Genomic DNA, 576716 nt, shown 5'->3' on the forward strand with positions numbered 1-576716 from the left:
TGTTGAAACTAACTCCTTTAAGTCTTTAAGGGCTAGATTCACTAACCTCACGGATCCGATCCAATCTGTTAGCGATCCAGTCCGTGAGGTTGCTGGCTGCCTGATTCACAACGTGATCGCATGCAAATGGGGACGATCAGAATCACCCCCCCCAACCGACCACACAGATCACTGAACAGCGATCCCAACGCATGCATAGACCATCTTCTTTCCCTGTAGATGGTCTGCGCATGTTCTCCGTGCAAGGAAGCCCCACTGTGTAGTCCTTGGTTTTGCCTAAGAAGACTGCCCTGCAGATTTCAAACATCTTGCCCCAGATCTCTGGAGAAAACATCTTCACCGTAGTGCAGCTCCGCTGTGTAGTGCAGCCCCGCTTTTAACCCGTGGCTCGCAGAGGGGATTTCTAAGCAGGCAGCTGGGAGTTTGGTCGCTGGAGGGAATCTTGTACCGGGCTAACGGAGCAGGGCGTCAGAGAACTGGGGAAGCAGAGAGCAGGGTGCTTTTGATTGTTTTTTCAGGGCAACAGAGAACAGGATAGTCGGCAAGGACATGAGCGATTGGTCATCAGCAGTCGCTCACATTTGGATCAACCAGCCCAATCAGTTTGTTTAGTGAATTGCTGCCGAATGCATTTCCCCTCATTTGCATGTGTGGATCAGATCGGGTGTGGACAGGATCGGCCAGAAGGTTAGTGAATCGGGTCAGGGTTGCAAACCGCTTGCAAACCGGTCGGGACATGATTAGTCAGCTTAGTGAATCTGGCCCTAAATTTATAACCTCCCCTATCTTTTTTCTTTCTAACATATACATACTAACATAGTAGATGACGGCAGATAAAGACCCGAATGATCCATCCACTCTGCCCAACTTGATTCAATTTAAATTTTTTAAGTTTTTCTTCTTAGCTATTTCTGGGCAAAAATCCAAAGCTCTACCCGGTACTGTGCTTTGGTTCCTACTGCCGAAATCTCCGTTAAAACCTACTCCAGCCCATCTACACCCTCCCAGCCCTTGAAGCCCTCCCCAGCCCATCCTCCACCAAATGGTCATATACAGACACAGACCGTGCTAGTCTGCCCAGTACTGGCCTTAGTTCAATTTTTAATATTATTTCTGATTCTTGATCCTCTGTGTTCATCCCACGCTTCTTTGAACTCAGTCACAGTTTTACTCTCCACCACCTGTCTCGGGAGCGCATTCTAGGCATCCACCACCCTCTCCAAAAGTAGAATTTCCTAACATTGCCTTTGAATCTACCACCCCTCAACCTCAAATTATGTCCTCTGGTTTTACCATTTTCCTTTCTCTGGAAAAAATTATGTTCTACGTTAATACCCTTCAAGTATTTGAATGTCTGAATCATATCTCCCCTGTCTCTCCTTTCCTCTAGGGTATACATATTCAGGGCTTCCAGTGTCTCCTCATACGTCTTCTGTCACAAACCTCCTATCATTTTTGTTACCCTCCTCTAGATCGCTTCAAGTCTTCTTACATCCTTCGCCAGATACGGTCTCCAAAACTGAACACAATACTCCAAGTGGGGCCTTACCAATGACCTGTACAGGGGCATCAACACCTTCTTCCTTCTAGTGGCTACGCCTCTCTTTATACAGCCCAGCATCCTTCTGGGAGCAGCAACTGCCTTGTCACACTGTTTTTTCGCCTTTAGATCTTTGGACACTATCACCGCAAGGTCCCTCTCCCCGTCCGTGCATATCAGCTTCTCTCCTCCCAGCATATACGGTTCCTTCCGATTATTAATCCCCAAATGCATTACTCTGCATTGAATTTTAGTTGCCAGGCATTAGACCATTCCTCTAACTTTTGCAGATCCTTTTTCATATTTTCCACTCCCTCTTCGGTGTCTACTCTGTTACAAATCTTGGTACTATCTGCAAAAAGGCACACTTTTCCTTCTAACCCTTCAGCAATGTCACTCACAAACATATTGAACAGGATTGGCCCCAGCACCGAACCCTGAGGGACTCCACTAGTCACCTTTCCTTCCTTTGAGCGACTTCCATTAACCACCACCCTCTGGCGTCTGTCCGACAGCCAGTTTCTAACCCAGTTCACCACTTTGGGTCCTAACTTCAGCCCTTCAAGTTTGTTCAACAGCCTCCTATGAGGAACTGTATCAAAGGCTTTGCTGAAATCTAAGTAAATTACATCTAGCATATGTCCTCGATCCAGCTCTCTGGTCACCCAATCAAAAAATTCAATCAGGTTCGTTTGGCACGATTTACCTTTTGTAAAGTCATGTTGCCTCGGATCCTGTAACCCATTAGATTCAAGGAAGCACACAATCCTTTCTTTTAGCAATACTTCCATTATTTTTCCAACAACTGAAGTGAGGCTCACTGGCCTGTAGTTTCCTGCTTCATCCCTGTGACCACTTTTATGAATAGGGACCACATCCGCTCTCCTCCAATCCCCAGGAATCACTCCCATCTCCAGAGATTTGTTGAACAAGTCTTTAATAGGACTCGCCAGAACCTCTCTGAGCTCCCTTAGTATCCTGGGATGGATCCTGTCTGGTCCCATCGCTTTGTCCACCTTCAGTTTTTCAAGTTGCTCATAAACACTCTCCTCTGTGAATGGTGCAGAATCTACTCCATTTTCTCATGTAACTTTACCAGACAATCTCGGTCCTTCTCCAGGATTTTCTTCTGTGAACATAGAACAGAAGTATTTGTTCAGCACATTTGCTTTTTCCTCATCACTCTCCACATATCGGTTCCCAGCATCTTTTAGTTTAGCAATTCCATTTTTCATTTTCCTCCTTTCACTAATATATCAGAAACAATTTTTGTCTCCCTTTTTTACATTTTTAGCCATTTGTTCTTCCGCCTCTGCTTTCACCAGACGTATCTCTCTCTTGGCATCTTTCAGTTTCACCCTGTAGTCCTTTCTGCACTCCTCTTCTTGGTTTTTTTATATTTCACGAACGCCAACTCTTTTGCCTTTATTTTCTCCGCCACTAGTTTGGAGAACCATATCAGCTTCCTTTTCCTCTTGTTTTTATTGATTTTCTTCACATAAAGTTCCATAGCCATTTTTATTGCTCCTTTCAGCTTAGACCACTGTCTTTCCATTTCTCTTATGTCCTCCCAACCTAACAGCTCTTTCTTCAGGTACTCTCCCATTGCATTAAAGTCCGTACGTTTGAAATCTAGGACTTTAAGTAACGTGCGGCCGCTCTCCACTTTAGCCGTTATATCAAACCAAACCGTTTGATGATCGCCACTTCGCAGGTGAGCACTCACTTGAACATTAGAGATACTCTCTCCATTTATGAGGACCAGATCCAATATCGCTTTTTCCCTTGAGGGTTCCGTCACCATTTGTCTGAGCAGAGCCTTTTGAAAGGCATCCACAATCTCCCTACTTCTTTCCGATTCCTTCTGATTTCGATTTCTTACGAGCTCTGTCTATAAACTTGTCATTCCTTATTCTACAGACCTTTGACATCACCTCATATATTCCCCTGACCCTCTGCCCCCCTCATTTTACCCACACCACCATCCAATAAATATTACCAGCAGGTGACCTCAGCTCAGCTAATGTCATACCAGATGAATCTGGTGTTTTTCTTTATGATCTTCAGTCCATGCCCTATGATTCCCATGCTACCCACATCCCTCCCCCTCAACTATACATACTGTGACATGTTCACAAATCCTGCTGCTAACTCTAATTCAGCCAAATGAGTGCCTATGCCTAGAGAAATAGGGTGGTAAAGTCTAGCAGACAGGTTTCTGGCCCTTTAGAAGGACAACTGACTGGGACTAGTGCAGCAGTAGAGCCATGCTGTCCAAAAGGACCTATTATTCCTTCCCTAAGGCTACTGGTAAATCTGTCTATAATTCCCCAGCGGTAGAAGAAAGTAACCAAAGGATTAATGAAAGGAGAAGTGCCAGTAGAGTTGTGCTGCACCAAGACCTGCAGCAGCCCCCAAATAAATCCCTTCCAGCTGAAAGTTGGGGGAGGGACTAGTCCTCTCATGCACAGAGGCAGAGAAACAGCCCTAACTGGGTGGAACAGGCTGGAAATCCCAGGGCACCAATTCCTTTCCCTTGCAGGAATGTTCCACAGAAGTAACCCTGGCTAATGAGACACCAGGTTCCTGGAGAAATGTTTTCCTGGAGAGGGTTGGCAGAGGAATGATAGTAAAGCTGGCAGAAGTAAAGTAATTAACCCACAGGTAGAAGGAGGTTGGGAAGTATTGAAGATTATCCCATGGAATTAGAACAGCCAGATTATGAAGTGAATGAGGAGGAATCTGATATGGAATGTGGTTTTGAACCAGAACAAGTTATGCCAGATGAAGAGATGTTTGAATGATTCAGTAAAAGTTAGAAATATATATGGAATGATCCTGCTAATAAGGGAAAGTTTTTTTTTCCTTAAGAAAAAAAGTTTGAATGAATAGTGTGTCAAGCTTTAGGGGAGGGGAGTGTCTGTGTGTGTGAAACCCTAGCACAGCTGAAGCAGGAAGCTGTGTGGAAAACCTGAGCTTTTTGAGGGTGGTTTAAAAGCTCACAAGTTTGACCAAACCTTGAGTAATAAACATCTGGGAACCACGGGCGGGAACAATGTCTTTGTGATCTCATTAAGGGTGGTTAGTGTTCCCCACATATCTGCTCCAGCTAAGGAGAGGCAGGACAATTGTGTGCTACTCAGCTGGGAAATAATACAGAATTGACATCAACGGGAAAGATTGTGGGCAAGCCACATGCAGTGGGTAAATGGCTGCATGCACCATCCCTGCACGGAGTTGCTGCTGGGAGAGAATGGTGCGAGTCTGGCTCTGACAAAGTAACAGGAAGTGGGGGTAGTGCTGCAGCCAGCAGGCAGTCAGGCAGGGATCCCCGGCGGCTTCTGCAGATGGGTTGGCTTTGGGGGAGGGATGGCAGGCAGGGATCCCCGGTGGTGCAACTTAATTTTGGGACAAAGGCTGGAAGGCAGTGAGGGGGAGGGGGCATGAACTCGACACAGAAAGGGGGCATGAACATGGGACACAGAATGGAGAGAGGAAAGGGGTACTTGAGACATGGGGGTAATAGAAAGGGAGAATTGGACATGAGTGTGAGTGAGAAATGGTGCACATGGGGAAAGGAAGAAAGGAAAATTGGGCATGGAGAAAGAGAGGAGTGAGGTAGAGATGCATGGGGAATAAAAAGATGAGAGGGAGAAACGTTGGATATGGTGATGGAGAGGGAACAGAGGGACAGATTGAAGGGGATGCAAGGGGGGGAGGAATGTTGGGCATAGTGATAGAGGGAGAGATATGGCATGGTGTTGGAGAGGGGTGATAGAAGGAAAAATGGGCATGGGCTGTTGGGTAGTGGTGAAAAATGCTGCATATGATCTGGGGGATGAGAAAGGGAGAAATGTTGAATGTGGCAATAGAGGGGATGGGAGATTTTCCTGGATCTCTCAGGACAGATGGACAGTGAGAAAGAGAGAGGGAGACTTGTTGCCAATGGGGCGGAGGAGAGAGAAAGAAAAGTTGGACTCATGGACGGACAAAGATAGATGTTGGTTGGGGAATGGAATGAGGACTGGAGGAGAGAAAGCATGCAGGATGCAGAAAGAAATATTGGATGCACAGTCAGAAGGAAGTACAACCAGAGACTCATGAAATCAACAGACAACAAAGGTAGGAAAAATTATTTCATTTTCAATTTAGTGATCAAAAGGTGTCAGTTTTGCGAATTTAAATCTGCTGTCTATATTTTGCACTATATTTGTCTATTTTTCTATAATTGTTACTGAGGTAACATTGCATATTTTAAAGTCATCTGCGTTGCCCTCTTTGCAACAAAACAAAACAAAAAAAGAATATAAATTATAATTAACATTTTCTCTGCATACCGTGTGCTTTGTGTTTTTTAAATTTTGTGGTTACCATTATGTATTAATAAGATGTATTAATGAGATTATATTGTGTGTATATGAAAAATGGATGGAAGAAATTGCAAGCTCCCTTTACCTGATGTTTCCCTCGCTGTCTGATCATAAGATCCACCGGTCTCTCTACTTCCTCCTTGCAGTCAGCCCGTTCAGCATCTGTTCTGGATACTGTTGTCCGAAGCGTCAACATCAGATCAGCTGTCGGCTTTCCCCCTCTCCTCAGTTTAAAGCCCTCTCGATCTCCTTCCTCACATTGGCTGCCAGTAGTCTAGTTCCCGCTGTGCTCAGGTGCAGGCCGTCCCGCCGGTAGAGCTTACTCTTTCCCCAGAAGGACGTCCAGTTCCTCACAAAGTGGAAGCCCTCCTCCTGGCACCATCTCCTCAACCATGCATTCACAGCCTGGAGGTCTGCCTGCCTCTTTGCATCTGCTCTCGGTACAGGCAGGATCTCTGAAAATGCTATCCTCCGGGTACTCTGCTTCAGCTTTCGTCCCAGGACCCTGAACTGGTCAGTCAGTGTGGCCAAGCTGAAGTTCCTCCGGCTCACATCATTCGTTCCGACGTGGATTATCACCGCAGTCTCCTCTGTCTCTGCTCCGTCCAGGATCCTCTCGATCCTATCAGTGACGTCTCGTGTCTTGGCCCCTGGGAGACAAGTCACCAGCCGGTCCTCCCTTCCTCCAGCTACGTGACTATCAACCTCTCTCAAGATCGAGTCTCCAACCACAATAGCAGACTTCCCTTTCCTCAGCAACCTCCTCTGTCTCAGGTCCGTGTCCTCGGTGTAGTGCGGTGTCTCTCCCTCGGGGTCCCGGTGAGTCACGGTCTCCTACTCTTGCGTGGTTCCTCCGCTAGGTCCTTCCCCGGTGTCGCCTTGTGGATCCTGGGTCTCGTCTGCCGACATCCGTCTGTGCAGCTGCTGGTCCTGTTCCTCCACCTTCCTCCTATAGGCCTCCTCGATGAATCTCTCGAGGTCCCTCACCTGGTCCACAATGGGGCCTGCTCCGTCTGTGTCCTTGGTTGACCAGCTCGTCTCCTCTGTGTTGCGCAGTCCCTCCAGTCCCTCCAGTTCCTGGACCCTGACCCTCAATCTGCCGACCTCCATCCTCAGGCTTTCCAGTTCCTGACACCGACTGCATATGTACTCCCGCCTTCCCAAGGGGAGGTAGTCGTACATATTACACTCTGTGCAGTATACCGGAAAGTACCTCTGGGATCCTGGGTCCTCCATCGCTCTCGTGAAGTGCTGGTGTGCTCCTGCTGTGGGTAAGAGAGAAAAGAGAAAAGAAAGTGAATTACTTGGTGTTTCTGGTTCCCTCGCAAGGCTCCTTCGCAAAGGCGCTCTCGCTAAGGCGAGCGCCTTTGCCGCTCGCCTTCGCCGCGCGCCGAACGGCTGGGCGCCGTTGGCTCCCTTGTTCTTAAAGGGGAGCCCGGGCGCCGATGCGACCTATGACGCGGTGAGGGGGCGGAGCTATCTCTCACCGGTCCTCCTGCCTGCTCTGGCTTCCTCCCTCTCGGCCTCTCCTGCCCTCTCTGGCCCTGCAATAAAAAAGAAAAAAAAGCAAAGAAGAACAAAAGGCAGAAACCGCCGAGGTCTGCCTCGTGCCCTGGCTTCCCTTCTTCTTAAAGGGGAGCCCGGGCGCCGATGCGACCTATGACGCGGTGAGGGGGCGGAGCTATCTCTCGCCGGTCCTCCTGCCTGCTCTGGCTTCCTCCCTCTCGGCCTCTCCTGCCCTCTCCGGCCCTGCAATAAAAAAGAAAAAAAAGCAAAGAAGAACAAAAGGCAGAAACCGCCGAGGTCTGCCTCGTGCCCTGGCTTCCCTTCTTCTTAAAGGGGAGCCCGGGCGCCGATGCGACCTATGAGGTGGTGAGGGGGTGGAGCTATCTCTCGCCGGTCCTCCTGCCTGCTCTGGCTTCCTCCCTCTCGGCCTCTCCTGCCCTCTCCGGCCCTGCAATAAAAAAGCAAAAAAAGCAAAGAAGAACAAAAGGCAGAAACCGCCGATAGGAAGGATGCCCAATCCTTCCTGCTGGTACCTCTACCAAACATCTCCAGTAGGAAGTATTCCCAATTCCTCATGCTGGCACCCCCGCTCTAATTGCGGCACAGGAATCCCCCCTCCCCCATCAGCTGAGTGGCATGGACGCCCCAAAGCTGCGGTTCTGTAACCTGTGCCCAGAACCTGGGTGCTGGTTACAGAATTGTGACTTTGGGGAATCTGTGATGCTCAGCTGACAGGGAAGGGGGGGGAGGGGAATTTCTCTGCTGTGATCGGCTGCTGCTGTCTTGGCAAAGACAAGTAGCTGAAATGTAGGCCAGGGTTTCCCAGGCCTACATTTCAGCCACCTATCTTGGCGTGATTCGCAGGTGAGTAGCTGCTTTATATCGCCTAACACCACTTCGGGGGTTGGTCATGCCTACTTTGGTGTTACGGGGCTTAAAGCGACTTCCTAGCCATGATTCCAGTGGCCATTTCAGCTACCTTTTATTTAGGCATTGATAGATGCTTCAATCCTGCTGTTTCTGACCATTGGCAGGGCACCTACTGACGCCTAAATAAAGGCGCTGGTTACAGAATTTTCCCCTAAGTGCATAAAAAGACCAGTTTAACTCGGGGTGTTACACATGTAAGCAATGGTTTCTACACATGTAAGTGCCAGATTTTGCAACGTTACAGTTACAAGAAGAGTTAAAGTTTTTGAGCCTTATGCATCAAATCTTTTTGAGAGTTTTTTTTTCTTGTTGTTAAATCAGAGAGGTTAGCACACTCCTTGAAACCCATGAGCATCTAACTTACATGTACTGAATGTGTGATTTGAATGAAATGTAAATTCCAGCAGGATTTTTTTTTTTTTTTAAAATATGCATGTGCTTCCTTTATCAAATGGAATGCGTGTGTATATTTCAAAAAGATGCCCACACCATGCCCAGAATCTGACCCATGAAATCTGTGTATGCTGAGGATATACACATTTATGTAGTCTGGAATTCCCACTTACAAGTGTAAGTCAATTTATTCATGAAATTAGCTTTTTACATATGGACATGTCATCTACTCCTTCTAAAATGGCCTCCTTTGTTTACTTAAAAGCCAGAAGGGAGACTAGTCTAAATGCCTTTCAGTTTCATTTCTAACCACTTCCTCCCTCAACTTCCATGTACCCTGGGCATATTTCACTCAGCTTGGCAGCCAAATTAAGAATTGCTTTTCTGGAAGAGCTAATGAGATATTTTCAAGAACAAACTGGTAACCTTGTCCTTTATCGATAGGTCAATTCTTGTCCTTTGCAGGTCATGGACAAACAAAGATAAAATACACCAAGTAAATTTAAGGGACTTTATCCTAGTTTATTAATCTCTACTTCCTTAACAACTTTAAATAAATGACTAATTTTTTTCAAGGGAGAAAGATAAACAATGGAGTACACTAGGGATAAGAGTTGCCATACTGGGACAGATCAAAGGTTCATCAAGCCTAAGATGCTGTTTCCAACAGTGGCCAACCCAGTTCACAAGTACCTGGTAAGATCCCAAAGAGTGCAACAGATTTTATGATACTTATCTTAGGTTAAGCAGTGGATTTCCCCAAGTCCATATGCTTATGGACTTTTAGGAAGTTAACCAAACTCTTAAACCCCACACTAGACTAACTTCTATCACCATATTCTCTGCCAATGAAATCCAGAGTTTAATTACACGTTGCGTGAAGAAATATTTTTTCCAGTTTTTTTTTAAAATTTACTACTTAGTAGCTTCATTGCATGCATTCTAGTCCTAATATTTTTTGGAAAGAGTAAACAAGTGATTCATTCTTACCTGTTTCTCTTCACTCTGTATTTTATAGACCTCTGTTATATCTTCCCTTAGCTCCCTGAGCCGTCTCTTCTCCAGACTGAAGAGCCCTAGCTGCTTTAACCTTTTCTTATAGGGAAGTCATCCCATCCCTTTTATCATTTTCATCATCCTTCTCTGTACCTTTTCTAATTCCGCTATATCTTTTTTTGAGATGTGGCAACCAGAATTTCACACAGTACTCGAAGTGTGGCTGCGCCATGGAGCGATACAAAGGCATTATAACATTCTCATCTTTGTTTTCCATTCCTTTCTTGGAGGAGAGTATGGTGTAGTAGTTAGAGCCACAGCCTCAGCCCCCTAAGGTTCTGGGTTCAAACCCCACACTGGTCCTTGTGATTCTGGGCAAGTCACTTAATCCTCCAATGCCCCAGGTACATTAAGTAGATTGTGAGCCCACCAGGACAGAGAGGGAAAATGCTTGACATACCTGTATGTAAATCGCTTTGAGTGTAGTTGTAAAACTCCACAAAGGCAGTGTACAAATCCCTTTCCTTTCTTAATATTCTGTCTGCTTTCTTAGCAGCCACCACCACATACTGATGTGAGGGTTTCAACATATCAATGATGATGCCTAGAGCCTTTACCTGGGCAGTGACTCTTAATGTGGAACCCTATATCACATAGCTATAGTTCAAGTTCTTTTTTCCCACATGCATCACTTTGCACTTGCTCACATTAAATGTTATCTGCCATTTTGATACCCAGTCTCCAGTCTCGCAAGGTCCTCTTGCAATTTAACAACTTTATGTCATCAGCAAATTTAATTATCTCACTAGTTAGTCCCATCTTTATATCACTGATAAATATGTAAAATGCAGCAGCAGTACTAAAACAGACCCCTGGGGAATACCATTATATGCCCTTCTCCATTGAAAATATTTACCATTTAACACTATTCTTTTTCTATCTTTTAACCAGTTCCTAATCCATAATAGGACATTACTTCCAATCCTACGACTTTCTAATTTTCTCAGGAGTCTTTCATGAGGTATTTTGTCAAGTGCCTTTTGAACATCTAGGTACACAATATCGACCCTCTCATCTTTATCCACATGTTTATTTACCCCTTTGGAGAAATATAGTAGATTGGTGAGGTAAGATTTCCCTTGACTAAATCCATGTTACCTTTTTCTCATTTATCCATGCTTATGTATATGTTCTATAGTTTAAGTCTTTATAATAATGTCTACCATTTTGCTCGATACCAACATCAGATTCACAGGTCTATAATTTCCTGGATCACCTCCAGAATATTAAAAAAAAACTGACATCACATTGGCCACTCTACAGCCTTCCAGTACCATGCTGGATTTTAGAGATAAATTACAAATTGCTAACAATAGCTTTGTACGTTCATTTTTCAGTTCTATCAGTACTCAGGGATATATACCATCTGGAGCAAGTGACTTACTATTCTTCAAATTGTCAAGTTGCCCCATTACATCTTCCAAGGTTACAGAGATCTGTTTCAGTTTCTCTGACTCATCAGCATTGAATACCATTTCTAGCATCCTGTATCTCCCCCACATCTTCCTTGATAAAGACTGAAGCGAAGAATTCATTTAATCTCTCTGCTATGGCCTTGTCTTTCTTAAGTGCCTCTTTTATCCCTTGGTCATTCTTTTCCCAGTTTCTTGCTTCTAATCATTAATAATAAAAACCCTTAGCGTACCTCTGCATGCGCAGCACAATAAAACCGCTGGGGTGTCGGGGAAGCAGGCTTCAATCGGCAGCAGTGGATTAAATCAGCGGCAGTGGCTTCAGGGACAGAGAGAGAGAAAGAAGAAGCAGGCTTCAATGGGTGGCAGTGGCTTGAGGGGCAGGGAGAGAGAAAGAAAGACAGACAGAAAGACAGGAGGCAGAGAGAGAGAGAAAAAGAAAGACAGACAGGGGGCAGGGAGAGACAGAAAGAAATAAAGACAGACAGACAGGGGGCAGGGAGAGAGACAAAAAGAAAGACAGACAGGGGCAGGGAGAGAGACAGAAAGACAGACAGACAGGGGGCAGGGGGAGAGACAAAAATAAAGACAGACAGGGGACAGGCAGAGAGACAGACAGATAGATAAACAGATAGGGGGTAGGGAGAGAGGCAGAAAGAAATAAAGACAGACAGGCAGGAAGAGAGAGACAAACAGGGGGCAGAGAGAGACAGAAAGACAGACAGAAAGAAAGGGGGCAGGGGAAAGAAAGACAGACAGAAAGAAAGGGGGCAGGAAGAGAGCAAGAAAGACAGACAGGGGGCAGGCAGAGAGACAGAAAGAAAGACAGACAGGAGGCAGGGAGAGAGACAGAAAGAAAGACAGACAGGAGGCAGGGAAAGAGACAGAAAGAAATAAAGACAGATAGGCAGGGGCAGGGAGCGAAACAAAAAAAGATAGACAGGGGAGAGAGACAGAAAGAAAGACAGACAGACAAACGGGGCAGAGAGAGATACAGAAAGGGGGCAGGGAGAGAGAAAGAAAGACAGAAAGAAAGAGGGCAGGGGAGAGAAAGAAAGACAGACACAAAGAAAAGGGAGCAGGGAGAGAGAAAGAAACAAAGAAAAAAAGACAAGGCAGGGAGAGAGACAGAAAGAAAGATAGATAGATGGGGCAGGGAGAGAGACAGAAAGAAATAAATAGTCAGGTGTAGGGAGAGAAACAGAAAGAAAGAAAGAGGCAGGAGGCAGGGAGAGAGACAGACAGAAAGCAAAAAAGACATCTATTCTGGCACCCATTAATGTAACACTAGTTTTTACTGTATGTTTTTACCTCCAATGCATCCTTTGAAGGTCTCTCTTTGCCTTCCTTTGAATTTGACTGGCCATCAGAATGCTTTGTCACATATTTATAAATGATTTTTATAAATGATCCAGGAAAGGAAACAGATGACACAAATTAGTTCAAAGTTAGATTGTGAGCAGATTATGAGGACTTGAAGGAAGATCTTTGGGAATGTTGTGTACTGATGATAAATGATAGATTACATATGAATGTGAAGTGTTGCATGCAGTTTTGATTGCCCCATTTCATAAAGGAAATAGTGGAACTTGAAAATATTAAAGAACAATAATGATAAAGGAGAAAATGTGTAAATGCTGCATTGAAGTTGATAGGGTGGAAAGAAATTTGATTGTATTATAATTTATTTTATGGTACAGGCAGTCTCAGAGTTAAGAATGTGTTCCATTTTTTAAACCGTTCTTAAGTTGAATTTGTATGTAACTTGAATCCTAGTATTCTTCCCACCTTCTCCATCTCCTTGAGGCCCCTCTTACATTCCTTTCCATCTATTCAACTGTTCCCTCTCCACCACCACATCCAACATTACTCCCTCTCATCTCTCTCTTCCCCATGCATCTCTACCTTACTCTTCTACCCACCACCATGTCCAAGAATTCTCTCCACCTCCCTAAGCCCAACAATTCTCCTCTTTCTGTGTCTGAATTCAAAAGGGCTTGGGATAGGCATGTGGGAACTCTCAGAGAGAGAAAGAGATAATGGTTAGTGGGGATGGGCAGACTAGACGCCATCATGTTTCTTCATCTCCCCATGTCCCCCAAGTTCGTGCCTCCCTCCCTCCTCTTTCTTCTGGCTGGCTCCCTCCTCCTTCCAGCCACAGTCATTGCTCTGCAACAAGCCACTTGTCCCCCTCCTTGATAAATTCTCCCTTAATACACTAGTTCATTCCCTAGTAATATCAAAACTAGATTATTGTAATTCTTTATTAAAAGGGGCATATCTAAAAGACATAAGGCGTCTTCAACTTATACAAAACACAGCAATAAAGATAATTTCAGGTTCAAAAAAATTCGACCATGTCACACCTTTGCTGCAAAAAGCTCACTGGTTGCCAATAACATATAGGATTACATATAAAATAGCTCTTCTAGTCTTCAAGACAATAAAGACCAACACACCGGCATTTATAGATAGGCTTCTGATTCCACATAGTTCATCAAGAGTTCTTAGATCATCCTCACAGTCTACCCTTAACGTTCCCTCCTTGAAAATTATCGGAACACGCCGTGCTTCTATTTTTTCTGTAACAGCTCCAATGACTTGGAATTCTCTTCCTTTATACATAAGACTCGAACAAGATTTGCAGAAATTTAAGAGTAGCTTAAAGTGCCTTCTTTTTAAAGAAGCCTTTAACTGAAAAAACAAAGTTCATTCAAGAGGTAATACTTTATGATTTCTACCATCTCCAAAACTAGATTTCCAATAGCTCTCTCATTCGTTCCCACTTCTGCCACTAATCCTCTTCCTCCTACCCTCCTAATGTACTTCCCTTTTATGTACTTTTTCTTCAAAAATTGTATTTCCTCCCCTCTTTCCTATTGTTTCCCGTGGTTTTAAAAGCAATTACCCTTGTAGGTCTGATTAATATATTATGTATAAGTGATTTCTTTAAAATCATATTTTTATCTTTTGTACAACGCTTTGTAATTTGGAAAAGCGTTTAATCAAATAATTTGAATTTTTTTAAAAAAAAGCCATGGACAGCGGCTCCTACATGCTTCCCAGGCCAAAGCCTTTCCTTTGATGTTGGAGAAAACTCCTCCTATGTCATAGGGAAGGCTTCCGGCTCAGCCGCGGGACGTTCATAGAAGCTGCTGCCTGCAGCTTTGGGCTGAGAAACAAATGTGGCTGGAAGGAGGAGGGAGCCAGCCAGAAGATAAACACCCACCAGAGGGAGGTACGTACCTGGGGCTCAGAATGGAGGGAGGTATAGGGGTGCATTGGAACTCAGGAGGGAGGGAGAGGAGCACGTTGGGATTTGGGATGGAGAGGGCGTGCTGGGACACTGAAGGTAGAACAGGAACCTGTTCGTAAATATGAGTCCGACGTAAGTTTCTACTTTTTTCATTCTGTATTTTTTTGAAGGAATGAAAAAAGTGGAAGATCACTGGACTAAGTATATAGCCCTCAATGGAGACTACCCTGGCTTTGTTGGTTGGGCTAAGAAATTTTCAGTGGACCCTTGTTTGATCACGCCCAACTCCTTTTTTGTCCTTAGCAAGGAGGCAGAAAGAATTTTGAAAAAAAGTAGATCAAACTCAGCTTTTCTTTAAGGAGAGAGAGAAGGATCAGAGTATGAATGGGCACAACCACTGACTCTCAAGCCTTGTATTGAAGAATGCTGGTGTAGAAGGACTGAGGTTTAGATAGACACTAAAGAATGATACGGGATGGTTTCTCGCAGTTATCCATAGTCTATAGGCCATTATTGAGATGGCTTGGGGAAATCTACTACTTATTTCTAGGATAAGCAGCATAAAATATGTTTTACTACTTGGGATCTAGCTAGGTACTTGGTACACTTTTCTAAACAGGATATTGGGCTTGATGGACCTTCGGTCTGTCCCAGTATGGCAATTCTTATGTGCTTATGACAGGGATGAGAGCAAATTCTGTCTCCATGTCATTCTCTAGCTGACATTTTAAAAAATGCCTACTGCCACTGGTTGAATATTGATCCCCGTATTCTTTTCTCTCAATTGAATTTATTACTCTTTTTCAGTTCACTCTTAATTGTGTTTATTAATCATTCTTAATCAACTGGGTTTGGGGAAAAATATTTTTTCTTGCAATATAATATTTCATATAGACAGATATTCATTCCAAATTTAAAAAATGAAATCATTTTGTTGTTCAGTTTGCTTTATTCATACAAACAATGCATACACAAGACTGTATATTGTTTGAAGACTGCAATAGATTTCTAATTTAACAACTTTCTAACAAAAAGTATACTAATTTAACATTTATGAAAATATAAATCTCTGACTGGGTAATTTCTCCCAACAATACAAAGTTTACATAAAAACATTCAGTATGATCTATTAGCTGCAAATAGGTTAGTAAAAGTCATTCAAGTCACTTGGTTATACTACATTGGCTTTTACACAGGACACCCACATGTTACTGAAAACCCTAGTTTTGGCATTCATTTGAAATTTTGAACTTTAGTGGCACAGAAATCTACGTTTTCTAAGAGAAAATGGATTTTATTAATATTCCCTGTAAAATTTGCCAACTACAAACCATGTGCATGATTGGGAAGGAGAGGTGCGTGAGGGCCTTTAAGCCTCAGAAAAGGTAAGAAGTCAGTTTCGTAAGCATTTTTTTTTTTTTTTAAATAAACATTTTGCAATAAACCACAGCATCTACCTTAAAATGGATAGCACTGTGTGAAAGGCTCAGAACAGTCTTTAAGCAGGAAGTGGAACATAAGAAACAAATAAAAACACAGGAACAGATACAGAATGTAGAAATAAGAAATTCAATACAAATTGGAACAGTAGAGAACTTTTGGACATCTTGTATGTGTTATAGCACATAAAGCCAGTAGGCATTCTGTTAGTCCCAGAGAATTTGGTCATTTGATCTGCATTTCACACAGGAGAGAACAGGGATGGTAATAAGGCAAATGTTGTCAACATTAGCACACGCCATGACTGAAGACATTCTTCTAAGATTGTACCTGTAGGGACATGCAAGATTTCTCATACTTAAAAGTTAACCTTCCAATATGAAGAATGACCTGAACAGATGCCTGATTGTCTGTTATATCAGGAAGGGCTGTGGCTCACTGGTTGAGCTGCTTCCTCTGCACCCAGGGGTTGTGAGATCAAATCCTGGTGCTGTTCTTTGTGACACTGAGCAAGTCACTTAATCCTCCAGTACCCACTGCTTTGAATGTCAGCTTTGAAATACCAAAGCAGCAAAAAAGGCAGTATACAAGCCCCCATTCCCTATCCATTATTTGGAAAAGTATTCCTACTTGGCGAAAGACACATGAACAATGAATTTCCAATGTTAAACTTTGTATTGCCTATATAAATCAGGCGATATGTAATTTTTTTTATCATGTGTACACAGAACATCTTCGTGCAGTTACTTTTTTGCAACTTTAACTTACTGAAGATAAACAAAGGCTGACCTGTGGCACACACATAGTTGTGAAGGTGGCAGAATACCTGCTGCCTAGTACTTCTCACATGTGATCATGCGTTTTACTTTATATTTCTTTAAATGATGGTGGAATGCATCAAGTGTTTGATTTTGGCAGAATATGTTGTCACTGAATTATTAAGGGACACAACATACTGTTAAGTAGCCATCAGCATATATAGGCATACCCTCAAGTTGGTAGGTCCCACACAACTGGCACTACCTGAATTAGTTCAGCACACTTTGTACATTAAACCACTGATAACCCCGAGTTCATAATATCTTTTCACTTCTATTAAAGTGTACAAACTATATCACTATTGCTAAAATTTATGAGTCAAGGCTTTCCTGTTTAATTCTTCAATTAAGACCATGGTTGGAATGCAAAAATATCCCCCGCAGACCACTGATTAAACATGTTGTCAAAAATATAAGACTATTAATCATGATAACATGCTGTAAGATCCCTGTCGTCCTTCCTACATTATCATACTGAAGGCGCAAAAGGAAATATATTTAAAATCTTTCAAATTTAGTCTTACTTTTTCCATATAATCAATTATCAGCAGCAAGATTTTGCCCCCTGCAGTCCATGGCAGAGCACATTTTATCATAGCAGTAATTATGCTTTTTGGTTGGAGCTGTCTCTGTCTCCCCAGAGTCTGATACATTGATAGGGCTGTCTCTTGCAAAGACCTCAGTGGACTCTCTCCATGTGCAATCCGCAGTCACCTTAAAGCTGTAATTACTACACTTTGGCCTAATCAACTGAGATTTATTGTTGAAAATTTGTCGACTGTTGGATGTAGCAATCTTAATTTTCAATGCTGCATCCACTCGATCTACTACAGTATATGTACCTATACTCCCATCGGCAAAGCCCACAATAATATTTAGATGTCTCTGTGAGAGGGCAAGAAAAGTTGGAGTTTTGTAAAGGGAACAAGCACCAATATTTTTTCCATCAGCTAGTCTCATTACAATTAAACTAGATACTGCACCATTGTCATCATCATCTTCACCACTTCGGAAACAAATGTATACCAAGTAGCGTCCATCTCGAGATAATCTTTGCCTCCAGATAACGCCAGATGCATGAACAACACGCAGTTTGCCACTGTACAAATCAAGTACATTGATATTTTCATCACCACGGGATATAATACCAAGCTTTCCATTTGGAGAGATTTCAAAGTCGTCTAGATTCTTTAAAAAGTTGTTAGGAAGCTGTACACGTCTACATATTGTTTCCTCTGTAAGACTCCAGATGTTCACCGTTTCAGTCGATGTTATAAAGACAACAAAGTCTGGAGAGTCAGGGATCAATTTAAAATTAACAATAGTTGCACCGTCATCGCAGCAATGCTTCTTGGTTATGCTTCCTGTCCACAGGCTGACGGCCAACAATTTGCTTTTCACCATTCCTACTACAAAAGTATTTGCAGTTGTTATGAATGCATTCTGTAAGGCAGTTAGAATATTACAAACTTTGTGTCCTGTGGCCAGTCTCCACACTCGAGATGCATTCTGTTCACAGAGTGACACAACAAACTGATCATTATGTGTAATCAGTAGCTGGGATATCTTTTGTCCACTGATACGGAACAGATTTTCACCAGAAACAGTATGCCAAACATACTGACTACATTTATCATCTGATGTAACCATCAGTTCACCAGAACTTGTCAGCACGCAATTTTCAACAATACCTTCATGCTTATATATTGTTTCAATGAATCCTGTGCCAAAGTTCCACTTATGGACTACATCTGATCCATCAAGTGTGTAGATTAGCTCACCTCTCCCTGGCAGTATCACACTCTTGATGGGTTTGCCGGTTTTGTCAATGTTTGACATAGCTGTGATGATATCCACATCCCAAATAGAAAGGACACCACTAGTAGTTAAGCATAGCAGTAGGTTATGATGATTTGATTTCACTAATTTGACTATGTTTCCTGAGATTTCTTGTAAACTTGCCATACATTGACCTGTGTCTCTTCTCCAAACAAAAATGGATGAGGTATTTTCCATGCACGCAATTATACAGTCACCATTTTTGGACAAAACAGCTGATATAAAACGTTCATTGTGTTTCACCCTAAATTTTTCAGTTACCTTCCACAAACTGGTATCCAGGAGTTCTATGCTCAGTGCCTTACAAATCAGAATTGCACTTTGGTCTTCAGAAAGCTCAGTGCTTACAACATCACTGTCTTCCTTTCTGCAATTAAAGTCTTCAGTCAATTGTGGATTTGTTATTTCTGCAGTGTGCCAAACTGAAAGGCTTCCTTCATTGTCTACCATAACAACTTCTTGAGCAGTGTCTAGAATGAGAAGAAATTTCACAAATCCACCTGAAAATTCTGATGTCACAGTTGAAAGTTTTTCACCACTACCAAGATGAAATATTGTCGTGGTATTGAGATATTGTCCACAGAATGCATACAGTCCATCTGGAGAGCACTGAACACAAGTTACTTCATACCAGCAGTGGAAGTGGTACAGTGGCCATCCATAAAGTAAATCTATTACAGTAACATCTTTGCTTGCCTCCAGCCAAGCTAGTGCATGGGTGGCGGATACAGTAAAACCGTTTATAAAATTACAGCTTCCTCCAATACTACTGTGTTTTGACCCTTTAATTTCTACCTCTCTCAAAAGATAGGAGTTTAAGTTGTCATAGATCAGAAGTGTGTTCTTTGTTGTAGCTACAATAAGATATTTTTCATCACTTGTCAATTTCATACCTAATATGACAGACTGAGCTGTTGTGATTTGTCTTAGTAATTGGCGAGATTCCACATCCCAGGTGCTGATGGAACCATTCTCTAACGCAACAATGACTGTACTTGGATTAAATGTAGGAAGAATATCAGTGATATGCATGTAATTGGAGGACAAAGAAAGCCGCTCAGGGCTGTAAGTCATATCCATGGAAGAATGCAATGGAACAATTGAGCAATATTTTGGTCCATCCTTGTCACATTCTAAAAGAAGGTGCCTAAATTTAGTTAACGAACTTACAACGGGAAGAAGTCTTTGTTGCAGTTCAGCAGAGAGTGACCCTGGATATTTCAGCACCTTGCACTTTATGCTGCGAAGTGTGGCAGCAAGAAATTTCAACTCTTTTTCTTGTGAGTAGTTGTAAGCCAGTTCTATATCAGAAAGTGCTTTTTCAAACTGGCCAATTTTGATCATTGTATAAAGCCAACTAAAGTTCATAGTAATACCATACAATAGATCATCGGTTTTCCCACTTCTTGTCAAATGATGCAAAAGTTCTGTCATTTTTCTATGATTGACAAAAAATATATCAGGCTCCAAAGGATTACACTGGAATACCCAAGGTTGATCAGGAACTTGCCGATCAAAAGAAGCCTCACCATTGAAATGGCTTTCCTCTTCACTGAGACCTCTGCTTTCATTATCAAGGCAATCATTCAAGTATTGCTGTTCACTGTAGAAAGGCTTTTGCCTTCCTCCTGACCAAACACCCAAAAAATACTCTGCCATATTGGTATGCATTTCATGTATATCTTCTTCACTGTGGAGATATAGTTTTTGTGCAATAAGATGCAAGTGTCTGTTTGCCCATACAAGAAGTGTTACATTCCTCACTTGCCTCTCTATCAGATATCCTGCTAAGTCCTCTTTAAGTCTTGCAATGAATAGGTATGGTATTCTCAATGGATTTTGTGGTTTGTCACTCACTATTAATTCATTCATAACACTGTTATCAAGTGCTAAAATGTCTTCTAATTCCACTTCACTCAATCCTATTTTAGCCATTGTAATGTAGCCAAGTGCCCTTGATAAAAGCTTTGACCCACATTTGTTTTCCAGAGACCAAAATAATTTTTCTATATTTTCATGAACAGTAATACAAAGTGAAGAATCATCAACATCTTTGTGAGATCTCCAGTTCCTGACCTCTTTAAAAATTAAATTAACAAACATTGGCAGAGTGCACTTTGAAAATGCTTCATTGACATAAATTTGTTGTCCTGAAGTTACTTTCCTTTTCACTCGTAGTAACTGATGTTTCAGTATTTGACTGCACATCTTTCTGTCTCTAGGGATCAATTCAACATAGTTATCTTCCTCATGTATAAGGCACCTAAGTTTCTGCAAAATCCCATGCTTATTTGGGAGTGTTGATACAATTATTCGTACTGAACGGGGAAGGTGAACAGGAAGCCACCATAGTTTTCTGGCATCATCACCCTCTGAAAGTTGCTCAAGGCTGTCAAATACTATAACTAGAGGTCTATGAAATGAAGACTCATTCAACAGATTGATAAATAGCTCTCGAACATCATGGATCTTCTTGGGTAAGCTCTGTAGAAGACATCGGTAGTTAACAGCCAATTGTTCACAAATGCTTTTAAGTAGGTACTTCAGATCTGAACTCATTTCCGTAGATCCCAAAAATCTTACAATTACCACAGGGTCAGATTGTGGTCCCATTTCATCCTGTATCCAAGAATAGGCCTGTAAGTCAAAAGGATAAAATAGTAAATAAAACTGATTCACATTATAGCCAAAAGGAAAGACAAATTTCAAACTGTCCATTCTAGGGCAAAGACAGCACATTCTTTTTAACTACAGACTTTTTCTATGGATAGATCTTTTTTTTGGAAAAGTACATATAAAGATTTGAAATTGCAAGCTATGCCTGTACGTTATCCTCTTGGTTTAAACATGCAACTGTTAGGAATGTTTCCTCTTAAAGCACTTATAGTTATTGTTCTCAATTGTATGGACCTTCAGATCGCAGCCGGGTACAACACTACCGGTTGCTTTGCTCTTCGTCGGTCCAGCCTTTATTAATTATTCATGTTGAATTCATTTTGTGATTTTTTTTTGTTTTTATTTTTCACTTCAAATTTTCTATATTTTAATGTTAAAGGAACGTCACTTAGCTTATAGTGATCTTGTCCTATATTCACCTCTCCCGACATGCATGTTTCATAATAAAACCTTTCTTCAGGGTCGAGGGAAACGTTTGAGGGAGCTAACTCGGACTTGTAACATCTTAAAGCAAACATTACATTACAAATCCAAATAGAATGCTCGGGGTAGTAGGGAATAAAGTGGTAGTTATCTGTCAATGTTTTCCATTTTACTTTAAGCTCCTATTTCTGTATTTGATCCATAGAGCACAGACTTTTAGCTGCACTGGAGACCAAATCTCAGGCAGCAGTTAGGGCTCCTTTTACGAAGCCGCGCTAGTGGTTTTAGCGCGCGTTATAGCGCACGCTAGCCGAAAATCTACCACCTGCTCATAAGGAGGTGGTAGCGGCTAGCTCGCGTGGCAATTTAGCGTGCGCTATTCCGCGCGTTAAGGCCCTAGCGCGGCTTTGTAAAAGGAGCCCTTAATGTAGGTAAAACACATTTTTCCTATGAAAACTGCTCTCATTTAAGCTTGCAGAAAAATCTTTATAAAGTATTAAATAGTATATTTCTTCTGCCTATACTTTGTTAAAGCTTTTGTAGCCAAGGACTAAAAGTCCCCCCTTTTTCAAAGGCACAGTAGTGGTTACCACATGGCCAATGCTCCGACGCCCATTGAATCCCTATGGGTTTACTGTGATAACCATCTTTGTAAAAGGGGGCCAGTGTTATTATCAATTATAGCTGGGTAAGTTGCACTATTGGAAGCAAAGCAAATTACTTGATAGAACAGAGAAGATCATTGCAGAAGGCAACTTGAATTTGTGTTCAAGTTTTCTGTTGAACCACAGTTAAGTGCTATAACCATTAGAGCTGTTCAACTTAGGGGAAATACAGATACAGTATTTAACTTTATCTAACAGCAGTTAATCTCAAACTGGAACTGTATTTATTGCACTATTTCACACTGCTACATTATGGGAGCACTGAAAAGATGAGAAGTTATGCAACAAATATTTACTTGCCTAATATAGGGTCCCTTTTACAAAGTTGCGGTAGCGATGTTGCTGTGGTAAATGCACTGAATTGAATGGACTTTGGTGTATTTACTGCGGCTTTGCAAAAGACCCCCATAGGTAATGTTCAGAAATCCCAACAATGATGATTAAAGTATTCCTATAACTTATGAGATCCAATATTCAAAAACACTTATGTAACTAGCAGCAGGTGCCAACCATATAAGCTCTTTGACTCAACAAGTAGAAGCACTTGCTGGTACTTTTTGGTTAACTTTATTAGACTACAGTAGAATCCCAATTAACTGGCACTCAACCAACTGGCAAAAAAAAAAATCACCAGCAAAAAAAAATTTGACTTCCTCACTCCTGATCCGCCTTTCCCTCCCTCCAGCCTTGGCAGGGCCTTTTATCTGCCGCATCACTTCCAATGCGGCAGAGGAAAGACCCTGCCGGGGCTGGCCACAAGCAGCCTGTTTACAGCGTTGCCTCTGCTGACTGGCTGCCTCTGCTGACTGGCTGCCACTGCTGCATTGGAAGAGCCACAGGAAAGAGATAACAGCTCTACAAGATGAGGGGTCCATCAGAAGCCAGACCCATGCAGAGGGAAAGCAGATCTGGGGAGTGGGGGCACATGGATGCTGGACCTGCAGGGTGAAGGGGAGGGGAGATGGATGAGGTTTTTTTTTTTTAAGTTACTCGAAGTAAAAAAAAAAAAATGATGTTAGTGAAGTTCACCATGTTGAAATGTTTGACTGCCATTTAATTAAAATTGCACACTGAATTCACAAAGGTGTTTTTTCTCTTTGTCTTAATTTGCTTCTTACTGTATTTTAATATTAATATCAAGTCAACATAGAGTTTATGGTATGGAATACAGTATTAGTTAGGCCAAATTTTAATAGTAACTCTCAAGCAACCAAAAACTACATTTATCCAGCATCTACCAATCCCCATGAGTGCTGGTTAACTGAGAGTCTACTGTATATAAGCTGCTACTTGGCCAAAAGTTATATAGTTAAAATGGGGTGGGATTTGGGACAGACAGAGGCAAGGCTACAAGTTATATGGAAAAAGGCAAAAGTCAGCTACTTTTCATTAAGCCTGAATTCAGACTTAATGAATAACTCCACAAGCATGAATAACTCTATACACTTCTTATCCATTTAAAATTATGCCAATATTGTCAGCTTTCAAGCTTCAATTTATTTATTTGCATTTGCTCATACCTTTTTCAGTAGCAGCTCAAGGTGAGTTGCATTCAGGTACAGTAGGTATTTCCCTGTCCCTGGAGGGCTCATAATCTAATTTTGTAACTGAAGCAATGGAGGGTTAAGTGACTTGCTCAAGATCAAAAAAGAACAGAAGATGATTTGAACTGGGCTCCCCTGGATGCCAAACCTTATGCTCTAACCACTAGTCTGGTCTGCATAGTCTGACTAAAAATCTGCATAAAATGATAAGTATAAAACATCCACTTAATTTCATGTGTTGGTCAATCCACTGAATATTTACCCAATGGTATTTATAGAAATTTGGTTGTTGTTTTTTTCATTTTATTGTGAACATAACATTAAATATATTTAGCTTTGATCTGGTAAACATATGTGGTTTACATTGTTGTTACTAAATAAATGGCATGAGCAAAAACAGAAGAACCCACTCCAAAGGTAAAAACCAACAAACAACAAGCACAGTGGAGATAACCTTGTGGTGCTATAAGTCTTTAATGTAAACTTGGAAACAGTATTCAACGTGATCGTGGTTCGGCCATTTCCTTGTTTGTTTTAATTTGATTCAATTCTACATCACCACTTTCTTTTTCACATAACACTGTGCGCCAAAATATGTCTCTTGTTGGGTCAATTGAATAAAGACTATTTCCAATTTTTGAGGCTCATTCTGTGTTTGTGGTTGCCTATCTTGATGATACTCTGGCATTTTTTCTAGACCTAATCATACATAGGAGAGGTTCATTCCCAACTTCACAACACCAATTTGTCACAAAGCTTAGGATGTGTGTATTTGAATAGTCAGGTTTAATGCTTGGGCTATATAATATCAGATCAAAATCTTGAGATGGATCTACACAAGATGACTGCTATAGCTGTCTTAAACCTATAGAGGGGCATAATCAAAGCAAACATCTAAGTCCGATTTGGATGTAGGGCGCTAGTCACCCAAAGTTGACAAGGCACAAATGTCCATTCTTGAAAAATAGGTCTAAAGTATACTTTTTAAAAAAATTGTCCATCTGTACATCCATGCTTTTGATCGTCCAGACTGCCACTACGTCTATCTTTATACCACATTCTCATCCAAATATTTGTCCAAGTCCAAAACGGCCAGGACAAGACCTTTTGGACCTGGCAACAGAGCAGTGGGGCACCTTACAGGGCACTGCTGTGAACTTCACAAAAATAAACATCTCATCAGAACTCCCATATAAGCAATGATGAGCCCCCCCCCCAACACCTCCAAAACCCACCTGTCTACAACCCCAATAGCCCTTATGGCTGCAGGTGGCACTTATATGGTAGTGTTTTGGGGTGGGCTCACATTTTCCATGAGTGGCTTATGGGCCTGGGTCCTCTTCTCTATGGTTCACTAGCCTACCCCTCAGGCTACTTAAGAAACCTCTGTGCAGCTCTACTAGGCTTTCCTATAGTAGGTGCTGATTTTCCGAAGACAGGTTATATACATTTTTATTCAAATTTTTATGGTGGTATGAGGGGGTCAGTAATCACTGGGAGAGTGTGCGGGGGGTCTGTACTTTGTGTCTTTATGTCTGCAGTCACTTTGGATACTCTCTGGGCACTTAGACCTGGTTTTAGATTGCCTAAGTCACAACATATAAGTTCTGTCCAGGCAGACTCATAAAACTTTCAATTATCCTTGCAGTACAACTAAGTCTAGATCGGTCCATGTTCCACCCAAATCCCGCCCTCATCACTCCTCCAAAAATATCCCTGGATACATCTATAAAGCCATTTCAATTGTCGGCACTTGGACAACCTATTTGTTAGTTTGGCCAAGAGCCAACTCGGACAGGATGTTAGACATATTTCTGTTTCAATTATGAGCTCCATAAGTCTTAAAACTTGCCAGCGTTTCCTCGGGTTCACTTAATTACATTTGATATTTTACATTTGAATGTTTAAAGCGCAATGTCTCTTCTCACAATTCTAACCCATAAAGGGCTGAAGAATGCTCAGCAAGATTTTGACAAGTTCAAGGAATTCCTCTATTGGTATCAATCATGTACCAATGCCTATGTCTCTGAAGTAGTGTCAAGATCTGTATTGTCACAAAGGCTAGATCCAGATTCTTGCCTGCACTTGTATGGTTATTTTATTTAAAAAAACGTTCTTCCACTTCACTGACAAAATGTTCTTTGACAGAATAAGCCCAATGCCTCAAGATAAGGGTTTTATGATAACAGCTCCTTAGATCATTAAGCAGACCATGGTGAATGATGTCTTGGAAAGGATCCACCTAGAATCTAATATTCAGGGACTTTCTATAGGGGGTCTGATTGGCCAACTCTTTGTCCCAGATAGTTATTGGCTGGATGTTTTCAGATGGGTATAAGAATCTAAGATAACAACTACTACTACAAAATCAGTTTCCAGGATATTGTGGTGGCCATCTTTACCTAAGGATTGTAGGACTATTGTGTTGGGACTGTTCATTGTGTATTACAACCAACGTTCTCTTTGAAAAGCTTTCTGGTGAATTTCAATCATTTCCAATCCATTCTATATCTAGGGCTCATTTCTGTTAAAAGGAATTTCCCTAAAAAAGCATTACATTAAAATGCTGACATCAGCATCTCTATTCTATATATGTATACAAAACCCCCCAGAGAAAAACACACCTTAACTTGCCAACCACTAAGTCCTGACTGATAAGGCAAAAGATGTTGGATGTAGTCCCTTGACTGACTGGGAGAGAATGTTATACAGTTGAATTTTTATGATAAGATGAGTATTTAAATGACATTTTTTGAGATTTAAATTATGATTTGGGGCCTCTTTTACAAGGCCGCAGTAGCGATGCTGCTGCGATAAATGCACCGAAGCCTATTCGGTGTATTTACCACAGCAGCATCACTACAGTGGCTTTGTAAAAGAGGCCCTTTGTAGTATTTTATTTATTTTAAAAAAATTTCTATACCGTTTACATAATTTATCTACATAATTTTAAAACAAAAACATAATAAAATAAACATACAAACAATCCTCAGAAATCATGACTTCAAAATAATACCATAGCTTGCATAGTAAAGATCATGAATAGTTCATCAACTCTGTCAGAGAGGAAAATTATTGGCTAGCGAAAGGCATCTACAAATAACTGCGTCGTAAGTAATTTTCTGAACATGCCCTTTTCACGGCAAATTCATATTTGACCCACCAGGGAGTTCCATAACTTAACTCCTGCACAACAAAAAGTCATTTTACCAGTCTCAACAAGCCTTGGATTCACAGTCGTCTTCAATAATGCTGGATTCTCGGAGCGCAGAGATCTTTTTGGTGTATAACTAAGGGCTCCTTTTACTAAGCTGCGATAGTGGTTTTAGCGCATGCTACATTGCCGCGCGCACTAGACGCAAATGCCAGCATTGAGCTGGCATTAGTTCTAGCCACGTAGCGTGGGTTTAGCACGCGCTAAAAACGCTATCGCAACTTAGTACAAGGAGCCCTAAGTATATTATTTTTAAACATTTATGGAATGTTTCCATACAAGAATTGATGACAAATCATTACTGCTTTATACTGTACTCTGAAGGCAACTGGTAGCCAATGCAATTTTTGGAGATGTGGCGAAATGTGATCATATTTATTTATTTTTATTGTCTTAATTCATTTTTACAACTTTCAATAAGTGCAACTTAAGATATAATCACTTTACACTTTAACACTTAATATTCCATTAAAAACTAATATACATCAAATATTCCCCCCTTATACCTTGAATTGAATTTCAGACAAGAAACATAACATATCCCTCCCCCTCCTCCTCCCCCCACCACCCTGGATGTGTATAAATAAAGGGGGGAACCCCCCAAAAACAATATTCATTCTGTATAATATTTTGTTAATGGCTCCCAAACATCCTTAAACTTCTTAAAATGCCCCCGCTGTACGGCAATTACTCGTTCCATTTTAAAGATGTGGCACAACGAATTCCACCATAAATTATAGTTCAACCTATCCCAGTTTTTCAAATTTGTCGTAATTTGTTGTATGGCAACCCCTGTATCATACATTAATTATCGGTACTCTGCACACTTTAAAGATAAGTGATGCTTTGCTGTTTCTATGAAAAAACAAGAATTATTGTATGATACAGTAAAGTTTGGTTTATATAAATAGGGAGTAATCTGGTCAGTGACGGAAGTCTTAAACCTTTAACAACTTGGCATTGGATTAAAATATCCTCGAATTACAACATCCGTATCCAAGTAGGTTTCTGAGACCATTTCCCTCCACGATCTCAAATACCCTTTGGTGGGATTTACTGTGTATTTGAGGATTGTCCCTAAAGAATCTCACATACCATCTTCCGTGTTTTCACTGAGTGGTTCAAGTCACTTAATCCCCCATTGCCCCAGGTATGTTAGAGTGTGAGCCCACAGAGAAAGATAGGGAAAAATACTTGGGTACCTGAATGTAAACCATTTAGGCTATAAGTGGTATATAAATACTAAAATAAATAAATATCCTATGAATCTGACTGCTAAACATTCCTGCATTGGAATGATAGCACCTGTGAAGCTCAGGATGTGGAACTAGGCAGGACAATACCTAAATCCTCAAAGTACAAACTAAAGCTGCTGTAAATTTGTTTCTGAGGTCACAGACAGACAGACTGAATATTTCCAAGCCAAATTCATGCATAAATGTTTTCAATAACGGCATATTAAAAAATGATGAAAATCTGCTTAGGTGCTATTTTGCAAACACTGTATGTGCATATCTTATATAGTGGATAATTCAAAGTTAGGGGAACACATAGGTGGGTGGAATCAGGCTGAAGCATGGATGGGACTCACAGAATCCCTATGAAAAAAATCAATACTGAAATTTATTTATTTTTCAACCATAGTTATATTGCAGGACATATAAAATGCTTAGAATATGAGCTCCTTTGACAATACTAATAATGTAAATTGATTTACTTTTTTCCTGTATCATGGCAATGCAATAAAATGTATTATATAATATATATATAAATATTTACCTTCTTTGCTACTTCTGCTAATAGAAGAGTTTTCCCAGTGCATGGGCCTCCATATATGATAAGAGGATTAATGTTTCCTGCTTTGCAGGGTAGAATATATTTGTGGACCAGGTTTAGTGCTTCACATCTGTATTCATAGAAAGAGGAGTATGTTTTACATAAAGATAAATGTTGTAAAACTTCATCATATAAGGAATCCGTTTCAGTGTCAAAATTCTGTTGCACTGTTGCCTGAATGATATCAATCATGTCTTCATAAAATTGTTTCCCAAGTCCTTCCACATAATGATTCTCCACTTCTTGTGAATACCCAAGTTTCATATCACAATGCGTGACAGAAGTGTATACTCTAAGATTAGAAGATGCGACAATGGTTGGTATAAATTCATCCCTGAGTTTAATCAGCTTCTCATGACTTTCTGGGTCTCGGACAAATTTACCATCCACAACAATGCTGTCCGTGTATCTTTTCATGTCCGGAAGTTTAATGTAACGTTCAATGTTAGAGATTTTTCTAATGTAGCAAACACACTTTTTAAGGAAGGCTGGTGTTTGGTTTCCCAGAGCAAAATCAAACTCATCTTCAATTGCTGGAAAAAAAAAAAAAAAAGAGCAGAATAATGCGAAGACGTATTTATTTTCCCCAAAGGAAACAGAAAACATTTAGGGCTACTGGGCTACTGTTAAGATATGCTAATTTAACATTAACTCATATTTTAGTGCAGGTCCCATTTTATCTAATGACACCTAGTTACTATTAAAATAGCATGTCTTAATGGTAGCAAATGTTGTAAATTTCCCTTCTTATTCTGTCTGATTAGCCTTTATCTTTCACTACATTTGGGGCTCCTTTTACAAAGCCGCGCTAGCGGGGTTAACGTGCGTGACTTTTCATCACGCGCTAAACCCCGCGCTGGCCAAAAACTACCTCCTGCTCAAGAGGAGGCGGTAGTGGCTAGCGCGTCTGGCAGTTTAGCGTGCGCTATTACGCGCGTTAAACCGCTAGCACGCCTTTGTAAAAGGAGCCCTTGGTTCTACTTTGTTCCAAGCATGCCACATTTACTATTGAGTCTAACTCCTAAAGGATAATTTTCCCCATGACCTGTAGAGAAAAGCACCACCTGAAGAGGTGCTAAGTGAGGATCTGCTAAGGGGGGGGAAAAAACTCCATCGGAATATCTTACCTGCTGGTATTCAAACTTGGGAAAAGGTAAAATTTGGGCTTCAGTAGGTTATTTCATTGTCCTTCTTTTTTACTTTTTTAGTTCAGAACTCTGCTTTTTTAACAAAGTCAGTTTAGGCAATAGTGTAGCCTCTAGAATCTCTGTTATGGTTTTTATATAAAAAGTGTTTTAGTCTAGATTAGTATTTTAGGATGCATTTCAGAGCATAAGACCAGATCAGATTAGGGCACAGGTAGCAGTTGAGGAAAGTCTTTGTTTAAAGTTTAACATTAGTTTAAAATACAGTTAGAAAAAATTCTGGAAAATTCTGGAAATTTAGGCTCTTAGGCAGGAAGCTAAAATCTAGAACTTCCAGGGTAGCATTTTCAGAAGTGCTCCCTGTTCCACATACTGGAACCAAAAGACAGTCAGAGCTCCGGAGTCTCAATGCGTGGATGAGGAAATGGTGCAGGGAGGAGGGTATTAGATTTGTTAGGAACTGGGCAACATACTGGAGAAGGGGGAGCCTATTCCGCAAAGATGGACTCCACTTTAACCGGGGTGGAACCAGGCTGCTGGCATCAACATTTAAAAAGGAGATAGAACAGCTTTTAAACTATAAAAGTGAGGAAGGCCAACAGTCACTCAAAACAGCATGGTTCGGAACAAGGTATCTTTAAAAGATATCATCATAAAAGGGAAGATAGAACATCCCAATAGTGAGCTTGCAATGCAGGTTACAGTAGACCAGGTTTCCTTAAATAAAGGGTGATTTTAATGATTGCAAATTATCCATGGCAACAGCTGAGCAAATTGTAAATAGATATGACAAACATTGTTTTAAATGTCTGCATGCAAATGCCAGAAGCCTATGAAAAAAGGTGGGAGAGTTAGAATATATTGCACTAAATGAAAAGACAGAAAGCAATCATCTCTGAGACCTGGTAGACATTGTCATACCGAGGTACAAACTATATCACAGTGATAGGATGGGTCGAATTGGTGGAGGCCTAGCGTTACATGTTAAAGAGGTCCTTGAAACGAATGGACTGAAAATTCTACAGTAGCAGAAACACACCTTGGAATCCCTATGGGTAGAAATTCCATATGTAAAGGGGAAAAGGATAGTGATAGGAGTCTGCCTGACCAGGATGAATGGACAGATGCTGAAATGTTATCAGAAATTAGGGAGGCTAACAAATTGGGTAACATAATACTAATGGGCAATTTCAACTACCCTGATATTGACTGGGTAAATGTAACATCTGAGCAGGCTAGGGAGATAAAATTCCTTGTTGAAATCAAGACCTGTTTTATGGAGCAGCTGGTTCAGGAACCAGGCAAAACAATTCTAGACCTAGTTTTTAGTGGAGCACATGAATTGGTGAGGGAGGTAATGGTGCCAAGGCTGCTTATAACAGTGATTATAGCATTATCAGATTTGACATAATCCATAGTAATATAGTAGATGACGGCAGATAAAGACCCGAATGGTCCATCCAGTCTGCCCAACCTGATTCAATTTAAAAAAAAAATTTTATTTTATTTTTATTTTTTTTAATTTTTCTTCAATCCCTGGAATAAGTTGACACAGGAAATCCAATTCAACAGCATTTAACTTTAAAAAAGGAGACTTTGATAACATGAGGAGAATGGTAAAAAAGAAACATAGAAGTGCAGCTGCAAGGTCAAAAATTTATATCAGGCATGGATGTTATTCAAAAATACCATCCTGGAAGCCCCGACTAGATACTGGATGTTCCATGTATTAAAAAAGGAGGAAGGAAGACCAAACGACAGCCGGTTAAGGAGTGAGGTGAAGGAAGCTATTTATTTATTTATTTCATTTTATATCCTATCCTTCCCAAAGAGCTCAGGACGGGTTACAGGTTAACATACATAATATACAGTTAACAGGCCATAATTATAGTACAAATTTTTTTCTGGTACAAGTTTTTATCCCAACTCGACACATGCTAGGGATCTAATAGCAATATCCATAATATACTGTACAGTTTTCAGGTTAAATTTGTCATAGTTACAGTGCAAGATTTTACAATACAAGTTTTTTTTTTTAGTTCAAAATTTTTTTATTGAATTTAGTAGATGAAGTACAATAAATGTTAACAAGGCAAGAAATATGCATGCCGTACCAATGCAAAGATTCACAAAATATTATCTACATAATGTAATACAGCAGGCAGACCTATGCCTATCTATAAGGAGGAAAGTAGCAGCACAACATGCAGTCAAAAGTACATGTAAAATCCAAAAACACAGAGGACAGAGAGACACCGGAGCCATACACCTTATAGGAACACTAGGAGTGAGCCATAAAGCAAGAGCCAGGTTTAGATGATGATATCCATGTTTCAGCACATGAACTGAATGTCGTCAGCCTGTGTTGCAATAGGAGTTAACCGGACTCCATACAATACAAGTTTTTATCCTAAAGCGACACATATCGAAAGTGGAATAAGGATCCAACTAAAAATAACTGTAAACAGCACAAGGAATGGCAAGTCACATGCAAGGCACTAATAAGGAAGCCAAAGAGAGACCTTGAAAAGAAGATTGCGCTGGAAGCAAAAATACACAGTAAAAACCTTTATAGGTATATTAAAAAGCAAGAAGCCAGGAAGAGAATCGGTTGGATCATTAGACGATTGAGGGTTAACAGGGCTTTCAGTGAAGACAAGGCCATAACAGAGAGATTAAATGAATTCTTTGCTTCGTTCTTTATAGAGGAAGATGTGAAGAAGTTACTGGTGCCAGAATTGATATTCGAAATGGGAAGCAAAAGTACATAGTAACATAGTAGATGACAGCAGATAAAGACCCGAATGGTCCATCTAGTCTGCCCAACCTGATTCAATCTAAAAATTTGTGGGGTTTTTTCTTTTTCTCCTTAGCTATTTCTGGGCAAGAATCCAAAGCTCTGCCCGGTACTGTTCTTAGGTTCCAACTACTGAAGTCTCCGTGAAAGCTCACTCCAGTCTATCTATACCCTCCCAGCCATTGAGGCCCTCCCCAGCCCATCCTCCCCTCAATGGCCATATACAGACACAGACCGTGCAAGTCTGCCCAGTACTGGCCTTAGTCCTTCAATATTTACTATTATTTTCTGATTCTAGATCCTCTGTATTCATCCCATGCTTTTTTGAACTCCATCACCGTTTTCCTCTCCACTACCTCTCTCAGGAACGCATTCCAGGCATCCACCACCCTTTCTGTAAAGAAGAATTTCTTTACATTGCTCTTGAGTCTCCCACCCCTCAACCTCAAATTATGTCCTCAGGTTTTACCATTTTCCTTTCTCTGGAAAAGATTTTGTTCTACGTTAATACCTTTCAAGTATTTGAACGTCTGAATCATATCTCCCCTATCCCTACTTTCCTCTAAGGTATACATATTCAGGGCTTCCAGTCTCTCCTCATATGTCTTTTGTGGCAAACCTCCTATCATTTTCCTCTTGACCGCTTCAAGCCTTTTTGTGTCCTTTGCCAGATACGGTCTCCAAAACTGAACACACACCATTTTTTGGAATGTCCTTCTTCCGACTTATGGCTGCAAGCTCTTCCCTTTTAGGAGCGCATTCTTCAACGAGCGGTGCCATGGTCTTATGGTTTCCTGCTCTTGGGAGATCAACGTGATTTGATTGAGGGAGGGCTACCGCTTCCCCAGCAAAGCATGGCTATCTTGGTGGTAAAAAAGCTCCTGTTGCAGCATTGTGTGGGCGACTCAGTGGCCTCCTTTCCGTACTGGCTGGCTCATTTGGCTGAGGTGGGGCGGTATGAGCTTCAACGTGTCCCTAAGTCTGGGACTCTGGCTATCCGTTGCTATCGAGCTCTGTGGCAGCGGGCGTTAATTGTCTGTTCCAGATCGGAGCCAATGGACACGGAATCTTTACCTTGATTTTTCCACTTGGTGGGGCTGTTGCTCTCTCTCTTTTTGTTTTTGCTTTTTCACCGGGTGGCTGCACTTGTGTGTGTGAGGGTGTGAGCATTTGGGTGTTTGGATGTCTGGAGGTATGATTGTGGAGCGATTGTTGTGGTCTGAGGCCGAGTGCTTGGGGTTTGCGTGTGTTTGATTGGGTGGTTTGGTATTTCAAAATGTCAATTGTGATGGGCATCCACCCATTGGGTTCTTGTACTGTGCGACATTTGCTGTCATAGTTTTCCAGTGCTGTTTTTCTGCCTGCTATGTTTTTCTGATTACTTTGATCCTGGTTGTATGTCCCTTTGCAGGTGCTAATAAAGACAATTAAAAAAAAAACTGAACACAATACTCCAAGTGGGGCCTCATCAATGATCTGTACAGGGGCAACCACCCCTTCGTTCTTCTACTGGTTATGCCTCTCTTAATATAACCCAGCATCCTTCTGGCAGCAGCCACCACCTTGTTGCACTGTTTTTTCACCTTTAGATCTTCGGACACTATCACCCCAAAGTCCCTCTCCCCATCCGTGCTTATCAGCCTCTCCCCTCCCAACATATACAGCTCCTTCCAATTATTAATGCATTTCTTTGCATTGAATATAAGTTGCCAGATTTTAGACTATTCCTCTAACTTTTGTAGATCCTTTTTCATGTTTTCCACTCCCTTCTCGGTGTCTACTCTGTTACAAATCTTGGTATCATCCACAAAAAGGCAGATTTTTCCTTCTAACCCTTCAGCAATGTCACTCACAAACATAATGAACAGGATCAGCCCCAGCACCGAACCCTGAGGGACTCCACTACTCACCATTCCTTCCTCCAAGCGACTTCCATTAACCACCATCCTCTGGCATCTATCCGTCAACCAGTTTCTAATCCAGTTCTCCACTTTGGGTCCTAACTTCAGCCCTTCAAGTTTGTTCAAGAGCCTCCTATGAGGAACCGAACATGTTTCTACTTTATTGAGAAAGCTTCACTGGCTTTCAGTCTGCTTCAGGATTCAATTTAAATGTGCATGTATTATCTTTAAGCTTCTCTATGGAATATTTGATCCTGCCATTTGAGGAATACACAGAGATATAAACTTTCACTTCTTTTAAGGGTATTAAATCTATAAGAAAGCTTAGTCAATCTTTTGCCTTCAAGCTGGTAGAGATGTGGAATGGACTTCCTGACTCCATTAGACTGAAAGGCCAGCTACAACAATTTTGTAAAACCCTGAAAACTCTGCTATTTACACAAAACTTAAATGGCTTAACTATAGTATCAAAAAAACTGATGATAATCCAGCTTTTTTTGTCTCTATGCTCTCTTTCTTATGTACTCTAGTCTTAATTACATGTGAACCGAATCGAGCTCCGTTGGGAGATGAGCCAGTATATAAATTAAAGACTAGATTAGATTAGATTATTCAATTCTGATGAATCAGAAAAACTCGAACAACTTTCTGTAACACTGGAAGATGTACTATAATAGATCAATTTGACAAATTGAAGAATAGCAAATCACCTAGACCGGATGGTATACATCCTTGAGTGCTGATAGAATTGAAAAATGAACTTGCAGAGCTATTGTTAGTAATTTGTAATTTTTCTTTAAAATCCAGCATAGAACTGGAAGACTGGAGGGTGGCCAACGTGATGGCAAATTTTAAAAGGGTTCCAGAAATGATCTGGGAAATTATAGACCAGTGAGTCTGATGTTGGTGTCGGGCAAAATGGTAGAGACTATTATAAAGAACAAAATTACAGAATATATACAAAAGCATGCCATAATAATAAGAGAAAGCCAATATGGATTTAATCAAGGGAAATATTGCCTCACCAATCTACTGCATTTCTTTGAAGGAGTGAATGAACATGAGGAAAAAGTGAGTCAATTGATATTGTATATTTGGATTTTCAAAAGGCGTCTGATAAAGTACTTCATGAAAAACCTCTGAGGAAATTAGAAAGTCATGAGATAGGAGATAATGTCCTATTATGGATTAAGAACTGGGTTGAAAGACAGAAAACAGAGAGTAGGTTTAACTGGTCAATATTCTGAATGGAGAATGGTAAACAGTGGGGATCCCCAGGGGTCTATGCTGAGACCGCTGCTTTTTAACATATTTATCAGTGATCTAGAGATGGGAATAACTAGTGAGATAATTAAATTTGCTGGTGACACCAAGTTGTTAAATCGCAAGAGGATTGTGAAAAATTACAAGAGAACCTTGGGAGATTGGGCATCAAAATGGTAGATGATGTTTAATGTAAGTAAGTGCAAAGTGATCCATATAGGAAAGAGGAACCCAAATTAAAGCTATGTGATTCAGGACTCCATGTTAGAAGTCACTGCCTGAGTAATGGATCTAGGTGTCATCGTTGAGGATGCGTTGAAACTCTCAGCTCAATGTGCGGCAGCGGCTACAAAAGGAAATAGAATGTTAGGAATTATCAGGAAAAGAATAGAAAACAAAGATGAAAATGTTATAATGCCCTTATATCGCTTTATGCTATGGCTGCACCTCATATACTATGTGCAATGCTGATTTGCGTATCTCAAAAAAGATATAGCGGAATTAGAAAAGGTACGGAGAAAGGCAATGGAAATGATAAAAGGGATGGAATGACTTCCCTATGAGGAAAGGCTAAAGTGGCTAGGACTCTTCAGCTTGGAGAAGAGAAAGTTCAGCAGTGATATGATAGAGGACTATAAAATACTGAGTGGAGTAGAAAGGGTAAAAGTGAATTGCTTGTTCACTCTTTCCAAAAATACTAGGACTAGGGGGCATGTGATGAAGCTACTAAGGGCTCCTTTTACTGAGCTGCGGTAGCGTTTTTAGTGCGTGTTAACCCCCGTGCTATGCAGAAAATCTAATGCCAGCTCTATGGAGACGTTAGCATTTAGCACGTGCGGCATTGTGCTAAAACCGCTAGCGCAGCTTAGTAAAAGGAGCCCTAAGTAGTGGATTTAAAACCGGAGAAAATATTTCTTCACACAACATGTAATTAAACTCTGGAATTTGTTGCCAGAGAATGAGATGAAATCAGTTAGCTTAGTAGGGTTTAAAAAAGGTTTAGATAATTTCCTAAAAGAGAAGTCCATAGACCATTATTGAGAAGGCTTGGGGGAAATCCACCACTTACCGTATTTTCACGTAGATAACGCGCACCCGTGTAAAACGTGCACACGGGTATAGCGCGCGAAAAACACAAATTTATGTACAGAAATTTTTATATACCGCACACACCCGTATACCGCGCATGCTGCCCGACTCTCCCGTCGCCGCCCGACTCTCCTTTCGCCCGCCCCGACTCTCCTCTGGCCACCCCAACTCTCCTTTCGCCCGCCCCGACTCTCCTCTCCCCCTTGAAGTCCTGTCCCCACCCTGAAAGCCTGATGCCCCCCCCCGACATCCGATTCACCCCCCCGCAGGACCGCTCGCACCCCCACCCCGAAGGACCGCTCGCAAGCACCCGCACCCCACCCTGAAGGACTGCTCGCACCCCCACAGGCTCCCGACCCCCCCCCATCATGTAGAAGCTCCTACCGGTGTCCTGCTGCTTCCTCTTGGCGGTCCCGCCCTTTCTCTGACGTCAAGCCCTCTTGCCTCGCCGACTCCCTGACTCCCCAACACGATCGGGGCAAGAGGGAGCTCAAGCTCTCTTGCCCCAGCCAACCGCAGCACCCCCGACACGATCGAGGCAAGAGGGAGCTCAAGCCCTCTTGTCCCCCCGACTCCCCAACTCCCCGACAATATCGGGCCAGGAGGGAGCCCAAGCCCTCCTGGCCCTGGCGACACCCCCCCGCTAGTTGTTCGGGCCAGGAGGGAGCCCAAACCCTCCTGGCCACGGCGACCCCCTACCCCCACCCCGCACTACATTACGGGCAGGAGGGATCCCAGGCCCTCCTGCCCTCGATGCAAACCCCCCTCCCCCCAATGACCGCCCCCCCCAAGAACCTCCGACCGCCCTCCCAGCCGACCCGCGACCCCCCTAGCCGACCCCCACGACACCCCCACCCCCCTTCCCCGTACCTTTGTGTAGTTGGCCGGACAGACGGGAGCCAAACCCGCCTGTCTGGCAGGGAACCAACGACGGAATGAGGCCGGATTGGCCCATCCGTCCCAAAGCTCTGCCTACTGGTGGGGCCTAAGGCGCCTGGGCCAATCAGAATAGGCCCGGGAGCCTTAGGTCCCTCCTGGGGGTGGGGCCTGAGGCACATGGGCCCAACCCGACCATGTGCCCAAGGCCCCGCCCCCAGGAGGGACCTAAGGCTCCCGGGCCTATTCTGATTGGCCCAGGCGCCTTAGGCCCCACCAGTAGGCGGAACTTTGGGATGGATGGACCAATCCGGCCTCATTCCGTCGTTGGCTGCCTGCCGGACAGGTGGGTTTGGCTCCCATCTGTCCGGCCAACTACACAAAGGTACGGGGAAGGGGGGTGGGGGTGTCATGGGGGTCGGCCAGGGGGGTCGCGGGTCGGCTGGGGGGGCGGTCGGAGGTTCTTGGGGGGGGTGGTCCTTGGGTGGATGGGGGTTTGCGTCGAGGGCAGGAGGACTTGGGCTCCCTCCTGGCCCGAACAACTAGCGGGGGGGTCGCCAGAGCCAGGAGGGCTTGGGCTCCCTCCTGGCCCGATATTGTTGGGGAGTTGGGGAGTCGGCGGGGCAAGAGGGCTTGGGCTCCCTTTTGCCCCAATCGTGTCGGGGAGTCGGGGGGGGGCAAGAGGGCTTGAGCTCCCTCTTTTCCTGATCGTGTCGGGGGTGCCACGGTTGGCTGGGGCAAGAGAGCTTGAGCTCCCTCTTGCCCCGATCGTGTCAGGGAGTCGGGGAGTCGGCGGGGCAAGAGGGCTTGACGTCAGAGAAAGGGCGGGACCGCCAAGAGGAAGCAGCAGGACACCGGTAGGAGCTTCTACATGATGGGGGGGGTCGGGAGCCTGTGGGGGTGCGAGCGGTCCTTCAGGCTGGGGGTGCGGGTGTGGGTGCGTGCGAGCGGTCCTTCGGGGTGGGGGTGCGGGTGCTTGCGAGCGGTCCTTCGGGATGGGGGTGCGAGCAGTCCTGAATCGGACGTCGGGGGGGAACTATGTAAAAAAAATTTTGTACAACGCGCTCACGCGTAAAACGCGCAAGGGTATGCGCGGTTTGTAAAAACCACATATAACGCGCGCGTTATATGCGAGAAAATACGGTATTCCTAGGATGAGCAGCATAAAATCTGTTTTACTACTTGGGATCTAGCTAGGTACTTGGGGCCTGAGTTGGCCACTATTGGAGACAGGATACTGGGCTTGATGAACCTTCGGTCTGTCCCAGTATGGCAATTCTTATATTCTTATGATCTATCTGAGAAAGGAGTCTTTTGGGCTTAAAGACTGTGAACTAAACTTTGCTCATATTCTTACCATTTTTACCTAGTTGTCTTCCTTGTGGAAGAATTTATTGATAACCAAAGGGTTAGCTAATAGAGGAAGCCTGAAAATGGTAATCATTGCTTTTTCTTTTTCTCAGATGCTAAGAGCATTATTTTTTTTTTATCATGCTCCCTATTTTATTGTTCTTCTCATAATACTTCATTTTCATTTCTTCCCCTACCCTACAGCATCTTTAGATATTCTGAAGATCAGTGTTCTAAAGGTATTTAAGTTTTCATTTTGAAAGAATATGTCAGGTATCTCTTTTATTCCAAACACAGCACCACATTTCAGAAAAATGGTTCAATTTTGGTGACCTGAACCAGAGGCGGGGTTTGGACCTCAAATGCTTAACTCTCTCTGGTTTCCAATTTAATTCAAGCAATGTGGTTTTGTTAATCAAATTATCATAGGGAGATTTCAAGTTGCATTTTCTTGAGACTTAATGGTATGAAAATTTTTGTTTCTTTCTAGTTTTCCTTTTGGTTTTGTCCTAATGTAATTTTTGCTAGATTTTCCCATTTTTTAGAATTTACCCCCTACCCCCTTTACAAAACTGTACTAGTGTTTTTAGCACTGGCTGCGGCGATAATAGCTCCGGTACTCATAGAATTCTATGAATCCTATGAGCATCGGAGCTATTACCGCCGCGGCCAGTTAGCACGGTTTTGTATTGTATTCAAACTTAACTTGTACCAGGGTGATGCTTTCTTGGGATTCTGTTGAAGGTCAGCACAGCAGCTTACGGGTTTACTTAGATTCATAATGGTGAAACCACCTAAAGAAAGGTATTTTCAAAACCTTCAAACACTGAACTTGGCATTTGAACTAAACCCCCAGTAGAAAAAATAGGTGATGTAAACATAAGCCCTGAAAGAATAAAAGCCCAAAATAATTCAGTGAAAACCACACAGGAGACAGCAAGCAAAGGTAGAAGAGAAACAGCCACCAACATAGTTAGTAGACAAATAAGAGAAAAAAAAAGGAAAGTTTTGTTAAAACAATTGCACATATAAAGACCAAGAACAGAGGGGAAAACTCCAGAATCAACACCAACAGAAAATAAAGCAGCGGAGATGATGGGGATCAAGTCTTTATTAGTAATATGGCTTCATAATGTCTTATATGTAAAAGGCCACCATGACAGGTTTAGATATATTAGTGATCACAAAGGGATCTATTTTCCATATCAAATAGTGGATGATAATCTGCTGTTGTACAGGGTGGAACTCAAAAGTGATGAGGAATGAATGGGTTGTGGACCAAGATAATGTTTTGAAATTAGGACCATATTATAACACTATTATAACAATTAATCACAGATATAGACTATAGGGAACCCACTTCTGGGCATGAGCCAACTCAGAGACAATTACAGCATCTAAAAAAAACATAGCAACATAGTAAATGACGGCAGATAAAGAGCCAAATGGCCCATCCAGTCTGTTCAACCCTTCATGCTCCATAAAATTCAATCATTTAATTAAAATTGTCCTTTTTCTTAGATATTTCTGGGCCAGAGACCCAGAGCCGTGCCCAGTAGTGTGCTTAGGTTCTATCTACTGGAGTTTCCATCAAAGCTCACCCCAGCCCATCTTAACCATTTCAGCCATAAAAGACCTCCCCAGCCCGTCCTCAAATGAATGTCCACATATGGGACACATACCATACTAGACTGCCCAGAACCAACCCTAGTTCCTTCAATATATACTCATTATTTTCTGATTAGAGATCCTCTGTGTTCATCCCATGCTCATTTGAACTCTGTCACAGTTTTTTTCTCTACCATCTCCCTCAGGAGCGCATTGGACGGATCAACCACCCTCTCCGTAAAGAAGAATTTCCTAACATTACTTTTGAATCTACCACCCTTCAACCTCAAATTATGCCCTCTGGTTTTACCATTTTTCTTTCTCCGGAATAGATTTTGTTCTACGTTAATACCTTTCAAATATTTTAACATCTGAATCATATCTCCCCTATCCCTCCTTTCCTCTAGGATATACATATTCAGGGCTTCCAGGCTCTCCTCATGTTTTCTGGCGCAAACCTCCTACCATTTTTGTTGCTTTCCTCTGGATCGCTTCAAGACCTTTTATATCCTTCGCCAGATACGGTCTCCAAAATTGAATACAATACTCCAAGTGGGGCCTCACCATCGACCTGTACAGGGGCATCAACACCTTCTTTCATCTACTGGTCACGCCTTTCTCTATACAGCCTTGCATCTTTCTGGTCTTGTCACAGTTTTTTCGCCTTTAGATCTTCTGACACTAACACCCCAAGGTCCCTCTCCCCATCCGTGCATATCAGCTTTTCACCTCCCAGCACATATGGCTCCTTCCAATTTCTAAACCCCAATGCATTACTCTGCACTTCTTTGCGTTGAATTTAAGTTGCCAGATATTAGACCATTCCTCTAACTTTTGTAGATCCTTTTTCTTATCTGCTATAGGGCATTAATCTAAATAAGAACACTTTTACAACACTCACCCAATTTTTTTTACAGTGAACCAACCAAAATGAATTGGTATCTCATAACAATTTTCTGCCTACTGATCAGTACTAGACTAATCAAAGCCTACTTCACCCATCCCAACAGTAGATCAGATAAACATCAAGGAGTCACCCTATGATAAACTGCACCACCACATGCAACGGATAATCCCAACCCTAGTGGGATTACAGACACCAAAAATCATGCCACAATCACATTATTAAACCAAACCCAGACAACCTGATAAGAATTCCAACCACTTACACTAATGAAGTCATATTTACCTCAACCCCATGAGGATATGTTAATGCAAGATCTGTGGTCAACAAAACTGAATTTATAAAAGATCTGCTCAATGAATTACAACATGGCTTTATGTTCATAATCAAACATGGATACCAATGCAAGATGACCCCAGATTACAACTACTCTGCCCATTAGACTACAAAATCACCTACTTATAGAGAACTGATCGCAGGGGCGATGGTCTGGCGATACTGCACAAATAATCTTTTCACATCAAAATCATTGAATCTATAACACTTACCTCACTAGAACTACTAATAATAGAAATAAACAGCGACTCTTCTCAACACCCCATTTGCTGCCTACTATTCCACATCCCTCCTGGAAAGTGGCTAGAAGTCGAACCACAGTTCTCAGACATCATCTCAAGAACAACGGTACAATATGAGTCCTCTTTCATCATAGGAGACCTTAACCTTTTCCTATCGTAATAAATTTTACATTACGCTGGTTCCAATTGTAATTATTTTAGCAAAGTTTTGTATTATTCACCGTTATCATTTACGGCTATTGTAAACATAATGTAAATAAGCCATAAGTCTGTAAATTCAAATATTTTGTGTTCCTGGCTCTTTATTAGTCCATACAGACTGTTTATCCACTGTCTATGTCATTTTTGGAATGTCCCGTCATCCGGGACACACGATAGGAAAAGGTTAAGCTCTACCTAGACTCAACCTCAAAATCTCAAACCCTGAAATTCCTCAAACTATTAAATGAGCTAGACCTCAAATCCCTGTTTCAACAACCCACACACGAAAAGGGCTGTTAGATCTACTCACCTCTCCACTTCAAGAAAAGCACAAGCTATCTACAATTTGACTCCCTATCCAAAGTACCTTGGCCAGACCACCTACTCCTAAAATTCACCATATTCTGGAAAGAGATATCAATAACCAAACTGATCCCCCAGTAGCCTCTTATTATAGAAACAAAGTAGCCCCTGAATTAAACTGGAATTAAATAGATAACTCATTACACTGGCCAACACTCATTTTGGTGCCTCACACATTAGATCTGTTTCTGGATATATCTGACCTGTTGATTCCAAAAATGGTACCAGCTTTCTCCTATCAGCTCTAGTTTTTGAGATACAGAACATGTGCCATATACCACTCTTCACTGCTCGCCCATTAAAAAAAAAAAGGATATTTTAATGTAGTGTTTAAATTAATATCTTTTAAGCATAAAGGAAACATATTAAAATTAAAAGAAAAGTGTACAACATGAAAATCTACTTATTTCATATCAAAAGCACAAATTTATGATACAAACTTTCTAGTCATTCGACACATAAGAATCTCCTTTTGTAAGACTTCCGAGAATGGGATCTGCCAGGACAATCTCACATAAAAGATTCCAATAATAGTCTGCCATCAAGTGTACATCCCATCTTCCTTGGTATCTAGCTGTCATTGTTTTTATGTCTTGGTGAAATCTTTCACCTTGCTCTTTGCTTAAGTCACCAAGGGTCTCTGGAAAGTGATCTAAGTAACTGTGCAAATTACGGACTTTAACACTCTTGTTACAGCCAAGCCTGTTGAAATGAAAGAGCATATCCTCTATTAGTTGTCTCTATGTGTGTAGTTGTCTGCCTTCTTGCCAATAAAGTTTTTCACAATAAGAACAAATGAAGACCAAGTACATTTCATTCACTGATGCTATGAAATGTGGGTCATTTATAAGTTGTCTGATCTGTGGACCATCAAAAATTCCTACCTTCAGTTTTTCTATGGTAAGTCCAGGTAACATATGCATCATATATTCAATGCATAAACAGTCTTTATTCAAAGCCTTTACAAATTGTTTCATCAGGCCTAGCTTTATATGTAGTGGTGGCAGTATGATTTTATCTTATGCTACCAAAGGTTCATTGATTTTATCTTTTGCTATCAAAGGTTCATTGATTTTGTCCTCCAACCACCATATATTCCCTTGGAGGCCAATCTTTTTTTGCCCAATGTTCATGTTTGGCTCTACTATCCCAAAGTCATAAAAAGCAACCATATCTAAAAAAAAACAACAACAAAAACTAGAGCTGATGCGGTCTATCCAATGCAATTTTCTGAATCAGCGCCCGAAATAACCCCAGGAACAGGTAGAAAAAAAAACAAAGCTCCAAGAAAAAGATTTTTTTGTTGGCCTGTGTTATTATCCCTCCCCCATGACTTCCAGGACCATTCAAAAACAGTGAACAAATCCTAAACAAACTAGCCCCACTCAAATGAAACAAAAGAATCCAAAGATCATTTGAGAAGTTGTTTGATTCGGTACTTCTGTCCCTACAAAAGAGCTTGCTAACAAGCCAAGCGCCACTAGCATAAACACCCGTCCCTGGAAAACAAGACTAAGTGGTGCCAAAAAATACTAGAATATAAATCACTACTGACACAAAAGAAGACAAAGTACTACTCTAAACAGATCAGCACAGAAGATAATCTTAAAATCAACAAACTGTTCTCAATATTAGATGACATAACCAATACGAACAAGATCACAGATGGTGACAGCCCCTCTACTCCAACTGCCCCAAAACTAGTCAACTATTTTAAAATAAATATCCAATCCACATGAGACTAGCTAACCTCCACCAATCCAGTTAGGCCCACTGCAACAAAACCACCTATGGAAATATCAGCAGACAGATCTTGGAATGATTTTGAAGAGATTACATTCAGGAGGAAGGAGTGGCCTAGTGGTTAGAGCTACAGCCTCAGCACCCTGAGGTTGTGGGTTCAAGCCCCATGCTGCTCCATCAATCAATCCTCCATTGCCCCAGGTACGCTAGATAGATTGTGAGCCCACTGGGACAAATAGGAACAAATGACTGAGTACCTGAATGTAAAGCGCTTAGACAATTAATAGGCGGTATATAAATAAATAAAGACACAAAACAACTTCTCCTAAAGTACTCCAATGCATCACCAGCCTTGACACCAACTCGCTTTACTTGATCAAAGCAGCCACCCCAATAACCATAGAAAAAATAACCCAAATGGCTCAACTATCACCTGAAAACTGGTCTTTTCCTCAAATCAGGAGGAGGAATTATTTTAACACCAATTCTTAAGAGCCCAAAACAGTCCCTCTGATGTGACCGATTATCGGCCAGTATCTTCCATCAACCTACTCATCATAATGATGGAGGGATAAGTTACACAACAACTCAAATATTATTTACAATGCTTCAATATCCTCTACCCTTCACAATCAGGATTCAGGAAAAATCACAGCACCGAGACCTGTCACAATGTTAGTAACTTATGGAAAAGAACTACTAAGCAAGGGTCACAGCACAATCGTAATCCAATTTGACCTAAGCAGCGCATTTGATCTAGTAGACTTCGATCAAATGTTCGAGATCTTCAGTGATTTTGGATTCAACGGCCCAGACCTTTTCTGGTTCTAAGGCTTCCTAACCACTCAGCACAATGATGAATGTAAGGATGGTGAAGTATCTGATAGCTGGCACACTACCAGCAGGGTCTCCCAAGGATCCTCACTCTCACCATCAGTGTTCAACCTCCTAATGCAATCCTAGGAGCCGACCTAGATCTTGCATGAATAAAGCATTTCACTTAGGCGGACAACATAATGATCATACTACCTGTAATGGCTGCATTAGTCAATACCCTCACCATGGTCAAGAAATGTGTCCACACCATAGAAAACTGGACCTCAACCCACCACCTCAAACTAAATAAGAACAAAACCAAATTCCTTAGGTTAGGACCCTCGATTGACCCACACTACACACCGAGAATTACAATAGGCAATGCAGACTTTCCATTAGAACTTCAATCTTGATTCTTGGGAGTAGAAATTGATGACCACATATCCATGAAAAGCAATGTACAAGAAATAATAAACAATCTTTCCTTGTGATGAGAAAGCTAACTAAGAACTATCAGAAAATACTTCAAAATGGAGGCCTTCTGAATCTTAGTACAATCCCTAATCTTATCTCGACTAGCCTACTGTAATGTAACACTAGTTCTATGCTCTAAAACATTACTTTTGCATCTTAAACTAGTTCAAAATGCAGCGGTAAGACTCATATACGGATTATAGAAATCGGAACACCTACAGCCCTACTATATGAAAATACATTGGCTGCCCATAACGCAAGGATAAAGTTTGTTTTATGTTTTCTTTCTGCCTGTTATGTCAGCATTACTACCTCATGTATAAGTTTTGGAGTTATTATGCTTATTTTTACGTTCATTTTTTATTTTCATTTATTTCTGCTCAAGTTTTGTTTAATGTATTAACTTGTCTCTGTTAAGTTTTTTTTCTGACGTGGCTTGTTTCCATTAAACCCTGGTGAAGAGTTTTTTTTTAACTTTAATTTGCTGTCACCAGTCCATTTAAACTATGATGTCATTACATCTATTTAACTAGCTGTTGTGCATCTTTCTGGCACTCCACCCCCAGATGAGAATGAAGTATGATTTTGAGTAGCAGCGTTCAGGAAATTCACTTAAATTTTGGTAGCTTTTTAAAAGATTTTGTGCAGTTCCTGAGGAAGGGGTGTCTGTCCCTGAAACCAAGCCTGGTCAGACCTGATAGAAACAAGGGAGTTTTAGAAGAAGACAATTACTCCCAGCGATTTAGCTTTAGTCCTTGATGAACTTTGGATGCTATATGGGATAAAAGCTAAATATTGTTTACTTTATGACTGTTTTTGCTTCGTGACTAGCTTTATTCTTTGCGGCTGCTATGGGGTAGGAGTGCTACATTAACATATGTTTATCAGATTTTTAAAATCACATTTATTTAGTTTATTCACTGTTGACACACAGGGTGTATTCCCATGATAGTGTGTGGCAAAATTGTGAGCTTTGCTCACTTTGGGATGGTTAAGCATAGCAGCTGTGGTTCTTTTGAACACTCGGCTTTTTAGTGCTTACAACCTCACACTGAAGATACACTTCACTTGTTAAAACTGATGGGACAAAAATCTAACTAAGGACCTTAGGCCTATATTTTAGGACACATTTAAAGAGAATGGTGCTATCTTGCCCTCTGTAATCCCTCCTATCTGTCACATCCTCAACCTATTGGTCTCCACTGCAACTGTCCCTGATGCCTTCGAACATGCTGTTGTCACACCCCTCTTCAAGAAACCCTCCCTGGACCCCATGTGTCCCTCCAACTATTGCCCCATCTCCCTCCTCCCCTTCTTATCCAAATTACTTAAACGTGGTGTTCACCACTTTTGCCTGGACTTCCTCTCATCCCATGATATTCTGGATCTGCTTCAGTCAGGCTTTCTCCCACTGCATTCCAAGGAATTTGCCCTTACTAAAGTTTCCAATGACCTGTTTTTGGCCAGATCCAAATGCCTCTACTCTATCCTCATCCTTCTATACTTTGATACTGTTGATCATCGCCTACTCCTTGATATGTTGTCCTTGCTGGGATTCCAGGGTTCTATCCTCTCCTGGTTTTCTTCCTATCTCTCCCATCATACTTTCAGTGTATGCAATGGTGGTTCCTCCTCCACAGCATTCCCACTATCGATTGGTGTACCTCAAGGCTCTATCTTGGGACCATTCCTTTTCTCAATCCGTACTTGCTAACTTGGAGCGCTGATCTCCTCCCATGACTCCAAGATCTACCTCTCTGTGCCAAATAGCTCTTCTGAAACCCAGACCAGAGTCTCAGCCTGCCTGTCCAACATAGCTGCCTGGATGACTCACCGCCACCTAAAATTGAATATGGCTAAAATAGAGTTGCTCATCTTCCAGCCTAAACCCACCTCTCCACTTCCCTTGTTCTCTGTATCTGTGGACAACACTCTCATCCTTCCTGTTTTGTCTGCTCGTAATCTCAGGGTTATCTTTGACTCCTCTCTCTCCTTCATCGCACAGATATAACATGTCGTTAAAATCTGCCGCTTCTTCCTCTATATTATTACCAAAATCTGGCCCGTCCTCTCTGAGCACATTATCAAAATACTTATCCACGCTCCGTCTCTGGCAGTGTTCGAGGCCCAGTTAAAAGCCCACCTCTTTGGGAGTGCTTTCGATTCCTAACTACTCTCACTTTGGGTTCTGCATCCCTAACCCTATATGTCATGTCTATCTGTCCAAGTTAGATTGTAAGCTCTTCTAAGCAGTGATCGTCTATAAATGTCAAAATGTATAGCACTGGGTACACCTTTCAGTGCTATATAAGTGATAAGTAGTAGTAGCAAGTTTAGGAATCCATTGGAATTTCGGGAAACGTCTTGAATTGGTTTCATGGTTTCCTGAGTAAAAGACCGTATCAGGTGTTTAAGGACAACATTTTCTCATTTCATTGGAAAAACTCTTATGGGGTACCGCAGGATTCCCCTCTTTCCCCTACTTTATTTAACATTTATCTTGTTTCGCTGGGAAACGTGTTGCAAAGCTTAAAGCTTAAGTTTTACATCTATGCAGACGATATTACCATAGTCATCCCACTTACTACTCTGTCACCTGAATTTATAAGTCTCCTTGCAACCACTATAAATCAGATTGAGTTTTGAATGACGGCTTTTAAATTGAAATTAAATAAGGAAAAAAACTAAATTCTTTCTGGCAACACCTAACGACAAGCTCAAAGAAACAATGATACTTATGAATGGGTTGGATTATAACATAGAACAATCCATAAAAATATTGAGGGTAACGTTGGATAAACACCGATTTATTAAGAAATGTTTTTCGGTGCTCTGGAAGCTTTGTACCATTAAGAAGTATTTTGATGAATTCATTTTTGGTTTAAAAAAATGGAAGCATATCACTCCATTCTATCTAAAACTGCACTGGTTGCCGGTGGAGTCTAGAATGCTGTTCAAGTTTTCATGCATCTATTACTAAGTAGCTTTTGGTCTGTCACCAGGTTATTTACTTTCTCATTTTTCTTGGAATCATTCTAATAAAAACACACGGAGAGTGCAGCTATTTACATACCCTTCCATAAAATCTTGTCATTATAAGAAGTTCCTCAAGAGAATCTTTTCTTTTCAGGCTGCCAAACTGAATACATGGCTCGGAAAAATGATGTTAGAACCTTCTTCTTATTTAGATTTTAGGAAATTGCTAAAGACTCAATTATTCAATAGGTTGGTATCTTAATGTGTGCTTTTAATTTTTAACTATATTTTCATTTTATCCCTTTGCATTTTTATCTACATGGTCTGCACTTTATATTTTGATGCATTCTATTGAAATGCATGTATTGCCTTCCTTGTTGTATTCTATTAGGATGCTTTTTATTGGAATGCATGTATTGTTCTCCTTGTTGTGAGCCGCTTAGAACCTCCCTGGTATGGCGGCATATAAATAAATAATTATTATTAGTATATCACACCAACATAAATACATTTTCCATTCCCTCTTTCCATATTAACCCACAGTGCTTCTTCTTTACTCCCTATGTCTTGCAATTCTGTCACTTTAATATTACTCTTAACATTTAACGCCAGCACTCCTCCACCCTTTTTACATATACCCCCTGAATAGATTATAGTCAGGTATAACTACTTCCCAATCATTCATGGTTCTCCACGAACCACGTCTCCTTGACCACCACTAAATCCAATCCGGCTTCTACTATTAGAGCCTCTAGATCTAGACTTTTATGGGCATTGGCATACAAAGTAGAGAATGACACGGTGGTTGTTACCCACGACTAGCTGTGGGTAACCTGCCAAAACAGTGACCAAAAAAAAAGGTCACTGCGAGTTCGGGGATAAGGCCATTCACCGCCCCGTGGAGCGGTGAATGGTAGCACGGGGCGGTGAACAAGTAGTGAACGCGCGGTGAATGAGCATTCGATCCGGCAGCCCACTCTCTCCCGCCGGCCGTCCATGCATCTCCCTCCCTCCTTTTCCCTTACCTTTTCTTCTTGAAATTGGCGATTTCTATAAGGCTACGAGCCGTATTACAGCCGGAGCCTTGAAGTCGTGTCGCGTTGCCTGCTGGAAAAAGTCTCCGCTGATGCAACTTCCTGTTTCCGGTTGCATCAGAGGAGACTTTTCTAGCAAGCAACCCGACGCGACTTCAAAAAAAAAAAAAAAATTAATAAAAAAAAAAATTAAAGAAGACAATCAAACGCTTGAGAATCGTACAGAATGCTACCGTTCGCCTCATCTACGGTCTTAAAAAATCAGATCATGTAAGCCCGTATTACAGAAAAATGCACTGGCTGCCGATGGAGGCAAGGATCATCTTCAAGTTTGCTTTCCTCTGCTTCAAAACCTTAACAGGCTCATCCCCAATCTACCTGTCGCACCATTTTGAATTTTCAGGCCCCATCCACACACGTAATGCCTACCTGTTTGCCTTCCTGTCCTTAAAGGGTTGTATCTACAAGAGATTCCTTGATAGATCTCTGTCATTCCAAGCAGGCAAATGGAATAAATGTCTAACCACCCTCATTTCAAATGCACCCTCCTACCAATCCTTCAGGAAATCAATTAAAACCTATCTCTTTGGTAAATTTCTCTGACTCCCTCCCTGCCTTGTATCCATGCCTTATATCTCTGATATGCCTCCGGATATACCTGACCTCTCTTGACTTGCTAAGCTAATCTGAATGTCTTGTATGCAACTTCGCTGTCTGTGTTCATTCTCTTCCTCTGTAAACCGCTCTGAACTGTTGTGGTACTGCGGTATACAAAAATAAAGTTATTATTATTATTATCATGTGAATAATAAATAAATCTTTTATATAAATCAAAATAAATATTATTAATGAAACAGATTCAATATACTGCGTCAGTCAAGAAGTAAATTAAATTGCCCTAAGAACATTCATACACCACAAAATATGATCATAAGTTGCTAGGGAATATAACTAAAGACGAAAAAAAAATGCAATGAAATATGTTTACCGGATGCTAAGTACTGCTTTGCTTGATTGTGTTTCATTTTTCCATTTTCGTGAAGTAACTTCACTGCTATCTCAAAAATCTTCTTAATCTCTACTGCGACATCCTGCCATTTCTTCTTATTCACAAAATCTGCAGAAGAGTCCATCTACAAAACATTTCACAAGAAAACAGTTATGCCATATACATCATCTTGATTTAGCTTTCACTTCCAATTTATTACATAAAAATATTCAGGGACACTAGCAAGAATAGATTTTTTTTAGCACCGAAAATAATATGAATATCACATTTTTGAAGGTTGCTGCTTATGCATTTGTCCAACTTCTGTTCAGTTATAGTTAAGTTTGTAAAATTGTTACATCTTGAATGGCAGAGAAGTGCTTTATAATGTCTTCAGTTTATGTAAGAGCTGCTCTGTTGAACAGTCTGCTTCAAGGCTAGCATTCCAACATGTCTCCGATGTACTCGTACATCCGCTATAATAAAACTCTTACCGCACATGCACAGTTCACACTTCGTGATCCCTGCGTCCCTGATCCATAGCTCCGTGGCAGACATGCGCAGTACAGCGTGTGACGCGTGCGCCAGTGCAGCCTGTGGCGGTTTGCAGCGCGTGCAGCTCTTTCTCAACTTCCTCCAGCTGGAGCTTGCGGCGGTTTGACTATCTATAGAATGAGCCTGTATCGGACACTTTTCCCTAACTATATAACGTTATAAACAAAAAGGTAGGTGGGAGAAGGGGCACAAGAAACAGACAGGCAGGGGGCAGGGAGATAGACAGACAGACAGAAAGAAAGACAGACACACAGAAAGACAGAGGGCCAGGGAGAGAGATAGAAAGAACAGAGAGAGAGACAGAAAAAAAGACAGACAGACACATACAGCGGCCCAGGAGAGAGAGAGAGACAGAAAAAAAGACAGACAGATAGCGGCCAAGGAAAGAGACAGAAATAGAGAATGACAGACAGCAGCCAAGGAGAGAGAGAGAGAGAGAAAGAGAGACAGAAAAAAAGACAAACAGACAGATAGTGGCCAAGGAGAGAGACAAAAATAAAGACAAACAGACAGCAGCCAAGGAGAGAGAGAGAGAGAGGAAAAAAAAAGACAGACAGACAACGGCCAAGGAAAGAGACAGAAATAAAGAAAACCTAAAGCGGCCAAGGAGACAGAAAAAAACACAGACAGACAGCGGCCAAGGAGAGAGACAGAAAAAAAGACAGACAGCGGCCAAGAAGAGAGAGAGAAAGAAAAAAAGACAGACAGATAGCGACCAAAGACAGAGACAGAAATAAAGAAAGACAGACAAAGTGTGTGTGTTATCTTCAGGTGAGGGGGGAGGCTTCGGTCTACATGTTTGCATGTTTGTATGGATAGTTAGTTGGGGAGGGGGAGCAGTTTGGAGGAAAATAGTGCCATTGAGATTGGTGCGGGAGAGAAGGATCACACAAAATGAGATTTGTGAGGCATTTTGGGATTTTTAATTGCAACTATATGTCCCTCTGGCAGAGGCAACTTTATTGGGGTGTATGAGTGGTATAGGGGTCTGCTGGAAAAATGGGAAAGCAAACAATTTTTGAGACCCGCAGTGTCCAACAACAACATAAGAAACCCCCCCCAAAAAACTTAACATTTGGAAAGCTGTTTAAAGCCTGGAAATCAACCGTACAAAGGGGTTATGAGATAATTGCGTGCCAGACGCCAGCGCGCCGACAATCCAGTGCCGACAATTCGGCGCAAAACAAGCGCGCGGGGAAAAAATAATTTTTAAAGAGCTCTGACTGGGGATTTGGGGTGGCAACCCCCCTACTTTTTTGGTTAGTGTTTGCGCTGCCGTTGCAGGGGGCGGGGTGTGTGGGGGTAATCCCCCCACATTATAGAGAAAGCAGAACTTTTCCCGAAAAAAATCAGAAAAGTTCCGTTTTCGCTATAATGGAGGTTTCCAACCCCCCAAACCCACTTCCAACAGCAGTGCGAACACTAACCAATAAAGTGTGTGTGTTAGGGGGTTGCTACCCCAAACCCCCTGTCGGAGCTCTTTAAAAATTACTTTTCCTCCCGCGCGCTTCTGTCTTGTGCCGAATTGTCGGCGCTGGATTGTCAGCGCACTGGTGTCTTGCGCTCCACTGACTATGAACCGTATAAAGAATATTAATGCTGACACGGTAAGTTTTCAGTAGATTTTGTGATCTATTAAGTCTACACATCTACACATCTATTCTAGCATCTGTTAATGTAACGGGCTTAAACACTAGTATATAATAAGAATTTTTATTGCTTGCGTGGTGCCAGCCAGAGTTATTATAGAAAGGCTGGCTGTGAGAATTAAGAGAGTGACATAGTAATGGTTACCACTGTAATTACTGAGATAGAAACATGATGGCAGATAAAGGCTAAATTGCCCATTTAGTCTGCCCAACCACAGTAACCATTATCTCTTTCTCTCTCTGAGAGATCTCACATGCCTATCTCAGGCCCTGAGAATACCATGGTAACGTTAGACCGTTCTGAGGCAGTGTTGCGGAAACAGGAACCAATATGGTGGCATTCCCATGGTAACAGGGATAAAGGGATGGTCCCCCCTGAGCCTCTGTGAACCCTCCCCAGGCCTACCTTAAAAGACCTGGTGGTCTAGTGGCCTCTTTGGGGGCAGGAAACCCCCCCCACTCTTTCTTGCCTGCCGGCGCTGCTCAGTCTGGTAACTCCACCCCTTCAGCAGTCATTTTGAGAATGCAGCAGCTGCGACCAGAACAGCAGCAATGACTCTTTCGGACAGAGCAGCATTCGGCAGCACTGGTTCTTCTTTTAGGCAGAACAGAAGACAGCAGCAGCAGCAGCAGCTTCTTTCCTGCCCCCAAAGAAGAAGCAGTGGCAGCAGCATAGAGGTAGTCCATCCAAAGCAGCATCTTCCCAGCCTCAAAGGCAAGACCAAACACGTGAACATATAGATAGATGGGTGTGGGGCAGTTTGAATTGGGTGGCTGGGTGCACATGGGTAGTATGTGTTTGGAGTGAATGGGTTGGTTATATGTGGAAGAGGGGTGTTCTGGGTACATATGGATAGATGTATTTGCAGTGAAGGGGTTGGTTATATGAGGGGAGGGGTATACTGAGTGCATGTGGATGGGATATCTGTTTGGGGTGAAGGGGCTGTGGTGTAAAATGTGTGCACCTCTTGGCATGGAAGCATTCAGACCTCCTTTATCCCATGCTGGCTTAAAAATGGCAGCAGTTTGTTCTGCAGATGAAAGTCTGGATTAGAGGTCTGCACGGGAATGGGGATCGCGGGAATCCCCCCTAACCCACGGGACTCCCACGGGGACCCCCCTCTGGCCCAAGGGACTCCCACGGGGACCTCCCTCTAGCCAACGTGACTCCCACGGGGATGGAAGGCTTTGGAAGCAGGGTTCGTCCATATAATATAATGGACAAATCAGCCTTAGTAAAAGAGGGGGTTTATAAGTTAATTACCTGAAAAGAAAACAAAAAAAAGGTTCCACCAAAGAGATTCCACAAGGAAAACAGCAGCGCAAACACAAAAGAAACTGTGGAATTGATGATCCTGTCAGAAGTAATTGCTGCTTTTTATGGGGACGGGCGGGGATGGAGGTAATTCCTTGCGGGGATGGGTGGGGACGGAGAGGATCCTGGCAGGGACGGGTGGGGACGGAGAGGATCCTGGCGGGGACAGGCGGGGATGGGTGGGATTTCTGTCCCCGCGCAACTCTCTAGTCTGGATGTAGGGGTAACATCCTGAAGCAGCTTTATTGTGAAATGAGTGGCCCTTGTTGGAGATGAATTACAGACACTTTATAGGTTTGAGTATCACTGGACCTGAGGATTTAACAAAGCTAAGTGATATTTTTTGTACTTTTGGTAATTTCCTGTACACAATTTTTATATTTTTGGCATTGTAATTTAGAATACCAATTATGAGAGTATGCTCTACAAACTTCTATTTTTTTTTTTTAATTTTCAAGGCTAATACAAAGTGCATAAAATTATGTATACATTAATAATCAGAATCAGCACTTACAATCCATCAGTAACAATACAAAATGAATTACACCCCCCCTTCCAGTACATTCAATCAAGGAATAAAACAAAAGAGATAACCCACTCCCACCCTCCCACCCTTCCTAGATGTGGGTATAGATCTAAAGGAAATTAAAGGTAAAAGACAACTATACCGAAGTAACAAAAGTCGTTAATGGACCCCAAACTAATCTGAATTAATTATTATGCCCCAACATGTCAGCGTTCATTTTCTCATACATATAACATGAACATAAATTCGCCCACCAAAAGGTAAAACTAAGCCGATCCCAATTTTTCCAATTGTGAGTAACCATTTGCATGACAATCCCGGTCATGATAATGAAAAGCCAGTATTTATAATGGTCCAATGGGGGTTTAATATGCAATAGTGTCCGATAGATGGGATTTTTTTTCTATGAAATCCAGGGTTTTTGGGATACAGATTCTTTTCTCCAAGGTAGGCACAGTTTCTTGGTCTGTGTCTTTTTTCCCCTGAGAAAAACCAATGATATGAATAGGATCTCTGAATATAGGTGTACCTGTAGCTTATGGAGCTTTGAGATTTCAATTGATTGTTTAAAAATTGTGAATTTCTAGAGTGGTCTTTTAGGCATCCTCTGTATATACAGCAAACTATTTTTATGTTATTTTATAAATGTGAAGTTTGCTCCCTTGTATATTTCTTTGATTAGCTGAAAGTGCACAATTTAGGGCTCCTTTTACAAAGGTTCGCTAGCGGTTTTAATGCTGCGCACGCTAGCCGCTACCACCTCCTTTTAAGCAGACGGTAGTTTTTCGGCTAGCGCTCGCTAATCTTGTGCGTGCGCTAAAAAACGCTAGTGCACCTTCGTAAAAGAAGCCCTTAGAGCACAGGTGTCAAAGTCGGTCCTCGAGGGCCAGAATCCAGTCGGGTTTTCAGGATTTCCCCCAATGAATCTGCATGAGATCTATTTGCATGCACTGCTTTCAATGCATATTCATTGGGGAAATCCTGAAAACCCGACTGGATTCCAGCCCTCAAGGAGGGACTTTGACACCCCTGCCTTAGAGAGATGCACTGCAAGATCCTGCATTATTGCATCTCAGTTGGGTACTAGGCAGAGCCAATTTAAGGCATAGACGAACCAGGCTTGGGCCTCAGGCCCATATGTTTAAAGGGGGCCCCCTGTAAGATGTGCTCAGTATTCAGGAGGCTAAGATTGCCAACTATTTGGATTTTTTTTTTTTTCAGGATTCTAAAACATTATACTTTGTCTTTCTCAAACTCTGAAGGATGGTTGTGTGGCCCATAAAATTGTATAAAATTTTCCCTTCTGTTTTGAGTGGGGAGATGCAGATGGGGAAGAAGATTAAGACTGCAGGGATGGTGAGGGGATGGGGTTACAAAGTGTACTTCACTGTGGGGATAGGGTAGGAATGGGAAAAAATCTTTTGTTGTGGGGAGAGAATGGGGTTTAATCTTTGTCCCTGCATCACGCTCTAGAACAGGGTGGGAGTGCCGGAATCCAGTCGGGCTTTCAGGATTTCCCCAATGAATACGTATGAGATCTATTTGCATGCACTGCCTCCCATTGTATGCAAATGGATCTCATGCATATTCATTGGGGAAATCCTAAAAACCCGACTGGATTCCGGCCCTCGTTGCCCACCCCTGCTCTAGAATGTATCATTTTACAGGTGTGTTTTCCTAATTGGGAGTGAGGGAAAGGGAAAGGAACTTGTATACTGCCTTTTTGTAGTTATACAACCACACTCCAAGTGGTTTATAAACAGGTACTTCAAGCATGTTCCCTATCTGTCCTGGTGGGCAGTGGAGGATTAAGTGACTTGTCCAGGGTCACATGGAGTAGCACGGGGTTTGAACCCACAACCTCAGGGTGCTGAGGCTGTAGCTCCAACCACCAGACTACAAATGGGCCAAGGTCCATGGAGAGTGTGTTTGATCAGTGGTGTAGTAAGGGGGAGGGGCAGACTGCCCCAGGCACTGTCTACACGGGTGGGGGGGGGGGGGGGTGCCGGCACTAACACCTCTCCATTCCCCCAGCATACCTCTTTAAATGTTCATCGGCGCAAGCAGCATCTTCTACTTGCTGCTTGTGCCGGCTCCCTTCTGACATTCTTGGTTGTGGGACCAGGACGTGATGTTAGGAGGGAGGAAGGGTAGAAGATTCTGCTCGCATTGGTGAACATTTTAAGAGGTACATGGGGGCAGGGGGTGCATACGGGGAGGGGAAGAGTGGGGGTGCATACGGCGCGGAGATGCCAGATGCCTATGCCACGGGCACCAACCTCTCTCGCTACGCCACTGTGTGTGACTCAGCCCTTCCCTTCTGTTCCCTCCATTTTCCTTTCTCACTCATGCAATCCTTCACCTTTCTCTTCCTTTCCCTCTTTCAGATCTACGCCCATGAAGTCTAATGCCAGGCGGTATATGCATGTTAGTGCATATGTGTACTCCACTGATCTCCAACAGAAACCACAGGCATATGCATTTGTTTTGTGACTAGATTTTGTCTTTTTTTCACTAGATTTCAAGCTGTATAGGGAAGGGCAGCACTATAGAAATGATGATTAGTAATAGAACCATTAATTCTCTATATAACTGTGATTACTTGGCATACTTTTAGTGAACATAGTAAATGACGGCAGATCAAGACCTGAACGATCCATCTAGTCTGCCCATTAGTTATTCTCATTAGAAATACTTGATTAAGTTAATATGTCTCTTCTTTGATATTTATGGGTCATAGACTTAAGTCCAACTGGTAAAGGCAAGCTATTCAATATATAATCATAAATAATTAATTTTGGGATGCTTTTAAACAATTATTAACCAACTAGTGTTTCAGCCCGTTACATTAACGGGTGCTAGTAAAGCCTCCTTCCCTCACATATCCCCTATTTTCAGCCCCAGCTCCAAACCCATTTTTACCCCCCAGCCCCCTTCTCCCATCTTTTCCCTTTCAGCCCCAGCCCCCTTTTCTCACTAGCAGTATTTCCCTCCTCACTCCACTTCCCTGTGCAGTAGCAGCAGAAGCACACCCTCCCCCTCCATTTTCCTGTGCAGCAGCAGCAGCATTTCCCTCTCCCAACCCGCTTCCCTGTGCAGCAGCACCTCTTCCATTCTCCCCATGTCCCTCTTACCTGCTCCCCTGGTCCAGCAGCACCTCTTCCCTGCTCCCCTGGTCCCTCTTCCCTGCTCCTCCTGTTCAGCAGCACCTCTTCTGTACTCCCCCTGCCCCTCTTCCCTGCTCCCCCTATCCAGCAGCACCTCTTCCCTGCTCCCCTGTCCCCTGGTCCAGCAGCACCTCTTTCCTGCTCCCCTGGTCCCTCTTCCCTGCTCTCCCAATCTAGCAGCTTCTCTTTCCTGCTCCCCCCTCACTGTCTTCCATACTTTATCTCTCCCGCACCCTCCGAAGCCAACCTGCCTGCCAGCCATCCCCCTGTGCAGAAGAACCCTCTCCCCCCTGCCACTATCGCCGCCGTGCAGCGACCCACTGACCCTCCCACTGCGAGACGACCGTCAAACCTACTTGCTCCAGCAGCGGCCGCATTACACTAAAGATGCTGCTTTGCGGCCTTCCCATGCTCTGATTAGTAGATTTAGACAGAACACAGAAATGGAATTGAGACATCCAGGTCAGAATGTATCCAATTCCAATAATATTTTAGAAAAGAGTTTGTCTTAATACACACAGAAATGCACATGTATGTGCCAGTTAAATGGGGCAGGAACAATCATTTTACAATTGACAGTCTGTAAAACATCAACTCAACAACACAAGCCTAAGTTTCAGCATTTACACACGTAAGTTGGTATTTCAGAACCTAGACATGTAATGTGAGCAATGATAATGAATACTGAGTTTGACCAATGATGACTTTGATGCATCAGTCTGTTTGCTAAGGTAGTTTGCAACAGTGGCACTCCTGAGGTCTTCTGAAGATACTCTTTGTTATTTGGAGTAATTGATATACTATTGTAGTGCCAACACAAAGACATGTACCATTTTCAAAACCTACATGTCTAAATGCTCCCAGTTAACTATGGACGATGTGATCATTTAACACTTTCAATTTCTGGGTGGATAAACAGTAGGAGATTAAGGAGGTAACCTCCCCTAATCAATGAAGAACTACTCCAATAATCACTTTTACAAAACTTATGAGCCTGATTCTCTTTAGGACGCCAAACTCAGTGGACGCCCAAGAAGTGGCCACGATCACATGCTAATCACACATTGGCATCCTACAGAGAATCACATCTGCATTGCTGAACAGATGCCTTAAATGCTCTCTGGAGGCTTTATTCTCTGGCTGGACTTTCCCTTGAAAAACAGTGATATATTGTGTTGGGCTCCTGAGGAAGGGTATCTCCTACCTGAAACTAAGCTTGGTAGAGCTTTTCTGACTATTCATTTGGAAAATGATATCCATATTGGACACACGTCCTGAATAGAACTGTGGAGCAAGAGAAAAGAACTGAGATACATACCGTTAACTGTGCCAGTTGACAGCATTTAATCTTGTTAAGCAGGTCATGTTAAAATTTGTCACTGAAACACAGTCACTTTAAAATTGTGGTAGCACTTTATTTTGAGCACGTGGAGGGGCATAATCGAAAGGGATGTCTAAGTTTGTTTGCATCCAACTCGCAAGTCGTCCAAAGTAAAAAACAGCTTAGGACACATTTTCGAAAAATATGTCCAAAATTTTTTTGTTTCGAAAATCGTCCAATTATATGTCCTGCCGATCTGATTGTCCAAGTCACTAAAGCGTCCATCTTTATACCACATTTTCGGCCAACTTTTCATCCAAGTCCAAAACTCCTAGAACAAGCCCTGTTGGACGTGGGAGGGGTCTTGCAAAATGATGGACTGAACACCCAGACATGCCACCTAAACAGTGGGGTACCTTACAGGGCACTGTTGTGAACTTCAGAAAAAGGGTGCCATATCTTCTCCTCACTACAGCTCCCTTATAGGTCATGGTGAGCCCCCCAAACCACCTCCAGAATCCCCTAGACGCACTTATCTACCACCCCAAAAGCCGTTATGGCTGCAGGAGCCACTTATATGCCAGTAAAAAAGGGTTTTGGGGTGTATAGGTGAGTGCACATGTTTCAATATCAATATAGTGGTTACAGGGGCTTATGGGCATGGGTCCTCCTCTCTATGTCCCGCCCAACTCCCGCCCTTGACACTCTTCCCGAAACGCCCCGTTTAGCTTTGGTCGTTCAGCGGCACTATGAAGGCCTAGATCGTTTAGAAATACGTCCAAAACCCATTTTTAGTATCGGCACTTGGACGTATTTGAGAAATGTTCATCCAAGTACTGACTTAGGCCGGTTTTTGGACGTTTTTCTCTTTTGATTATGAGCCCCATAGTGTACAGCTATGATGGTGTGAAGTTCGGTGAAAAAAGCCGGCTTTGTGTTTTTAAACCTGGAGCGCTGGCTAAGTCCAGGATCCCGTGAGCTTATTGAACAACACTGAGCATATACTTTTACAATTATAATTGATTTTGCTACCACTTTCCTGCTTTTCCAGATTTATCTTGGGGATGTATAAGCATGCCCAAGGCCACTTCCCAGTGAAACCACACCCACGCCTCACCTTGGTTGTGCTTATGCATCCCTATGTGTCTCTGTAGACATGCAACACATGCCTACAATGTAGGCATTCTTCCCCACCACCTTTTTTTAAATGTGTGTCCTGATTGGCTGAGAAATGGCGGTAGGATGCCTAACATCGCCTGCCATCGAGACACGCATTTGCAGAATCGGGCCCTATATGTGCTCAGGAGTACCTATAAATCCCAATGTGAATGTCTATGATCAGAAATGTGCATTCCTGTTCTGAAATAAGGAATACAGGTGTTTTTTTTGGTTTTACCCTAGTCTCAACAAATTCTATCTAAACCACATTCTCTTGCTATTTTTTTGTTGTTGTGATTTTACTCCTTGTGACCCTTAATCCCCCAGGTACATTAGATTGTGAGCCCGCTGGGATAAAAAGGGAAAAACGCTCGAGTACCTGAATAAATTCATATAAACTGTTCTGAGCTCCCCTGGGAGAACAGTGTAGAAAATTGAATGAATGAATGAATAAATAAATTTAGGTTAGGTCTTTCCTATTGATTATGGTGTTCTTTTCTTGCTTTTGGGTGTATTTAATGTTCTGTAAGCCGCATTGATCTATTGTAAATTGTGAGGTACTAAATTTTAATAAACAAACATATATCCCCCCTTTTACAAATCTGCGATAGAAGTTTTTAGCGCAGGCCGGCACACTGAACGCTCTGTACTGCTCCCGACGCTCATAGAAACTCTATGAGTGTCTGGAGCAGTGCAGAGCTTTCAGCGTGCGCTAAAAACCGCTGTTGTGGTTTTGTAAAAAAAAGGGGGGGGGGAGATAGCTCAGATTTACATGTGCAAATTCTGTCTTTCTAAAATCAGGGTTTCCACATTTATTTGGGTACATATTTAAATGCTGATATTTAACCAGGAAATTGACAAGGCTTCCAAAATTAGGGCCTCAGAGGAGTAGGTCTCAACATGGGCTACTGTTAAGACATATTATTTTACCAGAAACTCATGCTATTTTAGCACAGGTCAGATGAAGTTTAACGTGGAAAAGTGCAAAGTAATGCATTTAGGCAGAAAGAACAAGGAACACGAGTATAGAATGTCAGGTGCAACTCTGGGTAACAGTGAACAAGAAAAGGACCTGGGTGTATTGATAGATAGGACCCTGAAACCATCGGCACAATGCGCGGTAGATGTAAAGAAAGCAAATAGAATGTTAGACATGATAAAGAAAGGAATCACGAGTAGATCGGAGAAAGTTATAATGCTGCTTTATAGGGCAATGGTCAGACCACACTTGGAATACTGTGTCCAACATTGGTCTCCCAACCTAAAGAAGGATATAAAACTGCTGGAGAGGGTGCAGAGACGAGCAACGAAGCTAATAAAAGGTATGGAGAACTTGGAATATGAGGAATGACTTAAGAGACTGGGATTGTTCTCCATGAGAAAAGGAGACTGTGAGGGGATATGATCGAGACTTTCAAAATACTGAAAGGAATCGACAAAATAGAGCAGGAAAAAAAAAATTATTTGCAATGTCCAATGTGACACGGACAAGAGGACATGGACTGAAGCTAAGGGGGGACAAGTCCAGGACAAATATCAGGAAGTTCTGCTTCACGCAATGAGTGGTGGACACCTGGAATGCCCTCCCAGAGGAGGTTATTGCGGAATCCACCATTCTAGGATTTAAAAGCAAACTAGATGCACATCTCCTTACGAGAGGAATAGAGGGATATGGGTGACTAAAATTACGCCAGGTGTACTCTTGGCTGGGCCTCCGCATGTGCGGATTGCTGGACTTGATGGATCGAAGGTCTGATCCAGAGATGTCAGTTCTTATGTTATGTTCTTATATGTTATTCAGCGACTTAGATGCTAATAAAATAACCCATCTTAATGGTAGCCCATGTTGATAACTTCCTCCCTCAATCTCTTTTATGGACCTGGAAAATCTTTGGAGTAAGAAGGAAAATAGTCAGTACTGGTGACATAAAAATAACTTACATTGTTATTAAAATTCTTCAGCATTTCTGATTTTGGTCTAAGATAATAAGCGGGTGGCACAGCATTTTCATCCCGGCAGTACCATTCTTCCAAAATCCTTGTATCTAGCTTTGCTTCCACCGCAGCATCCAGAATCATTTCAAACTCTGATGATTCAACTTCTCCAGGAATTCGAATGTCCCCATATTTTTCTCCCAACAGTCCCTAGGCAGTGCAAAACAAAAACAAAACAAAAATAACTCCAAAGTCTTAATTTAGTTTTACATCCAATAGTAGTAATTTACTATAAGGTTTAAAATACTAATTTATGTTAGTAGTATAGTGAAGGTTTTAATATGCGTTAAAAAGTTGTTTTAATGTGTGTTAAAATTACTAACAGGGTTACGGAGTTGGAGTCAGAATCAGTGCTGGTAATAATGTACCGACTCTAACTCCAGCTTCAAAATAAAAACTCACAACAGAGTATTGCATATTTTCATTTGACAGCATTTCTTTAATTCAGGTTCTTAGTTTATACTTCAAATAAATATATTTTGTGATCTATGGATACTTTTGTGATCTATGGATCAAATAAATATATTTTGTGATCTATGGATGCTTTGATGCAGTTGGCGTTTCAGTGCATAGACCATCCATCCTGCTCACTCACCAGATCTTGCTCCATCTGACTATTTTCTGTTTCAAACTTTAAAAAGAGTTTGAGAGGGCAACAATTTTCGAGTGATTCAGAGGTGATTGCAGCAGAGGAGCAGTATTTCAGTGACCAGACATCAGCGTATTTTTTGGAAGGGTTACAGAAACTTCAGACACAATAACTTAGCGGCAAATATGTGGAATAATTTGTAAGTTTCATGCCTCTATGCCATTCCCTTCTTAGTTGGGCTGAGAAATTTTAAGCACCCCTTCGTAATCCTAATTTTGTATGCAATTAAGTAAATTTCTCTTAGATTTATTATACACTAATTTTTTTAGCCCGTTACATTAATGGGTGTTAGAATAGATGTGTAGACTTAGGCATTTCTTTCTTTCTTTCTCTTTCTGTATATCTGTCTTTCTTTCTCTCTCCCTGCCCCCTTGTCTGTCTGTCTTTCTTTCTTTCTGTCTCTCTTCCCCTGTCTTTCTGTCTCTCTCCCTGCCCCCTGCCTACCTGTCTTTCTTTCTGTCTCTCTCCCTGGCCCCCCTCTGTCTGTCTTTCTTTCTTTCTGTCTCTCTCCCTGTCCGCTGTCTGTCTTTCTTTCTTTGTCTCTCCACCTGTCTATCAGCACCCCTCCCCTGCTCCCGTCTAGTAGCCCTTCTCCCTTCCTTTTAACTCCTCCTATCCAGCAGCATCCCTTTCCTGCTACCCCTGTCCAGCAGTAGCCCTTCTCCCTTCCTTTTACCTCCCCCCTGTCCAGCAGCACCCCTTCCCTGCTTCCTCTGTCCAGCAGTAGCCCTTCTCCCTTCCTTTTACCTCCCCCCTGTCCAGCAGTATCCCTTCCTTGCTCCCCCTGTCCATCAGTAGCCCTTCTCCCTTCCTTTTACCTCCCCCCGCCTTTCCAGCAGAACCCCTTCCTTGCTCCCCTATCCCCTATTCTCTTCAACATATATATGACCTCCCTGAAGCTCCTTAAACTATCCCCCCTTGAAACAATTTACACATATGCAGACGATATCCTCATCCTCCTCGAAACAGATCCAAACCTTACAAACCTCCAAGAGAACATCACATCATGCATAATGAGACTTCAAGCCTGGTCCCTCTCAGTACAGATGAAATTAAATGAATCAAAAACAAAATTACTCTGGCTCGGCCCAAAATTAGCTCACCTGCCCGCCCTCTTCACCCTACCCACAGGCCCTGCTCTACACCTTGAGTTCTCAAGCAAGGTCCTTGGCATCACTATCGACTCCTCCCTTTCCCTCAACGATCACCTGAATTCCCTGGCAAAATCTTGTTTTTTCAGCCTCCACATGCTGAGGAAAGTTAGATTCTATTTTCACCAAAAGCATTTCACCGTCCTTGTAGAATCCATCATCCTATCCAAACTCGATTATTGTAACGCCATCTACTTAGGCCTAACGAAAAAAAGTCTTCGCAGACTCCAGCTTATCCAGAACACTGCGGCTAAGCTGATTTTTGCTAAACGCAAATATGACCACGTCTCCCCTCTACTTACCAATCTTCACTGGCTCCCAGTACTTTCCAGAATTCATTTCAAATGCTCCTGCCTAGCTTTCAAGATCATTCACGGCATCCTTCCGCCCCTAATCCCTCTATCCTTCCTCGCCCCGACACCAACTACCACCAGATCTGCCCACAGACATAAACTATCCTTCCCCTCTCTACACGGCATCCTCCACGCAGGTAAACTGGGTAGATCCCTCCTCTCCAAAATCACCGGCCTCTGGAACGACCTCACTGTCCCGCTGCGGAACCTGGACTCCCTCCAACTATTCCGAAAACAACTGAAAACCTGGCTTTTCTCTAGCATATAATAATCCCTTCTCCTGATTACATCCCCTCTTTTTATGTTTTGTAAACTCTTTCTCTTCTCTCTTCCCATATTTTTTAAACTCTGTAAACCGTGTCGAGCTCCACTTCAGTGGCTTAGTTTAGTTTAGTCCAGTAGTAGCCCTTCTCCCTTCCTTTTACCTCCACCACCTTTCCAGCAGCACCCCATCCCTGCTCCCCCTGTCCAGCAATAGCCCTTCTCCCTTCCTTTTATCTCCCCCTTGTCCAGCAGCACCCCTTTCCTACTCCCCCTGTCCAGCAGTAGGCTCTTCTCCCTTTCTTTTACCTCCCCTCCTGTCCAGCAGCACCCCTTCCTTGCTCCCCCTGTCCAGCAGTAGCCATTCTCCCTTCCTTTTACCTCCCCCCTGTCCAGAAGCACCCCTTCCCTGCTCCCCCTGTCCAGCAGTAGCCCTTCTCCCTTCCTTTTACCTTCCCCTGTCCAGCAGTACCCCTTCCCTGCTCCTCCTGTCCAGTAGCACCCCTTCCCTGCTCCCCCTGTCCAGCAGTAGCCCTTCTCCCTTATTTTTACCTTCCCCCTGTCCAGTTTTACCCCTTCTCCATTCCCTGCTCCCTGTCCCCCTGATATATTGTAGTGGTAGTAGTAAAGTGCCAGTTTGCAGAAACAAAATTCTGTTTTGACATTGTTTCAGATCATTGATTGAACCATATTCACGTCATTCTCTTCTTCATTGGGCTGAGAACGTTTCAGCACTCCATCACAGAGAAAGGAACCCCAGTCTGTATCCCACTCTGACTAGTAACTAGTAACTTGTAGTGGAAATTGTGAGCCTTCCAAAACCCTTTGATAATGATCTAAAATCTAAATATTCATGTTGTTCTACATACAAAACAGGAGATACTCCCTTCTCAAAGCTAGAAAGGCAAAAAAACCCCAAAAAAAACCCCCAGCAAAGGTGACCCTAGGTGCTTAATATCTTTATTGCATCAAATAAGACTCAACACGTACGTGTTTCGGCCAAAATGGCCTGCCTCAGGAGTCTAAAGCTGTGTAACTTGGGCTCTTTCCAATTATTTCGAAAACATCTGAAAATGTGCCTATTTTCAAAAATGTAAATTCTCTATATAATCACTAATTCTTATTATATTTTCCTTTTTTTAAAACTTTTGTAAACCGTGCTGAGCTCTATCTCTATAGAGAAGATGCAATATAAAACTTAAGGTTTAGTTTAGTTTAAAGCTAAAATAACATAAATCAACATAAAACATATTAACACATATGTTTATTTTTCTAAAAAATGGTGCCAAATGGACTTTAATAAACCAAACAAAACTTATAGAGATTTTTGATAGGGAAACATCCTTTTTAATATATAAATTCTTTATTATTTTACATCTCATAATTGATAAAAACATATAAATGAATAAATATAGCGGATGATGGTGACTATCTCATAATTGTTGGTGGGGACTTTAACCTAGCCTTACAACCTGCTATAGATAGAACGACTACTGTTAGATATAGTAAATATAAATCATGGAATAAATTGAAGGATATTATACAGCAACTCAGTCTGGTGGATCCTTGGCGAATATTGCATCCTTAAGACAAAGCATTCATCTTCTTCTCGGCACCACACAATTCATATTCACGTATTGACTACTTTTTGGTCTCCAATTCCTTGATGACATCAGTTATTAGTGCTGACATATCTTCAATTTGTATCTCTGATCGTGCTATGATTACACTGCCATTGAATAATCTGGTAATGAGACCTAGCAGATCGGGTTGGCAGTTTAATGCTTCACTACTTTCTGAACCTGATTTTAAAGAACATATTCAATCTTCAATTAATATATTTTGAAATTAATAAGGTGGAAGATTCTGGATGGATAACTGTGTGGGATGCCTTCAAAGCATACAATAGAGGTATAATTATTGCATTCTCTGCCAAGAAAAAAAAAACCTATGTGGCAAGGAATTACAAGAATTGGAACAGAAGATTGCAAAACTGGAGAGAGAGCATCAATCTAATCCTAACAAAATTGATACACTGGAATGTCTTAAAAAATGTATATATCAATAAAACTCTATCCTAAGGGCTCCTTTTATGAAGCCGCATTAGCAGTTTAACGCGCGTAATAACGCATGCTAATTTGCCGGCCACGTTAGCCGCTACCGCCTCCTCTTGAGCAGGCGGTAGTTTTTCGGCTAGCGCGGGGGTTAGCGCGTGCTATAAAGGAGCCCTAAGTAAAAGAGCTAGGAATTTTGTATTCTTGACCTGCAACATATTATACAGATCAATATAGAACAGGGCATTTATTAGCTAATTATCTCAAAGCAAGATCAAAGAAAAAATATATAATGGCTATTCAGGACTCAACTAATAGTATCTGTGTTAATGACTCGGAGATATTGAACTACTGTACTTTTATAACTATTATGGTGAGCTATATTCTTCCACTATAACTGAGATTGAGGACTGTCCATCTTTTCTTCAAGAATTCTCCCACCCCATTATTACTGACCAAGAGAATGACACCTTTACATTGCCAATTACGGAATCTACTATGATTGAAGCCCTTAATGATATGGCTAAAAATAAAACTCCTGGGATAGATGGGATAACTGTTGAATTTTATGAAGCATTCAAATCTCATTTAGCTCCTAAATTGGCAGCTTAGTTTGCTTAATTCATAGAGTAGCAAAGCATTAATGGATCATTTACAGAAGCCACAATAATTGTTTTACCCAAAGGTGACAAGGATGCTACCCTAGTGCAAAATTATTGACCATTGTCAATGATCAATATTGATGCCAAGATCTATGCAAAGATATTAGCTAACTGACTTCATAAAATCTTGCCTACTATCGTTTCCATTAATCAAAATGGGTTCATACATATCTAGTGATAACACTAGGTTGTTTATTGAAATCTTGCAAAATGTATCAGAGTCTAATAATCAATATATGGCTATTTCATTGGATGCAGAAAAAGCCTTCGATCGAGTCAAGTGGCCTTTTTTATTTGGAACATTGAAATGGTTTGGTTTTCACAAAATGCAATTAACATGATCAAAGTTTTTTTATACCAAGCCAACCACAGGTTATTTATAAATAATATGTTATCAACTGCATTTAACCCATCCAGAGGAAAGAGACAAGGCTGTCACCATTACTATTTAATATTGCTTTGGAGACTATTAATAGCGTTTCAACAATATCAAAATATTATAGGAGTTCAATTTGGAAATCATATTGCCAAGTATTCAGCCTATGCTGGTGATGTCTTATTGTATTCTATGGTGGATTCCATACCTCATATACTGATTTATCTGGATATAAACTAAATTGTGACAAGACGGAAGTTATGCCTCTTAATTGTCCAGAGATTACCACTGAGGTCTTGGGATATAAGTTTAATAAGGTAATCTCCAAATTGAAGTATCTTGGTATAATTTTTGGCTCAAGCATTGAAGAAACTTTAGAATTGAATTGAATTGAGTCAAGAAGCTCTGATTAAATCAACAAAAGATTTGACAAAAAAGTGGTCACCATTGCGATTGTCTTGGTGGGGTAGACTAGATATCACCAAAATGATGATAATGCCTAAAATCAATTACACTCTTCAGATGCTACCTTTTTATTTTAATGTAGGCTAGACTTTTCTTTGGAATAATAAACCACCACATATCGCCATCAAAAAACTTAAAGCCAATAAGTCAGCTGGAGGAGTCAATTTCTTTAGTTTTTTGGAATATCACACTGCGCATATTCTAAAAACAATTTTATAGACGGTTTGTTGATAATGGCAATACAGAAGATTGTCCTGTATGGTTACATGCGCAATTAATGATATTGGACAATTATCCTCTGCATCTTTTTACATTTTCATCAAACAAAATTGTACATGCCATGGGATGCCACGCTACATGTACCCATATAGAATAACAAGTTGATTAAAATTCAAGGGAAAATGGTGCAGTGGACATTGTGGCAGTGGACATTGGTGCAGTGGACAATGGTGCAGTGAACATTGTGGCTTACACTTTAGAAAAGCATTAAGGCAATGTTGAAGTTGTAAACATTTGCAAAATTGATTAGGAAGCAACTTATATTCACATTTAAGAAAAGATGACAAGTGGTTAACCTTTCATGAACTGCAATGTGAATATGTTGCCTCCTAATCAATTTTACAAATGTTTGCAACTCCAACATTGCCTTAATGCTTTTCTAAAGTGTAAGTCGCTAAGCTCTTCTGCCCCGAGTATATTGTCTTTTATGACAACAATAACATCTAAAAGGGGCTGCTTCTAAATAGTACAAAATTCTGAAGGCCAATTAGTTTTCTCATCCTAAGGGCACTGAAGCAACATGGAAATTTGACATCAAGATGGATGTTTCTGAGCAATGTTGGGAACAGATTTGGACTTCCATTCATAAATCAGCCAGTATCAGCTAATTACTCAAAATTATTAAGAATTTTGCTCAAGTTGGCTATTAAAATGATATTGCAACATTGGAATACTCCACATCAATTGTGAAGTATATAACCTGGTGGAATACAGTTTGTTTAACTGCCAAATATGAGCGTGTCCCTGCAGAAAGATCCAAAGCTTTACATAAATTTACTAAAATATGGGAACCACTGATATCCTATAATCATGCGCCTGATAAACCAAATGATCGACTTTGACTTGCCTGAATAAGATGCACCTCCATACTGTCCTTTTTGTTGTATTTATGATAGTATCAATGATCATTATTTAATTAAGTTGCTGGTTTTCTAGTTCTGTTTGTTTTTGTTACATATATACATATGATCTAACTTATACTGTATTGTGTTAGATGTATGCTTGATTTTTTCTTAAATTCCAATAAACATTTATTGAACACACACACACACAAAAAAAAATAATAAATATGGAAAAAAAGGGAGGAAAAGGAAATGGGAAAGATATTTTAATTTGTATGTGATAACATTTTTTCATATATATTTTTTACACATATGTATATGCTTTACTAAATCTTCAAAAATATGCACTATCAATTGTACCAATCAAAACAAACAATGCAAATACCACATTATATAACTTTTTTCAGGAATTTTTGGACCATCAGAGGTATACAAGGTATACTATTCAGCATAGCTTAATGCAAGAACTTTACTTCTTCATTAGTCTATACTTTGAATGATTTTATTGAATTCCTTAAACATTACTGCACACTTCTTAAACTTATAATATGAGGTTAAAGCACTTATCTTTTGAAAGCGTATTTGGGGGGATATTAGCACCAACATGAATCCATGCTTTGCCCTGACCATGTATCTTTGCTTATGTACACATAAATATAACAGACATTACACATTGAACTAAAAATTATTATATGAAAATATATAGTATAGTATTAGATTACTCCCCCTTTTTTTTTTTTTTACAAAACCGTAACACGGTTTTTAGCACTGGCCACAGCAGTAACAGCTCTGACGCTGAGCACTTTTAGAGGAAATCACCTTGAAACTTTGCAGATTGGATTTGCCAACATGCCTCTAAAAGTGCTCAGCGTCAGAGCTGTTACTGCTGTGGCCAGTGCTAAAAACCGTGTTACGGTTTTGTAAAAAAAAAAAAAAAAAAAGGGGGAGTAATCTAATACTATACTATATATTTTCATATAATAATTTTTAGTTCAATGTGTAATGTCTGTTATATTTATGTGTACATAAGCAAAGATAAGGGTGAAACGCATCCACATTTATATAATCTCTTTATCTCACTGATTTCATCTTATTACATATTAGTGGCCAATGTTTTAGCAATAAAGCCAAATGCGTTATGTTTTATGTTGACTTATGCTATTTTATCATTAGACTCCTTAGGCAGGCCATTTTTGACGAAACATGTACGTGTCAAGTCTCATTTGATGCAATAAAGATATTGAGCACCTGGGTCGCCTTCACTGTTTTTCAGTAATGTGTTTAGCTTTGGTTAGGATGCTGGATTCTGCCACAATTTTGCCAGGAGTGACTCAGCTCTTTTTGACAAACTCCGTCATTGCTGAGTAGATTGGCTGAAATTTATTATCTCTGACGTTTGTGACATAGTATCCAGTCTAAGAGCCATTGCTGCTTCTCTTGTTGAGAAATTTGTGCAGTACTCATTTAATAGCCAATCTTTCCTAGGAAAGAATGGCCCAATTTGTCACCTGGGAAATCATGTAGAAACCAAGTAGTGTCAGAGGGCCCCTATTGGTCTTTCTGATCTCAGGGCTAAGGAAGAAACCTCTTGGGAAACGTATCTTGCTTTGAAAGTTCCTTGAAAAGGAAAGATCCTTTCATAGAACATAACTGGTTATTAAGAAATGAATAGAGACAGAGGGCCTGATTCTCTAAAGGACGCTGATTTTGGCGGCTGCCTATGAAGCAGCTGTTGACCATGTGCCAATCACACATCGGCATCCTATAGAGAATCGCGTCTACTTTCACTAACAGATGCCTTAACTGTAGGCCAGTATTTCACATGCCTACATTTAAAGTGTCTATCTCATGCCTATGGAGACATGTAGGGACAGTTAAGGATGCGCAAGGCCACTTCTGGTTGTCCCTTTAAATAGCATTGTTTTTTTTCTCTTTTCGCACTTCCCCCCTGGTGACATCACTTCCGCTGTTGAGGGTGGTGTCTTGCCCGTTCAAAACCTATTTAAGGTTAATCTCCCGTGGTCTGAGTTCACTTTAGCCCAGCTCTCGGTCCCAAGCCGAAATGTGGAGCCGGTAACAGGTATGAGATTGGCAATTAAGGAAAGATATAGTATGGTATATATTTACGTTTTGAAAGATTAAATAAGTATGAGGTTCCCGTTTATACTGGTTTTAAGATTTAGTACATTTTATAATTCCACACTGATTTACTTCACTATATGTTTGTTCCAATAGAGTCCTTCCCTGAAGAAGACAATCCTCGAAACTCGAGTCGGGGGAACAAGGACATAGTATGGAGGAGTAATGGTGGTTGTTTTTAGTACACTATAAGCATGAGATAATTAATTCACCACTGAGGATCATTATAGAGATCATACCATCCGATACACAGATAAGTTTTTTCAATCTTGATTTTTTCACGCAAAATCTAGTTGGATGGTAAGGGGACAGTGAAAAACGATGATGGTCCCCCAATGAACCCCAGTTTGGTGTTATCACCAGTCACGGGTTTTGGGTCTGAGGTTTTCACAATTCTTAATTAAATATAATATTATTATAAGTTGAGCTGTGATTATAGAAGGTATTTGAATAAATAGAGTATCACAGTGTAGTAATCAATATATCTCTCCATATAAAAGTGACACTTCTGGTAGAGACCATGCCCATGCCTTGGGCGAACCTAACCGTCTCTACACATCTTCATAGGTATGCAACATACACCTCCAACGTAGGCGTCCTTTCTCACCTGCATAAAAAACCCCCCAAAAACCAAGCATCCCGATTGGCTGTGAGATGGCGATAGGATGCCTACCACCGCCTACAATCGGGACATCCATTTGTAGAATCAGTCCCAGAGAGCATTGGAATCCAGGTATAATTCGGTTTATTGTTTTGTGCTAAGCTAGTTAGATATTTACCCTTGAGACAGGTTAGGCTGCAAGCAGAAAAGCATCTGCTTTGGAAGTGCTCTGTTACATATTTATAGCTGGTGCCAGAGTTCCTCAAAGCACTCGGGGATTGCTTGCTACTCTTTATAAGCTCGTATAAGCTAAGGCTGCTCCTGCTAGCATTTCAGCACAGCTGCTTCTGTGATTCTTATGGCCTGTGGGACTTCTCTTCTGTTTAGCATGATCACTAGCTGATTCTGTTTCTGTCAGAGTTTGAACAAAGCTGTCAATGACTTTATAAAGCCTTTGGAACTGCTCTGCTATGTTGTAGCAGTTTATTTCATTCTAGTATTGAGCTAATTGGGCTAAATCTACTACTACTACTACTACTATTAATTATTTCTATAGTGCTACCAGCAGTGGCGTACCTAGGGGGGGGGGGGGGGGGGGGGCGGGCCGCCCCGGGTACCAGCCCTGAGGGGGTGTTCCCGGCCTTGCCGCTCAGTCCCCCCCCACGCCCGAAGGACCGCTCGCCCCACTGACCTTCCAGCACACCTATGAAGCAGCCCGCAGCAGGATCGCGCCGTCAGCAATCCCTCAGCTGCTTGGGCGCTGCTTCCTGCGCCGCGGTCCCGTCCCTCCTCTGACGTCAGAGGAGGGGGCGGGACCGCGGCGCAGGAAGCAGCGCCCAAGCAGCTGAGGGATTGCTGACGGCGCGATCCTGCTGCGGGCTGCTTCATAGGTGTGCTGGAAGGTCAGTGGGGCGAGCGGTCCTTCGGGCGTGGGGGGGGCAGTAGCTTAAGGTAGCCTGGCGCAGGAAGCAGCTCCTAAGCAGCGCAAAGATAGCTGACGTCGCGATCCTGCTGCGGCTGCTTCATAGGTAGTGCGGGGAGGCCAGGGGGGCGAATGGTCCTTCGGGGTGGGTCGGGGCATCAGGCCTTCAGGGTGGGGCGGGCGGGCGGGCAGGCAGACTTTCAAGGGGGAGGGGGGTGACAGGCAGGCAGGCAGGCCTTCAAGGGGGGGTGCAGGTCTTCGGGGGGGGGTGCAGACCTTCAAGGGGGTGCAGGCCTTCAAGGGGGGGACAGGCAGGCAGGCCTTCAAGGGGGGGACAGGCCTACAAGGGGGGGGACAGGCCTACAAGGGGGTGCAGGCCTACAAGGGGGGGGACAGGCCTTCAAGGGGGGACAGGCCTTCAGGGGGGGTGCATGCCTTCAGGGGGGGTGCCGACCTTCAAGGGGGTGCAGGCCTTCAAGGGGGGGACAGGCATTCAGGCCTTCAAGTGGGGGGGACAGGCCTTCGGGGGGGTGCAGGCCTTCGGGGGGGGTGCAGACCTTCAAGGGGGTGCAGGCCTTCAAGGGGGGGACAGGCAGGCAGGCCTTCAAGGGGGGGACAGGCCTACAAGGGGGTGGGACAGGCCTTCAAGGGGGTGCAGGCCTTTGGGGGGGTGCCAACCTTCAAGGGGGGGTGCAGGCCTTCAAGGGGGGGGGACAGGCCTTCAAGGGGGGACAAGCAGGCAGGCCTTCAAGGGGGGGACAGGCCTACAAGGGGGGGGGACAGGCCTTCAAGGGGGTGCAGGCCTTTGGGGGGGTGCCAACCTTCAAGGGGGGGGTGCAGGCCTTCAAGGGGGGGGACAGGCCTTCAAGGGGGGGACAAGCAGGCAGGCCTTCAAGGGGGGGACAGGCCTACAAGGGGGTGGGACAGGCCTTCAAGGGGGTGCAGGCCTTTGGGGGGGTGCCAACCTTCAAGGGGGGGACAGGCCTTCAAGGGGGGACAAGCAGGCAGGCCTTCAAGGGGGGGGGCAGGCCTTCAAGGGGGGGACAGGCCTACAAGGGGGTGGGACAGGCAGACCTTTAAGGGGGGACAGGCCTACAAGGGGGTGGGACAGGCAGACCTTTAAGGGGGGATAGGCCTTCAAGGGGGGACAAGCAGGCAGGCCTTCAAGGGGGGGTCAGGCCTTCAAGGGGGGGGGACAGGCCTTCGGGGGTGCAGGCCTTCGGGGTGGGTGCAGGCCTTCGGGGTGGGTGCAGGCCTTCGGGGTGGGTGCAGGCATTCGGGATGGGTGCAGGCCTTCAGGGGGGGACAGACCTTCGGGTGGGGGGTACAATCCTTCGGGGAGGGTGCAGGCCTTCAGGGGTGGGGTTTAGGCGTTCAGAGGGGGACAGACCTTCGGGTGGGAGGTAAAGTCCTTCGGGGGGTGCAGGTCTTCAGGGGTGGGGTGTAGCCCTTCTGAGGGGGGACAGACCTTCGGGGGGGGGGGGGTCCTGGTGTAAAAGTACACAGAGGGAGAGAGGGAAGGGGGGGTTCAAAGATACGTGCATATGCCAGACTTTGGGGGTTAGAAATAATGGGTCTAAAAACAGAGGAGTGGGAGAGAGATGGTGCATAATGGGATTTAGGGAGGGAAGGAACAGAAAGGGAGAGAACTTGGAAACAGGGGATGGTGTGGAGGGGGGATAGAGATACTGGATAGGAGGATAGTTGGGAACAGAAAGGGAGAGATGGTGGATCCTGGGGTGGTGGGGAGTTGAGAAAAGGTGAATCTGTGGATGGAGACAAAAAAAAGGAAAGATGCCAGATCTCCGGGAGAGGGAAGGGAAACGGAAGGGGAGAACAGAGATGGCAGACGGATGGTTAGCACGGAGAAAGGAGACCCTGGCAAGCAAGACAACAAGAGCCTGGGACCAACAAGATTTGAATATTGATCAGAGAACAAAAGGTAGAAAAAATAATTTTATTTTCTGTTTTGTGATTACAATATGTTAGATTTGAAAAGTGTACATGAGACAGCTTGAAATGGGAACTTTTCTATTTTTGTGAATGGCAAGGCTGAGTTCAGTTAAAATATATGCTTTATAAGAAAATATAATAATGTGTTTTATAAAGTTTATAAGCATTGCTGGCATACTCGGTGAGGTGTTCCTAGTGTTGGTGGTGGTGGTAGCATGTCAGTGTGTTGAGAGGAAGAGGTAGTCTGGGAAATTCTGCTGAGCAAACTCTGGGCCCATTTCCACCCCCAGTTAGTCCACTCCACTCAACTGGTTCACACACTGAGTGGGTCTTTGGGTGTTATTTCTGGGTAGTTGTTTTAGAATCTCTTCCAGTGGTTTGTCAGTATCTCCTTCTGGTCCAAGGAAGGAAACTTTGTCAACCTTAGCATTGACCTTCAGAATATGTTTGTAACAGCGCTGCTTGTGTGGCATTAGGCTATGTAGTGATCGAAAGAAAAAAACAGACCTTTGCACATTTTTGCACTATATGGTGGGTGTATGAGGAGATTCACATTTCCTGCACAGCTAAGTCCATGTGAAGTTACCTTGTGCTGTATTTGACATCTAGCAAGGTCTCTGTTTGAAAGGAAAGATCTAAACTTAAAAATGAAGTGGCCAGAAGTTATGGTAAAAGCAGATAGTGTAGCTGGTTTTAAGAAAGATTTGGACAAATTCCTGGAGGAAAAGTCCATAATCTGTTATTAAGACATGGGGGAAGTGTCTGCTTGCCCTGGATCGGTAGCATGGAATGTTGCTACTCTTTGGGTTTTGACCAGGTATTAGTGTCCTGGATTGGCTACCATGAGAATGGGCTACTGGGCATGATGGACCATTGGTCTGACCCAGTTAGGCTATTCTTATGTTATGTTCTCATCTGTAGGGGCCTTTGTTTTCACTTCTTATTTTAATGTATTTTTTTCCTGGGAACTTATCAGTGTTTTTTTATAATGGGAACAAAAATGGAAGAGAATTAATGTGTGTGGAATGGGGGGGTAACTAATTTCTTCAGCTAAATAATTCAATCCACTTCAAACAGACATAGGAGAACTCACGCACCATTCACACACCCTCCAACCAAAAACGTCAAAAGAAAAAAACTGTTCGACAACCTCCTAGCCATTCGAGCTGCAACACTTGACCCCCAACTCTACAACCTATTGACCTCGACCACAAACTACAAAACCTTAAAAAAAGAAATAAAAACCCTTCTATTCAAAAAACACATAAAACCAAACTAACATAATCAGAACTGTCCCAAGCATCACCTGCAACTACTCCATATGTACTTCTGATGTCATGACAATTCCGACATAATTTATGTTATGTTATGTTTGGAATAATGGTTACATAAATGAGGTTCAATAAAAGAAAATTTTCACTGCCTGTTTCTATTCTGACCATTTATTCCATTTCATGGTTATTGCAAAAAAAAAAAAAAAAAAAAAAATTTTTCCATGAGGGGGGGGGGGGGGGGTGTCAAAAAATGATGGGCCCCGGGTGCCACATACCCTAGGTACGCCACTGGCTACCAGACATACATAGTGCTGTAAAGAGTAACAAAGAAGACAGTTCTTGCTCAAAAGAGCTTACAATCTAAACAGACAAGACAGACAAACAGGATGTCATGGACACAGTTAAGGGGAACGATTAATCTGCTGGCTGGGTTAGTGGGCAGTGGGGAGTAGAGCTATGGATTGAAGGCTATATCAAAAAGATGGATTTTTCAGTTTGCTTTTAAACAAGGTAAGGAAAGGGGCTTGGCGGACAAACTCGGGTAACTTATTCCAGGCATAGGGGGCAGCTAGATGAATCTCTCAGAATACCTCCAAGGACAAACCACAGGTTGAAATGTAGGCATATTTAAGTGAGGTTCTATCTTTCCTGTTATGCGGTGCCATTATCATGGAACCTTTTTTGGGATATTACAGTAGGTATTTGAGCAGAAAGGCTTGTGTTGATTATTGAGCCAATGTCTCTAAATGGGTTAGTTTTACACATGTAGTACAAAATAAATCATTCATCAGGACATAATAGAAGTAAGAGAGACTACTTTCAGCAGCCGGTTCATTAAACTATAGTCACTCCCCCCCCCCCCCCCCCCACACACACACACTTCTTTAGCCACAACAAATTGCAACAATTGTTTGGGTCCAAAAAAAAAAAAAAAGAAAGCTTTTCCCTTCTAATGAGACATAGCACTTAGTGGGAAATTTTTAAACATAAGAACCACCCAAAGCCAAAACTCTTGGTATATAAACCAAAAAGTCTTTTCTTCTCTTCTGCATCTCTCGAGAAATGTCAGGAAATGCAGTAGTTGTTTTTAACCTGTGATAAGCATGCATTAGTGCTTCCTGAACCTTAGTAAAAGGGCCTCAAAATCATTGACCCTAATAATGTCGATGATACAAAAGGGGTGTAAGAACAAATTTATGGTCATCTACCTTCCTTGTCTACCAAGGGAAAGATAAAAATCAATGATAAAATTAATAGTCTTTTATTTTAAATCATTGTGAAGAAAAAAGCCTTTCTACTAAGCCCATGATAACATGGGCTGTTATTGCAGGTTAATCCCATGCAAATGAGTTCTCAGAAAAGGATCACTTTCTTGAATGCAGCCTTTATCATTATAATCTGAATTGCATGTCCCACAGACTCTGTGTTGACAGTGACACCGGTTAATGAAAGTTATTTTGCTATGCAATTACAGATAATGACTAAATTATTATGTAGTTCATTATGAGGTGTGCGAGGGGGAATGTTTATCAACTTTTGTTTTGATTCTTATTTTTTTTTTTTCATTCTGTTCAGTTTCATTGCTTTTTAATGTGAAGTTGGGGATAAACATAAGAACATAACAAGTTGCCTCCACTGGGTCAGATCAGAGGTCCATCTCGCCCAGCGGTCCACTCCCATCAGGTCCGTGACGTGGTTTCTGACCACTTCTATAACCTACCTCAAGTTCTATCCGTACCCCTCTATCCCCTTATCCTCCAGGAACCTATCCAAACCTTCCTTGAGTATGGAGGACCCAGGCCCACAAGTCACTCTAACCACTACATTTATGGTGGAAAGTGTGAGCCCCCCCAAACCCTACTATACTGCCATATTAGTGCCATCTGCAGCCATAAGGGATATTGGGGTGATAGACAGGGGATATATTAGATTTTAGGGGAGTTTTGGAGGGCTCACCATACATTAGAAGGGGGTTATGGTGAGATGTACTTCTGGCACCCTTTATGTGAAGTTCACAGCATTGCCCTTGAAGGTGCACCACTGATCTTATTGGTATGTTTATGCGACCAGTCTATTACATTACTGGCCCATTCCACATCCAAATGAACACCATTTTAAAAACGATCCAGCGCACAGCACCTTCACAAGCCAGCCAGACCGGGCCGGCATGGGAGCCCTGCTCCGCCCCCCCGATCCTGCCGGAGAACACCATTTTAAAAACGATCCAGCGCACAGCACCTTCACAAGCCAGCCAGACCGGGCCGGCGTGGGAGCCCTGCTCCGCCCCCCCGATCCTGCCGGAGAACACCATTTTAAAAACGATCCAGCGCACAGCACCTTCACAAGCCAGCCAGACCGGCGTGGGAGCCCTGCTCCGCCCCCCCGATCCTGCCGGAGAACACCATTTTAAAAACGATCCAGCTCACAGCACCTTCAGAAGCTAGCCAGACCGGGCCGGCGTGGGAGCCTTGCTCCGCCCCCCCGATCCTGCCGGAGAACACCATTTTAAAAATGATCCAGCGCACAGCACCTTCACAAGCCAGCCAGACCGGGCCGGCGTGGGAGCCCTGCTCCGCCCCCCCGATCCTGCCGGAGAACACCATTTTAAAAACGATCCAGCGCACAGCACCTTCACAAGCCAGCCAGACCGGGCCGGCGTGGGAGCCCTGCTCCGCCCCCCCGATCCTGCCGGAGAACACCATTTTAAAAACGATCCAGCTCACAGCACCTTCAGAAGCTAGCCAGACCGGGCCGGCGTGGGAGCCTTGCTCCGCCCCCCCGATCCTGCCGGAGAACACCATTTTAAAAATGATCCAGCGCACAGCACCTTCACAAGCCAGCCAGACCGGGCCGGCGTGGGAGCCCTGCTCCGCCCCCCCGATCCTGCCGGAGAACACCATTTTAAAAACGATCCAGCGCACAGCAGCTTCACAAGCCAGCCAGACCGGGCCGGCGTGGGAGCCCTGCTCCGCCCCCCCGATCCTGCCGGAGAACACCATTTTAAAAACGATCCAGCTCACAGCACCTTCAGAAGCCAGCCAGACCGGGCCGGCGTGGGAGCCCTGCTCCGCCCCCCCGATCCTGCTGGAGAACACCATTTTAAAAATGATCCAGCGCACAGTACCTTCACAAGCCAGCCAGACCGGGCCGGCGTGGGAGCCCTGCTCCGCCCCCCCGATCCTGCCGGAGAACACCATTTTAAAAACGATCCAGCGCACAGCACCTTCACAAGCCAGCCAGACCGGGCCGGCGTGGGAGCTCTGCTCCGCCCCCCCGATCCTGCCGGAGAACACCATTTTAAAAACGATACAGCGCACAGCACCTTCACAAGCCAGCCAGACCGGGCCGGCGTGGGAGCCCTGCTCCGCCCCCCCGATCCTGCCGGAGAACACCATTTTAAAAACGATCCAGTGCCAACAGTGCGCCGCCGTTCGGCGTGCCGACGAAGGCGCACGACAAAGGCGCCTGCGCCTTAGTGAGCGCCTTCGTGGAGCACCTGAGGGGAGCACTTGCGTGGAACACTTACGCCCTAAAGACCGCTCCACCGGACCTTCCGCTGACCTCCAACACAAGGTAAGGAGCGCAGGACTCCCACTCCTCCCCCCTCCCAGCACTGATTACTACCCCATTCAAATCCTCCACAGTCCTACAATAACTTATTCGCAATCCTTCACAAGTGTATTATTGATAAAGACAGAAAACCTGCATAGACAGAAAACCATATAAGTCAATACTAGAAGGATTTCAAAAACCAGCAATCATGAAGCTCTTATCAATCCTACTGATATATTTGTTATGCAACAATGTGAAAAACGTTATATCACTCTATCCAAAGCTACACTCCGTTCACGACCCTGACACACCCATTAGGCTCCTAACTAACCAACAGGAAGAAAGAGTAAATCATATTAAAATAATCACAAGTACTAATAGAACTCACCGTACCCTCAAAAAAAGACCAAGGGAGTTAAAACTCATCAAAATCAATACACCCACCACACCCACCACAACTACCTCCATTCCCTGCGCCTTCCTTAACACTAGATCAGTGAGGAACAAAGCCTTCTTAATCAAAGACTGGATCGTCTGCAAGAAGCTAGCCTGCCTCTTTCTAACGGAAACATGGTTACTATCAGAAGAGGATCCAATACTAAATGACCTAATACCAGATAACTACAAAATTCATATGTTAAAAACCATGAAGACCGTAGAGGGGGAGGACTAGCAGTCATCCTCAAGGAAGAACTCGAACTTGAATTAGTTGACTCCAAGATAACCAACCAACTAGAAACACTAGCATGCAAAATTAGCAATAAGAACCTAGAAGAGTACCTCTCCTGTATTCTATTTTATGTACCGCCAAAATGCTGGTCAAAGGCCAGAGAAGACTTCTATGAATTCATCCTACACAACTCAATCACTCCGTCTTACAATATTATAGCAGGAGATGCAAACCTACATTTAGAAAACGAGGACAATCCCGACACAAAAGATTTTAAAAACTTCCTATCCTCACTCAACTTCATTCTCCCTTCATCCACACAAACCCATGAAAAAGGCCACCAGCTAGATTTGGTAGCTATGTCCTCAAAAGAAATCCTAAATCCCATTATTTCCATATCAAACGGCATCTGGAACCACGACATCTGGTCCAACCACTACACCTATTACTTTAATTTAAACTGGAACCAATCAAAAGAAAAAACTCACCCAAGGATAGAAAAAAAAGAACATCTCACAAGGGGCCACATTAACCCAGAGGAATACTGGGCCCACTACGAAGCGCGTGAGGAGACAAATGAAGAAGGTGAATTCTGGGAACAGTGGCCAAAAACAAGCACAACTATCCTAGACAAAATAGCTCCTAAACGAAACAGAGCAAACCGCTCAAATAAATATAACAACTGGTTCGACTCCGAACTACTAAAAATGAAACAATCAATACGACGATTAGAAAGGATCTGGAACAAATCAGGTGAAATATCTGATAGGAACAATTGGAGATCAAACATAAAGGAATACAAACAACTGATAAAAGAAAAAAGGAAAACATTCTACTCATCCAAAATACATATATCCAACACAAGTTCAAAAGGAATCAACACTCATGAATTGTTCAATCTAGTTAAAAATTTATTCGACACCACACGCCACAGTCAATCAATGCACGACATAAAACTTCCATCAGCAGACGATCTAGCACAACACTTTGACTCAAAAATTGTGAACCTAAGGAACAACTGCCCAACAAACAACACAGATGAACAGCAAATAGCCAACATACATGAAAATGAAATACCAGTGGACATGTATTGGAACTCCTTTCAGGACCTAGAATGGAACAACTTCATAAAACTCTACAACAAATATACTAAATCAAACTGCATCCTAGATCCCTGTCCACCCAACATAATGAAAGCAGCCCCATTAGACTTTAAAATCACACTATGGACTCATATGTCCAACAATTTCAAAAACGGAAAATTCCTATCAAAAAATGGTCACATTATAATCACCCCAATCCCAAAAAATCGTAAACTACCCCTAACATCAGCAACCAACTATAGACCAGTAGCATCCATCCCATTTTTCGTAAAAATAATGGAAGGCTTGGTACAAACCCAACTGATGGACTACCTAGATCGATTCTCACTGCTACACGAAACCCAGTCAGGCTTCAGACCTCTGTTTAGTACCGAGACGGTGATTGCAGCAATCTTAGAATACCTACGTAACTTATTCAGCAAGGGCCACAAAGCCTTAGTGATGCAATTCGACATGAGCTCGGCCTTCGACTTGATGGACCACAAAAAACTACTACAATGTTTAGATTTAATCGGCATCGGAGGCGAAGTGCTGGACTGGTTCCGAGGTTTCCTTACGACCCGCACCTATCAAGTTCGCTTCAATGGCAATCTTTCTAAAACATGGAGAAACCCATCAGGCGTGCCAGAGGGGTCCCCACTATCCCCACTACTCTTCAACGTCTATATAGCTTCACTAGGTACGCAGCTATCCCAGCGAGGCATAAAAGTATTCAGCTATGCAGACGACTTCACAATCATAATCCCGTTCACTGCATCTCCCTCCGAAATCACCCCCACAGCAACTGAAGCGCTAAACACGATGGAACAATGGACCACAGATTTCAAACTAAAACTCAATTCAGATAAAACTAAATTCTTCATAGCCTCGCCTCACGCACATAATACGACAATATCATTACACATTAACAATCTAAACTACCCCATTCAACCAACGATGAAGATTCTAGGAGTAACACTAGATCAAGGACTAACCATGAAAGACCACATAGACTCCCTAATCAAAAGAGGCTTTTTCACTCTCTGGAAACTTAGGTCCATTAAGGCGTACTTCCACACTTCAGCTTTCAGAATTCTAGTACAATCCCTAATATTAAACCACCTGGATTATTGCAACATCACCCATCTGACAATCCCCCAGAAGCAAATGCAAAGACTACAACTAATACAAAATGCAGCAGTCAGGATGATTTTCGGACTGAAGAAGTCCGATCACATAACCCCTTCCTACCGACTCCTACACTGGCTGCCGATGAAGGCACGCACGAAGTTCAAGCTAGGATGTCTCTGCTTCAAAGTATTAAACGGTCTAGGCCCCAAAATACATTACAGACCTCTTCTCATTCCCAACCAACAGACATGAAAGAAAAACACACATGAAATTTGTCTCCCCACCGGCTAGAGGGTGCAAATATAAGAGACACCATCAACAACGGCTATCGTATCAAGCAGCCATATGGGGTAAAGACCTAGAAAAACTAATTGCACACACAAACAACTATGAAGAATTCAGGAAACACCTAAAAACTTACCTATTCTTGAAATACCTAGGTAATGAACCGGAACATCAACCCCCCTCGTAACATCATCACATACCTGTACTTATAAACTGTTAACCTCAACCCCTAATCACTAACCATGAACACTCTATTCAATTTACGGAATATTTCTACTTCTGTGTAAGCAGCTTGGCACTTCCTGGCCTGCAGCACACATACTGTCGTAAACATTATCAATGTTATCAGATGCACACTGCTATACTCTTTAATTCGTTGTATGTACAGCTTCTCTTTATTGTATTTACTGTCTCTCGTTTGTAAACCGCCTAGAAGTCGCAAGATTGCTGGCGGTATATAAGAATAAAGTTATTATTAGTTAATATTATTATATTTGGACTTTTTGAACTTGGGCAGTTTTTTGGTAAAAAAATGGCAAATAAAGTTAGATGTCCTAAGGGTTGGACGTCCTGGGAGGCCAAGATATCTAAGTAGATGATTAAAAAAAAAAAATTGGATGTCTTATGATGTTTCTGGTATCAAAAATAGCTGTTTCTCTGCTTCTGACTTTGGACTTCTTGTGGAAAACATCCAAAGTCAGACTTAGATGCCTTATTGAAAATGGCACTCCACATCTCACAAGGCCCTGAACCTTGGCCTATCTTTCCTCTGTTATTGAAGGGGTCAGCAACCTCTATTATGATTGGAATGAAGGGGTCAGCGACCCTTATTATGATTATAACTGAAGAAATGTGGGCCCTGCTCATTATTTTAGGATAAGTTTCATTTCCTTAATTTGCTCATTATTTTAATAAACTGGCTGTGAATAAGTTTCATCTCCTTAGTAGGTTGCCTTTTCTGGGAAATCACGTGTTGCATTCCTGTTTCTGCTGTAAGAAAGTGATAATGTACCTCGCCCTCCTGGACATGTAACAATTGACACTGCAATGTATAGATGATAAGTTGTGTATTTACTATAGGCTCATAAGGACACCCAGATGACCAATGGTATGCTTTGTAATAGGACCAATCATGAGTTGTAAAACTGTCAATAGTTAACCTATAGAAACCCCCTTGTAGCATCCAATATGAGAATGGTATAAAGGAACTTGCTTTTCCTCATTTGGACACTTCTGAGGCAGAACCTTTACTGCACAGGAGTCCTGCATATGCTGAATAAAGATACTTTTGTATTTTCTTCACGTCTTTGGTTTTATATCTGCACAAGTGATCTTTCATTATGATATCATACACACCCTCCTGCTCATTACAGTTCATCAGTTCAAACTGTTTAGTCTTTCCATCCCCCAGATATGCTCATTATGAGTCTACATGCTCAACTGCTTACTATTTTCTGTTGCCGTTTCTTTGGAATATCTTTACTCACTACCTTCATACAGTTATTCTTTCCAAAGTTTAAGACACAGCAGAAGGCTTACTTTTTTTTTTTTTTAGAAACTCTTTGGCAGTTTCATTTCCTAAATCTCACCTTTTAATTCTGTAGATTTCTGCGGTCTCACAGCTCTTGGGGTTAAGCACTTTTTGGGAGGAGGGGACAAGTGTCTCTTGTGTGTTTTATGCTTTTCTTTCTTGTCTGATACTGGTGTTCCTTTTCTTTTATCACTTTTATTGTAAGCTGCTGTGAACTGGGCCCAGAAATGGCAGGTTATCAAGTTTTTAAATAAACAAACAAATCAATATCTGTTTTGCCATTTACAGGACCTTGACCTTAGAAGTCTGCCCTGTATTGGTCTTACTCCCAACCCTCTGAAGCTGCAATCAAAGCTCACTACATTTATGAGATCATTTAAACTTTACTTTATTTGGAATCCATTTTTTTAATGTAGTGAAGGGGTGGCCTAGTGGTTAAAACTAGAGAATGACACGGGGAAAAAAATCTGTCCCCGTCACCGCCCCGTCACCGGCCCACCATCCTCTGCACCGCCCCGTCACCGCCGTTCCCTTCACCGCCCCGTCACCGTCACCGCCATCCCTTTCACCGCCCCGTCACCGCCACTGCCATCCCATTCACCGCCCCGTCACCGTCCCCGCTGTATCCTTTTCCCTTTCACTCCCTCCTTACAGTCTGAGCCGGGAACACGGGTGATCGCACGGTCCTCGCAGCCCCCACCCGCCTGCCCAATCGATCCTAGTGTTTAGCCAGCTCTCTCCCTTCTCCTCACCTTAATTTGCAGGCTTTCTTTTTCAGCGACCTGCATGCTTTCACAAAGAGCCGCACACGCGCGGCTGCTCAGTGTTCAATCTTCTGCTCTGCTGCAACTTCCTGTTTCCGGTTGCGTCAGAGCAGAAGATCGAAACTGAGCAGCAGCGGCTCTTTGATAGCGTGCGGGTCGCCGAAAAAGAAAATCTACAAACTAAGGTGAGGAGAAGGGAGAGAGCTGGCTAAACACTAGAATCGATTGGGCAGGCGGGTGTGAGCTGCGGGGACCGCGCGATCCTTCATGCCTCACTGCGGGGACAAGACCCATTCACCGCCCCGCGGGCGGTGAATGGCCTTGTCCCCGTCGCCGCAGCGACTGCTAGTTTTCTTCCCCGTTTTCGGCGGGTGACCCGCGGCTAAAATGCGGTGGCCGCGGGTAAACCGCCACCGTGTCATTCTCTAGTTAAAACCACTACCTCAGCACCCTGAGGTTGTGAGTTCAATTCCAGCTTGCTCCCTGTGACTCTGGGCAAGTCATGTTACACTCCATTTCCCCAGATACCACAGTTAGATTGTGAGCCTGCTGAGGTAGATAAGAGTACCTGATTACTATTCATGTAAGGGCAGTTAATAAATCAAAATAGTTTTCCTCTGTGTTTATCCCATGCTTTCTTGAATTTTGTCACCATTTTTGCTTCACAGCCTTTCAGGTATCTACCCCCTTTCTGTGAAAAAGTATTTCCTGGCATTGCTCTTCAGTCTTATAAAATTGCCCCAGCATATAAACACATAAAAGTTGGCATTCAAGAAAAGGAGTGCCTGCTTTATGTGATATGTGCTAGAATTCCTGGTTAATGCTTTTTTATGTGTATATTTTATACTCGTATAACACACACACACGTGCAGACTGATTCCTACTGGCACATGCAAACTCAGTCACATGTTTTATGCAAGAGATTATTAACAGTCAATTTTATAATGGGGCAAAGGCATACATATACCCCTACGTGCTTTCAAACTGTAGATAATCAGGATAAAATGGAAAAAAAAAAACCCAACCCCATATGCTCTGACATCACTTCTGGGTTCCGCGCCTAAGAAATGACATCAGAGGGAGAGTCGACACCAACGTGGGCAGCATGTTATGATGCTGTGCATGCCAGGAAAATTAAAGAGGTACGTGGGAAGGGAAGGGGGGGGCACGTGTGCGGCAGGGGGGCCAGGAAGGAGTGGGTGGCAAAGAAGAGGACGGGGGAGGAGTATCACCGGCCCGGGTGTCACTCAACCTTGCTACGCCACTGCACTAATGCACAATTAACTAGCAAGAAAAGGCCTACTGCGAGACGTGTTAAACTGTTTTGTTTTGTGGTACTTTGCCTCTTAGGGTTAGCAGATTTTACATATGTAAAATCCAGACCCCCCAGGCCCACCCAGTTCTACCCATCTCCACCCCATTACACCCATGCCAGGCCCCAGCCTTGCCCCTAACCCCGCCCCTTCAACCTGCTCATCTCGATTGGGAGGGCATTCGCACATGCGCATCACCGCATTGCATCCATGCATGCGTGGATGCCTCTTCCGATGCGATTTGCTTTTCAAAACGCAGATAAAGTGCCGGGTTTTAAAAAGCACCCCCTCACATGACCTTTAAAAAGAGGACATGTCTGAGTAAATCTGCATATCTGGTAATCCTACCTCTTAGTGTGTGCTATTCATTTTTTATTTTTTATTGTTTTAAGAGGGAGCAATGGCATGGGTGGTGAATGGGAGTTTAAGTGCTAACCAGCTAGCATATTCACATTAATGCACACTTAATGGTTAACATAGGGTTAACACAGGAGCATTTAGCTCTTCCTAAATATATAGTAAGTGCTCCTATGTTAATTGTTTTACAACTCCTGCACACTAGTGGAAAAAAATCAGTGCAGGACCTGCAAAATTAAAAAACCCATAACAAACCCTTTTTGTGGTTTGACTTAGTGTGCGGGAAAGTCCTGAGTTGGCATGCACTAAGCCCAGATTTTGCTGCTGCTGAGTAAAAAGACCCCTCAGTTCCTTAAAAGTTTATACGAGTAGTTTTATGAGTGCTGTGTTTTAAGGGTTTTCTTTTTCATCTTCTGCAAACAGGCCCTCTCCTTTTCTACTTTTTGGTTAAGCTCTGTTTTGCGGCTCCACTCTCCTTCACTCGTCTGATGCTTCTTAGTTCATTCCTTGCTTTGCAATCAGGCAGAAGTGTAGATAAAATGTCTCTTCTCACAGGTACTTCACAAAGGCCAGGGGAGGCATAAACTAAAGGCCTAAGGCAGGGGTGCCCAATAGATTGATCGCGATCGACCGGTAGATCACCAAGGCAAAGTGAGTCAATCGCGGAGACCATCCCGGGCTCCGTGATAGTCTCACTTGCCTTGGTGATCTACCGGGCCAATCAGCCTTCCTCTTCCCAACATCAATTCTGCCATCGGAGAGGAAGTTCGGGCCAGCCAATCGCTGCCTGGCTGGGCCGGAACTTCCTCTCCGATGGCAGAATTGACGTCGGGGAGAGGAAGCTGGTCGGCCCAACGCAGGGAAGCAGGGAGAGCTTGGGAAGGCGGCGGCGGCGGCTTTGGGGCCTGTTACCCGATTGCGGTGGCGGCTTGGGGGCCTGTTCCCCGATGGCAGCGACAGTGGCTTGGGGGAGGGCAGGGAGAAAGAAAGAAAGAAAGGGGGCAGGCGGGGAGACAGAAAAAAAGAAAGGGGGCATGAAGAGAGAAAAAAGAAAGGGAGGCAGGGAGAGAGGAAGAAAAAGTTGGGGGAGGGAATGAGGTCTGGAGGAGAGGAAGCATACAGGCTGAAAAAAGCGAAGAAAGATTGGATGCATAGTCAGAAGAAGAAAGTGCAACCAGAGACTCATGAAATCACCAGACAACAAAGGTAGGAAAAATGATTTTATTTTCAATTTAGTGATTAAAATGTGTCTGAATTTATATCTGCTGTCTATATTTTATACTATGGCCTCCTTTTACTAAACTGCAATAGCGGTTTTTAGTGCAGGGAGTGAGAGCAGCGATGGGCATTCAGCGCAGCTCCCTGCACTAAAAACTGCTATTGTGGTTTAATAAAAAGGGAGGGGGGGTATATTTGTCTATTTATGTATGGTTGTTACTGAGATGACAGTGCATAGAGTCATCTGCCTTGATCCCTTTGAAAAAACCCTGGAATAGAAATGATAATTAACATTTTATCTGCGTACAGTGTGCTTTGCCTTTTTTTTATAATTTTATTGTTGGTAGATCATTTTGACTTGGTCATTTTAAAAGTAGCTCTCAAGCCCAAAAAGTGTGGGCACCCCTGGCCTAAGGTCTGAGCCCAAATGAAAATGTGCTGCTTCCCATGAAATTCATATTACAATCCACACTGCCACCTAGGGTTCTTGGCTTATATATGTTGAGGTAGAACCATTACAGCTCTGAGGATGGTGTGGTAAAATGGTTTACTCCTCATTATTACACTAAGGGCCTTTTTACAATGGCCCCAAAGCCCATAGAGATTTAAAGGGCTTTGGGGCTGTTGCTGCGCAGCTTTGTAAAACAGGCTGTAAGTTAATATGGTCCTGCTGAAGCACACTGGGCTGGTGAGTCTCATTGGGATCAATGGCCGTGGATTTGGCGATGGCTGGGCCCCGACTTCTGTTCTCTCTGCAATGCTGGTGCAGCGTCTGCTCAGGCGATGAGTCCATGGGGAGATTCCTGAAGAAGGAGATGGGTGCTCTGTTTTGTCTTTGAAAGGAAAATCACTTTAATACCATATCCAACTCTCAGACAATGAAAAGATGATCTAGTTTATCTAGGTTTGTTCAGAGACATGGAATCTAGACTGTTCAAAATGCAGTTAGTTTAATCTAATTAGGGTCTTACCCTATTTTTATCCAACTTTATTGTTTTATTTTTGTTTTTTTGGATTATTTTGTTTTTCATTTTGAATCTTTTTGGGGGCTGTGAACATTAATTTATTGGCTTTGTTCTTCTTTGTAATATCTTTAGTATGTAACTAATTATTTACAAAGGTGCTTTAGTTACATTGTGAGCCGTTTGGACAGATAGGGAAGTTCCAAGCACCCTAATGTCAAATATTTTATTGTTTGTGAATCGCTGTGAATCTCACTTCCCCCTCCCTATTCGCGGTTTCGGCAATCGCAATTTCACATATTTGTGATTTTTTGGGGAGGGGGAAAAATAAAAAAACCCCATAGTTAAGCCTTCCCCCGGCATCCCGGGCTCACCTGGTGGTCTAGCAGGCTTTCGGGCCAGGAGCGATCTTCCTACGCTCCTGCCCCATGCAGATTGCCAATAGGAAATGGCTGCCGTGAGCTCCCATTGTCTCGAGAGACTATTGGAACTCACGGCAGCCATTTGCTATTGGCGATCTGCACGGGGCAGGAGCGTAGGAAGATCGCTCCTGCCCCGAAAGCCTGCTAGACCACCAGGTAAGGCCAGGATGTCGGGGGAGAAGGCGGGAGGGAGGTGGGGGTGGGTCAGAGCCAGACCAGAAGATATTCACGGTATTTCACCATTCGCAGTCTGGCTCTGCCCCTAAACCCCGTGAATCCGGAGGGAGAAGTGTACAAATGGTACTGGCGGTATACAAATAAAAATTGTATTGTATTTTATTGTATTGTATTGTATCTTTATATAAACAAATAGCACCTACTAAAATGAATCAAGAATTAAAATGCATTTGTACATCCTATTCATTACCACAGATGTTATGCCAAAGTTTTGAACAAAAACCTGCATTAAAATGTCACAAAACTAGGGTTACCATATTTGAAGAAGTAGAAACCCAGATGCATGGCCTCGCCCTGTTCTACTCCCAGCCCCATTCCATTCCGCCTCCAATCCTCCCGGTTCCGCCTCCAGCCCCACCCTGTTCTACCTCTAGCCCCGCCCCAAAAAAGCTGCATCTTTTTATGACTTCTGGCCACGTCTGGAGGGCCTCCAGCATGCGAGGATGCATGTAACATCATGCTTATTGAAGGCTCTCCAAACGCGGCTGGAACTTGTGGCTTTCCAAAATCACGACAAACCGCCGGACGTCTTGCAATCCTACACACAGCACTAAAGAAACGGTGTGTATGTGCCAGTTTGGCACCTGTCAATACCACTGTGAGCTCTGGTACAATTTAGTACAATGGCCACAATGTCAAAAATGGAATTCTATAAGACTTATTTATTGAATTTTCCAAAGGCTCTATCCTCCCTTTTATCAAGCTGCACTGCCAAGCAGTGTGAGCTAAATGCCGAGCTGCCCATAGGATTAGAATAGTCGGCTCAGCATTTAGCTCACACTGCTTGGCAGTGCAGCTTGATAAAAGGGAGGGTATATGATTTCCAAATTCTATCACTTCCCAATTTCTTCAGCGGGAACTTTCACCTCTTAAATTTTCATTCAAGGCAGACTTCCATTACATTATAATTACAAATAAGAAAAATATAGCCAAACCTTTGTTCCTAAGCCATAAATATATATGACGACTACTACTACTACTTATCACTTATATAACGCTGAAAGGCGTACGCAGCGCTGTACAATTTGACATTTATTGACTGTTCCTTCTCAGAAGAGCTTGCAATCTAACTTGGACAGATAAGACATGACATAGAGGGTAGGGGATGCAGAACCCAAGGTGAGAGGAGTTAGGAGTTGAAAGCACTCTCAAAGAGGTGGTCTTTTAAACGGGCCTTGAACACTGCCAGAGACGAAGCCCACCAAAGGGATTCGGACAGCTTGTTCCAAGCATATGGTGCAGCAAGGCAGATCTGAAACATACATTTGTCATGATAGTACAGCTATAACCTCTGAGACAAAACAGGAATATTGACTGGAAACTGGTTAAACCAAAGAAATAATAATAATAATAAACCTAATTGCTGATGCTAAGTTTATAAAGCACCAGTAGCAGACAACCAGAACTTATTATTCTTTTAACAGTGCTGAACTATTATTTCTAATGTCACTGAAAAAACAAATAAATTAAATTTCCTCCAAAATGCTATACAGTATTTCTACAGAGGTTGGCTCTTATGGCTGAGGCTATTAATCAAATGAATAGCTATTTTTCTCAATTTTAGCCTATAACGTTTAGGAATCTGTTTTCCTAACAGCAAACCTGGTGGCTATCTTTGAAGAGTTAACATAATAATTTTGTTTGTAGAGAATAGGGAGTATACTCCTTTCCCTATAGTCATGTTAATAACTTTAGATCTGGACACAAATCTATCTATTGAGAGAAAAATACTTTATAGGAGGCAGAGAGACCAAAATAAATCACTGATCCTTAAAAATAGCTTCTGATTTTATTAAAGTAACATTATGTTCCCTTAACTAAAACTTCTAGAAAAATAACTTGGATTTTCTTTCAAATGTTTCTCTCAGAATCCAAGACTGTCTCTCATTTACTGGGAGGATTTTGGACAGTGTTGTTCTGGTCTTCTCCACCATGCAGCACCTTTGAGCACGCCAAATCTAAAACATCTTAATAAAGGCCAAATAGCTTTCATTGACTTTCAGTGATCTAGCAAAGCCAAAACATGCTGATGTGGTTGATAGACAGGGGTTGTACTACAGGGGATTTATCAGAAGCAGTTATATCCTTTGATTTAAAAAAACGAATAGTCAAAATATTTAATCTCTAGGTCTGGTGTAAGGGTATCTGATGCAATGGGGTGATCCTTTAGCCTCATTCTTCCTACCACTTCAGGGGTGTTTCAAGGCACTTTGCTTCCCTTCCCTGCCCCTCTGTGGTCCAACATCTTTCCTTTCTGCTCCTCTCACCTCAGGTGTCCAGCATCTCCCTTACCCCTTCAAAAACCATTTCCCCTTTCCTTCCCTACCTCCTTCCATCTTAGATGTCCAGCCACTTCTCTATTTCCACTTTGATGTCCAGTATTTTCCCATCTCTACCCCTATTTCAGGTTCCCAGCATCTCTCCTCTCCACCCTCCCCACCTATCAGATGTCCAGTGTCTCACTTTACCTATCCTCCTTTTCAGCTGTCCAGCATTGCCTCTTCCCTGCTCTCTCCCTTTTTTACATGTCTAGCCATCTTCCCTCTTACCCAAGCCATGCCACTGCTTCTGTTGCTGCTTCTACCACCTGTCACCAGAATAACACAAAATAAAGCAAACTCAGCCAGTATAGGGCCTTGAGCAGATGTGCACCCTGCTATATCTCACCCCCCCCCCCCCATGAACTTCCTTTTCAGAAAGGATGACAAGTGGCAGGCCTTGAGCATGTGCATCTGCTCAAGTCCCCATGCTGACTTATGGTGAGGTGCGTCTTATGGAGCGAAAAATGCAGTATATTATTTTTAAATTGTATAAACCCTACTAAGCAGTTGTTTGCTTGGGTACTGGTATATAAGAAATAAATGGAATGGAATTTTGATGGTGTTTGTTTTCATGATCTTTGCTCATTTTGGCTTTCTCTGATCAATGCAAATAGAAAAGTGCCTCCTTCAAGAATCTCTAACATTTCTACTCTTCAAATACCCTTCTTAAAGTCAATTAATGCCTATTTCATGAAGATTATTTTTAGCTGTAGTCACTTCTTAGGCATATTAGAGCAGACTGAATTCTTATAGGGCTATAACATCATCATCCACAGATAGTTGTATGAGTGAACTTTCAAGACCACATTGACCCCTCCTCAGACATATGCAGGACTGACCCTACTACTGGGCAAAATAGGTATCTGCCTAGAGCAGCACAAATTTGGGACACTGCCAGCATAACTGTCGTCAGCTGCCCTAAATCAATTTAAAAATAATATACCGTATTTTTTGTTCCATAAGACGCACCTCACCATAAGACGCACCCCAGATTTAGAGGAGGAAAACAAGAAAAAAAACCATTCTGAACCAAATTGTGCACCGAGCCTCCCTCACTCCCTGCCAGGCTCTGTACCCAACCCCACACTCCCAGCCAAGCTTGGTACCTTGTCCCCCCTCCTTGCCAGGCTCTGCACCATGTTGCCCCTTCCCTGCCAGGCTCTACACCTTGTTCTCCCTTCCCTGCCAGGCTGTGCACCCTGTTCCCCCTTCCCTGACAGGCTCTGCACCCTATCCCCCTTCCCTGACCTGTTTTTTCCTCCTCCCCACTACACGGGACGAGTCCCACAAGAACTGAAGCAGTCATTCTGACAGCAGGGCGAGTCCAGGCAGCAGCGCAGACAGCATGTTCCTGCCGGCTCATACACCGCTGGATCATCAGGCTTAAGGGGCGCTTAAAAAGGTACTGCGGGACAGGGGATGCTTTAAAAGAAAGGGCGTGCGGTGTTTTAGAAAGGTACCATGTGTGTGTGTGTGTGTGTGTCATCTTCGCTCCATTAGACCCACACCCTTTTCCACCCCTTTTTTGGGGGTGGAAAAAATGCATCTTATGGACCGAAAAATATGGTAATCATCAAAAGTGAAACAAGTTGCAAAAAAAATGTAAAACACCTTAATTCAGAGACTAAGAATAAAATGTGCTCTTCTATCATTATATTGAAAAAACGCAGATGGTAATATGTTTCTAAAATATTATCTGCTGACAGACAAGAATATAAGTTTCAAGTTTCATTTCATTTGTATTTGATATACTGCCCATCAGCACAGTTATGTGAGTGGTTCACAATCTAAATATTTTCCCTATCTGACCTGGCAGGCTAATACTCTAGCTGTGGTACCTGGAGCAATGGAGGGTTAGGCAACCTGCCCAGGGTCACAAGGAGTGGTGCTGGGCTTGAACCCACAGCCTCGGAGTGCAGAGGAGGAAGCTCTAACCACTAGGCTACTCCTCTACCAATCCTTTAAACAAAAGCCCCTCTCTCCCCACACAATAAACAACCATGTCTTCAATACTTTGTAGAATTTCAGATAATTTTATGATTTTGTAATTCCAATGGTATGGAATTCCTTAATTATGGTCCTCAATCAAAGAAGGTTCTAGCCTGAAGCCTCCCCCCCTCCTTATACACAAAATAGAGGGAAAATCTAGCACTGTTCTTGCTTTAATAATAATAATAACAGCTTAACGCAATACTGTGAAGTTCTATGCGGTTTACAAAGATTAAGCAAAAGTACAAATTGATTCTTAAAGATCTCCCTGTTTGATACCAATTGATCCTGTTTGCCAAACAGCTAGGTCCATTACCCATAGCATAATGCCAAAAATGTAAAGTTCACCCATGCTTTAAGGAGTAATCAGTGCAGATGGTTCAATAATGACTTAGCAATTTCTTTCCTCAATGTACCCAATATTCATCTCAAAATCAGGTTTTATAATTGTTAAATAATTTACCCCCTTCCTTTATAAAGTTGTGCTAGCGTTTTCAGCACCGGCCGCCATGGTAACAGTTCTGACGCTCACAGAATTCCGAGTATCCAAGCTGTTACTGCCACAGCTAAAAACGCCAGCGCGGCTTTGTAAAGGAGGGGGTTTATCTGGTAAATCCTTACACAATCCAATACAGTAGTCCAAAACTAGTACAGGCAGTCCCCGAGTTACAGATGCCCGACTTAAGTACAACTCGTAGAAGCAGCATCACAAACCTATAGCCTGGAAAGCATCTCCTAATGCACTAAAAAGTAAGGGAGAAAGAGGTGATGCTTTTGGAACTCCACACTGGAGCTTGCTTCTGATATTAATCACAAACTGCTTCCCTATTAAAAATGATTCAGTCCATCCTAGAATCCTTCCTTTGTGACATCATTTTAATAACAGCTTATGATGGACCAAATCCAACACACCTGACACATCCAGGAACATTGACAAGGATCCATCGAACAGCATCTGATAATGCTAATAGAACTGTCTCTATGATGCGTCCTGATCTGAATCCTGTCTAATGCTGATCAAATCCTCCACTCCATTCTAAAAACTGTTGTAACTGAGTCATTATCACCTTCTGTACAGCCTTTGCTAACAGAGGTGAATTCGCAAACAAAAGCCAAACATAAGACAGGATCCAGAACAAACTTGAAAACAATGAAAGTTATGAGGTATGTTGGCAATGCCCTGATATTATCTTTGCAACTTTAAGCCAAATACACCCTCTGTGTACTCTTACCAGAAACATTTGCTTTCCTCCTTCCAAGAACCCACAATATTGTGTCACATTTAGGTATGTATTAAGTCTTGCTGCTATATCTTCTACAAAGGTAAAGAGTGGGTGTCTGATTTTAATTGATAGACGAGTCAGTCTTGATTTTTCATCTTTCATGTCAGAGCATTCTGGAAGTTTTTCAGTGTGGACAAGTTTGAAACAGAGGAGTTAAAAACCACAAACAAAGCCAAATATAGTGCTGATTCACCCATTCTTTATGACCTGGAGTAACTCTTGCTGTCTACCCACAGGGTTTTAAAAATAACTAGGAGTTTTCAGAAAAATAAAACTCATACATCTCTTTAGTTAAGTGTTGCAAGGATGATGCATTCATTGGCAGAGGGATTTTTTTTCTTCACAAATCTTAATTAACAACAAATTTAAATAGATGTAAGTATCATTTTTATGTTCTCCAGAGCACAGGTGATAAAATGCATGACTTGATTGTTCTGTAGTGAATTCAATGTGTAGCTGAATTTCTGATGTAATTGAAAGTGAATTAAAACTCTTAAGTTTAAACAACTGTTTGATAGATCATTATTATTAGCATTAAAGGATTAGAAAGTAAATAACTCATTTCCAGGCATTCTTTACACAGAAGACCTTATGGACAGGTTGTATATGCTCCCAAGGGAAAGAGATTGGGACTTGTATACTGCCTTTTTACATACAGGTGGGAGCGTGTTGGAGGCAGGCTTTGGGTGGGCTTAGACTTGGACGTTTTGTGGTAATAATCAAACTTTTTCTAAGACATCCTGGAGGGAACTTACTGTTGATGGTGTGAGCTAGACTTGTTTTAAGAGCATCTAAATGCCAAATGTCTAAATGAAGGGTGCCCAAATGGTCAATCGCGATCGAACAGTAGATCACAAAGGCAACATGAGTCATTCGCGTTGCCTTTGTGATCTTTTTCTCCCTGCTGCTTCCCCAAGCTAGGCCTGGCACGTACAAGCGCCATACTTACAAAACTTCACCTCTGACGTCAATTCCGATGTCGAAGAGGAAGTTCTGGGCCTACCAATTGCTGCCTGGCTGGCCTGGAACTTCCTCCCCGACGTTAGAATTGACGTTGGAAGTGAAATCTTGTAGGCCCGGCGAAGCAGCAGGGAGAAATCGCGTTAGTGGCTTAGGGGACCTCCCTGTCCAGTGCTGGTAGCTGAAGGCTTGAAGCTGCGTGGAAATTGGGGCCTAGCAGAGCCTAGCACACCGCTCCCTTTCGCTGATGCTTGTCTTCTCCACGTGACGTTATGGGTCCTGGGAGGCTGCTTAGATGCCGCGTCACGGTTGTGGAGGGGTAACCTGACTGACTGGGAGAAGCGGGAGGAACCCATCCCAGAGTAGATTAATGTTGCTCATTTCATTCTTTGATTTTGGGGTTGGTTTAACGCAATGATTTTCAATGTTTGTAAGGTTTTCAGGATGTATTATATCATATGCATGCTATAGTTTTGTAAATCACTTTGGCATATTTGTTATGGATTTCATGGAAAAGAATCGGGGAAGTGGAGAAATCGGCACGATGGCTTGGGGGGGCATGGGGAGAGAGAAAGAAAGGCAGAAATAAAGAGGGGGGCAGGGGAAGAGAGAAAGAAAGGCAGAAAGAAAGAGGGAGGGGGCAGGGGGAGAAAGAGCAAGAAAGGCAGAAAGAAAGAGGGGGGCAGGGGGAGAGAGAAAGAAAGGCAGAAAGAAAGAAATATTGGCTTTACAAAAGAAGGAAGTTCAACCAGAGACTCATGAAATTACCAGACAAAAAGCTAGGAAAAATGATTTTTCAATTTAGTGATCAAAATTTGTCCGTTTTGAGAATTTATATCTGCTGTCTATATTTTGCACTATGGCCCCCTTTTACTAAAACGCAATAGCAGATTTTTAGTGCAGGGAGCCGATGAGCATCGAGAGCAGCGCAGGGCATTCAGCGCAGCTTCCTTTGCTAAAAACTGCTATCGCGGTTTAGTAAAAGGGGAGGGGGTATATTTGTCTATTTTTGTATAGTTGTTACTGAGGTGACATTGCATATTTTAAAGTCATCTGCCTTGACCTCTGATAAAAACCCCAAATACAAATGATAATTAACATTTTCTCTGCGTACAGTGTGCTTTGTGTTTTTTAAAAATGTTATTGTTGGTAGATCATTTTGACTTGGTCATTTTAAAAGTAGCTCGCAAGCCAAAAAGTATGGGCACCCCTGGTCTAAATCATTTTCCTTATCTGTCCTGCTAGGCTCAAAATCTATCTAATGTACCTGGGGCAGTGGAGGATTAAGACCAGGGTCACAGGGAGCCACGTGGGGTTTGAACCCACAATCTCATGGTGCTGAGTTTGTAGCTCTAACCTCTACGTCACTCTCTCCTCCAAGTGATCCACTGTCAGTAGAGAAAGTAGAGAAGAGAGATTGTGTTGGGAGAATGGATGGTACTGGGCGAAAGGATCAGGCAGGGTTTGCTGTAATAAAGCATATTGTTGGTATTTTATAGAGCTGGTGAGATTACACCATCCTGCTGTACAAAGCTGGCAGACAAGTCCTAAATGACACGTGGCTATTATTGCTTCTAAATGTGCATCCACCCAAGTATTGGGTCAAGGAGTGGGAAGACATGTAACTTAGGCTCTTTATTTTCTTATTCTTGATGATTTTTCAAATATTGTTAGTGTTACGTTTGAATTTTAGTTTTCAGCAGCAGAATGTGAAAATATATAAAGTTGTGAAAACGTTTATTACGGCACTGTACATTTCCCTCCTATAATCCACATCTCAGATCTCCCAAACATCATAAATATTGTGCAGGCTCTTCGACCACACACAAATAGCTTCCCTCCATTTTCCTGCACTAGGCAGCTTATACCCCTAGTCCTCCAGTTGTCCTGATGCTAATTTAAAACCCCAGTATATAGAATCACGCTGAGCACTCAGAAGCTTGATTAACATTTACGTGCACCTATTTAGATCAATAAAAACCAAGCCTAAATACCTTTGTCTCTATTGTGCAAGGATCGGGCGTATTCAATAACAGCTTGTGAGAAATGTGAAAAATAACTTTTATATTAGAGTGTATACACTAATATATATTTTTGCTAACAGTTTGTTTGGTGTTAATTATTGCAAGATGCAAGTACATGGAGAGACAGTAGGGGGAGAGAGAGGAGAAGGTACTGACAAATGAGGAAGATAAGCATTATAGAATACAGGCTTTGTTAGAATAACAAATTGAAGGACATAAGAATGGAACTGGAAGGTTGACCATATGACGGAAGGACTGGGTAAGTGAATAACCATATATGGGTAGAAGTAAATAAGGCTGGGGTTGGGAGGTGTGGAAAATTGAAGTATAGGAGATGACATTTGATAGGTTGTGGATTGCCATTGATCTAACCAATGGGTACACAGACAGGAAGGACCAGAAATATGTGAACTAACTATATAATGCATAATTACAGTCAGCTTCGTGTGCCTACTTTGTATGTATGACACCCTTTCTTGCAAGAGAAAAATAAAAACAGTTTCTACTTTACCGTGAGTCTTTCCTGAATGTTTCGGTGGGAATACCTTACTTCTCACCAGCATGTCTAACTTTTGGAAATGCCCATTAACCACTCATGCTCCTCCCCTAGCCACACCCCTTTTGAGATTCACACACTAGAATTTACACACACCATTTTTGAAATTTGTGCGGTAACTTCTAATTAGAGCCTATTACTAGAAATTATTAGTGCTTTTTGCCAATTATTGGTGCTAATTGGCATGTTAAACAATTAAGTTGTGTGCTCAAATTGGCAATGCACAGACTTGAGTGCACAATTTTGGTTGCACTATACAGATTGTGGCCCTTAAAGCATGCCCTTTTCAACTTGATTCCTTTTCCCTTTTTACTAGTTTTAGAACTTGGCTCTGGCACATAATAAATTATTTGTATAAAATTTGATTTAGGGAAATACTCTCTACAGAAAGCAAATAATTTTAAGCTATTTGCATACCTTTCTGTAAACAAACCAGCGACTCTGTGTGCTCTCAATTGATATAATCAATTTTCTTCCTGAGATAGTTTAAAGAAAATAATTTCATGCTTAAATAAATTGCAAAGCAGAAGGACAAACGGGAAGTAACAAACAGAGGAAATATGCCCAGCAGTTGTTCACTAGTTCATTACAAAATCGCTGGGACCTTTTGTTTGTACATACAAAAAATATGTGCAGGACACACAGCAGATAAGAAAAAAACCCCAAAAAACAGGGGAACTATTGAGTGTGTAGAGATCAATGATTCTAATATTGAAACCTGCCTGTTCAAGATTCTAGAAGAGAGAATAATAACAATAATAATAACTTTATTCTTGTATACCGCCTTACCATAAGTTCTAAGCGGTTTACATCAAAGACGACTGTACATTCAGTGAAGCATACATAAACATTTCAACCAGATCAGCTTACCAATTTATCAAACGAGTACGTTTTTAACAATTTCCTAAAAGAATAGTAGGGTTGAGATTGTGGTATAAGAGTACTCAACCAGGAATGCATTTTCCCTGCTTCAAAGGCAAAAGTTTTCTCCAAAAATCTCTTAAATCGACAGGCTTTTAAGGTAGGATACATAAACATATGATTATTTTGAGTATTCCTGTTAGCTTTATACAACTTAAATTGGGATGATAAATATCCTGGAGCCAATCCAAATAACGCTTTAAAGCAAATGCATCCAAATTTAAACAGAACTCTTGCCTCAAATGATAACCAATGAAGCTGTTGATAATAAGGGCTCACATGATCGTATTTTTTCATCCCAAATATCAATCAGAGTGCCGTATTTTGTATTAATCGAAGTCTTTGTAAAGTTTTTTTGTGAGACCCTAAGTAAATGATGGTATAATAATCAAGAACTGACAGAATTGAGGATTGAACTGGTAGTTAGTTGACCAATATAAAAGCAATTAATCTGTAGGGATTAAACTTAAATTGAACTTTGGGATAGATATATCTACTAAAGGATGTTAAGCCTAATGTGCGATTAGTGCTTACTGCAAAGCACCTTAAAACAGAATTTTAAAATGTGTAATAAATTTTAAAAAAAGAAAACACAGATAATCCATATCTACATGGATGTGAGGGTAAAACCAGAGACTGGGTAGGCTCTGAGTATTATACTTTCTCAGGATGGGCAAACAGTTTAGGACTTCATGCTTTATCTGCCATCATTTTTCCATGTTCCTATGTTTAAATTTTCAAACAAGCATTTCTGTTCTAGTCTCTGTAGTTAAGTCATAAAATTAATGGGGGTGGAGGAGATGAAGAGCTGGAAAAAGAATTTATTCTTTTGCTTGAGCAGAGCTTTAATTGCTAATTACTCGCACAAAAGCATTATAACATCTGTCATAAAAATTTTAGACTCTGAGTGCTCTAAATAAATTGTGTAAGTGTTTTATTATCTACAGGCTAAAGAAAAACGGCAAGCCTTGATTTGTTGTGTCACTTTCATGTCACATAAAATATACTGTGAATGCTGTGTGCAATTACCGTTGCTTTCATACTGAAGCAGAAAGTAGGAATAGGCAACCAGAAAATTCTTGTCATTTACGGGAATGTCCATTTTAGTCACTTACATTTGGCTAATTTGTTGGCTGCAGGAAATGTACACTGTAGGCCATTTTATATATATGACACCTAAAAAATTGGCGTTGAAAAGAATATCGCTTAGTGTGATTCTTTAAAAGTTAGGTGCAACGATTTAGGGCAGTGAAAACTAGGCCTAAATACCCACGCCTACGTTGTTCTATAACAGTGCACCTAACTATTCAGGGAGGTGATATGGTATGTATGTCTTATCAATCATGTTGTCAACAGAAAACACCTGTTACAGGTGAGCAACATTGCTTTTTCCATCATAAGCAGGATCAATATGGTATACATTACAAGTTTCCAATCTTAAAGCTGCCAAAAACAAAAAACATTGTGGAGAAGGTGATGTTCAGGATGCAGGCTTTATTGAAAATACAGTCAATAAAGCCTGCATCCTGAACATCACCTTCTCCACAGTGTTTTTGTCAGACCTCTGATTCTGTGGAGTACCAAGGGTCAATCTTTTGCTTGCAATCTTAAAGCTGCTCCATATTGAATTTTCCTAGCCCTTGAAGCAGCCCAAACAATCAAATGTGAGAGTTGTTACATGTTTTATTTATTTTTTTCAAGTATTTCTTTACAATCCTTCAATATAGTCTTTCTGCTTTACAATGACTGAGTCCCAACGGCTTCATTATTCCTTCCAAGACACCATTTTTTTTAGTTGCCGAATGGCTCGGGTACCGGCTGAAAAAAGCTCTTCCAGAGATGCAAAATGATGTCCACACATAGGTTGTTTCAACTTTGGAAAAAGATCGAAGTCTGGTGGACTCATGTCTGGACTATAGGGAGCATGAGGTAACACCTCCCAGCCGTATTTGTGTAGTTTTTCAATGACGAGTGGAAAGCTTCATCTTCCCCACGGCCATAAAAATTTTGACGAGCTCAATCAAAAGTCAAACAAAGAATGATTTTTGCTTATGATCATAAAGGCATCATCATTACAGACAAAGTTCCACGTGGAAGAAGTGTCACAGCAGTGTATTATTGTGATTTTTTGCAAAAAATGCACAGAAAAATGCACAAAACACGACCTCAGTTGCTCTTGGCTGGGCCAATCATTCTTCACGACAATGCTCGCCTGCACATAGGGAATATTGTCATTGAAAAACTACGCATATACGGCTGGGAGGTGTTACCTCATGCTCCCTACAGTCCAGACATGAGTCCACCAGACTTTGACCTTTTTCCAAAGTTGAAACAACCTATGCGTGGACATCGTTTTGCATCTCTGGAAGAGTTTTTTCCCACCGGTATCCGAGCCATTCAGCAACTGAACAAAAACAGTGTCTTGGATGGAATAATGAAGCTTCCCGGCCATTGGGACTCGGTCATTGCAAAGCAGGGAGACTATATTGAAGGACTGTAAAGAAATACTTGAAAAAAAATCAAACATGTAAATTAAAAAAAAAAAAATAGTGTGCATTATTTATGAAATGACCCACGTAAAATTTAAGCACCTGCATGCTATTAGAGGCTTTCACTGCAGGACATTGAGACACGTAAAAGGACATGCCCACTTATAGAATTACCCCCAAAGTGTGTGACCAGCTGCAGCTGTGAAATTAGGTTATCTACTGACGCATGGTATGTTGACAGTTCCTAGGTAAGCTGGAGAGACTGACTTAATATGAGCAGGTATGGGATGAAGTCTCTGAGACTGAGTAGAGGACACAAAACTCGTCTTTATTTTGGAATGAGAAAGTTTCTTCACTAAAAATCTTAATTATTTTCCTAAGATGTGACTGGTTCTGTGGTACAGCTTGGAGAAGTAGGCAGCTCTCTTTCTAATGATGCCCCTGTATAAGACTCTGGTGAGACCTCATTTAGAATATTGGGTACAATTCTGGAGAATGCACCTTCAAAAAAGATATAAACAAGATAGAGTCAGTCCAGAGGAAGGCTACTAAAATGGTTGGTGGTCTATGTCAGAAGTTATACAAGGACAGACTTAAAGATCTCACTATGTATATTTTGGAGGAAAGGCAAGAGAGGGGAGATACGATAGAGAAGTTTAAATACTTATGTGACATAAATACGCAAGAGGTGAGTCTCTTTCAATTGAAAGGAAACTCCAGAGAGTGAGAGAAAGGGCATAGGATGAAGTTAAGAGGTGATAGGCTCTGGAGTAATCTACAGAAATACTTTTTTATAGAAAGGGTGGCAGATGCATGGAATAGTCTCCCAGTAGAGGTGGTGGGGATAAAAAAATGCATCTGAATTCAAGAAAGCAAGGAACAAGCATATGGAATCTCTTAGGGAGAAGAGGAGATAGTGGATGCTACAGATAGGCAGACTGGATGGGCCATTTGGCCTTTTTCTGCTCTCATGTTTCTCTGTGTCTAATGTCGTACATGAGTGCAGATATATATACCAGAGAGAATGGAGAAAGTGAACGAGCCAGTTTATGCTCAAAATCTCTGTTCCCTCTCCACCACCATATCCAACATTTCTCCCTCTCATCCTTCTCTTCCCCATGCATCTCTACCTCACTCCTCTATCTTTATCCAAATTTCCTATTTCTTTCTTTCCCCATGTGCACCATCTTTCCCTCTCACTCACACACCCATGCCCAACAATTCTCCCTTTCTATTCTCTCCCTCCCTCCTTCGTCTCAAGTTAGTGCCCCTTGCTCCCTCCCTTGTGTCCCAAATTTAAGCCCCCTCCCTTCCATCTGTGTCCTGAGTTTGTGCCCCCTCCCTGCCTTCCAACCCTTGCCCCAAATTCATGTTTCTCCCATGTCCAAATGCACTCCTTCACCCTCTCCATTTTCCCTTTGCCCCACGTTGATAACCCCTCTCTCCCTTACTTGCTCACTCCAGGGCAGCACTTGCTCTCTTGCTTCAGCATTCCATCCCTATTGCAGTGGAAATGATTGTTCCATGTAATATCTTGGGATAAGAAGGGTACAAATGCTATGAAGGTGATGCATTTTGTTTGTATGCATCACAATGATATTGGAAATCATCTGGTGCTTTGGCCGATGGATCCAATTTGACAATACCTTTTCGCAAAATTTTCCAAGTGTACAACTTACTAGAGGGGCCTTGGGAGGAGCCCGAGACGCCTGAGCAAGTCAGGGCCTTAGGCCCCTCCCCGTGCTTCACATGAGGCACCGGGGAGAGGCCTAAGGCCCAGACGTGTCGCGGGAGGCTAAGGAGCAGGAGGGACTGAGCACCCCTCTTGCTTCCAACTTTTACAGGTACCGGCAAGCGGGGGGAGGGGGGAGGGGAACAGGAATGGAATCAGCATCCATCCTGCCTTTTGTTTTTTGATGGGTGGAGTTGGGAGTTGGCCCGATGGCAGGAGAGAGCAGGAATCTCTCCTGCCATAATTTTGAAGTGGCAGGCGGTGGCGGGGGCATTTTTTTTTTGGGGGGGGGGTTTGGGGAGGAGGAAGGGGCACTTCATCGTGAGGAGGGGGGATTTTTTTTATTATTATTGGGCTGGTATTTTGCATGTGTAATACACGCAAAAAATCTGGCCCATAAAAATAAAAAAAGCCAGGAGAAGCCCTGACAGCAGTGACAGGAGGCTGCTTCTCCTGTCACTACTGTCAGGGCTCTGCCCTGACTCAATCACTCACTGAGTCACTGAGTCAGGAGTCTGCATGCAAATCATTTGCATGTAATAAAGATAGTGAATCAATCGCTGTTTTAAAATCGGCTAGGAATCGGCTAACAGCAATTGAATCGCTATCTTTAGTGAATCTGGGCCTAAGTGCAATTATGTGTGTAAATGCAAGTTAATGTTAATTAGCACCAATTAACTCAAATTATCAATGACTAGTGTCAATTATTGTCTAATTGTTTGTATGGGATCTTGTGTAGGCCTTGAAACTTTATAGGCATAGAGCGATCCACAAATCCTAGAAATGAGATTAGAAATGAGTGTGGAGCAATGGTTAGAGCTACAACCTCAGAACCCTGAAGTTGTGGGTTCAAACCCCACGCTGCTCCCTGTGACCCTGGGCAAGTCACTTAGGACTAGATTCACTAACCTGCCCGATTGTGCCCGATCCTTGGCTGATCTGCGGAAGGCCAACAAATTCACCAAGGGTCAGCATGCAAATGGGGGTGATCGGAGAAACGCCTCCCTCCGACCACACAGATCACTAGTGAGCGATCCTGAAGCATGCGCAGACCATCTTTCTCTGTAGATGGTCTGTGCATACAGAGCTGTGAGCTGCTTTTTTAAAAAACTTTTTAAATACTTCGCGAGCCCATGGTTTTAACCCATGCACTGTGGGGGGAGGGCAGGAAAGTCAGGGCAGCAAGACAGATTCAGGGTGCAGGGTGGCGAGTTGGGGCAGAGAGCAGGGTGGCAAGAGGAGAGTCGGGGCGGCAAGGCAGGAGAAGTCCGGGTGGCAAGACAGGAGAAGGCGACAGAGAACAGGAAAGGTCGTGAGCGACTGGTCCTCACCAGTTGCTTCTTTTTTGATCGGCCAGCCCAGTCAGTGTGCCCGAAAAAGTTTAGTGAATCGCATCCTTTCTGCTTTGCATGCCATATTCCCTCATTTCCCCTCATTTTCATGCGCGGATCGGAATCGGATCGGCCACGAGGTTAGTGAATCGGGTCGGGGTTGCAAACCGATTGGTACACGATCGGTAAACTTTGTGAATCTAGCCCTTAATCCTTAACTGTCCCAGGCACATGAGATAGATTGTGAGCCCACCAGGACAGATAGGAAAATGCTTGATTACCTGCATGCAAACCGCTCTGAATGTGGTTGCATAACTGCAAAAAAGGCGGTATACAAGTCCCTATCCCTTATAACTGGCACTATTCTATAACCTGTGTAAGAAATTGTGTATGCTAAGCAGGAATTTGTGCACATAAGATTATAGAATGAAGGGGTAGGTGATTTAAAAAGGGAAAGGCAAATGAAAACAATCTGGATTTATACTAACTCACATCTTTTTAGTGGCAGTTCAAGGTATTGCATTCAGGTCCTGTGGGTATTTCTCTGTCACCTGAGAGCTCACAGTCTAAGGCTGTACCAGAGGCAATGGAGGGGTAAGTAATTTCCCCAATCATTCCGAGGAGTGGTAGTGAGATTTGGAACCCTGGCATTCCTGAGTCTCAGCCTGCTCTTCTCTTCATTAGGCTACTCCCCCACTTCAGGAAGCAAATGAATGAACAATATACTAAATCAGTGTGATATTTTTCTAAAGGGCTATTTATAGTGAACTAGAGTGAAGGCTCCCCTGGCAATGGGTTTTCTAACTGTAAAAACAAAAAGTAGCATACAATCTCCTTGCATGCAAAATTGCTTGTGCTGATATTCTTTCAGATTTTGTTTACAGAAATTATCCTAGTTTCTCAAGCTGGCAGACTGCGTGTGTAGTTTGATTAAGTTAATTAGCATGTAAAAGCGATCTTCAAGGGGGTGCTTGCCGTTACAGTTTCACACCTCAATTCTTGTTTTCTTATGTATAGTCTTTTAAAGGCAGAGAGCAGATCTTTCAAAAAACAAATAAACAAACAAACAAAAAAAAGGTGATGTTCCAAGCAGAGGTATTAAACTGTAATCCTGAAAGGCCACACAACAGTTGAGGTTTCAGGATATCACCAGTGGAGATGCATGATATATATTCCCATATACTCCTTCCATTCCATGCAAATGGATCTTATGCGTAATCATAAGGGAAAGCCTGGACACCAGTATAATTTGTTGTCCCCTATTGCATCCACATTTTTTTAAACAAGTCTGTAATCTGGAGTTCTGCAAGCAGCATGTGTAAGGAGATGTCAGGCTTAGCTGGCCCGCTCAATTTCTGTGGTGGTGGGAAAGAATCATGTTTTGAGCATTTGACTCCTTGAGAAATTGCTACGGCAAAATATAACTTATTAGATTTAGCCCCCGACATCTTCCATTACTTGGATGATTTGTCAACAGTGATTGATATTTGCAGGGTAAAGGTTGGATTTTAGTGAACCTGGGAGAGAAGCTCCGGCCTTAAGCTGCCATCTCACAAACGCCCTCTCCCCCTTGGGATTCTTCTAATAAATTCTCCTTTATTAGGTGAAATCACCTATTTACTAAGTAGTTGAAGGAGAAAAAAAAAGAAAAGAAAAAAATAAGTCAAAGAAAGTCCTAATTCTTGTTCCTGATTTGGTTTCAGGCTGGTCTTTTCTCTTGGGGCCATATTCTCCAGCATCGCCAGTAAAATCCGACGAGTCACTGTAGAGGTTGCAAATCTAATAATTCAAAAAGGATGAGCCATTCTCAAAGAACAAAGCATACAAATTAGCAGAGGATCACCAAATTTACATGAGATGAGTTGCTGGTGATAGCGATTGACACATGTGCAGAATAGTCTGTAGAAAGAGGCATGGGTGGATCGGAAGGGAGGAAAATTACCAGATACGCTATATCGTTGTGTCAATCATAGGTATGCCAGCGCTATTGGATGGAGGGGAGGGGGAAAAAAAATCTCAAAAGCATGTGTCTCGAGCACGTGCATTAAAGGTGCATATTAAAAGCGTGTCTTATATGCGCTTGTTGAAAGCTGCCTTTATACACGTGCTCAAGACACATGTTTTTGAGATTTTTTTCCCCTTTATTGCTATAATTTATGTGAATAGTGTGTTTTCATTAATTTTTATCATGAGCCACAAACATATATCTGAGATACTCTTGTCACAGTACCGGCACAACCTGGACTAGCTAGTAACTTTTGGTCGCTAAAAGCCGGCGTTTCGATTGCAGAATCACCCGGTGATCATACAGAATCACCCAGAGTGCTCATTTAAATATTAGTGAGTCCATTTTACTACCATTTTAATAGCAATGACCTCATTGTAATACATTTCCATGACAGATTTGGAGGCTGTTAAAAAGCTCGAAAAAGAGCACAGTGAGCCATTCTGATAATTGGGAGCTAAAATACTGGCATGCTAAACCGGCTGAAGAAAATAAGTGAAGGAGGTGCCCAGAACCCCAGAAAAAGATTCAAACAGAATACCAAGGGCCGGACTCTTAGCGTGCCAGTATTTTACTGCCCGATTGTCAGAATGACTCCTAGCAGCCTCTGACTCTGCCATGCAAATGTAGTACAATGAGGTCATTACTATTAAAATGGTAGTAAAATGGGCTCATTAATATTTAAACAAGCACTCCGGGTGATTCTCTAATATTTTGCTGGGCAATTCTCCAGACGAAGCGCCAGCTTTTAGTGACCAAAAATTATGGCTGGTACAAGGCTGCCGGTACTGTGAAAAGCCCATCTTGGATACATGTTTTTGGCTGTGGCTCATGATAAAAATTAAAGAAAACACAGTATTTACATAAATTGTAGTAATATAATGATGGGAAAAAAAAATCTCAAATGCATTCGTCTCAAGCACAGGTATAAAGGCAGCTTTCAATAAGCACGTATAAGACATGCTTTTAATATACACCTTTAATACACGTGCTTTTGAGATTTTTTTTCCCATCACTATATTGTACCTCCCCTCCCTTCATCTCCATCCAATAGCGCTGGCACACCTGTGATTGACACAACATGTGGAAATCATAGGGAATGTAAGGTATTATGTATGTGATATGTTAACTGCATAGTTGAATATCAATTTTTTAATAAATAAATCTATTACTGCCCACTGATAGATACAGAATTCTCCACTTAACGACACTCAGCTCACATAAGGAATAGGGACTGTAGAATATTCCTCATTTTAAACATAGAGGATTCATGGAGTTCCACTGAAAAGTTTCTTAATAAATTAAACAAAACTATAAAATTCTAAACAGAATATGATACAATTCAGTATTGTAAGCAAACCACAAAAAATATGGAACCCACCCCAAACAACCAGGGGAATGTATAAAGTAACAGCATTAACAAATTCTGGAATTCAGCAGAGATCACAGAACTTTACAGCTAGTTAATAAACCTCCCCCCCCAAAACTAGCTACTGTGACTTCCATGGTAACCAAATTGGCTTATTCATAATCAAGACAAATCTGTCAGGAAAATAGTATGTTGTATACGTTAGATATCACATAATCAGCTGCTAGCATAAAATGAAAAATGTGCAGTGTATAGAAATCAATTGAGAACAAAGTTAATATGGTGTGCGTTATCTTTTTAAGCTTAGATTAAATGTTTGAACTACAAACTTTTTCCAAAATTATTGATTTGGACTGGACCAAATGCTTGTTATGTCCTTACAGAACACAATCTACAGTGGTGCCTCACACAACGAACTTAATTGGTTCCAGGAGCAAGTTTGTTATGTGAAACGTTCGTTATGTGAAACGCGTTTTCCCATAGGAATACATGTAAAAAAAAATAATTCGTTCTGCAGCATAAAATATGCTAAGATGACATAAAAAAGATAATTTTTTTGTTATTATTTTTATTTAGATACATCTAAAAACATACATCTCCCTGTCCTTTTACTTCCACTATCTTCCTATCCCATCTCTATTCCCTTTTGTCCCTCTCCCCATGATCAATCATCTCACCACCTCTCTCTGCCCTCACCCTCAGGGTTCAAGATTGCTTCCACTCTTTTTCCTGTTGTTCTCTCTGCCTGTCACCCTATGATTTAGCATCCCTTCTGCCCTTGTCCAATATTTCCCCTTCTCTCCCTCCCTCTCATCCCCTGCTCCAACATGTGCTTTCAGCGGCCTTCTCCCCCCTTAAGCGTCTTTTCTTCTCCACTCCACCTTTCCTCCCTCCCTGCCTCCACCTTTGTGGCGCTTTTGCACCCGACCGACAACAGAACAGGCCCGGTCGGACAAATCTCCCTGTCCTGTAGCCGCGAATCTAAATTACCTTCTTACAGCAGCTGGATTATTGAAGCTGCTGTAAGAGGTAATTTAGATTCGCGGCTACAGGGCAGGGAGGTTTGTCGGCCGGGCCTGTTGTCGGTCGATCGGGGGACCTGACCAGCTGTGCACATTCTTCGGGGCGGACCGCCCCCTCCCCCCTCTTTCGTTCGCCATTGCCTTCTTCCTACCTGCCCTGCCGCAGCCGCACACAGCCGAACGGAAGTCTTCCTGATGTCAGCGCTGACGTCGGAGGAAGGGAGGGCTTTGCTTAAGCCCTCCCTCCGACGTCAGCGCTGACATCGGGAAGATTTCCGTTCGGCTGTGTGCTGCGACAGGGCAGGTAAGGAGAAGGAGACTACCCTCGCGGCTCGACCAACCCCGCTGCGATCCAACCCCGCAGGAACCCCGGACTTCGTTGTGTGAAACGAAGTCCGTTGTACGAATCAAGACATAAAGTTCGTTGTGCGCAGCGTTCGCTGTGCGAGGCGTTCGCTGTGCGAGGCACCACTGTATATGCAAAATCAAAAAGGATGTGTCACAGAGAACTCATACATGAAAAATACACTAAGCACAAAATTTTTTGTGTGGAGAAAAAGACCTCAAACGCTTGCTCGGTTAAATGATCATATAAGCTTATATCATCACTGGTCATAAAAAAAACCTCCAGAACACTTCAAAACGTACTAAGATGAAACTCTTTAACTTGTCTGAACATACCAATTGTGTTAAACGCTAAACTTACATTTGTGTTTGAATGGTCTGAACAAAAAATAACAGTGAGAGCCAATGCAAAAATCAGATATTAAAACACCAGCGTTTATCTGAAACAGCTATTTCCTTCACACCACTAATAAATCTTCTTACAGAAAACAGAATCTGAGAGAGAAAAAGAGATGAGGGTAGGTGCTGGAAGGGGCAGATGCTGGATGGAAAGGAGAACAGTCCTAGTCCCAAAGCAGAGAGGACACTGAGAAAAAAAGCTCCTCTATGAACCCTTGAAAAAGCCCTTTTGGGAGAAACGGGTCCCGTCAGGGCATGCTAGAGACACTGCATTAAAAGGATAAGTAAAAAATGAAATGTTTGCTGTTTTTAGTCTTTATTTTCACTTTATAAAAAAACCACAAAAGTTTAATAGCAGTAAGCATACTAGCTACATTTAATCAGAAGGCCCAAGAAGAACAATCACATACACTGATGTACTGAGGGCTCGTGTGCCATTCTGCAATCGAACCCTAACCAGTGAGGTTCATATTCGTTGTGGGAATTTCCAATTTGCCTCACTTTCTCATCTTCACTATTTTTTAGTGTTTATTAGATTCACTAAGCCCACCGATCAAGTTCTGACCACTTAGCGACCCCTTTGTGACCCAATTCACTAACCTCTGTCCCGATCATCCTACAATCCGCACATGCAAATGAGGGGGAACGGCATTCACATGTAGGCAGGCAGCGATTCACTAAAAAAAAAAAAAAAAGCAACACTGACTGGGCTAGCCAATCAGCAAAGATCAACTTAGCCGCAGTGTTCTGAATTAGCTGGTCTTTTAAGACTTTTTTTTAGTTAGACTTAGGTAGATGGCATTACAATAGTCTAGTCTGGAGAGGATGATAGATTGAACAAGGACGGCAAAATGTTGTTGGCGAAAAGCAGGATCTCACTTTCCTTAGCATGTGGAGGCTAAAGAAGCATGATTTTACCAAGGAGTTGTGGTGGTCGTTGAAGGAAAGAGAGGAGTGATGATGCCTAGAACCTTGCTTGAGAAATCAAGCCGCAGTGTGGCGCCAAAGGGCAGTGAGAAGAGGGTGGGCAGCTGTTCTAATTTTGGGCCGAGCCAGAATAGTTTCATTTTAGATTGGTTCAGTTTCATTTGAACTGAGGGACCAGGATTGGAGTTTCATTATGCAAGCTGTTATGTTCTCAGAGAGGTTAGTGAGGTTCGAGTCTGTCTCGAGAAGGACAAGGATATCATCAGCATATGTATAGATTGTTTCAAGGGAAGATAGATGGAAGAGTTTCAGGGAAGACATATAGATATTGAAGAGATAGGGGATAGGGGTGATCCCTGTGGGACTCTGCAAGTCAGTTTCCAAGGAGCGGACGTGGTGCCATTTGTGTTGACAGTATAGGAGTGGGAGCGTAAGAAGTTCGAGAACCACTCTAAAACTGTGGAGTCAATGCCTATCTCAGAAAGTTGATAGATTAGAATATCGTGATGGACGACATCAAAAGCTGCAGAGAGATCGAAGTGTAATAGAACAGCGAACTTATTATGAGAATGTAATTGTTGCACCTTTGAAATTAAGGAGACCAGTAGGAATTTGGTGCTGAAGTTGGGTCTAAAGCCATATTGGTAAGGTAAGAGAATGGAGAATCTCTCTAGGTAAGATGATAGCTGGGTAGATATGATGACCTCTAACATTCTAGTCAGGAGAGGGATATTTGCTATGGGACGGTAGTTAGATGGTAAGGAAGGGTCTTATGCTGTTATGGTATTCTGTCCTGACCTGAGGAAAGGGGTTTAATCTTCAAAAAAGATTGCCTTATTTCCATTTCCATTTCCTATTTATAAACTTTGATCAATACAGTTACAATACTACTTGATTCTAAGTAAAGCAACAAAAAAATCTTTCTACCTTTTGTCGTTTCTGCTTTAATCTTCTCTTTGCTCTTCTTTCTATACAGCATTTGTCCTCTCTCCCTTCCATGCAACATCTGCCCTCTATTTGCCCCTTCCATCCAGCTTCTGCCCTCCCTCTCTATCCCTTTCATCTACTGCCCACACTCTCTCTGCCCCTTTTATCCACTGTCCACCCTTTCTGCCCCTTTCATCCACTGTCCACCCTTTCCCTCTTCCATATGTCCACCCTTTCCCTCTTCCCTCTTTCTATGTCCCTTCAATAAACTATATCCTGAGCCCCTTCTTTCCTTTGTACATGATTCATTTCAGCTTCACCCCCTCTCCATTTTCTGTCTTCACCCCCTCCCCTTTGCTTTGGCATCTCTCCTCCTTCCCTTCCTTCTCTCTCCACACCATGGTCTGGCATCTCTATCTCCTTCCCTTCCCTCCCCCCATGCCCTGGCATCTCTCTCCCTCCATGCTCTGGCACCGCCTCTCCCTCCTTTCCCTCTGGTCTGGCATTTGTCTCCAAAGTTTACCTTCCCTCCACAATGCCCTGACATCTCTCTCCTCTCTTTCCAACTCCCCTCCCCCAACCCCTCCATTATCTGGCATCTCCTCTTCTTCCTTTCTCTCCCTCCCTCTTTCCTTCCTTTCCCCTGGTCTTGCATCTGTCTCTTTCCCTCTCCCCAAGCCCTGGCATCTATCCCTCCCCCTCCATGGTCTGGTATCTATTTTCCTTCTTTCCTTTCCCTCCCTCCCATGGACTTGGCATCTCTTATTCCTCTCCCTTGTCTTCCTTCTCCCTCCTTCCCTTTTTCTCCCCGATTGGTGCTACAGCAGCAGCATTTCTCTTCCCCCTTCCCTGTGCAGCAGCAGCAACAGCAGCATTTCTCTTCCCCTCTCCTTCCCTGTGCAGCAGCAGCATTTCTCTTTCCCCCTTCACTTACCTTCCCTTCCCTGTGCAGCAGCAACATTTCTTTTCCTCCTCCCTTCCTTGTACAGCAGCATTTCTCTTCCCTCCCTCCTCCCCTTTACTTCCCTGTGCAGCAGCAGCATTTCTAGCTGGTTCCTTGTTACAGCTGGTTTCCATTGAAAGCCATGGGCATCGACACCTCGCACAATCCGCGGCAGTGTTGGAAGCCTTCTTTCTGATGTCATAACATCAGAGGGAATGCTTCCGACATAGCTGCGGATCACACGAGGAGCCAACGCCCATGACTTTGAGTGGAAAACCCACTGCAGCAGGGTAGCTGGCCAGAAGTTAAACATCCGCCGGAGGGAGCACAAGCTGGGTCGCGGACACCCCTAATTTAAAGTTTACTACCGCTGCTGCTGTTTAAGGAAAGCATTAGCGGCAGAATAGGGAGGGTGGCCGGCTGTGCACCCCCTTGGGACATGCACCCAGGGCAGACTGCCCCCCGCACTCCCATGGTACCCCTCTGTGTATTGCTATCGAAAATTTTGTTAGTGGTTCTAAAGTTAGGACAATATTGCTGTTGTCTTTCCGCTAACCATCAAGCCGTTTATAGTCTTGAATCTCTCAATAACGTAGACAAAAAGGCACACGATGCCAGTGGGTCCTTTATGCTACAATTACAGCATTTACAGGGAACTTTACCTGTGGAATTTTTTCTTCCTTCGCTGTCCTGTAAAGTCTTCTTTGCAGTCCACAATGAATCAGCATGACTCGTGTCCTGTTTTTCTATTCCTCCTGGGTTTTGGTGGGAAAAGCAAGGAGGAGTAATCCGAGCAATAAATTTGGAGCTAGGAATGAACACATGAGAACACTCATTGATAGTCACTTTTACAAGTTTTTGTTCGTTGAATCTTGAATGCACTGTATTATGTCACTCAAAAGTATTTAATCATTGTCACGGTCTTCTATTGCTTCGTGCTCACTCAACGCTTCGCGATCTTGTGTGCGAAAGTTCTCGCGCCATTCTTTGTCTTAGCTTGTAAGGACGTCTCCTTCTCGAGACAACAACACATTTCGGTTTTCGTAATGTTTCTTGGCTTCATTGGGCCCCCTTGAGCTTCAAAGGCCATGAAGCGATTTACCGGCTGCACCCCTCTCTCCTCGGGTCTGCTTATCAGCTCAAAATTTCATTACCAACAGGGATTTGAAGTGAACATCAGATCATCACCAGTCCTCTCTTATTTAAATTCAAAATCCTCTTAATTGATTTTTACTATTAATATCACTTTTAATTTTCTATAATATAAATTAAACAAAATTTATCTTCAGTTTGAATCTTACTATTCTCAATGAATCAAAATCGGGCAGGGGACTCTCAGGCCTTAAGATAATACTGCTTCTAAAGATTTTTTTTTTTTACTACTTGTCTGATTAAGTGGATTTCTACTTTATAGAATATATGCATACATTTTGAATTGCTCTTTACACAGAAACAGAGAAACATAGAAACATGATGGCAGATAAAGGCCAAATGGCCCATCCAGTCTGCCCATTCGCAGCATCCACTATCTCCTCATCTTCCTGAGAGATCCCAGGTGACTGTCCTATGCTTTCTTGAATTCAGACACAGTCTTTATCTCCACCGCATCTACAGGGAGACTATGCCATGCATCTACCAACCTTTCTGTAAAAAAGTATTTCCTCAAATTACTCCTAAGCCTTTTGAATGAATAAGTACCAATCCTGCCTTCACCCCATCCTGATGCTGACCTTTTTCTACTTATACGAGTAAAATTTAGGTGTTTAAAGAATTAAACAGGCCAGTTTTATCGGTATAAGCACCAAACGGGGAAGAGGAAAGGGAAAGAGGATAGAATTTGATATGCTGACTTTCCGTGGTTATAATCTATGGTATGGGCAACCTTGGTCCTCAAGGGCCCCAATCCAGTTGGGTTTTCAGGATTTCCCCAATGAATACGCATGAGATCTATTTGCATGCACTACTTCCATTGTATGCAAATAGATGTCATGCATATTCATTGGAGAAATCCTGAAAACCTGCCTAGATTGCGGCTCTCGTTGCCCACCTCTGAAAGCACAGGTACTTATTTTTGTACCTGGGGCAATGGAGGGTTAAATGACTTGACCAGAGTCACAAGGAGCTGCAGGAGTAAGCAAGTTATGGCTCATCAACTGGTCACATGAGTTATAAATAGAATTGTCTGTTAAACATTGGGAACAAGTATGGCTCTCGATACATAAAGCTTTAAAGTCTACGGCTATGACCAATCTATATACTTTGTTGTACATAAAGCCATATAGACTCCGCACAAATTGAGCAAAATCAAAATGAATGCATCAAATAAATGCTGGTCCTGTGGCAAAGATACAGGTACTTTAGTTCACTTACTTTTCCAATGTGAGCATTTGGAAACAAGTTTGGGAGTCCATTTGTTTGTTTGTTAACATTCAAGAACAACTAACCATAAATGTTATTCTGTTGGGCAGAATGGGTCTAAAGGCCCCAATCACAGATGAACTGGCTAAATTATTGCAAATATTACTAAATTTAGCAATAAAAACAATTCTTAGCCATTAGAAAGATTTTAAGAGGATAGAGTATATTATTTGGTGGAATTCTGTATGTTTCATAGCTAAATTCGAAAGGGCTTCTGCTGAAAAAAGAGGTAGTTTGCACACAACCTCTCATAAAATACAGTGACGTAGCAGATTAATTTTGTTGAAATTTATTAATGCACATCCATGCTATTAATTATATGTTGATTATTGTTATTATCTATTGGTAGTTGCTAGTGAGCTACCTTTATTTGTGCTTTGTTTTAATTGTTAATTAATACTTTTTTTTCTAATGTATTATATAACTTAGGACTCCTTTTACTAAGCTGCATTAGCGTTTTTAGCGCACGCATTTTAGCATGCGCTAAACCCATGCTACATGGCTAGAACTAACACCAGCTCAATGCTGGCGTTAGCGTCTAGCGCACAGGGAAATTTAGCATGCGCTATTCCACGCGTTAATGCCCTAATGTGGCTTAGTAAAAGGAACCCATATTGTATAGGATGATTGTTAGTTCCTATGTATAATGTAAATCTGCAATGACTTGGTTGTATCTATAAGTATTATATAATAAAATTTATTGAACTAAAAAAAAATGGTTCATCACCTGATGATAAACATATATATACTGTAACTCACTTTGAATTAATGAGACCTACATACTGGATTTTTAAAATTTGTGTCTTATTCCCTTTATGTTCTGATCCTTTAAGCAGTTTTATCTTAGGTGAGTATGATGCATTTCAGATACACATAAACAAATCTGAAGATGTGGTAGGAACCATCCCGCTACTCAAATACTTGAAATTACCCTGGGTCTCTCAGTTTGAGATTTGTTTAAAATATGGACATGGCTCATGTGGATTGGAATTAGCCCAATATTACCATCAATGTTCTAAATGATTATTGTTGAATTTATATTCAGAATTAAAGATCACGATGATTTTCCACATCACATTTACCTGTAACAAACAAATCTGATAAAGGTATTAACGTAGAACAAAATATTTTCCAGAGAAAGGAAAATGGTAAAACCAGAGGACATAATTTGAGGTTGAGGGGTAGTAAACTCAAGAGCAATGTAAAGAAATTCTTCTTTACGGAAAGGGTGGTGGACGCCAAGAATGCTCTCCCGAGAGAGGTAGTGGAGAGGAAAACGTTGACAGAGTTCAAAAAAGCGTGGGATGAACACAGAGGATCTAGAATCAGAAAATAATAGAAAATAGTGAAGAACTAAGGCCAGTACTGGGCAGACTTGCACATCTGTGTCTGTAGGGCCGTTTGATTGAAGATGGGCTGGGATGGTGTAGATGGGCTGGAGTAAGCTCTGACGGAGACTTCAGCAGTTAGAACCTAAGCACAGTACCTGGCAGAGCTTTGGATTCTTTCCCAGAAATAGCTACGAAGAAGAAAAAAAATTATTAGATTGAATCAGGTTGGGCAGACTGGATGGACCATTCGGGTCTTTATCTGCCATCATCTACTATGTTACTATATATAATTTATTCACCTTGCAAACTATACAAGAAGTTGACCAAAAATCAGATGCTGGAGTTAATGTTGATTTTCCAGTATAAAGTAATTCCTGCTGTAATTTTGTAGAGGACAGGTATAGCACAGATCTCAACAGGGGAGATCTCCAGAGATTGTTAGTGCATGAACACACCACCAGGTGGAGCTCTAATCATTTTTACCATGAATGATATAATGCAATACCACAAATAAACTAAGATACCACTTTCACAAGAATTCACACATCCCACCATCAAAACAATAGATTCTTTATTTAAAAGGTGATATATTTCCTTTAGCTAGTTTTGAAAGGCAAAAAGGACTACTATCATTCCAATAGAACTAAACAGAAAATGTCCTTAAACTTGAGCTGCAATGAGACGTTTAGTGTAAGACAACCTAATGATGCAAACACAATTAAAAACCACAGAATTGTTAAAAGATGATGTCACAGATGGCATTCATTTGTTGCATTCTTCCCTCTCAGTCAAGGAATATGCTCAACAGGAAAAAGCACTTCAAGGATATCCTCAAGGTCAACATCAAGAAGTGTATTGTTGACACCAATTCATTGGGGACTATTGAACAGGACCACATTAAGGAAAGAATGTGCTGTTACAAGGATCAGACGTTAGAAAGGAAAGAAAGATACAAATAATGTTCCACAGAAATAATGTTCCACAGACCTGAACAATAACTTCAGGTCAGTTCCAACAGCCACCTTTGGATTCACAAGGTTGCCAGATTTCCTCTATGAAAAAAAGGACACTTGGTCACACCCTGTTCTACCCCCAGTCCCACCCCATTTCACCTCCAGCTCTGCCCCGTTCTGCTCCCATCCCGCCTCCATAAGAACATAAGAATTGCCGCTGCTGGGTCAGACCAGTGTTCCATCGTGCCCAGCAGTTCGCTCCTGCTGCGGCCCTTAGGTCAAAGACCAGTGCCCTATCTGAGTCTAGCCTTACCTGCGTACATTCCGGTTCAGCAGGAACTTGTCTAACTTTGTCTTGAATCTCTGGAGGGTGTTTTCCCCTATAACAGCCTCCGGAAAAGCATTCCAGTTTTCTACCACTCTCTGGGTGAAGAAAAACTTCCTTACGTTTGTACGGAATCTATCCCCTTTTAACTTTAGAGAATGCCCTCTCATTCTCTCTACCTTGAAGAGGGTGAACAACCTGTCTTTATCTACTAAGTCTATTCCCTTCAATATCTTGAATGCTTCAATCATATCCCCTCTCAGACGCCTCTTTTCAAGGGAGAAGAGGCCCAGTTTCTCTAATCTCTCACTGTACGGCAACTCCTCCACCCCTTAACCATTTTAGTTGCTCTTCTCTGGACCCTTTTGAGTAGTACTGTGTCCTTCTTCATGTACGGCGACCAGTGCTGGACGCAGTATTCCAGGTGGGGGTGTACCATGGCTCGGTACAGCAGCATGATAACCTTCTCCGATCTGTTTGTGATCCTCTTCTTAATCATTCCTAGCATTCTGTTTGCCCTTTTCGCCACCGCTGCGGCGGTGCATTGCGTGGACGGTTTAATTGACTTGTCGACCAATACTCCCAAGTCTCTTTCCTGGGGGGGTCTCTTCGAGTACTGCACCGTACATCCTGTATTCGTGCATAAGATTTTTGTTACCGACATGCATCACCTTACACTTATCCATGTTAAACCTCATTTGCCATGTCGCAGCCCATTTCTCGAGCATGTTTATGTCACATTGCAGGTCTTCGCAATCCTTCTGTGTCTTCACTACTCTGAATAACTTCGTATCGTCTGCAAATTTAATCAGCTCGCTCATTGTACCAATTTTCAGATCATTTATACATATGTTGATGAGCACAGGTCCAAGCACTGAACCCTGCGGCACTCCACTTATGAAGCTTTTCTAGTCCAAGTATTGTCTGTTTACCCCCACTCTCTGTTTCCTCTCCGCCAACCAGTTTTTAATCCTGTGAGTATTTCACCCTCGATTCCATGGCTCACAACTTTTCAAAGTAGTCATTCACGCGGGACCTTGTCGAACGCCTTCTAAAAATCCAGATATACAATGTCGACCGGGTCACCCTTGTCTATCTGCCTGTTTACTCCCTTGAAGAAGTGCAGCAAGTTCGTCAAGCAAGATCTTCCTTTGCTGAAGCTGTGCTGCCTGGTCCTCATCAGATTGTGTCCGTCAAGGTGATCAATGATGCAGTCCTTTATCAGCACCTCTACCATCTTTCCTGGTACCGAGATCAGACTCGCTGGTCTGTAGTTTCCCGGATATCCCCTCGAACCTTTCTTGAAGATCAGCGTAACATTCGCCACTTTCCAGGTTTCCAGAATCCTTCCTGATTTGATCGACAGATTGGCTATTAGTTGAAGCAGTTCAGCTATAACCACTTTCGAGACTCACGACGGGAGCTCACAGCAGCCATTTCCTATTGGCAATCTACAAGGGGCAGAAGCATAGGAAGATTGCTCCTGCCCCGAAAGCCCGCTAGTCCACCAGGTAAGGCCGGGATGCTGGGAGGAAGGCTGGAGAGAGGTGGGAACATGCTAAACTATGGGGGGGGGGTGTCCCCCTCCCCCCCAAAAACGCGAATATGTGAAATTGCGAGTGTCGAAACCGCGAATGGAGAGGGGGAAGTGTATGCTGGAAATGTCCCCAACAGCACATAGGCTTTGCATTTATTCCCTCAGATTCTATATATGGAGCTCAAAATTGCATGCTGAAATTTGGCACACATCCGATGTATTCCACAATTGCTTGCATAATTTAACTGACAAATGAGCCGTTAATTGACAGTAATTTGGACTTACACATGCAACTTGCTAAGCACTGTTTTATAAAGATGTACGTGTAAATCTTTTACTGCACAACTGAAATGGGGGCTTAACCATGTGAGGAGCATGGGTGAGTTAGGGGCATTCACTAAGGATGCACACTCTATTATAGAATTCAGGGGATCTGCACCTTATTTACTCGTGAGGATTTACATAGGGTTACCAGACGTCTGGATTTTCCTGGACATGTCTTCTTTGAGGACATTTCCGGGGGTCCAGACGGCTTTTCAAAACCCGACACTTTGTCCGGGTTTTGAAAAGCCTCCTCAAATCACGTCGGGCAGGGAGGAAGTCCACGCGGACTTCCTCCCTGTCCAAGAGCAGGCAGAGGGGGCGGGGCTAGGGTGGGACTGGGGGCGGGGGTGGGTAGAACTGGGCAGGGCTGGGGCGGGTTTAGGGTCCAGATTTTCCATCTGGAAAATCTGGCAACCCTAGATTTACAATATAAACGACTGGGTTAAGTCAAAAAGACAAAGTTAGTTCCTAAAAAGCAGGATCAACTAATGAACTGATAGAGGAACTAAAAAATACTTCAAAACACTTTTAACCCTGGACGGTGCTCAGAATCCAAGATGGAATTTAAGAACTCAAAGCGGGGGAGAAACCCCTACCCGAACTCTTATGGTATCTATCATTGCACCATGGTTACTGTAAAAGGGTGTTTGAAGCTCTTAATGAATTGATTCTAAATTTTTAATCGTTAATAACTTAACTTAAGTCCAGAGGAGGGCAACGAGGATGATAAAGGGTATGGAGAATTTTTCATATGCCGAACGGTTAGACAGGCTGGGGCTCTTTACTCTGGAGAAGCGGAGACTGAGAGGGGACATGATAGAGACTTATAAAATAATGAAAGGCATAGAGAAGGTGGAGAGGGACAGATTCTTTAGACTAGCGGGGACAACTAAAACAAGAGGTCATTCAGAAAAACTGAGAGGAGACAGATTCATAACGAATGCAAGGAAGTTCTTCTTCACTCAGAGGGTGGTGGACACCTGGAACGCGCTTCCCGGAGAGGTGATAGGACAGAGTACAATTCTGGGGTTCAAAAAGGGACTGGATGACTTCCTGGAAGCGAAGGGGATTACAGGGTACAGATAGAGTTACCTTACAGGACATTGAGCGAATAGGGTATGGATATTTTAGGTTAGGTAGGGAACACTTCCAGGTCATGGGAGCGGACTGCCGGGCACGATGGATCCCTGGTCTGACCCAGCAGAGGCAACGCTTATGTTCTTATGTTTAAATAGTACCCGACTTTGAGCACCATTTATAAAATAGCATTTAGCCCTCACTTTTTTAATCCTCATTTATAGAATTTAGTCTATTGTGTATATTTTTTTGGAACTAACATATAGTAAATGCAAAACTTTATTGTACTTTATTAAACGCGCATCTATGTGTAATAACATGAAACTCCACAGCAAAAATCTTATCATTGAAGAGGCAACAGTGCAAATATTAGAATAAGCACTAAACAAACAATTAACCTAGAGATTCAGATTGATTTAAAAAAAAAAAAAATAGACAACATATTAAGCTTGTCTGGCCCTGCTCAGAAACCACACACTAGAGAATGACACGAGAACAAATTTTTCCCCGTCCTCGCGGGAACTTATTTTCCTGTCCCGGCGAGTTCTTTTCCTGTCCTTGCTCCATTCCTGCAAGCTCTGTCCTCATCTGCACAAGCCTAAAACGCTTTAAAATCATAAGTGTTTGAGGCTTGTGCGGTTAAGGCTGAGCTTACAGGAATGGGGCAGGGACAGGGACCGCAATAAAACTCACGGGGACAGGATGATGAAATTGAATTCCTGAGGGGAGGGGGACAAATTTGTCCCCATGTCATTCTCTACCACACACTAGCAGAAAACTTCTGTGTCAGGTCAAAAGCGCGCCGGGGCAAAGGCGCGCCCAGACAATTGAGCGCAGCGCGGAGGTGCGCGCCGCTCAAAATTACTGTTTTTAGGGCTCCGACGGGGTGTGTGTGTGGGGGAACCCCCCCCACTTTACTTAATAGACATCGCGCTGCGTTGTGGGGGTGTTGTGGGGGGTGTGGGGGGTTGTAACCCCCCACATTTTACTGAAAACTTAACTTTTTCCCTGTTTTTAGGGAAAAAGTTAAGTTTACAGTAAAATGTGGAGGGTTACAACCCCCCAAACCCCCCATAATGCCGGCGCGATGTCTATTAAGTAAAGTGGGGGGTTCCCCAACAAAACCCCCCGTCGGAGCCCCTAAAACCTGTAATTTTCTTTGGCGCGCGCCTCCGTCTTGCGCTCAGTTGTTGGCGCGCGCCTTTGTCTTTTGCGCCGTTGTCTATGAACCGAAAACTTCACTGTACTATGATAATTAAAAAACACCACCACTGCCAAACACAGTATAAGCAACCGCCAATTAGAAAGATACATACTGACAAACTATGTCAAGGAAACCCCAAGAAATCAGACTGCACACAGTGAACCACTGCCAAATAGAAAGAGAAATGTATTTTGTTTTGTATTGTGCCACATGTAATGATATAAAAGATGAACATTTTAGCACCGACAGAGAAAATAAGACTTTGCACAGATGAATAAGCAGGAAAAACTCCATATAATTCTCAGAGAAACAGAAGAACCAGTAGATGCAACAGGGAAAAATGCAAAATCCTGCCTTCAGAATTGAAATACAAGGTTAAATCAAAAAGTAAAGGCAAAATACATTTAACAGCTTAAATAGAAATAATTGTGAGCAACTTAACATATCACTTTTCCACATAGTCCCCATGCAACACGACACATTTGTTGTATCGTTCAACTAGCTTCTGCATTCCTGCAAAGAAGAAGATTTTGTGCTGCTCCCAAAGCCAGGTGAGCACCACTTCCTTTACTTCATCATACTTTGTCATTTGCTTTCTGGGTCGCAGTGATGTCCCCATGTCTTATTCTCTCCAGACTACTCAAATCTTGTTCATACCATCTCAGGAACTGGGTCACACGCTGTTGCAGATCAGTAAGCTGTTTTGGAAACCCATCGTGCACAGACTTTCCTGTATCCCAAGTCATCATGCATTATGGCAAATGCAGATTCATAGTTGATATCCAAATATTCAACCAATTAAGATACCGTTATCTGTTGGTCTTCTCTAATCAAGGCATCCGCCCTGTCAATGCGCTCGTGTGCATATTTATGAGCAACCAGAACGACCTTCATCGTTACACCTGTTCTTTCCGCTTTAAACCTTTATCCCACTCATAAACCTTTCATTGATTCATGGTATTATGTCCAAACTGAGTCAATATCTGATGGTGAATTTCCACAGGTTTCACTCCCTCTTTCCAAAGAAAGCACACTACTGCACGTTGTTCTTCAATGGAGCAATCTTGCAATGGAGCCATGGTTCTGACCTCGTGGCTGCCACACGACTAAAGGCCAAGTACATATGTTGCATTTCGCTAGCTTTGTTCTGGTCATTGCATAATTTAACAATTGCCTTTAAGTTTTGATTCGCCCTCATATATTGTGAGCATTCTTGGGACATGAAAATATCTATATGTAACCCATCTTGAGCTATGATTGAAAAAAGGCCTAGGTTAAACCCAAAATTAGCTGCATAAATCATTCTGAACGTTGGCCCTATTGTTTTGATGGAATATAAAAGTACAATCAACATCAGAGCAAGGTAGACCATTTATTTCTAGGTGGATAACAAACAACATATACAAGCAATCAAAAAAAAATGACTAACACAATCACAGGAACAGCTATCGTTAATGAAAATGACCCTCTTACCACTAAACAAATGCAGTTGTCTGCAAACCTGTGAGCAATGTTGCTCCATACAGTGAAAGTGCCTGTCTAATCAGAAGTCCCTTCAACTGCTTCCTAAACTAGGTGACACTGTCCATCGATCGCAAGTTCAATGGCAGGTTGTTCCCTTCAGTTGGACCTGTGACTGGAAAAACACAATTTCTACATTCAAACAGACTGAGTTGCTTAACCAAGGGCGTGTGACATAGATGGGTAGCCTTAGGGTTTAATGAATGAGAGAGTCTATACATTTTTATCTTAGCTGTACTTTGCTGACACGAGAGTTACTTTTAACAACTTTACAAATGCTTTGTATGCTGGCTGGATGTGAAAGGCTTCCAGCTCCCTTCTCCAGTTTGTTTCATTCTAATGTAATTTTAATTTGTTGATTATACATTTTATTTTTGTATATGGCTTTTTATTGCACTGTAAACCATCATGATGTGATTCTTATTGTCAAATTACGGTATATCAAATAGATAAAGAAATACAATTTCTGCATTAGGGGTGCGCTTCCCAAATATAAAAAAAAATAATAATTGACACACTGGACAGGAATTCCATCAAGAAACACTTCAGGTATGACTTAGGAGGCTCTCTGGACATTTCCGTTCTTTATGCCCCTGATTGTGAAGCAGTATACCAACAGCACCATCTCTAACACCACAATCTTTAGCAATTATCACATTTCATCTGCCAAATGATCACAGACACTTCATTTGAAATTCTAGCCTTATTTCTCCTTACCAAGTTAACAGGTGTTACATTTCCCTCATCCATGGTAATCGTCATATGACAACATCTTATATTACTTCTATATAGTAGGTCTTTGATTATGATTCAGTTTTTGTTTATTTTTGTACACATCCAGGGTATGGTGGGAGGGGGTTATTTCTATCCTAATTTTGACCTTTGAGTATTTACTCTTGTGGTGGGTGGGAGGATGGGAGGATATTATTAATTTGATGAGGGTAAGGTTATTGGGAAATTCTATGTTTCTGTGTTTTATTGAATAGTCATTGGGTGGGTGGGAGGAAATGGTTGGTTATGTATATTTGTAAGTTGATTATGCTTTTATTGACTTATCATATGTTATATATTTGTGTATTGCGCTATTGAAGTTTGGAAAATCAATAAAGAATTTTAAAAAAAAGAAGACTCATCACCGATTCACACAGCTTGATTGGAGATAGACCAATTCTGCAGCAAGCATGGGACTCTCTTCATGTAAATCTTGGGTTTTACTCACCCTATCATTGATACCTTATTGCAGTGTATCTCAACTTGGTCCTGGAGTACCCCCTTGCCAGTTAGGTTTTCAGGATATCCACAATGAATTTGCATTAATTTGATTTGCATACACTGCCTTCATTATATGTAAATTTATTCATGTACATTCATTGTGGATACAATATCTTGAAAACCCGACTGGCAAGGGGGTACTCCAGGATCGAGTTGAGAAACGCTGCTATATTGAACTAACCTAAGAATTATCAATAGGTGGTGATCTACATGATTTTTCAAGGCCACAAAAGTACTTGCTCAAGATGTAACCAGAGGGCACCTATATGGATTTAAATGCTCTTGTATAACACATCCTCATTTTTCTATGTTTCTCATCATTTATTTGCTATCCATTTAGATATACCTGGACTGGATATTGTTCATATCAAGCTCCAAATATTTGCAGGAATACCTGAAACAGCCTGGCCATGTATTTCAAAAAGCATGCTTTATTTTTAGAACATAACCTTTGCCTGCTGTCACTTGTCATCTGATTAATGGATCTGCAGTGCTCTTAGTGGAATTTACTGCATCTGGAGTAGCAGCTCTTAGCCTCACTCAGGCCCCGATGATTAAAACTTACCGTGCCTTTAATGTTCAATGCTAAATCAGTTCTAACCGGTTTAGCGTACAAACATTTTAGCTTCTGATGCACAAAATGGCTCTGTGCAGTCTTTTCTGTGCCTCATAGCAGCCTCCAAGGATATTATGGAAATGCAGTGCAACGAGCTCATTAATATTAAAATGAGCACTCCCTGGATAATGCACAAAATGAAGCGCCAACCTTTAATGCTCCAAAATTACCAGGTCTGGAGGTGCCGGCAGCACTGAACACAATATACACATGGTTAAAAGTGTGTCTCCGGCGCGCGTGTTAAAGGTGCATCTCATGTGTGTTCGTTAAAAGCAGGTCTGTGGCTGCCGATTGCAAGAGAGGTGTAAATTTAAAAAATATATGATATACATTCATCATACTTTTATAGGGTTGGAGTGGCACCATATAATATATAGTATACACATGTGTTAACATCTTATGAGCGTTTGTTAAAAGCGTAAACTGGCAGGTGCATATGTGCCACTGAAAGAGTGTAGAAAAAAAAGCATACAGTATATATATCTTGTGTTTTCACATTTACATGGTTTGTTTGTAGTTCTCTGTCCCCTCCCATGTGTGCCTAAGATGTAGCTTTTACTGCTGCATGCGCACATTTGTGTCTCTTTCATAAGAACATAAGAATTGCCGCCGCTGGGTCAGACCAGTGGTCCATCGTGCCCAGCAGTCCGCTCACGTGGTGGCCCTCTGGTCAAAGACCAGCGCCCTGAGAGTAGCCCTACCTGCATACGTTCTGGTTCAGCAGGAACTTGTCTAACTTTGTCCTGAATCCCTGGAGGGTATTTTCCCCTATAACAACCTCCGGAAGAGCATTCCAGTTTTGTACCACTCTCTGGGTGAAGAAGAACTTCCTTACGTTTGTACGGAATCTATCCCCTTTTAACTTTAGAGAGTGCCCTCTCGTTCTCCCTACCTTGGAGAGGGTGAACAACCTGTCCTTATCTACTAAGTCTATCCTCTTCAGTACCTTGAATGTTTTGATCATGTCCCCTCTCAATCTCCTCTGTTCGAGAGAGAGAGAGAGAGAACTATTCTGCACATATGTCAGTCACTTTCTCCAACAACTGATCTGATGGAATTTCTGTGAACCTCATTTGCATGCAAAGTTCTTTGAGCATTGTTCGTCGTTTAGAAATCAGAAAATTTACTGGCACGACCATGGCACACAGGATTTTAATGGGGACTTTTGAGCATCGAGCCCTCAGTGTCTTTAACCAATCTCTGCTTCTTTGACAGCCTTTCTTCCCTGCCAATCTCCTCACTCTAGCAACCTCTTACCTCCAAAACAACCCTGTGCTCTGTAAATAGTACTTTAATTAATATCTGCCTCATTCTTCCGTTTCTAATGTGATTCTTTGTTGTCATTTTTTTTTCTTCTAATTGACTTTAGGCTGAGAGTCCCTGGGGCCACAATTCTTAGCAGTCTCCTGTTCTCTGTCCTCTTTCTTTCTCAAAGCCATTTTCTTCTGGCGTCCTCTTTACCATATTCTCTGAATCCCCAGCTGTGGACCATTCCTGGCTATATGAAGTACCCACCTCCTGACAGTATCACAACCCACAAAGAATCCAAAAGCAATAAAGTTTCTATATTAATCATATTGGGAAAGCAATATAGATATATAATGAAGCATTCACCAATAACCTATACATACTACATTGGTTGCTGTGAGAAATTTGTTCCTTTGGAACCCTCCCCCCCAATATTTTAGGAAGGGGAATATGAATCATACCTGCTGCTCCTTATTTGAAATCATATTCTTGAGTCACTTTATCATATCACAAGATGTTACCCTACATTCTTCTGCCAGTAAAAAAAAAAGAATCTCTTTAAAAAATATGGAATACAATAGATGTTTTCAGTGTTTATATATAGGTGTCCAATTTATCTATGACAAAAAAGACAAATGCTTAATCTCATTGAAATATAAGGTCATTTGTGCATTAATAAAAAAATGATTGCAATATTCCCTGAGGTACTCAGCTTCTCTGTATACTAATAGCTCTGTTTGTCATTCTTGTGTATACCGGATACATGACTATTTAAGTACTTAAATGAATCAGAAAGTGCTAACGGGTACAAAGTAAAACGATTTACAATAGTTCTCTCTAGTACAATATCAATTCCAATGGGATTCATAACAAAATTTAATATAATGTTAATGATATACCCCAAAATTAGTCCCTCTGTTACTTGCAGGTATTTACCAAAAATAAATTCACTGAGACCATGGTTAATGATATATCTTCCTACTGTACCCTCTGCTAAGGGCTGGCAAGCAGTATGCACTTGGAAAATCATTAGGTGAGGCAGTAGGAATACTTAATCATGCTCTACCAACTGCTGAGGTTGGTATTAATCATTCTTACAAGCAGAAATATTAACCTCTGAATAGGGAAACTCACTACAGATTCTGTGGGAAGATATTTAAAAGACAATTTTCTGTCAGATTTTAGGAGTGCATATTGGACTTATATGACTGTTGAAACAACACTCCATTGAATGTGAATCATTAAGTAGATAGCCTTAACCAAACACTTCTCCTCAAAATATAGTTCAGGCATAGCAGATATGACAGTATATTCAAAATATGCTTGTCCCATAAAATACTATTGTTATCACTGTACTACTATGATTGAGATTGAAGGGTTGAAATTCTATAGTATTTTCTTGGTTTTCCTATCCTATCTATTCTTATATATAAATTCTTAAACATTTCTTAAAATTAATTCTTGCGCGGGGACAGAAATCCCACCCGTCCCCGCCAGGATCCTCTCCATCCCCACCCGTCCCCGCAAGGATCCTCTCCGTCCCCACCCGTCCCCATCAGGATCCTCTCTGTCCCCACCCATCCCCGCAAGTAATTACCTCCATCCCCGCCCGTCCCCATAAAAAGCAGCAATTACTTCTGACAGGATCATCAATTCCACAGTTTCTTTTGCTGTTTTCCTTGTGGAATCTCTTTGGTGGAACCCTTTTTTTGTTTTCTGTTCAGGTAATTAACTTATAAACCCCCTCTTTTAGTAAGGCTGATGTGTCCATTATATTATATGGACGAACCTTGCTTCCAAAGCCTTCCATCCCCGTGGGAGTCCCATTGGCTAGAGGGGGGTCCCCGTGGGACTCCCGTGGACCAGAGGGGGGGTCCCTGTGGGAGTCCCGTGGGTTAGGGGGGTGATTCCCGCGATCCCCGTTCCCGTGCAGACCTCCAGTCTGGAGTTGGCTGTAGAGGAGAAAGGTACAAATAAGAGACTTATCCAAAGAGCAGAGTGCCCGGGAAGAAGTGCGGGGAGAGATAAGAAAAGAGAGATACTGAGGAGCTGCAGAGTGAATACACTTGTAGGTCAGTAAGAGGAGTTTGAACTGTATGAAGAAACGGATAGGGAGCCAATGAAGTGACTTGAGGAGAGAGGTAATATGGACATGGAGACATTGACATAATATGAGTTCTGAACAGATTGAAGGGGAAAGAGATGGTTTAGTGGAAAGCCAATGAGAAGGAGGTTGCAGTGTATTAAGTGGCACAGTGTATTAAGTTTGAATATCCATTGTTCTTTGTAATTTAGCCATCTTTCACTATCACCACCCTCCCACCCAACTTTAACCATATCAATAACTCTCCATTTCAAATCATCGGAGCCTGTAGACTTTTATAATCACTATCTGGGATTTATGTTCAGTTAGACTCTGTCATATTGCATGACTACTTCTTCCCACATATGTTAAACCGCAGGAGCATGCAATAACATATACCACTTTTGTACTATTACATGATGTCATATATTTAGATTTAATATGTATCCTAGTTTGTGGGTCAGTCCACTTATCTCCCTGGATAGCTACTATACACCACTGGCAATGGCCACATAGAATATGTCCAGCCTGAGTGTCTACTGAATTTTTTCTTTTACCTTTCTTCAACATTTCTATGATATTTCTAATATGTTGATAGGCTATCACTGGATGCTCTTTAAATATAGGTTGCAATTACACCACAAACCAATATTTAGATATTGCCTGTGCAAAAAATTTTGATACAGAAGAAAATGACACACACACAGGTTAGGATTTCTCCCTCACTCTTCCCTTTTTCTTTTATCAAAAGTTCCTGTTGAGCAATCCTAGCTCTTAAATAAGCCTTATGTATAGCTTTTTTTAGGACATTCCCTTTACAAAAATGGCATCTTAAGAACTAATGCTTAACTCTTAAATTCAGCTAGATCTGTACAGATCTATCTTAAATGGAGAAACTGATTTATTGGTAAATGTATTTCAGGTGGAAACTATGAAAGCAAAGCAAATTATTTTTATCCACTGGTTTACAATACAATGTTGTAAACCAGTCTCTTATCTTGTTTCATAATTAGTAGATCAAAAAATTCAATAGCCCTCTGATTGTAATGAAACACAAATTTCAAGAACTGTTGATTAAGCCAATCTTCAAAATTCTGTTGATTAAGCCAATCTTCAAAATTCTCACAGGACACGAGTCCCGCAAGAACTGGTGGCAGCCATTCAGCGAATGACACAGTGCTGGGCTGTAGCGCAAAAAGCTCACTCCTGCCCAGTACACCTCTGGACTGCTAGAACTTGCAGCAGCCATTCAGAGAGGCTCAGCATGGGTCAGGAGTGCGGAAAGCTCACTCCTGCCTAGTATACCACTGGATCACCAGGGATTCAATATAGTACGTGGAGAGAGGTGGGAGGGAGGTAAAAAAAATTGTCAGAGTTGGCCGGAACAGGAGATGATAATAATAATAATAACAGTTTATATACCGCAGGACCGTGAAGTTCTATGCGGTTTATAATGATTAAAAAATGGTACAGAAGGATATGGGAGGGATCCCTCTTGTCCCGGCCCACCAGGACATACAGCAGGCTGGCATAAGCCTGCAACAAGTTCGAGAGGGGGAGGGTGGGCGCTGACCCGAATCTAAGAAGAGACCCCCATTTTTCAGCCATTTTTTGTGCCCTAAAATCTCGTGTTATATTCATGTATATACGGTAAATCCCAGAGTGACTATAAATCTACAGGCTCCGATTGTTGCACACTGGTTAGAAAATAACCACACAGTGGATGATTTGAAATGGAGAGTTATCGATATGGTTAAAGTTGGATGGGAGGGTGGTGATAGTGAAAGATGGCTAAATTACAAAGAACAACAATGGGTATTCAAACTTAATACAGTGACCCCATGTGGTTTAAAATAAATGCCAAAATTGAGTGGATGACTTTAGTATGATAAAGAGAAAATAGATGTGATGTTATCAATATAAGAGCTTACTTGCTTTGTGACTGGCAACAAAAAACTTTAAAAGTAAACAATGCCACTGCCATCTTCGAAAAAGTGATCAAAGATGTTCCTTGTGTGATCGAAGGTAGGCTGTGGAAAGTTTGACAATATAAGTTTTAAAGAAAGTTTGATAATATATATGTATAAGAAAATGAATATAGACGTGGAGGGGCATAATCAAAAAAAACATCTAAGTCCCCTTTTGGCCTAAGTCCTTAAACGTTCAAAGCAGAAACAGGGAAAGTGTCCATAACCAAAACAAACGTCCTTGTTTTGATTATGGCCTGCCTCTACTAAATGCCCAGATCACCACTACGTCTAAAAGTACACCCCCACGACGTCTACACTTTTTGGCCATAATGAACCAAAAAAACACCTAAGCCCCAAACTAACTAAACTAAACTAAACTAAACCTTAAGTTTATATACCGCATCATCTCCATGTCCAACAGAAGGGTTTTTAGGCGAAGGAGGAGCCAGTCCTTCGCCTAAAAGCTGGATTCTGTAACCGGTGTCTGTCAAAAACAACACTGGTTACAGACCCCCCCCCCCCCAACGATCCAGGCAGGAGGGTGCCCAAGCCCTCCTGCCATGTCGAACCGTGACTCCCCCCCCCGACAACATCGGGGCAAGAGGGAGCTCAAGCCCTCTTGCCCCGTCCAACCGTGACCCCCCCCCCGACAACATCGGGGCAAAAGGGAGCCCAAGCCCTCTTGCCCCGCGGCACCCCCGATGATATCGGGGCAAGAAGGAGCCCAAGCCCTTTTGCCCCGGCGATCGTGCACCCCCCCCTCCCCGACTCAATCTGGCCAGGAGGGCTTTATCATCTTGGTCGCTCTTCTTTGAACCTTTCTAGTGCCACTATATCTTTCTTGAGATAAGGAGACCAGAATTGAATGTAATAATCTAAATCAGTGTTCTTCAACCTTTTTACACCTATGGACCGGCGGAAATAAAATAATTATTTCGTGGATCGGCAAACTAATAAGACTGAAATTTTTAAAAACCCCATTGCCGCCCTGTGCCTGCGAACTCGGTCCCGTTAACCATCTGATCCCATCCGCACAAGCCTCAAATAGTTATGATTTTATATTGAACATACTTTATTAAAGTATAAAAAGAAACAATATTCTGTACAATTGTCATTTTATAAATATAAATAATACAGGGCAAGGATCAACAAAATCCCCGTCTCCCCTCCCCTTTCCATATATCCCCTCTACTATCAAGAAAACTGAAGAAGCCAAATTATTACAGAATGCTACACAAATATCATGCTAACAGAATACCGCAGTCACACATGGCAGGAATGGTGTTAGGGGGAGTGCAACTAGGGCAACTGCCTCCTGGTCAGAGAGAGCCCTATGCCAGCTGGAAGCTAAAGACGCACTGCCTGGGCTTTGCACTCCCCAGTTATGTCTAACATCAGCTCTAGCAGGATACATATTTTAAATCTGATATATTCTAATCACAAGATAGAAATAAAATTATTTTTTTCTAACTTTTATCGTCTCTGGTTTCTGCTTTCATCGTCTTTTCACTCTCTTCCATCCAGCGTCTGCCCTCTGTCTCTTCAATCCAGCATCTGCCTCTTCCATCCACTGTCTGCCCTCTACCCCTCCCCCTCCCATATGGTATCTGCGTTCTTTCTATGCCCCTCTCTCCTACACCAGATCTAGCATCTTTGTCCCTCTTTCCTTATTTTTCATCTGACCCCCCTTCCCAGCATCATCGTAGGTGACTCCATTATACGTCACGTGGACAGCCACACCGCAGGAGGAAGAGAGGACAGAATCGTCACCTGTCTGCCTGGAGCAAGAGTGAAGGATATGGCCAACAGGATCTCCAGGATCATAGACAGCGCAGGGGGAGAGGATACTGCTGTGCTCATCCACGTGGGAAGAAATGATGTGAGTGGACGGAAGTATGACAGGGAAGAGATGAAGGGCCAGCTCCGCTCACTTGGAAGACAGCTGAAGATCAGGGAGGTGAAGGTGGCCTTCTCTGATATCCTCCCAGTACCAAGAGCGGATGGAAAGAGACAAGGGGAATTGCAATCTATTAACTCCTGGATGAGACGATGGTGCGAAGAAGAAGGCTTTGACTTCGTGTGCAACTGGACGGCGTTCTGGGGAAAAAGCAAGTACTACAGAAAGGACGGACTACACCTCAACAAGGAAGGAGCAAGAGTATTGGCAGGCAACATGAAGAAGGCCATCGAGAAGGCTTTAAACTAATAAATAGGGGAAAGCCGACAGTCGACCACCAGTCGATGGCACGGACGACAGGATGCCTCGTTGAAGGAACAATGGGCTACTACTCATACACAGGAGGGGACGACCTCACAGCAAATAAGGAAGACAAGGCAGGAAGGGACAACTCAGACCCAGGAGGAGATGACCACACAGCAAACAAGGGAGACAACACTGGAGCGGTTAAGGATACCGTGAAAGAAACAGTAGGGACAGCAAAGAGTAGAAAGTCCAAAAAAGTAACACGAAGAGAACTCAAATGTATGTATACGAATGCTAGAAGTCTAGGAAACAAAATGGGGTAACTAGAGACAATAGCAAGACATGATAAGTTGGAAATCATTGGCATAATAGAAACATGATGGAATGAAGAAAACAAATGGGACACAGTACTTTAGGGATACAAACTATATAGAAGAGATCGAGTAGGGCAGAAAGGTGGAGGTATTGCCCTATATGTTCAGGAAGGAGTAGAATCTGTTGAAGTGGCTACGACGGAAACGAAAGAGAAGCTAGAGTCCCTCTGGGTCAAGATTCCTGGCCAAAACAGCGCAGACACGAAAATTGGCCTTTACTATCGTCCCCCAGGACAGGCGGAGGAAACTGACTTAGAAATGATAGAGGAAATCAAACAAGAATGCAAGACGGGCAATGTAATAATATTGGGAGACTTCAATTTTCCAAGGATAAACTGGAAACTAGGAACCTCCAACTGCGGCAAGGAGGCCAAGTTCCTGGAGGCGCTAGGGGATTGCTTCCTGGAACAAATGGTAAAAGAGCCGACAAGAGGCAACGCCACCCTGGACTTGGTGCTAAATGGCCTCACGGGACCGACAAAAGAAGTAGAAGTTACGGTACCGCTGGGGACGAGCGATCACAATGTGATCAACTTTAAGCTTGACATCGGGAATAGAAAAAGTGCCAAAACCTTAACCAAAACCTTTAACTTTAAAAAGGGCAAATACAATCGCATGAGAGCCATGGTGAAACAACGACTCAAGAAAAAGGTGGACAAACTTGAAACAGTAGACCAGGCATGGTCCCTACTGAAAAATACTATCACAGAAGCACAAAATCTACACATTCTGAGGATCTCCAAAGAAGGGAGAACAAAAGGTAAGGGAGAACCGGCATGGCTTACCAGACAGGTGAGGGAAGCCATAAAAGAAAAGAAGGACTCTTTCAAAAAATGGAAACACATGAAAACAACCGAAGCATGGAAAAAACATAAAGATGATCAGAAGAAATGTCACAAGGCGGTGAGGGATGCCAAAAAGGACTATGAGGAAAAAATAGCGCAAGAGGCCAAAAACTTCAAGCCCTTCTTTAGATACGTGAAAGGGAAAAAACCCGCAAAAGAGGCGGTGGGACCCCTGGACGACCAGGGAAGAAAAGGGTACATTAAGGAAGATAAACAAATTGCGGACAAACTAAATTCCTTCTTTGCGTCTGTCTTTACGGAGGAGGATACTGCAAAAATACCAGAGGCAATGAAAGTGTTTAATGGAGTAATGGAAGACAGCCTCACCACAGTTGAAGTGGAGTTGGACCAGATATACTACCAGATCGACAAACTTAAAAGTGACAAATCCCCTGGACCGGATGGAATTCATCCGAGAGTCTTAAAAGAATTGAAGATTGAAATCGGAGAGTTATTGCAAAAACTCACCAATCTGACAATCAGAACTGGACAGATACCAGATGACTGGAAGATAGCGAACGTCACGCCAATTTTCAAAAAAGGATCGAGAGGAGAACCGGGCAACTACAGACCTGTGAGCTTTACGTCTGTCCCTGGAAAGATGGTTGAAGCACTGATCAAGGATAGCATAGTCCGGCACTTAGATACACACGACTTGCTGAAACCCAGTCAACATGGGTTCAGGAAAGGGAAATCATGTTTAACGAATTTACTTCAATTTTTTGAGACCGTGAACAAGCAAATTGATAGTGGAATGCCGGTGGACATAATATATTTGGACTTCCAGAAAGCATTCGACAAAGTTCCACATGAAAGACTTCTCAGGAAACTACAAAGCCATGGAATAGAGGGAGATATACAAATGTGGATAGGCAAATGGCTGGAAAACAGGAAGCAGAGAGTGGGCATAAATGGGAAGTTCTCAGACTGGGAGAAAGTGACTAGTGGTGTGCCCCAGGGCTCGGTACTTGGGCCGATCCTATTTAATATTTATATCAATGACCTGGAAGACGGAATATCCAGTGAGATCATTAAGTTTGCAGATGACACAAAGCTATGCCGGGCAATCAGATCTCAGAAAGATAGCGAGGAACTCCAGAGCGACTTGTATCAGTTAGAGAAATGGGCAGAGCAATGGCAGATGAAGTTCAACGTGGAGAAATGCAAAGTAATGCATTTAGGTAGTAAGAATAAGGAACACGAGTATAGAATGTCAGGCGCAACTCTGGGTAAGAGCGAACAAGAAAAGGACCTGGGTGTACTGATAGATAGGACCCTGAAGCCATCGGCACAATGCGCGGCAGCGGCAAAGAAAGCAAACAGAATGTTAGGCATGATAAAGAAAGGAATCACGAGTAGATCGAAGAAAGTCATAATGCCGCTTTATAGAGCAATGGTCAGACCACACTAGGAATACTGTGTCCAACATTGGTCTCCCAACCTAAAGAAGGATATAAAACTGCTGAAGAGGGTGCAGAGACGAGCAACGAAGCTAATAAGAGGTATGGAGAACTTGGAATATGAGGAACAACTCAAGAAACTGGGACTGTTCTCCCTTGAGAAGAGGAGGCTGCGAGGAGACATGATAGAGATGTTCAAAATACTGAAAGACATTGATAAAATAGAGCAGAAAAACAAATTATTTACATTGTCCAACGTGACACGGACAAGAGGACATGGTTTGAAGCTAAGGGGGGACAAGTCCAGGACAAATGTCAGGAAGTTCTGCTTCACGCAGCGAGTGGTGGACGCCTGGAATGCTCTTCCAAAGGAGGTTATTAAGGAATCCACTGTGCTAGGATTCAAAGGCAAATTAGATGCACATCTCCTTAAGAGAGGCATAGAGGGATATGGGTGATTAAAACGACATCAGGTGTATACCTGACTGGGCCTCCACATGTGCGGATCGCCGGACTCGATGGACCATGGGTCTGATCCGGAGATGGCAGTTCTTATGTTCATCAATCTCTCTCTACCTTGTCATTCCTCTGTCTCTTCCCTTTCCCTTATCTGATCTCTCCATTCCATCCTGACTCCTTCCCCTCCTCTAATCTCCCTGCCAGCTGTTTCCTTCCAATGTTCCCCCTCCCCTGTCCAGCAGTACCTTCTCCCTTTCTTCCTCCCCTTATCCAATAGTAACTCTCTTGCCTTCCCCTTCTCCCCTGTCAGCAGTATCCCCTTCCCCTCCCTTGTCCAGGAGTACCCCTTCTCCCTTTCCTCCTCCTGTTATCCAACAGTAATTCTCTTCCCTTCCCTTTCCCTTCTCCCCTGTCAGCAGTATCCCCTTCCCCTCCCTTGTCCAGGAATACCCCTTCTCCCTTTCTTCCTCCCCTTATCCAACAGTAATTCTTGTCCCTTCCCTTTCCCTTCTCCCCTGTCAGCAGCAGCCCCTTTCCCTCCCTTGTCCAGGAGTACCCCTTCTCCCTTCCTTCCTTCCTTCCCTCTCCAGCAAATGTTTCCTCTATGTAGGCTACCGGCAGATCTGTATGCTTTTAACTTCGGCACACAGCTGCCCCTAAGCAGTATTTTAGCGCGGTTTCATGAGGCAGCCTCGGGGCCCTTGATAGACTGGCCCGCTTCGATGATGCGATGTGGGCCGGCCTACCAAAGGCCCCAAGGCTGCCTCATGAAACCACGCTAAAATACTGCCTAGGGGCAGCTGTGTGCCAAAGTTAAAAGCACACAGACCTGCCGCTGCTTTTCTGGGAGTGCGGAGACATACGCGGCAGGAGTTGGTGGTGGCAGGCAGGAGTGCCGGCATAACGACGGCAACAGGAAGTTGCACGTCAGCTGACGCCGGCACCTTTTGCTGCGGCGGAGTCCTGAATCCTTTGCGGACCGGCAAGATTTTTATGCGGACCGGCACCGGTCCGCGGACTGGCGGTTGAAGAACTGTGTTCTAGATGAGGTCGCATCATGGAGCGATACAGGGGCATTATAACATTCTTAGTATTGTTAATCATCCTTTTTTTAATAATTCCTAGCATCCTGTTTGCTTTTTTGGCCGCTGCCGCACATTGGGCAGAGGGTTTCATTGTATTGTCTACGATGATACCCAGATCCTTTTCTTGGACGCTAATCCCCAAGGTGGACCCTAGCATCTGGTAAGAAATAATGGTTCACAATTTATTTGTTTAGCACTTAAAATAATTTTTGCATGGATGCATTATAGAATCAGTATACCAAAATATTTCTAAAAGACCTGCTATTGCAAGTGATTGGTTGCTTCTACTATAGTATAATCACAATATTAATGTAAAATATTTTAAAAAACCAACACTGTCTCAGAGTGTGGTTTTGCACACTGCTCAGACACCACTATTTTCTCACTAGGACTTATGACAAGCTAGTTTATAATTAATGATAAAACCCAATGAAAAATTTATTAAATACATTTACAGTATAGTTTTTATTTCTATTGTAGCTTGCCTGGAATGTACAGATAATTAAATAGCTGGATTTTGGATTGTATTTCTGCCTGAGTCTGATTGCTTTACTGCTTCTTGCCTACTTTTTATTTAGAACGTTTGAAATCTTTGTATTCAGTGAACGATTATCTCGTGGAATAGCAATATGATTGCACAAAGGGTTTGAAATGTGGTTTTGGGTCTCCTGAAGCAGAACTCGAAACGGGGCCGCGTTGGGACCCCTGAGAGCCTTAAGATTCTTATGAATATTTTTCAGATAAGTGCATCGCATTATTTTTTCCATTGAGAGAGATTTTTTGTATAAGAAATTTTGAATATTACACGTTGTGAGCTTGCAAGCATAATTTAACCTTTTACCAGTGGTTTGAAAGTGACGTTCCAATGCAATGACTGGATGGTAAACTCTTTTCTCAAGAGGAGGTTTTCACCCCCTCTTCAGAGTTTCAATTCTCTGAGCATTTTTTCAAAGTAACAGTCGCTTGCTCTCCACTGGCAATTACCCTAGTATAGTCAGTCTTCTATTTATTACTATAGCCATTTTACTGACTAGCATTTATACATAAGTCCCTGTTTTCATTCTTAACGTATTTTTTATTTAGAGCAGTTAAGGTATATACAATGGGGCCGATATTCAAATAAGATTAAAGCAGGCAGGACAGGCTCCTGCCTGCTGAAACCCCATCCAGTGGGTCATCCCTGGATATAGAGTGGCATAATCACACAATGCTACTGAATATCCTCTCTGAACGCCCTGGCACTGTGTAATTAGTGCTGGGGTGGTCTGTGAGCCCACCACTGTTCCTTCTAAGCTATGGGGGAGTCCTCTAGCTGCACTGCTGCCAATGGGGGATGGTGCTTCAATATTGTGTTTCCAATCACTAGGGACAGGCATGTTCTGTGGAGTCCTACAGAGCTTGCCTTGTCTCCCACTATTGAAAATGTGTTAGTGAAACAGCACCACCTACTGGCAGGACTAAGTGGAGGAGGACTCCCGCTCAGCTTAGCAGGAACGATGATGCCCACATAGCTAAGTGGGCAGACAGAACTACACAAAAGGCAGTCCTACTTAGCTATTTGGGTGCTAGCACTGCATATGTGCTGGCATCCGCACAACTTCCAGGCCAGCAGCTGATCTGACTATTTAATGCTGGTGCCCAGACATGGCCCAACACTGAATATCTAAGCTAGATTCTATTACTACTGCTACTACTACTTATTTCTATAGTGCTACTAGATGTACACAGCACTGTACACTAAACATATATGAGACAATCCCTGCTCGACAGATAAACAGGAAAAATAAGGGCTTAGGCTGAATATTAAGGGGAATGATACTGGTCAAACACAAGCAAATACAGCAGAAGTAGAACACCACCACAGAAACTCACTTGATAAGAGGCTCTCACTGAACATATATTTGTTAAAGACAAGAATCAATTTACACAGACACGAGATCTAATGTCACAAAGGAAGCCAAGTTGATACCTATGCAGGAGAGAAATTTCAGGACCAGGGCGCTGTATTCGTGACCTTATGGTCAGAATTCAAAGAGGAAATTTTAAAACATAAGACTTTTGACCTTAAGATAAGATACTTTGCAGCTAATGAAAAATGATTTAACAAAGATCAGCGTTTTCTATCACATTATAAATCATAAAATTTTAGTGCTATGTCACCTTCTGATCACCCATCCATCTCTCCCTCTGTTCTCCCTTCCTTCCAGAGAATGACACGGGGACAGAATTTGTCCCTGTCCCCACAAATAACTGCGGGAAACCATCCCATGTCATTCTTTAGTGTCTATCTCAACCTCAGACCTTCTACACCAGCATTCTTCAATGCAAGGCTTGAGGGTCAGTGGCTATTCCCATTCATACTCTGATTCTTCCCTCTCTCCTTAAAGAATGACATGGGATTAATTTCTCATAGTTAACCAGGGAGATGGGGGACAAGTACAAATTCTGTCCTTGTGCCATTCTCTACTTCCTTCTTGCCCTCCCTCCACCCTTCCTTTCCCCCTGTCATTAGAATGCTTTTATGCTTCATTTATATATTTTGATATTAGTTTTTTTCCTCATCCTGCCCTGATCTAAAGAAAAAAATTTTGGCCTGTGAAAGCTGCTCAAAAATATTTTAAATTAGTCCAATAAAAAGGTATCTTATTTTCAATTTGCTGTTTGATTTGTGTTTAATATCTTGAGAATATATAGGAAGGAACCCCTGGACTAGAAATTAGCTAATGTTGTTCCTCTGCATAAAAAGGGTTGCAGGGTAAAGGCTGCGAATTATAGACCGGTGAGTCTCACATCAATAGTGTGCAAACTCATGGAAACACTAATTAAAAGCAAATTGGACACGATCTTGAATGAAGGGAATCTTCGGGATCCCAGTCAGCATGGATTCACCAAGGGTAGGTCCTGCCAATCCAATCTCATCAGCTTCTTTGACTGGGTAACAAGAAAGTTGGACTTGGGAGAGTCTTTGGACGTCGTGTACCTGGACTTCAGTAAAGCTTTTGACAGTGTCCCACACCTCAGGCTGCTAAGCAAGATGGAATCGATGGGGTTAGGAGAGACACTAACTGCATGGGTCAATGATTGGCTGAATGGAAGACTTCAGAGGGTGGTGGTTAATGGTACCCTCTCTAAAACATCGGAGGTGACCAGTGGAGTGCCGCAGGGCTCGGTCCTGGGTCCACTCCTTTTCAACATATTCATAGGGGATCTGACTCAAGGGCTTCAAGGTAAAATAACACTATTCGCCGATGACGCCAAACTATGTAATATAGTAAGTGAATGCAGTTTACAGAATTATATGGTGCAGGACCTGCTTACATTGGAAAGTTGGTCCTCAACCTGGCAGCTAGGCTTCAATGCTAAGAAATGTAAGGTCATGCACCTCGGAAGCGGAAATCCATGCAAGACGTACTTCTTGAACAGAGAAACTTTAACTAGGACTTCAGCAGAACGAGATTTAGGAGTAATCATTAGTGCAGACAAGAAAACTGCCAATCAAGTGGAGAAGGCTTCATCTAAGGCAAGGCAGATATTGGGTTGTATCAATAGAAGTTTCGTCAGCTGAAAGCCTGAAGTCATAATGCCGTTGTACAGGGCCATGGTGAGACCTCATCTGGAGTACTGTGTGCAATTCTGGAGGCCACATTACAGTAAAGATGTGCGCAGAACTGAATCAGTTCAGCGGACGGCCACCAGGATGATCTCGGGGCTCAAGGGTCTCTCGTACGAAGAGAGACTGAACAAATTGCAGCTCTACACTCTCGAGGAATGTAGGGAGAGGGGAGACATGATCAAAACATTTAAGTACCTCACGGGACGTGTCGAAGTGGAAGATGATATTTTCTTTCTCAAGGGACCCTCGGCCACAAGAGGGCACCCGCTCAAACTCAGGGGCAGAAAATTTCATGGCGACACCAGAAAGTATTTCTTCACAGAGAGAGTGGTTGATCATTGGAACAAGCTTCCAGTGCAGGTGATCGAGGCAGACAGCGTGCCAGATTTTAAGAATAAATGGGATACCCATGTAGGATCCCTATGAGGGTCAAGATAAGGAAATTGGGTCATTAGGGCATAGACAGGGGGTGGGTAAGCAGAGTGGGCAGACTTGATGGGCTGTAGCCCTTTTCTGCCGTCATCTTCTATGTTTCTATGAACCATTTTTTTTTTAATACCAAGGCCTTTCAATATCTGATGCTGAATGGCCTTTTCATCCTGTATCACAATTTTTGCAAGTAAAACTAACGCCCTTTTCTACGAAACCGCGTTACCAGTTTCTAGCTTGGGGAGCCGCGCTGAATGGCCCGCCCTGCTCTCAATGCTCATAAAGTTCCTATGAGTGTCAGGAGCAGCGTGGGCCATTCAGCGCAGCTCTCCGCACTAAAAACTGCTAGCACGGTTTTGTAGAAGAGGACGTTAGTTTTACTTGCAAAAATTGTGATACAGGATGAAAAGGCCATTCAGCATCAGATATTGAAAGGCCTTGGTATTAAAAAAAAATGGTTCCTTCCTATATATTCTCAAGATATTAAACACAAATCAAACAGCAAATTGAAAATAAGATATCTTTTTATTGGACTAATTTAAAATATTTTGAGCAGCTTTCACAGGCCAAAATTTTTTCTTTAGATCAGGGCAGGATGAGGAAAAAACCCAATATCAAAATATATAAATTAAGCATAAAAGCATTCTAAGGGTCATTTTTACAAAGCCACGGTAGCAAGTCCTGGCTCAACAAATGCGATACAGCCAACAGGAATTCAATAAGCTGCGTCGCATTTGCCACAGCAAGCCCTAAAATATCAACAAGCAGTGTTTACAACTGTAAGATAAAAGTAGAAGTCTCCCATTCTGTGCCACTTGGAAAATCATTGCAACTGTAGCAGTTCAGCAGAATGATACATCACACAATTAGGTCAGTTTACAAAAGGATCGAACAGGCTAAATAATGACAGAGCTGGTTATATCAATGCCTTTAAAACCGGCCAAACTAATTGGCAACATTTGCCTCCTAAATCTCACTAAATGCCTAATTTATCTGACCAAATTCTCAGCAGTTTCAGGAAAAATGGCTGTGTATTGGGGGAGGGGTAACTAAAATTGTTGTTTATGTTGCAGAAGAAATGTCTGAAAGGGAGGCCATGAAACAGGCCTTTAAGGATAGTAGTTGTAGCTACAGGGGCAATTCTATATCGGGGGCAATTAAGCCACCAGAGCAGCAAAACTAGACTGCCACCTCTCCAATCTGCTGACTATGACGCCTAACTACAAAACATTCAGGAAAGAACTTAAAACTTTTCTATTCAAGAAATTTGTCAAATGATCTAACTAAACCTGATCGACCCTCTACAGATCCTGATGCATACTACATTTATTAACCATGTATTCTCCCTGGAAATGCCCAGGCCAACTCTTGTTGTAAACCGCCTAGAATTGAAAGGTATTGGTGGGATAGAAGACACCAATGTCATGTAATGTAATCAGTGTGCCAGTGTTTAGGTACTAAGATAGTGACCATTTGGAGTCTTTTTTAATAAAGAAAAGAATGCATCCACTGTTCTGTATGAAGTTTTCAAGTTTCAAGTTTATTAGCATTTTATGAATCGCCTATCGTAATATCTAGGCGATGTACACTCTAAAAGCCACAGATAGTGGTTTCACATATAATTTTGACAAATTAGACTTATTACAGACAATACAAAGCATAGTCAAAATTTTAAGAAACAGTCAATACAATACATTTAAAGTCAAAAAATAACATGACTGGGTAGGAAAGGAGGGAAAAGTTACATCGTTTTTATCTATTAAAATTTACATAAATAGGAAAACACATTATGGGGTGAGGGGAAAAAAGTCCAATGTTTGTAATAAAATGTATAAAAGTTATTTGTATTATATCGTGTGTTCAAATGCATCTTGAAATAAAAAAGTTTTTAAAAATCTTTTAAATGTTTGTATATATTAGTATAGTAAGGCAATATATGCCTATATGAGTATTTTAGCTTTAGCCATTTCCACCAGCCATAGAGCTGGTGCCTAGATGCCTAGAATGACCTCCTGAGGAAGGTGGTAGAAATGAAAATGGTGAAGGAATTAAAAAAAAAACATGGGATAAACACAGAGGATCTTGAATTGGAAAATAAAATGAATTAAAGCCGGTACTGTGCAGGCTTGCATGGTCTGTGCTTAGGCAATTCAGTTTAGGATGGGCTGGGGAGGGCTTCGACGGAAACCCCAGAGAATTGGAACACAAAGACAGGGCCGAGAAAACTTTTATGGTCTGTACCCTGCAAATAACAAGATGTTTTGGATAGGCTGGAGTGAGCTTTGTTGGCAACTCCAGTAGTTGGAACCTAAGGACAGTACTGAATAGACTTCTATGGACTATGTCCTAGAAATATCAAAGAAAAAAAAAGACAATATAAATCATGAATTTATAGTTTGTGTGACTATTGAGCAGATTAGATGGACTGTTCAAGTCTTTGCTATCATTATTTGTACTATATTAAGAAATGCACATATAATATAGTTTTCTATAAATTGCATGCCTAATTGTGGGCCTTGTCCATGTTCTGCCCAGACAATGCAAAACAAAACAGAAGACAAATCCTCCGCAAAAACACAAGCCAACAAAGCACAGCGGGGGAGACACAAACTAAAAAACACAAGCCAACAAAGCACAGCGGGGGAGACACAAACTAAGAAAGTCCTATGGCGTTCAAAGGTGAAATTTATTGATCAATTATAGGGGACGATAACATGTTTCGGTCGAAACACATGTCGATTGATCAATAAATTTCACCTCTGAACGCCATAGGACTTTCTTCGTTTGTCTCCACTGACAATGCCCATGTGCATGCTCTCTTGCAAACTATTCACCATCGCATTAGTTTATATAATGATTATTGTCATACACTTGTATGGTCATTTATGCATGTTCTTGACATCTAGAAATTTGTGTACTATTACCAAGTTACTCTTCCTTGTCTGCTTGTCCTCTTTCTCAACTGCACTTTTAAGAAAAAGGGGAAGAGATACTGTCTGATCTTCCCACTCTTTAGTAGTTAAAAAAAAAAGAAAAAAGGAGTACTGGGTTAGTAAACTGGTGGATGAATCTCAGTCGATGACCCTACTTTAACCCTAACATTTAAAGATTTGTACTTGAAGTTTGAGCTGTATTGTTTGCAGAATGGTTGTTAATTGACCATGGCACCTAGAGCATCGTTTCCCAAGTTGGTCCTGGAGTACTCCCTTAACAGTCAAGCATTCAGCATGAAATTGATTTTCATACACTGTCATCATCATATGCTAATCATTCTCATGCATATTCATTGTGGATACCCTGAAAACTTGACTGGCAAGGAGGTACTCCAGGCCGGATTTGGGAAACAGTGCTTTAGAGCAGTGTTCTTCAACCACCGGTCCATGGACCAGTGTTGGTCCACAGAAATTTCCTGCCGGTCCACAGGGCCAGCACGTGCATCAGGCCCAAAACAGTGTTCTTCAACTGCCGGTCCACGGTGCAATCGATGCAGTGTTATCTTCGAGCCAGCTCCCTCTTCCTAACTGATTCAGTGCACAAAGCCACTCACAGTGGCTCCTACGGGCATCCTGCGCCTGAACCGGAAGCCTTCTCTCTGACGTTGCAACGTCAGAGGGAAGGCTTCCAGATGAGGCACGGGACGTGCAAGGTGCAATTAGTACTATTATGGGGGCGGGGTCTGGGGTGGAGATTGGGTAGAGATGGGCGGGGTCTGGCCTATGACTTAGCCCAGTGTTCTTCAACCGCTGGTCCATGGACCGATGCCGATCCACAGAATAATTATTTTATTTCTGCCGGTCCATAGGTGTAAAAAGGTTGAAAAACACTGCTTTAGAGGACCCAAATTAGGACTTCAGCAATTCTGTGAACAGGACTGGTATAGACATGGCATTTACCCAGAAGGACCTTGTGACAGCTTGCAGAGCAATGTGCAAGCCAGTGATAGCAGACCACTCAGGTACTAAAATCTCAGAAGGATACAAAAATAATCCCCATTGTACTGGGTTTCATATAGGGGAGCAGGCATTTGTCTTTAGAAACACCAGCTTGTCCAACAGGTCTAGTGCCAACAGAGCAATGGGGTACCTTAGAGGGCACTGCAGTGAACCTCACATAAAGGGTGCCAGATACACATCTCACCATATACCCCATATAATTTATGATGAGCCCTACAAAACTCCCCCCAAACTTACTATACTTACCTGTCTACTACCCCAATGGATATAGGTAGCATCTATATGGTAGTATAGTAGGGTTTTGATTGGCTCATTCTTAACACCATAGATGCTGTGGTTAGAGTGCCTTATGGGTCTGGCTCCTCCTTTCTATGGTTTATTAGCCCACCCAACTTGCTACTTAACACACTTGTGTGATGCTCTACTTCAGTGTTTCTCAACTTGGTCCTGGAGTATCCCCTTGCCAGTCAGGTTTTCAGGATATCCACAATGAATAGGAATAAACTTGATTTGCATACACTGCCTCCATTATATGTAAATGTATTTCATGCATATTCATTGTGGATATATTGAAAACCTGACTTGCAAGTGGGTACTCCAGGACCGAGTTGAGAAACACTGCTCTACTAGGATTTCCCATACCAGATGCTAGTGACCTAGATTGGCCACCGTGAGGATGGGCTACTGTGGTTGGTAGCAAGGAATGTTGCTACTTTTTGGAGTTTTGCTGGGTATTAGTGACCTGGATTGGCTACCATGAGAACAGGCTACTGGGCTAGATGGACCATTGGTCTGACCCAGTAAGGCTGTTCTTATGTTGCTATTCTAGAGAAAGGTATGTAGCATTTCATTCAGAGTTTTGGGGGGTGGGAGGGGGGTCAGTGACCACTGGGGGAGTGTGGGGAGTCTTAACTGAATCCCTCTAGAAGTCATCTGATCAGTTTGGGTACTTTTTTCGCACTTAGATGCTTCCAAAAGAGGTCTAACCCAAAAAGTATAAGTTCTGTTTAGGACATCTTGGGAAAGGTGTGATTATCCTTGCAAGACGTTTAAGTCTGGCATGCCCAAAGCCTGCCTCTTAACAGACCACCTTAAACTCGGGATACACAGTAGACAAAATGTCTCACTAGGCATCCAGGAACAATTTTATTGGCACTTGGATATCCTGGCAATTAGGATGTCCAAATGCCAACTTAGGTGGTATTTTGGACATTTTAGTTTTTTGATCATGCCCCTGTATGTGTGTGAGATTAGGGCATATTCATTGTTAGAATTATCTATTTTATACAATTTGACTGGAGTCCAAAATGCCTTATGCAACACAAAGAAGGAAGATTGCATTAGATTTGCTGAATGTAATGATGACATAGCTGATTGCCAAACAAGTTTCCATTGGGTATCATCCAATTTATATTTAAATAATTTTTATTGATTTACCAACATTACAGAGAGTAAAAGCTCAGAATACACAACACATATGCAAATAACTCCAAAGAAACAACAACAACCAACCCATCCAATCCCCCTCCCACCCTCCTCCCCAGGAACAGCAGTAGCTACAGCTGATACAAACAATATCACCAACAGACAGTGAAAAAGGAAAAACAAAAGCAAATCAGTCCCAAATTTTTTCTCTAATATAATGTAGCACAAAAGGGAGTCCAACATTGTACAAAAAGGTGGCTTGTACGAGTGTCTAAATCGGGAATATCTTGGCGTTCCAGCAATACTTGTTGATTCATGAAAGATCTCTATTGAGATATCGTAGGTGGATGTGGAGAAAGCCAACAAGCCAGGATGCTCTTTCTGCCGAGCATAATGGTCTTCTGAAGAAAAGCCTTACAGCCTGGTCTTATGGGATGTAAGCGTGCATTCATTCTAAAGAGAAAACTAGGATATAAGCGCCAAGTACAGTCCCATAGGCTCGCAACATAAGCCAAAAGTTGTGTCCAGAACTGAGAAATATAAGGACAGGTCCAAAACATGTGACCAAGGGTGTCATGAGCCCAAAGACATTTAAGGCATTGATCACTTTATCATACAATTTAATACCTAGGTCAGATACCCAAATGCCTTGAATCCCCGTTGGCATCCCACCAATATTTAAATTAAACCATTTGTACCATTTAGCAGCAGGTCCTCTACAGTTTACTAAAGAAGAGCCAATTGAAATTATGCTTAGTTGACCATCTTGAATTTTATTTTGTGAATGAGCAGATTTTATACAATGTAGAAGCTGAATCCATCTATATATAATGCTGTTGATTAGGTAACTTATATTTTTCCACCAAAACAGAAAAGGCCAACCACTCTTTATATTCATTGTTGATATCCTGCAAACCTGACTGAAGTTATGAATATCTACCAAATCTGCAAGATGGAAACAGTGTCATAAATAGTTTTTTAAAGGTACTACATCAATGTCTTTCCAGATAAATAAGCTTTGCACAATACAGACATAAAGCAAAATAGTGTCTTTTTTCTGAGGAGAATATTGAAAACAATGTGCTACAGATACTGTACAGTAATTCCAATGTAGTCAGACAAAGACAACCTCTAGATCACCACAGAACACATGCAAACTTTATAAATAGCTGCATGACACAAATACCATATCTAGAGTCAGAATAAAAAATAGTAAAGGTTTTAACCTCAGCCATGATTTGGAAGAAAACCAAAGATAAGATAGCTATAGGTAGGGCTTGCATTAGTCGAACAGAAGATATAAATGGAACAACATTTGTAGAAGTCACACACCTTTTAGCAAGCTAACGAGAATGTGCTTCCCAAATGCTTTCAAGCATGGATTTTTCGCCTTGGTCCGACAGCATTTAAGTCTTTTCTACAGATGTGCTCTGTTTATCAGAGACTTGGGAAAATGAACACGAGCCCTGCATCCCTTAGGGTCTTCACTATGACTCCTTTTGAAATATAGAAGCAGTACCTCAGTTAGCTCAATATTCTTCTCTCACCTTTCTTCACAGTAATACTTTGAAGTAGTTATAAGTCCTGTTTGTCTTGGGCAGGTAGATTCAAGGGAAATTCAATAAGATAGAGATTTATGATCTGAAATACATAAACTGTACATATGGCACAACACCCAAAAAATTATTTATCTGGATATATTAAGGGAGTTGAGTTACTTGCACAGGGTCACAAAGGGGTCTTTTAACTAAGGCAGCTTAAAAAGGGCTACTGTGGGATATGCTGAGGTATCAATGGTAAATTTGCCAATTTGTACACATACACTGCTGTGACAGGGTGAAGCCAGCAGAGGGTGCCAGAGCAGTGGTGTGTGTGGAACAAGAAAGGAGACTGGAAGTGCCTGGGGAGTGGAGAGGTGACAGGTAGTGACTGCTCGGCCCGATCACATGATCACAACTGCACACTATTAAAAATATTTTTTTATTTTTTGGGAAGCAGGCATGTTTGGGGATAGAGAGTGAGGAAATTGGAAGACTGGGCATCCAAGTGGCAGATGAAATTTAATGTGGACAAATGCAAAGTGATGCACATTGGGAAGAACCTGAATCACAGTTACCAGATGCTATGATCCACCTTGGAGGTTAGCGCCCAAGAAAAGGATCTGGGTGTCATTGTAGACAATACGATGAAACCTTTCGGCCAATGTGTGGCGGCAGCCAAAAAATCAAGCAGGATGCTGGGAATTATTAAAAAAGGGATGGTTAACAAGACTAAAAATGTCATAATGCCCCTGTATCGCTCCATGGTGCGACCTCATTTGGAGTATTGCGTTCAATTCTGGTCTCCTTATCTCAAAAAAGATATAGTGGTACTAGAAAAGGTTCAAAGAAGAGCGACCAAGATAGTAAAGGGGATGGAACTCCTCTCGCATAAGGAAAGATTAAAATGGTTAGGGCTCTTCAGCTTGGAAAAGAGACAGCTGAGGGGTGATATGATTGAAGTCTACAAAATCCTGAATGGAGTAGAACAGGTACAAGTGGATCGATTTTTCACTCCATCAAAAATTACAGACTAGGGGACACTCGATGAAGTTACAGCGAAATACTCTTAAAACCAATAGGAGGACATTTTCTTTTCACTCAGAGAATAGTTAAGCTCTGGAACACATTGCCAGAGGATGTGGTAAGAGCAGATAGCATAGCTGGTTTTAAGAAAGGTTTGGACAAGTTCGTGGAGGAAAAATCCATAGTCTTTTACTAAGAAAGACATGGGGGAAGCCACTGCTTGCCCTGTATTGGTAGCATGGAATATTGCTACCTTGGGTTTTGGCCAGGTACTAGTGACCTAGATTGGCTGCCATGAGAACGGGCTACTGGCCTTGATGGATCATTGGTCTGACCCAGTAAGGCTATTATGTTCTTATGACAGCAGATAAAGGCCAAATGGCCCATCTAGTCTGCCCATCCGCACTAACCATTATCTCTTTATCTCTCTGAAAGATCCCACGTGCCTATCCTAGGCCCTCTTGAATTCAGACACAGTCTCTGTCTCTACCACCTCTTCTGGGAGCCTGTTTCATGCATCTACCACCCTTTCTGAAAAAAGGTATTTTCTTAGATTACTCCGGAGTCTATCAACTCTTAACTTCATCCTATGCCCTCTCACCGCAGAGTTTCCTTTCAAATTAAAGAGACTCGACTCATGCGCATTTACATTACGTAGGTATTTAAACGTCTCTAAAATATCTTCCCTCTCCCGCCTTTCCTCCAAAGTATACAGATAGAGATCTTTAAGTCTTTCCCATATGCCTTATCACGAAGACCACACACCATTTTAGTAGCAGATTACAATAAAAATAAAAAGGTTGGGGAAAGGGATGAACAATAAGGTAGGGAAAGAAACAGAGAATTTAGTTCTGCCCACACTGTCATCATAAAGCCAGGAATGAGAAAGGTAGCCATCCAAAGGAAGTAAATTAAGAACTGAAGGCCAAGAAGTAGAATCGAGATCATCGTTGTCTCAACAGTTTGCTCTCCCCATATGATAACCCTAATCATAGTTAATGTCATGCAAAGTGTTGAGCAATGAAATTTTTCTCAGTTTATAAACTAGCACCTAAGCGTTTCGGCGTGGATATGCAAAGGAGATGAAACGCTAGGAGGGGTGGTCCCTTAAGATACAGACAGTATTATAGAATAATGCGATTCTGCACCCAGCTTGCGTGCTGACATTTAAACTTGAATTCAGTTGGTATAAGTCCTCATACCCAAAGCTGAGTGTGAATCCCAGTACTATGCGCTATTCTATAAAGCAGTGTCTCTAAAACTTTTTCGAGCCAGGGCACACTAAAGGTAGTGGCCACGGCTCAAGACACCTAGAAGTGCGCAGTTGTCGCTGTGATGACATCATGCGCATGCATGACATCATCACGCTGACATCCACGCATGCACAGAGGCCCTCCAGGCAGGCCCTGAAATGCCAGTAGGGCGTGCCAGAAGTGAAGTCTAACAAATATCAGCCGGGTACCCCCAACCATAGACCTCCCAAACTCTACCCTAGACCCACCTAAGCTCTTCTCCAGATCCCACCTCCTTTACTAATTGTAATGTAATTTTTTTCCATTCATTTTTCATATATACACAGCATGTATAAATTCTCAAAACTGACACATTTCAATCACTATATATAAAATCATTTTCCCTACCTTTGTTGTCTGGTGACTCTATTTTTCTGTGCTTTTAACTGTGTTTCCAGGGCCTTCTTATCCATTGACTGTTTTTCTCTCCGTCTTCACTTTCTGCCTTGCATCCATCTTTCAAAATAGAACAAAACACAAAAGACCCCCTCTCATCAATACTGGGCAAGTCTCTCAAATAATGTCATCATATAAAATATCATTAAATATTTAAATGTGCTCATAAGCTCTTCAGCAAGGAGCCACAGCAGCGGTACAACGTCGCTGGAAAGGTGCTTGGATTTTAATCATAACATATTGTACCACTGCTGTGGCGCCTTGCTGAAGAGCTTATGAGCACATTTAAATATTTAAAAGCCTTTAAATGTTATATGATGATATTATTTGAGAGACTTGCCCAGTATTGATGAGAGGGGGATCTTTTGTTCTATTTTGAAAGTATTGCCCCCTTGAGTGGATTGTAATTCAAAATCCCCGGTCTGTTTGGCTTAAACTTGCATCCATCTCTGGCATTAACTTAAAATTCAATATTTCCATTTTTCTGCTTTCTTCTCAAAATCTACTATCTCTCTTTCCTTCCCTCCCTATTTCCAAGGTCTGACATCTTTCTCTTTCCCCCCAGTGATCCGACAACATCTCTCTCCTTCCTTTCCCCCATTTCCAGTCTGGCATCTCTCTCCTCTCCTTCCCATAATCTGGCATCTCTCTTTACTACTACTATTATTATTTCTATAGCGCTACCAGATTCCCCCCTCCTTCCCTTCTTTCCCTGATCTGATATCTCTCCCTTCCTTTAGTCCTCTCCCCCCCCCCCCAGTGTAACATTTCTCTTTCCCTTCCTCCTTTTTGCCCCCCGCAGTCCATCTCCCTTTCTCCTTTCTGGCCTCCCTCCCAGTCTAACATTTCTCTATCCTTTCCACCAGTCCAATATTTTTTCTCTCTTCCTCCTGCATGCTTCTCCTCTGATCCTCCTTCCCTTCCCCAACCAACATCTCCCTCTATCTCGTTCCATGAGTCCAACTTTTCACTACTACTTCTCTCTTCCCTGCACCCCATGTTCAGCAGTACTCCTTCTCCCTTCCCTGTCCAACAATACCTCTCCTGTCACTGCTAGCAGCAGCTCACTGAGTGCTTTTAACTTTGGCACACAGTAGCCACTAGCAGTAGTTTAGCTCGGTTTCATCAGGCAGCCTCGGGGCTTTGATAGGCTGGCCTGCTTCGATGATGTGATGCGGGCTGGCCTAGCAAAGGCCCCGAGGCTGCCTGATGAAACTGGGCTAAACTACAGCTAGTGGCAGCTGTGTGCTGAAGTTAAAAGCTGCTGGTCCGGAGGCTTGGAGACGAGGAAGACAGGAGTCCTGGGGGCATGGAGACGAGAAAGGCAAGAGTCCCAGCAGATACGCACATTGCACAGACGCCGGAGCCTCTCTTCCTGCCCTGTGAGCCATGGCACACTTAAAATTTCAAAAGGCACACTAGTGTGCCACGGCACACAGTTTGCGATACACTGCTAAAAAGGATGTCCATCCCAGAATAGCCTTTATAGAATAGTATTCAGCACCAAATTTTGAGTGCCATTTACTGAATCCAGCCCTTATTCAAGAAAAAAACAAAACAAAACCAACAACCCTTTTTTATGCACCAACTTGAAATGTATTTAGTGCATGGGAAAATCCCTCTTTAGGGCGCATTAAGCCCATTTACAAGCACAGTTTAGTAAAATGCCCCCTTAATGACATATCAATTTAACTGTCAAGATAGATGGTGACAAATATACTACAACCAAAAGAAAAAAAAACAACTAGAAAAAGCCAAATAAAGCATACTGATAAACTACTAATGCAAGAAAACACAAATAATAATCAAAATATTTTAATTAAAACATAATTGAAATGCAAAATCCCTTTATCATTAATCAACAGATAATACATTAATGCAACAGCCAGCCTACACTGTCACAATGTTCTAAGAAACTTTAACTGATTAATTAAACGCCTCAAGAAAAGGATTCTATTTTTAGCAGGTTTTGAAGGAACTTATTCTACAGATGTGCAATTACATAAAGGGCTCCTTTTACTAAGCTGCGCTAGCGGTTTTAGCGTGCGCTGCAATGCCGCACGCGCTAGACGCTAACGCCTCCATTGAGCTGGCATTAGATTTTTCTGCATAGCGCGGGGGGCAGCACGCGCTAATCTGCAGCGTGCGCTAAAAACGCTACCGCAGCTTAGTAACAGGAGCCCTTTATGTAATTGCACATCTGTAGAATAAGTTCCTTCAAAAACTGCTAAAAATAGAATCCTTTTCTTGAGGCGTTTAATTAGTCAGTTATCAATCATATAATCAATCATAATTCACATAAAGAGGCTCAAGCAATAATGCATCCTGTGATGTTTGTAAATCAATACCTACACAATATCATTTTAGAGCAGTGGTTTCAAACTCGCGGCCACATACGGCCCGCCAGGTACTATTATGAGGTCCTCGGTATGTTTATTATAATCACAAAAGTAAAATAAAACAGTTTCTTGATCATATGTCTCTTTAGCTACAAATGACAATATTATTATTAAGACTTAGCCAAAAGGAAAGATTTATAAACTATAAAGAGTTTTACCTCATACAAAATTGTCGTTTCTTTAATAAGACAGTAACTATTTTTTCTGTGGTCCTCCAAGTACCTACAAATCCAAAATGTGGCCCTGCAAAGGGTTTGAGTTTGAGACCACTGTTTTAGAGGGAATGTCCACAGGGCAATAATTTTTGGTTTGTGTTAGGTTTTGCTTGGCTTTTTGTCTCTGATTTTACATTTTTTGGTTCATTTAACACATTCATTTTAACAAATATTTTTGATGCATGTTAAAACTTTTTATAAAGGTGTAAATTGAATTAACATGCTTCAATTCATAGATTATCATGCATTAACAACTGTCAACAGTAGCACTTCAGGGGCCTGCATTATCAGCAATTCTTTCTAACATCTATTTAGTACCAATCTGTCGCATATTATCTTGTTTAGGTTTCCAGTTTAAACTTTATGCTGATGATATTCTTTTTTTTTCCAATTAAGACCTCCTTTGAAGATGCTGTTCAACACTTGTTCATGTGTTTAAAATTAATTCACACTTGGGTGCAGGCTAATACATTTAAGTTGAACATGACAAAAACTCAGATTTTGTGGTTATCAGATAAGCCTTCCAATTTTGCAGTTCTATCTGAAGTAACTGTAGATGATGTTAAGATCTTCATTGCCATCAAACTACAATATTTGAGAGTCATTATTGACTCTGTCTTGAAGAGCTCAAATTAAGATTATAATTCAAAATATTTTCTTTAAACTCAGATTATTCAGAAGAATGAAAGATTATCTAACTTTTCTTAATTTTAAGTCTGTTCAAGTCTTGCTCTCTTCTACTGGATTATTGAATTCCCTATACTTGAGGCATCCAAATTGCATGCTTAGAGTCCTCCCAATTGCACACAATGCTGTGGCTCACATGCTGTTCAGTTTGTTTCTAATCTCATAGTGAGTGAAATTTTAAGGTTCCTCATTGATCCATAAAGCTTTGAACAATGCTTGATGAGTTAAGAATAGATTGACCTACACACACTTTGTCCTCAGATGATAAATTGCTGTTTGATGTTCCATCTTTTAGAATTGTCAGACTTAATACTTACCACTCTTTAATTTTTTTACTTAGGGGGTGTGCTGTTGTGGAATTCACTTCCAGCAGAAATCAGATAAATGGAAGATTAGGTTCTTACTTCAGTAATCTTTCTGTTAGAAAACATAGAATTCTGTACGAAGGCTGTTGTCCTCCTATAGTTGCGAACTTTGCAGAAGGGTGTCATCAACTCTCTCCTCTCCCTTCAAATATGGAGAATAGCTTCCTCTTTGGTTAGTACCAAAGCAATCAAACTCCACTGAAACAGAAGAAAAGAGAAGGAGGGGCACAGGTAACTCCTTCGAGACAACATATGCTTCTGTTCTGCTCTGTAAATTATGACAAAAGAACAATGATTAACAATAATTAACATGAACTCGAATGTAAGAACCAACTGCTATATGCAATAAGCGCTATCCCAAAGGCTTGAGGGGTTTGTTTTTTTACTCATTCAAATGACAGGCAAAAAAGACCTGTGATAGACACCAGCAATGTCTGAGGCAGAAAACAGGCAAATTGGAGGTCTGCATAGGTGGGCTGTACCGAATCTTATGTCTTCTAACAGAAATAAGATTACTGAGATAAGAACCTAATCTTCCATTTTGTTGCAAAGACACTGGATTCTGTATGAAAGCTGATGTACCAAAGCAGTGCAAGTTGCCTAGAGAGGGACAGATGAGCCTGCCCGCAGCATCGAGGACTGAAAAGTGGCATCCTCTCGTAGTGCCACATCCACTCTGTAGAACCTTGTAACGATATGGAGAGTAAACCATAAGGTGGAACAGTTCATAACTCCGCCCAAGAAGCAGCAACACTTCTAGTCGAATGTGCTGTAATAGAAATAGGTGGCTGTTCTCCACCGGCAATATATGAAGAAGAAATTGCCCTGTGAATCCACCTGGCAATCAAAGTTTTAGAGGCTGGTCAGCACAAAAAGATGGACAGAAAAACAGGAATAATTGATTCTTTCCAGATAGTGAAGAAGGATTCTTCATACATCTAGTCTCTGCAAAATCCTGTCCTGTTTAGCTGAACCCATAAGGTGAAAGGTGGGCAAACAATTTTCTTATTGATGTGAAAGGTTGAGACCAATTTCAGTATGAAGGAAGGTACCATTCGAAGAAAAACACTAGACTCCATAATCCTGAGGAAAGCTTCCCTACTGGAAAGAGCCTGTGATTCTGAGATTTACCTTGCTGATACTATGGCCATGAAAAAAAAATATCTTAACTGCAAGGTCCAAAATAGACGCATCTTGCAGAGGCTTTCATGAAGCGGTGGTGGAGAGTAAAACTGTGACTGAGTTCAAAGAAGCGTGGGATGAACACAGAAGATTTAGAATCAGAAAATAATATTAAAGATTGAACTAGGCCAGTTACTGGGCAGACTTGTACGGTCTGTGTCTGTGCATGGCCGTTTGGAGGAGGATGGGCAGGGGAGGGCTTCAATGGCTGGGAGGGTGTAGATGGGCTGGAGTAAGTCTTAACAGAGATTTCGGCAGTTGGAACCCAAGCACAGTACCGGGAAAAGCTTTGGATTCTCGCCCAGAAATAGCTAAGAAGAAAAAAAAAAAAAAAAATTTAAATTGAATCAGGTTGGGCAGACTGGATGGACCATTCGGGTCTTTATCTGCCGTCATCTACTATATATATATGTTAAGCCTGAAAAAGGTCCTTCAGACATTAAGGTCTAATGACAGGAAAGGCCGACATAAAGGAGGATGCAATCTGAGTGTTCCCTCAAGAAATAAGAGATGTCTGGATGGGATGTTAGTGACTGCTTACCTCCTTAAGCCCGAAAACATGAGAGGCCTGCTACCTGTACTTTGATGGAAGTGACTGATAGGCTTTTTTCTAGTCTAGCTTGCAAAAATTCCAGGATCATTGGGATTGGTGCTTGACAAGGCTTTATCTGCTTTTTGGCGCACCACAGCTGAAAAGCCTTCCAGGTTTTAGTATAAGCCACAAACATTGAAGGCTTCTTGGCTCTAAGGAAAGTTACAATGACTACCTCTGAATAACTCTTACGAGTTAGGGTCATGCGCTCAATGCTCTGGATTCTCCATGGGAACTGAGTCTTGACTGAGGAGCCCTGGATGAACCGGCAGCTTGAGACAACTGTCTCTTTGTAATTGCACCAGATCCATATACTAAGGCCAGCAATGCCAGTCTGGTGCCACTAGAATCACCAAACCCCTGGTGGCTCATAACTGCAGATGATCTGGCCTACCATTGTGGGAACACAGAGTAGACTCTCTGTGGACCAGGTCTGAACCAGGGCATCAAGCTCTGTGCTACGTGGTTCAGCTTTCTTACTGTAAAAGCAATCCACATTTGCATTCTTGGCTGAGGCCATGAGATCCATTTCTGGTCTTCCCCAGTGTTGTACAATGATGTTGAATGTCCTGGGACAGGGACCACTCCCCTGGATCCAGAGTCTGTCTGCTTAAGAAGTCAGTCTGGACAGTCTCTTCTCCTGCCATGTGAGCTGTTGAAAGTGACTGTAAGTGAGCTTACACTCACTGAACAACATCTGTGCCTTGCAAACACAATGGGGAACTTCCGGTGCCTTCTTGTCTGATCACATAAGCTACTGCAGTAGCATTGTCAGACAATACCCTGATTGCCTTTCCTGTCAGGACAGTTTCCAATGTTTTCAGCGCCAAACAAATGACTCTTGGCTCCAGACAATTTATGGACCACTTGCTTTCCAATAAGGTCCTTTTGCCCTGGAGGAGCAGTGGGTCCCCCAGCCACTCAGGCTGATGTCAGTTGTGAATGTCACCCATGAGTTGATTGTGAGGCAAATGCCCTTTGATATGGCATTCCCCTGGAACCACCAACATAAGCTGTGTTTGCCTCCCATGACCAGGGGAGCTGCATATGTTGAGAATGGTTTTGCGGGGACCACCTGGAAAGGAGAAAATCCTGGAGTGGACATATATGTGGTCTCATCTAGGAAACAACATCCAGAGAGGCCACCATCAAGCTCAGTACCTGAAAGTAATGCCAGGCAGTGGGGCTTAATAACACCAAGATCTCTGTGATCTGCTTCCTGAGCTTCTGTTTGTGTTGCTCAGGAAGGAAGACACAGCCTTTCGCTGTGTTGAAGTGGACTGCCAGATATTTCACGCATTGAATCGGCAATAGCTGACTCTTCCTAAGGTTGACTATCCAACCGAGTCCCAAGAGGAGATCCACCACCTGCTGCCTGTGTGCGTTCCTTCCTCACTTGAGGGGTCTCTAATTAGCCAATCTTCCAGGTATGGATGCACTTATATGCCCATCCTACAAAAGTGAGCCACTACCACCGTTGGTGATGCTATGTGGAGCCATGGTCAAGCCAAAAGGCAATGCTACAAACTGGAAGTGCTCTGAAGAATGTGGAATTTCAGATATTTTCTGCGGTCCAGAAAAATGTACAATGTGAAGTATGCCTCTGTTAAATCCAAGGAGGTTAGAAATTTGCCCAGGGCCTCCACAGCAATGACTGAGTAGACTGTCTCCATACAGAAATGTCGAACTTTCAGTGCCTCGTTTATGGACTTTAGGTCCAGGATAAGTCTCCAATCTTCTATGCTTTTTTGGGGCACTATAAAGTATATGGAGTACCTACCAGAGCCCGAATCGTCTTTAGGAACTGGTTCTATGGCATGAATATCCAAGAGACGTTGTACTGTTGCTCGGACCTTGACCTCCTGCAGGAGGAGAGGGGGTGTGTGGCAGTGGGAGAGAATGGGCATCTCTCCCGCTGTGGGGGGAGGGAGGTTGGCAGCGGGAGAGATTGAACATTTCTCCTGCTGTTGTATTTTTGTTTTTGCGGGTTTTCTGCAAGTTCCCATTGCTATCACCAGCGATGGGCACATGCAAATTTAGCAAGTCTTCACTACACTCTCCGACAACCTCATTTACATGAGCGTTGTTTGCAGAATGACTCGCTTTTTTAAATTCACTACCAGAAGGGCTGCGATAGCAGCACGTTGTTTTTTTAACGTGGGTTTTTTTAAAGAATCTATGCTTGAGTCCTATAAATACCCTTAAGACTCAGTGATTTACAAATCAGGGAAATGCTTTGCAGTTTCTGATAGTGGCAGGTTCCTTTAAGAAAGAGTAGAAGGAGATAAGGTCACAGAACAGTCCAGAGTAGGGCATAGCCAGGCCTGGAGCCTAAAAGGGGCTGAATTTAAAAGTCTACAAGGGACTGTTTCCTATAGCATGGCTTAAACCAAGTTTGGCAAAAAGCCACAGAAGCAAAAGCAACCAAAGTTTAGGAGAAACTGAATTCAGCTGCAAGTTTGTTTTATGTAATACCAAGAAGGAAAGTTTATTATGGGACCGTGTTATGAGTTGTAATTTTTGATGCAGCTTGCAATGCACAAGTGGAAAAGGAAGTTACTGATTTTTGGAAACCAGTGAGTTTGAACTGAGTTGCTGCAAAGTGAAGTCACCAGATTGAACTTTAATTTTTCTGCATTATCCTGAGAGTGGGGTAAATATAAAGTTCTTTTTTTTATGTACATGGGTGTTTTTGATTCTTTTGAGTTTGCAATACCACTTGACCACTCCAGTTTCCGCCCGGCTGGTGTTGTGCTGAGGACTAAGGTCCGGTTACTTGCTGTCCTTACTCTATGCCACAATATAAATGGATACACAAAAGGTTAATCAACCAGGAGGTTTAATTAATTAAATGAAGGAAAGAATCTCAAACTTGCCACTCCAAGGATCATAATGTTATTATCCATATAAGGAATTGTGGCGTGGATAACTTTCATCGATCCAAAACCTTCATATATTGAAAATAGCTGTGTGTACCACTTTTTCAAAATTTAGTAATTACTACTCAAAAAATCTTTTTAGGTTACTTATTATAAATTATCTTGTATTTATATTTTTTAAAATTTTTTAATAAATTTTTTTTTTACTGACATTTGTTTTTTAAGGAGAAACAACTTGTGCAAAAATAGCTTTTTAGAGAAAAGCTTGTGCAAATAACATTATTAAGAACACTGTTAGTAGTTCAACACATAAATTTGCGCTATTCTACTAGATAATTCACATGTACGGAGCATAGGTCGCACATGAGCAAAGTTTCACATTACATGCGTAAGTTACAGAATGCTGTAATAGGTGCCTGCACTTACGCAAGCTGGTGTAACTGCGGATGCTTACATGTTAGAAGCGCTGATACTGGGGTACGCTAGTATTCTATAATGGAACCTGGACACCCAGATGCTATTACAGGAACATCAAAATATGTTCATATTACACCTTGGTTCAGCAACTGCACTGGCTGCCAGTGGCTTTTAGAGTACAATATAAGATTGTAATGATTTGTCATCAATTTCTGTATGGTATAATTCCAGAGTATTTCAAGAGTAAGATGACCAAAATATTGTTACGTTCTGAAAATTCTGCTTTGTTAAATGTAATTTTAATGGCCTTTCATAATCAAATTTTAATCTAGTCCCTGGTCTAAATGGGAGCATTTATAGCCGTCTTTGAATAAATGAGGTGCAGGCCTTCAGGGGGGACAGACCTTCAAGGGGGAGGACAGGCAGGCAGGCCTTCGGGGGGATGCAGGCCTTCAAGGGGGGGGGGACAGGCCTTCAGGGGAGGGAGGCCCTGGTGTTGAAGTACACGGAGGGAGGGAGAGAAGGGGGTTCAAAGAGACATGCATATGCCGGACTTTGGGGGCGGGGAAGAAATAATGGGTCTGAAAATAGAGGGGAGGTAGAGAGATGATGGACCATGGAATTAGGGAGGGAAGGAACAGAAAGGGAGAGAAGTTGGACACAAGGGATGGGGTGGAGGGAGGATAGAGATACTGGATAGGAGGGTAGTTGGGAAAAGAAAGGAAGAGATAGTGGACCCTGGGGTGGTGGGGAAGGAGGGAGAGATGCTGGATGAAAAGGTAGTTAAGAAAAGGTGGATCTGTGGAGGGAGATGAAAAAAAGGGAAGATGCCAGACCTCCTGGGGAGAGAAGGGAAACGGAAGGGGAGCACAGAGATGGCAGATGGATGGTTAGCACGGAGAAAGAAGAAAGGAGACCCTGGCAAGCAAGTTATCAGAAGACCAACAAGATTTGAATAATGACCAGACAACAAAAGATAGAAAAACTAATTTTATTTTCTGTTTTGTGATTACAACTGAAGGGATACATGTTAGATTTGAAATGTGTATCCTGCTAGAGCTGCTGTTAGATCGCAAACGTGAGCTAGGATTTAACAGAGAGAGGAAAAGTTTTTTTGTTTATTTTGTTTACACCACAGCGCCAGTGTAGTTAGGAGAAGGCAAAGGGGGTGAAGAGGCTATAAAATAAACCCACCATGATGTTTGAAAAAAAAAACCAAAAAAACACCCAATTGGGCAGGAAAATCGAATCGAAACGAAAAACCAATTCAATAGGCTGAATCAAATTGAAATTATTTTTCTGAATCAGGCAGCACTACTTCATACGTACTTTGGTTAGATAACATAGATGTTTTTAGTCCTCATTGCATCTATGATTTGTATGTAAATAACATTTTATGACAAAATCTCCTTGTTTTTAATTTTTTCATGTACATTTTTTATGTTAAAATTTTAATAAAAATATTTTTTAAATGAAAAATGATTTATCATCAATTTTTGTATGGTATAATTCCAGAGTATTTCAAGAGTAAGATGACCATTTATCAGCCCAAAAGATTGTTACGTCCTGAAAATTTTGCTTTGTTAAAGGCCAATGTTAATCCGAAATATGTAGAAACCTGTGCAATGACTTTTTATTGTGCTGGGGTGAAATTATGGAATTCGAGGGTAGGGCAGCTAAGGAAATGTGCTGATAGAGGCATTTTAAGAAAACTCCTCAAAACACAATTGTGTGTTAATGCTTTTTTGTAGGGTCTGACTTGTCTTGATCGAGAATTAACTGTGAACTTAATTTTTGATGATTTGTTCCTATTTGTACTGTTTTTAAGTATTGTGTATGTGTGGATATACTGTAAACCACCTAGGAACTAGACAGCATAGAAATTGTAAAAATAAATAATAAATGAAATAAATATTACAGAATAGCAGTTTGGCCCGCCCCTGACCTATCCTCTTGAAAATCACTGCCCCTCTGGTATCTACTGTACATATACCGTATTTTCTCGCATATAACGCGCGCGTTATACATGGTTTTTACAAACCGCGCATACCCTTGCGCGTTATACGCGTTGTACAAATTTTTTTTACATAGTTCCCCCCCCCCCCGACGCCAGATTTATCACCCGGAAGGAGCGCTCGCACTCCCACCCCGAAGGACCGCTCGCACCCCCACAGCCTCCCCCCCTCCCCTTGGAGAAGCTGTCTATCTTGTTTCCGGATGCCAGCCCAGCTGCTTCCTCTGCCGGCGGTCCTGCCCCTTCTCAGAGCCCTGTGCTGCGCTGCTTCCTCTTCAGGCGGTCCCGCCCTTTCTTTGACATCAGAGAAAGGGCGGGACCGCCGGAAGAAAAAGCAGCGCAGCAGGGCTCAGAGAAGGGGCGGGACCGCCGGCAGAGGAAACAGCTGGGCTCGCTGGCATCCGGAAACAAGGTAGACAGCTTCTCCATGGGGGAGGGGGAGGGAGGCTGTGGAGGTGCGAGCGGTCCTTCGGAGTGGGAGTGCGAGCGCTCCTTCGGGGTAGGGGTGTGAGCGGTCCTTCAGGGTGGGGGTGCGGGTGCGTGCGAGCGGTCCTTCGGGGTGGGGGTGCGAGCGGTCCTGCGAGCGGTCCTGCGAATCGGACGTCGGGGGGGCATCAGGCTTTCAGAGTAGGGACAGGACTACAAGGGGGAAAGGAGAGTCGGGGCGGGCGAAAAGAGAGTCGGGGTCTCCAGAGGAGAGTCGGGGCGGGCGAAAGGAGAGTCGGGCAGCATGCGCGGTATACGGGTGTGCGCGGTATATAAAAATTTCTGTACATAAATTTGTGTTTTTCGCGCACTATACATGTGTGCGCGTTTTACACAGGTGCACGTTATCTACGTGAAAATACGGTATATATAAAAAAAACAGCTTTGTGTCATCTCTATTTACACATGTAAATGTTTCTATAACGACTTCCATATACTGTAAGTAATTAAAAAGAAACTACCCATGTAATTTCACATCAACATCTGCCCACAGTATAAACAGTACTGAATGTGCCATGTGCTTTGGTAATACTCTGCACTATTCAAAATTGCCCTCAAAATGCCTCGGTCTTTTTATCCTGAGAATTCAGTCTCTGCCGGACTGCCTCTAAACCACTCTTCAGTTTTGCAAACACTGCTAGAACTCCATGAGAGAGAGAGAGTCAGTAATGCTGATGAGTTTATTCAGCTTGGGCTCATAAAGAAGATATTATGGCATTGTTTCCTGCTGTGTTTCCAACATGATTTCCATTAATAGGACATTTTTCAAAGCATAATTCATCGTTTATTGTGCATTTTACGGAGAAAGTTGACAGGAAACCTGGGGAGTAACATATTTAAAAGTCTTGCAAGCCTATTAAAATTAAGCAAAATCCTTGTGCATGGCACAATAATTACAGAGAACACATGGGAAATAATAATATGAATCCATTATCAATTAAGAATTAGGAGAAGAGATTTTACTGTACATTGGTAAATGCGTGTTTGATTAGTGCATCCCACTCCCCCAGAATTCTAAGTAAAAATATGCAGACTTGCTGTTGCTTTCTGGGGAAAAACTAGTGGGGTATGATTAGGGAAGGAAACCTATTTTATTTACAAACCATCACATGTACTTTCAGCATGTACCTCCCAATCTGCCTGTGGGGTTCCAAATTGTCCCCTTGCAGTAGAAACACAGCCTCTTTCTTTTTTTTTTTTTAATGTAATTATTTTGTGTTGGGAGCTTGGTTTTTAGAGGATGATTTTCAGAAGTTTATCTGAATGGATATTTACCTCAGTATTCACAGTAGCATACAAATTTACCCCTATTTTCAAGCATTGCTGAAGGGATGTCGGGTAAGATTTGCTTCTTTGCAGATGATACCAAAATCTGTAATAGGGTAGACATGCCGGATGGTATGAATAACATGAAGAAAAACCTGGTAAAGCTTGAAGAATGGTCTGAAATTTGGCAGCTAAAATTTAGACTGCAAAAAACTGAGGAAATGGTACAGTTTAGGGGTGAAGAACTTATGTACATGACAGAAGAACACGACTTGTGTGTGATTGTATGTGATGATCATAAGGTGGCCAAACACGTTGAAAAGGTGATGGCAAAAGCTAGAAGGATGCTAGGTTGCACAGGAGAGGTATGGCCAGTAGGAAAAAGGAGGCATGGATGCCCCTGTATAAAACTTTGATGAGACCTCATTTAGAATAGTGTACAATTCTGGAGGCCGCACCTTCAAAAAGATATAAAAAGGATGGAGTAAGTCCAGAGGAAGGCTACTAAAATGGTGCATGGTCTTCATCATAAGGCGTATGGGGCAGACTTAAAGATCTCAATCTGTATACTTTGAAGGAAAGGCGGGAGAGGGGAGATATGATGGAGATGTTTAAATACCTACGTAATGTAAATGCGCATGAGTTGAATCTCTTTCATTTGAAAGGAAACTCTGCAATGAGAGGGCATAGGATGAAGCTAAGAGGTGATCGGCTTTGGAGTAATCTAAGGAAATACTTTTTAACAGAAAAGGTGGTAGATGCATGGAACAGTCTCCCGAATGAAGTGGTGGAGACAGAGACTGTATCTGAATTCAAAAGGGCCTTGGATAGGCACGTGGGATCTCTGAGAGAGAGAGAGAGATAATGGTTACTGTGGATGGGCAAACTAGATGGGCCATTTGGCCTTCATGTTTCTATGTTTCCTTATGCACCTCTCCCCCACCCTCTCTCCCGACCCCCTCCTGTGCACACCCCTTCCCTTTCCACATACCTTTTTAAACTTCTCCTGCGTGAACAGCATGCCCACGTCAGTGTTGGCTCGCCCTTGACATCACTTCCTAGGCCCAGGTCCCAGAAGTGATGTCAGAGAGAGCATCAATGCTGATGCAGGCAGCAACCTCATGCCAGGGAAGGAAAAAAAGATACAGGGGAAGGCAAGGGGCATGTGCGCAAGGCAAAGAGAGGAGCAGAGAGTAGAGAAGAGGAGGGGTGCCACACCCTTAGCAAGAAGGCGCTCGGGGCGGACCATCCCCCTACACTATGCCTCTGATTGGTGCTATTTTGTGCATTTGCTCATGGCCAGTTATAGAACTGCCTTTAATATACCTGAGAAAATAAAACTGTCTTTAGACTTTTCCTGATGACACAAAATATTTCTTTCAATCTAAGTTCTATTGCCAGATTATTCTACTCAAATGGGTTGTGGAAAGAAAAAGCCTCTTTTGGGTTTCATAGAAACTGAAAAGCACAGAAAAATGAAGGCAGATAAAGACCATATGGTCTGTTGCCATCCACTATTCCAACCAAACAGTATTGCTTGGAAAACAATAATTGCAACTTCCTAGTACCGTGTTTCCCCGAAAATAAGACCTACTCCAAAAATAAGTCCTAGCATGATTTTCGGGGTAGGTTTTAATATAAGCCCATTCCCTAAAAATAAGCCCTAGTCGCTGGCAGCAGCACTTCCCCCGCCACCCCCAGCGCAACCCCCCGCCAACTCTTCCATCTCTCCCTTCCATGCGAAGCCCAACTGCGAGCCGAAATACCGGGAAACAAATGGCAGTGTCAGCAGCACAGGCTGGATCGCGGCCTGCCATTCTCACGCCCAGCCGTTCCATGCTGCGTTACTGATGACATCATAATAATAATAATAACTTTATTTTTGTATACCGCAATACCACAAAACAGTTCAGAGCGGTTTACAGGTTAAGAGACTGTACATTTACAGCGAAGTTACAGAATATCAGAAAACAGTTCAGAGCAATTTACAAGGAGATGTGAACTGTGCATATGCAATGAAGGTACAGAGAATTAGTTATCAAGTGTATGGTGTAAACCAGTGGCAATTACAAAATGATCCAATAACTGTTGCAAGGGGGGTGCAGAAAGGGGAAAGGAAAAACAACCGGGGAAGAGGGGGAGGAAGGGTAGGGAGGGAGGCGAGGTTGGGATTAGTAGTTTGGTTGGGAGGGCATCAGTGATGCGGAAGAGGAACGCCCGGACGTGAGAAGGGCAGGCCACGATCCAGCCTGTGCTGTCACCACCGCTGTTTGTTTCCAGGTATTTCGGCTCTTGGTCGATGTTCGCATGGGAGGGAGAGATGAAAGAGTCAGCGGGAGGGGAGGGGGGGTGCACGGTAAAGGGGTGATGGGAGGGATAGAAAGATGCTGTACAGGGGGATGGGAGGAAGGGAGGGATAGAAAGAAAGCTACTGCACAAGGGATTGGATGAGGGGGAGGAAAGATGCTGCACATGTGGGGGAGAGAAAGGAAATAGGAGGAATTGGGGTGGAGGAGAGGAAGGGAGATATGATCATTGTACATGAAAAAAAACAAGACCTAGTTCCTTTTTTGGGCTCAAAATTAATATAAGACAGTGTCTTATTTTCAGGGAAACATGGTATTTCAGATTATTATCATCTTGAAGTACATGGAAACAAGGAAGACCGAAAAAAAAAGATGTATCACCCCCCAAAAATCTTACAAATAAAACAGAGTATTTTAAATTTCAATCATCAGTATATTTGGAGGAGATGCAGAGAAAAATGAGCAGGACTACTAACACTCTCAAATTGCGAGGTACCAATCACAACTGAGCAGCCAGGTTATGAATTGACTGATTGGCCTTAATCATGATGTGAGGCAGGTCTAACAATAGTGAATTAGAATAATCCAATTGTACTTAAAATCAGTGCTTGTAATACTGTTCTAAAATCAGACTGTGACAATACCATTTTCAGCCTCCTACATAACTGCAATAAAATGTTGAAATCAAACTTTAAAATAAAGGCTTCACTGAAGTGAAAGAATCCAGAATCACTCCCAGACTTTGGAGTTCAGTAGCAATCGGTACAGAGACACTTTCAGCATCTGCTTTGCTGTGGTAGCACTACCTAACAGGACGGCTGAGGTTGCTTTCTGATATTCAAAAATTTAAGAAACCATTGAAAACAACTTTGTTTGTAGAGGCATTCTCTTGACTGACCCAGGATATTGACTGAAGATGTTTTATTTAGATACTAGTTGTTTAGCCCGTTACATTAACGGGTGCTAGCAGCCCTTCTCCCTTATTTTTACCTCCTCCCTGTCCAGCAACACCTCTCCCCCTTTCCCTGCTCCCCCCATATAGCAGTAGCCCTTCTCCTTTTATCTCCCCCTGTCCAGCAGCACCCCTCCCATTCCCTCCTCCCCCTGTCCAGCAGTAGCTCTTCTCCTTTATGTCCTGCTCCCCCTCTGTCCAGCAGTAGCCCCAGGAAAAGAGTGAGGATCACAGGACCAAAGCTTTTACTGACATCCAAGTAGGGGAAATCCACTCTCCCCACCTCCTTGCTCCTGCTGCACTTCCTCCTTGGCTATACACACGCGCGCGCACACACTTACATACAGCTCTCCGGCTCCTCGCGCCCCTCCTCCACATTCCACTTCTTCGGCGGGGGCCAACGTTTTCTTTATTTTGTTTTCTTTTCACGTGTTCCTCCTTCATGGAAAAACAGCACTACCGGCCAACTTAGTCCCTTGCCGCCCCCTTCCCGCGCCGCACAACCACCTTTCCTTCCCTCCCTCCATCAGGTGCAGTGAATCCACCAATGTTAAAAGGAGCCACGTCGAAATCGGAGGCCTGCTACTGCCGTAGCACTTTCCCCTCTGCCTTGGCAGAGAGGAACGTGTTACGGTGGCGGCAGGGCTCCAATTTCAAAGCAGCTCCTTTTAACATAGGCGGAATTGAACTGACCTGATGGAGGAAGGGAAGGAACGGTGGGGCAAATTTCGGCAACAGCAGGAATTGTTTGGCGGGCCAAGCACCGTGAAACTTTGTTTCTTTAGGCAGCCCCGGGGGGGGGGGGGGAGGGGGTTGAATCGTCGATGTGCAGGCCACTGAGACGGGAGTGAGCAGTTCGGCTTCCCCTATCTGGGGAAACCGGGGAAATCGCCGTGCCGAACTCAGCTGCGCGTCGGGAGTGAGTTTTTCGACTTCCCCTATCTGGGGAAACCGCCGTGCCGAACTGAGCTGCGCGTGGGGCCGTAGTAAGCGCGGGGCATGCTGCAGTCTTGGCGGCCACGGACATACGGATCATGGAAGCACGCTGATAAGACTGCGCATGCGCCGCCTACGGTTTTATTATATAGATGTTTTATGATGATTATTTTTGTAGTTTTCTAAACCGCATAGGTCTTGGTGGCTTAGAATTTTTTTTTTTAATAAATAAATGAGTCCTTAATAAACATAATGTTCATTTTTTTACTTTTTATATCTTTCTCATTTCTCTTTTTATGATTTCTCTTTTTATAACTATATATTGTTATCAGGGGGATCATTTGTATGAAAACCTGGGTGATAATAAGGGGAATCAGACATATAAATCATACTTATTAGCAACTTATAACAAAGTCCTTTGAACAGTCACATATTACTTGCTGAAGCTTATGGCACGCAATATACGAGAAAAACTTGTTGAAGTCAGGGAATGTTCCAAAACAGTGGTACTTATCTGAAGTGTTATATTCAATAGCTGCATCGTCTGTGGGTTGGGCATTTCTCTCCCTCTCTTCCCTGCACCCCCACAGTTCCGAACTCCCCTCACTCGTGTATTCTCTCCCCTGGTGAAGAATGAAGCGGCTAACGTTATGAAGTTCAGAGACTGCATAAACAGTCTGGAAGCAGTCCTTACCTACTACTTTTGAATACAACACTTCAGATAAGTACCACTGTTTTGGAACATTCCCTGAGTTTTCAACAAGTTTTTCTCGTATATTGAATGCCATAAGATTCAGCAAGTAATATGTGACTGTTCAAAAGACTTTGTTATAAGCTGCTAAAAAGTTTGATTTAGATGTATGATCCACCTGATAACAATATATAGTTATAAATAGAGAAATCAGAAAGATATAAAAAATAAAAAAGAACATTATAAGAAAGAAAAAAAAGATAACAGGGAGGATGGTGGTTTTAGCCAATGATTAAAGTCAGGAGTGACTACAGAGTTGGATACCAACACCTGATAGTGTATAAGCTCTAGATCTGAAGCCTTTTTCCACCTTTAGACAGGAAATACACTTTGATATAAGAACTACTAATTGGATATAAGAAACAACTGTCTGGGTTTTATGGTACTAATTCAATGGATTTGAAAGAATATTAATCAGTTTATAGAAGAGTGGGACATGGCAGAGGAAAGGCTCCCAGTAATCCAAGCTATGTCCTCTGGCTACTGTTGCTGTTTCCCACAAAGATATGAAGGTTTGGGGAGTGGCTTAAGGAAGATGGCCGCGGGTGGCTGGAGCTAGACGCCATGGATGATCCCGGACTGCTGTTACCTTTGAAATGGTGAAGCGAAAGTCCAAACTTCGGGTTTTTCCCGACGAATCTTTGCCAGCAGCAACGGGCCCGATGGATGCCTTTCTTCAGCGAGGGACGCCAATACAGCCGGAGGATTTCTCGGCTGGGAGAGACACGCTGGCTGAAGCGTTACAGCTCTCCCTTGAGGCAACATCTTTAACTCTGGAAGAGCGGAGTCCTTGTTTGACCGGTCTATGGAAGAGCTAAGTCCTCCGAGTAGTTCAGGGGCGTTTGGCCAGTCGACGGTGGAGGAAATGCCTCGGGGTGTTTGCTCTCCAGACCTGCTGAGATCGGGAGTCGGCCCAGCAGGAGGAGGGGTGGAGCCAAATCAACCATCTGTGCATTCGGAGGAGTTGGAACAGAAACTGCCTCAGGATTTCCTGACACTGACTTCATCGCCTGCTGAAGTTCCAGATACTTTTTCATCAGAGGTTCTGGGTACTGAACTGATACCAATGCAGAGACCCAAGGTTTTCAATATGGAGACAATTTGGGAAGCAATATCTAGTTTGCAAATCTCTTTGGGAACTCAAATGCAGCAACTTACCACACGTTATACCTCTGTTGTGTCTGAAAATTTGGAAATGAAAAACAGGATATCCAGCGTTGAGAATAAAGTGGATGGACATGAAACTAGAATAAAAACAGTGGAGTCCCAGGCTTCGGTCTGGGTAAGAGATAGTGGAAACCTTAATTTTAAGGTGGAAATGTTGGAAAATATGACTAGAAGAAGTAATCTTCGGATTATTAATTTTCCAAAATTACCACTTATCTCAGCACAGGATACATTTAAAAAGTATTTGAAAGAAGTTTTGAAAGTTTCCGAAACCTCCAATCCGCCTCTCACTAAAATATATTATTTACCAATTAGAGCATCTGTTCAAAAACCAAACCAGCAGAATCTGTCTGCTGATAGTTTGGATTTGACAAATTTCCTGGAGAGGTCAGGTGAAGAGATACCGGCAACTGCTACGCTATTTGTACAATTTGCTATAGATGCTGACAGGGAATGGATGCTTAAATTGTTTTTTAAGTTTAAAGATGTACCATTTATGACTAAAACAGTGAGAATGTATCCAGATGTGTCACGAATGACCCAAAAGAGAAGAAAACAATTTCTTATTTTGAGACCAAGGGTTCTGCAGTTAGGTGCAACGTTTGTACTCAGATTCCCCTGTAAATGTGTAATGACCTATCAAGGGAATAGATTTATTTTCTTTGAACCTCAGCAGTTGATAAAATTTATTTCTGCTAAAGAGCAAACTTAAAATTCTTGAGAAAATTTCAGTCTCAACCTGCTCAAGTATAAGGTTTTTGGTTTTTGTTCTCTCCTGCTACCATCTTTCATTTTCTTTGTATTATTTGATAAAGATTTCACCCACTATAAAGCTCTCTCCCCCCTTGATTGAGGTCTAATGATACAAACAGTAAAAATTCACTTTGGGTCTAATGTTTTTGCCGTATGAGAAAGAAAAAATTTTGTTTTGTTCTTGTATTTCAATTGTATATGTTCATTATTACCTATTGTCTCATTTTAATGTTTGAACTGAGTTGTATTATTTTCTTGTTTTGACTAATATTATGTCAATACTATAAAATGAAAATAAAGAATTAAAAAAAAAAAAAAAGATATGAAGGTTTGACAGACTGGGGGGAGGGATGATGGAGAGATGCTGGATCTGCGGTAGGAGACCACCAGGAACTAAGGTAGGCCTGTGGGAGCCTATTCTAATGTGCGGAGGGGGTCTGAGATTGTGTCGAGGGTGTGAGGAAGGCTGAAATTGTTTGGGGAGGGAGTGAAATATTGAACATAGCGGTTGGAGGGAGGAAAGAGAGAGGGCAAGAGACACATCAGTGTAAGAGAGTATGAGTGGGGAGAAGCTGGACACAGGGAGATATATGAAACGAAGTGACATGGTGGGCATGGATGGGAGCCTAGGGACAGGGACACAAAGGGGCGTGGTATATGGATACATGGGGGTGGTATATGGACACAGAGGGGCAAAGCCAGACATGGGAGTATACATGGACACAGAGGGAAGATGGCTAGACATGGAGGAGAACAGAAACACAGAAGCGAGATGCTGGACTTAGGGGAACATAGGGACATAAGAGGAGTAATGCTGGACACAGGGGGAGGGGAAAGAGACATAGAACGGTGATGATGATGAAGGTGGGGAAATGGGCATAGGGGAAATACTAGAAAGGGAAATATAGGAGAAATAGAGAAGAGAGATGCTGAACATGGGGAATAATACATACACAGAGATGGATGATGGATGGTGAGTATGGAGAAAGAAGAAAACACAAAAATTCAGCAGCAGGAAGTGAATAATGGAGAATTACTGCAGGATTACTACTGCTGGATTTATGAACCAGAAAGAAGTATTTTTGTGTTTAAGCTCTCTGGATAACTTTAAAGGTGTTACTCTAGAGAGAAATTTGCTGCTTTTTTTACCACTCTAGTTTTGCCTCTAATGCAGCCTTTGGGCGAAACATGCAAAATGTTCATAACAGGGCAGATAATTTTAAAAATGTCTGTCTCCACAGGTAAGACATTCATGTACTTCTAGCAATGACTTTTAAATTTGCCCTTAATTAAAAAATTTTTTTTTAAAAACCCCAACACATCTTTACTACCTAAAATATTTCCCAAGCAGGTAAAGGTACGTTTGTATTTTTTCTTGTGAAAATGATACACTTTGAAATACAGCTTTTTTTTTTTTTTTTTTTTTAATAAATCTTTATTCATTTTAAAGCCAAAAATAAGTGTAACATATTACACAGACATTTTATACTTTAACATCACTTAAATTCAATCAAAATTATATTCTATGACAAATACATATATCACCCCCCTTCCCCCCACTACATATCCAACAATTTGAACTCAAAATAAAAATATATCTTCCCACCCACCCTGGACATGTATTATCAATGGGCAAAATCAATAATCGCTCCTTACAGAATTTTGTCAATGGCTCCCAAACATCCATAAACTTCCTATAATGTCCCTGTTGTATGGCCAATGGAAACAAGTGGAATTGTCCAATAAAAAGGTGCACCAAATAAAGATGTCTTTCAACTCATCTGGACAATCAGGTTATTCTTTATTCTTCCAAAAATACTCGACCCGACATGTACATGTTTCGGCCCTACGGCCTGCGTCAGGAGTCTATAGATAATGTATAAAATTATATATATGCATATAGAGCCATATGTACACTACAAAGAACATAATATATGCTAATAAGAATAACAAAATACAAAGAACATATGAGTCCAGATGAGTTGAAAGACATCTTTATTTGGTGCACCTTTTTATTGGACAATTCCACTTGTTTCCATTGTTCTATCCTTTGTGGATTTGTTTCCCCTGTGTTTTGCGTGCCTGTTGTATGGCCATCATACCTTCCATTTCAAAAGTGTGAGAGATTCCCACCAAAAAAAGTATAATTTAATCGATCCCAGTTTTTCCAGTTCCTCAAAATAAGTTGTATGGCAACCCCTGTCATTATAAAAAGAAGTTTGTTATTCTGAGCAGATATTTGGCTTTTAGCCCTGATTAACGTACCAAACAGGACGGCATCGTACGTCAATGCCACTGGATTTTCCAATAATTTGTTCACTTGATCCCAGATGGATCTCCAAAATTTAAGTATCAAGGGACAACAGTATAATAGATGATCCGATGTCCCAACTTCAAGATGACAGTGCCAGCATCTATTGGACTTAGAACTACATACAGCTATTAGCAATCTTTTTTTTTTTTTAAACTGGATTGCAAAAATCTTACCCACTGTGCACTATTTCACAGATGGCTAACCACGTGGCAGTACCCTGTTTCAATTAAAACTGTTATTAAAGTTGTTCTTTTCACAGTGTGCTTTGCTGAGAGTCACAAATTAATTACATGAATCACTGTGTGCTATAATATTGTTTGCAACATCACAGTCGCAAAGGACAAATCAAGTCCAGTCTGTGATGCACCTTGTGATTTCTTTGTTAATTAGGCTGTTCCCATAGCAGTCACAGAATTGCAAGAGAATAGTTGAGATATACTACTACTATTTATTATTTCTATAGCACTACTAGACTCATGCAGCCCTGTACGTTAAACATGCATAAGATGGTCAATACAGTCTGAGCGTTACTGCTTTTCATCTGCATTTAAGCCATAATGTTTTAGGTAAGAAAGCTCTTTAACATGTCCTTCAAAGTTAGGCACCATTTGCAGAATCACACCTAGCAGCACCTAACTCATCTTATGTGGTGGTAGGTGTCATAATATTGGATGGATGGATGGACAATGAGAATTCCACCCTATGACGTTTCATGGCAGAGTTTGGGAGTGTTTTGCCATTGCCTTCTCCTGTGCAGTGTGTGACTCCACTATGTCACCGCTGCCCAACATAGGGCCCTTTCAGGCTACAGCACCTGGGTGGTCTCCCCTCCAGGTACTAACCAGGCCTGACCCTGCTTAGCTTCTGATGGTAAAAGCAGGGTTACCCAGGGCAGCCAGGCCATAGGCTGTCATAATGTTAGATGCCAGTTTATTAGTCAAGAGTTTTCCTGGTCTAAAAATACTGGCACCTAATGTATGCACCTACCAGCGCTTAATGCTTTTCATGCCCATACTTTGCCCCTTACCATGCCTACTTTTTGTGTAGGCACCTGGAGGAGACACCAGTAGGCATCTTGCTGATTTGGGGTAGAATTTAATTCTTTTTCTATTTGGCTTTTAATGGCATTTTTCAATTATCACACCATATCACACCAATTAAGCCGATTTTAAAAAATTAAGTTCTGCACTGAAATTGATTAGGCGCTGCCAGCTTTGGCACCATTTATAGAGTCAGGGCCAAAAGGCATGTTTTTGTTTCATTAAGACTGTATCAGTGCTAGGGAGGTTGGCGCCTGAGGCACTGGCACCTGGCATCACCGCACCGTAGGCTCCCCCTGCTCTTCCCCACTGCGTCATGTGTCCCTCCACCCCTCGCCACTTGAGTGCCTCCCCCCTATACCTTTTCAAATGTCTGCCGGTGTGAGCAGCATCTTCTACCTGCTGCTTGGCTCCCTTCTGATGTCATGTCCTAGTCCCGTGACCAGGAAGTAATATCCTCATCTAAACAAGCAGGGATGGGACTGGGCCTGGGACAGCGACAGAACTCATGGGGATGGGAATGGAGATAGATCCCGAGGGGGACAAATTTGTCCCCGTGTCACTCTGTTTTACAGAGCTGCTTGTATGTGTGTGTGTGTATGGATGTCACAGTGTTTTTCTGCTCGTCTAATTCAGAGTGTGTATAAGTGAATATGTGTCTTTCTTTCTATAAGAGACTGGGGAAGATTGAATGTCCCTTGTGTCTACTAGTCTGAATGTGTGAGTACTGAATTCTCTTTTCCAGCATCTTCCTGTGTCCTAATTTGGTTTGTTTGATCCGATATCTCCTGATTATCAAGGAGGTGTGAATTCTTTTGAAGGTCTAGTTCTTGAAGACAAGCTGTCTGGTTCCTTTTGTTGCTCTTAAGCACTGGTCCTAAAACATGTAAACTAAGGGCCAGATTCACTAACCTGCCAATCGTGCCCGATTGGTGGCCGATCTGCAGCAGGCCCGACTGCTCCACAACGAATCAGCATTTAAATGGGGGCGATCGGAGGAACATCCCGCTCTGACCACACAGATCACTAGTGAGCGATCCTGAAGCATGCACAGACCATTTTCTTTGCCTTCTTTGCTTACAAAGCTGCATTGTTTTCTTTCCTTTTAACTTCACTTTCGAGCTTGTGGTTTTAAGTCGCGGGTTAAAACCACGGCCTCGCACTGCAGGGAACGGCATGAGAGTCGGGGCAGAGAGCAGGACGGATAGCACAGCCAATTGTTCAGTTGTGTAGCAGACAATTCCAACTTTTTCATAACATGCACAAGAAAGAAAACTTTAGTGTCAAAACATTCGGCACAAAACTTCCTAAATGCCGGCAAAACACGGCAGGGAGCAGAAAGCAGGGCGGCGAATTGGGCAGAGAGCAGGAGATGCAGCCGGAAAGGACGTGAGTGACTGGTCCCCACCAGTCGCTTCTTGTTGATTGGCCAGCCCAGTCGGTGTTCAAGATTTTTGTTTAGTGAATCGCTGCCTGCCTTCTTTACATACAGTAAGGAGTGGAAATGTCCTAATCAGATTGAAGACCACAAATTATGAAAAATATGTCCTTTTACTCATCCAATGGTACAAATCACTTTATTCATCCAATAACTCAATGACTTGACATGTACATGTTTCAGCCGACAGGCCTGCTTCAGGAGCCTTGAGAGTCTTCTAAGTTATATCGAGTGTTGTTTGAGTAATTACACAGATTCTCAAGTGAACGCTACTGTGTGATCTTCCGTGACAGTACTCAGAGCCAAAAGAGTGACGGGTTTGCCATTTCCCCTCATTTGCATGCGCAGATCGCATCGGAGGATGATTGGCACACAGGTTAGTGAATCAGGTCGGAGGAAAATCAGGTCGCAAACTGGTCGGGACACCTCAGTGAATCTGGCCCTTAGCCCAAAAGATAGGAGACATCATCAAGGATCAGACTTGTAATATCTCCCGAGGCCTGTGGCTTAACACTCTGGGTAGGTCCTAAAGTGTCAGTTAGGATAACTTTCAGGTTAGTCCTTGAGCAACACAATATCATGCTGACAGTTTCTTTTCCCCTTCAGTATGAAAATGAACCCATTTTGGAGCCTTTGGCCTTCACAAATAAACAGATACACCTCGTAAAACAACACTAGCTGCAGCTGTTCATGGCACACTGTTCTATATATGTTGGCTCGGACCAGCAGTTCTATATATGGCAGAAACTACTGACCACTTAGTCTGTTTCCAAAAGAATAGACATGAAATATAAGGTCCAACCATCTCCAGGCTTTAATTAGGTCAAGCTGTTGCACTCTTTAGTGATAGTAGAGACTAGGGTTACCAGATATCGGGATTTACCCAGCTTTTCAAGACCTGGCACTTTGTCTGGGTTTTGGAAAGCTTCCAGTGCGGGATGTCGTCAGGAGGGCATCTGTGCATGCGTGGATGCAACGCAGTGATGTCATGCGCATGTGTGTGACATCATCATGTAACACCTGCCCATGCACAGATGCCCTCCCGATGTGGCTCCAAGCACTTGAGGCGGCAGCAGCTAGGCGGTGAGGCTGGGCGGAACGGGGCGTGACGTGGGCAGAATGGGGCAGGCCTGGGTGGGCCTGGGGGCAGGGCCATGGCTCCGGATTTTATAAACATAAAATCTGGTATCCCTAGTAGAGACAGCAATAAGAAAGGCTAAGGAGTGCAGAGATTTTTGTAACACTCTACTGGAAAAAGACTCCTGTTTATTATCATTTGGGGAAGAAAGTTCTTCAGGGAGCTATGCTTTCTGCTTAAATAGCTGCTTACTGATTTGGTTAGAAAGGATTTCTTCACTCTTTGGAAGCTTCGGTCCATTAGAGCGTATTTTGATGTTCCATCATTTAGAATTTTGGCACAATCTCTTATATTAAGTCAACTTGATTACTGCAATATTGCCTACTCAGCAATTTCTCAGAAGAATATGCAACGACTGCGAATGGTGAAAAATGCGGCAGTCAGGTTAATTTTCAGGTTGCACCGGTTGCCGATGGAGGCGCGGGTGAAGTTTAAGTTTGGTTGCTTTTGTTTTAAGGTTTTATTTGGTTTAGCTCCTAAATACATAACCGAGCTTTTCTCTTTTGCAATCAACAGACATAAGAGAAGCTCACGCCTGAATTTTGTTTTTCCGCCGGTTAGAAGTTGTAAACTTAAAAAACATCATCAACATCTTTTTTCATATCAGGCAGCATTATGGGGTAAGGATTTAGAACAATTGCTTCTGCTTACTGATACTTATGGGAGTTTAAGAGACATTTAAAAACATATCTGTTTTTGAAGTACTTAGGTAGCTGATTTGTAAGAATTTTATTATTGTAAACCGCATAGAACTTTATGGCCTTGCGGTATATAAACTGTTATTATTATTATTTATAGTTCAGTACATGCAAAACATCTTTCACAAGTTGCAAGTCTTCTTACCTGTTCTTTCTTTCTTTTTTAAGAAAATGTTATCAGAAGTACACACTTCTTAGAGAAAATTGAATAGTAACATTGATATAATACATCTTAATCTTAGGATGAAAAACTAATAATTCTTCTTAGACCATAATCACAAGGGAAAGGAGCCTAGAAAAACAAAGGAGTAATTAAAGGAAATATAGCGTTAAATCAGTCTTAACATGATCTCAATCCCCTTCCTACATCTTAAATTACCTATTTCCCAACTGAGATTTTCTTCAATTCTAGGAACGCCTTCAACTGCTGAGGCATAAAGAAAACATATTTCATACCAGCAAAATGGACTAAAATCATTTAAACCATTCTGAGCTCCCCAGGGAGAACGGTACAGAAAATTGAATAAATAAATAAATTTACAGAGTAAATTAGCAGGAAAGTTGCTCCCAAAACCTTTGTTTCCTGCCTTAAGGCAAGAAGAAGAATTTCTTCTTTCTTGTTTGATCTTAGTCACATCCAGATATACCCAAACTAGGGTTACCAGATTTTAGTTAAATAAAATCCAGACCCATAACCCTATCCCCAGGTCATGTCCAAGCCCCGCCCCCTGCCCCCTCAACCTGTGCTCATCAGTCGGGAGGGCATCCACGAATGCAATGTGATAACATCATGCACGCGACGTCACCATGTTGCATCTGTACATACCCTCCCAATGCAGTCCCAAAGAAGAAGCTTTTCAAAACCCGGACAAAGTGCCGGGATTTAAAAAGTCATCCGGTTAAATCCGGACGTCTGGTAACCCTAACCCAAACTATCTGAAGAAGATTCTCTAAACTTACCGTGTATTTAATGATGGTGCTAAACCATCGGTAAATGCACGTATTTTACTGCCGTATTATTATCAAAATGGCTCACCATGGTCTTTTCCGTGCTTTCAGGCAGCCTAATTGTACTATGCAAATGTAGTACAACAAGGTCATTAATATTAAAACAGTATTATAATGAGATGAAGATTATTCAAATGAGCCTCCTGGGCAATTCCCCAAAGGGAACACCCCTCCATTTACATGGAATCAGGGCCGATATTTAGTGGCAGGGTCTGAGCTGTCATAGCTTTACTTTCCTGTCAGTGCCTGAGCGCTGATCGGCTCAGGCACTGACAGGAAAATAAAGTTCAGACCTGCCACCAGGGGGATTCCCTCCCCCTCTGCAGTGCCCAAACACAAGCCTGGTGGTCTACTGACCACCTCATCATTGCTGTCCCCCAACTAATGATGCCTCCTGCCATTGCTGCAATCTGTCAATGCCTCCCACTAATGCGCCCCAACTCCCCGACTTCCCCATAACTTTTATCCATAGGCTGATGGGAGGGATGCCCACTCCCTCCTGCCACAGGGTTGGGGACCCCTGATTCTCCAAAGACAAATCACCCCACTTCAGAGTGTCCAATATAAGAAAGGAGGGTAAAAGGATCAAAAAAACCTACTTGATTCAATACAAATGTAAAATATCCAAGTTCAATGGGTTGGAGTCATCAACTTAGACCCTTTTTTGTCACCTCCTCCTTAATGTTTTGCTTGAATCTTACTGTTACTAATTTATTGATAAAACAACTTTTAAAGAAAAATCACAACAGTAAGTATTTTCACTTATCTTTATTGTGCAGAATCACTAGCCTGATTGGCTATTGTGGTGGCCAATCAGGGACTCCCTTAGGCTCAGCCCTAAGGAAGTCCCTGATTGGCTCAGGTTCCTTAGGCCCCTCCCAAGGGGGGAGGAGCCCGAGGCGCCTGAGCCAAAGGAAGTTCCTGATTGGCTCAGGCACCTCAGGCTCCTCCCAAGGGGCAATGGGGCGGGGCCTAAGGCCCGCATTCACATGGGGCAGGGTGGAGGACAAGGAGCAAGAGGACTTTGCGGTTCCTCCTGTTCCCACTGCTGGAGGCCTACGGAGCAGGAGGGGCTGAGCACCCCTTCTGCTCCCAACTTTTAGGCACAGGGGGTGTCAGGTTGGGCCAGGGCGTGACAGAAGGCTGCTTCTCCTATTACTACTGTCAGAGCTATCACCGACTCAATCCGTGTAGTCGGTTGGGGGCGTGCCTCCGGTCACCCCCATTTGCATGAAGATGGTTGGTGAATCGGTCGACCTGCCTCCAATCACACACGGATCGGACAGGGATCAGAAGGTTAGTGAATCTAGCCCCTAGTCGCCTGCTGGTGCCTAACTTTAGGCAGCACTTACAGAATTTCCCTCTAATTTAGCAGATGCTCCTTGTACAGATACCCTCCAGAGATGAGGTTTGTGTGGGGCCAGGTTTGGGCGATGGAATAAGGCAGGGCTCTGGGCAGAATGGGATAGGTCTGGGGGCGGGGCTGCCCAGCAAAAATCTTATACTCAATTAATATAACTTTCTAAATTATTTCAACTTCCTTTGTTCAAATGAGCAGAGCATTATGTTTATAAAACAACTGGAGTATACTCAGCAATACCAATACCTCTGCGAGAGTAGTTCTGTCCTGGGGTTATTCATTGATGTCACCTATTTATGTGCCTTATACATCTTGCTGTTTATGGAAAAGCCAACTACAAGTAAGTAACATCATTTTGTACCAGCTGACACAGGGAAAGCCTTTCTGTGGTCACAATCAAAGCGGTTTACATATTATATACAAGTACTTATTTTTATACCTAGGGCAATAGAGGGTTAAGTGACTTGCTCTAATCACAAGGAACTGCAGTGGGAATCGAACCCAGATCCCCAGGTTTTCAGGCCACTGTAGTAACCACTAGCTACTTTTCTACTACAAAAACTAAAAAACACAGATACAGAGCATTTTCGGCTAGTTATTTTACTTTTGGGATTATGGCATATTTGATTACTTTCAAAACATGTGGAGGGGCATAATTGAAAGGGACATCTAAGTCTGTTTACGTCCATCTCGCAAGTCGGCCAAAGTTAAAAAGAGCCTAAGACACATTTTCGAATGATACGTCCAACTTTTTTTTCGTTTCGAAAATCGTCTAATTATACATCCTGCCGATCTGATCGTCCAAGCCACTAAATCGTCCATCTTTATACCACATTTCCGTCCAACCTTCCGTCCAAGTCCAAAACACCTAGAACAAGCCCTGTTGGACGTGGGAGGGGTCTGCAAAGTGATGGACTGCACACCCAGACATGCCACCTAAATAGTGGGGTACCTTACAGGGCATTGCTGTGAAATTCACAAAAAAGGTGCCATGGCTTCTACTTACTACAGCTCCCTTATAGGTGACGGTGAGCCCCCCAAACCACCTCCAGAATCCTCTGGACCCACTTATCTACCACCCCAATAGCCCTTATGGCTGCAGGAGCCACTTATATGCCAGTAAAAAAGGGTTTTGGGGGTGTATAGGGCAGTGCACATGTTTAAGTATCAATGCAGTGATTATAGGGGCTTATGGGCATGGGTCCTCCCCATTGAATATGCATGAGATCTATTTGCATGCACTGCTTTCATTGTATGCTAATAGATCTCATGCATATTCATTGGGGAAATCCTAAAAACCCGACTGGATTGCGGCCCTTCAGGAGGGACTTTGACACCCCTGCTATAGAACAACAAATGTCTTTTATTGAATGTACTCCCAGGTAGTGGAATATCGAGGGTGAGGGGCGCCCCTCCCCTGCCCTCTTCACCCCACATCCTCTCCTACCGCGCACGCGCCCACCTTCCTTTCCCCCCGTAATTCTTTAACGTTCCCGGCCCAAGCAGCAACCTCAACCTGCTGCTCATGTCGGCTCTTCCTCTGACGTCACTTCCTAGGTGCAGAGAGGATGGGTGCTGATGCCTCCACCAAGATGATGTCCGTGGAGGACCGCCCCCATTGCTATGCCATTGCTCCCAGGATATAAAAAGTGTACAACGTGGCTCTGCTTCACCAAAATGGCTGGGTCAGGGGCAAGTATAACCAGCTAGTGAATCACATACTAATTCTACCAAAGCTGTAATAAAAATGTGCCTGGGTTCAATTTTAAGGCAGCTTTAGTGGAATTAGTGTGTGATTCATCAACTGGCTTATTTGCTCTGACCCAGCCATTTTGGTGAAACATGGCCACACTGGACACTTTTATATATCCTGATAATATGTTCAATAAAGACATTTTTTGTTCTGTATAGTCTGTTACAAATATCTTTAGGCCAATGAAAAAATATCACTGGCAATCTGTTGAACTGTTTATCAACTGAAGATAGCAAATATATATAATTTCCATGTACATACATGAAACCGTCATAAACCACAATGCATAGTTTTTGATATTAAATATTTATATTTTTTATACTCACAACAAAACATGGACCTGCAGAAGTTTTCAGACACTCTTCTAAAAGCCTCATACGAGTCTTCTGGAGATCAGGGTCATCCCATTGTTCAGATTCTACTCCCCAGTATAGGTCAATCACCTAAAAATGTCAATATAAGATTCATTTATTTACTCTCTAAATGACGATCTATATGTTGTCTGAACATTACTATTGGGAGCATTGAAATAGCTTAAGAAATACATCAGTTCTTTACTTTTAGGGCTCCTTTTACTAAGTTGCGATAGTGGTTTTAGTGCACGCTTAGCAAGCGCTGAATTGCCACGCGCACTAGACCTTAACGCCAGCATTGAGCTGGCATTAGTTCTAGCCGCGTAGTGTGGGTTTAGCGTGCACTAAAATCCTGCATGCGCTAAAAACGCTATCGCAGCTTAGTAAAAGGAGCCCTTAGTCATGCTGAATCATATATTAGTATCACTTTGCACAAGAAGTATCACATGTAAATATGCAAAAACATTGATTATCAAAACTGGTTTCATGGGACACATAGGGCGCGACAGTGGTTTAACGTGTAATAGCGCGCGCTAAATCGCCGGACGCGCTAGCCGCTATGCCTCCTCTTGAGCAGGCAGTAGTTTTTGGCTAACGCGGGTGTTAGCAATGATGAAAAGTTGCGCATGTTAACCCCGCTAGCGCGCCTTTGTAAAAGGAGCCCATAGTACTTAAGAGAAGACTCATAGCTATGCATAGATTTGGGATTCAATTCACCCACACTTATGACAGAAAAAATATTGGCAAAAAGATACTCAGCCATTTTCCCAAATACATGTGATCATATTAATGGAACAAGCAACCACAAAACTAAAACACAGATATCTATGTTCCATGGCAACGATGATGAATCCAAAATAATGAAAGTGGAACAAAGGTTCCTGGGCTACACGGGAATTGTAAAATTCAAAAGTTTATTGGTATCGAAAGTCTTCAAAATAGATAGTATATATGTTCACAATAGACTAAGGGGAAAATTCTATAAGAAGTGCCCAGAGAGAGGCGCCAATATAGGCGCCGCTCATTCTGATCAGGAAAAAATGGCCGCTCTTTAGTGAAACTTGCTGAGTAGCGATGTGTTAATCGCAAAGCGCTTATCTCAAATAAGCATGTTTAAGCGGCTATTTTCTTTTTTTAATTCTTTATTTTTAAGCGGCTATTTTCAAGGTGCTCTGATCATGGGCGCACTTTAGTGAATCACCTAGGGAGCACCTAATGATGTCAGTGCGCATGATGTCATCAGTGCGGACACAGAAGCTGCAGCATGATGTTGGCAGAAGGCAGCTTAACTTTTCTCTGGCTGACTCTACATTCCTGGCCAGTCTCTTTATTTTAGAAAGAGTACCATTATTTTGTGGTCCAAGATCACATAAGGAGCTATCTCTGATAAAGGTGAGGGGGCATGGATGGATGTGAAACGGGAAGAAGGAAACAGGAATTGGAAGTGGGAGAAGAAGGTACTTGGGACCTTGGTTGGGCACAGAGGAGGGAAATGTGCAAAGAGTAGGGTTACTAGATGTCTGGACTTACTTGGACATGTCCTCTTTATAAAGGACTGTCTGGATGTCTTTCTGAACTGGAGGAAGTGTGTCCTATGAGTGTTGGAGCAGTGTTGGAGCATTTAGCACTTTGGATCACTCTAGAAAACTCTACCACAGCTTAGTAAAAGAGGACCTTTATTTTGTTTTAACATAGATGTTAAACTGAAAGTAGAAGTGGACATTATTTTTAAAGCATTAATTACAGTTTATTGCATTTTTATTTTTATATTATGGGGCCCTTTTACTAAACTGCAGTATAAGGTGGCCTCAGCACATCCTGGTTATTTCCTGCATACTGAGGCCATATGTATGTCAATGCACACAGTTTGGGCAATAAAATTCTAGATTTAGAGACAGAAATAATAAACGCCGACCTAGACATAGTGGCGATATCCGAAACTTGGTTCACGGACTCACACGGGTGGGATATGGTTATACCGGGTTACAACTTACTCTGTCGAGACAGGGAGGTCAAGTTAGGAGTAGGGGTAGCTCTATACACTAGAGAAGACATCAAAACTACCATAATCACAGATGTCAAGTATACCGGGGAATCCCTCTGGGTGAACCTGGCTAGAGGAAACGAAAAATGCCTGTATCTTTACAGACCTCCAAGACAACAGGTAGACAAGGATATGGAATTAATCGAAGACATTGAAAACATCACCTTGCGTGGGGACACAGTACTGGTAGGGGACTTTAATATGCCCGATGCAGATTGGAATGCACTTACTGCACAAACTAGCGGCAGCAGAAGGTTGTTAACTTCCATAAAGGGTGCACGGCTCAAACAATTGGTATTGGAGCCCACTAGGGACCAGGCGTTACTAGACCTGGTACTCACCAACGGAGACAGCGTATCGGAAGTTTCAGTGGGTGATACGCTGGCCTCCAGCGACCATAACATGGTTTGGTTCAACCTTCGGAAGGGTTTCACCAGATCGATCACAACAACAAAAGTCCTTAATTTTCGGGGCACTGACTTCAAACGCATGGGAAACTTCATCCATCGGGCACTGCAAGACCATGCCGAAACCAATAATGTAGAGGCTATGTGGGCGAACCTGAAATCTACCCTATATGAAGCAACAAATCACTATATAAAAACAGTAAGCAAACGACGGAGGAATAACAGACCCCAGTGGTTCACTACAGAAATCTCGGACCTCGTTAAGAAAAAGAAAAAAGCATTTGTTTCCTACAAACAATCAGGAAGAGGAGCAGTCAAAGAAGACTATCTGGCCAAGTCCAAAGCAGTCAAAACGGCAGTCAGAGAGGCCAAGCTTCAAATAGAAGAGAATCTAGCAAAGGACATTAAGAAAGGGGATAAATCCTTCTTCAGGTACATCAGTGATAGGAAAAGAAACACAAATGGGATAGCACGCCTTAGGAAAGCAGACGGGACTTATGCAGAATCAGATTCCGAGAAAGCCAAACTACTAAACAAATACTTCTGCTCAGTCTTTACCTGCGAGGCGCCGGGGTCCGGTCCACAATTGCAAGCAAGGCAAAGCTCAGAAGACCCATTCTGGAATTTCGAGATTACACCCAGCAGCGTCTACTGAGAACTATCAAGACTCAAAGTGAACAAAGCCATGGGACCGGACAATCTATACCCCAGGGTGCTTAGAGAGCTGTGTGATGTCCTGGCGGAGCCATTGTCTGTGCTCTTCAATCTTTCCTTGAGGGCGGGAAGAGTCCCCTTGAACTGGAAAACAGCCAATGTAATCCCACTCCACAAAAAGGGCTGCAGGACAGAGGCTGAGAATTACAGACCGGTGAGTCTCACATCCATAGTGAGTAAACTCATGGAAACACTAATTAAGCATAAATTAGATACGATCCTGGACGAGAAAAATCTCAGGGATCCCCGCCAACATGGATTTACCAAGGGCAGGTCCTGCCAATCCAATCTAATTAGTTTCTTTGACTGGATAACAAGGAAACTGGATGTGGGTGAGTCCCTAGACGTCGTTTACTTGGACTTTAGTAAAGCTTTTGATAGCATCCCGCACCGCAGACTATTGAACAAGATGAAATCAATGGGACTGGGAGAGTCTTTAACTACATGGGTCAGTGATTGGCTAAACGGTAGACTTCAGAGAGTGGTGGTGAATGATGCCCCTTCAAAAACGTCAGAGGTGACCAGTGGAGTGCCGCAGGGCTCGGTCTTGGGCCTGATCCTCTTCAACATATTTGTGGGAGATCTGACTCAGGGGCTTCAGGGTAAAATCACATTATTTGCCGATGACGCCAAACTATGCAACATTGTAAGTGAGAACACTTTACCAGATAGTATGACACAGGACCTACTTCTATTGGAACACTGGTCCTCAACTTGGCAGCTAAACTTTAATGCTAGAAAATGTAAGGTCATGCACCTCGGCAGCAGGAATCCATGCAAAACTTATACACTTAATGGTGAAACCTTAGCTAGGACCAAGGCGGAACGTGATTTGGGGGTGATCATTAGCGAAGACATGAAGACTGCCAATCAAGTGGAGAAGGCTTCATAAAAGGCAAGACAAATGATGGGTTGTATCCGAAGAAGCTTTATCAGCCGGAAGCCCGAAGTTATTATGCCGTTGTACAGATCCATGGTGAGGCCTCATCTGGAATATTGTGTATAATTCTGGAGGCCACATTACCAAAAAGATGTACTGAGAGTTGAGTCGGTTCAGAGAATGGCCACCAGGATGGTCTCGGGGCTCAAAGACCTTCCGTATGAGGAAAGGCTGAATAAATTGCAGCTATACTCACTCGAAGAACGTAGAGAGAGAGGAGACATGATAGAGACGTTTAAATATATCACCGGCCGTATTGAGGTGGAGGATGATATCTTCTTTTTTAAAGGTCCCTCGGCCACAAGAGGACATCCGCTGAAAATCAGGGGTGGGAAATTTCATGGCGACACCAGGAAGTTCTTCTTCACCGAAAGAGTGGTCGATCGTTGGAATGAACTTCCGCTCCAGGTGATTCAGGCCAGCAGCGTGCCGGATTTTAAAAGGAAATGGGATACACATGTGGGATCTCTAGGGAGGTAAAAATGTAGAGGGGATACACATGTGGTATCTCTAGGGGGGGGTAAATTCAAGGGGGTGGGGTTGTTAGAGTGAGCAGACTAGATGGGCTTTAGCCCTTTTCTGCCGTCATCTTCTATGTTTCTATGTTTATTGACTGCAGCAGTAAAATGGCCAAAAATCCTATTTCCAAGTTTATTAAAAATGTGACATCCTGCTTTAACATAATCAAAGTGGCTTACATAAAAATATAAAATCCAAGATTTATGGGGAAAATAACAGACTGTAAACCTGTATACCCAAACATCTATGACAATTGATCCTCTTGCAGAACATCCACGACAATCAAAACGCTTCTTTTGAAGCGACCCCTCCCCCAAACCTAAATGTACTTCCCGTTTCCACTTTCCTCCTTTTTATTTTTATTTTCTATCTCAATGTATTTATTAATTTCCCTCTCCCCATTTTTCCCTTATGTATCATGTATGTCAATGTGTAAATGCTCTCCACCTCTTAGTTTAGATACAATTTTACTTTTTTGTACTTTTTATATTTCATTTTATTGTTAACCGTTTAAATACCTGTATGATAAACGATATATCAAAAATAAAGAAACTTGAAACTTGACTATATGACTGACAAAACGAAACAAGGTTAAACATAAGGTACCTAGGGGAGATATACGATGCTTGATAGAAAAGATAAACAATAAAAGGAAAGTCCAATAGGGAAGGGGAGTAATCTTTTTTTTTCTGTATTACTGGCTACATGCTAATCCCACACTAATCAATTAGCATGCAGCAATGTAGCTGCACTAACCAATTAGCACACAACACACCTACTCTCCGCCTCTGAACCACGCACACAGAATGCAAAAGTACCCTGGGTCACATGAGAGAACCCCGTGATAAGCACTTTTTTTTTTTTACTGTGGTAAGCACCATGTGTACCGCAGCTTAGTAAAAAAGGTCCCTATATTTCCATTTTATACAAAAGTCATACTTTACTGTTTTTTTGTATATAATTAGCTTATTACATTGAAGTAAAAAAAATTAGGGGAAAATTCTGTAAATGGTTTCTAAAAAGATAGATGCAATTCTGTAATAGGCGCCCAACTTAAAACTTAGGCATCTGTAATGAAGGCCAAGGTTTTAAAGGACTACATTATAGGTGCCTAAGTTTATTTAATTATTTATTTAGATTTTTATCCCGTCCTCCCAGTAGCTCAGAACGGTCTACAAGTAAACATACACAATGGAAGTAATTAGACAAATAAGATGTACAATAGGTTTAAATGTTTGGACATACAAGACTGTGTAGTAGTTAAATACAGGGGGTATACAGCAAATTAAGAGTAGAGTTTAAGTATAAGCAGTTTAGTTTAGATAAGTCGTTTAGTTTAGTATAAGTAGAATAGTTTAGTACAAGTTATTTGAGTTTAGATACAATTTATCAGAGTACAGACTAAGAGAGGACTATACTGAAATTTAGGGAGAAGTTAGGCAGGGGAGAGAAGAGAGAGGTGGGGTTTAAGGGGGGGAGTAGACTGAGGGAGACCTTTAGTTGAAGAGGAGGGTCTTTACCATTTTACGGAATGTCAATAATGAGTTCTGTTGCCTGAGTTGAGGGGGGAGTTGGTTCCAGAGATGTGGAATGAAGTGGCTGTAGGATCGTTTGCGGGCAGTTTCTGAGAGGAGGGACCTTCCAGGGGGAATGCATAGGCGTATTTCTGATTTAGAGCGGAGGGTGCGAGTGGAGGTGTAGATGGGAAGCTTGGATTTTATGTAGGAGGGGGTGGTGGCATAAATTCTCTTGTGGGCTATTGCTAGGGCCTTGAAAGCACAGCGCTGGCTAATTGGGAGCCAGTGTTCAGCGCGGAGTGCTGGGGAGACGGGATCATGGTAGTTGAGGTTGTGTAGGAGGCGGATAGCTGCATTTTGGACACGTTGGAGGCGTTTGATATTATTTTGTTTAGAGAATTGTTTAGAGAATTGTGCCTAGAAGCACCTAAGTCCTTCTCCACCTTTAAAAATGCCTACTTTGGACTTAGGCGCTGCTGGTGCCATGCAATAGGTGCTTAACTTTTGTAGAATCATGCCTAAGAACAGTAGTGTAGCGAGAGAGGATGGCACTCAGGGCGGTGGCACCTAGCATCACCATGCCACACACACCCTGCTTTTCCCCGCCACGCTGTGTACCCCATCCCCCTCCCCTGTACCTCTTTAAATACTCACCGGCGTGAACAGCATCTTCCACCTGCTGCTCACACCGGTGAACATTTAAAGAGGTATGCAGGGAGGGGCAAAGAGGAGTAGAGGCGCCGGCACTGGTGCCCCCATCCCCACAAAGACAGTGCCCAGGGTGGTCTACCCCCATACTATACCACTGCCTAAGAAGACAGGTGCCTATCACTCAATTAATTATTTTTTTTTTCAATTATAAGTTTGTTAAAGCTCATAATTGAAGCCAATTATGAAGCAATGCTTAAACAGGAAGTGATGTCAGAGGAGATGTCCAGGCCAGAGGGAAAGCTTCAGAACAGGTTGTAAGCAGTGTTTTGTGTAGCACTGCCATTGCCAGGGACCAACAGAAGACCACATTTACAAGTAGATACCAAACTGTGGATAGAGAAAAAGGAGTGAGCTGTAGACATGCCAATAAAACTGAAGAGGCCACCAACAGAATCTATGACAGTTAGGGGTGGGAGATTATAAGTCCTCTATGGTAGGGAAGGAATGTGGGATTTGATATGCCACCATTCTATGGCTACAATCAAAGCAGTTTACATATAATATACAGGTTTATATTTTGTACCTGGGGCACTGGAGGGTTAATTTACATGCCTAGAGTCATAAGGAACAGTAGGAAAAAAAGAAAATACCCTTACAGTACTTCTGCGATTAATTGTGATTAGAATTTTTAATCGGAATGCAGCTCTAATAAAAATCAATAAAGAAGATGCAGAAATGCATGCCATTGTGTCTAATTAGGGACTTTTTTCTACTCTTCCATTTGTTTCCAAAATTGCTGAAAAATTAGTTGCAGTTCAACTCTCCAATTTCTTATTAATGACTAATGTACTTCGTACTTCACCCTCGACATACAGGTTTTAGATCTCATCACTCTACGGAGCACTCTTTATTAGGATTAGTTAATCATATCGGACAAATTCTTGATAGTAATCATGATGCTGTTCTTTTCTCGCTAGATATGTCTGCTTCCTTTGATTTGGTAGGCCATACCATTCATTTCAATTGTCTGGAGGAGATTCATGTTAAGGGATAATTTCTTGAATGGTTCCATTCATATTTATCTGATCGCAAATATACAGTATATCATTCCAAATCATTTTCCAGCTCTTACCCTCTTCAATCTGGTGTTCCCCAGGGTTCTTTCCTGGAGACAATACTCTTTAATATTTTTCTTGCTCCTGACTTTACTACTTCAATCTCTTGGTTTTATTTTTTTCATATATGCAGATGATATTCATCTTCTTTATCCCCTTGACTCTCAACTATCAACTATCGCCTATAATTGATTCAAAATACTGCAGTTCAGTTACTTTATCACTGTTCAAAATTTGATCATGTTACTCCTCTCTTAAAGGCTGAACTCATCCTTCCTGTTATTGGATTCCATTTAAATACAACATTCTTACTTTTCAAATTCTTTCAAGTGGTCTTCCCATAATTCTATTTGGTTACTTAGTTCAATAGTCTCCCAAGACTGCTCCTTCAGTTAGGCAGTTAATTTTAGGATGTTCACAGAAACTCATTCTTTTCAGTTATGGCCCTCACTCTTTGGAACTCCCTTCCTTTATACCTTTGTACAGAAAATTATTTTTCAGCCTTTAAAGCTCAACTAAAAGTCTACTACTATTTTTCAAAGGCCTTTAGTACAATTTTTCATAGTTTAAGAATATAATTTTGAACTGATTATTTTATCCCCTTCCCTTTTATGTTTTTGCCTTTACCTCTTTTTTTTCCCTTCCACTATTGTAATTCTCTCCTTTTGCCTTGTTCCTTATCTTTCCAGTATTGTTCGATATTATATTATTTTTAATGTGTTTTTACACCCCTATCCCAATTTTTATTGTAAACTGCTTAGATTTTAACCTTGGTTTTACATTTATGGTATGCATTATCATATAAATTGAACTTGAACTTTTTATGAGAATTAAGACCTACCCTTCTGTTTAATGGCATACATACCAGGTGGTGCTGAAAAGTTCTCAGCCCAACCAAGAAGAGAATGACATGAATATGGTTCAATCAGTGATCTGAAACAATGTCAAAAACATGGAATTTAGTTTTTTTGCAAATTGGTACTTAATGAAATAAGATAACACTCTTTCCAGCTACTGAGGAAAAATGATGTTCAGAATTTAGAAAGTTGGCTGGTTGGGCTAAACTTTTTAGCACCCCCTTGTACATACATTATTCCCCAGATCTTATAAATGGTGCTCCATATTTGGGCATAATCCTTATTAGTTCATTGGGTAACGATCCAATGAACACAAATAATTGGGCGCTAAAAATCAATTATTGATGTTACTTGGCACCAGTCTGGATTTGCCCTCGTATCTTGCTAAGCATTATTTTATACCTTTTTTGAGGGGTTTTAAAACAAATTGGAGATAATTTGCCTGATATTCAGAAACATTTAGCCAGTCAGGAGCCGTTTCTGGTTGGTAAAATAGTAGCACATAGCCACCTAAGTGCTAATATTTAGCATGAGTTGACTGCTGAATATTGGTGGGTAGTGGCTAATTGATAGCCAGCTATGTCGCATACCTTAGCCAGCTATCCATGAAATGAAGTCAAGCAGCCAAATTGGGCCACTAATATAGCTGGTCTATCTTTGGCTGCTATAATTTAGCCAGCTAACGCTGAATAGCAACACGGCCAGCTAAATTTTCATCGGCCCACTCAATGAAACTAAGGGCTCCTTTTACTAAGCTGCGCTAGCGGTTTTAGCGCACGCTACAATGCCCCGCGCGCAAGATGCTAACGCCTCCACAGAGCTGGCGTTAGTTTTTCCACATAGCGTGGAGGTTAGTGCGTGCTAATCTTCGGCGCGCGCTAAAAACGCTACCGCAGCTTAGTAAAAGGAGCCCTAAGCTCTGGAAGTCACTGCAGCAGGCTAGGTTGAGCAGTTAAGGGTTAATTCTATAAAGAAGATATTTGCATTTAGGCATCAGATTTGTGCATAAACCATTAGAATACCAACATATATGTACATATGTATACAAATATGCACATGTATGCCAAGTATGTACATTCATGCTATTCTACTGTATAAATATGCATATGTCATTGATAGTGTAGAATTTGAGAGTGTTTGTAGACATAGGTGGCATTTGGATAGAGTGCAAAGATATCAGTGCAGTTTATAGAATGCTGCAAATTAAGTGCATATCTCCAGAATGTCGGGGCAGGCACTTATGCCAGCACCAGTGTCTTAGTAAGGAGGGTGGTCCACCCCAGGCACTGTCTTGGTGGGGGTGCCAGCTCCCGTCCTCCTCTCTGCCCCCCCCCCCACTCATTCGCATGCGCACACCTTCCCTCATACTTCTTTAATGTTCCCAGCGTGAGCAGCAACCCCAAGCTGCTGCTCACGCCAGCGTCGGCTCTTCCTCTGACTTCACTTCCTAGGTGTGGGTCCATTTGGCAGAAGGGGGTAGGGAAGGAGCAGATTGGGGATGGAGAAAAGGTGGGGGAGGGGCACCACTGCCCCAGGCACCTTTCATCCTCGCTACCCCATTGACCAGCACCGCGTCCAGTTTAAGTGCTTATGCCTAAGTTATGTGTACACATCTCGTACATATCTCACCAAATTCTATCAAGAAAATGACACACCTACTTTAGAGAACAGGTTCCTTTCAAAAACCCAGTTAAAGAATTATCAACATGCAACAATATAAAGTCTCTGAAGAGGAAGCCAAAGGGAGGCCTCAACGATGTGGGAAGCACACACACCAATGGAGTCGTGAGGAAAAGAAGTCAAGTAATCAGCCACTGGTATACTGTTCTGGAGTCACTTTATTGACAAATTTTCTCTAAAAGCTTATAGACTTGACATTGGCAGTGTTTCGGCATCTGTGCCTTAATCAAGAGCCTCGAAGAGTACGCAGACACTCTGGTTGAAGCGCTAGCAAAATGTCTGAAGGAAAAGCAAATGAACAAGTGTCCAAAGCAAAGCTAAGAGTCTACCAGGCCAATCACCATATCCATCCAATATCAAATAGCAAAATGCTGGAACCAAACTACCACTTACATTACGATCTTGTGATCACTATCTCAGGTTCAGAAAACTTAAAAAAATTTCTGCACCAAGACAGAAAGCCAACCCTAAAGTAACTGAAATGATAATTGTAAAAGCCATTTTCTAAAGTGTCTAAAGCAACCCCAGGGACATAACAACAATGGCCTACTTGAACTTGTAACTATGTATTTGTAACTATGGCCTAACTGTATTAATAACTGTACTGATCTACCTGTACTAGCAGGCCCATTGAATGTCCATGTCAAACTGTCCATTGTAACTTCTTGGGTAACTGACCCAACCTCTTATAATGTAATCTGACCTTGAACAGAATAGGTAAAGGCGGAATAGAAATCCTGAACACAACACTTAGCACTCATTAACTACATGTGCTGGGAACGACCCCAATAGTCAGTGTAGTTGTAAATTACAGAAATTACAGAACTTTATTGCACTTTACTACGATCCTACCATATAGTCTGAGATCAAGTATTCTCCTGCTTGAGATAAAATTTGTTTTGTGTCAAGTGAGTAAGAAATCAAATCGCATCTCCTAGGCTTCTTGTATTGACATTTCTTTATTGCAGCTTTTTATCCTGTCATTTATACCAGCTGTGTAAATTGTATGGAGGCACATTTTAATTCCTCCGCAGAGCAGCCATCCTTATCATAGTTGCCTGACTGAAAGCATGAATGGTAACAAGGCATGCTTGTTTTTCATCTGGGATTCAAAGCTGTATTTGGCTGGCCTTTTGGTTTTATTCACAGGAGACTGGTGACTGTCAGGACAGAAAACCATCTAAGTAACCAAAGTAAATGTTGATTTTTCTATCCACTACAATCAACTCTCTGTCACCATTGCCTTCAGCTCCCTCCCCCTAGTCCAGTATTATCATTTTCCTCTTGTGCCGTGGGCCATAGCCAAAGGCAGCAAATCATCCTGAACCTGTAGCAGCTGGCAGCCACAATAACAGATAAAAAGCAAAGGGCTTCAAGCCCATGCCTTGTAGAAGGAGGTGTGCCCTGCCCCCTCGCAGACTTTCTGTTCCTGTGTTTACTCTTTCCAAAAATACTAGGAATTCATTGCTGGAGAATGTGGTGAAAGCAGTTAGCTTATCAGGGTTTAAAAAAGGTTTGGATAGTTTCCTAAAACAAAGGTCCATAAACCATTATTGAGATGATTTGGGTAAATCCACTTCTTGTTCCTAGGATAAGCAGCATAAAATCTGTTTTACTCCTTGGGATCTCTCCTGGTACTTGTGACCTGGGTTGGCCACTATTGGAAACATGATAGTGAGCTTGATAGACTTTCATTCTGTCCCAGTATGCCAACTCTTATGTTATTCTGCACAGACATAGGCTAAAGGCCTCATGTTTCCTATGTTACTATGGATGTTGGCTGTTGCAGTCCAGAGTTTATACATGGCAGAAGGTTGTGGTGCAGGAAGGGAAAGTTCATGCCAGATTGGAAAGAGATGCTGGACCAGGGAGGAGGACAGTTGGATGCTGGACCACCTAGGAAGTAGAAAATAGGGAGATGGGGGGAGAAAATAGGATGATAGATGGGAGATGCTGACATGGAGGAAGAATAAGGAGATCGAGAGACGCTGGACTCCCCTGACAGACAGAGAGGACATACTGGACAAGAAGGGACTAGTAAAAAAACAAGGCGTGTTGCTACAGAAGGAGGCTTGAGGTTCAGTGAATGCCAAGGTATAATTTCTGGTAAAAGAGCATAAAATACAATTTCACCACTTTTTTCAGATTCCAGAAAGCAGGGGTATTATGCTCCGGTCTCTCCAACATATTTATAAACGATCTGGAAATTGGTATGACAAGTGAGGTGATTAAATTTGCAGACGATACTAAGTTATTAAGAACATAAGAAGTTGCCTCCACTGGGTCAGACCAGAGGTCCATCGTGCCCAGCGGTCCGCTCCCGCGGCGGCCCATCAGGCCCATGACCTGTGAAGTGGTTTCTGACTATTCCTATAACCTACCTCTACTTCTATCTGTACCCCTCAATCCCCTTATCCTTTAGGAACCTATCTAAACCCTCCTTGAACCCCTGTAGCGTGCTCTGGCCTATCACAACCTCCGGGAGCGCGTTCCATGTGTCCACCACCCTCTGAGTAAAAAAGAACTTCCTAGCATTTGATCTAAACCTGTCCTTTTTCAATTTCTCTGAGTGCCCCCCTTGTACTTGTGGCTCCCCACAGTCTGAAGAATCTGTCCCTGCCTACCTTCTCTATGCCCTTCAGGATTTTGAAGGTTTCTATCATGTCTCCTCTAAGTCTCCGCTTTTCTAGGGAGAATAGCCCCAGCATTTCCTACCTGTCAGCGTATGAGAAGTTTTCCATACCTTTTATCAGTTTTGTTGCTCTTCTCTGGGCTCCCTCAAGTACTGCCATGTCCTTTTTGAGGTACGGCGACCAGTACTGGACACAGTACTCCAGATGTGGGCGTACCATTTCCCGATACAGAGGCAAGATGACTTCCTTCGTCCTGGTCATGATACCCTTTTTAATGATACCCAACATTCTGTTCGCTTTCTTTGAGGCTGTCGCACACTGTGCTGATGCTTTCAATGTTGTGTCCACCATCACTCCCAGGTCTCTTTCAAGGTTGCTCACCCCTAGCAATGATTCCCCCATTTTATAGTTGAACATCGGGTTCTTTTTCCCTACATGCATGACCTTGCATTTCTCAATGTTAAAACTCATTTGCCATTTTCTTGCCTACTCTTCCAATCTCGTTAGGTCCCTTTGTAGGTCTTCACAGTCTTCCGTGGTTCTAACCCTGCTGCAGAGTTTGGTGTCGTCCGCAAATTTAATAACTTCACAGTTCGTCCCCGTCTCCAAGTCGTTAATAAATATATTAAACAGGAGCAGTCCCAGCACCGACCCCTGTGGAACTCCGCTCGTGACCCATTGCCATTCTGAGTAATGGCCCTTCACTCCAACCCTCTTGTTTCCTGCCTACCAGCCAGTGTTTGATCCATCGGTGGACATCCCCTTGCACCCCGTGGTTCCACAGCTTCTTAAGCAGCCGTTCGTGGGGTACCTTGTCGAAGGCTTTTTGGATGTCAAGGTAAATGATGTCTATGGATTCCCCTTTATCCATCTGGCTGTTTATTCCCTCAAAGAAGAACAACAAGTTCGTGAGGCACGACCTTCCCTTGCAGAAGCCGTGCTGGCTTGCCTTCAGCTGCCCATTTTCTATGTGATCGCAGATGGTGTCCTTAATCAGTGCTTCCATCATCTTTCCTGGAACCGAGGTCAAGCTCACCGGCCTGTAGTTTCCCAGGTCACCCCTTGATCCCTTCTTGAAGATGGGCGTGACATTTGCTATTTTCCAGTCCTCTGGGATCTCCCCGGTTTTTAAAGATAGGTTACATATTTGGCGAAGTGTTTCCGCTATTTCGTTTCTCAGTTCTTTTAGTACCCTTGGGTGGATGCCGTCCGGACCTGGTGATTTGTCGCTCTTCAGTCTGTCTGTCTGTCGGAGAACATCCTCCCGGCTTACCTCTAGTTGGACCAGCTTCTCATCCTGGTCTCCATTTATGATCTGCAACGCGACATAAATACGCTTGAGAAATGGGCCGCAACATGGCAAATGAGGTTCAACGTGGATAAGTGTAAGGTGATGCATGTCGGTAACAAAAATCTTATACACTAATACAGGATGTCCGGGGCATTACTTGGAGAGACCCCCAGGAAAGAGACTTGGGAGTGCTGGTCGACAGGTCGATGAAGCCATCTGCTCAATGCGTGGCGGCAGTGAAAAGGGTGAATAGGATGCTAAGAATGATTAAGAAGGGGATCACAAACAGATTGGAGAAGGTTAAGAGATTAGAGAAACTGGGCCTCTTCTCCCTTGAAAAGAAGAGACTGAGAGGGGACATGATCGAAACATTCAAGATACTGAAGGGAATAGACTTAGTAGATAAAGACAGGTTGTTCACCCTCTCCAAGGTAGAGAGAATGAGAGGGCACTCTCTAAAGTTAAAAGGGGATAGATTCCGTACAAATGTAAGGAAGTTCTTCTTCACCCAGAGAGTGGTAGAAAACTGGAACACTTTTTCGGAGCCTGTTATACGGGAAAACACCCTCCAGGGATTCAAGACAAAATTAGACAAGTTCTTGATGAACCGGAACGTACGCAGGTAGTGCTGGTCTCAGTTAGGGCACTGGTCTTTGACCAAAGGGCTGCCATGGGAGCAGACTGCTGGGCACAATGAACCACTGGTCTAACCCAGCAGCAGCAATTCTTATGTTCTTATGTTCTCCCTTCCAGGCAGCCTGCAGGAAAAAGGGCCCTGATTCTATAAACTACTGATGTAAGCACCTAACAAATTTCTGAAATTGGTTAATTGGTGTTGATAATTAAGTGCCATTAAAAAATTAGCCAGTAGGCATCTGGCAGTAGGCGTCTACACCAAGACACCTACCGGCGCCTAGCAGTGTCCACCTGAAAAGTAGGTGTGGTTAAGGGCGGAGTTTGGGAGTGCATTGAGTTAGGCGCCAGTATTTTAAGCAAGGAAAACCCTGGCCTAATATACTAGCACCTAAGTTGTAGATGCCTACTGGTGCCTAACTTGATTTAGGTGCTGCTAGGCGTGATTCTACATACGGTGCCTAACGTTGGATGATGTGCAGTAGATGCTGTTTTCATAGACGTCTACCAAGTTAGGCACCTTTTATAGAATCAGGCCCTAGAAGGGTAAGGAGTGATCCTACAGCAAAATAAAGAATAATCTAATACAGCCCATTCTCCCCTGTAGCTCCTGCCTCTGGCCTTCCACCGCTCCACTTCTTTCTTTTTTTTTTTTTGCCTACAAATTAAGCCCTGGTAGATGCCGATTTACATAGGTACACTATAATCTCCTTATCAAACCTAATGTGCAAATGCACAGCTTCTCTGCCATACCCACAAACAGAGTTCTGGACCTGTATACCCTCTGCCCTCCTTTTTGTCTGTTGCCTCTCTCTCCTGCAAGCAAAGCCCTGCTTCCACTAATGCTTGCAACCATCACCAGCAGCATTCTATAATCACCACCAATAGCACTCAGTAACCACCATCTATAATACCCATTGGCCACCACCAGTAGCAAACAGTAATCATCATCAGTAACACCCAGTGACTGCCACCAATTTCACCCAAGGATATTACTGGACAAGAAGAGACTAGTAAAACAAACAAGGCCGATGGGAGGGGCCTTAAACTACTTGGGCCAATCAGAGCCTCAGGCCCCTCCCCGATGCATCCCAAAATGCACCGGGGAAGGGAAGGCCCATTTTGGGTCAGCTTGGTGGAGGGAATCTGCATCCTTCAGGTCATGCATCTACATGGAATTAAGGGGGGAGTGTCGTAGGTGGTGGGTGTTATATGGCAGCGGGGAAGAGTGGGCATCGCATCCTGCTGCAGAGGAGGTTACTTCGCAGGGAGGAAAGTGGGCATCTCTCCAGCTACAGGGGGGGTTGTTTGTAGTGGGAGAGTATCGGCATCTCTCCCGCTGCAAGGGGGGGGGGGGTTGCAGCTGCTGCAAGGGGGGTTGTTTGTGGCAGGAGAGATTGGGCATCTCTCCCACTTTGGGGGTGGGGGGGTTGTTGGTTGGCAGTGAGAGAGAATCGGCATCTCTCCCGCTGCAGGGGGGGTGTTGTGATGTAAGGGGAGAGAATGAGCATCTCTCCCGCTGCATCACAACACGACTTTTTAGCAGTTTCTGACACTGCCATACTGGGGTTTAAAACAGTGCAGTCACTGTACTGGCACCCCTGGACCAGTCACTTATTTTTGTAGCTAAAAGTTAACGTCAGTTTTAGAAAATGGCTCAGCAATTTTTTAAGAATGCACAGGAGGGTTCATTTCAATGTTGAAGAGCCCATTTGTATGTCATTATCGGAGACTGTTAGAAATCTCACTAAAGACAGAGATAACCCGTTTTGATAATCCACCCCTAAAATGTGTGCAGGCTAAACCGCCGGAAATCATTTTAGCGAGGGCATTAAAGTTTTGAGAATCTGTGCCTCAGTCTCTTTCTCTTTATTCCCCCAACCCTGTAATTGCACAGTCTCTCACTATATCTCTCTCTCTCTCATTACCCAACCTTGCTGTCACCCATTTTCTCTCTCTTATTCCCCCATTCTGTCATCACCTGTTCTCTCACTCCCCCCTCCATCATCAACACTATCTCTCCCATTCCCCCCACCCTGTAGTCACCATCTCTCACTTCCCCACCCTCCTAGATGGTTTGCAGAGCCAGGAAGGCAGTGACTTAAAGGAGTGGCAGACAGTTGCCTCTTAGATATCAAACTGCAACTGGTCCTATTCATAGCAACCAGCTTCTGCTTATCACAGGGATGGGGGGAGGGGGGAGGAGAGCGAATGAACTCCTAAACCCCTCTTCAAACCCAAAAGCTACCATACTGCCAATTGGCCACCACGTAGCCCAAGCGAGAGGGACTGGTGAATATCTAAGCTTGTTCCTCCCCACAGCCTCCATGATACTGAGTAGATGGACACAGGGGAATGACACTCATGGGAGGTTATAAATGTTATCCAGCGAGTGGTGGACGCTTGGAATGCTCTCCCGGAGGAGGTGGTGACGGAAACCTCCATTATGAGATTCAAGTGCAAGTTGGACGCACACCTGCTTGCAAATCACATTGAGGGATACGGGAAAATAGGGTCTTCATCAGGGAACACCTAGGACGTAAACAGGGAACACCTGGATTGGCCTCCGCGTGTGCGGGTCACCGGACTGGATGGACCAATGGTCTGATTCGGTGGAGGCATTTCTTATGTTCTTATGTACCCAATTTTGTAGGGTGAGATTCATCGGGGATAAACGATTTAATAGTTATGCTTTTGTCATCTCTTCTATATGACCTATACTCTCACATGCATCAACAAGATTTACAGAGGATTTCCCAGAATGTATATTAAATAAGAAAACAAAAGAATTCACCGTTACTTTAGAAACAATAGGTTGACTTCCACATAAAAATGTTTAGCACTAGCTAACCAATATTAATTGAAAATTGTTTAGAACGAATTCCAAGTAGATCTCTGCCTGAGGAACGGACTCACTGATTTAAATATTTAATCCACAGCTTTCTACAAGCCCGACACCAACGCTCCTCCATCACTAGCTTTCCCATTAAAATGACTTGCTCTATTACACTGCTTGCATAATTCACAGATTGCTAGACAGATGACTGACAGCTACTAGATACACACCACTTATAGATCTAGAAGGTGCTGCCAACATTTGACAGTTTGAGGCTGAGAAGGTATAGACCTGTGAAGACAAGATTCTGATATTCAACAAACACATATATAAACTCTTTTTAAAGTGCAGTTTCTCTTTCACTATACCTCTCCCAGATTACTAAGAGGGGAATTAGTCAAAGAGCGCTACCACAATAGCAAACACTAGTGATTAGTGTACTCTAAACGCTAAAAATGCCCATGGAAATATAATGGACTCATTAGCATTTAGCGTGTCCTAATCAGCACACACAAATGCAATTAGTGTGTGATAAGAATGATAGTGCCCTTTGATGAATTCCCCTCTAAATGTCCTCTTTTGGGACAAAGGTTCTTGGACCTGTGCTGGGGAAAACCGGTCAGCCAATCAGACTGATTCTAAACAACGCCTAAATCGGCTGGCGCTTAGAAAAATGGTGCTGGCCACATGTCAATCGCACTTAGGCATAATTTACAGAATTGTGGCTGGTGATGCCTAGGCACCTGAAATATAGGCCCTGGTTTTAAAGGCCTACATTTCAGTCCCCTAAGTTATTAGAGAATCGCGTTTAGTGGTGCCTAAGTCATGCTCCGCCCATAGAAACGCCCACTTAGGCATTAGGCGCCACTAAGCACCATGCGATAGGCGCCTATCTTTTATAAAATCAGATAGGTGCCTATTGCCCAATTAACCCCCCTTTTATTAAGCCGCGGTAGAGGATTCAACCACAGCCCAGGGAGCTAAATGATCCAACGCTCATAGGAGTGTCAGAGCAGCATAGGAATGCTCATAGGAGTGTCAAAGCAGCATCAGAGCATTTAGCACTCCAAGCCATGGTAGAAACCTCTACTGTGGCTTAGTAACCTGGGGGGGGGGGGTAATTTGTTTTCCACTTATTTAGTCTATTAAAGGTATTTTGCCAATTAAGTTAGGTGCCTAACTTTAGATGTCGTTTATAGAATCTGGCCCAATATGCATAAAATAATGTTTACATTGCTTCTTTCAGGCATATTCATTGTAGATATCCTGAAAACCTGACTGGCAAGCGGGTACTCTAGGACCGAGTTGAGAAACACTGAGTTAAAACATGCAAAAAAGAGAAGAAAAATCTAATGAACATAAAAACATCAAAAAGGATAAAATCACTCTCAAATAAATCATTCATTTTAAACTTAATAACAGGTACCAGACCATGGGCTGGATTCACTAAGGACACCGATCGTTTCCCGACCACTTTGCAAACCAATTTTCCTCTGACCCCGGATGCAAATGAGGGGAAACGGCATGTAAAGTAGGCAGGCAGCGATTCACTAACAAAACACTGGAACACCGACTGGGCTGGCTAATCAAGAAACAAGCAACTGCTGGGGACCAGTTGCTCACCTCCTTTCCGACTGCATCTCCTGCTCTCTGCCCAGATTGCCGGCCTTCTTCTACCCCAACTCGCCGCCCTGCTTCTACCCCGACTCTCCTGCTCTCTGCCCCAATCGCCGCCCTGCTTCTGCCCCGACTCTCCTTGCCTTCCCTGCAGTGCGAGCCCATGGTTTTAACCCGCAGGTTTAAAGCGGGTTAAAACCACAGGCTCGCAAACAAGTTTTAAAAAAAAGTATAATGATATCATTATTCAGAATAAGGTAAGATATTTATGGTAATATATGTTTTTGTAAAAAGAAAAGAAGAATCCAACGTAGTCTGCAGTGAAGCAAGCAGCAAGTAAAAAACAACGAACAAACTGCAGATATGTACAAGATGCCGTTGTTTATTCAAACAATCAAAATGCAGTAAAAAAATACAACCTTATTACCAACCAAGGGACCTGACATGGTCTGTGTTTCGGATAACACGCCTTTCTCAGATGTCCATGGTGGTTAAGGTGTAAAAAGCCGCACAAAAGATAACAAACAAACGCTTATATAAAGCAAATGTAGACAAGCATATACTACGTAATGTTTTTGTGTTATATTGAATGATTATTGGTCCGGGGGTGGGTGATGGATGGGTGGGTGAAAATGGTTGATTTATGAACATGTGAAAGATGAATATGCTTTTATTGTATTATTATCCGTTGCATTTGTTGTAATTTTGAAAATTAATAAAGAATTAAAAAAAAAAAAATAGTATTTCCAGCTCTGCCGGGCACAGAGGGCCAGTGCATGCACAGACCATCTACAGACGGTCTGCGCATGTGTCGGGATCACTGGAGAGCGATCTGTGCAGTCGGTTAGGGGCATGAGTCTGATTGCCCTCATTTGCATGAGGGCGATTTGTGAATCAGCCCCCTCGGCCACGGATCAAATCAGATTGCTCATGGATCAGATCTGATTCGTGGGCTTAAAGAATCTAGCTCCATGTCAGTCAAAGAAGAGAAGATTTTAGCTCTTGCTTAAATTGTTCTAGGGTTTGTAACTCCTGAATCTCTGAAGATAAGGCATTCCAAAGTCTTGGTCCAATGATCTAGAAAATTGGGGGCCTATATTCTTTTAATCTAACCAGATGAACAGATAGAATATCAAGCAACTGCTTATTTACACTCTCAAGAGCTCTTGATGGTTGACAGAGTCTGAGATTAGCAGATACAACTACAGAAATACAGTTGGTCAGTACTCTGAAAAATAACAGCAGTATTTTAAAACAAATCTACTGCTCAATAGAGAACCAATGCAGTCTCATCAAAATCAGTGTAACACAAGAAAATCACGAACAGTTGGCAATAACTCTGGCTGCAAAATTCTGTGCCAACCGCAACACTCTCACTAAATTTTTAGAAATACCAATCAATAGCACATTTCAGTAATGAAAAAAAATGGACCTACAGTGCTCTGCATAACTAACCTAAATTATCATCAGTAATGAAATCTCTAAGCCTGCAGACAATCCTGAGCTTAAAGAAAACTTGCACCTTCATAGTCAGAGCAGAATCAAGAGTAACCCTCAGGCTACACGTTGTTTGGATCAGTGATTCCCAAACCTGTCATTAAAGAGTAATGGCAAAATTAGTATGTGGCCATTAATAGGAACATTTTTTAAAAACCTGGCCATTTTCCTGCAGCGGTAAAAATGACCAGAGGGTGTATAGGATGCCTACATTAGGCGCTGCTAGGCACGCTAATCAAGGATACCTATCGATACCTAACTTTGGAATCCTCATGCAACTTTTTTTTTTTTTTTAATTGACTTAATTGGAATGGTAATTCAAGTTCAAGTTTATTATAATTTGATATCCCACAAATGAAACATTGTCCAAGCGGTAAACAATATTAGTTAATAATCTAAAAAGAGAAATATAAAATATAAAAAAAGACATAACCAAACCAGCAGGGAAGAAAGGATATAACTACAATTTCTTTTCAAAAAGAGGAGGATGGATAACACATTAGGACAGGTTTGAGTGCACCATCCAGTAATTTTAAACTCTCCATATTGTAGGGATGAGATTTAAAATATTGAAGAATAAGCAATTGACTAACCACACCAGTTTTCAAGCAAAAAAAAAAAAAAGGAAAATTAAATCACCAATTAAGAATTCTGCATGAAACTCTTAGGATGCCTAGCGACATCTACGTCGAGGCACCCACCGACATCTAACAATGCCTATCTGAAAAGTAGGCGTGGTTTTGGCTGGAGAAAAGGCATGGTCGACTTAGGCATCTTTAGGTGCTGGTAAATTAGGCCAAGTAAAAACCTGCTATACTATACTGAAGTCCCCTAATGGGAAAATTTTGACAAAATAATATTACTCACACTATTCCCTTATACATGAAAAAGTGTATTCAACCTATTCATTCTGAATGAATAGGTTGAATACACTTTTTCATGTATATGGGAATAGTGTGAGTAATATTATTTTGTCAAGTAAAAACCTGGCCTAATATACCAGCGCCTACCTGTAGGATACCTAGTGATGCCTAAGCGCCACTAGGCAAGATTCTATGAAGGACACTAGGCACTGTTAATATAATCTGGCCCTTAGCATGTAGGAAAAACCTGTGTTTGGGTGTGCTAAAGCCACTTTTTACCACAGCTCAGTAACAAGACCCCTAAATTATTTCAATGGATAGAGTCAATCGAGAGAGAGAGAACTGGGTTGGTATATTTTTGTCTCACTGGTGTCATATTGTTAATAGCAGCAATCAGAAAAACACAGCATGTGATCTGTTGACTTTTCAAAATCAGAAGGACATTATCAGACAGAAGCAAATAATTCTGCACAAAAAGAAAGACCAAACAAAGGAGGAAATACCAGATATATCATTCAGAAGTAAAACAGCCATTTCCTTTGAGTAGCCATAACATCACTCTTTTTACGTTTGCTCTCAGCAGGAGCTCTGTGTGTCCTGATTGTTTACACCAGCAAGTGGTTATGAGAAGTTATTGTTCCAACAGTGCGGCTGATCAACCAGTGATTAATGTGTTCTGGCTTCTGGTCCCTATAAAACTTCATGTCAATGCCCAGTGTTTTATAGTTATGTTTGTCTAGCTAAGCTTTCACAATAATTAATTTTAAAAAATAGAGTAAATTTAACTCTAGGAACAAGTAATCTATGGTTTGCAATGCTCTTATCAAGACACTATTTCAAATGGCAGATTTTTAAGCAATAAAGTATATGTCAGGATTCCTGCCCCAGAGTACTCATAATAATAATCATAATAATTTATTTTCTTATATACTGCCCTACCAACAGTTCTGGGCGGTTCACAACAGAAATAAAAAAACTGAAACATTTCAGCGAAAAAAATACAATTTCATAAAAACAATACTTCATACAGCAGTCAGATACAGCACTGGTTAAAATACAATTTCAAATATTACTAAAAATAAAAAGTTTAGAAGAATAAAAATAGAACTACATCATAAAATTAAAGTCAACATTCTTGTTTATCAAATAAATAAGTTTTTAATGATTTCCTAAATGTAAATTAAGAGTAGGTTTGAGCAATCAGCGGCTTTATCCAGGAGTTCATCTTTCCAGCCTGATACTCCAATGTCCTGTCCAAAAAAGTTTTGTAACGGCAGACCCTTGGGGCAGGGAAGATGAACATACCCGAATTTCTGGTACCTTTTGTTGAACAAGACAATTTCAAATAAGAAACCAAATAGGATGGCAGTAGTTCAAAAAAGTGTCTTATAACAAATACACCCAAACTTAAAAAAACATTCTAGCCCCAAAAAGTAACCAATGCAATTTAGCGTAAAAGGGCTAACATGGTCATATTTCTTAAGACCAAATATCAAACGTACAGCTGCATTCTGAACCAATCGGAGTCTTAATAAAATCTTTTTCGGTAGACCGAAATATTGGGGTGAGACTGCAGCAAAGTGACTTTGAAAGATGGAGTTACAAACACAAAGCGGTTGATATTCTAAGCAATTTAAAGGCCTGAAATGGCTCTCGGCCATCTCAATCATTTGTCCGGGGCCAATCAGCACATTAGCAACACTTAACTGGATACTACCATTAAAAATGCTTGATTAGTGCCTAAGCCAAACTCAGGTGCTTTCTGGGCGTTCCCAGTATGGAGTCAGCACTTAGCTACCGTATTTTTTGCTCCATAAGACGCACTTTTTCCACCCAAAAAAGTGGGTGGAAAAAAGGGTGCGTCCTATAGAGCAAATACCCAAACCACCCCCCGATTACCTTATTTTAATTTTGGTGCCCTCCCTCACTGGACGCGGCTGCCTCTCTTGCAACAGAGCGGCGCACAAGGCTGCCTGCCTGGTTAGCTGACGCGGCTACCTCCTCTTCCCTTCTGTAGTGGCAAAGCGGCACACAAGGCTGTTTGCCTAGTCCCACGCCACTTCCATTCTCACGGGAAGTGGCGCAGGACCAGGCAGGCAGCCTTGTGCGTCGCTCTGCCGCTACAGAAGGGAAGAGGAGGCAGCTATGTCAGCCGACCAGGCAGGCAGCCTTGTGCGCTGCTCTGCTGCTGAAAACAGCAAGTCCTGCTTCCCACACACTCTCTCCCTTCCCCCATGGCAGCGCTGGGCGGCACATCTGGGCCTCAGCTGCCTCCACTGCCACTCTTCTGACTCCCTTCTCGTTCGGGTGGGACATGGAGGAACGGGCCCGTCAAGCTTTGCCGGAGGAACTATACGGTACGGGGGGAGAGGTCGGAGGGGGCATCGGGGGGGGCCCTGCCTGCCTGCTTGACTCGGGGGGTGGGGTGCCTTGCCTGTCTGCCTCGGGGTGAGGGTGAGGAATACAGGAGGAAGGAAATGAAGCTTAATATGGGGAGGGAAAGAGACAGAGCAAAGAAACGCTGTAGGAAGAGGGAGCATAGGGACAGGGACATGGAATAATGCTGGAAAGGGGAAGAATAAAGATACAGAGATGTGATAATTAATGGAAGGGGAGGAAATGGTACACATGGATAGTGAAGAAGAGAAGAAAGATTATATACTTTGGGAGACCCTGCTTGCCTGCCTTGGGGTGGGGGGTCCTGCCTATCACTAGGCCAACTAGGCCTGCCTGTCCTATATCATGTCCCTGCTTACCACTAGACCACAAGAAGGGGGACAGGATCCAGAGACTGGCAGGGAGAATTTGGTTCAGAATGGTTTTTTTCTTATTTTCCTCCTCTACATAAGAACATAAGAATTGCCACTGCTGGGTCAAACCAGTGGTCCATCGTGCCCAGCAATCCGCTCACGCGGCGGCCCTCTGGTCAAAGACCAGCGCCCTGAGACTAGCTCTACCTGCATACATTCCGGTTCAGCAGGAACTTGTCTAACTTTGTCTTGAATCCCTGGAGGGTGTTTTTCCCTATGACAGACTCCAGAAGAGCGGAAAACACCCTCCTAGGTCAGGTGTGTCTTACGGAGTGAAAAATACGGTAGTTACTTGTCAATATTCAGCACTTTAACCAGCTAGGATTACTATATAAATAGGATTACATAAAACACAGTCCTATATTTATGGGGCACACTAGAAGAGCATATAGAGTAGACTAGAGTAGGTAGCTTTACAACATAAAATTTCTGACATGGCCATGTTTCGCCAACGGCTGTGTCAGAGTATGCAACCTTTCAAAAAGGCAACACTTATTTCTTTCTAGAGAAGGCACAACCAAAATTAGTTTGAAACAATTCCAGAGAGGTGAACATGTGCTTCTCTCTGAACTAGCAAAGGCAAGTAAAACAATACAGTAACCAACTCTTTACAGCATTGGTGTTGGATCAATTGCCTGCTTCCCAGAAACCCCTTTTTACCCAATCTCCAGCAAATCCAAGTACTTGAGGATTTTATTTATTTGCTAGTCGTTAAGCCCGTTACATTAACGGGTGCTAGAATATGTCTAGAATATGTCTATGTGTCTTTCTTTCTTTCTGTGTCTCTCCCTGCAGCTGTCTCTTTCTTCCTTTCTTTGTCTCTCTCCCTCCCACTGTCTGTCTTTCTTTCTGTCTGTTTCTCTTCCTGGCCCCCTTTGCCTGTCTGTTTCTTTCTTTCTGTTTCTTTCCCTGCCTGCTGTCTTTCTGTGTGTCTGTTTTTCATTCTCATGCGCTGCCTGCCTATCTTTCTGTCTCGCTCCATGGCCCCCTTTTGTCTCCCCCCTAAAGCAAACCAAGATTGCTCCCTGGGCCCCCTTTCCCTTTCCCGCCCTCCCCCACTTCCCTGTGCAGCAACAGCAGCATCCCCTCTTCTGTGTAGCAGCAACAGCATTCCCCCCTTCCCTGTACAGCAGCATTCACCCACACTTCCCTGTGCAGCAGCATTCCCCCTCTTCCCTATGCACCCACCCCTTGCCTGCTCCCCCTGTTCCCTTCCTTTTCCCTCCCCCGTCCAGCAGCATTCATTTCCTGCTCCCCCTGTGCATATGCCCCACAGAAATTTACTTGCCTCACAGAAAAGCGCTGCACCGCGCTGTTGCTGGCCTCAGTGTCTTGCTCTACAGTGCGGCCAACCCTAGCGGAAACAGGAAGTTGTGAGAGGGCGGGCCGCAGTGAGATGGTGAGGCCAGTAGCAGCACAGCGCAGCGCTTTTCATTTAAACGCTGTGAGCATGCAAGAGGGAGGAGGAGGAGGAAAAATAGATACCGGCAGGGGGGTTTGGCGGTCAGGGCGTTTGCGGCAAGCCGCCGCTCGCGCCTGAAGATTTTAAAAGGGTGCTTGGCGTTGGGAAGTTGGGGCGCGTGTGGCAAGCCACCGCTCGCGCCTGAAGATTTTAAAAGCGAGTATTTTTTTTTGTAGTTGAAAGACGCGGCGGTGGCTCCTCTCATGATCCCCACCTGCGTCGGACTTCCGACGCAGGTGGGGATCCTGAGAGGAGCCGCTGCCTCGTCTTTCAACTTAAAAATATAGTAAGGCAAGGAGCAGGGCAGTCCGAAGAACAGCACGGCTGACAGGCGCCGCGTCCGACATCCGCCTCGGGGGAGGAGAGAGGACTTCAGGCAAGGAGCAGGGCAGAGCAAAAAACAGCACGGGTCGACAGCCGCACAGAAAACGGACGCACGCGATGGGACTGCGCATGCGCGGTCTAGTGTTTTATTATATTAGATTTATATTCCACATATCCTACAATTCTATGTGGATTACAAATTATTCAGGTACTCAAGCATTTTTTCCTATCTGTCCTGGCAGGCTCACACTCTATCTAATGTGACTGGGCTAATCCTGCTGTTGCAGCTTCCTTTGTGTTATTACCTGATTTTATAGGATCTTAATAGCATCTCAACATCTCTGAGACCTGGTGGAAGGATGACAACTGATGGAGTAGTTTCCAAATTTATTCAGGGTCTAAGAAAACTTACGTGACTAAACTATTATTCTTACCAAGCAGCTCACTACAGCCGGGAATTCCTCCTCATTATTGGATTTTCTACCTCATACATGCATTTCAGGCAAAGACTAAAAATGTTCCTGTTCAACAAATTCCTAGCGGATCACTAAATCTTGCTCTAGTTATGGACTCTCTCTGTTCTTCTACCCGCCCCCTCGCCTCACCCTCCCTCTCGGACCTCTGTATCTACACTTGTACTGAGACCCTACCTCTGCTCATCCCTTGAGTTCTCCTTGTATTCCCTACTTCCTTTGTTCCCGACTCTGACCTTACCATGGTTCTTTGTATTCCTATGTTACTTGTAATTGCATATTTACCTCTTATGTACGATCTCTTCAATTAACTCCTATTAACCGCATCAAACTTCACGGTGTATAGCAGTATATAAATAAGTTTGTTATGTTTTGTTATGTTATGTTTAATAATTCACCTATTAAAAAAATGTCTAAGTGGTTTACAATGTTAGAGGGCGTGGATATGATGGTTAAGACAATTACAATAAGGGCAGGGGGTGGAATTACAAAATTTGAAAGGAGAGTGTGTGTGTGTGTGTGTATGTTGAGGGAGGGGGTTGTAGAACATAAGGTTCACTTCTGCATACATGCTACCCATAAGACATCTGCCATGACTCAAAATGAAAAATGGGTCAAGTATAGGCGTCAGTAATTTGAAAATTGGCAGCATAGATAAATCTGGCACTATATGTTAAAGAAGACAGAATCAAGCAGGATAAAAGTGCTACAGGAAACAAAATGCAATGTGCAATTTTAATTGTATCTATTATTTTTGATATCCTGACTTACATAACCCTATCAAGGTATCTTACAACCATAGAATGGGTTGTATACAATCATTGAAAGTGAAGATTCGTTTGTTTTAAAATGTGGGAGCCTTTTACTATGCTGTTGTATTTACTAACATGTGCTTAGTTCAAGTTAAAAAGTACTACCGTGAGATGCTCTCAGGTGTTCCATGGTACTTTTGGGGATTGGTGTGTTTCCCACATGCTAAAAAACATTATTTTTTTGGCATTGGGGGGCTTCTTGGGGTGTGTCCTGGGACAGACAGTAGGCGTGTTCTATGCTAATCAGCTAACTGATTAGCACATGGTTAATGTATGAGCCCTTAGGCCCGGATTCTATAACCAGCGCTGTTGTTGGCAACCACCTTAAAAGTAGTCACAGATCATGTGTGTATCCATTCTATTCCATTCATGATTTTGTAGACTTCAATCATATCTCTCCTCAGCCGTCTCTTTTCCAAGCTGAAAAGCCCTAACCTTTTTAGCCTTTCCTCATATGAGAGGAGTTCAATCCCCTTTATCATCTTGGTCACTCTTCTTTGAGATGATGCTGGATGGAAGGGGTAGAGAAAGAGGGCACATGATGGAAGGAGGGGATAAATAAAAAAGAAGGCACATGCTGGATGTTGGGGGGGGAGGAAAGAGGATTAAGGGTGAGGGAAAGAGGTGGCAAGCTGTAGGTAGAAACTGTGAAAAGGGAAATTGACAACAGGGTAGTATAAACTTAATCTAGACAGATGCAGATAATGAATTGAGAAGGAAGATGAGGGAAGAAAAGGAAAGGGAAAGAATGAAATGCCAGACCATGGGGGTGTGGAAGAGGGAAGGGAAAGAGATGAGAGAAATGCCTGACCATTGGAGGAGGGGAGGGAAGGAAAGAAGATGGATGCCAGACCAATGGGGGTAAAGGGAGAGATGGAAGGGGGAGGCATAAAGTTTCTGGAAGGGACATAGAAGGAGAGAAGATGCCATATAGAAGGGGCACAGAGACAGAGAGGGCTGTTCTGTTGCCCTCTTTTACACAAGGTTTCAACACATTTTGACTCCCAAAGTTTACTTTCCTGTATCTTATGACATTACAACTATAGGTAGCAATATCATTTCATCAGTTCTTTTTGTCCCCCAAGGAAGGCAGTGGTCCTGCCGAAACCAGGATCCTAGTTGGGACTGTCAATAAAGTTACCTTGGTTGATCATAAGACATTTCCTTTGCCTTTTTGTTCCTGTTTTCTCTTGACATATTGGGCCAAGTTGTCTCCATTTTCTCATATTTGATCTTGAATTGGCAACAATATTTGGAGCCAATGTCCCTGTTTAATTAAAGGTGTAACATGATCATAACCTTTGCCTTACATAAATGCTTCTCAATTCAGGATATCCACAATGAATATGCATGCAATGGATTTGCACGGACTGTCTCCGTAGCATGCAAATCCATTTCATGCATACTCATTGTGGATATCCTGAAAACTCAACTGAGTGGGTGTGCTCTGAGAATTGGGTTGAGAAGCACTGGCTTATATAACAGTTTAACTGCTGTATATTATATTAATTAAATGTGCCTAACTTCAATGAGAGAAGGATCCTGATGGATCAAATTACAATAATGAAGAACACCAGATTCATCTGGTGTGATATAACATTAGCTGAGCTGATGTCACCTGCTGGAAATATTTATTGGATGGTGATGTGGGTGAATGGGGGGGGGAGGGGCGGCAGAGAGTGAGGGAAATATATGAGGTGATGCCAAGGGTCTGTAGAATAAGGATTGACAAATTTATAAGAGGAGGTAGGAAAGTCTTAATAGAGCTTGTAAGAAAGAAAAAGATTATGGAGGTTTCTAAGGTGATGGGGATGGAGCAGTCACGGGATTGGTTGGATGTTGTGGCAGGTTGGAGTGAGTTCTGTGAGGAAAGGGGAAGAATAGGATAGTCTCTTCAGGAAAAAAATTATCCCTCCGTCTCATGTGTGCTGGTGTAATGTTTTGTGTCAGTATTTGGGGGGAGGGAGGGTTTACAGGTTATATGTGGACTTGGGTGAGTTTGGTTGAGCTTATTGGATTGGGGGGGAGGTGGTCACAGCTTTGTGCAGGGCGGAAATGGGGTTTCACACAGTTGGATCTGGGAGATGAGCAGTTAATAAATAAATTAATGTAACACTTATAAGCAACACCGCTGCGAGGGGAAGCATGGCCTGTCGTCACCATGGGTCATGTTTGTGGGAATGTTATAAGTTTAAAGACTTAACGGGGGCTGGTTTCGACACCGAATAGCTCGCTGAGGGGGTGTAAAATATGCATTGGGGGTTTGTTAGTTTTGGACATGGATTGTATTTTAAGTGGAGATAATATTCAGATAGATAATAAAGCTGCGGCCAAATATTTATTCCAATACAACTGAGTTGTGTGATTATTGATTAGTTGCAGGTGACGGGAATGTGAATGCTAATGTTATGAAATCTATTTAATATTAAAGAGTGGATTAGTGATTATTATCTTTGTATTCAATGAATGAACACACTACACTAGGGTGGAAAACATTGGTTTTTTGGATTTATCCAATGAATATGCATGACATCCTCCCCCCTGTCCAGCATTCTCTCTTCTCTCTATACAACGGCAGCTCACTGTGTGGTTTTAACTTAGCCACACAGCTGCTGCTAGGATTAGTTTAGCCACGGTTTCATCAGACAGCCTTGCATCATCGAAGTGGGCCGGCCTAGCAAAGGCCCCGTGGCTGCCTGATAAAACAGAGTCTAAACTAATGCTAGCGGCAGCTGTGTGACTAAGTTAAAATCACACAGCTGCCGCTGCTGGTCCGGGGGTGGGGCGAGAAGCTGCCGGGACTCCAGGGGCAGGAAGAGAGGCGCCGGTGTCAGCTAACTTGCAACTTCCTGCCTTCTGCTGCCGATACTCCTGCTTTCCTCTTCATATCGATGCACTGTGCTAGATAATTAAAACACTCTTGCACAAGGGAACGTGCCTTATAAAGGTGTGAATGGTAAACCAAAGAGGCAAATGTGAAACACAGAACAAAAATGGCACATTTGCATATGATGAGAAATACTTTCTCTATGCCTTTCAGGATCTTGGAGACATGATAGAAACCTTCAAGATCCTGAAAGGCATAGAGAAAGTAGACAGGGACAGATTTTTCAAATTAAGGGGAACCACAAGTACAAGGGGGCACTCGGAGAAATTGAAAGGGGACAGGTTTAGAACAAACGCTAGGAAGTTCTTTTTCACCCAGAGGGTGATGGATACATGGAATGTGCTTCCAGAGGCTGTGGTAGACAGGAGCTCATTACAGGGCTTCAAAGAAGGTTTGGATAGGTTCCTAGAGGACAAAGGGATAGGTGTAGAGGTAGGTTATAGGGATAGGAGTAGAGGTAAGTTATAGGAGTAGATATAGGTTATAGAGCTAGTCAGGGACCACTGCTCAGGCAATGGGCCTGATGGGCCGCTGCGGGAGTGGACCGCTGGGCGAGATGGACCTCTGGTCTGCCTCAGCGGAGGCAACTTCTTATGTTCTTATGTTCTTACAGCTAGGGTAAAAAAATATAGAATCGCATCCTAAAATATTGCTTGCTCCAAGTTAAATGACTAGATTTTAACAACAAAGCAAGATGAACTAGTTCTTTGTTCAGAAATGTTTTAATAATTCAAAAACAATCTTAAACACATAAAAATGCTCAAAAAAAAGTAGCTACACAAGATAACATGTGAATATTTGACTACATTTTTCTAGCACACTGTGTCTAATATAATTATGTCCTTCTGGGGAGGACAACCACTCCAAAAAGCAATGCTGATATTTTGTAATAACCATGACCATGTTATCAGCAAAAGCAAGATGACTTGCAAAACTGAATCACTGAATAAATTATAATATATTTCTCTTGAGTTCAGGATGTATTTATCGTGAACACAGTGACTTTTACAGTAGTAACAAATATGAACAAAGATAAGACAGACACTTTTTTCTTTTTTAAATGAACCTTTCCTTTATTTACATTTTCTTTTATTAGAACATCATTCATAGGACCATCATTTGACTTCTAAGGTCAGTAGCTCATCCCCCCTCCCACACACACACACACCTTTACAAAACCATAGTGCAGTTTATAGCGACGGCTGCGGTGGTAACAGCTCCCACGCTCATAGGAATTTTATGAGCATCGGGACTAAAAAACACTATATATATATATAAAATTGGATGTGTGTATGTATGTTCCAGAATAATTCTGAAATGCATGGACATATTTCAACCAAACTTGATGTACATATCACTTACTATCTGGGAACAAACACTGTGGGGGTGGGAAGGGGGTGACATGTAAAAATTATCGAAAACAACAGATTTTAGTGTCTACCCCATAGTTTTCGGGCTCACAGAGAAGAATACTCAGCATAACTCTGAAACGCATGGACAGATTTCTACCAAACTTGGTATACATAAAACTTACTATGTGGGGAAAAGCACTGTGGGGGTGGGAAGGGGGTGATATGTAAAAATTATCAAAAACAACAGATTTTAGTGTGTACCCCATAGTGTTTTCGGGTTCGCTGAGATGAGCAATCAGCATAACTCTGAAACGCATGGAGAGATTTCAACCAAACATGGTATACATATTGCTTACTATCTGGGAACAAATACTGGGGGGGTGTGGGGGGAGGAAGGGGGTGACATTTTCAAAACTGCAAAATATCTAGCTTGTTTTTTCAAAAATGGCCATTTTTCAGACGTGTGTCTATTTCAGATGTGTGAACCATTTTCAAAAAAAATATACACTTCTAAAAGAAAAACACACAGAGCAAGCCACTGGGATGTAGGAAAGGCTAGCACTTTTTAGTAGGCTGGCCACACAGACAACCCAGCAGACGGGTGAGGCCTTAGGGAGCAGAACAGTGAACGTCACATAAAAAGGCCCAGGTACACATCTCATCATAACCCCCTTATAATGTATGTTGAGTCCTCTAAAACCCACCCCAAACTGTATATCACACCAGAAGCCCTTATGCCTGCAGGTGTCAGTTGGATGTGGGTGGATTTTGAAAGGCTCACAAAATCCACCATAAGTGTAGTAGAGTATGGGCCTGAGTCCCCATCTCTTCGGTTGATTACATCGCCCACTAGGCTACTCCAGAGACCTGCTTGCTGCTCTAAGACTGGCCATAACATCTGAAGCTATCTTATAGGCAGGTATGTACCATTTCATTTGTGTCTTTGGATAGTGGAGGGGGGGGGGGTCAGTGACTACTGAAGGAGTGTTTGTGGGGGGGGAGAGGGGGTCATGCTTTCATCTCTCCAGTGGTCATCTGGTCAATTTGGGCACCTTTTTGGCATTTATGTATTGTTAAAACAGGTTTAGCACCAGTCATCCAAACTGTGCACTGAACAATTTCTTAAATGTTCAATTATTGCAGAAAAACATTCAAATCATAAGTTTATCCTAGTCCTTCCCAAGCCACCCCTCCAACACGCTCCCTTTAGATTAAGATGCATTACAGATGAACAGCATAGAAATCTGTCTACAGAATGTGTTTCATAAACAGCAAATTGGAAGGGTTTAGTTACAAAAAACATCCATCTGCCACTTTATACCACTTTTTAGATGTTTTTCTTTTTTGAAAATGAGCCCCTTGGTATATTAGCTTCTGTATGGCAAACTGAACTGCACAATGATATTATTTAAAAAGTAAGCACTGATATATTCAAATCTACATATTACCCTGCTGGTTTCATTGCTTTTAAAGTACAGTAGACCCCTGCAAATTCGCAGTTCACGAATCGTGGACTCATTCATTTGCGGTATTTTCCGACTGCCTCTTACGGTCAGAAAATACAGGGAATGACTGAGTTCATGAATCAGCCTTTTGCACAGCCAATTCCTCCTCCTCTCTCCCCCCCTCCTCCCCCCGGTCAGCCAATCAGCCTTCTTATTCACTCTTTAGTGATTTTTAAATTAGATTATTGTAATGCTCTTTTTAAAGGTATATCACTAACCGAACTCAAACGCCTACAAATTATTCAAAATGTTTCCATAAAACTCATTACTAATTCCAGAAAATTTGATCATGTTACACCCCTTCTAAAAAATGCACATTGGCTTCCTGTTATCCATCGGATAACATACAAACTTTGTTTACTTATCTTTAAATCTTTACTTTACAAGACTCCAGCATTCATATTCAAGCTATTAATACCATATCATCCAAGCAGAACTTTAAGATCTAACGAGCAAAATTTATTGACCATTCCTTCCTTGAAGATTATTAATACTAGATGGCAGTTTATCTTTTCAGTAACCGCTCCACAGACTTGGAACGCTCTTCCAATTTATTTAAGAATGGAGCAGGATTTAGGAAAATTTAAAAGCAATTTAAAAACATTTCTTTTTAACGATGCTTTTAATATTTAATTCAATAATTTAAAGACCAGTGATTCTATTATTATATGTTTTGATGTTATATGATTCCCTATTGTGTTTATCCTTTGTTTTGCTTTTCTTTAATTAATTGTATTTCAAAACCCTATCTTACCCTATGTAATGAGAACATGTACTGAGTAATTACCCGATGTTATTATTTAATTTGTATTGTTTGTCTTCCTTTGAATGTATTTTTAAATGTTCATCGCTTAGAATTTTGATTGAGCGATTAATCAAGAGAAATAATAAACTTGAAACTTGAACTTAAACTTCTGCATAGCCGATTCCTCCTCCTCTCTCCCTCCCGGTCAGCCAATCAGCCTTCTGCACAGCCGATTCCTCCTCCTCTCCCCCTCCCCCCGGTCAGCCAATCAGCCTTCTGAACAAACGATTCCTCCTCCTCTCCTCCCCCCCCCTGTCAGTCTTCTGCACAGCCAAACCGCCAGCCAGCCTAAATATTGTTTTTTTAGCACCCGCCGCTGCCCCTGCAACCCTCTCCCACCTCCGATCTGCTCCTAAACCGCATTTGCGCTTTTCAAAATTTGCGGGTGCTCCTGAAACAGAACCCCTGTGAATTTCGGGGGAGTACTGTACATATCTTTGCTCCATTTCTAAATTAAAATACAATTTCAGTTCACCCACTTTCAATCTTGATATTTAATTGTGGATTCAAACATAAAACCTGAAGACAATTGTCCTTATTGATTGCAATGACTCACAAGAAAAGCCAGTTTAATTAGGTGCTCAGTGTAGTTCCAATGCTTAATCATCCGAGAGTTGAAGCTGCCTCTTGATTTTTCCAGTGTATAGTAATGTACATTATCATATTAATTCTATAACAAGGCTTGATAGAGGTAGCAGTAGAAATTTTGCGGCCAGAGCCGAGACAGGCAGGCATGAGTGAGGATCATTCCTGTCCTAGGTAGATCTAGGGAAGAGCCTACAGGAAGATGGGGCCTTATCAGGGACTCTAATTGCCTTGAGAGGGGGAGGAAGAGGGGAGGTACCAGGGCACCTTCTTTCTTTATGTGGTTCTTGTCCAGTATTCAGCCTGGGCCTGCATAAGTATCTTATGTGGGTCCTGACTGAATATTGGCTGGGACCCAAATAAGATCCAGAGGCCATAGCCCAGCATTGAATATCAGAGTCTAATTCTACCTGCAGCAGTTAAAAAAAAATTCTGACTGCCCCAATATCATGTCATTTATTACTTGAAGACTTGATAGCTTTATAAAGATAATGTTTAAAATAAAGACATATACAGTATCTTCTCTGTTATTTTTGCACCTGCTACAAAAACAATTCTGTTTTTTACATTGATTCCAATATACAGTAGTTGGACAGCATAAGAGATTTTTCCATATTTAACTGGGATAGTATGTGGTGACTAATGCATATGAAATTTTTTGATATGCTGTTCTCTTTCCCAGCTGGTCTTGTAGTAGATTCATGCTTGATGGTCTTCCTTCACGCAGTAACAGGAGGAGAGTGATTTTACATATCCAAAGTTGGATAGAGTCGTACCTCTCACCATGCGGCCATGCATTTGTATTACACAGATTTCAGCAAAACTAATCCAATAAACCAATTACAAATGGATCTACCTTGTTCAAGAACTATACAGGGTCTCTGAGATGTGTTTGTTAACATCCCTGTGTTTCTTTCAGGTAACTGCCAGAACCTGAACAAAATTATTGCATCATATTTTTGTTTAGGTATCGTATAATCGTAACATGCATTGCTTATTGATCTACCAATAGTACGGCATGACCCAAACTGAAATGACAGCACATTACAGCAAATACAAGTTGACAGGTAAAGAGCCTAAGAAATCTTGATGGGAAACATTCATTATAGGAAATATTGCTTCACTAAGACCTCTTGTGCTGTCCTTTCAATTAGTTCCCCTTTTAAACTTCTGGTTATCTTCCTCTTTGAACTCCTCTGTTAGCTTGTTCAACTGAATACCGTATATACTTGTTCAACTGAATACCGTATATAGTCGATCTGAATATAAGTCGAGACCCCCATTTTCCCCCAAAAAGGAGGAAAAATGGTTGACTCGAATATAAGTCAGGCGGCTTAATATTCAAGTGCCTTCCCCTGTCAGGCTCTGCATCCAGCCCCCTCTCCTGTCAGGCACAGCACCCAGACCCCTTCCTAAGGCACTGCGCCCAGCCCCCTTCCCTCCCAACCCATTTCAGGATCTGCACCCAGCCCCCTTCCTTCCTTCCCTTCCTCTCTTATCAGGCTCTGCACCTAGCCCCCCTCCCTCCCCTGTCACTCTGCATCCAGCCCACCTCCCTCCCAGGCTCTGCACCCTGTCCCCCCTTCCTGCCCTGTTCTTGTACCTCCTCTGCCAATCCCTGGTGGTCCAGACATGCAGCGGGCAGGAGCGAGCTTTCTGCGCACCTGCCCCGCTGCTAACCCAGTCGGTGGTGGCTGCTGCGAGATCAGGTTTCTTCAGCCGCTGAGTGGCACTGAGCAGGAGCTACTGCTTGGCGCTGAGTGGTTTATTGACTGGCTTCTGCGAATTCTTGTGAGAATTCTCAGGAGCCATTCAGCGCTGAGCAGCAGCGCCAATGCATGCTCCTACTCGGTGCCACTCAGTGGCTGAAGAAACCTGATCTCGCAGCAGCCACCACCAACTGGGTTAGCAACGGGGCAGGAGCATGGAAAGCTCGCTCTTGCCCCGCTGCACCTCTGGACCACCAGGGATCGGCAGAGAAGGTACGAGGACAGGGCAGGGAGGGGTACAGGGTGCAGAACCTGGTGGCAGCCTGCAATAATTCTGGGAGGGGGCGCTGGCCCAAATATAAACCGGGACCCTCATTTTTGGGCCAATTTTTTTGCCCCCAAATCCCAGTTTACATTCGAGTATATACGGTATGTGCTAAATTGCATTTAAGCAGTAATTCCAATTGTGCTTATAAATGATAACAAATGATTACAAAATGAAAAGAGGTAGGGAATTGGTTGCTTGAAAGAATGAAGCTTGAATACCTACCTGAAATTCCAGACCATAGTTTTCTCTACAGAATTCTCTCAGTTTCGGATAAATATGCTCCCTTAATGCATTTCTTTCTGCCTCTGTATCTGTAAGCAAAAATAAACAAAAGCAGTGTCTTGTTAAGAAGTTTTGCAAAAAAAAAAGCCCCAAGAACCCCAAACAAACAAAGAAAAACAATCAGCTTTGCAAATTTTCTATACTAATGATAGAAAGTATAGAAAGACATGAATGGTAAAATCAGTATTCAAGGTTTCGCTATATCAAATAGGATTACATATGTTTTCCTGGAGTTCACAACTAATTCCTCATGAGATGTTTCAGAATATCTGGGTAAATCAAATCTTCTAGATGACAGCAGAGGTTCAGTTCAATGTTTCCCATCCCAACTCAATGTCATAGATCCCTCCACCTCATTCACATGATTTAATTGTATACACTGAGCCCACGTATGATCGATGAACTGTATGTATGAAAACATAAATCAATGCATGTTAACTGTGGATATACTGGAGACCAGACCACCTGGAGGGGTGGTAGAAGAAGGATGTGCTTAAAGGCCAGGCCTACTGGTGTCTCTCAATGAGAGGATGATGAAAAGTTCTCAGTCCAACCAAGAAGAGAATGATGTGAACATGGTTCAATTAATGATATGAAACAATGTCGAAGCATAAACAAAGAAATCCAACAGACATGTGTCAAACAGCAAACAAAGAAGAGATGATGTACAAAATGCCAAGCCTTTAAGGAATAAAAAAATGAAAAAACAGTTTGTATCCAAATGGTCCACAAAGAGTTATAATCCGGGACCAGACACTGTCCATGTTTCTAAAAAAACACTCCTTCCTCAGGGGTCCTAAAAGTATTAAATCCACATTCTAGGGATCATTTGGTATACAGTTCTCCTCCGTGAATTTGCGGTCCGCGGTCCCAGTCATTTGAAGTATTTTCCAACCGCGAAGGGAAGGCAGGAGAGGGCAGTCAGAGTGCCGGCGAGTGAAGGAAATCACTCACAGTATGCTCCGACCGCCTCTTCCAGTACTAAAGTTGGGCCTCACCAATCAGGAGCTGCGTGTCAAAGCAGCTCCTGATTGGTGAGGCCTGACTTTAGTACATGAAGAGGCGGTCGGAGCATACCGCGAGTGATTTCCTTCATTCGCTGGCGCTCCGGCTGCCCTCTCCTGTCTCCCCTGCCTAAAAACCGTATTCGCGGTTTTTCAACATTCACGGTGGTTCCTGGAACGGAACCCCTGCGAATATTGGGGGAGTACTGTACGCTGGATAAAAGTATGCAAATTAGTAGGTATCAAGTTTATCAAGTTTTATCAAGTTTATTATGTAATTTGATTAATCGCCTATTCTACATTCTAGGCGATATACAAACAATAATGAGTGAATAAAAACTTGGGGTAGTTATTACATAGACAAATAAAATTACATAATTACAAAAACTTACAATCATGAAACATTAGGAAAACTATATTTAAAGGGTTACATTCTGTATCAAATTTTATATTTCAGGATTACAACAATAGGGAGGGAATAAAAGCACAAATAAGAAAATAAAAGATTAAGAAGGATTATAAAGTTATTTATTAACTAAAAACATCATTGAATATTAACTAAAAGCATCATTGAATAAGAAACTTTTAAGCTTAGTCTTGAAATTAACTAAGTTCTTTTCTTCTCTTATATAAATAGGAAGATTATTCCAAGATTGTGGGGCGGTCACTGAAAAAATAGTAAGCCGTCTAGTGTTTATAACTTTCAATGAAGGAATAGCCAATAGATGTTGGTCCTGAGATCTAAGTGTTCTTGTAGTTATATAGGGAATTAGAACTCTAAAAATAAAAACGAAACTGGGAAACTCCTCCGTCCCCTGAGGAAGGAGTGTTTTTTCAAACCACAGACTATGTGGGGTCCCGGATTATAACTCTTTGTGGACCATTTGGATACAAACTGTTTCTTCATTTTTTTTCATTAACGACTTGGCATTTTGTACATCATCTCTGCAGTTCTCTTCTTTGTTTGCTGTTTGATACAGTGTCGAAGCATAGAATTTCATTTCTACAAATTAGCACTTAATGACATAACCCTCTTTTCAGCTATAGTGGTAAAATAAGAATTTAGGAAGCTGGTTGGTTGGGCTGAGAACTTTTACATAAATGATACAGATGCCAAGATTTTTCTAGTACCTATGCCAGTCTTCACAGTTAGATTTTAAAAAATGATGTAGTATCAAACTAAAATAGAAACATACAACACCATTTTCTTATCTCAGAAGAGAGAATAACATTCAATGCAGGTTTGAAAATGTTATTTCAGCACAAATTAGGTTTTGGTCATAATAGGATTCACTGCTACCTTGTATAGTGCAGAGCCGAATGACTCAAAATCTGTGTCTTGCATTCATTTCTGTCATTCGCCTTTAATGGCATGATAAATAATTAAGCTGCAGTGAAGTAATTAGAATGGATGGCAGATGACTTGATTTAGCTGAGTAAAATTAAGCCCGATTCACACTGACAGCAAATCTGTGACTCCGCGAAGTACACTGCCATTCGCTGCTGGTAAATTTTAACCATCTGTCTTTCTAGATAAACTATGTCGTGTTTCCACATAACAGTCTTGTTCATGGTTTAAGGGTTAACTCTTTCTGGAGGAAAATGAGAAATGCTAGCAGCAAGTATTGATTATATTATATGACAGCAGATGCCAGAAGACAGGATAAACATGGTGCTCTTGCCATCAAGATGTAGTTTATCTCATAGAGAATATCAAGAAAGCACAAGGGGTTTTTAATATCTCCAAACTGCAGAAAGCAGGGAAAGCAGAATGGATTTTTTTTTTTTTTTTTTAATTCATCTTGCAAATGTAGCTCTAGCATTTCTCCATTTCCATCTCAACCTAAATATGTAACAATTATGGCTCAGAGAAAATTGGAAAACAACTGGGAGCATGCAGATACATTCATACTGCACACCTTTTTACCCTCAAATGAAATACGCATTCCAGGGGACATTTCAGATGACTAGAAGCTATGGGAGTAATACTGAGAATGGTGACTAGTTAAAGATATCCAGGTAAGTTTTTGTGGATAACTTTAATCACTTATGCAGTAGATTTAGGAAGAAAGTTGACAACATTAGCTACTATTAAGATGTGTTATTTTACTTTTAACCCGAGTTAACTAGGCGTCATTACATAAAATGAGACCTGTGCTAAATTAATATGGTGATAAATTAATATGGTGATAAAATTACATGTCTTACTAGTAGCCCACATTTATAACTATGTCCTGTAACCAGTGAAGTGCCACCTCTGAATTATAACCAGTGAAGGTATAACATCAAATCTACGAGGTCTGACAATTAAGGGCTAGATTCACTAAGCCCACCGATCAAGTTCCAACCACTTAGTGACCCCTTTACGACCCGATCTCCCTCAGACCTGATTCACTAACCTCTGTCCTGATCATCCTCCGATCCGCGCATGCAAATGAGGGGGAACAAATGTAGGCAGGAAGCAATTCACAAAAAAAAGAAGGAGGACATCGACTGGGCTGACTGATCCAAAAATAAGTGACTGCTGAGGACCAATCGCTCACGTCCTTTCCAACTGCCCTGCCTTCTGCCGCCCTGTTCTCGGCCCCATCTCCTGCTCTCAGTCCCATCTCTTGCTCTTGGCCCCATCTGTTCTCTTCCTCACAGTGCAAGCCCATGGTTTTAAAGTGGGTTTAAAGCGGGTTAAAACCACAGGCTCACAAAAAAAAAAAGTCAAAAAAATTGTAAAAAGCTCTGCCAGGCACAGAGGGCCAGTGCATGCGCAGACCATTTGCATGAGGGCGATTCGTGAATCAGCTCCACGGACATGGATCGGATCCCTCACGGATCAGATCTGATCCATGCCCTTAGTGAATCTAGCCCTAAGTTTGCAAACTCATCCTTGAAAAAGTGCTATATACCTCACCTTCAAAGTGCTTCTCTTGGGAAGCTATGCACTGATGCCAGTGACTAGTCTACAGTTCAAAGCAATTTTGGAACTCTTTTTCTGGAATGGACATCAAAGCTGTCGTCGTAGTACCCTTGATGTCCTGAATGTCATCAAAATTTCTTCCCTTCAATATTTCCTTTATCTTTGGGTAAAGAAAAAAGTCATTGGGGACAAGATCAAGTGAGTAGAGCGGGTGTTCCAATACATTTATTTGTTTTCTGGCTAAAAACTCCCTTACAGACAGTGTCATGTGAGCTGGTGCATTGTCATGATGCAAGAGCCATGAGTTGTTGGCGAAAAATTCAGGTCATTTTTGTCTAACTTTTTCATGCACTCTATACAGCATTTCCAAATAGTAAACTTGGTTAACCGTTTTGTCTAGTTGGTACAAATTCATAATGAACAATCCCTCTGATATCAAAAAAGGTTAGCAACATCATTTTGACTCTTGATTTGGACTGGCGAAACTTTTTTGGTCTTGGAGAATTGGCCGACTTCCATTGTGCACTTTGACACTTTGTTCACCCATGTTTCATCATCATTGATAACACAGCCCAAAACATCGTCTTGCCTCTCCAAAAGGTCTTGGCAAACTTTGACTCTCCTTTGCTTTTGTTTATCGGTGGGTTCTTTCGGGACCATTTTTGCACACACCTTTCTCAGGCCAAGATTTTCAGTTAAGATTTTCCTGTTTCTCTATCATTGTTTACTTGGTCTGCTATGCTTCTCACAGTCAGTCGATGATTTCTCTCCCCTCAGAAAAATATTTAATCCATATGTACACTGCCGTTTTCTTCATTACATTATCCCAATAAACTTGGACGAACATGTCCCTGATTTCATTTCCACTCTTGCCAAGTTTAGCAAGAAATTTTATTTTTGTTCATTGTTCTAATTCAAGCTCCAACATTCTTGAGATGGCACACAAAAATACGCAACAATAATGAATGCCACTCAGTAAGACACCACGTTGACACAGCTGTGAGACATTGATATACCAAGGTTATGAAACTATACCAAGTTGTTTGTACAGTGCTGCCAATGTGAGCACACAGAGGCATGTTCGCAAACTTAATTGTCAGACCTCGTATTCAGATAACTTTTTTGCAGCCTGATTTAATGGGCAAATCAGTTCCATCTGGCTAAATGTAGACTGCATCCCTGGCATTCCTCCACCCGGCAATGCCTCTGCCTGTGGTGTTTTGTCAAGCCAACTTGCAATCAGCTGGAGGATAGAGAGTTGCGCGGGGACAGAAATCCCACCCGTCCCCGCCAAAGTCCCACCCGTCCCCACCCGTCCCCGTGAGGACTCCCACCCGTCCCCACCCGTCCCCGCGAGGAATCCCTCCGTCCCCACCCGTCCCCGCGAGGAATCCCCTCCGTCCCCACCCGTCCCCGTGAGGAATCCCCTACGTCCCCGCCTGTCCCTATAAACTACAGAAATAGTTATTTCATTTAATTATGCTACTGAATTAAAGGCTCTGGTAGAAACCCATTTAAAAATAAGCAAAAAGACTTTATTAATTTGGAAATATTAATTGGGAAGAATACATACTTTGTAAACGGGTTTCTACCAGAGCCTCTAATGTTTATAAATTTTTATCAACACAACTAATATACTACTTTATCCTTAAGCAAAAAAAAAAAATAATAATAATTTTTTTTCCTACCTTTATTGCCTGGTTTCTGCTTTCTTCATGTTCTCATTCAATTCCTTCCATCCACTGCCTCTCTTCTCTCTGTGTCTTCCATTTGCTCTGTTACTGTGCCTCTCCCTTTCTCCCCCCTCCCAAATTGGTCTGGCACCCATCTTTTTCCCTCCGCTCCCCCCATAGTCTGGCACCTCTGTCTTCTTCCCTGCCAGCGTCTTCTTCCCATTCCCTCTTCCCCATTTCCTTTCAGTGTCCTTCTCCCCCACCATCTTTCCCATGTCCTGTCAGGCAGCATCCTTCTCCCCTCTCTGCCTTCCCAATGTCCTTTCAGTGGCATTCTCCACCCCTTTGTCTTCCCCAGTGCTTTCAGGGTCCTTCCCCCCCCCTTCCTCCCGTTTACCCCATGTCCTTTCAGCGTTCTTTTCCACCCCTTTGTCTTCCCCAGTACTTTCAGGGTCCTTCCCCCCCCTTCCTCCCGTTTACCCCATGTCCTTTCAGCATTCTTTTCCACCCCTTTGTCTTCCCCAGTACTTTCAGGGTCCTTCCCCCCCCTTCCTCCCGTTTACCCCATGTCCTTTCAGCGTTCTTTTCCACCCCTTTGTCTTCCCCAGTACTTTCAGCGGCCTTCTCCCCCCTTAAGCGTCTTTTCTTCTCCACTCCACCTTTCCTCCCTCCCTGCCTCCACCTTTGTGGCGCTTTTGCACCCGACCGACAACAGAACAGGCCCGGTCGGACAAATCTCCCTGTCCTGTAGCCGCGAATCTAAATTACCTTCTTACAGCAGCTGAAGTAGTGAAGCTGCTGTAAGAGGTAATTTAGATTCGCGGCTACAGGGCAGGGAGATTTGTCGGCCGGGCCTGTTGTCGGTCGATCGGGGGACCTGACCGGCTGTGCACATTCTCCGGGGCGGACCTCCCCCTCCCCCCTCTTTCGTACGCCATTGCCTTCTTCCTACCTGCCCTGCCGCACACAGCCGACCGGACCGGAGGAAGGGAGGGCTTTGCTTAAGCCCTCCCTCCGACGTCAGCGCTGACATCGGGAAGATTTCCGTTCGGATGTGTGCTGCGACAGGGCAGGTAAGGAGAAGGAGACTACCCTCGCGGCTCGACCAACCCCGCTGCGATCCAACCCCGCAGGAACCCCGCGACCCTCGGAGGCGTCCCCACGGGATCCCTGCGACCCTAGGGGGCGTCCCCACGGGATCCCCGTGACCCAAAGGGGGAACCCGCGGGATCCCCGCGGGTCCCGCGGGATTCCCGTCATCCCCGTTCCCGTGCAGCTCTCTACTGGAGGATAGGGGAAGGGGAAATGATTTTCTCCCCAAATCAAAGATTTGTTTAGGTTATTTATGAAGTTAACTAAACAAGTCTTTTGAATGTCAACTTCAATGTGCTTATATACAATTGTTAAAATTATGGTCCCCTTTTATCAAGCTGCGTTAGGTTTTTCTATCATCGGTCGCTGTGGTAAAAACTCCAACACCCATAGAATTCCAATGAGCATTGGAGCTTTTACTGCAGCAGCCAGCAATAAAAAAAAAAACCCTGATGCGGCTTGATAAAAGAGGGCCTTTATCAGATGAATGTTACTCAGTCATCTTAGATTGTTACAGTTAGACATAAAACACATTGACCTTCAATAGCCTTCAATTTGGGGTTAAAAAAACTGTTTTTGTGTAGGCTCAAAAGTAAGCACACTGACAGCAGGGAAATTGACCCTATAGTGCATGCACAGCCAATTTATTTGTTTAGAATTTTAAAGGGATTGAGACAAATATATTGAAAATAAAAGTCATTTACAACTATGTATGTTTTCTAACTATTTTCTTTTCTTTTTTTCTAAGAGACTCTTACTGAAGTACAAAATTTTGGATTTACCATGTGGTAAGTGCCTAAATTACAATATGGTATGTGTAAACTGTAAAGCTTGTGTGTAAACTATAGTGTTTCCATCCTCTTCCTACAGAGATACCAAACAGAAAAAAATGTTAACCATTCAGCAAGTGTATCAGCAGTTACCATGGATACATTTACTTGCTCCTATTTAGGGGGGGGCAGTAAGTGCATCTATGATAACTTCAGCATAGTCAACTCACGGTAAGATATCCTGCCCTAACATCAAGGCATAGCCTATGCCCATTCCCCACCCATTCCCATACTCATAACAGGGTATGTTGGAAGAGCTTGATTCTATATAAAGCACCACAAAAATTGACAAGAACAGTGCTTAGCGCAGTTCTATAAGGTGTGGAGGGGAGGAGTGGTCTAGTGGTTGGGGAGGAGTGGCCTAGTGGTTAGCACTGCTGCCTTAGCACCTTGAGGCTGTGAATAGAGGTCTGCATGGGAACAGGGATTGCGTGACTCCTGCAGGGATCCTCCCCTCCCCCAGGTCTATGGGACTCCCGCGGGGATCTCCCCCAGGTCTATGGGACTCCTGCGGGGATCCCCCCAAGCTCATGGGACTCCCACGGGGATGGAACCAGGGTTCCCGAGGCCTGGAAAGAGAATTAGTAGAAGATAGACAAAAGCAGGAACTGGGACCAAGATGATGGAAAAACAAAATGTCCCACCAGCTACAGCAAGGGAGATGTTTGTTTTGAGGGGGGGCTAAGCTCAAAGTTTCTAGGCCCAGCCCCCTCTCATGGTTATGCCACCAATCGTGTTTAGTACAAAATGAAGTACTTGCTGAGCTTGTTTTGGGGTTTCCAGTTCAATTTTGGCACATTTTTCATATGCAACCTTTATCCTGAAAAGTGCCTCTCTCAATTCTGCTTTAAATGATTTTGATGCTGTATTGTTTGAGTGTTTGATACTCATTGCTGTATTAAAAACCATTTGTGGATCTTGGAAGGACCTCTCACAAGTTACCTATGCCAGATGGTGGAACCAGATTTGTTTGCTCTACAGATATGAGCTTTATATTGCCAAAAAATCCAACTCTTATTTCTTTTAACAAGAAATGGTCGACCCTACAGTCACATGACTTAATGTCTATTCTAATTCTTTCCGGTGATGCATCTCTTATTTCTGTTCACTGTCATTTGTTTATATTGTATTTTATTGTTGGTTTAAATAAACTAAGACTTAAACAAAATCAGAACTGTCAGAAGTAATTGCTGCTTTTTATGGTGACAGGTAACTTTTATGGGGGGACAGATGGAGCCAGAGGAGATTACTTGCGGGGATGGGTGGGGATTGAGGGGATTCTGACAGGGACAGGTGGGGAAGGAGAGGATTCTGGCGGGGATGGGCGGGGGTATTTCTGTCCCCACGCAACTCTCTAGTTGTGAGTTCAATCCCAGCCTGCTCTCTCTGACTCTTGGCAAGTCACCTTACTCTCCATTGACCCAGATACCACAGCTGGATTGTAAGCCTGTGAGGACAGACAGGGAAAATACTTGAATACCTGATTACTGTTCAATGTATTGTAAACTGCTTTGGGTGAATTTTTTCATGAAAAGACAGTTAATAAATCTAGATAAATAAATTTTATTGAAACGCGGTTAGTGCCTGTGTATATCACATAACTTAGGTGCACGCATTGAGGCCTAGTTTCAGCTAGCCTAAAATGGGTGCACCTAAGTTGTGTGCAGATCGGGCAAATTCTATGGCAATGCGCATAACTTTTAAGAACACCCACCATCTGCCCATGATCTGACCCTGACCACACCCTCTTTTCAAATTCACACACTGGGATTGGTGCATACTTTTTATAGATTTCCAAGTTGTGTGCACAACTTTTAATTAGTGCCAATCAGCAGTAGCGTAGTAAGGGGGGAGCAAAGAGGGTGGTCCACCTTCAGGGACATGTTGGTGGGGGCGCTGACACCCCTCTTCCCATTCCTCCCCTCCATGCATGTACTCCTTTCCCTTCCTCCATACCTCTGGTTGAAGTTGTTGTTCGCAGAGGTCAACGACGTGCTCTTCGCGACCCCCTGTCGGCTCTCCCGCTAACGTCACTTCCAGGTGCCGCGCATTAGAAGGGAGAGCCGATGGGGTCGCGATGAGCACGTTGACTGCCGCGAGCAACAACTTCAACTAGAGGTACGGGAGAAAGGAGAGGGGCGCACGCTGCAGGCAGGATCAGGGAAGGAGTGGGAGGGCAGAGATGAGGTGGGGGAGTGGCACCACCGTCCCAGGCGCTTCTCACCGCGCCACTGCCTACCAGCATCAAGTGTGAGGTATTAATTGCAAATTATCAGCACTGCTTAAGCCAATTAGTCAGCTACGCTGTGCACACAAATCAACTGTGTCCACCGATTTGCATGCACAACTTAGGGCACCATAAAGAAAATTTAGGGGGAATTATGTGAATTAGCACACAATGTCATGCCAACTCAGAGAGAACTACCCTGCTTGTGTGCTAGTAGTCACCATTACACCAGTTCATGCAACAATTACTAACTGCACGATAGGAATATGCCCTCTAAAGCTGAAATCTGATAGGCAGGAAATAGAACCTTCATCAAGGCATTTGTCTGCCCCAGACTTATGAATGGAATGCAAGCTACAATAAAATGCTAAGTCAGTGCACAGGACTATTGCATCAGCTGTGTTTCAGGCAGGAGGAAAGATGTCATCGCACAAGGTTAAATCAGATTCCTCAAAAGACTGATCCCCATGTTATCTTTTGATCTGAAAAGATCCCGAGCCTAAATTTATTTACATTCTCTGCTTTACTGTCTATTTCACATGCACTTATGCAGTCATATCTTATACCCGGACACGCCATATGGTGCCTTCATATATGAAAACCTTTTAAGACATGCAGATCTCATACTGTACATATATACTGCAACATGATTCCCTTGCAATTTAGGTATCTAATATAATAAAACCCTAAGCGCGCATGCGCACTCTTATCTGCGTGTTCCATTTTCCATGAACCTGTAGGTCCCCGCCGCAAGAGTGCGCATGCGCGCTTCTACTCCCTCCCTCGACTCACTATAAGGAAGCAGTTCGTCGTCTTCGGCTCCCCCTCCTCCCCGCTGCACCCGAACCCCCGTTGAACTTCCCATCCACCTCGAAACAACAGAAAACCTTCCAGAACCAGCAGCGTCCCCAGCACTTTAAAGACCTTCGTGACTTTCTAATGCCGATTTCCTCTGCTGCATCCCTGATGACATCATCAGAGACAAGAGACGCGGCAGAAGAAATAGGCTGTAGAAGGTCACGAAGCAGCGTCTTTAAAGTGCTGGGGACACTGCTGGTTCCGGAAGGTTTGTAGGTCGTCTCAAAGTGGGAGGGGCGGGTGGGAGGGTCAATGGGGTCGGCTGGGGGGGGTAAGATGGAAACAGGCTGATCACCGGTTTGACTGCACAGAGGGGATGGGAGGCAGGGAAATAAAAATGCCGGGTTCTACTGTACAGGGGGAATGGAGGGGGGGGGGTAGAAATTTAAAGATGCTGCTCATTGGGTCTACTACACAGGGGGATGGGAGGGAGGCAGGCAGGCAGGCTGGCTTCGGGGGTGGGGTTGGATCAAAGTCTGGAAGACAGTGAGGGGGACGTAGGAAGGAGGCACTGGGAGCACTAAGGACATAGGAAGGGGCACTGAGGGCACTAAGGACACAGGACAGAGGCACTGGGTACACTAAGGACACAGGACAGAGGCACTGGGTACACTACTACGGATGCACTGGGGCCACTAAGGACATGGGAAGGAGGCACTGGGGGTACTATGGACACAGGACGGATGCACTGGGGACACTTAGGACATGGGAAGGAGGCACTAGGACACTAAGGATGTAGGAAGGGGTACTAAGGACATGGGAAGGAAGCACTGGGGTATTAAGGACATAGGAAAGGGCACTAAGGACATAGGAAGGAAGCACTGAGGGCACTAAGGACATAGGGGACACTGAGGGCACTATGGGCATAGGAAGGGGACCACTGAGAGACAGGCAGGCATGGCGCAACAGATAAATACAGGGGGCCAGGGACACAGAGACAGAAAGAAAGATAGACAGACAGGGGGCCAGGGAGAGACACAGACAGAAAGAATGACAGACAGACAGTGTCCAAGGAGAAAGAGACAAAGAAACCCCCCTCCCCCCCCCCAAAAAAAAAAAATAGACATCTACTCTAACACTCGTTACTGTAACGGGCTAAAACACTAGTTTAATTTATAAACACTTAGGCCACTTAGTCTGATAAAATTTCTACCCCAAAACAAACCTGACTGCAGCTATGTTTATATGGGGATGAGATAGGTTTGCTCTAGAGAGAAGCAGGCACATTGCGAAGGCCTGCCACATAGGGGAGGGGGCTCCTGAGTCACAGGGAAGGGCATAAGGAGGTGTTGAGGGAAAGCCAGTCAAAGAGGAAGGGGTAAGGAAGAAGGGGAGTGGTGGGAATAGTTTAAATAAGTTGCCTCTCCCGGCGCAACCATCTTTTAGCAGTGCACCGGGAGGACTGACATACCTGCCCTCCCACCCATACTCTTGGATACTCGATAAGGTGGATGCAAAGCTTGGCACAGCTGGCAGGAGTGGTGCTTATAAAAGTGGGGGCAGTTAGATGGTAGGGGACTAGGATTTGTGTCACTCCTCTAAACTGAGGGCTCCTACTCCTCAATGGATAATGAGAAACCCTTCTTGGTTAGAGGGGCATGCTGAGGTGTGACCATCAGTAACCCCCCCCTCCCCAATCGCTTGAATAGCAATGAGGGGGACAGACAGCCAATGGGATCCAGGACACTTGGACGGTGGCTCGGGCAAGTGGGAGTAGAGCATGGCTTGAACGGCGGTGCCTACTCAAATGCAAGCGTGGCAACCGACCACAGTTTCACCTGCTTGGAATGATGGTGTGGCCCCCTGAGGTTTTTAGATTAAGGGTAAAATTAGGAATAGATTGTAAGTGCTAAGTGCTGTTATACACAGAAACTGATTTGATGCCCCTCCATCTCAATCCTCCCCCTCCTACTGGTCTATCATAAAGGTAGCCTTCCATTAGTCCCCAGGACTGGCATCATTGCACATATACTACCTGCTCTAAAGCTTACCCTCTGGCCCATCCATCCTCCTCTGGCAGCACTTATTGTTTCAGCATGAGTGGGACAGGTCAGAGGGAAAGTTTTGGACTAGGCCATAGATAGTATATATATATATATATATAACGCTGCTGCTACTGGGGACCAACAGAAGACTGCCTTTAAGATAGACTAGCACAAATGTTGGGTAATAAATCATGGGGGAAGGAGGATGTCAGATTGCACTGAAAATATGGGTTAGGAGTGGAAGAGAGCAGAAGAAATGTTTGGAGGAGATGGGAAACACTGCAATGTGATTAATTTTTTAAATCACAATTAATAATGCCTTAATTGAAGCGTTAACTGTGATTAACTTGCAGCCCTAGAAATTTGATATGCTTCGTGGTGATGCATTCTCTCTGGCAAAGGAATTTACTACTACTACTGCTGCTATTAATTATTTCTAGCCGATGAAAACAAAAGACGGTGGATGATGATGTTCTAAAAGATGATTTATTTATCACTTCTTCCAAAAGAATAAACACAAATAAATACAACTATAATAGTACACATATGCAGTCCTACCAGATCCTACACGGTCCGTGTTTCGGCAAATATGCCTTCCTCAGGGGTCCAGTTGGATACAATGGCCTCAGAAAACAAATGTAGACTAAAAACAGTATGAGTGTCTTTAAACAACTCTCCAAACGTCAGTGAATGCAAACAGAACAGCGCTATTCTGTTTGCATTCACTGACGTTTGGAGAGTTGTTTAAAGACACTCATACTGTTTTTAGTCTACATTTGTTTTCTGAGATCATTGTATTTCTAGAGCATTATCAGCTATTCATAGCATTGTACAGAGTCACAAAGGAGACAGTCCCTGCTCAAATGAGCTTACAATCTAAGCAATCAAGACAGACATACAAGATGCCAGGGTAGGAGTTACAGTTAGAGGGGATGGTTAAACTGCTTGCTAGGGTAGTGAGCAGAGGGCAGTGGGGAATAGAGTTATGAGTTGAAGGCTATCTCAAAAAGGAATCGTCAAAATGTTCATCAGTATCAGACTTCAGTTATCAGTTGTAATGAACCCAGGATCATTTTTTCAGCAACGGTTGGTAGCATGCCCCTGACTCATTCTTGTTGGCAAAATGCAGCCACATCAGGCACTGTCTCCTGGGAACATTAATTTTTAAAAAACACTTTTCTTCATATGGTCTGCTTCTTGTCTTCTGTTCCATGTTGGAATAGTCTAGCTGCCTTGTTTCATTATCTTTCATAGGTCATCTTAAGAACTTTTCATTTTTAATGTGTACGTATACGATGGGGTACTGAAAAGTTCTCAGCCCAACCAAGAAAAGAATGACACGGATATGGTTCAATCAATGTCAAAACACAGAATTTTGTTTCTGCAAAATGGCACTTAATGAAATAAGATAACACTCTTTTCAGCTACATTAGCAAAATAACACTCAGAATTTAGGAAGTTGGCGGTTGGGCTGAGAACCTTTCGGCACCCCCTCCCCCTGCCCCATAGGATGTACTAAATCAAAAGCTTGATGAAAATACTGTGTCATACATTTCCTGATACTTTTTACAAAAACTGAAGAGCACAAATTAAAGGAAACTTTGAACCCCCAAGAAAGCAGGTATAAATCAGTGAAATAGTGGTCCCGTCGGATTTCTCAAATAAGTGTTTGTTTTTGTTCTAATCCTGTTAAATGTCAGTGCTTTCTTTGAGTTAATTATTGCAAAATAAAAATAATCAAAAAGTATCAGGAACTCATGGCATGGTATTTTCATCGTTTTTGATATAGTAATTGCTACAAGCAACTAAGTTCTGCATGATATCTTTTAGTGGAATTAAGAGGCCCTAAATCTGAAGGGCCAGAAAAGGGAAAATTGTATTTTGTTACCCACATTGCCTCACATTTGAAAGGATTTAATTTGTACTTAGTCAAAGAAGACAACCGTCAATTATATCAAGGCAAACATTTAGGCCCAGATTCTAGAAAAGACACCTAGGGCTAGATTCACTAAGCAAACCGATCGTGTACTGATCGGTTTGCGACCCGATTGTTCCTCAACCCAATTCACTAATCTTCCTCCCGATCCGATCAGCGCATGCAAATGAGGGATATGGCATGCAAATTTTGGAAGGCAGCGATTCACTAAACAATTTATACAAAACTGATTGGATTTGCCAATCAGAAAAGAAGTGAGTGCTGAAGACCAATCACTTCTATCCTGGCCGACTCTCCTGCCCTTTAAAACCACGGGCTCGCAATGCTTTTAGCAGAATATATAAAAAAGGAATTTTTCCTTTTTTATATATTCAGCAAAATGTATTGCAAGCCCATGGTTTTAACCGGACAGTGTCCCCCCTTCCCAAACTAAAAAAACCTCCCCCCCCCACACTGATGCCTGCCGCCATCGCTGCTGCCTGCCAACCCACCCTCTCCCCACGTGCAAAGAAATGTGACAGGAGGAATACCAACTCCCTCCTGCCATCACAAACTTGGCTGGGCCCACCCCACCTCCCTTTACCTTTAAAAACGTTGGGATTAGGAATAGTGCCAGTCCCTCCTGCTCCTTAGGCCTCCCGTTCTCTTCGGGAGCAGGAGGAAGCGCAAAGTCCTCCTGCTCCTGCTGCCCTGCTGACTCAATCCGATCCGTGCAGTCGGTTGGGGGCATGCCTCCGATCACCTCCATTTGCATGAAGATGGTTGGTGAATCGGTCGGCTCACTGATCAGACACGGAGGTTAGTGAATCTAGGCCCTAAAGTTAGGTGCCTAGATCAGTGCCCATAGCCAATCTAGGCATCTAACTTAATTGGCACTGATAATGAGCAATTAGCACTTTATAATTGCCTTAAATTAAAATTAATTGATTGGTAGGAGTCTAACTCAATAGGTGCCTAGTCTAAGATGCCTACTAGAATGTGAGTGTGGCTGGGGGTGGATCGTGAACAGATCATGGGTGTGTTTTGCATGTAGACATCTAAAGTAGACTTAGGCGCCAGTATTTAGGCCAGGGGTATCAAATGTCGGTCCTCGAGGGCCGCAATCCAGTTGGGTTTTAAGGATTTCCCCAATGAATATGCATGAGATCTATTTGCATGCACTGCTTTCATTGTATGCTAATAGATCTCATGCATATTCAATGGGGGAAATCCTGAAAACCCGACTAGATTGCGGCCCTCGAGGACCGACATTTGACACCCCTGATTTAGGCCAAGAAAACCCTGGCATAAATAGGCAGTGCCTAAGGTTAGGACCTACATACTAAGTCCACTTTAGGTGCTGCTGGGTGCAATTCTATAAATGACACCTAAGTTGAATGACATCTGAGCATGCTCAAGGCCTGCGAGTTCACGTTCTTATTCAGAACGTGAACTCGCAGGCCTTGAGCATGCTCAGATGCTCAAGGCCCAGCAGACGAGGAGGCCGATCTTCAAGAGTGCCCAGATGAGGGTAAGAAGTGGCGGGGGGGTGCCCAATTGTGTCGGGGGGGGGGGTCGGATCGTGGCGGGGGGGGGTCGGGTCGTGGCGGGGGGGTGCCGGTTCGAGGCAGGGGGGGTGCCGGAATTCGGGGGGGGTGCTCGTAAATCGAGCCATGCTTGGTTTCCGAGGCACCGATTTTGCAAATGTTATGCTCATCTTGCAAAACACTAGTAAACCGAGGTACCACTGTATATACTCCATACTACAATCACTGGCCAAAAACCTGCTTAGTGCATTTTTACTATTAGTCTTTAACTTATAACTCTTTAACTATTTTTAACCTATTTTATCTTCTTTTCTTAATTGTAACTTGTGATTAATATATTCAACACTGGAGCTCTAAATACAGACTACTTCAGAGCTTGAAAAACTAGCAGAGGTTTACTTATCTTTAGTCTTTGTAGTTGTTCAGTTTTCAATCATAGATTTCATTTACTGTGTGCCACCACAAACTACCGGAACCGGAACTGGTTTGAAAAATTTCTGACAGAAGATAAGGAGGCAATACTATTGTGCCCTAAAAATGGCCCTGAAGCAGTGGACAAACTAGCGGTCCACGAAATGCCGGCTGCGTTGGCTCCAGTTTAAGCTCCGAGAGTAGGGAACAGCTCTGGTCCTGGATCCGGTAGTTTGTGGTGGCACACAGTAAATGAAATCTATGATTGAAAACTGAACAACTACAAACACTAAAGATAAGTAAACCTCTGTTAGTTTTTCAAACTGTGAAGTGGTCTGTATTCAGAGCTCCAGTGTTGAATATATTAATCACAAGTTACAATTAAGAAAAAAAGATAAAATAGTTGAAGAGTTATAATTTAAAGACTAATAGTAAAAATGCACTAAGCAGGTTTTTGGCCAGTGATTGTAGTATGGAGTATATATTCGGACTATATCTACGCTGACAGTGAATATCGATGAGACTATAAGCGTAGTACTTCTTAACCCTGAGGCCTTTTCCTGCATAAACAGTGTGCTTTAAAAAATGCTTAAAAAATATTAAACACATGATTAATCAACTGGTTTAACAAGAATATAAGAATGAGTGACAGAATATAGATCGTTTCATATGAGTATTGATTTTTATTGTATACTAAGAGCACATCACCCAGACAATACAGTAAACTCCCGCAAATTCGCGGTTCAGCATTTGCGGACTGAGTCGTTCACGGTTTTTCACTGCAATCAGCAGCCACTTTAACCAGGTAGTCGCTAGGACAACTGGTGCCAGGAAATCCCCGAAGCCATATTCTTTGCCAGGGGATAGAAGCCCTTTGCTGCCGCTGCCATCAGAGAAAAAGAAAATGGTATCTGCGGTCAGCACGAAAAAGAAGCAATTGGCTCCGGAGGCTTGCAGAACCCCTCCCCCGCAGGTTTACATCTTCTATAAAGGTTTAAACTATGAAATATGCTTTTTTTTTTTTTTTTTAACCCACATCCGATATTCGCGGTTTTTCACAATTCGCGGGTGCTCCTGGAATGGAACCCCCGCAAATTTTGGGGGACTACTGTAATAAGAACTAATTTCAGAAGTCAGAATCACTGTAGCTAGAAGTGTAAAGAAAATGTTAAAGAAGGTAGGCACCCCCGAGGCATCCTGTAAATTAGTGCACGAGACTGTGAAATTAATGCATCCTAATGTACCACAAAAGACCTCCCAAACAAGTACGAACAAAACCATGCTTGTCTGTCATACTCTAGATTAATTGCTCTCTTATTAGTAAGAGAGAGTAAGGCAAGTTCATTATTGTAATTTGTTTGAAAGCTGGACTGTCTGGGATGAAATGCATTAGCCTTATTCAAAATGATAATTAACTGTAAGAACTTTTGAGAGTTCAGGCAAATTGGTTGATAGCAAAGTTGATAGCTGAGCCTGGATATCTTTAATAAAGGTCTTACACAAGTTTCTTTCCAAGTCATGTGAATCAAGCCTTCAAACCAACTCTACCATAGCATAGATATATTGAAAAGGGATAAGAGCATGCAGAACAAAGGGCACATGTAAAGAAAACAATAACCCCTTAATACTATGTAGTGCCCCAAAACATAGGCATCAGTTAGCATGTAATGTCGTTGCTATAGCAACAATTACATGCCAAGATGTAGTAAAACAGCAGGTGTGCACATAAATGCACTTAAGCTCTATTCTGTAACTTGCCATCTAACTGTTCTATTTTATAATGCAAAGGGGAAATCATGTGGGAGATGAATGGGCAGGTCATGGACAATCCAACCCTTCTAGCATGAACTTTATAGAATCATGTCCATTGCATGCATAGGGTGCCACATTCAGGCTCGTGGAATTGCACCTATTATTAGCATGAGGTAAGCATTCATGCCTACATTTAGACACGATTGCCAACTTTATACAAGTACAGCATTCTTTTTTTTTTTCTACTATCGAATGGAAGTGATTGCATTATATTTTTCAACCCCAACAAATGTTAACCAAAATGAATAATACAATTCTATAAACTAGTATTCTATGATGGATTTGGTGCACAGATGTGCTGTTATAGAATACTAGCTTATTTGCTAGAATTGCCTCCCTGCCACGATCAGCTCAGCGGCAGGGAACCCTTGAACGCTCCTCCCCGTGAAGTCGGGTGGCAGGAGAGATGCCCACTCCCTCCTTCCAACCACCCCCAAAGCATCCAACGGCAGGAGTGCCCAATTCCTCCTGCCAGAACACCCCCCACCCAACCGCAATAGACAGGATGATGCCCACTCCCTCCTGCTAGAACATCTCCCCGAACCCCCCCCCCTCCAATGCAATTATTAACATTACATCTTCATGCAATATGTATAACATAAAAAACTCTTTTATTACTGGTCCAAGCTAGTACAAAAAATAAACCTTCCTTAAAATTTTTAACTTGACATAAAATGAAATGATCACTATCCCCCCTTTTATCAAGCTGAGCAAAAGGTTTTTAGCACAGGTTAGCAAGGTAAGTGCTCCGATGCTCATAGGAATTCTATGAGCATTGGAGCATTTATTGCGCCAGCTTGCAGTAAAAACCTCTCGTGCATTCATATCATTTTCATCAGCACCTCCCCACAATTAGGAAAGATTTACTTTGAGTTCATGTGATTAAGTGCTGGGGGCATGGCAGAATGCTATGATATATCAGCGAAATGGAACTGTGCCAATTTGAAACTGTTTTGTTTGGGGAGGGGGGGGTTCACCTTTTTGCATTTGTTGAATGGAAATTAAATACCGGACTGGGAGCCACCTTCCACCTAAGGTTATGATTCCTGTGCATAAAGAATATAAGGAACTGTTTAAAAGCCTTTGCTAAGACCATTTTGACTATCCTTTTTATTTTTACTGAGCATTTTGAATTGCTGGTGTTTGATTTGGGGAAGGATCGTGTGCCTGACCAGATGTCCTGAAGCCAAAGTGATCACTGGTGGCACAACATAGACTCTTGTGTATGCAACATGCATGCCATCTATTCTAGTGTATACTTAAGAAGGGAATTTTTTAAAATAAAGTAAAAATCTAAAATCTCTCATGGCGCACCTGGAATTCTTCGGGGTACACTACTGTGCCATGGCACACAATTTTAGAGACACTGTTCTAGACCCACAGTTATCCATGAGACAGCAAGTAAACAAACAAGATCACACAGTATTTTATAGATTGAAAAAAATTGAGACAATTTAGGTACTATTTTTTATACTGAACATCTGACACTCTTGGTTGAGGCAATTATATTGTTCTCACTTGATTATTGTAATCTTTTGTACCGTATTTTTCGCTCCACCTGACCATAAGACACACCCTAGATTTAGAAGAAGAAAACAAGAAAAAAAAAAAACATTCTGAACCGAACCAAATTCTCCCTGCCAGGCTGTGCACCCTGTTCCCCTTCTGGTGGTCTAGTGCAGTGTTTTTCAACCGCTGTTCCGCGGCACACTAGTGTGCCGCTAGATGTTGCCTGGTGTGCCGCCATCAGGGCAGTACTACCAGTCCTGCATTCAGGGGCCCGGAGCTGACAGGGGGCCCGAGGCAGGGGCGCCAGTAGCTCGCCAAGGCAAAGTGAGTCGATCACCCAGGACTCACTTTGTCTTGGCGATCTAATCTATCGAGCCGATACGTCTTCTTCTCCCCGACGTCAATTCTGCAGTCGGAGAGGAAGTTCGGGCCAGCCATTCGCTGCCTGGCTGGGCGGAACGTCCTCTCCGATTGCAGAATTGACGTCAGGGAGAGCATGCGTCGGCGTCGGCTTTGGGGCCTGTTATCCATTGGTGGGTCCTGTTCCCCGATGGCAGCGGCAGCGGCAGTGGCAGTGGCTTGGGGAACGGCAGGGAGAAAGAAAGAAAGGGGGCAGGCAGGGAAACAGAAGGAAAGAACAGAAACAGAAAAAAAGAAAGAAAGGTCAGGGAGAGAGGAAGAAAAAGTTGGGGGAGGGAATGAGGTGTGGAGGAGAGAAAGCATACAGGCTGATAGAAGGGAAGAAAGATTGAATGCACAGTCAGAAGAAGAAAGTGCAACCAGAAATCACCAGACAAGGTAGGAAAAATGATTTTATTTTAAATTTAGCAAAGTGGAGGCAGTATTACCACAGTTTTCAAAGGAATTTGCCCAAATAACTTAATAGTTAACTGGGTAAATTCCCAGAAATGAAAACTTCCCTTCACTTACTATGCACAGTTCTGAATTTATATCTGCTGTCTATATTTTACAATATGGTCCCCTTTTACTAAACCGCAATAGTGGTTTTTAGCGCAGGGAGCCTATGAGCGTCAAGAGCAGCGCTGGGCATTCAGCGCAGCTCCTTGCGCTAAAAACTGCTATTGTGGTTTAATAAAAAGGATGGAGGGTATATTTGTCTATTTTTGTATGCTATAAAAACCAAATACAGAGAGAGACTGAGAGCTGTTGACGAAGAGCTTCGTGTGTGTCTTTCTTCGATTCCAGCCAGAATATCAGCTTTGTGTTCAGCCAAACAGGCCCAGGTTTCGCACTGAATAAAGTATTTTATAATTTTTATTTCGTAATAAAGTAATTATAAAATACTTTCTTTGTGTTTATTTGATTCCTATTCAAGAGAATTACTTTATATATAGTCAATATAGGCACAGAGTTAAATTTTTTAACATTTTCTAATGGTGGTGTGCCTCGTGATTTTTTTCATGAAACAAGTGTGCCTTTGCCCAAAAAAGGTTGAAAAACACTGGTCTAGTGGTAGGCAGGGACAAGGCAGGCAGGCCTAATGACCTAGTGACAGAGAAGGCAAGCCGGCCTAGTGGCAGGCAGGCCTAGTAACAGGCAGGTCCCCCCCCCACCCTGAGGTAAGCAGGCAGGCAAGGCCCCCCAATGTGCACAATCTTTCTTATGTTCTTCACTATCCATGTGTACCATTTCCTCTCCTTCCATTAAGTATCACATCTTTGTATCTTTATTCCTCCCCTTTACAGCATTATTCCATGTCCCTGTCCCTATGCCCCATCCTCCTTCAGCAATTCTTTGCTCTGTCTCTCTACCTCCTCATGTCAAGCTTCATTTCCTTCCTCCTGTACTCCTCATCCCTACCCCCCATCCCGAGGCAGGCAGGCAGGGCACCCCACCCTCCGAGGCAGACAAGCAAGCAAGCAGGCAGGCAGGGGCCCCCTCCACCCTCCCGTAGTACCTTATTTTAGTTTCTCCAGCGGTCCTGCCCTTCCCTCTGGCTGACTCCCGAACTAGCTACAGCAGCGTCAGAGCGGGTAAAAGGCAGGCGCAAGCTTTTCGCACTTCTGCCTTGTCCTGCGTCGCTACGCGAATAGCTGCCGTCAGTTCTCGCAAGAACTGAGGCAGCCATTCATGCAGCGATGCGGGACAAGGCAGGACTGTGTAAATCTCGCACATGCAAATGAGGGCAATCAGAATCACGCCCCCAACCGAGCGCCTGGATCGCTCTATAATGATCCCGACACATGCACTGGCCCTCCGAGCCCGGCAGAGCAGGAAACTTCTTTTTTTATTTTTTATTTTTTTTGGGGGGGGGGGGCTTTTTTTTTTTCTTCGCAAGCCTTTGGTTTTAATCCGCTTTAAGCCCACAGGTTAAAACCACAGGCATGTACTGCGGGGAAGGGCAGGAGAGTCGGGGCGGCAGGAGAGATTTGGGCCGAGAGCAGAGGGCGAGTCGGGGCAGCAGGAGAAATTTGGGGCTAGAGCAGGAGATGGGGCAGAGAGCAGATTGTGGCAGGTAGGAGATCTGGGCAGGCAGGAGATCGGGGCTGAGAGCAGGGCGGCAGAAGGCAGGATAGTCGGAAAGGACCTGAGCGACTGGTCCTCAGCAGTCGCTTATTTTTGGATCAGTCAGCCCAGTCCCTCTTTTTTTTTTTTAGTGAATCGCTGCCTGCCTACATTTGAATGCCGTTCCCCCTCATTTGCATGTGCGGATCGGAGGATGATCGGGACAGAGGTTAGTGAATCGGGTCGGAGGGAAATTGGGTCGTAAAGGGGTTGCTAAGTGGTCAGAAGTTGATCGGTGGGCTTAGTGAATCTAGCCCTTAGTGTCATCAGCAAATTTAATTATCTCACAAGTTATTCACATCTCTAGATCATTGTCTTGGGTGAATTTCTTCAAAAAGGTGGTAAATACATTCTAACAAATAAATATGTACCAAAAATTTATGTCATATAGTAAAAATGCCCTCTAGTTTTATCTTCCAAAAGGCAAACTTTGATCGCAATCCCATTTGACCATTTGTTTCCTACCGGGACCCTCGTCTAACAAAAATATTTTAGCAGATTGTTGATAGCTGGTAGATTTCCTTTTAATGGTACTTTTCCTGCAGTCTTTTCCCAGAAAATTTATAAAGGATGTCACAATTGCTTGTTACAAACAACAGTAACTCTGTTTTACTGTTATTTTGAGGCTAGAAACAACCCTCTGGTGTAACTGTGGAGTATGTGTTCCTAAATCAAGCTGACATAGTCATTATCTTTGCATTTATTCAGTGCAAGAAAACAGTAGAGGAAACAGTTCTAGTAGCTCAATTCCAAATAATGTGAATATGGTTTTTTTTTTAAATAGATGGTCAATGATCACAATTGTAAATGACATCTTGAACCCCTGCAAGTTTTCTCTGTAGGGAGGATTTACTAGATTAGAGCCAAGATCATCTGAACCCAAGAAAGAAAGGAAAGGAAGAAATTACAAAACCCCTAAAAATGAATGAGAAATGTGTCTTCCTTTTACCACTGTGATATAGTTTTATCCTGTTTCCCGCTTTGTTTGTTTTGTACTTGGTTTTAATTTTTATCATGATTTTGTATGTGATCTTGTTTCCCGCTTAGATTTGTGGATAAGCGGATTATAAATCATTTTAAATAAATAAATAAAGCTCCACACAAATGTACATGCCTAGATTCAATGTGGTCTGCAGTATGCCAATGACACATATCTAGGGGCTAGTTATGTTTTTACTGTGGTAAGTCTCCTGCAAAAGCCCAAATAAAGCTACCAATCATTATTCTATGTACTAACAATTAAGGGTGGCCAAATGCTATTCTACTAAAATGGACACCCCTATATTCCTTTTAATTAACTTTAAAAAGGGAGAAAGGCAATCTAGAAAACGTTCACTCAAACTTGCACAAAGAAGCCAAAACAAGTGAGCTGAAGCAAATACTATTCAAATTAGGGCTACCACTGAGGAAGGAGTGCTGCTTGCCCATGCCTGTCACTGCCGGAGGAGGAGCTGCCTGCTTCTGTCTGATGCTGCTGGAGAGCGTGTGATACTTGCCCATGCCTGCATCTGAGGAGAGAATGCTGTCTGTTTGTGTCGGCCACTATCGGAGGGTGTGCTGTCTGTCTCTGCCTGCCGCTGCCAAGAAAGTGCTGCCTGTTACTACTGGTGAGTAGGACCTTCTTTCTTGACCCCTCTCCTCCTGAAGTCCAGCATTTCTCTGTTCCCAACTGTATCCCCCCCCCGCCCCACCCAGGATCCTCCAACCTTCTTTCCCACAAAGATCTAGAATGGCTCAACACAGCCCATGCGCTCGTAGCATGCTGAGGGCTTACTGGTCCTACCCACCAACAATAGGAGATACAGTGGTACCTTGGATTACGAGCATAATCCGTTCCAGGAGCATGCTCGTAATCCAAAATGCTCGTTTATCAAAGCGAGTTTCCCCATAGGAAATAATGGAAACTCGCTTTGATAGGTTCCCACCCTCCACCCCCACCGAGGCCAGCAGCGCTGCTCCCCCCCTCCCATGAGAACCGGCATTGCTGCCCCTGAAGGCCCCCTCCCGTTAACCGGCACCTTCCCCGCCGCCATCTCGAGAGAACGTGAACTCTCAGGCCTTGAGCATGCGCACATGCTCAAGGCCCAGCACAGGAAGCAGATCTTCGGGCACCGGCAGGACATGCTGGTGCCGGTGCCGGTGCGGAAGCTACACTGAAGTAAGATGAGGGTTCGGGTGGGTTGGGGGACCTCAGGTCACGGCGGGGGGTGCCGGATCGTGGGGGGAGGGTGCCGGTTAGCGGGGGGCGCTCGCAAATCGAAGCGCGCTCGGTTTCCGGTGCACTCGCAAACCGGTGCACTCGTAAACCGAGGTACCACTGTATGTCTCAGAGACAGCAAGACCAGCAAGATCTGCAATCTTCTGCACTTAATGTATCGATTTATTCACTTATGATCAGTCATTTAGATTATTGAAATTCTCTTTATTAAAGGTGTCTAGATTAAAGATGGCAAAAGACTTCAACTCTGGTGTGTGTGTCCTGTTCAGAGAAAGGCTTTATACAATCATATATCCTAGGTCAGCGATGGCGAACCTATGGCACGCATGCCAACTGTGGCACGCGAAGGCCTTGCAGCTGGCACGCGGGAAGGTCCACAATTAAGATATGCGGCGCGGCGGGAGGCGAGTGTGCCTGTGTCTGAACCGCCATGGGGCTGTGAGAAGCAAAGTCTCACTCCCCGCCTCCGCCTCTGAACCCGCCCAGGTACTCGCCTACAGCACCGAGCGTTCTTCTGTCACGCCCTCCCACCCTGGCGGGAGACTTGAGGAGAACCAAAGGATTGTGAATCAAATTGATTCTCTGACAATACAAAGATTCCAACCTTTAAAAATGATGTTACATAGTTCAGGCAACTTTATAAAGAGTTTTTAGATACTAAAATCTTGTTATTAAGGTTTAATTGACGTGCTGGCACTCTGAGGAAATTCTTTGGTTTTGTGCAGCAGTTTGGGCACTCGGGCTCAAAAAGGTTAGCCATCACTGTCCTAGGTGATTCTGGTGACTGGATGTCTCCATGTTGTTATGTATACTCCTCCCCCTTCCTTCTCCTTTCCCCCTTACCTGTCTTAACTATCTTTTCTCAGTCCTAGTATTATGGTGCTCTTTCCCTTATTTTATTTATTTTTAAATTTTTGCTGTCTTGAACTGAGATATGGTGTATCAAACCTAATAAACTGAAATCCATAATTGCCTCTGCAAGGATCCAGCCCAGAGAGCAAATTTTTATATGGGCTAGACCTGCACTGGATCCTTTTCTGTGCTTCCTCATATGTAGGGTTACCAGATTTTGCATATGTAAAATCCGGACCAATAGACCCGCCCAGTTACTCCCGTCTCTACCCAGTTAAGCCAATGCCACACCCCAACCTCACCCCTAGCCTCACTCCTAGCCACATCCTCTCAGCCTGCTCGTCTCGGTCGGGAGGGCATCCACACACGATGTCGCGCGCTCACACGCATGCGCATGATGTCACCGCATTGTATCCGCACATGCGCGGATGCCCCTCCTGACGCGATCCGCTTTTCAAAATCCAGTTAAAGTGCCGAGTTTTGAAAAGACATATGGATGCCTGGACATATCCTCTAAAAGAGAACATGCCCGGGTAAATCCGGACGTCTGGTAATCGTACTCATGTGTGTTCCTGGTCCATGTCCTAGATTTCAGCTAACCTGGTGTCTTGCCATCCATGTTAAGAAAAAAAACAGGGGAAAAAACAACACCACAGACACAAATATGCAACAACCAGAGTGGAATTGTCCAAAAGAGAATGAAGTGCACTAAAAAAGTGTCCTTCAATCCGTCTGGTGAAATGACGATCTTTATTGTTCAAACATCAAATTGACAAATTGACTCGACATGCGCATGTTTTGGCCAACTATAGGCGTTGTGCCAGCAGACAGCATTCATTTTCCTTGTGGCATGACACTCTTCTTTGATTGATTTGTGGTCAGATTCATTCGAGTGTCAGTATACCTCGTATATCATCATTAGTGACTTTTAAGACTCCTGAGGCAGGCCTGTTGGCCGAAACAAGTGCATGTCGAGTCAATTTGTCAATTTGATGTTTGAACAATAAAGATCGTCATTTCACCAGACGGATTGAAGGACACTTTTTTAGTGCAAATCATTCTCTTTTGGACAATTCCACTCTGGTTCTTGCTATCCGTGTTATCCATGCTTCCAGTTCCAGTTCCATTCTCCACCTGACCTGGTTCCCTCTGTGTGTGCACTAGATTGCAGAGGGAGGAAATAATCACTTTTAGCTGTGGCTGAACTCAGGGACTCCATGGAATCCTGGACCTTGAAGAAAGAAAGAATGGAGTAAAATTTTAAATATAAAAGTTAGATACTCAGCCCTAGTAAATTTTTAAAGAGGCCAATTTAGAACCATAGACCAGATATTCAAAGGATTTATGCTCCTAACCTTGGTGTCCTTTAATAAAGTAGAGATAAAAAAATGACCTTAGCATGCCCTTATGCGGGCCTTGCCTTTGTGCTAAGGCCATTTTTAGCACAGCAGTAAAACGGATGATTTTTAAATTTTTGAAATAATGACCACATGCTTATGTTGCCATTAGCACATGGACATTAAAATAATATTATCACCTGAGCCCTTACCAACAGCTATTTTGTAGGTGGTAAGAGGGTTTACATATTAATCACACACTAATCAATTAGCGCACGGCAACATAGCTGCACTGATTGGAGCAGAAATGCGCACTCTCCAACCCCATATATGCCCCCTCTGTAGTTAAAATATAAATCTTTTTATTTTTTTTGCCCAAAGAAGGAGCGCTACGGTTTCAAAATATGCAGCACCACTAGCGAACCCTTGAAAAAGCCAGTAAAGCTGGCGAAACAGGTCCCATCGAGCCATGGATATCTGTATTTTCAAAGATAAGTGATTTATGTCCTTTGCTATATTTGGAATTATAAGAATATAAAATAAAGAAGTTTTAAAACAAGGAAAGGAGTTTAGAGTAAGGTGGGGGGGGGGGAGAGGATTAAAGGATCGTTGAATGAAGCTTGGAACCTGTCAGTCTTGGCTAAAGGTTGATTTACCAAATTCCACACTCCATACTTTGTATAGTGGAATCTCTTTGTATTGTTGGACTGTTTCCATTTGATCTCACCTACCATCTTTTGCATAAAATCCCTGAACTTACCACAGGATGCCTGAGAGTGCCTCAAGGAAAGACCTTTTAAACTGTGATAAACTCATGCTAGTGCTTACTGCAGCTTTGTAAAAAGAACCCTTTGAGAGTTATCCTCATAAACTGGCATCTTTGAAAATTCGCTAGGGTTGAGGAAAAGAAGTTTGGAACTTAACACTGATTTATAGCTCTAGGCTCACAAACTAGGCTCATTAATCTAAGAAAATTAATGGCAGGCCTAAATTCATGAGATATTTAACTCTGTCTATGACAGACCACACACTGCTACTTTTTTCCATAGTGGCCCACAAGGTCGCTATTACTTTGGATCAAGATAATATAATTAGGGAAATTAGGCACATAAACTCAGAGGAAATAACACTTCTGTTTGTTACATTTCCATCAAATTTACTAACCCTATCCCTAGAAGAACAAGCTCAAATGTGGTCTAATACATTGCATTTGATGATGAATAAATTTGCTCCTCTGATTACTCTAAAACAGTGGTCTCAAACTCGCGGCCCTCCAGGTACTATTTTGAGGCCCTCGGTATTATAAAGAATGATTCTTTATGGAAAACTTGTGCCTTAAGTATCCGGCAGTCGTGTTCTGGAATATTGCCTGCCTCACTGCTGTAATCTTACGGTAGCGCTTTCCTGCGTCTGTACGCGATTGTCCTCTCCACTCCATCTCACAATCACATACAGACGCAGGAAAGCGCTTGCGTGAGGTTACAGCAGTGAGGCGGGCAACATTCCAGAACGTAAGATAACCATTGGAGGCAGTGCAACTTGTGCATGTGCTGGAGGAGGTGAGAGCTAAAGGTGGTTGCAGACGCGACCAACGGACACTTGAGGCACAAGTTTTCCATAAAGAATCATTCTTTTATAATACCGAGGGCCTCAAAATAGTTGGTCCAAAATCTTGTCTCTTGCAGTTGATACTTTGATAGTTTTTCGCTTTCTGCATGCTGCACTGTTTTCAGCTGTGTATAGCTGAAATTATCAGAAGCAATTAAGGAAAGATTTATAAATTATAGCTTATAAATCTTTCCTTAATTGCTTCTGATAATTTCAGATAATCCACATTTTGGATTTCTAGGTACTTACCTCAAGCAAAGTTGTCATTTCCTTAATAAGAAATTGAATGGGCTTTGGTGCATTTACTGCGGCAATATCAATACCAAGGCTTTGTAAAAGACCCCCTAAAGTTTTTAAAAAGATAACTTCGCCACACTGAGCATTTGAGGCATAAACATCGTACGAAGGACTGTGTATCAACAAATTTCCACCATGAGGAAGTATTACAATTTTCAACTGAATTCTGCTACAAAATATTATTTTAGCATGTTAATTACTAACAGTGACAATAAATCTAAACAACTTTTATTAAATTTTAAAATTTCATACTAATAGGAATAATATTGATGTTGCTATCAAATACCCTCCCCAACCTCTTTGGGGGATTATTCTGAAAGTAAGTTGGTCCATCTAAGAGCAGTTTTTAAACAAACACATTATTTTCACAGAGGCCCTCTTTTACTAAACATAGAAACATAGAAATAGATTACATTACATTACATTACATTAGTGATTTCTATTCCGCTTGTGCCTTGCGGTTCTAAGCGGATTACAAGTTAGAAAACTGGACATTTCCAGTAGCATTGCAGTACATGTAATCAAGAATGTGTCCAGTTACAATTATTAGTCTGGACTTTTCCAGGAGAAATTGATAGCAGATAGTAGATAGTGATAGGTTGTTTAGACGAATAGAGATAATACTGTCCGGGTGTTGCTGGTGGAAGTGATGGAGGTGGTCATGAGAGCATTTTCTAATACTTTTGTGAGGTTATGATGATGGGAAGTGTTTTTTGAAGAGATGAGTTTTGATTTCTTTTCGGAATACTTTAATGTCTATTGATTTGGTCAGTAGATTGGTGATGGTAGTATCGATCTTTGCTGCCTGTGTCGCTAAAAGGCTGTCGTATAGTTTCTTTCGTTGTGTTCCTTTGAGAGGGGGGTGAATGAATAGGCTCTGAGTTCTCCTTAGTCTGTGTGAGAGGTTACGGTGTAGTCTGTTGTTTAGGTAACTGGGGGCTGTTCCATGTATTACTTTGTATAGATGGCAGATAAGGGCCACTGCCCATCTAGTCCCACTAAGGTGCGCTAAATGCTAATGCGTGCACGTTAGTCTACGTATTAGCGTTTAGCTTGCGCTGATTCGATTAGCGCGTGCTAATTGGTTAGCGCACCTTAGTAAAAGAATTAACTACTTTTGAACAATGCTCCTTAGAACCACTTTCTAAGATAGTTTCAAAGATTAAAAAAAAATAACAGACTATATGACCCTGTACACTTAACATGGTTAAAGCAAGATAGACATGGTTTTCTTCTTTTACTTTTACATAAGATTAATAAAGCTCTGAAATAGGATTCTTCCCAGTTCCCTGGAAACAATTACTCCTTAAATCTCCTAAAATTAATCCATTGATAGCCCAAAGTTACAGACTAGAGAATGACACAGTGGTTGTTACCTGCGGGTAGCCGCATGTAACCCGCCAAAATGGGGAGAGAAAAAATAGTGGTCACTGCGGGGATGGAAACAATGCCATTCACCGCCCCGTAGAGCGGTGAATGGTCTTGTCTTCACAGTGAAGCAAGCATGGATCGCGCGGTCCAGCATCCCCACCCGATCGTCGCATCCTGCATTCTGCCATCTCCCTCCCTCCACCTCACCTTAGGTGCCGACTTTAATTCTTCTCCAAGAAGCACGCTTTCAATAAGCTCCTCTGATGCAACTTCCTGTTTCCAGTTGCATCAGAGGAGACGATTCAACAATTCAAGCAGCTGCACACGCGCAGCTTATTGAAAACGTGCCGCTGGGAGAAGAAGAATTAAAGTCAGCATCTAAGGTGAGGTGGAGGGAGGGAGATGGTGGGACGCGACGATCAGTTGGGAGGGGGCTGCTGGACCGTGCGTTCCATGATCGCGCGTGTTCCCTCACACTAGGAAGGAGGGAGTGAAAGGGAAAGAGATGCTGGGCCAAGGGGATGAAGAGGGAGAGAAATAAACCCACAGCAGGAAAGAAAGGGGAGGACAGGCAGGTGAGCCAGATGCTGGAAGCAGGGGAGGGGGAATAAAGAGGGAAAGAAGCTAGATAGGGTTCGAGAGAAGAGACACATTGGTGTGGAAGAGGAAGAGAGGGGAAATCTGGACCCAGGAAGGTAAAAGAAAAAGAGGGGAAATTATGTGAATGGGGGCATAAGAACAGAGACATAAAGGGGACATACATGGGGATGGTATATGGACACGGGGGTGGGGGGGGCAATGCATAGGGCATTACGGGGGGGGGGGCAATACATAGGGGAGATATAAGAAATGGGGAAAATAGGAACACAGAAGCAAGATGGTTTGTGCAGATGGGATCAGATGGTTTGTGGGGACGGGACTGAGCTCGCAGTCTCCGGCGGCTTGCACAAATTAAATTGTAATGCGCCACGAAGGTAAGAGGGAGGGAGATGGTCGGGGGTGCTGAAGGGTGGTAAAAAGCAACTGACGCTGAAGGGGGTGGCGATAAAGAAGGGTGGTGAATAATAAATCAGTGTTCCCGCTAAGCTGCGCTGGCGTGCGCTGGCGCACAAAATATTACCTCGCAGCGCACAAGTTTATCGTCACAGCGCACACAGTGTAGAGCACAGTTCTTCAACCGCCGGTCCGCAAAAAAATCTTGCCGGTCCGCGAAGGATTCGGTCCCCGCCGCAACGAAAGGCCGGCGTCAGCTGACTTGCAACTTCCTGTTGCAGTCGCGGTGCCTGGACTCCTGCCTTCGCCGGGACTCCTGCCTTCCACCGCGTTTGCCTCCTGCCTTGTCTCCGCACCTCCAGACCAGCAGCGGCAGCTCTGTATATTTTTAACTTCGGCACAGAGCTGCCCCTAATCAATAGTTTAGCGCGGTTTCATGAGGCAGCTTCGGGGCCTTTGCTATGCCGGCCCGCTTCGATGATGCGATGTGGGCCGGCCTAGCAAAGGCCCCGAAGCTGCTTCATGAAACCGCGCTAAACTATTGATTAGGGGCAGCTCTGTGCCGAAGTTAAAAATATACAGAGCTGCCGCTGCTGGTCTGGATTCTTGGCCCACTGAAGGAGGGCAAAGAGCAGCTGTCCTGAAGGTTTCCCTTCCTCTCGCCTTTGCAGGTCCCTTTTTTCCACCTTTTTTTTTTTTCTTCTTCAAACGGCAACGGGCCCCAGCATCGACATCAATCAAGTAAGTTCCACTGTTCCTTGCAAGCGGTTCTGCTCGGCCAAAGCTTCCCCTCTGACATGAGCCACCTCAGGGGAAAGAAAGTGACCCGCAAAGGTAAGGGGAAGGGGGCAGATAATGGAAGTTGGAGGGGGGGAGAGAGAAGGAGCAGATGATGGAATGGAGGAGATGAGAGAGAGAAGGGGACAGATGATGGAAGTGAGAAGAAGGGAGAGAGAGCAGAAGGCAGATGGATGTCAGTTGAGAGGGGAGAGCAGATGCTGAATGGAAGTGGGGAAAGAACACATACTGGATGGAAGGAGATAAATAAAGGGGGAAGAAAATAGTAAGATAATGGAGGGGTGAGGGAAAGGGGTGACAAGCTTTCCCCACTCCCTTTGCAGCAAGGGAAGGAATGAGAGAGAGAGAGGAAGACATTGCACATGGGGGGTGGAGTAGAGAGGAAGAAATGCTGTGCAGTGGTGGGGAGAAAAAAAAGAGTGCACTTTGTGTAGTTTAATTTTGTGATTACCATTGTGTATTATTAATAAGATTATATTGTATGTCTATGAAAAATGAATGGAAGAAATGGTGTATACAATTAGTGCTATTATTATGGGGGTGAGGTCAAGGGAGGAGCTTGGACAGGTCTGGGGTAGGGGTCTAAGGTGCAGCTTTTGGGCCTCCCAAACAAAAAAGCGTTCCGCTGCCTATGTATACTGTGTTCTTCAGTGGAGTCTGGCTGGTACTTGACAACAGTTTGGGGCCAGATACTAATCGGGTTAAATAGGGAGGATAGCTCTACCAGCATTGGATCCTTGTATCTAAACAGTTAAGACAGGTTAAATGATTAGTAAAATAGCCCTTCCATCTGCAATGAAACCTACTCATGCTTGAAATAGAATAGTTAATATCACCTGGCCGAAAAGAGACAGGGCTGAAGTTTATGTGGCTGAGAATACATATCAGTTTCATAAGCAAATCCCATGTGTTCTTTATGCCTTAGAGAGTTTCCCTTTGTAAATTTTCCTGTTACACTATACGGACTAGAGTATGTCCCCATGAACCTACAAATCTTAAATTCAGTTCCATAACTGGCCTGGAACTTAAGCTGGCCTGATGCCTTGACAACATATTTATTTGGCTCATAACTTGCTGGCGCCCGATATTTTTAGCTCACAGTGAAAAAAGTTTGCTCACAACACCCGCCCGCTTAGAGGGAACACTGGGAAAGAAATGGAACAGACGCTGAAGGGAAATGTGGAAGACAGAGTGGGGAGAAGACGCTAAAGGGAAATGGGGAACAGAGAGTGGGGAGAAGACGCTGAAGGGAAATGGGGAACAGAAAGTGGGGAGAAGACACTGGAAGGGAAGAAGACAGAGATGCCAGACTATGGGGGGAGCAGAAGGAAGAAGATGGGTGCCAATCCAATTGGGGGGGGGGGGATAAAGGGAGAGGCACAGTAACAGAGCAAATGGAAGATGCAGAGAGAAGACAGACAGTGGATGGAAGGAATTGATTGAGAAGATGAGGAAAGCTGAAACCAAACAACAAAGGTAGAAAAAAAAATTATATTTATTTATTTTTTTGCTTTAGGATAAAATAGTATATTAATTGTGTTGATAAAAGTTTATAAACAAAGCCCTGCCAGCTGAACATTTCTTTCTCTAGTTTAGCAGCCAGATCTTTGATTTATAAGGAAGGAATAAGCTAAATATTGCAGTACTGAGGCTTGTATGGATGCTGCGGGGACAGTAGTCGAGGGGACGGGGTGGGGACAGTGGTGACGGGGTGGGGACAATGGTTGCAGGGACAGGGTGGGGACAGTGGTCACGGGGACGGGGTTGGGGCGGGGAGAGTGATTGCGGGGACGGGGCAATGACAGGGATAGTGGTCACGGGGACGGGGACGGGGCGGTGACAGGGACACATTTTTTCCCCCGTATCATTCTCTATTACAGACCAATTTCTCATTTATGTTTCCTGGAAAAGTTATTGAACAACTGGTGCTTGAACAACTTCTTACAGTCACTGAAAAAAACAAACAAACAAATGTATTATATCCCAGACAGGCTGATTTTTGTGTTGCTCACAACACAGAAACCGTTATGTTAAGTTAATCAGGTTTTCTATTCTGCCTTTACCTATTCAGTTCAAGGTCAGATTACAAGAGGTTGACTCAGTTACCCAGGAAGTTGCAATGGACAGTTTGACATGGACATTCAATACAGTTGATAGTACAGGTAGATCAGTGCAACTATTAATATAGTTAGGTCATAGTTACAAATACATAGTTAGAAGTTTAAGTAGGTCATCTTTGGCTCATCATTATGTCCTAGGAGTTACATTGGACAGTTTAGAAATGGGCTTTTACAATTACCATTTCAGTTACTTCAGGACTGGCTCCCTGTTTTGGTACAGAAATGCTTTCAAAAGTTTTCTGAACCTGAGATAGTGGTCACATTATTATAGTGTAAGTGGTAGTTGGTGCCAGCATTTTGCTAATTGATATTGAATGCATAAGGTAATTTGCCTGGTAGACTTTATATTATTGCATGCTGGTAATTTTTAGTGTCATTTAGTTGTCTATCACTCAATGTGAAAGGAATATACAATCCTATTAAAAGACGTAAACTCCTGTCTTATCTAACTCAACAAAAAACTGATATTGACCTACTACGAGAAACTCATTTGACGTCTAAAGAAATCTCCAAATTGACTAATATTTGGACTTTGCCGCCAATCTTTTCTCCTGCTGATGAGAAAAAGGGTCTTTTTTTCACTTAGATTATTATGTTCTGTTAGACATTAATGAACATAGTAACATAGTAGATGATGGCAGATAAAGACCCGAATGGTCCATCTAGTCTGCCCAACCTCATTCAATCTTAAAATTTGTTGTTTTGTTTGGGGGTTTTTTTTTTCCTTCTTCTCCTTAGGTATTTCTGGGCAAGAATCTAAAGCTCTGCCCAGTACTGTTCTTGGGCTGCAGTGAGCTTTGATGGAGACTTCAGTAGTTGGAACCTATCTACACCATCCCAGCCATTGAAGCCCTCCCCAGCCCATCCTCCCCCAAACGGTCATATACAGACACAGACCGTGCAAGTCTGCCCAGTACACATTCTTCTTCATGCTCTCTTAATCTCAAAAACCTGATTACAGTAACATTGTTTAAGCAGGTATTTCTAAGGCTAATTTAAAACATTTATAAACTTTGCAGAATATGAAATTACTAGTCTTATAGCCCGTTACATTAACGGGTACTAGAATATATGTGTGTATGTCTGTCTTTATTTCTTTTTCTCTCTCTGTCTCTCCTTAGCCACTTTCTGTATTTCTGTCTTTCTTTCTTTCTGTCTTTTTTTTCCCTTGGCTGTCCATCACCACCCCTTGCCTGCTCCCCCTGTCCATTCTCCCTTCCTTTTACCGCCCCTGTGTCCACCACCACCCCTTCACTGCTCCCCTTATCCAGCAGCAGCCCTTCTCCCTTGGTTTTACCTCCCTCCTGTCCATCATCACCTCTTCCCCTGTCCATCCCTGCTCCCCCTGTCCAGCAGTACGCCTCCCTTCCTTTTTCTGCCCCTCCCCCGCCCATCAGCACCTTTTCCCCTGTCCATCCCTGCTCCCCCCTGTCCAGCAGTATGCCTCCCTTCCTTTTTCTGCCCCCCCCCGTCCATCAGCACCTCTTCCCCTGTCTATTCCTGCTCCCCCTGTCCAGCAGTACGCCTCCCTTCCTTTTTCTTCCCCCCCTGTCCATCAGCACCTCTTCCCCTGTCCATCAGCACCCCTTACCTCCTTTAGCATCTGCCCTCACCAGCGCCTCTCTGCGAAGCCTCGGCAGAAGGGGGAAGGGGCGTGGCGCGGGGTCTCTGCAACCCGGTAGAGCATTTAGCAGCATCAGGAGGCCCCTGTTCCAGCAGGCAGTCCCCACAGGTGACAGCTCCTCATTCATTTATTGCCTCTCCCTGTCCCTTCCATAGCCTCTCTGCTAGGATCAGGCTCCTCTGGTTTGCCGGTTTTAAAGCGATCCTGCACCCTGTAGGGGGGGGGGCAATTGTATTTCGGGCTGAGCTGCACCCGTGCCTTCTTTGAGCTGTTCATATCGCTGTCTGTGCCTTTGCTTTTATTTTCGGGATACTGGGCAGTTTCACCCTGAGCGCAGCGGCAGCCACCGCGGCCGGCAATCGGGGCAGTGAGTATGCGGCTCAGGAGACCAGGAAGGCATTAGCATCTGCCCTCCGCCGACAGCCGCCTCAAGCCGCCGCGGCCTGCAGCCGCCTCAAGCCGCCGAGGCCTCCTCCCGGCAGCCGCCGCTCCGCACTGCCTTTCATGCGCCTTAGCGCACATGCGCACTCTGCCGGCCACACCCTGACAGAACAGGACTCAGGGAACACGGGATAAGAGTGCGCATGCGCGCTTAGCATATTATTATTATAGATTAGGTTAAAGAAAAAGTTTGATCATGTTACCCCCCTCTAATTTTGCAATATCATTGGCTGCCTATTCCTGATAGGATTAAGTTTAAGATTTTAACCCTTGCACACTAAAAGGAAAAAAAGAAGGTTATATATTTTTTTTAGGTCTAACTTAATACACGTCTCCTGAAATGTACCTCATTAATTATATCTGATTGCAGGATTGAACATTCAATGACAAGCCACCCATAGGAATAGAACAGGCTGCTCGGCATTTAGGGCCAGATTCTGTAACCGTCGCTGATAACCACCTTAAAAGTGGCTACCAATTGCATGTCAATCACGCATCGATGCTGGTTTCAGAATCACGCCTACGGGAAAGATAGATGCCGGAAATGTAGGCCAGGGTTTTCTGGGCCTACATTTCCAGCACCTATCTTTATGTGAACCACGCCTACATAGGCGCTTTAGGCTGCCTAACTTCTAGCATTGGCCACGCCTACTTTGGCATTTGGTAGCCTAAAGCACCTACCTAGGCGTGATTCTGACGCCTTTTATTTAGGTACTGGTAGGCACTTCAACCTCACTGTTTTTTGCCATTTCTAATAGCAGTCTTCAATTAACTTAGGCACTGGTAGTGTGAGCTGCTCGGCAGTATAGCTTTGTAAAAACCCACCTTAGTTTGATAGTATTGAATTCTCTGAATTCTTTTTTCCTGAAAAGAAGCATGCTTATCTCCTTTGAAAATTCTACTATTCATTTTGTATCCTCTGGTCTTATTTTTTTTTTTTAAACATTCAGTTTTCATCAAAGCCTGGATATTCTCCTCTGTTCATACCATTTCTTTGGCACACAAGTGATCACTGCGACACCAATGTAATGAGTGTGGCGTTACATATCAAAACAATTTTCATGGACTGATTCAGAACCCTGCAAAAGTACCAGTTTGCAATTATTCACAGTTCACTAGAAAGAAAGCTGCTGTGATTGTTACCAAAATTGTCTTTAACAACTTAAGGCCTAAAAATAGGAGTGGCATGAAGCATCCCTCATGGTATGAAATGTGTCATATTACACTGCATCTCTTACCTAATTATTTTTCACATTCGTACACAAAGCACTTATGAATGTGAAAAATAGCTAAGAGATGCAGTGCAATATGTATACTGTATAATCAGAGAAACTGACCTGGAGGAGATGAGGGAAACCGAGAGATACATAGAAGAACCCTTCAAAGACATGGTGCAGCAGTCCTGTTTCCAATCCATTATGGCAACCTATGTGCTGTCTTTAGAGGAGAACAGTCACCTTGAAGGTGTGGCAGGAACTGATCCTGTAACTGGATCTCAAGATGATTCAGGATGTGTCTCCAGGGGCTGGTGCCCAGGAGAAAAGGGTTAGGATGGCCAACATAGTGCTGATTTGATCATTAGTAATATAGATAGCTAGGCGGCCAGTAGACATGAAGATTACTTGGTGACTTACCTGCCTGGTGTGAATGTGGTAAACTTCAGTTGTAACCTAGCCAGGATTTTTGAAACTGCTGGGGAGCAGCCAGTTGTCACAGTAGATTTAGGAAGGCACAGGAGACATGTTCTGGAAGCCAAACTTAGGGGTCCTTTTATTAAGGTGTGCTAACTGATTTAGCATGCACTAAATGCTAAGGCATCCATTATATCCTATGGGCATCTTAGCATTTAGCGCACCCCTTAATAAAAGGACCCCTTAGGTCAGGGGTAAAGAACTCCGGTCCTCAAGAGCCGTATTCCAGTCGGGTTTTCAGGATTTCTCCAATGAATATGCATTGAAAGCAGTGCATGCAAATAGATCTCATGTATATTCATTGGGGAAATCCTGAAAACCCGACTGGAATACGGCTCTCGAGGACTGGAGTTCCCTATCCCTGCCTTAGGTAGAAAGTTGAAATCAAGAAACTCTAAGGTAGCAGTCCCATAAATACTCCCTGTTCCCTGCACAGGAACCTAGAGGCAGGCAGAACTCCAGTGTCTCAAAGCATGGATAGGATAACGAGGCAGGGAAGAGGATATTAAATTTGTTAGAAACTAGGAAATATTATAGAAAAAAAGAGAACCTTTTCCAAATTTCTAAAATACTTAAAAAAAAAAAAAAAAAGGACACTTGGCCCTGCTCTGTTCCGCCCCTAGCTCCAACCCATTCTATCCCCAGCCCCGCCCCCACACGAACCTCAAGTTTCCTTCCCCGAGCTCTGGGCCTTGTCCAGAGGTCCTCTGCACATGTGTGGACATCGATGCACATGTGTGGACATCATCACGTTGACATCTGCACATGCACAGAGGACCAACAGTCACAGCCCTGAGCTCGGGGCCTCTGGACAAACTGCCGACAAATTTCTTCCTACTTGGGGGACATTCATTCCTACCAGAACACCTGGACTGGTTAAGATGGAACTCATCATTTCCAAATTGATGGGTTCCATCTTAACCAGAGCGGAACCAGGATGCTAGTGCTAATTTTTAAAAGGGAGATATAATTTAAACTAGATCATCGGGAAAGTCATGTCACTCAGAAGCATGCTGTATGGTCTGGAATGGTGTATCTTTGAAGGATACTATCAAATCAGGGAAGTTAGGGCATCCATAGAGAGGTTGCAATAAAGGCAAACGCCATTCTAGTATCTTTAAACAAAGGCCAGAGAGCGCTAAAAAAAGGTTTAAATTATTCCTGTGAATGGGTAAGCATATTTGAAAAGTCTGTATACAAATGTTAGAAGCAAGGTCAGCTTAACCCACTAGCCAGGCAAGGTACCTGTGATAAAGGACCTCAAAATTCACTGCCTCTGATGTCATCAGCCCAGCTTACCTTTAGGACTGTCTAATGCATGACACCCCTGCCCCCAACACTCTGTATATTGCGCATCTCCTCCCCCTGCCCTCCCTGTGACATGTTGCAGTTCAGACAGAGTCCAGTCTGAACACTTTTTGAGATATGATAGAGATGTTGAAATACCTATGTGGCATAAATGTACGTTAGGTGAGTCTCTTTCATTTGAAAGGAAGCGCTGGAATGAGAAGGCATAGGAATAACTTAAGAAGTGATAGGCTCAGGAGTAATCTAAGGAAATACTTTTTTACAGAAAGAGTGGTAGATGCATGAAATAGTCTCCCAGTAAAGATGGTGGAGAAGAAGACTGTGTCTGAATTCAAGAAAGCATGGGACAGGAGGAGAAAGTGTATGCTGTGGATGGGCAAACTGGATGGGCCATTTGGCTTTTATCTGTCATCATGTTTCTATGTTTCAATGGTTATGGAGACCTACATACAGTATATCCTTTCATAGCATGTGCCCAGAATTGAAGCAAAATGCATTGCTTCTACATGACATGCCTGATTCTGCCCCAAATAATTGTATAAGAGGACTCTACTATGTTAGTCCCATTGGTCCAGTTGTTGGTATAACTCCTAATACTTCTGATAGACAAATTTAATCATTTTTGTACATCAGCTCCAAAGTAACATGCCAAAAAACATTAGAAGTGTTTGATTTGGGGCCCGTTGACATCTTTTGTTACTTCAACATAGTTGTCTTTGATTTTTTATTTTTGTTTATTTTTATACATATCCAGGACGGGTTGGGGGTGGAGATATCTTTTTGGTTTATTTATTGATTAAACTGTTGGATGGGAGGGGAGGGATATTTTTCTTCTGTATTGTTATTGATGGAATTTAAGTGCTTACATTGATTATTAATGTCTGAATAATTCCTGGCACTTTGTATTAGTTTTGAAAATTAATAAATATGTAAATAAAAAAGAAGTGCGGTGACAAAAGCAGAATTTAAGTACAGGAAATATGAGTTAGATCATATTTTGGAGAGGAACTGTACAAGTCATTGGTAAGGCCCCAATTGAAATACTGTGTTCAGTTCTGGAGGCCTTATTTTGCTAAGGATGTAAGAAGACTTGAAGCAGTCTAGGGGAAGGTGACAAAAATGATATTGGGATTGTATGAAGAGAGGCTCAAATACCAGAATATGTATACCCTAGAGCAGGGGTAGGGAACTCCGGTCCTCGAGAGCTGTATTCCAGTCGGGTTTTCAGGATTTCCCCAATGAATATGCATTGAAAGCAGTGCATGCAAATAGATTTCATGCATATTCATTGGGGAAATCCTGAAAACCCGACTGGAATACGGCTCTCGAGGACCGGAGTTCCCTACCCCTGCCCTAGAGGAATGAAGGAATAGAGGAGATATGATATAGACTTTTAAATACTTGAATAGTATTAATCTACAAACAAATCTTTTTCAGAGATGGAGAAGCGGTAAAACTAGAAGACATAACATGAGGTTTCAGGGTGGGAGAAGTAATGCCAGGAAATACTTTTTCACGGAGAGGGTGGTGGATGCCTGTAATGCCCTCCCTGTAGAGGAGGTGGAGACAAAAACAGTGACCGAGTTCAAAAATGCATGGGATAAACACAAAGGATACCTAAATAGAAAAAGATAGTATCGATACTAAACTCATCAAGTCAACAACTATAATTTTGTTTATGATGTGCAGGAGCAATGCTTAAATGCAGCGCCAGCAGTGGGAAATGAAGCCGATGCCAGACAGACTTCTACAGTTTTTGTCCCATATATTGCAAGACAGGACGGGCTGGAATCCAGCACTGGGGCAATGTAGTCAATGTTGGATGGACTTCTAAGTTCTGCGTCCAGTAAATGGCAAGACAGATCAGGAGCAAGTATGTATATTTTATACCACATTCGTACCATCTAAGTACAGGTCTTGCCTATCGCGGGGGGGGGGGAGAGGGGTGGTGGAAAGGGGGAGCATCTTACAGAGGAACTTAGTAAGTAAAATGAATAATTACTACATTGTTGGTTCAGCATTGCCTTGATGATGAATGTAACTGTTGGGCAAACCGGGATGGACCACACAGGTCTTTATCTGCTGTCATTTACTATATTACTATGAATGTTGTCAAGGCTAGGCAATACACCCCAAAGACAATAGGTCTCTGTTTTCACTATCATTAACTGGCCCTGGTTGTTTGTAGCATGTCTCTGATTGCTTCTTTGCCTGCTTTCTCATTGCTTGTGCATCATTGCCGATTGCTATCTCTCACTTTCACTTAGGTGGGAATGTGACCTGAATGAATACAGCCCTTCTGGTGGGGAATAGCACCTGGACCCAGTTGCATCCAGCCCTTCTGCTGGGAATAACATCTAGATCTGGATGGATGCAGTCTATGCATGCTCAGAGGCCAGTCAAGTTGCAATACAAGGTGTCCCAGGGGGAGGGGGAGGTTGGCTTTGACCTACAGAACGTGATGTAGAGAGGCACATAAGGGTAGGTACAGGACAAAATGCTGCGAAAATGAGCATAGAAAAACCCTGAAGGGGTTCCTTTCATTCTTACAATGACTAATAGACTCTCATGCAAGTACTTATATTCAAGTAGATGCTGCTTGACTTTCTAAGCATAGCCAGGAAGTTCTGTACTTTCAGAGCAAACTGACACAAGTAAAATAATTCTCCCTGTGCAGGAGCTGAATAGTAAAATAAAATATCTACGTACCTATATATCTATATTACATTACTCATGATTTAATAGTAAAATAAAATATCTACGTACCTATATATCTATATTACATTACTCATGATTTAATAGTAAAATAAAATATCTACGTACCTATATATCTATATTACATTACTCATGATTTAATAGTAAAATAAAATATCTACGTACCTATATATCTATATTACATTACTCATGATTTAATAGTAAAATAAAATATCTACGTACCTATATATCTATATTACATTACTCATGATTTAATAGTAAAATAAAATATCTACGTACCTATATATCTATATTACATTACTCATGATTTAATAGTAAAATAAAATATCTACGTACCTATATATCTATATTACATTACTCATGATTTGGGTAGGGCTGGCCCGGGGTACCTTCAGTAGTGTTCCAATTCCCCATTACCACCACCATCACCCAGAATTTCCTCTGATCTGATTTTACTTGCTCAGTTTTGAGATTGTGAAGTTTTGCAGTGGATTGACAAGAAAACTTTGAGCCAGTCAGTGACAGTTCAAGTTGAATAATGCAAGAGAGACAGTGCAGCTGCATCTGATCAACAACAAATACCAGCATTGAAATAAGACAGGCAAGCTTGTAATTCAAGGTCCAGATCATGCTCTATAACAGTGGTTTCCAACCCTGTCCTGGAGGGCCACCAGCCAGTGAGGTTTTCAGGATAGCCCCAATGAATATGCATGGAACAGATTTGCATGCCTGCCACCTCCATGATATGCAAATCTCTCTTATGCATATTTATTAGAGCTATCCTGAAAACCTGACTGGTTGGTGATCCTCTAGGACAGGGTTGGGAACCACTGCTTTATAGTCTAGTCTAAAGTGTTTTGTGCAAGTCTGTTTTATATAAAGAGCTGGTAGAAATGGAAATTATGTTATGAACAGCCTCCAGATCTAACTTTATGTTTAAAAAAAATATACTGCCACTGGACATTTCCACTCACTCCCTCATTCCTTCCCTCTTTTCCTTCTCCAACAGGTGCTGTCTCTGAACAGCTTTCAGCAGGTTTCTTCTTTGTAATAAAATCAGATCCAAAGGATTCAGAAGAGAAATTCATATCCTCCAGATCTGACTTTATAGTTAGTTAAAAAAAAAAATCCTGCACAGCTGCTCATTTCCACCTGCAACTCATTCTTCCCTTCCTCGCACTTACTGGCTGTGAACAGCTGTAGACAGGTTTCTTCTTAGCAAAAAAAGAGTCAAATACAGAGGAGATCTGCGTGCTACAGCTGCAAATATCTACCCTTCGGCCATCCTCCCTTCTTACTTTCTAGCATGAAATCACAAACTAATAATATGCAGATCATGAGTAATCTCTCTCTCTCTCTCTCTCTCTCTACTGTATATATATATCTAATATAATAAAATAGTAGGACACGCATGCGCACTAAAAAAATCGTGTTCCCTGATCCCGTCGCGGAAACACGATTGCGCATGCGCGGGTTTTACGTCACTCTGTTCCTCCTCCACCATGCCACGCCAGCCATGCCCGCCGCCGGCCTCGAGCTCCTGGGGGCCCCATGTCCGGCACCGGCCTCGAGCTCCTCGGGGCCGGCGATACGAGCCGCCCGGGCAGTGCTGAGGCCCCGCCTCCCGCTTCCGCACTACACGCTCTTCAATTCCTCCAGGCAGTGGCAGACCAAACAGGACCCGATCGGACACCAGGGTTCTACACAATCGCGGAACCCAAACTAATGTTCACAAAGAATTAATTTTTAAGTTCAGCAGACCCCAAGGTAATGTTGTGGCCGAAGTTATTTTTTAAGTTCTAAGCCGCTGTGCAACCCCCCCCCAACTGGAGATCGCCGCTCTCCCCCCCTCCCAGAGATCGCCGCTCACACCCGCTCCCACTGTGCAAACCTCCCCAACTGGAGATCGCCGCTCACACCCCCCTCCCCCCCCCAACTGGAGATCGCCGCTCTCACCCGCTCCCACTGTGCAAACCCCCCCCCATGGGAGGATGCGCCGCAGCAAAGTGCTGCACAGGTACTGGAGGGGGAGAGACATATCGCTTCTGCACCGGTACAAACATCCCTCCAGCGTTCGCACTCGCTGCTTCGGGCTTTCTCCTGCAGTTGAGTCCCTTTGCTGCGTCACTGATTACGTCATCAATGACGCAACAGAGAGCCTCAACGGCAGAAGAAAGCCTGTTTAACGTGCAGCGACTGCCAACGCTGGAGGGAGGTTTGATATTAAAGTCTTGCTAGGAGGGTCGCAGAGTCAGCGGGGTTGGGCTGGGAGGGGAGAGAAGCGTCTGCCTCGGGTGCTTCAGGCAGCAGCAGCGTTTACAATTCGCTGCTGTTGCTGGCTTCAGGCCTTCCTCTCTGGCCGGTCCTGCCTACTTCCTGTTTTCATGAAGACAGGACCGGCCAGAGAGAAAGACCTGAAGCCAGCAACAGCAATGAATTGTGAATGCTGCTGCTGCCCAATGAAGTAGTTAAATGAGGAAAGGGAGCAGAGGGGGAGAGAATGGCTTGGAGGGAAGGAGGAAAGTATGCCAGACAAAGGCAAAAGGAAGGAGGAGATGGAGAGAGGCCATATGGGAGAGAAAGAGAGAGATAGAAAGAGAAGAGAGGGCAGTGAAAGGAAGGGGCAACATAGAGGGTGAACAATATTCTAGCACCCGTTAATGTAATGGGCTTAAAGACTAGTATATATATATATATATATATATATATACAGTGGTACCTCGGTTTACGAGTGCACCAGTTTGCGAGTGTTTTGCAAGACGAGCAAAACATTCGCAAACTTGGTGCCTCGTAAACCGAGCTTGCCTCGCAGTACGAGTGCCCCACCCCGCGATCCGGCATCCCCCCAGCGATCCGGCATCCCCCCGCTCGCGTTGCCCCCCTCCAGCGCGATCCTACTTCCCACCCCCGAGCAGTCAATGACACCCTTTACCCGACTTGGCACCAGTGCCGGTACCCGAAGATCCTCCCTCTTCTGGCGCGGCCTGGGCTGGGCGGTGCGTTGGAGATCCTCCTTTTTCTGGTCTGGCCTGGGCTGGACTGGCTTTGAGCATTTGCGCATGCTCAAAACCTTCTGGTCTCGCTCTCAATCTCGGAGAGAGCACGATTATCGCATCGATGTTTGCTGAGTAACAGGTGGGGCACACATTGAGTGTATGTAATCAACAGATAACATATGAAACATTAAGAGTTGATAAAACTGTAGCCTCAAAGGTGAAAGAATATTTCAATAAATTTTGGTTTTGTAACCATTTAAAATCAAGGAGTGCTTTTGTGGGCACCCATATTAGCCCCCACTACAGACTGCTGCACTGGTTACCAATGGAAGCACAAATAACGTTTAAGTTTTCTTGCGTCTGTTTCAAACTGGTTTGGGAACTAGCTCCCACCTATCTACTAACTCATTTCATATTATATAGCCCTACAAGGACAACCAGAAATTGTAACTTATTTACATACCCAAGCATTACTGGCTGTAAATACAAATCCTTTTTGGATGGGACTCTTAAGTATCAAGCAAGCAAACAACAATCCTGGTTAAGTAACTACATTAACGGAGCCAGACTGACCTACGACGCCTTTAAGAAAGAAATAAAAACTGCACTGTTTGATAGATTTATCTCCTAATCAGAAGTTACACTAAAACTTATACTTCCTTCACGTCCTTTCTTATGTAATCTGGGTGTCATACCCCCCTGAACCTTTTAAACACCCCCGTACCTTTAAAATCATACCCCCCAGGTACCTTTATTTTTTTTAACATCGTACCTTTTAAAATTCTTCCTTCCCTCCCTAGACGGCTCCTTACTATTTCCGGGCAGCAGTCGCACAAGTTGCACGAGTCCTGCGAGAGTTGCCACCAGCCATTCAGAAAGCGGCACGGGCCCATGCGGGAGCACGGAAAGCTTGGTCCTGACCTCTGCGCTCCTGACTCGTGTGCCTGCTGCCCTGAAATAGTACGGAACTATCGAGGGAGGGAAGGAAGAATTTTAAAAGGTACGGGATTTAAAAAAAAAATAAAAAAAAGATACCTGGGGGGCTATGATTAAAAAGGTACAGGACAACCAGGCTGCTTGAAAAGGGGATGGCTGTGATGGCGGTGGGTGGGGTGTTTGTTTTAAAAAGGTGGTCCTGTGGCGGTGGTAGGGGGTGGTTGTGCAACTGTACGGGGGGGGGATACAAATTTTGTATCTTCGCTTCATAAGACGCACTGAGATTTCCACCCACTTTTGGGTAGGAAAAAGTGCGTCTTATGGAGCGAAAAATATGGTATGTGATGATCTTAAGGTGGCCAAACAGGCTGAAAATGCAACGACGAAAGCTAGAAGGTTACATAGGGAGAAGTATGGCCAGTAGTAAAAAGGAGGTATTGATGCCCCTATATAAGGCTCTGATTAGGCTTCATTTAGAATATTGTGTACAATTCTGGAAACCACACCTTCAGAAAGACATAAACAGGATGGAGTTGGTCTAGAGAAGTCTCTCAAACATTTTTTAGCTCTGGCACACTAAACAGAGCACATTTTTTCACGGCATATTATAATTGAAATTATAAAATTGCAAGACTAAGAAAAGCTTAAACTGGAGAGTTATTTATTTAAAGTTCTTTAAGCTATGAATTGTAACAACAGTGAAACTAAAATACATAGAATAGAATTGCTAAGCAATGGAAAGGATGTGCTTGTTTTTGAATGCAAATTTAACTCACAATGCAGCTAAATAGTCGACAAGGAAACAGTCATTCTCTCTTTTTCAATTTAATTTTTGCCACAGCTGAAAAGCCAGGTTCACAAAGATAAGAAGATCCAAATAGTAGCAAAGCCTCGGTTGCTTTGTTCAGATTAGGATAACTACTGCATTATAAATAAAACTAAAATTACTTGCCGTTAGTTTTCAAGAACTAATCACGTCAAAGAATGATGCTTGTCTGGGCGGTTATATCCTTAATCACACAGGTACTCATAACATTGACAGACTCTTGCATAAGTGACATATGTGTCATCTATTCTAGTGAATATTTATTGAAGGGAATTTTTCAAAATAGAGTAAAATTCTGGAATCTCTTGTGGCACCCCCAGAATCTCTTCAGGGCACACCATTGTATGCCGTGGCACACAGTTTGAGAGACACTGGTCTAGAGAAAGGCTACTAAAATGGTGTGTGGTCTTCATCATCAGGTGTATGGGGACAGACTTTGGACTCCTTTTACTAAGCTGTGTTAGGGCATTAACACGTGGAATAGCGCGCACTAAATTGCCATGCGTGCTAGATTTTAACACCAGCATTGAGCTGGCATTAGTTTTTCTGTGTAGCGTGCGGTGTAGCGTGTGGTAATTTCCTGCGTGCGCTAAAAATGCTAGCGCACCTTAGTAAAAGGAGCCCTTAAAGATCTGAATATGTACACTTTGGAGGAAAGGTGCGAGAGGGGAGACATAGAGACATTTAAATACCTATGTGGCATAAATGCGCATGAGGTGATTCCCTTTCATTTGAAAAGAAGCTCTGGAATGAGAGGGCATAGGATGAAGTTAAGGGGTGATAGGCTCAAGAGTAATCTAAGGAAATATTTTTTTACAGAAAGGGTGTTAGGGAGAGGAGGAGATAGTGGATACTGAGGATGGGCAAACCAGATGGGCCATTTGGCCTTTATCTGCCATCATGTTTCTATGCATAGGCCAGTGTTAGAAATAGGATTCTGGGCTTGATGATTCATTGGGCTGAACTTATGTGGCATCTTTTATGTTCCTGTGCTGAGGTTCAATTACACATTAAGACTGCCGATTCTCTTGGGCAGTCATTAAAAACTCAATAGGTGCTATCCTTGTTCCTGAGCCTGCAAATATGACTCCTGACTCTTATGAGAAAAACCAATAGCTGCCGCAGATTCTGCTCCAGGGCTAATTAATTCACAGGAAGCTCTCTAGGGTATTGTCTTCCTCTATTCACTAATGTAGGTGAAGCAAGAGAAGATAGGGATTTGAATAAAGAGAAATACTAGTCCGCATATTGAGTCTGTGAGAGGCAGCTCAGCTACATCCCGTGGTCGGTGGCAATCCTGGATATTAAATGTCAGGGCCTGTATCCGGCCACATGATACTGAATTTCTGGTGTAAAGTTTAAAAAAAAAAAAAGTCTGTGAGAAACACAATGTTCTTGACTTTCCTTTTATTTCTTCCAAACATCTTCAAATAATATAAAAACTTATCCACAGGGTGGGTGGGTGGATGGGAGGGGGGATTGGAACATATTTTTAATTGTTTTAATTTGAGTGCAATTTTTGAATATGGTTATGGGGGGGATATATCTATTTGTTATAGATTATAATTTTAATTGAATTTAGGTGCTATTATAGTGTAATGTGATAGTATAATATGTTGCACTTATTCTTGGCTTCAAAATGAATAAAGAATTTAAAAAAACCAAACAAACCAACTTATTCACATAGATCACAGAAAGATCTAACGGACCCAACACGGCCGTGTTTCGGCTGACAAGCCTTCTTGAAGGGTCTGATGATGAATGATCTATTTAATCGAGGAAAGTAATCAAATCTTGAAAACACTGATCAGACTTGTAAAAAGCAAGCCGGTAGCTGAGTGCTGAAGCACAGAAAACTGCAATAGTGCATCTAATTTTTAGGAATACTCATGATCCTCCCCTTACCATGCACCCTTTTGAGATACATGAACTGGAATTTGCATGCATCGCTTTATAGAATGCACTTAGAAAGTTGCAAGTGTAAATTCTAATTAGTGCCAATAATTGCTTGTTAATTGGCAATTATCTGTGCTGATTGGCTTGTTAAACAATAAAGTTGTGTACGCAGCTTTGGTTGCAGCATACAGAATCCGGGGGTGCATGTGCATGTGCTTTTTTTTCTCTTTAAGTTAATTCAAAGAGAGAGAGACCTAACTTTAGTGTTAATAAGGGCAGACATGTTTGGTCTTATGTCCTTCCTAGCAGGAGAGTGTGGAGCAATGGTTAGAGCTATAGCCTCAGCACCTGGAGTTTGTGGGTTCAAGCCCCACACTGCTCCCTATAACCATGGGCAAGTTACTAAATCATTCACTGCCCCAGGTATGTTAGATAGATTATGAGCTTACTGGGATAGATAGTGAAAATGCTTGAAGTACCTCTATGTAAACCACTTTGAATGTGGTTGCAAAACTACGATGGGAACTCCCCACAGCCATTTCCTATTGGCGATCTACACGGGGCAGGAGCGTAGGAAGATCGCTCCTGCCCCGAAAGCCCGCTAGACCACCAGGTAAGGCCGGGATGCCGAGGGGAAGGCAGGAGGGAGGCGGGGGTGGGTCAGAGCTGGACCAGAAGATATTTGCGGTATTTCATCATTCGCGGTCCGGCTCTGCCCCTATCCCCCACGAATCCGGAGGGAGAAGTGTACTCAGTTTCTTCTATAAGTACCATTATAAGTGTTTATGCCAAGATGTATGAGTGCTCTGTGGACTTAAATCCCCAGAGGGCTTTGCTTCTGCCTGAGAGCTAGGCTGCAACCACAGAGCTTATGTCCGTTCCCCCCCCCCTTTCTTGTTCAGTCTAGGTTTACCAGATTTCCTCTTTTACAAAAGAGGACACTTGGCCCTGCCCTGCTCCGCCTCCCAGCCCCACCCCCAAATGAACTTCATGTTTCCTTCCCCGAGAACTGGGCCTCCGCACATGCGCAGAGGTCCTCCAGTCACAGCCCTGAGCTCGGGGCCTTCCAAAAGCCAGACAAACTGCCGACAAATTTCTTCCTTCTTGGATCATGACACCAATAACACTTCACGACATTCATTCCTACCAGAACACCTGGCCTTGGTCACACGTGCAGAACACAGATAAACCCTATGCAAATACAGGACCACAAACAAAGTCCTAATACATACAGTACAGTGCATGTAATATATACAGTGCAAACAAAACCCTAAGATGCCAGGCTTTGCATGCAGTACAACACCAGAGAAATAGAAAGAAATACATTTCTTCCTGAACAGTGCAAAATATAGACAACAGATATAAATTCTGAAAACTCACACATTTCAATCACTAAATTGAAAATAAAATCACTTTTCCTACATAGTAACATAGTAACATAGTAGATGACGGCAGATAAAGACCCGAATGGTCCATCCAGTCTGCCCAACCTGATTCAATTTAAATTTTTTTTTTTTTTTTTTTATTCATAGCTATTTCTGGGCGAGAATCCAAAGCTTTACCCAATACTGTGCTTGGGTTCCAACTGCCGAAATCTCTGTTAAGACTTACTCCAGCCCATCTACACCCTCCCAGCCATTGAAGCCCTCCCCTGCCCATCCTCCTCCAAACGGCCATGCACAGACACAGACCGTACAAGTCTGCCCAGTAACTGGCCTAGTTCAATCTTTAATATTATTTTCTGATTCTAAATCTTCTGTGTTCATCCCACGCTTCTTTGAACTCAGTCACAGTTTTACTCTCCACCACCTCTCTCGGGAGCGCATTCCAAGCATCCACCACCCTCTCCGTAAAGTAGAATTTCCTAACATTGCCCCTGAATCTACCACCCCTCAACCTCAAATTATGTCCTCTGGTTTTACCATTTTCCTTTCTCTGGAAAAGATTTTGTTCTACGTTAATACCCTTTAAGTATTTGAACGTCTGAATCATATCTCTCCTGTCTCTCCTTTCCTCTAGGGTATACATATTCAGGGCTTCCAGTCTCTCCTCATACGTCTTCTGGCGCAAGCCTCCTATCATTTTCGTCACCCTCCTCTGGACCGCCTCAAGTCTTCTTACGTCTTTCGCCAGATACGGTCTCCAAAACTGAACACAATACTCCAAGTGGGGCCTCACCAATGACCTGTACAGGGGCATCAACACCTTCTTCCTTCTACTGACTACGCCTCTCTTTATACAGCCCAGAATCCTTCTGGCAGCAGCCACTGCCTTGTCACACTGTTTTTTTCGCCTTTAGATCTTCGGACACTATCACCCCAAGGTCCCTCTCCCCGTCTGTGTATATCAGCTTCTCTCCTCCTATTATTAATCCCCAAATGCATTACTCTGCATTTCTTTGCATTGAATTTTAGTTGCCAGGCATTAGACCATTCCTCTAACTTTTGCAGATCCTTTTTCATATTTTCCACTCCCTCTTCGGTGTCTACCGTATTTTCGCGGATATAACGCGCACCATTGTAAAACGCGCACAGGGGTATAGCGCGCAGAAATCACGATGATATGTACAAAAACTTTTCTATACCGCGCTCAGGCATATAACGCGCATGCTGCCCGACTCTCCTCTGGCCACCCCGACTCTCCTTTCGCTCTCCCCGACTCTCCTCTGGCCACCCCGACTCTCCTTTCGCCCTCCCCGACTCTCATCTGGTTGCCCCGACTCACCCTGACTTTCGGTGCACTGCCCCGACTCTCCTCTGGTTGCCCCGACTCACCCTGACTTTTGGTGCACTGCCCCGACTCTCCTCTGGTTGCCCCGACTCACCGTTCACCCGCCCTGACTTTCGGTGCACTGCCCCGCCTCTCCGTGCCTGTCCCCCTTGAAGTCCTGTCCCCCCTTGAAGGTCTGCCTGTCCCCCCTTGAAGGTCTGCCTGTCCCCCCTTGAAGTCCTGTCCCCCTTGAAGGTCTGCCTGTCCCCCTTGAAGATCTGCCTGTCCCCCCTTGAAGTCCTGTCCCCATCCTGAAAGCCTGATGCCCCCCCTCGACGTCCGATTCTTCTCCCCCCTCGGCAGGACCACTCGCACCCCCACCCCGAAGGACCGCCGACTCCCCGACAATATTGGGCCAGGAGGGAGCCCAAATCCTCCTGGCCACGGCGACCCCCTAACCCCACCCCGCACTACATTACGGGCAGGAGGGATCCCAGGCCCTCCTGCCCTCGACGCAAACCCCCCTCCCCCCCAGCCGACCCGCGACCCCCCTGGCCGACCCCCACGACCCCCCCACCCCCCTTCCCCGTACCTTTGGAAGTTGGCCGGACAGACGGGAGCCAAACCCGCCTGTCCGGCAGGCAGCCAACGAAGGAATGAGGCCGGATTGGCCCATCCGTCCTAAAGCTCCGCCTACTGGTGGGGCCTAAGGCGCGTGGGCCAATCAGAATAGGCCCTGGAGCCTTAGGTCCCACCTGGGGGCGCGGCCTGAGACACATGGTCGAGTTTGGCCCATGTGCCTCAGGCCGCGCCCCCAGGTGGGACCTAAGGCTCCAGGGCCTATTCTGATTGGCCCACGCGCCTTAGGCCCCACCAGTAGGCGGAGCTTTAGGACGGATGGGCCAATCCGGCCTCATTCCTTCGTTGGCTGCCTGCCGGACAGCCGGGTTTGGCTCCCGTCTGTCCGGCCAACTTCCAAAGGTACGGGGAAGGGGGGTGGGGGGGGTCGTGGGGGTTGGCCAGGGGGGTCGCGGGTCGGCTGGGGGGGCGGTCGGAGGTTCTTGGGGGGGGGCGGGCGTTGGAGGGAGGGGGGTTTGCGTCGAGGGCAGGAGGGCCTGGGATCCCTCCTGCCCGTAATGTAGTGCGGGGTGGGGTTAGGGGGTCGCCGTGGCCAGGAGGGTTTGGGCTCCCTCCTGGCCCGATATTGTTGGGGAGTCGGCGGTCCTTCGGGGTGAGGGTGCGAGTGGTCCTGCCGGGGGGGGGATGTATCGGACGTCGGGGAGTCGGCCGGGCAAGAGGGCTTGGGCTCCCTCTTGCTCCGATCGTGGATGCGGGTGCGGGTGGGAGCGCGTGCGAGCGGTCGTTCGGGGTGGGGGTGCGAGCGGTCCTGCTGGGGGGGTGAATCGGGCGTCGGGCGGGGTGGGAACTATGTTTAAAAACTTTTGTATACCGCGCTCAGGCATATAACGCGCGAGGGGTATGCGCGGTACGTAAAATCACGTATAACGCGCGCGTTATATCCGCGAAAATACGGTACTCTGTTACAAATCTTGGTATCATTTGTTAGACTACCTTTGTTAGACTACCTTTGTTAGACTACCTTTGTTGTCTAGAGATTTTATTTTTCTACACATCTTTTCCCAGTCTCTGGTTTCACTTTTCTCTGTCTCTGCTCTGAACTGTTTCCATGGCCTTCATATCCAATTGCTATTTTTCTCTCCTTCATTTTCTGCTCTATACCCATCTTTGGCATTAACTTTTAACATTCAACTTTCTTCTTCCTCTGCAGAGAGAAAGCTTCTGGGTCATTGAAGGCAGCATTTTCAGTTCAGTTCACCGATGCTGACGATGGCCGAAGAGTTACAAAAGTGCCAGGTGAGCAAGCACAGGAAGTAAGAAAGCACAGGATCCTGTGGGAAGGGGGGGTAGAGGAGAGAGGGAGCAGCACTCCCGATAGTTGCGCAGTGTGGGAGGCTGGAGAGGCAACAGGACTCCGGGTAGGTGCACAGGGAGGGGAGAGAGACAACAGGACTCTGGATAGGTGTGAGTGAGAATGGGGAAGGGAGGAGGACTCCGAATAGGTGCACATGGGGAGGAGGACTCCAGGTAGGTTGAGCTGATGTAGGATTACTAGATGTCTGTCTGGTTTCCCCGTACAAAATTGTTAAATTGAAAATCTGCCCAGACTGCCGACAGAGTCCTCAAAGAGGACAAGTCTGGGGAAATTTGGACATCTGGTAACCTTATATAAGACCATATGGCTGCATGAGAACCTGAGTCTAGCTAGCATTGCTCTCCCACCTTTATTCTAAAAATCTAACACAGCTTAGTTTTATATCTAAGTCTGGATAACAGTGTTATTTCCACAAAGTGTGGACACACTCCTAGCTCCCTTTTTAGATAGGGAAAGCTGGTAGAGTGAGAAGATTCTGTGACAGAGTTGAACTGCCTTGAAGTCATCAATTGTGAGTGTTTCTTCTTTACTTCATGTTATTAAAGAAAGCTGTTCAAGAAATACAGTCTGAATGGTAACACTAAGATTACAGAAGAAAGGGTTAGTTGAATAGGAGCCTCTTACAACTGCCAATATAACTCAGAGGAGTCCTTGCTTTCAATACAAAGCCTGAGCAGACTTCAGAGTGAGGAAATCTACAAAGACTGTATAGTCAGTACATCAGTCTGAAGCCAGGAAGGTTGCAGTTGGAGCTGGTGAGACTTATCCTATGGGCTCCCCACCATGGATGGGGGGTGGGGGTGGAGAGGTGGACTAGGGAGGGGTAACATATTTCCTCACCCCTTGTGCATTACAATTAGTACCTTTGCTACTAGCTAAAGAAATTCCCTGCTGAGCTACACTCCTCCTCCTGGCTGTAGAAGTCAGCAGGGTGCCACCAACTCCAAGATGCCATAAGCAAGCTCGGTTCTTGTGTGAACTGGCCACATGTGAGAAGTCCCAGCATCATCTGCTGGAGGCACTCACAGACTTCTGGGTTACTGCATTAGTGCCGGGTCAGGGGGGGGGAGGGAACGGCTCAGTAGTGAATAGCTGGTGAGGCTATGGAATTCCTACCAGCCATTTAACAGGTATAGTGCAGGTTAGGAGGGACCTGAACCAAAGTGGAAAACCTATTCCCCCCACCATGGCTACATGTTCCCCACTATCTCAATAATGTCAATGGTTTCTTCAGTTGCTATAATCCTCTTCCCCATCCCTAAGTTGTTGGGGGGAGGGGGTTTTCCTACAAGTAGTACATAAATTTTGCATACTTAATAATAATAACTTTATTTTTGTATACCGCAGTACCAGAATAGTTCAGAGCGGTTTACATGACAAGAGACTGTACATCTACAGCGAAATTTACAAGTCAATCAATCAATATAACTTAGCAAGTCGTCTCCCATTTGCTTTTCTCCTGGTGTCAGACTGATTTTTTTCTCTTTCTCTCCCCATGCCCCTCTATCCTTCACCTGTTCTTTCTCTTATACGTACTCCCAGCCTACACCTTGTCTCTTTCTCCTCACCTGATTGCTATTGCTGCCATCAACTTCAAAAAAGGGAATTATGATGCCATGAGGAAAATGGTGGGAAAGAAACTCAACGGCAACATAAGGAAGATGGAGTCCGTAGAAAAAGCCTGGACCCTACTCAAGGGCATGGTGCACGAAGCACAGAACCTGTGCGTCCCTACTCAGGAAAGGGTGCAAAAAAAAAGAACAAAAAACCCAGTGTGGATAACAAATGCAGTGAAAAATGCGATAAGTGACAAGAAAGCATCGTTCAAAAAATGGAAAAAGGACCAAACAAAGGACAACCAAAAGGAGCACAAAGAACACCAAAGGGAGTGTCACCGAGTGGTTAGGAAAGCAAAAAGAGAATATGAAGAGAGACTGGCGGGGGAAGCAACAAACTTCAAATCATTCTTCAGGTACGTTAAGGGGAAGCAACCAGCAAGGGAGGAAGTGGGACTCTTGGATGATGGAGACAGAAAGGGAGTGGTAAAAGAGGAAAAAGAGATAGCTGACAAGTTAAATGAGTTCTTCACGTCAGTCTTCACAAGGGAGAACACAACCAACATTCCGGAACCCGAAGAGATCGTAAATGGAGATCAGGATGATAAATTGGTCCAACTAGAAGTGAGCCAAATGGATGTCCTCAGGCAGATAGACAGGCTAAAGAGCGACAAATCGCCAGGTCCAGACGGCATTCACCCAAGGGTACTCAAGGAACTAAGGAACGAAATAGCAGAGCCACTTCGACAAATATGCAACCTATCCTTAAAAACTGGAGAGATTCCGGAGGACTGGAAAATAGCAAATGTCACACCCATCTTCAAGGGGTGACCCAGGAAACTACAGGCCGGTGAGCTTGACCTCGGTCCCGGGAAAGATGATGGAAGCGCTGATTAAGGACAGCATCTGTGAGCACATCGAAAACAATGGACAGCTAAAGTCGAGTCAGCATGGCTTCTGCAAGGGTAGGTCATGCCTCACAAACTTATTGTACTTCTTTGAGGGGGTAAACAGCCAGGTGGATAAAGGGGAATCCATAGATTTCCAAAAAGCCTTCGACAAGGTACCCACACGAAAGACTGCTTAAGAAGCTATGGAACCACGGGGTGCAAGGGGAGGTCCACCGATGGATCAAAAACTGGCTGGCAGACAGGAAACAGAGAGTTGGAGTAAAGGGCCATTACTCAGACTGGCAATGGGTCACGAGCGGAGTTCCACAGGGGTCGGTGCTGGGACCGCTCCTGTTCAATATATTTATTAACGACCTGGAGGCGGGAACAAAATGTGAGGTCATTAAATTTGCAGATGACACCAAACTATACAGCAGGATTAAAACCACTGAAGACTGCGAAGATCTACAAAAGGATCTGACGACACTGGAAGAGTGGGCCAAAAAGTGGCAAATGAGCTTCAACATAGGGAAATGCAAGGTCATGCATGTAGGGAAAAAGAACCCGATGTTCACTTACAAAATAGGGGGATCACCTCTAGGGGTAAGTAACCTTGAAAGAGACCTGGGAGTGATGGTAGACACAACATTGAAGGCGTCGGCGCAGCCTCAAGGAAAGCAAACAAAATGTTGGGTATCATTAAGAAGGGTATCATGACCAGGACGAAGGAAGTCATCCTGCCACTGTATCGTGCAATGGTGCGCCCGCATCTGGAGTACTGTGTCCAGTACTGGTCGCCGTACCTCAAGAAGGACATGGCAGTACTTGAGGGAGTCCAGAGAAGAGCAACTAAGCTAATAAAGGGTATGGAAAACCTCTCATATACTGACAGACTGAAAAAGCTGGGGCTGTTCTCGCTGGAGAAGCGGAGACTTAGAGGAGACATGATAGAAACCTTCAAGATCCTGAAGGGCATAGAAAAAGTAAACAGGGACAGATTTTTCAAATTATGGGGAACCACAAGTACAAGGGGGCACTCGGAGAAATTGAAAGGGGACAGGTTTAGAACAAACGCTAGGAAGTTCTTTTTCACCCAGAGGGTGGTGGATACATGAAACGCGCTCCCGGAGGCTGTGATAGGCAGGAGCACGTTACAGGGCTTCAAAGAAGGTTTGGATAGGTTCCTAGAGGACAAAGGGATTGATGAGTATAGATAGGAGTAGAGGTAGGCTTTAGGGATAGGAGTAAGAGGTAAGTTATAGAAATAGTCAGGGACCACTGCTCAGGCAATAGGCCTGATGGGCCGCCGCGGGAGCGGACTGCTGGGCGAGATGGACCTCTGGTCTGCCTCAGCGGAGGCAACTTCTTATGTTCTTATCAATGGATTTTTGCCTCCCTGAAACTGGTAGATAAATTTATCAGATTCTCTGCTTCCCTGTTGACAGTGGTCCATAGAACATAAGAATTGCCATACTAGGACAGACTGAAGGTCCATTCAATCCAGCATCCTGTTTTCAAGTGGTCAACCCAGGTCAAGTACCTAGCTCTGTAAAATCCACCAGCTTCTTTGCAGTGACTGGTTTAACTACAAGATTGAGCTATTTTAGTTATCCACGCCTGTTCTTTTGTTCAACTCTTTTTGCACCCCTTTCTAAATCTGGGGATATACAGATTTTGTGCCTCGCTCACCGTATCTTTGAAAAAAGACCAGGCATGTTCTACCGTTTGCCATTTTTTGGAAGTGTTCTTAAGTTTCTTTCTTACCATTTCCCTCATTGCTTCATAGTTTCCTTTCCTGAAGTTAAAAGTTGTCGCTAAGGTTCTCTTTGCTTTTGGTATTCCTACCTCAACCTTGAACTTGATCATGTTATGATCGCTATTTCCCAACGGTCCCACTACTTCTACTTCCTTTGCAGGTCCCTTTAACCCATTTAGGATTAGATCCAGAGTGGCATTTCCTCTCGTCGGTTCTCTAACAAGCTGCTCCATGCAGCAATCTTGTGTATCCTCCAGGAATTCTGTCTCCCTAGCGCATTTTGAGCTTCCAAGACTCCAGTCAATCCCAGGGTAGTTGAAGTCTCCCATAATAACTGTGTTACCGCTTTTGCATTCTCGCTTCATCTCAGCTTCCATTTCTTCATCGATATCTCCGGTTTGTCCGGGTGGACAATAGTATAGGCCCATCTTTATTTCAGGCCCTTTCCTTCCCGGTATTTTAACCCATAGTGATTCCAGCCTGTTTGTTGTCTCTGCTGTGTCCATTCTTGTCGATTGTATGCTTTCCTTTATGTATAGGGCTATTCCATCTCCTTTCTGTCTTGACCTATCCTGGCGATAGAGCTTGTACCCTGGCAGTGCTGTATCCTATTTGCTTTCCTCATTCCACCATGTTTCAGAGATTCCAATGATGTCTATGTCCTCTGCATTGGCCACAGCTTCTAATTCCCCCATTTTATTTCTTAGGCTCCTTGCATTAGTATATATTCAATTTAGATCCTGGTATTTTGTTGTCTTCATTTCCTTTCCCTGTGCTGCGGTCTTTAGTGTCTTCTCTTTTGCTACAATCTTTCTAACACAATAGAGAAAATAGAGAAAAAAAAATGTGAAATGAGGCAAAATAAAGCCCATTTTATAAAGACAGCGAGATCAGAATTGAGATGTCTAGCAAGGGATATGCTGAATTGTAACAGGATTTTAGATAAAGTCCAGCACCTTCAGCAGGAGTAATTAGTTTAGAAATATACCCATGGATAAAATGAATGGCACAAACCTAAAAGCTTCCACATGAAACGCTGGATCCAGTAAATGGCATCCTATACTATTCTATAAAGAACACTGCAAGATGGGTGTAGGTTGCCAAATTCCATGCCCAAGGACTTACACCAACTGAAACCAAGTATAAATCCTGGTGCCCGAGTTAAGCATGCATCTGTGGTATTTTATAATAGTGTATGGAATTTTCCAGAATGCCCCTGACTCTCCCATGGGAATTCCTCTTTTCGGTGGCACATGGATATACTTATTTTATTATTTATTTTTAAAATTTATAGACCGCTTAAGTCTAAGCGATTTCTATACAACACATACATAATATTCAGTCGAACAACATATTGCACAGGTTATAACCATTACAACCAATTTCTGTTACATTTACAATCTAATAAAATATGCTCAACAAATCAAATTTAAAATCCCTTCATGTCCCTCACCTAATCATAACATTCTGAGTAAGGGCGAGAATAAAAATCATCAAATTTCTGTTCAATATATACTAATACTGGACCATTCTTCCATGCTATATCATAAAAAGGCATCAGCAAATAATTGTGTTTTCTGCATTTTTAAAACTTGCACATGATCCATAGAAATCCTCAGGGTTCCAGGGAGAGAATTCCAGAGCTTCAACCCAGCTTTAAGAAAGCATAGATGCTCTAGATCAGTGTTTCTGAACTCGGTCCTAGAGTACCCCCTTGCCAGTCAGGTTTCCAGGATATCCACATTGAATTTGCATAAACTTGATTTGCATACATTGTCTCCATTATATGCAAATTTCTTTCATGCATATTCATTGTGGAAATCTTGAAAACCTGACTGGCAAGGGGGTACTCCAGGACTGAGTTGAGAAACACTGCTCTAGATCTTACACAATGAACACTGTCTTCCTTCATAGAGATCAGCCTCATCCCTCCTTTGGATCTCAATTTTCTACAAGGTTGATAGACCTTCCAAAGAGTGTGAAAACTTAAAGGAACAGACCCATATAAGGTCTGCTGAACTGTAGATAACACTTTATGACAAATTTGTTGTTTTATTGGGAACCAAAGTAATTGCTTTAATACCGTTATCCTATAACTGGGTGTGTAAGCATACAGTCAAACCTCGGTTTGCGAGTAACGCGGTTTGCGAGTGTTTTGCAAGACGAGCAAAACATTACCACAAATCGTGCCTCACAAACCAAGCATTGACTTGATTTGTGAGCCCCCCTCCCCCATGATACGGCACCCCCCTCACGAACCCGCAAACCCACTCACCCACCCACCCAAACACAATCCCTTACCCCGATCTGGCACCGGCACCAACCCACAGGACATGCCAGTGCTAGTGCCCGAAAATTCTCCCTCTTGCTTGGGCTGGGCCTTGAGAATCTCGTTTAGAGCGAGAACCAGAAGGTCTTGAGCATGCGCAGATGCTCAAGGCCCAGCCCAAGCAAGAGGGAGGATCTTCGGGCACCGGCATGTCCTGTGCGTTGGTGCTGGTGCCACATTGGGGTAAGGGATTGTGTTTGGGTCAGTGGGTGGGTGGGTGAGTGGGGGATGCCGGATCATGGGGGGGGGGGGGCGATGCCGGTTCGGTGGGGGGCAATGCTGGTTCTTGGGAGGGGGCGTTTGCTGGCCGGTGGGGGCGATGCCGGTTCTCGGGGGCTGTGGAGCAGTGCCAGTGGCTTCGGGGGTGGGGGATAAGGTGGAGCAGCATCGGTGGCCTCGGAGGGGGGGAACAAATCAAGTGAGTTTCCCTTACTTCTTATAGGGAAACTCACTTTGATGTACGAGCAATTTGGTTTACGAGCATGCTTCTGGAACGAATTATACTCGTAAACCAAGGTTCCACTGTATTTCTATTATGATCTGCTGTTTCAGCCCCATTTCGGTGCCTTGCATCTATTGAAACAAGTTTCCACTATGAAATTTGGGCACAGGATTGGCACCTAACTTACCCCCCTCCCCCTTCTACATAGCCTTGCATGAGGTTTTTAGTGCCACCCTGTGCGCTGAATGCTCCGCACTGCTCCAACGCTCATAGGAACTCTATGACCGTCAGAGCAGAGCAATCAGTGCACCGGCCAGAACTAAAAACCTCTTGCACAGTTTTGAAAAAAAAAAAAAAGGGGGGGGAGGGGGAGTTATGCAACACTTATAGAATTTTTCCCCTGTTTGCAACTTCCATGTGGCAGTGGCAGTGCTACCACATATAGCTGAACTATTTTACAAACCTACAAAGGTAAGTGCTGCCTATTCAGTAGTGAGACCACAATCTTAATTTGGTGCCATTTTGGAGGCAGACACGTAATGAGACCTGCCCTAATCTCGCAAGTAAAGTTCTGGCCAAAACAAGTCGTTTTTAAAAATCTGTGCGAGGTGCTTAGCTTTGGATGAGAGAGCAAGTAGGAGCAGGCAGCGAGAGGAAAAGGAAGGAGGGAAGCAAAAGACCAGAAAACAAAAGCCGATAGGAAGGAGAAGGAAGAAAAGAGCAGGTAGCTGGGGTAGTGGCGAGAGTAAGCTCCGCCCACCCCCACCACGTCGGCAGAGGCATTGTCTGAACTCCCCCTTAAAAGGGGAGGAGCCAACGGCGCGAGGTGCTTAGCTTCGGGTGAGAGAGCAAGTAGGAGCAGGAAGCGAGAGGAAAAGGAAGGAGGGAAGCAAAAGACCAGAAAACAAAAGCCGATAACAAGGAGAAGGAAGAAAAGAGCAGGCAGCTAGGGGCAGCGGCGAGAGTAAGCTCCGCCCACCTCACTGCATCGACAGAGGCATCGTCCGAACTCCCCCTTAAAAGGGGAGGAGCCAACGGTGCGCAGCCATTTGGTGCACGTCAAAGGCGCTCACCTAAGCGAGAGCGCCTTTGCGAAGGGTCTCAAGAAGGGCCCAGTCACTACACCTAAGGACACCAAGGTAAGGACACAGCAGGCACAGAAGAGAGCACACGTGCTCAAGCAAGGGTAAGGCAAGGACAGCACACACAAGCAAGAGATAGCAAAGAAAGGAAACACACACGCACAAGCAAGGGTAAGGCAAGGACAGCACACACGAGCAAGAGACAGAAAAGAAAGGAAGAGGCAGGCGCAGAAGAGACCACACACACACACACACACACAAGGTACCAGTGTAATAAAGATTACTCCAATAAGGCGGACAGCAATGGAAACAGAGGGAATCCAGAGGATGAGCTTCCCAGTGTACTGCCCGGACTGCCATATGTACGATTACCTCCCCTCGGGGAGGCATTCGTATGTATGTGGCCGGTGTCAGGAGCTGAAAAGCTTGAAGAAGGAGGTCAGTCGACTGAAGTACAGGATTCAGGAACTGGAAGGACTTTACATCACAGAAGACCCGTTCAGGACAGCTGAAGACTCTATGAAAGAGAGGCACATCGAAGAACAAGTCAGGGAGCTCGAGGAGTTCATCGAGGAGGCCTACAGGAGGGTGGAAGAACAAGAACATGAACATCATAGGAAGGACGAAGATACTGACTACAAGGAAGAAGAAGCCCATAGAGGAATCCCGCAGGAAGGGGAGACAAGGCGCCTGGAAGAGGAAGCAATAAAGCACACAGGACACAGACCTGCGACCAGAGCGAACACTGAAAAAGGGATAGTCTGCAATCCTAGTGGGAGACTCAATCCTGAGGCAAGTAGATAGTCACATAGCAGGAGGGAGAGGATCAGCTAGTGATATGCCTCCCAGGAGCAAGAACAAAAGATATCGTTGACAAAATTGAAAAGATCCTAGAAGGAGCAGAGACGGAAGAGACTGCAGTGATGATCCACATTGGGACAAATGATGTCAGCAGGAGAGACTACAGCAAGAATGCACTGATCGAATAGTTCAAGATACTGGGAAGGAAGTTGAAGATGAGGACTCAGAAGATAGCATTTTAGGAGATCCTACCAGTACCGAGGGCAGATGTAAAGAGGCAGACGGAACTACAATCAATAAATGCATGGATGAGGAGATGGTACGAGGAAGAGGGGTTCCACTTCATGAGAAACTGAACAAAGTTTCTCATGAAGCACGGTGGGAACTAGATTTCTAGCAAACAACGTCAGGAGAGAAATAGAGCAGGCTTTAAACTAAGAAGAAGGGGAAAACCGACGGTTGACCAGGAGAAGAAGGTATCCCAAGAAGATACTGAGTGGGAAAAATGCTGGGAAGAGACAAAGGGCAAAAAACAAGAGTTGGTGGAACAAGAGGATGATAAAAAGAACGTAGCATAGGGGGAAGACAAATGGGCAAAAACAAGAGTTGACAGGTCAAGAAGAGGATGATAGGAAGAACGTAGCACAGGAAAAGAAAATGAAGACAAGAAAATGTCAGGACTTAAATTGCATGTATACTAATGCAAGGAGTCTAAGGAACAAAATGGGAGAATTAGAAGTCATGGCCAAAAAAGAGAACCTAGACATCATTGGGGGGTCTCTGAAACATGGTGGAATCAAGAAAACAAAAGGAACACAGTACTGCCGGGGTACAAGCTCTATCGCAAAGATCAGAAAGGAAGCAAAATAGCCCTATACATAAAGGATAACATACACTCGACCAGAGTGGACACAGCGACGACGACCGACAAATTGGAATCACTATGGGTTAAAATACCAGGAAGAAATGGGCCAGAGATAAAGATGGGCCTGTACTATCGTCCACCTGGGCAAACCGAAGTAAACGATGAAGAAATGGAAGCCGAGATGAGGCGGGAATGCAAAAACGGTAACACCATTGTTATGGGAGACTTCAACTATCCTGGGATAGACTGGAGTCTTGGATACTCAAAATGCACTAGGGAAACCGGATTCCTGGAGACTATACAGGACTGCTTCATGGAGCAGCTTGTCAGAGAGCCAACGAGAGGGAATGCCACTCTGGACCTGATCCTCAATGGGCTAAGAGGACCTGCAAAGGAAGTGGAAGTAGAGGGACCGTTAGGAAACAGCGATCACAATATGATCCAGTTCAAAGTTGAAGTAGGAATATCAAAGGGGGAGAGAACAACAGCGACAACCTTCAACTTCAAGAAAGGCACCTACGAAGCGATGAGAAAAATGGTAAGAAAGAAACTTAGGAACAGTTCAAAGAAATCGCAGACTGTGGAGCAAGCCTGGTCTCTATTCAAGGACATGGTAAACGAAGCGCAAAATCTGTATATCCCCAGATTTAGAAAAGGATGCAAAAAGAACTGAACAAAAGACCCAGAGTGGATAACTAAATAAGTGAAGAAAGCGATAGGAGATAAGAAAAAAATCATTCCATATGTGGAAAAAGGACAAAACCGAAGAAAACTGGAAAGAGCACAGGAAGCATCAAAAAGAATATCACCGCGTGGTTAGAAGAGCAAAAAGAGAATACGAGAAGAGGCTAGCCAGGGAAGCACAAAATTTCAAACCGTTCTTCAGATATGTTAAAGTAAGCAGCCGGCAAGGGAAGAAGTGGGACCGCTGGATGAAGGAGAAAGGAAGGGAGTGGTGAAGGAGGAAAAAGAAGTGGCGGATAGACTAAACATGTTCTTTTCATCAGTATTTACAAGAGAGGACACATCTAACATGCCAGAACCTGAAAAGATCTTCAAAGGAGATCAAGCAGAAAAATTAACATCCATGGAGGTAAGCCTCAAAGATGTACTCAATCAGATAGATAGATTAAAAACTGACAAATCTCCGGGCCCGGATGGAATCCACCCTAGGGTATTCAAAGAACTAAAAGAGGAAATAGCAGAATTACTACAGCAGATCTGTAATCTATCCCTAAAAACAGGGGAGATCCCAGAGGATTGGAAGATAGTAAATGTTACGCCCATCTTTAAAAAAGGATCGAGAGGTGACCCGGGGAACTACAGGCCGGTAAGTCTGACTTTGATCCCGGGGAAGATGGCGGAAGCGCTGATAAAAGACAACATCGATGAGCATCTAGAAAGGGATAATTTGATGAAAACAAGTCAACATGGCTTCTACAAGGGAAGATCGTGCCTAACGAACTTATTGCACTTCTTCGAAGGAATTAACAAACAAATGGACAAAGGGGACTCCATAGACATCGTATACTTGGATTTCCAAAAAGCCTTTGACAAGGTACCCCATGGATGCCTACTACGGAAACTGAAGAACCATGGGGTAGAAGTAGATGTACATAGATGGATCAAAAATTGGTTGGCGGGTAGAAAGCAAAGGGTAGGAGTGAAGGGCCACTATTCGGACTGGAGGAGGGTCACGAGCGGTGTCCCGCAGGGGTCGGTTCTCAGGCCGCTGCTGTTCAATGTATTTACAAATAATCTAGAAACAGGGACGAAGTGCGAAGTTATAAAATTTGCAGACGACACTAAACTATTTAGTAGAGTTAGGACTAAAGAGGACTGCGAAGATTTACAAAGGGACCTGAACAAACTGGGAGAGTGGCGAATAAATGGCAGATGAACTTTAATGTAGAGAAATGTAAAGTCTTGCATGTGGGAAACAGAAACCCGATGCACAGCTATACGATGGGAGGGCTGGTAATGGGTGAAAGTAGCCTAGAGAAGGACTTAGGGCTACTGGTGGACAAAACAATGAAGCCATCGGCACAGTGCGCAGCGGCCTCTAAGAAGGCGAGCAGAATGCTAGGCGTTATCAAGAAGGGTATTACAACCAGAACGAAGGAAGTTATCCTGCCTTTGTATCGGGCGATGCTGCGTCCGCATCTGGAGTACTGCGTCCAATATTGGTCACCGTACCTTAAGAAGGATATGGTGATACTCGAGAGGGTACAGAAAAGAGCAACGAGATTGATAAAAGGTATGGAAAACCTTTCAAATGCTGAAAGATTGGAGAGACTGGGGCTCTTTTCCCTGGAGAAGCGGAGGCTTAGAGGGGACATGATAGAGACTTACAAGATCATTAAGGGCATAGAAAAAGTGGAGAAAGACAGATTCTTCATACTTTCGACAACTACAAGAACGAGAGGGCATTCGGAAAAATTAAGAGGAGCCAGATTCAGAACCAATGCTAGGAAGTTCTTCACCCAAAGGGTGGTGGACACCTGGAATGCGCTTCTGGAGGGAGTGATAGGTCAGAATACGGTATTGGGGTTCAAGAAAGGATTAGATGATTTCCTGAAGGAAAAGGGGATAGAGTGATATAGATAGAGGATTACTATACAGGTCCTAGGCCTGATGGGCCGTCGCGTGAGCGGACTGCTGGATGTGATGGACCTCTGGTCTGACCCAGCAGAGGCATTGCTTATGTGCTTATGTGCGTAGTCCTGAGTGGATGTAAACCCCAATGGGGATATTTTTTTTCCATAGATGTGTATTCCTTTTATGAAATGGGGAATATGTGTATTGCTTTTTGCCTCACCCAAACTGTACCTCCTCCCCCCGCCCCATTACAGCCCTTTGAAATATCTGCATTGTGTGGCTCTCCTCAAGTAACTTGTGGCTTTCTAAAATCACTATTTACACATCTACACGTGTCAATGCTATTACATAATGAAATGAATTTAAAATAGAAGTCAATATAATCCCAGCAATGCAAGTGTGGGTTCTCGGTACAAACCAGGCAAACCCTAACTCTGTGTTTCTAAGGGCTAACACAGATAACAAATCCATATTTCTGTGGATTATCATAGCTACCACTTTACTTTATTTGAATTCCTGCAGCATCATGCAGCCCATTGTATCCCCTTGTGTGTGTGTGTGTATGTGTTTTAGCATGTCAAAGTTTTCCAGAAGGGAGCCCTGTGCTTGCATTTCCTTTTGCACTGTGGGTTTTAAAATTACTGAACTAAAAGGTCTTAGTCCCAACCAAAATCCCAGCAGAAGGAAATTATTGAGTCAGAAAATGGACATGTGATCTGAATAATTTGTATTTGTCCTTTTCTTCTAATAAAGTCAATTTGTCCGAATTAGACCTCTCTCCCTATACCACTACTAGCCAGGTACTAAAGTACATCCACAGTTCACTACACTTTGTAGACTTGGCAGGGGGGTCTGGTAGGAGGCAATGAGACATAAACTGTGGATAAAAGGAACTAGCTGTGTAGAGAGAAAATAAGAGACATAGAAGTGATAGAGACAAACAAGTACAATCATTTACTTGTAAAGACAAATAAGGACTGTCAGATGTAGTTATACTCATTTGCCCGTGTTACATGGTCACATGAGAGAAACATACTGAAATCACAGAGGGCTCCTTTTACTAAGGTATGCTATAGAGAATGACACGGTGACAAAATTCATCACCGTTCCCGTCCCCGCGGATAACCGTGGGAAACCATCATGTCATTCTTTAAGGAGAGAGGGAAGAATCAGAGTATGAATGGCCACAACCACTGACCCACAAGCTTTGCTTTGAAGAATGCTGGTGTAGAAGGACTGAGGTTGAAATAGACACTAGAAAATGACATGGGATTATTTCCCGCGGTTATCCGCGGGGACGGGAACGGTGATGAATTTTGTCACCGTGTCATTCTCTAGTATGCTAGCATTTTTAGCGCATGCAGGATATTACCACGTACTACGCGGCTAAAACTAACACCAGCTCAAGGCTGGTGTTAAGGTCTAGCGCGCGGCAATTCAGCGTGCACTATTCCGTGCATTAATGCCCTAACGCACCTTAGTAAAAGGAGCCCAGAGATGTGAGTGGGGGGAAAAAGCAATGCCATAAATCATATTTAAGTTATAAGAGAATCAACATAGCATTGCACACTGGTATCTTGCCTTTTCTTTGGATAACAGTGAGGTAGCCAAATGCCGAGTTATAAATACCAATATCCACCTGTAGAGAACCTTTCACTGTTGTAATTTGGCAGTATTTCAGGAGCATCTGATTACTTTCTGATTCTTAGAAGGATTTCTGGACCTTCTTATGCTAAGGTATATTTCAGTTGATAATTGCCTTAAAAAAATTTTTTTGACAGCAATGTATGATTTAAAGCTTGCTTGTATTTCAGAATTGATTGAATTTGCGCTCTATCCCTGTTTATAACAGGGATGATTAATGATGTTGTTTAGACATGTCTATGTTCTATGTGATAATCGTAGGGAAAGATTTTATGTATGTGATATGGTGAGGCAGAATAGGGAAAAGGGATTGGGACTAGTACACCACCTTTTTGTAATTTTACAACCACACTCAAAGTGGTTTACATACAGGTACTTCAAGCATTCTCCGTATCTGTCCTGGTGGATTCACAATCTGTCTAATATACCTGGGATAGTGAAGGATTAACTGACTTGCCCAGGGTCACAAGGAGCATTGTGGAATGACATTTAAGAAAATACATCCAGTTCAGAATAAGGACATCTGCACTGATACATCGCTAGTAATGCTAGTACTATAGAACAAGATCTGCCAATGTACAGCCTGTTCTAAAATACAGTGATACCTTGGATTACGAGCATAATCTGTTCCAGGAGCATGCTCGTAATCCAAAATGCTCGTTTATCAAAGCGAGTTTCCCCATAGGAAATAATGGAAACTCGCTTTGATACGTTCCCACCCTCCCACCCCCACCGAGGCCAGCAGCGCTGCTCCCCCGAAGGCCCCGTGATCCGACACCTCCCCCCCGCGATCTGGCACCCCCCCCCGCCATCGGGCACCCCCCCCCCGCTGCCATCGGGCACCCCCCCCCCACCGCAACCTGAAGTCCCCCAGAGCCCTCTTCTTACTTTAATGTAGCACCGGCATGTCGGCCTCCTCTTCTGTGCTGGCCTTGAGCATGCTGGCCAGCACAGAAGAGGAGGCCGACATGCCGGTGCTACATTAAAGTAAGAAGAGGGCTCTGGGGGACTTCAGGTTGCGGCGGGGGGATGCCCGATGGCGGCGAGGGGTGCCGGATCGCGGGGGGGAGGGTGCCGGTTCGCGGGGGGGGGGAAGGCGCTTGCAAATCGAGGCGCGCTCGGTTTACGAGGCACCGATTTTGCAAATGTTTTGCTCGTCTTGCAAAACACTCGCAAACCGGTGCACTCATAAACCGAGGTACCACTGTACATGAAAATGGATATCCATGTGCTGGTTATACTAGCATGGACATCCATTTCACAAGCTGAAACATCCAGACTATGAATGGGGCTAAACAGCGTAGCAATGTTCATATAATAAAGTGCTATAATATCAGGAAATCCAATTTAAACTTGCAGAATTTAAGTAGCTTTGTATGAGTACACACGATTATTTAAATATCAAAAGACATCCATTACTCAACAGAGCTTAACTAGTATTGTTTCTTGGATCTCAGCAATGTCACCCAATAGCGTTCAGTACTAGAGTCGCACATCAAATCTTCACTGATCCGTTTATATATCCAGTTTACTCAAATTTTTCTTTTTTAACTTTAAAGATAAATCTAGCTGTTTTGAATAGTTTTTCTCAATGAAATAAAGACTACTTAGCAAGGAAATCTGTCTAGAAAACAGGTTTTAAAAATAGCAAATTGGAAGGATTTGGCAAGAAAAACATCCATCTGCCCTTTTATGCCACTTTTTGACATTTTTATTTTTTGAAAATGAGCTCCATAGTGTTTATCTGCCTTCATTTTTCTCTGTTTCCACATTTCTATGTTTCTAAGGACCTAGTGAAACTTGAAGAATGGTCCAGAATGACTAAATATGTCGGACCCAGTCTCTCATGGTGTTCAAAATCCAGGCCAAAAACTCATTCTTTTAAAACTGCATTTATACCAAACGTGATCATTTATTTTTTCCCTCAAAATGGGATATCTCTTAATTTTCAGTCCTGCCCCCAATCCCGCCCTAGCCACACCCCCAATTTCTTCCATTCATTTTTCATGTACACACAATATTTTATTAATTCATAATGGTAACCATAAAATTAAAAAAAACACAAAGCACACTGTATGCAGAGAAAATGTTAATTATCATTTATATTTGCGGGGTTTTCAAAGAGGTCAAGACAGATGACTTTAACATTCAATGTCACCTCAGTAACATCTATAAAAAAATAGACAAATATAGTGCAAAATATAGACAGCAGATATAAATTCTCAAAATTGACATATTTTGATCACTAAACTGAAAATAAAATTATTTTTCCTACCTTTGCTGTCTGGTGAGTCTCTGGTTGCACTTCCTTCTGACTGTGTATCCTTTCTTTCTTTCTCTTTCCCTGCCCCCCTTTCTTTCTTTCTCTCTCCCTGCTCCCCCAAGCCTCCGCCGATTTCTCCAAGCCACTGCCACAGCAACATGCCAGGTGCGTGCACCTCTCCTCCCCCAAACATCAATTGTGATGTCGTTGAGGAAGCTCCGGGCCAGCCAGGCAGTGACTGGCTGGCCTGGAACTTCCACTCCGACATCAGAATTGACATTGGGTGTGGGGGGGGGGAGCTTGTGCAGTTGCTGCACGCACCTGATCTGTTCCTGCGTCGGCGTTGTTCCCAAGTGATCGACTCGCATCGCCTTCATTTTGGGCACCTCTGCGCTAGTGAGAACACTGCAGTGGGTTGCTCAAAAACAGGACATTTCGGCGTCCCGAAGCTGTGCTTTGGGACAACGGGACAAGCTAATTAAAAACGGGATGTCCCGTTCAAAACGGGACGTATGGTCACTTTATTTATGCCCTAACCTCCCAACTTGTAAAGCACTCATATCATTCCCTCTTTACTCCCCTGCCTCTAGTCCCTTATGTTTCCTCACCTAAGTAAACATGTCCTTTGTCCTATGTCCGTCTTAATTAGATTGTAAACTCTTTCAAGCAGGGACCGTCTCTTGCATGTTTATTTATTTTTTATAATGTGTCTGCTAGCGCTTTATAAATAATAAATAGTAATAGTAGTAGTAGTCCAGAATTTGGCAGCTAAGATTTATTGCTAAAAAATGCAGGGTTATGCTTTTGGGCTGCAAAAACCTGAGGGAATCGTACAATTAAGGGAGTGTGTGGCACAGTGGTTAGAGTTACAACCTAAGCACCCTGAGGTTGTGGGTTCCAAATTCCACACTGCTCCTTGTGACCCTGGGCAAGTCGCTTAATCCCCCCATTGCCCCAGGTACATTAGATAGAGTGTGAGCCCACCAGGACAGATAGAGAAAAATGCTTGAGTACCTGAATGTAAACCAGTTTGGCTATAAGTGGTATATAAATACTTAAAGAAATAAAGAAAGAACTTTTGTGAAAGAAAGAGGAGCAGGACTTGGGTGTGATCCTACGTGATGGTATTAAGGTGGCCAAACAGATAGAAAAGGCAATGGGGAAAGCTAGAAAGATGCATGTAGCTAGGGCTTGTCATGGTAGCAGGAACACTCAGATTGACTGTACAGGAACAGAGGTGCTCTGGAAAACCCAGAATGGACTCTTCAAAAGGAGAAGGGAGTTGTAGTAGTCTATTGAGCCCTAGGAGGTAAAATAGAGTTAGTGTGTGAGGGGGAAGCTAGCACTGTGCTATGGTGAATCAGTATGGAAGGGCTGCCCATGTTACTGACGCCTGTGCGGTGGTGAGTGTTTGTGTCCCTATGCGGGTGGGAGTGCGTGCGAGCGGTCCTTCGGGGTGGGGGTGCGAGCGGTCCTGCGGGGGGGGGTGAATCGGACATCTGGGGGGCATCAGGCTTTCAGGGTGGGGACAGGACTTCAAGGGGGAGAGGAGAGTCGGGGCGGGCGAAAGGAGAGTCGGGGTGGCCAGAGGAGAGTCGGGGTGGGCGAAAGGAGAGTCGGGCAGCATGCGTGGTATACGGGTGTGCGCAGTATATAAAATTTTCTGTACATAAATGTGTGTTTTCCGCACGCTATACCCGTGTGCGCGTTTTACACGGGTGCGCGTTATCTACGTGAAAATACGGTAGTAGGAATTTTGTTTTGTCCTAGTTTAATTTCAGTTTGTGGTCTAGCATCCATTCTTCCACTGCTTCCAGTGTTGTTTTTAGGTTGCATAACGAGGTGGGGTCTAGGATGTCGAAGGGGAGTATTATGGTTATATCATCCGCGTAGCTGAAAGATGTTACGTTTAGGGTATCTAGGGTGATGCCAAGGGATGATAAGAAGAGGATGAAAAGCATAGACGACAACGGTGATCCTTGTGGGACTCCACAGAGGTTAGACCAGGGGTCCGATTTGTAGTCATTTGACTTGACTCTGTAGGTTCTTGATTTTAGGAATTCTTGGAACCAGCTGTATAGGGAACTCCTGAGATCCCTATGGCATCAAGTATCTGAAGCAGTATGGTGTGGTCAACCAGGTCGAATGCCTTCTTTTTCTCCCCTTTCTTTCATTCTTCGTCTTTTTCTTCTTTTCATATTCAACCAACCGCTTTTATAAAGCGATCCCACCCTATTTGTTTTACCCTCTTCCCTCTTTATCCTTTCTTCTTTCAACATGTAACTTTCCCCCCATCCTTCCTACTCTCCCTCACATTCAAGTCTGTCTAGTTAATGTCTTTGGTGTGCACTTTTCATTATTTTATATATATATATATATATATATATATATATATATATATATTTATCTTCTTTTTTTAAAAAATTTTTATTGTAAACCGGCCAGATACTTGTTGATGGTCGGTATATTAAAAGTCAATAAACTTGAAACTTGAATTAGCAACATTCTTCTTCCTTTACTAAGGTGCTGTCTAGCTGTATCTAGTAGCGTTGCTAATAATGTCTCTATGCTATAACTGGATCTGAATCCTGATTGAGAGGGGTGAAGTATGTTGTGGTCTTCCAGGTAGTTGGTGAGGTATTGTGCTAATCCTTCTATTATTTTAACGTATAGTGGGATTGAGGTGATGGGTCTGTAGTTTGAGGGGGTGTCTATTGGGCCTTTGAGATCTTTCAATAGAGGGGTGATTATAATTTCACTTAGTTCTGGTAGGAATTGACCTTCCGTGAGTTTGGTTTGAATCCATTGCAAGAGGTTGGCTCTGAATTTAGGAGTGGCATTTGTTAGGAGATATGAGGGACAGTTATTCAAGTCACATGATGTTTTGCTATATTTTTTGTAGAGACGGTCCATGTCAGACCATTTAACTAGTGGGAAGGTGGTCCAGGTCCTTTCTGCTGCTATGGGTTCTTCTGTTGTAGGTTTTGTTATGATCTCGTGGAGGTATGTTGATGAGTTGTTGAAGGTGGATCTGATTGTGGTGATCTTGCTTTTGTAGTGGTCAGCTAGTTGGGAGGCTGTTGGTGGGTGGTTTCCTTGGGTGGCTAAGAGAGGTTTGGTATCAGTGAGATTCTTTACAAGTTTGAAGAGCATTTTAGTATCTGAGGTTGCTGTGCCAACTAGTTTGGAGTGGTAGGCTTTCCATTTTTCATTAAGTTTGATCTTTTATCATGTAAGTTAGTATATCTTCCAATTATAATACAATTACGTCATTAAGGCCCAATGATAAATTGCATATGACAGCATTTTGCCATAATTTAAAAAAGGTCTAAGTCTGTTTTGAGCCTATGTCAATGTCGACCAAAGTTGGAAACATCTACTTCTACGTCCAGCCGTTTGATCGTCCAGACCGCTAAGTTGTCTATCTTTATACCCTATTCTTGTCTAAAAAATCGTTCAACTCAAAAAAGCCTAGAACAAGACCTTTTAGACGTGGAAGGGACCAGCAAAGTGGACTGGACACCCAGACATGGCAACAGAGTAGAGGGGCACCTTACAGGGCACTGCTGTGAACTTCACAAAAAGGGTGCCACATAAACATTAGAGAATGACACGGGGAAAAAATCTGTCCCCGTCACTGCACCGTCCCCGGCCCACCATCCTCTGCACCGCCGTTCCTTTCACCGCCCCGTCACCGTCACCCCTTTCACCGCCCCGTCACCGCCACTGCCATCCCATTCACCGCCCCGTCACCGTCCCCGTCTAGCACCCATTTTCTTCCCTCCGCTCCCCCATAGTCTGGCATCTGTCTTCTTCTCTTCCAGTGTCTTCTCCCCACTCTGCCTTCCACATTTCCTTTCAGGGTCTGTTCCTCTCTACCCTCTTTCAATGTCTGTTCTATTCCTTTCCACCACCACCCTTCCCTCCCTCCTTTACCATCTGTTCATTTCTACCACCCTTCTTTCATATCTTCTATCAGTTCCCCCACCATCACTAGCAGTCTCTCTTCTCCCTTACCATGAGCAAATAGAACTTCTGAAAATTGTATTGCTGAGGCATTATTTCTAGTACGCCTTTTTTTCCAGATGGATAATGACATCAATTTTATAATTCTTACTGTCTGCTCTGATTTCATTCACAATTTGGTTTGTGTTTTGTACCTGAGGATTCCATGAGGCATTTAACCTTTTCCTGTCTCTTCTGTGATTTCAAGTTGATTCCTTCAATAATGGAGTCTCAAGGCAGTAGCAGTTTTCTATTTTGGGCTCTTTTGACATTGTTTAAGGAATTTCTTGTACATTTAGTGCTGGTCTTCTTTGATGAGGTCACTTCAGAATCTATTTCCAAGGAAGAGAAACTTTTTCCCTTTCACCCCCTTCTTCCTTGTGTGAGCCGGAACACGCGGTCCCCGCAAGCAAGTAATTTTATATCATTTTCATTCTATTCATTCATAGAAATTAAAGTCTAGATAATGCCAGTCACATAACAAAACATGATTTTACAAAAATAATTCCCTGCACAGTCAAGCCTGCAAGGATTACTAGATGTCTTTCAGCAGCTCCCCTCCCTCCCTCCCCCTTACCTTTGTGGCCAAGTCAAAATGATCTACCAACAATAAAATTTTAAAAACACAAAGCACGCTGTACGCAGAGAAAATGTTAATTATCATTTATATTCCGTGGGTTTTCAAAGAGGTCAAGGCAGATGACTTTATGCAATGTCACCTCAGTAACAACTATACAAAAATAGACAAATATTCCCCCTCCCTTTTTACTAAACTGCGATAGCGGTTTTTAGCGCAGGGAGCTGCGCTGAATGCCCCACGCTGCTCTCGACGCTCATAGGCTCCCTGCGCTAAAAACCGCTATTGCGTTTTAGTAAAAAGGGGCCATAGTGCAAAATATAGATAGCAGATATAAATTCTCAAAACGAACACATTTTGATCACTAAGTTGAAAATAAAATCATTTTTCCTACCTTTTTGTCTGGTGATTTCATGAGTCTCTGGTCCTTCTTCTGATCCTTCTTCTTTCTTCTCTCTCCCCCTGGCTCCCCTCTTTCTTTCTGCCTTTCTTTCTCTCCCTCTTGACCCCCTCTTTATTTCTGCCTTTCTTTCTCTCTCCCCTTGGTCCCCCTCTTTCTTTCTGCCTTTCTTTCTCTCTCCCCCTGCCCCCCTCTTTATTTTTTCCTTTCTTTCTCCACTTCCACGATTCTTTCCCTACCCTCACCCCCAAGCCAGCAGCCGATTTCACCCTGCTCCTTCCTCGATGTCCTGATGTCCTGAACTTCATCGGGCAGCAGCAGCATTCACAATTCACTGATGTTGCCCGCTTCAGGCCTTCCTCTCTGTCGGGTCCTGTCTTCATGAAAACAGGAAGTAGGCAGGACCCGGCAGAGAACAAGGCCTGAAGCCGGCAACAGCAGCGAATTGTAAACGCTGCTGCTGCCCGAAGAAGGTAATAGAGCACTGAGGCAGACCGCTTCTCCCCCCTCCCAGCCGAATCCCCGCTGACCCTCCTATCTCCCCCCCCCGTGAACCTTTCCGACCCTCCCAGCGAGAGCAGCAAACCTCCTTCGCGGCTTTCTCCTCCCTCTGCCGCGTCACTGATGATGTCATCAGTGATGCGGCAGAGGGAGGAGAAAGTCAACGCTACTGGAGGGAGGTTTGCTGCTTTCACTGGGAGGGTCGGAAAGGTTCACTTGGGGGGGGGGGAGATAGGAGGGTCAGCGGGGGTTCGGCTGGGAGGGGGAAGAAGCGGTCTGCCTCGGTGCTCCAAGGCCTGGCGCCATTACCTTTTTCGCCCCTCCCGCCCTTGGTACGCTACTGCTCTCCAGCTCTCCTTAGTTTGCCGGTTTTCTTTTTCGGCGACCGGCACGCTTTCAAAGAGCCGCGCATGTGCGGCAGCTCAAAGTTCAATCTTCTGCTCTGCTGCAACTTCCTGTTTCCAGTTGGGTCAGAGCAGAAGATTGAATACTGAGCAGCCACGCGTGCACGGCTCTTTTGAAAGCGTTCCGGTCGCCGAAAAAGAAAGCCGGCAAACTAAGGTGAGGTGGAGAGAGGAAGCTGGTTAAACGATCAAGCCGGCGTGCGGGTGGGCGGATGGGGGTGCGGGGACCGCACGATCCTTTATGCCTCACTGCGGTGACAAGACCATTCACCGCTCCACGGGGCGGTGATGGCCTTGTCCCCGTCCCCGCAGAGGCTGCTAATTTTCATTCCCCGTTTTTGGCGGGTTACCCGCGGCTAAACGCAGTAGCCGCGGGTAAACCGCCACCGTGTCATTCTCTAATAAAATCTCACCAGAACTCCCTTATAGGTCATGGTGAGCCCCCCAAACCTACTATACTCACCTGTCTACCACCCTAATAAATTGGAATAAAAAAGTACATACCAGCCTCCAGAACATCAGCACCTGGCTTAGGAAAGCCTGGTAGAGCTGAACAGAGGTGTCTTATGTAGTCTGGGGCGTGGGCTAGTGAACCATAGAGAGGAGGACCCAGGCCCATAAGCCACTCTAACCACTGCATTCATGGTGAAACATGTACTGCATTCATGGTAAAACATGTGCACTCACCAAAATCTCCCCAAACCCTACTATACTGCTATATAGGTGACACCTGCAACCATAAGGGCTTTATGGTGGGGTGGGGGGCATTGATCACTGGGGGAGTGTGTGTGGGTCTTTACTTTGTCCCTGCAGTGGTTATCTAGACATTTTTATACTTTCTGGGCACTTATACTGTACCTGTTTTTAAATCACCTATGTCACAACATATAAATTCCATCTAGAAAGTCTCGTTAAACTTTCGATTATCACTGCAGGATGACTAAGTCTAGGTCGGCCCACATTTCGCCTACCTCCCACCTTAACCACTCCTTCAAAAATGCTCCTTTTCAACTCTGGTCGTACAGCGGCAGTGAAAAGGCCTAAGCTACCTTAAGATACATCTAAAACCCATTTCGATTATCGACACTTGGACAATCTGTCTTTTTGATCGTCCAAGTGCTGATTTAGGTGGGTTATTAGACATATTTCCATTTCGATTATGTACCTCAAAGGTTTACCAGATAGTGGCCAAAGATTGCTGCTACCCAGATAATTGAAACAGTTTGTCCTTGTTCAGCCACAAAATCAGCTGCATAAAATATGTAATATTGGGCCATTTTTAGCTCAATAATATACGTTCAAAATTTTTAAAAAAACATATTGATATGAAGTTATACATTCACTGGCTGCTGGTAAAATGTACGACTTTCATGATTTTATAATATCACTGATAGTTTCTTTTCCCTCTGCCCTAACAGATTTGTTTGTACCTTTTCACCTGCTTGACATCAGTTTCTTTTGTTAAGAAGAAATATCTTAAATAGCAGCTGGGAACATTTAGTTGAAGGAGAACAATTAGGCTTGTCTTATAATATATTTCCAGTGAAATAATATTTCATGTATAATAATAGTAATAAACCTGCACTGCCAAACTCGGTCCAAAGAACAAGAAAGCACAGTTACTTACCGTAACAGGTGTTATCCAGGGACAGCAGGCATATATTCTCACATGTGGGTGACGTCATCTACGGAGCCCCGGCGCGGACAGCTTTTCAAGCAAACTTGCTAGAAGTTTCAAGTTTGCACACTGCACCACGCATGTGCGTGCCTTCTGCCCACTAGAGGGCGCATCCCACCTCGTGGTCCTCAGTTCCATAACTAGCTTAGAAGCCATCCCCGGGGAGGTGGGCGGGTTGTGAGAATATATGCCTGCTGTCCCTGGATAACACCTGTTACGGTAAGTAACTGTGCTTTATCCCAGGACAAGCAGGCATGATATTCTCACATGTGGGTGACCTCCAAGCCAAACCAAAAAGGGCAGGTGGGAGGATGGCAATTTTAAGAAAACAGATTTTGTAAAACTGACTGGCCAAACCGGCCGTCACTCCTGGACAGAGTGTCCAGACAGTAGTGAGAGGTGAATGTATGAACCGAAGACCAAGTGGCAGCCTTACATATGTCTTCCATCGGGGTGGAACGGAGGAAGGCTATCGAAGCTGCCATTGCTCGGACCTTGTGCCCCGTGACTCGACCCGGGGGAGGAAGGCCAGCCTGAGTATAGCAAAGGGAGATGCACGCCGCCAACCAGTTAGACAGAGTGCGCTTGGAAACTGGGTGCCCTAATCGATTGGGATCGAAGGACAAGAATAATTGCGGGACCTTCCGATGGGACTTGGTGCGTTGAAGGTAAAATGCCAACGCCCTCTTACAGTCAAGCGTGTGAAGCGCCGTCTCGCCAGGATGGGAGTGGGGCTTAGGGAAGAACACAGGAAGGACAATGGACTGATTGAGGTGGAAATCAGAAACAACCTTCGGGACAAACTTAGGATGGGTGCGGAGGACCACCTTGTCATGATGGAATACGGTGAAGGGTGGGTCCGCAACCAAGGCTTGTAGTTCCCCAATCCGCCTAGCGGAGGTGAGGGCAATCAGAAACACCACCTTCCAAGTCAGAAATTTCAAGAGGGACTTGTTGAGTGGCTCAAAGGGTGGTTTCATCAGTTGAGCTAAAACCACATTCAAATTCCATACGACTGGGGGAGGTTTGAGCGGGGGACAAACCCTGAGTAATCCTTTCATGAAGCGTGTCACCAAGGGATGGAGAGACAGAGGGCGTCCATCCAGGTGTTGGTGGAAGGCGGAAATCGCACTAAGATGGACACGCACCGAAGTGGTTTTCAGGCCAGAGCGCGACAAATGGAATAAGTAGTCCAGAACCGAGGGTACCGGGGCCGATACCGGGTCCAGGAGGAAAGAAGAGCACCAGGTGGAAAACCTGGTCCATTTCTGCGAATAGCAAAGCCTCGTCGAGATCTTGCGGGAGGCTTCCAGCACTTCCCTCACTGATTGAGACAGGTCCGGAGGGGTCAGGGAACAAGAAACCAAGCTGTCAGGTGCAATGACTGCAGATTGGGATGTAACATGGATCCTTGATTCTGAGATAGCAGAGAAGGACCGACAGGCAGAAGAAGGGGTTCCCTGGCGCTGAGTTGGAGCAGTAGGGAGAACCAGTTCTGACGCGGCCACCGAGGAGCTATGAGAATCATCGTGGCCGTGGACGATCTGAGGTGTACCAACGTTCGCATGATCAGAGGGAAAGGAGGGAATGCATAGAGGAACTTCCCGTCCCAATCGAGAAGGAAGGCATCCGCCTCCAGACGATCCCGCGAGTACATCCGAGAACAATATAGTGGTAGTTTGTGTGCCTCCGGAGAGGCGAACAGATCTACCTGTGGCGTTCCCCAGCGAGCGAAGACCTCGTGCAGAACTGCTGAGTGTAGAGTCCACTCGTGGGGTTGCAGGAGTCGACTGAGTTTGTCCGCCAGACAATTCAGTTCCCCCTGGATGTAGACCGCCCGGAGGAAGATGTTCCGGGAGGCCGCCCACTCCCAGAGGCGAAGGGCCTCGGAGCAGAGGGGCCACGACCCCGTTCCCCCCTGTTTGTTCACATAGTACATTGCTACTTGGTTGTCCGTGCGGACGAGGACCACCTGGTCCTGTACTACGTGAACGAAGGCTCGAAGTGCTAGGAAGATGGCCCGAAGCTCTAGCACGTTGATGTGACAGCGACGGTCCTCCGCCGACCACAGGCCCTGTGTGCGAAGACCGTCGAGGTGGGCTCCCCACGCGTAGTCCGAGGAGTCCGTGGTCAGAACCTTGCGAAATGGGGGAGTGCGAAACATTAGTCCCGTGGACAGATTTGAAGAGTCTGTCCACCAACTTAGCGATTTCCGCAAGAGCGGAGTCACCGAAATGAGGCGCGACTCCGGATCGCACTCCTGGCGCCATTGTGATGCGAGTGTATACTGAGGGATCCTCAGATGCAGCCTCGCAAATGGCGTGACGTGTACCGTCGAGGCCATATGGCCGAGCAGCATCATCATGCGCTTGGCCGACACCCTTGGTAGTTGAGAGACCTGGCGGCTCATCCGTACCAAGACTTCCAACCGTTGGGTCGGAAGGTAGGAGCGCAGGCGCACCGTGTCCAGCACCGCACCTATGAATTGAAGAGACTGAGCCGGCCTCAACTGAGACTTTGGAAAGTTTATCTCGAATCCGAGGGTTTGCAGGAAGGCAATAGACTGTCGGGTCGCTGAGATAACCTCCTCCCTGGTCGGGGCTTTGATGAGCCAGTCGTCCAGGTAATAAACCTGCACTGCCAAACTCGGTCCAAAGAACAAGAAACTATTGTTGCTGAGCTAATGACTTCAAAGTCTGATGATATGCAAATAACTTAACTAAAAAAAAAAAACAAATCCAAGAGGTTGTTTCATTCATTTTGAGCCCAGAAAATTAGCTGAAGTATTGACAATTCTGGAGGGATCACTGAAAAAGAAAATGTTCACTATTCAGAAGTGGAAAACAACTGATTGTGAGGCCAAATCACGAAGAACGAGCTAAAAATGGGCATTTTAATGAGGCACTTCTAGCCCAATCTGCTTCAAGCAGCAGAATGTATTATCTGCCTCATTTACTTATGAAACTCCCTAACTGCCTTCTAAATGTAACGTTTCTCCAAGAGGTTAGCCCTTAATTTAGAAAAAAATTGTTGGAGAAACCCCATCATGAGGGTAATTCTAGAACAGGGCACCCCCTACAGGCACTGGTTATGGCACCTGTTTTACGCCTATTCTACTATAGATGCTTACTTTTCTTTAAAGAACACTAGCCCAAATGGACAAAAACATGTGCACTTACCTGCACCTATATATTAATATGTATGCACATACATAAATAATATAATTCTGTAAATGAACATATCTGCCTGCTCTATCCATTCTCTGCTCATGCACATACTGTCACAGCCGCCACTCCCAGGCAAGTAGTTCTACGTGGGGCATGTGACAAGATTCAAGCGTTGAACCCTCATCCAGTATAGGATTTCACAGGAGACCTGAGAGTCATCTTTTAAACCACTCCCTCAGACAACCGCACAGGAACTTTCAACAGAAAAACAAACCTTTATTGTAACCACGGTTCAAACAAAAAGCTTTCACTTTTCAGCATTAAAGTATTGCACAGAAAAAAACACATGTTGGTGTGTCAGGATGCTCCCCAATTAATACTTATTAGTACAGTCACTGATAATGTAGAATAATATACCAAAAAGAATGTTCTCAGGCGTATGCCCACACAGAACAGCTATAGTGTCCCACAGTGCTGCGCACACCACTTGTAGGGCACTGTTTCTTCAGCATAAGAAAAAAAACCAAAACCACTTTCAAAAGGTGAGCTTCACCTGGTCAAGTTCTGTCTTTCACAGTCCCCTTTCCCAGTTTGGTTATTTGTTTTTCAAAGTAAACTTTCAAATTCTGCTGTGCACTGGCTCTCCAGCACTTGCCTGCGCCGGGAAGAGAGTTGCGAGTTTGTGTGATGGAACACTTTAATCACTAGACCCACAGTCCCACCACAATGCAACACAAACTCCCCAACTATCTTCAGTGGACACTTAGGCACTTTACCCCTAATTCTATAATCTTGCATGCTCAATGTTATGCTTAGCATGCAAAACTGCACGTGCACTGTAACTTAATTGTTTAATAAGACCCTAATTGAGATCATTATTGACTGGAATTGGAGTTAACTGCAAATTAATGTAAATTAGTGCCAATTAAGTGCAAAATTGCACTTGGTCAGCATTCTATAATCTTAGGGCCATATTCTGTATATGATGCCTATAAAATCAGAACTGGAAAGGACAGTGATTAGCATGATTTTATAAAATATCTTCAAAGTTAGGCGCAGTTTATGGAATCACACTTAGCACCCATATGCATGATTAACATTTAGGTGTACCCATTAAGGCAAATAAAAATCAGGCCTATAATACCTACACCTAAGTTTTGCGCCGATCAGGCATATTCTGTTAAAAGTGTGCCTAACACTTAGGGCTCTTTTTACTAAGGTGCACTAGCGTTTTTAGCGTATGCTAAAGATTAGCGCATGCTAAATGAAAAATACTAATGCACGCTGTATGGAGGGCATTAGTGTTTATCACGCGTAGCATTGTAGCGTGCACTAAAACCGCTAGCGCACCTTAGTAAAAGGAACCCAAAGAATGACAAAGAAATGAATCAACACATATTCAAAAAAATCCCACTCATAAAATCCTCATAAAAGGGTAGAAAAAGCCTCAGAAGAGGAGCTATGCACCCTATCGGTGAACCATTTTTGTTCCTGTTGTAATCACTGGCATAAAAACCTCCCCCTCTAGGCTTAAACTACTTTTAATAAAACACACAATATTTTATTCAAAAATTCCTTTTTCTTTCTTTTACTGCTTTTATATCTTCTTTTTTTATATAATTTCTATCTTTATATAACTTTCATTCTCAGAACATTTCCTAATATTATGACGACTACTGAAATGACTATTTAATTGAAATGTTCTAAGAACAGAAGTTATATATAAAAAAGAAGATATACAAGTAGCAAAAGAAAATAATTTTTAAATAAAGGATCGTGTATTTTACTAAAAGTAGTTTAAGCCTAGAGGAGGAGGTTTTTATGCCAGTGATTACAACAGGTTCACCTATATGGTGCATAGCTCCTCTTCTGAGGATATTCCACTAGAGCAGCGGTCTCAAACTCAAACCCTTTGTAGGGCCACATTTTGGATTTGTAGGTACTTGGAGGGCCACAGAAAAAATAATGTTTTATTAAAGAAATGACAACTTTGCATGAGGTAAAACTTGTTATAGTTTATAAATCTTTCCTTAATTTCTTCTGATAATTTCAGCTATACACAGTGAACTTTCTGTATGTTGCACTGTTTTTAGCTGTGTATAGCTGAAATTATCAGAAGCAATTAAGGAAAGATTTATAAACTATAAAGAGTTTTACCTCATGCAAAATTGTGATTTAGATTCTAATCTAAAGTATCAAGATTTTGGTGTAGTCCTCTAGGCTTTATTGTAGAGGGGAGAATCAATATCCGACTTGTGTCTGGAAAACTTGTGCTTTAAGTGTCCGGTGGTCACCTCTGCAAACCGCCTCACCTCCTCCAGCACCAGACACAACCGTCATCTTACATCAAGCAGTCACGGCCAGGCGAGGTGCCAAATTTCGCAAGTTCATAAGATTACGTACACACGCACAAGTTGCACTGCTTCCAATGGTTACTTTACATTCTGGAACGTTGCCCGCCTCACTGCTGTAACCTCACGCAAGCGCTTTCCTGCATCTGAACACGATTGTCCTCTCCTCTCCACCTTACAATTGTGTACAGATGCAGGAAAGTGTTTGTGTGAGGTTACAGCAGTGAGGCGAGCAATGTTCCAGAACAATGGTAACATACTGAGGGCCTCAAAAAACGTACCTGGCAAGCCACATGCAGCCCGTGGGACACAAATTTGAGACCACTGCCCTAGAGTGTGGTATATTACATTACATTACTGGAAATGTCCAGTTAGCTCTTTTGTAATCCACCTTGAACTGCAAGGTATAGGCGGAATAGAAGTCCCTAATGTAATGTAATGTAACATTACATTAGAGATTTCTATTCCTCCATTACCTTGCTTTTCAAGGCGGATCACATAAGAGTTGTCATAAAGTTACAAGATATATAAGCAGATTACATAAGAAATGTCATGAAATTAGGTAATTTGAACATTTTAGATTTGATAAGGAGTAGACAGTACAGTAGGTGGACCTTGGCATGGATCTGGTCATGTTCAATAGGTTTTATGTATTTTTTGAAGAGTGGAGTTTTTGTTTTTTTTTTGAAGGTTTTGTAATCTGTGATCGAAGACAGCAGATTGGTGAGTTGTCTGTCTAGTTTTGCTGCTCTGGTAGCCATTAGGTTGTCATATAGTTTTATTCGTTTGACATTTTTGGTTGGCAGGTGTGTGAATAGTGAGTGGGTTCTCCTGTGTCTGGTTGAGGTGGATTGAGTTAGTCGGTTGTTCCAGTAGGTTGGGCTGTCTCCGTTTATAGCTTTGAACAGTAGGCAATAGAATTTGAAGTGTACTCTTGCTTGTATTGGGAGCCAGTGTGAGTCGTAGTATGCCTCTGTGATGTGGTCATATTTTTTTTAGTGAATAGATGAGTCTTAGGGCTGTATTTTGTATTGTTTGTAATTGCTTTATCATAGTCAACCCATGATGTTGAGTTGGTGTCCTTTTTCATGTGTGGCTGAGGGTCTAAGATTTTGTATGTTAAGGCCTCGAGGTATGATAGTAAGGTTTCTACTTGTTTGCAGGATTGGTTTTCGAGGTGGAGGTTGAGGTCTCCTAGAATTAGGTTGTAGGTTGTCATTATGAGTTTCGATACATAAATTCTTCAAATATTGGTTTTGCTGTGTTCCAGTTACCTGGGGTTATGTAGCAGAGCATGCATGTTAGTGTTCCTTTGAGTGATGTGCTTGAAAGTTGACAGGCTAGTAGATCCATGTATGGGTTGGTTGTTTTGTCTTGTATTTTTAGATTTATGGTGTTTCTGGCTATGATGGGAATTCCTCCTCCTCTTTTATTTTCTCTGCAGACCATTGTTATCCTGTGGCTCTTTGGGCAAACTTCAGTTATTCTGGGGTCTGTCAGAATTAAGCCAGGTCTCTGTAAGGAAAAGGCAATCCAGGTTTTCTTCTTCTATCCAGTTTTTTATGTGTTCTGTTTTGGGGCCTATGGCTCTGATGTTCACATATGCACATGTATAGTGGTTGAAACTACAGCCTCAGCATCCTGAGGGTGTGGGTTCAAACCCACACTGCTCCTTGTGACCCTGAGCAAGTCACTTAATCCCCCCATTGCCCCAGGTACATTAGATAAGATTGTGAGCCCACCAGGACAAACAGGGAAAAATGCTTGAGTGCCTGAATACATTCATGTAAACCGTTCTCAGCTCTCCTGGGAGAACAGTATAGAAAAATAAATAAATATGTCCCAAGAACTAGCTTGAGAACTTCTGTACTAGATACACACAATGTTGTACACAACATGTAAGAAAAATTCCTTCTTGACAAATCTTACAATCAGGTTCAGGAACAACTGACACAAGAGTATTAGGCATATAAGCGATTAAGCAGTCTCAAAAAGGTGAGTTTTTAGTTTGGATTTCAATAGGGTAAGAGATGAAGCATGACTTGCAAACTCAGGACGTCTATTCCAGGCTTACAGCACAGCAAAATGGAAGAACGGAATGTGGAACTCTGGACTGGGAGTTTATATAGACAGAAAAATGTTCTGTATGGTACTTAATGTATAACATTATAAGGATTAAATGTCTATACAATATGTTAAGAACTGCACTGCAGAGTTGCCTGTGTATGTGAAATCTTCCTGTTGCTCACACCAGATATCTTTTATTCAGGCTCTTGCAAATAAACCCAGGAGGGTTTCAAACACACTGAGCAGCAGCTGAATAACCCTTTTTACACTGCTAGATATTTGGAAAAGCTTGATATTCAGCTGCTATTACCTCCTGGCGGCCAAAACTACTGAGTATGATTCAGCCTCTGAGGGACTGCATGTACTGCTTCAGAGACAGCCTCATATATTAGCGTAATATAATAACTGAAACTATGAGCCACATTCCAAGGCTTTTTGCCTATGAACCTGGAACAGGAGAAAAATCATATCGAAGACAGATTGTAAATCAGTCCTTGTTTTGGGGTGGGTTTTTGTTTTGTTTTCTTATTTCTTTTTAATAGTAGACCATTTTAAATATGTGGCATACAAATATTTATTTATTCAATTTTCTATACCGTTCTCCCAAGGGAGTTCAGAACAGTTTACATAAATTTATTCAGGCATACAAGCATTTTTCCCTGTCTTTCCCAGTGGGCTCACAATCTATCTAATATATCTGGGGCAACGGGGGGAATCAAGTGACAATGCCGAAGGTCACAAGGAGCAGCCTGGATTTGAACCTACAACCTCAGGGTGCTGAGGCTATAGTTTTAACCACTACGCCATTCTGCTGTTTTGTTCAATATTTTCTAAATACCAGCTGCTGTGGCTAAAATAAATCTGAATATTCATTGTCTGTGGTGTTTCAGCAAGTCTTATCGCTGATCTGATCTTTCCCTTGGGATCATCCGGCAGTCTAAACACAGTACTGCAGATCTCTGCAATCAGTTCACTATCAACCAGAATGCCTTGAGTTCAGAAAACTGGGAGAGCAAGTTCAGCACTATTTATTTATTAAATTTTCTATACTGTTCTCCCAGGGGATCTCAGAACGGTTTACATAAATTTATTCAGTTATTCAAGCATTTTTCCTTGTCTATCCTGGGGCAATGGTGGTGGTGGGGGGAGGGGTTGAGTGAATTGCCCAGGGTCACAAGGAGCAGTGTGGATTTGAACCCAAAATCTCAGGGTGCTGAGGATGTAGCTTTAATACCATCATTAATGCAGCAACAAATTTATACCACCAGCTGGACATAAAGGTGGGAGAAGATTGCATTGTTTATAAAAGAATACAAAAAAAGAAAAAAAATAAGTGGAAAGGGGAATTTAAGGGACCAATGATAGCTTACACCAAAGTTATATTGATAAGACTAGTTCTAAAGTCAAAATAGCAGTAAGCACTTGCGGTCACCTTTCCCCATAAAGAGTTGTGCACCAGAACGGTTACTACGATATCTAATTGAGTTACCAAATTCAAGGAGGTATAACCCATTCTTTATTGTCCATCAACTATTAAGAAAGGTGATTAGGCTTTAACCACTGTGCCACTCTAGAAATCAGAATGTAGCAAAAGTGAGTCAAGTATAGGACAATGAAGCTATTGTGACATCACTGATGAGGTTGGCTCTTATTGGTGGAAAGAGGCATTATGATGTCACAATACCAGCTCTGGTTATCTTTAAGCTCCCCCAATCTTGATAAAGTCATGTGAAACATGTCAGAAAGGGGCCTAACCTGCTAAAAAGCTAAGTTATTAACTTATTGATTATAAATTAAGTGAAAAAGAAAAAATAAAGAATATAAATTAAGAAGAAAAGTTATACATGATAAAATAATGCTACACCGGGAATTATGAAGAACAATACCACCATGAGTTAAACTACTCAGGTGGAGATCTGAACTCCCCTATAGTGTTAGCATTATTGGTTATGCATAAGAAGAGGTAAACAGCGGATAAACAGTAAACTGAGCGCTACTGTAGTTAATGTTGGGATACCAATAATAGTAACACATGTTTAATGCTCTCCTCATACAGCAGGAGCCGTGATTTTCAAAAAGTTCACATGGAGAAATAACACGGGAGCAGCTTTTTGAAATTGCTGTTCCTGACCCCAACAATATCCACACTCTCCTCCATTACCACCCCCAGCACCAACCCAATAAATCCTCCCCTTCTGAACAGGGCCCATAAACTTAGGAAGAAACCGATTCTGAAACAGCTCTTGCAAACCAGGTGCCTACCACATGTCAATCATCGGTAGGTACCACATCCAGACGCCTTAAGTATAGGCAAGCGTTTTACAAGCCTAAATTTAAGGCAGCTAACTCGCACCTATAGAAGAGCCTAGGCCAATGGCGTAGTAAGGGCGTTGTAAGGTGGCACCCCTTTCCCGCCCCCCTCCCCCCCCATCATAGCCACATCGGAGTTGGCTCACCCTTTGATGTCATTTCCTAGATGTAGGTCCTGAGAGTGATGAGAGAGCGCTGTTGCTGACGTGGACAGTAACCTTGCACTGGAGAAGTAAAAAAGGTACAGGGAAAGGTAAGGGGTGCGCGTCAAGGAGAGGAGTGGGGGAGGGGAGGGGAGAGGAGGCCACTTCCGGCATAAGCCACGTCTACGCCAGCCTTAGTCATCCCTAAGCGCTTCCGTAGGTGTGAAGTCAGATACCTACACTGTAGGCAGTGTTAGCCACTTCGATTTTTTTTGTTTGTTTTTTTAAACATGAGACCCAATTGGTCAGTTAGACAGTGGTAGGACGCCTACTGCCACCTACAATTAGGACACCATTTTGAGAATGAGGCCCTAACTGTGCACATTAATTTATAGACTAGGTGCACTTACACACATGGATGGAATCGCAAATTGGCATGTACACGCCTAGGTGTAAATCTATAAAACTGGTCTGCAAGCATACAGGGGAATTCTATATATGACTCAACACATTAGCCATTGGAAAGCATTCTAATAGATGCAAGGTGCCAAAAACAGCAGAAATGGCAGATCCATATGAAAGCACACTTACTTAAGCACTATTCTATCAATGTGCGTGTGTTTCCATGTGGATTTGTAAAGGACATGTGGTCAGGGGAGGAGTGTGGATGGAGGTCAGGGGCATTTCCTTAAAATGCGCAGTGTTATGGAATAGTTTCAGTTGGTGTATCTCCTCGCACCCAAAGCTGAGCGCGGATCGAGGTGTGCTATACGCTATTCTATAAAGGACGCTGATCTCGGAACGCCTGTAATAGAATACTGTTCCATGCCAGTTTTTTCCAGCACTGAATTCTGAGCACCATTTATTGCATCTCTTCCATAGTACACTACCGGTGGGTGGAGTATGGACATGTCACGGGCATTCTGCCTACTAATGCATGCCTTATATGCCATTTCTTACCAAACCTCTGGAACAGCCTACCTCCTCATATCAGAGCCCTTAAAGGACTTCTTAATTTTAGAAGAGATGTAAAAACCTACCTTTTTGCCTAGTCACTCCCTCAACCCTTCACCTGCATCAGTAAGTAATCCTATATGAAGTTATATTGCAACACACTGCATGTAAACCCTATATTGTAAAACTGTGAATGTAAACCGTAACGCGTTCTGAGCTCTTTGGGGAGGACGGGATATAAATCTAAATAAATAGTATCCGATGCACGTATTGCAAGGTGCACTTAAGTGTGCCAGCTTATGCCTGCCATTGACCTGATATAAACTGATATGTCTAAGTTTCGGCATGCCAAAGCAATTTTGCAGTACAAAACCCCAAGTGGCGTAGAACGTGTATGAATGCATGGATTTCCACCCTTTCAAAAAGAACAAAAACCAGGGGACATTCAATGGATTACACGGAAACACTTTCAAAACAAATAGGAGGAAATATTTTTCTTACTCAAAGAATAGTTAAGCTCTGGACCTTATTGCCAGATGATGTGATTACAGCGGTTAGCATAGCTGGGTTTACTGTAAGAAAGGTTTGAACAAGTTCCTGGAGGAAAAGTCCATAGTCTGCTATTGAGACAGAAATGGGGGAAGCTACTGCCTGCCCTGGATCAGTAACATGGAATGTTGCTACTATTTGGGTTTCTGCCAGGTACTGGATTGGCTACTGTGGAAACTGGATACTATTCTATAATAAATTAAGCATGCCTTAACACTGTTACACAATTTGCACTAAGCACAATTTTTTGGTACAGCTACATATAGGCACCACTTCATAGAACAGACCTCCTATAGCAGGGGTAGGGAACTCCGGTCCTCGAGAGCCATATTCCAGTCGGGTTTTCAGGATTTCCTCAATGAATATGCATGAGATCTATTTACATGCACTGTTTTCAATGCATATTCATTGGGGAAATCCTGAAAACCCCACTGGAATACGGCTCTCGAGGACCGGAGTTCCCTACCCCTGTCCTATAGAATATTACATGATACTAATGATAAGAAAAGTCACAACTGTTTTATCCAAGAACAATCAAGAGAAATTCTGAGGCAGAGAGTTAAGTAATCATTCTACCCTGATTCTCTGAATGCCATTAGTCTATCACTTTATCACCATGCTGTGCCTAAGGGGAGATTCTAAATCAGCTGCTGATTATATACCTTCATATGTCTTTGGAAACATGTACAATAAAGAATTCAAAAGAATCAACCGCTTAAGTCAAAGTGTTATCTCTGCTGCATCAGATTCTGTATCAATCTGCACTTTATCGGTTTCAGTTTCTCCGGGAGATATACAGACCAAATAGAGCCCTGCGTTCAAGGAGGGGGGGGCGGAGCATGAGATTGGTAGCACAAACAGTTGTGAATGTAAGGTACGTGGCTACTAAATTGAAAATGTTTTCGCTTACGGGTATGTCTCTTCGGAATAAGTTGACTGGCCAATTGAGGCTTTGCACTGATCATTACAGCTTTAAGAAATTGATAAAAACTAAGCTGTTTGTAGATGCTTATTTGTGAACTATTTCCTTAGAAGCTGCTTTGATTTTTTTTCTGCAATATTGTATTATCTATAATATTGAAGGGTTTTTTTCGGTTGCACTTTTATCATTTGTAGGAAGTGTATGGCGCAATTGTATTAGGACCATGTGAAATTGTTAATTGTAAGATCTATGTCTATTATATATATTTGTTATATGGAAACCGCTGAGATTCCAGGCGGTATATAATTTTTTAAAATAAATAAATACAAATAAATAAACCTGAGCGTAACACCCGGGAAGTGAGGATGTAATTTCTGATTCTTCACATTCGGTGGAGGCTGTTCTGTCCGTTCATACTTGAATATCTTCAGCTAATTTTTATTTCATTTCAGTACTGTACCAGGAAATGATTAATAGCACTTGACACCCAATAGCAATAAAGGGAAACCATACCTTTTGATTCTAGCGTTGCACTGATCTATAGATTGCAATTTTTACTGCCTCTTCCCCCCCCCCATTATCAGAACTGAATTATAAAAGGAAGTTATAAAATGTTACATATAATTTAGTGCAGTGCATTAAGTACAATGCCAGCACCGGAACTGAAACTCCTTTACTAAGAAATATGCAGTGGGTCCTGTTTACTGTGAAGTGGTAGGTGATTAACGCAGCTTTTAATGCATGTAAGCAGTGCAGCACAGTATGATGTTAAATTTCAATAAATGGAGCAGATTTTACATGTATGAATCAAAGAGAAGGTATCATCAGCACAAGCAAAACATCACAAAGAAGAGTGTAGTGGACCACTGATGGGACAAAAAGGTGAAGTCTCTAAGTAGTGGAATCAAAGTTTACTGAAGGCCCCAAAATGGCCTGTGTTTCAGCATAAAGACCTGCATCAGGGGTTATATAGTAGGTTCATATATCTGGAAGTGAGTGTGGCGTAGTGACTAGAACTACAGCCTCAGCACCCCAAGGTTGTAGATTCAAACCCTTGTGAACCTGGGCAAAGTCATTTAAGCCTTCACTGCCCCAGGTACGGTACATTAGATAGACTGTGAGCCTGCCAGGACAGAGAGGGGAAATGCTTGAGTTACCTGACTTGTAAACTGTTTTGAGCTCCCTTGGGAGGACAGGCTACAAAAATCAAATAAATAAATATACAAAAAGCTTCCTTCTCAGTTTGTTGAGACACTATTTCTAAAAACACAACTGTCTTCAGATGAAACTATCTACTAGATGTAGATTTGTATTTGGGAAGAGTTTGGGGGCTGGGAAGGATATTGTATGGGGGATCAGAGGGCATAAGATTGCAATGGGGAAGGGAGGAAGGGAAGATTTTTTGGTGCATGGGGTGGGTGAAGGAGGAGAGTGTGGATAATGTTGGAGTCGGGAATAGCAATATCAAAAAGCTGTTCCCATGTCTAAGTGGGGTAGCACTGCATGTTACTTCCCCAAGAGGAGCTTTTTTGAAAATCGCTGCTCCTGCTTTATATAGATAGCCTTAAACATCTGCACCTATTTTAGAAGAGGCTGTACATTGGACAGTGCCTCTTGTAAAATACTAGATTTAGGCTATTGAATTGGTGAACATTCAGCTACAACAGGGATTTTTCTGTTCCTGGAGAGCTTACAATTAAACACACACACACCTGTATGTCCTTTCTAAAATATCGCTCTATATCTGCAAATCTCTTACACATACACACACACACACCTGTACGTCCTTTCTAAAATATCGCTCTATATCTGCAAATCTCTTACACATACACACACACACACCTGTACGTCCTTTCTAAAATATCGCTCTATATCTACAAATCTCTTACACATACACACACACATACCTGTACGTCCTTTCTAAAATACAGAAACATAGCAACATAGAAGATGACGGCAGATAAGTGCCATAGCCCATCAGGTCTGCCCACTCTACTGAAACACCCCCAAGTCTACTATCCTAGGGATCCCACTCCTGGTGACAGGTTCCCTTGGCTTAACTCTCTAAGGGATCCCACATGGGCATCCCATTTGCTCTTAAATTCTTGCACGCTGTTTGCCTCGATCACCTGCACCGGGAGCTCGTTCCAAGGATCAACCACTCTCTCGGTGAAGAAATATTTCTTGGTGTCGCCATGAAATTTCCCACCCCTGAGTTTGAGCGGATGCCCTCTTGTGGCTGAGGGTCCTTTGAGAAAGAGAATCTCTTCTTCCATTTCGATACGGCCGGTAATATACTTAAACGTCTCGATCATGTCTCCTCTCTCCCTACGTTCCTCGAGTGAGTACAGCCGCAAATTTTTCAGCCTTTCCTCGTAAGATAGATCCTTGAGCCCCGAGACCATCCTGGTGGCCATCCGTTGCACCGACTCTACTCTCAGCACATCTTTTTGGTAGTGTGGCCTCCAAAATTGCACACAGTATTCCAAATGAGGTCTCACCATGGTTCTGTATAATGGCATTATGACTTCAGGCTTCCGGCTGACGAAACTCCTACGGATGCAACCTAACAACTGTCTTGCCTTAGATGAAGCCTTCTCCACATGATCAGCAGTTTTCATGTCTGCACTGATGATCACTCCCAAGTCTCGTTCTGTTGAAGTTCTAGCTAAGGTCTCACCATTCAAGGTGTAAGTTCGGCACGGATTTCAGCTGCCGAAGTGCATGATCTTGCATTTCTTAGCGTTGAAGCCCAGCTGCCAGGTTGAGGACCAAAGCTCCAACAAATGTAGGTCCTGTGTCATACTATCGGGTGAATTGCCGTCTCTTATTATATTGCATAGTTTGGCGTCGTCAGCGAATAACGTTATCTTACCTTGAAGCCCCTGAGTTAGGTCCCCTATGAATATGTTGAAAAGGAGCGGGCCCAAGACTGAGCCCTGCGGTACTCCACTGGTCACCTCCGATGTTTTAGAGAGGGTACCATTAACTACCACCCTCTGAAGTCTGCCACTCAGCCAGTTATTGACCCATGTAGTTAGTGTTTCTCCCAGCCCCATTGATTTCATCTTGCTCAACAGCCTGCGATGTGGGACACTATCGAAAGCTTTGCTGAAGTCTAGATATACGACGTCCACGGATTCTCCCAAGTCTAGCTGTTTTGTTACCCAGTCAAAGAAGCTGATGAGATTGGATTGGCAGGACCTACCCTTGATGAATCCGTGTTGACTGGGATCCCGTAGATTCTCCTCATCCAAGATTGCGTCTAATTTACGTTTGATTAGTGTTTCCATGAGTTTGTATACTATTGATGTGAGACTCACCGGTCTGTAGTTTGCAGCCTCTGCCCTGCAACCCTTTTTGTGCAGTGGAACAACGTTAGCTGTTTTCCAGTCTATGGGGACTCTCCCCAAACTTAGGGAGAGATTGAAGAGTCCTGATAGCGGTTCTGCCAGGACATCACGCAGCTCACTGAGCACCCTGGGGTGTAGATTGTCCGGTTCCATGGCTTTGGTCACCTTGAGTCTAGCCAGTTCGTAGCAGACGTCGCCAGGTGTGAACTCGAAATTCTGAAACGGGTCTTCCACGCTGGGCCTTGCCTGCAACTGCGGACCGTGCCCTGGTGCCTCGCAGGTGAAGACCGAGCTGAAGTATTCGCTCTATATCTACAAATCTCTTACACATACACACACACATACCTGTACGTCCTTTCTAAAATATCGCTCTATATCTGCAAATCCCTTACATACACACACACACCTGTATGTCCTTTCTAAAATAACGCTCTATATCTGCAAATCCCTTCACACACACACAAACCTGTATGTCCTTTCTAAAATATCGCTCTATACCTGCAAATCCCTTACACACACACACATACCTGTACGTCCTTTCTAAAATATCGCTCTCTATCTGCAAATCCCTTACACACACACACACATACCTGGACGTCCTTTCTAAAATATCGCTCTATATCTCCAAATCCCTTACACACACCTGTACGTCCTTTCTAAAATATCGCTCTATATCTGCAAATCTCTTACACATACACACACACACACACCTGGGCGTCCTTTCTAAAATATCGCTCTATATCTGTAAATCTCTTCACTTTTCAAAAACCACAAAACCACCTTTACCTTTACAAAGCAAGAGATTTATCCCAAAACTGTTCCATTTTATATGTCAGTTTCCATAGATTACTGTTCAATTTGAGCCCAAGACACATAAGACGTCTCATTCAACGTATTCTCATATGAATTGAATGCATTAGTACAGAAGTCTGGAAGTCTCTTTTCTTCTGGGTACATGGGGTGTCTCTTACTGTATAGCATAAGCAAACAAAATGTAAATATGTGTGGCTTATTTTAGTAGGATGTCATGGTAAATTTTGATTCCAAACATGTTTTCTTAATTGAATTGCATTCTGTCTCGAGGAGAGGGATACTCACTCCTGGAAGAACTCCAGCAGGTTAACTGATAGTTCTTGGCTTCTTTTGAAATAAAACACTTTTTCAAATGAAAAAGCATATATCAAATGCGCATTAATTTTGTGGCTGCTCAATACCACCATGCAAAGCTTTTCTTTATTTTATTTATTCAGACATAAGAACTAAGAGCTCCTTTTACTAAGGTTTTAGCCATGCACGCTAAATGCTAATGCCTCCATAGAGCTTGCGTTAGTATTTCCATTTAGCGCAGAGTTTGCATGCGCTAATCACACTAGCGCATCTTAGTAAAAGGAGCCTTAAGAGTTGCCATCGTGAAACAGACTGAAGGTCCATCAAGCCCAGTCCTATTTCCAACAGTGGCCAATCCGGATCACAAATACCTGGCAAGATCCCAAAAGAGTACAGCAGATTTTAGCCTGCTTATCCTAGGAATAAGCAGTGGATTTCCTCAAGCCATCTCAATAATGGCCTATGGATTACTCTTTTAGGAAATTATCCCAAAAATTTTAAACCCTGCTAAGCTAAATGATTTCACCACATTCTCTGGCAACGAATTCCAGAGTTTAATTGCACATTGTGTGAAGAAATATTTTCTCCAATTTGTTTTAAATTCACTACTTAGTAGCTTCATTGCATGCTCCCCAGTCCTAATATTTTTGGAAACAAGCATACATGTCTATCTGTTCCACTCCACACAATATTTTATAGACCTCTATCATATTTCCTCCGAGTCATTTCTTCTCTAATCTGAAACACCATAGCCACATTACATTAAAATACATTTCTAGACCGCAAAATCCTTCCAGGTCAATGCGGTTTACATTGTCAAGAAACTGTACAAAACAGCGAATTACAAAAATAATGCACATTCCTTAATTTCCCAGAAATCTTACAAAGAGAAAGGCCTTCAATAGTTTTTGAAAGTGCATATATGAGACAGAGGAAACAAAGTACAGTGGTACCTTGGATTACGAGCATAATCCGTTCCAGGAGCATGCTCCTAATTCAAAATGCTCGTTTATCAAAGCGAGTTTCCCCATAGAAAATAATGGAAACTCGCTTTGATACGTTCCCATCCCCCCACCCCACCCCCGATAACTGGCATCACTCCCCCCTGCCCCCGCTCGCAAAGGCCCCCTCGCTCCAACCGCCACCCCCCTCCCCCCGCGCGAACCGAGGTTTGACTGTACGTAGCTTTGTGTCCCAACTATCAGCCTGGTATGCAATTGCTCAATGCATGAATTTCTTATAATGACAGCCATGCACAGAAGGAAACACAATCAAAAAAGTTATCCGTAGCATATGATCTATCTTGAAAAGCATAAATTGATTCAGTAAATATCTGGGTGCCTGGCCATGTAGTGTCTTTCCTCACAGGGAAGTCATCCATCCCATTTCCTTTATCATTTCCATTGCCCTTCTCTGTACCTTTTCTAATTCTAATTAGATAGATTGTGAGCCCACCGGGACAGATAGGGAAAATGCTTGAGTACCTGATTGTAAAACCGCTTAGATAACCTTGATAGGCGGTATATAAAATCCTAATAAACTTGAAACTTGAAATGCAGTGACCAGAATTGCAGAGTATTTAAGGTGCAGGAGCACCATGCAATGATGCAAAGGCATAACATTTTCATTTTCCATTTCTTTTCTTATAATCTCTAACATTTTATTTGTTTTCTTAGTTGCCACTATACACTGAGCAAAGGGTTTCAACCTATCAACAATAACCTCTAGCTCTTTTTCCTGGACAGTAATTCCTAATGCAGAACCTTGCATCTAATAGCTATTTTTTTGTTGACTTCAACTCCTGCAATCATTTTGAAATGTTGGTTCACAGAGTTAAAAATCACAGAGGCAGTTTTAAAAGGGTTACGTGCCATTTAGGGAAATGGGATGGGATTGGATATACTGCCTTTCTATAGTTACAATCAAAGCGCCTTATACAGGCATTTGAAAAAATTAGGACATCCCATGAAATATTCAGTTCTTTCTTAAGAAATTTTCACATAGCGATGTCAAATATTTTTTTAAATTATTTATCTCTGGAAAAGAAAGTGATGTAATTTCAGGTAAACAACAACATTTTTCTATGATTTACTCATGAAACAAAAGATATCCACAAAAATGTGTATTCTAACTGACGAATAAATTAGGACACCCCCACATATCTTCCCACTTAGGGCTCCTTTTACAAAGGTGTGCTAGCAGTTTTAGCGCACACTTAGCGTGTGCTAAAATGCCACACGTGCTAGCCACTACCGCCTTCTTTTAAGCAGGCGGTAGTTTTTCGTCTAGCGCACTATAGCACACGCTAATCTTGTGTGTGCATTAAAAACGCTAGCGCGCCTTCATAAAAGGAGCCCTTAAAGTGGCTCAAATCACACACAGGTGTATCACATCAGGTGCACATGATTAGAACATTGTTACTCAGCATTTTGAAGGAAGTTTGCCCTACTTAAACCTCATACACTTAGTTTGGTGTGCTCGTGACTGCTGCGGTGAGAGTGAAAATGTCATCATGGGACCTGAAAAGGATTTAGGTCCCAATTCCTGCCTAATACTTTCTCTGTCTCTGTCATTTGGAAGTCAGGTACCTGGGGACATATCTTAAAGACCAGAAATCGTCTTCCAAAACATGTCCAAATTTTATTATGAGTTTCACATCTTTTATATGAATCAGGTTTGTCAGCATGTGTCAGCATGTGACGTAAACACAAACCATATATGGACACAGGTCACATGAAACTTTAAACACATCAGCATTTTTCCTATCTGGAGATTGAAGTCCAAAGAGGGTCAGAAAAAGCCTTAACCAGCAGAGCTTCTAATCTAAATCTGTCTGTAAATACGGCTTAACAAAACAATTGAATTCACTTCACAACATCTCTGTTTAAACATACATGTCAAAGAAGGAAAGACAAACAGGGCCTGCCTTTACATCTTTAAACAACAAATGCCTAAGGAAAATTATCAAGGTTCATGATACGTGTCCCTTCAGGACCTACCGCAGGCTCTTGCTACTGTTGATGTGAAAGTGCATGCCTCTACAATCAGAAAGAGATTGCACAAATTTAACTTGCATGGGAGGTGTGCAAGGAGGAAAGCTTTGCTCTCTAAAAGAAATAGCAAGGCCAGACTGAAGTGTGCTAGAGAGAATGTAGACAAACACCAGGACTTCTGAAATTGTGTTCTATGGACAGATGAGTCTAAAATTGAATTATTTGGACACCAGAAAAGAGGACATGTTTGGCATACACCAATACAGCATTCCAGGAAAAGAACCTCATAGCAACTGCGAAGCATGGAGGTGGAAGTGTCATGGTTTGGGAGGTGTCATGGTAATGGAGGAGTGTGTGGCGCAATGGAGGAGTGTGTGGCGCAGTGGTTGGAGCTACAGCCTCAGCACCCTGGGGTTGTGGGTTCAAATCCAGCGCTGCTCCTTGTGATCCTGGGCAAGTCACTTAATCCTCCATAGCCCCAGGTACGTTAGATAGATTGTGAGCCCACCGGGACAGATAGGGAAAATGCTTGAGTACCTGATTGTAAAACCGCTTAGATAACCTTGATAGGCAGTATATAAAAACCTAATAAACTTGAAACTTGAATGCTTTGCTGGCCAGCTCACCATCATAGAATCCACCATGAATTCTACCATGTATCAGAGAATGCTTGAGGAACATGTGAGACCATCTGTATGAAAATTAAAGCTGAAGTGGAACTGCACCCTGTAACACAACAATGACCTAAAACAGGGGTGCCCAATACATCAATCGCTATCGACCGGTAGATCGGGAAGGCAACGTGAGTCGATCGTGGAGCCCATCCCGGGCTCCGGGTTCAACTCATGTTGCCATCCCGATCTACTAGGCCGATCAGCCTTTCTCTCCCCGATGTCAAAGCCGCCGCCGCCAGGCTTCCACTTTAGTCTGTTTTTTGTCATTTTGGTGGGGGAGGGGGGGCGGTGGTGGTGGCAGCAGCAGCCTGAAAAAGAAATCATCCTGGCCGGGGTCAGTGTCATGCTCAGGAGCTTCTACCTCTTCCAGCAGCCTTCCTATCTGGCCCTCTCCCTTCTACCTGCATCCGGCCACACTCCCTGCTCCGCGGCTCTCTTTGGCAACTCGGCAACAGCAGTGATCGATACAAGATTCTGATGTCGGGGCTTACCCTCTGTGAGTCCCCCTTATTTCAACTTCCTTTTTCCACAAAGGCGGGGCTCGCAGAGGAAAGGACTCGATGTCGGCAGCCTTTCTTGATCACCGTTGCTGATGAGTTGCTGAAGAGGGCCGCAGGGCAGGGTGTGTGGCTGGATGCAGGTGGAAGGGAGAGGGCCAGATGCAGGACTCATGGGTGAGGGAGGAGAAGAGAGAGAGAAAGAGAGAGGGGAGGGAAACAAAAGGAAATATTTCATACTGGGCTGGGCCGGAGTGGAGGGAGAGTGGAAAGATTTTGGCTACAGGGTGCAGTAACAAATGAAAAGGGGAGAAAGCTGAAAATGGAGATAGTGACACAAAGAAGAAAAAGGGTAAGCAGGATCTACTGAATAAGGATAGAGATACAGAGGGGACATTAAGAGGAGGTGAAATAGAGACAGAAGTAATGCTGAAAAAGGGGAGGGGGAATAAAGACATTGAAAGGGTAAGGATTCTGAAAAAGTGGTGAGATAGGGATATAGGTGAGATGGACACAAAGAAGGGTGATGCTGGAAAATAGGTGGAATGGCAATTCTGACAGACACAGAAGGGAAAAGCTGGATCAAGGAGAGATGGGGCTCAGGCTGGATGGAATGGGGAGAAATGCCTGGTTGGCCCGGAACTTTCTCTTCTACATCAGAATTGATGTCGGGGAGCGGAATGCTGGTCAGAGCGATGTTTCTGCAGGGAGAGCTTGGGGTGGCGGTGGCTTGGGGGCTGTTCCCCGATGGCGGCAGCGGCAAACCAAGTGACTTGGGGGAGGGCAGGGAGAAAGAAAGGGGGCAGGCAGGGAGAAAGAAAGAAAGGGAGGCAGGGAGACAGAAAGTAAAAGTTGGGGGAGAGAATGAGGTCTGGAGGAGAGGAAACATACAGGAGGCTGAAAGAAGAGAAGAAAGATTGGATGCACAGTCAGAAGAAGAAAGTGAAACCAGAGACTCATGAAATCACCAAAAAACAAAGGTAGGAAAAATAATTTTATTTTCAATTTAGTGATCAAAATGTGTCCATTTTGAGAATTTATATCTGCTGTCTATATTTTGCATTATGGCTCCCTTTTACTAAACCGCAATAGCGTTTTTTAGTGCAGGGATCCTATGAGCATTGTGAGCAGTGCGGGGCATTCAGCGCAACTCACTGTGCTAAAAACTGCTATTGCGGTTTAGTAAAAAGGGGGGGTATATTTGTCTATTTTTGTATGGTTGTTACTGAGGTGACATTGCATATTTTAAAGTCATCTGCCTTGACCCCTGGAAAAAACCCTGAAAACAAATGATAATTAACATTTTCTCTGCGTACAGTGTGCTTTGTGTTTTTTAAAATTTTATTGTTGGTAGATCATTTTGACTTGGCCATTTTAAAAGTAGCTAGCAAGCCAAAAAAGTGTGGGCACCCCTGGTGTATGGTGTCCTAATTTACTCCTCAGTTAGAATACACATTTCTGTGGATATCTTTTGTTTCATGAGTAAATCAAGGAAAATCTTTGTTATTTACCTGCAATTACATCACTTTCTTTTGCAGAGATAAATAAAAGAAAAAGAGATTTGACATAGCTATGTGAAAATTTCTTAAGAAAGAACTGAATATTTCATGGGGTATCCTAATTTTTTCACAAGCCTGCATATTATAGACAGGTACTTATTTTGTATTTGGAGCAAAGGAGGATTAAATGACGCCCAGAGTCACAAGGAGCTGCAGTGGAAATCAAATCTTGTTCCCCAGTTTCTTAGATCACTGCACTATCCATCTGGCTATTCTTTCATTCCCAATTATACATCTAGAAAGTGATTTTCACTTGTAAGTGTCCATATACAGTACCTGTAAGGAGAGATAATAGAAAAGCTACTTCTTGCATGAGTGTATTTGTGGCATTCACAGTTTAGAATACAGTCTGTTCTGGGCAAGGTTTAAGTGGCCTGAAAGGCATCCAAGTATCTCATGAAAAGCTCAAAAAATGTCTCAATCTGCATTTACACCTGTTCCCATGATAGCATAAGTGTTGGTTAATTGCTCATTTGGACCTGACATTCGGAGGAATGATGAATTGAGCAATTGCGCTAACCTCTCTGGCATTTAAAACCAGCTAAAAATTCCAAAATTTGAGTTTAGAGCTTGGATCCTTAATTGGCTCCCCTTAGACTTACAGTTTTTAAAATCTGCTACTTTCATCTGGAAATGTCAGCCCATACACAGAAATCCAGTCCTACATATATAAGTATTAATACCATTGCAATAACTTCATACACCACTACATGTACAGTTTACAAAACAATAGAAAAAAAGAAAGGAAAATGAATTTACAAATTCATACAGAAAAGTAAAGAGGGAAAGGAAAGCAAGAGAACAAAAGCAAAAATAAAATAACATACACCCCTCCCCCCCCCTCCCCATCCCATTTACTAAGCTATGGTAGAGGTTTCTACCGCGGTTCAGAGCCCTAAATGTTCCGATGCTCGTAGGAATTCTATGTGTCGCAGCATTTAGCACCCCGGGGCGCGTAGAAACCTCTACTATAGCTTAATAAAGGGGGGATTAGGGGTCCTTTTACTAAGGTGTGTTAATGGATATATGTCCTTTTTCTTAAAGCCGAAAAGCTTAGGCTGGTGCGGTAAATGCGCCGAAGCCCATAGTGGTTAAATGGGCTTTGGTGCATTTGCCTTAAGGCACTTGCTGCCGTGGCTTGATAAAAAAGGTATTAGCGCACACTTACAAATACGTATGTAGTGCACCCAAAATGTATGCAGTGAACTGTGTGGCATCGAGGCCCCGATTCTATAAAAAAAAAAAAGGGCCTGCTGTTGGGTGCCTAGATCAACGCACCTAGCCAATCTAGTCACCTAACTTTTTTTTTTTTTTTTTATTTATTCAGTTGGCACTATTAAATGAACAGCACCATTAAAAAAACAAAAAAATATTCAGGTAGGTATCTACACCAAGGCTCCTAGTGGTGCCTACCTGAAAAATAGGTGTGGTTAGGGGCGGAGTTTGGGGCTGGATTAAGTTAGGCACTGGTAGACACCTACCTTAGATGCCAGTGCTATAAGCTGTGTGTGCAAATCAATGCCTACAGCTGATTTGCACACACAACATACTTGATTAAACAGAACTAATTGGTGTCAATAACTGGCAATTAATGCTTCATAATTGATGCTAATTGACAATAATTAGATGTTCCATGCACAATTTTGTAGGCACTTTCTATAAAATGCTGCACATCCACTGGCATAGAGAGGGGTGAGCGGTGCCCGAGGCGGTGGTGCCCCTCTCCCGCCCTCTTCCCTGCCCCCCCCCCCGCCACACGCACCCCTTCCCTGTACCTTTTTATCTTTGGCGCAAGCAGCCATGAACCTGCTGCTCGCATCGGCTTTGGTGCTCTCTCTGATGTCACTTCCTCCCAGAAGTGACATCAGAGAGAGCGCCGAAGCCGATGCTGGCAGCAAGTTCGGGGCTGCTCACACCAAAATTAAAAAGATACAGGGAGGGAAGGGGCGCACGCGCGGCACGGGGAGGAGAGCAGGAGGAATGCCAGTGCCCCGAGGAAGACCGCGCCCGGGGCGGACCACCTCACCTCCCGCACCCCCCTTACTATGCCACTGTGTGCATCAGTTTTAGTGTGTAAATCTGTAAAGGGGGCATGACCAATGGAGGAAAATCATGGGCTTTGCTAGCAGTTAGGTGAACTGTTATAGAATATGCCCGATTCATGCACAAGTTAGGCGTAGGTATTTAGGCCTGGTTTTTCTTGGCCTAAATAGGTACGCCTAAAAGTTATGACATGCACTGGTACTTAGTGCAATTCTATAAAGTGTGTGTACATTTTATACAAACACGCTATGCGCTGTTCTAGTTGGCACTGATTTTTTGAGTGCCATATATAGAATATAGTCCTAATTCTATAAGATTTATTTTATGAAGGCATCTATTATATATGTGCTTATAAAATAAGCTGAAAATAGGTGCGTTTGTTGCCCTTCACACATGGATGACTTTTTATAAAACTCCACATATCTAATCTGCTGAAACATCCTCTGAGATCAGGGTATGCTTTGTGATTTTAGTTCCAAAAGCCTGAGTCTAAGCACCAGCTTGAAATTGGCTTGAAGGCTATTTTCACTTGACTAAAAGTATTAGAAAAGCATAAATGACACATGATATATATACAGTATTTACCTTTCAGTCATTAGGAAAGAGGCAGAAATGGATCTTCAAAAGTAAATCTCTGTCAGAGATGGTCAAATATCCTCCGAGCTGACCAGAGGGTTTTTTGTTTTTTTTTGCAGTGAGTAGAGTCCAGACAAATATTTACAGTAATTTGGCAATTTACACAGATCAGAAATCTAGCACAACAATGTACACACATATCCTTGTCTCATTTTGTGTATTGTGACAAGGACCTGGGAATCACTCATCATAAAGAACAGGCTCATTTAAATAATTGTGCATGTGTCTCCATTTTAAGCAAATGGAAACTACTTGTAGAATGCGTTTTTTCTTTAAGAAGTTTGGACTGCAGTTCCCACGAGGCAATGGGGTGTGAGATCAGCAGGATCAAACTTGGAAAAGCCTAGGGAAAAGACTAATTGCACTAATTAGTACTTCTGTCAGCAAGAGACCGCCTGTACTAATTATGCAGTCCTGTGCTGGCTGAGAGAGGCATTTAAATTACGTGATTTTCATTTTACAGGAGAGAGGGGAGGAGGAGACGACAGAGAGGGAAGGCAGATGTTCCCTATGGCTACCAGAAGTGAAATCTCCTCCACCTCAGAAGGGCAGTTGTTGGGGGGGGGAGACTTGAACCCTGGGAGAAGGGAAGAAGAGGGGTTTTCTAAAGCCAGGAAGTCTCAAGACCCCAGAGGTAAGCAAAATGTCAGTGATTGTAGAAGCTTTTAACAGTGACTAACTGAAATCTGAGAAGGGGAGAGCAGTTCCCCTAGTTCTAGAATCTCAAAGGAAAGCAGGAAGAGGGATTAGGAAGCTCTCCCAGTTTAATGGGAATCGCTAAGTTAGAAAAAGAGTACAAAAATCTGCTCAGAGACAAGAAGTGGAGGAGGCTCGTATATATGAATGAAACTTGAATTTTTGAGACACTACCACATTTTTTGAGAGTTTGTTGAGTGCTCCACTCTGTTCCCTGACGCAGGATCGAAACGAGCTCGTTGGAACCTCTGATCAAGTTAAGTGTTTTGCTTGTAACAGCTTAAAGTATAAGAAAATTTGCTCTATGCTAGTTTACAGCAACAAATTTTGCTTTCACTTGAATCTATAATATGCAATGATTGGTTGGTGATGCAATTTTCTCTTGGGGCTGTGGCTCCTTGTTTTTGCCTTCGTTTCTCTGAGCATATTTTTGAATTCTAAGTGTGTTTGTTCTAGAAGTATGAATCTCATCATTACACCTTTTGAGTGATTTTCTGACTTGTGTATGCTTCCCTTTAATCACTCTTCTTTAAGTAGAGTACCAGTTTTCTGGTTTTCCCCATATACCACTGGACTTAGAAAGAGAGTACGGCAGAAGCAGACTGACAGTGACCTGGGCCCTTGGGCAATAAGGGTCATGGGCCCTAACCACCTATCAAAAGTGATTAAATAAGATAGAATCTAGGGGGGAATGCCCCCCCTACTGCTGTAAACCTTTGGGTATTCCATTCCTGGAGTAGGGTTTCCCTGTGATTGAAGTTCAAGCCAGACATGGCTCAGAAGAGGGGTAGCTTAAGATACAGCTTAGGAAAGCTGACTTCTGCAGTGGCTGTGTCTACTCGAAAACCTGGTTTGGTGCGAGGTACAGTGTATACCAGAACCACAGTTCAAAGAAGAGCTTAGGTCAGATGTGATACTAACTAAGTTGGAGCAGCATATTTGAAAGGGAAGAAATAAAGTCTAGGGTAGAACAGAGATAAGAAGGGCTGGAAATTTTGTTGAGGGCAAGAAGAGCCATTGTATTAGCACAAGAACTGGTACTACAACAAACTCCAAAGCAATGTAAGGACAAATTCTAGTCTTTTGTTGTTTTGTTCTATGGATAAATAAAACTGTCACCTTAAGCAGTTTTAATCTCTGCGTTTGCCCATCTGGGAAGGGTCTTGATGTTGAAGCTGCTTGGATGCCCTTCTCCCCATGGCCACTGGGAGGTGCCTTGGCTGTGGCATTTGATGATACACAGAAAAATAAAAATAATCATCCCATTTTGCTATATTTCTTATGGTTCAGTTTATATAAATACCTAAAGAGAATATTGAATTACTGTAACAAATTACGTTGAAAAATATTGCAAACAAAAGACAAAAAACATGTTGAAAGAGTCTGCAGTGCCCTGCACTGTACTGAATGATTGAAGTAATGTGTTATGATTGGAAATAAAATTCCGGAATCCAAGTAATGCAGAAAAACCTATAGGGTTATTCAAGAGACCTGGGTTAAATTTCCAGCTCTATTTCCTGTACCCTGAACCTGTAGAAGATGGAAATATTGTGGAATGGAGCAGTGGCCTACCAGCTAATGAAGTGGCCTGTGATTCAGGAGACCTGGGTTCAAGTCCCACTACAGTTCCTTCTGTCTCTGAGTCAGTTACCTAACTTTCAGTCACCCCAGGTACAAAATAAGTACCTGTACATATGTAAACCACCTTGACCACAGACAATAGTACTTAAAATCTCTTTCCCTATTCACAATTACTGTTTGAGAATCCCAGACATCCCACAACAATAGCATTTACTTAGGAACTAGGAATGGGCAGCCACAAAATTCTAGTTGCCTGCCATTTCCTATGTTGCTTCCATAAGTGTTCATCTTATTCGGTTTATTTTCATTATGTGTTCATAGGAGCAATGTCGTTAAGAACACGTGCACTATTCATAAAGAGTGTGGCGCTGTTTTCCATTATCGTGTATGCACACAAACTCTCTGGAAATTGTGGGCGCTTTTCCACAAATACCTTAGTGCACATGATTGATGGCACAAGAAAAAAACCAACACACACACACACACAATCTTCCTGTTGCTTTTGTCAACAACAAGAAATGACAGGGGATATGTTGTTGACATTTCCTCTGTCATTTCTCTGGAATGCACATTCCTAATTTGTACTGGCTTCTGGAGGGACAGAAGCTTCTTCTCTCAATGAAACGACCATCACTGCAATGGTTGGGCTGGAGAAAGGGTAGGGTGAAGAGATGAGGGGAAGGAATTTACATGGGAAAGGCCTTAGATATCTGCTTAAGAAGACTCATAAATCCTGTGGCTCCAATTAACCAAATTCCGAAAGAAAAAGACCAAGCAAACATCAATCTGAAACATCCAAACCCCAAATATCTGGCATACAGTACATATACCAAGTTAAAACAAAAACCCTGAAGATATCTTTTTTTGCCTTGATAGTTTCCTCTAAGTCCCTCTGGACTTCCAACTTAATTGAATTTGGTATCTATTGGTCTGAAGTGCCAGGATCCTTCATTCAACTTCTAGTCATTGCAGCAACAGATCTCAACCAAAGACTACAAACGCTGGTCCTCTCTAGAACAGGGGCATTCTCAGCCTCGTCCTTGAGACACACATTCAGTCAGGTTTTCCGGATACCCAAAATGAATATGCCTGAGATACATTTGTATATAATGGAGAAAGTGTATAGAGATTTAACTCATGCATATTCATTGTGGGTATGCTGAAAACTTGACTGGCTTGTTGTGTCCGAAGGACTGGGTTGAGAACCTCTGCTCTAGAACTCGGCTAATCTTAGGAAGAGGAACACTGTTTTGTTGGGGGAGAGGGGCAAAAGCTCCTCCCTAACCAGCAGAATCCTGTGGCACAGCCTCTCACTAGCTCCTGGCTCCCCCACCCACTTCCTGGGTTGAGAAGTACTAAGCTATGTGCCAGATGAAGGGGTTCACATTAACATGGGCGTCGGAATGGGGGAGGCCAAAGGGACCATGGCCTCCCCAAAGACTGGCGGTTGCCGGTCGGTTCTTGCCCACCCACCCTCACCCCAGCGCTGTACTTTTAAATCTTTGGGCAGCTTTTGTACAGCATCAACGAGCAGGCATGACCCCGGAAGTAGAATTAAGGGTTCCATGGCAGGCCTGCTCTTTGATGCTGCAAGGCAGATGCCCAAAGTTTTAAAAATACAGCTCCAGGATGGAGGGGGTAAGAACCGAATGGCGAACGACAATCTTTGGGGAGGCCATGGCCCCTTTGAGATTATGAGATAGATTTACATACCAAGAAGGCAGTACATATAAATCTACCTCATGAATATTCATTCTTAATATCCTGAAAATCTCATGGGACCAGGTGTTCCTCAAGGACCGAGATGAGAAGCACTGCCTTAGCTGCTGCCATTAAGGGGCTCTCAAACCTGGTCCGGGGGGCACCCCAGCCAGTCAGGTTTTCAGGATATCCACAATGAATATGCATGAGACATATCTGCATGCACTCTCACTGCATGCAATATTCATTGTGGATATCCTAAAATCCTGACTGGCTGGGGTGTCCCCCAGGACCAGATTTGAGAGTCCCATAATGGCAGTAGCTAGGACAGGGCTTCTCAATCCAGTCCTTGAGGCACACCTAATCCCATCAGGTTTTCAAGATGTCTACAATGAATATGCATGAGGTAGATCTGTATGTACAGCCTCCATCATATGTAAATCCATCTCATGCTTATTCATTGTGGACATCCTAAAAACCTGATGGGACTAGGTGTGCCGCAAGGACTGGGTTTAGAAGCACTTCCATATAGATTGGATTGGATTTATTATTTTTGATTAACCGCTAGTGACATGAGTATTAAGTGGTATACATTTTTAAAAAAATCAAACATATGCAAAATGCATCATCATACAGAAAATTACAATTACATCTTCATATAACAGCAGTTAATAGCCTACAGACTCAATCAGTGGTCTCAAACTCAAACCCTTTGCAGGGCTTCCTTTTGGATTTGTAGGTACTTGGAGGGCCTCAGAAAAAATAGTCTTATTAAATAGTCTTTAATAAATGTCTTATTAAAGAAATGACAATTTTGTATGAGGTAAAACTCTTTATAGTTTATAAATCTTTCCTTTTGGTTAAGTCTTAATAATAATATTGTAATTTATAGCTAAAGAGACGTTTGATCAAGAAACTGTTTTATTTTACTTTTGTGATTATGATAAACATACCGAGGGCCTCAAAATAGTACCTGGCGGGTCGCATGTGGCCCCAGGCCGCGAGTTTGAGACCGCTGGACTAAATCAACAAGTCAAAACCCATCAATAATCTGTAGCACCCTATTCGGAACCTGTAATACCATAATATTCCTGAAACAAACTATCTTTAATAACTTTCTAAAAGCTAGATTGGACATATCAACATAAAACTCATCAAATAAAGAGTTCCACGAGGCAGGACCGACATAAGAAAAAGTTCAACTTCTAGTCAAAGCAAGTTTGACCTAACCAAGACTAGGTAACAGAAACAATTCCTTTTGAGAGAAGTTTAAAGATCTCTGTGGACAGGATTTAAAGAACTTGTTTTGATAAATACACCGGAGACTTTTACATGTCACGTTTTAAATACCATGTACAACAATTTAAAGCATCCCACATAATAAATACTCTTTAAATGCACATTACTAAACATCCTACCTAAAATAGTATTGAATATTTCTGTACTCTTTGGTTAGGAGCAACCTGAGATATGGTTTTTCCTAGCGACGTTCCCCATTAGCTTTTCATTAAAGAAAAAATTATTTTAAAAAGTGGCTATTGTTATAAGAAATGAACTTTAACAGGAGCTAAAAGTTGTTTGATCTCTAACATTATCTAAGATTTTTTTTTAAAAATCACTAAAAATGTCCTTGTTCCTATCTCTTTCTGCCTAACTCTACTGGATCTTATACACTTCTCCTTCGTCATTCGCGGGGGATATGGGCAGAACCGGACAGCGAATGCCAAAAAAAACGTGATTATCCGGCTCTGACCCACCCCCACCTCCCTGCCGCCTTCCCGGCCTTACCTGGTGGTCTAGAGACTATGGGAACTCCCAGCCGCCATTTCCTGATGGCGATCTGCACGGGGCAGGAGCGTAGGAAGATCACTCCTGCCCCAAAAAACCTCTAGACCATCAGGTAAGGCCGGGAAGGCGGCAGGGAGGAAAAAAAGATGGATTTTTTTTTTTACATTAAGACTGTTTTTTTTATTTTCCCCCTCCCCAGAAAAAAATTGCGATTATATGAAACCGCGAGTGCAGGAACCGTGAATGGGGAGGGGGAAGTGTAATATTGTTTATTATCCTGCAGGCATCGAGGACCAGGTTCTGCAAACGGCGTAGTTATCAGCAGCCACCTACAAAAGTTGTTCCGCTTGTGTATCGATCACATTATGGCACGGTTTGCAGAATCATGGCAACATCAAATGTAGGCACTGGAAATATAGGCCAGGGTTTTACAAGCCTACATTTATGGCATCTATCAGTAACTAGAATCGCGTCTACAGAGGAGCAATGTCCAATTCTGGCGCAAACCATACCTAATTTTGTTGTAGGCACCAGTACACCCCCTCTATTGACAGGGGGAAGGCACCTCCAGTTTTAAAAATTACTTTTTAATTGGTTTTAAATTATGTAGTCAATTACCGCACCGTTTATCATCAATTAAACTAATTAAGTTAGGAGGCGGCTACTGCTGCCTAACTCAAGATGCGGATTTGAAAACCAGGCTCTCACTGCCTTAGACAATTCTGTTCAGACTGTTGCAAAGATTTAGGGCTCCTTTAACGAAGCCGCGTTAGCGGTTTAACGCGCGTAATAGCGCACGCTAAACCGCCAGCTGCGCTAGCTGCTACCGCCTCCTCTTGAGCAGGCGGTAGTTTTTCAGCTAGCGCAGGGGTTAGTGCGTGATAAAACGTTGCGGTGCGATAAAGCCACTAACGCGGCTTCGTAAAAGGAGCTCTTAATTAAACCATACTTTTCTTTTATCTAGAAAACTAAAATATGTTCTTAGTTGTCTTAGCTCAGGGATCTCAAAGTCCCTCCTTAAGGGCCACAATCCAGTCGGGTTTTCAGGATTTCCCCAATGAATATGCATGAGATCTATGTGCATGCACTGCTATCAATGCATATTCATTGGGGAAATCCTGAAAACCCGACTGGATTGCGGCCCTCAAAGAGGGACTTTGAGATCCCTGTCTTAGCTGAAGTTTTACAGTAAAATATGTCATCCTTTATCACACTAGTTTTGCAGGATTTTGAAGAACATCATTAAATAGTGCAATACTTGAACCTTTAACAGCAGAAATTACACCCCTCACCTGAAGACAAATGTCTAAATGTGGCATAAAGGATCAGATGGATGTTCATACCAAATTCTTCCAATTTGCTATTTTGGAAACAGATGTTGTAAACAGATTTCTATGGTGCTTGTCTACAGTGCGTTTAAATCTCAAAAGGACAGGTTTAGAGCAGTGGTCTCAAACTCAAACCCTTTGCAGGGCCACATTTTGGATTTGGAGGTCCTTGGAGGGCCTCAGAAAAAAATAATTAATGTCTTATTAAAGAAATAACAATTTTGCATGAGGTAAAATTCTTTATAGTTTATACTAAACTAAAACTAAACTAAACCTTAGGTTTGTATACCGCGCCATCTCCACAAGCGTAGAGCTCGGCACGGTTTACAGGGTTAGGTTGAAAAGGAGTTACAATGAAGGATTATAGGAAAGGATCTAGGAAGATAAAGAGGGACAGGGAACCAAAAAGCGTGAAGTGTTAGATTTTTGAAAAGAGCCAAGTTTTCAGGTGTTTGCGGAAGGATTGGAGGGAACTTGAAACTCTGAGCATCTTTCCTTTTGGCCAAGTCTTAATAATAATATTGTCATTTATAGTTAAAGAGACATATGATCAAAAATCTGTTTGATTTTACTTTTGTGATTATGATAAACATACCGAGGGCCTCAAAATAGTACCTGGCGGGCCGCATGTGGCCCCCGGCCCATGAGTTTGAGACCACTGGGTTAGAGGCATGGTTTAGGTGGAAGCTTAACCCCCCTCTTACCATCCCCTCCCTAACCCCAGATCCTACTTTTCCCTCTCTTGGAAACCTTCTCTGATCTAACGTTGTAACCCTTCTTCCATAACTCTTTTTGTAATCCGCTTTGAACCGAAAGGTAATGGCGGAATAGAAATCTGTAATGGAATGTAACTAGGGCGGGCTTATGATTTGGAAGGGTTTTTGCTGTTTTTTATTTTTTTTTTGCAATAATCAAACATATTAGAAAATGTCCAGGACACAGTGAAAAAGTGCCTAAAAGTGCCCAAACTGACCACATGACCACTAGAGGGATGAAGGCATAACCCCCACACTCCCCCTAGTTGTCACTGACCCTCTCCCACCTCCAAAGATATGAATGAAAAAGTACATATCTGCAGGGATCTCAAAGTCCCTCCTTGAGGGCCACAATCCAGTCGGGTTTTCAGGATTTCCCCAATGAATATGCATGAGATCTATGTGCATGCACTGCTTTCAATGCATATTCATTGGGGAAATCCTGAAAACCCGACTGGATTGCGGCCCTCGAGGAGGGACTTTGAGATCCCTGGAAGGTTACCAGATTTTACTTTAGTATAATCCAGACACCCTAGACCCGCCTCCAGGCTCGCCCGGTTTCACCCATTCCAGCCTCATTATGTCCCCGCCCCCAATCCCACCCTAGCTTCCCCCCCCCACACACACACACACTACCTGCTATTGCCAGGCAGGAGGGCATCCGCGCATGCTCAGATGCGATGCAATGATGTCATGTTCGCTACTGAATTTTTGTGCGTTTTCTGCAAAACGTCCAAACTCAGATTTGGACCTCATATCAAAAATACTCCGCAATATCACCCAAACTATAGTTCTGGATATGTTACTTGATTTATAGAATTTTACAAACTGCATCTAAGAACATATTACATTCTTACTGAAAGTTTTACTGTATAAGTATAAATCTAAAAATGAATATATTAATGTGTTTCTTTTTAAGCATGCATTTTAGAAGATAATAGTGCATAGATCAAATTTTAGGAACCTAGTAAAACACATGTTCCAAATAAGATACAATATGTTAGAGTCCAAATATATAATATAGAAAACTTAGCTCCATTATCCCCCCCCCCCCGAAAATAAAGTTACAAAAGTTTGATTCAGAATGAAAAAACTTAGGTTTCAGGATCCAAGGATGATGATCGACAGGGAAAGAAAGGCAATCGTCACCCCCTTAACTATGACATCAACTATGAGCTTTAGTGAACCAAAAATGGATTACACACAGACAAAAAAAAAACCCTCCAGTCAAACGAACAAATAACAGGAAACATAAGAAACCCCTTTCGTATTTTTGCTATTTCATAAGGACCTAGTCCTTGCAATCACATTTTCACAGTAAATAATTAAAATGATTGATCCACCGTCATTAAAACAGTAGATTTTCAACAAAAACAGCCCCCCCCCCTTAACTAGGCTGAAGACCTCAGACATTTGAAAGAATGAATAAAACGCAGCGACACTAAGTTCATCCCCAGCAACCCTCCCCCCCCCCTTTAAACTTCCAGCAGACTTGCATTTCTCAGGTAGAAGTAGCAGATCTCAAAACGGATCGCTGCTGGCAATCGCCGTGGTCAACTGGTCCCTACGGTCGCACAGACACCCCCGCTGGCATTTCAGAGCAGCCTTACCTTCAGGGTTGGCGCTGATGAACACTCGCACGCTCTTGCCCGTCGGGACGAGATGAGCCGGGAGAGCCGCCAGGTTCCCGCAGAAAGCCGCCCGGCGAAGCGCCGAATCCTTGGGGCAGGGCAGCCTGCTGCCCGCTCCGGCTGGCCACATGTCCCCAGCCTCCTGCTCTCACAAGTCTTCTCTCAGTCTCAGTAGAGATCCCCCGCCCCCAAAAGTAACAAACAAACAAAAAAAGCTGCAGGAGCCTGGGCTCAACACGAGCCAAAAGGCAGAGGAGCGGCGAGGGCTGCGCTCGCCCCCTGTCTGCAGGGAGCGGCCATGCGGATCGCAGGCTCCGGCGCCGAGCCTCACTGCCCCGGCCCTACCTCGCGCCTCCTCCTCGTCTGTCTCTAGCGTCCCCTCGACTTGGGTCTCTGGGCGCAGCTCTCTCGTGACGCTCGCGCGTTCCTTTTCTTCTTTCGCATGGGTGTCTCTCGTCGCGGCCTCCCTCCCCCCCCCCCCCTCCGTTGGTGGCAGCTGGAGGTCACGGGCGGGAGACGCAGGCTGAAGCCCCGGATTGCTGTCGCCGGTTATCCATCCGGTCCGGACGCCGCAGCGTGAAGGCTGGGGCAACTTTTTTTTTAGAGCGTCTAAGGCCCCCCCCCCCTTCTTTTTTTTTGGTTTTTCCTTCACGGGTTTTCTCTTGATCTCCGATTGCAGTTGAAAAGTTCGCGAAAGAACCCCCCTCCCCCTCTTCACACCTTTAAGTGCCGAGCCCCCCACCCCCACCCCCTCTCACACCCTTTAAGTGCCGAGCGAAGGAGGAAAGTGAGCGAGCAGCGGCGGGTGCTTTAAGGACCGCAACAGATTACAAGGGTTGCTTTGCAGTGGTTTTGTCCGGTAGCTGTTTCAATGCGGAGTCCAAATCACAGTCTCAGGAGAGAGAGAACAAAAAAAAAAACAAAAACTAATTTTTCATTCCCTGCTTGAGCGCAGCCGTAAAATGGGGGGAAAAATGCAGGAGTTTAGCATCTTTTCTGTATGCTGCAGAAGCGGTAAGAATTGCTCGTCGGGATAAAATGGTGATTGTCTTTTAATTGAATGAAATGTCCTTTCCAGGTAGCTGGTGCAAAATGCCTGGAGTCTCCGGTTTTCTCCCGCTGAAAAACGAGAGGAAGAACAGAGAGGAAGAAACTCTTCGCCTTCTTCCTCATAAACTGGTCCTTAACGTGACATTTTTATAGCAAATACACATCGCCTTGAGCCATTTGAAAAATAACAAAAAAAAAAAAAAAAAACCCAACCAGTTCAACCTTTTTTTGGTTTCTTATAAATGTTGTATGTGTGATCGTATGCGGACAATCAAACGGATCAGACCCAAGAAAGATTAATAAGAACTGTCAAAGGAGGGAGGGCTAAGAGACTCAAAGGAAAATCGAAGATCTTTTAAAGAGCATCCTGGAGAGTGGCACCAATGAAAAATGCAAAAGGTTGTGGTGTCTGACAGAGCTGCTTTATAATCCGGAAATTTCTTCCTAGCATTGCACTCTGGAGGGGGAGCAGCTCCCATATCTTCTTTTTTTTCTCTCTCTCTCTCTCTTTCTCTCTCTATTCCAGTGCCAAGGACTCAGAAGGCAGGTCCTGGTCCCAGCAAGAGACTGTTGCAGTGTAGGCGGTGGATTTTATCAAATCCAAACAGCTCAGAAGCCTCCCAGAGAGATGTACCGGGGGGCTGGCAGGAAACCAACTCGGAGCACACCGAGGCGGAAAGATTAAAAGAAAGACTTGAGCTGATTTGGCAGTCTTCCCTAGGGGACATATCATGCAAAGTCTTTGTTTTCTTGAGTCGGGAGAGGGTAGTAGGGGTCAAGCGAATAAATCTGCCTTTTTTTTTTTTTTTTTTTTTTTTAAACAGCGAATCCTGCAAAGGGTGAACTCTGCATGCAGAATGGATAATAATAATAATAATAACTTTATTTTTGTATACCGCAATACCACAAAACAGTTCAGAGCGGTTTACAGGAGAAGAGACTGTACATATACAGCGAAGATACAGAGAGTTAGTTAAAAAGTGTATAATGTAACCAGTAGCAATTACAAAATAATCCAATAACAATTACAAGGGAGTGCAGAACGGGGATAGGAAAAACCGGGGGGAGATGAGGTTTATAGGTGAGAAGGGAGAGGAAAGGGAAGGAAGGGAGGTGGGGTCGAGTTTAGTAGTTTGGGAGTGAGGGAAGGAGTTAGAGAAATAGAGATGAGGTGCAAGGAGAGCACGTGGGGGGGGGGTCCCCTTTCTTCTCTGCCAAGTTGGGGTGGGATTAACGCTGGCCACTTTGAAGTCCTGGGTGTCCTTGGAGATAAACATTGAATGAAGTGATACCTAAATATGCCTAATGTAAGTATGCCAAAAAATCTAACAAAAGGGAAAATATATCTTTATAATAAGATGAAGTGTCCAATCAATCAAAAATAAATAAACCCTTCCACAAAACACTTATGATTTTATCATATTTCTATGCTTCTTTCTTCTTGATACCACTAGTATATATGCTCAGAGATTCAGAGACCACTTAGGAAACTAGGCCAAGATGAGGCTGACCAGCATATGTGTAAAAATATATACAGTATAGCACAGTCTTCCATCTATTAATATTACAAAAATATGAAAAAAGTATCTCAGAAATAACTTGCTAGGGTCCCGACATGGACTATGTTTCTTTTCTTCATTCAGGAAACCTAACCCAAAAGTTCATATATTTGTCAAAAAAAACAGGATCTCTCCTAAAATGCTGTACTTTTTAAATGCTTATCTGCTCATGTTATTTGAACTCTTGGGTTGGGTTCCCTGAAGCAGGAAATGAAACATGGTCCATGTGGGAAAGTTGGACAAGTTATTTCTGAGATATGTTTTTCATATTTTTGTACTGTATTATTAATAGATGGAAGTCTGTTTGTGCTTAACCTACAGATCTGGAATGGCCGAGTTGTCGTCCACTTGCAACCCCACTCCCCCATCCTCTCCCTTATCCCTTAATTAACAAGACCCTCACTTCACTTGATTATTGCCGCAGACATTTTATTGATTCTAATAACCAGGCCACAGCTTTGTTTATTGGGACAACAAATAAATAAGCAATCAACAATTGCTTCACCTCCCAGGCTACAACACAAAACTCAGAATTGTATCCTCTGGCTCCGCCTTTGAGGAAGAATCAGCAAGAGCCTATTGGGTGGGCATGGACCTCCATGCCCCCATTTTGTGCCACCTGCCTCAAGGAATATTCGCTCACCTGAGCTCACTTCCCCCTAACCGCTCATCTTCTGATGAGCCTGGGGGGGGGGGTAGGCATGAACCTCTGTGCCCCCTTCAGGGTCACCTGACCCGCAGCCAGGGCCAGATTAATGGGTAGGCCCAGTAGACATATGCCTTGGACCCAAAACTGTGAGGGAGCCCACTGAAGAATGACGACACCTTATTTTTTTAAATGGTATCGGCTCCCTACCCCCCCCCCCCGGCATCGACAGTCCATCCCCTTACCTGCATCAGTGGCAATCCCACTTGCTCTCCAGATGACAGCCACAACCAGCCCTGTGACCGAGCTCCGCCAGCCCCAGGAACCCCCGCCATGATGTCTCACAAGGAACTCTCATCAACTCCTGACCTGGCTGAGCTCCCCCTCCTAGCTGGTTAACCCCCAGTATACCCTCTGCTGCAAACCCGGGCAACCCTGCACATGACCCTGCCTACCAACCACAAAAGGCACCGCAACCCAGATGCTCAGTACCATACCAAAGCAACAAGAGCGCACTACCAGGAAGGAGCTACCTAAGTACACAAGCAGGGAACATCCAAACTGAGATGCACCAAAGCCTCCACTCTGGCCGCAGCACACTGTCGCATGCCAAGGTATTCACCACCCCAATACCTTCTGCACCAAGAACAGCACCTTTATAACTGCTACCCACCACAGCCCCAAGCAACCAAAGAAACAGGAGGGCCGTCTGCCCCCCAGTAATGAGGAAGTGCCCTACCATGACACCGAGCTGGAGGTGCCCTGAGCCAATTCTGGAAGCGGGACGCCCTCCCCCAGACAAGACTTCGGTAAAGCCCTACCTCCAGCCCCTGCCCCACAGGATAACTGCCCGGCAACAAGGGCCACAAGAAATAGACATACCCAACATCCGGCAGACACCACCGACTGAGTGCAGGGGCTCCTCCAAGCCATTGAGGATGATTGCAGGCCAGCCACAGAACCAGACAAGAACTGTGTCCTTCACTGGTGGCCATGACTTAAGAGACCCATCGCGACACTCGAGGAAAATCCTGCTACACCATGCCATTACCCATATAGGCTATCCATCCAGCCCTCCAGGTCCCCCTGTAAGCCATGAAACCACAAACGATGCAATGGCTGACCAAGCCAATGCACCATGAGACCCACTACCACCCGGCAGCCAAAACAGCTCCACCAATGACAGCCCTACGCCCGGCCACAACACGATTTACCTCATAACCCTCACCATTCACCTGTGGTATAAACCTGACTCCCCCCCCCCCCAAGCTGGACCCAAAGAGGAGGTCCCCCAAACCCACAAGGACTCAGGTCGGGCCCGACTGAAAAAACTCTCGCCTTTCCAGAAAAATTGCACCTCCCAGCAGGAGCGCCCTGCAGGTCGACTCCTAACGACCAGCAGAAATTCATTGCCAGTTGAAAGCCACGGAAGAACTCTCAGGACAGGAACAAGGTCAATATGGGACCGAACTGGTATACAACTAGAGGAGTTACTGACTGCAACTGAACCCATGTCACCACCCTGCACAGGACGAGCACCCCATGACAGCTAGGGCCCAAGTCCTGTCCATAGGGCACTATTTAGTCCTGTCCAAAGAGTACCCCTTGATTACCTGGTCCCCCCCAAAGGGACCATCGCACCACCCAGTACTGCCTACCCCAACCGTAGCTACCCACCGGTTCTTCCCCCGGAGGTACCAGTCCAGCTCTGTGGTGCCACCTTTGTGACCGCAGAACAGCCCTCCTTTTCCTGCAGCCTGAATGTTCCGCGCTGCTTCCAATGCTCATAGAGTTCCTATGAGCGTCGGGACCAGCACTGAACATTCGATGTGGATCCCTGTGTTAATAACCGCTATCGCAATTTAGTAAAGTGTGTGTGTGTGGGAGGGGGGGGGGGTAAACTTGTTTTCTTTGGAACCAGGTGAATTTCTTTTCACCTATGCCAATGATATTTATATATTACAAGCGATACATCTGGATTTGAGACATTTGTCTTCTAACATTTGCTCTTGTATATCTAAACTTCAAGACTGTTCCCTTAAACTTTGAATGAAGCTGAATTCTACTAAAACCAAATTATTATGGATTGGATCAGAATACCCAGAACTTCCAAAAAAAAAATATTTCTGAATACTAGTGTTAGGCATAATTCTGGATTCAAATCTTACTTTTCAACAACAGATAAATAATTTACTTAGAATTTTTTTTATTTTTATTAGTTTATGTTGCCTTAAATCAGTTAGATCACTTCTTCACAAACATCATTTTGCAGTTCTTGTTCAGTCACTTGTATTATCCCAACTGGAGTACTACAACTCAGTTTACTGTGATATTAGTGCTGGTAATTTGAGAAGATTATAATTGATTCAGGATACCGCAGCTTGTCTGATTTGTGGCAAATCAAAATTTGAGCATGTAACATCTCTTTTGAGAAGTCTTCATTGGCTGCCTCTTAATTCCAGAATTAAGGGCTCCTTTTACTAAGGTGCGTTAGCGTTTTTTAGTGCACGCAGGAAATTACCGCGCGCTACGCTTATAAGAACATAAGCAATGCCTCTGCCGAGTCAGACCTGAGGTCCATCGTGCCCAGCAGTCCGCTCACGCGGCGGCCCAACAGGTCCAGGACCTGTGCAGTAATCCTCTATCTATACCCCTCTATCCCTTTTTCCAACAGGAAATTGTCCAATCCTTTCTTAAACCCCAGTACCGTACTCTGCCCTATTACGTCCTCTGGAAGCGCATTCCAGGTGTCTACCACCCGCTGAGTAAAGAAAAACTTCCTAGCATTTGTTTTGAATCTATCCCCTTCCAATTTTTCCGAATGCCCTCTTGTTCTTTTATGTTTTGAAAATCTGAAGAATCTATCTCTCTCTACTTTCTCTACGCCCTTCATGATCTTGTAGGTTTCTATCATGTTTCCTCTGAGTCTCCGCTTTTCCAGGGAGAAGAGCTCCAGCCTCTCCAATCTTTCAGTGTATGAAAGGTTTTCCATGCCCTTAATCATTCGTGTCGCTCTCCTCTGGACCCTCTCAAGTATTGCCATATCCTTCTTAAGGTACGGTGACCAATATTGAACACAGTACTCCAGGTGCGGGCGCACCATTGCCCGATACAACGGCAGGATGACCTCTTTTGTTCTGGTCGTAATACCATTTTTAATAATACCCAACATTCTGTTTGCCTTCTTCGCGGCTGCTGCGCATTGCGCCGTTGGCTTCATTGTTGTATCCACCAGTACACCTAAATCTCTTTCAAGGTTACTTCCCTCTAATACTAATCTCCCCATTTGGTAGCTGAACATCGGGTTCTTTCTCCCTATATGCATGACCTTGCATTTCCCTACATTGAATTTCATCTGCCATTTATTCGCCCACTCCTCCAGTTTGTTTAGGTCCCTTTGTAGGTCCTCACACTCTTCCGTAGTTCTAACCCTTCTACAGAGTTTAGTGTCGTCTGCAAATTTTATAACTTCACATTTCGTCCCCGTTTCCAGGTCATTAATAAATATATTGAACAGCAGCGGTCCAAGTACAGACCCCTGCGGAACTCCGCTCGTGACTTTCCTCCAGCCCGAGTAGTGACCCTTCACCCCAACCCTCTGTCTCCTGCCTGCCAACCAGTGTTTGATCCATCTGTGTACGTCCCCTTCCACCCCGTGGTTCCACAGCTTCCTAAGTAGCCGCTCATGGGGTACCTTGTCAAAGGCCTTTTGGAAGTCAAGGTAAATGATGTCTATAGGTTCCCCTTTGTCCAACTGGCTGTTTACCCCCTCAAAGAAGTGCAGTAAGTTTGTTTGGCACGATCTTCCCTTGCAGAAGCCATGCTGGCTCGCTTTCATCAGCCCATTTTTTTCGATGTGCTCACAGCTCAATGCTGCTTTTAAGGTCAAGCGTGCAGGGCAATGTAGCGTGCGTTATTCCGTGCATTAAAGCCCTAGTGCACCTTTGTAAAAGGAGCCCTAAGTTTAAAAGTGCCTGTTGTAACGGAGCCGGTACCTGTGCCTTCAGTGATGCCGGTCTCCGCTCACCTGTACGCCCCCTTGACGTGCTTCCTCTAGGTAGGAAGTCCTGCTGGAACACTCTTCATGACTCAAGAAATATAAATGATATGAAAAATGAGTTCATGATGCAAAATCAAGTGCTTTATTGTCAATTGGAACGGGAGAGTCAGTTTTCACACCCAGTCCTGACTCCCCAAATATAGGAAAAATCCATAAACAAAAATATAGCTGAATCCAAAAACACAAGGCTCAGCTATCACCTTAATGCAGGTAAGTAACGTTATCATAAAGTCCAAATAAACATCCAAAATGCAGGTTCATTAAACTTCAATAGTCTTTCAACTATATAGCAAGCACTGCTGGTAGTGCTGTAGTCAAGCCCTGAAGTTCAGCTGGCTTCTTCCCACTCAGTTTAACTGAACTGATGTGGGGGAGGGGAGTAAGTGAATCCACTATAACACTTTTCTGAATAACAGAATGCCACGAATGGCCCCACTAACCCTCCTTGTATGGAAAGTGGATTCTCCCCAATTATCTCCTCACTTCCCTCAGGTAATTACCACAGCCAGAAAGAAAACTAATTAAACTTCTGGTCTTCAGATATTCAAAGTTTAGCACAAAAAGAAAAACGTTTTTTTTTTTTTCTATCTTTCTTTCTTCTCCTGCTTCCCTCAAGCAGGGCAGTCACAGCCAGCACAAGTCATTTAAAGGAATACAAGAATCCAACATCTATTCTCACACAGTGTAAACCCCAAACCCAGCAGCATTATAAATCTTACAACTCTCAGCCCTGCCACTTAGCTCATTTCCATTGGCACCTCTTCAGGCAGGCTGACAGTTTCTCCAAACTCCATGGATTCTTCACTGGGTATCTGGTTGGACAAAGGGTCTGTGTCAGGCTCCTGCATTTCCCAGTCACAAGACTCCGGGACACCTTCAGCAGGAGAGATCCTTCCCAGGCCTGGCCCTGAGTAGACTGCCCTCCTCCTTCTCAGAGCAGCCTCTAAAGTACCTAGGGGAATCTGACCTGCCCTGGAAGGGGGAGGAGCTTTCTGCCGATTTCCCCTAGCTGTCTTTGGGAGCCTAATCATTCCCTTCAGCTGGGAGAAGCCAGGGAAAGGGAGTTCTCTCTGGGGCTGTTGTGGGTTGTCCCAACTCTCCTCTTCTCCTCCCTGGAGCTCAGCCCCGACTGAGTTAAAGGGCCAGCTAGATTTTTCCTTAGGCTTGGTCACAATCCTATCCCCGTGATTTGCCCTCTGGATCACTGGACCAGGCTTGACAATAGCCTGCCCTGGCGAAAGCTGCACTTTAGGGATAGGATTGTGACATACCCTCACCTTTAAGGGCTGCCCATCCTGGGATCCTAAATCCCTCTCAGTCACCGTTTCCGGGGATTATTACCCCTTCTTTCCTGACTTAGGGGAGGTGGGTCGGGGTCTTCAAAATCTTCTGGCCATCGTAATAGGGCAACCTCCCGCTGCCCTCCAGCCGCTCCACTACAATGATCTCTGGGACCCTCTAGCCCCTCCACCCTCTGGGCTAATGCTGCAACCACCTGTGTTATTCCCCCCAAGTCCTCTTTTCCTAGTTGGGCAATTTGTTCCCTCAATTCGTTAATATCCTGGTCCATGCCCTTAAATGTAGCTAAGACTTTCTCAAAATGCTGCGCATGCTGTTCTAACTGCTCCCCCTGTTCTTTTTGAGCTACCACCCAGCTTTCTGTCTTCCCTGTCTTTGCCGTTAGCTGACCACAAGTGTTTTTTATTTCCTTTACACTATGCTGAACAGCTTGTTGTTGGTCTTGACTTTCTTTTAATTGTCCCTGGACCAACTTAAGCTGGGCGGTGACTTGCTCCATGAGGCGGGACAATTTCTCCGATTCGAGATGGCACTGGGTAAGAACCTGTTCCCTGGACCTTGTATGTTCAGGATCTATGGGGTCTTTCCAAGTTTGGTAACTGGCTTCAGTACATGCCTTAAGCCCTGTTTCCCAATCCTGCCGAGCAGAGGCTAATTCCTTTTTTATCTGATGTACCTCATTCTCAAGTTTAGTAAGGGCCCCTGTCCCCACGTTCCCTAGGGGAATATCTAGGGGTTCCCCTTGGACACTATTTTCAGGCACCTCCATATCCGTGGAGCCAAAGCCCCGCTGTGCTCTACTTGTCTCCGGTAGACCACTACACTGTATAACGTCGGGGTGCCAAATTTTTTCGCAGATCAGCTGTGCTACCCGGTCTCCCAACTGCACCTTGTATTCTGAATCTCCATTATTCACAAGGAGTACAGCTACGTTTCCCCTAAAGTCCGGGTCAATAACCCCAGCAGCTACATCGATTGAGTGGTGGAGAGCTAACCCTGACCTTGGGGCCACCCGCAGATAAGCCCCTGGGGGAGGTGATACCTGAATATCCGTTTTTATTAAAGCTCGCCCCCTAACGGGTATGACCTGGTCTTGTGCTGCATACAAGTCATAACCGGCGGCCTTGAAGTAAGCCCGAGTGGGTGCCCTCGCCTTATCTGAGAGTGGAGCCCACCGGATAGACGGCCTCCACCTCCTGGGTCTGGTAGCCCGGGATCCTCGTCTCCCCTCCGGTAAGGCGAGCGAATTTCTCCCTACATGACTCCCAAACACCCACTTCCCTGGGTCCGGATTCCCTTTAGGCCTCTCTGCCTGAGCTAAAGCAAGCCAGTCCCTTCCTAAAATCAAGGGATATGGGGTGGAATTCAGCACGGCCACCTTCATGTGGATTTTCTTCCTACCGTGCTCTATGACCAGAGGACACACCGGGTATTCTTGGGCCTCCCCGTGAATGCAGGTGATGGGCACTTTGCTCAATCCAGCCTTCTGGACATCACCTACCTGCTCCCACAACTGTCTTGACACTACAGACATCTCAGCTCCTGTATCTACTAGGGCTGTGATCCCTTTTCCTCTCACCGATACCCTTATCTGATATTCTTTCGGAACTTTGGCCCCGGGGTCCTGGGCTATTACCAGGTCCCTGGTCACCCTACAATAACGCTGGGTATGTCCGGTTTTGCCACAGCGGTAACACCTAAGGGTTTCCTTTTGAGTGGGCTCTTTAACTTTGGGGTATCCTGAGAACTTACTAGGCGAGTCCGGGCTTTTACTAGTCTTCGCCTTTCCCAGACCTGGAGAGCTCGCTCTATACTCTTCCTCATAGGCGCCCTGGGCGTCTATATAGGCCTCTGCCACCTCAAGTGTCTGGCCTAAATTTTTACAACCCTGCCTCTGTACCCAACCCCGTAAGTTTTTCGGGGCGGACCGCAGAAACTGCTCCCTTATGATTTCCATCATTAGGGCCCTAGGATTTCCTAGACACTGATTAAGCCATCGCTCAGCTAATTTAGTTAGTCTCTGAGCTAAAGCCTTGGGCCTTTCCTTCTCCTGCATCACCGCCGCCCTAAAACGCTGACGGTAATGTTCAGGCGAATACCCTAAGTATTCTAGAATGTGATTTTTCACCGCCTGGTAGTCATTGGCCGCCTCTGGGGCTAATGTCTGGAAAGCTGACAGGGTTTCGCCTGCCAGACAGGGAAGAAGCCTGACCGCCCACTGACCCTGAGGCCAACCAGCAGCAGTAGCCACCCTTTCAAATGCCGACAGGAACTCATCTGGCGCATCGGCCGGCGTTATTTTACAAAGATTCATCATGGCAAGTGGGTGAGCTACTCCTACGGATGTTTGGGCCCCGCCAACTCCTTGTTCACTAATTCCTGATGGTAAGGGTCTCTGCAAAATTTGCGAAAGTACCTTCGTCTGTTCTCCCATAGCCATTACCATCTCATCGTGCTGCCTGCGGGCCAATTCCTGAGATCTATACCAAAGTTCCTGGTTAGTCTTCAGCACAGCTTGTAAGTCTTCGGACTGTTTTTGCCTTTCGGCAGTCAGAAAAGACATCAATTGCTGTTGGTCCATCTTGGCCCAACACCTGGGGAAAACAAACAGAGAGACCAACCCAAGTGCGGTACCAAAATAACTGGGTAGCCAATCCCCTCACCCACCCCTGGTCGGGTACCTTACCAGAGGGCTAGGCGAGTCGGCGCCTTTGGTTTGTAGGCCTCCTTGGCCCCCAGTCGCTCACTGCGTCTCTGTCCTCTAATATAGACGACCGGATCTCCTGAGGTCTCTCCCCCGACTCTGGTTCTCTGCCGGTATAGCTGGACTCCTCTGGACCCTTGCTTCCACTGCACCGCCGATTGGAAGACGTCTGGAACCCAGCTCCTCGCAAACAGGAACCAACACAACAAACTAAAAAAACAAGCTAAAGAAATAAATCAGTCAAAAGTCCAAAACTTTTTTTTTTTTTCCAACTATATCAAAAAAATTTCACCACATGTCCAGCAGGAGGCGCACTATCCCACTTCTGACACCACTTGTAACGGAGCCGGTACCTGTGCCTTCAGTGATGCCGGTCTCCGCTCACCTGTACGCCCCCTTGACGTGCTTCCTCTAGGTAGGAAGTCCTGCTGGAACACTCTTCATGACTCAAGAAATATAAATGATATGAAAAATGAGTTCATGATGCAAAATCAAGTGCTTTATTGTCAATTGGAACGGGAGAGTCAGTTTTCACACCCAGTCCTGACTCCCCAAATATAGGAAAAATCCATAAACAAAAATATAGCTGAATCCAAAAACACAAGGCTCAGCTATCACCTTAATGCAGGTAAGTAACGTTATCATAAAGTCCAAATAAACATCCAAAATGCAGGTTCATTAAACTTCAATAGTCTTTCAACTATATAGCAAGCACTGCTGGTAGTGCTGTAGTCAAGCCCTGAAGTTCAGCTGGCTTCTTCCCACTCAGTTTAACTGAACTGATGTGGGGGAGGGGAGTAAGTGAATCCACTATAACACTTTTCTGAATAACAGAATGCCACGAATGGCCCCACTAACCCTCCTTGTATGGAAAGTGGATTCTCCCCAATTATCTCCTCACTTCCCTCAGGTAATTACCACAGCCAGAAAGAAAACTAATTAAACTTCTGGTCTTCAGATATTCAAAGTTTAGCACAAAAAGAAAAACGTTTTTTTTTTTTTCTATCTTTCTTTCTTCTCCTGCTTCCCTCAAGCAGGGCAGTCACAGCCAGCACAAGTCATTTAAATGAATACAAGAATCCAACATCTATTCTCACACAGTGTAAACCCCAAACCCAGCAGCATTATAAATCTTACAACTCTCAGCCCTGCCACTTAGCTCATTTCCATTGGCACCTCTTCAGGCAGGCTGACAGTTTCTCCAAACTCCATGGATTCTTCACTGGGTATCTGGTTGGACAAAGGGTCTGTGTCAGGCTCCTGCATTTCCCAGTCACAAGACTCCGGGACACCTTCAGCAGGAGAGATCCTTCCCAGGCCTGGCCCTGAGTAGACTGCCCTCCTCCTTCTCAGAGCAGCCTCTAAAGTACCTAGGGGAATCTGACCTGCCCTGGAAGGGGGAGGAGCTTTCTGCCGATTTCCCCTAGCTGTCTTTGGGAGCCTAATCATTCCCTTCAGCTGGGAGAAGCCAGGGAAAGGGAGTTCTCTCTGGGGCTGTTGTGGGTTGTCCCAACTCTCCTCTTCTCCTCCCTGGAGCTCAGCCCCGACTGAGTTAAAGGGCCAGCTAGATTTTTCCTTAGGCTTGGTCACAATCCTATCCCCGTGATTTGCCCTCTGGATCACTGGACCAGGCTTGACAATAGCCTGCCCTGGCGAAAGCTGCACTTTAGGGATAGGATTGTGACACTGTATAACTTTTAAAATTTAATATAGTCAATCAATAGAACCTTTAATATCTAATTTTGTTTGGCAAACTAATCGTAGGTCTACTTATGTTCATTCTTTGATGTATCCCTCTATTAAGGATATTCAATCTAAGAATTTGTTGCCATTTATTTTTACCTCTATGTGGAATGAATTACCAGTCAATCTAAGACCATATACATCTTATCAAATCTTTCGGAAATACCTGAAAGCTTTTCTTTTTCAAACAGTTTTAGAATGATCATCTTAATTAATGTAATATAGTTTTGATTTTAATAATTCTTATTGAGAACCGCTTCAAGCCCTTACATTGATCAAACATGATGCAGTATAACAAGATGAAAGATTAGATTAGAAAGATTTGGGGGGGTTAATATAAACCATACTTAGGAGGCCGGCCATTGATATTCAATAGCACTTAACCAGGTAGTGTTGTTGAACATCAAAGCTATAAATGGCACTGCCCCCACTTACCTAAACAATCGCCGAAATCAGAACCTTACCACTAGACAAAGAAGAACTCAGACCCTATTTACTTTCCCCCCGTTCAAAGGTACTCGGCACAAGATGTTTGACAACCTACTAGCGATACAGGCAGCGAAACGTGACCACTCCATCTCCAACTTGCTGACAACAATGAGCGACTTCAAATCATTTTGAAAAGGAATCAAAACCCTGCTATACAAAAAATTTATCCAGATATCTTAACTCTTCCCCTTGTCCTTTCCCCTCCCTTGTAAATCCCCCCCTCAGAGTCTCACCCTCTCTTTTTTCTCTCCAAAGTATTAACCATGTATACAGCTCCCTAGATTGCAAATCTCCTGGAAATGTCCAGCTATCTTCTTTGTAATCCTAATTCCTAAACTGTAATTTTCCTGGAAATGTCCAGTTAGCTTCTTTGTAATCCTAATTCCTAAACTGTAATTTTCCTGGAAATGTCCAGCTAGCTTCTTTGTAATCCTAATTCCTAATCTGTAATTTTCCTGGAAATGTCCAGCTATCTTCTTTGTAATCCTAATTCCTAAACTGTAATTTTCCTGGAAATGTCCAGTTAGCTTCTTTGTAATCCTAATTCCTAATCTGTAATTTTCCTGGAAATGTCCAGCTATCTTCTTTGTAATCCTAATTCCTAAACTGTAATTTTCCTGGAAATGTCCAGCTATCTTCTTTGTAATCCTAATTCCTAAACTGTAATTTTCCTGGAAATGTCCAGTTAGCTTCTTTGTAATCCTAATTCCTAAACTGTAATTTTCCTGGAAATGTCCAGCTATCTTCTTTGTAATCCTAATTCCTAATCTGTAATTTTCCTGGAAATGTCCAGCTATCTTCTTTGTAATCCTAATTCCTAATCTGTAATTTTCCTGGAAATGTCCAGCTATCTTCTTTGTAATCCTAATTCCTAAACTGTAATTTTCCTGGAAATGTCCAGTTAGCTTCTTTGTAATCCGCCTAGAACTGCAAGGTACGAGCGGAATAGAAGTCACTAATGTAACGTAATGTAACATCAGCTCTAACTGCACTACCCAAATCTGGACAGTACAAGGAAGGTCTGGGTTTAGAACTGGAGCTATGCGGGTATGAGTGATATTTACTGCCAATGCCCACATGGTTAAGCATCCTAATAAGATCACATAAAAGGCTGTACGAAGGGCCACTGAAAAGTTCTCAGCTCAACCAACAAAGATGGAGCAGCCTCCATCGAGGGCTATACACTTGGGGCTCTTTTTGCTAAGATGCTCTAGCATTTTTAGCGCATGCACAAAATTACCGCGTGCTAATCTGCGCAGTGCACTTCTAGAATAACGCCAGCTCAATACTGGCATTAAGGTCTAGCGGGCGTGGCAATTTAGCTTGCGCTATTCCGCGCGTTAAGGCCCTAATGCATCTTTGTAAAAGGAGCCCTTAATCTAGTGATTTTCCACTTTTTTCGTTCCATCGGAAATATACGGAACAAAAAGAGTGGAAAATCACTGGACTAAGGCCCTCTTTTATTAAGGTGCGCTAAGGGGCTCATAATCCAAAGAGACAAATATCCAAAACCGGCCTAAATCGGCACTTGGACGAACATTTCTCAAAAACGTCCAAGTGCCGATAATAAAAACGTGTTTTGGACGTATTTCTAAACGATCTAGGCCTTCATAGTGCCACTGAATGACCAAAGCTAAACGGGGCGTTTCGGGAGGCGTGTCAAGGGCGGGAGTTGGGTGGGACATGGGCCGGCTTAGACTTAGTTGTACAGCATTTATAAAGTTTTACTACAGAGCCTAGACGGAACTTGGACGTTCTGACTTAGACCATGTAAAACATGGTCTAAGTCACAAAAACCCACCTAAAGTCACCAGATAAGCACTGCAAACACATAAAACAGACCCCCCCACACACGACTACCCCAGTGATCACCAACCCCCCCACCCCCATATAAATTTTAATCATAACTTTAAAATTCAGCCTCCAGACCAGGGGTGCCCACACTTTTTGGGCTTGCGAGCTACTTTTAAAATGACCAAGTCAAAATGATCTACCAACAATAAAAATGCTAAACATATATATATTTATTTATTTATTTATATATATATATATATATATATATATATATATATATATATATATATATATACACACCGAGTGTACTTTGTATTTATGTTCAAATATTTTTTTATTATACAGCCCCCCTCCCCCGAAGGCCTGACCCCCCCTGAAGGTCTGCACATTCCCCCTCAAAGGTTGACTCCCCCCCTGAAGGCCTGCACTACCCCTTGAAGGACTGCACTCCCCCCCTCCCCCCGAAGGCCTACCCTCCCCACATCCATTTACCTAATTCCAGCAGGGAGCAGTCTGCAGAGAGGATCGCTGGTACTTTAGCGATCCTTGCAGGTTGCCATAGGCCTCAGGAGCTGTCTTCCCTCTGCCCCAAGCCTGTCTCTGACTTAGAGGAGGGGCAGGACCACGGAAGAGGGAAGACAGCTCCTGAGGCCTATGGCAACCTGTAAGAATTGCTAAAGTACCACCTGCCACCGGCCGTCTCCCATTCGTCCCCTTTGGAGATCCCCACAGGAATAAGGAAGTTAAATTAATAGAATACTTAGGCACAGAAAAACAAAGAAATACTTCCAAGAACTGCCCCATAAGAACTGCCTGTCACAATGCTCATTAGTGGAACTGAATAAAAGACAAGTACAATGGATTTAGAAGGGGGACTATCCGCCCGGGTGCACGGCTTGGAGGGGTGCACAGCCGGCCAGGTCCGGGTCATCCTGCCTTTCTTTTCCCCCAGTCCGCGCTCGGGGCTTGCGCCTGCCTGGTCCCGCACCGACGCTCGAATGGTGCCGTCAACTCCCGCGAGTCTCACGATAACCAACAGCACCATTTGGGCGGCGGGTGCGAGCCCCGTACACAGACCGGTGGAAAGGAAGGGCAGGAGGACCCGGACGGCTGTGCATCCCTCCAAACCGTGCACCCGGGGCGGGGGCGGACCGCCCCATCTCGGTACGCCAAAGATTGGGAGGCCGATTTTGGGGTTTTTAAAATTGTATATCGGGCAGCATTAGGCCTCGCTCTTACCTCAATCATTACAGGCGCTTCTATTTCTTGTGATGCGCTGAGCTCCGTCCCCCACCGACCTTCACCCCGCCCTTCCAGCACTCTGATTGGCCAGTGTTCTTTAAGAGGCGGGCCAGTCAGGAGGGGAAAAAAAGAGAAGGGAAGAAGGGAACCTGCTGTGCGATCGACTGGGGTCGCCTGAGCGAACGACCTGTCGATCGCGATCGACGCGTTGGGCACCCCTGCTCCAGACCATCATCACCTGGCCGCCTGGCATAGGAAAGCCTAGTCATCCAGCACAGAAGCGGCTTAAGTCATCTTGGGGGTGGGTTAGAGACCCAAAGAGAGGAGGACCCATGCCCATAAGCCCCTGTAATCACTGCATTGATACTTAAACATGTGCACTGACCTAAACACCCCCAAAACCCTTTTTTACTGGCATATAAGTGGCTCCTGCAGCCATAAGGGCTATTGGGGTGGTAGATAAGTGGGTCTAGGGGATTCTGGAGGTGGTTTGGGGGGCTCACCATAACCTATAAGGGAGCTGTAGGGAGGAGAAGACATGGCTCCCTTTTTGTGAAGTTCACAGCCCTGTAAGGGCCCTGTAAGGTACCCCACTATTTAGGTGGCATGTCTGGGTGTGCAGTCTATCACTTTGCAGACCCCTCCCACGTCCAACAGGGCTTGTTCTAGGTATTTTTGACTTGAACGGAAAGTTGGACAGAAATGTGGTATAAAGATAGACGATTTAACAGCTTGGACGATCAGATCGGCAGGACGTATAATTAGACGATTTTTAAAACGAAAAAAAGTTGGACGTATCTTTCGAAAATGTGTCTTAAGCTGTTTTTTTACTTTGGACGACTTGCGAGATGGATGTAAACGGACTTAGACATCCCTTTCGATTATGCCCCTCCACGCGTTTTAGCGCATGTTTAGCGTGTGCTAAATCAACGCGTGTTCTAACCGCTGATGTGTCCATAGGATAACATGCACGCGTTAGCATTTAGCATGTGATTAGTGCGCACTAATATTTATCTCGCACTAAAAAGCATAGTGCACCTTAGTAAAAGAGGGGGTAAGTGTATAGCCCGTGATGGAGACTGCCCCAACTTTGTTGGATGAGCTGAAATCTTTTCAGCAGCCCCTCGTATCTTTGGGCATTTAATTGTGCTGGTGCTGGTGCTCGCACTAAATTATCAGCTGGCACCAGTACAACTTCTAAATAGTGTCTGTAGTCTCCCACTTTTCTCCCCCCTCCCTACCTCCTTACCCACCTCAAACAAGATCAGACCCACACACTTACAAGAAAAATCTCCACAACATTAACTCTCCTGACCCCCCATTCCTCAACATAACAAGCACTCGGAACAAGCCAACTGTCCATCTGACATCCCAATAGGTCCTCCTGGGCCTGTTTAACATCCCTGGTGTTCCAGTAGGTAATTTGTGCAGGAGCAAACCACATTCGCTGCAGTTCCCTGATGTGTCCAGCTGAAAAATGGTTTACATGTCCTCTAGCGATACTCTGGGGAAAAAGTGCACTGTATCTGTGAGTAGTGCATGCTCACGCTCCTAGCAACATCACTGCTGTGTTGATATTTTTTTTTTTTTAAACCAAATAAAATGAAAATATCTAGAAACAGCACAAAACAAAAATTTTCTGGCTGCACACCCCTAGTGCAAATGTACTCGAGTCTGACAGTAGATGCCATTGTTGTGGGAAGGCTGTGACCCTCCCATACAGAAATTGTGAATACTTCATCCATAATGTCCCCTGCTCCTACAGGCTGAAAGAATTCAAAACAGGGCTGGAAACTGAACCCAGATCTCTTGAACAGTCTTGTAGATTTTTCTGCAATATTTGGATTCCAGAATTTTATTTGTAATCATAATACTGTACTTAAAAACATTCGTTACTGTGCAGGACACTGCAAATTCCTTTAAAATGCTGTTTGCCTTTGTTTGCTATGTTTTTCAACATTATTTGTTATAGCACAGTAGATCAATATTCTTTTGTAGGCATTTATGTAAAATGAACCATAAGGAACATATTGAAAATTGATTTTTTTTTCTATATACTGTCAAGTGCTACGGCACTTCCCACTGGCCATAGGGACAAGGGTATTCTGGCCTCTTTACACAGTTTCAACAGAGGTCAAAGCTGTTAAGTTGTCAGTCTTATTTATACATATAAGAAAACAATAAAATTATTTCTCCTTTCACTGCCTTGGAGTTTCTTTTAATGGGAATACTAGAGCTTGTAATCCTGGTGGGGGCTAACAGCTCTACTAATTCAATGCCTCTTTACAGCTTGCCTCCCACACTTTCCAGTTCTTCTCATCTGTATACCACCCCAGGCTTTACTTACTGCCCTTCTCCTCTACTGATGTAGTTTAGTTCACATATCATCTAAACTGAAGTTTGTGCTGTGGTCCTGGATTACCAGAGCTGCCAAATTATCCAGTTCCAGGCTTGAGATTTGGGGACAGACCTAGATTTATGATCACTCCATCCTGGAGCATTGTGACTTGCAGCACAGATTTCAATGGGCAGAATCAGGTACTTTATTTGCCGATGACGCTAAATTATGCAACATTGTGGGCAGGGCAACAGAACCTGACAGCGCAACCAGGCCCAACACCATGGAGCAGGACCTGCTTTTATTGGAACAATGGTCCAGTACTTGGCAACTAAACTTTAATGCCAAAAAATGTAAGGTAATGCACCTTGGGAGTGGAAATCCATGCAGAACATACACCTTGAACGGTGAAAGCTTAACAAGAACTAATGCAGAAAGGGACTTGGGAGTTCTCATCCGGGAAGATATGAAAGCTGCCAATCAGATGGAGAAAGCTTCAGCAAAGGCCAGACAAATGCTGGGTTGCATCAGAATGAGCTTTATCAGCCAAAAGCCGGAAGTCATACTACCGTTATACAGATCCATGGTGAGACCTCACCTGGAGTACTGTGTCCAATTTTGGAGGCCACATTATCAAAAGGATGTGATGAGAATGGAGTTGATCCAGAGAATGGCCACTAGGATAGTTTCATGATTTAAAGGCATTTCATATGAAGAACGTCTGATCAGACTGTGCTTATATTCTCTTGAGGAGCGCAGAGAAAGGGGGGACATGATAGAAACATTCAAATACATCACGGGTCGCATTGAAGTAGAGGAGGAAATCTTTTTTCTAAAGGGTCCCACGGCGACAAAAGGGCATCCGCTAAAACTTAAGGGGGGGGGAAGATTTCTTGGTGACACCAGGAAATACTTCTTCACCAAACGGGTAATTGATCGATGGGACTTCAAGAGTCGATGGGACAAACAGGTGGGAGTGCTACAGAGTTATGCTTAAACGGTAGATACTCCAGGGAGGAAGGGTTCTGAGTAGGCAAACTTGTTGGGAGGGAGGGTTCTTGAGTGGGCAGACTTGGGCCGTCGGCCCTTTTCTGCCGTCATACTCTATGTTTCTATGTTACAAATCCCAAACTGCTTTGGGATATAGATTCAGCACCATGACTGGACAAAAAGTCTCCAGCCTGGTTTATTCTGTATCTCACTCCAGGTCAGCTTTTCTAAACTTTATTTTAAGCTGTCCCTTTTCTGAACTTTGAATCTCATATTAGTTCAAAGGTTTTTCCTTTTCTCAGCCCTGGGTTGTTTAAATCTCTGGCTTGGATTTCAGTCACAGGGAAACCCTACTCCTTTTCCAACCTAGTAATTACCATTAACCGGGGGAAGCTTCCTAATTCCTCCTTTCCCCCCACTTCCCCATTGCCTTTCTCAGTGTGAGACTCCAGGACTGTGGGAACATTCTCCCAGCTTCCAGTTACTTGCTGTGGAAATCTTATGTAATCACTGACAGCTTTGCTTCTCTCTGAGGTCTCAAGACATCATGGGGCAGATAATCAGACCGTGGGAAGCATTCCATTGCTCCAGATTAGGGTTGCCAGATTTTCTGGGAAGAAAATCCGGACCCATGGCCCCCGCCCCCAGGCCCACCCAGTGCTGCCCGCCCCGCCCCATTTTGCCCGAGTCATGCCCCCTTCTGCCCCAGCCCTGCCCCCTCAACCTGTTCGCTTGTTGAGAGGGCATCTGCACATGCACTGGTGTGACGCAATGACATCATGCATGCATGCATGCACGTGATGTCACCATATTGCATCCATGCATGTGCAAATGCCATCCTGACATCACTGCTAGCTAGAAGCTTTTCAAATCCCGGTCAATGTGGCGGGTTTTGAGCAGCTGTCCGGATCCCTGGACATGTCTTTGAAAAGGAGGACATGTCTGGGGAAATCCGGATGTTTCATAACCCTACCCCAGATACCACTTAGATTGCGAGCCTGCCGGGACAGATAGGGTAAGTACTTGAGAACCTGGTTACAATTCAATGTAATATAAACCACTTTAGGCAAATCTCTTCATGAAAAGGTGGTTAATAAATATAAATAAATAAATAAATATAGTCAAATAATGATTCTACAAAGCTGTGATTTCACACAAGCGATAAAGGTCGTTCAGTTGAATAATAGTGTTTGCATAATTTAGAGGCATTAACTTAAAATATAAGTGCCTGTAATGTTGGCCAGAGTTTTAAAGGGCTACATTATAGGCACATACATTCTTTAGAGCAGGAGTGTCCAACCTGCGGCCCAAGGGCCGCATGCAGCCCCGTGAAGTATTTTGTGCAGCCCCGGTCAGGAGCGATGCAGTGTTTTCCTCTGCTGCCCCTGGGTGTTTACTGTCTTGCCGGCTCTCTCCTCTGTCTTGCTGCAGTGTTTGCGCATTTGTGTGACCCCCAGAAAATTTTTTTCGGCCAATGCGGCCCAGGGAAGCCAAAAGGTTGGACACCCCTGCTTTAGAGAATCATCTAGTGGCGCCTAAGTTGTTCAACGCCCCAAACAGGCCTACTTTGGAGTTAGGCTCTGCTAGGCTCCATGTGATAGGCACCTATCTTTTGTAGAATCGTGCCTAACAAGATAGGCGCCTATCACCCAATTAATTTTTATTTTTCTCAATCATGAGCTTGTTAAAGCTCATAATTGAAACTGATTTACTAACTAATGCTGGCTTTTACAAAGCTGTGGTACGAGGGGCATTCAATAATTTTCACTTTTAATTATATTATTATACATGGTGAGCAGAGTTTTGGTTCTACCCTGCCCACAGGTGCACTGACATGATGATAATTGTACAAATATTTCAGATAAAATATTGTTTTATTAAAATTCAACAGACAGTCCTATTTCAAGGCATTCATTTGTACAATGGAGGAACATTACAAGTCAGAGAGTGTAAATGCAACTTCCCTGACATAATGCCCTCAAAATTCTGTTCTGCTGGGTTAACTTAAATATACCTAATCAGGGCCGGATTTTCCTATAGGCTAACTAGGCTTCAGCCTAGGGCCTCAAGATCAAGAGGGGCTTACATTTAAATTGTTAGCAAAATTAAAATTACACTATTCTAAAAACAGTGAATACTAAAACACTGAACCGAAAATAAGGAGAAATTCTACGCTTCGGGATCGGAACCGGCTCCGGCCGCAACGGGGTGCCGACTTGGCTTCTCCCTTTCTTTTTCTCGCCCTGGGAGGAGGATCGGGGAAGGAAAAACGTCAGTCCGGAAACAGCTGGGCAAAGCCCAGCCCTGCGGGGAGAGAGGCAAAACGTGGATCCGTCAGGACAGGGCGGCCCAGACTGGCATCGGGGGGGGGGGGGGGGTTTCAGTGGAAGGGGGATGGGAGGCAGTCAGGCTGGCATTGGAGGGGGGGTGGGGGGTTTAATGGAAGGCAGGCAGGCAGGATGGCATGGGGGTGTTCAATGGAAGGGGGATGGGAGGCAGGCGGGCATCAGAGGGGGGTTGAGGTGAGGAAGGACGCATTGGGGGTACTATGGACATAGGAAGTGGCAATGTTGTGTGTTATGTTTGATTAGTTATTGTTACAAGTACTATATATGGTGCTGAGAATAAATGTCCAAATAAGTGTTCTCGACTTTTTTTTATTTATTATCCGTATCACATTTTTTTATAAAGGTTAGTACCAATAACAACATGTTTCATTTAACATATTGATATATATCACAGTGATGATGTATTTTATTATCTCTCATGTAATTTACAAACTTAAAAATGGGAGGTGAAAGGGCCTCATAAGTGGAATAGCCTAGGGCCTCTTTTCATCTAAATCCGGCCCTGTACCTAATATCTGACAACATTTTACTGCCTGTATCTAATTGGTCATGAATACTTGATACCATATAAGGCGCTTGTATGCATATTGGAGGAGTGTCTGTCCCCCTCACACAAGAATTCTTAAAAGTTACATTTTAATATTAGCTTATCTAATAAAGAAAAGGTACAGAAGAAACCAGAAAAGAGTATTACAATATAATATACTCACAGAGGAAATATTATCCGTTCACACAGCTTTAAATCATTTCTCTTTAAGAGTCAAACTACTGCTCCCATGTTACTGAGTCATTTAAGAGCATGCACTGAAAATCCTGTGTCTCAGTGAAAGAAAAAGGGGAGTGGCCAATCCACTCCCACAAACCCTACATTTTCCTATATGACTCCTCCAGTACAATTTTTAGAGGTAATTATATGTCAATCTGAACCCTTGAATATGAAAGTCCCTATGTTATTAGTTTACTAAAATTTAATTCATCATTTTGTATATCCAATTAGCATTTCTAACTTTACCCTGCAAAAAAGGAGAGGGAACTCCCTCCCCTGGAATGTAATCTCTGTAGTAAGAAGAAAAGTCCATCTCTAAGTCAAAAGCCAAGCCTTATCTGCCACATAGGTCTTTGGAGACCAGACTGGGCTCACATTGAAACAATGGAACTTCTTAAAACCAAGCTACAGCCTGTGTGTATCTTCTCTGGTCTTCAACAGAGCTTATATATTAATTGTAGTGACATGAGAGAAGGCCTACTCCTGTTTCCAGTGACCTCAGCACAAAACACATATTTAGGTCAATATATTATCCCATATTTGTCTTATCTGGTTTGTGTTCTGGCTTCTCCAATTGTAATTTTATCTAGCCATTTAAACCCTCCTCCTTTGCCCTTTGATTAGGTCCTTATCTTGTCAATCAAACCCTGACTAGTAAATCCAGAGCAATGAGAGGAAAATACAATGGCTATTTTATTTTTCATGCTTGCCCATTCCACCACCTAGCTGTCCATTTTTAATAGGTTTAAAAGAGCCTCATCAATGGGGAGTAGATGATGTGATATGATTTGAGCAAATCTAATTAGTCTGTTCATATGGCTGATAAATGAGAGCAATATATGACCTGTTCTTGGAGTACTCAGGTCATTGAACTGAATGGCCCCTCATATGCACATCTGCACATTACCATGTTTCATTTGTTTGTGGGTGGATTATTATATTTGGCATATATTTAGTTTCCACTAGTTCTACAGCAACACATGGAGAGAAGAAAGCTCAGTAAAAGAAAAAAAAAATATCTGTGATGTCAAGTATAAAATGATACAAAATTCACGTAGTCATTAATAGGATACTCCAGGCGGAATTCTGCGTGACTGCACAATGCAGAATTTCAGCAGAATTGCACAGTCACGCTGAATTTCCTTTTTCTGTGCAGAATCTCCTTCCTTCGTGACATACGTCCCTAAAATGTTGTTTCTATAGGTCACAACAGCGATTCACACATGCTGCCTGCTGCTAACTCGGAAGCCTCTCCTTTGCTGCGGAGAGGCTTCCAGGTTAGTGGCGGGCAGCTTGTGTGAAAAACATAGGGGTGGAAAGGAGAGACTGATATTGCATGGGAAGAGGAAAAAATGTTGGCACATAGTGATGGCGGGAGGACGAGAGAGAAGCTGCATGGGGGATAGAGATGTTTGACCTAGGACACAAGGCAAGGGGAGAGAGAGATGGTGGACAGTGGGAAAGCAACAGAATATGGCAGTGGAAGGGAGGAAGGGAAAGAATGCTGCATGGGGTGAGGGGGGAAGAGATATACTGGACCTAGAGCACAATGGAAGCAGAGAGAGAGGGAGGACATGAGGGTGGATGAGAGGGAGGGAAGGATACAGAGGAGATGGAGATGGGAGAAAGAGGGAGATGTTGGATCCAGGAGCAGAAGGATGTGCTAGAATGATGCCTGATATGGGAGTGAGGGAAGAGATTGGGAGAAATGTTGCACCATTGGGGAGAGTGAAAAGAGAAGGGACAGGAAGATGTCAGGCTATGAGGGTGGGGCAGGAATGAAGAGGGAAAGGGAAAGGGTTTGGGACTTGTATATCGCCTTTTTTGTAGTTTTTACAACCACACTCATTTTCTCTGTCCTGGTTGGCTCACAATCTATCTAATGTATTTGCGGCAGTGGAGGATTAAGTGACTTGCCCAGGGTCACAAGGAACAATGTGGGGTTTGAACCTACAACCTCAAAGTCACTGAGGAAGGTAGAGGGGGTGGCAAGGACAGGTTGGGAGGATAGTTATTACAGAAGGTAAAAATATGATAATGGGGAGTTTGTTGAAGATGAAAGTGAATGGAGGGCTGAGGATGGAATAAGTTGGGGAATGGGAGAGATGGAAATTTGATAGGTAGCTGGAAAGTGAACAAGAGGAGAAGGATGAGAGAGGCAGAAAAGAGGTAAAACAGAATGATCAATATGTCAGAGGCAGATGTAGTGAGGGAATAGATAGGAGAGTGAGAAAAAAAAGACAAATGGACAACAGCCGCTTGAAGGAGAATTAGCAGACAACTGACAGGAAAGCAGTAAAGAGAAACTGGAAAAATAAAACATCCAGATAACAAAGGTAGAGAAAAAGCATTTTATTTTGAATATTTTAAATGGAATATGGATAATAATTAGCAAAAAATATTGTTTAATTTTTGACAAATAAACTTGCAAAAATTTGCAGAATTTGCTAATCTGTACACAGTTTTGATTTTTTTTGCGAAGAGTTTTGAATTTTTTGTGCAGAATTCCACCAGGAGTAATATGAGGATACCCAAATCAGTGAAGTAAAATAAAAGCAGCTTCTTTGTGTGATTACTCAGTAAAGCCTATGCTCCTAATAGCCATGTCTCCTCAGCAACATATACTGCTAACAACAGAATACAAATCCCCCAAAATGCTGCTCCTCTACCCCATATTATTGTGCCTTCAGCAGCCTGAGGGCCAGAAGCATGGAACTCCCGGCACAGTGTCGGAAAACACCGGGTCTCAGTAATTCTAAATTACTGGGTAATGTTCAACACTAACAGCATGCAAATCATATGCATGCTGTTAATGTTGAGTATTGGTAGTAAAAGGGAGAGGACCGTGCCTCGCACAAGAGCTGAGCAATAGGCCCAGCTCGTGAACGCAGGCCCCATAGAGTTGTTCTTCGGAGCTCTGAACACTAGAAGCAATACAGAGAGCAACAAAAAGAACAAAAACAGCCCTTCCTATAGTTGCAGTTGAAGCCTCTTGCAATGGCAGTAGTTCGGAAGTCTTTTTTTAAATTTTTTTTGAGTTGCATGTCAAATTTGGATGCAGTTATTACACACAGAACGCATACAGACACAAAGCACACACATGGCCACATCTCACACACACTTGCAGCCTCAAAACTTCAAGCAAACGGCTTCTACAGGAAGCCACCCTCATTCTACAACAGCTCCAGACCTGCCGGAAAATTTTGCATGCTCAAGGCTGGCGCTTCTCACAGTGTACTAAATGGAGTGCTAATTTTAATACTAATGAGCTTGTAGTAATGCATTTGCATAGGATTCTCAGTGGCTGCTATTTCGGATGGTAAATGCCACACAGAACCCTAATGTGCATCAGAGGTTGACGTAACATATGCTAGACTAGCTACAACCAGTCTTACTGGTATGGTAAGCTTTTGAGCATCGGGGTCTGAGATTGCAAGCAAGGACTAAATACCTACTTCCATCCCCAGCTGAACCAGTACAGTTCTGTAATTCTAGCTACCTTACAAACAGCAAGCATCTTATATGTCTAGGTTTATATGTCTAGGAATATTTATTTATTATCCTTCCATCAACATATTTTATAGTATAGGTTTAGGACCGACATAAAGTTATGAACAGATTAAAGATTTGAACATATGACTCCCCTGCTCCCTCCCCTACACTGACAACTCCTTTAATAGAGAGATTTCAAGCATGTACTATCATCTAGTAATGGGTAACAGAATACTAAGCACCTGCTTTCCTCTAGTCTGTTGAGAAGTGGTTAACACCCTGCTGGTAAATCTTAAAACAACTTGGATTGCTTTCTGTACACAAACACTAGAGAACTGCAAATGTTTCTCTCACAGAGAGGATCATTCTGGAGCAGGTATTCAAAGTGAGTTATGCATTTGCTGGCAAGTGGCGGACACAGTACTTGCTTATCCTCGCATTTTCCATTTATTTGTTTATTAAGATTAATATAGTGCCTTTTTGAAAATGTTCACCCTAAGTTATTATACAGGTATAGTACACTAGGGCCATCTAAATATGCTAAACAGCTAAATTGTACCTCTGTTTATTTATTCAGTTTTCTATACTATTCTCCCAAGGGAGCTCAGAATGATTTATATGAATTGATTCAGGTACTCAATCTAGCTAATGTACTTGAGGCAATGGGGTGCTGAGGCTGTAGCTTTAACTACTGTACCATACTTCCCCCCTTATGTGATGAGGAACATAAGAAGTGCCTCTGCAGGGTCAGACCAGAGGTCCATCATGCCCAGCAGTCCACTCACACGGGGGCCCACCAAGTCCAGGACCTGTATATTAACCCTCTATCTATACCCTTCTAACCCCTTCTCCTTCAGAAATTTGTCCAAACCCTTCTTGAACTCCACTACCGTACCTTGTCCTATCACACCCTCAGGAAGCGCATTCCAGGTGTCTACCACCCGTTGGGTGAAGAAGAACTTCCTAGCATTGGTTCTCAATCTGTCCCCTCTTAATTTTTCCAAATGGCTTCTCGTTCTTGTAGTTTTTGAAAGTTTGAAGAATCTGTCCCTCTCCACTTTCTCTATGCCCTTCAGGATCTTGTAAGTCTCTATCATGTCCCCTCTAAGTCTCCGCTTCTCCAGGGAAAAGAGCCCCAGTTTCTCCAATCTTTCGGCGTATGAAAGGTTTTCCATACCTTTTATCAAACGTGATGCTCTCTTCTGAACCCTCTCGAGTATCACCATATCCTTCTTCAGGTACAGCGACCAATATTGGACACAGTACTCCAGATGTGGGAGCACCATCGCCCGGTACAACAGCAGGATAACTTCTTTCGTTCTGGAGCCACCATTAGTGATGAATAAAAGTGAAATAAGCAGTTATCCACATGCAGGGAAGTTTTATAACAGGTTTCCTAGGCTTGCCAGGCAAGCAGCACCTATTTTTAGCCTGTGTTATAAATTTACTTGGACAGGGATATATATGTCTTTATAAAATACTAGGGCAAAACTGGCAGAAGGAAAGATGAGGTTCTTACCTCATTAATCTTCTTTCTTGTAAATCCACACTCTTCCTGAACTCTCAAGCAGTCAATCCCTTCTTGCGAGATCTCTTGTAGGAAGCTTCATTCGCATACCTTTGTTCCTCCTCTCTTACCTCTGCACTGCCCTCCAATTCCTCAGTGTGTAACAAAGCAGACAGACATTCTTATAGAGTAGGAGTCCCCAACTTCCGGTCTGCGGCCCACTAGTGGCCCATGGCCATCTGACAGCTGGGTCACGAGAGAACTCCCGGCAATGGGCATCTCTTCCCCTTGTCTAGCCATCTCTTTCCCTTCCCCTCACCTTCATGGGTGCTCTTCAGAATTTTCTCTTCGTTCTGACATGTCCAGACGTGGTAACCATTCTCACAAGTCCCGCGTGACTGCCCCCAAAGCTTCTCTTCTGATGCACTTCCTGTTTTAGCCTAGGTGGCTTGTATCAGAGGAGAAGCTTTGGGGCAGTTATGCAGGACTTGTGAGAATGTTGCCGCATCCAGACATTCAGAAACAGAAAACTCTGAAGAGCACCCGCAAAGATGAGGGAAAGGGAGGAAGATGGCCCAATGAGGGAAAGAGGTTCAGTGGCACTGAAGGGAAGTAGAGAGAAAGGGAGGAGCAGACACTGGATGGAAGTGGGGAGGGGAGAAGATGCTGCTTGGAAGAGGAGAATGAGAGAGGGGGAACAGACGCTGAAAGTGGAGAGAAAGGGAGTAGATGCTAGAAGGAAGTGGGGAGGAGTGAAAGGGGAGCAGACACTGGATGGGAGGGGAGAGAGAGAGAGCACATACTAGATTGGGGGAAAGGATAGATTTAGTCAGATACTGAAAGGGGTGAGGGAAAGAGGTGGCAAGCTGTAGGTAGACACAATGAAAGGGAAATTGAGGACTGGAAAGTAAATAGGCAATAGATAGAAAACAAATTAAGACGGAAGAGCAGAAAAGAAAGGGAAAGGGAGAGAGAGAGAGATACCAGAGCATTGGGGGAGGAGACAGATACCAGATCTTAAGGAGGAAAGGAGGAGAGAGATGCTAAAAACCACCTGGGTGAGGAAGTAAGAAATGGAAAGGAAGAAGACAGAGATGCCAGACCACAGGGGGAGTGGAGGGAAGAAGATGGGTGCCAGACCAATGGGGGGGGGGGAGGGAGAGACAGACAGACAGTTTCTGGTAGAGGCATAGACATAAAGCAGATGCCATATGGAAGAGCAGAGAGAAGGCAGACAGTGGATGGAAGGAAGAGAATGACAAGAAGATGAGGAAAGCAGAAACCAGACATCAAAGGTTAAAAAATAAATTCTATTTTTTTTTCTAGAATTGTAATGTATATTGTGTATAAAACTGCCCTACGAACCTGGCGATACTCGAGAAGGTTCAGGGGAGAGCGATGCGACTGGTAAAAGGTATGGAAAACCTTTCTTACGCTGAAAGATTAGAGAAACTGGAGCTCTTTTCCCTGGAAAAACAGAGACTTAGAGGGGACATGATAGAGACTTACAAGATCATGAAGGGAATAGAAAAAGTGAAGAGGGACAGATTCTTCAAACTTTTGAAAACTACAAGAACGAGAGGGTATTCGGAAAAATTAAAAGGGGCCAGATTCAGAACCAATGCTAGGAAGTTCTTCTTCACCCAAAGGGTGGTGGACACCTGGAATGCACTTCCAGAGGGTATGATAGGACAGAGTACAGTATTGGGGTTCAAGAAGGGATTAGATAATTTCCTGAAGGAAAAGGGGATAGAAGAGTGTAGATAGAGGATTGCTATACAGGTCCTGGACCTGATGGGCCACCGCGTGAGTGGACTGCTGGGCATGATGGACTTCTGGTCTGACCCAGCAGAGGCACTACTTATGTTCTTATGTTCTCCCCCACCGCACCCCCTTTTCTGGTCCCTGGAAAAATTTGTTTCTATAAAAGCAGTCCTTGGTGTCAAAAATGTTGGGGACCACTGCTATAAAGGCCACAGAAGATGGCGAGGTATGGGGAAACTCTCTGAGAAACATGTCTAATCTGCTTATATCATTAAACATCATAACAAATAATTAAACATTTGGAAAATAGAATAAACAATTGAACCATAAGAATTCAGTATGCACAGACAGAGAGGGGCTACATCACCATTGGACCCCCTGGCACTAAGAAAGTGACCACGGATGGTATTCTTGCTAAGGCTCTGCAGAGAAAAAAAGAAATCCAACGTACCCGTACTGATTGAGACAGACAGCAGGCAAATCAAAACCTCCTAGGGCAGGCTTCAGGAATAGAGTGTGGGTTTACAAGAAAGAAGATTAATGAGGTAAGAACCTAATCTTTTTATCTTGTACAACCCCACTCTATTCCTAAACTCTTGGGACGTAACAAAGCAGTCTCTCAAACTTAGGGTGGGACCAATGAGTCTGCACCAGAATCAAAGATCCAAATGCAGAGTTCCTCTTGTCCACCACTCTATTTTGTAAAACTTCATGAATGTATGGAGAGAAGACCAAGTGACGGCTATACAAATCTCTTCTGGGGAAACCGCTGAACATTTTGCCAATGAGGAAGCAACTTCTTGCATGGAGTGGGCCTTCACCAAAATAGGAGGCTGCTTCCCAGCTCTGTTATAGGCGGAAGAGATGGCCGTATGAATCTACCGGGAAGTCGAGGCCTTCAATGCCGGTCAGCCTTTTCAGGCCATTCCAACCAGTACAAACAGATGATCTGACACCTGAAACTCATTTGTGATTTCCAAATATCTCGCTTCTAGGAAGACAACTGAGGAATTGGAGGGCAGTGCAGAGGTAAGAGAGGAGGAACAAAAGTATGCAAATGAAGTTTCCTTCAAGAGATCTCACAAGAAGGAATTGACTACCTGAGAGTTCAGAGAATTGTGCTTCCACGAAAGATAGGTGACAGAAATATAGGTCAGGGTTTTCTGGGCCTAGATTTCTGGGCACCCATCTTTGTTAATCACACCTACATAGGTGCTTTATGGCACCTAACACCACTTCCGGTGTTAGCCATGTTCATAGTGGCATTAAGTACTGTAAAGTGCCCATGTACTACTACTATTTATCACTTCTATAGCACTGAAAGGCGTACACAGCGCTTTGCATAGGCACAATTCTGACACCTTTTATTTAGGCATCATTGGGTGATTTAACTTTTCCATTTTTTGCTGTTTTAAATGGCTTATTTCAACTAACTTAGGCGTCGGTAGGATGCCTACCAGTGTCCTACGTTTCAGCGCTGTTTATAGACTATCCCCCTGATTGTCAATTATTGGCGCTGATTAAGACTTTTAATTAAGTTAGACACCTAGAATGGCTAGGCACACTGATCTAGGAGCCTAACTTTAAACATCATCAGAGTCTTACTGCTTGCATGTGGCATAAAGGAAAAAATATATAGGGGTAGCATAGTAACATAGTAAATGACGGTAGATAAAGACCTGAGTGTTCCATCTAGTCTGCCCAACAGTCATGTTAATTATCATGACAATGTTGGACCAATGATCCAGTATATTGCTACACTTTCCTTACTAAGCTGTCTTTCCCTCTGTCTGAGATATATAAGATCTGTACTCATACAATATGAATGTGGTATAAAATACACATACTTGCTCCTGATCCATGCTTGCCATATACAGGACACACATATAATGAGTAATATTTTAAATTTATAATTTGTTTATATAATGTGCTCAGTAATTAAAAAGTGCCACATATCATATGAATGAAAAGGCAACTTGTAACACATCACAGAACATTAGATCAGTATATATACATTCAAACAGACTGAAATTCACTTTCTATTATGATTACAAAAAGTAAAAAAATCAAAAGGCATTCTTAAACCGAGTGCTGATCAGAAATATCTTGCTCGAAAACAAAAAACATATGAAAACAAATTTGCTCATATGCTTTCTTAATAAGTCGAGTCTTGGTGCATCTTCGAGGCTTAAACACTCACCACAAATGTTGCAGAATATATCACAACTGTTGTAACATCAGCAAGACATTTCTGCTGTCACAAATTGCTCTATAGCAATTAATAATTAACTGGCTTACTAATTAAGTTATATAGACAATACTATGCCTTGAAGCATCAGAATACACCCGAACTGACAGACACATAATGAAGATTATACCTGCGTACTGCTTTTATATAGCCTTTTCAGGCAGCATCCATCATGCCCATATACAAGCATGCCTAGGCTTGCTCAGACGGCATCATTCCCACGGGCATTATGCAACCTGCCCTGAATGTACACCTGGACATGCCCTGCAAGGTATAATGTGAGCAATAAGCCTATAGTAAGAATTAGGCTAAGAATTAATTGCATTAACCTGAAAATATAACAAGAAATTGTAAAAATGTTGTTTTTTTGTTAAAACGATACGTGATTTTTGTGATCAGCAGCCAAACATCTATAAGATACACCTGAAAGTGTTGAAGAAACAAAAGTTTTGTTGTTGAGTGATGTTTTTGAGGACAATAGAGAATTTGGAGAACTATAATAGAAATCTCAATTTGAAAATTCTTAATTTTCATAAGAACATAAGCATTGCCATGCTGAGACAGACCAAAGGACCATCAAGTCCAATATCCTGCTTACAACAGTGGCCAATCCAGGTCACAAATACCTGGCAAGATCCCATAATATATTTTGTGTTGCTTATCCTAGAAATAAGCAGTGGATTTTTCCAAGCCCATCTTAATAATGGTTTATGGATTTTCTTTCTTTTAGGAAATTAGCCAAACCTTTTTAAAACCCTGTTAAGCTAACTGCTTTCACCACATTCTCCAGCAACAAATTCCAGAATTTAATTATACATTAAATGAAGAAATATCTTCTTTGGTTTGTTTTATGTTTACTACTTAGTAGCTTCATTGCAAGCCCCCTAGTTCTAGTATTTTTGGAAAGAGTAAACGTGTGATTCAGAACTACCTGTTCCACTCCACCCACTATTTTATAGACCTCTATCTTATCTCCCCTCAGCCATCTCTTCTCCGAACTCAAGAGCCCTACCCAATTTAGCCTTTCCTTATAGGGAAGTTGACCCTCCCCCTTTATCATTCTCCTCATCCTTTTCTGTACCTTTTTAAATTCCACTATCTTTTTTGAGATGCGGTGACCATTATTGCACACAGTATTCAAAGTGTGGTCACACCATGGAGCGATACAAAGGCATGATAACATTCTCATTTTTGTTTTCCATTCCTTTTCTAAGAATTCCTACCATTCTGTTTGCTTTCTTCACCACCACTGCATTGAGCTGAGGGTTTAAAGTAACATTTCTATATATATGTATAACAGATTTCATGTCTATATACAGTATATGAAATGTGTAGAATAGACCAGGTCCTTATATTTCTGTGGTCATTAGTGATTAGCTTGTATAAGCTGTCAAATGCTTGAAGCGTTTTGTGTCTGCTTGCCTCTGGACATGCTGGGAGGAAAAGAATTCCCCCTCCCTCTGAATAATCTCTGAGGAAAAAGAGAAGATCATGGCCACTGGCTGTTAGAGCTGACCCTTAAGCATTGAATGAAGAAATATATTCCTCCAAAGTGCTGAGTGCTTGAGCATTTCACATTCAGGCAACACACAGCTGTTTATATCTTCGTCAAACACAGAAGGCCATAATGGTTTTCACCTTGTGACTGGTAACTGGCATCTGCTGTAATCTACTATTCCTTCTGTAACTGCTGTCAATTAGAGCTGGTGTGTGAGTACCTCATTTATTAGCTATTGCCAATTCTCTCTGGGAGAGGATTACAGTAAGTTACATAGGCACAGACTCACTCTATATGGACAGAATCTTAATCCATGTTCAAGTCAAGTTTTCAAGTTTTAGTTAAAATTTGATTAATCGCTTAATCATACTTCTAAACAATGGACATAACTAAAAGTTTTACAACATTCGGGGAGTACAGTATAAAAACCATAGACTTGACATACAGGACTAACAGTGCCGATGGGAGAGGGGGGTAAGAAATACAATATAAAATAGGAGAGAAGACAAACAGGGAAAAGACAAAAGGAAGGGTATGGAGAAATGGAAAAAGAAGAGGAGAGTGTAGCAAATGGAATAAAAATAAGGTAATTGGAATGATACATGGAAAAAGATAAGAAATATGGAAGTTTATCTCTGCAAAGGAAACCAGAGGTCCGATGTTGAAGGCATTGCCCTAACTTGAAGAGCTAATGGTCAAAAGCATCTTTAAAAAGAAAGCATTTTAACTTACTCTTAAATCTGTCAAGAAAGTGTCCTTCTTTTAAAATGAATAGGAAGAGAGTTCCGTAACTGGGAAAATGTATTGCCGTCTTGTGTTAATAATTTTAAGGGAGGGGACTGTCGATGAATCTGTTACAAGTAATCCATTTGATTTATTCATTTATCAACTGTATAAAATATGAAATTGGATGAAAGATTCTGAGTCTCTTTCATATGATAGAAAAGACCTTGTAGAGGCCTAGACCCTTTTCCTAGGTGGTGACTACTTCAGTGTCTTAAACGTTCGTGAGCAGGAGCACACTAAAAGTAGTGGCCATGGCTTAAGGCACCCAGAAGTGCATGGATGTTGCCGTGATAACATCACACATATGGGTGACATCATCACGTTGACGTCCGCGCATGTGCAGAGGCCCTCCACATAAGCTCTGAGATGCCAGTAGGGGGTACAAGCAGGGAAGAGGGCCGGAGAGAAGGAAAGGCAATGGCGCCAGCTGATTGCCTACAGCAGTGTTTCTTAACTACTTCAAGCTAAGTACCCCCTAAGTCTAACAAATACTAACTGAGTACCCCAACCACATACTTCCCTAGGCCCACCCAAGCTCTGCCCCAGATCCCATCCCCTTTACTAATTGTAATGCAATTTTTTCCATTCATTTTTCATATACACACAATATTCACAGCAGAAATAAATTCTCACTATATTGAAAATAAAATCATTTTACCTACCTGCAGGCTGCTGTAGTTAGCTTTAATGGTGAGCCCAGAAGGCCAGGGGGAAGCCAGAGAATGCTAGAGAGAAGGGGGAAACGTGCAGGCCTTCGGCAAATCGGGCAGTGCTAGCGCTGTACCGCGTAGGAAAGTCAGCTGGCAGGCGCCTCTCTTCCTCATCAGTGTGCCTCGGCACATTTGGAATCTCAGGAGGCATACTAGTGTGCTCTACTTACTACTTATTATTTCTATAGCACTGCTAGATATACACAGCATTGTACATCAAACATAGAAGAGCTTACAATCGAGTCAAGACAGATAAACTGGACAAGAAGGTGCATCATTCTATACATAGTGCTCAAGTGGGGGAATTACAGAGGGAATGATAAGACAGATATGAGGAGGTGACAAAAAGTTCTCAGCCCAGTCAAGAAGAGAATGATGTGGATATGGTTTAAGCAATAATCTGAAACAAAGTCAAAACATGGAATTTCATTTCTGCACTTAGGGGCTGATTCTATAAACAGCGCTTAAATTGGCCGGTGCCTAAAAAATTGGCACTGGGCACATGTCAGTCGCACAGCGTCCTATCAGCTCTACTCTCTTGCAGTTTGGTGGCCTGCTCCGGCTCTTTCGGCCTCTGCCCGATGGTGTAGTTTGATGGGGATCGGGATGGTGGCATTGTTTTCTCTCCGCTGGTCTCACCTCCTGCTTAGGAGAGGGATGGAGCCCAATGAAGAAGAACCGAAACCAAAGCATAATGAAACCGGAGGCTGCAGCGAATCGGCTCCATTGAGAGCGGCAGACTGTTTCACCCTCTCATGTCAACAGGAGTCTGGAGTCTATGGGGCCCAGCATTGGAGATCTTCTGTGGCCGGCCGGCCCTCCCGTCTTCTAAGATCTGAAAATTGTCACTCTACATTGACTGAATTAAGCTTTTAATTTTTCCTTTTTTCCCTTTGACTGGCATTATATTTTATTTAGAGCATATTACATTTTGCTAATTTATGTTTCTCTATTATATCTTTCCCTCTCAGGTATTTTTGCTTTTCTACCTGTTGTACTACTATTTTAGGCACTTTAGCTATATTGTAATCCAATTTACCTATGTGCCTTATGGTGATGGGACTAAAGCGTGTCAGACAATCATGCGCGGACAAAGGAGCTCAGACAAATGTGCACAGGACGTCAATGCGCCAGATTAAAAGTTAAATTTAAAGCGCTCCGAGGGTGTGTGTGTGGGGGGAACCCCCCACACACTTTACTTAGAAGTGTTGGTGCTGCCATTGGGGGTGGGGGGTAACTCCCCCCCCACACACGCATACTTTGAGAGGAAACTGTAATTTTTCCCTAAAACAGGGAAAAATTACGCTTTCCTCTGTAATGGGGGGGGGGTTCCCCTGAACTCCCCCGAACCCCCCAACGGCAGTGCCAACACTTCTAAGTAAAGTGTGTTGGGGGGGAGGGTGCTCCCCACCCCTCAGAGCACTTTAAATTTAACTTTTAATCCGGCACGCTGACATCCTGCGCACATTTTTCTGAGCTCCTTTATCCACGTGCAATTGTCCTGCTCGCTTTCATCTATGTACCGTGCCTTACTACTTCTTATAAATGGTTTTTACATATTACCTTTGCTAAAATTCTGTTCTTCTTGTTGTACTTATATTTTTGTAACCGCATCAAACCGAAAGGCATTTTGCAATATATAAATAATTTCTTATGTTATGTTATTCTCCAGGAATTCTGAAAACCATTTAAGTATCACTCTGTGCATACCCAGCTCGTTTAGTTTTAAAATTAGAAGCAAGTGGTCCACTGCATCAAACGCAGCTGAAATGTCAAATTGTAGCAGAACCAACTGTCTGCCCTTACTAAGATAGGATTTTACCTTTGAAGTTAGTTCTAGTAAGAAGGATTCTAAAGAAACAGCATGAAGCATGCAGCTAAAGAAGGATGCGGCACTGTGTAATGCCCTGAAGCCATGCTGTGAGCTATGGAATCCTTCTATTGTGCTTGGGAATTGTGTTAACTGAGTAGGTGTCCTCTAACTAGGGTTACCATATTTTTCTCCAGGAATCCAAGGACACATGACCCCGCCGGTTCCACGTATAGCCCTATCCCACCCCGTTCCGCCTCCAGCCCTGCCCCCCAAAAGCCTCTTTTCTTCTTCCGGATGAGCTCCAGCTGCATCTGGAGGGCCTGAAGCATACGTGGATGTTTGTGACATCATCTGCACATGCTCAGAGGCCCTCCAGATGTGGCCAGAGCTCATCAGGGCTTTCCAAAACCCGGACAAATTCCAGGTTTTGGAAAGTCCATCCAGGAGCCTAGACAGTCCTCTAAGAAGAGTACATGTCCGGGTTTTCCTAGACGTCTGGTAACCCTACCTCTAACTGCATTGCTACCTGTAGGGAGTGGTGCTTCAATACTGTGTTTTCAATCATGTTCTCTGGAATCTTGAAGAACTTGTCTGTCTTTCACTATTGAAAATATGATGGAACCCCGTGGTCTAGCATTTAATACTCCTGTCCTCTTTGCTGCGAATGATCCAGGATCTCCTCTTGTTTCTCACTCTTATCCCTGTGTACCTTTAAAAGTTGTTTTTTTCTTCACCGGCAGTGAGCAGCCATTCACATGTGCTGCTCATAGTGACCCCACAGCCTTCTCTCTGATGCTTCCTGCCTACCTGGAAACAGGAAATTGCATCACAAGTAGAAAGTATCTGTATCTCAGTTAGCAAAGCAGGAGAAAATAACATGTGATATGCTATAGAAGATGCAGAAGAATGCTCAAGTTTAGCTCAAAAATGTACATGCCCATAGTGCTTACTTGTAAAGCAGTGGTTCTCAACCCAGTCCTCAGGACACACCCAGCCTGTCAGGTTTGTAGGAATCCCATAATAAATACACATGAGATATAATTATATACAATGGAGGTAATGCATGCAAATTTATCTCATGCATATTCATTATAGATAGCCTGACAATGTGACTGGTTAGGTGTGTTCCAAAGGCTGAGTTGAGGACCTCCATTGTAGCATGCGCTGCTGCAGCAGAGATATGCAATATGCCAGAAGATCTTATAGCAAAAGAATGTTAAACAGCAGAAGAGGCCATCTGTTGTGCAAGATATTTTCAGCAGGCACCTTAAGTGAGTCATCTCTGCCAAGTGTTAATCAAAGGAGATAGATTACATTAGCACTGTCTTAATGTGCCATTTGCAGAATTTGTCCCCAGAGTTTTAAGATCAGGGAGATGCCAGAGAAGGCTTTCAGCAATAATAAAAATACTGGTAAGGTTGTGTTGTTTGATCGTGAAAATAAATATATCATTTTAAGTTGGGTAAAATTTGTGAGGGATATAAAGAAATAGCTGGGGGGTTTCCTACTCACTTGAAGTGTCATCATTTTTTGTTCAAGTCCTTGATTAAGGCTATAGATCTTTTTGTTCACACTGTAAATTATCACTTTCTCAAAAATGTGTGAATCAAATGCATTCAATGAGAAAGTGATCATTTTTTGTTCAACAAAACAATACAAATACAATAAACAAATATTAAAGACCATTTACAAAAAAATAAAAAATGAACACTGATTCTAAATTTACTGAAAGAATCTCAACTTTTCATTAAATTTAATTAGTTAGAGTTTTAACCTTTGATCAAGTTAAACTAATTTAAATTCAACGGGGACAAGCCTCAGATTTAGGAGTACATATTTCCCAAGTTGGGAATACTTCAAGAGAAGAGTGAATTATTCTCTTGCCTCCTTATAACATCACCGGCTATTTACTCAACTCCCTACCAACTAATTTAATTTATTAAATACTTAATTAACTTTTTAAACTAGATTGCATTGCTTTTTTCAAAGAAATACTTATAAACTTTATTCCTACTCTTTAAATAATTTTAATCCTTAAAAACTTATTAAATTTAAAAAAACTATATTTATTATTTTGGTATGGAGTACATAAATACTTCAGACGAATCAGCATGCCATCTTTGAAAATCAAAACCAACTCATGCTAGATCTTTTCAATTCCTCTAATCATGCTCCTTCGGGATTATCTCATCCAGAATCCTTCTTCAATTTCATTTCATTTCATTTCCTCACATTTCAAATTTCTAAACATATCATTTTCTTTGTTAATGCATATATCTTACACCTCCTTCCATTTCATCAACGGTTAAAAAGTGCTTATAGTGCTTGAAATACTTAAAGTGCGTAGTGGAAAGTGCTCAAATGCTGTGAATACTATAAAAATGCTATAAAACTTTCAATAGTCCATTTCTTCAATTCAAACTGAATCCATTTTAAAACATTCAATTCGTTTCAACTTGTAGCATTCAATTTAGTTTCCATCAATGTTTTATAAGCTTTTTCAATAGTTCATTTTAAAAGACGTTCAATTCATTTAAACTTTTAGCATTCAGTTTGGTTCAATCAATATTATATATGCTTTTTCAAATACTTAGCTCGAGTAGCTCAATGTAAAAGCCAGCGTCGTTGCTTGTGACCATTATCCAACAAGGCCTTAGTTTCGCGGGACAAACTTACATCACTTGCTGCTTCAGGGAAGTGGCTTGAGCAACACTTCATAGCCGCGTTGGTCCCGAGCAACACATGTCTGTATAACCATACTGCTGAACTGTTCTAAGGGAAAACAAAACCAAAAAACCCAAAGGAAACTCCTTAATCTTAAGGATGAACGTTGAAAGCAAAACTCAATTTCATGCCAGGGTATTATATTATAGCAGATTTTTAAAAACAAACAGAATACAATTCTTCCTAGGTTTTTTTCTCCCTGAGGACGATCTTGAAACCCAACTTGGGTCGGAGGGTAGTAGCCTAAATGTAGGGACTCCATTCTGAAACAGGGAGAGATCGGCACACTGATTTCATAGCCCCTGTGAAAGAATGCTGAATCATTCCCTCTCTTACAAATTAACCTTATCTTAATTTAACTAGTTCTTATTTGGAAAGGACATCAGCTGACAGGCCTTGGATATGTGCAGAGATTCAGGTTTTGTCTACATGTTAATCAGGCAATGCCTACATGCAGAGTTGAGGGTGATACGATGTAAATGCATGTGACTTTGTATCCACCAATCATTAGACGAGTAATTGAGGGAGTTACTATGATGTCAATAGCATAGAAGCATAATAAAAGGGGTTTGGAGCTAGCCACTTGCAACGCCTCCATCTCGACTCATATCCTGTGTGTGTGTTCACTGTGTTTCATCCCTACACCTAAATGCAGAAGGTGGAACTTTTTGGAGCTCATTTAAGAGAATTTTAGACATTGGTCACATGGTCACATACGGTTGCACGATAAATTTATGATATGGTAATTGTAGCACATTTTTCATAAGTGGAACACTTTTGAGGTGTATAAGACCAGATATCGGGAGACTGGAGAGAAGGCCTGTATAAAACACTAGAGGAAAAGATAAGTACATTGTAGAACTTTCCTGTGTTATTGGTATTAAGGAGGTAACAGTAGTCAAACAACTGTGGATTTTGAGTTAATCCAGGCATGAGAGGGAACGATAAGGTGCAATGATGGTTCCCTGAATATCATGGTCTTAATCTGTTTCAGAAGTGACCTGGTGGAAGTAACTGAGCACTTTATAGATATATATTGCACATATTTGAATTTTATTTAAATATAACAAAAGGACACTGAAAAATTTTAGTACAGGCATTGGTGTGTTTGAAGATATTGATTTGAATGCCTAGTTGAAATGGAAATGTTTAATAAAAATGATTCAAACTTAACTAAAAGTATCCCAAAGGTATTTGGATAATAATCCAAAATTACTCAAATGTACTTATTGCCACATGTTTTGCTCCAGTGGATTTACAAAGTTCATGGCCTCTTGGTTGAATGGAGTAGCAACATTGAGCATGAGCATGAGAGGCGCAGGTGGAACCCTTAAAAGGCTACTGAGCTGGAAGGTTGGGCAGGACTGATGGAAAAGGGCTACCTGTTTAATCAAACATGGATACATTCACAGATTTTCTCTTCCCTCAATTGTAACTGTGGGCTAATTGCTAGACCTGCTTGGGATAAGAATGAATACTAACAACTGCTCTACTACTGCCTCTTCCAGGATTCCTATGCAATAAATCATTCTTTACTATGAAATATGGGAGAGCTATCCTTCCAATAGGGCTTGGATCAGTTTCGCCATGTTTTCTATACACCTGCATTGTACAGTGCATGAGAATCAAAACAAAATTAAAAACTTGATTGTCTGGTTCATACTAAATTCTTTAAAGATCCCCTCTCTCTTAAGGCAGAGCTAATCTCTTTAGCCCAGCAGTCCCACTTGGCAGTACTACAAGGCCTAGATCCTTGGAGGCTAAAGATTCTGGCTTTTCCTGGCAAGGTAAGCTCCAAATCTCACCACCAGAGCCATTTGTGGTAATGTGAATAAGGGCAGGCCATGAAGCCACTCACACTCAGCAAGTTACAGTTGATGTAAATAATACTTAATAAAGGTACCAGTAAGGGATCCTGTTTACTTCACAGGAAGAGGGGAAACAATATTCAATGGTAGTTCTGAAAACATAGCAGTATACTCAGGCAGGGCCGCCATCAGGGCAGTACCACCAGTCCTGCATTCAGGGGCCCGGAGCTGACAGGGGGCCCGGCCTCCCCCAGGGTCCTAGGCCACAGTCTAGGGGGAGGGGCGGTCCGCCCCACGTGGACAGGAGAGAGCTGGACGGGGGACCCGCGGAGTTCAATATATCTCGAGCCGCGAGGCTCGTCTTCTGTTCCTGCCTGCCCTGCCGCTCACATATAGTCGATCGCAAGTGTTCCCCGATGTCAGCGCTGACGTCGGAGGGAGGGCTTAAGCAAAGCCTGCCCTCCGATGTCAGCGCTGACGTCGGAGAATACTTCCGGTCGGCTATTTGTGCGCGGCAGGGCAGGCAGGAAATAGAAGACAAACCTCGCGGCTCGAGCTCCATTTTGCTGAGAAAGTTGCTAAGATGGGCTGGGAGGCAAACGCGGATCACAAAATGGGGGAGGGAGTGCGTTTTGGACACAAGGCATGAACTTGGGAGAGAGGAAGGGAGGGAAAGAGATGCTGAGGTGGGGGAGAGAATGGGTTTTTGGACACAGAAGGCATGGACTTGGGAGAGAGGAAGGGAGGGAAAGAGATGCTGAGGTGGGGGAGGGAATGGGTTTTTGGACATAGAAGGCATGGACTTGGGAGAGAGGAAGGGAGGGAAAGAGATGGCTGTGTACACTGGGAATAGAAGAAAGGAGAATTTTTGGTCATAGGGAGGGAGTGAGGTACAGAAAGTGGCATACCAGGGTGGGGGGGCGGTCCGCCCCACCCTGGGTTTACGTCCCAAGGGAGTGCACAGCTGGCCACCCTCCAGTGTTCTCCCTAGGCCGGCAAACTGCGGCTCTTTAGCCACTTGAGTGCCACCTCCGCCATCGGGAACAGGCCGGCGCCAAGTTCTCCCTGCTTTTCCCTGTGGGGCCGGCCAACTCTCGCCACTCGCGTCAATTCTGACGTCGGAGAGGATGTTCTGGGCCAGCCAATCGCTGCCTGGCTGGCCTAGAACGTCCTCTCCGACGTTAGAATTGACGTCGGGTGGCGAGAGTTGGTCGGTCCCGCGGGGAAGAGAAGCAGGGCGAACTCGGCGCCGGCCTGTTCCTGATGGCGGCAGTGGCAGCCTATTCCCCAGTGGCGGTGGCAGCATTTTCCCAATGGTGGTGGCATAGGGGAGGGCAGGGAGAAAGAAAGAAAGGGGGGACAGGAAGCCAGAAAGAAAGAAAGGGGGCACGGAAAGAGAGAGAGAGAAAGACAGACATACAGAACGAAAGAGGGTGTGGAGAGAGAAAGAAGGTGGCAGGGTGAGAGAGAGAAAAACAGACATACAGAAAGAAAGGGGGTATGGAGAGAGAAAAAGAAAGAAGGGGCAGGGTGAAACAAAGAAAAAGTTTGGGGAGGGAATGAGGTCTGGAGGAGAGGAAGCATACAGGAGGCTGAAAGAAGGGAAGAAATATTGGATGCACAGTCAGAAGAATAAAGTGCAACCAGAGACTGATGAAATTACCAAAGGTAGGAAAAATGGTTTTATTTTCAATTTAGTGATCAAAATGTGTCTGCTTTGAGAATTTATATATGCTGTCTATATTTTGCACTATGGCCCCTTTTTACTAAACCGCAATAGCGTTTTTTAGCGCAGGGAGCCTATGAGCGTTGAGAGCAGCGTGGGGCATTCAGCGCAGCTCCCTGCACTAAAAACCGCTATCGCGTTTTAGTAAAAAGGGAGGGGGAATATTTGTCTATTTTTGTATAGTTGTTACTGAGGTGACATTGCATAAAGTCATCTCCCTTGACCTTTTTGAAAACCCACGGAATATAAATGATAATTAACATTTTCTCTGCGTACAGCGTGCTTTGTGTTTTTAAAATTTTATTGTTGGTAGATCATTTTGACTTGGCCACAAAGGTAAGGGGGAGGGAGGGAGGGGAACTGCTGAAAGACATCTAGTAATCCTTGAAGGCTTGACTGTGTAGGGAATTATTTTTGTAAAATCATGTTTTGTTATGTGACTGGCATTATTTAGACTTTAATTTCTATGAATTAATAGAATGAAAATGATATAAATTACTTGCTTGTTTTTATGTGTGTGTGCTGAAGGAAAGTGGAGAGAGAGTGGGCTGAGGAAGCTGAAGGGAAATGGGGAAGAGAGAACGGGGAGAAGACGCTGATTTATAAATTGACAATTGTACAGAATATTGTTTCTTTTTTATATTCATCCATAGCTGCATGTTAATGATGTGCTCATATGCACTTATCATCATAACATATACATCATCATTAACATGCAGCTGTGGATGTGTAAGGACAGGCTGAGGAGGATGGATGGGAAGGAAGGAAGGTGCACTTATCAACATAAGGGAATTTTTCAAGTATCTTTCTTATTTCTAATCTTAATGTATATTTTCTGTAAACCGCTTAGAACCTAACGGATGTAGCGGTATATAAGAAATAAATTACATTACATTACATTACATATTGTACATTTTTAACATGCATGATGCAGCTATAGGCAAGCAGAGGAGGATGGGATCATACAGATGTGTATGTTCAGATATGCGCTCAGATGTGTAGTTTTTTCTGATATATTTATTAAGCTTACAGTATTTATAAAAACACATTTAATACTTGTTACAAAAAATATTGTGCAATTGTGATCTACTTCTGGCCTACAAAGGTCAAAAGAAATCCTTAACTGAGATTTTACATTCAAAAGTGAATTATAGCTACTAGCACTATTATTTATTAGTTATTTATTATGCAGATGTTTGTTAGTTTGTTATTAGTTCAGTATTAGACATATGTTAGTTTAGAATAGATAGGTATAGATTAGTTTAGTTTAGGTTAGGGCCCTGCTGAAAGAGTCTACCTTGACGTGGTTGCAGGCTTACAAATCTTTTGGTCAAAGAGTGCGGCGACAGAGAAAAGTATGTGTGTATTCGGCCCATGGAAGAAGGGGGGGGGGAGGGGTGCGTGGGGAGCCCAATAGGATTGCTCAGTAAGGGGCCCAGAAATTTCTGATGGCGGCCCTGTACTCAGGTGTCTTGCTCCTGTATGGCTATAAGATCATTAATGTGTTTGAGCTCAGCAGCAACTCTTATTGATCTCTAGCCTGTTCTCTAGTTCCAGAGTTACCAGCACAGTTTCTATCATGCAAATAAGCCTGGCCTGCAGCTTGACAGATCAAAACACAAACTCTTCAGGTTCCATGTTGAATTTGGCCTATATAAGAACATAAGAATTGCCATACTGGTACAGATCAAAGGGCCATCAAGCCCAGTATCCTGTTTCAAACAATGACCAACCCAGGTCCCAAGTACATAGTGTGACAATCCTGCAACCCCGAGGTTTGTCACAGAGAGATTTGGTAAGAGTTACAAGCCCAGTTGCAGAAGGGCGAACCAAGTCAGAGCCGGGGGGAGTAAGTCAGCTAACTATCCTGTGGACTCAGAGGGAGAAAGGGAAGTAGGTCCAGAAAGCTGGGACTTCCCTGATAACATCCTGAGGTCAAACAGTAAGGATTGGCCTTATTGGTTTGCAGATTCTGTGAAGCAGAAGGCAGCACAGCAGGGTGCCTTGAGAACAGTTCAAGCCAAGGGAAGAAAACTTTCTCCCCTGCAGCAAAAGGGGAGTGGTTTCTTCCCTCAGCTTAAACGGAGACTCTGTAATGAGCTAAAGAGAGCAGGAGAAGCAAGCAGAGGAACGGAAACCAGATCGGGGAGGAGCCCCAGGATGGAGGAAGGAGCCCTGTGGGAGTCTGTGCTGACTGGGAGGCAGTCAGAACCACTGGCAGTGAATGACTGGGTCATGGAAGAGGACCAGGTTAGGAACCTTCCTGTAGATCCGTGTATACCTGAACCCATGGTGATAGAGGACAGTTATAATCTCCCTGAATCCTAACCTGAAGGAATGGAGATTTCTTAGCCTACGGGAGTGTGATAAGAAGGTATCTTTCCAACTTACCTTTTCCTACCTTATGTCAGGAACTGTGAATGTTAAGACAGAAGTTGATTCCTGAAGGTAAGCCTGTATAAATCACAACAGTTTATGCATGTTGCTGCAACCGTAGCTCAGCCCATTCAAGCCTGGGTGAGGAAGCAGCTGGAAGCCTCTAGTTTCATGTTACAAACCTCCGTGCCTGCTTGTAACTGTTAACTAATTACCTTAAGCAAACTGTGAAGCACCTCTAACTCCGTGTGCCTTAGGAGCTGGGTATAGTTAACTTAAGGACTGCTCTGTTTGCCATGCTGGTTATCTGCAATGCTAGCTTAAAGAAGTGTAGCATATGACTTTCTTTAACAAGTCTGTTTTGAATTGAAACTCTTTGGACGGTGAGAGCAAATTGCCTGTTTAAACACAAGCTCTGGTGAAGAGAAACACATGGACGGTGGCATGTGGGTAAAAGTCCAGAGCCGGAAGAATGGCATTTTGATTTATGAAAATCTTTGTTTTGTGCAACCTTTTGCCACCACTGAAGCAGTGTTTTTTGTGTTGCTGAGGCTGTGTGTCTAAATAAAGTTTTCAGCTATTATTTAACCCTTTCAGGACCATAAGGATCGTAGGCCAATTTTTGTGGTTTTGACGACATTTTTATGGTAAAAAGGGCTTGCAGATGCCAAAAAATTGATTTTTTTTTGTGAAATATCATTATTTTTATTTAAAAAAATCACACTTCTGGCTTATGGACAGTGTGGCAAGTGAATCTTCTCGTCAATCTGGCAACGACGCTAATGAATGAATGTCGGAACCAGTTTGTTTACATAAAGGCAGTATCATATGGAATCTGTACATATCAAATTTAGAACTGTAGACTATCCCAATCAAAATTTATAGGATTTTAAAGTTATGGGACAAATATGTCCCTTGGTCCTGAAAGGGCTACGCCCTTCTGACTACTGGACTGTTTGCAGTGAAGCACCCTTCAGCTGTTCCAGGGGTATCCCGCCTGCAAGGTAGCCCTACTTTAAAGGGGCTCACGCCAAGGTGTCAGGTTTGTGTCACTGCCTAGCTAGGAAAACCTCTCGGCCAGAGACTAGGTGGTGACAAAAGCTATATCCCAAGTTGTAAAACAGATTTTATGCTGCTTATCCTAGAAATTAAAAACCAAGTTATTCAAGAAATTTGTCAAGTCAAACTAACCTTCTCAATATATCCCTGGACCCTAATGCTTCTTCTAATTATCTATCTTGTAATCTCACTGGGTATGCCCAGACCAATTCTTTTGTAATGCACCTAGAATGAAAGGTATTGGCGGAATAGAAGACACTAATATAATGTAATGTAAATTAGCAGTGGATTTCCCCAAGCCATCTGAATTATAGCCTATGGACTTCCCTTTTAGCTGTTTAAACACTGCTAGGCTAACTGATTTCACCACATTATCCAGCAACATTCCAGAATTTAATTGCACGTTGTATGAAGAAATATTTTTTCCGTTTTGTTTTAAATCTACTAATTAGTTTCATCACATGCCCCGTAGTCCTAGCATTTTTGGAAAGAGTAAACAAGTGATTCACTTCTATCCTTTTCCACTCCACTCAGCATTTCACTCCTGAGCCATCTCTTCTCCAAATTGAAGAGCCCTAACCACTTTAGCCTTTCCTCACAGGGAAGTCGTCCTTTCCCTTTTATCACTTTTGTCTCACTTCTCCATACCTTTTCTAATTCTGAACACAGTGGTTTTAGATTCTTAGCTTCAGGGTAGAGGCATCTCTAGTGGGCATCACTGCTTCCCTCTGGGATTCATTAACATAACTCTGGTCTGTCCTTTTATACTTCCTGGACCATGCCCTCTTGGTTCCATCTCTCCTATGTGTTTTCCCTCTTGGGCAGGACTAGGGTTTTAAGGTGAACTGATACTGTGAGGGAGTGTTCTTATGAGGACAAATTCTTATGAGCATCCTAAAGACTCCCTCAAAGTCCTTTTAAATAAGAGGAAATAACATATATGTGTGTGTGTGTGTGGGTGTGTGGGTGTGTGGGTGTCTTTCTCTCAACTTGACTTTGACTTGAAGAGTTAAAGATCCAAAAAGAAGTTGGTGAGGTACAAGTCCAAGATCCTCCAATATCATTACCATAGTAGTTGTCAATGTGTCCAGTCACCTAGTTGCAGGTCGCCCTCTTCACTTAGTTCCTTCTTTCTTCCCAAACATGATGTCCTTCTCCAGTAATCTCTCTCTTCTTTTTTTTAATATATGTTTATTAGCAGTGAGGTAACACAAACAACCAGGAGGCAACAATACAAGAACACACAAGCAAATATCACAAGGTATACAAGAGCAGCTGACGTAGGCTATGAGGGGTGGGGGTGGGGGGGTGAATGTTGTTGTTCTTGGGTTGCGTATGAATGGTGTGAGTGGGCTTCTGAGTGGGGTCTGGGGGATGGCCTCTCTCTTTTAACAGTGTTACCAAAATAAGATAATCATAACTTCATCATGTGGGCTTCTAGTAACATATCTGGTTTGAACTCCTCCAAATTTAATTTGTTAGTTCTTCTAGCAGTCCACGGCATGCATAGAATCTTTTTTCAGCACTACAATTCAAATGAGTCAATCCTTTTTCTATTTTGTTTCCGTAATGTCCAGCTTTTGCATCAGTAACTGGCCATGGACCAGTCTGATCGTCATTATTCTGCTATTCTGCAGAGTATTTCTTCCCTGCTAGTTACTCCCTTGTTTACCAAAAAGCCTAAAGATTAAAACTCTTTACAACTTCTATTTGATCACCTTTAAGCTCAAAATCTTCATCATTTTCCATATTCATAATCTTTGTTTATTTATATTCAGTTCTAATTTCAAGTTATGACTTTTGCCTTTAACTTTTCTCAGTAGGTACAATGTTGTGTTATCTGCATGACACAGGTTATTTATATTTTGACTACCAACTTTAAAACCAACACTTTCTTCTTCCAAATTTGCTTTACTGAAAATAGCTTCAATGTAAAGATTAAACAAATAAGGTGACAAAATGCATCCTTGGTTTACGTCATGTTTTATTGGGAACCAATCAGTGTTACCATATTCAGTTTTCACTGCAGCTTTTTGATTTTCATAGAGGCTCTTTAACAGCTGAATTATATGTTTTGGTATTCCCATTCCCATTTACACTAGAGTTCTCCATTGTTTATCGTGATCCACATTGTCAGCTTTACTGATAGATTCCGTACAAATGTAAGGAAGTTCTTCTTCACCCAGAGAGTTGTTGAAAACTGGAACTTTCTTCCGGAGGCTGTTATAGGGGAAAACACCCTCCAGGGATTCAAGACAAAGTTAGACAAGTTCCTGCTGAACCAGAACGTATGCAGGTAAGACTAGTCTCAGTTAGGGCACTGGTCTTTGACCTAAAAGCCACCGTGTGAGCGGAGTGCTGGGCATGATGGACCATTGGTTTGACCCAGCAACGCACAAGCACTTGATATTCTTTACTCATCTCCAATATCCATCTAACTTTAGTAATAATGTCTGTAGTTCCTTGACCTTTTCTGAAACCTGTCTGAACTTCAGATAGTTCTTGTTCAATGCATGATTGTAACTTTCATTGAATTATTTTCAGATATATTTTACTGGTGTACAGAAGTGGCATAATCATCCTATGTTTGTTACAATCTTGCCATTCTTCAGTAAAGACATAAAAAGTTATCTTCTTCAATCAGTTGGCCAAAGTTTTTCCTTCCAAATCTGTTGACACAGTTGAGTGAGAGCCAAGATAGCACCTTCTGAGTATTTTAATTCAATTGGACTACCATCAATGACTTATTGTTTGATACAGCTTCAATTGGTACTTTAACTTTTTCTTTAAAAAAAAAAAAATAAATTAAAAAAAAAAAAATATATATATATATATATAAAATGGTTATATAATGTGACATAAAAAAATTATCTTACAGATTTACAAATTACCCAAAATGCCGCTGCAAGAGTAATTACTGGTTGCTCATTACACTCATCTCATCAGTTTAAAAAAAAACTGCATTGGCTCCCCATGGAGCAAAGAATTATATTTAAAATTGTATTTCTGATTTATAAAGTTCTTAATAATGTTGTGTCTCCTGTGATAGTGTCAAATTTACATTATCTATCAGCCACCTATGAATGTTGCCATTTTGATACAATAATGCAATATAGTGGTTAGATTCTGAAATATTGCAGAATGTATAAAGTCAATTTTTTGACTGTTCACCTTGGTACAAAGTTTTTGAATATCAAGTGTCTTGTGAATATAAAGGGAAATTTTGCACAGGAATACGTGCTGAAAAGTTCTCATCCCAACCAAGAAGGAAATGATGAGGAGCCATGAAACTTACAAGTTATTCCACCTATTCACCTCTAAGTTCAACATACTTGGTTTATCATGTCTGAAGTTTCTGTAACCCTTCCAAAAAATACTCTGAAGTCTGGTCACTGAAATACTGCTCCACTGCTGCAATCACTTCTGAATCAAACTCTATCTAAGGGCTCCTTTTACTAAGCTGCAATAGCCACGTGCGCTAGACCTTAACGCTAGCATTGAGCTGCATTAGTTCCAGCTGCGTAGCGCGGGTTTAGCATATGCTAAAATCCTACGTGCGCTAAAAACGCTATTGCAGCTTAGTAAAAGGAGCCCTAAGTTTTGGAAACTGAAAATAGTGAGATGGAGCGAGATCTGGTGAGTAGGCAGGAGGGTCTATGCCCTAAAACTCCAACTGTATCAAAACATCCATCGTTTTGCCAGCCTATGAGTCAGTACATTGTCTTTCAAAAAGAGAGCTCATTTTTGCAGCTTCTCTCTCCTTTTTTGTTTCATTGCCTTCTTTAATTGACACAGAAAGTTACAGTAGTATTCTGCATTAATGTTTGGCACCTTGGAAGATAATAATAATAATAATAATAACTTTATCTTCTATACCGCCACAATCTTGCGACTTCTAGGCGGTTTACAATCAAGAGTGCTGGATATTCAGCTAAATAGTCAGTCCTGATCCCAAAACACTGTGGCCATGACCTTTCCTGTTGATTTTTGGGTCTTGAATTTCCTTGGCCTTGGAGAACCTGAATGTTGCCATTGCATGGACTGTTTTATCTCAGAATCAGAGTGGTGTAACCATGCTTCATCAACATATAGTAACATAGTAGATGACGGCAGATAAAGACCCAAATGGTCCATCCAGTCTGCCCAACCTAGTTTCAAAATGTTGCCACCAGTTTACTGAAAATACTGCAAAATCAACTTGGAAGTGGCCACTCGACGTCGTTTCTTACTAACATTCAAACATTTGGGCACCCACTTGGCTAACAGCTTCTGCATACTCTGCAGCTTGTGGATTATACACCATGTTCCCTAGATTTCTATAGTGTCCAATCTGCCAAAATCAGGTTATGGACATGGTTAACAATTTCAGAAATTGACACCGTTTGAGGCCTCCCAGACCTTGCTGCATCTTCGGTCTCAAAATCTCCATGCTAAAAGTTTGCACACCACTTCATCACTGTGAAGTATGATGAGCATTTGTCATTCAATGTTTGCATCATATATTAATGGATTTCCTTTGGAGTTTTCTTCTACAGGAATAGGAACTTCATTAAGGCTTGGAGTTCCACACTTGAAAATTCCACACTTTTCATATTGGCACTGCAAAGGAGCTTACCCTGCTTACTTAGGACTCCTTTTATCAAGGTGTGCTACGGGGGTAAGCGTGTCGGACATTTCATCACACGCTAACCCCTGCGGCAAGTCAAAATACTAATGCCTTGTCAATGGAGGTGTTAGCAGCTAGCGCGGCAGGCGGTTTAACGCACAGTATTCTGCGCGTTAAACCCCTACCACGCCTTGATAAAAGGACCCCTTAGTTTCCCACAAAATTGCCCTTTATCCCGTTGTTATCCATATGGTACCCCAGTATGTGATTTTCATACTCTTTTACGACCCCTGAGGAAGGAGTGTTTCTTTGAAACACGGATTGTGTCGGGTCCCGGGGCACCAACTCTCTAGGATCGTATTTTGGATACAAACTGTTTTATGTTCATATTTATGTTCGTTGATTAAAAACATGGCATCTTGTACACCACTCCTGCAGTTTTTTCCTTTGTTCAATGAATGATCTGAAACAATGTCAAAAACATAGCATTATGATTCTGCAAATTGGCACTTTGCATAATAAAATAACGCTCTTTTCAGCTACAGTGGCAAAATAATGCTCAGAATTTAGGAAGTCGGTTGGGCTGAGGACTTTTCAGCACCTCCTCATAAAGGACTTGTACACATTGCATCTGCCTTTTCTGTGGGTAAAACTTTCTTTGAAAAATGCACATAGATCCTATCTAAAATACCCTTCCCTTCTCCCCTGAGAACACATTTCCTCAGTCCCTCTAAATATGAATGCTATGGACCTTCTTGCATAATTTTAATGAGATTGAGGAAAGGCAAATTTCAAACACCTAAAATACCTGGAAAACTTAATATTTATCCAAGTAAATACATTTGGAAATTGACTTCCATATGGTCACTTATTATTGCAGCATGGAAATTTAAAAATTACCATATTTTCTTACAGTCAAACATGCATACAAAATGAGACATCAAGACTGTTCCACTCTGCCAAGCTGCCGTCAACTCTCTGTTGCTTCAAGGGATACATTTCCACTAAAACACTATTGTAGATCATCCTTAAAAATGTCAAAATGTAATTATAGTTTATAGTTTATTTAGTTATAACCCCCCTTGAGCAATTTAGTTATAACCCCCCCTTGAACAATTCACAGTAAGTTTTACTAATAACTATAAATACAGACATATATAGATTTCATCCACACATCATACGAATTCAGCAACTACACTGGTTGCCGATGGAGGCAAGGGTCATCTTCAAGTTTGCCTGCCTCTGCTTCAAAACCATAACAGGTTCATCCCCAATCTACCTGTCGCACCATTTTGAATTTCCAGGCACCACTTACACACGTAATGCCTATCTGTTTGCCTTCCCCTCCCTGAAGGGCTGTATCTACAAGAGATTCCTTGATAGATCACTGTCATTCCAAGCAGGCAAATGGAATAAATGTCTAACCATTCCCTTATTTCTCCCTCCTACCAATCCTTCAGGAAATAAATTAAAACTTATCTCTTTGATAAATTTCTCTGACTCCTTCCTACCTCGTTGTATCTCTGAAATTCTTCCGGCTTACCAATGTAATTTGAAACTTTACTCTGAAACATCGCTCTCTGCGTACAGTCTCTTCCTCTTTAAACCGCTCTGAACTGCTTGTGGTATTGCGGTATACAAAAAGAAAGTTATTATTATTAATTATATTCCTTACAAAGCAATTCTTATGAGTAACGTCTTTTTCGTTTCTGGTCTATATGAACATGTGTAAAGGGAAAATAATTATTCTCTATTTTAAACTAGATCAATAAAGGGAATTGTGTTCCAACTAGAAGAGTTGCTGGAGCTTAGAAGAGCAAGGATGTTTTGCAGTCTGTTTCCTCATAGTTCCTGTACTTCAAGGAGTGTGAGTGTGTACTAGTAAAATCATTATTGGGCACCCTGGAATACCTTAAAAGCTAGCAAGGCCTGTGGCATGTGCCCACAGGATGCACCCAAAGGGATGTAGCCAAAAGGGAATGCCAGGTTGCTTGGGAGTCCTTTGTCAACTTTTTCTTCTACTCTTCAGTGCTCCATTTCCATCTTTAGGGAATAAGAGAAAAGCACAATCCAAAGATGTGGCTGCATAAGTCCACTCTATTGGGCCCTATGGATAGGTATGCTATGTCTACTATGGGAGTTGGTCAACTTGCCTCACCTATTTGCTCCAAAGAAGCTTCTGCTGTATAAGGTTGCCAGAGAGAACTCCTCCCTCCCATGCCTAGTGCATCTCAATCTTCTCTTCTTAAAAGTTCAACTGTGAGTGGGGGAACAATGGCTGTTGCCCTGGAACTAACTTGAGGGACAAGTCTGCTAGTATTGATGCTAAACCTGTTGTACCTTTTGGGCTTTGTGGGACTATCACTCCCTAAATTGCCACAAGATGTCAATCTGCAATATATATGGGTGGTGGCCACCAGTATCAAGTCTATGATTAAGTCCCAGATTTATTAGCTGTGTACCTTTACCCAAGAGACTGTTGTAAAACTTGTGGAAGTTGATAAGTTTGCCTCTTTCATAAAAAGTTCCAACGAATGGAGCCTCACATTTCTACTTTTCAGGCTACAAGCATACCTGCAATTAAGGATAGCGTGTCATTACATTATGGGATTGAGAAACTTGAAAATTCACTTCACTCCAGAAACCTGGGGTCTTTGAATTTACCTTCTTCGGATATACACTCCTCCCTCAATATTTGTGGGAGTTAAGGGGTAAAGCCGGCCTGCGAATATTGAAAATTCACGAATATTAATGATAAATACAATGATATATAGTAATTAATTATATTACTTAAGAATCAATTATTGTAAAAATTGAAAATTTATAAATAAAATTTAAAAAAAAGAAAAGAAAAGAAAGTGAGAAGTATAAAAGCCAATTTACAATGAATTTTGGAGGAATGATAGAAATATGTATGAAAATATCATAATTGTGAATCTATTTGAAATGAAAAACTATTTGTATTATACTTATTTATTTCCTTTAATAAAATGTTATAAATTAGAAAATTCACGAATAACTTTAGGGCTGTCTGATCTACCTTCCCCCGGAATCCCGGACCTTACCTGTTGGTCTAGCGATCTTTTGGTGCAGGAGCGATCTTCCTATGCTCCTGCCCCATGCAGATCACTCATCCAAAATGGCTGCCTTGAGTTCTTGTAGTCTCTCACGACTATGACGGGAACTCACGGCAGCCATTTTGGATGAGTGATTAGCACGGGGCAGGAGTGTAGGAAGATCACTCCTGCCTCGAAAGACCGCTAGACCAACAGGTAAGGTCTGGGAAGGTCCAGGAGGCATGAAGGAGGTGGGGATGATTCTGGTTTTAGGAAATCACGAATAATCGAAATTACGAGTCCTAAAACTGTGAATCGGGAAGGGGGACGTGTATTGCTTAATAAATATAAAGAAGTGCTGAATTTCCCATTGTTAGATGAAATTTTGTTTACTCAAAATTATTATATTTCTCAACATTCTTAGAGAATTTGGTAGAGGGTGGCTATGATTTCCTTGAATGGCCTCCCCCATTCCGATGCCCATGACATGCGGTACAAAACAGTGTAAGGGTGCACTAAAGTCACTTTTTACTGTAGCTTAGTAAAAGGATTCCTATATATCTAGTCCCATCCCGACTACCAGGTTCAACCCTCCTTTCAAACTCCCTTCATACTCCCACATGTCCCAGTGTCCATTTGGTGGTAGAGTTGTTAGATATCTGCAGGATTTATTCAAAGTATTTCTTAAATCATATCTACCACAAAAATCACAGGTGACTTTGGAGGTCAATGAACCTCAGGTTTAATCATCAGTTATTTCTCTTTTTTGATGAATCAATTTTTTATCTCTAATTCCGTCTGACAAATCTGAATTTCACCAAGTTTTTTTTCTATCTGTTCTAGTGTTCCTTGGCAAGACCCCAGAATTTCCTCATGTTTAACCTGTGTATGCAGGGAGCCAGAGCAATCCAAAAATTTATCCAAACATAGTAATACGCCAATGTTCCCAGCTTTCCAATTGTTTCCCAAAGGCTTCTCCATCTTCCCCTTCAGACATGTTGCCATAATCACATCCTCAGTAAATTTAGCACGTTCCTGTGTCTCAGTTGTGGGTAATTCATCACCAGCTGTCTCACAAGTGTCCACCTTGATTTTCAGCAGGGATCCGAAGGAGGAAAGTGGATTCAATGTTGGAGCCAACCTGCTTCCTACAGCATCCATGGTGTCTTCTCAGAATCTAATTAGTTTCATGCTTCTGAATCAGAGGGGAATCTTGCAGTGTTTGGGGTTTAAACAGACTTCCCCACTCAAAAAAAAAAAAAGATGGAAAAAGAAGCTGCAAAGCGTACTACTACAAACCACCAAAATAGCTTCTTTCTAATTGTAGCAAGCAACAAATGTGAAAAAGATGGGGAAAAGGATCTCAGAAACCTGCTCAGTACATAAGGAATTGAAAACGATCTGAGACTTATCAGATCCCGATTTTGGGTCCCGTTGAGAAGGACTGTAATAAAAGATAAGTATTTTGACTAATTTCTTGTTTGAAGAAAAAAATTGATACATTGAATGCAATTGGATTTATAAAGTGCACCTTTATTTTTGAGTATATTGGGTTAAATAAGAGGGTTGAGTTCATCCAATTATGTGCACATTAGAACATAAGACCCTTACTGGGTCAGACCAATGGTCCATCAAGCCCAGTAGCCCATTCTCAAAGTACCTGGTCAGAACCCAAGGAGTATTAACATAAGAGGGGGTTTTCAGGATCAATGATCGAAATCTGAAACTGATAAGTCTCAGACTGTTTTCAATTCCTTATGTACTGAGCAGGTTTCTGAGATCCTTTTCCCCGCTTAAACGGACTTCACAGACACTTGGAGTGGGCCCTCCCCTGCTCCCAAATTGATCTTCAGAGGCAGAAAATGGTCCTTCTGTTATGGACTAGTAATTTATTATATCCTCTTAGGCAAATTCACTCTGAACTTACTGTCAACAATTAAAATCCGTAAAATCATTTTTGTTCTACTGTGAATTTTAGTGTTAAGTATGTCACACCCATGAACAGACACTTGGAGTGGGCCCTCCCCTGCTCCCAAATTGATCTTCAGAGGCAGAAAATGGTCCTTCTGTTATGGACTAGTAATTTATTATATCCTCTTAGGCAAATTCACTCTGAACTTACTGTCAACAATTAAAATCCGTAAAATCATTTTTGTTCTACTGTGAATTTTAGTGTTAAGTATGTCACACCCATGAACATTGTATGTCAGTTGTGTCCAGTGGCGTACCTAGCATATGTGACACCTGGGGCCCATCATTTTTTGACCTCCCCCATCTATATGAAAATATGATTTTTAGTAACAATCCACATATTGCAAAACAAGAGTGTACCTAGGAAAAGGCAGCATCTTAAACACTGCAGTGAGCACTAGAACACCAACACATACATTGTAAAACTAAACAAGCCAGATCCTGTACAGTCGATGCTATCAGAAAGCCATGTCCCTTTCATACACACAGACAGATACACCCTCGCCCAATATGGAATAATCACAAACTAAAAATAGAAATATGTAGACAAAAGTTAAACTGATCCGCCAAGAAACCAGATTCTACATACAATGCAACACCACAACACCACAAAAACAGTAATACATGTCCTCTAATACTGTGCAAAATAGATGTAAATTTGAAAAAACTGATACATAACAATCACCACTTTACAAATTAACAAATAAAAATAAAATAAATAGTGAGAAATAAGAAAATACCATTTTATTGGACTAATCCCCGTAAGCTTGGTCCCTATCCCCGCAAACCACCTGATTCCATAAGCTTTGAATTGTTTTATATTGAACTTATTACAGTGGTGCCTCACACAACGAACTTAATCCGTTCCAGGAGCAAGTTTGTTATGTGAAACGTTCGTTGTGTGAAACGCGTTTTCCCATAAGAATACATGTAAAACAAAATAATTCGTTCTGCAGCCCTGTTTTCCCATAAGAATACATGTAAAACAAAATAATTCGTTCTGCAGCCCTACATTTCCCTCCCTCCACCTCACCTTATATGCAGAGTTTGCCAGCTTTCTTTTTCACCCAGCCGCACGCTTTCAAAAAGCTGTGCACGCGCAGCTGCTGAAGTTGATCAATGTTCTCCTCTCCTGCAACTTCCGGTTTCCGGTTGCGTCAGAGGAGAAGATTGAACAACAGAGCATGCGCGCATGTGCTGCTCTTTGAAAGTGTGTGGCTGGTCGAAAAAGAAAGCCGGAAAACTCGGCATCTAAGGTAAGGTGGAGGGTGCTGCTGCTCACATTAGGAAGCGGCGAGAGTAGTTCCGCCCCCCCCCCGGGCCCCTCGGGCGACTTCGTTGTGTGAAACGAAGTTCGTTACAGGGAGCAAGACAAAAAGTTCGTTATGCGCAGCGTTCGCTGTGCGAGGCGTCCGTTATGCGAGGCACCACTGTATATTAAAATATAAAAAGAAACAATATTCTGTACAATTGTCAATTTATAAATCAGCGTCTTCTCCCCACTCTCTCTTCCCCATTTCCCTTCAGTGTCCTCAGCCCACTCTCTCTCCACTTTCCTTCAGCGCATGCACATAAAAACAAGCAAGTCATTTTATATCATTTTCATTCTATTCATTCATAGAAATTAAAGTCTAAATAATGCCAGTCACATAACAAAACACGATTTTACAAAAATAATTCCCTGCACAGTCAAGCCTGCAAGGATTGCTAGATGTCTTTCAGGAGCTCCCCTCCCTCCCTCCCCTTACCTTCGTGGTCAAGTCAAAATGATCTACCAACAATAAAATTTTAAAAACACAAAGCACACTGTACGAAGAGAAAATATTAATTATCATTTATATTCCGCAGGTTTTCAAAGAGGTCAAGGCAGATGGCTTTATACAATGTCACCTCAGTAACAACTATACAAAAATAGACAAATATACCCCCTCCCTTTTTACTAAACCGTGATAGCGTTTTTTAGCGCAGGGAGCTGCGCTGAATGCCCCACGCTGCTTTCGACGCTCATAGGATCCCTGCGCTAAAAAATGCTATTACAGTTTAGTAAAAGGGGGCCATAGTGCAAAATATAGACAGCATATATAAATTCTCAAAACGGACACATTTTGATCACTAAATTGAAAATAAAATCATTTTTCCTACCTTTGTTTGGTAATTTCATCAGTCTCTGGTTGCACTTTATTCTTCTGACTGTGCATCCAATATTGCTTCCTCTCCTCCAGACCTCATTCCCTCCCCCAACTTTTTCTATGTTTCATCCTGCCCCCTTCTTTCTTTCTCTCTCCATGCCCCCTTTCTGTATGTCTGTCTTTCTCTCTCTCCGTGCCCCGGTTTTTTCTTTCTTTCTTTGTTTCACCCTGCCCCCTTTCTTTCTTTCTGGCTCCCTGTCTCCCCCCCCTTTCTTTCTTTTTTTCTCCCTGCTCTCCCCCATGCCACCGCCATTGGGAAACATGCTGCTGCCACCGCTGCCGGGGAAAGGCTCCCACTGCCGCCATCGGGAACAGGCCGGCACTGAATTCTCCCTCCCTGCTTTTCTGCCCCGCAGGGCCGACCAACTCTTGCCGACGTCAATTCTAACGTCGGAGAGGAAGTTCTGGGCCACCCAGGCAGCGATTGGCTGGCCCAGAACGACCTCTGCGACATTAGAATTGACGTTAGTCGGCGAGAGTTGGTCGGCCCCACGGGGAAGAAAAGCAGGGAGGGAGAACTTGGCGCCGGCTTGTTCCAGATGGCGGCAGTGGCAGCCTTTCCCCGGCGACAGCCTATTCCCCGGTGGGTGGCCAGCTGTGCACCCCCTTGGAGCTTGCACCCGGGGTGGACTGCCCCCCCGGCTCCCCCTTGGTACGCCACTGGTTGTGTCATAATAGAAGAAAGGTCAAAAACCCAGAATTATAGTATTTCCAATTAAAACATTGTAGCTGACCTCAGTGTCCATTCATGTTCTTTTGGTTATACTAGAATCTCAAAGTCTGGATATAATCCACTCATACTGTATATCTGTTAAACAAGGATTAGGGTATTTTTCTCTAAGAAAATATATATTCATCTCTGATATTCTTATGTTATGTTTGATCTTTGTATCTCATACAAAGAAGTTATCTGATCATTAAATTGGAGTGTAAAGATCTTGGATGACACCTGTCAAAATGGATGAGAGTTATGATCTGATGTCTTTTGATAAATCACAGCTCATAAGGTAAAACCCTATCTGCTTACCCCAAGGGCTCCTTTTACAAAACCAAGGTAGTGACTGCTGCTGTAGTAATCGCTCCGATGCCCATAGGGATTAAATGGGCATCGGAGTGTTTGCTCTGTGGCAGTCGCTACTGCAACTTTGTAAAAAAAAAAAAAAAAAGGGGGGAGGGGCAAATATCTAAGAAGATTTGATTTATATTACATAACACTTTAAGGGGTCCTTTTATTAAGGTGCGCTAACCGATTTAGTGTGCGTTAAATATGTGAGGCGTCCATAGAATATAATTTATGCCTTAGCATTTAGAGCACGCATTAATAAAAGGACCCCTAAATGTTTCTCATAGGAACTAATTCAAGAAATTTCCGCAAATTATATGACACAGACCACAGAATGAAAATTTTGCATATGAACCTTGATCACAGCTATGTGTACTTGGGACCTGGGATGGCCACTGTTGGAAACAGGATACTGGGCTTGATGGACCTTTGGTCTGTCCCAGTATGGCAATTCATATGTTCTTATTATGTAGACTACTGCATTTTCAGACTTTTTAGTAGATATTTTGGTTGCATTTTGAGTGCCAGTATAATTGAACCTAAAAACTGTTGCTGATACTTTTTTCAAAAACCTAAATGCACTTTTTTGTGGATTCTGTTTGAACATGCTACTTTCTAATTTCATTCACAGGCGTAGAATGCAGTTTTGCACCCATTGATGTAGAAACATAGAAACATAGAAATAGATGGCAGATAAGGGCCATGGCCCATCTAGTCTGCCCACCCCAATGACCCTCCCCTACCTTTCTCTGTGAATAGATCCCACGTGTCTTTCCCATTTGGCCTTAAAATCAGGCACGCTGCTGGCCTCAATAACCTGAAGTGGAAGACTATTCCAGCGATCAACCACTCTTTCAGTGAAAAAGAATTTCCTGGTGTCCCCATGCAATTTCCTGCCCCTGATTTTCCACGGATGCCCCCTTGTTGCTGCGGGACCCTTGAAAAAGAAGATATCTTCTTCCACCTCGATGCAGCCCGTGAGATACTTGAATGTTTCGATCATGTCACCCCTCTCTCTGCGTTCCTCGAGTGAGTACAGCTGCAACTTATCCAGCCGTTCCTCGTACGAGAGATCCTTGAGTCGCGAGACCATCCGGGTGGCCATTCTCTTGACCGACTCCAGTCTCAGCACATCCTTACAGTAATGCGGCCTCCAGAATTGCACACAGTATTCCAGGTGGGGCCTCACCATGGATCTATACAATGGTCAGGCTTACGGCTGACGAAACTCCTGCGTATGCAACCTATGATTTGCCTTGCCTTGGATGAAGCTTGCTCCACTTGATTGGCAGTCTTCATGTTCTCACTGACGATCACCCCTAAGTCTCGTTCTGTTTCAGTTCATGTTAGGATCTCGCCATTAAGGGTGTAAGTCTTGCATGGATTTTGGCTGCCCAGGTGCATGACTTTGCATTTTTTGGCATTGAAGCTGAGTTGCCAGGACCCAGACCAGAGCTCATGTAGTCGTGCATCATGTTGTCGGACATTGAATTTATGTCTGTTGTGCTTTTGCCCACTACATTGCTTAGTTTGGCGTCATCAGCGAATAATGTTATTTGACCTCGCAGCCCTTCTGCCAAGTCTCTTATAAAGATGTTGAATAGGATCGGGCCCAGGACCGAGCCCTGCGGCACTCCACTGATTACCTCCGTCATTTCGGAGGGGTTGCCGTTCACCACTACCCTCTGAAGCCTACCTCCAAGCCAGTTCCCAACCCATCCTTCTATCAAAATAGCAAGCATTTAAAAAGTTTTTAATTTCCATTTACAAGCACAGAATATCATTTTGCACCTTTTGACTTACATTAAAATTCTTCTGCCAAGATTGCAGGCATTTAGAAAACGTTCAGGTGTGTTTTGCTGTGCACTTGAATCAGTGAAACATGGCAGAGACCTTCAGTGATTTGTTATCTGTTACAGCAGATGGTATTTCCTGATATAGTTTTCTTGCAGGAACATTCATCATTTTATTAGTTTTCTAAATATGTACAAAACCCCGTGTGTTTATGCAATATATTTAGCCACACACACATAGTAAGAATCACGGAGAAAACACCTCTAAATGCTAAATATACCTGACATGGTAGGCTAGAAAACACAGTGCTACTAATTAGATAACAATGTCATGCCAAATTTCTTCTCTGCATAACTGCAATCATACAGTGCAATGCTATTTTAGTTATTTGCTAAATAAAATATTATAATCAATTTTAATATTTTACTACTTGTTTCAGAGACAACACCCTTTGAAAAAGTTGAATTTGAATATCGGTTCCCTGAAACAGTAATCGAAACGTGGCACATCGGAACCAGAGATATTTACAAGCCACATCTCTCAAATTTGAAATATATTCTTAAGCTTTCAAAATATAAGCATAAGTTTAAGCAATAATTATTAGCAACAGTTCTGACCCATATTGAACGCTGCAGTGATTGGGTGGTAAGGCAGTGGTAACTGCCTTCATGTCTCTGAGCAGAGTTCGATTAGGAGTGGATAAGAATTACATACAGGTCATTCCTTAAGACTTTATAGAGTGACTTCTTTCAAAAACTGTATCAACTATTTGTAGTCACTCAATATATGAGAATTGTTGAGTTTATTGGCCCTCGAGTATTTTTTTAACTGCAATCATAGGCAGATTTCTACACTTTAATCATGCACCGAGGGTTTCGTCAATTAAATTTCTAAAAACAATCTCAATGAAAGCCTTATTGTGGAAAGAAAACATTGATAAACTATGCAATAAATCTACTTTCATATTATTTATATGTCCCCTCCTCTTTTACAGCAGCTACCCAGTGGAATAGCCAGCCTTGTCTGCAGCTTGGCTACCATAATATGAACTAAATATCGAGCCGCCCCATTCTATTCCTATGGGCGGCTCAGCACTTAACTTGTGCTGCTCAGAAGCGTGGTTTGGTAAAAGGCATGGAGGGCAAAGTCACATTAGTGAATACATACCTTTGTTAACCATGTTGTGGACAATACTTTGAAAAATTATTTTAACACTTGGCTGTCAGTCAGCTAAGTTTATGGCAGCAGTAATAGCAATGTTAACAAAGAGTAGGAAAAATGGAGAATAGAAAGAAGAATTTCAGAATAGCTCTATGCTGTTATATGTTGTGTTCTCACCTAGAGTCTTTTGTGTAATTGTAATTTCAACATTGAAAAAAACAGCTGAATTAGAAAAAGTTTTGAGAAGAGTGACCAAATGATAAAGAGATATAGAATGGCTTCCCTGTGAGGAACGGCTAAGAGGTTAGAACTCTTGAACTTAAAGAAGTGATGACTGAAGGGAGATATGACAAAGGATCTATAAAATCATGAACTGGAATGGATAAACACAAATTAATTGCTTAGGTCCGGATTCTCTATAGGGCGCTGATATCGGACGCCATCTAAAAAGTAGCTGACAATCACTGTCAATCAAGCAACAGTGCTCCATAGAGAATTGCACCTTGGTGAAAGATAGGCACTAGGATATTCCGGACCTTCATTTCTGACACCTATCTTTGACGTGAATCAAGCCTATGTAGGCACTTCAGGCCACCTAACACCACTTCCATCATTAGCAATGCCCATAGTGGCAAAAGGTGACCTAAAGCACCAATGTAGGTGTAATTCTGGTGTGTATTATTTAGGCATTGGTAGACTTTTTAACGATGCAGTTTTTTGCTTTTTTAAAAAGCATTTGTTAATTAACTTAGGTGCCGGTGGGGTGCCTACCGGTACCTAAGTTTAGGCTCCATTTCTATAATTTTCCCCTTACTTTTCTAAAAATCAAGTTTCAAGTTCAAGTTTATTAAAATTTGATAAATCGCTTATTACATACTAAGCGAGTAACATTAAAATATAAGATAGATCAAGAGTTCATTGTACATCATTGAAGTGGGTTAAAAACAAACAAAACAAAACAAACAGACATGATACATAAGGGAATGGAAAGTAAGAGAGAACAGTTACAATGTTAATATTTATCATAATTATGAAGAAAAGAAAAACAAATAGGGAAAAAACATGAGGAATGGGATTGGAATTGATAAAAATGAATTATTTAAACATTAAATATTAAATAAGATGAATTATTTAAACATTAAATGCATCTCTGAATAAAAATGTTTTTAAATTATTTTTGAATTTGTTGAGATCTTTAACTTCTCTTATATGTATGGGCAAGGCGTTCCAGGTTAGAGGGGCCATTACAGAATATATATCGTGATGTCTGGTTCCGATAATTTTCAGAGAAGGAATCATTAACAGTCCCTGAGATGCGGATCGGAGAGAACGTGTCGTGTTGTAAGGAATGAGTAGCCGATCTATAAATTTAGGTTCGTTGGTGGATAGTGTTTTAAATACTGAAAGCAAAATTTTATAAGTTATTCGTTGGTTAATAGGAAGCCAGTGTGAATCAATTAGGAAGGGAGTGACGTAATCAAATTTTTTTCCATTATGAATGATTTTAACTGCAGTATTTTGGATTATTTGTAAACGTTTCTTTTCCTTTTGAGTAATATTTAGCAATAGCGAATTACAATAATCAAGCTTGGTGATCACAAGCGAGTGTATTAAAATATTTAAGGATTTAGATTCTAGAAACTTCGACACAGAACGAATCATACGCAAACGATAGAAACAACTTTTGACAATATTACTAATGTGATCATGGTAGGAAAGATTTTTGTCGATAATAACCCCAAGTATTTTTAATGATGATACTAGGTTAATGGGTATATTGTCAATTGAAAATGGAGCCGTTGGTATTAATCCCTGTTTAGTTGGAAAGAGTAATGCTTTAGTCTTGGTTACGTTTAAAGCTAATCTATTATGTATAAGCCAATTTTTTATTTTTTCTAGTTTTTGATTAATTAAATGTATTTCAATAGTGTTTTCAGGATTGAAGGGGTGAATCAATTGAATGTCATCGGCGTAAGCGTAGGTGGTAAAGCCTATAGACTGACCTAGACTTAGTAAAGGAGCAAGAAAGATATTAAAAAGTAAAGGAGACAAAATAGAACCCTGAGGAATACCATAATCGTGTGAAAAAGAATTGGAAACTGAGTTATTGAAGTGAACCGTAGATGACCGGTTGGATAGAAAAGAAGTAAACCACTGTAAAGTTAGATCACAGACCCCTATAGTTTTTAATCTATCTAGAAGTAGAGAATGATCAATGGTGTCAAATGCAGCTGAGAGGTCGAGAGGAAAGAGTATGACAGAGTTATGATGATCTAGATGATAATTAATATTAGTAGTTAGGCCAATTAATGAATATTCAGTGTTATGGTTTTTCCTAAAACCGGTTTGATTAGGGTGTAGTACGTTAGTGGATTCTACAAAGTCAGACAATTGATTGAATACTACTCTTTCAGTTATTTTTGCCAAAAAAGGGATATTGGCAATGGGACGGTAATTAGTAGGGTCCTCAAGACTTGTTTTACGGTCCTTTATTAAAGGATAGATAGTTGCGGTTTTCCATGCCGTAGGAAAAATGCCGGTATTAAGGCTTTTCAATACTAAAGAATGTACAAGTGGGCCGAAACAAGAAAAGTATTTTTTTAGGATTAGAGGTGATATAATCTCTGAAGAAGAGTCTTTTAAATTAACTTTTTGAATGATGCGTTCGATATCTGATAAAGAAGGGAAGTTAAAAGTGGAACATTTGGCACAAGGAAGTTGATAATAGTTTGTAATGTAATGTAATGTAAAGAGTAGGGGATAATAGAGATATGCATTTGTTTGAAATGACATTGGGAATATCAATAACATTTCCTATGACATTTCATGCAGTTTTTTTATAAAATAAATGGAACTCCCCCCCAACTTCTGGATTTTTGAATGTCATTTATTATGTACACATTCAAACGTGTGCAAACATTTTGCAAACTGACCTCTTTTGGGTATAGTACATTCTTTCCAATTGTGCGGTCATGTCTGTGCAAAACTATTGTGGATGCATGTACTATTGAGAGAATGCAATCTCTTTTTGAAAAGAGCACAGTATATACAAAAAGAGCAAACTCTTATTGAAAAAATGCACACTTTTACAAGAGTATATGCTTTGTGTTTTGGTATTAAACAGAAGAACAATGCAACATATTGAACAGAATAGTATTTGCAGTATCCTAGAAATATATGTGAGTATTTTAACACTTGGCTGTCAGTCAGCCCTAGCTCCCCAGTCCAGCGTCTTCCTGTTGGCCATATGAACAATAATGTTCAGCAGTACTCTAACAGAAACAACCATAAAATAATTTACCTAGTAATGTTTTTGGTTGGTTGCCAAAGGGCCTCCAGGCTTCTGCTCCACTAGCCTTAGGTTCAAACAATTTTTATTGCTGCAAACACAGTAAATACAACACCAGCGCACCCCAAAGGTGCAAATTATAATTCACCATATACAATAATAATGCACCATATACAAATATACAATATACAATAATAATGCACCATATACAAATAATAACACACCATATACAATAATAGAACAAGCATATACAATAAAAGAGTAACATCAACCAAACTCCCTCCCCTTCCTTCTCTACATAGGGCAAGTGAGATTAATGAGGGTGGAAGGGTACTCCAAAGCCCTGTACTCTTATGAACCCCAAAAATGTCATACCACCCCTTCCCCACACCTGAACCACTTATCCTATCTTTGACTAATTGCCAGAACCTTCAATACACCCCATTTCCCCTCTTCAAACCCCCCTCTCCTCCCCCCAATGATACTCTCCATCCCGCCCCACCAGTACTCACTATTACTCTTCCAACCCAACTAACTAACAAATTAGGACACCCATCTTAAAACCGCACTGCGACCCTTAGGATGTAAGACTTGCAGATAAGGCTCTCATATATTCAAAAACAACATCTTTCGTTTCCTAGACCCTCCGGCATCTCGCGCCTCCCAAATGACCAACTGATGCAATTGGTTCTGCCAATGTCAATATGCCGGAGGGTCCGGAACCGTCTAGCACTGAAGAATATATTTCCTGGCCAGTAAACTCATCTTCCTACACAAAGCTCGATGCCCTCTAGGTAAATGGCCAAAAGCCTCTGGCAAATCCAAGACAAAGTGGCCCGGGGTACTGCGTAAGACTCACCCAATTAACCCTGACATATAAGAGATTATATGCCTCCAGAAGCGCTGAATAATGGGGCAGAACCAAAAGGCATGTCCCAAAGTATGACTCCCCATCACACATTTATGACATAGCAGTGTAGGAAGACCTCCACTATAAAACATCTGTGTGCGAGTGTAATAAGCACATAAGGTCACCCTATAATACTTTTCCCTCAACCAAGCACATGGGGTCACCCCAGGCGTCGCCCTCAAAGTACAGGCTACATCCCAATGTCCTAGATTAATCTGCAATTCATTTTCACATTTACCCTTGATGCTCTGGTAGTCCCTGGCAGGTTGTAAATCTTGCAAACTAGCATAAATGCTAGAGATCATAAGAGACGTCCCCTCCTCTCGAACAAAAAACTGTCAAGGGATCTCACATAGTGTTTTACTTGATAACATGCAAACTGCACTCCCCAGGTCTCCACCACCTTAGCTAGTAAATCTGCAAATGCCAACATCTCCCCATCTTCCCCCAAAATTTGTTCTAAACTTGTAACTCCTTTCGCTCTCCAGGACAGATATTCTCTTGATTCCTTTCCCGGAGGAAAGGCCGGGTGTCCCCACAAGGGCAAGAGATAAGTGACCATCGGATCTCCTCCCAAGGTATGCACAAGCCAACACCAAGCTGCTTGCAATGCGCTAAATAATACACTGGATCTGATAGAAGGGGGCAGCGCCCTCCGAGAACTATGCAGTAATGCAAACACATCATAGGGAGCAAAAAACTCACATTCCATCAGAAGAGGGGTATAATTGCTAGTCATATTCACCCAATCTCCCAAATGATGAAGCAGACATGCATAATTATAAATCCGCACATCCAGTAATCCTAATCCTCCCCTATGCCAATTCCCCAACAACTGAGACACCTTCAATTTAGGTTTTTTAGCCGCCCAACAAAAATGAGTAACCCCTTTATAAAGAATGTATAAATCTTTCTTTAGCAAGCACAACGGCAGAGTCTGCAAAACAAACAGCCATTTGGGAAAGATGAACATCTTAACCAAAACAAATGCTCCCCATCAGAGAAAGGGGCAATGCCTTCCATGTCTCCAGCAAGAGCTCCGTCTGTTGCTGAAGCTTATCCACATTAAGACGATATAAACGGGGAACCTGCATAGTCATCAAAGTCCCCAAATACACAAACTGCCCAGGCGCCCATATCAACTGAAATCCATTCCCCCATAGGGCCTGAACCATCACATTTAAGCGAAACCCTGCATATTCACCATATTCTTTTACCACTAACCTTTAGTTTGCTGATTACCAATCATGGTTAGAGCAGCTGGCTGAGAGTGAAATGGAGTAGAAGAGAAGCCCAGTGGTTAGCGTAGCGACCTGCGCACCCTGAGGTTGTGAGTTTGATTCCAGCCTGATCTTTGTGACTCTGGGCAAGTCACTTAAAACTCCATTAACCCAGGTACCACAGTTAGATTGCGAGCCTGTCGGGAGAGATAGAGAAAATATTTAAGAATACCTGATTACTGTTCAGTGTATTCGAAACCACTTTGAATGAATCTCTTCATGAAAAAGCAGTTAATAAATCACAATAAATAAAGAAACTAGGGAAGCCAGGGCTCAAATCATCATGATGTTGCTTAACATCCCATTATAAGCCCTCCAGGGAAATGAAAAATACCTACTGTACTTGAATGCAACTTGCTTTGAGCCATTACTGAGATATGATTCACATCCAATACCAGGTATAGTGTGAAGTAATGCAAAACACTGCACATGTCACTTAGGACCTACATATTGTATAGTTTATTATTCATATTTTGCCTTTAAACATGGCAGATTACATGGGCAGTTTGGATTTAATTATTTCTTTCAAAAGCTTCAGATGTTATAACTTCGGAAGTTTGTGATTCTACAACTGCTCAGATTTGAACCGACATCAGTGGAAAGAAAACTTTAAAAAGATAAGTGCTGGTCTCCTATGCTTTAAACATATTTATTGATGATTTGATGATGAACTAACTTGAATTAGTAAAAACGAAGTTTTTGAGACCAAGGATGTTTTTTTTCTATGATAGCTTATATGCAATCATAGAGTTCCTCCAAGTGCATAAGGTCTTTTCTCCGTAATCTACAGGGACCTTTATCTATTTTTACCCATAGTGTTGGTTTCAGTGAATGAATATCATTTGGGTGTTGCAATTAAATTAATTGGATATTCAGCTTGCATTTATTTATAGGGGGTAGAACACAATTCTTAACAGGAAGTGGAGGTGGGAGAACATAAGGACAGCTGTGTGACTCATCAAAGTATTCATCCCAAAAAGTAACTGAAAAGAAAATTAAATTATGAATATGAATCTTTACAGAACCTTTAGTTCAATTTTGAACTTATCCAATGATGTTTGCACTCTTAAAGACAAGGGGGTAGGGAGTTCCAATGTTTTTGGACCACACACTAGAAAAATAGAATCTGATGTGTTCATGGACAATATCTCAATAAGATGGTATTATTAGTTGGTTTTGGTTTGTGGATCTGAGTGCTTTTATAGGAGTATACAGGATAAGACGGCTTAGGAGATATGCTAGTTCTCCCATGGTTAGTACTTTGAATGTCAATAATAGTGGGGTTTTTTAAGTGATCCAGTGGGGTAGTGGAAGCCAGTGTGCTTTTTTTTTATTTTTTTTTTTTAAAGAGGGGTTATGTGGTCTAATATATGCACATTATGGATCAAAAAAATAGCTGTGTGTTGGATCAGTTGTAATCTATATAAGTCTTTTTGTCTTATTCCTTACATAGATTACAACAATCAATTTTCTGGATAATTAATGAATGGGCCAGAACATTTAATGCAGATGGAAAAAGCAATGAATTCATGGACCTAATCATGCAGTTTGAAAAAGGGAAATTTCACGACCTGACTGATTTGTGTATTGAAGTTTAATTGAAAATCAAGGAACACACTGAAAAACCATGTCTCTTTCAAACATGTAGAATATAGACCTTCACCCAGTATAGAATAAGTAACCACAATATAAAAGTAGAAATAAAAATTAAACTGAACCCCCAAGAAGCTAGACTCTTTATATAGTGCAACACCAGAGAAGAAGAAAGCAATGTGTGTCCCCTTGTACTGTGCAAAATATAATGATAGTAGACTGACATATTCCAACCACTACATTATAAATTAACAGATGCAAATAAAACAAAAAATGGAAAATGATACCATTTCAGAGGACAAAACCTCCTTCCTCTAGTCAGGACAGCATACTGCTATATTGGTATCATGTCCTGACCTAAGGAAAGATGCTTTAGAATCTAAAGTTAGACAAAAATGTATTAAAATTAATCCAATTAAAAAGAGAACACCTTATTTCAATTTTCTATTTTTACTTATTAATGTTTATATTAAGACAGCTACCATACTGCTTTATTTTAAACTAAAAGTAAAATTCTTTTTTTCCTACCTTTGTTGTATGGCTGTTTACTTTTTTCAGTTGTACCAGTCTCTGGTTTCTACTTTCCTCATATTGTCAGGATTTCCTGTCCATTTGTCAACTTTATCTCCTCCTTTTCCTTTCAGCTTTCTTCAATTTATTTTCTGCCCCTATCCAGTCCTCAATTTCCCTCTTTCTATTGTGTCTATTTACAGTTTGTCACCTTTTGCACTCAACCTGGCTCTCCTATTTAATTTCTTTTTTTTTAAACATATGTTTATTAGAAGTGGAAAGGGCCCCGAAGGGCGCAATACAAGGCAAAGGTGAAAACACAAGTACAGGTACTGTACCTGTACTTGTGTTTTCCTATTTCATTTCTTCTTAATCTCTCACTAACTCTGTCCTCTTCCCCCCATCCAGCATCTACCCTCTGTCTCCCCTCTTCCATCCAGTCTGTCTTCTCTTCCCTGCTTCCATCCAGCATTTGTCCTCCCTCTCCTTTCCACTTTCATCCAGCATGTGCCTCTCAATTCCCCCCATTTTGATCCAGCATGTACCCTTCTGTCCTCTCTGCTTCCTTTCAACATCTGCCATTCTGCCCTCCCCACTTCCTTCCATGTGCCCTTCCGTCCTCTCTGCTTCCTTTCAACATCTGCCATTCTGCCCTCCCCACTTCCTTCCATGTGCCCTTCCGTCCTCTCTGCTTCCTTTCAACATCTGCCATTCTGCCCTCCGCACTTCCTTCCATGTGCCCTTCCATCCTCTCTGCTTCCTTTCAACATCTGCCACTCTGCCCTCCCCATTTCCTTCCATGTAGCCCTCTGTCCTCCTCATTTCCTTCCATCTGCCCCTCTGACCTCCCCTCCATCCAGCATATGCTCTCTCAACTCCCTGCTTCTATTCTGTATCTGCCCCTCTATTCTCCCTACTTCCACTATTGTCTGCATCTTTCTCTTTCCCTTGTCCATCCAGCATGTGTCCCCTCTCCTTCCCACTTCCTACCAGCATGTGCAACAATGTCCTCCCCACTTCCTTCCAACATGTGCCCCTCTTCCTCTTTAACTTCTATACAGCATCTGGCTCCTTCATTGACACCAAATCCAGCAGCAGCGGCAAAACAAAATTCAAACATTACAGAACTGTAATTTACTTTCCCCCGGCTTCCGGCTCTGCCCTGGAACAAGAAGTGACATTGGTGGGGGTAGGGCCAGCAGCCCTGGTTACATTGCGGTCTTGTGGGTTGTATTTTATGTTCCCGCTTCTGCTTATTTAAGAGAACGATAGTTGCAGCAATAGCAGCAGCTGGAGGCAGTGAAAAGTAAGAAGTGCAATATCTCCAGTGGAATGCTGTGCGGCCACACAGCCACATAGCTTAAAGGGGACATTAATACAGACCTGTCTGGTTCTGGCGTTACTTCCCAACTACTGGAGTTGCTATCTAAGCACCACTCCTGTTGCTTTCTAAGAACCACTCCTACCAATCGCAACACATCAAAAGTCATGAGATCATTTAAGTTTTGTTTTGTGCTCTTCTGTTTCTAAATTCTGTCACTTTTTTTTCTCCAGTACAAAAAGAAGTGGGAATGGACAATGAACACTCCACTGAAGATCACTGATGTAAAACCAACCAAAAGCAGAAGCTGTGGACTTAGTAGATAAAGACAGGTTGTTCACCCTCTCCAAGGTAGGGAGAACGAGAGGGCATTCTCTAAAGTTAAAAGGGGATAGATTCCGTACAAACGTAAGGAAGTTCTTTTTCACCCAGAGACTGGTGGAAAACTGGAACGCTCTTCCAGAGGCTGTCGTAGGGGAAAACACCCTCCAGGGATTCAAGACAAAGTTAGACAAGTTCCTGCGGAACTGGAACGTACGTAGGTAGGGCTGGTCTCGGTTAGGGCGCTGGTCTTTGACCTAGGGGCCGCCACGGGAGCAGACTGCTGGGCACAATGGACCACTGGTCTGACCCAGCAGCAGCAATTCTTATGTTCTTATACCTGCATCAGGGGTCACTAAACAGAGGCCAATCAAATAAATAAATAAATACAACGAATGATAAATATGTCAAACATAACATATAAGCAATAGGTTTGGGTTCATTTTTATGAATTTTCATATACATTATCATATGTTTTGTTTGTCACATATACATATCATTGACATATTTATCATTCGTTGTATTTATTTATTTATTTGATTGGCCTTTGGTATTGAATTATTTGTATGGTTTATGAAAATTTTTTAATTTTTATATGATGTGATTTAATATGTTGTGTTATGTTTTTATGTTTAGTTACCCTGATGCAGGCGTTCCTCAGATGCCGAAACACAGTTCTGTGTCGGATCCACAGCTTCTGCTTTTGCCCTTTTCTGAAATGAACAAGTTGGTTTTACATCAGTGATCTTCAGTGGAGTGTTCATTGTCCGTTCCCACTTCCTTTTGTACTGTTTTATACCCATGGGTTCTCTGTCCTATTGGACTTTTTGGTGTTTACTTTTTTTTTCTCCATCACCTCCACCGGGAGAGTATTCCAGGCATCTAGCACTGTCTCTCTGTGAAAAAAAAAATATTTCCTGATGATACTCTTAAGTTTACCATCCTGCAACCTCAGGTCATATTCCATTGTTTCCCTGTCTCTGGAAAAGTCCTATTTGTATATTAATAATTTTCAAGAATTTAAACATCTGTTTCATATCTGCCCAATCCCTCCTATCTTCTAGGATTAGGGCAGTGATCGCCAACCTTTTTCATGTAAAGGGCCACAATGTGAATACAGAAAGCTCTGAGGGCCACTGAAAGATTTCAAGCTTAAACATACTAATACTTTTGTAAACCACCTTGATCTGCTTGTTCAGACTGGGTATTAAACATTAAAAATTAATAATGCATTGTCAAAGTTTAAAAATCAATAAAGATTTATTTAAAAAAAATTATAATAATATGGATTCTAAATAATTTCAAGAATATTTTTTAAAACTCACTGGATTGTCAAGAGTAGCAAGGGGTTACTGAAAAGTTCTCAGCCCACCAAGAAGGGAATGACGTAGAGCCATGAAACTTACAAGTTATTTCACATATTCACCCCTAAGTTCAATACACTTGGCATATTGTGTCTGAAGTTTCTGTAACCCTAATGTCTAGTTACTGAAATACTGCTCTGCAGCTGCAATCACCTCTGAATCACTCAAAAATTGTCACCATTTCAAACTCTTTTTAACCAATATTTGCCAATCTGCCAAAATCAGGTCATGGGCATGATCAACAATTTCAGGAGCTGACACTGAGGCCTCCCACACCTTGCTGCATCTTCGGTCTTGAAATCTCCACACTTAAACTTTGCACACAACTTCTTCACTGTGGAGTCTGATGGGCATTTGTCACTCAATGTTTGCATCATACTTTCTGCACGAATAGGAACTTCAGGACAGCTTGGAATTCCGCACTTGAAAATTCCAAACTTTTCATTAACACGCATTGCCAGAGGATGTGGTAAGAGCTGGTAGCATAGCTGTTTTTAAGAAAGGTTTGGACAAGTTCCTGGAGGAGAAGTCCATAGTCTGTTATTGAGAAAGACATGGTGGAAGCCTCTGCTTGTCCTGGATTGGTAGCATAGAATACTGCTACTCCTTGGGTTTTGGCCAGGTACTAGTGACCTAGATTGGCCTCCGTGAGAACGGGCTACTGAGCTTGATGGACCATTGGTATGACCCAGTAAGGCTATTCCTTATGTTCTTATCTGAAACAATGTCAAAAACATAGCATTACGATTCTGCAAATTGGAACTTAACAAAATATAACACTCTTTTCAGCTACAGTGGCAAAATAATGCTCAGAATTTAGGAAGTTGGTTGGGCTGAGGACTTTTCAGCACCCCCTCATATGAGATTGTTTATAGTTACTATATCAAGTGGGCAAGGTTGAAATTTGTGCATTTACAGGATTTGAAGAGCATTTCAATCAACTGTTTGAGGGCTGTAATAGTGGACTTTGGGGGCCGTGCATTATAAACCATTGCTCCAGGGTATAAATATTTAGGTCTTCAATCCTCCTCTCATATGTCTTTAGTGCAAACCCCATACCAATTTTGTTGCAATAGTACTAAGTCAGTTAAATGTATGCTTTTCTAAAATCCTTCTTTTAAAATGTTGCTTAGTATTGGATTACAATGTTTGGTCCAAAAGGAATGTGAATACCTCACATTATCCACATTCAATATTTCATCTTCACACTTAACTGTGCCGCTGACTGACTCATTTACAAAATAAAACCTTTTAATAGCTTCATTCTAATCAGTGGGCTGCTGGTGATGGAGAGAATAATGAAAAGTGCTTTCAACAATTTGACAGAATATCTCATTATGTATCACCAAATATAATGTGATGTTTGTGTATACAAATAATTTACTTTTTTAAATTAAAGAATATTAAAATAATCTCCAGATGACTATAATATGAACTAAGACATATTATTACAGTAAAGACACAAGATACTTGACAAAGTTGCTGCAGGGCATATGGCACATTTTCATAAAAAGGAACTCGTGTAGCAAATTGCATTAATCAGGGTGAAATCTCATTCTCTAAAGTAATTCTTGCACAGAATTTGAGATAGCAGCTATATTATCTACAGCTCATCTTTACAACAAAGATTGTCTACTCACATCATTGAAAAGGGCAATTGCATTACAGGATAATCACTTTAGTAAGTCAATAGCATAAGTGATACTACTTTATTTTATCTTGTAAAATGGCAAAGAATGTCATCACAACTTCTTAATTGTAAGATATCTTGTTACTGAAAATGAGTCTATAGAAGCATTGATGCATGTAAAACTATCTTTGAATGGAAAGCTGAAAAAAAAATAGTTCAATATGTGTGGTATCTTATATAAATCTAATGTTATCTATACCACAAAATTTCACTGTACATTTGAAAACTTCCATGTTGGTAAGAGTATATTCCAAAAGAATTTCATATATATACCTTGCAAAGTTCTAATAGTGGAGTGGGATGAAGTCGAGGAGTAGTCTAGTACTTGGAGCAGCATGCTGAGAACCCAGCAAAACGTCAGCTATTGACAAAGCAGATGCCTGGGATGGTGACTACTAAAATGTAACAGGTTGTTCTAGTCTGGTTCTTTGCCGTATATGGTAGTATGAAAAGCTGACTGTGCCATTGTAATTTGAATATCCAAAAATGAAACGGACCTTGCTTGAATGTTTGCTGTGAATTGTAAATGATAATCACACGTATTGAGCCAATCCACAAACTGTTTGAACCTTTCTGCTTACTGAGTCCAGATTAAAAAAACATCATCTATATATAATGTGACCATTTATTTTTTTCATCAAAACAGGACATCTATTAATATTCAGTCCCGCCCCAATCCCACCCTAGCCCCACCCCAGCCCTGCCCTAGCCCCACCCCCAATTTCTTCCATTCATTTTCATGTACGCACAATATCTTATTCATTCATAATGGTAAACATAAAATATAAAAAAAATTCACAAAGCACACTGTACGCAGAGAAAATGTTAATTATTATTTACGAGTTTCAGGGTTTTTTCTAAGATGTCAAGGCAGATTACTTTACAATATGCAATGTCACCTCAGTAATTATAGAAAAATAGACAAATATAGTGCAAAATATAGACAGCAGATAAAAATTCTCATAACAGACACATTTTGATCACTAAATTGATAATAAAATCATTTTTCCTACCTTTGTTTGGTGATTTCATGAGTGTCTGGTTGCACTTCCTTCTGACTGCGCATCCAATCTTTCTTTCTTTCTTTTGCATCCAACATTTCTTTCACAATCCAGCTCCATCCCCTTTGGGTCCAGGTCTCTCTCTCTTTTCCCTCTGTTACCCTCCCCAGATCCAGTGTCAGTTCTCCTTTCTACCTTTGTTCCAGGTCTCCCTCTCTCTCCCCCTCTATCTGACCTCCCATAGTCCTGCATTTGCCTCCTGTCTTTCCCTTTTCGTCCAAGCCTTTTTCTCTGTAGTCTTTTTAATGTGTTTACAACCCCCCTCCCCTTTCTCTGCCTCTTTCTCTCCTTCTTTCCTTCTTCCCTCCTTCCCTCCCAGCAGATTTTAGAATATCTCTCTCCTCCTTTTTTCCCCTCAGATCTAGTATCTGTCTCCTTCCTCTTTTCCTCCTCCCAGATCTGGTATCTGTCTCCTCTCCTTCCCCCCTGCTCTGGCATCTCTCTCTCTCTGCTCCCTTCCTCCTGTTCTTCCCTGGTCTTCCTTCTCAATTTATTTTCTGCCGCTGTCTAAATTCTTTTTACTGTTCAGTCCTCAATTTCCCTCTTTCACTGTGTCTACCTATAACTTGCCACCTCTTTCCCTCACCCCTTCCTGTAACTAACTCTATCCTCTTCCCTCAATCCTGCATATGCCCTTTTTTCTTTCTCTTCCCCACTTCCTTCCAGCGTCTGCTCCCCCTGTCCCTCCCACTTCTATTCAGCGGCTGTCCCTCCTCTTCCCAACACTTCCATTCAGTGTCTGTATCCCTCTCTCTACCCCTTCCATCTACTGTTCACCCTCTGTCTCGCCCGTTCCATTCACTGCCCTCTCTGCTCTTTCCATCCAGTGTCTGCCCTCTCTCTCTCTCTCTCTCTTCCATATGGCATCTTCCTTCTTTCTATACTCCTTCCATAAACTGTCTATCCTGTGCCCCTTCTCTCCTTTGTACATGATTGATTTCAGATCTGTCACCTCTCCATTTTTCTCTCTCTGTCACCACCCCTTCCCCTATGCTCTGGCATCTCTCTTTTCTTTCCTTCCCACCCCACGGTCTGGCATCATTCCTTCCCTGATTTCCTGGCATCTCTCTCCTTCCCTTTTCTTCCATCTTTCCTTCCCCCTCCATGCTCTGACATCTCCTCCTTCCTTTCCCCCTTCCTTTTCCCTTGGTCTGGCATACCTTTCTCCTTCCCTCCATGCCCTGGCATCTCTTCTTCCCTCCAAGCCCTGGCATCTCCTATCATTCCCTCCCTCATCTTCCTTCTCCCTCCAGTTGGGTACAGCAACACTCTCCCCAATTCTCTCCCCCACTGCTCCCTTTCCTCCTTCTGTCATCCAAGGCCTGGTGTCCTGAACTTCATCGGGCAGCAGCATTCACAATTCACTGCTATTGCTGGCTTCAGGCCTTCTTCTCTGCAGGGGGGGGGGGGTTCCTGTCTTCATGAAAACAGGAAGTAGACAGGATCCAGCAGAGAGGACGGCCTGAAGCTGGCAACAGCAGCGAATTATAAATGCTGCTGCTGCCGGAAGGTAATGGTGCCAGGCCTTGGAGCACCCGAGGTAGACCGCTTCTCTCCCCTCCCAGCTGAACCCCCACTGACCCTCCTATCTCTCTCTCCCATGTGAACCCTGCCGACCCTCTCAGCGAGATGACCGAGCAGCAAATCTTCCTCCAGTAGCGTTGGCAGCCGCAAAATGCTAAACAGGCTGCTTCGTAGCTTTCTTCTGCAGGTGAAGTGTCACTGATGACGTCATCAGTGATGCTTCACTGGCAGGAGAAAGCTGTGAAGCATCACCGGCAGGAGAAAGCCGTGAAGCAGCCTGTTTAGCGTGCTGCGGCTGCCAATGCTACTGGAGGAAGGTTTGCTGCTCAGTTATCTCGCTGGGAGGGTCGGCAGGGTTCGTAAGGGAGGGAGAGATAGGAGGGTCAGTGGAGCCCAAGTGATGATGCTGCCACTGCCGAATCCAGGCTGCGATCCCCTGTCCCTTTGTCCTCACTCACAGCTTCGGGACACCCTCTCTGAAAACAGGACAGTTCAGCATCCCGAAGCTGTGAGTGGGGACAACGGAACAGGGGATCTGAAAAAGGGACTGTTCCGTTCAAAATGGTCACCTTATCTATATACCTCTTCCAGAAGCGCACATTTTTAAAGTGCTCAGACATGTACAAAAACTTCTCAAAGTCCGCCATGTATAGCCACACAACTGTGGGAGACATGGTTGCACTGAGCCGGGCAGATGTCCTTGACTGGAGAAACACAGAGTTCTTGTAAACAAGTCCAAAATGCACCTGGCAGGCAGGAGGCAGCCAAGATGATTTCTTCTTTCCTCTTCTTGCAAAAGATGGTTGAGGCTTTGTGACATCAGAGAGGCCTAACCTTCAGGTGTGAATAAGGAAACACCCCTACAGGTCAAACATAAAATAATTATGTGCTAAGGCTATACATGCAATGCTGGTCAAAAACCCACACGTACTTCAGGGAGGTCTAAATACTGCAAGTGATGGCAAATGAGGTCAATAGCCCGATCCTGAGGAACATTAGTATACAATGCTGTGATGTCTAGAGTTGCCAAGAGCGTCCCCAGGTGTGTGTGTGTTTCATCTGTGTCAACAGGTTCAGCATACTCGTGGAGTCCTTAATATATGAACGTGCATTAGAAACCTCTGACTTCAAATGAAAGTCCACGAAGTCCGATAATGGCTCCAGAACTGAGCCAATACCTGCCACTATCGAGCATCCAGGTGGATTTTGTAAACTCTTATGCACTTTAGGAACAAAATAAATAACTGGAATAGTCGGATGATCTTGCCTCAAAAAATGATATTCATGATCCATTATCACATCCGCCTCCAATGCTTGTAACAAAATATGTACTTCATATTGACTTTCAGAAATAATTAATTCCTCCACTTTATCTAACTGCAATATCTCCTTTAGATATCTACGCAACAGTATCTCAGGAGACAAAAGGTGACATAGGAAAATTCAAAATATATAATCTTCTTGAACAAATTCAGTTTTCTAGAAACTCAAATTGTCTGTGAATCCCTTTGGCAGTTAACCATAGAAGAAGAAATTTGTGACAGTTTGGTGTCTATTGTATCGATTTTAAAATTCACATCATGAAATTTGTCAACCATCTGATGAGAAAAACTATAAAGTTTTTGAACAGTAGTTTTTATACACTCTTCAGTCCTAACCACTACTTGCCAGATATCTTTCAAAGTAATATCCTGAGGTTGATCAATTGATTTAGCTAAGTTAGGACATACATAAGAATAGCCTGACTGGGTCAGACCAATGATCCATCTAGCCCGGTAGCTCATCTTCACAGTAGACAATCCAGGTCATTAGTACCTAGCAAAAACTCAAATAGTTGTAACATTCCATGCTATTGATTGAGGGCAAGCAGTGGCTTCTCCCATATATGTCTCAACTAGTATTTTATTTTATTTTATTTTATTTTTTTTTTAATAATAAGAAAGGAATTTTACAGAAACAAAACAGAAAAAGAAAAATGAAAACAAGTATAACCCCATTAAGGGTCCTCTATATAATTTCCTCTAGTCCACATTAAGTGAGAGAGAACAAACAAGCAAATAATACAGATATATTTAAAGATAATCATGATCAATAAGATCAAACTTTCTGATGTGTAAATACTAATAGACTACAAATATTAATTACGTGGTGAGAGAAGAAGATGAGCTCGTTTCATGACGTTGTAAAAATTGTTCTAACTGCATTGAATCCCAATATACATAATCATTTTCCTGAAATTTAATCAAACATTTACAGGGAAACTTCAAATAGAATGTGGCTCCCAAAGCTAATACCCTAGATTTCAAAGCCAGAAAAGATTTTCTTCTTAATTGTGTTGCCTGGGCCACATCTGGAAATATTAATACATTGTCTCCACAAAATTTTGTTTGTTTATTTTGAAAATAAGCTTTCATTATTAAGGATTTATCCATTTCTCTCGCACATGTTATTAAGAGTGTAGATCTAGTTTGGATTATATCCTGTGAATCTTCTAAGAAACCAGTTAAATCAAAATCAATCTGTTCCAACTGATCTATACCCGGTTCTATGGAAACTTTTTTCTTCTGGGGAACATAATATAAATTAGTTAGAGGCAAACTTTCTATGTCAGTCATTCCCAAAACTTCCTTAAAGTATTTTTTAACCAATATTTCAGGAGATATCAAATGAGTTTTGGGAAAATTGACTAAACGCAGATTTTTTGCTCTCTGCAAGTTCTCCATTTTTTCAAATTTCAAATGAGCGATATGAAAATCCTTAACAGCTGTTGAGGAGACTGCTTGTAAGGTAAACATTTGGGACTCAGTTGACCTAATTGATTTTTCTATAATCTTTAAATTTGAATCAACATTCACAAACTTATCAATCACTTCCTGTGAAAATTTAACGTTTTGTGTCACCACTGATTTTAATAATCCCTCCATTCGAGTATTGATTATCCATAAATCTTTCAAAGAAATTTCCTGAGGTTCAGCCTTGGGATCTCTAGGAGCTAAAGTCTCATCTTGAAAAGATAAGGCTTTCGGCATCCCCCCATAAAACAATGAGGGTGATGTCTGTTGCTCGGAGACTCCCTCTGGCTGAAAAATGGAGCTCGGATTGGGCTCCAAACCACCAGGAATACCTGGTGGAGGGGGTGGAGTATTACCTGGAGGACTAAGAGATGCTCCTGAGAGTGAATTCGCTCCTTGACTATGGCTGAGGACACTGGAAGGTACTAAATGTCTGTCTATGGGACCTGACAAAATAGGCGTAGACACCTTTGCTTTACCTTTTCTTTTCCCCATATTGTAATTAAACATACATACGTTTGTCCACGCCCTGTGGTCGCGCCCTGCGGCCGAGCGCCGCAGTCGCGGCATCCTTTTAAGCCACGGAGAAAGGACCCGCGTAACGTCGGGCGCCTGTCTCCGCAGGTGCCTGCAGGGATTCAGTTACCCGGTTCCAGCTTAGTTGTTATTAGAAGCACTGCAGTCCTGAGCAGATATTAAAGTCCAACAGGTAATCACATCAAAATACTCGCGTCTCCCCAGTCTCCTGCAGTCGCGGCGTCCTTTTCAGCCACGGAGAAAGGACCCGCGTAACGTCGGGCGCCTGTCTCCGCAGGTGCCTGCAGGGATTCAGTTACCCGGTTCCAGCTTAGTTGTTATTAGAAGCACTGCAGTCCTGAGCAGATATTAAAGTCCAACAGGTAATCACATCAAAATACTCGCGTCTCCCCAGTCTCCTGCAGTCGCGGCGTCCTTTTCAGCCACGGAGAAAGGACCCGCGTAACGTCGGGCGCCTGTCTCCGCAGGTGCCTGCAGGGATTCAGTTACCCGGTTCCAGCTTAGTTGTTATTAGAAGCACTGCAGTCCTGAGCAGATATTAAAGTCCAACAGGTAATCACATCAAAATACTCGCGTCTCCCCCTCAACTAGTATTTAAGCCCGTTACATTAACGGATGTTAGAATATATGTCTGTCTGTCTTTCTTTCTGTCTCTCTTCCTACCCCTGTCTCTTTCTTCCTTTCTTTCTGTCTCTCTCCCTCCCGCTATCTTTCTTTCTTTCTATCTTTCTGTCTCTCTCCTTCCCACTGTCATTATTTATTTCTGTATCTCTCCCTGCCTTGTCTATCTTTTTCTCTCTCTCCCTGCCCCGTCTATCTTTTTTCTTTCCTTTTCTCTGTCTCCCTGCCCCATCTATCTTTTTCTTTCTTTCTGTCTCTCTCCCTGCCTGCTGTGTCTTTCTTTCTTTCTGTCTCTCTCCATGGCCCCCCGTCTTTCTGTATGTCTGTCTTTCTTTCTGTCTGTCTCTCTCCCTGCCCCCTATCTTTCTGTGTGTCTGTCTTTCTTTCTCTTCAGCTCCAGCCCCCTTCTCCCACCTACCCTTAAATCACTCCTTTGGCCTCTTGCTAGTTGTTTTTACCCTCCACAGCCTGAACAACCGCCACCCACAGTCCGGATGCTGAGCATCGGTATGCCTGCTTCCCTGTTATTTTTGAGCTCTCCTTGGTCCTGTTAAATGGAGTGAGGGAGGGAGGGGGAGTCGTCGCCGTGGTCTTCACCTCCGTGCGTCCATGCCTCTGCATGCGCAGTAGAAGGAGCCAGTGTCACCGAGGGAGGGCGATGGGGAAACTGCCACTGGCTCCTTCTACTGTGCATGCGGAGGCACGGCACCACGGAGGCACGGAGCATGGAGTTTGAAGTGCGCATGCACACTAAAGGTTTTATTATAGTGGATAACAGACTATGAACTTTTCCTCCAGGAAATTGTCCAAACTTTTCTTAAAACCAGCTATGTTAACAGCTCTTACCACAACCTCTGGCAATGTGTTCCAGAAGGGCTCCGAGGTAAAATAACATTATTCGCAGATGATGCCAAACTAATCAATGTAGTGGGCAAAAGCACAACGGACAAAAATTCAATGCCCGACAACATGATGCACGACCTACTCCTACTGGAGCGCTGGTCTAGGACCTGGCAACTCAGCTTCAATGCCAAAAAATGCAAAGTTATGCATCTGGGCAGCCAAAATCTATGCAATACTTACACCCTTAATGGCGATATCCTAACAAAAACGGTAGCAGAATGAGACTTAGGGGTGATTGTCAGTAAGGACATGAAGGTTGCCAATCAAGTGGAGCAAGCTTCATCCAAGGCAAGACAAATCATAAGTTGCATATGCAGGGGTTTCGTCATTATGCCATTCTATAGATCCATGGTGAGGCCCCACCTGGAATACTGTGTGCAGTTCTGGAGGCCGCATTATCGCAAGGATGTGCTGAGACTGGAGTCGGTCCAGAGAATGGCCACCAGGATGGTCTCGGGACTCAAGGATCTTCCGTACGGCTAGATAAATTACAGCTATACTTGCTCGAGGAGCGCAGAGAGAGGGGAGACATGATCGAGATGTTCTAAGTATCTCACGGGCCACATCGAAGCGGAGGAAGATGCTGTAGATGCCATAGATGCCGCACATTGCGTGGACGGCTTCATTGACTTGTCGACCAGTACTCCCAAGTCTCTTTCCTGGGGGGATCTCTCTGAGTACCGCACCAGACATCCTGTATTCGTGTATAAGATTTTTGTTACCAACATGCATCACCTTACACTTATCCACATTAAACCTCATTTGCCATGTTGCGGCCCATTTCTCAAGCGTGTTTATGTCATGTTGCAGGTATTTGCAATCCTTCTGTGTCTTCACTACTCTGAATAACTTTGTATCGTCTGCAAATTTAATCACCTTGCTCGTCGTACCAATTTCCAGGTCGTTTATAAATATATTGAAGAGCACGGGTCCAAGCACAGAACTCTGCGGCACTCCACTCGTGACGCTTTTCCAGTCTGAGTACTGTCCATGTACCCCCATTCTCTGTTTCCTATCCGCCAACCAGTTTTAAATCCACATAAGTTTGGAAGAAACTATTTTGGTTAATGAGAAATCATTAGAGATAAAAGTTGAAGAAATGTGTGAAAAATGGAACCCGTTATATTTATCCTGGTGGGGGAGAGTCCAGGCTGTCAAAATGATGATCGCACCTGTAATTTGTTATCAAATAAGCATAATCCCAATTTATTTTAAGGTATCCTTTTACAAAAAAATAAATAGAATTCTTACAGGATTCATTTGGTCGGGGAAGAACCCCTGAATATCTTTGGTATCCTTGCAAAAGCCTCAGAGCTTGGGGTAGGGATTAATTTTCCAAATTTTTATAGATACCATCAAGCATATATCTTGCGTCAAGGGATGTATTGGATCCTCCTGGAACTTTAGGAAAATTCACCTGATTGGCTTGCTCTTGAGAAGCATTTGATGGCTCCACTTCATCTTAAATATTTAATGAATATTTCACTTTCAAGATTATATAAAAACAATAAGATTTTTCAGGCAACTTGAGCATTGGTAGCAGTGCGGGCCATTCAGCTCGGCTCCCCGAGCCAGAAACTACTAGCGCAGTTTCGCAAAAGAGGGGGGTCAATCTTTTAAATTGCTGCAATTGAGGCAAGCTATTCAAAAGGAGATTCCAGCATGGAGTACTTTAGCAAATCAAGGCAGCTTTCCCTTCCTATGTTTTCAAGTAGATTTTCAGGGGCATCAAGCTTCTAAATGGTATAAATAATATCTGAATATCTATACAAAACCCCCAAAACAAGTCTCTGATATTTGGAACACTGAAATACAGCATAAGATCTCTATAGTATGATGGCCTAGAATATGGATTCAACTGAATTGCACAGGATCCGCTGCTATGAGACAGACTTTGTATTTCCTATTATATAGAGTTTTCTGGACCCCAGTGAGATTGCAAAAATTAGACAATACTCGGTCCAATAAATGTTGGCATTGTAAGTTAGAGCCAGGTACTTTAGATCATATGCTATTTCATTGCCCATTGATTCAGATCTTCTGGAAAAATATATGGAGTAAAATTACTTTAATTCTAGAAGTCAATGTTCCTTTATCATATGGGACTGTTTTATTTGGTACATCATTCCTGCCTGATAATCTGCTTGAGGACCATAAGGATAGGCTTTTTCTTATAATGTCTGGGGTGGGGTTACAGCTGATTATGAAAAATTGGAAGGATTGGGACCATTTAAATCTACCTTTCTGGTGGGAGACACTCTGCCTATATTATAGATATGAAAGAGTGTTGGCAAGACAAAAAGGTGATTCCCTAAAATTTAAATGAATTTGGAGTCCATTAGACTCGTTCATTAAAAGCCATTAATTTTCGGTACTCAATGAGATAAATTGCATCAATTCCTATTCAGTTTATTCTCTTTATGCACATTTAAAGGTGGGAGGGGTAGGGTTTTGGTAAGATTTTAATATAAGTTATATATGTTATTTATTTGTAATAATTATCACAATTCAATATGTTTTTGTTCTACAATTGATGAGCAATATGTAATCTGGAGAGTGGAAAGGATGGGGAGGGGGTTGTTTTCTGATATTTATGCATAGTACATAAGTGATTTCAAGAATGTTATTTACACTCAATGTTTATGTTTATTAGGACCCCTGAGGAAGGTTTGTTGTCCGAAACACGGACCGTGTCGGGTCCCTCGGTTGGTAATAAGGTTGTATATACCATTAGAGTTTGAAATAAACAGTGCCTGCATCTTGTACATAGTCTGCAGTTGTTTTTGGCTTTTGCTTTTCGCTTGGTTTTGCTGCAGTTCCTGTTGGATTTTTCTCTTGTTTGTGATTGATTGATAATCTGTTACACTTTTTGTAAGATGTTGTTATAAAATCAATAAAAAAATTTTCTTTTTAAATCCACATGAGTATTTCACCCTTGATTCCAAGGCTTGTAATTTTTTGAAGTAGTTGTTCATGCAGGACCTTGTCGAACACCTTCTGAAAATCCAGATATACAATGTCGACTGGGTCACCCTTGTCTATCTGCCTGTTTACTCCCTCGAAGAAGTGCAGCAAATTCGTCAAGCAAGATCTTCCCTTGCTGAAGCCATGCTGGCTAGTCCTCATCAGATTGTGTCCGTCAAGGTGATTAATGATGCGGTCCTTTATCAGCACCTCTACCATCTTTACTGGTATCAAGATCAGACTCACCAGTCTGTAGTTTCCCAGATCTCCCCTCGAACCTTTCTTGAAGATCGGCGTAACATTTGCCACTTTCCAGTCTTCCGGAATCCTTCCCTATTTGATCAACAGATTGGCTATTAGTTGAAGTAGTTCAGCTATAGCCCCTTTCAGTTCCTTGATTACCCTCAGATGGATGCCATTCGGTCCTGGGGATTTATCATTTTTAAGCCTATCAATCTGCCTACATACCTCTTCTAGACTGACAGTCAACCATGTCAGTTTCCCTTCTTTGTTTCCTGCGTATAGCCTGTCGGCTTTTGGTATGTTGTGTATATCCTCTTAGGTAAATACAGACGCAAAAAATGTGTTCAGTTTGTCAGTGATGGCTTTGTGCTCCTTTATTCTATGGTCATCCAACAGCCCCACTGCTTCCTTCACGAGTCATTTCCCCTTAGTATATCAAAAGAACAGCTTGAAGTTTTTTGCCTCCTTGGCTATTTTTTCATTGTAGTCTCTTTTGGCCCCTCTTACTGCCTTATGCACCTGCTTTGATGTTGTTTGTGCTTTTTCCAGTTTTCATCCGTTTTTGACCTTTTCCATTCCTTAAACAAAGTCTTCTTGTCTCTGTTCGCTTCTTTCAACTCTATAGTGAGCCACGCCGGTTCCTTGTTCTTTTTCCTCTTGGATCCCTTGTTGATATGCGGTATATATAGATTTTGCGCCTCGGTGATTGTGTCCTTAAAAAGGGACCATGCTTGCTCTAGCGTTTTTACAGCACTTATCCTCTTCTTAATCTTCTTCCCTACCATATACCATATACCATGAGTCTCATCCCTTTGTAATTCCCTTTTCGGAATTTCAGTGCTGTGGCCGTCATTCTAGATTGATGTTTTGCCCCTGTGTCCAGGTTGAAGTGGATCATATTGAGATCACTGCTTCCCAGCGTCCCTTGGTGACTTGCACATTTTCATCCAATAAGTTCCACTGCTTGAGCCTAGATATCAAAAGTTTGGCATGGGACTTGGTGAAATCAAGATCTCGTTGAGGTCTTTTTTGTTCCAATAGTATGGGGTTTTTTCATCAGCTGCACCACTGATTATAAACTGGATCTACAACGTATACCTCACTCTCTAACTAGCAGTTGTTTGAGTGGTAAGCAGGTTCCTGCCTAATTCTTGGGATAGCAATCTTCATGACTCTCTTTTTCCCTTTACCACCCTGTAAAAGAACAAAATGAAGTTGTGGTAATAAACGCAATAAATTTATTTTACCTATGACTAATGTGTATGAGATTCTTGCAACATATTTTATATATGACATATTTTGAAATAACATGGAACATTTTAAAATTTAAATATTTTAAAAAATTAAACATTCTCTAAATTTTATAGCAGAAAATTCCACTATCCTAGCTTGTTTTAGCTTTCTGAGTTTTTTTGGTAGTGCTTGAATGTGAAGTGAGGTACCCAAGGTTTATCTTGATCCCCAACAGGCATGTCAAAATATGCCTTGCATGTTTCTATTGAGTACTTTTTCCCTCTTGTCCTGATAAATTGGACACATATGGAAAAATGAATTTGCTGGCTATTTGCGCCTTAGTAAAAGGGCCCCTAAATTTACTCAGCTTGGAATCAATCTGTTATGTTCTGCAAAAATCAAAATATCAATGTCCTATTCACAAAAGCAAAGACTGAGGGGAATGATAGCCACTTTCTATACTTTTGTGGCATAGGCAATTAAGAAAGAATATTATCCAGGAACATAAAGAAAATAAAATTTTATTATGTAGTGTTATCATCCCTTTTTTCTGTCAAAATCCTTATCAGGGAAAATATTCAAAGAAAATAATGATCTAGGAAAATAATGACAATGTTTTATTTTCACTCTCCAGTATTAAGTTTCAATAATTCTTTGCAAGTTTACGCTGGTTTTTACAAAGCTGCAGTAGAGGGTGTTGAAGATTCCTGGAATTTACAGGTGTGACAGTTGTCACCGATGATATGAAAACTGAGATTGTGAATGAATCAAACTTAAGTGAATAAATTAAAATACAGTACCTGAACATTACATTGGAAACTCAGCCTTGAGGCCTTGTAATAAACAGATTAAGCTCACAGATTGGCATTCCTTGTCAAAATTGCTGAGTCTATATTTCAGCTAATGCTAGGAAGTTCAGAAGGTTGATTTTGTGACTCTTAAGAGACATAGATTTATGTACCATTCTTCATATACATCCATGGGGATAAGGCTCTCAGAGGAACAGGAAATTTGGGTGTTTTACAGGAAGAAATCTGTTCCTTGTAGATTAGAAAACACAATTCTAATTGGGAGGTCATATGGATGCCAGGATGTAGATGTCAAGACTAGGTTGTTACTGGTGTTTTATTGACATGATTGATATTTGAAAAGGTCAGAGATCAAAAGTGATTTAGGAAAGAAAAAGTGAAACACTGCCACCTGCTGGGTTAAAAAAATTATCAGAATGGATTTAACATTAAAATGAAGGATTTCATTGATGTAAGGCATTTTTGGAAAGGATGTGATCAACTGTACCATTGTATTATAAAGCATGATAATTATTACAAATGATGTCACATAGGATATATATCTGTTTGCCTTGTTTTCTCTCTTTGAAGAGCACTGAAATTCTGAGGGCTTGCTCTTCCCAGACAATGGGAGCTCTGTCAGTAAAACATATTTGATTATTACATGGCTTTTCCTCATCTGTTAATTTAATTTCCAGAAAGGAGTCTCTAGCCCAGTCATGTGGGAGAGAGAATCCATTCTGGTAATTCTTTTGGCCTCGATGTTTAAGTCTTCCAGCCAGGCTTGACCAAGGGTTCTACCATGAGCCGACGAGGTAAATGCTTTGACGCTCATGGAATTCCTAAGAGTGTCGGAGCATTTACCTCACTGGCCCACCTTAGAAAACTCTACCATAGCTTTGTAAAAGGAGCCATTAATTTGTTGATTATAAAAAGATTGCAGTTGCTTTCATTTCTGCAAGCCAGCAGGTGGTTGATTTTTACACCATGCTCTTTCTGCTTGTCTTACTTTCTTCTTCAATAGATGAAACCCACTATTATATCGTCTGTTTTGATGCCTTTTAATTCCTGAAAACTGTTTAACTAGAGCCACTTCATCTAACAAATTAATCAGCACCTTAACCCAAGTTTCCACCTTCTCATTCAAAGTCATGTTCAAAAAATGATCAGGAAAGTGAAAAAACAATGGCGTTATGTTTTCAGTTTCTTAATAGAAAAGAAAATCTTAAAAGAAAAGAAAATCAATGCATGATCTCTCCAAGAATACAAGGGTGGTTAGAAAAGTGGTAAAAAGCGAGTTAACAATACACTTATAAGGGCTCCTTTTACAAAGGTGCAATAAGTGTTTTAGCGCATGTTAAATATACACATGTGCTAAATACTATCGCGTGCATGTTAGTCTATGGACGTGTTAACATTTAGCGCACGCTAAAATGGCTAATGCGCATTTGTAAAACAGGGTCTTAGTCCAGCGAGTTTCCAGTTTTTTCATAAGCTATTTTTCTTATGATAAGAAGAAACTGGAAACTCACTGGACTAAGTGTACATCCCTCGATGGAAACTACAGTGTAACCTTGGTGTGCGAGCATAATTCATTCCAGAAGCATGCTTGTAATCCAAAGCACTCATTTATCAAAGCGAATTTCCACATAGGAAATAATGGAAAGGGTTGAGTTATATTAGACATCATAGATAATTTAAAACTGTGAAGGGGCATAATCGAAAGGATGTCTAAGTCCATTTTTGTCTAAGTCGCAAGTCGTCCAAAGTTAAAAACAGCCCAGGACACATTTTCGAAAAATACGTCAAAAATTTTTTTTGTTTCGAAAATCATCTAACTATACGTCATGCCGATCTGATCGTCCAAGTCACTAAATCATCCATCTTTATACCACATTTTCATCCAAGTCAAAAACCCCTAGAACAAGCCCTGTTGGACGTGGGAGGGGTCTGCAAAGTGATGGAATGAACACCCAGACATGACACCTAAATAGTCGGGTATCTTACAGGGCACTGCTGTGAACTTCACAAAAAGGGTGCCATGTCTTCTTCTCACTACAGCTCCCTTATAGGTCATGGTAAACCCCCTAAATCACCTCCAGAATCCCCTAGACCCTCTTATCTACCACCCTAATAGCTGTTATGACTGCAGGAGCCACTTATATGCCAGTAAAAAAGGGTTTTGGGGGTGTATAGGGGAGTGCACATGTTTAAGTATCAATGCAGTGATTACAGGGGCTTATGGGCATGGGGCCTCCTCTCCATGAGCCCCTAACCCACCCCCAAGATGGCTTAAGCCGTCTCTATGCTGGACGACTAGGCTTTCCTATGCCAGGCTGCCAGATGATGATGGTCTGAAGGCTGAATTTTCAAAGTTGTGATTAATATTTTAATGAGGGTGGGGGGGGGTCAGTGATCACTGAGGTAGTGTGTGTGTGTCTGTATTATGTGTTTGCAGTGCTTATCTGGTGACTTTAGGTGGGTTTTTGTGACTTGGGCCATGTTTTAAATGGTTTAAGTCACAACGTCCAAGTTCCGTCAATCCTGGGCTGTATAACTTTCGGTTATACATGCTGTACGACTAAGTCTAAGCCGGCCCACGTCCTGCCCAACTTCCGCCCTCGACACTCCTCCCGAAACGCCCCGTTTAGCTTTGGTCGTTCAGCGGCACTACGAAGGCCTAGGTCAGGGATGTCCAACCTGTGGCCCAAGGGCCGCATGTGGCCCAATGAAGTATGTTGTGCGGCCCCGGTCGAGGGCAATGCAGTGTTTTCCTCTGCTGCTCCCGGGTGTTTACCTTCTTGCCGGCTCCCTCCTCTGTCTTGCTGCAGCGTTTGCACGTTTGTGCGGCCCCAGAAACATTTTTTTCGGCCAATGCGGCCTAGGGAAGCCAAAAGGTTGGACACCCCTGGCCTAGGCCTAGGTTGGACATCCAAAATCCGTTTTTATTATCGGTACTTGAACGTATTTTGACAATTTTTGTCCAAGTGGTGACTTAGGCCGGTTTTTGGACGTTTTTCAATTATGAGCCCCTTAGTATTCATCATGAAATAAGATATATAATGAATCAATGTATTGTTTTGGATACAACTGTATAAGTTAAGATGTTTTCAATTGCATTATTTTTCAATAAAATAAAAAAAATAAAAATAAAAAATGCTTCTGCAGTTTTGTAAACGTGTGTGTGTGTGTGTGTGGGGGGGAGGGGGTTAAAATTTAACTCTATTACCATTTGAAATATATTATACCAAATTTCTGCTGAAAGTCCTGGAGGACAATAAAACAGAGTATAATAACAAGGAAAAGGAAGTGAAAGTCACAGACCTCCCTTTTTCTTAGATCTGGACGTAGCTATTTTAAAGGGTGTGTCAATTTTTGGGGAACTCATAATTAAAAAAAAACAAAAAACAAACAACTAGTGAACAATGGTACAATTTCATGTGAAAAAAATCAACAACTAGCTTTAATTTTTGTATAATATGTTATTTACCTTCCTGGAAATTATGCAAAAATACACAAATTACTGAAATATGTTTAAGAGGTCTGATAATAGTTTTAATGTGTTTACATTGCATATTAATGCTTTTTGTGCCTCAATTATCAATTTATCTTACTTAACAATGACTGTAGTGCTCTGTGTTGGGATTTACATGGTAAATAGGTTTAATATAAAAATAAATAGCAATTGGTTGCAAAGTCTCAGGCATCTCATTTTCCAGCTGCAACTGTTGAAAAAACAATGTGAAGAGGTAAGGAAGATAACAACTATCAGCTTATATACCGCAGGACCGTAAAGTTCTATGCGGTTAACAAAAGATTACAAAATAAGGTATATAATTGAGTAGAATGAGAATTATATGACCAGATGATTAAGAAAGAAGCTAATGGGCGGCGGCAGCCAAAAAAGCAAACTGTATGCTAGGAATTATTAAAAAAGGGATGGTTAACAAGACTAAGAATGTTATAATGCCCCTGTATTGCTCCATGGTGCAACCTCATCTGGACTATTGCATTCAGTTCTGGTCTCCTTATCTTAAGAAAGATATAGCAGCACTAGAAAAGGTTCAAAGAAGAGCAATCAAAATTATAAAGGGGATGGAACTCCTCTCCTATGAGAAAAGACTAAATAGTTATGCCTACAGTGAGAAGGTCAGTTTGGTATGGTTTCATTGAGTCTGTTCTGCAAGCTATGTTGTACAGTGAAGAAAAGGAGAGAAGAGACACAGTAGAAAAGATATTGAAGATCATAGGTGAAGAAGATGAGATAACACAGCTTGGAGACAGCAGGGTGAGACCCTGAAAAACACTATCTATGAACGCTGAGGCAACTACACACACCCAATTACTTGACTGGGGTTCTGGAGTCTCTGAGCCTCCTCTTACCTGTACCATGACAACAGCAGAGATCAAGGCATATCTGAGCAAGCCCATGGTGGTTCCAGACTGGCTATCACACAACCAGTCCTTAGAGAGATATTTAAAAATGACAACTGAGGCTGCTGGTCATGTGTGCAGTCAGGAAAGGAGGGAACATTCTTCCTGTCTCTCTTATCACTTGCATTTCCCTTCATTCTTGTCTCCCATCCCTTCACCCACACACTCCTGCCCCTTATCCTGCTGTCCAGTTACTTCCTGTCTTCCTGCACCATCATTCCCTCTACATTCTCTTCCAATCCTAATTCTAACCTGCACTCTCTTCTCTATCTTTACCCCTTTATTCTTTCTTTTGTGCCCTGAACTTTCTTCATTCTTCCTTTACTCTCTCCTTCCAGGTTGTTCTTTAACTTACCAAACAAGACTACTATATCCATTTCACAATCTCTCTTGGTTCCATAGAAACATGATGGCAGACAGAGGCCAAATGGCCCATCTAGTCTGCTCATCCACAGTAACCATTCTCTCAGAGATTTTACGTGCTTATCCCAGCCTTCTTGAATTCAGACACAGTCTCTGTCTCCACCACTTCATCTGAGAGACTTTTCCACGCATCTACCACCCTTTCACTTCTTCCTATGCCCTCTCATTCCAGAGCTTCCTTTCAATTGAAAAAGACTCAACTCATGCGATTTACACCATGTAGGTATTTAAACATTTCTATTATATCTCCCCTCTCCTGCCTTTCCTCTAAAGTACAACAAACTCCAAAAACAGAATTGCCAAAGAACCTTATAAAGAGACCCGCAAAAAGGTCAAAGGTTCCCAAGAGTGGTAGTGAAACAGTGTCCCCATCAAAGGTTAAATCAATAACCAACACAATAATGTGTATAAGGTAAATAACTATCAGAATTTTACAAGACTTAGGTACCCTCAGTGCGAAGGGACAGCGACAGGAGCGTAGCTCCAACGCTTCACGCATCAAGGTCGCGCCGGGAAGGCATACACCTACACACCATCATAGGGTACCAGAGTGTGTGTTTTTAAATCAAAATAACACTATCACCAACAAAAGCAGTGCAAAATAAACACAGGGCACTATTACAGCAACCAAAAAGGGAACCCCCAGCAAACTCCCAAAATTGAAAAAGCAAAACTTAGCTTCAAAAGATTTTCATCCAATGTCCAAGGGAAGTGAGACATGGCAGATGGAACGCCAGAAGACCAGGTTCAACCAGCCTGGTTTCGGGAACAAGTCCCTTCCTCAGGAACCCATAACTGAACAAATCAATCAATGGTAGTCCTCCAGTTCCTGACTCAGCCTGTCACTTTGGGGCCCATCCCAAGAGCACTCAGTTTATTTATTAGATGTCTGTGTGGAACAGTGTCAAAGACTTTGATAAAATCTAAATATAAAACATCTAGCTCAGTCCCTCTACCCAATTATCTGGTCATCCAGTCAAAGAAATTGATCAGATTTGTCTGACAAGACATGTTGCCTCTGGTCCTGTAATCTAGAAACTTGACCATTCTCTGTTTTAAAAGTGTTTCCATTAATTTGCTTATCACAGAAGTCAGACTTACTAGCCTATAATTCCCTACTTCCTTACTAACACTTTCCAACCCTTGCTGTCTCAGATTACTCTTAAAATTAGCTTACTTTTCCAAATGATATCTTAAAATTAATGTTTCCAATAATGTAACATCAGATATTTTAAGCTTGCTTTGATATCTCAACATTAAAATAAATTGCTTTTCATAGGTCTCCCACTAACCATCTCTCTCCCCTTCAATCTGTTCAAAATTCTGCTGCACAACTTACTTTTCATCAGTGTCACTATACTCACATAAACCCTCTTCAAGTCACTTGGGGTGCCCACACTTTTTGGGCTTGCGAGCTACTTTTAAAATGACCAAGTCAAAATGATCTACCAACAATAAAATTTTAAAAAACACAAAGCACACTATACGCAGAGAAAATGTTATAATTTATATTCTGAGAGGTCAAGGCAGATGACTTTATGCAATGTCACCTCAGTAACAACTATACAAAAACAGATAAATATACTCCCTCCCTTTTTATACTAAACTGCGATTGGCTTGCCCAGAACTTCTTCTCTGATGTCAAAATTGATGTCGGGGAGGGGGGGGGGGGGGGGGAGAGGCTGTTTGGCCTGGTGCTTCTGCGTCCTGTTTACCGAGTCCGGAAGCAGGTAGAACGTGAAGGCAACACGAGTCTATCACGGAGCTCGGGATGGGCTCCGCGATCGACTCGTGTTGCCTTCGTGATCTACCGATTGATTGCGATTGACCTTTTGGGCATCCCTGCTCTATAAGCTCCCTATCCACTTTTGTATACAATTCAAACTCCTCTTATGAAGTACAAGTGCCTTAATTCTACAGCTTCTCAGTATCTTACAACTCTGATGTCTCCATCCCCAGGAACTCTGTTCATCAGGTAAAGTCTCTCCTATCTGTACCCTTCTGCTCTATTATGAGCATCAGACTCTGTTTCTTTTATCTTATTGCACCTTATGATTGGGGGGTAGGGGTGGTAATTGGAGGAATAGAATAGTTTGTACTTTACCTATCTTTCCTTAAGTTTCAGCATTTCCCTTCTTCATGTTCAGTATCTCCTTTCTCTATTCCTTCCCTGTCCAGCATCTCTCCACGCCCTTATGTTCAATATTGCCCCTCTGTATTTTCATTCCCTTATCCAGAATTGCCCCTCTTTGTACCTGCCCCTGCTTCCCCTTCTGTTCTCCCTGCCCAACATGGTCTCTCTCTGACCTATGCTTCCCCCATGTGGTCCAGTATCTCTCCATCTCTCTTCTCTCTGCCCCACTCAACTTTTCCCCCTTCTCTTCTGTCCATTCCATATAGGCTGCCATCTCTTCCTCCATCTCTTCCCTTCCCTTTCTACCTTCCTTTTCTCTTAATCTCATTTTTACCCTCTCCTAAGCTGCCTCCCCAAGGTCCAGCATCTCCTCCTGGTTCCCTCACCAGTAGTCAAGCTTCTATTCTGTCGTCTTCATCCCAGAGGTCCAGAACCTCTCCCTTTCTTTTTCCTAATTGAGTCCAAAAGGAGTCACGAGTGGGTGACATTACTATAAGGATTTGAATTCCCCGGTAATTTCACTGACTTCACCATGTAGGCACATTTAACATCTAGAGTTACAAAGATCAAAGAAACAATGCCGTGGCCATCTTAGCACTACAGAGATCAAGTCGGGATGCAGCGGATCAACACTGAAGGGGTACTCTGTTAGAGTTACACACTTCGTTTGTTTGTTAGTATTTATTATATTACATGAAGATTGCTGATTTATATGAAAAAGAGTCGCAATAGCTAATGGCTTTCACCTATTATTCTTATTTTTAGGGAACCTCTTTTTGATAAAGCCTTTGGCGAAACATGTCCCTACCCAATGTTTTAATAGAAATTAACAAACAGAGAAAATCAAACATACAAAGCAAAAAGCTAAGTACAAGATTTGTAAAGTTTGAAGATATTTTAGAAGTACTTAATAGCACTTTAGTAACACTTTAGATATACTTGAATATTATTAACTTTTATAAAAACAAAAATAAGTCTAATGAGGATGAATTTGCCAGACAATACCTCAGCCATGAACTGATAGGCTGGTGGTTGGCACATACTGAAGACTTATTAAAAAATTGATAAAATATTGACAACCAAATGTCGATTATAGTGAAGGTTTTGACAAATTTCAACAAGTTGCCTTGTATGTGTGGAGGGGCATAATTGAAAGGGACGTCTAAGTCCGTTTGCATCCAACTCGCAAGTCGTCCAAAGTTAAAAACAGCCTAGGACACATTTTCGAAAAATATGTCCAAAATTTTTTTTGTTTCAAAAATCGTCTAATTATACGTCCTGCCAATCTGATCATCCAAGCCGCTAATACATCCATTTTATACCACATTTCCGTCCATCTTTTGTCCAAGTCAAAAATGCCTAGAACAAGCCCTGTTGAATGTGGGAGGGGGTCTGCAAAGTGATGGACTGCACACCCAGACATGACACCTTCACAAAAAAGGTGCAAAGTCATCATCTCACTACAGCTCCCGTATAGGTCATGGTGAGCCCCCCCAAACCACCTCCAGAATCCCCTAGCCCCATTTATCTACCACTCCAAAAGCCCTTATGGCTGCAGAAGCCACTTATAGGGCAGTAAAAAAAGGTTTTGGGGGTGTATAGGGGAGTGCACATGTTTAAGTATCAATGCAGTGATTACAGGGGCTTATGGGCATGGGTCCTCCTCTCTATGGGTCCCTAACCCATCCCCAAGACGACTTAAGCTTCCTCTGTGCTGGATGACTAGGCTTTCCTATGCCAGGCGGCCAGGTGATGATTGTCTGGAGGCTGAATTTTAAAGGTGTGATTAATATTTTTATGAGGGTGGGGGAGGGCATTGGTGATCACTGGGGTAGTGTAGGAGGGATCTGTTTTATGTGTTTGCAGTGCTTATCTGGTGACTATAGGTGGGTTTTTGTGACTTAGACCATGTTTTAAATGGTCTAAGTCAGTGTTTTTAAACCTTTTTGCACCTATGGACCGGCAGAAATAAAAGAATTATTCTGTGAACCGGCATCAGTCCATGGACCGGTGGTTGAAGAACATTGGGCTAAGTCGTGGGCCAGACCCCGCCCATCTCTATCCAATCACCACCCCAGACCCTGCCCCATAATAGTACTAATTGCACCTTGCACATTCCGTGCCTCATCTGGAAGCCTTCTCTCTGATGTTGCAACGTCAGAGAGAAGGCTTCCGGTTCAGGCGCAGGATGCCCACAGGAGCCACTGCCACTGCTTGGTGCACTGAATCAGTTAGGAAGAGGGAGCTGGCTCGAAGATAACGCCGCATCGATCGCACCATGGACCGGCGGATGAAGAACACTGTTTTGGGCCTGATGCACGTGCTGGCCCTGTGGAACGGCAGGAAATTTCTGTGGACCAGCACTGGTCCATGGACTGGTGGTTGAAGAACACTGGTTTAAGTCACAATGTCCAAGTTTGGTTGATCCTGGGCTGTATAACTTTCGGTTATACATGCTGTACAACTAAGTCTAAGCCGGCCCACGTCCCGCCCAACTCCCGCCCTCGACACTCCTCCCGAAACGCCCCGTTTAGCTTTGGTCATTCAGCAGCACTATGTAGGCCTAGGTCAGTTATAAATACGTCCAAAACCCGTTTTTATTATCGGCACTTGGACGTATTTGGGAAATGTTCGTCCAAGTGCCAACTTAGACCGATTTTTGGATGTTTTTCTCTTTTGATTATGAGCCCCATAGGGTTTAGCTTATTGGCAACAGGTAGAATTAGGAGGTCATATATTGTTACTGCTTTAGAGGGAAGGAACTGGCAATGGGCGTAGGGAGAGAGGAGACATGATTGAGACGTAGGGAGAGAGGAGACATGATTGAGACTTTTAAATATATCACCGGTCACATCGAGGTGGAAGATGATATCTTCTTTCTCAAAGGACCCTCGGTCACAAGAGGGCATCCGCTAAAACTTAGGGGCGGGAGATTTCATGGCGACACCAGGAAGTATTTCTTCACTGAAAGAGTGGTTGCTCATTGGAATGAACTTCCAGTGCAGGTAATCGAGGCCAGCGGCGTTCCTGATTTTAAGAGTAAATGGGATGCCCATGTGAGATCTCTAAGAGGGCAGGATTAAAGGGAAGGGTCATTAGGGGAGAGATGGGTTAGGGGATGGGTCATTAGGGCAGGGATCTCTAGGAGGGTAGAATTAGGAGGGTGGGTCAGTAGAGTGGGCAGACTTGATGGGCTATGGCCCTTTTCTGCCGTCATTTTTCTATGTTTCTATGGGCCGGGTAATGTGTAATTGTGACCACTACTGGTAAAGAAGAAAAGTTCAAAAGATTGGGAGAATGAGCTGAGAAGCAAGAAAGATGCTGTGCTCCAAGGTGGGACATTAGAGGAGAGGAAGGGAAGATAGAATGCTATTGCAAACTTTACAGAAATAAAAAAATAAAAATAAAAAGATAGTCACTATAGGCCCTGATTGCACACCACAAGTGAAAAGTGAAAGAATAATATACCAAAAGCGACAAATGTAGACATGGGTTTTGAGCCAAATAAATGAGCTATTTAGACAGAGATATCCTTAATAATGATTGCTATATTTTCGATTCTCACCATAAGTTTTAAAAAACAACAACAAAAAAGCCTATTGATAATAAATATCCTGAATAGCAGTGTCCTGAAGGCGTTTTAGAATTATCACAATCCAACAGGGATGTTTTACAAAGAGCTTAAAAGCTATAGCCAAACAGGCACATAATTTACTGCAGCTTTATCTTGTGTGCAGCTTGACAACTTGCCAGGCTGAAACACCATTTGCTTCTGCTTGCTTTTTTTATGGGTTTTTTTTAACCATTTTTTTGCCCACGTATATTCATGGCCTATAACACAATTTTTGTTCTTTCATTTAATGGGGAGCATTTTAAGGACAAGGCAAGGATAGCAGCATAATTAAAGGTGTGGCATAGAGACCAGATTAGTACAAAATACGTCAGTGCGCTTAATTTTTGGCCTGAAGGAAATATGATCACATTAGCCCATTTTATTGGCAATTACATTGGTTGCCTTTTGAGGCACGTATTCTTTTTAAATTTGGTTGTCTTTGTTTCAAATCTCTTTTTGGTTTGGCTCCAGGATATCTAGCCTCTCAATTTAATTTTTATACCTCATTGAAAAACACTCGTAATAAGTTAATGTTTATGTATCCTTCAGTTAGGAACTGTCGTTACAAGAAATTTTTGAATAGGACATTGCCTTTCAACTAGGCAAACTGAATGCTTGGTTAAGCCCGCTTATTTGTCAAATAGATTCTTATAATGTTTTTAGAAAATTTTTAAAAACACACTTGTTTAATAAGTTTGTTAAATAACTATGGGGCTCATAATAAAAAAAAAACCCAAAAACAAACAACGTCTAAAAAATAGCCTAAATGGGTATTTAGACAATCAAAAAGCCTGATCATCCAAGTACCCATAATCAAAGCTGGTTTTGGACGTATCTAAAACCAGCTTAGACCTTTCCCCTGCCTCTAAATGCATAGAGCGAAAAGAGGTGTTTTTAGAGGAGGGGAAAGGGCGGGAGGTGGGCGAGAAGTGGGCCGACCTAGACATAGGTGAACAGCAGGTATAACCAAAAGTTTAGGCAGGTTGTCTAGTTCGCACTTATATGTTTTGACTTAGACCAAGTCAAAACAGGTATAAGTGCCAAAAAAGGGGCTGCTGAGCTGATCGCTGCAGCTCAGCGGCCCCAGCAACCTGCCTACCGCCTACTGAAACTATCACTGCAGGAGAGATGGCTCATCTCTCCTGCCACGATGGTGATCACCCACCCCCCTCCGAACCGTGGCAATTCGGGGTGAGTATTGCAGCAGGACATCTCCCCTGCTGGTGATCCTCACCCCAAAGTGCCGCGGTTCGGAGGGGGGTGGGCGATCACCATCATGGCAGGAGAGATGAGCCATCTCTCCTGCAGCGATCAGCCCTCCCTTGTGACTCGATCAGCCCTCCCTTGTGCCCCAAGCCCTCCTGCTGGGCGACACCTCAAACTCCCGACTATGATCGGGGCAAAAGGGAGCCCAAGCCCTTTTGCCCCGGTGACACCCTAAACTCCTGATTATGATTGGGACAAGAGGAAGCACAAGCACTCTTACCCCGGCGACACCCCGAACCTCCAACTATGATTGGGGCAAGAGGGAGCCCAAGCCCTCTTGCCCCGGCAACACCCCAAACCCCCGATTACGATCGGGCCAGGAGGGAGCCCAAGCCCTCCTGGCCACGTGACCCCCCCCTTTACAAGATTGGGCAGGAGGGAGCTCAACTGCCCAGGTGAACCCCCCTACCCTAGGTCCTCCTGCCCTTGACGCACCCCCTCACACGTTCGCCTCCCATGAGACCCCCCCCGCCAACCCCTCAATCCCCCCACCCCCAATCCCCCCTGTACCTTAAAATTGTTGGCTGGACGGACAGGTGCAAACCCGTTTGTCTGGCAGGCCAGCCATCCCTTGAATGGCTGGCCTTAGGACCTGATTGGCCCAGGCAGCTCAAACTCCACCCACAGGTGGGGCCTGAGGCGCCTGGGCCAACCGGAATAGGTCCACAAAAGATTAATCAACTGAGAAAAAGACCATCTGAATAGATGTTATAGATATAATGGTCAAATGAAGGAAAAGATCTCAGAATTGCCACTCCAAGAATCATAATAATATCATCCGTATAGGAATTGTGGCGTGGATATCTTACATTGATCTAAAATCTTCATATATTTAAGTAAGACTAAATTCGTCAGTATTTATGAAATATATATCTCTTAACTACTCAACAATTTATAGCTTTAGTAGAAGGTTTTTGATCAATGAAAGATATCCACGCCACAATTCCTATATGGATGATATTACTATGATCCTTGGAGTGGCAATTCTGAGATCTTTTCCTTCATTTTGACCATTATATCTATAACATCTATTCGGATGGTCTTTTTCTCAGTTGATTAACCTTTTGTGGACCTAGTTATTGGTGGTTAATCTTCTTTTCTTTGTTTATATTATTTTTGATTGACCAACCGGAATAGGCCCAGTAGCCTTAGGCCCCTCCTGTGGGCGGGGCCTTAGGCACATGGGCTGGGTTGGGTGTAATTTTCTTCCTGTTACTAATTTTTATTAATTTGATGTATTTTTCACTTGATTGTACAGTTGTTCTTTGCTGTTAACTGCCTGGAACTTTGTGGTTGGGCGGTATACAAAAATAAATTTATTATTATTATATGGGAGTCCAAACTGAAGGAGAAGAGAAAAAGCAACATTCACATTATTTGAAAAATCAAAGCATGTTCACCTGCTGCCAGCTGGTGGCTCGGTGATAACTGTTATGTGGAGGACCCAGGTTCAAGCCAGCACCAGCACTTAAATTAATATAATCCATATATTATAAGTGACAGCATTGAATACAACTGGCTGGCCTGGAACTTCCTCTCCGATGTCAGAATTGTGGGCTGGCGCCTGGACCTTCCTTCTCTTTAATTGCGGCAGTTGGCGGTGGTGGCGGACCGAAGGGGGGTCAGTGTTTGAAGTGGCAGTAGGCAGCATCAGCGGGGGATGGTCCGGGGGAGGGGCAGGCTTCGGCTTCGGCACTGGAGGGAGGGGATGCAATCTCCTATCCCGTGGTCCCCACATACAGCTTCGGGACATTTCGGTGTTCTGAAGCTGTGTTTGGGGACAACGGCACAGGGGATCTAAAAAGGGGACAGTCCCATTCAAAATGGGACGTATGGTCACCTTATCTTTCCCCCAATGGATCACCAGGGACATAAGGTAGGCCCAACAATATCCACTGACCTTCCCTTTGATTTTCTAGTGTCACCTTTCTATTGAAGGCTGGAGTTCTTGCCACTAAGGAGATATAAACTCGCCAGCCAAGTGATTATATAAAAAATAAATATATATATATATTTGACTTATTGAAGTACCATTGAGCTTCTGGAGGAAAGCTGCTTTTACAAAAAAAAAAAAAAAAAACCTCATCAGAACTTACAGTAGAAGCCTCATTTTTTAAGCAATCATTTTTACATGCATTATTGATGCCAAGTATATGTCGAGCTGTTAACATGACATTTAAGTACAGGCAACATTCTCAACACCTCTAGTGGTATTTATCAGACTGTTGATTAAAGGCAAAAACAACAGCCATATTATTAGATTAAATAGCAATTTTCCTGTTCCATCCAAATAGCAAACAATTTGAGATATAGAATATTTGTCCACATAGCAAGAAGCTAAGGGCTCCTGTTACGAAGGTGCGCTAGCGTTTTTAATGCACGCACCGGATTAATGCACGCTGTAGCGTGCATTAAGTGAAAAACTACCGCCTGCTCAAGAGGAGGCAGTAGCAGCTAGTGCGTACAGCATTTTAGCGCGCGCTATTCCGTGCGTTAAGGCCCTAATGCGCCTTCGTAAAAGGAGCTCTAAGTTTCTCAATACCAACAGCCTGTAAAATACACAGCAAATCCAAGACAATCAGATGCCTTTGAAAATAACTGCAAATCACAACTTGAAACTAATGGGATTTGCCAAATTGCAATTCTATTAAGCTTTTTAAAAAAGGTTTTCCACTGCATCAAATCCCCATAACCCTCTGTGCTATGCAAATATTGCTGTGCAATACTCCTTTCATCAAAGCTAAAGAGATGACTGTTGAAAACCATAGGAACCACCTGACAAACAAAATTAAATGAACCAAACATGTGGGTTCACTCCGGGGAAATGCTTAGGGGAGGGTTCTTTTAAGGGAGGGTTTTTTGAGTGGGCAGACTTGTTGGGCCGTCGGCCCTTTTCTGCCATCATACTCTATGTATTCTATGTATGTATAACCAAACAACCAACCAAATTTTAGACCTGCTGCAGGAGTTGGGTTACCAGACGTCTGGTTTCCCTGGGCAATTCCTCCTTTTGAAGACATGTCTGGGGGTCCGAATGGCTTTTCACCATCAGACAGGAGGGCATCCGTGCATGGGCAGATGCCTCATGATGTCATCACGTGGTATGCATGCATGCGTGGATGCCTGCCCGCCCAATGAGAGCAGGCAGCAGGGGCGGGGCTGGGGCAGGATTGGGGGCAGGGCTGGGGCATAATGGGGTGGGGATGGGTGGAACTGGATGGGGATAGGGGCGGGTCTAGGGGTTTGGATTTTCCATTTGGAGTGGCCTAGTGATTAGGGCTGCAGCCTCAGTACCGAGGTTGCAGGTTCAAGCCCAGTGCTGCTCCTTGTGATCCTGGGCAAGTCAGTAACACCCCATTGCTCCAGGCACATCGCTCAAATTGTGAGCTTACTGGGACAGATAGGGAGAAATACCTTAATGTAACCCAGTTAGACTACAAGTGGTCTATAAATACTAAAATGAACTTCATGTTGTTGAATGCCAAGGCCTTCACAATGGCTTGAACAAATTTCAGAATGTTAGCCAAGGGCAACCTAGATGGCATCTAATCAAAATCTAATTTCATACACAGAAATGTGAGCACTGCTAAGTTATATTTTAGTGCAATCTTTTTATCAAAAAATCTTTTGCATAAAAAATTACACCATGCAATACTAAACACAATGTACAACATATCACTTTAGCAACACTATTTACCAAATAGGCAACAATAAACCAATACTAATAAAGCAATGTAACATGACCAAAGGGGGAAGTACATAGAATACATAGAGTATGATGGCAGAAAAGGGCCGACGGCCCAACAAGTCTGCCCACTCAAAAAACCCTCCCTTAAAAGAACCCTCCCCTAAGCATTTCCCCGGAGTGAACCCACATGTTTATCCCATCGTCTTTTGAAGTCGAGCACGTTGCTGGCTTCGACTACCTGATGTGGAAGACCATTCCAACGATCAACCACCCTTTCGGTGAAGAAGTACTTCCTGATGTCGCCATGAAGTCTCCCACCCTTGAGTTTGAGCGGATGCCCTCTTGTTGCCGTAGGACCTGTAAGGAAAAAGATATCTTCCTCCACCTCAGCACAGCCTGTAAGATATTTGAACGTCTCTATCATGTCTCCCCTCTCTCTGCGTTCCTCGAGAGAATATAACTGCAGCCTGCTTAGACGTTCTTCATATGGGAGATCCTTGAGTCCTGAGACCATCTTAGTGGCCATTCGCTGAACCGATTCCGTTCTCTTCATATCCTTTTGATAATGTGGCCTCCAAAACTGAACACAGTACTCCAGATGAGGTCTCACCATGGACCTGTACAATGGCATTATAACTTCAGGCTTTCGGCTGACAAAATTTCTTCGGATGCAACCCAGCATTTGTCTAGCCTTGGTTGAAGCTTTCTCCACTTGATTGGTAGTGTGCTAGTGTTTGATGAGTTTCCAAAGAGTAGGGGAAATTCTATATAGGACGCTGGTCTCAGCAGCCACCTAAGCGGCGACTGAAAATTGCACACCAGCGTCCTATACAGAATCGCGTCTATCCTAATGGACAGACGCTTAACCCAGCCTAACCACCCTGATTTTCTAACTGGTGCCCAAGTCACAGGCTCTGGTTAGAGAATTGTGCCTGATCTCTTGCCAACAGCTGATCATCTTCTTGTCATTCTCTTTCTTCCATTCACTGTCTGCCCCTTCCAGAAATTGTCTGTCTCCCCAAGCTATCTCTCTTCCTGCCCCCTCCCCTCCCGGTCTGGCATCCATCATCTTCCCTCTGTTCTCTCAAGGTCTGGCATCTCTATCCTTCCATCTCTCCTTCCCTCCCCTCCTGTGTTTTTTAGCATCTTTTTTCTCATTTCCTCCACTCAGATCTGATATCTCTGTCTCCTCCCCCGTTCTCTGGCATCTCTCTCTCCTCTCTCTTCCCTTTCCTTTTCTTCTCTGGTCTTCTTTCTCTATTTTCTGCCTCCGTCTAAATTAAATTCTTTCTTACTATTCAGTCCTCAATTTCCCTCTTTTCACTGTGTCTACCCACAGCATGCCACCCCTTTCCTTCACCCCTCTACTATCTCACTAACTCTATCTTCTCCCCCCCCCCATCCAGCATATGTCCTTTTTCTTTAACCTCTCCTTCCATCCATCTCTTCCATTCAGCATTTGCTCTCCCCTCTCAACTGACATCCATCTGCCCTCTTCTCTCTCTCCCTTTTCCCCACTTCCATCATCATCATCTCTCAATCTCTCTCTCCACCCCAGGCCCATCTCTCTCCCTTCCCATCACCTTTCTTTCTGATTTTTTTTTTCAAATGGTGACAAGTAAGATCGACAACGGGGCCTCCCTCCAGCATCAACAGCACTTAAGATCGGCATCAGCAATGGCCCTACCGTCTCCGTTCACCTTTTTTTTTTCAAACGACAACGGCATTTCAGATCAGCAATGCAGTGCTCAGTCCAAAGCGAACTGCCCGGGCAGAAACAGGAAGCTGCATCAGGAGAAGCTTTGGGCTGAGCACCACGTTGCCGATCTGAAGTGCCGTTGATGTGGGGGGAGAGGGGGGGGCATTGCCGATCTTAAGTGCCGTTGCCATTTGAAAAAAAAAAAAAAAAGGCGAGGTGAAAGGAGATGGTAAGGCAGCTGCTCTCTGTTTGCCCTTCTTCAGCGGGCCCCCCTTACAATTTCAGGCCCTAGGCACGTGCCTACTGGGCCTATCCTTTAATCTGGCCCTGGCTGCCTGCATTATCTTCAGCAACTAATCTCATTTTAATTTGCAGAAGATCACTTTGTGAAAAAGTTTCTCCATGACAGGACATGTCTCTTCTGTTTTTTTGGCTCCATGGAGCCAATTGGCGAGTTCCTCCAGCGTTACAACTATGCTTATTTCTAGCATCTCCAAGATTACTTTTACGTCCATTCTGTATCCAATATTTCTGTGAATCATTCATCCTCTCCTCACCGGCCATATGATGGGAGAGAGGATCCACCTAGCACCTCCCAGTTCTCCTCAATCAACCCTTTTATTTTTTTGTAAATCTTTATTCATTTTCAGAACTAATACAAAGCGTCAACAAAATATACAGTCAAATAATACAAATAACAGCACTTATCATTGAACAAATAAGAAACAAAGTACTTTATTCCCTCCCCCCCTCCCTGGATGTGTGTAGAAATCATCAAGATTAATCAATCAATCAGTCTTTTATTTGACAAATGCCTCTAATGGACCCCATATTTTTTTAAAATTTTTATTATTACCCAATTGTTCTGCATTCATTCATATCTGTAATACAGACAGAGCTATTCCCACCATAAAGAAAAATTTAATCTGTCCCAGTTCTTCCAATTTCTGGTTATCAATTGCATGGCCACCCCTGTCATAATCAGAAGTCTGCTTTTATGTTTAAATGATTTTTATTATTCCAGCAGTAAGAAGCAAATACAAACAGAAGTCTGCTTTTATAAATGTCCATTGGATTCTTAGCTTTCAACAATTTTCCAAATACATAGTAACATAGTAACATAGTAGATGACGGCAGATAAAGACCCAAATGGTCCATCCAGTCTGCCCAACCTGATTCAATTTAAATTTTTATTTTTTTTATTTTTTCTTCTTAGCTATTTCTGGGCAAGAATCCAAAGCTTTACCGGGTACTGTGCTTGGGTTCCAACTGCCGAAATCTCTGTTAAGACTTACTCCAGCCCATCTACACCCTCCCAGCCATTGAAGCCCTCCCCAGCCCATCCTCCACCAAACGGCCATACACAGACACAGACCGTGCAAGTCTGCCCAGTACTGGCCTAGTTCAATATTTAATATTATTTTCTGATTCTAAATCTTCTGTGTTCATCCTACGCTTCTTTGAACTCAGTTACAGTTTTACTCTCCACCACCTCTCTTGGGAGCGCATTCCAGGCATCCACTACCCTCTCCGTAAAGTAGAATTTCCTAACATTACGGAGAGGGTAGGATTACATCATAAGACAATGGTATCGAGACCTCGAGTACCATATTAATTTTTCCCCATATTGATTTCCAAAAATTGAGTATCAAGGGAAAACAAAACAACAAGTGATACAGTGTCCTTATTTCAAGATGACAGTGCCAGCATCTATTAGACTTTGAACTATCCAACTTTTGTAAACAAACTGGGGTCCAAAAAATCCTATATAACAAAAAGAACCAAGTTTGTCTCATAGATGCTGACGCTGTGCATCTCATTCTCCAAGTCCAAATCTGTGGCCATTGTGTAGCAGAAATATGCTGCTTTATTTCTATACTCCGAATTTCTTTTAAGCTTGTTTTAGATTTTTTTTTGCCAAATATTCAGATATTAATTTGTACCACTTAGCGGCCTGATGCCCTTGAAAATCTATCTGGAAATATAGGCCCAGCAAGCTATACCAATTTTTTAAGTTGCGCCAATCAGGGAACCCTTTCTGAATGGCCTGTTTCAACTGCAACAATTTATAATCTTGAGATTTTGAAATGCCAAATGATTGTTGCAATTGTAATAAATTTACCATTTTCCCTTCTGAATTACATCATCATCATCATTACATTCTTCAACCTTTTTACACCTATGGACTGGCAGAAATAAAATAATTATTTTGTGGACTGGCAAACTACTAAGACAGAAATAAAAAACCCCATCTCCGCCCCATCCCCGCGAGCTCGGTCCTGCAAACCATCTGATCCCATCCGCACAGGTCTCAAATAGTTATGATTTTATATTGAATGTATTTTATTAAAGTATAAAAAGAAACAATATTCTGTACAATTATCATTTTATAAATATAAATAATACAGAGCAAGGATCAACAAAACTCCTGTCTCCCCTCTGCTTCACATATATCCCGTTTACTATCAAGAAAACTGAATAAGCCAAATTATTACAGAATGGTACACAGAAATATCATGCTAACAGAATACTGCAATCACACATGACAGGAACTGTGTTATTGGAGTGCAACTAGGACAACTGCCCCTGGTCAGAGAGAGCCCTAAGCCAGCTGGAAGCCAAAGAAGCACTGCCTGGACTTTGCAGTCCACAGTTATGTCACACCAGCTCTAGCATAGAAACATAGAAACATAGAAATAGACGGCAGATAAGGGCCACAGCCCATCTAGTCTGCCCACCCTAATGACCCTCCCCTACCTTTCTCTGTGAATAGATCCCACGTGTCTATCCCATTTGGCCTTAAAATCAGGCACGCTGCTGGCCTCAATCACCTGTAGTGGAAGACTGTTCCAGCGATCAACCACTCTTTCAGTGAAAAAGAATTTCCTGGTGTCACCTCGTAGTTTCCCGCCCCTGATTTTCAACGGATGCCCTCTTGTTGTCGTGGGACCCTTGAAAAAGAAGATATCTTCCTCCGCCTCGATGCGGCCCGTAAGATACTTGAACGTCTCGATCATGTCTCCCCTCTCTCTGCGCTCCTCGAGCGAGTATAGCTGTAATTTGTCAAGCCGTTCTTCATATGGAAGATCCTTGAGTCCCGAGACCATCCGGGTGGCCATTCTCTGCACCGACTCCAGTCTCAGCACATCCTTGCGATAATGTGGCCTCCAAAATTGCACACAGTATTCCAGGTGGGGCCTCACCATGGATCTATACAATGGCATAATGACTTCCTCCTTACGGCTGACGAAACCCCTTCGTATGCAACCCATTATTTGTCTTGCCTTGGATGAAGCCTGCTCCACTTGATTGGCAGACTTCATGTCCTCACTGACGATCACCCCCAAGTCTCGTTCTGCTACCGTTTTTGCTAGGATCTCGCCATTAAGGGTATAAGACTTGCATGGATTTTGGCTGCCCAGGTGCATAATTTTGCATTTTTTGGCATTGAAGTTGAGTTGCCATGTCCTAGACCAGCGCTCCAGCAGGAGTAGGTCGTGCATCATGTTGTCGGGCACTGAATCTTTGTCTGTTGTGCATTTGCCCACTACATTACTTAGTTTGGCGTCATCGGCGAATAATGTTATTTTACCTCGAAGCCCTTCTGCCAAGTCCCTTATAAAGATGTTGAATAGGATTGGGCCCAAGACTGAGCCCTGTGGCACTCCACTGATCACCTCCGTCATTTCGGAGGGGGTGCCATTCACCACCACCCTTTGAAGCCTACCTCCAAGCCAGTTCCCAACCCATTGCGTCAATGTGTCACCTAATCCTATAGAACTATAGGACCTATAGCAGGATACATATTTCAAATCTGATATATTTTAATCACAAGATAGAAATAAAATTATTTTTTTTCTACCTTTTGTCATCTCTGGTTTCTGCTTTCATCGTCTTTTCACTCTCTTCCATCCAGCATCTTCCCTCTGTCTTTTCAATCCAGCATCTGCCCCTTCCATCCACTGTCTGCTCTCTCCCCCTTCCATATGGTATCTGCCTTCTTTCTATGCCCCTCTCCCCTTTCCCTCCAGACTGTGCCCCCTCTCTCCTTTTCACATGATTCATTGTACTCTCATTTTTATCTCTCCTACACCAGGTCTAGCATCTTTGTCCCTCTCTCCTTATTTCTCATCTGACCCCCTTCCCAACATCAGTCTCTCTCTACTTTCTCATTTCTCTGTCTCTCCCCTTTCCCTCATCTGATCTCTCCATTCCATCCTAACTCCTTCCCCTCCTCTAATCTCCCTGCCTGCTATTTCCTTCCTAGTTTCCTTCCTCCCCTGTCCAGCAGTACCCCTTCTCCATTTCCTCCCCTCCTTCCCTCTCCAGCAAATGTTTCCTTTCTTTCGCCTAGTGGCAGCTCTGTTTGCTTTTAACTTCGGCACACAGCTGCCCCTAAGCAGTAGTTTAGCCGCGATTTCATGAGGCAGCTTTAGGGCCTTTTCTAGGCTGGCCCAAATTACACCATCGAAGTGGGCTGGCCTAGCAAAGGCCCCGAGGCTGCCTCATGAAACCGTGGCTAAACTACTGCTTAGGGACAGCTGTGTACCAAAGTTAAAAGCACACAGAGCTGCCGCTGCTGGTATGGGGGTGCAAAGACAAGATAAAGGCAGGAAGCATACGTGGCGAAGTCAGGAGTCCCAGCATACGCAACGGCAACAGGAAGTTGTAAGTCAGCTGACGCCGGCAACGCAGCCTCTCTTCCTGCCTAGTGTGCCTAGACCCGAATCCTTCATGGACCGTCAAAACATTTTTGCAGACCGGCAGTTGAAGAACACTGATCTAGAGTACGTATACCTGCCTGCAACCAATGTTTCCAGAGGATTTTAGACTCGCAGATTTGTATCTTGGAGTTTAACCATAGGAATTGACACGTGGATTGTTGTATTGAAGTAGGAGCTAAGGTGTTTATAAATTTTAATGTATTCCAGGTGGAAAGAAGAATAGCATTGTCCTTGTATATTCTAGGAAGTTTGATACTCAAAATATGGCTAAGACATAATGGGGCCAAAAGATGAATACTTGGAATGATTAAGAAGGGGGTCACGAACAGATTGGAGAAGGTTATCTTGCCGCTGTACCGGGTCATGGTACGCCCTCACCTGGAATACTGCATCCAGCACTGGTCGCCGTACTTGAAGAAGGACACAGTACTACTCAAAAGGGTCCAGAGAAGAGTGACTATAATGGTTAAGGGGCTGGAGGAGTTGCTGTACAGTGAGAGATTAGAGAAACTGGGCCTCTTCTCCCTTGAAAAGAGGAGACTGAGAGGGGATGTGATTGAAACCTTCAAGATAATGAAGGGAATAGACTTAGTAGATAAAGACAGGTTGTTCACCCTCTCCAAGGTAGGGAGAACGAGAGGGTACTCTCTAAAGTTAAAAAGGGGATAGATTCCGTACAAACGTAAGGAAGCTCTTTTTCACCCAGAGAGTGGTAGAAAACTGGAACGCTCTTCCAGAGGTTGTTATAGGGGAAAACACCCTCCAGGGATTCAAGACAAAGTCAGACAAGTTTCTGCTGAACCAGAACGTACACAAGTAAGGCTAGACTCAATTAAGGCACTGGTCTTTGACCTAAGGGCTGCCGTGGGAGCGGACTGCTGGGTACGATGGACCATTGGTCTGACCCAGCAGAGGCAATTCTTATGACTTTCCAATATAAACCAATCTGGCAGATTCTCCATGCGTTCAGGAAGGATCCAACACATACCCTGATGCAAAATAAAGGCTTGGTGATACCTGTAGAAATTTGGAAAAATTTACCCCTCCTGCCAATTGGCCCTTTTAAAAAAATATATTGGGCATCAGCACTCACAAGCCCCCACAGGGAGAGGAGGAAGGGAGCCAGTGGAAGCAAAACCCGGATGCCCTAATTTGTCCTCTTTTTTTCCTGGAGCTTTTCTCAAATATGGGAAAAAAACATATAGGGCTCCTTTTGCACTAGCATTTTTAGCACAGGCACCGGATTAGCGCACGCTATAGTGCGCGCTACCCAAAAAACTACCGCCTGCTCAAGAGGAGGCGGTAGTGGCTAGTGCGCGCTGCATTTTAGCGTGCGCTATTCCGCACGTTAAGCCCTAACGTACCTTTGTAAAAGGAGCCCATAATATCTGTGATTTTAAAATCTCAGCTTATGTCACAGACTCATTTCAAAATTCAATAAATTATCTTATATATTTTTGCAATAAGTGCATTAATCGGTAGTAGCCGGCTTTGAGTGCAGGGAACGAGTAGTAAGCATCCCCTCCTGAGGAAGCTGTAAAATGGCGAAAGTCGAGTCGGGGGGGGGGGGGGGGCACTTGGAGTTAACATCAAGTAGAAATACATTGTTTTAATGCACGGAACAAAAGTAGAGACCACCTCACAATACCAACTTAAAACAAAATATATAGCACTGTTTAAAGTATAAGTAAATATTTTACAAAGCAGGAAAGGGGTGGAATGGGACCTGATGATGTTATGATGGTCCCATTACAACCCGAGCTGGTAAATTTTATATTTCACGTTGTTTCAAGGTTGATCTGAGCTCATCATGTATATTCAAACAAGTAAAATAAAAAAAATGTATAAGATAATTTACTGAATTTTGAAATGTGAGTCTGTGATATAAGCATAAGTTGCTCTTTTTTCTGGAGCCATATGGTAACCCTAAATATATAGCTCCACCTTTAACCATAAGACTATTTGAAGGCTAATTAACTGAAGAAACAGTGAAGATGAAATTTTCTATGGTATAGTTGGGGTCTGAGGAAAATTTAACTGGAAGACTCTTCTTCATGCTCTGCCAAGCTGTTATAAGGAAAATAGCAAGTGAGTCATCATTACATAAAATATAAAAAAAGAAAGTCAGTTTGCAATATAACTAAAAAGGAAACATAATGTTGCCAACCTTTTCGAAATACTTTATCAGCAAGTCTTTTGTATTTTCTTTTGAAGCTGTCATATTGCAAATCACCCACCTTAACACCTTCCAATTAAACAAATACCATAAATAGATTGTAACCTACCCTCTCTAACTGCATTCCAATATGTATTTTTCATACAGTTCTTCACTGTCAATTTCCATCCTATAAGTTCACATAGAATTTTTCTTTTTTCAACCATCTTTATTTTCTCTTCTTTATTAATTTCCAGGTACTTTAGTTAGATTGTGAGCCTTCGGGACAGTAAGGGAATTTTTTAAGTACCTTCTTACTTCTCATTTATAATCTTAATGTATATTTTCTTCAAACCGCTTAGAACCTAACGGATGTAGCGGTATATAAGAAATAAATTACATTACATTTAACAATAGTTTTCAGTATACTTTCCACCTAGATGTTTTTATTTGCTCCTTGAGACTTTGTCATTATTAAAAAGTTAAGAACTGGAGCATAAAAAAATTAAAGATTTATTTTTACAAGAACAAAGAGAGAATACTGCTTCCCTGTTCCTTATGTTAATATTAGAGAAATTATAAACGTGAAAGCTTTTAGTGTTAGGGCATTAGGCATGGTAGTATGCAAAAAAAAAAAATCAGCCTTGTCAAATCTTGTCTTACTCGTGTCAAATTTCAGCTTGATTAGACAATAGTCAGAGGTCACACTAAAATTCACTGTTTGCTTGTGTGCTGTGTATGTAGGTGATTGCACATAATTAGTTTGTATGGCATTGTCTTGTCTGTGTTCTGCACCCAAAAACTGGCTCCTTGGGAAGTCAGTCTGTTAGTTGTCAATTGTTAGACTGCCACATGGACTGAATGGTCTTCCACTGATCAATTTTCATCACTATGTTGAAGGAAAACCTTTACCAGAAAGCTGTAAGTTGGCGTGTGAGTCAGCGATAGCAGTATGGGGTTGAACCAATGGGAATTAGGGCTCCATACAATGATGTTGACTGCTGTCTACTCTCAACATATAGCCAAATAAAACTGTTGCAAACAAGGCATTCACAGCCATTTCCAGACATCTATGGCTTCTGTCCAAGCACCTAGCAGCACTTGCCTTTTTTGATGACAGAATCGCACCAGAAACATAAGAACATAAGAATTGCCACTGCTGGGTCAGATCAGTGGTCCATCGTGTCCAGCAGTCCGCTCCCGCGGCGGCCCTTAGGTCAAAGACCAGTACCTTAATTGAGTCTAGCCTTACCTGTATACGTTCTGGTTCAGCAGGAACTTGTCTAACTTTGTCTTGAATCCCTGGAGGGTGTTTTCCCCTATAATAGCCTCTGGAAGAGGATTCCAGATTTCTACCACTCTTTGGGTGAAGAAGCACTTCCTTACATTCATACGGAATCTATCCCCTTTTAACTTTAGAGAGTGCCCTCTCGTTCTCTCTATCTTGGAGAGGGTGAACAACCTATCTTTATCTACTAAGTCTATTCCCTTCATTATCTTGAATGTTTCGATCATGTCCCCTCTCAGTCTCCTCTTTTCAAGGGAGAAGAGGCCCAGTTTCTCTAATCTCTCACTATACAGCAACTCCTCCAGCCCCTTAACCATTATAGTTGCTCTTCTCTGGACTCTTTCAAGTAGTACTATGTCCTTCTTCATGTACGGCGACCAGTGCTGGACACAGTATTCCAGGTGGGGGCATACCATGGCCCAGTACAGCGGCATGATAACCTTCTCTGATCTGTTTGTGATCCCCTTCTTAATCATTCCTAGCATTCTGTTTGCCCTTTTCGCTGCCACCACCGCGCATTGCATGGATAATTTCATTGACTTGTCTACCAGTACTCCCAAGTCTCTTTCGGGGGGTGTCTCTCCGAGTACTTCACCAGACATCCTGTATTCGTGTATAAGATTTTTGTTACCGACATGCATCACCTTACACTTATCCACGTTAAACCTCATTTGCCATGTCGCGGCTCATTTCTCGAGCATGTTTATGTCACGTTGCAGGTCTTCACAATCCTTCTGTGTCTTCATTACTGTGAATAACTTTGTATCATCTGCAAATTTAATCACCTCGCTTGTCATACCAATTTCCAGATCGTTTATAAATATGTTGAAGAGCATGGGGCCAAGCACCAAACCATGCGGTACTCCACTCGTGACGCTTTTCCAGTCCGAGTATTGTCCATTTACCCCCATTCTCTGTTTCCTATCCACCAACCAGTTTTTAATCCATTTGAGTATTCACTCTCTATTCCATGGCTCGCAATTTTTTGAAGTAGTCGTTCATGCGGGACTTTATCAAACGCCTTCTGAAAATCCAGATATACAATGTCACCATTGTCTATCTGCCTGTTTACTCCCTCGAAGAAGTGCAGTAAGTTCGTTAAGCAAGATCTTGCTTTGCTGAAGCCGTGCTGGCAGGTCCTAATCAGATCGTGTCCGTCAAGCTGATCAATGATACGGTCCTTTATCAGTGCCTCTACCATCTTTCCTGGTACCGAGGTCTGTAGTTTCCCAGATCTCCCCTCAAACCTTTCTTGAAACTTTCCAGTCTTCCGGAATCCTTCCTGATTTGATTGACAGATTGGCTATTAGTTGGAGCAGTTCAGCTATAACCCCTTTCAGTTGCTTGGTTACCCTCGGATGGATGCCATCCGGTCCCGGGGATTTATCGTTTTTAAGCCTATTAATCTGCCTACATACCTCTTCTAGACTGACTGTCAACCCTGTCAGTTTCCCCATCTTCATTTCCTGCATATAGCCTGTTGGCTTCCGGTATGTTGTGTATATCCTCTTCAGTAAAAACTGACACAAAAAATGTGTTCAGTTTGTCGGCGATGACTTTGTCCTCCTTAAGTACTCCTTTTATTCCATGGTCATCCAACGGCCCTACCGCTTACAGTATTCACTCTTGCCAGACATTCCATGACATCTCATGCATACAGATGAAACGGAACCTGTGACCTTTGAAAGTCTTGTAACACAGAGATTGTTAGGTGCCATTGACTTGAGTTTGAGTCCTAGTGACTTGATAATGAAATCAAGTTTTCATGGCAGAATACAGAAGTAGATTGCTGGAACATTCTTCTGCACAGTATAAATTCAATGTTGTCACTGTTGTTGCATCAAATGGATCCTCCGCTTCCAACACTGCCCATCTGCTGCTGCCCAAATAGGTAGTACATTGTTAGTCTGACATCTCTGCTGAAAACTGTGGTAGTGAAACTACTGATGGCATCCATGGCATAGTAAGGGGGTGGGGTGGTCTGTCAAGGATGCCATCTTGGTGAGAGCATAGGCACCCATTCTTTTCTCTGGCCCCTCCCCTGCTCTTTCTCCCTCCCACTGTCGAGTGTGTGCACTGCTTCCCTTCCCTGTACCTCCTGGCGCGAAGAGCAACCCCCAAGCTGCTGTTGTGCCAGCATCGGCTTTTCCTCTGATATCACTTCCTGGACCCATGCCTAGGAAGTGACATCAGAGGAAGAGCTGATGCTGGCACAACAGCAGCTTGGGGATTGCTGCTCAAGCCAGGAATGTCACAGAGGTACAGGGGAAGGAAAGCAGCGTGTGAGCGGCAGGAGGGGGCAGGGAAGGAGCATGTGGAGGTGAGGGGCAGAGAATAGGGTGCGAGAGGGGACCACTGCCCTCTCACCCATACTACGCCACTGGACAGCATAGCTTTCAGATTCACAGATGCACGCAAGCCCTAGTGGCACGACAAGCCCATGTACCATAGCAACACAGATAATAGTTATTTTTTTTATCTCTTTATTAAAGGAGGATCAACAAAAGCAAAATTTTCCTGAAGAAACATCCCTCAGAGTGTACTGATGATCCAGTTTTCAAGAAACTTTGGAATAGGGCATCCAAACTGACTGTTGTTAATAATGCCGCAGAACGAGCAATAAGCCTCATTCAAAAATATGAGTTGACAAAAAATGAAGAACAGAAGCAATATGTTCTTTGGCTAGTGGCCAGCCACTAAAAGAAATTTCCTTCTGCATTAAAAGTGGCTCTTATGTCATAGACCGATTATTTGTTGAGTGCATAAGAATTACAATATATTGTTAAGCTTAGTGATAGTTTAAAAAAAATAGCGAGGTGGGGCAATTCCTTTTAAGTAAAATTTTGTGTTTTTCATTTTTATATAAAGGAATAAAATTAGCCTTGAGGACAAATAAAATGTGATAATAAATTTTTTTAGACCACTCTATTAGGGCATTCATTTCTTTTTCAAACTCCAGGTGTGTAAATGAGATGGGACTCAATATACTGCTTTTTCTGTGTGGTTATAATGAAAGCTGCTTACATATTTTAGGCAGGTACTTATTTTGCCCCTGGGGCAAGGAAGTGTTAAGTGGCTTGCCCAGAGTCACAAGGAGCTGAAGTGGGAATTGAACTCACAATCTCAGGGTGTTGATGCAACTGCTCTAGTCACTAGGCCACTCTTCCACTGCACAGGGCCATCAGCAAAATATCAGCTAGAGCATAAAAGTCTAATGTTGCACCTAGAGACTCTGCTAATGGTGGGGTACCACCATAAAGTCCTTACCACCCTGGGCAAGAGGAGTAACATGCAGAGACTGAGTGAAGCACGAGTCTGCCCAAGGATGTGCTTTTATCAAGTTGTATTACATCAAAGGAGATTAGAGTCTACAAGGCAGTGAACTCAGGATGGAACCATTGAATAGGTATCCAGGATGGAGTAGTGGATGAAAAGGGTCAGGGAAGAATAAAGTTACTATATGTAGTATGGGCTACATTGAAACCATTATTTGGAATAGTCCTGTGGTCTCTGTACCTCTATACTACATATTTTTCCCACTGTGTAGATATGGGGAAAGTGCTTAGTAAACAGAGCCTTTTGGCTCTTAAAAACAAATCTCATTGAATGAGAAGCACTGCTTTAAAATAACTTTAAAAGAATAATTTTATAACATTTTTGAGGCTTTGTATACAATATAATTTGCTCATGCCTAAAGATACATGTTGGTATAAATCAGGGCATGCTCAGAGGTAGATTTTGGGCAAATCATGGATGGCTCTGCGATTTACTTATAAGTCACTGCCTACAATCTAGATAGGATTTCTATAGGGATTGTATTATTATTTTATAAAGACACATGGAGCGGCATTTTAGAAAAGTACAATACGAAATTGAGCCATCCAGATCATAATCTGGTTTTATACACTGAACAATCCTCAATGATGTGAATTTCATGTAGACCTAATGTACTGAGAGCCTTGCCTGAGATTAATGAGCAGAAGCTGCCACTTCTCTCTCATTTAATTGCTCTGGGACTGTGCTGTGACACTGATTGTAATACACTCTTTTTTGGACTGAGTAAGGTGAGCCTGCAGTGCTTACAGTTCATCCAGAATACCACTGCTAGGCTCCTTACAGGAACAGAGAAAATGGAGCATATTACTCCAAATGTATAGATTTAAATTGTTATGCATAGTATTTAAGGCTTGGCGTCTGGGACAACCAGAATATCTTTCTAGGAAATTATCTAATATTTGGGTGTTTTACTAAGGTGCAGCAGCCAATTTAGTGCACGCTAAATGCTAACGCGCACCAGCACGTCAATAGGATATAATGGACGAGTTAGCATGTGTTAGCGTTTAGTGCGTGCTAATTTTTAGCGTGCGCTAAAATGGATAGCACGCCTAATTAAAAGGACCCTTATATTCTTGCAAGGCCATTGCATTCCTCTCCAAAGAGGCTAAATTTATGTTAACTCAAAGTAAGGTTTTTCCTTATGTTGGAACTATACTCTGGAATTCATTGTTTAATAGCTTTCAGTGTGATCTTTCTTAGTTTGCTTTTTGTAAGCTATTCCCCCTTCCCCTTCCCTCCCCCCACACTTCCCTTTACACAACCATAGTGCAGATTTTGGCACCTGCCGTGGTGGTAACAGCTCTGATGCTCATAGGAATTCTACCACCGCGGCTGACATTAAAAACCACACTGCGGTTTTGTAAAAAATAAAAAGGGGAGTGGGGAGAAAGACAATTCTATTTCAGCAATATTATGGGCCTATCACTGTTAGTGAGTAATTCTATGTATTTTAATATCAGCTCTGTATCATTACTGTAATGTATTTTTGCATTGTTATCATATGGTATTTATTGTAATGGTATTACATTTGTCTTGCATACTGCGTAACACTCATTTCAATAGTGATATATCAACATAATAAATCCAGTCCAATCCAGATTGTGATGCCTCATGTTCCTCTGGTATTTTAGAACATAATCTGCTGAACTACTAAAATATATAATTTTTTTTTAAATATCTTTATTCATTTTTAATACTTTCATTAAGTGAATACAAGAAAAATACATTTTACACTTTATACATCACTTAAAATCCTTAGAATATATAATAAGATCAACACATTTTCCCATCAAAAATTATTATATAGTTATTGATGAAGTATATTCATAACCTTCCAAAAGTGCAAATGTCATATTTTTCATCTTTATAAAGAAATAGTAAGCACCTATATAAATATTTAGTTATTCAAAACCCAAACCAATCCAATCCACCCACCCCATCATTCAATTAAAAAAAAAAAAAAAAAACCCAAAGAAAAATCCACCCCCCCTCCCTCTGGATGTGCATTTGATATAACAACAAATTCAAAACTATCATAAATCTACAAACGACATCAATGGGCCCCATATTAATTTAAAAATTTTTATATTTCCCGACAAATCAGCATTCATTTTCTCATATTTATAAATTAAACATAAATTTGCCCACCAGAATGTGAAATTTAAACGATCCCAATTTTTCCAGTTTCTCATAATTAATTGTATAGCTGTACCTGTCATAATTAAAAACAATCGCCTCCTATATTTATCTAGGGGATCTTTAACATACAATATAGTCCCACAAATCACTACTTCATAAGATAAAGGAATCTCAGAATCTAAAATATTATTAATATGTCCCCAAATCGACTTCCAAAAACTCAGAATCATAGGACAATAAAACAGTAAAAGATCCAAAGTATCTACGTCTAAATGACAGTGCCAGCATCTATATTAAAATATATTAAAGAACAGAACAGATGCTTATGCATTGGTTACATGTGGTAGCAGCATCCATTTTAGAACCATAAACATCTAAATTATAAATGAAGCAACTTAGCTCCATAACACATATATGATGACACATACACTGGTATGGGTATGTTCTAAAATACTGAGATACATTTGCAAGTGCAAGAATATACACATTTATATCAGCCAGATTAGAAACATAAAAACATGATGGCAGATAAAGGTCAAAGGGCCCATCTAGTCTGCCCATCCGCAGTAACCATCATCTCTTCCTCTCTCTAAGAGATCCCAAGTGCATATCCCAGGCTTTCGACATAGTCTCTGTCTCCACCACCTCTTCTGGGAGACTGTTCCAAGCATCTACCACCCTTTCTGTAAAAAAAGTGTTTCATTAGATTACTCCAGAGCCTATCACCTCTTAACTTCATCCTATGCCCGCTCATTCCAGAGCTTCCTTTCAAATGAAAGAGATTCAACTCATGCACATACTGTCACACCTAGGCGTCTAACTACCTCTGTTAGCACGCTTTGACTGTGGCGAAATAACACACCAGTGTGTCCCCTATAACTAGAGGATACCTTCAGGACTTGAAAAGGAGCTAGGCCACCTCCTAGTAGAGCACGCACAGGTAAGTTAGGTACTTCTCTCTTAAGGACCAAGCCACCATTCAGAATGTCCAAAAAGAATAAATGTTTATTTAGGCCACCGGCCAAATTAAGTTTCAAAATTGCATTATGTTCATGGCACACAGCATGGATGAGAAACAAAACCACTTTCATCAGTACAAAAAACAAATCATATAGTTTCTGAAACTTTGTCAGTTTGAATCACAGTCTCTGAATTAAGGTTTGACAGAACTGGCCCAGTTAACTTCACTGGGTCAGTCAAAAGAAAAATCAAAATAATACTGTTCTCAAAATAAATTCTTAACAAAAATTTATTCTTTGTTGTATCACAGTAATGTTGGAGCTGAGCTGGGATAAGGTTAGTGATGATAACGACAAACTCTGCCAGTTCTTAGCTTTAACACACAGCAAGCAGTAATCAGTGTACAAGGCTTCAATCACAGTTCTTTTCATATGATTAAATCAAACATTTCATTTACTAACTTTTGCAATACTACTGCAGCTATAGTACCTGAACAGTTCTTGGGGAAAAATAAGGTACTTCTTATGCAGTGAACTCAGGAAAAGGCTTTGACAATGTTAGGGGAAAAAAATGCAGCAACAAGCATGCAGATCTTAATCTCTTCACCATTCTCTGTTTTAAAAGTGTTTCCATTAATTTGCTTACTACAGAAGTCAGACTTACCGGCCTGTAATTTCCTACTTCTTCCTTTCTTCCAGTTTTGAGGAGAAGAACCACATCCGCCCTTCTCCAGTCCTCTGGTATCATTCCTGACTCTAGAGACTCATTGAAAAGGTTAGTCAGCGAAGCTACTGGTGCTTCAGCCCAGGGCAGGATTAATTCATCGAGGGCCCATAGGCACCCAAGTACACTGGGCCCCCCTGCCCCGCCCTACCCCACCATGCGCCCAGGCGGAAACAGGAAGCTGCGTCAGAGGGAAGCTTTGGGCAAGCAGCACCGCTTGCACGATTACAGTTCCCGTTGCCTTTCTTACCCACATTGCTTGCTTGTCTTACTTTCCATCGATGGGGAGGGGCGCGTTGCCAATCGGGGGGGGGGGGGGGGCGCGTTGCCGATCAATGCTGGAGGAGCCCATCGCTGTTTGGAAAAAACAATATTGATGCCCTCCTTCATCGGGCCCCCCTGACCATTTTGGGCCCTAGGCACATGCCTACTTGGCCTATAGGTTAATCCTGCCCTGCTTCAGCTATGAACACAGAACAGATCTTCTATTTTTCCCAGCTCTGTCACAGAATTTGTTAGTTTTAGTGTGTGTGGTGGTGGTGGTTTAGAAAAATACACTGGAGGATTAAAGGTTAATCATTCATATTCTTTCAGTAGAATACTGTACAAACTGGGTAACTTTCTGACATCTAGACATCCTGTGTATTAGCCATAAATCTTGACATCAGTCTGTTTAGATACAGAATTGCATTCCCCTTCTGTAAAGGGACAGATGCATGTTTATTTTTTTTAGTCCTGCCCTATTCCCACATTTTGGAGTTTTAAAATATGTATATCCTAAGCAGGGCAGGATTAATTTGTCGAGGGCCTCTGGGCACACAAGTACACTGGGCCCCCCTGCCCACCCCCACCCCCACCCTACCATGCCCTGCCCCATATATTTACCTATTTCTTATTTACTTCTTTATTTCCACTTTATTTCTTTTAAAATTCAAAACAAACAACAAAGATTACCATACCAATGCCAGTGTACTGTACAGTTTTTTTTCTATGCAACCTCCAAACATCTCTGAACAGATCTCCCCTTCCTTCCTAGAGGAAGAGATCTTCAGCTGGCAGGGCTTTGGGAAGTCCACCAATTTATATTTTGCATATGGGTAGGAGGCATGGGGCATGACGGGAAGAAAGTTTAGTGCTCATCATTTTATTGGACTAATCCATTTCTCACTTAGCTTTCAGAGGTTAAAACCTCTTTCTTCAGGTCAGTAAAATATACTGCTGTTACTGTATTCCTGTCCTGACCTGAGGAAAGGAGTTATGGTCTCTGAATTAGTAAAATATGTATTAAAATTAGTCCAATAAACAGGATCACCTTATTTCCATTTTCTATTAATAAACGGTTATCAGCACTGCTACAATAATACTTTATCCTAAAGCAAAAAGAAATAAATAAAACAAATAGAAATTTTTTTCTACCTTTGTTATCTGGTTTCTGCTTTCCTCATCTTCTCATCATTCTCTTCCTTCCATCCACTGTCTGCCCTCTCTCTACCTCTTCCATATGACATCTGCTCTCTTTCTATGCCTCTTCCATAAATTGTTTGCCTCTCCCTTCCATCTCTCCCTCCCTCTCCCCATTGGTGTGGCAGCCATCTTCTTCCCTTTCCTCCTGGAATGGTCTGGCATATGTCTCCTCTCCTTCCCTTCCCTCTCCCACCCCCCATTGTCTGGCATTTCACTCTCTCTTCTCCTTTCCCCCCACTTCCAAAAGCATTTGCCCCCTTTCTTTCCCTCCAACCCAACTGCATCCAGTATCCTTCCCCCTTTTGTCTCTTTCACCTTTCCCTGCATACCAATTCCATCAGCATCTTCCGCCTTTCTCTCCCTCCAACCCAATTCCATCCAGTATCCTTTCCCCTTCTGTCTCTCTCCCCTTTCCCTGCACACCAATTCCATCAGCATCTACCCCCTTATGTCTCTCTCCCCTTTCCCTTCCCCCAGTTTCATCAGCATCTGCCCCCTTTCTCTCCCTCCAACCCAATTCCATCCAGTATCCTTTCCCCTTCTGTCTCTCTCCCCTTTCCCTGCACACCAATTCCATCAGTATCTGCCCCCTTATGTCTCTCTCCCATTTCCCTTCCCTCAGTTCCATCAGCATCTGCCCCCTTTCTCTCCCTCCACCACCCTTCCATGCTCCTTTCTTTCCCTCCAAATGCAGTACAGCAATGGCTTCGGCAATGGCATCGATGGCAACGCAGCCCCCCTCCCCCCAACATCAACGGCAATGCAGCCCACTCTCAACATCAACAGCATCAACGGCAATGTTGCTCCCCCTCTGGCATCAATGGCAACACGGCCGGCTGCTGCAGGAAGGTCCATTGATGACTGCGCCTGCCGGCTCTGCTCCAGAAGAAGTTAGTGACATTGTAGGGACTTCCTGCAGCAGCCGGCCACATTGCCATTGATGCTGGGGGGAGGGGCGCATTGCCGTTGATTTAGGGGGTCTGCTGTTGCCGTCAATGCCAAAGGAGGGCTCCGCCATTGCCGTTTGAAAAACAAAACTGGCAAGGTGAGTCGTTCGTCTGTTTGTCCTCCTTCAGCCGGGCCCCCTGCCAATTTTGAGCCCTAGGCACGTGCCTATTTGGCCTACCCATTAATCCAGCCCTGATCCTAAGTTTGTGTAATTGAGATTTAGATATGTATGCTCATGCAGTACACATCTAAATGTCAGTTTATGTATGCCTATAGCAGATAGTATTTCAAAATACTGTATGTATCTTTATTAATAAGCTATGTATAGTGCCTTCCTGCCCTATTAACCTAGATAGCCTGTTATAAAATTAGTCTCCACCATGTTGCCCATAAATAGTGTGTCCGTGTGTATGTGTGTCAGAGGGTGGGAGATGGGGGCAGAGTTGAGGAAAAGGAATGAAACTTTAATCAAACTGGTATTATATTTCTTGCTTGACTTGTGCCATGGGGATTTCCAGTTAGAATGACTGAACTAAAACAATAATAAAATTAATAATAATACAGATCACAAAATGTCACCTTCACAAGAAAGGTAATTTCTGCAATGATAACCACTAGCCTGCTCAGTTCACCCATGACAACAATCATGCCAATGATTAATTTACATTTTTGGAGGTCATCCAAGCCATTTAACTTTCTTGCCATGGGGAGTCAACGGCTGTAATTCAACCTCCATCCTACTGCAACAGACTACAGACAATACACGCTCTCATTTATTTTCTCAGCAGATACATGCAATTTATCTCTTCAGTCTGTAGTTATCTACTAGAATGAGGTCATGTTCTATTTAACATTTAGAAATGCAAATACATTTGTAAAGAATAAAGTCTCCTGTCCAGAAAATTTTACTTTGTGCATAGCAAATAGAGAAATTCTTTTTCAGGCATTTGGGCCATTACAATGCAAATCTTTAGAAGTTTGCATATTTTTTTTGGTTCAAATCTGTGGCCAGGTGCCTCATAATGGATGCTGCCAATTGCTCACAGGAGCCTGCAGCTTTTGAATGATGCAAGTCCTTTCTAGCCGCAATCATATTCCTAAAGGGTTTATTAATTATTTATTTATTTCTAAACTTTCTAAACCGCCTATACCTAAGTGGTTCACATTTAAAACATTCATAATGTGTGGGAGCCATTAACAAAATATTGTACTGATTAGATGACTTTTTTCCCCTTAAATTTACAAGTTCAATTGTGTGAAGGGGGAGGGGGGATAATTTTATTGTTATTTATTGTATAAGGTATTGATTATATGATAGGAAAAGGTGGAAAGGGTGGGTGGGAGATAAGAGCATATCATTTGTACCATTGATGATTATTAAGTGATATATTTATTGTTAATTTGTTTGGACATATTGTCACACTTATTGTAAGTTTGAAAATGAATAAAGAATTATAAAAAAAAAAAATAATAATAATAAAACATTCATAATAGTGCGGAAGATAGTACTTTACATAAATACATTCAATTATATTACAAATCACATCCCCCCTCTTTTACAAAGGCGCACTATGCTTTTTGGCGCATGCTAAATATTATCACACGCTAAACATGCGCTAAATGCTAACGCCTGCATATTATCCTATGGACACGTTAGCGGTTAGCGTACGCGTTGATTCAGCACACGCTAAATCCACGTTAAATGCTTAGCGCGTTTATGTAATTGAGAGCCATAGTAATTTATCCCACTTAAAATCACTGTCAGAAAACTCAACGAGACTACATTAACTATACTCACTAAGTAAAATGCAGCAGTCAAAATTCAAAATTCTTATTAAAAATGCCTACCATTAACCAACACAATTTCAAAAAAAGGCCTTCAAACAATTGCGTCTTCAACATCTTTTCAAATTGTAGACCAGTGGTTCCCAACCCTGTCCTGTAGGACCACCAGCCACAGGTTTTCAGAATAGCCCTAATGAATATGCATGAAAGAGATTTGCATGTAATGATGATGGTAGGCATGCAGATCTGCCCCATGCACATTCATTAAGGCTAGTGGTTCTCCAGGACAGGGTTGGGGACCATTGCTGTAGACAATCAGGGCAAGTCCTCAGGATTCCAGGGAGGGAATTTCAAAATTTTACCCCAGCTAAGGACAACATTGCTGCTCTAGATCTCACATACCGAACAGTCTTCTCATTCATGGAAATAAATCTCATGCTTCCTTCAGATCAGAGTTATGGACAAAAGTATAGTGCAGAATATATCCAGGAACCAGGGAATGCCCAATAGGATTTCCTACCTGTCAATTTATGTTGTGAAGTGTGGCAGATGAGACTACTTATTTAAATGAGAAGAATGAGGAACAGGATGCTATAGTCCAAACTGATCTCCAGGAGCTCACTCTACTTGCCAAAAGAAAGAATTGAACTGTATAGGTGGCCCAGGATATGAGCCTCCAAAGTCAAGAACTCAAGAAGGAGGTATCATGCCCCCAGGCTGATGTCCATAAGCTTAATCCCAGTGTGGCCCAGGGTGTTGGCAGCCTCAAGTGAGAGCTCCTGAGCATCAACAGCACCTTGACAAATTACCTAGAATATATAGGGCAGGCCTCTAGGAAGTTATCATCAGTCACATTTCTCATGTCTTACATTTCCTTCCAAACTTTATTTGGGCCCATCTGCTTTAGGTAGTCCTTAGTAGAACATTTGATTAGAAAATGATCTGTCTATGTTATCTCAGTGCCAGCAGCCTTGTGTTGAAATATGTTGACCCTTTTGCAGAATACTAACCCCCTTCTTTACAAAGCCGCACATGTTTAGCGCCGGTCACGGTGGTAACAGCTCGAATGCTCATAGGAATTCTATGAACTTCGGAGTAGAGAGCTGAACGGGAACGGGAATCCCACGGGACCTGTGGGGATCCCGCGGGTTCCCCCTTTGGGTCGCGGGGATCCCATGGGGACGCCCCCTAGGGTCGCAGGGATCCCGTGGGGATGCCTCTGAGGGTCGCAGGGTTCCTGAGGAGTTGGATGTACTCAACAGTGAGGATCATTTCCCTACCTGCCCTGCCGCAGCACACAGCCGAACGGAAGTCTTCCTGATGTCAGTGCTGACGTCGGAGGGAGGACGCAACTCTCTACTTCGGAGCTGTTACCGTAGTGGCCGGCACTAAAGATGCTATCGCAGCTTTGTAAAGGAGGGGTAATTCCTAGAGCTGCCATCATATCATGAACTTTGTAATCCACATAAAGTCCGAATATATAAGTAATTTTATACACAGCCTCAGACCTTCCACTCCACCGCCTATTTAGAACTTACAGCGGGAAGCAACACGTGGGCTTTCATCATTGTTATATTTATCAATTGGATACTGTGGAGCCAAAGGGTTTGAATGGGGAGATAGAATGGATGTCGCTGATTGGGTGAATGATGGTCCAATAGGAAGTAGGGGGAGGGATCTATAATATGAGGAGTTATTTAAAAGTTGTGGGGAAAACGCCGCCGCCATCTTGTTCTTTAAATCAGCAGTGAGTCGGGTGACAAAAGCGGCCGCAGTACGGTTCTTATGAATGATTCTAACATTGAAGGAGAAAAGTAAAGATGGGAGAATGTTCTATGAGAAACACTTGAATGTTTTTCCTTTATTTATAGGGAGACCCTTGATAAAGCATGGTTGTGTGAAACATGTCAGGTCATCTGTTCCCGGGTCATTTCAGCTATAGAGATAAGTAGCTTTGAAATACGAAATGAATATTTAAATATTTAAATTTAATTTAAAGTTTATATGAAAGTCAATATTTATACAGACAAAGATTATCTATGCAGATAAAGTTTATTCACTGGCTGATGATGAGAGCCCACGTAATGCTTCCCGATGTAACATAGAAACATAGAAGATGACAGCAGAAAAGGGCTACAGCCCATCAAGTCTGCCCACTCTGCTTACCCACCCCCTGTCTATGCCCTAATGACCTAATTTCCTTATCTTGACCCTCGTAGGGATCCCACATGGGTATCCCATTTATTCTTAAAGTCTGGCACGCTGTCTGCCTCGATCACCTGCACTGGAAGCTTGTTCCAATGATCAACCACTCTCTCTGTGAAGAAATACTTTCTGGTGTCGCCATGAAATTTTCTGCCCCTGAGTTTGAGCGGGTGCCCTCTTGTGGCCAAGAGTCCCTTGAGAAAGAAAATATCATCTTCCACTTCGACACGTCCCATGAGGTACTTAAATGTTTTGATCATGTCTCCCCTCTCCCTACGTTCCTCGAGAGTGTAGAGCTGCAATTTGTTCAGTCTCTCTCTGTAAGTTCTAAATAGACAGTGGAGTGGTGGGGCTGAGACTGTGTATAAAATTACTTATATATTCGTACTTTTTGTGGATTACAAAGTTATATATGGTCCGAATTTCAATTTAGTTGTAAGGATTTCACATCATTGTGGTCATATCAAGGAAGGCAGCAGCGGTGGTATTTGGAAATTTAAAGTGTAGGTTAAAGTCTCCCATGATCATTAACCTTTTATTATTTATAATTAATATTTTTTATGATTGAATTTTGTTATATCTGTACTATTTAATAATTGTTTACTCAGGTCCTTTAACTAGATTGTGAGCCTTTGGGACAGATAGGGAAGTTCTAAGTACTAATTTTTTTTTTTTACTGAAACCCGTTTTGGACTCCTGGGTAGGATGGGCTATAAAAACGAACAAATAAATAAATTAATTAACCAAGGGTATTTCACAGTTAACTCAGTCACCAGATTTAGCAGTTCTTGCACAGATGTGTTATTGTGAGGTTCCTTATCTCTCAGCTGAATTAGGAGGTATTCTGATTCAGACAAGTGAGGGATGGAGACTCTGTGTACTGTAGTTTGATTCTCTTGGACCAGGCCTACTACCCTTCCACCCTGCTTCCCTTGTCTTAGTCGGTGCAGTTTAGTGAATCCTGTGGGTTCAAATAGTGGAACTCCTCTGCTTTCATTCAGCCAGGTCCCAATTATTCCCAAGATCCTATTCATGGATCATAGGAAACGTTTTATTGTCTGATCTGGCATTTACTAGGCCCAAGTTTCCAAGCAGTGGTTTGTTAGTTGCGGGGGTTACTTGATGGTAGTAGGCAGATATTCATATGGGTATAGTCAGCGCCTAGAAGTTAGGCACCATTTAAAAAATCAGAGCCATAGTGCTTGTGGCACTTTAATGTGTAACCTACAGTACTCTATAACTTATGCGTACAAGTGAGAGTCCTAGCCAGGCTATACCCATGTGAACGCTCCCTTGAATTTACATGCTAAGGGATTTGCACACATCAGTTAGAGAATACCACATGTACATTCATGCATAGTATTGTATTCATGCATAGTGCTAGTATTCATGCATAGTGCTAGTATTCTATAATTTTAGAATGCAAATGGCAGTTACATTTAAGTGCTAATGTTATAGAATGAGGGGGGCTAATGTATATACCGCTGACATGCAATCTTGGCCATGCTTAATTTACTCAGTTTTACCCTGATCTCCTTGTATGCTAATTTGGATTTGATAGCTGTCTGGTTTACTTCATATAACTGGACCGTTAACCCTACAAAATGTGAAGCCATTTGGTTCACAAAACATGGTTGTTGTTTTTTTCACTTTTTCCAACTATTTGAAATGTAGCAATAAACTTAAATTTAATTATTAAATAAGTGTACCAAATGGAGACAGAACAAGATCAAAGAACACAGGAGACAATAGTGAGCCTCTGTGGACACTCGAGGCTAAATGATAGGATTTGTCAAAATCCTGACTGATAGAATATATAAGATTAAGACATATATGAATTGTTCACTTAGTCCCTTTTTCACATAGGCATGAGAGTAGTAAAATATGATCAATAAAGTTCAATTCTGCTGAAAGATCTAGATGTATAAGCAAAATTATTTGACCAGAATCAAACTGCAGACGAAATTATTTGTTAGTGCTGTATGTAGCATATCAGTGCTGTGTATTTATTCAAATTCTAGAAGAGAAAACGAGAGCCGGCATGGTTAAAAGGTGAAGTGAAAGAGGCTATTAGAGCCAAAAAAAATCCTTTAAAGAATGGAAAAAGGATCTGAATGATGAAAATAAAAAGAGACACAAAACACAGGCAAGTTAGATGCAAAGTATTGACAAAGAAAGCTAAGAAAGAATATGAAGAGAAACTTGCAAGAGAGGCAAAAACTCCTAACAATTTTTTTAGGTACATCAGAAGCAGAAAACCTGTGAGGGAATTTGTGGGACCAGTGGATGATCAAGGAGCAAAAGGGACACTCAACGAGGATAAGGCCATAGTTGAGAGACTGAATGAATTCATTGCTTCGGTCTTTACAGAAGAAGATGTAAGAGATCTATCTAAACCGGAAATGGTTTTCAAGGGTGATGATGCGGAGGAACTGAAAGAAATCTCAGTGACAAGTTAAAAAGTGATAAATCACCTGAACCAGATGGTATGTATCCCAGGATACTAAAATAACTCAAAAATAAAATTGCTGACCTGCTGTTAGTGATCTGTAACATGTCACTAAAATCGTCTGTAGTACCTAAAGATTGGAGGGTGGCCAATATTATTCTGATTTTTAAAAAGGGTTCCAGGGGAGATTCGGGAAATTACAGACTGGTAAGCCTGGTGGAACAAGAAGAGAAGACCCAAATTTCCACAGGAGAAAAGGACAACCCAAAAGAAAAGAAACTGTGGAAATCCAATGTTCTTGACGCTTCTTTTATTATTCATTTAATTCTTTAAAAAACAATGTCCACATTTGTCATGAAGGACCCAACACAGGCCGTTTTTAAGCAAACATGCCTGCCTCAGGGATCTGAGACAATGAATACACAACCTTTTGCAAATGTGCGATAACATAAATGTCTTAGAAAAACCAAACTAAAAATCGCCAGAGAGGCACAAATCCTGAGCACTGCAGAAGCAAACTGACAGTTTTGTTTCTTTTGGGAAACAATTATAAATAATAATATTGCAGAACATGTAGGTAAACATAATTTAATGAGAGAGATTCAGCTGAGGCCTGAGGGAGATCTTGCCTCACCTATTTGCTTGACTTCTTTGAAGGTGTGAATAAACATGTGGATAAAGGTGAGTCAGTTGATGTAGTGTATCTAGATTTTTAGAAAGCTTTTGACAAAGTTCCTCATGAGAGGCTCCTGAAAAAATTAAAGAGTCATGGGATAGGTGGCAAAGTTCAGTTGTGGATTAGGAATTAGTTATCGGATAGAAAACAAAAGGGTAGGGTAAATGGTTATTTTTCTCAATGGAGGAAACAGTGTAGTGCTGCAAGGATCTGTACTGGGACCGATGCTATTTTACTTATTTATAAGTGATCTGGAAATTGGAATGATGAGTGAGGTGATTAAATTTGCAGATGACACTAAACTTTTCAATGTTGTTAAAACGTATGCGGATTGTGAAAAATTGCAGTCAGATTTTAGGAAATTGGAAGACTGGGCGTCCAAGTGGCAGATTAAATTTAATGTGGACAAATGCAAAGTAACATAGTAACATAGTAGATGACGGCAAATAAAGACCTGAATGGCCCAATCTGATTCAATCTAAAAATTTGTTGGGTTTTTTTTTTCTTCTTCTTCTTAGCTATTTCTGGGCCAGAATCCAAAGCTCTGCCCGGTACTGTTCTTAGGTTCCAACTCCTGAAGTCTCCGTCAAAGCTCACTCCAGTCCATCTACACCCTCCCAGCCATTGAAGCCCTCCCCAGCCCATACTCCATGAAACGGCCATATACAGACACAGACCATGCAAGTCTGCCCAGTATTGGCCTTAGTTCTTCAATATTTACTATTATTTTCTGATTCTAGATCTTCTGTGTTCATCCCACGCTTTTTTGAACTTCGTCACTGTCTTCATCTCCACCACCTCTCTCGGGAGTGCATTCCAGGCATCCAAGTGATGCACATTGGGAAGAATAGCCCGAATCACAGTTACTGGATGCTAGGGTCCAACTTTGGAGTTAGCGCCCAAGAAAAGGATCTGGGTGTCATCATAGACAATACAATGAAACCTTCCGCCCAATTGCGGCAGTGACTAACAAAGCAAACAGGATGCTAGAAATTATTTAAAAAGGGATGGTTAACAAGATTATGAATGTTATAATGCCCCTATATCTCTCCATGGTGCACCTCACCTGGAGTATTGCGTTCAATTCTGGTCTCCTTATCTCAAGAAAGATAGAGTGGCACTAGAAAAGGTTCAAAGAAGAGCAACCAAGATGATAAATGCGGATGGAACTCCTCTCGCATGAGGAAAGGCTAAAATGGTTAGAGCTCTTCAGCTTGGAAAAGAGACGGCTGAGGGGAGATATGATTGAAGTCTGAATGGAGTAGAACGGGTACAAGTGGATCAATTTTTCATTCCGTCAAAAATTACAAAGATTAGGGGACACTTGATGAAGTTACAGGGAAATACTTTTAAAACCAATAGGAGGAAGTACTCTTTTAATCAGAGAATAATTAATCTCTGGAACATATTGCCAGAGTTTGTGGTAAGAGCGTAGCTGGTTTTAAGAAAGATTTGGACAATTTCCTGGAGGAAAAGTCCATAGTCTGTTATTGAGAGGGACATGGGAGAGGTTGCTGCTTGCCCTGGATCGGTAACATGGATATTACTACACCTTGAGTTTTGGCCAGGTAATAAGGACCTGAATTGGCCATTGTGAGAATGGGCTACTGGGCTTCATGGATCATTGGTCTGATCCAGTAAGGCTATTCTTATGTTCATATTTTTTTTAAGTGAAGCACCAAAATCCTCTGTAGAAATGCTGTGAGTTGTTGAACATTTTTTCCCTAGATTTTGAAAGACATACTAAAGGCTCCTAAGTGCGCGCTACAATGCCGCGCACTCTAGATGCTACCGCCTTCATAGAGCTTGCATTAGTATTTTTCATGTAGCGTGCGGTTTGTGAACGCTAATTTTCTGCACGTGCTAAAAACGCTAGCACACCTTAGTAAAAGGAGCCCTAAGTGTGAACTGGTTTAAAGTTAGCCACATGTGTTGAATCAAACAAACCTTCTTTTTAGCCTCAGGGACAACCCATACTTATGGAAGTAAAATGAAAGTAATAACTTTAATCTATATATATAAAATCGGAGGTATGTGTGTATGTATGTGTGTGTGTATGTGCCGCGATCACGCAAAAACGGCTTGACCGATTTGAACGAAACTTGGTATGCAGATCCCTCACTACCTGGGGTGATATGTTCTGGGGGTCTCGCGGCCCACCTGCACACGTGGGCGGAGCTACAAACAGAAAATCTGATTTCACCCATTCAAGTCAATGGAAAAAATGTAAAAAGCTGTGGGATCTCCAGTTATTTTACTTAGCAACCTTGACCCACCAAAACTTTGCAATGGCACAAGGCTTTGTGTAAAGAGGTTACTGGCCAATGTAATTGAAGCGACTATCTTAACCGGAAAGGGACAAGGTGAAACCGTATTTATCCCGCGGATACCACTTATTCCAACAGATCTTCCTTATCAGTTTAAGAGATTGCAAATTCCAGTGAGACTTGCATTCTCTATCACAATCAACAAATCACAAGGACAGACTATTACATACTGTGGAGTGGATTTAAGGTCCCCCTGTTTTTCCCATGGACAACTCTATGTTGCTTGCTCAAGGGTGGGTTCACCCAAGAATGTATATGTTCTTGCTCCTGGAGGTGAAACTAAAAATGTTGTTTATAATCAAGTTTTGTGTTAGTTGTATTGTATTCATTTTGTCAAATATTTCACTTTATAATTTGAATATTGTACTTTTTATAAAGCTGTAAAAAAATAATTTCATTCACCACTATAAAGTATCTTTATTTGAATCCTTTTACAGTGTTATTGCTATAATTAAATACCCGTGCAACGCCGGGGCATCAGCTAGTATAAAATAGAGAATGACACGGTGACAAAATTCATCACTGTTCCCGTCCCCGCGGATAACCGCGGGAAATAATCCCATGTCATTTTCTAGTGTCTATTTTTATCTCAATCCTTCTACACCAGCATTCTTCAAAGCAAAGCTTGCGGGTCAGTGGTTGAGGCCATTCATACTCTGATTCTTCCCTCTCTCCTTAAAGAATGACATGAAGATGGTTTCCCGCGGTTATCCGCGGGGACGGGAACGGTGATTAATTTTGTCACCGTGTCATTTTCTAATATAAAATGTGAGGATTAAGTCAAAGTTTGATGTTATTAATGATGAAAGAGATTTAAAAGAAGTATGCTGTGGCTGGATGATAATACTAGATTTCATTCAATATTTTTAAGGCATATTAATACTCCAAATTTGCACAAACAAATGCTATAGACAGAGTTTTGCAAAAGCATGAAGGAAATCATAAATATCAACAAAACACCTATTGTAAGAAACAATATAAATGCTTAGTAACATTATTAAATCCAGAAAACTGCATATTCACAAGGCAGCTTATGAAACAATTTCAAGCACATAAATGTGTTTAAAAGTGCAAAATTCAATACAAATGGCTCCCTGTAGGGCAGTTAAAATATTTTTAAGAACATATTTCTGTGCCTTTCCAGGAGACAGTACCATATTGTGACCAAACACATCTAATGTACAGCACATCATATGTGAATATAGCAATAAAAGAAATGATATGTTTTGATCAATTTTTTGTACCAAGCTCAGGTTTAGGCAAAACTTCTTATGTCTGTATTCATTTTGGCAAAAACTGGTTCTGATCCACCTATACAACATACAAAATACAGAAGGTGATCATGGCATTGTCGAGGAGACAGAAAGACATACCAGAGATAACCTCGAACAAGATTGCAGAAAAGGCAAAAATAATGTTGGTGAACATACCGGGCAGATGCCTAGATGAAAATGAGATCAGATTACTTTCCAAGGGTCTAACCTTTGTCCCTACAGTGGATCAGGATAGTTTCCAAGTCAGAGTTGATTTGTAGAAACGTTTACATCTTTAATCCTTTTTTTATACTCATCCATGTGAAAAGGATGACAACTCAATTTTCAAACCAAAACCTACTTAGTCTCCCTCTGGTCCCATTGATCTGATTTAAATATCTTGGTTTTGCAAGATCTTCAGAAATGGGAACTTATAAGAAATATAGATCAGGAATTTATCACCAGCTGAAAGGAAGGCTTTGAAACAACTAAGAATGATTCCTCATTGTGCTGATAAAAGGGGAGCTGTTGTTGTTTAGAGTTTGGAGGCTTATTTAAAGGAAGCATACACACAGTTAAATGTGGTTTCCACTTATTAAAAAATTGGTTAAAGATCAAGCTGAAGAAATCTTTACATTGATTGTCACTCTAGGAACAACAGGATTGAAACAAGGCTTTTTGACCCGGAGAGAATTTGAATTGGTAATGCCTTAATCTTTTAAAATACCTATTTTTTTAATTTACTGCCCATAATTCATAAAAATGCAAATAATCCCCCTGGACGCCCAATTGTATCAGCCAGAGATTCACTTTTAGAGCAATCTTGTAAATTTATTGATTTAAAATTGCAACCTTTTTTACAATCTATTACATCCTGTATTTGAGATACAACACATTTTTTACAGTTACTTTTGGAGACTGAACAGGTGATTCCATCAGAAAACCTTTTGGTTACTTTGGATGTACAGTATGTGTTTTACATACCAGCTTTCTCCAGGATGAAGCTGTAAAGGTTATACTGTATATCAATGCTTAGAACAGAGATCTAGACCAGTGTTTCTCAACCTTTTCAAGCCAAGTACCCCCTAAGCCTAACAAATACCAACCGAGTACCTCTGCCCATGCTCCGCCCCAGACCCACCCAAACTGCAACCCTGACTCCACCCCTATAATAATAGTACTAATTGTAATGCAATTTCTTCCATCCATTTTTCATATACACACAATATAATCTTATTAATACATAATGATAACCACAAAATTATAAAAACACAAAGCACACTGTATGCAGAGAAAATGTTTATCATTTATATTTGGGGGGGAGGTTTCAAAGAGGTTAAGGCAGATGACTTTAAAATATGCAATATCACCTCAGTAACAACTATAGAAAAATAGACAAATATAGTGCAAAATACAAACAGCAGATATAAATTCTGAAAACTGATACATTTTGATCACTAAATTGAAAATAAAATCATTTTTCCTACCTTCGTTGTCTGGTGATTTCATAAGTTTCTGGTTGAACTTTCTTCTGACTGTGCATCCAATATTTATTTATTTATTTATTTATTCTTCCTGCATGCTTACTCTTCTCCACACCTCATTCCATTCCCCAACCAACATCTCTCTTTATCCCTCCACGAGTCCAACTTTTTTTCCTCTCTCGTCCCGCAGATCATTTTTCACCACTGCCCACTAGCCCCATGCCCATTTCTCCTTCTATCTCCAACACCATGCCACATCTCTCCCTCCATCACTATGACCAACATTCCTCCCACTTGCATCCCCTTCAATATATCCCTCTGTCTTTCCACCGCCATATCTAACATTTCTCCCTCTCATCCTTCTATTCCCAATGCATCTCTACCTCACTCCTCTCTACGCCCAATTTTCCTCTTCCTTTCCCCATGTGCACCATCTCTTTCCCTTTCACTCACACACTCAGGCCAACAATTGTCCCTTTCTATTCCCTCCTTCCTATGTCCCACATTAGTGCCCCCTTCCTCCCTCCTTCCTGTGTCCCAAGTTAGTGCCCCCTTCCTCCCTCCCTTGTGTAAAATGGCCACATTTCCTGTTTTCCCTGTTAATGCCCCCTCCCTTCCTTCTGTATCCTGAGTTTGTGCCCACACCCCCTCACTGCCTTCCAGCCTTTGTCCCACCCCCTTCCTCTCCCTCCCTCCCCCTAAGCCGATCCGAGCCAAAGCCTGCCTGCCCCCAAGCTGACCCATCACTGATTCCTCTCCCCCTCGGACCCCTGATGCCCCTACCACCCACCAGCTCTATTTAATTATCCCCCACCACTGCCTGACGCAACCACTCACCCACTGTCACCACCCACCAGCTCCATTTAATTATCCCCCCCTTACTGCCACAACTCTGAGAAGGGATAAGATATTTGTCTAGAAATGCTGGAGAGTTGGTAAGTTTGATTTTAAAGGCAAGTAGAAGTATTATATATGTTGTCCGGTGTGATATGGGAAGCCAGTGGCCTTTGCGAAGTAAAGGGTTAACATGATTGTATTTCCTTGCCTTATGAAAAGTTTAATAGCTTGAACAATGGTCTAAAATTTAGCAGGTAAGATTTAATGCTAAGAAATGCACTTGGGCTGCAAAATCTCAAGGAACAGTGCAGTTTAGGGGGTGAAGAACTTATGTATGTGAAAGAGAAGTGAGACTTGGGGGTGATAATATGTGATATGAATTGAATTAAAGAAATCAATAAATTAAATATTTAATTAATTTTATGTTATGGTATTCTTAGTATAGCACGTTAATTAACTGAATATCAGTAATTGACTATATTTACCTTACTTTGTATAGTTATGATCTTAAAGTGGCCAAACAGGTTGAAAAGGATGGCAAAAGTTAGAAGGATGCTAGAGTGCATAGATAGAGGTATAGCCAGTAGAAAAAAGGAGGTATTGATGCCCCTGTATAAGACTCTGGTGAGACTTCATTTAGAATATTGTGTACAATTCTGGAGACTGCACCTTCATAAAAATATAGTATAAACAGGATGGAGTCGGTCTAGAGAAAGGCTACTAAAATTGTTGGTGGTCTTCATCATAAGGCATATGGGGTCAGACTTAAAGATCTCAATATACTCAGTATACTTTGGAAGAAAGGCAAGAGAAGGGGAGATATGATAGAGATTTTTAAATACCTCCATGGCTTAAATTCGCATGAGGCAAGTCTCTTTCATTTGAAAGGAAGCTCCAGAATGAGAGGGAATAGAATGAAATTAAGAGGTAATAGGCTCAGGAGTAATCTATGGAAATACTTTTTTAAAGAATGGGTGGTAGATGGATGATGTGGTCTCCTAGTAGAGATAGTGAACACAAAGATTGTGTCAGAAGAGACAGCTCAGGAGAGGAGCCCTAGTCTTCTTGGCCTTATCTGCCATCATGTTTCTCTGTTTCTATTCCATTTTTGATCTTATAAAAAGGATAATGCAGAATTCCATTTATACTTTTTTGATGTAATTTTAATGACTATAATAATTAGAACAAATAGTTGTTTCTGGATTTTTTGAAATTATTTATTGATTGATTTTAAACTTAAAACCAAGCATATATCTTGTACAGAAAGCAGTCTTGCCCATACATTTTTACATATCATTAAAGTATACACTTTAACAATTATAAACAAAGAAAATTAAGATTTTGACTTAACTAACTCAAGTCCTCTATTATTTGGATCCAAGAAGTAAGTAGCGAGAACTAAGGAAATACAAAATCATGTAATAAAGACATAATGGCTGTTGAATTGAGAAAGGAGAGTCATATATTTTTAACCTGAGAGCTTACGATTTTTCTCCACCTAGACGAGATAACGCTAAAAAGGTAGTTAATTGATGGGGTTCAAAGAAAATGTATTTTACTGCACGGTGACACACTATACACTTACAGGTGTGTCTTAGGTAAAATGTGGCCCCATAGAGATGACCCCTGGTTTTAACAGAAGAAATTCACGATGACGCTTTTGCGTCTCTCGTGAGAGGTCAGGAAACATTTGTATTTTGAGTCCCAAAATTTTTTTCAGCTGGTTTTTAAAGAAAAGTCTCAAAATCCATGATCTATCTATAGAAAGAGCTAAAGTAAGAATTAATGTGGAAGGTGTTACTACCGCCTTATCTGATGTCTCCAATAACTTTGTCACATTCAATGGCTCTTGGTCATCTATCTCTTGTTGCTGATTTTTCCTATCAGAATGGAGGTAAATTGTCCTCCGACACTTCCAATATTTCAATTAGATATCTTTTTAACATTTCCCTAGGAGTTACCGAAGCACTCCTAGGGAAATTAATCAATCTTAAATTATTATTACGGGCATTGTTCTCAAGTGATTCCACCTTTCTTCTGAGATTCGTGTTGTCCTTAATTAATGTCTCTTGGATTAATTTTGATGAATTAACTTCTTGCTCCAACTTTTCCAATGAAGATTTGGAGGCAGTCACATCTTGTTTTAAATTATTTAGCTCTTTTGTATGTTCTATTAGTTTCCCCTCTATACAGGGCCGCCATCAGAAATTTCTGGGCCCCTTACTGAGCAATCCTATTGGGCCCCCAACGCACCCCCCCCCCTTCTTCCATGGGCCGAATACACACATATTTTTCTGCTAATGCTCCACCTAAGCCAGTCCCTTAAAATCTTCTCACGTCCATTGGGTGATTTGGCATAGAGGAGATATTCATAAAAAGAACGTCCGTCAAGATCTTTACTCATAGACTGTGCCATTTGCTTTAAATCATCTTCCATCATTAATCCAAATTGCACAATTCTTTCTCTGTCTTTGTCCTCAATGACATCTGGCTACATTGCTGGATCCTTCCAGTCAACAAATTTATGAGCAGGCGCGGAGAACGCATTTTTAAACAAATGTAGTTTATCCTTGTACTCCTTATGTAATTTTAATCATCTATGGATATGTTTGTATGTTTATTGTTCAAATGGTTTTATTTATTTCCCAAAATTTATTTTTGTTATACGCATTGAAAATATTTGATATTGCGTTTAAATCAAAATCTCAATAAACTTGAAACGAGTGCCCGTGAGATTGTGGGAGGGTTAAATACTCAAAACTTAGAAGAATAACAATTTACTTAAAGTTTTTGCTACACCAGCTTTCTGGTATCTTTACATACAGTGGCGTACGTAGCATATGTAACACCCGGGGCCCATCATCTTTTGGCACCCCCCATCTGTAAGAAAAACATGATTTTTAGTAATAAACCACACGTCACACATGAGTACCTAGGAAAAGGCAGCATCTTACATATTGCACTGAGCAGTACATCAATACACCCATTGTAAAACTAAACAAGCCAGACCAGCACAGATCAATCCTACACCGTCAATCCTAACAGAAAACCATGTCTTTTGAACAAACAGAACACAGAAAACACCTTCGCCTAGTATGGAATATGTCTTCACAAACTAACCCCTCACCCTTTTACAAAACTGTAGTGTGGATTTTAGCCACGGTGGTAACAGCTCTGACACTCATAGAATTCTGAGCATCAGAGCTGCTACCACCACGGCTGGCGCTAAAAAACGCTCCACAGTTTTGTAAAAGGGGGGATAAAATAGAAATACACAGTTTCAACGCTCTAGCTCAGAGGTGCCCAAACTTTTTGAGCTTGTGAGCTACTTTAAAATGACTAAGTCAAAATGATCTACCAACAATAAAATTAAAAAACACAAAGCACACTATACGCTGAGAAAATGTTAATTATCATTCCTATTCTGGGTTTTTTTCAAAGAGGTCAAGGGAGATGACTCTATGCATTGTCACCTCAGTAACAACCATACAAAAATAGACAAATATACCCCCCATCCTTTTTATTAAACCACAATAGCAGTTTTTAGCGCAGGGAGCTGCGCTGAATGCCTAGCGCTGCTCTTGACGCTCATAGGCTCCCTGCGCTAAAAACCACTATTGCGGTTTAGTAAAAGGGGACCATATTGTAAAATATAGACAGCAGATATAAATTCAGAACTGTGCATAGTAAGTGAAGGGAAGTTTTCATCTCTGGGAATTTACCCAGTTAACTATTAAGTTATTTGGGCAAATTCCTTTGAAAACTGTGGTAATACTGCCTCCACTTTGCTAAATTTAAAATAAAATCATTTTTCCTATCTTTAGTGATTTCATGAGTCTCTGGTTGCACTTTCTTCTTCTGACTGTGCATCCAATCTTTCTTCCCTTCTTTCAGCCTGTATGCTTCCTCTCCTCCACACCTCATTCCCTCCCCCAACTTTTTCTTCCTCTCTTCATGCCCCCTTTCTTTTTTTCTGTTTCTCTTCTTTCCTTCTGTCTCCCTGCCTGCCCCCTTTCTTTCTTTCTCCCTGCCATTCCCCAAGCCACTGCCACTGCCGCTGCCATCGGGGAACAGGACCTACCAATGGATAACAGGCCCCAAAGCCGACGCCGACACATGATCTCCCTGCTTCGGGCCGACCAGCATTCCTCTCCCCGACGTCAATTCTGCCATCGGAGAGGAAGTTCCGCCCAGCCAGGCAGCGAATGGCTGGCCCGAACTTCCTCTCCGACTGCAGAATTGACGTTGGGGAGAAGAAGACTGATCGGCCCGATAGATCACCAAGGCAAAGTGAGTCCTGGGTGATCGACTCACTTTGCCTTGGTGAGCTACTGGCGCCCCTGCCTTAGAACACTGCCTAGGACCCTGGGGGAGCCCGGGCCCCCTGTCAGCTCCGGGCCCCTGAATGCAGGACCGGTAGTACTGCCCTGATGGCGGCCCTGCCTCTATATATTTGAAATTGGGACTTATGGACTTCCCTAAGTTAGCCACAAGATCCCAAAGTGAATCTAGAGTCACCTCCGTTGGCCTTTCCATAAAAACTTGCTTTTTTTTAGTGAAAAAGTGCTCACCGTCATAGGATTTCTCTTGGCGCTTCTCTCTCCGTTCCAATCCACTCCCTGAAGATGGACCAGTCCTGGTATCTTCGGCAGGACTTCCCTGAATAGAGACACCCACCTCCAGACTCTCAGCTGAAACTGTGCTAGCTTCAGGAGAGAGGAATATCTCACCCTTCGGGGTTTCCTCACTCCGTGGAGAGCTGATAATCTGGGGCTGCGGGGGTGGAGCTCTCATGTCGGAACTGAGAGTAGTATCAGGCCCTGGAGGAGTAGCTGCAGTCTCTCCGGTTCCCAGTGTCCTCAGCGGGCTACCATCCGACGCCATCGAGACTCCCTGCACCAGACTAAGGAGCTCTCTGATGTTACTGAAAGTGGGCACCTCAGAGCGCCACGAGGCACCAGCAACGCTCCGGCCTCTTCTTTTTAGTATATTCAGGTAAGCAAACAATATCGCTAGCAATGGAGCTCAGTGTCGTGCTGCTCAGCTCATCAAGCCTGTGGCCATCTTGGATCAAATTGCCCCATCATTGTTTCTGTTTATTTGAGTATTTGAGGAATGACCCTACTGTATAGTATCGTAAATGTAAGACAGCCAATCCTGATTTCATTATCAGTATTGTGCAGTGAGCTAAAGAAAAGCTGCTTTCCTATAATTTATAGATATGTGCACAATCACACAACTGAAATTTTATTTGCTGATAGTTCAGTTAATGTGCCATGACAAAAGAGATTTTGTTATAGAAGTACAATGTCCCAAGAAATCTCTACGCTAATTCCCACCACTTGTTTTTCTTGCCCTTCAGTCAAGATTGCATATCATGGAAGACTGAGCTATTGAGCAAGAGGAAAACTACAAGGTCTTATTTTATATTGCATTCAACAGATTTAATTTGTTATATTCCCAGTGAACATGTGCTTATATTGAAGTAATATTCTATAAGCATGAAACCGCTTCCAAATATTTGATGATTTTTTTTTCCCCAGGAAAAGAAGGCATGCTTTTAGATTGCCTAGAGCATTACATTGCTCTAGGCACTTGTACTATTTGCAGGAAATATTGACCTACATTTGTTATTTATAAACTGTAATGTTACTTTTCTTGTATCCAAAGTTAATTCAATGTGTTGAATAATTAAAATTGATAGACACAAGGACAGTCTTCACTACTAGCCATGGTTCAGATCTGGGTCAGAGTGGTGATAAGTTTGGACTGAGGGAGAAAGAAAGGATGTAAAGAAGGATTATTGCTACTATAGTGATGATAAGAAAAGACTTTCCTTGCAGCAAAAACATAGTAATAGGAAATATATTTATCTAGTCTACCATCTTGGAACATAAGAACATAGGTGTTGCCATACTAGGACAGACCTGGCAAGATCCCCCAAAGAGTAAAACAGATTTTATACTGCTTATCCTAGAAAAAACAGTGGATTTTTCTAAGTCAATTTTAATAATGCCTTATGGATTTATTTTTCAGGAAATTATCCAAACCTTTTTTTCAACCCTACTAAGCTAACTGAGGGTGGTGGATACATGGAACGAGCTTCCGGAGGCTGTGGTAGGCAGAAGCACATTACAGGGCTTCAAAGAAGGTTTGGATAGGGTCCTAGAGGACAAAGGGATTGAGGGGTACAGATAGGAGTAGAGGTAGGTTATAGGGATAGGAGTAGAGGTAGGTTATAGAAATAGTCAGGGACCACTGCTCAGGCAATAGGCCTGATGGGCCGCTGCAGGAGCGGACTGCTGGGCGAGATGGAACTCTGGTCTGCCTCAGCGGAGGCAACTTCTTATGTTCTTATGTACTTAGTAGCTTCTTGCATGCTCCCCTAGTCCAAGTATTTTTGAAATGATAAACAAGTGATTCATGTCTACCTGCTTCACGCCACTCAGTATTTTATAGACCTCTGCCATATTTCCCCTGAGTTGTTTCTTCTCCTAGCTGAAGAGCCTTAGCCTCCTTAGCCTTTCCTTATAGTGAAGTCATTCTATTTCCTTTAACATTTTAATTGCTTTTCTCTTTGCTGTTTCTAATCCCACTATATCTTTATTGAGATACAGTGACCAGAATTGCACACGGTATTCGAGGTGTAGTCGCACTTTAGAGTGATACACCAATTAGGATTTGCGCATGCATTTTTGGCTTTGCACTATTCTATAACACAAGGCACCCAAATCCCATCATGCACAATTCAAAAGGGAGTGTGGCCATGAGAGGGCATGGGTGTTTCAGCGGCATTATAAAACTTTGCATGTGTTAGAATATTGGGTCTCCTTGCCCAACTTGGATGCCAGCACTGAAAACAGATTTCAGCAAGGTTAATGCTTATGCACAAAGTTAGGATGGGGAGGGGGCACTAAATGTTCCTCTATAAAGGGTCCGCTTAGTACTGATCTTTACCAGCACCTATTTTTTAGTGCCATTTATAGAAATTGGCTCTTTGCAAGCTTAAGTGCAAAGACAATTGGCCCTTACATGTGTAATTGCGCTATTGCTATTCTGTAAAAGTAGTGCCTAAGGACCTGATTCTATATACAGTGCCGGTGGCAGCCACCTTAAAAATGGCCTGTGAATACCTGTCAATCACATGATTGCGCTGTTTATAGAATTGCTCCTTCATGAAAAGTAGGTGCCGGAAATATAGGCCCGGGTTTTCAAGGTCTACATTTCTGGAGCCAACCTTTCACGTGAATCGCGCCAAAAGAGGAGCTTTATGACACCCAGTGGCGTACCAAGGGGGGGCGGTCCACCCTGAGTGCACGGCTTGGGGGGGTGCACAGCCAGCCAGGTCCAGGTCCTCCTGCCCTACTACCCGGGCCTTTCCTTTCCCCCAGTCCGCGCCGCTCCAATCTTACCTCCCCGCTGCTGCTGCTAATCACCAACAAGAAGTCTTTTTTCTGACGTCAATTCTGACGTCGGAGAGGATGTTCCGAGCCAGCCAGGCAGTGATTGGCTGGCCTGGAACGTCCTCTCCGACATCAGAATTGACGTCGGAAAGAAGACTTCTTGTCGGCGACTACAGACACAGGAAGGAGGCACTGGGGGCACCATCGACACAGGAAGGAGGCACTGAGGGCACCATGGACACAGGATGGAGACACTGGGGAACTAAGGACACAGGAAGGAGGGACTGGGGGCACCATGGACACAGGAAGGAGGCATTGGGGGCACCATGGACACAGGAAGGAGGCATTGGGGGCACCATGGACACAGGACGGAGGCACTGGGAGCACTATGGACACAGGAAGAAGGCACTGGGGGCACCATGGACACAGGATGGAGGCACTAGGGGCACTAAGGACATGGGAAGGAGGCACTGGGGGCACCATGGACACGGGAAGGAGGCACTGGGGGCACCATGGACACAGGATGGATGCACTGGGGGCACGAAGGACATGAGAAGGAGGCACTGGGGGCACTAAGGACACAGGACGGAGGCACTGGGGGCACTAAGGACATGGGAAGGAGGCACTGGGGGCACTAAGGACATGGGAAGGAAGGAGGGAGGGAATAGAAAGGGACAATTGTTGGGCCTGAGTGCAGAAATAAAGAAATGAAAGAAAGGATACACAGTCAATTAATAGATGTCCCCTTTTGATGAAAAAAAATAAATGGTCACGTTACCTCTGACTTACTTTCTCTGCAGCAGAGTCGGCAGCCACGCTGAGGTGCAGGAAGGTCCCGCAATGACTTGTGTTCCGGCTCTGCTCCGGAAGAAGTAAGTTACGTCGGAAGGGTGGACCCAGCAGACGCAGTCATTGCAGGACTTTACCACAACTCCCTGCATCTGCCGGGTCCACCCTTTCCGACTTAACTTACTTCTTCCGGAGCAGAGCCAGCAGACGAGTCATCGCGGGACCTTCCAGCATGCAGCTGCTGAGTCTGCTCCAGAGCAAGTACGTCTGAGTGGAGTGGACTGACAGCCGGCAGCTACAGTCATCGTGGGATCTTGCTGCATCAAGGTAGAGAAAGGAGCAGGACTGCTGGAATGGAAGAATGGTTGAGGGAAAGGGTGGTATGGAAGGGTGGTGCTGATGGAATTGATGTACAGAGAAAGGGGAGAGACATAAGGGGGAAGGATATTGGAGGGAAAGAAAGGGGGCAGACGCTGATTGAAGAGGGGTGTATGGCGAGAGAAAGAGCAGACATTGGATGGTAGTGGGGAGCCTATGCTGGATGGAAGTGCAGATGGGAGAGATAAGGGAGCAAATGCAGGAAGGAAATGGGAGGAGAGAAAGAGGGTAGCAGATGCTGGATGGAAGTGGACAGAGAGAGGAGAAGGTACTGGATGGAAGGGTTGGAGAAAGAGGGTACATGATGGAAGGAGGGGATGAATAAAAGGAGGGCACATGATGGGGAGAAAAGGATTGAGTTAGGAAAACACTGGAGGGGTGAGGGAAAGGTGGCAAGCTTTAGGTAGACAGTAAAAAAGGACATTGATGAGAGGGTAGTAAGAACGCAATCTAGACAGATGCAGAAAATAAATTGAAAAGGAAAATGAGGGAAAAAAGGGAAAGGGATTGCAGAGGAGAGGTGTGGGGGAGGGAAGGAGAGGAGAGAGATGCCAGACCAATGGGGGTGAAAGGAGAGATGGAAGGGGGAAGCATACAGTTTCTGAAAGGGGCATAGAAGGAGAGAAGATGCCATATAGGGGAAGAGAGATGGCAGACAGTGGATGGAAGGAAGAGAGTTACAAGAAGATGAGGAAAGCAGAAATCACAGAAGACATAGGTAGAAAAAAAATTTCTAATTATTTATTGCTTTAGGAGACCTGTGTCACTGTTTCTATGGTGCACTGTATGCAGAGTCCAGCTTCTTACTGGTTCAATTTAACCTTTGTCTAGGTATTTCTATTTTATTCCCCCTTTTACAAAACTGTGGAGCGTTTTTTAGTGCCAGCCGTGGTGGTAGCAGCTCTGATGCTCAGAATTCTATAAGCGTCAGAGCTGTTACCACCGTGGCTAAAATCCACACTACAGTTTTGTAAAAGAGGGAGGAGTTAGTTTGTGACTACATATTCCATACTAGGCGAAGGTGTTTTCTGTGTTCTGTGTGTTCGAAAGACATGGTTTTTTGTTAGGAGTGACTGCAGGATTGATCTGTACTAGTCTGGCTTGTTTAGTTTTACAATGGGTGCATTGATGTTGTACTGCTCACTGCAGTATGTAAGATGCTGCCTTTTCCTAGGTACTCATGTGTGATGTGTGGCTTGTTACTAAAAATCATGTTGTTCGTACAGATGGGGGGAGGAGATGTGAGAAAATGATGGGCCCCGGGTGTCACATATGCTAGGTACGCAACTGATAACACCTAATGCCACTTCTGGCATTAGCCATGGCTACAGTGGAATTAGGCGTTGTAAAGCACCTCTGGAGGCGCAATTATAGCCATTAGGCGCTTACATTTTCTCTTTTAAAGGTTTTTTTCCCCCCTTTTTAAATGACATTTCCAACCTAAGTTAGATGCCTAATTTAAGGTGCTGTTTATGGAATCCGGGCCTAATTGTCTTACTTGAATTTTCTCACTTAAACGTAATATATTGGGAGATCAAGTAGGCAGGAAGATTATGACTAAATGAACATAAATCACATATAATGAATGGGATTTTACAAGTCCCTTTAATTCAACACCTTTTCTAATTTCTCTATATCTTTTTTTAGATACAGCAACCAGAAATGAATGTAATACTCAAGGTGAGGTAGCCATATGAAGCGATACAGAGGCATTATAATTATCTTATTTACCATCCCTATTCTAATAATTCCTAGCATTTTCTTTGCTGTTTTGGCTGCTGCAAGTTTATCCAAGTTTATCCAAGTTTATTAAATAGTTTGATTAATCGCCATATCAAAATTCAAGGCGATGTACAAAATAAAACACGTAGTTATAAAACATAGGTAAAATATTATATAAATAAATACTGTTATAAACACAAATCACAATATTAAAATAAACATAGATTATTGGACATTGTTTAGAAACAAAAGGAAAGTTCATTAATGGTTACAATGCATATTAAAAAAAAAAAATAAAAAGATAATAACATAGGGGGGGGGGAAAATTACTAAAAATATGATAATAAAAGATCTTTAATCGCTAAAAGCATCATTAAAAAGGAAACTTTTAAGCTTACTCTTAAATTTATCTAGATTCTTTTCTTCTCTTATATATGTTGGAAGATCATTCCAGGATTGAGGAGCTGTCACCGAGAAGATAGTAAGACGTCTAGTATTGATGATTTTTAAAGAAGGAATGGTTAATAAATGTTGGTCCTGTGATCTCAATGTTCTAATAGTGGAATATGGAATTAAGACTCTATGGATAAAAGCAGGAGTTTGAAAAATGAGAGTTTTAAATGTGAGTAGACATATCTTGAATAGAATACGGTGTGCTATAGGAAGCCAATGTGATTCTTTAAGTAAGGGAGTGACGTGGTCAAATTTTTTTGCTTTATGAATTAATTTAATAGCGGCATTCTGAACAATTTGTAGACGTCTAATTTCTTTTTGAGGTAAACCTTTAAATAAGGCATTGCAGTAGTCGAGTTTAGAGATGACAAAAGAATGAATCAAGATATTAAGTGATTTTGCACATAAAAATTTAGAAACTGAACGAATTTGTCGTAATCTGAAGAAAGTGGATTTAACGACATTGCTTATGTGGTCGTGGTATGATAATTTATTGTCAAATATAATACCTAATATCTTTATGTTGTGTTGAATCTGTAATGAATTGCCATTGATAGAGATTGGAGTAGTAAATGAACTGCTATCCTTCCATGGGAAAAGCATCACATTGGTTTTTTGAATATTTAATGATAATTTGTTAGTATCCAGCCAATGATGAATCTGATCCAGTTTGTTATTTATTGCTGTTATTTCTTGTGCATTCTTGGGGTCAATTGGATGTAATAACTGAATATCATCGGCATAAGCGAATACCGAGAAACCAATGGATTGACATAGTGTCATAAGTGGAGCCAGAAAAATATTAAATAAAATAGGAGAAAGTATTGATCCTTGTGGAATACCAAAAGGTAATGTGAAATTGTTAGAATTTGTATTGTTAAAGATAACTGTAGAGGAACGGTTTTCTAAGTAGGATTTAAACCAGCTAAGAACTTGATCGGTCACACCTATGGAGTATAGTCTGTGAATTAAGAGGGTATGATCAATGGTATCAAAGGCCGAAGATAAATCAAGAGAAATCAAAACAACCGAGGAGTGGTGATCCAGATGATAGAGTATCGTTGTTGCCATCCCTATCAACTGCCACATATTAGGTGGAAGGGTTCAGCGTATTGTCTATGGTGACACATAGATCTGTTTCTTGGGCGCTGACCCCTAAGAAGGATCCTAGCATCTGATAATTATGATTTGGATTATTCTTCCCAATGTGCATCACTTAGCATTTGTCCACATTAAATTTTATCTGCCAATTGCATGCCTAGTTCTCCAATTTCCTAAGGTCTGCCTGCAATTTTTCAGTCTGCATGTGTTTTGAACAGTTTAGTGTCATCTGCAAATTTAATCTGAAAATCTAGATATATTACGTCAACCGGCTCTCCATTATCTACATGTTTATTCACACCTTCAGAGAAATGCAGCCTGGCTACCTCCCATGGTCGGCGGCCATGGCATTCAATTTCTGATCTAATTTCAGCCATGATAGACATAGCTGGTAAAGTCATTATTCATCGACTGAATGGCTAAGTCATAATGGTCAAAGATACACCTACTATATTTATTATGTTTCTAATGGGTTTTTTTAAAGTACTCTTTTCAGATTTTGACATATATCGCTCTCATTATTTTATATATATATATATATATATATAAAACAGCCAAGGTAGTTGATTTTTTAACATTTTCAAAAAACTACTTCTGGGTTTTCACTAAAGTATTACTAATCAAAAATGTTATTCAATTCATTATTCTTTTCATCACCTTTTATTTCATCATTCATTGGACATTTTTTAATGGTTTATTTCTAAGATGCACTTTCTATAAATTTGGTATCACTATTATTCACTTTTCAGTGTTTTCATCACTACAGTATTTTTTTTTTTGGGGGGGAGGTTTGTTCTGTCCCATTCTTTCATCATTTCAATTTACCTCACATAGAGGTTCTTTTACTAAGGTGTGCTAACCCTAATAACAGAGCGCCTAGGCTCTTTAGGTACATAGGTGCATATGTTGCACCTAATATTCTACTATTTCATTTTATAATTTTCTATTATCTCATTCTAGAGTAAATAAATTCATAACTTAGCTTTATAATAGATGATTCCCCTTCCCGACGCATTTCACATGACTTTATCAAGGTCGGGGGAACTGTCAAACAATCAAAATATAAAAGTTAGTTCATTTAGACAGCTTCGGCAGGTGCGGGAGGAAGCAGGCCCGGTGAAGACAGCAGCGGGAGGGAGACAGGAGAAGACGCAGAGAGAATAGAAGCAGGAGACAGCGGCAGGCAGCGAGCGGTAGCGTGGGGGAGTGTGCGGGATCTCCGCCCACCCCCAACGCGTCACCGCCAACGTCACCACCAGAGCGCTGGACTCCCCCTTAAAATGAGGAGAGCACGGTGCTACAAACTTCAGCTTCGGCCGGTGCGGGAGGAAGCAGGCCTGGTGAAGACAGCAGCGGGAGGGAGAGAGGAGAAGCCACAGAGAGAAGAGAAGCAGGAGACAGTGGCAGGCAGTGAGCGGTAGCGTGGGGGAGCGTGCGGGAGCTCCGCCCACCCCCAACGCATCACCGCCAACGTCACCACCAGAGCGCCGGACTCCCCCTTAAAAGGAGGAGAGCGCGGCGCTACAAACTTCAGCTTCAGCTGGTGCGGGAGGAAGCAGGCCCAGCGAAGACAGCAGCGGGAGGGAGAGAGGAGAAGCCGCAGAGAGAAGAGAAGCAGGAGACAGTGGCAGGCAGCGAGCGGTAGCGTGGGGGAGCGTGCGGGAGCTCCGCCCATCCCCAAAGCGTCACCGCCAATGTCACCACCAGAGCGCCGGACTCCCCCTTAAAGGAGGAGAGCCAACGGTGTGCAGCCATTTGGTGCGCGGCGAAGGCGAGCGGTAAAGGCGCTCACCTTAGCAAGAACGCCTTTGCAAAGGAGCCTGCAGAAGGAGCCAGGAAGCTGGGCCGACTAACAGGGAGCTCCAAAATGTAAGTTACATTCCGGTTTATTGTTCTTTTTGTTTACTTTTACCTAGCCACACAACACACACCGAGACAAGCACTCTCAATCAGCTCAGCAGCACCAATACAACCGAGACCAACAACCAACAGGAGGACTGCTATCAAGAGGGCAGGACAAACACAACTGAGAAGGAGAACAAGACATGAGCGCCCACGGAAGCCAGAAGATGAGCTTTCAAGTCTTCTGCACCGGCTGCAGTATGTATGACTATCTCCCCTCGGGGACTAGGGCATACGTCTGCAGCCGATGTGAGGAGCTGGACAGCCTGAAACTGCAAGTTCGGCTGCTGGAGGGAACTGTGAGGGAACTGGAAGAACTCCTTGCCAGGAAGGAAGAAAACCCCATGCAGGAGAAGTTGCTAGGGGAGCCCGATACCAGCGAAGGGACCGTGGAACTAGAAAGATTCATCGAGGAAGTCCACGAGCAACATGTGGAGGTCCCAGGGCTGGAGAACCCACTAACCGAGGAAGAGGACCCAGGCGATATGGAAGGAGGCACCACTACAACCGAGGAAGTGTCAAAAGCGGAGGTAAAGGATGATCACACACCAAGCAGAAATGAGAGCCCGTCTGCTAGGGTGAAGGATGTGGCCAACAGGATCACCACGCTGTGATTATCCACGTGGGAACCAACGATGTGAGCGGACGGAAGTACGACAGGGAAGAAATGAACGGCCAACTTTGCTCACTCAGAAGGAAACTGAAGGTCAGGGAGATGAAAGTGGCCTTCTCAGAAATCCTCCCGTTACCGAGAGCGGATGGAAAGAGACAGGATGAGCTGTGAGCAATCAACGCCTGGATGAGATGATGGTGCGCCGAGGAAGGATTTGACTTTGTGCACAACTGGACGACATTCTGGAGAAGAAGCAGATATTATAGAAAAGACGGCTTATACCTCACAAAGCAAGGAGCAAGAGTCTTGGCTGGAAACATGAAGAAGACCATCGAGAAGGCTTTAAACTAAAGAACAGGGGAAAGCCAACAGTCGACATCCAGTCGATGGCCCAGGCATCAGGGGATCCCAAATATGGATCTGCAAACAACTGCTCAGATAAACGGGAAAAAGATGTTGCAACCGAAAGTGACAAAGGAAGAGAAAAACATGTGGCAATCGAAAGTGACAAAGAAGGAGCGCAAAAAGATACAGAAAAGGTTATGGTGACTAAAAAGACCAAGAAGGCTACACAGAAGGAGCTCATGGGAAAAACAGGGGGATCTTAAATCCACTCCACAGTATGTAATAGTCTGTCCCTGTGATTTGTTGATTGTGATAGAGAATGCAAGTCTCACTGGAATTTGCAATCTCTTAAACTGAAAAGGAAGATATGTTGGAATAAGTGGCATCCAAAAGTTTCAGTATTGATTTAAACAACTCAATATGTGGAAACTCAGGTTAAAAAGAAACTCCATGCAGTTTTTTCCCGGTTCAGAATGGAACCTGTGTTCCTAGTTCAGCATATGTGAGTACTCATGTAATGTAATAACATTATGAACTGGGGTGCATGAAGGAAACAGTTACAAACACAGTTAGAACATACAAACTATATATGTATGGTGTCCGTGGTAGAATAGAAACGATGTCCCTAGTGGTTATAGTGTCATATAAAGTGTTTTATAGTTGGAATTACTGTGAGAATGGCAGCTTTTTACATCCTTTCCATTGATATGAATGGGTGAAATCTCATTTTCTGTTTGTAGCTCCGCCCACATGTGCAGGTGGGCCGCGAGACCCCCAGAACATATCACCCCAGGTAGTGAAAGATCTGCATACCAAGTTTCGTTCAATTCGGTCAAGCCGTATTTGAAGTACTGTGAGAATGGCAGCTTTTTACAATTTTACCATTGACATGAATGGGTGAAATCTGATGTTCTGTTTGTAGCTCCGCCCATGTGTGCAGGTGGGCCGCGAGACCCCCAGAATATATCACCCCAGGTAGTTGGAATTACTGTGAGAATGGCAGCTTTTTACATTTTTACCATTGACATGAATGGGTGAAATCTGATTTTATGTTTTTAGCTCCGCCCATGTGAGCAGGTGGGCCGCGAGACCCCCAGAACATATCACCCCAGGTAGGTGGAATTACTGTGAGAATGGCAGCTTTTTACATTTTTTCCATTGACATGAATGGGTGAAATCTGATTTTCTGTTTGTAGCTCCGCCCACGTGTGCAGGTGGGCCGCGAGACCCCCAGAACATATCACCCCAGGTAGTGAGGGATCAGCATACCAAGTTTCGTTCTAATAGGTCAAGCCGTTTTTGAATAACTGTGAGAATGGCAGCTTTTTACATTTTTTCCATTGACATGAATGGGTGAAATCTGATTTTCTGTTTGTAGCTCCGCCCACGTGTGCAGGTGGGCCGCGAGACCCCCAGAACATATCACCCCAGGTAGTGGGAATTACTGTGAGAATGGCAGCTTTTTACAATTTTTCCATTGACATGAATGGGTGAAATCTGATTTTCTGTTTGTAGCTCTGCCCACGTGTGCAGGTGGGCCGCAAGACCCCCAGAACATATCACCAGAGGTAGTGAGGGATCGGCATACCAAGTTTCGTTCACAGCGGTCAAGCCGGTTTTGAATTACTGTGAGAATGGCAGCTTTTTACATTTTTTCCATTGACATGAATGGGTGAAATCTGATGTTCTGTTTGTAGCTCCGCCCACGTGTGCAGGTGGGCCGCGAGACCCCCAGAACATATCACCCCAGGTAGTGAGGGATCAGCATACCAAGTTTCGTTCAAAGCGGTCAAGCCGGTTTTGAATTACTGTGAGAATGGCAGCTTTTTACATTTTTTCCATTGACATGAATGGGTGAAATCTGATGTTCTGTTTGTAGCTCCGCCCACGTGTGCAGGTGGGCCGCGAGACCCCCAGAACATATCACCCCAGGTAGTGAGGAATCTGCATACCAAGTTTCGCAAAAACGGCCTGTAGTTCCCGGGTCACCCCTCGATCCCTTCTTAAAGATAGGTGTGACATTTGCCAGTTTCCAGTCCTCTGGCACCTCTCCTGTTCTCAGGGATAGGTTGCAAACATGCTGGATTGTGCCTGCTATTTCCTGTCTTAGTTCCTTTAGAACCCCTGGGTGGATCTCGTCCGGTCCCGGCGATTTGCCGCTTTTTAGCCTGTCTATCTGTTTGAGGACATCCTCCTGACTTACCTCTACATGCTCCAATTTTTCGGCCTGTTCCCCACTCATGAGCTCCTCTGAGTCCAGTATATTGGATGTCTTCGCACGTGAAGACCGACGAGAAGAACGTGTTCAACCTCTCAGCTACCTCTTTGTCCTCCTTAATCACTCCTTTCCTAACCCCATCATCCAACGGCCCCACCTTCTCTCTCGCTGGTTGCTTCCCCTTTACGTAACTGAAGAATGCCTTGAAGTTTTTCGCCTCTCTGGCCAGCCCCTCCTCGTATTCCCTTTTTGCTTTTCTAACCTCTCGGTGGCATTCCTTTTGGCAATTCCTGTGCTCCTGGTGATTTTCCTCCGTTGGGTCCTTTTTCCGTCTCCGGAAGGACACTTTCTTGTCACTTATTGCCCTCTTTACTTCAGTTGTCATCCAAACCGGGCTTTTTGACCGCTTGTTCTTACAGCCTTTCCTGAAACTGGGGATGTACAGGTTTTGTGCTTCCTGCAGGGTGTCCCTGAATAGGGTCCAGGCGCTTCCTACAGTCTCCATTCTAAAGCTGTTCTTGAGCTTCCTCCCCACCATTTCCCTCATAGCAACATAGTTCCCTTTCCTGAAGTTGAGTGCAGTCGTTGCAGTCCTCCTCACTATGGGTGTCCCCCTTTCTAATGTGAATCTGATTGCGTTGTGATCACTGTTGCCTAGTGGTCCTCCCACTTCTACCCCTCTTGCAGGCCCCCCTAATCCATTAAGGATGAGGTCAAGAGTAGTTCTCCCTCGCGTTGGTTCCTTGACTAGTTGTTCCATGAAGCAATCCCTCACAGCTTCTACGAATTCCGTTTCCCTGGCGCAGTTGGAGTGACCCGTACTCCAGTCTATCCCCGGGTAGTTGAAGTCCCTCATCACTGTTACAATTCCAGTACTGCATTCCTGCTTCAGTTCCGCTTCCAAGTCGTGTCCGACTGCATCCGGCGTACCAGGTGGACGATAATACAACCCCTGTTTTATGTCTGCACCTTTGGTTCCCGGCAATTTGACCCATAGTGACTCCAGCCCCTCTGCCTTTGTCGCCGTATCCATCCTGACCGAGTAGATAGAGTTCTTTAAGTATAGTGCTATGCCTCCCCCCTTCTTGTGGGTCCTGTCCCTCCTGTAGAGCTTGTACCCTGGCAGCACCACATCCCATTGATTGTCCTCTGTCCACCAAGTTTCCTTAATTCCAAATACATCCAGGTCCTCCCCTTTGGCCCTGACTTCCAGTTCACCCATCTTGGCCCTGAGGCTTCTTGCATTCGTGTATAAGCACTGTAGGTCCCGGCGTTTGTCCCCCACCTCTTCTTTTACCTGGGCCGCCTTCCCTCGAGTTTCGGGCTGTTCACCCGTTAACTGTGCCTCTGCTTTACCCTCATCCTTTACCCTCACAAATTTCTGCCTCCTCGTGTCCCCTCCACCCCCCTTCCTCGCTTTTCCTCGGAAATTTCCTGTCCTTCCTACCCCCTCCCATGCTATTGTCCCCTGGGCCTTGGTTTGATCCCTCTTGCCTTGTGGTTCCTCCTTATTGCCTTCTGCTTGCACTCTGGTTCCACCCCGCCCCCCTGAATCCCCCTGCCGCTTAAGTCCCTCACAGCAAGTTGCTGTTACCTGGTGCTTCCCTCGCTGTCTGATCTCGAGCTCCATCGGTTCCCCGTCCGCCTCCCTGTAGTCATCCCGTTCAGCATCCTTTCTGGATACCATTGTCCGAAGCGTCATCAGGTCTGCTGTCGGCTTTCCCCCTCTCCTTAGTTTAAAGCCCTCTCGATCTCCTTCTTCATGTTGGCTGCCAGTATTCTTGTTCCCGCCATGCTCAGGTGCAGGCCGTCCCACCTGTAGAGCTTGCTCTTTCCCCAGAAGGACAACCAGTTCCTCACAAAGTGGAAGCCCTCATCTTCACACCATTTTCTTAGCCACGCATTCACATCCTGGAGCTCGGCCTGCCTCCTTGCATCTGCCCTCGGGACCGGCAGGATCTCCGAGAAGGCTATCCTCTGTGTCCTCCATTTCAGCTTCCTTCCCAGGACCCTGAACTGGTCCGTTAGCGCAGGCATGCTGAAGTTCCTCACATCATTTGTTCCGACGTGGATAATTATATAGATTCATAAATGACCTGGAAGAGGAAACAACGAGTAATATAATCAAGTTCGCAGATGACACAAAACTATGTCGGTCAGTGGGGTCACAAATGGAAAGCGAAGAACTCCAAAGAGATTTGAACCAACTAGAGAAGTGGGCAGAAAAGTGGCAGATGAAGTTTAACATAGACAAATGTAAAGTGATGCACCTGGGCACAAAGAACAGGGAATATGAATATAAAATGTTAGGTGTGACGTTGGGCAAGAGCGAACAAGAAAGAGAACTGGGGGTACTGATAGACAGGACCCTGAATCCGTCGGCACAATGTGCAGCGGCGGCAAAGAAAGCCAACAGGATGTTGGGCATGATAAAGAAGGGTATCTCGAGTAGATCAGAGGATGTCATGATGCCGCTTTACAGAGCAATGGTCAGACCACACCTGGAGTACTGTGTCCAACACTGGTCTCCTCACCTAAAGAAGGATATAACTCTGCTGGAGAGGGTGCAGAGGCGAGCCACAAAGCTAGTAAAAGGTATGGGAAATTTGAGCTACAAAGAACGCCTCGGAAAACTAAGCTTGTTCACCCTTGAGAAGAGAAGACTGCGAGGGGATATGATAGAGACTTTCAAAATACTAAAAGGACTCGACAAAATAGAGTATGAAACATCGTTATTCACGCTGTCAAATGAGACTCGGACAAGAGGGCACGGGATGAAATTGAGGGGCGACAGGCCCAGGACAAATGTCGGGAAGTTCTGTTTCACACAGAGAGTGGTGGACGTTTGGAATGCTCTCCCGGAGGAGGTTGTAATGGAAACCTCCATTATGGGATTCAAGTGCAAGTTGGATGCACACCTCCTTGCAAAACACATTGAGGGATACGGCTAAATATGGTCATCATAAGGGAACACCTAGGTCTCCATCAAGGAACACCTAGATTGGCCTCCGCATGTGCGGGTCACCGGACTGGATGGACCAAAGGTCTGATTCGGTGAGGGCATATGTTAAGTTCTCACATATTATATAAAACATCATTCTCATGAACTGACTTACTAAAAAACTAAAGCTAAGCTTCTCCCATACAAAGCAGCCGCTGGCACTCATAAGATGGCCGCGGCGTTCTTTGGCAGCGCTAAAATAGACACCTCCCTCCTGTGATGTCATTATGACACCGTAACACCTAGCAACCAGGTAAAAAAAAAGTTTTTAAAGGGGCCAAATTCCACCCGTATTACAGCAAATTCAGCTATCTACCTGAGCCATCCAGTCAGAGGTTTCATTCAGGCCATTTGGAGCCATAGTTTGAAGCTCGAACATCCACCTCAGCTCTCTGAGGTTTAACATACGTTCAATATTACCTCCCACCATACAATGATAACATCTAAGATTCTCCATTTCAAATCCGATAATTTATGGCCACATAGTTTCCAATGACAAACTAGAGGGGAAAACTCATTCCTAGATTTATGTTCTGTTAATCTAATTTTAATTGCACGGGTCCTACCGTTGCACGGTTATGAATTCATTTACTCTAGAATGAGATAATAGAAAATTTTAAAATGAAATAGTAGAAAAATTAACGAATTTAATTTATAAGCACCTAATATTCTACCACGTGTACTTATGTGCCATTATAAAATTATCCTACTTGAAAGTAGGATACTCATTTATCCCTGTTCTAAAACTACCAGACGTCCGGATTTCCCTGGACATGTGCAGGCATCCGGATGGCTTTTCAAAACCAGGTACTTTCTCCGGGTTTTGAAAAGCTTCCAGCTAGGAGCGACATCGCAGATGCAATGCGGTGACATCACGTGCATGCGTGTGACGTCATCACGTCACACTAGTGAATGTGAAAATGTCGTCCCCCCCCGACAAGAGAACAGTTTGAGGTGGGCGTGGTTGGGGTGGAATGGGGCATGACTCAGGCAGGACCGGGCAGAACTGGATGGGCCTGGGGGCGGGGCCACAGATCCAGATTTTAGTTTTGGAAAATCTGGTAACCCTACCTGTTATAAAATTATATAAGATCATAGAAGCTATAAGAAGGGAAATTTGGGAAGGAAAAGTGTCTTTCTTTCACCTTCTTTCTGCCAAGTTGAACAGTGGGGTGGTAGAGCCTTCCCTAGTTAGAAGATTCCAAGCCATGGACCTCTGGAAGATGCTGCATATGAATACATCTGCTATGTACATGCAAATTATGATAATAATAGTAATAATAATATGGATAACAAGGACATTGTCTCTAAATCTTTCAGTGCAGCTGTATTGTAAAGAAAAAAAACACAATATAGTTTGCATATCAAATTGAAAGGCTTCTATGTAATTCAGAAGTGCTCTCAGTCCATGCAGCTGTAGACCCTGAGGTATTCTTGATCTGAATAATCAGTTACTGCATACCATTGACCCATCTGCCATCCCATAATAGACTTTATCATTGTGTATTGCTTAACTGAGATGTTACAGATATTGCAGAAGTTTGGCATGGGGAAATGCTATTAACAGCCTATCAGCTTTTTAAGAATTACTGAGTGGAAACCAGTATTATTCAATCTGATGACATCTAATAAGATCTAGAATGATGCTTTAAGGGGAGGAAGATGTAATTTAGCATTAGAAAAAAAATTATGTTGCTTTTCCACGCTGTTTTATGCCTGGGAAATAGTCTACCAAAAGCATACAGATACTTTTGACACATTAAAACTGTGGGTAAACGAATTCTAGTTCACTGAAATATACCATTAGGATACACAATATGTCTGTCTTGGTTTGTCATTATGTGTTCTAGAAGATACAAAGAATAAAAATTGAGGATTAACACCCCCCTCTCCCTTTTACAAAACTGTAGAACGGTTTATAACGCTGGCTGCTGCGGTAACAGCTACAATGCTCATAGGAATTCTATGAGCATCAGAGCTCTTACCACTATGGTTTTGTTAACTGGAGGGTAAATCCTTTGAAAATTCTATCTAGAGCATATATTCTGTCATAAATACATCTCATGAGAGAATTAAACTGAAAATCTGGTTCAGGTTAGTTAAATCTAAAAACTTACGAGGTCTGTTCAAAAAGTTCCAGGACAGTTTGAATGGTGTGCCAATAGGAAGTTCCTCTGAGACGTGCTAGGCAGCGTTGAGTAGCTTGAAACCTCACCAGTAACCTCCTTTTTTCCATTTGTTGATATCTGTTTTCTTCTGCAAGCTACAGCAGTTTTTGTGAAAGTGTGTTTTCATGATCAGCTGTTTTTCATCACGTGCGACCTCAATGAGCAACGCTACAGCGTGAAGTTCTGTTTTAAACTGGGTAAGACTGCTAGAAAAAACTTATGAAATGTTGAAAGTAGCTTATGAGGAACTTGTCATGAGTCATGGCAGGTGTCTTGAATGCATCAAAATATGCAAATTTTGTGCAAAAACACGATGACAGTTCTTCCCCACCCACTTTACTCTCCTGACTTCATGTTTCCCAAACTTAAATCCACGTTGAAAGGAAAGTGATTCAACACCACTGAAGACATAAAGCAAAATTCAATGCAGCAAATTTTGGCGATTCCTGAATATGCATTTAAAGACTGTTTCCAGAAGTGGAAACGACATTATGAAAAGAGTATATGTAGGGAAGGGGAGTACTCTGAAGGGGACCCAATAGAATAAATTGTAAGATGTTTTAATCAATTTTTATAAAATCAGTCCTGGAACTTTTTGAACAGACCTCGTACAAATATTCCTGTGGCAATATTCAAATTCTACAGTTAGCTTTCCTTTTAAACACTAGCTAAGGCATTTAAAGATATTCCCAAATATTCAGCATAGGCCACTATTTGGATATCAGGACCACTGTTCCTTCTAAGTTGAGTAATAATCTTCCACCAGCAAGGGATGCTGCTTCATTATTACACATTTTCAATAATGAAGGACAGGCAAGCTCTGCTTATTCTTTGCAACTGAAAACACAATATTGAAGCAGCATCCCCCATCTAGCAGCAATGTAGTTGGAGGACTCCTGCTTAGCTTAGAAGAAACAGTGAGTAGAACTCAACATCTGGATTTCTGTCATCAAACTAATATGACTGATCTGTCAGTATTAAAAAAATTACACCAGGCTAGACTGGATTATAATCTTCTGCTCAGTAGACAAGCAGGCAATGTAATCTTTATGTAAAAAGCAAATTATTATAGCGATAACAATAAGGCGGGATCAGCATTAGCTCGGTATCTGAAAATTCAGGAGGAAAGACTCACAATATCCTCGATCACTATGCCTGATGGTACCGTAACTTCGGATCTAATGAAAATTTCTCACTCCTTTCAACAATTCTACAAACAACTCTACAAATCTCCACTCTTTCTTTGTTTTATTTACCTACCTAGTTCTTCTTTATTTTCTCGTTTTATTTATCTTTAGGATGGCATTGTATTGTAATTTTCATGTATCATTGTATGTACTTGATCTGATGCCTGTATATTTTTATTTTTCTGTTACTGAAATTTAATAAAACTTTCCTGAACTTAAAACATCTGGATTTACTGGTGACTGCCACTCTTATCCAGATAATGGTGATATTCAGTGCCAGAATCCAGATAAATATCTGTATAACAGGACAGTCTGAATACTGGCACTGAATACAGCCATCTTTGGATAATTCTGACTTTCTGGCTTTGCCCAAACTCTGTCCCAGACAGCACCAAAGATATCTAGATAGTGCAAGGGCAGTTTGAGTAGATTTCAAAGGGTTCTGTTGGAGGTATAGATTGGGTGGGACTAGAGTGGGCTTATGATTTGGATGTTTTTCAGCAATAACGGAATATTGTAGAAAACATCTAGAGAATGACCCGGGGAAAAATTTTTTCCCAGTCTCTGCCCCGTCGCCATAAGCAGCTTGGTATGATAACAGTTAGTTAATGTAGACAGTAGCATAAACATGTGCAAGCCATTTATAAAGGGGGGTAGTTACACAGGTGAGGCTCCCCTTAATTTGCTGTTATACTACAAGATTATCATTAGAGTTGCAGTGGTCATTTTGGATTCCAGTGTCATAAAATCAGAAGTGAGTGGGCATCACTTCTTCTTCCACTAGACACTGGGAACCCCTAGTAAGGCGAGAGGGGGGGCAATTTGGTACTGCTGGGGGGGAGGTACCTGGAGGGATTGAGAAGTGTTCGGGAATGGGAGGATTGAATATGATCAAATGTTCTTTTTAATATTTTTATAAACGATATTGCTGAAGGGTTGTCAGGTAAGATTTGCTTCTTTGCAGATGATACCAAAATCTACACTAGAGTAGACACGCTGGATGATGTGAATAACATGAGGAAAGACCTGGCGAAGCTTGAAGAATAGTCTGAAATTTGGCAGCTAAAATTTAATGCTAAGAAATGCAAGGTCATGTATTTGGGCTGCAAAAAACCAAAGAAATGGTACAGATTAGAGAGTGAAGAGCTTAAGTGCATGACAGAAGAGCGGGACTTGGGTGTGATTGTATGTGATGATCTTAAGGTGGCCAAACAGGTTGAAAAGTTTATGGCAAATGCTAGAAGGATGCTAGGTTGCATAGGGAGAGGTATGGCTAGTAGGAAAAAGGAGAAATTGACGCCCCTGTATAAGACTTTGGTGAGACCTCATTTAAAATATTGTGTACAATTCTGGAGGCCGCACCTTCAAAAAGATATAAAAAGGATGGAGTCGGTCCAGAGGAAGGCTACTAAAATGGTATGTGGTCTTCATCATAAGGCGTATAGGAACTGACTTAAAGATCTCAATCTATATACTTTGGAGGAAAAGCAGGAGAGGGGAGATATGATAGAGATGTTTAAATACCTACGTAATGTAAATGCGCATGAGTCGAGTCTCTTTCATTTGAAAGGAAACTCTGCAATGAGAGGGCATAGGATGAAGTTTGGCGCCGGAGTAATCTAAGGAAATACTTTTTTAAAGAAAGGGTGGTAGATGCATGGAACACTCTCCCAGAAGAGGTGGTGGAGACAGAGACTGTGTCTGAATTCAAAAGGGCATGGGATAGGCACGTGGGATCTCTCAGAGAGAAAAAGAGATAACGGTTACTGTGGATGGGCAGACTAGATGGGCCATTTGGCCTTTATCTGCCATCATGTTTCTATGTTTCAAATACAACCAAATCTGAACAAAACCCTCGCCTCAAAAGGAAGCCAATGACGCTGTCGATAATAGGGACTGACATGGTCATATTTTTTCAGCCCAAAAATCAAGTGAACTGCTGAATTTTGTGTTAGTCTTAATCTCTATGGGATTTTTTAAAATGAGATCCCAAATAGATTATATTACAGTAATCCAAGACTGAGAAAACTGAGAATTGAACCAATAGCCTAAATGACATTGAGTCAAAGTATTTTTTGATGGTATGAAGTTTCCAGAGAACTGCAAAACATATTGTGATCATCAAATCTCTATGATCGTTTAAAGTTAAATGTCGATCTAATGTAACACCCAATATTTTAATGGTAGTAACTATTTTGAAATTTTGGCCATTAAGGAAAATTTCAGTTTTGCTGATTTTGTTATTAGGACTGGCCAGAAAAAACTTTGTTTTTTTCAGAATTAAGTTTAAGTTTAAACTCACTAGTCCATTTCTCTGTTTGTGACAAAATAAATGAGATCTGATGTAGGGCTCAAAATATTCTCCGACTACAGGCTCTGGCATCTTTAATCCTGGAACAATCACTGAGGTTTGAAACCATAATAGAGATTCTAGATTCCTAAGACATTCCTAACAAAGGTCACCTGTTAATATGTCAAAGTAAATATAATTAGAAGAGGCAGACCATGAAAAGATCTATCTTCAGTGTTAGAGCTCAGCATTTACAGAATGCAGAACAATCTTGCTCTTTTCAGCCTCGGTTCAATAGAACTGAGAGGTTTATAAAGGTTTCTTGAATATCTCTGTGTTGCAGTTTATGGTTTTATGTATCTCCTTGTTTATATCTTTAGAGCAGCTAAAGTGAACAGCACCAAATTTTCTGTGGAAGTATATGTCACAGGGACACATGTGTAAATGGGAGATTACTGTTACTGTGTATATTACAGAAATACCCATTAAAATTTCTATTACAGAGGAAGAGGCATATAGCCAGCTACTACCCAGCCTAGCTAACAGGAAACAGATAGAAAAAGGAAATCCCTCTTATTCATCTTAATTTGTAGCAGACTTGCCTAGTTCTCTGGATTCAAAATGGATGCTCAGCTGGAAATCTGCCATGCTTGCACTCTCTGTAGGTTGTGAGGAAGCCAGATTTTTTTTTAAAAGTAAGACAAGGATACACTTTAATTTAATTAAATTAATAAAGACCTTTATGTCGGCTTAAACCTCTGAGGGGAATAAAATAAAATAACATATCAGAATCTGTTAAATTGACATCAAGTAAAATGAAAGTTATTCCATCTGAAAGAATCAATAATAGACAACTACTAAACTCATTGAAATAACATATTCAAATCCAGCCATTACTGAGTATGAGTGGAACTTATCTTCAGCACTATGGCAATATATTTGTCTCCTGGGTCTCTGGGATTAGGTGGGTGAATTGACAGTTTACCCTGTTATTTTTCATACATATTGGACCAAATTCTATATATGGCCCCAAAAAACTTTTCTGTAAATGATATTTCAAGTTGGGCACTGTTCATAGAAAAGTGCCTAGCATCGCAATCCATACCAAACATTTAGGCATGAGGATTAGCACCAACTAAAAATCCCTGTGCTAAAATTAGGTACAGATGAGGCATATTCTGTAGCAGTGCATTGCTGAGTAGTGCCGATAAATGATTATTAGTGACCAATTATGGGTGCTAATTGGTTCATTGCACAATTAAATTGTGCTTACAAATTGGGCACATGCCTAATTTTGTGCACCACATATAGAATCCAAGGGATTAGGGTGGAGAATCCTTTTTTGTAACTGAGGATTCAAAATATTGACCAAAGCCAAGTCTATGGTGTTCTTTGTTCTTGGTTGCCCTATCTAGGATAACTAACCACCCCTCCCCCCTTTATACAAAATGGTAGCACGGCCGTGGCGGTAAGAGTTCCGATGCTTATAGAGTTCCTATGAGTGTTGGAGCTTTTACCACCATGACCAGTGCTAAAAACCATGCTATCGTTTTGTAAAAGGGGGGCAAGAAAATATGAGGAATGAAATAGGTTGTTCTCTATGTTGTAGGAAAAGAGTTTTAATTAGGGTTGTCTAGATAAAAAAAATAAAATCTTTTTCTTTAGCTTCCTGTGTCATTTGCAGTTTTATTTCCTTTTTTCACTTTTTTAAAGAAAAGTTTTGCTTCAGTGTAATTTTGTTAATTAAGAGGTGGCTGTGGTTGCTGCCCAAATGAAAAAAATAAAATAAAGCCCACTCGTGGCAAATCACATCAACTTTCCGAAACATAACTTGAATCCTCAATGCCAACTATTACCTGACCTACCCATAACCCCTCTGATGTCACCTTGCACCAGTACTATGCAATGTATTATCCTACATACTAAAAAGGCATTTGATTCCCTCTGTCATCTACCAGAGGTATTACTGATGGTATAGGGTCAAGGAAGAAATGATCCCCCTTCACACTTAGCCCCCACTGCACTGAAACAGAGACATATGTAGCTACTGGACTGGAAAACCAAGAGTTGGAGTCTTGGAAATAGGAGATTTTGAAATACATAATAAGGTCATAGACTTTAAAACCTGTGAGGGCAACCTAAACATGAAGCAGCTATAAAGCTTTTCAGATGGCAAAGAAGGAGGTTGTTCTTGTCCAGCAACAGAGTCAAGTGTTTTGCACAAAACTCTTGTGGAGCTACCAGGAACCACCAGAAGCAATTCATTTGTAAACACCTTAATGCAGAAATGCTAAATTACCCAGTTCTAGGAGGAGACTCTTTGTCCAATCCCTGTTTTGAACGCCTATCCCACAACAGTGGGGGATTTATAGTCTCTCATTCTAACCATTGAAATCCATTCTGCATGTCCCATAATGCAACATGACAGGGTTGTCAGAAAGTGCATGGCCATTCAAAAAAAAAAAAAAAAAAGTTAATATACCCCTCCCCCCATTTCCAAAGCCACAGTCAGCAAATGCTCTGATGCCTAAATCCCTATGGGCGTCAGAGCAATTGCCGTAGCAGTAGCCATGATCGCTGCTTTCTAAATGGAGCCCATAATCATAAAGCCAGAAATAAAGCAAATAGAAAAAAATGCCCTTTTTGAGGGCTGCATTAGAAATGAGCTTACCACTAAATTTTGTATATAATTCCATATGTCGCACACTCAAATTGGGGCACATAGCCGATTTGTGTGCACAACTTAATTGATAATTGACAATTAACATTTTATAATGGATGGTAATTAGCACTAATTAGAAGTTATGCACACAACTTGGTAGGCGTAAATCTCAAAGGGAGCATGGTCAGGGAAGGAGCATGGGTGCTCCTAAAAGTTAAGTGTACTAGTATAGAATATGCCCAATTTGTGCACAACTTAGGCACAGGTATTTAAGTTTGGTTTTTCTTGGCCTAAAAGGTGGGCCTAAATGTTAGTGATGTGTACAACCGCAAAAAGCAATTCTATATATGGTGCATGCTTTTCATAGAATCATTCTAAGAGCCGTTCTAGTCAGTCAATTTTTTGGGTGCCATATTATGGCCGGGCGTGACCGATTGGACGTGTCCAGGGGCCAATACCCTAAGCCACACAGACCTCGGCCGAGCGAAAGCGAGGTATGGGTAGCTGGGAAGGACTGCAATAGAATTCAAAAATAGTGCAAAACACCTGGGGGGCAACAAAAATAAATCTTTATTTCACACCAGACTTGGTGCATTTAACTCAAGTTAGCAGCAATTAAAAAATGAGTTTCAAAATACAAGCAAACAATAGTTCTTGCACAAGATACAAACAAAAACAATCCACTTGTCTCCTTTATATGGCTTGCTGCCATCAACTGGCTTCTATTTCAGTCTTTTAATGGCCCTTTCAGAGGCTCTCAGGCCTACACCTGCCACACTGGGCTAGGCTAACGTGACCATTTTTTTTTTCCATCAAAACGGGACATCTATTAATATTCAGTCCTGCCCCCAATCCCGTCCTAGCCCTGCCCCAGCCCCGCCCCCAGTTTCTTCCATTCATTTTTCATTTACACACAATATCTTATTAATTCATAATGGTAAACATAAAATTTTAAAAAACACAAAGCACATTGTACGCAGAGAAAATGTTAATTATCATTTTCGAATTTCGTTTTTTTTTACAAAGATGTCAAGGCAGATGACTTTAAAATATGCAATGTTACCTCAGTAACTATAGAGAAATAGACAAATATAGTGCAAAATATAGACAGCAGATATAAATTCTCAAAACGGACACATTTTGATCACTTAATTGAAAATAAAATCATTTTTCCTACCTTTGTTGTCTGGTGATTTCACGAGTCTCTGGTTGTACTTCCTTCTGACAGTGCATCCAATCTTTCTTTCTTTCGCATCCAACATTTCTTTCACAATCCAGCCCCATCCCCTTTGGGTCCAGGTCTCTCTCTCTTTACCCTCTGTTACCCTCCTTTGTACCTTTGTTCCAGGTCTCCTTCTCTCTCCCTCCTCTGTTATGATCTTGCATCTCCCTGTTCTTCCTCAGGATCTCTCCCCCTCCTCCCATAGTCCTGCATCTGCCTCCTGTCTTTCCCCTTTGGTCTAGGCCTTTCTCTCTCTAGTCTTTCTAATCTGCTTATAACCCCCTCCCACCCCCTTTCTCTGCCTCTTTCTCTCCTTCCTTCCTTCCTCCCTCCCTCCTAGCAGATTTTAGCATATCTCTCTCCTCCTTTTCTCCCCTCATTTCTGGTATCTGTCTCCTAGGCGGGAACAGGAAGTCACTGTTGCAGGAAGAGTTCGGGGGCAGGCCGAGGTTAGAAGTCTCCTCTGACGGATACAGTGCCGCGGCTGCCATAACATTTAAAATAATAGTGATCCGGGGGGGGGGAAGGAAGAAGGTGTGGGGAAGTCCGGAGCTGCAGGGCCGGCGTTAGAGGGAGTAAGAGCTGATGGTGCCGCAGAGTCCCGCGGGAGGAGATAGGAAGGAAGAAGAGGAACCGAAGCATAGCAATTTTGGGGGAGCAGGTGTGAGGAAGTCCAGAGCTGCAGGGGAGAGTGTTGCTGTACCCAGCTGGAGGGAGAAGGAAGATGAGGGAGGGAATGAAAGGAGATGCCAGGGCTTGGAGGGAAAGAGGAAGGTATGCCAACCTAAGGGAAAAGGAAGGGGGAGATGTCAGAGCATAGAGGGAGAGGGAAATATGGAAGAAAAGGAAAGGAGAGAGATGCCAGAGAATCAGGGAAGGGAAGATACCAGACTGTGGGGTGCGAAGGAAAGAAAGGAGAAGAGAGAGATGCCAGAGCATAGGGGATGGAGTGGGGACAGAGAGAAAAAAATGGAGAGGTGGCAGAGCTGAAATCAATCATGTACAAAGGAGAGAAGGGGCACAGGATAGATAGTTATGAAAGGATCATAGAAAGAAGGAAGATGTTGTATGGAAGAGAGAGAAGGCTGACATTGGATGGAAAGGGCAGAGAGGGCAGTGTCTGGAAGGAGCAAGACAGAAGATGAACAGTAGATGGAAGGGGTAGAGAGAGGGACAGACACTGAATGGAAGTGTGGGGGAGAGGGGGAGCAGACACTGGAAGGAAGTGGGGAGGAGAAAGAAAAAAGGGCACATGCTGGATTGAGGGACGAGGATAGAGTTAGATACTGGAAGGGGTGAGGGAAAGAGACGGCAAGCTATAGGTAGACACAGTGAAAGAGGGAAAGTGAGGACTGAATAATAAAAAATAATTTAGTGACAGAAAATAAATTGAGAAGGAAGATCAGGGAAGAACAGGAGGAACGGAACGAAGAGAGAGATGCCAGAGCAGGGGGGGAGGGGAGGGGACAGATACCAGACCTAGGAGGAGGAAAAGAGGAAGGAGACAGATACTGGATCTGAGGGGAAAAAAGGAGGAGATATGCTAAAATCTGCTGGGAGGGAGGAAGGAGAGAAAGAGGCAGAGAAAGGGAGGGGGGGGGTGTTGTAAGCAGATTAGAAAGACTACAGAGAGAAAAGCCTGGACGAAAAGGGGAAAGACAGGAGGAAGATGCACCTAATAATGCCTATCTTAAACAGTAGGCGTGGTTAGAGGTGGATAATAGGTGTCCGATACAGGTTCCACCAAATTAGGTGAATAAAAAGTTTGCCTAATGGAGCGGCACCTATATCTAGGATGCATAGTGCTGATTTAAGTCCACTTAGGTGCCGCTAGGCGTGATTCTATAAATAGCACCTAGCCATTGACTGACAACCATGCTGAGTGGCATCTATAATGTAGGTGCCACTAGGCACTTTTTATAGGATCCAGGCCTATGTTTCTTAAATAGTAGTCAACTTTATTTAAAATTTGACTAAGATCCTGCTTCCTAACTTATTGTCATCATAAAATCCTTGGGGGATGAGACCTTAAATTAAGGCCACATTAGAAGGAAAAATAATTTCCTTCATTCTGGATCCTAAGGTTCCTGTCACATATATTGTTCAGAAAATCCATAAAACATTATAACATCCTCCAGCATATTCTTTAATTTTATATAATCATTAAATTTTAGAGCCTTTATTTTTATGGATTATTTCATTAAGCTGTACATTTCATTTTGTAAGCCATATATCAAAGATACTGCTCACATGATATGGGATCATTTTATTGAATCTCTGGGACCCTTTTACTAAGCTGTGCTAAAATGTGGCCTACATTATGACTAGCACATGGGGTTCTGCCCCTGCCGCTCCAGCAACCGCGGATCGCTGAACGCAGACCGACTTTTGAGTCGGACTTTTTCTTCAGCCCTTGAGGGCCACCGAAAGCCTCCCCCACCCAGCGACTTCCTAGGCAGAGGAAGGAGGAAGTTTCTGCCATCTTGTTCCTCCTTCCTCCGCCCGACGCCGTGCAAGCAGGAGGACTCTGCTCTCTATTAGAGCCCCTGCCGCTCCAGCAACCGCGGATCGCCGAACGCAGACCGACTTTTGAGTCGGACTTTTTCTTCAGCCCTTGAGGGCCACCGAAAGCCTCCCCCACCCAGCGACTTCCTAGGCAGAGGAAGGAGGAAGTTTCTGCCATCTTGTCCCTCCTTCCTCCGCCCGAAGCCGTGCAAGCAGGAGGACTCTGCTCTCTATTAGAGCCCCTGCCGCTCCAGCAACCGCGGATCGCCGAACGCAGACCTAAACTAAACTAAACTAAACTAAGCCTTAAGTTTATATACCGCATCATCTCCACGGAAGCGGAGCTCGACACGGTTTACAAAGCTTAAAAATACAAGAAGAGGGGAGAGAGAGTTTACAAGGGCATATGAAAAGGGGGAAGTAGGAAGGAGATGTTATATATTAGAGAAAAGCCAGGTTTTCAGTTGTTTCCGGAACAGCTGGAGGGAGCCCAGGTTTCGCAGCGGGATAGTGAGATCGTTCCAAAGGCCCGTGATTTTGGAGAGGAGGGATCTTCCCAGTTTGCCTGCGTGGGGGATGCCACGTAGAGAGGGGAAGGATAGTTTATGTCTGTGGGCGGATCTGGTGGTAGCAGGCGTTTGGGCGAGGAAGGATAGAGGGATTAGTGGCGGAAGGATGCCATGAATTATCTTGAAAGCTAGACAGGAGCATTTGAAGTGAATTCTGGAAAGTATAGGGAGCCAGTGAAGCTTGGTAAGTAAGGGGGAGACATGATCAAATTTGCGTTTAGCAAAAATCAATTTGGCCGCAGTATTCTGGATGAGCTGGAGTCTGTGAAGACTTTTTTTTGTTAGGCACAGGTAAGTGGCATTACAGTAATCGAGTTTGGATAAGATGATGGATTGTACCAGGACGGTAAAGTGTTTTTGGTGGAAATAGGATCTAACTTTCCTAAGCATGTGGAGGCTGAAAAAACATGATTTTGCCAAGGAGTTCAGGTGATCGTTTAGGGAGAGGGAAGAATCGATAATGATGCCGAGGACCTTGCTTGAGAACTCAAGGCGAAGAGCGGGACCTGTGGGTAGAGTGAAGAGGGTGGGCAGGTGTGCTAACTTTGGGCCGAGCCAGAGTAGTTTTGTCTTTGATTCATTTAATTTCATCTGAACAGAGAGGGACCAGGCATGAAGTCTCATTATGCATGAGGTGATGTTCTCTTGGAGGTTTGTAAGGTTCTGGTCTGTTTCGAGGAGGATAAGGATATCGTCTGCATATGTGTAAATTGTTTCAAGGGGGGATAGTTTGAGAAGCTTCAGGGAGGTCATATACATGTTGAAGAGGATAGGGGATAGGGGAGAGCCCTGTGGGACCCCGCAGGATGGTGTCCACGAGGTGGATTTGGAGCCGTTTGCGTTGACAGTGTAGGAGCGTGCGCGAAGGAAGTTTGAGAACCACTTTAGGACAAAGGAGTCTATTCCTATCTCGGAAAGTTGGTAGATTAGTATGTCGTGGTGCACGACGTCGAAAGCTGCGGAGAGATCGAACTGTAGGAGAACAGCAAATTTGTTTCGGGCGTGTAGTTGTTGCACCTTTGAGATTAGGGAAACTAGGAGGGACTCGGTGCTGAAGTTGGGCCTAAATCCGAATTGGTAGTGTTGGAGGATGGAGAATCTCTCTAGGTAAGAGGAGAACTGGGTAGCGACTATGGTCTCCAGAAGTTTTGTTAAAAGAGGGATGTTGGCTATGGGGCGGTAGTTCGATGGTAAGGAAGGGTCAAGATCGGCTTTTTTCAGAAGAGGGGACAAGGCAATGTGGCCCATTTCTGAGGAGAACAGGCCCGATAGTAAAGCTTTGTTTCTAAGGTTTGTAAGGGAAGAGATGGCCTGCGCTGGGATGTTTTCGTAGAGGTAGGATGGGAAAGGATCTAGGATGCACTTGCAGGATTTAAGTTTCAGGCAGAGTTTAGAGATCTGGGGCTCGGATACAGGTTCGAAAGTAGTCCATGATCTGTCAGCAGGGATAGGGTCGGAGTCTTTCAGAGGAAGAGAGTTGTAAGAGATAGCTGGGGGGAACGAACTCTTTATGGTAGAGATCTTCTCGTTGAAAAAATTGGCTAAGTCATTTGGAGATGGGAGGGTGGGGGAGGGGGAGGAGTCGTTTTTAGAAGTTAGGTTTCGCCAGATGTGGAAGAGTGTACTGTTTTGGTTTTTTGATCTGGAGATTTTATCTCCATAGAAGATCTTCCTAGCTTTTTTTAGTATGGAGTTGTAGGATTTGATGTTTTCTCTCCAGGATTGCCTATCTGAAGGGGATTTCGATTTTTTCCATCTTCGCTCGAGGGCTCGGCATTTCTGTTTTAATTCGGACTTTTCTGTTTTGAGTCGGACTTTTTCTTCAGCCCTTGAGGGCCACCGAAAGCCTCCCCCACCCAGCGACTTCCTAGGCAGAGGAAGGAGGAAGTTTCTGCCATCTTGTCCCTCCTTCCTCCGCCCGACGCCGTGCAAGCAGGAGGACTCTGCTCTCTATTAGAGCCCCTGCCGCTCCAGCAACCGCGGATCGCCGAACGCAGACCGACTTTTGAGTCGGACTTTTTCTTCAGCCCTTGAGGGCCACCGAAAGCCTCCCCCACCCAGCGACTTCCTAGGCAGAGGAAGGAGGAAGTTTCTGCCATCTTGTACCTCCTTCCTCCGCCCGACGCCGTGCAAGCAGGAGGACTCTGCTCTCTATTAGAGCCCCTGCCGCTCCAGCAACCGCGGATCGCCGAACGCAGACCGACTTTTGAAAAAAAAAAAAAAAAAAATGGCACTGCATACACACAACCTCATTCTTGCCCTCATACTAATTGCCACATTTATAGCAAAATGGAAAACCACAGGCTACCAAATACAAACCATCCCTATCCTAACAACAACACACAGACCTGTTCAACATACCAGAAAACTGCATACCACTAGAACGCTAACTCCATGCCCACTATCCAGCCAAGCCAGCATCCCCACCATCTGGGGAAAAAGACCCCCACTAAAACCTAACTCAAACACACAAAAATACCAAACCTCACCAAGAACTATCATCAATACAACCACTACACCAACCACAAAATACACTACAATTGCTTGCGCATATATGAACATCAGATCCGTCAGCCCAAAGGCAGAATTAATCAAAGATTGGCTGACCAAAGACAATCTAGGCTGTCTCTTCCTAACCGAAACATGGCTCACCTCTGAGTCAGATCCAAGCATCACAGAATTCTGCCCCAAAGGATATAAACTTGAAGTAGTATGTCGAGAAAACAGAAGAGGAGGAGGTCTAGCAATCATAACAAAAAACAATCTCAACATCGACGTACTAACCAAGCACTCCACCCCTTATCTTGATCTGCTAGCCTGCCAAATATCTGACAAATCACTCAATGGAAACCTGAACTGTCTTATTTGCTACATCACGCCAGGTAAATGGAACACTTCAAAACAAGAACTTGAAGAATTCATCTTCCAGAACTCACTCTCCTCCACACATAACTTGATCCTCGGAGACTTAAATCTCCACTTAGAAGATCAATCATCCAAACAAACAACAGATATACTCTCATACCTCAACACTTTATCCTATCAAATTCTCAACCCAGAACCCACACACGAAAAAGGTCATCAACTTGATATAGCAGCTTACTCATCTCCAAATCAAAACACACAAAACATCTACATCTCAAACGGGTCAGACCATTTCAAATATTCATTCACCATCAATTGGGCTCAAAATAACAACAAACCCATCCCAAAGAAAACACTCATCAAATTTAGACCGAAAATCGAACCTCACACATTCTGGAACACAGTCGACCCCGAAATCGACCCCAACAACCCCAAAGAATTCATAAACAGCTGGCGGACCCTCAGTGAATCTACACTAAACGAACTTGCTCCAATAAAAAACAAAAACAAAATAGACAGACCATCTAATAAATGGTTCGACGACGAACTTCTACAACTAAAAAGAAAATGCAGACAATTAGAAAGGTCATGGAAAAAACAAAAACACAACCACATCAAAGATGAATGGAAAATCCTAATCAAACAATACAATACCAAACTGAAGGAAAAACGAAAAAACTACTACTCCAAACTCATCAGCACCGAAAAACCAGACACAAGAATACTTTTTGACATCTTAAGAAATCTCACCGATACCAAATCATTTCTCGCCACCCAAGGAAACCAAACTCCCACAGCCACCCAATTAGCGGATCACTTCAAACACAAAATCATCACAACCAGATCCACATTCAACAATTCAAGAATCAACATAGAAGAAATACGAATCAATCCCAAAACAGATGAAGCAATACCAGCAGACAGGATATGGACAAACTTCCCAAAGATACAATGGTCAGACCTGAACAGGCTTTACAAAAAATACAGCAAATCCTCATGTGACTTGAACAACTGTCCCTCATACTTACTAGCAACAGCTTCCACCAAATTTAAAGCTAGCCTCACACTATGGCTTCAAACAACACTAAGTGAAGGTCATTTCCCACCGGAATTAGGAGAAATCATAATTACACCTATCCTAAAAGATCCCAAAGGTCCTATAGATAATCCTGCAAACTATAGACCAATCGCTTCAATCCCTCTATACATTAAAATAACAGAAGGCCTTGTCGCACAACACCTCTCCAACTACCTTGAAGACTATCACATACTACATCCATCACAATCTGGATTCAGATCCAACCATAGCACAGAAACTCTACTGGTATCACTATTAGACATTGCCCGACAACACCTCAGCAAAGGAAACAAGCTGCTTCTCATTCAACTCGATCTTTCTGCGGCATTCGACCTAGTTGACCATCACACACTACTCCAGATATTAGACGCAATAGGAATCTCAGGTAATGTTCACAAATGGTTCCAAAGCTTCCTCAAAACACGAACATACAAAGTCAAATCAAAAGAGCACATATTCGAACCATGGTCAAACCCATGTGGAGTACCACAAGGATCACCATTGTCACCCATATTATTTAACCTCTTCATAGCATCCCTAGGCATAACCCTAGACGCCCTAAACACAGTATCATTCAGCTACGCAGATGATATAACTATCCTCCTCCCCTTTAATATTCAAGACCCCTTATCCACAAACCACCTGAAAATGATAATGGAAACGGTAGAAAAATGGATGTCAAGTCATAAACTAAAACTGAACTCGGAAAAAACTAAATTCCTACTACTGGAAAGGGAAAAAAAAACCATCTCTCACAGAACTAGAAGTAAATACAATCAAGTACCCAATGCAAAGCACACTCAAGATCCTGGGAATTCTACTAGACAGAAACTGCACAATGCAGTCTCAAATCCACAAAATCATCCAAAGAGCATTCTTCACAATACGTAACCTAAGAAAAATAAGAAAATCCCTAGTACTGAGTATTGTAGATTACTGTAACAGCCTATACCTATCATGCCCAAATTACATGATAAAACAATTACAGACAGTTCAGAACACAGCCCTCAGAATCATCTACTCACTAGGCAAATATGACCACATCACCAAAGCATACCTAGACTCACACTGGCTACCAATAAAAGCAAGATCCCAGTTCAAATTCTACTGTCTACTATACAAAGTAATACATGGAACAGCACCCAGCTACCTAAACAATAGACTACACCGTAACCTCTCACACAGATTAAGGAGAACTCAGAGCCTATTCACTCACCCCCCTCTCAAAGGAACACGACGAAAGAAACTATATGACAGCCTTTTAGCGACACAGGCAGCAAAGATCGATACTACCATCACCAATCTACTGACCAAATCAATAGACATTAAAGCATTCCGAAAAGAAATCAAAACTCATCTCTTCAAAAAACACTTCCCATCATCATAACCTCACAAAAGTATTAGAAAATGCTCTCATGACTACCCTAACACCACCACCAGCAACACCCGAATCCGGACAGTATTATCTCTATTCGTCTAAACAGCAGAATCCGGACAATATTATCTCTATTCGTCTAAACAACCTATCACTATCTACTATCTACTACCAATTTATCCTGGAAAAGTCCAGAACAACAATTGTAACTTAACGCATTCTTGATTATATGTACTGCAATGCTACTGGAAATGTCCAGTCTTCTAACTTGTAATCCGCTTAGAACCGCAAGGCACAAGCGGAATAGAAATCACTAATGTAATGTAATGTAATGTAATGTTCTTGCTAACTGAGGCTGCATTTTCTTGGTCACATTTTCAATTTCCTCAATTATTAGAGAAGTGCTAGCTTCCCAAATATTGCATGACCATTAGCAGTGGCATAGCAAGGGTAGGAGGTGCCCGGGGCAGTGGTGCCCATGCGCCTTCCTTTCCACCCCCCCACACTCATTCTGTATCCCCACTGCTCTTTCTCTGCCCCCTCCATGCCATACTCGTGCCCTCCTTTCCTTCCTGTACCTCTTTAAATTTTCACCAGCACAAGAAGCTTCTCTGGCCTGCTGCTCATGCCGCCAATGGCTTTCCCTCTGATGGCACTTCCTGGCCCCATGACCTGGAACTGATTTCAAAGGGAAGCTAGGCTGGCTTGAGCAGCAGGCTGGAAAAGTTGCTCACACTGTCAAAGGTTTAAAGAGATGGGGGTGAGGAAGGGAGAGCGTGAGCATGGCATGGGGGCAGGGGAAGAGAAATGGTGGTGAGAGAGAGTGAAAAGAGAGAGGGAGGGAGAATGGCACGTGCAAAAACGCTGCACCCCATGGAGGAGGGGGACAGGGAAAAATGCAGGATACTATGGAGGTCCATGTTTAAATTTTACACAAGGGTCCAAAAAGGGAGCATGGAAATAGCAGGATCGTGGGCAAATTGGGGGTGTTCCAGTTGGTGTAAACGGCCACACCTAAAGTTATGTACAGTTCCCGGTGCTAAGTATTATTCCCGGTGCTAACTTTGAGTGACATTTATAGAATAGTGCTGAGCGCTATTTTTTAGCTCCAATTTTTAAGGTGCCATTTATAGAATTAAATCTTTAGGCAGCTTTTATCAAGCTGCACTAGAGGTTCTTAGTGCGGGCTGCCAAGGTAAGTGCTCCAACACTCATAGAAATTCTATGAGCATTGAAACATTTAGGGCTCCTTTTACTAAGCTGCGTTAGGGCTTTAACGCGTGGAATAGCGCGCGCGCTAGACCTTAATGTCAGCATTGAGCTGGCGTTAGTTCTAGCTGTATAGCACGAGTTTAGCCCGTGCTAAAATGCTGCATGTGCTAAAAATGCTAATGCAGCTTAGTAAAAGGAGCCCTTACCGTGCTGGCCTATGCTAAAAACCTCTAGCGCAGCTTGATAAAAGGGGGTGGGGGGGGGATTAATGTTAAGAAACTTGGCACCAAAGTTAGGATTTATTCATGATGTGCTGATGTGCCCATACTACAGAAATTGTATTTGTATTTGCATTTAAAAATAATAATAATTAAAAAAAATGAATGCACTCAATAATGCACAATTTTACTGTGGGTTAGTCCGATTCTATAAACGGTGGCTAAATTCTAGGCACTTATATTATAGGCACCTAAGTTAGGTGCTGTTTATAGAATCGCACCTAGCGGCACCTAAAATGAACCTAGGTCCCAGTAGGTGCCTGAATCCTAGGTGAGCCCTATTTATGCCAGAGTTTTCTTAGCCTAAATGTCGGTGCCTAGGTTAGGTGCCTACTGACACCTAAGCCCACTTTAGGCACCTACATGCAAAATACACTCATGTTCTTCTCCTAACCATGCCTGCTTTCTGGTAGGTACTTTGGACTAGGTGCCTACTTGAAAACAGTAGGCACTTACTACCAGGGCTGGATTAAAGGGTAGGCCCAGTAGGCACATGCCTCGGGCCCGAGGAGTTCAGGGGGGCCCGATGCACTACTATGATGATGTCACATTGTGCCCAGGTTAGGAGGCTGCAGGCAGCAGTGGTGGTTCTATGCACTTCTTCCCTGTCTCAGTCGACAATGCTAGTGCTTGCCTGCACCATGGCCTGTCCGCTCGCGGCCCGCCTGCTGACTCTATTTAACTTCCCCTGCCCGCTCACCGCCCTAACTCCAAAAGGGCCAGGTGCGTGCAGCGATTGCATGCCAGCGGCCCATAAGCCTTCTCTCTGACGTGCCTAGGGGCCCTCAATGAATTAATCCTGCCCTGCTTACCACCCAATTCATTTTAATTTAAGCCAATTATGGGGTACAAATTTCTTGTTATCAGTGCCAGTTAAGCTTTTTAAATAATTATTAAATTTGGCATCTAGATCATGTAGGCATACCAAGCCAGGTGCCTAACTTTAGGCATCATTTATAAAATCAATCTAATCTAATCTAATTAGAATTTCTGAATCATACTTATCCAGTACAGGTTCAAGGCGATTTGTCATGGGGAAGTAGTTACATCACATTGTTGAGGGTTACATTGTAGCAGGAGGCTGACCAGAGGGTGTAGGATAGATTTGCCATCATGTGGGCCAGACAGGCCAAGGGACAAGGGTTACAATATCATAGAGGAAGGTTATATACAAGGAGGAGACAATTATGGGTTCACCATAGGTTTAAGGAGCATGCAAATAGAAAGGCAATGGATAGTTACCAGTTCCTGGTTTGGAGAGTAGGCAATGTTATTGAGCTGAAAGGAATTTATCATTCAAGTATGTTTTCTGTCTCTTCCTAAAGGTGAGGTAGTTCAGCTCTGTTCTTATAGATGTTGGAAGGATGTTCCAGGTTTTAGTGGCTGCATACATACATGAAAAGGGTACTGAATATTCATTTATATTTTACTCCCTTGGATGAGGGAAAGATCAGCTGGTGGGAGTTGTTGATTCTAATTGAGGTGAAGAAAGGGGGGAGGGAGAACAGATGGATTATCTGTTCCAGTGAGTTGGTGTTTAGTGCATGGTGTGTGATGCAGGAAAGTTTAAACAAGATTTGAGCATATTGGCCATATTTGAACATATTGGTCATATTTTTTAAAGATGAAGATTGGCCTGATTGCAGTGTTCTAAATCATTTGGAGCTTGTACATTTGAAAGGAGGTTATGTATGCGTAGAGTGAATTGCAATAGTCTAGTTGTATTAGGACTAGGATTTGGACCAGAATTGCGGACGACACCAAACTATTTAGTGGAGCTCGGACAAAGGAGGACTGCGAAGAATTGCAAAGGGACCTGGACAAACTAGGGGAATGGGCAGCGAGATGGCAGATGAAGTTCATTGTTGAGAAGTGTAAAGTACTGCATGTGGGAAGCAGAAACCTGAGGTACAATTATACAATGGGAGGGATGTTATTGAATGAGAGTACCCAAGAAAGGGACTTGGGAGTAATGGTGGACATGACAATGAAGCCGATGGCACAGTGCGCAGCGGCTGCTAAGAGATCGAATAGAATGCTAGGTATAATCAAGAAGGGTATTACAACCAGAAAGAAAGAAGTTATCCTGCCGCTGTACCGGGCAATGGTGCGTCCGCTTCATGTCCAATATTGGTCACCGTACCTTAAGAAGGATATGGCGTTACTCGAGAGAGTTCAGAGGAGAGCGACACATCTGATTAAGGGGATGGAAAACCTTTCATACGCTGAGAGATTGGAGAAACTGGGTCTCTTTTCCCTGGAGAAGAGGAGACTTAGAGGGGATATGATAGAGACTTACAGGATCATGAAGGGCATAGAGAGAGGAGAGAAGGATAGATTCTTCAGACTTTCAGAAAATAAAAAAACAAGAGGGCTTTCGGAAAAGTTGAAAGAGGACAGATTCAAAACGAATGCTAGGAAGTTCTTCTTTACCCAACGCGTGGTGAACACCTGGAATGCGCTTCCAGAGGGCGTAATAGGGCAGAGTACGGTACTGGGGTTTAAGAAAGGATTGGACAATTTCCTGCTGGAAAAGGGGATAGAGGGGTATAGATAGAGGATCACTGCACAGTGTGTTGGGCCACCGCGTGAGCGGACTGCTGGGCGCGATGGACCTGAGGTCTGACCAGCGGAGGCATTGCTTATGTTCTTATGTTCTTATGATTGTTGTAGAAGTAAGGTTTGATCAGTCTCAATTGCTTTAAACTGTAGAAAGTATTTTTTGCCAGAGGTTGGAAATGCGAGGTTCGTAAGAAAGTTTGGAGTCTAGCAGAATTCCAAGCACCTTAGAAGTCTTTTCAATGTTTACTGTCACACCAGAGGTTAAGGATAGGCTCGTGGGAGTGAACTCCATGGCATTGTGGAGCCATAGTAGTTTGGTTTTGAAGGTATTTAATTTTAGTTTGTTGGAGAGAGCCAAGGAGTAGATTTTTTTCAATGTCTTTGGAAGCTTTTGTGGAGACTTCCCTAACGTCGTTAAAGAGCGGGATTAAGAGAGAGATGTTGTCTGCATAGAAACATGATGGCAGATATAGACCAAATGGCTCATCTAGTCTGCCCATCCACATTCTCCATTGTTGAAGGTGAGATTGCTAGGGTGCTCATAAATATATTGAAGAGCACTGGTGAGAGTGGGGACTTCTGAGGTACTTCACAGACTGCTTTCCAGCTTTGGGAGAAGGTACCACCTTTCTATACACAGTATTCTCCGTTTGTCAGGAACTCTTTGAACCACTTGAGGACAGTTCCGGTCAGACCCAGATCACTGAGTTTATTCAGTAAGAGCTTGTGATCGACAGAGTCAAATGCAGGATTTATTGGTGCCCCTTACTGAGAATCTGTTTGATTATGGTGGTTAGAGTGAGTAATAATAAATCCATGCTGTGCTTGAGCCTGAAACCATACTGAGAGGAATGCAGGCAGGAGAATTTGTCTAGGTAAGCTATGAGTTTTGTATAGACCAGTGTTTTAAGAAGTTTGATGATCAGAGGTATTTTGGCTATGGGTCTGAAATTGGAGGATGAGGATAGGTCAGCTCCTTTACTTTTTGGATAGGTATGAGAGCAATGTGACCCATTTGGGCAGGTAGCAGGCCCTCTTGTAGGAAGTTGCTCATCAATGAGGACAGCAAATGAATGAATTCATTTGGGATGTAGGAGTATAGGTGTGATGGGCATTTGTCCATCTGGTGGATAGTTTGTTTAGTTGGGGGAGCACCGCATCTTGGGTGAGTGGTTCGAAGGTGCTCCAGATTTGGTCTACTGTGCAGGGGTCAGTAGTGAACAGGATTTGCACTTTTTATGTGTTAATTTTTGCATTTAGAGGGCACCATGGGGGCATGTAGCAGGATCCTATTTTATAAAGGAACCTAGATGCTTAGATTTCATTATAGAATATAAGCATAACATAATAGTTTTTTTACTTGATGTGGAAAAGGTAAGGCCAGTTTGAGGCATTATGTTGTTCCTGAGTGCTCCCCCAACCAAATAAACTATCCACCAGAAGCAGTGTATTGGACAAATACCCATAGCTTCTATACTCCCACATCCCAAATGAACTCATTCATTTGCTGATCTCATTGGTGAACAACCTCCTACAAAAGGGCCTGCTACCCATCCAAATGGGTCACATTGCTCTCACGCCTATCCCCAAAAGTCAAGGAGATCAAAACAATTTTTGTTTCCATCACTTCCTTTGGAAGGGCATTCCAGGCATCAACCACCCTCTCCATGAAAAATAATTTCCTCATATTACTCCAAAATCAATCACTCCACAACCTCAATTTGTGTCCATACCATACCATATAATTTCTTATATCCCACAAATTTCAACTAGGATTTATTGCGGGTTACAATAGAATAGCATGGCATACAATTTAAGTTACAGTAAGACTTCTAGGAACCTACGTGGATAGACCTCATGTGAGTTACGAAGAGAAGAGATATTTCTTTAACATTTTCCTGAAATTGTAGAAAATAGGGAGCTGACGCAGACACAAACTTTGGGACCCTGAAATTCAAAGAGTAGTATTTGACATGAACTGGAAATAAAACTTGATATGCCCTGATTTAGACTGCAGGAACATATACAAAACAGATTTGCTGATTTTTGACAAATGTGCTGATTAGGCTTTTTCTGTAGCAAAGATGGTCTCCTTCCAAACTTCCAACTTTTACCAGCAATCCTACTGCACCAAAGCATGAATGCAGTTTGTGAATTCCCTTGATCAAAGCTCATAAACTAGGTGATAAGAACAGATGTATAAACTGCCAGATAAACAAGACTACACTACTGCTTGATCTCCCCTCTATTTACCTTCAACAAGCTTTTCAGTCCATGCCCTGCAATGCTTTCTGTTTCCAGAGTCTCCGCCCCCTAAACTCTGTATGCCCTTGCTCCACCTGATTCCCCTCTGGACATGATAACATAGAAACATAGAAACATAGAAAGATGACGGCAGAAAAGGGCTATAGCCCACCAAGTCTGCCCACTCTACTGACCCTCCCTATCAAGACTGAGTGTCTTATTAGGCCTCTGTAGGGATCCCACGTAAATGTCCCATTTATTCTTAAAGTCAAGCACGCTGTTGGCTTTGGCCACCTGCTCCGGAAGCTTATTCCAGTGCTCCACTACTCTTTCCGTGAAGAAATACTTCCTAATGTCACCCCTAAATTTCCCTCCTCTGAGTTTGAGCAGATGCCCTCTTGTGGCTGAGGGTCCCCTGAGTAGGAAGATGTCATCTTCTACCTCGACACGACCCGTGATGTATTTAAACATTTCAATCATGTCTCCCCTCTCCCTGCATTCCTCCAGAGTGTAGAGCTGCAGTTTGTTCAGTCTCTCTTCGTACGAGAGACCCTTGAGCCCCGAGATATTCCTAGTGGCCATCCGCTGAACCGACTCGACTCTGAGCATATCTTTGCGGTAATGTGGCCTCCAGAACTGCACACAGTACTCCAGGTGAGGTCTCACCATGGTTCTATACAGTGGCATTATGACCTCAGGTTTCCTGCTTACGAAACTTCTATTGATACATCCCATCATTTGTCTCGCCTTGGATGATGCTTTTTTCACCTGGTTTGCAACCTTCATGTCTGCACTGATGATCACTCCCAAGTCTCGCTCTACTGTCGTCCTAGCCAACGTTTCTCCATTTAAGGTGTAGGTGTTGCACAGATTCCTGCTACCGAGGTGCATGACCTTACATTTCTTGGCGTTGAAGCCCAGCTGCCATGTTGCGGACCAGCTCTCCAAAGTAAGCAGGTCCTGCGTCATACAGTCCTGCAAATTATTTTCCCTTACTATATTGCATATTTTGGTGTCATCGGCGAATAATGTTACTTTACCCTGAAGCCCTCGTGTCAAGTCCCTTATGAATATGTTAAAAAGGAGTGGACCTAGGACTGAGCCCTGCGGGACTCTGCTGGTCACTTCCGATGTTTCAGAGAAGGTGCCGTTGACCACCACCCTTTGAAGTCTACCACTCAGCCAATCTTTGACCCAAGTAGTTAGCGTCTCACCTATCCCCATTGATTTCATCTTACTTAGATTGTGAGCCTTCGGGACAGTAAGGGAATTTTTCAAGTACCTTTCTTATTTCTAATCTTAATGTATATTTTCTGTAAACCGCTTAGAACCTAACGGATGTAGCGGTATATAAGAAATAAATTACATTACATTACATTACATTACATTAAAAGCCTGCTGTGTGGGACACTGACAAAAGCTTTACTAAAATCCAAGTACACTATGTCCAGAGACTCCCCGGAGTCCAGCTTCATAGTTACCCAATCAAAGAAGCTGATGAGATTCGATTGGCACGACCTGCCCCTAGTGAATCCATGTTGTTTGGGATCCCTCAGATTCCCCTCCTCCAAGATCATGTCTAACTTGCGTTTAATTAGTGTTTCCATGAGTTTACACACTATCGATGTGAGACTCACTGGTCTGTAATTCGCAGCCTCTGCTCTGCAACCCTTTTTGTGCAGAGGAACGACGTTAGCTGTTTTCCAGTCCAGTGGGACTCTCCCCGTCCGTAGGGAAAGATTGAAGAGCATGGCTAATGGCTCTGCCAGGACTCCGCACAGCTCTCTGAGCACTCTTGGGTGCACTTTGTCTGGTCCCATGGCTTTGCTCACCTTGAGTCTTGACAGTTCGCTGTAAACGTCAGCTGGTGTGAACTCAAAGTTCTGAAATGGGTCTTCCACGCTTGGTTTTGCTGCCAGCTGAGGTCCGTGTCCAGGTGCCTCGCAGGTAAAGACTGAGCAGAATTATTCATTCAGTAGATTGGCTTTGTCGGAGTCCGCTTCTGCATAATTCCCATCCGGGGTTCTAAGGCGTACTATTCCGCTGGTGTTCTTTTTCCTATCGTTAATATACCTGAAGAAGGATTTGTCCCCTTTTTTAATGTTCTTTGCTAGGTTTTCTTCCACTTGTAGTTTGGCCTCCCTAACTGCTGCTTTGACCGCTGCAGACCTGGTCCTGTATTGACTGTTAGCTTCTCCTTTCCCCGTATGTTTGTATGAAAGAAATGCTCTTTTTTTTTCCTTGATGAGGTGCGAGATTTCATCCGTGAACCATTGAGGTTTCTTGTTTCTTTGTTGTTTATTTACCGATTTTATGTAACGGACAGTTGCCTCCTGTAGGGTCAGTTTCAGGTTTGACCACATAGCTTCTGCATTATCAGTTTCCTCCTGATCCTGTAGCGTTTGCTGGACAAAATCTCCCATGCGTGCAAAGTCCGTGCCCCGGAATTTGAGTACCCTCGTTTTTGTTTGTGATTTAAGGAAACCTTTCCTAAGGTTGAACCATACCATGTTATGGTCACTGGAGGCTAGCGTTTCTCCCACCGAGACCTCCGAGATGCTTTCCCCGTTAGTAAGAACCAGGTCTAGGATGGCCTGGGCCCTAGTGGGCTCGTGTACCATTTGTTTAAGCCGTACTCCCTTCATGGACGTTAATATCCTCTTGCTCCCACAAGTTGTTGCTGAGAGAGTATTCCAGTCTACATCAGGCATGTTGAAGTCCCCTAACCCTTACCTTGTACCTAGATCCTATGCCTCGGAATTTGTACTTTGTTCCTTGATGATAAATTGTTAGCCTTTAATATTGTACCTAGGTCTCCCAGTTTTTCGGTAAGCTCCTCAGAATCTGTGTTTGTTCTTTTGTTACCCACCTTGATTTTTCTGTGAGGGCAGGAAATAAATACATACATACATAGTAATCAAGGTTGTTTCATATAATGGCAAGAAGTCAAAAATAAATAATTTAATCTTATTTTATATAATATAAACCTAGTTATACATCTTTTACTCTCCCCACACTACTTGGAGCAAGTCTGATTCTGAGACCCTGCTCGATTACGTCTCATAATTATGACATTGTTTCCCTTCTTGGCAGCTCTCAGGCAGATCAAAGAACAGAACTGATTGCCAGGCTCTCTGCACAAGAGGCGAACCTCAGTGTGTTTCTCAAATATTATCAATGTAAAGCATGCTGTGATCTTGCTTGAATGCAAAAGAGCAATATAAATGCTAATTGTTATTATTACTACTTTAAAAAGTCTTTAATTTACTTCCTCTGCGAACAAAGCTAAATTAAATTCATATAAGAATCTTTAAAGAATGAATTTAAAATAAGAGCTTCTTTTATTGCCCAAACTCCTGTGTTTATGCTTTTTCTTACAAAAATTCTCAGTGAAAAACCACATAAATAACTAGAATGAAACACTAGTTTTATGAATACTTTGACTGGCATTGAATACCTGAGAAATAAAGAAATATAATAGAAAGATATTTTTAATAACAATTCAGGATATATTGATTTCTCAGCCTATGGTTTTCAATGACATTCACAAACTAAGACCAACATTTTCACAGTTCTCTTCGAGAGTGCTGTATTGAGACTTGAAAAATGATTGCAAAAGTGCTGATGTCTTTCAGTTCAATAATTGAGAGACATGGGGGAAGACACTGCTTGCCCTGGATTGGTAGCATGTAATGTTTTTGCCAGGTACTAGTGAACTGGATTGGCCACCATAAGGACGGGCTACTGGGCTAGATGGACCATTAGTCTGACCCAGTAAGGTTATTTTTATATTCTTAGAAAAACTTTTATTCTTCAGTTTTGTGTCTCTCAAACTGTGTGCCCCGAAGAGATGTCAGGTGTGCTACAAGAGTTTCCAGAATTTTACTTTATTTAAAAAAAATTCCCTTCATAAGTATACACTAGAATAGATGACATGTACGACGCATACACAAGAGTTTGTCAATGTTATGAGGGGAAGGGGTAAAACGCGGACCTCATGGACCTGACGGACCTCGCAGATCTAAACCCGCACGTCCTTAAAAATCTGAGCTCCGTGCCACTTGTAGTTAGTTTCTGGCTCTGACAGACTTCGATGACAATTTAGCGCTGACGGATCCGTCTCAGCCTAGGGAGGGAAAAGTATTAGGATCCGTCAGCGCTAAAATGTCACCGAGGTCTGTCAGAGCCAGAGACTGCAAGTGGCGCGGCTACTTTGCTGGCAGTAATTGAATGTTTATAGAGCCTGGACGGTTGGGCCGGGTCCCCGCCACTGGTATCTTTTGCAGGAGAGATTTTCTGCAAAAGTTCATTAAGGGGAATGGTTTTAGTCTCCGGCTCTGACAGACCTCGGTGACATTTTAGCGCTGACGTATCCTAATACTTTTCCCTCCCTAGGCTAAGACGGATCCGTCAGCGCTAAATTGTCATCCAGGTCTGTCAGAGCCAGAAGCTAACTACAAGTGGCACGGAGCTCAGATTTTTAAGGACATGCGGGTATAGATCCGTGAGGTCTGTCAGGTCTGTGAGGTCCGCGTTTTACCCCTTCCCTGTTATGAGTATCTGTGTGCATAAGAATACCCAGACAAGCATCATCTTTGATGTGATTGGTCCTTGAAAACTAAAGACGTATAATTTTAGTTTTACTTTTAGTTTTTATGCAGTAGTTATCCTAACTAGCAACAAAGCAATTAAGGCTTTATTACTGTTTGGACCTTCTTATCTTTGCAAACTTGGATTTTCAACCATACAATTGAGAAGAAAGTGTTTTTTTTTAGCTTTTAAGTCCCAAGTGTTGGCTTTCAAAGGGACTTTTTTCCTTCAATTCACATGTAAATGAATTATTAAGATTTCAGAGAAAACTTCTGTTTTTCTAGACCCAAAACATTTAAAGAATTTTCTTGAATCAAAGCAACCTCCAACTCATATAGTTGTATCTACTCCCTTAGATGTATAATTTGATGCAGAGGTAAAATGACTCTCTGCCTTAGTCCAAGTAAGAATTTCCCTGTATAATTTCCTACGCCCAAAAGAAAGATTACTTGTAAGTCTTGTCTTCTCCACCTTGGATTATTTCTTATTTACCTTAAGGTTGAAATAGAATCTTACTGATTGTTTAGTTGATTATATATATCAAGGTGATTTTTTATCAATGTAAGAATCTATTTTCTTTAACAAGTGATATGCTTGTAATTTGTGAAAAATGCATAAATAAAAATTTAAAAAAGAGAACAACTGAAAATAGTGGATGAAGAAATGCTTGTTTGCTTGTCGATTACTGAGCCACGTTTTGAGTTAATTTGCAGTCTAAAACAGGTACATCCGTTGCATTGATTAGCAATTCTATTCTATCAATCTAGTTTCATTGTTGTTACAATTACCCATACATGGTTTAATAACTTTAAATAAATAACTCTCATATTTAATTTTTTGTTGGTTTTGCAATTTTATGATTTCAATTATAATGTGCCACCAAAAACATATGCTTTCTTTAGTGTGCTGCAAAAAAAAACATTTGCTCCGTTTAGTGTGCCAGAACTAAAAAGGTTTCAGAGACACTGGTCTAGAACAACACATAAGCATCAATTTTCAATTGTCTGCATAGGTATAATGTCTATGATAAGTATAATATATACTATATTGTTTCTAACTTTGAGCGCCATTTATAGAATAGCGCGATAGTGCTATTTTTTCAGATTTTTTAGGCGCCATTTATTTAATTCAGTCCTTAATATAAAGAAACGGTATAAAGGCAGTCCTCCTCTAGTAATATCCCCTCCCCCTGCTTCACCATCCTAAAGCCCTGTAACCAAATTTAGATTCCTTCAATAATAGCCCTCCCCCCCTAGCATTTACAGGAACTAGAATTATTCTCCTCCACCATCTACCCCCTCCCCCACAATGACTAGATCTCTCTTCATACCTCTTCTCACTGTTAGGCACATGGCCTCTGTAGGGCCTTCAGCATGCGCAAGACCTGCTGTGGCCCAGCATCATAACTGGCTATCTCCCACTAAATATTAGTGGTTAGCTTGTTTAGCGCTATTTAGCTGACCACGAGCAATTCTTGGCCAGCTAAATAGCACTGAATATCGGGCAATATGAGTTTAAAAATAAATTTGTCATTGGCAAAAGAAAAAAAACCTTTCACATGTACTCAGTAAATTCATAAATAGATATCTTTTTTTTTTATAATTTAATCTTTATTGATTTTTAATTTTTTTATGATAACAATCATATTGAAATTAAACAGTTCTCATATCCAATACATATAAGAAATAATATAATAAGGAAATTAAACAACTGTCAGTCCACAATCATTGGGGGAAGAGTATCAATAAAATCAAAGATTGTTAACTCCATCTACTTTTAAAGGAAACAGTCAGGCAGCCTGAAGTGGACCCAAGCTATTAACAACGAGCTTTATTCCTGACTATTGATAGGGGTACTAGCAATAGTCACCTTCTTTTCCAAAATAAATCTTGATAACTGTGCGGAATCAAAAAATATATATCTAACTCCCTTGAAGTTCACCAAACACTTACATGGAAATCTTAATTTAAAAAAGTAGCACCCATTTTTAACACCTGCTGTCTCAAGAGTAAAAATTGTTTCTTCTTTTTTTTGTGTTACTCTGGAAACATCTGGATACATTCTTATTTTTTGATTCAGAAAAAGAACATCTTTATATTTGAAAAACAACTTTAAAAGCCACTCTCTGTCTGAATCTAAGGCCAATTGAAAGTGTAGCAAAAGTTATCTATTCTGATTCTGACTTCTCTAATATATTCTTCAAATCTAAACCATCAATGGGAAATTCTTGATGGTCCTCCTGAGGTTTCTTCTTTCCCAAGGAAATATAGTAGATTTTTGAGTTAGGAGGAAAAGAATTTTGTGGAATTTTCAGAACCTCCAAGAGATATCTCTTAAACATATCCAATGCTGAGGTAGTAATTAATTTAGGAAAATTAATCAATCTCAAATTTTGTTGCCATGACAAGTTTTCCAACTGTTCCATTTTAAAGTTAATATTCCCATTATCTTTAATAAGGACCTAGTTTTGTGCTCCTAAAATTTCCATTTTTTTTCCTTGCTCCACTGATTTTTTTCTCCAATTTGATCACTTTTTGTTGTATAATTATAGTCTCAGATATTATCCCAGCACAGTGTGTTAATAAAGTTTGTATTTGAGTTCCCAGGGAAATTTGTAAAGATGAAATTGCATCCCAGATAGAGTTCAAGTCGACCACTAGAGGTTTCTCCAGGGGAGATAGTGAATAGCTAAGTTTTAAATCTTTTAATCCCACAATACCTGTTTGTATGTTCAATAGTGGTGTCTCTTGGCGTTCCCCAACCAATTCCAGGGCTCCAAGTGGCGGTAGTTGTGGTAAGGAGGCAGCAGAAACCCTCCGGGCATATCTTAAGCTACTTAGGACTTCAGGTAAGCTTTATAGTAACTTATACAGCATGTCCAATGATGGCCAACATTTCACTCAGCTGTTTAAGGGCATCATGAAATGTGGTTAACTGAGAATCATAACTGGAATATAGTTATTCCAGACTTTAATCTGTTCAGGAAAGACAGAGAAAGAAGAAAAGAGGGAGGAGTGACGTTATATATTAAAGATCATATTAAAGCCACACAATTGCAGGACCTATGGGATAAGGAAGAGACACTGTGGGTCAATCTGGAAAAAAGGAATGGAAAATGTATTGTGACAAGGGAAGGAGTAGGTAACAAAGTGGCTCTGTACCATTAACTTCCATTCCTCATTTCCCTCTAGAACAGTGGTCTCAAACCCGTGGCCCACCAGGTACTATTTTGAGGCCCTTGGTATAGTTATCATAATCACAAAAGTAAAATAAAACAGTTACTTCATCATATGTCTCTTTAGCTTATAAATGGCAATATAGTGGAACCTTGTTTACGAGCATAGTTCGTTCCAGAAGCATGCTCGTAAACCAAAATACTCGTATATCAAAGCGAGTTTCCCCATAGGAACTAAGAGAAACTCGCTTGATTCGTTCCCACCCACCCCATCCCCCGAGGCCAACGACGCTGCGCTACCCCCCCCTAAGGACCGGTATTGCTCCCCCCGCTCATGAAGGCCCCCCCGTGATCCGCCATCCCCTGCTCATTTCGCCCCCCCACGTGTGATCCCAATTCCCCCGCTCATGGTGCCCCCCCCACGATCCGGCACCCCCCCGCTTGCATCGCACCCCCCGCCACGATCTGGCATGCCCCAGGCACCCACCCACCCACCCGATCACATTCCTTACCCCCATTTGGCACCGGCACCAACGCACAGGACATGCTGGTGCCGGTGCCCGAAGATCTGCCTATTTATTCGTGCTGGGCCTTGAGCATCTGCGCATACTCAAGGCCTTCGGGTTCCCGTTCTCTCCGAGATTTTCGGATCTCTGAGAATCTTGGAGAGAACGGGAACTTGAAGGCCTTGAGCATGCGCAGATGCTCAAGGCCCAGCGTGAAGAAATAGGCAGATCTTCAGGCACCGGCACCAGCATGTCCTGTGCGTTGGTGCCGGTGCCAAATGGGGGTAAGGAATGTGATCGGGTGGGTGGTTGGGTGCCTGGGGCATGCCAGATCATGGCGGGTGGGGTGGGGCGACGTGAGCGGGGGGGTGCCGGATCGCGGGGGGGAGGGTGCCAGATTGCGGGGGGGGGGGGGGAGGGAGGGCGCTCATAAATCGAGGCATGCTCGGTTTCCGAGGTGCCGATTTTGCGGATGTTTTGCTCGTCTTGCAAAACACTCGCAAACCAGTGCACTCGTAAACCAAGGTACCACTGTACTATTATTAAGATTTAGCCAAAAGGAAAGATTTATAAACTATAAAGAGTTTTACCTCATGCAAAATTGTCATTTCATTAATAAGACATTAACTATTTTTTTCTGAGGCCCTCCAAGTACCTACAAATCCAAAATGTGGCCCTGCAAAGGATTTGAGTTTGAGACCACTGCTCTAAAAGTAAGCCAGTTGAAATATCCAGAATCTATTCCTAGAGCTTCTCAGCAGTTTCAGGTTCCTCCTGGGAGTGAACTTGATGTCTGATTGAAAAGGTTTTCAATAGAAATGGGGACTATGAATTGGGAGCCAGTTCCCTTAGAGGAGATTGAATTTCCCACAGAGAATGAAGTGCCAGGAGCTGCTAAGGAGACAATGGAACTATCCTAATTGAGGAAGACTTTCTTTATTTCCCTCCGATACTAGATGGATTTTTATTTGCTTGCTTTTTCTAGACTCTCAATTGGAATGAATCCCTGTGTTTAAATGGATAAAAGAAAAGGATTTGAAGGGTTGGAGAGGAGGACTGAGAGTAGGGTTACTGTAGGGCTCCAGAAAAAGGAGGACAGATTGAGACATCCAACCTTTACTTCTATTGCTTTCAATGGAAGTAAAACTCAGGTGTCTCAATTCACCTCCTTTTCCTGGAGCCTTATAGTGGAAGTAACACCCAGACATTTTAGTCTGTCCTCCTTTTTCTGGAGTCACATGGTTACCATAACTATGTGACTCCAGGGTTAGCAAACAAAGAAAGGAGGCTACGGAAAGTACAAAGAAATGTGTCAGAACTGAAACTATGCTGTTGTTTTTTTTTGTTTGTTGGGTTTTTTTGGGGGAGGGTATCTGGGAATTGGGTGAAAGACAAATTCAAAGAGAGAGTGTGTTGAACTAATAATAACTGATCTAATTATTAGCACCAGAGGGGTGCTAACTTCCGAGAAAGCCAGTCCTACGGAAAGTCATACTGAGTTAATGGATGAATATTTGTAACTGACCTCGCAGGTAATTCAACTGCATGTGCTCCTTTTGCTTGTCACGTGTTATACTGTACTTTGAATTTGTTTTGGAGACTTTAAGCATTTGAGGAACTCTGCTGCTAGGCCTCCTTTATTGTAGTGTTTGGACCTCATCTATTGGGGTGGCATCAGTTAATTCAAAAGCAAAAGTTCTTAGACTCAAAGGTGTAGGGGAGGAATATGTAGAAGCTGTTAAAGATAAGGCTGAATTGTTTAACAAATATTTCTGCTCTGTGTTCACAGCTGAAGAGCAAACGCAAATAGGAATGGAGGTGTGGTGAATCCTGAATGATTTTCAAAGGACTGTGTTCATGAGGAGCTAGCTAAACTGAAGGTGGAGAAAGTGATAGGGCAGAATGGTATATATCCAAGGGTACTGAAGGAACTTAGGGAAGTTCTGGTGACTGTGCTGGCTGACATTTCCAATTCTTCTCTAGAGTTGGGATTGGTGTCAGAGAACTTCCTTACAAAAGTAAGGAAGAGATAGGGAACTACAGGCCCGTAAGTCTGATTTCTGTGGTAAGTGAATTAATGGAAACACTTTTAAAACAGAGAACAGTGCAGTTTTTGGAATCCAATGGATTATAGGATCTGAGGCAACATTATTTCACTAGAGGTAGGTCTTGTCAGACAAATATGACTGGGTCACCAGAGAGTTGAATAGAGGGAGAGCACTAGATGTGGTGTATTTAGATTTTAGCAAACACTCAGTATGGGCCTCAAAGTGACAGAGTGGGTTAGGAACTGTTTGAGTGGAAAATGACAGAGGAAAGGGATGTTATCGGTGGTGTGCCACAAGGTTCAGTTCTTGGGCCTGTTCGTTTTAAAATATTTGTAAGCACACTGTATTCCACCATGTGGTCTTACAAATATTTAAAAATGAACAGTGTTACTGATATTTTTACTTGCTTTTCTCCTGACTATATATTTTTGTCCTTCTCTTCTTTCCATCCCTCATTAGTTAATGCCTTCATTATTTTGATTCCTTTGATACCTTATTGTTTTTATGGCCTTATTTTGTACATGAGTATTGCCAGTTTGTAATTGTTGACTTGAGCATTTTTGTTCAGTCTTTGTGTTATATTGATAATTTGATAAAACTTACTTGAACTAAAATATTTGTAAGCGATATTACCAAAATTTGCATTCTTGATGCCTAAAGTTAGGTGGCTCTTTATAGATTACTCTTATTGTGATCAGAGCACATGCAACCGAGCTGCATGCAGACTGAAGTATCCTGTTCCCTCTCCCTCTATTCTACTGTTACATTAAATAGATATTGTATAGTAGAAAACACAAATGTCTTTTTGTAAGTGAAAAGTAAGTTCATTGTTGTATTGAGTATCCTGCAGTTCAATATTATTTTCCAGTGTATGCACTAGAGAGAGGAAATGGATTGATGACAAGACAAAATTCTATCTAAAAATAGGCAATTGGGTTAGAAAAGCAATATCATAAAAAGCATTCAAAGACCCAGGGTTATGGGATTGTATAATTAGTTTTTACAGGTTATCTCATGCCATTTGTCACTGACTTATTTTCTGACAGTATGGGACTTCAGTTTGCTGTGGAATTGAAACCAGGCTGCCCCTGGTGCATAGTGATTTTATGTTCAGTTTGCATGATCATTGATCATTGTCATTTAGTTTTGGAAAATCACATAAAGGAGAATTCATCATAACGTATCACTAATTTTCTGGGTTCTGTAAGGGGCCCCCTCACATTTCAGACATGCCTTACATGCGTCTCAAGCACGTCTGACCCATGTCTGTACCCAGACGTATGTGAGATGCATGTAAGATGTGACGGACATGCAAGTGATTTCTAGGGTATTGGGAGAGTAGTAATGAGTTTCAAGGGGCAAGGGGTCTTAGGTGTGGCCCTTACAGTTCTCAATCCAGTTCTCGGGACACACCAAGCCAGTCTGGGTATATTTCAAGGACTAGCTTGAGAATACCTGGTCTAAAGTTAAGGTTAGTCAAAGAGTAAACATTTTAATACAATTTAGTCAGGAACTCTTTCCTGTGCTCTTCTTGAGAGCGTTCCTAAGAGCAGTGGGCTTTCATCCTGGCAAACCAGATTCGATTCCCCTGCAGCTCCTTGTGACTTTAGGCAAGTAACATAACCCTCCATTGTCCCAGAGCCCACCAGGGACAGAGAAGTAGTTGAATTTAATGTCTACAGCATTAGATTGCAAATTATGACTGTCAACTGCTGAGCAAGGAATGATGAACACTATTTAAAATGTTTGTATGCAAATGCCAGAAGCCTAAGAAACAAGATGGGAGAGTTCTCATATATTGTACTAAATTAAAAGATATAGTAGATATATGCATCTCTGAAACCTGGTGGAAGGAAGAGAGCAAATTGGACACTGTGATACCAGGGTACAAATTATATCGCAGTGATAGCGTGGCTGGAATTGGTGGAGGCGTAGCATTACATGTTAATGAGGGCATTGAATTGAATAGGCTAAAAATTCTACACACCTTGGAATCCCTATGGGTAGAAATTCCATGTGTATAGAGGAAAAGGATAGTGATAGGAGTGTACCACCATCCACCTGGTCAGGATGAACAGACAAATGCTGAAATTTTATCAGAAATTAGGGAGGTTAACAAACTGGGTAACACAAAAATATTAGGTGATTTAAATTACACCGCAATTGACGAGGTAAATGTAACATCAGGACATGCTAGGGAGGAAAAATTCCTTGATGAAATCAAGGAGTGTTTTATGGAGCAGCTGGTTTAGGAACTGTCAAGAGCTGAAGGAATTCTAGACCTAGTCCTTAATGTTGTGCTTGATTTGTTGCAGTAGATATGTGGGGATGTTGAAAAGTTAGCCCAACCAAGAAGAGAATAATGCGGATATGGTTCAATCTATGATCCAAAACAATGTCAAAACATAGAATTTCATTTCTACAAATTGGCACTTAACAAAGTAAGATAACACTCTTTTCAGCTACAGTAGCAAAATAATGCTCAGAATTTAGGAAGTTGGTTGGTTGAGCTGAGAACCTTTCAGCATACCTTTGTAATGGTACTGGGGTCACCTGATAACAGTGATCATAATATGAACAGATTTGATATAATCTCTGGAATAAATTCACACAGGAAATCCAACACAATGTATTTTTACTTTTGAAAAGGAGACTATCACGATAACATGAGGAAAATGGTAAAAAAAACCAAACAAACCCAAAAATAAAACTTAGAGGAGCAGTTGCAAATGTTTAAAATTTATATCAGATGTAGATGTTTTTCAAAAATACCATCCTGGGAGCCTAGACCAAATATATTCCATGTGTTTAAAAAGAAGGAAAGAAGGCCAAATGACAGCCAGCATGATTAATGAGTGAGGTGACGGAAGTTATTAGAGCCAAAAGAAAATTGTTCAGAAAGTGGAAGGAGGATCCTACTGAAAATAATAGGAAACAGCATAAGGAATGGCAAGTCAAATGCAAGGTGCTGATAAGGAAGGCAAAGAGAAACCTTGAAAAGAAGAAACTGAAACTAAAGGCTCCTTTTATCAAGCCTCGCAATTGGTTTAACGCGCTTAATAGCGTGTGCTAAACCGCCGGCCGCGCTAGCTGCTACCGCCTCCTTTTGAGCAGGTGGTAGTGTTTGGTCAGCGCAGGGGTTAATGCGTGATGAAAAGTCACGCACGTTAACCCCGCTAGCGCAGCTTGATAAAAGGAGTCCTAAGGGCTCCTTTTATCAAGCCGCGCTAGTGGTTTAACGCGCGTAATAGCGCACGCTAAACCGCCGGCCACGCTAGCTGCTACCACCTTCTCTTGAGCAGGCTCTAGTTTTTAGACCAGCGCGGGGGTTAGCACGCGATGAAAAGTCATGCGCGTTAACCCCGCTAGCGCGGCTTTTAAGGAGCCCTAATTTCTGTAATATTAGAAGATGTAATAGAGCAATTTGACAAACTGAAGAGTAGCATATCTTCTGGACCAGATGGTATGCATCCCAAAGCACTGATAGAACTGAAGAATGAACTTGCAGACCCTTTGTTAGTCATTTATAATTTATCTTTAAAATCTAATGGTACCAGAAAACTGGAGGGTTGTTAATGTAACAAAATTTTAAAAATGGTTTCCAGAGGTGATCTAGGAAATTGTAGACCAGTGAGTTTAAAGTCGATGCTGGGTAGACTATTTTAAAGAATAAAATTACAGAGCATATAGTACGTAAACAAGGATTAATGAAGCAAAGCCAACAGGGAAATCTTGCCTCACCAATCTAGTGCATTTTTTTGAAATAAAGAATAAACATGTGAATAAAGGTGAGCCAGCTTATATTGTTTATCTGGATTTTCAAAAGACATTTGACAAAGTGTCTCATGAAAAACTTCTGAGGAAATTAAAAATTCACGGGATAGGATATTATGGATTAAGAACTGGTTAAAACAGAGAGTAAGGTTAAATGGTCAATATTCTCAATAGAAGGGTAAATAGTGGTATTATGAAGGGGTCTGTGCTGGGACTGCTGCTTTTTAACATATTTATCAATTAGCTACAGATGGGAATGACTAGTGAGAATGTTACATTTGCTGATGACAAAGTTGGTCAAAGTTGTTAAATCACTAGAGGATTGTAAGAAATTGGAAGAGGACCTTGCAAAACTGAGAGACTAGGCATTAAAATGGCAAATGATGTTTGTGAGCAAGTGCAAAGTAATTCATATGGGAAAGAGGACCCTGAACTACAGCTATGTAATGGAGGGCTCCACATTAGGAGTCACTGTCCAGGAAAAGGATCTAAGTGTGATGGATCTTTAATCTGTCCTAGTATGGCAACTAGTATGGTCTCTCCTAGCAAAATATGTCTCTTTTGGGTTTCTACACCCCATGTGTATCACTCTACCCTTCTTTGCATTAATTTTTAACTGCCAGACATTAGCCAATTGTTCTTATGTTTTTAGATCACTTCTCCTGTTATCCAATCCCTCTGAGGTGTCTACTCTGTTGCAAATCTTCTTGTCATCTGCGAAAAGGGAAGTTTTTCCTTCTAACAAATATTGAACAGAATCAGCCCCAATACCAATTCTTGGGGAACTCCGCTAGTCACCTTTCTTTCCTCCAAGTGAAATTTTTTTTTTAACTTTATTTTTATTGAATTTAACATACTTTACAAGTATAACTACTTGGTTTAGAAATACAGAATTATGTTCCAAAAGAAAAACATCATCAAAGATTACAATATTTAAAATAAATATATATATGAAACTTAACTCTTCCTTAGACCTCAATTAGGAGGAGGAAAAAGAAAACAAAGATATTATAGGGAGTAATATTACAATAATACAACGAAAAAGTAAAAGTAAAGACTTAAACGCTATAACCCAGCATTTCCTTTAAGCTACATTCCCTCCACTAGATAAACCTTTGAGATCTAAAAAGGAACGTAGATGATCTGGTGTAAAATACACATATTTCAGACCCCTAAACTTAATAACACATTTGCATGGATAAGCTAGCAAAAAAGTAGCACCTAGCTTCCTTGTCTCTTCTCTCATGCCCAAAAACATTTTCCGTCTTTCCTTGGTTATTCTAGTTACATCATGATCTATATATATAAAATCGGAGGTATGTATGTGTGTATGTATGTATGTGCTGCGATAACGCAAAAACGGCTTGACCGATTTGAACGAAACTTGGTATGCAGATCCCTCACTACATGGGGTAATATGTTCTGGGGGTCTCGCGACCCACCTGCACACGTGGGCGGAGCTACAAACAGAACATCAGATTTCACCCATTCATGTCAATGGAAAAAATGTAAAAAGCTGCCATTCTCACAGTAATTCAAAACCGGCTTGACCGCTGTGAACGAAACTTGGTATGCCGATCCCTCACTAACTGGGGTGATATGTTCTGGGGGTCTCGCGGCCCACCTGAACACATGGGCGGAGCTACAAACAGAAAATCAGATTTCACCCATTCATGTCAATGGAAAAATTGTAAAAAGCTGCCATTCTCACAATAATTCCCACTACCTGGGGTGATATGTTCTGGGGGTCTCGCGGCCCACCTGTACACGTGGGTGGAGCTACAAACAGAACATCAGATTTCACCCATTCATGTCAATGGAAAAAATGTAAAAAGCTGCCATTCTCACAGTAATTCAAAACCGGCTTGACCGCTTTGAACGAAACTTGGTATGCCGATCCCTCACTACCTGTGGTGATATGTTCTGGGGGTCTCGTGGCCCACCTGCACACGTGGGTGGAGCTACAAACAGAACATCAGATTTCACCCATTCATGTCAATGGAAAAAATGTAAAAAGCTGCCATTCTCACAGTTATTCAAAAACGGCTTGACCTATTAGAACGAAACTTGGTATGCTGATCCCTCACTACCTGGGGTGATATGTTCTGGGGGTCTCGCGGCCAACCTGCACACATGGACGGAGCTACAAACAGAAAATCAGATTTCACCCATTCATGTCAATGGAAAAAATGTAAAAAGCTGCCATTCTCACAGTAATTCAAAAACGGCTTGACCGATTTGAACGAAACTTGGTATGCTGATCCCTCACTACCTGGGGTGATATGTTCTGGGGGTTTCGCGGCCCACCTGCACACATGGGCGGAGCTACAAACATAAAATCAGATTTCACCCATTCATGTCAATGGTAAAATTGTAAAAAGCTGCCATTCTCACAGTACTTCAAATACGGCTTGACAGAATTGAACAAAACTTGGTATGCAGATCCCTCACTACCTGGGGTGATATGTTCTGGGGGTTTCGCGGCCCACCTGCACACGTGGGCGGAGCTACAAACAGAAAATGAGATTTCACCCATTCATGTCAATGGAAAGGATGTAAAAAGCTGCCATTCTCACAGTAATTCCAACTATAAAACACTTTCTATGACACTATAACCACTAGGGACATCGTTTCTATTCTACCACGGACACCATACATATAGAGTTTGTATGTTCTAACTGTGTTTGTAACTGTTTCCTTCATGCACCCCAGTTCATAATGTTATTAAATTACATGAGTACTCACATATGCTGAACTAGGAACACAGGTTCCATTCTTAACCGGGAAAAAACTGCATGGAGTTTCTTTTCAACCTGAGTTTCCACATATTGAGTTGTTTAAATCAATACTGAAACTTTTGGATGCCACTTATTCCAACATATCTTCCTTTTCAGTTTAAGAGATTGCAAATTCCAGTGAGACTTGCATTCTCTATCACAATCAACAAATCACAGGGACAGACTATTACATACTGTGGAGTGGATTTAAGATCCCCCTGTTTTTACCATGGCCAACTCTATGTTGCTTGCTCAAGGGTGGGTTCACCCAAGAATGTATATGTTCTTGCTCCTGGAGGTGAAACTAAAAATGTTGTTTATAATCAAGTTTTGTGTTAGTTGTATTGTATTCATTTTGTCAAATATTTCACATTATAATTTGAATATTGTACTTTTTATAAAGCTGTAAAAAAATAATTTCATTCACCACTATAAAATATCTTTATTTGAATCCATTTACAGTGTTATTGCTATAATTAAATACCCGTGCAACGCCGGGGCATCAGCTAGTATAACCATAAACGTTGACCACAAAAAAGTGATTCAGACTTTTTAAAGAATAACCTCATAACTGCATTAAGATCTTGTTCAAAGATAAAGTTAACAATTAAAGTTCCTCTTTCTTTAACTTCCATAGATGATTCCTCTAATATTGCCGTAAGATTTTGCAAGTCTTTATCAGTGACTAAGTTCTCATCCTTAGGTATATCTGAATTTCTTTTTGAAGTAGGTAAAAAGTATACTTTATTTAGGGGCGGAATCTGATCTCTTCCAAGTGAATTCTAATCACACTTTGATGTAGGGATATGTTAGTTTTAAAAAATAGCTCTAGATTTTTGAATTTCAAATATTTTTATTGAAATTTTAAACATAGAACAAACATGGTAGTTGCCAGTGTTCAAGAACATAAATGGACAAATAAGGTTTTCAAATAGTAAACATGTAATAAGAATTTTGTAAACACACAAGGCAACTCCAACGGAGTTGGAAGAAAATCCTGGCGAGGGAGGAGAGAATAGTACCTTCCTCAGTAAATAAGTACATATTGGGGACAGTTCAAGAGGAGTGTTTTGCATTGTAATATAAGTAGAAGGGAGACTTCAAATCAGAATATAGTATAGTGTGGCATAATTTCAAAGATAATTGTGGTGGAAATATCATTGGCATTTAAGAAAAGTTCACTATGGGATCCCAAATTTTATTGACTATATTCTGTCTGTTGGAGAATTCTGCTGCTTTAACTTCATATAGATGTATCATGAGGACTGTATTCCACCAGAATGTGACATTCAATAGGTCTGCAGATTTCCAATTATGTAGTATTATTTGGATAGTAAGTGCTAGCAAAATGTTAAGTAAGGATTTCTGCCAGGTGGTCCAGGAGTCTTCAATGGCGAGAGCTCTAAAAATAAGAATATCAGTAGAGAGTTCTGATTGTATTGGAAGAATCTGTTTGATGATAAGCCATACTTGTGACCAAAAAGTAGCAATGTTAGGACAAGAAAAAAATCATATGGCATATGTCTCCCAAGTCCGAATGACAGTGCCAACAAGTATTGGAGCCTAGAAGGCTAGCTCGAAACATCTTATTTGGAGTCCAAAAAGGTTTATATGATAGGAAGTAAAAGGACTTTGAGAGCTCCCAATCCTTGGCCGATCTTTTCCAAGACGTTTCATTAGACCATATGTCAGTGGACTTTTGGGATCTGGGGAAGAGTTTGGAGCGCAGTTCCCTATAGAAAATAAATGTGGAATGACCCAAAGTGAATCCGAGATATGAGAACGAGAGAAAAACCGAAGATCTAGGATATTCAGAAATGGAAGGCGAGCATTTTTTAATGTAATGAGATAGTTGGAGCCATCGAAAAAATTCCGATGAGGGAATAGCAAACTTGTTCATGATTTGGGAGAAAGATAAGAGAGCATTATTTTTGGAAATATGGGCCAGTGACCAAACACCTCTGTCCATCCAAGAGCGTCAATGAATAGGATGGTTGTCAATTTGGATTTGGGTATTGTACCAAAGTGGAGACGAGATAGTATGCAATCTATTTTGATGGGAGTTAGAGTCAAAGTGTTGGATTACATGAATAGTGGCAATAATAGTAACAGATTTATTAGGTGCCATATATAAGGGAGTATACGGTAAACATGAAAGTGGAATGGGAGAAACCAGGAAATTGTTCTATAGGAAACCAGGCAGACCAGTGGTACGGAATCTTGTATCCAGAAGAAGCTGTATCAGAGGAATGTAGCGACATGATAGAGGAAAAAGTCTGGGAATCCCATGCCGCCATTTTCTTTGGAGGATTTAAGTATTTTAATAGTAATTCTGGGAGTTTTCTTACACCACAGATATTCAGTAAACCTACTTTAAATAGATTTATAGAAATCACGTGGAGCTAATTTAGGTAGCATGGATAAATAATAGTAATAGCTCTAGATTTTATTTATTCACAAAACATTTAATTTTAGTTCTTCTCTTCTTTAGTCAGCAATTTTAGTTTAGATTCAGTCCTCTCCAAAAATTATAGGCCCCCTTTAGCACTGACCAGGAATGTAAATGCTCCAATGCTCCAATGCACAGTTTGTTTTAAATCTACTACTTAGTAGCTTCATCGCATGCCCCCTATTCCTAGTATTTTCGGAAAGATTGAACAAATGATTCACATCTACCCTTTCCACTCCACTCATTATTTTATAGATCTCTATCATATTCCCCCTGAGCTGCCTCTTCTCCAAGCAGAAGAGCCCTAGCTGCTTTAGCCTTTCCTCATAGGGAAGTTGCCCCATCCCTTTTATCGCCCTTTTCTAATTCCGCTACATCTTTTTTGAAACACAGTGACCAAAATAGCACACAATATATGAGGTGCAGCCGTACTCTAGGGTATTATAATATTTTCATCTTTGTTTCTATTCTTTTCCTGATAATTCCTAACATTCTATTTACTTTCTTAACCGCTGCCACACTTTGAGCTGAGGACTTCAACATATCCTCAACTAAACTGCGCTAGTGGTTTTAGTGCGAGGAACTGCACTGAATGGCCTGCGCTGCTCCCGAAGCTCATAGGAACTCAATGAATGTTGGGAGCAGCGTGGGCCATTCAGCGCGGCTCCCCATGCTATAACCACTAGCGCAGTTTAGTAGAAGAGGGGGATAGTCTTGTGATGTTGGTGCCGCAGAAGATCTAGAGCCATATGAAGTAATATGTATTTACCGCATTTCTTTTATGGCAAAAGTGAAAAGCATTCTATGGATTTATTTGCACAGTAGAAGTTCAGTAACCAGATAAGTGTTTTAGCAAAAATTTGAGTTTCAATAGATGATAGTATAGTAATCTAAAAAAATACAGAAAGGGTGGTGGGTATGTGGTTTGACCATCTGGAAGGAGGTAGTGGATACAGGGACTGTGTCTGGGTTCAAGCAAGCATGGAACAGGCATGTGGGATCTTAGGGGAGGAAGAGATTAAGAGATTATGGATGGGCAGACTGGATTGGTAAAATGGCCTTTATTTGCCATCACTTTCTTTGATCAGGACCAATTTATTCTCACCATACATACAGTATGTTACATTTCAATTGAAAGCATCACATTATTGCACTTAGAGATCACATTTTGAGTTGCCATATGATATTTGTTGAATATTCATGATTTGCCTAAAGCTTAAGGCAGCATTTATTTGGTTGCTCCAGTCGCTGAAGGCTGGTTGCCCTGGCTCATGAACTGAGTGCCCTTCCCTTTATCCCTAATTTATTCATTTATACATTTTCTAAGTTCTTTCCATCTGGTGACGCCTCTAAAATACAGGGGAATTAATCACTAAATTAGGCATCCCTCTGCATAGGTTTATATAGTATGTGGTCTATGCTACATTTTATTAATATGATATTTTCAGCCTTATTCCTTCTAAAACATGGATCTCAAAGTCCCTCCTTGAGGGCTGCAATCCAGTCGGGTTTTCAGGATTTCCCCAATGAATATGCATTGAAAGCAGTAGATCTCATGCATATTCATAGATCTCATGCATATTCATGAGAAATCCTGAAAACCTGACTGGATTGCAGCCCTCAAGGAGGGACTTTGAGATCCCTGTTCTAAAACAATTTCCCTGTAGTCATGTTTTGTAATTCTATATTTATTTAGTACCACATTTCAAACCTTTTGATCTGTGCACTCTTAGTTGAGAATTTCTTATTATAGCTCAGATAGCCTGTTTGTTTTTTTCTTTTCTCTGATCATATCTTTCCTTTGACATTTTTCCCAACAGCAAGCAGTTTTACACCTTATCAGTGCTTTTTCTGCCCCTTAATGGAGTCTTAGTTCAGGTTGGGCTGAGGATGAAGCACTGATTATTTTCATGTGATTTACAATACTAGGTTTCTGAGATTTAAAATACTTGGATGGTAGACTTTCTGTTAACCGGAACTCAAGCAACCAGCAAAAAAAAAAAAAAAATACTATAATACTTTAAATAAAAATGAAAATAAAATCAATTTCTGGTGGAAACTTGACACGCCATACCTGAGTATGCCCACGCTTTGCCTCCCACAAGTCTGGTAGTTTGTCTAGAACAGTTTATGATATGGCAAAGTATAGGGTATAGTATTAGTTAGGCCTATTTTTAATAGTAACTCTCAAGCAACTAGACACTACATTTATCTGGCATCTATCAATCCCCATGGGTGCCGGTTAACTGAGAGTCTAATGTAGTGTCTTTCTTTGCTAAAATGTTCTGTCTCTGGAAGAAGCATGCCTCGGGACTGAAACTGTTCTCTCCCTACTGAAAGGATCAGATAAAAAATATATTATCTGTGTTTTCCTTTCTCATATCATCCAGTTCTGTAGAGCAATCTCTCACAGGAACTCACACATTGTGGCAAAATTCTGTGATATTTAACAAAGACTTGTAAATCTTGGACCCAATATACGGCTCTCATGAGAAAATTTTATTTTTGTTTAGTCTTCAAACTTTTCTTAAAGGTTATACAGTAAGGCACTGTTCTATAGGTAATGAAAATTAAGAACATAAGAATTCCCGTTGCTGGGTCAGACAAGTGGTCCATTGTGCCCAGCAGTCCGCTCCCGCGGCAGCCCTTAGATCAAAGACCAGCGCCATAACTGAGACTAGCCCTACCTGCATATGTTCTGGTTCAGCAGGAACTTGTCTAACTTTGTCTTGAATCCCTGGAGGGTGTTTTCCCCTATAACAGACTCCGGAAGAGCGTTCCAATTTTCTACCACTCTCTGGGTGAAGAAGAACCTCTTGGGGTTATTTTAATATGCATGAATTTACTATATTCCAAGATGATTCTGATGTTACAATCATTTGTGTAAGTTTCAAATTGAGTGTTTTATAACATTTTATATATGTTTCCCTTAATTATGGATATGAATGGTCAGCTCTCTATTGATTAATACTGCATATAAGAGAAATAAGGAGGACCGGATATTCAAGGGGAAATACGAGGGGTACCTGAAAAGTTCTCAGCCCAGCCAACAAAGTTGGGACAGTCTCCATCAAGGGTTATACACTTAGTCCATTGATTTTACACTTTTTTCATTCCATTGGAAAAATATGAAATGAAAAAAAAAAAAGAGGGAAATCGCTGGACTTGGTGCATAGCCCTCGATGGAGATTGCCCCAACTTTTTTAGTTGGGCTGAGAACTTTTCAGCGGCCCTTCCTATCTGGATAAATCTGGCAGTTATCTGGTTATTTCCCTTAGCCATGGCTGTTCAAGGATATTTAGGAGGGAATTCATCAATGGGCGCTCACTGTGTTAATGCACACTAAAGATTGGTGCGTGCTAAACGCTAAAGATACCCATTATATTCCTGTGGGCATCTTTAGCATTAATCACAATTAGTGTGCACTAATGCGGTAGCACCATTTGATGAATTCCCCCCTTAGTGACATTATCCAGACTTCACTGCTGAATAACCTTGCAATTGCTTCTGCACTGTCCAGGGCAGTCCATGAATGGAGACAAAGTAGAGCTGGAAGCAACAATATTCAATCTGCTAAATGGCCTTTTACTAACTGACAGTAAGCACTAACACATGCTTACTGCCATTTAAAAATGGCACTAGTGGGCCACACTCAGGAGCCACACGCTAATTGCAGGAACAGTGTGTACCACCCACATGCTATATTTTATTTTTATCCCAGGGGTATGTTTGGGGGTAGAGAGTAGGCATGCCCAACTTTAATCGGTTGGCGAATGGGCAATTAGCTCAGGAGGTGATAAGGGCTCATGCACTTATTTCAAAATTAATGCAGGGCCAGGAATAGAAAAACTGGCGATAAGAGGAAGTTATGAAGTCATAGAAGAAGCAGCACTATTACCGTATTTTCGCGGATATAACGCGCACCATTGTAAAACGCGCACAGGGGTATAGCGCGCAGAAATCACGATGATATGTACAAAAACTTTTCTATACCGCGCTCAGGCATATAACGCGCATGCTGCCCGACTCTCCTCTGGCCACCCCGACTCTCCTTTCGCTCTCCCCGACTCTCATCTGGTTGCCCCGACTCACCCTGACTTTCGGTGCACTGCCCCGACTCTCCTCTGGTTGCCCCGACTCACCCTGACTTTCGGTGCACTGCCCCGACTCTCCTCTGGTTGCCCCGACTCACCGTTCACCCGCCCTGACTTTCGGTGCACTGCCCCGCCTCTCCGTGCCTGTCCCCCTTGAAGTCCTGTCCCCCCTTGAAGGTCTGCCTGTCCCCCCTTGAAGGTCTGCCTGTCCCCCCTTGAAGTCCTGTCCCCATCCTGAAAGCCTGATGCCCCCCCTCGACGTCCGATTCTTCTCCCCCCTCGGCAGGACCACTCGCACCCCCACCCCGAAGGACCGCCGCCTCCCCGACAATATTGGGCCAGGAGGGAGCCCAAATCCTCCTGGCCACGGCGACCCCCTAACCCCACCCCGCACTACATTACGGGCAGGAGGGATCCCAGGCCCTCCTGCCCTCGACGCAAACCCCCTCCCCCCAACGACCGCCCCCCCCCCCAAGAACCTCCGCCCGTCCCCCAGCCGACCCGCGACCCCCCTGGCCGACCCCCACGACACCCCCACCCGCCTTCCCCGTACTTTGTGTAGTTGGGCCAGAAGGGAGCCCAAACCCTCCTGGCCACGGCGACCCCCTAACCCCACCCCGCACTACATTACGGGCAGGAGGGATCCCAGGCCCTCCTGCCCTCGACGCAAACCCCCCTCCCTCCAACGACCGCCCCCCCCCAAGAACCTCCGACCGACCCGCGACCCCCCTGGCCGACCCCCCCACCCCCCTTCCCCGTACCTTTGGAAGTTGGCCGGACAGACGGGAGCCAAACCCGCCTGTCCGGCAGGCAGCCAACGAAGGAATGAGGCCGGATTGGCCCATCCGTCCTAAAGCTCCGCCTACTGGTGGGGCCTAAGGCGCGTGGGCCAATCAGAATAGGCCCTGGAGCCTTAGGTCCCACCTGGGGGCGCGGCCTGAGACACATGGTCGGGTTTGGCCCATGTGCCTCAGGCCGCGCCCCCAGGTGGGACCTAAGGCTCCAGGGCCTATTCTGATTGGCCCACGCGCCTTAGGCCCCACCAGTAGGCGGAGCTTTAGGACGGATGGGCCAATCCGGCCTCATTCCTTCGTTGGCTGCCTGCCGGACAGGCGGGTTTGGCTCCCGTCTGTCCGGCCAACTTCCAAAGGTACGGGGAAGGGGGGTGGGGGGGTCGGCCAGGGGGGATCGCGGGTCGGTCGGAGGTTCTTGGGGGGGGGCGGTCGTTGGAGGGAGGGGGGTTTGCGTCGAGGGCAGGAGGGCCTGGGATCCCTCCTGCCCGTAATGTAGTGCGGGGTGGGGTTAGGGGGTCGCCGTGGCCAGGAGGGTTTGGGCTCCCTTCTGGCCCAACTACACAAAGTACGGGGAAGGCGGGTGGGGGTGTCGTGGGGGTCGGCCAGGGGGGTCGCGGGTCGGCTGGGGGACGGGCGGAGGTTCTTGGGGGGGGCGGTCGTTGGGGGGAGGGGGTTTGCGTCGAGGGCAGGAGGGCCTGGGATCCCTCCTGCCCGTAATGTAGTGCGGGGTGGGGTTAGGGGGTCGCCGTGGCCAGGAGGGTTTGGGCTCCCTCCTGGCCCGATATTGTTGGGGAGTCGGCGGTCCTTCGGGGTGAGGGTGCGAGTGGTCCTGCCGGGGGGGGATGTATCGGACGTCGGGGAGTCGGCCGGGCAAGAGGGCTTGGGCTCCCTCTTGCTCCGATCGTGGATGCGGGTGCGGGTGGGAGCGCGTGCGAGCGGTCGTTCGGGGTGGGGGTGCGAGCGGTCCTGCTGGGGGGGTGAATCGGGCGTCGGGCGGGGTGGGAACTATGTTTAAAAACTTTTGTATACCGCGCTCAGGCATATAACGCGCGAGGGGTATGCGCGGTACGTAAAATCACGTATAACGCGCGCGTTATATCCGTGAAAATACGGTAATCCCCTGACAAAGCTATTAGTGAAACTATACTATTTAGGTCTTATATCCCACAATTTTTCAACCTGAACCCCTCCCCCTGAAGACATGCTTCCACCCTGATACCCCCAAGCCTACCTGGACCCCTCTCCAGCTGGCAGGCCTGCCTCCATAAAATGGCTAGCTTTCCCTTTCCCAGTGCATCCTGGAGGGTGGCCTAAGGGATCTGGCCAGTCAGAATTTTTGGCCACTCCCAGTGCATCCCAGAATGCACTTGAAGGGAGGCCTATGATTCCAGGTGCAATCAAGGCCTTAGGCACTGGGAAGGGGAAGCCCTGCCATTCTGTGGAGGTTGGCCTGCTGGCCGGAGGGAATAAACATCCCTCTGGCCAGCTTGTGAGAAATAGGTATGGGGGGGGGAGGTCCAGGTGGGCTTGGGGATGTTGGGGTGAAGGCATGTCTTCGGGGTGGGAGGAGTTCTGGCAGGAGGGAGTAGGTAGCCCTCCTTCCTATGATCTTTGGGGGGGGGGGGTGCCAGCAGGAGGGAATGGTAATTCTTCCTGCCAGGAACATTTGGGGGGGTGGGGGATGCCGGCAGGAGGTACTAGGCATCCCTTTTGTTGGCCAACTTCACGGTTGGGGGGGGTTTCCTGCCACGGCCGCTCAGCTGATCGCAGCTGGGAGATTCCTTTGCCATGATCAGCTCAGTGGCAACCTGTGTCATAGACCCCGGTTAGAGAATCGGGGTGGTTAGGTGTCTGTGCATCAGGATTGACGTGATTATATACAGGACACCTGTGTGCAATTCTCAAAAGTCGCTTAGGTGGCTGCTGAGACTGGGCGTCCTATACAGAATCAGGCTCATAGTTTATTACTAATATTCTACCTTTATACAAAGCGGATTACAACAATTCTCCCCAGGAACTCCATTGAATGTCTCCATTGAAGTCTCTCTTATCTGTACCTTGTCCTATTCTGCCAACACCAGACTCCATGCCTTCTATCTTGCTGCACTGTATGCCTGGAACAGACTGCCTGAGTCAGTGCATCAAGCTCTTTCTCTGGCAACATTCAAAGCTAGGCTACAAGCCCACTTTTTTGAGGCTGCTTTTAACTTCTAACTCCTACTCACTTGTAAAGTTCCCATGTCTGTTTTAATTGTTCCCTCTGCAAGCAATTCCTTAATCCCTATTTATCTTGTAAGCTCTATATAAGCAGGGATTGTCTTTTACATGTTTAATGTACATCACTAATTACATCTGGCAGCGCTATAGAAATTATAAGTAGTAGTTATGAGCACTCTTGACCTCTATCTACTGGCTCTTACTATCCCCCAGATATCTGGCTTTACCCAAATTTGAAAATCCAGATGGGAGAAAGAGTGATTCCTACTTGCTCCCTGCCAAATACCCCCTAGCAGAATTTAGGTTTTTAGGAGAAGGTGACAGGATCAGAGACTGTTTCTGCAGAGGGGGAAATAGTTGTGACATGTTTTATGTGTCATTTTTATATTTTAAAATGTATAATTTCTGTGCACAAGAGAAGAACCCCTTGTCTTGGGATAAAGATGCACAAACAGGAGAAAGACAATCAATATGGGTCTTTATTGAATTGTACATACGAGTGTCTTCACAATACCTTGTAAGTGCATTATCACTCACTTCCGTTTCTAGTTGAAAAAGAGAAAAGCATTACATCTCTATTACAAATTACAGTAAGGGTACTCAAAGTAATCCTAGTGTTCTGCCAGAGAGTATTGCTAAGCTACCTGACATGGAATCTGATGAGAATTGATATTGTTTAATTCGTGAAATGGCCTTGACTCATGAAGTCAATATATTCTATGTGATGGAATTAATTGCTTGGAAATAGATTTATGTTAAAGTTCTAAAAGCAAATAATTGCCAACAGAGCTTGCTTATGGAAAGTAGATATTAAAAAAAATGCCTAAAACATATTCTAAAAAGAATAAAAGGCTGAATATAATTAGCTAATAGTTAATGGGTTGAATTGAGTCATGCAATAATTATATATCAAGTTTTAAAAGAGCTTAGAATTACAGTATATAGAACTCGGTTTATGGCATTTCAGACATTTTACAGTATTCAAGGTTTTTTTTTTTTTTAAAGAAAAAATAAGGTAAATAAAATCATATAACTTTTCCAACATCATAGCATAATAAGTTATATAAGCTGCAGCTCACATTCTAGTACAAACTATTTCATGTTATTAAGTATAGAAATGCTTAAATGATATGACTTGTAAGTTCTTTTACATAACCATAGGGTTTAATTTCATTACTGCCCCATGAGCTGTCTTTATCAAAATAATAATGATTATAGCTATGGTCTCCTGCTAAGTTTCTAAATAAGGGTTTTAGCACATAAGATTTTTAACTGTTCTCCTTTTAAAGAATTATGCAAGTCTTTAACACAATATATGAACTAAGGGGCTCATAATCGAAAGAGAAAAACGTCCAAAAACCAGCCTAAGTCGGTACTTGGACGATCATTAGTCAAAAACGTCCAAGTGCCGATAATAAAACTGGATTTTGGTATTTAAAAATGACCTAGGCCTTCACAGTGCCATTGAATGACCATTGCTAAACGGGGCGTTTCAGGAGGAGGGTCGAGGGCGGAATTTGGGTGGGACATGGGCAGGCTTAGACTTAGTCATACTGCATGTATAACCAAAAGTTATACAGTACAGCATAGACAAAGCTTGGACGTTGTGACTTGGACCATTTAAAACATTCTGATTGTCTCGGTATACAAAACTAAGCATTACATTAGATTAGATTTATAAGTGCTTATTTAATGATTATTATTATTTGCATTTAAATTGTATTGCACTTTTTGTTGGCATTAAAAACTAAATAAACTAAAAAAAACAAAACTTTTCTTTTTAACATTTTTGTTAGGATATATTTCTTAATGTACTATAATTTTGTAAGATATGTTTTTCTTTAAAGTATTCTAAAGGGGGTCTTTTACTAAGGCGCATTAGCTGATTTAGAGCTTGCTAAATGCTAATGCGTCCATAATGGGCGTGTTAGCATTAGCACGCGCTAATATTTAGTGCGAGCTAAATTGGCTAGCTCACCTTAGTAAAAGACTCCCTAAGTTTTTTTCTCAATATTTTTTGTAATGTTTTAATTATATTAGTATCATACACTGCCTAGGACCTGTTCAGTACAGACAGTTAATAAAAGCATGTATTAAGAACACAAGAATTGCCATATTGAGACAGAGTAAAGTTCCATCAAGCTCAGTATCCTGTTTCCAACAGTACCCAACCCAGGTCCCAAGTATCTAGCTAGATCCCAAGTAGTAAAACAGATTTTATGCTGCTTATCCTAGGAATAAGCAGTGAATTCATCTCAATAATGACCTATGGACTTCTCTTTTAGGAAATTATCCACAACTTTTTAAAACCCTGCTAAGCTGATTTTACCACATTCTACAGCAACAAATTACAGAGTTTAATTACATGTTGTATGAAGAAATATTTTCTGTGGTCTGTTTTAAATCTACTCTTTAGTAGCTTCATCTCATGGTTCCTAGTCCTAGTATTTTTGGAAAGAGTAAACCACCACCCTCGAACCAATATGGGCAGGAGGGATGATTCCCACCCCCCACTAAGATACAGGCAGGAGAGAGCCCAACCCTCTTGCCACGATGTCCCCCTAAAATACGAGCAGGAGCAGGCCCTCCTGCCCACAACGCACCCCCCATGACCGCTCCCCCTGAACCCCCGATCACCTCCCCTGAACCCCCGATTGCCCCTGATCCCCCAATTGCCCCCTCACCCCATGACCCCCATACCAGCCCCTCCACCCCGATACCCCTCTTTACTCACAATCACTTGGCCGGGCAGACAGGTCCCAAGCCCGTCCACCCAACAGGCCCGCATCTGCTGAATGGCGGGCCATAGGGCCTGATTGGGTGAGGCGCTTAAGGCCCTTCCCACAGGAGGGTCCTTAGGCATCTGGGCCAACTGGAATAGGCCCAGTTGCCTTAGGCCCCTCCTGTGGACAGGGCCTTATGCACATGGGCTGGGTTGGCACCATGTGCCTAAGGCCCCGCCCGCAGGAGGGGCCTAAGGCAACTGGGCCTATTCCAGTTGGTCCAGGTGCCTAAGGCCCCTCCTAGGGGTCCTAATCAGGCCATAAGGCCCGCCATTCAGTAGATGGTAGGTCTGCTGGACAGACGGGATTGGGACCCATCCACCTGGCCAACTGACTGTGAGTAAGGGGGGGTGTCAGGTTTGGGGGGGCTGGTCAAGGGGTGATCGGGGGTTCAGGGGGTGATCGGGGGTTTGGAGGTGATTGGGTGCTCTGGGGGCAGTCATGGGGGGACATGAGATCCCTCCTGCCCATATTGGTTTGGGGGGTTGATCGCGGCATCTTTCCTGTCGCGGCAGTTCGGGGGGGTCGATTGCAGCAGTTTGGGGGGGTCATTCGTGGCAGTTCGGGGGGGTTTGATTGCGGCAGGAGAGATGAGCCATCTCTCTTGTCACGATCGTTGTGCGGGGGGGGGGGGGTGGATTCTGTAACCGGTGTTGTTTTTGACAGACACCAGTTACAGAATGCAGCTTTTAGGCGAAGGACTGGCCCCTCCTTCACCTAAAAGCTCTTGTTTTGGGCATTTGGGACTTAAGCTTTTTTTTGGTTGATTATGGGTTGTAAGTTTAGATGTAGTGGTGATCTGGCTGTTTAAACTGCTGAACGTAGAGGCAGGCCATTCTTTTAAAAAACCCTCATTTTGGATGTTTTTTTTAAAGAATGGTTGGTGCAAAATGCTGCAGTTCACCTGATTTTTAATCTTAAAAAGTATGATCATGTTAGCCCTTTTTATACCAAGTTGCATTGGTGGCCTTTTGGGGCCAGAGTGCTTTTTAAGTTCGGATACATTTGTTATAAGGTGCTTTTTGGATTATCTCCCTTATATTTGACCCCCTATTAGAAACTTTCTTAATCAACAAAAGGAACTAGAAATTCTGGAAAGTTCATCTTCCCTACTCCAAAGGCCTGTCGTTTTAAGACCTTTTTAGACAGAACTTTGGAATATCAAGCTGGGAAGATGAACTCCTGGCTAAGTCCGATGATTGTTCAATCTAATTCTTACTTTACATTTAGGAAATCATTGAAGACCTATTTATTTGACAAATAAGAATATTAATTTTGATATATTTAAATGAGGTCTTTTGTTTCTATTCTTATTGTCATAGTATGTTTTAATTTTTTAATAATTTTTAACATTTTACTTGAATGTTTTTAACAATTGTATTACTTTTATTATATAATTTTAGATTGTACGTAGATAATGTGTTTTATGAAACTGTACCATGTGTTGAAATGTCTCAGTATTCTCCTGTTGTAAACCACCCTGGTTGGGTGGTATACAAGAAAATAAATTATTAATATTATTTTCCCTGCTGCTATTTTAAGCGTTTAGGGCCTTAGGCCAAAAAGGGACTTAGACGTTTATTTTGATTATGCCCCTCCACGTGTTTTCAAGAGATAATATTTCCTGAAGACTATTACAATAACACAGTCATAAAGAAACATCAAATCTGAAAAGAAGTGATAGTGTTCCAGCATTCTGTTTGCATATCACACTATTTTCTCATTATTGTCCATTAATCTCCAATAGCAATATTTGACAGGAAACATTGGTCATTGAACATTGGCATTTCATTTACAGCCAAGTAAGCTGTAAATGGCAAGCAACTGAATTATAGACACTTTATGAAGCCATTCTTTCTTATGACTGCAGAATGTAACAAAAGTATAAAAACTAATGTCATATCAAGGGCAGATTGTTAAAGAAGGGACCTCTTTGCAGAAAAAGAGTTTTCTGCTAATCAATTGCTCTGAGAAATGCATACATACACCGTAGTGGTATTTTAGAAATATACATACATTGTACATACATAATAAAGATGTTTTAGTTTCAACAAGGATTTACAATTCATAAATAACCCCTCCCTCCTTTTACTAAGTCACAATAGAGGTTTATACTGTGGCCCAGAGCTCAAAGGCCCGGATTCTATAAACAGCATCCCGACTTTAGACAGCAGTAGGCGTCCTACAGCTGTCTAACCAGCCAATTGGGATGCACGTTTTTTATTTTAAAAAAAAGCTCATGAGGCAGGCTGCCTACATTGGAGGCACCTCCAGGAGCATAGGAAGGCACACAAGCCCACCTAAGCTCAACTAAGGCTAAACGCAGCCGTGGTTTGGCCCAGAAAAGCCTTAGGCGGACCTAGGTGTCCTTACGTATCTCCCTAGGCCATTGCTGGCCTACATTGTAAGTAGATGTGGCCACTAATCATATCATGGCCACCAGTCCCCCCACCCCCCAAAGAAACGCGGCAGGAGGAATGCCCAGTCCCTCCTACCCGGATCACCCCCCGAACAAAACCGGCAAGAGGGTGCCAAATTCCTCCTGCTGGAACCCCCACCCCCGTAGATTCCATGACACCCCCACCCCTTGTAGATTCTGTGACTCCCCCTACCTGGACCCCCCATCCCCACTAGAACTCCTCCAAACCCCTCTCACCCTTCTCTCACCACCCCCGGGCCCCCCCTCAAACCTGTAACAATGGCCGGCCATCCAGGTCTTCCCTCCGTCCATCCAGCAGGCCCACCACCATCAGAATGAGGCGGGCCTGCTCCTACAAAGTGCATTCCCAAAATCTTAGTTTGGCCCATGCCTAACATATTCCCATGGGTGGAGCCTTAGGCACTTGGGCCAATGGGAATCTTACAGGTTAGAGGGGGTCGGGGGGGTTAGGAGGAGTTCAAATGTGGATGGGATCCAGGTGGGGAGGTCACAGAAGCTGTGGGGGTTCGTGGAATCTCCCGGGGGGTTTCCGGCAGGAGGGAATGGGCACCCTCCTGCCGGTTTTGTTTGGGGGGTTGGGGGTTCCGATAGGAGGGATTGGGCAATCTCCTGCTGGTTTCATTTGGGGGGGTGTTCCAGGCAGGAGGAACTGGGCATCCCTCCTGCCACGTTCATTTGGGGAGAGGGGGGGGGCGGAACTGGCAGCCATAGCCACAGCCCCTAAACTTATTGCAGCAGAGAGATCTCTTGTAGCGATAAGCTTAGTGGCCATATCTATAACAACCCAATTCTCTAACTGGCGTCTGTAACATGGGTATTACTCTGTAACTTTGAGTGTCCCCTAGTCTTTGTAAATCTTGATGCAGCAAAAAAAAATTGATCCACTTGTACCCATTCTACACCACTCAGGATTTTGTAGACTTCGATCATATCTCCCCTCAGCTGTCTCTTCTCATAGCTGAAGAACCCTAACCTGTCTTTTCTCATATGAGATGAGTTCCATCCCCTTTATCATTTTGATTGCTCTTCTTTGAACCTTTTCTAGTGCCACTATATCTTTTTTGAGATAAGGAGACCAGAACTGAATGCAATACTCAAGTTAAGGTTGAACCATTGAGTGATTATAACATTCTTAGTCTTATCATTCCTTTTCTAATAATTCCTAACATATTGTTTGCTTTCTTGGCCGCCACTGCACATTGGGCAGAAGGTTTCAGCTTACTGTCCATGATGACATCCAGATCTTTTTCTTGAGCGCTGACCCCCAAGGTGGACCCTAGCATCCGGTAACTATGATTTGAATTATTCTTCCCAATGTGCATCGCCTTGCATTTGTCCACATTAAATCTCATCTGCCATTTGGACGCCTAGTCTTCCAATTTTCTAAGGTCTTCCTGCAGTTTTTTCACAGTCTACATGTGTTTTAACAACCTTGAATAGTTTAGTGTCATCTGCAAATTCAATCACTACAATAGTAGTTCCAATTTCCAGATCAGCTTTACAATCCTCAAATGAGTGGATGATAAGTCAATTTTCCTGTTTCAGCCTGTCCTGTTTATATATGTGCATTACTTTGGCCCCCTTTTAACAAGCCGTGTTAGGGCTTTTTATTGCTGGCCACTGCAGTAAAAGCTCCAATGCTTATAGGAATTCTATAGCACTGGAGCTTTTACTACAGCGGACGGTGATAAAAAACAAACCAGCCCTAACACGGCTTGAATAAAGGGGGGCCTTTGTTTATGTGACAGCATATTGTCATTGATACTGTTGCAGATTATTTAAAGTAGTGGAACTTTAAACAAAACTCATCTGCCAATCACTTCAGGGATGTATTGTTCCTTCTATGCCATGATTCCATGGGCTGGCATATGCATGATCTTGGTACAGTGGACACATTCTTATCTCATTCCTCAAAGTCTGCTACATAACCCCTTCACATTACAGTGTGTCCAAAAACTAATAGAAAACTAACAGCTGAGTAATTATGAAAGAAAAAGAAATATTTGTTAGGTGGAAAGAAGAGTGAGGCAATCCATATAGTAGATAATTTAAGGAGAAATAAGGACCTTAGAAACTTAACACAAAGCATTTTTATACTGTTGGCTATCTGGGTAAATAACATTGATCATAGATCCAGAAAACTCTTTGCAACCTTAAATAGTCATATATATTTGTCAATAATTTCTTATTTTTTAATGAAGGAAACAAGGTTTAAGAAATGCCCATGTCAAAAGTTATGTTTCCACTATAGCAGGGACAAGGTAACTAGGAGTCAGAAAAAGCACTAGACTGAACTGGCATCAGATTTGTGTTGCGATTGCAGCAACAAAGATACCTGTTAGCATATAACCCACGTTTGTAAACTTTCTTGAGCACAGAAGGGGGATAACCTTTCACTAGAAATCTGTGTTTAACTTCATCCGCTCTATGCACATATTCCTCCACCGTAGAGCAAAGTCTGCGGAGACGTAAAAATTGTCCCGTAGGTATGTTGTTTCTCAGATGTTTCGGGTGAAAGCTGTCATATTGCAACAAGCTGTTTCTATCTGTGGGTTTGCGAAAAATTGAAGTGTTAAACTGCCCATTGGTCAATGTAATGAGAATGTCCAAAAAAGCAACCTGATGAAGGTCCATGGTCATGGTGAACTGTAGATTGGAATCACAGCTATTGAGCCACTCAAAAAAACGTGTCAAGTCCTCAGATGTGCCAATCCAAACTACCAGCACATCATCAATATATCTCTTCCAAAATAGAAAAAATTGCCTCTGATCATGTCTGGCACCTGTATTGTACTTTTGAAGTTTTTTGCTTGTTCTAGCGCTATTGTGATGTCATCACATTTTTCACGTCCGGTTTCCCGCCTTTTTCCTGTTTAAATACCACCGCGGGTGCCGGCGTTCTGTGTTGCACGGAGATTTTTCATTTCTTGAATGGTATGTACTTTATTGTGCTCCTGTCCCTTAGGTCAGCCGTAAGCTTTATTATATCTTGCATGGGTTAGTGGCTTTTTGAATGTATTAGCCCATATCTATTGCACATTCTGTTTTTGCATTTCAGACTTTTTTTTGAAATTCTTATGGTTGTTACTCTTCAGCAGTAGTCAATTAATCAGATGGGGTCTCCTGAAGCAGACACTGAAACGGGGCCGCGTCGGGACCCTGATAAGTACTTTTGATTATCAACCAAATGAATGTAAAGTGTCCAGTGCCAACCTGAATGCAAGAAGTTTATTTGTTTTGACAGTTTTGAAAGCATACAGCAGCATATTAAGAGATTCATACAGTTACAACAATTTACACCCTTGAGTTGGACTTGCTTTTAACATTTATGAAGCAATGATTGGAAGATAAACTCTTTCCCCAAGAGGGGGTTACCTCTCCCTCTTCAGAGTTTTATTTCTCTGAGCTAAATTTTTGTACAGCGGGTCCTTCTCCTGGGTTGTGTTAATTTATAGAGTCAGTCTGTCTTTTTCACATGTCAAAAGTTAGACAGTTCTAAATCTAATAGATGCTGGCACTATCATCTAGACATTGGGACACTGGATCATCTGTTGTTTTATTGTCCTTTGATACTCAACTTTTGAAAGTCAATATGGGAACAGATTAATACCATACTGGAATCATCATTATTGCATATTAAGCACCCCATGGACCGCTATAAAGGCCGGGTTTTCCTAATTATGACCGGGATAGCCATGCAGATGGTAACTCGTAATTGGAAAAATTATGATCACTTCAATTTTCCTTTTTGGTGGGCAAATTTATGCTCAAGCTCTAGGTATGAAAAAATGAATGCTGACATGTTGGGGCATAGTAATTTATTTAAACTGGTTTGGGGCCCATTGACATCTTTTATTACTTCATTATAGTTGTCTTTTGTCTTTAATTTTTGTTTATTTCTATACACATCCAGGGAAGGGTGGGGGGGGAGGCTATTTCTATCTTAATTTTAGCCCTTTGAATATATACATCCTGGGTGGGTGGGAGGAGGGTAGGATTACATTACTATTTTAAATAGGGAAAGGTTATTGAAAGAATCTATGTATTTGTGTTTTTATTGATTAGTCTCTGGTTGGGTGGGTGGGATAAAATGGTTGCTCATGTATGTCTGTAAGATGAATGTGCTTTTCTTGATTTATTATATGTTTATATACTTGTGTATTGCACTGTTAATATTTGGAAAATCAATAAAGAATTGTTTTGGGGTTTTTTTAAAAAAAGAAAGAAATGCCCATGTCTGTCAATTGAGACTTTCATTTCACGAAATTAATGCTACTTTTCTGAAATTTTCAACATCTAGTATTGGGCATTATAATATAATGGGTGCATGGTGGCGATTAGGACCATGCTTTGCTTCAGTACATTTTTTGAGCAAATACAGTAGACCCACTTGGATTAAACTTTTGGAAAGATTTTCTTTAATTGTATCATTACAGATGATCTCATATTAATAGAGAAACATAGAAACTTGATTGCAGATAAAGGCCAAATGACCCATCCAGTCTGCCCATCTGTAGTAACCATTATCTCTTCTTCTCTCTAAGAGATCCTACGTGCCTATCCCAGGCTTTCTTGAATTCAGACACAGTCTCTGTCTCGACCACCTCTTCTGGGAGACAGTTCCACATATTTACCATCTTTTCCTTAGATTATTCCTCATCCTATGCCTTCTCATTCCAGAGCTTCCTTTCAAATGAAAGAGACTCGACTCATGCACATTTATATCACATAGGTATTTAAACATTTTTATCATCTCTCCCCTCTCCCTTTCTTCCAAAGTATACATATTGAGATCTTTAAGTCTGTCCCCATACGCCTTATGCAAAGAACATGCACCATTTTAGTAGCCTTCCTCTGGACTGACTCCATCTTTTTTATAAGGTGCAGCCTCCAGAAGTCAGACTTACCAGCCTGTAATTCCCTACTTCTACTTTTGTGGAGAGGGACCATTTTGACAAATGACCAAAATTCATAACATTCAGAGAGGAGCTATTCATAGAGGGGTCTGATCAGTCCTTTATATTTTACTCCAGTGGTCCATGATTTTTTAGAATATTAGAACCTATGCTTCAGGAAGTAGCAGGAAAGCAGGGCCATATACTTTTGCATTTGATCATTTTATTTAGCATACAAATATAACACCATGTCCTCTCAAAACTGGATGAAAATGACCATACATAAAAAGTATTATCATACAACTCTGCCATATGGCATATGACCAGAAGCATCTATAATAATAATAATTTTATTTTTATATACCACCAAAGCCATGATAGTTCAAGGCGGTTTACAACAAGAAGCGCTGGACAATCAGCGAAGTATTTACAATAAAAAGAGATCGAAGTAGTTACAATAAAAATTTGAAGAAGTTACAAAGCCTTTGGTTACATAAAGTCACAACGTGGGGATATCAAGTATATGTGGATAAGAGTTCAGGAGAAGGTTTAAGAGTTCTAGGTTACAAATCGGTTAAACAGGTTGGTTTTAACTTGTTTTCTAAAGTTAAGATAGGATGAGGAGTGCTTGATGATCTATTAACACAGAGAAACAAATATGGGATGTCACTAACCCAAATGTTTATAAAAGGAACACTAGAAGGATCTGTTAAATTCTGTTGTGTTAAGCAATCAGCAAAAGTCTGCACAGAAGTCAGATTGAGCTCGTCCACAAGCCTCAAACTCTTCACCACACAAAAACAGAACACTTAGATATATACTATACTGTATACACACTGCTTATAGCCTAAGCAGTTTACATTCAAGTACTGTACTCAAGTATTTCTCCCTATCTAAACTAAACTAAACCTTAGGTTTGTATACCGCATCATCTCCACATTCGTAGAGCTCGGCACGGTTTACAGGAGATGGGATGGAAAGGAACTACAATGAAGGGTTAGAGGACCAAGTATGAAGAGTTTTAATATCTGTTTTGGTGGACTCACAATCTGACTAATGTACCTGGGGCAATGGAGTGTTATTTCACTTGCCCAGGGTAACAAGGAGCAGTGCTGGGATTGAACCTTCAACCTTGGGGTGTTGAGGCTGCAGCCTTAACCACTAGGCCTCTCCACTCCACTCCTAGCATTTTCATAGCAATAGTGGCACAAATGCCCTCCACTTGTGCAGAAATATGAGAGCGATCTTCTAAATTGGCACCTCAAGTTAGGTGCTTTTCTGCTAAATGCTGAGCATCAATTCTATAATGGCATTTTGGTGCCAAGATAGCACTCTAGAAGACTAGCCAAAGCTAGCATTGATGTGCCAACATTTAAAACATCCCCCCTTATGTGAGGTCTGAGGCTGTCATAAGTCAGCATGCCTAAGCGTGCCATTTAGTGCGTGCAACTTATGCTATTCTATAAGGTGCATATATAAACATAGAAACATAGAAACATAGAAGATGACGGCAGAAAAAGGGCTATAGCCCATCAAGTCTGCCCACCGTACTGTCCCTTCCTCTTAAGTCTATACCTAGTGACTATTTATTCAGATTGACTCTCTTAGGGATCCCCTCTTTCCTCCTCTGACCCTCGTAGGGATCCCACATATGTATCCCATTTATTCTTGAAGTCCAGCACGCTGTTGGCCTCGATCACCTGTGCTGGAAGCTCATTCCAACGGTCAACCACTCTTTCTGTGAAGAAGTACTTCCTTATGTCGCCACGAAATTTCCCGCCCCTGAGTTTGAGCGGATGCCCTCTGGTGGCAGAGGGTCCCCTGAGAAAGAAGATATCATCTTCCACCTCGATACGTCCTGTGATGTATTTAAATGTCTCAATCATGTCTCCCCTCTCCCTACGTTCTTCTAGAGTGTAGAGCTGTAGTTTGTTTAGTCTCTCCTCGTATGAGAGACCTTTGAGACCCAAGATCCTCCTGGTGGCCATCCGTTGAACCGACTCGATTCTGAGCACATCTTTATGGTAATGAGGTCTCCAAAATTGTACACAGTATTCCAGATGAGGTCTCACCATGGTTCTGTACAATGGCATTATGACTTCAGGCTTCTTGCTGACAAAGCTTCTACTGATACATCCCATCATTTGCCTTGCTTTAGATGAAGCCTTCTCCACTTGATTGGCAGTTTTCATGTCTGCACTGATGATTACTCCTAGGTCTCGTTCCGCCGAAGTACTAGTTAAAGTTTCCCCATTCAAGGTGTAATTTCTGCATGGATTACCGTTACCGAGGTGCATAACCTTACATTTCCCAGCGTTGAAGCCCAGTTGCCAGGTAGAGGACCATCTTTCCAATGTAAGCAGGTCCTGTGTCATACTATCCTGTAAATTACATTCACTTACTGTATTGCATAGTTTAGCATCGTCGGCGAATAATGTTATTTTACCCTGAAGCCCCTGAGTCAGATCCCCTATGAATATGTTGAAAAGGAGTGGGCCCAGGACTGAACCCTGCGGTATAATCAGGAGACACCAATTATGAGTTTAATTGGTATTAACTGAAACTTAGGCACAAAGCAATCTGACCTTATTCTGTAACAGTGCACCTAATAATTTACGGGTACACAAGGAAATAATAGGTGCATAGAAATATAGGCAGGGGTGTGTTTTACACTTAGGGCTCCTTTTACGAAGGTGCTCTAGCGTTTTTAGCGCACGCACTGGGTTAGCACGCACTATAGCACACGCTAGCTGAAAAACTACCGCCTGCTCAAGAGGAGGCGGTAGCGGCTGGCACGCGCTATACCGCGCGTTAAGACCCTAACGCGCCTTCGTACAAGGAGTTCTTAGGCACATCGTTACAGAATTGGGCTAAATATTTAAAATTCAGTCCTATTTGTAAATGTGGTTTAAAAATCCATATTAATTATTTATTGGACGGTTAAATGTTTCCTAAATCTAGCTCTGAATAATCTTTTTCCCTTTAACATTATACTTAAATTGCTTACCAAGTCTCTTTTCTCTGTTTTTTTTTTTTCTTCTTTTTGGATCTATTCAGGATTAGACTAATTAGGTGATTGCCTATTCTATTCTATTACATTTTTCTGTGATTTATAGACCACTAAATCCTCACAACCTATAACTAAACAAAATGATAAAAAATTTAAGCAACATAATGAATACTAAAATAAAGCATAATCTGGAACTATCAAACCCCCCCCCCAAAAAAAAAAAAAAAAACACCACAAAAAAACACAACTCTACTTATATACAAAATAGTTCTAAAATTCTAAAATTTTAGTGTAAATTTTTAGGGTAAATTTACTGCCCTAGCCACCGGAGATATGCAGGTCCTGACTGTTATTCAGCTGAATATTGGCTGGGGCCCGCATTACTATTTTTGAGTTTTAAAGCTCTTCCTCAAACTCCACCCCGCCCCCCAAGTCCATGAGCATCAATGCCCCTTGTCCCCAAATTATCACCTCACCCCCAATACCCCCAAGGTCTAGGTAGGTCCTCCAGGGCCTCTCTCAGTGGTGGTCCTAGTGAGGTCATTGGGGGCAGGAGTGAACCCTCCTCAGTCCCACTTGTGAATGCACTTGCAGAATGGCTGCCATGACCTCTTGTGATTACTACTACTACTTATCATTTCTATAACATTGCTAGACATATGCAGCACTGTATATTAAATATGTAAGAGACAATACCTGTGCAGCAGAGCTTACAATCTAATTAAAACAAACAGGACAAATAGAGAATTTTGTGACAACTTACGGTACTTTGTGTAGAACTGTGAGCTGCTGCAAAAGCTCGCGACAGGCATTTTGCAAGTGCATCTGTAAGGGGTCAGAGCAAAGGAGCTTTGCTTCTGCCCTCAACAGCTCCACTGGAGCCATCAGAGAGACAGATCGACTCATAGGCTTACCTAGATCTCAGGGGATGGAGGTGGGGGGAGTGCTGATGCACACAGGCTGAGGGGTGAAGAGATAGGAGGGAGGGGACTATTTGGGAGGTCGGAAGGAAGCTTGGGAGGGCCTTTAAACTCAAAAATAGTTATGTTGACATTCAGTGCCAGGGTTCGCATAGCTAAGCAGGTAAACTTAAGACAGCTTTTGAGCTGTTCTAAATTCACTTACTTACTTTTGTTATGTGATTGCCAGCACTGAATCTTGCCAGCACCCACATAACCCCCAGCTCCTCCCCAATACCACACTCAGTGCTGCCCCTGACCTGCCCACTTTTTTGTCTAGCTGTCTGTGGGGATATTCAATGGCACTAGCCTAATGGTTAGTATAGCAGAATCCCGGGGAGCTGGGTTCAGCTTCTGACCCTAGGCAAGTCATTTAAGCCTCTATTGCCCTAAGTACAAAAACTTAGGATTATGAGCCCACTAGGGACAGAGAAAGTATCTGCATATAATGTGGACAGAGCTACATATATCCAATAGTGCTATAGAAATGTTTATTAGTAGTACATAGGTGGTGGGACACAATTTAAACAGGAAGGACAGGGTCCTGTTTTATTAAATCGCTTTATATATCGGCCAGATTGTTGATTACCAGGAAGTAGAGAATGACACGGTGACAAAATTCATCACCATTCCCGTCCCTGCGGATAACCGCGGGAAATAATCCCATATCATTTTCTAGTGTCTATTTCAACCTCAATACTTCTACACCAGCATTCTACAAAGCAAAGCTTGCGGGTCAGTGGTTGTGGCCATTCATACTCTGATTCTTCCCTCTCTCCTTAAAGAATGACATGAAGATGGTTTCCCGCGGTTATCCGCGGGGATGGGAACGGTGATGAATTTTGTCACCATGTCATTCTCTACCAGGAAGTTTATTCCACATCAAAGCAATCTGATATGGAAGAGAACTAATGAAAAAGTTTCTTAAAACATACATCTTTAAAACTTTGAAAGTGTAGCAAATAGCAATCAGTTAAATGTATAAGTATCTGACTAAAAATTATTTTATAGGGAAAGCATGCCAACTTGAATATTATCCTCGCTTCAAAAGGAAACCAATGCAATTTCATCAACAATATGATTGCTCACTCAAATTTCCTAGAGTCATAGATCAATTTTGCAGCAGTATTTTGTACAAGCTGAATTTTTTCCTTAATTTGATCACGATAGCAGTGTACATGAGTTGCAGTAATCCAAGTGCAACAACTCTAGGGATTTTAAATGTTTCATCCTCGATCACATGTCACCGATATCAAGAGGGGTAGACAGAAGATTAGCATTACAGAAAAGGGAACAAGAATGGATTTTTCGTTTACACACAGAGGATCCAGAAAGATTAAACCCAAAGATTGAGTGGTATATATTTTTTAATCAGGTCCTCAGAGACAATCCAAATTGGTTTTCAACCTTGTAGTTCATTTCAGAGGTTCACTCGTTCAGGTTCATGAGAGTGAGGCCTGGTTACAAACATCAGCTGTGAACGTGCTTAATGCATTGACATCAGATGGGATTTAAGAGTCAGCAGTTTCACCTGAGGTGGTCTCTGTCTTAGTAAGCGTGTAAATCAGAACGCTGCTGTAAGCCACAACAACATTGACATGTATTTCAGCTTTGAGATAGGATCTCTGCCACTTTTTTTATTCTTTTTTTGTAGATACCGGTCTGGAGCCCTGACGCAGCTTGTGGCGAAACGACGGCTAGTTTGACGTCTGTTGGCGATGACTGGCAGAGACAATGACATTTAAACATAATATCAACTACTCCACCTACAGCTAAGTAGTTTGGATATACATTTTTCTGAAAAAACTTGAAGTTATAGCCTGTGGGTAGGAGGGGGATTAAGAGCCAGTGAAGAACATTTTCCCTTTCCAGTGCGGCAGTTACTAACAGTCACGCACGGGGATCTGAGATTTTTTGTTGCTTTACTTAGAATCAAGTAGTATTGTAACTGTATTGATAAAAGTTTATAAATAGGAAATGGAAATAAGGCAATTTTTTGAACTAAACCCTTTCCCTCAGGTCAGGACAGGATACCATAACAGTACTGTTCTGAAGAAAGATTTGGCCTCTGAAAGCTAATTGAAAAATGGATTAGTCCAATAAAATGGTATTTTTTTATTTCTCATTATTTGTTTTATTTTTATTTGTTAATTTGTAAAGTGGTAATTGTTATGTATCATTTTTTTTCAAATTTACATCTACTGTCTTTATATTTTGCACAGTATTAGAGGACATGTGTTACTGTTTTTGTGGTGTTGCATTGTATGCAGAGTCTGGTTTCTTGGCGGTTCAGTTCAACTTTTGTCTACATATTTCTATTTTTAGTTTGTGATTATTCCATATTGGGTGAGGGTGTATTTCTGTTCTGTGTGTATGAAAAAAACATAGTTTTCAGTTGGCATTGACTGCAGGATCAATTGACTGTGCGGGATCTGGTTTGTTTAGTTTTACAATGTATGTGTTGGTGTTCTAGTGCTCACTGCAGTGTTTAAGATGCTGCCTTTTCCTAGGTACACTCTTGTTGTGCGATATGTGGATTGCTACTAAAAACCATATTTTTCATATAGATGGGGGGGTGTCAAAAAATGATGGGCCCCGGGTGTCACATATGCTAGGTACGCCACTGCTTAGGCCCAAAACGGATTTAGAAGTTTCTTTTAATTATGCTCCTTTAAGTGTCCTAAGATTTTGGTGCCAAACTCTTAAATTATCTAATTAATGTTTTTTGGGGGGTTTTGATTGACTGAAATTTGTCATGGTCAATTACCATTCTGATTAGCCAATTAAAATTAAAACAGTCATGGATCTCGAACTTAGGCATCGCTAGGTGGCTGCAGTTAGAGCGCCTAGCAGCACCTAATTTAGGTGCCATTTATAGACTATGGCCCTTAGCGCTTAAGTACTAGGCATGACCCTGACCTGCTCCTGCCCCTCCCCTATCCACACCACTATAGCAGATGTTTGCTATAGAAATTACATGCTAAACTCATTTCTGTTTTCCATGAATAAAACCACCACATCACCAGCACAGAAGCCCTGTTCCAATGTCCATTAAATAGCACATTTGTACCAGAATGTGCCCCCATAGAAGCTAAACCCTATGGGGTTCATAATAATAAAAAAAAAACATCTAAAAAGTGTCCTAACTGGCTACTTGGACGATCAAAAATCCTGATTGTTCAAGTACCCATAACCAAAGCTGTTTTTTAGATGTATCTAAAACCAGCTTAGGCCTTTCCCCTGCCTCTAAATGCACAGAGAGAAAAGAGGCGTGTTTAGAGGCGGGGAAAGGGCGGGTGGTGGGCCGACCTACACCTAGGCGTGCAGCAGGTATAACCAAAACCTTAGGCAGGTTGCCTAGTCAGCACTTATACCTTTTTGACTTAGATGAAGTCAAACCAGGTCTAAATGTCGAAAAAGGGGCTGTTGAGCTGATAGCCGCTAGCACGATCAGTGCAGCGACCCGACAACCAACCCATCCACCCACCGCAACCATTGTGGCAGGAGAGATGGCTCATCTCCCCTACCATGATGCCATCACTCCTATACCCGAACTGCCGTGACCCGCGCCAGGAGAGATGCCCTATTGGGTAGAGGAGTGATGAGCCATCTCTCCTGCCTTGATACATCACCCCCCCCCACACACACACACAACATCGGGGCAAGAGGGAGCCCAAGCCCTCCTGCCCCGGGCACCCACGGCACCCCCCGACGACATTGGGGCAGGAGGGAGCTCAAGCCCTCTTGCCCCGGCGATCGTGCCCCCTCCCCCCGCTGAGTACGATTGGGCCAGGAGGGAGCCCAAGCCCTCCTGGCCCCGGCGACCCCCCCCCCCGACTCGATATGGCCAGGAGGGAGCTCAAGCCCTCCTGGCCCCGGCGAACCCCTACCCCCCACCCCCCACTACAATACGGGCAGGAGGGATCCCAGGCCTTCCTGCCCTTGACACAACCCCCCTCCCCCAAAAGGTCACCTCCCCCGAACCCCCGATCGGCCCCCCCGCCGACCCATGACCCCCCCATGGCCGACCCCATGACCTCCCAACCCCCACCCCCTTCCCCGTACCTTCAACGTTGGCCGGACAGATGGGTGCCAAGCCCGCCCGTCCGGCAGGCCAGCCGGGTCCAGAATGGGGCCGGATTGGCCCAGGCAGCAGAAACCCCACCCCCAATCAGAATAGGCCCGGGAGCCTTAGGCTTCTCCTTTGGGCGGGGCCTTAAGCACATGGGCCGGGTTGGGCTGTACAATTGGAAAAATATTTAGATTTACAACAACAAAAGAAGTGATACTCTTTCTTTAGGAGTTAGAATAATATGTAACCACAATTGGAGGGTCTATTATTAAAAAAATATATATAGACTCTTAGGGCTCCTTTTACAAAGGTGCATTAGCGTTTTTAAAGCACGCACCGGATTAGCATGCACCAGCCAAAAATCTACTGCCTACTTAAAAGGAGGCGGTAGCAGGTAGCGTGTGTGGCAATTTAGCGTGTGCTATTCCGCGCATTAAGGCTCTAGCGCGGCTTTGTAAAAGGAGCCAATTTTCTTTGAATATTTCTAGGTATATACTCTCATGATGGGGACTAGATGGATATTATTTTGTTCTATGTTATTTTAATGATGGTGAATGTATATCCATTCTTTATTTCATTCTGAAATGTATTATAAAATATGATAATTTTTTTTAAAAACCCCATAAAATAGCATGTGAAATAAGTAGATCATTTTAATGTGTGATGTAAAAGAGGTTAAGGCATTCTCAATATGACGTCTAAATCCAATTTTGGATGTTTATGAAAAAAATGTCCAAAAATCCAGTAAAGAATGGCCATTTTCAAACCAAAAAAGTCCAACTTTTTATTTTGCAAATGGCCATACACTAGATGTTTTTGAACTCTATCTTTTAGGATCATTTTTGAAAAAAAAAGAATGTCCAAGCCATTAGGATGTATGGATGCCAGCATTTTTAGTAATTTGACCACACAGACATCCCAAAAGAGCAGCAGACCACACCAGGGGACACTACAGTGGACTTCACATAAAAGGACCCAGGTACTCATCTCACTGTTACCCCCTCCAAAAACCACAAAAACCTGCTGTACCCAACTACACAGCAATAGCCCTTATGCCTGCATGTAGGTACAGTATTCGTTGGTAGGTTTTGAATAGCTCACACATCCTACCACAAGTGTACTAGTTAGAGTGGGATATGGGCCTGGGTTCCCTTCTCTGCAGTCCATTGCACACCTGCTTCCTGCTGCAATAGAAATGACCATAACATATGAAACTCATACAAGTTGGTATGTACTGTTTCTTTCATATCCTTGGCGGGGAAGGGGCCATGCCTTCATGCCTCCAGTGGTCATCTGGTCAGTTTGGTCACCTTTATGGCACATACACTTCCCCCTCCATATTCACGGTGATGGGGGAAAAACAACTCAGTGAATACAGAAAAACTGCTAATAACTTTTTGTATGTTATTCGTGGTTTTCTGTTAAAAATCCTAAAACCGCGAATAACCTGACCTGTTCCTGTGAAGAAAGTGCAGCGATTTTATCTTTACAACACTGTGAGCAGCGATTTTCTCTGATGTAATTTTGGAGGTGGAGCCTGCAAACAAGAAACCGCAAATAATTGGTGAAACCGCGAATACGGAGGGGGAAGTGTATTTGCTATTGAAACAGGTCTAGCATCAGATGTACAATTTTTGCCCTGGACAAATTCTACAATGTTTCATTATTGCAGACAATTTTCCAAATTATAAACCCACCCTAATCACACCTAAAATATGTCCCAAACAACCCTCCTTTGAGATTTAGATGGCCTATGGATAAACCATCTTAAAAATGGGTTTTAAAAATAGCAATTTGTGTCGCATTTTGGATGTTTTTCTGTTTTGAAAATGAGCCTTTATATGTCTTTTTTGAAAGCAATGCAATAGTATCTCAAAACCATACAAAATTTTCCTGAATAATGTTTCCATCATTTATTTGACATTACTATTTCATGAGATAGAAAAAGAAATGTCACACCGAGGGGTGTTTATTTCTAACAATGAACCCACTGCTTTCAGATCAACTTTTCACATTACCAAGGTAACATTTAAAGTCAATGGAAAAAAGCTTTGAACAAAAAAACTCTATTGAAATATTTATTTGACTCTATTACTGACTCAAAAATATTTTTAACATATTACAAAACATATTTGGCACCTTGGATGGAAACTTTACAATTCAGTAGATATTGCAAGGGCCAAAAGGTTGTGAATATTAAATATAAACCCCAGATGTTTCAGCAGCTGGTGCCTAAATTGTAAATAACATCACTCAGTATTAAAAAGGTTAGAAATAGCATCATTAAAAAATTATAAGCAGTAGGATATGCATTCTTCAGATCTATTGTGTTAATTAACCTTTACATGCTGTGCACATAGAGAAAGCGTGGAGGGGCATAAAACCGTCTAAGTCCCTCTTTGGCCTAAGGCCTTAAACGTTGAAAGCAGAAGCAGGGAAAATGTCCATAACCAAAAAAAAACGTCCTTGTTTTGATAATGGCCTGCCTCTACATTCAGCTGTTTAAACGCCCAGCCAACCACTACGTCTACAAGTACACCCCCACGACGTCTACACTTATACCCCATAATGAACCATACTTATACCCCATAATGAACCCCAAAATGCATAAGCCCAAAACGTCCAACACAAGGGCTTTTAGGCGAAGGAGGAGCCAGTCCTTCGCCTAAAAGCTAGATTTTGTAACCGGTGTCTGTCAAAAACAACACCGGTTACAGAATCCACACCAACCCCCCCCACCCCCCCCCCCCACACACAACATCGGGGCATGAGAGAACCCAAGCCCCCCTGCCCCGGGCACCCACGGCACCTCTGACGATATTGGGGCAACAGGGAGCCCAAGCCCTCCTGCCCCGCGGCACCCCCGAACTCCCCGACCTCCCCAACCTCCCCCCCAAAAACTAATTTCTTTGCTTGAAATTTTATAATACACTTACAGGGAAACTTCAAATATAAAGTGGCTTCTAAAGCCAACACTTGAGATTTTAGTACAAGAAAAGTTTTTCTTCTAAGTTGGGTAGCTCTAGCCACATCTGGAAATATTATTACCAAATCTCCACAAAACTTAGGCCCTCTTCTATTAAACTGTGCTAGCAGCATGTTGAGCCACGCTGCTCCCAACGCTCATAGAGTTCCTATGAGCATCAGGAGCAGCACGGGCCATTCAGCACGCTTTCTGTGCTATAAACTGCTAGCGCAGTTTAATAGAAGAGGGGATTAGTCTGCTTATTCTTAAAATAAGTTTTCAGAATCAAATTCTTATCTATTTCTGTAGAGCAAGTCATTAAAAAAGTAGCTCTTGTTATTTTATCTGTGAGTCCTCAAGAAATCCAGTTAAATCAAATTCAGTTTGAACTAATTGGTCCATTCCTTGCTCTACAGAAATCTTTTTGTGGTATGTAGTAAAGATTAGAAATAGTCAACAAATCCATGTTTGATAACTTCTTGAGAAAATTTCTCATTTTGATGTAGTACTGAATTCAACGACCCCTCCACTCTCAAATTATTTCACTCTAAATCTCTTAATGTAATATCCTGTAGTATCTCCTGAGTACCTAGTTCAACTAACTCCTCTTGAGATGCAATTATTGTGGCAGTTTTTTTAAATTTATTAGTGAAGGCGACTGAGAATTTAGGAGATCATGAGGACAAAGAGTGAGACCCTGTTCGAGATTCACAATTCCAGGATCTCTAACCATTGACAAAATTGCATCTGGTGGCCTTAGATATCGATCCATGGGGCCAACGGGAGTCAAGGTTGAACCCTTAGGTTTAACTTTCCTCTTTCCCATATTCCATACAAAGAGAAAAGATGAGATTACCTCAAAATCCAATAGCTCCTTCCGGCTCCTTGTGGTTCCTTGTGGCTCCCAAGGGGCCTTGCATGCCTCTTAGGACACACCTTTTTGGCTATGCCCTGCAGCCACAGTCTCTGTGTCTTTTTCACACAGGGAGGCAAAGGAACCGAGTGACATTAAAGGAAGTCCTTTCTGGTGCCTGATGACAAATCAGCACCACTGCTCTCCCTAAAAAAGTGGAAAGTTCGCTTGGGTGCACTGACAATGGGCAGAATCCCTTCCTTCAACACCATGAATTTGGCAAATCTTCTACAGTTGCACTATCTCGGCGTCCTTTTCACACAAGGAGGCAAAGGACCTGAGTAACATCAAAGGAAGTCCTTTCTGGTGCCTGATGACAAATTGGCACCACTGCTCTCCCTAAAAAAAGTGGAAAGTTTGCTCGGGTGCTGACAATGGGTAGATACCTTCCTTCATCACCACAAATTAGTCAAATCCTCTCATATGTTATGTTATGTTAATAATCCCAATAATCATATATCCCAATTTACTCTTCATTCATTCATAGTTTCCTTGGACCATCAGCATGTCAAACTTAGATGAATAGCAAAAGGAGCTAATTCACTGAAACTTCTTCATCAGTCTTCATGGGAAACTTCAATCATGCAAACTTCATTTCAGAAATATTTAAATATATATTCTTTCAATATCTTAAAGATGTTTATATATCAAACTGTGATTGAGTTTTTAATTTATATGCATTTGAGATGCATGAAAACTTATCTTCATCATAATGGGGTGGAGGAGTCAGAATCAGGCTGACATGAATTCACATTTTGCCTCCGAAGGGCTGTTTCAATAAATTACCCCTTCACTCTCACTCCTTCAGGAGGTTTTAGGCATCTGAGCCAATCAGGCCTTAGGCTCCTCCCTCTGTACCCCGGGATACAGAGGGAGAAGCCTAAGGCCTGATTGGCTCAGATGCCTAAATCCCCTCCTCTTGGGAGTGGCCTAAGGCATCTGAGTCAATTATGGCCTTGGGTCCCTCCCCATGTATCACATGTATTGATGCTCTGAGGTCTACCAGTCCAAAATGGTGGACCCACCATTTTGGACTGGTAGACCTCAGAGCATCAATCACTTGGCTAGTTTACATGGCATTTCAGTAATAATGACCTTATTTGCATTGCTGGATCAGAGAATGAGCGATCCTACAAAAAAAAAATGCGGTGAGCCATTTTCTGCATTGGGTCGGCAAATGTGATCATCGCTAAACCAGTCAAAACTGGTTTAGCGATGTTCGTTAGACAATCGCTGACTTTAATGCATCTAGGCCAAAGTGATTGCCTAGCTCTAGCCAGAGAAAGCTGACTTAATTTGCATACTCTACTACAAAGTTAGACAAGTTCCTGCTAAACCAGAATGTATGCAAGTAAGGCTAGACTCAGTTAGGGCACTGGTCTTTGACCTAAGGGCCGCCGCGGGAGCGTATTGCTGGGCACGATGGACCACTGATCTGACCCAGCAGCGACAATTCTTATGTTCTTATGGTGTGTTTATAAAATGACAATTGTACAGAATATTATTTCTTTTATACATGCTGGGAAAGGTATTCTTTGTTGTAAAAAGCTGGAGAACTTAATCCATGTGTAAAATAACAAGGAGGAAGAGGTTATGGCATTCTCACAAAAGTACTGTTCCAAATTGAAGTTTGTCATTAATATATCTTTCTCATCCTGAGTGTACAAAATGTAGGGAAGAAGGACCTGATCAGTATTGAGACTTGTTTGTATGGATTACTGCACTGTTTAAAGGTATGCTAGAGTTCTTTCTTCATCTTTTCTTGCATCATTTGAAGCTTCAGTTTGTCAAAGTCCTGATTTGACTAGGGTCACAAGGAACTCCATATGTCTGTGACTGCTAGATACTCTGTAGGTAATTTCCACTGCCTGGTTTGGTATGTATTCCTGGTAGATTAACTGTGCATTTAAGATTCTTTACTACGTGTACTTCCTCAAATGTAGTTTATTTATTAGTGTGCCCCTGTCAACTTTATTATGTGGGTCACTCTTTGAGACCGCTGAAAACATGGCTTTTTGAACATGGCTATAACGCTGAGCACAGAAGGGAAGTGGATCCTCTTACACAACACTGTACTAATAAAAATCATTCTTTCTATTGCACTATGTTGGACTGTTGAAAACAAAGATGGATCAAACACTGGCTGGCAGGCAGGAAAAAGAGGGTTGGAGTAAAGGGCCATTACTCAGACTGGCAATGGGTCACGAGCGGAGTTCCACAGGGGTCGGTGCTGGGACCACTCCTGTTCAATATATTTATTAACGACCTGGAGGCAGGAACAAAATGTGAGGTTATTAAATTTGCAGATGACACCAAACTCTGCAGCAGGGTTAGAACCGCGGAAGACTGTGAAGACCTGCAAAGGGACCTAACGAAGCTGGAAGAGTGGGCAAAAAAGTGGCAAATGAGCTTTAACATAGAGAAATGCAAGGTCATGCATATAGGGAGAAAGAACCCGATGTTTAGCTACAAAATGGGGGGATCATTGCTAGGGGTAAGCAACCTTGAAAGAGACCTGGGGGTGATGGTGGACACAACATTGAAAGCATCAGCACAGTGTGCGACAGCCGCAAAGAAAGCGAACAGAATGTTGGGTATCATTAAAAAGGGTATCACGACCAGGACGAAGGAAGTCTTCCTGCCACTGTATCTTGCAATGGTGCGCCCACATCTGGAGTACTGTGTCCAGTACTGGTCGGCGTACCTCAAGAAGGACACGGCAGTACTTGAGGGAGTTCAGAGAAGAGCGACTAAACTGATAAAAGGTATGGAAAACTTTTCATATGCTGACAGATTGGAAATGCTGGGGCTATTCTCCCTGGAAAAGCGGAGACTTAGAGGAGACATGATAGAAGAAACCTTCAAAATCCTGAAGGGCATAGAGAAGGTAGACAGGGACAGATTCTTCAGACTGTGGAGAAGTACAAGTACAAGGGGGCACTCGGAGAAATTGAAAGGGGACAGGTTTAGAACAAACGCTAGGAAGTTCTTTTTCACCCAGAGGGTGGTGGACACATGGAACGCGCTTCCGGAGGTTGTGATAAGCCAGAGCACAGTACAGGGGTTCAAGGAAGGTTTAGATAGATTCCTAAAGGATAAGGGGATTGAGGGGTACAGATAGAAGTAGAGGTAGGTTATAGGAATAGTCAGGGACCACTTCACAGGTCATAGGCCTGATGGGCCACCGCGGGAGCGGACCGCTGGGCGCGATGGACCTCTAGTCTGACCCAGTGGAGGCAACTTCTTATGTTCTTATATTCTTATGGAGCAATGCTTTCGTATTGATCCATGATGCAGTCGCACCTTGAATAGTGTGTGCAATTCTGGTCACCATATCTCAAAAAAGATATAAAGGAATTAGAAAAGGTACAAAGAAAGGTGACAAAAATGATACAGGGGATAGGATGACTACCCATTTTAAAAGTAATTTTAAAAGCTTCCTTTTTTAAAGATGCTTTTAACCCTTAAAATACGTTCGGTTCTTATACAAAATTCCTTTTTTTAATTGCACCCTTTTTTTTTCTCCTCTTCGTTCTCTTTTAAGATTCCCTATCCAATTGGTCTTTCCATACATATCTCTCCTCTGAACTTTAAAAATACTTAATTGTAATTCTATCCCTTCTCCCCTTTGTGTATTAGTAGGTCTGTATGTACAATTGTCTACCCCATTATTTTTAAATTTTAAATTGTGTGTAAAAACATATGTTTATATTTTTTTAATTTTTTATTTTTCTATCTCGCTTAGGGCTCCTTTTACTAAGCCGTGTTAGAGCATTAACGCGTGGAATAGCTCGCTCTAAATTGCTACGCGTGCTAGACGCTAACACCAGCATTGAGCTGGCATTAGTTCTAGCCACGTAGCACGGGTTTAGCGTGCATTAAAATGCTGCGTGCGCTAAAAACACTAACGCAGATTAGTAAAAGGAGCCCTTAGTAAAACTAAATAAGCGATTCATCAAAGTCCAATAAAACAAACAAAAAAAAAACCCCTTATGAGGAAAGACTAAAGTGGCTATGGCTCTTTAGCTTGGAGAAGAGACTGCTCATAGGATGTTAGATTCTTTTCTAAAATACTGGTGAAACGTGAGATACACTGGCCTGCGTGTCTCAATCCCTGCTTTTAAGACCTGTCAAAAATGGGACTGTATATGAAAACTCTAGTGGGGAGGTAGGTTTCAAGTTCTGTTATTAGACACGTATATAGCAATACAAGATGCAGGCAACACTTAACATACTCATAAAAGAGACAGGGTCTGCTCAGTGGAGCAGATGTAGAGCTGGACAGATGGACAGTAAGGAGGAAACATGGTTGCTGAATGTAACCAGAAATGAAAGTAGACTCTGTTTTTCATAATTATAGCTGTTTTGTTCTATGTACTCTCTAATAAAGACTTGTATTAGAGATTCTACTAGATGATGCTTTACAGATTTCACTACAAGCTAGCCATCTGTTATTGCGTGAAAGTGATGAAGACGAGAGAGAAGAAATGTTGGCCTTTTAATATCTATAATCTGCTAATTGGATTGGATGAGGAAAGTTGTTTCAGCAAGGTTTATCATTTATATAAAGCGATACTTGTATTTAATTTCATCTTGCTTTCTGGGAGGAGGTTTTAACTCCTATTTCTGCTTCGTTGTGAATAAAAAGTCAGAGAGCTTGTCTCGACGGACGGCTCTAACGCGGAGCTGGGAGGCCCGCGGGGCCATCCGTCGGGTAAGGAATAGGGGGGGAGGGGGGTTTCAGGTAGGATGAATATTTGAAGGCAAAAGGTGAGGTCTTTCCCGCCGAGGGATTGGACTCTGATAGGGCACAAGACGCGGCCGCAGGGTTGGATGGGAGGGGTATAAACAAGAGGGCTCTCGGAGGACCTTAACGGTTTCCGGTCCTCCGAGGCAGCTTTCCCGCCCTCCTGCCCGTTAGTACCTGGGGGTAGGGTGTTGGATTCGGTTGGCGGTATCCCGAGCTACTGGCGGCTGGTCTCATAGTTACTTATACCATAGTTACTTATACCAGCTCTATGGAAGGTATAACTACAGGCATGTAAATGTTGAGAATGCTGATACTGGCTTATGCTAGTATTCAGTAATGACATTTTAGGCACTCAGGTACTGTCATGTAAGAGGCTTCTACTAAGAATCCTTGTAGCACCTAAATGAAGGCACCCTGTTGTAGAATTGTCCTTAAATATTAATATTCTAGGCAGTGGCATACCCAGATCCAGTAATTTTGATGGGCCCACAATTAATTTGGATGGGCCCTTCCTCCCCTCCAGAGATATGAAAAAGAAATACAGGTTTTCACATCGCATCCAGCATCTCTCCTCCTAACTCCAAGGTCTCCTAGCCACTACTCTTCTACCCATAAATCCCGTCCCTCCCTGGTGTACCTTACAGGCATCCACAGCATCAGCAGTGATTCATTTTTGCTGTAGGTGCTGGCCCCTAGGTCCCTTTGCCACCTCCTACTAGACAGGGAACAGGAAGTGACATCAGCAATGGAAGGACATGGCAGAGGGAAGTCTGGGGGGGGGGCAGTACCAGCAGAAAAAAAAAATCTCTGCAGACACTGGGGATACCTATAGGGTACACCAGGGAGGGACAGAGTTTAGAGATAGGAGGATAGATGCCAGGATGCCGTGGAGTTGAGAGGAGGGAGAGGGCAGTGTGGTGCCATCCGTAACTATACCACCGATTCTAGGGAAGAATAAAATGAAATAAGATATTATGAACACTTTAAAATAGCTCAAGGAATGCAAAATAGTTTTGATATTTTCCAGGAAAAGGAAGTTATAGAGCAAAATTTTAGAATAAATGCTGACGAAGATAAATTATTGAACCATTTATTCCACAGACAGGGTGACAAATCCATTGAGCAGTTTACCAACTGAGGTGACAGAACAAAAATAAGGGATGGCTTGGAACCTGGAGAAAGGGGAGGATCTGGGGACTCAGAGCCTCTCTTAAAAATATTGAAGGGAGAAGAGGACAATTTGAGCCTTATAGCCTATTGATACCTCTGGGGGAGGTGTGATCCTGTTGAAAAGGGAGGCGGGTCTTCACATCTTGGATTCTACTTTTTGAAGAGAGGTCTTCACATCTTGGATTCTACTTTTTGAAGAGTGGTAAGGTTAGTATCAAGATTTTTGCAAGCAAATTCTGGCATGCACATTTGCTTGCCAAAGCTCTCAGTACAGTTAACTACACTATTTAAGCTAGCTTTTCAGTGATTAATACAGATTTTATGGTTTAATGTGATTTGTCTCAAGCCATTGTATTACTGTTTTGACGTAGAACAGTTTCTTCATATTTTCACACATGAAGAGATTTATTTTATGTGAATACAAAAACCTACTGTAGCTGTCTACTTGAGTCTGCATAACTATGGCACAACTCCGTAAAAAGCAATTTGAAGCATGATGCAAAGGAGTGTTTTCTTGGGAGTATGCATGACTGAAGTTGGTAATGAGTACATTGGGAGGAGTGCAATTGACAGAGAGATGAGCGAGTGACCAGGAAGGTTATGAGTGTCAAATGGATGTGGGGACTGACTGAATTCATGCATGCAAAGATTTTATGTATCAGCAATTGAGTAGGAAGTTACAAAGTGGATGTGAGATTATGAGTGGTGGTGAGACTTAGTAAATGGATGGGGGTTATTAGTACTTGTGGGAACTGTGTTAGGAGTGGAAGAAGAACTGATAGAGTGAGTAGATAGACATCTGGGTGGCTGTGGGTGCTCATTGTGAGCTTAGGAAGGTGTATGCGACCCCACTCTTCCTTTCTCATCTATTGCCTACTCTCCCTTCCCTCTTTCATACAACCATGGCCTTTATTTTTTCCTTTGCAACCTCTTGCCGTGCCACCACAGATGCATTGGTGCCACTTTCAGATGATTTGGAAGTTCTACCAGTTCTTTGGGTTGCATTACTGTGGGTCTGGCATTTGGTTTTTAGGAGGACTGGAACCTTTATCACCTTTTTCCTTTTGTTTCCTGCTCCTGTGATCCTGCTATCTCTACCTCCCTATGACTATCTCTGTTTATCCTTGCACAGGCAAAGTTAAACACATGGATGGATGGGTAGACAAGCAGACTGACCAAGGGACTGAGAGGAAAAGTCTCAAAACTTGCTGGAAAATCTGGCGAGTCGATATAGCACCCTTAGTGGGAGCAACTTTTATTTTACAGGCAATTCTCAGCACAATAGCATGCAAATTATATGCACGTTATTTGTGCAGAGAATCACCGGTAAAGAGCGGGAAGAACTGTGCTTAGTGATTGCTCAGAAGAACAATCACTAAGCACAGCTCCTTCCTCCTGTCAAAGCTGCTCTCTCTGCCCCAATTAACTGAAACGCAGGTCTCCCCAAGTCCTGATGGCTCAGCTGATTAACCAGCAGGGAGAGCAGTAGAAAGAAGAGACCCCCCCTTGCCTGCCACTGCCCAGAACCCCCAGCATACTGATCCAATATTGACAGAAGGGATGCCCACTCCCTCCTTCCACTGCCACTGCCACAAGTCCCTGACAGCTCCCCCTGACACTCCCAGCATGAGGGATACCTACTCTCTCCTGCTTTTGCCACTGAAGCTGCCACGACAACCAGGCCCTAACAACCCCCCGACATTCCTGGCATGAGAGATGCCCACTCCCTCCTGTTGTGGGGTCCCCGCCTCAACCCGACACTCTCCAGACATATTCCAATACCCCTCATACCTTTCAGATGATGGCAGGCCGGAAGGATGCCTACTCCCTCTGGCCAGCAGGTCCTCCTCTCCAAAATGGTGGGCCTTCCCCTTCCCGGTGCATCTTGGGAGAGGCCTTAAGCATCTGGGCCAATAAGGGACATAGGACCCTTCCCGGTGTTTATTGGGAAGCGCAGGGGAGGAGCCTAAGGCTCTGGTTGGCCCAGGCACCTAAGGCCCCTCCCAGGATGCACTGGGAAGGGGAAGGCCCACCATTTTGGAGAGGTGGGCCTGCTAGTCGAAGAGAGTAGGCATCCCTCTGGCCGACCATCATCTAAAAGGTATGAGGATGTCAGGGGGTGTCTGGGGTGTGTCAAGGGCAGGGGCAGGCACCTCCCAAGATGCAGCGGGAAGGAGTGGGCATCCCTCCTTGCAGGAGAGTCAGGGCCCGGTGGCAGCAGCAGCAGTAGGGGTGATTGGGCATCCCTCCGCCATGGAAGTAGCAATCACCAATGGTGGTAGGAAGTAGACATCTCTCCTGCCAGGGTTGTTGGGGGTTGTTGGGGGGGGGCTGACAGGGACCCTAGAGATGGGAGGGATTAGGCATCACTCATGCAGTCCTTCAATTTTTTTTTTGTTGTTAATTTGTGGGAAGGTGAGTCTGAGCTGTCAAGCCTTAATTTCCTGTCAGCACCTGAGTCAATTAGCACTCAGGCATTGACCATAAAGTAAGGCTATGACAGCTCAGACCCTGTTGGAAACTTTTGGCCGCAAATGTGGCACAATGAGGTTAGTGAAACACCCGGTGATGATAGAGAATTGCCTGGAGTGCTCCTTTTACTACTACATTTTAATATTAATGACCTCGTTGTACTACATTTGCACAGCAGAGTTGGAGACTTCTAGGAAGCTCAGAAAAGGCCGTTCTGATAATCAGCCAATAAAATTACTGACACGCAAATCAGGGACTTTGTAGGGAGGTTTGCATTATGATTGCCTGTATTATGCCTATTGTAAAATTGGCCAGGTGGTGGGCTGTGACACGCCAAGTTCCCTCTCATGGAAGCTGTTTTGTTGATGGATTGTTTGCCTTGCCTTTTCTTATGTTCCTGTACTATTGCTCTGTTTTGAACTGCTGCCTCCAGGTAGTTCTTGGTTGTGTTGTGGCTTTATTGCTTGCCTTAATAAAGATATTATTAAAAATTTTTAAAAAATTACTGGCATGCTAAACTAGCTGGAACTGGTTTAGCAACCATATTAAGAGCATGGTAACTTTTGAGAACCCTCTCCTGAATCTCACAGCAGGAGATTGCCTATTGCACAACATATAAAATATTAAAGGGAAAACAATTTCAAGAATAGTCTTAGTATTGTGAAGATATTAAACCATGTATTACATTTAAATTGGCAGGTCTTTAGAATTTTTCTTTAACTTTTGCACTTCTCTAGGGAACGGAAAGACATTAATAATGAATTTAGAAAACTGGATCAGTTCTGCTAAGTTCATTTTCTGATAAACTGTAATTGAGACTGTATTGCTTTGGTTCAATGTCCACCTTTGAACCTCTGGTGGTACATAAGTTGTCAGTCACTGCCATTCCGATAACTATCCTAATGCTCCTTTAACAGAAATGCAATTAATTCTTTTCATGTACAGACTGTTTTAATAATTTATCTCCTTTTCTGATTCCTTCCTTCCTGAGGGGCCTACATGATGACCTGATGGAACATGGCACCTGCTTTTCTCTATCTTCTTTCTTTTCCATTATCATGATGATACCGGATGCTAGTTAGTAAGGGTACGAAAGGGTGCTGAAAAGTTATCAGACCAATTAAGAAGAGAATGACGTGGATATGATTTAATCAATGATCTGAAACAATGCCAAAACATAGAATTTTGTTTCTGCAAATTGGCACTTAACAAAATAAGAAAACACTCTTTACAGCTATAGTGACAAAATAACGCTCAGAATTTAGGAAGTTGATTGGTTGGGCAGAGAACTTTTCAGCATACCCTCGTAAATCTAGATCTACTTTATTATGTCTCTTTTAATACATTTCATTGATATTTTACTATTCCTTACTTATTTAAAAAGCATCATGTTCCTACCTTTGTCTCATTAGTAAAATCCCAACAGAATAGATCCTTTATTATATAATCATCTAAGCCATAAGTAGTCCCAAATGACATTCAACATGCATGAAACTTCACTAAATGCTTAGTTTAATAAAGGTCAAAATTTACTTAATTAGCTTATCATTTTAGGTATGTAAGAAGCTGATTATCACTTCCATTATAATGCCTATGTTGGAGACTACAATTGTAGTCATTGGATTGTTTTATATGAATATACTTTCTTGTTTATCTTTCATTAACAAATGCCATTTGACATTTTTATGACTATAATCAACTTTTGTCACAAAGGTATTTAAATTGTCTGCCTTTAATTTAAAACTCTGAATGCTAGTGTGAAACCAGATATGAAATTAGAGTGGGCAATATTCAGTCCCTCTTCCCTAGTCAAATTTGCAGGACCTGAGGAATTTCCTTTTTAAGATTCTGTGGTAGCTGTAGCCACATTGATTTTCTTTACCACACATACTTTGCAGATACAAAATTTCTGGTACAATCAACAAAGATTCTAAAAGAAAATCCCCACACAAGTATTTCAACTGGTCCATTCTTAATCTAGTAACTTGAGGCTTACATTTTTAGACCATAACCATGATAGGCAGGAGTGAGTAGGCATTGATCCTGCCTTTAGGATCCCTAGACCACTAGAGCTATCAAAGGTAGGCTCAGAAGGGGGACCTACAGAAGGTGGATGGATGCGGCGTCCAATGCGGGTCCTGAGTGAACAGTGGCTTGGACTTGCATGATGGCATGTGGGTGTTACTCTAGATATTCAATTATGGTGTGCAGACATGACCTAGCTGTAGTCGCATTTAAAAAAGCACTGACTGTCGTCAGTTGAATATTGACTGGTAATACAAGGGCTGTTCAAAAAGTATCAGACCATTATTCATAAAAATTACTCGTATTCAGAAACAACAATCTTATACTAATCTCCTTCAAAATAGTCCCTTTGGTCTGTCACACACTTCTTCCAACGGTTCTGCCACTGTCGGAAGCAGCGCTGGAGCACCTCTTTTGAGAATGCTTGCAACTGGTCCGTCGCATTCTGCATGATGTCTTCTCTTGACTGAAATCTGATCCCTTTCAGGGGCATTTTCAGCTTGGGGAAAAGCCAGAAGTCACATGGAGCCATATTGGGAGAGTAGGGAACCTGAGGAATCACAGGTATATTGTGTTTGGCCAGGAAACTCCCTATCAAATCTGAAGAATGGGCATGTGCGTTATCGTGATGGAGATGCCAATTGCCCTCTGCCCACAAGTCCGGCTGTTTGCATCTCATAGCGTTATGAAGGTGACACAGAACCTCTTGGTAGTACCCCTTGGTGATGGCTGTGCCGTACTCGTGATGAACCATGCCACTGTAGTCAAAGAAGACAGTCAGCATGACTTTGACATTGCTGCGCACCTGCCTTGCTTTTTTTGGCCTTGGGGATGTTGAATGCTTCCATTGTAATGACATCAACTTGGTTTCTGGGTCATACCCATAAACCCAGGACTCATCACTAGTGATCACTGTGATGAGGAAGTTGGGATCACTGTTCACAGTCTCCAGCATGTCCTGTGTGGTCTTCAAATGGAGTTGCTTCTGCTCGATCGTTAGCAGCTTTGGCATGACCTTCACTGAAATTCTCCTGAAGCCCAAATCCTCAGTCAAAATGGAATGAACGGATCCAAAGCTGATGCCCGCCTCGTCTGCAAGTTCTCTGATCGTGATTCGATGATCCTGCATCATCAGGGTCCTCACTTGGTCAATGACGATCTCATTTCTGGATGTTGAGGGCCTACTAGAACGTGCTTAACTCTCCACGGATGTGCGGCCATCTCTGAAGCGGTTGTACCACTCCTTTATCTATGTGGTGCCCATTGCTTCAACCCCGAAGGCCTGTTGAATCTTATGGATCGTTTCCACTTGGGAATCACCAAGCTTTACACAAAATTTAATGCAGTAGTGTTTTACAACCTTTTCTGTCATGTCAAAAATGAAAATCCAATGGCACTCACTTACACTTCCTCACTCATTGGCAGTCTGCCGGCGACTGACAGCTTCTATAGGCGGGAAAAAATTAAAGGATGCGCATTAGGGTTGCCTACATACGTGCACCAAACCATGCCTCCCTAGCTTTATTTGTTTACACAAGAAAAATTAAGGTCTGATACTTTTTGAACAGCCCTCGTATATTGAACATTTTAGTGGTGAGAGATTATACCGAACTTAACTAACATGTTAATTGCATTCAGGCTTATTTGTCAATGTTAACCCAGTGACACCAAATCAAGTAACAATTATATACTGTGATAGCATAAAACTACTCTGCTGTGTATTACTGGATTAACCTCTAATCAAAAACAGTAATATAATAATTGAGTCTGACATAAACAATAGTATAATATGTAGCTTCCAACTGTCTTGCAAGAATATCAAATGTCAAAGCATTGTTTTTGGTGGGATAAGAAGTGATAAAGATAGACCTCTGAAGATTATGTGCCTGCTCCTAATGAACATGCAATCAGTCCTCCTATGTGGGTAGCTCAGATAATGTTTCAGGTTAAAAATGTTCCCCTTAGAAATCAGAAAGAAGCAATTAGCCAGAATTCCCATTTTATAAATATTCAAGTCGATCAGCCAGCAGAAGACACAGGACTCGATATTCAGCACACAGGAGGCAGCCCGGCTACCCCTTACGGTGGTGAACCCAGAAATTCAATGCCAGGGCCATAGTTGGCCATGGAATTGAATTTCCGGACTACGATAAGTGGTGTTTGATATAGCCGGCCGGTTAAGTCTTAGTGGCCAAAGATAGATCTACTTTTTTCAGCTGGATCTATCTGTCCTCTAAACTTAGGGCTCATTTTACTAAGATGCGTTAGGGCATTAACGCACAGAATAGCGCACACTGAATTGTCACATGCGCTAGACCTTAACGCCAGCGTTAGTTCTAGCCGCATAGCACGTGGTAATATCCTGTGTGCGCTAAAAACGCTAGCGTACCTTAGTAAAAGGAGCCCTTAGTCAGTCAGCCAGTGAATTTTGGCATTGACCAGTTAGGTCACACAATGTAGCTGGTGAGACTGGGCAAGCCAGTGATTGGTATATTCAGCTGGAGATAGCCAGCTATCTTCTGCTGAATATTGGCAGTTAGCACCAAGCTGGCTATTTTGACAGCCAGGAACCATTCCCAGCCAGCTAAATATTGCTGAAAATTGGGCATAGTTTTTGAAAACACTGACCACTTTGGGTAGATTTGGGACTCAGTATTCAGTTCTGCACCATATCCATCTACCAGAGATGAATGTCTGGGTCTAAGTCGGCCCAGGAATTTATGCGAGTATCACTGCAATTCCTAGCCAGTATCTGGATAGTTATAGGGTCAAGTTAAGGCAGCCACTTACGTGGTCCTACATTCCTAGAAAGTTATCCTGGTATAATACTGAATATCGATGGCACCTTGATAATTTCTGACTCTGGCTTTGTTCCACATCCAGATCACCCTGGAACTAACCAGAAAGTTCTGTGGCAGACTGTGTTGATATTCGGTGGCCCTGTCCAGTTAAGAGCCCCTGAATATTAACATCTAGCTCAGTCAGCATGGTTTAGCCAGGTATATGGATCCAATTGCTTTGCAAACATTTTAACATAAGAGTTGCCAAAATGGGACAGACCGAAGGTCCATCAAGCCCAGTATCCTATTTCCAATAGTGGCCAATCCCGGTAACAAGTACCACAGAAGATCCTAAAGAAAAAACAGATTTTATGCTGCTTATTAGGGTTTTCCATAAGACTATGGTATAATTTCAACCTTATCAGAACATGTCTCCACAAGTCTGAATATGGTCTACTTCATGTAGATAAGATATGGTTTTGAAGTAGTTTGGGACATATTTAAAGGTCACTCATGGTCCTACAATATCCTCATAATGTGACCGGCTATTCGTCACAATGTGGTAATGTGGTTAGAAACTGTTACTTATTTAATATTGGTTGGATACTAAGGCCCCGATTCTGCAAAGTGCATCTACATCTGCTACTGGAATTAAGCACCTCTTCCTGTAAAAGCACCATTCAATGACTTGCTTCTGCTTTCAAAACTATAGAAATATCCAAACAAGGTTGTTGCCAAGGCTGCATCAACAGCATTCACCAGACATCTGTGGTACTTGTCAGATATTTTGGCAGCTCTGGCCTTTTCTGATGACAGACTAAGCAATGAAGTAAAGTCCAAGATGGTGGCAAACCTACAGCTTCCACAATCACTTGGTCACATGGGCCTGTCTTCTTTGGTGTTCTTGACACAAATGGACAAGAAAAGGCTCAACAATTTCTGATTAAAGATCCTGCAAACTGGAGAGATAATCCAAATTACCAGTATTTGAAGCAGTCAGCATCATCAATGACAGTAATCAACGACACCGCTGAAAGAGAAATTGACTTAATGCAGCGGTACACAGTAATTCAAGTCTAACAAAGAATGAGGAGCAGAAGCAGCTCCTCTTTTGTCTTGTTACTCAGCACAGAAAAACCTATTCAACTTGCTCCAAAGCCACACTGATGAATAATGACTGGGGGCTCCTTTTACAAAGGTGCACTAGCATTTTTAACGCACGCACCGGATTAGTGCACGCGCTAGCCATAAATCTACCACCAGCTCAAAAGGAGGCGGTAGCGGCTAGCACACATGGCAATTTAGCCGCACTATTCCGCGCATTAAGGCCCTAGCACGCCTTTGTAAAAGGAGCCCTCAATCTAAGACTACCATTCAGCATGCGCAAATATTTTGTATTTACAGTGGAATGATGACATTAGTTAACAGTCATCACTAAACATTGAACAATGCATAACAAATCATTAGGCCAAGAAGCCTATTTTTAGCTATAAGTAACACAGTATGCATTTTAACATCTTTCCATATGCATTTGTTCACAATACAGGTCTAGATGGAAAATTAACCCCCACCCCCTTTTACAAAAGCGTGGAAGAAGCTTTTAGTGTCAGCCGAATGCTCTGCATTGTTCCAATGCTCATAGGAACTCTATGGCTGTCGGAGCACAGAGCATGCAGTGCGCTGGCTGGCACTAAAAACCTCTTCTGTGCTTTTGTAAAAAAAAGGGGGGTATAATATAAATTCTGCACTTGTATTTTATGTATTATATTAAAAATTGTTGTGTTACCTCTAAATGTTCACTAAAAAGCTTATAATTTGGCACAATTAATAGTGGCCAGACATAGAACAAAAATAGACTTGATTTTTTGTGGACCACCCTACTGCTTATCCTAGCAATGAGCAGTATATTTTCCCAAATCCATCTTAATAATGGCTGATAGTCTTTTCATTTAGGAAATTATTCAAACCTTTTTTTAAACCCTGCTAAGTTAACTGCTTTCACAATATTATCCAGCAACAAATTCCAGAGTTTAATTATACATTGAGTGAAATAGTGTAGTGGCCGTGTTAGTCCATTTTCAAGGTAATATTTAGAAATAAATCAAAAACAGAGGAAATAAGGTAATAACTTTCTTCCCCCCTTTTAAAAAAACTGCAGAAGTGGTTCTTAGCTCAGGCTGGTGCACTGAATTCCCTGCACTGCTCCTGCTGCTTATAGGAACTCTATGAGCATTGGGAGCAGCACAGAACATTTAGTGCACCAGCCGCCACTAAAAACCGCTTTCATGGTTTTGTAAAAGGGGGCGTTATTGGACTAACTTAATTCATTTTATGATTAGCTTTAGAAGGTAACTCCTTTCTTCTTCAGATCAGAAATAAGCAAATGTTGACACATCTCAGTGATAGGTTCACAGGGAGGAGACCTCTATAATTTTGAAAGGATTCTTTCTGTCTTACCAGCAAAATAGATAAAATCCAACTATACTCAGATCTTCAAGAATTCTTCAGGAAACTCTGCTTAAAAGTGCATTTCAACAAAAGAATACATACTTTACACCAGTGGTTCCCAACCCTGTCCTTGAGGACCACCAGTCAGTCAAGTTTTCAGGATAGCTCTAATGAATATGCATGGAGCAGATATGCATACCTGTCACCTCCATTATATGCAAATCTCTCTCATGCATATTCATTAGGGCTATTCCAAAAACTCGACTGGCTGGTGGTCCTCCAGGACAGGGTTGAGAACCACTGCTTTACACCACAAAATGGACAAAACACAAAACTGGACAATTACAAAGGATGTTTTAGGCGTAGGGTAAAATCACAACTTTCCAGCAAACAAAAGAAAATTCTGTACAACTTTTCCCCACCAGAATAAGCTGCCACAAAAAGCTTACAAAATAATCAAACCATTGTCATCAAACCTGCAGCCAAAGGAGGCTCTGTAGTTATTATGGACACACAAAATTACATTGGAGAAGGACAAAGACAACAGTCAGACAACACATACTACAATAAACTGACTGAAGACCCCACAAAAGATTATATTACCCTATTTCCCCATGTATGGGCCGCAGGAAATGTAGATTTAGGTTTTAAAACTCTTAGATAAGCTGCCCCATGTTACTAGCCATGGCTTATCTATGCTTTTTAAAACCTAAAATGGCCTATACAATTGAGCGGCTGGGGCGGCCTATACATCACTCCCCCCCATCTCTGAAAGCCATTGAAAATATTTTACATTGCATTAACATTAAAGGCTCTAAACTAGAGCCCATTCCTCCATTTTTTTTGAAACAACATTTTACAGTTTTTGGGCCATATATTCTTCAAATTATCCACACTTGTCTATCTACAGCCAATATCCCACCAGACTGGAAACACTCTATCATAACCCCAATCATCAAAGACCCAAAAAATAATCTTGATAACTGCTCTAACTATCGACCAATAGCAAATCTACCGTTTCTATGTAAATTAACTGAAAAAATTGTATCTCAACAATTGGCCGATTATGTTGATAAAACGCACGTACTCCATCCCAATCAAACTGGTTTCCGTATAAACCACTCAACAGAGTACTCATTACTTGGTCTCACTACATCCATAAATTACTATCTTGACCATCATAAATCCGTTCTTCTAATCTCCTTGGACCTTGCTGCAGCTTTCGACACCATCAATCATCATCTCTTATTACAACGTCTTTCTTCCATAGGTGTAGCCGATCAAGCCCTTGAATGGTTTCGTTCTTATTTTTCTGATAGAGCCTATACAGTACATTTTAATACTTCAAAATCAAAACCATATCATTCTAATTTTGGTATCCCACAAGGTTCTATTTTATCACCTCTTCTGACTCTCTGTCAATCAATAGGGTTTACGGTGTATGCTTATGCCGATGATCTCCAAATATTGCACCCCATTGATCCAATTAATCAATCTGAGATTCAGGCAATTAATCATAAATTAAGTAAAGTTCACGACTGGTTAAACATCAATAAGCTATCATTAAGTATTTCAAAAACTAATACTCTCCTATTCCCTGGAAAAGAGGGAGCACAATTAATTTCTCCAGTCATCATTGAAAACATTCCACTTTCACCAGTTACAACTACAAAAATTTTAGGTGTCCTTATAGATAATAAGCTAACATTTCGACCACAAATAAGCGCATTAGTTAAAAACTGTTTCTATAAATTAAGAATGATTCGATCATTGGCCCCTCTTCTTGATATTAGTTCCCTTAACGTTCTGATCCATTCACTCGTTATATCAAAATTAGACTACTGTAACTCACTTTTAAAAGGAATCTATCATAAGGACTTAAAACGTCTGCAGCTTATTCAAAACACGGCCATTAAGATAATCTCGGGAGCAAAGAAATATGATTATGTTACCCCTCTGCTTCAAAATGCCCACTGGTTGCCAGTCTCACATAGGGTAACATATAAAATCGCCCTTCTGACATTTAAAACTATGCAGACTAATACCCCAGCTTTCATAGATAGATTATTGATTCCATACGACCCACCGAGGTCTTTAAGATCTATATCTCAATTTAACCTTAACATTCCTTCTCTAAAAATTATTGGCACACGCCGCACCTCCACTTTTTCTGTTACAGCCCCTACAATCTGGAATGCTCTTCCGCTTTACTTAAAAATGGAAAAAAAACTTAAAAAATTTTAAAAGCAACTTAAAA

The 576716-nt window shown here is 42.7% G+C and overlaps 1 protein-coding gene across 1 annotated transcript; it reads right to left on the reverse strand.

Moving 5' to 3' along the window:
- Positions 1 to 15851: 15851 nt before the first annotated feature.
- On the reverse strand, positions 15852 to 331302 carry NWD2 (NACHT and WD repeat domain containing 2). The gene is made up of 7 exons (XM_033947664.1): positions 330858 to 331302; positions 219233 to 219321; positions 182118 to 182234; positions 62657 to 62860; positions 51025 to 51169; positions 28862 to 29451; positions 15852 to 21197 (listed from the first exon to the last, which is right to left on the reverse strand). The coding sequence occupies exons 1-7, from the start codon at positions 331006 to 331008 to the stop codon at positions 17259 to 17261; spliced, it is 5235 nt and encodes a 1744-aa protein (XP_033803555.1). The 5' UTR covers positions 331009 to 331302; the 3' UTR covers positions 15852 to 17258.
- Between the last annotated feature and the right edge of the window lie 245414 nt (positions 331303 to 576716).

Source organism: Geotrypetes seraphini, chromosome 1, assembly GCF_902459505.1.
Source record: "Geotrypetes seraphini chromosome 1, aGeoSer1.1, whole genome shotgun sequence".
Lineage (NCBI taxonomy): Eukaryota > Metazoa > Chordata > Amphibia > Gymnophiona > Dermophiidae > Geotrypetes > Geotrypetes seraphini.

What these genes read in the sequence shown, in the direction of transcription:
- NWD2 (XM_033947664.1), bottom strand. Translation starts at nt 331,008, where the DNA reads ATGTGGCCAGCCGGAGCGGGCAGCAGGCTGCCCTGCCCCAAGGATTCG. An exon ending in CATCAGCGCCAACCCTGAAG is followed by an intron (nt 219,322 to 330,857) that starts GTAAGGCTGCTC and finishes TTTTGCTTACAG; the next exon opens with ATACAGAGGCAGAAAGAAAT. An exon ending in TAGCAGAAGTAGCAAAGAAG is followed by an intron (nt 21,198 to 28,861) that starts GTAAATATTTAT and finishes TTTGACTTACAG; the next exon opens with GCCTATTCTTGGATACAGGA.